Source organism: Apiospora hydei, assembly GCF_038363865.1.
Source record: "Apiospora hydei strain CBS 114990 chromosome Unknown utg000006l_segment0_segment0, whole genome shotgun sequence".
Classification (NCBI taxonomy): domain Eukaryota; kingdom Fungi; phylum Ascomycota; class Sordariomycetes; order Amphisphaeriales; family Apiosporaceae; genus Apiospora; species Apiospora hydei.
In genome coordinates, this window is record NW_027117365.1 from 3,350,520 (window position 1) to 3,772,113 (window position 421,594).

General features: G+C 53.1%; 138 protein-coding genes across 138 annotated transcripts; 79 read left to right on the forward strand and 59 right to left on the reverse strand.

Moving 5' to 3' along the window:
* Positions 1 to 6,848: 6,848 nt before the first annotated feature.
* On the forward strand, positions 6,849 to 10,317 carry PG997_008271 (developmental regulator flba protein; the record flags this gene model as incomplete). The annotated part of the gene is made up of 3 exons (XM_066812586.1): positions 6,849 to 6,886; positions 8,074 to 10,117; positions 10,183 to 10,317. 3 exons carry the CDS (start codon positions 6,849 to 6,851, stop codon positions 10,315 to 10,317), a joined length of 2,217 nt encoding a protein of 738 aa, XP_066667928.1.
* A 1,291-nt stretch (positions 10,318 to 11,608) lies between these two features.
* On the forward strand, positions 11,609 to 12,533 carry PG997_008272 (uncharacterized protein; the record flags this gene model as incomplete). Its single annotated transcript, XM_066812587.1, has 2 exons — positions 11,609 to 12,055; positions 12,180 to 12,533. 2 exons carry the CDS (start codon positions 11,609 to 11,611, stop codon positions 12,531 to 12,533), a joined length of 801 nt encoding a protein of 266 aa, XP_066667929.1.
* Positions 12,534 to 13,208: 675 nt separating this feature from the next.
* On the reverse strand, positions 13,209 to 14,330 carry PG997_008273 (uncharacterized protein; the record flags this gene model as incomplete). The annotated part of the gene is made up of 2 exons (XM_066812588.1): positions 13,209 to 13,751; positions 13,920 to 14,330. The coding sequence occupies 2 exons, from the start codon at positions 14,328 to 14,330 to the stop codon at positions 13,209 to 13,211; spliced, it is 954 nt and encodes a 317-aa protein (XP_066667930.1).
* Positions 14,331 to 15,397: 1,067 nt separating this feature from the next.
* Positions 15,398 to 18,105, reverse strand: PG997_008274 (origin recognition complex subunit 4; the record flags this gene model as incomplete). Its single annotated transcript, XM_066812589.1, has 4 exons — positions 15,398 to 15,973; positions 16,036 to 16,138; positions 16,182 to 16,627; positions 16,684 to 18,105. 4 exons carry the CDS (start codon positions 18,103 to 18,105, stop codon positions 15,398 to 15,400), a joined length of 2,547 nt encoding a protein of 848 aa, XP_066667931.1.
* A 3,644-nt stretch (positions 18,106 to 21,749) lies between these two features.
* On the reverse strand, positions 21,750 to 22,903 carry PG997_008275 (uncharacterized protein; the record flags this gene model as incomplete). The annotated part of the gene is made up of 3 exons (XM_066812590.1): positions 21,750 to 22,017; positions 22,064 to 22,639; positions 22,710 to 22,903. 3 exons carry the CDS (start codon positions 22,901 to 22,903, stop codon positions 21,750 to 21,752), a joined length of 1,038 nt encoding a protein of 345 aa, XP_066667932.1.
* A 5,049-nt stretch (positions 22,904 to 27,952) lies between these two features.
* Positions 27,953 to 29,907, forward strand: PG997_008276 (uncharacterized protein; the record flags this gene model as incomplete). Its single annotated transcript, XM_066812591.1, has 5 exons — positions 27,953 to 27,984; positions 28,199 to 28,295; positions 28,601 to 28,891; positions 29,094 to 29,477; positions 29,635 to 29,907. The coding sequence occupies 5 exons, from the start codon at positions 27,953 to 27,955 to the stop codon at positions 29,905 to 29,907; spliced, it is 1,077 nt and encodes a 358-aa protein (XP_066667933.1).
* A 2,217-nt stretch (positions 29,908 to 32,124) lies between these two features.
* On the forward strand, positions 32,125 to 33,548 carry PG997_008277 (D-amino acid oxidase-like protein; the record flags this gene model as incomplete). Its single annotated transcript, XM_066812592.1, has 5 exons — positions 32,125 to 32,318; positions 32,374 to 32,471; positions 32,533 to 32,812; positions 33,033 to 33,356; positions 33,494 to 33,548. 5 exons carry the CDS (start codon positions 32,125 to 32,127, stop codon positions 33,546 to 33,548), a joined length of 951 nt encoding a protein of 316 aa, XP_066667934.1.
* Positions 33,549 to 33,807: 259 nt separating this feature from the next.
* PG997_008278 (uncharacterized protein) lies at positions 33,808 to 35,244 on the forward strand (the record flags this gene model as incomplete). Its single annotated transcript, XM_066812593.1, has 3 exons — positions 33,808 to 33,958; positions 34,030 to 34,274; positions 34,345 to 35,244. 3 exons carry the CDS (start codon positions 33,808 to 33,810, stop codon positions 35,242 to 35,244), a joined length of 1,296 nt encoding a protein of 431 aa, XP_066667935.1.
* A 26-nt stretch (positions 35,245 to 35,270) lies between these two features.
* Positions 35,271 to 35,733, reverse strand: PG997_008279 (nucleic acid-binding protein; the record flags this gene model as incomplete). Its single annotated transcript, XM_066812594.1, has 2 exons — positions 35,271 to 35,367; positions 35,423 to 35,733. The coding sequence occupies 2 exons, from the start codon at positions 35,731 to 35,733 to the stop codon at positions 35,271 to 35,273; spliced, it is 408 nt and encodes a 135-aa protein (XP_066667936.1).
* A 1,090-nt stretch (positions 35,734 to 36,823) lies between these two features.
* PG997_008280 (MFS general substrate transporter) lies at positions 36,824 to 38,742 on the forward strand (the record flags this gene model as incomplete). Its single annotated transcript, XM_066812595.1, has 3 exons — positions 36,824 to 37,242; positions 37,411 to 37,676; positions 37,874 to 38,742. The coding sequence occupies 3 exons, from the start codon at positions 36,824 to 36,826 to the stop codon at positions 38,740 to 38,742; spliced, it is 1,554 nt and encodes a 517-aa protein (XP_066667937.1).
* An 878-nt stretch (positions 38,743 to 39,620) lies between these two features.
* On the reverse strand, positions 39,621 to 40,477 carry PG997_008281 (uncharacterized protein; the record flags this gene model as incomplete). The annotated part of the gene is made up of 2 exons (XM_066812596.1): positions 39,621 to 39,754; positions 39,841 to 40,477. 2 exons carry the CDS (start codon positions 40,475 to 40,477, stop codon positions 39,621 to 39,623), a joined length of 771 nt encoding a protein of 256 aa, XP_066667938.1.
* A 1,305-nt stretch (positions 40,478 to 41,782) lies between these two features.
* On the forward strand, positions 41,783 to 42,781 carry PG997_008282 (sensitive to high expression protein 9; the record flags this gene model as incomplete). Its single annotated transcript, XM_066812597.1, has 1 exon — positions 41,783 to 42,781. The coding sequence occupies one exon, from the start codon at positions 41,783 to 41,785 to the stop codon at positions 42,779 to 42,781; it is 999 nt and encodes a 332-aa protein (XP_066667939.1).
* An 859-nt stretch (positions 42,782 to 43,640) lies between these two features.
* PG997_008283 (protein kinase C-like) lies at positions 43,641 to 47,498 on the reverse strand (the record flags this gene model as incomplete). Its single annotated transcript, XM_066812598.1, has 5 exons — positions 43,641 to 43,702; positions 44,870 to 45,580; positions 45,638 to 46,183; positions 46,242 to 46,622; positions 46,670 to 47,498. Coding segments are annotated over 5 exons (2,529 nt in total), but the record flags the coding sequence as incomplete, so codon positions are not given.
* A 2,322-nt stretch (positions 47,499 to 49,820) lies between these two features.
* PG997_008284 (uncharacterized protein) lies at positions 49,821 to 50,792 on the forward strand (the record flags this gene model as incomplete). The annotated part of the gene is made up of 1 exon (XM_066812599.1): positions 49,821 to 50,792. The coding sequence occupies one exon, from the start codon at positions 49,821 to 49,823 to the stop codon at positions 50,790 to 50,792; it is 972 nt and encodes a 323-aa protein (XP_066667941.1).
* A 251-nt stretch (positions 50,793 to 51,043) lies between these two features.
* Positions 51,044 to 52,975, reverse strand: PG997_008285 (uncharacterized protein; the record flags this gene model as incomplete). The annotated part of the gene is made up of 5 exons (XM_066812600.1): positions 51,044 to 51,209; positions 51,248 to 52,415; positions 52,521 to 52,607; positions 52,666 to 52,722; positions 52,777 to 52,975. 5 exons carry the CDS (start codon positions 52,973 to 52,975, stop codon positions 51,044 to 51,046), a joined length of 1,677 nt encoding a protein of 558 aa, XP_066667942.1.
* A 5,267-nt stretch (positions 52,976 to 58,242) lies between these two features.
* PG997_008286 (uncharacterized protein) lies at positions 58,243 to 59,307 on the forward strand (the record flags this gene model as incomplete). Its single annotated transcript, XM_066812601.1, has 3 exons — positions 58,243 to 58,321; positions 58,384 to 58,868; positions 58,894 to 59,307. The coding sequence occupies 3 exons, from the start codon at positions 58,243 to 58,245 to the stop codon at positions 59,305 to 59,307; spliced, it is 978 nt and encodes a 325-aa protein (XP_066667943.1).
* A 573-nt stretch (positions 59,308 to 59,880) lies between these two features.
* Positions 59,881 to 60,486, forward strand: PG997_008287 (Adaptor protein complex- sigma subunit; the record flags this gene model as incomplete). The annotated part of the gene is made up of 3 exons (XM_066812602.1): positions 59,881 to 59,912; positions 59,981 to 60,050; positions 60,157 to 60,486. The coding sequence occupies 3 exons, from the start codon at positions 59,881 to 59,883 to the stop codon at positions 60,484 to 60,486; spliced, it is 432 nt and encodes a 143-aa protein (XP_066667944.1).
* Positions 60,487 to 61,368: 882 nt separating this feature from the next.
* Positions 61,369 to 63,701, reverse strand: PG997_008288 (uncharacterized protein; the record flags this gene model as incomplete). The annotated part of the gene is made up of 3 exons (XM_066812603.1): positions 61,369 to 61,611; positions 61,753 to 62,638; positions 62,812 to 63,701. 3 exons carry the CDS (start codon positions 63,699 to 63,701, stop codon positions 61,369 to 61,371), a joined length of 2,019 nt encoding a protein of 672 aa, XP_066667945.1.
* Positions 63,702 to 64,728: 1,027 nt separating this feature from the next.
* Positions 64,729 to 65,691, reverse strand: PG997_008289 (uncharacterized protein; the record flags this gene model as incomplete). The annotated part of the gene is made up of 2 exons (XM_066812604.1): positions 64,729 to 65,610; positions 65,668 to 65,691. 2 exons carry the CDS (start codon positions 65,689 to 65,691, stop codon positions 64,729 to 64,731), a joined length of 906 nt encoding a protein of 301 aa, XP_066667946.1.
* A 704-nt stretch (positions 65,692 to 66,395) lies between these two features.
* Positions 66,396 to 67,487, reverse strand: PG997_008290 (ubiquitin conjugating; the record flags this gene model as incomplete). The annotated part of the gene is made up of 1 exon (XM_066812605.1): positions 66,396 to 67,487. The coding sequence occupies one exon, from the start codon at positions 67,485 to 67,487 to the stop codon at positions 66,396 to 66,398; it is 1,092 nt and encodes a 363-aa protein (XP_066667947.1).
* Positions 67,488 to 68,554: 1,067 nt separating this feature from the next.
* On the forward strand, positions 68,555 to 69,729 carry PG997_008291 (S-adenosyl-L-methionine-dependent methyltransferase; the record flags this gene model as incomplete). Its single annotated transcript, XM_066812606.1, has 3 exons — positions 68,555 to 68,822; positions 68,922 to 69,227; positions 69,284 to 69,729. 3 exons carry the CDS (start codon positions 68,555 to 68,557, stop codon positions 69,727 to 69,729), a joined length of 1,020 nt encoding a protein of 339 aa, XP_066667948.1.
* Positions 69,730 to 70,660: 931 nt separating this feature from the next.
* On the forward strand, positions 70,661 to 71,620 carry PG997_008292 (SPT3-like protein; the record flags this gene model as incomplete). Its single annotated transcript, XM_066812607.1, has 1 exon — positions 70,661 to 71,620. The coding sequence occupies one exon, from the start codon at positions 70,661 to 70,663 to the stop codon at positions 71,618 to 71,620; it is 960 nt and encodes a 319-aa protein (XP_066667949.1).
* Positions 71,621 to 72,685: 1,065 nt separating this feature from the next.
* On the forward strand, positions 72,686 to 73,513 carry PG997_008293 (Ubiquitin-conjugating enzyme e2 2; the record flags this gene model as incomplete). The annotated part of the gene is made up of 5 exons (XM_066812608.1): positions 72,686 to 72,727; positions 72,787 to 72,851; positions 72,917 to 73,141; positions 73,202 to 73,289; positions 73,352 to 73,513. 5 exons carry the CDS (start codon positions 72,686 to 72,688, stop codon positions 73,511 to 73,513), a joined length of 582 nt encoding a protein of 193 aa, XP_066667950.1.
* A 1,364-nt stretch (positions 73,514 to 74,877) lies between these two features.
* PG997_008294 (Kinesin-like protein) lies at positions 74,878 to 77,795 on the forward strand (the record flags this gene model as incomplete). Its single annotated transcript, XM_066812609.1, has 3 exons — positions 74,878 to 74,997; positions 75,075 to 77,506; positions 77,561 to 77,795. 3 exons carry the CDS (start codon positions 74,878 to 74,880, stop codon positions 77,793 to 77,795), a joined length of 2,787 nt encoding a protein of 928 aa, XP_066667951.1.
* Positions 77,796 to 78,699: 904 nt separating this feature from the next.
* Positions 78,700 to 80,132, forward strand: PG997_008295 (Acetyl-CoA acetyltransferase; the record flags this gene model as incomplete). Its single annotated transcript, XM_066812610.1, has 4 exons — positions 78,700 to 78,852; positions 78,919 to 79,863; positions 79,936 to 79,959; positions 80,043 to 80,132. The coding sequence occupies 4 exons, from the start codon at positions 78,700 to 78,702 to the stop codon at positions 80,130 to 80,132; spliced, it is 1,212 nt and encodes a 403-aa protein (XP_066667952.1).
* A 703-nt stretch (positions 80,133 to 80,835) lies between these two features.
* PG997_008296 (CSN12-signalosome component) lies at positions 80,836 to 82,346 on the forward strand (the record flags this gene model as incomplete). The annotated part of the gene is made up of 3 exons (XM_066812611.1): positions 80,836 to 81,164; positions 81,241 to 81,550; positions 81,609 to 82,346. The coding sequence occupies 3 exons, from the start codon at positions 80,836 to 80,838 to the stop codon at positions 82,344 to 82,346; spliced, it is 1,377 nt and encodes a 458-aa protein (XP_066667953.1).
* A 1-nt stretch (position 82,347) lies between these two features.
* On the forward strand, positions 82,348 to 82,563 carry PG997_008297 (PCI domain-containing protein; the record flags this gene model as incomplete). The annotated part of the gene is made up of 1 exon (XM_066812612.1): positions 82,348 to 82,563. The coding sequence occupies one exon, from the start codon at positions 82,348 to 82,350 to the stop codon at positions 82,561 to 82,563; it is 216 nt and encodes a 71-aa protein (XP_066667954.1).
* Positions 82,564 to 83,216: 653 nt separating this feature from the next.
* On the forward strand, positions 83,217 to 83,453 carry PG997_008298 (uncharacterized protein; the record flags this gene model as incomplete). The annotated part of the gene is made up of 1 exon (XM_066812613.1): positions 83,217 to 83,453. The coding sequence occupies one exon, from the start codon at positions 83,217 to 83,219 to the stop codon at positions 83,451 to 83,453; it is 237 nt and encodes a 78-aa protein (XP_066667955.1).
* A 411-nt stretch (positions 83,454 to 83,864) lies between these two features.
* PG997_008299 (uncharacterized protein) lies at positions 83,865 to 86,284 on the reverse strand (the record flags this gene model as incomplete). Its single annotated transcript, XM_066812614.1, has 2 exons — positions 83,865 to 84,585; positions 84,639 to 86,284. 2 exons carry the CDS (start codon positions 86,282 to 86,284, stop codon positions 83,865 to 83,867), a joined length of 2,367 nt encoding a protein of 788 aa, XP_066667956.1.
* Positions 86,285 to 87,724: 1,440 nt separating this feature from the next.
* Positions 87,725 to 88,405, forward strand: PG997_008300 (uncharacterized protein; the record flags this gene model as incomplete). The annotated part of the gene is made up of 2 exons (XM_066812615.1): positions 87,725 to 87,842; positions 87,903 to 88,405. 2 exons carry the CDS (start codon positions 87,725 to 87,727, stop codon positions 88,403 to 88,405), a joined length of 621 nt encoding a protein of 206 aa, XP_066667957.1.
* A 574-nt stretch (positions 88,406 to 88,979) lies between these two features.
* Positions 88,980 to 91,191, forward strand: PG997_008301 (uncharacterized protein; the record flags this gene model as incomplete). Its single annotated transcript, XM_066812616.1, has 2 exons — positions 88,980 to 90,625; positions 90,681 to 91,191. The coding sequence occupies 2 exons, from the start codon at positions 88,980 to 88,982 to the stop codon at positions 91,189 to 91,191; spliced, it is 2,157 nt and encodes a 718-aa protein (XP_066667958.1).
* A 681-nt stretch (positions 91,192 to 91,872) lies between these two features.
* Positions 91,873 to 95,739, reverse strand: PG997_008302 (uncharacterized protein; the record flags this gene model as incomplete). The annotated part of the gene is made up of 6 exons (XM_066812617.1): positions 91,873 to 92,019; positions 92,072 to 92,205; positions 92,270 to 94,058; positions 94,103 to 95,400; positions 95,566 to 95,596; positions 95,674 to 95,739. The coding sequence occupies 6 exons, from the start codon at positions 95,737 to 95,739 to the stop codon at positions 91,873 to 91,875; spliced, it is 3,465 nt and encodes a 1,154-aa protein (XP_066667959.1).
* A 13,901-nt stretch (positions 95,740 to 109,640) lies between these two features.
* On the reverse strand, positions 109,641 to 109,918 carry PG997_008303 (uncharacterized protein; the record flags this gene model as incomplete). Its single annotated transcript, XM_066812618.1, has 2 exons — positions 109,641 to 109,743; positions 109,809 to 109,918. 2 exons carry the CDS (start codon positions 109,916 to 109,918, stop codon positions 109,641 to 109,643), a joined length of 213 nt encoding a protein of 70 aa, XP_066667960.1.
* Positions 109,919 to 113,236: 3,318 nt separating this feature from the next.
* PG997_008304 (uncharacterized protein) lies at positions 113,237 to 114,743 on the reverse strand (the record flags this gene model as incomplete). The annotated part of the gene is made up of 6 exons (XM_066812619.1): positions 113,237 to 113,667; positions 113,703 to 114,027; positions 114,099 to 114,140; positions 114,279 to 114,365; positions 114,531 to 114,587; positions 114,657 to 114,743. 6 exons carry the CDS (start codon positions 114,741 to 114,743, stop codon positions 113,237 to 113,239), a joined length of 1,029 nt encoding a protein of 342 aa, XP_066667961.1.
* Positions 114,744 to 115,523: 780 nt separating this feature from the next.
* Positions 115,524 to 118,710, forward strand: PG997_008305 (exocyst complex component Sec5; the record flags this gene model as incomplete). Its single annotated transcript, XM_066812620.1, has 4 exons — positions 115,524 to 116,211; positions 116,249 to 117,957; positions 118,025 to 118,318; positions 118,369 to 118,710. 4 exons carry the CDS (start codon positions 115,524 to 115,526, stop codon positions 118,708 to 118,710), a joined length of 3,033 nt encoding a protein of 1,010 aa, XP_066667962.1.
* Positions 118,711 to 120,243: 1,533 nt separating this feature from the next.
* On the forward strand, positions 120,244 to 121,377 carry PG997_008306 (uncharacterized protein; the record flags this gene model as incomplete). The annotated part of the gene is made up of 1 exon (XM_066812621.1): positions 120,244 to 121,377. The coding sequence occupies one exon, from the start codon at positions 120,244 to 120,246 to the stop codon at positions 121,375 to 121,377; it is 1,134 nt and encodes a 377-aa protein (XP_066667963.1).
* Positions 121,378 to 121,734: 357 nt separating this feature from the next.
* PG997_008307 (uncharacterized protein) lies at positions 121,735 to 122,568 on the reverse strand (the record flags this gene model as incomplete). Its single annotated transcript, XM_066812622.1, has 1 exon — positions 121,735 to 122,568. The coding sequence occupies one exon, from the start codon at positions 122,566 to 122,568 to the stop codon at positions 121,735 to 121,737; it is 834 nt and encodes a 277-aa protein (XP_066667964.1).
* A 1,313-nt stretch (positions 122,569 to 123,881) lies between these two features.
* PG997_008308 (protein STU1) lies at positions 123,882 to 127,682 on the forward strand (the record flags this gene model as incomplete). The annotated part of the gene is made up of 5 exons (XM_066812623.1): positions 123,882 to 124,327; positions 124,377 to 124,466; positions 124,529 to 125,446; positions 125,505 to 125,991; positions 126,111 to 127,682. 5 exons carry the CDS (start codon positions 123,882 to 123,884, stop codon positions 127,680 to 127,682), a joined length of 3,513 nt encoding a protein of 1,170 aa, XP_066667965.1.
* Positions 127,683 to 128,781: 1,099 nt separating this feature from the next.
* On the reverse strand, positions 128,782 to 131,554 carry PG997_008309 (uncharacterized protein; the record flags this gene model as incomplete). The annotated part of the gene is given in 4 exon segments (XM_066812624.1): positions 128,782 to 128,879; positions 128,946 to 131,032; positions 131,049 to 131,377; positions 131,543 to 131,554. 4 exon segments carry the CDS (start codon positions 131,552 to 131,554, stop codon positions 128,782 to 128,784), a joined length of 2,526 nt encoding a protein of 841 aa, XP_066667966.1.
* Positions 131,555 to 132,326: 772 nt separating this feature from the next.
* PG997_008310 (NADPH-cytochrome P450 reductase) lies at positions 132,327 to 134,516 on the reverse strand (the record flags this gene model as incomplete). Its single annotated transcript, XM_066812625.1, has 4 exons — positions 132,327 to 132,344; positions 132,402 to 132,680; positions 132,733 to 134,067; positions 134,169 to 134,516. 4 exons carry the CDS (start codon positions 134,514 to 134,516, stop codon positions 132,327 to 132,329), a joined length of 1,980 nt encoding a protein of 659 aa, XP_066667967.1.
* A 3,247-nt stretch (positions 134,517 to 137,763) lies between these two features.
* On the forward strand, positions 137,764 to 138,443 carry PG997_008311 (cell morphogenesis N-terminal-domain-containing protein; the record flags this gene model as incomplete). Its single annotated transcript, XM_066812626.1, has 2 exons — positions 137,764 to 138,026; positions 138,113 to 138,443. 2 exons carry the CDS (start codon positions 137,764 to 137,766, stop codon positions 138,441 to 138,443), a joined length of 594 nt encoding a protein of 197 aa, XP_066667968.1.
* Positions 138,444 to 138,777: 334 nt separating this feature from the next.
* On the forward strand, positions 138,778 to 142,812 carry PG997_008312 (cell morphogenesis N-terminal-domain-containing protein; the record flags this gene model as incomplete). Its single annotated transcript, XM_066812627.1, has 1 exon — positions 138,778 to 142,812. One exon carries the CDS (start codon positions 138,778 to 138,780, stop codon positions 142,810 to 142,812), a length of 4,035 nt encoding a protein of 1,344 aa, XP_066667969.1.
* A 131-nt stretch (positions 142,813 to 142,943) lies between these two features.
* Positions 142,944 to 145,742, forward strand: PG997_008313 (cell morphogenesis N-terminal-domain-containing protein; the record flags this gene model as incomplete). The annotated part of the gene is made up of 1 exon (XM_066812628.1): positions 142,944 to 145,742. The coding sequence occupies one exon, from the start codon at positions 142,944 to 142,946 to the stop codon at positions 145,740 to 145,742; it is 2,799 nt and encodes a 932-aa protein (XP_066667970.1).
* A 970-nt stretch (positions 145,743 to 146,712) lies between these two features.
* PG997_008314 (mitosis protein DIM1-domain-containing protein) lies at positions 146,713 to 147,323 on the reverse strand (the record flags this gene model as incomplete). Its single annotated transcript, XM_066812629.1, has 3 exons — positions 146,713 to 146,921; positions 146,998 to 147,169; positions 147,276 to 147,323. The coding sequence occupies 3 exons, from the start codon at positions 147,321 to 147,323 to the stop codon at positions 146,713 to 146,715; spliced, it is 429 nt and encodes a 142-aa protein (XP_066667971.1).
* Positions 147,324 to 147,849: 526 nt separating this feature from the next.
* On the forward strand, positions 147,850 to 151,284 carry PG997_008315 (uncharacterized protein; the record flags this gene model as incomplete). The annotated part of the gene is made up of 1 exon (XM_066812630.1): positions 147,850 to 151,284. One exon carries the CDS (start codon positions 147,850 to 147,852, stop codon positions 151,282 to 151,284), a length of 3,435 nt encoding a protein of 1,144 aa, XP_066667972.1.
* A 2,274-nt stretch (positions 151,285 to 153,558) lies between these two features.
* PG997_008316 (uncharacterized protein) lies at positions 153,559 to 155,008 on the forward strand (the record flags this gene model as incomplete). The annotated part of the gene is made up of 2 exons (XM_066812631.1): positions 153,559 to 154,572; positions 154,655 to 155,008. The coding sequence occupies 2 exons, from the start codon at positions 153,559 to 153,561 to the stop codon at positions 155,006 to 155,008; spliced, it is 1,368 nt and encodes a 455-aa protein (XP_066667973.1).
* A 609-nt stretch (positions 155,009 to 155,617) lies between these two features.
* On the forward strand, positions 155,618 to 157,620 carry PG997_008317 (cytochrome P450; the record flags this gene model as incomplete). The annotated part of the gene is made up of 6 exons (XM_066812632.1): positions 155,618 to 155,815; positions 155,838 to 156,272; positions 156,443 to 156,523; positions 156,625 to 156,852; positions 156,986 to 157,306; positions 157,501 to 157,620. The coding sequence occupies 6 exons, from the start codon at positions 155,618 to 155,620 to the stop codon at positions 157,618 to 157,620; spliced, it is 1,383 nt and encodes a 460-aa protein (XP_066667974.1).
* Positions 157,621 to 158,118: 498 nt separating this feature from the next.
* On the reverse strand, positions 158,119 to 158,529 carry PG997_008318 (uncharacterized protein; the record flags this gene model as incomplete). The annotated part of the gene is made up of 3 exons (XM_066812633.1): positions 158,119 to 158,209; positions 158,333 to 158,442; positions 158,515 to 158,529. The coding sequence occupies 3 exons, from the start codon at positions 158,527 to 158,529 to the stop codon at positions 158,119 to 158,121; spliced, it is 216 nt and encodes a 71-aa protein (XP_066667975.1).
* An 872-nt stretch (positions 158,530 to 159,401) lies between these two features.
* On the forward strand, positions 159,402 to 162,966 carry PG997_008319 (uncharacterized protein; the record flags this gene model as incomplete). Its single annotated transcript, XM_066812634.1, has 4 exons — positions 159,402 to 159,462; positions 159,522 to 159,657; positions 159,725 to 161,941; positions 162,009 to 162,966. 4 exons carry the CDS (start codon positions 159,402 to 159,404, stop codon positions 162,964 to 162,966), a joined length of 3,372 nt encoding a protein of 1,123 aa, XP_066667976.1.
* A 1,418-nt stretch (positions 162,967 to 164,384) lies between these two features.
* On the forward strand, positions 164,385 to 165,078 carry PG997_008320 (uncharacterized protein; the record flags this gene model as incomplete). Its single annotated transcript, XM_066812635.1, has 2 exons — positions 164,385 to 164,786; positions 164,899 to 165,078. 2 exons carry the CDS (start codon positions 164,385 to 164,387, stop codon positions 165,076 to 165,078), a joined length of 582 nt encoding a protein of 193 aa, XP_066667977.1.
* Positions 165,079 to 166,462: 1,384 nt separating this feature from the next.
* On the forward strand, positions 166,463 to 168,571 carry PG997_008321 (uncharacterized protein; the record flags this gene model as incomplete). Its single annotated transcript, XM_066812636.1, has 7 exons — positions 166,463 to 166,597; positions 166,657 to 166,686; positions 166,781 to 167,263; positions 167,342 to 167,976; positions 168,066 to 168,147; positions 168,367 to 168,496; positions 168,546 to 168,571. The coding sequence occupies 7 exons, from the start codon at positions 166,463 to 166,465 to the stop codon at positions 168,569 to 168,571; spliced, it is 1,521 nt and encodes a 506-aa protein (XP_066667978.1).
* Positions 168,572 to 168,758: 187 nt separating this feature from the next.
* On the reverse strand, positions 168,759 to 169,178 carry PG997_008322 (uncharacterized protein; the record flags this gene model as incomplete). The annotated part of the gene is made up of 1 exon (XM_066812637.1): positions 168,759 to 169,178. One exon carries the CDS (start codon positions 169,176 to 169,178, stop codon positions 168,759 to 168,761), a length of 420 nt encoding a protein of 139 aa, XP_066667979.1.
* A 1,319-nt stretch (positions 169,179 to 170,497) lies between these two features.
* Positions 170,498 to 170,865, forward strand: PG997_008323 (uncharacterized protein; the record flags this gene model as incomplete). Its single annotated transcript, XM_066812638.1, has 2 exons — positions 170,498 to 170,549; positions 170,591 to 170,865. 2 exons carry the CDS (start codon positions 170,498 to 170,500, stop codon positions 170,863 to 170,865), a joined length of 327 nt encoding a protein of 108 aa, XP_066667980.1.
* A 350-nt stretch (positions 170,866 to 171,215) lies between these two features.
* Positions 171,216 to 172,086, forward strand: PG997_008324 (uncharacterized protein; the record flags this gene model as incomplete). Its single annotated transcript, XM_066812639.1, has 2 exons — positions 171,216 to 171,535; positions 171,576 to 172,086. The coding sequence occupies 2 exons, from the start codon at positions 171,216 to 171,218 to the stop codon at positions 172,084 to 172,086; spliced, it is 831 nt and encodes a 276-aa protein (XP_066667981.1).
* A 471-nt stretch (positions 172,087 to 172,557) lies between these two features.
* Positions 172,558 to 173,964, reverse strand: PG997_008325 (Glyoxalase family protein; the record flags this gene model as incomplete). Its single annotated transcript, XM_066812640.1, has 6 exons — positions 172,558 to 172,589; positions 172,653 to 172,762; positions 172,846 to 173,005; positions 173,061 to 173,157; positions 173,245 to 173,397; positions 173,452 to 173,964. 6 exons carry the CDS (start codon positions 173,962 to 173,964, stop codon positions 172,558 to 172,560), a joined length of 1,065 nt encoding a protein of 354 aa, XP_066667982.1.
* A 1,591-nt stretch (positions 173,965 to 175,555) lies between these two features.
* On the forward strand, positions 175,556 to 176,364 carry PG997_008326 (Mg-dependent acid phosphatase; the record flags this gene model as incomplete). The annotated part of the gene is made up of 2 exons (XM_066812641.1): positions 175,556 to 175,788; positions 175,821 to 176,364. The coding sequence occupies 2 exons, from the start codon at positions 175,556 to 175,558 to the stop codon at positions 176,362 to 176,364; spliced, it is 777 nt and encodes a 258-aa protein (XP_066667983.1).
* A 292-nt stretch (positions 176,365 to 176,656) lies between these two features.
* PG997_008327 (uncharacterized protein) lies at positions 176,657 to 178,272 on the reverse strand (the record flags this gene model as incomplete). Its single annotated transcript, XM_066812642.1, has 5 exons — positions 176,657 to 177,264; positions 177,334 to 177,671; positions 177,744 to 177,775; positions 177,841 to 178,024; positions 178,070 to 178,272. Coding segments are annotated over 5 exons (1,365 nt in total), but the record flags the coding sequence as incomplete, so codon positions are not given.
* Positions 178,273 to 179,556: 1,284 nt separating this feature from the next.
* On the reverse strand, positions 179,557 to 180,363 carry PG997_008328 (uncharacterized protein; the record flags this gene model as incomplete). Its single annotated transcript, XM_066812643.1, has 2 exons — positions 179,557 to 180,239; positions 180,330 to 180,363. 2 exons carry the CDS (start codon positions 180,361 to 180,363, stop codon positions 179,557 to 179,559), a joined length of 717 nt encoding a protein of 238 aa, XP_066667985.1.
* Positions 180,364 to 180,990: 627 nt separating this feature from the next.
* On the forward strand, positions 180,991 to 183,042 carry PG997_008329 (dihydroxy-acid and 6-phosphogluconate dehydratase; the record flags this gene model as incomplete). Its single annotated transcript, XM_066812644.1, has 3 exons — positions 180,991 to 181,420; positions 181,513 to 181,724; positions 181,801 to 183,042. 3 exons carry the CDS (start codon positions 180,991 to 180,993, stop codon positions 183,040 to 183,042), a joined length of 1,884 nt encoding a protein of 627 aa, XP_066667986.1.
* A 131-nt stretch (positions 183,043 to 183,173) lies between these two features.
* Positions 183,174 to 186,014, reverse strand: PG997_008330 (OPT oligopeptide transporter protein-domain-containing protein; the record flags this gene model as incomplete). Its single annotated transcript, XM_066812645.1, has 7 exons — positions 183,174 to 183,363; positions 183,445 to 184,023; positions 184,091 to 184,650; positions 184,863 to 185,011; positions 185,063 to 185,168; positions 185,229 to 185,605; positions 185,693 to 186,014. 7 exons carry the CDS (start codon positions 186,012 to 186,014, stop codon positions 183,174 to 183,176), a joined length of 2,283 nt encoding a protein of 760 aa, XP_066667987.1.
* A 2,228-nt stretch (positions 186,015 to 188,242) lies between these two features.
* PG997_008331 (DEAD/DEAH box helicase) lies at positions 188,243 to 190,395 on the forward strand (the record flags this gene model as incomplete). The annotated part of the gene is made up of 2 exons (XM_066812646.1): positions 188,243 to 188,625; positions 188,685 to 190,395. The coding sequence occupies 2 exons, from the start codon at positions 188,243 to 188,245 to the stop codon at positions 190,393 to 190,395; spliced, it is 2,094 nt and encodes a 697-aa protein (XP_066667988.1).
* Positions 190,396 to 191,097: 702 nt separating this feature from the next.
* PG997_008332 (uncharacterized protein) lies at positions 191,098 to 192,314 on the reverse strand (the record flags this gene model as incomplete). Its single annotated transcript, XM_066812647.1, has 5 exons — positions 191,098 to 191,427; positions 191,532 to 191,949; positions 192,125 to 192,152; positions 192,206 to 192,217; positions 192,290 to 192,314. 5 exons carry the CDS (start codon positions 192,312 to 192,314, stop codon positions 191,098 to 191,100), a joined length of 813 nt encoding a protein of 270 aa, XP_066667989.1.
* A 1,819-nt stretch (positions 192,315 to 194,133) lies between these two features.
* On the forward strand, positions 194,134 to 196,200 carry PG997_008333 (uncharacterized protein; the record flags this gene model as incomplete). The annotated part of the gene is made up of 1 exon (XM_066812648.1): positions 194,134 to 196,200. One exon carries the CDS (start codon positions 194,134 to 194,136, stop codon positions 196,198 to 196,200), a length of 2,067 nt encoding a protein of 688 aa, XP_066667990.1.
* Positions 196,201 to 197,946: 1,746 nt separating this feature from the next.
* Positions 197,947 to 200,224, forward strand: PG997_008334 (uncharacterized protein; the record flags this gene model as incomplete). The annotated part of the gene is given in 5 exon segments (XM_066812649.1): positions 197,947 to 198,111; positions 198,127 to 198,485; positions 198,568 to 199,846; positions 199,905 to 199,981; positions 200,050 to 200,224. 5 exon segments carry the CDS (start codon positions 197,947 to 197,949, stop codon positions 200,222 to 200,224), a joined length of 2,055 nt encoding a protein of 684 aa, XP_066667991.1.
* A 600-nt stretch (positions 200,225 to 200,824) lies between these two features.
* PG997_008335 (uncharacterized protein) lies at positions 200,825 to 201,931 on the forward strand (the record flags this gene model as incomplete). The annotated part of the gene is made up of 1 exon (XM_066812650.1): positions 200,825 to 201,931. The coding sequence occupies one exon, from the start codon at positions 200,825 to 200,827 to the stop codon at positions 201,929 to 201,931; it is 1,107 nt and encodes a 368-aa protein (XP_066667992.1).
* A 766-nt stretch (positions 201,932 to 202,697) lies between these two features.
* Positions 202,698 to 205,902, reverse strand: PG997_008336 (importin-beta domain-containing protein; the record flags this gene model as incomplete). The annotated part of the gene is made up of 3 exons (XM_066812651.1): positions 202,698 to 203,074; positions 203,128 to 203,249; positions 203,315 to 205,902. 3 exons carry the CDS (start codon positions 205,900 to 205,902, stop codon positions 202,698 to 202,700), a joined length of 3,087 nt encoding a protein of 1,028 aa, XP_066667993.1.
* A 1,378-nt stretch (positions 205,903 to 207,280) lies between these two features.
* On the forward strand, positions 207,281 to 208,087 carry PG997_008337 (mitotic spindle assembly checkpoint protein MAD2; the record flags this gene model as incomplete). The annotated part of the gene is made up of 1 exon (XM_066812652.1): positions 207,281 to 208,087. The coding sequence occupies one exon, from the start codon at positions 207,281 to 207,283 to the stop codon at positions 208,085 to 208,087; it is 807 nt and encodes a 268-aa protein (XP_066667994.1).
* Positions 208,088 to 208,155: 68 nt separating this feature from the next.
* On the reverse strand, positions 208,156 to 209,114 carry PG997_008338 (ankyrin repeat-containing protein; the record flags this gene model as incomplete). Its single annotated transcript, XM_066812653.1, has 2 exons — positions 208,156 to 208,319; positions 208,382 to 209,114. The coding sequence occupies 2 exons, from the start codon at positions 209,112 to 209,114 to the stop codon at positions 208,156 to 208,158; spliced, it is 897 nt and encodes a 298-aa protein (XP_066667995.1).
* Positions 209,115 to 210,223: 1,109 nt separating this feature from the next.
* On the forward strand, positions 210,224 to 213,680 carry PG997_008339 (uncharacterized protein; the record flags this gene model as incomplete). Its single annotated transcript, XM_066812654.1, has 2 exons — positions 210,224 to 213,322; positions 213,381 to 213,680. 2 exons carry the CDS (start codon positions 210,224 to 210,226, stop codon positions 213,678 to 213,680), a joined length of 3,399 nt encoding a protein of 1,132 aa, XP_066667996.1.
* A 576-nt stretch (positions 213,681 to 214,256) lies between these two features.
* PG997_008340 (uncharacterized protein) lies at positions 214,257 to 215,002 on the reverse strand (the record flags this gene model as incomplete). The annotated part of the gene is made up of 3 exons (XM_066812655.1): positions 214,257 to 214,518; positions 214,610 to 214,903; positions 214,980 to 215,002. 3 exons carry the CDS (start codon positions 215,000 to 215,002, stop codon positions 214,257 to 214,259), a joined length of 579 nt encoding a protein of 192 aa, XP_066667997.1.
* A 3,663-nt stretch (positions 215,003 to 218,665) lies between these two features.
* PG997_008341 (uncharacterized protein) lies at positions 218,666 to 220,102 on the forward strand (the record flags this gene model as incomplete). Its single annotated transcript, XM_066812656.1, has 1 exon — positions 218,666 to 220,102. One exon carries the CDS (start codon positions 218,666 to 218,668, stop codon positions 220,100 to 220,102), a length of 1,437 nt encoding a protein of 478 aa, XP_066667998.1.
* Positions 220,103 to 220,866: 764 nt separating this feature from the next.
* On the reverse strand, positions 220,867 to 222,599 carry PG997_008342 (uncharacterized protein; the record flags this gene model as incomplete). The annotated part of the gene is made up of 2 exons (XM_066812657.1): positions 220,867 to 222,106; positions 222,172 to 222,599. The coding sequence occupies 2 exons, from the start codon at positions 222,597 to 222,599 to the stop codon at positions 220,867 to 220,869; spliced, it is 1,668 nt and encodes a 555-aa protein (XP_066667999.1).
* A 544-nt stretch (positions 222,600 to 223,143) lies between these two features.
* PG997_008343 (uncharacterized protein) lies at positions 223,144 to 224,957 on the forward strand (the record flags this gene model as incomplete). Its single annotated transcript, XM_066812658.1, has 3 exons — positions 223,144 to 223,231; positions 223,287 to 223,372; positions 223,428 to 224,957. The coding sequence occupies 3 exons, from the start codon at positions 223,144 to 223,146 to the stop codon at positions 224,955 to 224,957; spliced, it is 1,704 nt and encodes a 567-aa protein (XP_066668000.1).
* Positions 224,958 to 226,191: 1,234 nt separating this feature from the next.
* PG997_008344 (Lysine acetyltransferase) lies at positions 226,192 to 227,364 on the forward strand (the record flags this gene model as incomplete). The annotated part of the gene is made up of 1 exon (XM_066812659.1): positions 226,192 to 227,364. One exon carries the CDS (start codon positions 226,192 to 226,194, stop codon positions 227,362 to 227,364), a length of 1,173 nt encoding a protein of 390 aa, XP_066668001.1.
* A 2,335-nt stretch (positions 227,365 to 229,699) lies between these two features.
* On the forward strand, positions 229,700 to 231,799 carry PG997_008345 (uncharacterized protein; the record flags this gene model as incomplete). The annotated part of the gene is made up of 5 exons (XM_066812660.1): positions 229,700 to 230,807; positions 230,871 to 230,951; positions 231,013 to 231,254; positions 231,471 to 231,546; positions 231,624 to 231,799. The coding sequence occupies 5 exons, from the start codon at positions 229,700 to 229,702 to the stop codon at positions 231,797 to 231,799; spliced, it is 1,683 nt and encodes a 560-aa protein (XP_066668002.1).
* Positions 231,800 to 231,870: 71 nt separating this feature from the next.
* On the forward strand, positions 231,871 to 232,602 carry PG997_008346 (uncharacterized protein; the record flags this gene model as incomplete). Its single annotated transcript, XM_066812661.1, has 1 exon — positions 231,871 to 232,602. One exon carries the CDS (start codon positions 231,871 to 231,873, stop codon positions 232,600 to 232,602), a length of 732 nt encoding a protein of 243 aa, XP_066668003.1.
* Positions 232,603 to 233,848: 1,246 nt separating this feature from the next.
* On the forward strand, positions 233,849 to 236,480 carry PG997_008347 (uncharacterized protein; the record flags this gene model as incomplete). The annotated part of the gene is made up of 3 exons (XM_066812662.1): positions 233,849 to 234,395; positions 234,422 to 234,827; positions 234,923 to 236,480. 3 exons carry the CDS (start codon positions 233,849 to 233,851, stop codon positions 236,478 to 236,480), a joined length of 2,511 nt encoding a protein of 836 aa, XP_066668004.1.
* A 510-nt stretch (positions 236,481 to 236,990) lies between these two features.
* PG997_008348 (uncharacterized protein) lies at positions 236,991 to 237,466 on the reverse strand (the record flags this gene model as incomplete). The annotated part of the gene is made up of 2 exons (XM_066812663.1): positions 236,991 to 237,279; positions 237,348 to 237,466. The coding sequence occupies 2 exons, from the start codon at positions 237,464 to 237,466 to the stop codon at positions 236,991 to 236,993; spliced, it is 408 nt and encodes a 135-aa protein (XP_066668005.1).
* Positions 237,467 to 238,834: 1,368 nt separating this feature from the next.
* On the forward strand, positions 238,835 to 242,936 carry PG997_008349 (RhoGEF domain-containing protein; the record flags this gene model as incomplete). Its single annotated transcript, XM_066812664.1, has 6 exons — positions 238,835 to 239,026; positions 239,089 to 240,438; positions 240,512 to 241,118; positions 241,252 to 242,038; positions 242,146 to 242,358; positions 242,399 to 242,936. 6 exons carry the CDS (start codon positions 238,835 to 238,837, stop codon positions 242,934 to 242,936), a joined length of 3,687 nt encoding a protein of 1,228 aa, XP_066668006.1.
* Positions 242,937 to 242,988: 52 nt separating this feature from the next.
* Positions 242,989 to 243,645, forward strand: PG997_008350 (RhoGEF domain-containing protein; the record flags this gene model as incomplete). The annotated part of the gene is made up of 1 exon (XM_066812665.1): positions 242,989 to 243,645. The coding sequence occupies one exon, from the start codon at positions 242,989 to 242,991 to the stop codon at positions 243,643 to 243,645; it is 657 nt and encodes a 218-aa protein (XP_066668007.1).
* Positions 243,646 to 245,281: 1,636 nt separating this feature from the next.
* PG997_008351 (uncharacterized protein) lies at positions 245,282 to 247,734 on the reverse strand (the record flags this gene model as incomplete). Its single annotated transcript, XM_066812666.1, has 3 exons — positions 245,282 to 246,529; positions 246,617 to 246,958; positions 247,033 to 247,734. Coding segments are annotated over 3 exons (2,292 nt in total), but the record flags the coding sequence as incomplete, so codon positions are not given.
* Positions 247,735 to 248,823: 1,089 nt separating this feature from the next.
* Positions 248,824 to 249,787, forward strand: PG997_008352 (uncharacterized protein; the record flags this gene model as incomplete). The annotated part of the gene is given in 3 exon segments (XM_066812667.1): positions 248,824 to 248,889; positions 248,973 to 249,338; positions 249,350 to 249,787. The coding sequence occupies 3 exon segments, from the start codon at positions 248,824 to 248,826 to the stop codon at positions 249,785 to 249,787; spliced, it is 870 nt and encodes a 289-aa protein (XP_066668009.1).
* A 309-nt stretch (positions 249,788 to 250,096) lies between these two features.
* PG997_008353 (uncharacterized protein) lies at positions 250,097 to 251,662 on the reverse strand (the record flags this gene model as incomplete). The annotated part of the gene is made up of 1 exon (XM_066812668.1): positions 250,097 to 251,662. The coding sequence occupies one exon, from the start codon at positions 251,660 to 251,662 to the stop codon at positions 250,097 to 250,099; it is 1,566 nt and encodes a 521-aa protein (XP_066668010.1).
* A 501-nt stretch (positions 251,663 to 252,163) lies between these two features.
* PG997_008354 (rad4 family protein) lies at positions 252,164 to 252,966 on the reverse strand (the record flags this gene model as incomplete). Its single annotated transcript, XM_066812669.1, has 2 exons — positions 252,164 to 252,394; positions 252,457 to 252,966. The coding sequence occupies 2 exons, from the start codon at positions 252,964 to 252,966 to the stop codon at positions 252,164 to 252,166; spliced, it is 741 nt and encodes a 246-aa protein (XP_066668011.1).
* Positions 252,967 to 253,718: 752 nt separating this feature from the next.
* PG997_008355 (uncharacterized protein) lies at positions 253,719 to 254,661 on the forward strand (the record flags this gene model as incomplete). Its single annotated transcript, XM_066812670.1, is given in 2 exon segments — positions 253,719 to 254,364; positions 254,384 to 254,661. 2 exon segments carry the CDS (start codon positions 253,719 to 253,721, stop codon positions 254,659 to 254,661), a joined length of 924 nt encoding a protein of 307 aa, XP_066668012.1.
* A 286-nt stretch (positions 254,662 to 254,947) lies between these two features.
* Positions 254,948 to 255,904, reverse strand: PG997_008356 (Mitochondrial fission process protein 1; the record flags this gene model as incomplete). The annotated part of the gene is made up of 1 exon (XM_066812671.1): positions 254,948 to 255,904. The coding sequence occupies one exon, from the start codon at positions 255,902 to 255,904 to the stop codon at positions 254,948 to 254,950; it is 957 nt and encodes a 318-aa protein (XP_066668013.1).
* Positions 255,905 to 256,529: 625 nt separating this feature from the next.
* PG997_008357 (uncharacterized protein) lies at positions 256,530 to 256,938 on the forward strand (the record flags this gene model as incomplete). The annotated part of the gene is made up of 2 exons (XM_066812672.1): positions 256,530 to 256,577; positions 256,702 to 256,938. The coding sequence occupies 2 exons, from the start codon at positions 256,530 to 256,532 to the stop codon at positions 256,936 to 256,938; spliced, it is 285 nt and encodes a 94-aa protein (XP_066668014.1).
* A 936-nt stretch (positions 256,939 to 257,874) lies between these two features.
* On the forward strand, positions 257,875 to 259,652 carry PG997_008358 (uncharacterized protein; the record flags this gene model as incomplete). The annotated part of the gene is made up of 3 exons (XM_066812673.1): positions 257,875 to 258,255; positions 258,360 to 258,574; positions 258,647 to 259,652. The coding sequence occupies 3 exons, from the start codon at positions 257,875 to 257,877 to the stop codon at positions 259,650 to 259,652; spliced, it is 1,602 nt and encodes a 533-aa protein (XP_066668015.1).
* Positions 259,653 to 259,907: 255 nt separating this feature from the next.
* PG997_008359 (ribokinase) lies at positions 259,908 to 260,898 on the reverse strand (the record flags this gene model as incomplete). Its single annotated transcript, XM_066812674.1, has 2 exons — positions 259,908 to 260,798; positions 260,827 to 260,898. 2 exons carry the CDS (start codon positions 260,896 to 260,898, stop codon positions 259,908 to 259,910), a joined length of 963 nt encoding a protein of 320 aa, XP_066668016.1.
* Positions 260,899 to 261,815: 917 nt separating this feature from the next.
* PG997_008360 (3-hydroxybenzoate 6-hydroxylase 1) lies at positions 261,816 to 263,240 on the forward strand (the record flags this gene model as incomplete). The annotated part of the gene is made up of 2 exons (XM_066812675.1): positions 261,816 to 261,858; positions 261,982 to 263,240. 2 exons carry the CDS (start codon positions 261,816 to 261,818, stop codon positions 263,238 to 263,240), a joined length of 1,302 nt encoding a protein of 433 aa, XP_066668017.1.
* A 575-nt stretch (positions 263,241 to 263,815) lies between these two features.
* Positions 263,816 to 264,192, reverse strand: PG997_008361 (uncharacterized protein; the record flags this gene model as incomplete). The annotated part of the gene is made up of 2 exons (XM_066812676.1): positions 263,816 to 264,090; positions 264,153 to 264,192. The coding sequence occupies 2 exons, from the start codon at positions 264,190 to 264,192 to the stop codon at positions 263,816 to 263,818; spliced, it is 315 nt and encodes a 104-aa protein (XP_066668018.1).
* A 2,536-nt stretch (positions 264,193 to 266,728) lies between these two features.
* Positions 266,729 to 267,544, forward strand: PG997_008362 (riboflavin biosynthesis protein Rib7; the record flags this gene model as incomplete). Its single annotated transcript, XM_066812677.1, is given in 3 exon segments — positions 266,729 to 266,866; positions 266,947 to 267,258; positions 267,275 to 267,544. 3 exon segments carry the CDS (start codon positions 266,729 to 266,731, stop codon positions 267,542 to 267,544), a joined length of 720 nt encoding a protein of 239 aa, XP_066668019.1.
* Positions 267,545 to 267,976: 432 nt separating this feature from the next.
* PG997_008363 (purine-cytosine permease fcy22 protein) lies at positions 267,977 to 269,645 on the reverse strand (the record flags this gene model as incomplete). Its single annotated transcript, XM_066812678.1, has 3 exons — positions 267,977 to 268,673; positions 268,730 to 269,308; positions 269,365 to 269,645. 3 exons carry the CDS (start codon positions 269,643 to 269,645, stop codon positions 267,977 to 267,979), a joined length of 1,557 nt encoding a protein of 518 aa, XP_066668020.1.
* Positions 269,646 to 283,235: 13,590 nt separating this feature from the next.
* On the forward strand, positions 283,236 to 285,201 carry PG997_008364 (uncharacterized protein; the record flags this gene model as incomplete). The annotated part of the gene is made up of 6 exons (XM_066812679.1): positions 283,236 to 283,347; positions 283,425 to 283,737; positions 283,788 to 283,846; positions 283,900 to 283,939; positions 283,996 to 284,514; positions 284,565 to 285,201. The coding sequence occupies 6 exons, from the start codon at positions 283,236 to 283,238 to the stop codon at positions 285,199 to 285,201; spliced, it is 1,680 nt and encodes a 559-aa protein (XP_066668021.1).
* Positions 285,202 to 288,664: 3,463 nt separating this feature from the next.
* On the forward strand, positions 288,665 to 291,910 carry PG997_008365 (uncharacterized protein; the record flags this gene model as incomplete). Its single annotated transcript, XM_066812680.1, is given in 5 exon segments — positions 288,665 to 288,981; positions 289,101 to 289,969; positions 290,012 to 290,946; positions 291,006 to 291,107; positions 291,119 to 291,910. The coding sequence occupies 5 exon segments, from the start codon at positions 288,665 to 288,667 to the stop codon at positions 291,908 to 291,910; spliced, it is 3,015 nt and encodes a 1,004-aa protein (XP_066668022.1).
* Positions 291,911 to 292,386: 476 nt separating this feature from the next.
* Positions 292,387 to 292,959, reverse strand: PG997_008366 (uncharacterized protein; the record flags this gene model as incomplete). Its single annotated transcript, XM_066812681.1, has 2 exons — positions 292,387 to 292,522; positions 292,661 to 292,959. The coding sequence occupies 2 exons, from the start codon at positions 292,957 to 292,959 to the stop codon at positions 292,387 to 292,389; spliced, it is 435 nt and encodes a 144-aa protein (XP_066668023.1).
* Positions 292,960 to 292,977: 18 nt separating this feature from the next.
* Positions 292,978 to 293,619, reverse strand: PG997_008367 (Flavin-binding monooxygenase-like protein; the record flags this gene model as incomplete). The annotated part of the gene is made up of 1 exon (XM_066812682.1): positions 292,978 to 293,619. The coding sequence occupies one exon, from the start codon at positions 293,617 to 293,619 to the stop codon at positions 292,978 to 292,980; it is 642 nt and encodes a 213-aa protein (XP_066668024.1).
* Positions 293,620 to 294,769: 1,150 nt separating this feature from the next.
* PG997_008368 (uncharacterized protein) lies at positions 294,770 to 295,573 on the reverse strand (the record flags this gene model as incomplete). The annotated part of the gene is made up of 1 exon (XM_066812683.1): positions 294,770 to 295,573. One exon carries the CDS (start codon positions 295,571 to 295,573, stop codon positions 294,770 to 294,772), a length of 804 nt encoding a protein of 267 aa, XP_066668025.1.
* Positions 295,574 to 296,723: 1,150 nt separating this feature from the next.
* Positions 296,724 to 298,052, forward strand: PG997_008369 (uncharacterized protein; the record flags this gene model as incomplete). The annotated part of the gene is made up of 1 exon (XM_066812684.1): positions 296,724 to 298,052. The coding sequence occupies one exon, from the start codon at positions 296,724 to 296,726 to the stop codon at positions 298,050 to 298,052; it is 1,329 nt and encodes a 442-aa protein (XP_066668026.1).
* A 414-nt stretch (positions 298,053 to 298,466) lies between these two features.
* Positions 298,467 to 298,968, forward strand: PG997_008370 (glutathione-dependent formaldehyde-activating enzyme; the record flags this gene model as incomplete). The annotated part of the gene is made up of 2 exons (XM_066812685.1): positions 298,467 to 298,700; positions 298,771 to 298,968. The coding sequence occupies 2 exons, from the start codon at positions 298,467 to 298,469 to the stop codon at positions 298,966 to 298,968; spliced, it is 432 nt and encodes a 143-aa protein (XP_066668027.1).
* Positions 298,969 to 299,751: 783 nt separating this feature from the next.
* On the reverse strand, positions 299,752 to 301,165 carry PG997_008371 (uncharacterized protein; the record flags this gene model as incomplete). Its single annotated transcript, XM_066812686.1, has 2 exons — positions 299,752 to 300,480; positions 300,572 to 301,165. The coding sequence occupies 2 exons, from the start codon at positions 301,163 to 301,165 to the stop codon at positions 299,752 to 299,754; spliced, it is 1,323 nt and encodes a 440-aa protein (XP_066668028.1).
* A 634-nt stretch (positions 301,166 to 301,799) lies between these two features.
* PG997_008372 (peroxisome targeting signal type 2 receptor) lies at positions 301,800 to 302,926 on the forward strand (the record flags this gene model as incomplete). Its single annotated transcript, XM_066812687.1, has 2 exons — positions 301,800 to 302,198; positions 302,258 to 302,926. The coding sequence occupies 2 exons, from the start codon at positions 301,800 to 301,802 to the stop codon at positions 302,924 to 302,926; spliced, it is 1,068 nt and encodes a 355-aa protein (XP_066668029.1).
* Positions 302,927 to 304,796: 1,870 nt separating this feature from the next.
* PG997_008373 (uncharacterized protein) lies at positions 304,797 to 306,500 on the reverse strand (the record flags this gene model as incomplete). The annotated part of the gene is made up of 7 exons (XM_066812688.1): positions 304,797 to 304,913; positions 304,969 to 305,037; positions 305,095 to 305,689; positions 305,814 to 306,003; positions 306,066 to 306,194; positions 306,231 to 306,307; positions 306,412 to 306,500. The coding sequence occupies 7 exons, from the start codon at positions 306,498 to 306,500 to the stop codon at positions 304,797 to 304,799; spliced, it is 1,266 nt and encodes a 421-aa protein (XP_066668030.1).
* A 946-nt stretch (positions 306,501 to 307,446) lies between these two features.
* Positions 307,447 to 308,607, reverse strand: PG997_008374 (uncharacterized protein; the record flags this gene model as incomplete). Its single annotated transcript, XM_066812689.1, has 2 exons — positions 307,447 to 307,941; positions 308,002 to 308,607. The coding sequence occupies 2 exons, from the start codon at positions 308,605 to 308,607 to the stop codon at positions 307,447 to 307,449; spliced, it is 1,101 nt and encodes a 366-aa protein (XP_066668031.1).
* Positions 308,608 to 310,012: 1,405 nt separating this feature from the next.
* On the forward strand, positions 310,013 to 311,727 carry PG997_008375 (afg1-like atpase protein; the record flags this gene model as incomplete). The annotated part of the gene is made up of 2 exons (XM_066812690.1): positions 310,013 to 310,259; positions 310,316 to 311,727. The coding sequence occupies 2 exons, from the start codon at positions 310,013 to 310,015 to the stop codon at positions 311,725 to 311,727; spliced, it is 1,659 nt and encodes a 552-aa protein (XP_066668032.1).
* Positions 311,728 to 312,226: 499 nt separating this feature from the next.
* PG997_008376 (uncharacterized protein) lies at positions 312,227 to 315,953 on the forward strand (the record flags this gene model as incomplete). The annotated part of the gene is made up of 3 exons (XM_066812691.1): positions 312,227 to 312,332; positions 312,406 to 315,616; positions 315,666 to 315,953. The coding sequence occupies exons 1-3, from the start codon at positions 312,265 to 312,267 to the stop codon at positions 315,951 to 315,953; spliced, it is 3,567 nt and encodes a 1,188-aa protein (XP_066668033.1). The 5' UTR covers positions 312,227 to 312,264.
* A 962-nt stretch (positions 315,954 to 316,915) lies between these two features.
* On the reverse strand, positions 316,916 to 322,325 carry PG997_008377 (CobW/HypB/UreG- nucleotide-binding domain-containing protein; the record flags this gene model as incomplete). The annotated part of the gene is made up of 12 exons (XM_066812692.1): positions 316,916 to 316,975; positions 317,030 to 317,171; positions 317,230 to 317,346; positions 317,486 to 317,843; positions 317,905 to 318,377; positions 319,102 to 319,184; positions 319,277 to 319,432; positions 320,994 to 321,269; positions 321,330 to 321,828; positions 321,896 to 321,992; positions 322,062 to 322,157; positions 322,211 to 322,325. The coding sequence occupies 12 exons, from the start codon at positions 322,323 to 322,325 to the stop codon at positions 316,916 to 316,918; spliced, it is 2,472 nt and encodes an 823-aa protein (XP_066668034.1).
* A 595-nt stretch (positions 322,326 to 322,920) lies between these two features.
* Positions 322,921 to 324,607, forward strand: PG997_008378 (Mob1/phocein family protein; the record flags this gene model as incomplete). The annotated part of the gene is made up of 2 exons (XM_066812693.1): positions 322,921 to 323,139; positions 323,201 to 324,607. 2 exons carry the CDS (start codon positions 322,921 to 322,923, stop codon positions 324,605 to 324,607), a joined length of 1,626 nt encoding a protein of 541 aa, XP_066668035.1.
* A 1,559-nt stretch (positions 324,608 to 326,166) lies between these two features.
* PG997_008379 (uncharacterized protein) lies at positions 326,167 to 328,544 on the reverse strand (the record flags this gene model as incomplete). The annotated part of the gene is made up of 4 exons (XM_066812694.1): positions 326,167 to 326,437; positions 326,507 to 327,306; positions 327,454 to 328,104; positions 328,239 to 328,544. 4 exons carry the CDS (start codon positions 328,542 to 328,544, stop codon positions 326,167 to 326,169), a joined length of 2,028 nt encoding a protein of 675 aa, XP_066668036.1.
* Positions 328,545 to 336,958: 8,414 nt separating this feature from the next.
* On the forward strand, positions 336,959 to 338,474 carry PG997_008380 (MOSC domain-containing protein; the record flags this gene model as incomplete). Its single annotated transcript, XM_066812695.1, has 3 exons — positions 336,959 to 337,879; positions 337,944 to 338,055; positions 338,128 to 338,474. The coding sequence occupies 3 exons, from the start codon at positions 336,959 to 336,961 to the stop codon at positions 338,472 to 338,474; spliced, it is 1,380 nt and encodes a 459-aa protein (XP_066668037.1).
* A 249-nt stretch (positions 338,475 to 338,723) lies between these two features.
* Positions 338,724 to 341,420, reverse strand: PG997_008381 (uncharacterized protein; the record flags this gene model as incomplete). The annotated part of the gene is made up of 6 exons (XM_066812696.1): positions 338,724 to 339,959; positions 340,017 to 340,026; positions 340,090 to 340,519; positions 340,587 to 340,813; positions 340,869 to 341,055; positions 341,093 to 341,420. The coding sequence occupies 6 exons, from the start codon at positions 341,418 to 341,420 to the stop codon at positions 338,724 to 338,726; spliced, it is 2,418 nt and encodes an 805-aa protein (XP_066668038.1).
* A 918-nt stretch (positions 341,421 to 342,338) lies between these two features.
* PG997_008382 (uncharacterized protein) lies at positions 342,339 to 344,049 on the reverse strand (the record flags this gene model as incomplete). The annotated part of the gene is made up of 7 exons (XM_066812697.1): positions 342,339 to 342,392; positions 342,478 to 342,598; positions 342,655 to 342,789; positions 342,863 to 343,236; positions 343,285 to 343,728; positions 343,815 to 343,944; positions 343,997 to 344,049. 7 exons carry the CDS (start codon positions 344,047 to 344,049, stop codon positions 342,339 to 342,341), a joined length of 1,311 nt encoding a protein of 436 aa, XP_066668039.1.
* Positions 344,050 to 345,554: 1,505 nt separating this feature from the next.
* PG997_008383 (uncharacterized protein) lies at positions 345,555 to 346,840 on the forward strand (the record flags this gene model as incomplete). The annotated part of the gene is made up of 2 exons (XM_066812698.1): positions 345,555 to 345,669; positions 345,726 to 346,840. 2 exons carry the CDS (start codon positions 345,555 to 345,557, stop codon positions 346,838 to 346,840), a joined length of 1,230 nt encoding a protein of 409 aa, XP_066668040.1.
* Positions 346,841 to 347,692: 852 nt separating this feature from the next.
* PG997_008384 (RING/U-box) lies at positions 347,693 to 348,369 on the forward strand (the record flags this gene model as incomplete). Its single annotated transcript, XM_066812699.1, has 2 exons — positions 347,693 to 347,707; positions 347,746 to 348,369. The coding sequence occupies 2 exons, from the start codon at positions 347,693 to 347,695 to the stop codon at positions 348,367 to 348,369; spliced, it is 639 nt and encodes a 212-aa protein (XP_066668041.1).
* An 873-nt stretch (positions 348,370 to 349,242) lies between these two features.
* PG997_008385 (uncharacterized protein) lies at positions 349,243 to 349,804 on the reverse strand (the record flags this gene model as incomplete). The annotated part of the gene is made up of 2 exons (XM_066812700.1): positions 349,243 to 349,338; positions 349,472 to 349,804. 2 exons carry the CDS (start codon positions 349,802 to 349,804, stop codon positions 349,243 to 349,245), a joined length of 429 nt encoding a protein of 142 aa, XP_066668042.1.
* An 829-nt stretch (positions 349,805 to 350,633) lies between these two features.
* Positions 350,634 to 352,613, reverse strand: PG997_008386 (uncharacterized protein; the record flags this gene model as incomplete). Its single annotated transcript, XM_066812701.1, has 3 exons — positions 350,634 to 351,412; positions 351,544 to 352,357; positions 352,401 to 352,613. 3 exons carry the CDS (start codon positions 352,611 to 352,613, stop codon positions 350,634 to 350,636), a joined length of 1,806 nt encoding a protein of 601 aa, XP_066668043.1.
* An 890-nt stretch (positions 352,614 to 353,503) lies between these two features.
* Positions 353,504 to 354,747, reverse strand: PG997_008387 (phosphoribosylaminoimidazole-succinocarboxamide synthase; the record flags this gene model as incomplete). Its single annotated transcript, XM_066812702.1, has 4 exons — positions 353,504 to 353,633; positions 353,763 to 353,810; positions 353,874 to 354,261; positions 354,396 to 354,747. The coding sequence occupies 4 exons, from the start codon at positions 354,745 to 354,747 to the stop codon at positions 353,504 to 353,506; spliced, it is 918 nt and encodes a 305-aa protein (XP_066668044.1).
* A 769-nt stretch (positions 354,748 to 355,516) lies between these two features.
* PG997_008388 (uncharacterized protein) lies at positions 355,517 to 359,698 on the forward strand (the record flags this gene model as incomplete). The annotated part of the gene is made up of 1 exon (XM_066812703.1): positions 355,517 to 359,698. The coding sequence occupies one exon, from the start codon at positions 355,517 to 355,519 to the stop codon at positions 359,696 to 359,698; it is 4,182 nt and encodes a 1,393-aa protein (XP_066668045.1).
* A 705-nt stretch (positions 359,699 to 360,403) lies between these two features.
* PG997_008389 (ATP synthase subunit C-domain-containing protein) lies at positions 360,404 to 361,232 on the reverse strand (the record flags this gene model as incomplete). The annotated part of the gene is made up of 4 exons (XM_066812704.1): positions 360,404 to 360,824; positions 360,896 to 360,987; positions 361,055 to 361,089; positions 361,169 to 361,232. 4 exons carry the CDS (start codon positions 361,230 to 361,232, stop codon positions 360,404 to 360,406), a joined length of 612 nt encoding a protein of 203 aa, XP_066668046.1.
* Positions 361,233 to 361,842: 610 nt separating this feature from the next.
* On the forward strand, positions 361,843 to 363,045 carry PG997_008390 (uncharacterized protein; the record flags this gene model as incomplete). The annotated part of the gene is made up of 1 exon (XM_066812705.1): positions 361,843 to 363,045. One exon carries the CDS (start codon positions 361,843 to 361,845, stop codon positions 363,043 to 363,045), a length of 1,203 nt encoding a protein of 400 aa, XP_066668047.1.
* Positions 363,046 to 363,255: 210 nt separating this feature from the next.
* Positions 363,256 to 363,725, reverse strand: PG997_008391 (uncharacterized protein; the record flags this gene model as incomplete). The annotated part of the gene is made up of 2 exons (XM_066812706.1): positions 363,256 to 363,494; positions 363,566 to 363,725. 2 exons carry the CDS (start codon positions 363,723 to 363,725, stop codon positions 363,256 to 363,258), a joined length of 399 nt encoding a protein of 132 aa, XP_066668048.1.
* A 2,281-nt stretch (positions 363,726 to 366,006) lies between these two features.
* Positions 366,007 to 367,685, forward strand: PG997_008392 (uncharacterized protein; the record flags this gene model as incomplete). The annotated part of the gene is made up of 5 exons (XM_066812707.1): positions 366,007 to 366,512; positions 366,763 to 367,135; positions 367,186 to 367,292; positions 367,357 to 367,454; positions 367,519 to 367,685. 5 exons carry the CDS (start codon positions 366,007 to 366,009, stop codon positions 367,683 to 367,685), a joined length of 1,251 nt encoding a protein of 416 aa, XP_066668049.1.
* A 1,272-nt stretch (positions 367,686 to 368,957) lies between these two features.
* PG997_008393 (uncharacterized protein) lies at positions 368,958 to 373,088 on the forward strand (the record flags this gene model as incomplete). Its single annotated transcript, XM_066812708.1, has 4 exons — positions 368,958 to 369,133; positions 369,198 to 369,288; positions 369,346 to 372,549; positions 372,570 to 373,088. The coding sequence occupies 4 exons, from the start codon at positions 368,958 to 368,960 to the stop codon at positions 373,086 to 373,088; spliced, it is 3,990 nt and encodes a 1,329-aa protein (XP_066668050.1).
* Positions 373,089 to 376,245: 3,157 nt separating this feature from the next.
* Positions 376,246 to 379,433, forward strand: PG997_008394 (uncharacterized protein; the record flags this gene model as incomplete). Its single annotated transcript, XM_066812709.1, has 6 exons — positions 376,246 to 376,342; positions 376,441 to 377,022; positions 377,115 to 377,555; positions 377,608 to 378,429; positions 378,540 to 379,248; positions 379,310 to 379,433. 6 exons carry the CDS (start codon positions 376,246 to 376,248, stop codon positions 379,431 to 379,433), a joined length of 2,775 nt encoding a protein of 924 aa, XP_066668051.1.
* Positions 379,434 to 380,671: 1,238 nt separating this feature from the next.
* Positions 380,672 to 381,622, forward strand: PG997_008395 (Isoflavone reductase-like protein IRL1; the record flags this gene model as incomplete). Its single annotated transcript, XM_066812710.1, has 1 exon — positions 380,672 to 381,622. The coding sequence occupies one exon, from the start codon at positions 380,672 to 380,674 to the stop codon at positions 381,620 to 381,622; it is 951 nt and encodes a 316-aa protein (XP_066668052.1).
* A 348-nt stretch (positions 381,623 to 381,970) lies between these two features.
* On the reverse strand, positions 381,971 to 384,387 carry PG997_008396 (3-isopropylmalate dehydratase; the record flags this gene model as incomplete). Its single annotated transcript, XM_066812711.1, has 2 exons — positions 381,971 to 384,210; positions 384,288 to 384,387. 2 exons carry the CDS (start codon positions 384,385 to 384,387, stop codon positions 381,971 to 381,973), a joined length of 2,340 nt encoding a protein of 779 aa, XP_066668053.1.
* Positions 384,388 to 384,693: 306 nt separating this feature from the next.
* Positions 384,694 to 385,038, reverse strand: PG997_008397 (uncharacterized protein; the record flags this gene model as incomplete). Its single annotated transcript, XM_066812712.1, has 1 exon — positions 384,694 to 385,038. The coding sequence occupies one exon, from the start codon at positions 385,036 to 385,038 to the stop codon at positions 384,694 to 384,696; it is 345 nt and encodes a 114-aa protein (XP_066668054.1).
* A 529-nt stretch (positions 385,039 to 385,567) lies between these two features.
* On the reverse strand, positions 385,568 to 387,307 carry PG997_008398 (uncharacterized protein; the record flags this gene model as incomplete). Its single annotated transcript, XM_066812713.1, has 1 exon — positions 385,568 to 387,307. The coding sequence occupies one exon, from the start codon at positions 387,305 to 387,307 to the stop codon at positions 385,568 to 385,570; it is 1,740 nt and encodes a 579-aa protein (XP_066668055.1).
* Positions 387,268 to 388,461, reverse strand: PG997_008399 (uncharacterized protein; the record flags this gene model as incomplete). The annotated part of the gene is made up of 2 exons (XM_066812714.1): positions 387,268 to 387,614; positions 387,675 to 388,461. 2 exons carry the CDS (start codon positions 388,459 to 388,461, stop codon positions 387,268 to 387,270), a joined length of 1,134 nt encoding a protein of 377 aa, XP_066668056.1.
* A 741-nt stretch (positions 388,462 to 389,202) lies between these two features.
* On the reverse strand, positions 389,203 to 390,704 carry PG997_008400 (uncharacterized protein; the record flags this gene model as incomplete). The annotated part of the gene is made up of 2 exons (XM_066812715.1): positions 389,203 to 390,384; positions 390,453 to 390,704. 2 exons carry the CDS (start codon positions 390,702 to 390,704, stop codon positions 389,203 to 389,205), a joined length of 1,434 nt encoding a protein of 477 aa, XP_066668057.1.
* A 755-nt stretch (positions 390,705 to 391,459) lies between these two features.
* On the forward strand, positions 391,460 to 392,058 carry PG997_008401 (V-type proton ATPase subunit F; the record flags this gene model as incomplete). The annotated part of the gene is made up of 4 exons (XM_066812716.1): positions 391,460 to 391,516; positions 391,607 to 391,642; positions 391,712 to 391,849; positions 391,918 to 392,058. 4 exons carry the CDS (start codon positions 391,460 to 391,462, stop codon positions 392,056 to 392,058), a joined length of 372 nt encoding a protein of 123 aa, XP_066668058.1.
* Positions 392,059 to 392,524: 466 nt separating this feature from the next.
* Positions 392,525 to 393,238, reverse strand: PG997_008402 (phosphatidylglycerol phosphatidylinositol transfer protein; the record flags this gene model as incomplete). The annotated part of the gene is made up of 3 exons (XM_066812717.1): positions 392,525 to 392,632; positions 392,703 to 392,919; positions 393,036 to 393,238. 3 exons carry the CDS (start codon positions 393,236 to 393,238, stop codon positions 392,525 to 392,527), a joined length of 528 nt encoding a protein of 175 aa, XP_066668059.1.
* A 1,182-nt stretch (positions 393,239 to 394,420) lies between these two features.
* Positions 394,421 to 397,439, reverse strand: PG997_008403 (uncharacterized protein; the record flags this gene model as incomplete). Its single annotated transcript, XM_066812718.1, has 6 exons — positions 394,421 to 394,989; positions 395,140 to 395,373; positions 395,428 to 395,505; positions 395,575 to 395,895; positions 395,945 to 397,179; positions 397,252 to 397,439. The coding sequence occupies 6 exons, from the start codon at positions 397,437 to 397,439 to the stop codon at positions 394,421 to 394,423; spliced, it is 2,625 nt and encodes an 874-aa protein (XP_066668060.1).
* A 2,484-nt stretch (positions 397,440 to 399,923) lies between these two features.
* Positions 399,924 to 401,585, forward strand: PG997_008404 (uncharacterized protein; the record flags this gene model as incomplete). The annotated part of the gene is made up of 1 exon (XM_066812719.1): positions 399,924 to 401,585. One exon carries the CDS (start codon positions 399,924 to 399,926, stop codon positions 401,583 to 401,585), a length of 1,662 nt encoding a protein of 553 aa, XP_066668061.1.
* Positions 401,586 to 402,833: 1,248 nt separating this feature from the next.
* On the forward strand, positions 402,834 to 406,237 carry PG997_008405 (uncharacterized protein; the record flags this gene model as incomplete). The annotated part of the gene is made up of 3 exons (XM_066812720.1): positions 402,834 to 403,466; positions 403,589 to 405,813; positions 405,892 to 406,237. The coding sequence occupies 3 exons, from the start codon at positions 402,834 to 402,836 to the stop codon at positions 406,235 to 406,237; spliced, it is 3,204 nt and encodes a 1,067-aa protein (XP_066668062.1).
* A 2,262-nt stretch (positions 406,238 to 408,499) lies between these two features.
* Positions 408,500 to 408,793, forward strand: PG997_008406 (uncharacterized protein; the record flags this gene model as incomplete). Its single annotated transcript, XM_066812721.1, has 1 exon — positions 408,500 to 408,793. One exon carries the CDS (start codon positions 408,500 to 408,502, stop codon positions 408,791 to 408,793), a length of 294 nt encoding a protein of 97 aa, XP_066668063.1.
* Positions 408,794 to 412,695: 3,902 nt separating this feature from the next.
* Positions 412,696 to 414,193, forward strand: PG997_008407 (Carbohydrate-binding WSC; the record flags this gene model as incomplete). Its single annotated transcript, XM_066812722.1, is given in 4 exon segments — positions 412,696 to 412,825; positions 412,894 to 412,982; positions 413,002 to 413,163; positions 413,597 to 414,193. 4 exon segments carry the CDS (start codon positions 412,696 to 412,698, stop codon positions 414,191 to 414,193), a joined length of 978 nt encoding a protein of 325 aa, XP_066668064.1.
* A 4,294-nt stretch (positions 414,194 to 418,487) lies between these two features.
* PG997_008408 (Transmembrane protein) lies at positions 418,488 to 420,211 on the forward strand (the record flags this gene model as incomplete). The annotated part of the gene is made up of 3 exons (XM_066812723.1): positions 418,488 to 418,530; positions 418,720 to 419,297; positions 419,357 to 420,211. The coding sequence occupies 3 exons, from the start codon at positions 418,488 to 418,490 to the stop codon at positions 420,209 to 420,211; spliced, it is 1,476 nt and encodes a 491-aa protein (XP_066668065.1).
* Positions 420,212 to 421,594: the final 1,383 nt, after the last annotated feature.

Consider the following 421,594-nt stretch of genomic DNA (forward strand, 5'->3'; position numbering starts at 1 on the left):
TGCCGTCGCCAATGGTTGGATTGGTTGATAGTCCACCCGGGACGACGATCAAACTTGTCCTGCCCGTACCTTCTAGAATCCGAAAAAAAAAAAAATCAAACACAAAAAACTAATTTCACCCGACGCCTGGGTTGGAGAATCCGACCTGGCCCAGGATCATGCTGGAACGGCTTCTGGGACGGCTGGTGGCTGGTGGCTAATTGTATGAGAGAGAGAGAGAGAGTAGTAGTAACTGAATGTTTGCTGAGGGTTCTGGTTCTGTTGAGGGGTAAAGTCGGGAAGGGTGATGGCATCGTACGATTTCCCTGGGAATGGTCTGCTTTTGGAAAGGACCTAGGGCGGACTCCATGTGCTTTCTGCATGTGGGATCATGGATGAACCAGCCGCCCCCGTTGCTGATGCTACATTATCGTCTCGAGCGGCTTGGGGTGGGATCTTCGTTCATGATTTGATAGATAGAGTACCAAGAATATGCAGCCCATGCATACCATGTTAGTTACTGCAGTACGTTGCGGTGATCCAAAGATTGGGCCTCTTCTCACGTAAGTCTGCAGGCCTGCCGTCGGTATCAGACAGACGGTAAGTATATCCATATCAGCCAGTCCTCTTGCTCGGTGGATAACACTTACTCCATGTAGGCTAGCATGTTGGATAGTATGTGTATTCTGCGAATGACGTATACATATATTACGTCGCATCGAATGTGCATACATTGATGCATGCAGTCAGTTGGGTAAAATTACAATGGCAATATTGGAGTGAAGGGCCTCTGGAGTCCAGGTGCATCCTGCACGCGCAGCAAGCAGCAGCAAGGCAGGTGTTTGCTGTTGACATGCTGCAAGCGCTTCCTTCGGAGTCGATCTCCATGAAATTCCACATGCAGGCCATGTGGGAGTTACTGTGGCCCCTCCACAACAGCCGAAAAGACGATCCGAAGTTCAAGCAGACCCAAGCAGGGACAGGACTGGCTACTGTAGACTGGGCCCCCCTTTGGTGCTCCTTTGGTGCCCACGCAAAGATGGATGGGGACTGGGACCTCGTTCCTTCGCTACCTGAAGCCTGAAGGACCTTGGACCTTGGACCAAGGGCCTACCTAGTGCCACGGCGAAGCCGTAGGAAGGAATGCGGCCGCCCAGGTGGGAACGCGCTAGCGTCGAGGGCCTGGATCAGTTCTTGCGCCGTTCGATGCTAATTATGTCCATCCAACGACGAAGCGGCTGCCCGTCCTGCGTCGGTGTCGAGAAGCGTGCAAGGAGAAGTTTGCGACGCTTCTGGGGCGTGCCGAGGTTGGTCGTGGTTTGACGCATCGCCGGCTTACCCCGAAAGATTTCATTTAGCACCTTTTCCTCCAGGCGGTGGCTGGCAGGATTGTGATACCGATCATTCCAGTCCCGCCCTAGAGCGTCTGGAACAAACGAACACAAATCTTACGAGACTAAGATCCCAAGGAACTTCCGGCTTCTTCTGTCTACCTAAGTAGCGGCCAATGTGCAACGCATACGCCGCAGGTTTATGTAATGGATGCCAGGTAGCTTACTAGCTATTCAGGGCTCTTACCTGCAGATGTAGGTGGTTGGGGCAGATCTGTTGTCAGCATCCAAGCATCGTGTATAAGCAGGAAATTTGTGGAAAAAAAAACAAAAAAAAACATCCGCTTTTTTCGTCACGCCCACGTGGGTTCTATTCTCTAGCTGCAGGGGGGTCCTCGGCTTCACAACACTACGACATGCTTCCTATTTCTTTTCCATACGGAAGGCGTAATGTGTCATGCGAGGTAATAGCAGCAGTGCAATATGAATAAGCAACAATACAATATCTAGCCGCGCTGGCTGATTGATCGCGTTTGGTCTGACTTGAGCATCCCTGTTACACCACTACATTGAAGCTGTCCATCCATGTCGTGCCCTCAGTATCTGGAGCTTCGAAGCTGACGGGTATGTCCCCGTTGACTGTTGACCGTTGACCGTTGACCGTTGGGAGTTCGGAGAGATGGGAATAAGACGCTTGCGCAACCTGGAAACACGGGAATACCGAGTAGACAATCTCATGACCAGGGCGCCGTTCATCCTGGTCTCTGGTCTGATCAGGTCGGAGAGGCCATGATTATATCATATCATCCATGTTGCTTCCACTCCGAGTTTCAACGCCGCGAGGAGAACCTTGGTCGGCTCGTGGAGGGAAAACTAGTCTGCCGTGTGGCTTTGCTCGAGTTTCCAGGATGGCCCGGGGAAAATCCAGAACACGGCAACGAGAGGCTCCATTCATTCCTTCCACCGTCTCTTCTACGGTTTCTACTGCGCAAGGCTTAACCTTCAGCTCTTCAGCCGGGCACCAGGGTAGGTCCCTGAACTGGCGCGGCCAGGCGGCTCTTTGCTGCTGATTCTTCGGCCTTGCCGTGACCCCCCCACGTCCATTCCCGAGACGTGAGATTTCAGGGTTCCAATAGATTGTAGATTTATTTATTATTAGACTGAACCAGGCCGCTGCGCGTGAAGGTAGAGATTCCGAATTTGCGTCACAGCTAAGTTGTACCTAAGTAGGCAAAGGTAGCTCACTTTCTCTCTAGCTCTGGGGTACCAAGGTTTGAAACGGAGGATGACACACGTCGGGGACGGCAGCGCACCTCGATATATCTAAATAAGCAATGCTGTTTTCCCTTCGCCTGTTTTACTAGGACGTAGGAAGGAAAGCCACCGGACCTAACACACACAAGCACACCCTACTAGGCCGGCCTGGTCAAGCAGCTCAGGGTATACCTTGATGCAGATGCGTCCAAAACAGATATATGTATCAAAAGGCCCGCATACGGAGGGGCACTGCATACATATATGTATGTGCATACGTAGTAGTACACACGTAAACCATGCCAGAATGCTGATGGGCAGAAACGGGGCACGCATCTGCATTGACAAATGCTGCGGTCTTGTCACCATGCCAGATTGAAACAAAAGTCCCATAGCTGGGATGTCGCCCATTGGGCAGACAGGCGGTGCAAGCACACCATCCCACTCTCCTAGGTGCAATTCACAAGGGGCATGCGTAGAACGTCGTCGTATTGATCCTGTCAAAAGAAAAAGAAAAAGAAAAACCCCCAAAGAACAGGCTAAGGCGACTACTTTTAGAGTCTCAACCCCGGAGGAAACGAAATTAGAGGAGCAGGAAGACCTTCTAGAAACCTTGGAGATGCATGCTTAGTTGGGTGATCCGGGGGTTCAGAGTTTCAGGCTATTGGCGATGATGTGAGATGCAGCCGACGAACGGCGTTCCGGAACGATTCTATTAAAGTCAATTCACCCTAGAGGCGGCTGGCCTGGCCACGAGGAGGCCCTGTCTCCCGCCATGTTTTACCCAGGGTGAGACTCCAACGGGGTGTTTGTGATATATTGGACGACCCCCAGTCAAAAGGGGGCAAGACCAGGGAAAGAACGCGAAAACGTGGAAGGCAAAAAGCAAAGCAAAGCAACAAAATGGCCACTAAGCCTGCCGGCACGCAGGTCGCACGCTGCCGGAAGCGGAGAAAACCCCAATAGGCTGGAACTGTGAAATGTTTCTGGTTGGTGAAATGAACTGCCACGAGGCATTGTAGGCATCCTCCTCCATTCATGACAGGTCATCCAAACTCCTGCCTGTTATGTAGGTCCGGTTGCTGTTTCGTGTGGCTGGCAACATTCTCATACAGGCGGCAGCGGAATGAGGTATCAAAGACTGGTGAGCGCGCGCTTCAGCCTAGTCATGGCAGGCTCACCTCACCGTAATGACTGGCCTTTGCCTTTTAACTTCACGCGTTTGTTTGCTATTGCTTGCTACTGGGGCATCCGCGTGGCACATATTCGGCAGCCCGGGGGCTTCGGGGCTCCTTGAACCTAGTAGGTTCATGCTACTACATTCTCCTTGCATGCTATGGCGCCTGGGCAAAAGCCAATTCGAAAGATCAGTAGCTTGTCCTCTCAAGGGAAGTACAGGATGCATTTGCGAATACCGCCCGAGGCCAGCTGCTTATAGGCCGCCCCGTACCGGTATAGAATCGCATAGTCCTGGAGAGTCAAACTGGCCCCCTGCCCGGATCAGTGCTTTTTTCTTCTTCTTTTGGTTCAGCATCTGCCGAACGCGCGTCAAGAACAACGTGTGCAATTTCCCGGATCCCAAGCGGGCTCTGCCTGTGTCTGTCATACAAGCTACGGTGTCCCCTGGCTAGTATCGGCTAAGCTTAGCATGCCCTGACAGTTGCCCTGCCCGCTGTTGGACCAGATCCGGCCAGGCTATGTACAAAGGCAGTTTGGTGAGATGGCCGGCCTGGGGTATCAAGTGTGAAGCTATGCCTGAACCAGCTTGACGTGTTGGATAATATCCCTGCCAGCCACGCGCAGATCTGTCCAAGCTGACGCTGGCATTTCTGCCATCAGTCAAGTCCGCACGGGACTGGCGTAGAAGAAGAAGAAGAAGAAGAAGAAGAAGGACAAAAGAAGTTGCCTTTATTGATCGTGTTAACCTAAAGTAGGAATGCTTGGAAGTACCAAACGTTCGCCCGCCGTAGCATAGGCGGTGGGGGGTAAGCTAGCCCAGTGTGTAAGACTTATTTGCATTTGCATAGCATTGTTCGTCCTCTGAAAAGTCCGCAACCCAGCTGCCAGGTAAGTACTAAACACAACATGCCTATTGCCCGTCTACTGTATCATGTCACGTCAAGTGGCATTACTGATGATGGGCTATTGATCATCAAGCGTGCGTTTGCTCTCGCAAGTGAATCAACTAATGCAATGGTGTTCCTCCTCAATATCAGACGCTTCTTCACGAAATTAATTGACAGACCCGACAAATCGGTAAGACAAAGAATCTATAGACACCTAGCGGCAAGCGGCAACGGTTGCTATGAAGTGCATCGTGTATACTACATACAAGCAATTGCTTAAACATCATGCTTGAAACACTGTGGTTGGAGTTTCGAGCGGCATGCATTACGTGCCTTTCGGGGTATTGCCACGCTTCTAGATCCGCCATGAGATGGCAAAGAATGGAATGGGTACGGACTAATAATATCATCATGCTAATTGGGCGCGTCGCAGTATGCTGCAGCCGCCTCCCTCGACAGAACGACCGCCAATGCTTCCAGTCTTTCCAGATCGACTTCTAGTTGGTAGAACATGCCATCTTACCCACACGGTTTACCGCCTATACGGCATGGGTTGCCGACATCAGCATCCTCCTCCTTCGCATCATATAACCTAGATAACCAGTGGAGGCGCCAATAGACGGATGGTGGCGCGTATGAGAGAACACACGTACTCAATAAGATAGGGGTCTGGTGCTAGTTCCTTGGGCGCCCAAGACGCTCGGTTCTCGGGAAGAGGGTGGGCAAGAGGGGGACAAAGAAGATGATTTGTGACGAGTACTCAGCAATGTTACACAGCTCCTCCAATGGGTGGGCCAATCGAGGAACTCTTGGCCGCCACAATCAATGCTGCATGAAGATCTGACCGGACACATGGCACATGGGCATGCTTCCACTAAGATCCCATCATAGCCACGCGAAACAAGGACGTTGGTGGGAGGCCGTTTGCGAGAGGCTGGGCTGCTCAGCCAACCAATGAGGGAGTAGGGGGGAAGGGGGTCATGTGTGCATGTATCTGCCTCCCACCTCCCACCTCCCACCTCGCACCGTAGCGATGAAGCGGTCTACCGGGGTTTCTATCGGATGAGAATATGTAATATACTAGCCTGACTGCCGGAATGGGCAATCCACCCCCTGGCGATTTCACCGATGGCGCAATTGTTCAATTGATACAGAGGTTCGTTCGAAAAAACCCAGGCACTGTCTGCACAGGAGTTGAATTTATTCGCACCAGGTAATCTATCTGGGCAGGTTTGGACTCGGCTTGGTGTCGCCCTCACAATGCAAGCAAACCCAGCACCAAGAGAGAGCGATCTCGACTTGACCAACGGAAAAGACACCTACCAGCTCAAATTGTAGCTTCTGGTAGAGGCACCACAGTAATGAACTTGACGTACATTGATCAATGCATGGCCGGATGGTACCATTGGCCAGCCGTGCCTGTACTGTATTGCAATTAGACTGATGACTAACATACGAGGGTGAAATGAAACCCCCAGGACCATAAAATGGGTTTTTCTTCTTCTTCTTCTTTCTTGTCCGTCAATTGATCTGATCCACTTGGACCCAACGCATGGCTCAGGGAGGTGGGAGGTAAAGTATCAATGTATGTACACATGTAGTGTCGTGTAGTGAGAAACGACCGATGACTTTTTGCGCAGGAGCACACGAGGTACGGCGCGAGGAAGGGGATCAGGGACAGCGGTGCGGCAAGACGGCGGTCGGCGAACGAGCGAGAGCCTCCACCGCCGCCGGAGAGTTTCTTAACATTGTTCTCATGCGTTATTCAGCGATGGCCCGCAATACCTTGTCCAAAAATGCCCGAATGATGTGTACTGTAGACGTTCTTGCGAGATGGAAAGTGCTGGGTCCGCATGCACGTTACAGCCTATTCGGTTATGTTACTGCAATTGCAATGTGATCACCCATCAAAAGAGAGTCTGGCTGTGATGGTCTGGTCTGGCTGTCCCACATCCTGCTGCTGACGGGAGACTCAGAGACACCGAGAGGGCCAAGCCGCCAAGGCAGTGGACAGTGGACAGTGGACAGTGCAGAGAAAAGGGAAAGGAACACGCTAGACCAGGGGGCCCACTTGGAAAGCCATGCCATGCCGCCATGCCACACCCATGCATCCAATCCACATGGCCATCCACTTTCTCTGCGTGCGCTCTGCGTGCGCTCTGCAGGCATTTCTCGTTTTTTTTTTCTGTTGCCCCCTACCTTTTGCAACCCAACCCACATGGGACCCTATGGCATCCACCCACCTAATCTATCTAGGTGCGTGGTGGATGGATGTACCGTCGTAGTCCGTTAGGTTCTATACGAAGTTCCGTTATGGTACATGATCAACTGCAACAGACTTGCACCTGTGTGCACTTCTGTTGGCATTCTGCCCAGCTATAGCACTGCGGTGGTATATGGGCTATACCTGACTGTTTTGCTCCGGTCTGGCCTGGCCTAGCCTGAATAGATAGTCCTATCGAATGTAGTAGTATTTGCATGTTATGTAGCAGCAGCAGCAGACACAGTCCAGGCTGCGTGCGCACGTACGGCCAGTGCCAGGCCAGGAGCAGGCCAGGAGCAGGCCAGGAGCAGGAGCAGGCAGTTGTTAGTAATAGTTCTGGACTTGGATGTGGTGGTAGAAGGTAGGTGGCAGCAAGTCAGCACAGGCATCCCATCGCTAACTACATACACCCAGCAGAAGGAGAACCAATCGATCCAACGAAACCATGGGAAATTTTTCCATTGTAGTTCGAATTCCATTCCATTTGATCCATGCCATGCCATACCAAGCCAGTCCAGTCCTGTCAGTAACTAGGTACACTCCATCTGCCTAGCTGCCTGCTACGGCCACGGCCGCGACTACTCAGCCAGCAGCATCCGTTTCTTATTGCTGTTTAGGTAGCAGTAGTGGTATTGACCGACGACCCTGGGCGCTGGAATACATAGAATACATAGGCCCAAACCACACACGCCCCCTTTCGAGCGCCGACACCCCCCCCATTCCCACACCCCTCTCTTTCGCTGTCTTCCTCGTCCCGTTCGCTCTTGCTTTTATTTAGTGCGCAGTTTTGAATCAAGTCGATGGGCCACCTTGTTTCATTTGACCGCTTCTGCCAACTAAAAAACTGCTATTACTCTAACCTACAATATTACACCACTCTTATTAGTTCCTCTCTTTTTTTCCCTATTCCCTAATAATGGTAGATGGCTGCTCTGTCTGGATCGGTTAAGGAACCTCTAGGACAACCACCACTGCCGCCGCCACAAACAGCAGACACAGAACCACAAACAACATCACCCACACAACCACCACCACCACCACCCTCTTCGTCCACCACATCGTCATCATTCCCGACGACGACGACGACGACGACGACGACAACTGCAAATCCGCCCGTATTAGCCGCATCTGCCATTAGTCACAGCAGCATTGACGCTAATAATACCAAAACCACCTCCAGTCCCGTTGCAAGCCCGCCCATCTTGCAGCCTGTGTCAGATCTCAGTGAAGGCCCGACTAACAAACCACCACCGTCGCACAACAGTAACAACCACGCCCCCGAGCCTGTCGCTGTTACCGGTGCTAGCAACCGAAAGCTTTCTCTCGTTGACTACGCCGCTGCCCGTCAACACCAATTGACCCCGTCGTCCGCCAGTTCCGCTTCCTCGGCTTTGTCATTGCCCAGGACGCCGCGGTCTTCCGGTGGAGGATTCTTTTCGTTGGCTTCTGCTGCCTTGGAGAGGACCATTGGCCCGAAATCTCACAACCACACTCCTTCCTCGTCCGTGTCGCTTTCAGCAGAGCCCGCAGGTACCATAAGAGCTCGTCGCTCGACTTCTGCATTGAGTGGACTCTCGCGATTGTCTATTTCCCTCGACCCGTCCTCGTTCGGCTTCACCAGCAACGGCGCGAGCAGTACTGAGCAGGCTAGCCCGGAAAACCACTCCCGCTTACAGTCTGCATCAGCTTCCCCGGCCTCTTCCAGCCCGCTCCTCGACGCGAAGCGTGCGAACAAGGTGCCTCAATTGGGAGATCCTATTTCGAGGCCGTACTCAGAGGCGGACCCTAATACACCACTTCCTATTCGATTGCCTGGACCCCAAAACAAGATGCATCAAACAAGTTCAAGGTTGCTCCGTATGACGGACGACGACCGGCCCTTCACTCGCGACTTCAAGGACTTATTCTCAACCCTTCTCGTCAGTCTGCTACCTCTGTCAGCTCACCGTGTACGGTTAACACGGGTTGAGCATACCTTCCTGTCCGAAGATGCCATCAACAATCTCGGCTCTCTCAAATTCTCCCAGTCCAACCGCATGCCTGACCCGAAAGACCCGTCGCGCATTGTCACCACGACGACAACCACGACCTTCTCCATGGCCAAAGATATGGCCCGATCTATATGCCAACGCTTTGTCGATGCGAGATTCATTCAGTCCGCAGACGGCAAGTTGCAGCAGGTGTACACCATGAAAGGTTCCGTTTGGCAATTAACACCCAAGGGCGTTTGCGTACTGGATCGTTTCTGCAGCAGAAATGGAATACAACAGCGACAGATTGGCGATTTGGTTGCTACAGGTGTCAGCTCGCTGGTGATCCTGGAGAGGGACCCTCAATCAGACAAGATTGTCATGGATCGGGGCACTATGGAGGTTGTCTTCCGCAGGTTTATTGGACACAACGGCCTGAACATCAAGTCGAGCGTCAGTTCAGCCGACTCGGACTCACTGAGCGATTACAAGGACGGCCTCACGGGCGTCAAGATCGCAGGAGAGCGCAAGATCGGAGGTAAAACATACAAGGACACATTCACAGGCAAAGCCTGCTCCGACTGGCTGATAGACTGCTGCACAACCGTGGACCGCCGCGAGTGTCATGAGATGGCCTCCTTATTTGTCGAATATGACCTGATGGAGGTTATCCAGCAAGATCGCCAATTCATGGCGTCGTCCCCATCTGCCGCCATGTTCCAGCCCACTAAGAATGCGATATACCAAATGACCGCCCGAGGAAGAGACGTAGTGAACGGTGCTGGAGGTCGTGGTCGTTCCTCGGAAAGCGAAGGTATTGTTACATCGCGCCCGGGCATTGCGCGCGACTCGAATACGCAGAGGCTTGACAAGATTTTGAGCGACGCGGCGCTGAGACTTTTGTTCCGCGAGAACCTTCGGGAAACACATTGCGAGGAGAACCTGTCCTTCTACCTTGAAGTGGACGAGTTCGTCCGTGGATGCCGAGCCGCCATCAGATTAGCCCAGAAGAACCCGAATGCTACTTCGATGGACGGCATCAAGGAGATCATGGCTCAGGCGTACGGTATCTACAATGCCTTTTTGGCACCTGGATCTCCATGTGAGCTCAATATCGACCACCAGCTTCGAAACAACTTGGCAACTCGCATGACCAAGGCAGTCGGTCAAGACGTAGCCATGATCGACACTTTGCATGAGGTGACGGCTCTTTTCGAGGACGCTCAAAATGCCGTATTTAAGTTGATGGCAAGCGTAAGTGGCAGCCTTACTTCTCCATGTTTGATTGTTCTCTTGAATGCTAACTGGTTTCTTTGCAGGACTCGGTGCCCAAATTTCTGCGCAACGCCAAGTACGAAAACACACTCAAGCAGTACGACTTCGATACCATCTCTGGCGGTAGCGCTGGTGCTCGACTTCCCGAGAGAAGCCAGAGTCGATCGAACCGGAAGTAAAGTCAACTTTGCTCACGGCTCCAAGCGCCTATCCGACAGGACTGTTATCCGACCCAGCCCAGCGCGAGATGACCCATGCTCTACTATAGCCCGTGCATTAATGCAACTGCTCAGGCTCACAATATAGTTGACTGGCGATAGAGGCACCGATTTTCCCAGTCGGTTTCTCGCATTGAGCGCATGGTACTTATTTTATGGGACATCGATATTGAGAGCATGCGCCGATGCTTTCTTCACCATTAATACAACCAACCCTTGATTTATTCTCATCTATCCTTTAAACCAAATATTCTTTTGTTGCTTTCTGGACACTGGCGTTCAAAGGATATATTAGCATAGAGACCCCATCATCGGCGTTCGAAGCAGCAGATTCGCGTCCATTGGCTCAACTTGCTCCGCCCCATGTTGTGTGAAGAAGACCACAATCGAACGGGGTGGTGACTTGAGACTGTCACCGCCGGCAACAAGCCTTGGCACGACTGATCAGTTTTATGAGTAGAGAGGAGGCGATGTTGAAAGGAGTAGAGGATGACCAGCGCGAGGCAAGGCTGGTTTTCAGGAGAGGAAACGGGGGTATATGGATGCCAACAACCGAGCGAATCCTCCATGGGGATGCAGTTACGTTACACGCCTGGCACACAGTATCGAGTCGGTTGTGTTGACCGGGGTCCAAGCAGGGTCCAGTTGGGCCCAGTTGGGCCCAGGCTTCCGAGGGCGTATAGAGATGAAGGTAGCCAATGTCCAACTCGCTGGTTGGCACGACGGCTCAGGAAGAGATGGCAGGGCCTACAACGCGAGATTGTCCCTCATAGCTCTTGGCAAATCTGTATATACAGCTACTCATGGTGCCGGCTTCTGGCCCTTGAATTGAAAAATCCAAATTCTACTCAGAAACGTGAAATCAAGCTCGAGAATGCGAGGTGACTCGGCCATGTTATGTCAAAGAAGGGCCCATGGGCGGCTGTGGCATTCCAACCATGGCTGGCCATAGTTTGTTGTTTACATCCTCGGCCATTTGGTGTCTTATTAGGATTCTCTGTTTGGCCCCCTTTCTTCCCCCTTCGCTCAGCCGACGTTGTTTTAAGGGCGCCCTGCCGGCAAATGTCTGGCTACCATTCACAATCAGTATCCTACTTGACATCTTCTGGTTCTCTCTCCAAGCTCTCCCAAGTCACTCGTTTTCTTTTAACTGAGCACTTCATTTGTTTTAATTCTTTTTGGTCTTGTGCCTGGCGACCTACTAGTACTACTATTATCAGACCCCCGACAAACGTCAGAATTTGAAACCAAGATGCAGACCCGCAACATCCTCCTGCTGCCCGTCCTCTCGGGCCTGGCCGCAGCCCGGTTTTCTAGCAGCAGTGTTGCCGCTCCTTCCTCTGCCTCTTCTGTCGACCCCGCGGTCGGCAGCGGCAGCAGCAGCAGCGTCGCCGTGGTCGGCAGCAGCAGCGTCGTGGAGGCGAGCGGCTCGTCCACGGGTGCTCCTCCTCCTGCTCCTGCCACCACCACCGCTGCCCCCAGCAGCGCGATGATGAGCGGGAGCGGCATGGCGAGCAGCGCCGTCATGTCGTCGAGCTGGGTCTACTACAACGCCACCGTCGTGACCACGGCCGTCGTCACCCAGCTCACCACCGTGTGCACGGTGCCCGCCACCACCTTCACCTTCAACGGATGCGTCTACCCCGCCACCAAGGGCCAGACCGTCACCGTCACCAACTGCCCTTGCACTATCACCACGGTATGTTCCCACCGTCCTGCCTCTCCCATCTGGCGGTACGCATCGCGCAGTTGAATGAGCATTGCTACTGCGCCTGTTTGTCTAAAGAGTAAAGAGAGAGATTTAACCATTTGTCGTTTTCCAGTCCAAGCCGACCCTGACCTCGTCTCTCTGCATCGGCCCCGCGACCGGCGCCGCCGCCATTGGCAAGGGCAGCGACAACAGCAGCAGCCCCTCGGGTGGTGCCGTAGTGCCCCCGGGCATGAACAATGCGAACGGCATGCCCGGCATGCCCATGGGCGGCAGCAACAGCAACAGCAACAACAACGGCCCCGCCGGCGGCAACGCCGTGGCCACGGCGACCCCCTCGCCGCCCAAGACCTCGCCGTCCGGCCCGGTCCAGGTCAACGGTGCTCAGCAACAGCAGCAGCAGCAGAAGAGGAGCCTGGCCGGTCTCGCCGTGGCGGCGCTCGGCGTCTTCACTCTTGGCGGGCTGTAAAGACAGAGAGGAAACTATAACGACTTTAGTTGTTCTCCTTCTACTACTACTTTTCTTCCCCTCTCTAATGACTTTCTTGACGCCTAAACGGCTTGGTGGGACTTAATGAATTACAGCCAGTATGATACGGAGCAGAGATGCTACTATACATGGTGGCTTTGCCGGTAGTCTACGAACTTGTGGCAGCGGCAGGAATGGGCTCTTATGATTATATGGCAATGACCATTGGATGTTCTCTTGTTTTGGTAATGGGTTTGGCACACTAGACTTCTTTTTTCCTTTCACTTCTAGGTATATAGTTTTTCTCCAATGAAAGAGAGTTGATGTGATCAACTACTCGAGCTTAACCCCTTCTGCTGTTGTGCGTCTTAAGCGCAGTGTGGAGGATCTCCGGTTGCAAGTGCTACATCAAGACCAGTAGAGAGGGCTTTCACGTGATATGAGCATTCCCTCGCGAATACCCGATGAATATTCAGTACACAATAAGTTCTCCTGATTCTCTCTTTAAGCAAGGGGTATAATAATGATATCTCCATTTTCCCCACCATGTCTAAGAAAGCACCACCCTGCTTGCTAACAAGCTATTCACCATACTCCCGCAAACTCCCGTACCGATCTAACCTTCGTCACCTCCCGACATCGAGCTTCTATCCTGACCCCCAGTGACCACAGACGCTATTGCAGCTCCGCAAAGTGTGGTTGTTGAAGCGACTGGGACCGGCCGTGTCGCTCACTGGGTGCGTCGTCGTCGAGTTCGAGCGCCATCAGGCTCGGCCTCCTTTGCTGCTGCTCTTGGGTTCGGCCCCGGAGGCCCTGCGGCGGATGATTCGGCGGCTGCAGCCCCCACCCTTGCGACGAGGTCCAGCTGTCCTGGTGCGTGTGGGAGAACTGTCCCGACCCCCGGGCCGGGGTGACCGGGGTTAGCGGACTGAGGGGGCTGAGTGGCTCCGGAGACATGCTCGTCGGGCTCAGGTCCGTCTCGCTGGCCGCTGCTCGGTGGCCATACACCGGCGCCAGATTGGCGGCGGCGTTGAGCCGGCGCTGCCGTTGTGTGGCCGCTTGATCGTCATGGCCTGGCTGGCCGTAAGTGCCGCCGTCTTCGCCGCCGGTCTGTGCTTTGGCCCTCTCGGCAATGTTCTCTATCACCTTGGTATGTGCCTTGGATAGCGTCTTCCGGACGAAACTGGCCATCAGAAAGTTACACCGTAACTCGACATCCTAATGAGCAAAGAAAAACAAGTTGATGACGTCAGCGCATCGTTTCGATTTCCCACCGTGAAGTAAACACGCCCGAGTCGGGTGTAGCGTATATGAAGAAGAAGAAGAAGAAGGAAGAAGAGGCTATAAGCGACGGTGCGACAGTCTTTTGTTAAAAACATACTTCACGAATATATAGTCCCTGGCGGGGCGCAGCGAGGCCCAGCTCGACCGGCTCCGCAGGTTCCCCGGGAGGGTGCCGCCGAGGGTCCAGCGGTTCCGGATGTCGGTGCCCATGGGCGCGTAGACGTGCGTCTGCAGGCCGTCGCGGAGGTCGAGGAAGGCGGCCGAGTAGGTCAGCTCGCCCTTGATGCCGGGCAGGTAGGTGATGGTGTCCGTCATGCTCCACCAGCTGCAGCCGGCGGCCTCGCGCTCGTCCTCGGGGGCGTGGGGCGGCGGCGCGTCCAGGCGGTGCCGCTCAATGACCAGCGGGTTCAGGTCGATCATGGCCTCGTGGTCGTGCAGGAAGGCCAGCGCCGCCGCCCGCGAGACGCCCGGCGGCAGCGGCGTCACGTTGGTGAATGTGGTGCGCTTCGACATTGGTTGGGGGAGGAGGCGGATTTGCGATTCGGGATCTGAATAATTGGGGAATGGGTATGGATGTTGTTTCTTTGTTGATCAGATGTCGGCAAATCGCAATCTCATATAAAATGAGATGAGAGAGTGGATATGCTGACGAACGCAATATAGGGAAAAGGATATAGACAGGAATAGATCAATTTGCTGGATCGTGAAAGCCCAGAAGCTTGGACTTGGGTCCCTGTTTCAAAGCAGATGAAGTGCGTGCCTCCCGAAATGCGTTCCAAGAGTTGTTGGAATATGGTCCGAATGGCCGGGTATGAGGACCGTCTATCGGCACGTCTGGAAGAGCAAATGGACGTGATGTTGGAATATGGATGTCGCTAGGGCCGCCAAGGTAGCCAGCAAGCAGCAAATGCAGTTAGGTGCAAATACATGATCTAGAAATAGGTGGCGGCGGCAGTAGCTTGGTTAGCTTATATCGAGACGAGATTACTTGCCTGCTTACACTCACGACACCCAAGATCCCTGCGTCGATCGGTTCGGTGGGAAGGCGGCCAGCGGCCAGGCAGCATTTGCTCCTGACCTGGGGCAAATCACAGCAAATCACAGGGTCAATCGGCGGAAGGCGGCCCCATGTCGTGTGACATGGAAACACAGCCCTGTTTCTGGATTGAATATATCGACCGATTCAATCGGCAATCCATCGGCCTGCCCGTCAGCCTGTAAATATTGGGGCAGGACAGGCAGGCTGTGGTGACCATACCGGTGACCATACCTAATTCCCACCTCCCTAAAGTAAGTAAGTACCTACCTAACATAGCCTATGCATGCATGTTGTTGTTGGCTGAGTTGGTTGGTCAGCTGGCGTCCGTTTTGCCTTTAGCGCAGTCCCAGGCCCTAGTAACCTAAATGATAAAAATGATTGCACTACGTGAGGCGTAGTTGGAGCCGCATTTGGCGACGCAGTGTGTCTAACATACATTGGTGTTGGTTAAACGCGTTATGATACATACATTCCATCTGCCGTCGGCGTCTTGTGCACCGTTCGTCAGGAGCCTCCCAACGGTATCTATGTATCTAATCCATCAGATCTGTGTACACCACTTGATCAGGAACCCGGGAAGCTCCACCGCTCCTGGGATCTCTTCTAACACTACGTCGAGTTTAAACATCTTGCCCTCGAGGCCACCATGCGCCGCGTTGCTTCGTCCTCCAATGCCCGCAGGGATCAGCAGTCCCAGCGACGCTATCCGTTCCCATGCCATGCCAGCGATCCCTCGCCCCCAAACTCGGCCCCCAGCGCCAAGCGCCAGCATCCCCGAGCCCGTCGACTGCACTCGCTGCTTGCCCATCTGCGAACTGTACTCGTCGTACGCCATGGCAAAATTGACCGTGTCCGTGTGCGCCACTATATCCAGACGTGCCGCAGCAATGAGCATGGCCAATTCCAGGTCCGAGAGGGCCGCCATCAGGTGCTGCTTCGAATCAGGAGCCTCCAGCGAGCCTGATCCCAGGTTCGTGTCCAGCACTTTCAGGTCAAGACACGACGGCGACAACGTCGAAAGCGGCATGGTGAGAGATGTGAAAAACGAGGCGACCGATTTGGACGTGTAGAAGTGGTAGTCGAGGTGGTCCTGGAAACTCCCCGTTTCGCGCAGTACCTGTCGGGTTGTGTAAGTCAAAATGCGCAGCATCCAAGAAAGTGATGTGGAAAGGAGCTTACCTCAATCCTTCCCTCCCACCAACGGCGGAACTCATCGAGCCCCTCAACTGTCATATCGAACCCTTCCGACTCCAGGTCTTCCTCCTCTACAATGAGGCCTTGCCTACAGATGTCCCAAAAGGCCGGTACACTCTTTGGGGAGTGACATGTGAACATAACGATGACTGAAGCGACTCTTGACTCGTTTCTCTAGACTCTCCACAACGTCAATTCTCGTGGTCAGTCCAAGTACAGCGATGGGAGCCTTCCTCGCCTGTGCAATATCGAACAGGTTGTACAGCAGTGTTTGGCGAGCATGCGTCGCAAACAGGTCAAACTCGTCAATCACAAAGACGACAGATTTGGACGTAACGCCCTCGTCAGTACCAGTGATCTCGGATGGATGGGACAGCAGAGCAAGCAACGAAGCCAGAGTATCAGCGTAGTTGCTAGTCTTGTTTAGATCATCTTCGACCTCCATTTCCTTGCCCAACTGGCGCCATATTTCTTTGAGGGCTAGTTTGTCGTCGGTGTGAATAAAACCACTGAGACGGATGACATGGAAGCTCTCCGTATTCTCGGCGGCCAAGTCGGACATGATTGTCTCGACAAGCTGCAAGCGCCTTATTAGCAAACTCCAGCGTCAAGCCTCGGGGGCGGGTAACCTACCAGTGTTTTCCCACAACCACGTGCCCCTATGATCATCATAGAGTTGCCCTCGCCTGCCAACACCGTCTGCTCGACGAGTTGATATGTCTTGTCGTAAGCGTCCTCTTGCCCCTTTAGCCGGACACGGCGACTGCCAGAACATCGGTCCAGCAGTACTCGCTGCATTGATTTCAGATGATGGTCGAAATTAGGAATGTCAGGGCGCTCCGTGACTGGAGTCGGTGCCCCTGAAGCCTGCACAGAAGAATCCTGAGCACCTGGTAGCACATCTTCCTGAAGACAGTCCTTGCAGAACCAATCCTCCTCTGGTATCACGGGAACTCCATAGCATTTCTGATGGAACCCCTTATCGCAGTGTTCGCAAAATAGTATTTCATTGGGTGCTTCCGAATCTGGCTTGGAGCAGATCACACAGACCTCATCATCCCCAGGGGACTGTTCCCTGTCATCCTTTGACTCCCCACCATCTTCCGGCTGCTTCGAAGTCTTTATGGTCTGTTTCGTAGCTTTGGGGCGCGCTGCCGACTTTGTAGTGGACGGTAGATCCTCGAAGAAAACCTCCTCGGTCGGCTTCTTGCTTCCGCTATCGAAGGCGACATTCTTCCGCGGTCGCCCAGCCTTCTTATGCCGGGGCGTCAATATGCCCTTCGGTGCAGGTGACCCTCTGGAAGGTGAGTTCTGAAGCCACGCTTGCTGAGTTTTGTTCAGCCTGGCCTGTTTGACAGCCGGCTTGACAACATCGCTCAACTGGTCGGATTCGTCAGCCTTCTCAGCTTCAGCAACCTTGGTTGGTCTGCCGCGGACCTTTTTCGCTGCTGGCTGTTTGGCTTCGAGCTCGTCGTCCTCCGTGGCGGCGCTCTTTCCTTTGGAGGCGGCTGACCTCGCTGGGCCGGACGCGCTCTTGGACACGCCGTTGGCCTGTTTTGTTGTGCGAGACGCAGTTCGGCTAGCTTTCCCTTCCTTTTCGTCGGCAGTTTGTAGCTCTAGTTCGTCGCCCGAGTCTGGCACATCGTAAATATTGTTTGCGCCCCGTTTGGGGGCAAGCGCTCGAGATTTGACGGCTGGGCGAACTGGCTCCGGTTGCTTCTCCGTTTTCGCCTTTGGAAGCTTTGCGACTTTGACTGCAGGTACAACAGGGCCGGCCGCGGCTTTTGTGGCGGCTCCTTTCTTCGACGGTAGCTTGGTCGCGGCAGTGGCCCTAGCACTGGCACGTTGAGTAGTCGTCGTCGCGCGCGCTGATGATCGCGTAGCTGAAGGAACAGCAGAAGACCCATTAGGTGCCGATGGTGCCGCGGTTCCGTTCAGTTTCCGTTTCTTTACGGCGGCGGCTGGCTCGGTCGGGGCTGCAGACGAAGCCGTCTCGTCCTGGGCATCTTGGAGTCGAGTCCTCTTGCGGCGTGTCGTGGCAGGCTCGGGAGCCATCGGGAGGTCTGCTGTTCACTTCGGCCGACACGGTCGAATCAGAGGAGTGCTGTTATGACACCAAACCAATCATCACTGCTCAAGTGGTCGGGGGAGGTCTCTATTGCGAATGACGTGGAGTGCTGTAGGTATGCGTCTCGAAATGCGGTCTTGACTGTTGGGCAAACTAAAAGTATGTAATCTAGGTAGGTGCTAGTTGCGATGTTGATAAAAACCGCTGTAGCATTAGGTAAAGTGGTCAATCGGTCGGTAACTAAAGCAACCCAGCAACTCAACTCAATTCAATTGAATTCGGGGCAGACGCGACCGACGCGACGTGCGCCCGAGCTACAGCTTCCGGGTGTGGAAGTGGGGCATTGTCCCTGGCAATACTACTACGGACCATCATCGTGGTTGTCGCCCAAGCTGCAGCACATACACGTCTCTAAGTGCTCCCTGTGGTAGTTTTGACCTGTCAATGTCAAATAGCTTTGAACATACCTGTCCAGCATGTTAAATGAATAATATTCGGCGCCGTCACATATGGCATGCGCAGAGAACAAATATACGAGCTACCCCTATTTTGACCAAAACAGCGCAGCCCAGAAGTCGGGCGGAATAGGGGTAGCTCGTATATTTTTCACCATTTTCGAGGAGCAGCTTGAGCGACATCTCTATGGTCTATTTGTTAGCCATATAATCCCCGGTGCTCATTTTGGCATCAGAAATAGCACTTATGGCCTCCCGATGGCGGGCAGGACTGAGGCCGTTGTTGCATGCCATCAAACACAGGACGATGGCAGCAACAGCTACCAGGCTGAACTGGCCATGTAGCGGGAAGTCTTGGACATTTGCATCTTCATCCATCAAAGGGCGCGAGCTGAGCCGGAGCTGACTCTGAGCCCACACACGTCTCGCGCTCCTCGGGATAACATGCAAACATGCAGTACTGAGCTCAGCCAATGCAGCTACTATCCACTCCAAAGCCGTAAGGACTATTTACAGTTTTGCGAGGGTTGTAGGAGAACAGATGTAAGGCTGGAGTGGTTATTTAGGGCCATGAAGACAAGTAGCGAGTCATTCGAAACCCATGGCTGAATAGGAACCTTCGTGTAGAGTAATACGCATCTGAATTCGAGCAACTCGAGGCGTCAAGAATAGACGGCTCATCGTAGATGTATCCACGCCGCATCCTATAGGTATATGCTGCCAGTAGGGACAAGGCGTCCACTCGGGGTAAGGGGGAGAACATGTCATCTCGTGGTCAGAGCTGTGACAGCCCGTGGCATGTCCGAGGCCGTGTGTCTTGTTGTTATATCCATATTGCTTCGAGGTGCGTGAAAGATTCATCACGGCATATAACTGGCCCGCTGTAGCACTTGCAGCTGGCTCTCCTTTGTTCAAACCTTAGCAGGGTTCCCTAGGTTACATGGGCATCAATATACGCACCTCAAGTGCGTACCTATACGCCCCTTTTGGTTACTTAGAGGGGGCATCAGGGCATCTGTTGAATGCCAGGGTAAGAGCAGAATAACACATCCGCTTGGATCACGTTGTAAGAAAGGGAGTTTAATGAACACAAGAGAGGAGGCATATGGCCCAGTCGTCGTCATGTCGTTGATACCCAATTTCGACGATAGTGTGGATCGATATCTCAGAGTACACATCGTGGGGTAGCTCCAAGCACGCCCACGACGACCACTACTCTCAGGTTTATCGTCACAAAGGTATATGGACATGGTCCACCGTCCCGGACAGACACAGGGGTTATGGACCACCTGGGCCCCTATGCTCAATAGTTTATATGTACATGTACGGAGTCTCATCACTACTATCCAGGTTTGATGGTCACTCTTCGCTCCAGTTTATGCCGCTTTCGAACTCACGATTATCAGGGGAGAGCCTGATCGACGCGACTAGCAGCTCCGGCTAGTATGACTTGCAGTGTAGAGAATGGCCTAGATACCCATTTTCTTCTTCCCGCTATATCACTACAAGAAACTAGCTAAAGTGCTGCTGAGGCTCCATGTGCCGCTTTCCGTGGTCTTGAATCTCAGCCGCTCTCTGTGGCAGCCCTTTAGTACTAACACTACTTCCCTTAGCCGTGTCTCCTCTTATTGATCGTGTGTCCTTGCAGCCTTTCGTTTCCGCTTGCGGTACCAATTCCGCCTAGGCCAGCCTGATCAATCTATACTTAGACATGGTCGCTCACCCCCTTGTCTTCTCCAGCCGCCCCGTGGAGTGTGAGAAGCTCGACTACCGGACAGGCACGCGGCCTGCGGCGCTAGGCTTTGATAGTTCAAGTTGGCTGGCGCCGCGCCGATATCAGGGCGGTCAATAGAAAAAAAGGAAGAAGCAAAACCCTGGCGGACATTCGTCCTTGGAAGCTGTTAACCTCATTAAGGAAGTAGTTGGGACGATCAGGGTCTTAGCAGGTTGAGAAAGCACAAAAGTCAATCAGGTATATAGCGGTGATCAACATCTATGCTACACTAGAAGCAGAGCCCCGGCGGTTCTTTAGCGCCCTCGTCGTTTAGGCCTTCATAGCCTGAGCAGCTGAGCCCTCCAGCCGCTAACAACGTGCACTACAGCACGTGGTTATACGAAGGGAACCCCGAAGGAAGTCCAGTTTGACTGTCTGTTGGACGGATATCTATCGGTAATCTCGGGACAGGCGATCTGCTACTGAACGTGCTTCTAAGTTAGCGACGAATTGGCCCATCAAGTCACGAAGCTTAAAGGTTTTTGGGCCAGGTACATCGAAACAACAGACCTCCAAGGTTGATACAGATTCTTGGTCGCACACATGGGCATCCCTCGCAAGGCCGGCTGGCTGCCACAAACATAGACAAGAAACGCCCCAAATTCCGGGTTACCTAACTGGCTCTAGTGATATCTGCCAGGCTTGTGTGGCGTGAAACGCCAGCAAAAAGTCCAATGCGACAAATAAGATGCTAATTGTCAGCAGTGTTTCTACACCGCATGGCATGTAAGCCTTTCATTTGAGTACGGGCCCGGACAGAAAGCCAAGGAAGCAGGAAAGTGGTTGGTGGTGGCCCTGTGAGGCTCTGTCGCTTGTTGTCCCGGCTGTATGGATGCCACTTCGTGGGGAAGTCGATTCCAGCAGAACGGTTCACGCTCCCTCCCATCCTCCACACTTTGCTGTTTGCCATCCCCGCCGTTCCAGGGCTTGGGGTCCGACCCGGCAGCTCGTTCACCCACATGGCTGGGCCACAATGTCTTTGCTTCATTTGGTTGTAAAGCCGGTAATTTGTGCGGATCACCAGATTGATCACAACAGTTGGTCGTGTCGCTTATATCTTGCTTGGGTTCTTCAGTGGTTGCGTGATTTGAGGTTTCACATAAGCACGCCGCTCGCTTCAGCTAATGTGCAGCTGTCACGAGGGGGCAGTTGGTGGCACTCTTGTTACACCTCGGTACCCATCATCCGTGGCACATATCCAGGTAATACACCTGCGAGGATGTAAATTTGGCAGGCGCAGATAACAAATGAACATGTCGTAGATTGACTCTGATAGTATGCAGTGGTTTATATGCGATATACAATGAGTATAGGGTATCAAGAAAAGAAAAATGACGGTAGCACGCTTCTGCTAAATCTCAACAACTCCATGCAAGCACAAAGGGCGCCCCAGCCAACGCTGTTATTCGACAGAAAGTTGGGCTAAGCGCTCGTGGAGGAGCTTTAATTCCTCTGGACCTGGGCCAGGCAGGCCCTTTTTGGGTGCCAACAGTGGGCAATCTGGGCAAAGCTGGTGAGAGCAATCACCACATTCGGCAGCCTCCGGAGCATCGGCCGGGAATCTTGCACTGCATTCGTGGCATATATGCCTGGGTGACCAACTTGCGCCGGGCTCATCATTCGGGTATCCTTGGGGGTATTTTTTCTGTTTGAGGCTGGAGAAAGTAGCACTGGTCAGTATATGTGCAAGGTCTGTAGTATTGTAGTTGAACTCACGGGACTCGTTCACAGTCGCCACAGCGCTTGTGGCCGCACTGGTCGCAGATACGAGATGGCGCCTTGAACAGTGCTTGACACTCGTGACAGTACCTCCTGATCCGCATCCGGTGCTTCTTGTAAATTTGGTCTTGGCCGCCAGGCTTTCGGCTTGGACGGCTCAGTATAATAGGATCCTCTAGTCCGTAATGCGGAATGATTGGTGCCAGGTCTTGATTTTTCTGAGCCGTGGCCGCAGCGTCACGTCTTTGCCGACTGGCCTGCTTCTCCTCCTCGGACCGCTTGGGTGGGCTGCGGGTACACTGGTCGCAGCGGCGGTGTTGGCATCCAGGGCATGCGTCACCCGGGCCAAAGGTTGCTTGACACTTGTGGCATGTCCTGTGAATTCGAATCCGAACCGGCTTCTCCACTCGAAGGACGTCACCCCGGGCCGCATTCCACTCAGCAGGCTTTACTTCCAAGCCGAACCTGTCGCCCAGCCTCCTCGCGCGCTCATCATACACCTGAGAGCGAGGTATCCTGGTGGCATTCTCAGGTTCTGCCGCCTTTGGAGGTGCACTAGACACAGCGGCGCCACTATCATGTGTTAGTAGATGCTTTCTATAACAAGACCACCGCCACAGCATCAAGCGACTGCTGTACGTACCTTGCCAACGGATTCACGGTTGCTTCTTTTGTTGTTTGGGGATCGCTGGTTGGTGCTTTGTGTGGTTGCTCGCTGGGCCTTTTGAGAATTGTCCTCATGCGCGAAAGGCCACGGAGAACTTTGCTCAAACCTTTCCTATCCTTCCCTTTGTTCCCCTCCGACTGCGCCGACGTTTCCATTGCCGAAGAGCTCATGTTGTTGTCCTTGTTCTTGACAGGCTAGAAGAAACAGGCCGCAAGTCTAATCGTACCGACCCCGTCGCGCCCCGCTGGTGAAGATCCTCCAAAGTACTGACCACGGTCTTGGAGAGCCGTTCTTGTAGACCTGCTCTGACCAATTATGACAATCGTCATATACTTCCAATCAGTAAACCCAATTTGCTTTGCATAATCCGGACTGGCAGCAGAAAAAGACCACAGGTAATGGCCTGGCCGCTTGTTAATGGTTTGCGTAACGAAGCCGGCGGGTGGTTGCAGCTACCAATCAATTGGTGGCGGTATCCGGTGTCGACAAAGTAAATGTGAATAATGGCGGTGCGAGTAGTGGCCGATATCATTTACTAGCTGTTGTGTCGGGTCGCCTCTCCTTCCGCGATAAAGGCGATGTGATATCCACTAAACGACGAGTTGCCGAGACGAGTAGCAGCTGCACCGACGAATAGCGTCCTCCTCTTTGTTTGCAGCGTGTGTGAAGGCGAAAAGGCGGTATTTCAGTGGGATTTGTGAGACACAGAATTCGGTGATCAACAATCGATCATTTACTGCCCCGCGACGAGGCCAGGCCAGAGCGATCGAGGGTCATTGGAATGAGGAGAAGTGGGAAAGGAAGCAAAAGAAAACCGACAGGTTGGGTGGACGGGGCGTCGAGTTGTACTAAAAAGCCGTACGTACGTGCTGGGTGCAGTAGCAGCATGTATGTATGAGGTGTGGTATGGTGGTATGTAAAGTAGGTATGTATGTATGTATTGTCGGGTAAGTAGGTAGGTAGGTCAGGATGTAGGCTCTTATTTCCTTGGTTCGGGCTTTTTTTCTCTCTCGCTCGTCTCTCTCACTCATCAGTCTTTCCCTCTTTTGCTTTTCTTGGTTGCTACCTACTTACATTACCAGCTACCCTCCTACCTAATCTATTGCTAGCTCGTCGCCTGTGGCCAGTACAACCACACCCCCATCCCGACCCTGGTTCCGCCTAATGCTCTTTTGGGGTCCTCTGCCCGCCGCAGGGTGAGGTTGACAGGCCTGGCTCGCTGGGTTGCAGGGTGTCAAGTACCCGAAGACCCAAACGGAGCCTGCCCAACCAAGCCTTGGACTGCCCTGGAGCCCTGGAGCCCTTTTGACGACTGCTGGATGTGGAGACGTGCATATGAGGGGCGGGTCTTGCAGGCAGTGGTCTTCCGGAACGGTGGGATTCTGCCCGTCAATAGATCTTGGCTTTGTAGCAAGTATATGGTTATTACCTAGACACAGCCATTTGTCGGCGGCGATCACGAAACATATAACTGGAGTGGCCCTCGAGCGAGCTACGACCTTCCGCATGAGACCGCACCTCTCGCCGGAGAGTAGGTACTTACTTAGAGTATGCATATGCAATAGGGCTGCTAGTAGATGGATCAAAATGGAGGCCCATCCGGAGGGGCCTTGGGGGCCTTGGGGGCCTACCTGCTACTTGTATGTGCCTGCTGTGTGCCTGCGACTCGCGACGACGGTGAATCAGGCACATACATGACACACATCGAAAGGACCTGCCTGCACGAGTCAGAATACCTAGATTTGGTTATGCGCCTGCTTCAATCATTGCTGCCGCCCCAGAAGCCGCCCTCCGCGCTACTTACCAAGCCCACGGAACTCCTCCAAGACCCCAAAGCCAAACTCAAAAACTTTGGTGAGAGGGACTGGCATTGTGGACTGGGGCACCAAACTGGGTAGCATTCCATCGGAGATATTGCTCCCATAGGTTAGATAGGTAGGCATCGTGTGTGGCTGGCCTAGCACTGTCCTTTACGTACGTTGTGCATTCTTTGGTATCTTCAACAGCCACACAGAGAGAGGGAGAGAGAGAGAGACAGAGAAAAGAAAGATTCCAACAACGTGCAGCTTTGTTTCACATGCGCCACTGTTCAACCATACATGCATACGCTGGCTGCTCGCGACAGGCACCCCCCCCAAGCCCCCTGCCCTGCCGTGCCAGCTACCACCCATCAGATCAGCCCATTATTGATTTAGCGTGTCCACAGGCATCTTGTACTTATAGTAGCCCCAGCCCAGGCAAGCCAGGGCGGGCATTTCTGATGTCCGAGCTCTCTCCGATGGTCCCCCTGATGGTGTTGCAACAACAAGGATAGTTGGCTGGTTCCATAGTTCAATAGGCTCATCTCCCCAGGAGAACGTTACAAGCAACAGGAAGGTGGTGGGGGCTGCCGTCAGCACTGTATTCTCTGTTATGGTTCATGAACACTGTTATAAATCCGAGATCGTCGGTTCGAGCCCGGATGACCTCATGTTGGCCTTCTCTTGCGCAGAATTCGTGAAGAGAAGGGCGCAAGACCTGGAGTAAGTGAGTCGCTTGTTGTGTTGGCAAAGTTGCTGCTAGGTCATGTTACTACATACAATACACCTGAAATTCACAACCTCGCCAACCGAGTGACTTGTCATGCGGGCGGCATCAGCTATAGGGACTACTGCACTAGCAAGAGTAAGCAGAGCAACCAGACTATACTAGTACCGAAACTGGGGGTTCCAAGGCATCCTATTGTCCTACGATAACGAAATAAGTATAGGCATCTGCAATGCAGTCTAGTATAGTATCGTTCATGCTGTCGCATCGCACAAGGGTGCAGGGGAGCGACGGTCAGTTCCTCGTCTAGATGGGACGTTAGCTGCAAGCTGCTATTGCCAACGTGGCAGACACTGCTTTGCTCGCCTTGTCGCATGTGCCTTCGGAGCAGGTTACTCCTAAATGTCTAGGCTGCTCGCTGGCATCCAGCGTGCGTCGGGTTATATAGGCGTCTGGAAACCCTGACCGTGGCTTCTGATTTGTTTGAATATCCCGGGAGTATGTCCCTGAGCACCGCCGAGTATGACGGCCAATGACAAGGACGCTCCAAGTCAACGATCTCATGTTGTCGCAAATCCGTCAGCAGCCGAGATCACGGTACACCCACTTTGGACGCAACCCTCTCTCACCAAGAGCGACAGCCGACTGGGGCATCGCGCCAAGACCCGAAGCACTATGACCTCTTTCTCGAACCATTTCGGAAATAATGGTGTGGAGGTCGGGCGCTTTGCAAAATTGGAGAGATGGAAGTCGCCTCTGAAGATCGGGTGCATTCGTCAGGATTGATTTAATTGTATATCTTTCCTCGTCAATATATCCTGGTTGATATAATGAAACGATTTCCGTGATAAGTAGGTAACTAGTGTTAAAAATAGCTGCTGGAAGACAGCAGAAAACGTGACGAGCGAAAAAGGATCGAATCAAAAGAAAATACAAATGGAGGATTGGCCTCGTTTGTTTGACTTGGTCGTTTCGTCCGAATCCGCACTGGACCAAATCCAAACCCCAAACCAACGGTCGGGATTTGGAAGGTACCTTGAGTAGGTACTGACGTACTTACTGTACTTTAACACTGTACCTACTCGTTCCTCATCTCAACCAACGGAGATGTTGCTGCGTATCGTATCCGAAGCGCTGGAACGCATGATCCCTGCCCGCCTAAGTGCTAAGCTTGCAAGTAGCCGGGCGGCCGTACCTAATCTAGGCACTCCGTTCCCGGCCGCTGTGGTTTATTACGATGGGACAGCCAACACACGATTGCATGTGGTGAAAGCAGCGCATATGCCCACTTGAGGGGTGAGTTGCATATTACTACTACATTTAAGCGACGGCCCCCATTTCTCCTTCCCGGCCGGCCGTCTTGGGATTCCCGTGAATCCTCTGTCTGCCTGTTTGTCTGTCTACCTCTGCCTCTGCCTACGCAGCTTTGCGAGCCGCACGAGTCAGCCAGCCAGGTCAACCGGCTGGTCGTTCCTTGCATTGCCTGCGTATGGCCTGTAAGCACATACTGACATGCTTACCTACATATATACCTCAGCTTCTAAGCATTGGACGGAATCTCGCCCGCGTCATGCGACGACATTGTGTGATTATGAAGCCACGGAATCACTCCGCCGACTCGAGGCTAAAGCAGCCACAGCATGTAAGTCAGATAGATTTACGCCACCAAAGTCCAGAATGGTGTCAGATCATGAACAGTCGGAGAAGTCTGGGGAAAATCCAATGCGTCGGGCTAAATAAGAGCTGAGCTGAACTGAACTGAGTACGGGGGGTCGACTGACTGCACTGTCCTTGTGTCAACTCTGATAGCACTAGGCTTGTCGTTACTCTTCCTGCCAGCATTTCCATCCCTTGGAAGCAAGCAAACCAATCAACTCCGGTCCCAAGCAGCTTGCATCATGATCCTCCAGCTACGGAGACGGGTGTGTGAGACAAGCATAAGAAAGCGTTCCGCTCCCTTGGGTAAATCCAGCGGTCAGCCCAGGACCTGAGAGCAGCACGCACCAGGTTCGCCCACGTACCAGTCTACCGGAAGCCCCCAGCGACCCGAGGACCCAGCTTTGCCCTTTCCATTGAAGAAAAGAAGCAAAGGCATGACGAAACCCCTACTTTCCTTTTCTCCCCAGCCCTCCCTCTCCCCTCTCCTCTCTGCCCCCTTGACTTGACCGACAATGTTGCTCCTCTTATTTTCAACGACGTGCTGGGGGTACGCACACATTGTCAGAAAACGGTCCATGTCTCAAGAAGCAAACATCAAATTGACTTGTCATCGTTACACCGGTTTCTTTTTTGGCCCTCGAGTCGCATTCGCTAAAGAAATCGGTACCGTCGAACCGGATCGTCAGCGTTGCACACACGTAGAGCTATAACAAACGCGCCAGCCGGCAGTTTTGCAAGAGAGGGGATGAAGATGAATCATGAGACGGGGAAAGTAGAGGCGGCGTGTAATTGCTTATTCAGCCCGTGCCGCTGCACTGGATTTTGCTCTATTGCCAATGAGAACGCGGGTGGACTGGGGACCGGATTAAGTCGGTCAGCCAGGCGTCATCTCATCGCTCATCGCATTCCTTCTTCTGGCCCACTGCTCAGTTGTGCCGGATAGAGAGGTGGCGGGCCAATAAGCGCGCCGAGTCCGGCATTCCTTCTAAATCGCGTGTGTATACCTCCAGCAGCCGTGTCAACGCGCTGCTAAGATGTCACCTACATCGCTTACCAAGTATGCTGTGTAAGTATGTGTGAATGTAACACTGGCACCTATCGTCGTAAGATAAACCAAGTCTGGAAGAGATCTAGCCTCTTTCAAAGGCCTTTGCTGACATAGGGTCCAGGCCATTTCATTAGATTGCAGGGAGTCATATTAATATGCGATTTATTTGTACTGCATCACTGGCCAGTATCGAAGTTAGTGATTACATGCTGTGCCCTGTCTGAAAGTTCAGCCCCTACTCTCAGCTGGTAGCAATACGCGCACAACAGTTTCAGTCACCAGCTGGAAGCATTCATAAGGTCCACATTGGAAATGCCGTTCAATTTTTAGTAAGTGATGTCAAAAGAAGTGTTGCTTCTCAGGGGGAGAAAGGGACCCAAAGACAGATTCCATCTTTGTAACGTCACATGAACCAAGGAGGGCACTGGTTGTGCACATGGATGCAATAACCTCCAGACTGAAATACCATCATCATTCATGCCACACAAACCCATTGAAAGAAAAAGAAAAGTGCCCTCAGTTCTTCCCAACAGGCAACTTGATGACACTGCCAAGGACGCCCAAGACAACCGGGTACCTATGCGGTTAACAAAACGGTTAGAAAGAACCAGCTGATCATGTATGAACCTTATAGAAAGGCAGATGGGCTCTGGCTAGCTACCACGGGGAAACAAGAAGAGAGTTCGGGGTAGTGAGGAAGCAAAATAGGGTGAGACAAAGCTTACAACTTCTCCGCCGGGCGAATGTGCAGGCCCGAGTCCTTGTTGTAGTGGGCCTCGCCGGTGCTCTTCTCCGAAGGGGAGGACGCGCTGCTCGAGCTGCCAGTGATGGGCATGCCGAGGATCTTGAGGCCCGTCGACGAGCTTTCCTGCGCCTTCTGCAGGCTCTTCTCGAAGCTGGCCTTGGCGCTGTCCGAGAAGGTCACGTCCATAGACGGGCCGTAGCCGATAAGCAGGGCCTGTGGCTTGACCTGTAAAAGGGGCGGGAAGTAAAGTTCATTAGCTCAAAGTGCTATATTTGGGGGAAAGGGCTTTTATGCCACTCCGTAGCTTTTGGGCAGGGAAAGGGGTTGAAAAGCAAGGAGACGCTTGTCTTACGTATTCCTTGTACTGGACGCCCTCCTCGAGCTTGAACATGTCGAGGTTGCTGGTCCAGCCGCCGGCGCTGATGTCGTACGTCTCGACGCGCTTGAAGGCGAGACGCAGCGTCATGTCGTCGACGACGTCGTTGAGGCCCTGGTCGAGCTTGGACTCGCGGCTGCTCGAGGCGTCGTGGCTCGCGACGAGGAAGTTGTTGGGGCCGGACTGCGCCGCGCTGCTCGACTGCCCGAAGGCCTCCCACTTGCGGCTCTGGCCCTTGCTGGCGCTGATGTCCCAGACCACGTTGTTCTTGGCGTTATCGGCGCTGAGGCTCGCGATCTGCTTGGCGTGCGTCTCAAAGCCGCCCAGGGTCCAGGCCGGGCGCTGGTACACGTTGGCGGCGTCCACGGTCTCGGAGGCCTTGTACTCGCGGTCCGTGGCTTGCATGGTGATTCTGGCCAACCCATAACCGGTGACGTGTTAGATACACAGCACATGTTCTCTTATACGTTGAAAAGAAGAAAGAAAGAGAAGATGGAGAGGAAACGTACCCGGGCGTCGAAGTGACACTGTCCTGGGCCTGGTTCAGCTTGCGGAGGATGTTGGCGTAGACCGACCCATAGACCTCGCGCGTCTTGTTCTCGACCTTGGCGGCCGTGTTCCGCCAGCCATCGTGCAGGTTTCCGAGCTTGTCCGAGACGTGGTCCTCGTAGGGCTCCGGGTCCTCGGCCCGCTCGCGGCACTCGAGCACGTACCTCTTGTACGCCTGCAGCTCCTTCTTCTCCTGGTTCGCGTAGCTCTGCTTCCCGCATCTCCAGCTCCTAACGGAGCTTGGCGAGCTCCTCCTTGGCCGTCGCGCTAGTGGCATTGTCCTAGGAGCACAAGGGAGCAAGAGCGTGTTTGGAAGAAGTGGGGAAGGGCGGTTCGGGGATTTGGTTTATAGAGGGACTGACTCACAGGTTTGACGAATTCCATCCATCTTGTTGTGACGCTCAAGTTAGCTTGGATGAACCTAATATGCGCGGAAACGAGGAGGTTGTTGAGGTTGGAAGACGTACCTGGCCAGATACTGGATGTAGTCAATGTCCGTCTTCACGTAGAAAGGAGAGCCGTCATTCTCCATCAGGTAGTTGGAGTAATCGTGGATTCGCTTGTTGAAGACGGGCAGGGCGCTGTCGGCACCACCACCGAATACACGCGAGGGCGGTGCGATGTAGAGGCGCTGCTTGGGGCCAACCTGGGTCGCCCCGAGAAGGTAGCCCTTGACTTCATTGGCGTAGGCAAGCCAGACAGCCTGGTTGTTGTCAGGAATCTTGACGGACTGGGGCTCCTCGACAGACATTATGTGTATATTGTGTTTGTGGAAATCGGAGAACTTGGTGTGAGAAGAATGTTGAGTATAAATAAGTATAGGGGTAACCGGCTTGTGTTTTAGAGTGTGGTGATAGGAACGGGAACTTTGAAGCAAAGCGAAGCGGGCACAGCCCTTTATAGCCTGAGACTTCAGCAAGGTGTAGTAGAAGTTACTCACATTGCCGTTGTGGTGACCATACGATGAGAATATTCCCTATCAACGTCTTCAGCATACAGATCCTCTTGGCTGCTATCTGCACCTGCTTTTTACCCACCCATTGAATGTGACTGATTTTCCATTGCACTCATGGGCCGGTCTGGAGCGGATACAGGTCTGAAATGATATATTTCAGCATGTCTAAGTAGTTAACCCATCATGCCTGACGAAGCCTTCATCAAGGGCCAAGTCCATCTGGTTAGTAGTTCTTCGTAGGAAATGGGGACTTTGCGGCAAATCGACTTGTTTATGGGATGAGTAGCAAGTGTAACCCCATATACCACCAATAGACCGGTCGATACAGCGCCAGACCCCTGCGTCTTTCGTTGTTCTGGTTTGTATATGATGTCTATCTCATCTTGGTATGTTAAAGTCATCAGCTTCCTAGAAGCGACATATCAATAACACGAGCTAGGCACATCAAGGCGGTGGATCTGATCACCAGATTTACGGCTGCACTTCACTACTTCTGCCACCAGAACAGGCGGCAACAGAAAAGTGCGAGTGGAAATCATGGTAGTAGCAACTACGCTCGCCAATAATGCATATGTGAATTATCCCATATGATATTCAACCTTTTTGTGTTCTACGTCTGCGCTTAGTGTTATATGATACGGAGGAAGCTGCAGTGGTGTACGCTAGGAGCTACAGAGGGATGGCTTAACAGCATATTGCTGTCACAATATGAGAGTATCCTTTGTCTCCAGCATCTTGCAGGTCTATATCATGGTATAGTGTGCTGCAGCCTAAATTCGTGAAACATACTTATGATCTCTCATGCTTCAGTGCATGTAAGACCAGCGGGAGAGCCAACACCAAAGAACCTGGAATCCCGTTTCTTCTCTATAAGGTGTATGCCTTGCGCCGGTGCTGTCCGATATAGCAGTGGATGTCATCCCGAGGAGAAGGGAATGCCGACTAAGATCATTTCGTCCGAAGCCCCTGGGGGAAATTGTTCAACTTGCGACACGGCAGAAGACCGGCAAGAGTGACGATAGGAAACCCGGGGAGTCGATTGAGGGGGATTTGCCGAGTCCAATAGTTTATGAGTCACGCCGAAGCCGAAACACATCACACGATGCTCTAAGCCGTTGTTGCAGTGCATCAACCATGATGAATGCAACTGACATGAGCTTATCTCATGAGTAGTGAAAGTACGGACATGGTCCGAATTAGGTCGGCTCGGCTTTCGATAGAGCAGAGGGCCCCGCCGCCGATGAAAGCCGATTGGCCAATGGGCTGGACACCAACGCCCTTCGCGTCCTATGACGACGCCGATTGCTCTACTACTGCATAACCGTTATCTCAACTATAAACATACATATAGTTCACGTAGTCCCGATCAGTTGTGACATATGCGTATCTTAGCCATCGTTCTTGTCAAAGAACCGGTGCTCACTCAACAGGCGCAATAGGGTTTCTGCTCACCAAAGAACCAAACCCCCTCGACTTACCTCGGCCGAACCCAACCGAGATCAGTGGCCATGCCGAACGTAGTTGTAGTCGGGTATGAAGAGCCAGCCCGAAACTATTCACGAGCTCAAGACTAACACCATTTCACAAAGCGCCGGGGTGTCTGGACTGACCTCAGCCTACCTCTTGTCCAAAGAAAGTGCCAACACCATTACGGTCGTTGCAAAGCATATGCCCGGAGACTATGATATAGAATACGCATCCCCATGGGCTGGCGCAAATGTTCTGCCGTAAGTAAAGCAACCTCGTCTTACGCAACTCAGATCAGGTGCTAATGAGACCAAGGATGGCCACCAAGCCGTCGAGCCGATGGGAGCGGCAGACATGGCCAGAATTGAAGAGATTAGCCGAGGAGGTTCCCGAGGCCGGCATTCATAAAATGAGTATGCATACAGCTAAAAACCATGTTAAATCATGCACCATACTAACAAAACCCCCCAAAAGAATCGCGCGTGTACCGGAGAGAGAAGGACCTCGAGAAGCTACGCGGCGGGGAGTACGCTTTTGACGGCCTATTCAAGGAGGACCCCTGGTACAAGACCCTGTTTGAGGATTTCCGCGAGCTTTCCAAAGACGAGCTCCCGAGCGGCGTGGCTTCGGGCGCCGAGTTCACCTCCGTCTGTATCAACACCATGCTCTACCTGCCGTGGCTGGTCGGGAAGTGCCGCGCGAACGGCGTCGTGTTCAAGCGAGGCGTTCTTCAGCACATCTCCGAAGCCGCCGCGTGGGGCCACGCGGGGGCTCCAAGAAGAAGAAGGTCAACTTGGTCATCAACACGACGGGGCTGATGGCGTCGCGGCTCGGGGGCGTCGCCGACCAGGACATCGTTCCCGTCCGGGGCCAGATCGTGGTGGTCAGGAACGAGGCCCCCTACATGGTCACCAAGTCGGGCACCGACGACGCCGAGGGCGACGTCTTCTACATCATGACGCGTGCGGCCGGAGGGGCACCATCCTGGGCGGCACCTACCAGAAGGGCCAGTGGGAGAGCCAGGCCGACCCGAACACGGCCTTGCGGATCATGAAGCGTGCGGTGGAGATGGTCCCCGAGCTGGCTGATGGCAAGGGCGTGCAGGGACTCGATGTCGTTCGGCACGGAGTCGGGCTTCGGCCATATCGAAATGGCGGCGTGCGCTTAGAGAAGGAGAAGATAGGCGGTACCTGGGTTGTTCACAACTACGGGCATGCTGGTTGGGGATATCAGGGTTCGTATGGATGTGCTGAACGTGTGGTTGAGCTGGCTGACGAAGCTCTGAACCAGCCCAAGCTGTAAGTGAGGGCCTGTGGATGGATGTATACAAGAAACCACCACGTTGGATGGAAGCGAAATAGCCTCTGGTCCTACCTGCTACTGATTTGGCGAAGAAAAACATACTGCGAAATAATGGACTCCTGTGCGGCTGTAGTGCAAGTGCACCCAACGAGCTGAAGTTGTCACCGATTGCCGAGCCCATCAAGTAAGTGGCTTGCTGACGGCCTCTTCGCCGAGTTAGTAGAGGTTTTAGCGGCTTACCGTCTGAACCCCAAGCGCTACCATCTGATTTTAGCGTGTCCAATCCCCCTCCAGCCCGGCCAGCGCCACCCCAATAAGCAAAGAGCCTGGACAATGCATGTCTCAATCTGGCCTTAACTGAACGTCATTCTGTCAATACATCAACGCGGCTGAACGCGTAGCGCAGCTTAGCATCCATCCATCCTGGCCGCTAAAACCAATACCACCATGGCAGATCACCAGCCAGGACTCGTTGCGCAGGCTCGCAATCTAGTCTTCGACATTGCGAACCATCGCCATGTCCTCGCCAAGCTGGTGCCGCTCGCCCTGTTCCTCCTCGATGCCGCGCTGTGCGCCCTGATCATCTGGAAGGTCCCCTGTAAGCTGCTGCAATGCTGAAGCCAACCTACCGTGTTCTGGGACCGAGTACTGACACAGCATGCTTCGTAGACACCGAGATTGACTGGAAGGCATACATGGAACAGGTTGCCCAGTATGTGTCAGGCGAGCGCGATTACACCGTCATCAAGGGAGGCACCGGCCCCCTCGTCTACCCGGCCGCCCATGTATACACCTACACCGCGCTGTACAACCTCACCGACCACGGAACCAACATTCTCCTCGCGCAGGAGCTCTTTGCGGGTCTATACATGGTCACCCTGGCACTTGTCATGATGTGCTACTGGAAAGCCAAGGTACGTTTCCCAGCCGGCAGAACTTGCTTCTTGGAAGGCGCGTGAGCGAGCATATATCTGACCTTGCCAGGTTCCTCCGTACGTCTTTCCTCTGTTGATCGCATCCAAGCGTCTGCACAGCATATTCGTCCTACGTTGTTTCAACGATTGCTTTGCCGTCTTCTTCTTCTGGGCCACCATCTTCTGTTTTCAGCGTAGGGCATGGACTCTCGGCTGCCTGGCCTTCACCTGGGGTCTGGGTATCAAAATGACTCTTCTGCTGATTCTGCCTGCTGTTGGCGTCATCCTACTCCAAGGCCGGGGTTACACCGGAGCTCTCAGGTCGGCTGCGATCATTGCCCAGGTTCAGTTCGTCATTGGCGCTCCTTTTCTGAAGGAAAATGCAAGCGGCTACTTGTCACGAGCTTTTGAGCTGTCGAGGCAGTTCTTCTTCAAGTGGACTGTCAATTGGCGTTTCGTCGGCGAAGATATCTTCCTCAGTCGACCCTTTGCTCTTTTACTCCTAGGTCTACACGTGGCAGTCCTGGTTACTTTCGCAATCCAAAAGTGGCTGAAACCTTCGCACAAGTCTCTAGCGGCGATCGTATCTCCCATCTTGCAGTTCCACTCGCCCTTCAGTGCCCAAGAAGAGCCTATGGTGGCCTCGGGTGTCACTGCGACGTACATCATGACCACCATTCTTTCAGCCAATATCATCGGACTCCTCTTCGCTCGGTCCCTTCACTATCAGTTCTATACCTATATCGCCTGGGCCACTCCGTACCTCCTGTGGCGAAGTGGCGCTCACCCCATATTCCAATACGGTCTGTGGGCAGTCCAAGAGTGGGCTTGGAATGTCTTTCCCAGCACCTCTGTCAGTTCTGGCGTTGTAATCGCCGTGATGGTAATTACTACGATTTCGTCATGGTTTGCTGCAAATCAGGACTTTGAGCATGCGCCACGGTTACTGTCGAGAGCGAAGAAGACGTGATTGATGCAAGGGACAGCATTGATGTATCACTCGTCATCCTCCGAATCGGAAGGAGGCATCTTGCCGACGTTGGACTCGTCTTCATCCTCGTCGTCGTAGGTATTCTTTGCGAACTCCTTGGGCCTAAGGTCGGGTTAGTCAACACGATTTGACTGCGATAGAAAGAGTTTGAGGGTACCAGTAGCTCTGCTTGCGCCATGCTTTCTCGTCGCGGACGATGTTGGAAATGCCGCCCTCGGCTCTGCTCTTGGCTTCGGGGGTAGGGTACAGGTCAACCAGAACGTAACCACCGCGCTTAATCCATATGGTGTTTCGGAAGCGATCGGCGAGTTCCACGACGACGTTCTTTCGGCTGGGCAAGAGGCAGCTGTACATGTTGTTTCCCTCGGCCTTGATGACACGGGCGAGAGACTGGTTCTCGCTGAGCGTATCCGGAGGGGTCATGGCCTCCTCGGCCGCAGCACGGATATCACGCTTAGGCCTGCCCATGTTTGAATCCTAGCGTCTGCTTTGGGGTTTGATGTGCAGGGTTCAGTCCGAGGTGGTATGGAGAAAAGTGCGCCGATGAGGATTTGAGGACCCAAGAATGGGTAATTTTTGGCAGCTACTATGGGCTCTGAATCTACCGGAGTTCTTCCGATCCATAAGTTCAGATATCCAAGATGAACAGCAGTAGCCCAAGTAGGTTTCTACACGATATACAACAAGAAATAATGAAACAACAAATTTGAGCCACACCATATGGAGCTTCTGCCGATGATTTGTGACACCTTTCTCGAGCTTGCTGTGGGTAAGTAACAGCACCACTTGAGAAGGCAGCTTCACACCTCATGTCACCCACCTTTGTATAGTTGGATTGCGATGCCCACCCTAGTACGTCAAAGCTGTTTGTCTTACAACAGACCATACCATGAGAGTAATGATGGACGTACGGGCAATTTTCTGTACGGGCCTCATATATACAAGTAGTTACCACATGCATTGCTTGACCTGGGACGACACATATTGGACAGCGATTAGACCCGCGGAGCCAGGCGGAGTTTATTGCAGCTTGACCCCGTCCCCCCGCGTCTTGGGGTAGTCATGAAAATGCGGGGGACCCATACCTAAAGTATGTACCGCTTTCCTCTCTGCCTCTGCTGTTGGCCATCGTAGTTTCTACGACGGTTTCTCCGTAGGGGTTGTGCCACTTACCTATCTAGGTGCGTCTTTGGCCATGCCTGTTCATCATCATGACCGGAACGACGCTTTGTCAGATAACCAACGAGAGAGGCCGTCATCGTATCTATTATTCCCCACTGCCAATGTCTTCCGTTTATCGCCAGAGCCCGTCTAGGGTTCATCGGTGAGCCTCACTCACTAGTTGATTACAAATCGCCGTATTTCCAATCTGGGGAAGCAGAGGAGAGGAAGCCATTGTGGGTTTGGCTCAAATACATTTTGCTGTTGAACGTACTTCCCTTTCTTATAGATCGCTCCTTCAGTCGTTCGTCCCCGTTGGATAGAGCCTCCACTACCGCGTCCTCTACTTTCAGCCGTGCTCTTAATTTAGAGTATCACATCTCTGCACATAGTCGAGATGGACTCGCCCATGTTCGGGGCCCTGGTCCATGTGGAATCCGCTTCCGCGTTACCGACCGCACCCGAGCGGGTCGTCTCGCGTACGTATCCCGCCGTGCCGCAGCGGGACGACGACATCGAACTGCAGGCAACCACCAAACCGCTGTCAACCCCCGTTGGTTCTCGAGATGGGGAAGTAGCAGTGCCGGCGCAAACCACGGCTGCTGGCGGCGGCGGCGTTTCCTCCGGCCCTTCATCTCCTACGTCAAGCATAGGTGGAGGAGGCGCCGCCGCGGGAGAAGTCGAGGCCGTCGAGGCTTTGCAGAGCCTTTCCGACCCGCCCATGAACCGGTACAGGCTGATGTCGATCTGTCTGATGCAGCTCCTGGGCGGGCTCAACGACGCCGCGCCCGGTGCTTTGATCCCGTATATGGAGACGTAAGTGAACCTTTTACTAGGTTATGTCGCCTGCTTTATATACATCAAACTCCCCCTATTCGCTCCCCCCTCCCCGAGACAAAGTATTACCACACAGCACCAAGCGCTTGCAAGTTATCGCCGCTGTATCTAGATGATTCGATAAACTAAAACGAAAATCGTTCCCAGCTACTATAACATCGGCTACGCCGTGGTGTCACTCATCTTCATCGGCAACGCCATCGGCTTCATCATGGCCGCGCCCTTCATCGACTCGATCCGGGCCCGGTTGGGCCGAGCTAAAACACTGGCCTTGAGCCAGGTCTTGATGGCCTGCGGCTACATCCCCATGGTCTGCACGGCGCCGTTCCCGCTTGTGGTGATATGCTTCTTCTTCATCGGGTTCGGCTACGCTGTGAGTCTAGCTATTGGGAATGTTTTCTGCGGCAACTTGCGTGAGTGCCCTTCATTTTTTATCCAACATGTTGCTACCTGATCTGGGCCTATTTCTTCCGCCGTAGCCTGTTACTCTAACAGGATACTTGCGGTGGTTGTGAGAACTCGTTTTTCTTCTCATTTGTCCATTGCAAGGGATGGCATTGATTTGTTATTTCTTCTATGCTACTGCAAGGCTAACATAGCGATCATATAGGTCACGGAACCGCCATGCTTGGCGCCATGCATGGTAGCTATGGGATAGGAGGTACCGTCGGGCCCATCATCGCCACCACAATAGTGACTGTCGGGCAGACCGTCTGGTCGCGCTACTACTTCCTCACTCTGTCCCTGGCGGTCATCAACCTTGCCTTTGCGACATGGGCATTTTGGGGGTATGAACGTGAAGATGTTGTTTCTTCACTACCCACCACCACGGCGACTACTACCCCGACCGCCGCATCACCGCCGGTAGTTGGCAGTAGTAGCAGCGCCATGTTCGCCGCGTTCAAGTCCAAAGTCGTGGTCCTCGGCGCCCTGTTCATATTCGCCTACCAGGGCGCCGAGGTCTCCATCTCGGGCTGGGTCATCTCCTTTCTGATGACGGAGCGGCCCGCGAGCGGCGTGGACCCGTCGTCGATCGGGTACGTGACGGCGGGCTTTTGGGCGGGCATCACGCTGGGCCGGTTCCTGTTGTCGCCGCTCGCGAGCCGCGTCGGCGTCGGCGAGAAGACGTTCGTGTACGTCCTCGTGGCCGGCTCGGCCGTCTTCGAGGCCCTGGTGTGGTGGGTGCCCAACGTAATCGGGGACTCGGTGGCGCTCGCCGTCGTCGGCTTGTTGCTGGGGCCCGTCTACCCCTGCGCCGCCTCGGTGTTCACCAAGTCGTTGAGCCGGCGCGAGCAGGTCAGCGGCCTCGGCGTCATCAGCGCGTTCGGCAGCTCGGGCGGGGCCGTGGCGCCCTTCACCACCGGCATGCTAGCGCAGGTCGCGGGCACCTTTGTCCTGCACCCCATCGCCATCGCCCTCTTCGCCGCCATGACGGTCTGCTGGTACGGCATCCCCGCGGTCCGGAAGAGGACCGAGTAGAGCTGCCGGGTGTAGAGCGGGGAGGCGATCCGGTGGGACTTCTTCTTGGACGAGATCATGGACTTGGTGATCATCGTGTGCAGGGAGATGATGCTTTGTTTGGAGGCCATGGTTTCGACTACTGGTTGCTCTGTTCAAAGGACTGGTGTACTGGTTGAAGCTGCAGATGGATGTAGAAAGAGGTATAGATCGGTAGATGCTATGAATAGTGTGGATTTGGTTGGGTTTGTGCGGCGTCCGGCCTCCAGCTTCTTGTATTAGACGCGAGGCTTCTAAAACATCAGAGGATCCCCTTTCCGGTCAATTATTCGGCGTCTCTTGGAAACGCAGGCCTGGGTGGGTCAGCTTGTCCAGTATACATCGTGCCATAACCACACGATCAAGATTCCGGACCCCAGATAAAGGCGAGGTATTTTCGTCTCGTGTGCGCCTGGAATCGTCTTGAAGATAGATCGGGGCTCAGTATCAGTTGAGGCGGCAATTGAACGAACGATATCATGATGATGTGGATCTTTGTTGCAGCTGCGGCATGCCGACGCCGGCAGATATGGAGGGCACGGTGACTCCTCTAACCCCGGCCCTTAGTTGCGGTCTTGTATATGAAGATAATAAGCCGGAAATTCCTGAAATCCATAATAAAGTTGAACGTTGTGGGATCCCCTCGGCTTACACTGATATACGCGAGAATACGGAGTAAGGAGTTCCAACAAGGCGTGCGGCCGTTGGATCTCTGGAGAGGCGTTTGTAGTGCAACCCATGTGAACGCCGAGTCTATTCCTCTATTTCATTTCTAACATGTCTAATTTGCATGAATCGTAAATGTCCAAAAAGGCCCAAATCTATCGCGCACCAGCTTGGCAAGGGTCATCATGTATACTTTAGTTGCGACCGGTAGCAGCCTCTTGGACGGTCTGCTTGCCCTCAACGACACTCTGGACAATCTTGTGGATGTCCGAGAAGCTGTGGAAGACGGTGAAAGGCACCTTCTCCCTCTCACAGTAGATGACAAGGTCTGTTTGGGTGAGGAGCACAAGTTAGCAAGTTTTATGCACGGCACGTTTCTTCTTCGTTGGCACCGATAAAGGCCCGATGACTTACCCCGGCCGGCCCTAGCAAACAGCAAATCCGTCTCCTTGGCGGCCGAAAGATCCGACACACCGTCGCCGGCGTAGAACATGACGGGACGCTCCTTGAGGGCGGCGTACGGGCGGATCTCCAGGCTCTTGTCGTGGCCGTGCTCGCTCTCATCGTGGTAGGCAATGGTCCAGCCGCCCTCCTCGTTGATGTCGGTGTGGCCCGGGCTCGGGGCAACGTCGCTGCTGACAATCTGCATATGCTTGACGGCCTCGTCGCCGACCAGATGGGCCAGCAGGGTGCGGATGACGGGCTGCATGCCGCCGGACAGCACGACGACCGGGACGTTGTTGGCGCGGCACCAGTCGAAGAACTCCTTGAAGGCCGGGTCCAGCTTGATGTTGTCTTTCAGCACGCGCAGGCACTCGTCGAAGGGCGTCTTGACGCTGTCCAGCATCTCCTTGAAGGCGTCGGCAAAGGTGCGCTTGCCGTCGAGCACGTCGTCCATGTTGCTGCGGCGTTGCGGGTATCCGAAGCCCAGGTTGTCCGTCATGTAGTCATTGGTGTCCTGGAGCGTGATAGTGCCATCGAAATCGGTGAAGAAGATGGCCTTGGGGTTTGTGGCCAGGGCAGGCAGGTTGGTCTGGTTGGTTGAGCCCATGGTTGCTGAGGTCTATCTGTGTAGGCGGAATACTTCCTTTCTGTCCCGGTCAATACGATGTACGCAAAATTGGTAAGTACCAACCCTGGGATGAGAGAGCGAACTTGGTTGGCACTTTTGTAGAAAAAATAATCTATAGAATGACGTCACGCAAAATGAATGCGATATAATTCAGTTTGGGATGGTGAAACGAGTGCACCTATACTAGAGGGTATAATAAGACGTCTGTCTAGTAAGTTTTTCCGGGAGTTTGGGATATAGGGAAGGAGAAGGGAAGAGGAAGAGAACAAGGCAGGCAGGTATGGAGGAGGAAGGGGGCAGGTTAATGAAGAGCTGCAAAACTTGTCGCGACTCAGAACACTGCCTTACTATTTACTTGTACTTGGGACCTGACCGATTGAACCCATCAATCAACCTGGTAAAAGTGCTGCTTACCAAAACACAAGATAGTCCCGCCAATTGGGCCGGTGTACCGTGTACCGTGTACGAGCAAGAGAAAGCTACCCCTCCATCCAAGTCAAGGGCAGGTGGGGTGGACAAGGCGATGCAGCGATCATCCAACGAGGGGCCCCTGCTCCTGCCGTCTGCGACGGGCAGGCGGTGAGGGCCCCGACCAGCATCCTAGGCATCTCTGATCTTATCGGGCATGACGGAACGGAACCACTGGACTCGGTGTGCCTCGGACCTCAGGTTTTTTACAGCGCTACGTGCCACTCTACTCTATACTTGGTGTTAGGTAAGTAGGGACGAACTACTACCTACAGGGCCACCCATTGTGTCGACACCAAATCAATTTGATCCATCGGGCTGGCTATATCGACAGACCCGAGCCTTGAGCTTCGAGCACGCCAGCCTCCAGCACCTCGAAGGTGTTGCGAGACTGTTTCAATTCCACCTCAATTGAAACATGCCACCTTCTCGAGTATGGCGGCCCATACTCGGGATCACCACACGCTTGCTGCACGAGCAAGCCCCGACAATATCCGCCGTGTCTCCCTCGAGGACGCTCAAGCTCGTCCTCGACGACTACAGCTTCAATCCCAAGTACAAGAGCCAGCTACGCCGCTTCTCCTCCAGGCCTCCTCCTGATGGCGGAACGCCCCCGACTTTTCACATCTCGACCCCAGCAATGTCTCGAAATCGCCCCCGCCGCCGACTACACCGTCATCGTCCTCGTCTTCGTCTCGCACTCCCTCATCGTCACCTTCTTCGAACTCTTCAGAATCCTCTGCCCATACCAGCCCCCTCTCCAAAGATGGCACGGCGTCCCAAAAGACCTCCAACCAAGCCCCCGCCTCCAGTACCATGACGACCGACCCGTCTCTGCCCTCGCAATCCACGACCGCCTCCCCCATGGCCGACAAGTTCGCCTCCTTCATGGACCGCTTCCAGTCCTCCCTGTTCCGGGCCTCGCAGCGCGTCAACGTCCTGACCGGCTACACCGGCATCGAGACGCTGAAATCGCGCATCTCGGACCTCGAGGCCTCCCTGGCCGCGGCCCAAGAGCACCTGCACGAGACCCGCAACACCTACAAGTCGCGCGTCGACGAGCGCTCGGCCACGCAGCGCGAGGTGACGACTCTGCTGGCCCGGCAGAAGACCTGGACGCCCGCCGACTTCGAGCGCTTCACCAGCCTCTACCGCTCCGATTACGAGCTCGAGACGGGCGTCGCCGACAGCGCCCGCGAGCTCGAGGAGGCCGAGCGTGAGACGGAGCGCCTCAACCACGACCTCAGCTCCGGCATCCTGGCTCGCTACCACGAGGAGCAGATCTGGAGCGACAAGATCCGCCGCATGAGCACCTGGGGCACCTGGGGCCTCATGGGCGTCAACGTTCTGCTCTTCCTTGTCCTGCAGTTCGGCGCCGAGCCCTGGCGCCGCGCCCGCCTCGTCCGCGGCTTCGAGCAGAAGGTCCGCGAGGCCCTCGAGGAGGAGCGCATCGCCCGCGACTTCGAGAGAGAAGAGGAGCGACAGCAGCGACAACAAGCTGAAGCGTTGACGACGGCGGCAGCCCACGCTACCACCCCGGCGGCAACGGAGATAACTGGCAGCCCTGATCCCGTTATTATGGCGGAGGGGATACCCGTCGAGATCGATTCTGCTGAGTCGGCTTCCACGCCGGCGGCGTCCTGGCGGGAAATGATAACAACACCGTCAACTTGGAAAGACGCCGCCCGTGATCTGGTGAGCGATCGCAAGGTCGCCATACGGATGCGGGATGTATCATTAGTAGCATTAGAAGGTGTCGCGGCTGGTGCCGCCGTGGCGGGTACCATTGCCGTTTTCTTCATGAGGAGAACGTGAACAATGAAGGAGAGGCCCCTTTTGGAGACGAGAGAGCTATCCTCTCTCTTCTGTCTTGAACAGAGAAAACTATATGTATATATGTATAATGTTTGAAGAAACGAAACCTGTAAAAAATGAGATGTACTTATCATCACGACCCCGAGGTCGACGTGTAAATATATCAGGGCAAACACAACACCAGGCCACGTCGCACTATGGGCGTTCTTACTACTAAGTTCAATATGCGGGGGCTTGGCCGAAGAACAAGCTTGGATAGAGTAAGAGGTTTTCTGTATTAGCAATCGTAATCCATTAGACATGAGCCGCTACGGTGAGTTTTGCTTTCTATTGGAAGATGGTGAAGACATCAGAGTCTGAGGGCGGGAGGAGGGGGGCGCAACTGGATGCAGATATGCAGAGAATACGTGTTTTCCCTGAAAAGGCATTCACAGGCGTCCCCCTTTTCCTTTCCTCGTATATGCATGGACGGTAAACCCTCCTCATCCACACATCACTCTAAAGCGCTACCTTCTATATTCATACTTCCGACTCTTCTCAAGAGTCGCCCGCCATTCAGCACATTCTCCTCGCATTTTTCATCCGGCCGTACTGATTCAAAACAACGAACGCTTTATCGTATAACATGCTGGAAGAGCGAATGACGAAACATGATGGTGCCCAGAATTGCTCAATACCTCTCAGTGCTTTAATTGTTCAAGAGCCGTACGAAGGGAATAGGGCAGCAATAACGAACTGGACTTTGCCCGCTGTTAATCAACGATGTCCTGCGTCGAGGATTGGCCAAGCTCTGAATTGGATGTCATCCGCGATACACTGCCCGATTAATTAATGTTGGGTATTCATGGAACACCAGTGCTTATTCAAAGTCGGACGTGTAAGAGAATCCGCGGAACTCCTCCTGCATAGCTTGCGAAAGCACTATAGAAATCGTTAGTCTGTGTAGTGGACCAGGGTTGGCACAAGAAGGAACTTGACTTACCCGACTGCACGGGAGTGAGCACAGGTGTAACACTAGTAAACTCTGAATCGAAGTTGCTGGTATCCGTTGCATTCTTGATCTGCGGCATGAACGGCGGGGCCTCTCGCTTGTGGTAGATATCATCCCAGTTGATGTTGCGGAAGAATGGCTGGTTCATGATCTCTTGAGCGTCTGTGGGCCCGCTCCCAAGGCGCTGATCGGGCTCCCTTGTGAGAAGCTTTTGCAGAATGGACACAGAGTCTCGCGGCATATGGATAGGGTACAGCGGCTCATCTGCCAGGATAGCATCGTAAATCTCGTCCTCGTCCTCACCTCGGAACGGAGACTGTTGCAGAAGCATTTGGTAGATCAATACTCCGAACGCCCACCAGTCGACAGCACGGCCATATTTCTTATCCAAGAGAATCTACAGCGCACGTTAGTACCAAAGCAGCCCCTATAGTTCTCGTAACTAAACCTACTTCCGGTGCCATGAACTCGGGGGTTCCGCAGAATGTGCTCGTGGTAGACCCGTACCACATGTCTTCCTTGCACAGACCGTAATCGGCGATCTTGATGTGGCCATCCAGGGTCAACAGAATGTTGTCGAGTTTAAGATCACGGTAAATGACGCCGTTTTCATGGAAGTACTTCAGCGCCAAACAAACCTCGGCGGCGTAGAATCTGCAAGAGGTTAGCTGCGGATGAATGCAACGTAGCAAATATGACTTACTGTGCGCGCTTTGGCCCGAATTTGCCGCGCTGAATGTGCAACATCAAATCACCACCACTAATGTACTCCATGACGAAGTAGACTCGGGTTTCTGTCTGGAAGCAGGCATGGAGATTCGTCAGGAACGGATGTCGTTCTCGGTTGGCAATCAGGAAGACTCTCTTCTCTGATCGTATGCTCTCCACTTCGTCGTTCTCGATGATAAACTCCTTCTTCAGAACCTTGATCGCAAAAAGGCGCCTGGACTTCTTAGTCTCTGCCAACATGACCTTTCCAAAGTTACCCTTTCCAAGGACAGCCAAGAAATTGAAATGATCCAAGCCAATTCGCTGGCCGGTTCCCGGGTCTGTCGCAAGAGGCAGCGGCTTTCTGGATGAACCAGACGCTCCCGAACTAGACACAGCAGAAGTCACAGGCTCGACTGCAGAAGGCTTGGGGACAATGGGGGCACTCGGTTGATACATAGCCTGCTGCGGCTGCTGCGGGGGCAGCTGCTGTGATTGAGCGGGACGACTTTGTTGCGGCTGCTGCATCTGTGGCTGGCTGGAATAATTATCGACATTGGCATACGCTTGAGGATTGTACTTGGGCTGTTGGGGAACGCCATACCCCTGGCTCTGCGCATACGGATCTTCATAGGGATCAACGGGGCCACTACTGTACGACCCAGTCCGGCCAGCGGATGGATCCGAGTACTGTGAGGTTGAGGGTCGCGGGCCCTGAGAGGCCATCGTGCCGCTCATAGCGGCCGTGGCAGCGGCGGCAGCGGCCATAGACCCACCTGTTGAAGTGCGCTCCGGATGCATGGGTCTTTGCGGAGACGTTTGGCCAGCATACATTGCCTTGGCTGCGTTGGTCGCCTCTTGCGATGCCTGCGAGGACATACTTGTCTGGTAGGAAGGACCACCATATGGAGAGGTCGGGCCCTCGCTCGACGGGCTCATTTTTCCCTGTCGCAGGGTTTTCTCGCTCAACGATGACACCTTCGACTGTCGTTGCTTTTGAGTTCGAATGCCTTCGAGGATTTGATTGGCCACCGCCATACTCATACCACAAAAGTCGGGCACCAAATGCACACAAGCAGCGTGAGCTGTGGATTGGCATTCTACACGAGACGAGATTAGCCTCTGCGGTCAGCCAAAATAAAACGCTGTCTTCTTACCTGAACACTTTCGGCAATTCTTCTTGCCAAATGGAAGCATGTAACCACAGTGGCAGCACCAGTTGGCTGTAACGTTGGAGAATGGCGTGAACCTGTGAGGAATACGGTGGTTGATCTTCTCTTCGTCCGGGTCCGTCTCGGCGTTAGACTTGCTAATACACTTTGTAACGACGCTGCTGTAGCATTTCGTGTGGCAGGTGTACTTGCAGTCCTCGCACTGCATACCGGCGGAGTACTTGAGAAAGTCGCCGCATAGCGCACAACGCATGATGTTGTAAAACTGGTGCTGGACAAACTTGTGTCCGTACATCTCATGTACTTCTTCCTTCCTCTGACGTACAGCTCCTTTACGACCAAGACCAAGATCTACAGGCCGACGATCCTTGTTCATCTTCGTGAAGTTCAGTTGGAGGTGAATCCCACCTGAGGGCTCCAGAGCAAACCAGGCATCGATCGGCTGATTGGCAATCTGCGGAGCGGCTTGGGCGCCAAAAAGACTGCTGCTGTTGTGGGGGACTCTGGGGGCCTGGAGATCCAGGGGGCGGACTGAATTGAGGCTGCTGTGGTGTCATTGGGAATTGCGGAGGTGGTACGCCGGAGTTACCAATCTGGTTCGCGGAGACCCATCCAGAGTTGTTAACCTCAGCCTCGATTCGCTTGCGGCGCATCTCCTCGATAATGTCGGAGATTCGAACCCAAAGCATGCCGATGGGAAGGGCATGCTCGCCAGGCTTATCGTAGACCGTGAGCTCTATCTCGTTTGCTTCCCTGACTTCAATGTTGTGATATTCGCCTTCCCATCTATCATTGCGTGCAACTTTGGTACGCGCAACAATGTTGTCTTCGACCTTCACAGCAACAAATGTCTCGGGGCCACGGGAGAACCGCGCGGTACTAGCATGGTCTACGTCCCTGACCTGAATGACCCTGAACGAGAGTTGACCAGTAAGGGGTTTACGCAAGTTGGGCATATTAATGCTGTCATCTAGACGTGCGTTAGTTGAGATACGCCACAACAGTCAAGAAACGTACCGTCGGGAGAATCGCCGGACTCAAAATCGTCAATATGCAGTTCCTCGTATCGCTTGAGCGCTTGCTTGAGTAGCTGGATCTTCTGTTTGCTCTCGACCCGCTTGGCAGCTGCGTCTGCCTTGCTCTTCCTGTCGCCATCCATCCCATATAGCTGCACCATCTTCTCGATACCCTTGAGGTACTGCTCTTCGACGTTCAGTTTGAACTGGATTTGACTCAACATGAGCTGAATGCGTGGGCCAAGGTACTGAGTGTCGTATTTGATGAGATCGAGCTTGGTGAAGTTGGGTCTGGATTTAGGCATGCCAGAGCCAGGTCCCGGAGGGGCATAAGGGTGCCGGGGAGGCATGAGGTCACCGTGGCCACCGATTTGACTGTATTGAGCCGAACCGTACGATGCACGATCACCGCTTTGCCCCGTGTAACCACCACCACCACCACCACCACTGGCATCCTTGGGCGGCGGCGTGGGCGGCCCTTCGCTGTCGTTCAGCAGATCCGAGCCACTCTTGGGTCGTACCGAACCGACTGCTGTTGAACCGGAGCTGAGACTCATGTTGTCTACTCCTTGTCCTAAGCGCTTTACTTGGAGCTCTCGGAGCTTCTCCTCAAAGAAGCTGATATTTCTCCGGGCATCGCGTATTTGACTGTTGATACGGGATCTGACATCTTCGTTGCCCGTCTGCTGAAGCATCGAGTTTGCCGCATTGAGCAAAGCTTTCTCGCGTTCGATCTTCTTGTAGATCTGGGACATCTGTTCTTCTTCGTTCATCCTGGCGGCGGGTTGCGCGTCGTCACGCGCGGGGCCAGGCTTTGTGGGAGGGCGCGATCTTTGTTGGTTGAGCAGAGACGAGGGGGGGGCTCTAAAGAGAATGGCTGCCGAATGGTGCGGCTACCTGTATCGATATTGGAACCAAAGGATCATCAAGATCGAGCGACCAGGAGATTCGCAGACTAACGGATTGCAAAAAGTGGAAGACTTCAGTTTCCGAGAAGGAGGATCTTGACCTTACGGGCCGTAACGTTAGTGGGGGGGAAAGACAAAGCAGTTTTAGTGGCTGCGGTCGCAATAAGGTGGAAGAGAAACAGGTAGAAATGCAAACCCCCCAAGGCGGCTGGGCTACATTAGCCCACCAAGGTAATAGGTCGGGATTGTTGGGCCGGGGTTCGAGAAGGAGTGGCGCGAGGATGAGCGCTGTGAGAGCGTGTTATGGGTGTGTAATGATGGGTGGTGTGCGTGTGAGAGAGTGTGTGTGTACAGTCAGTCAGTCAGTAGGGGAGGATGCGTGCGATGCCGATGACGAGATGCTGTGGCGGGGTTTTCTATGTTGTGGGTGCCCGGATTGGGATGGCCAGGATTGATGGGGTGAGCAAAAGGTACGGGAGATGCCAAAGAGAGGGGAGCCGCCCGTAGAGAAAGCACAGACAGGCAGACAGGCAGACAGGCAGACAGGCGGACAGGCGGACAGGCGAGTCGAACTGGCGCCAGTCAAGTAACATAAAGTACGTACTAGTGAATTCGGTCGGGGATAGGGATCTCGAGTGCTGTAGTGGCAGTTTGGATTCCCTGTTTGAACTCAAAGCTCCCGTCTTGCCATGTGCCGCGTCGACTCCAGAAATCAATGCGAATGGCAGGAATCAGGTAAGCGATTCGGTTGATAAGCTAGGCCGACTGTGCAAGGTCAACATAAGAACATGTACGAGGTAGGTAGGTATGTTCGCGGGGCGCCCGACCAAATGAGTGAGTGAGTGAGTGTTGGTGTGGAATATTTCTGGCTGCAAGGAAAACGACACAAACCGAACAGGTGTGTTCTAATTAAGGATGCCGGTGGACAAAGAAAGAGACGGTCTGCACTGGAAGATTAAGACCTCCTGTCAATACTTACATGTATCCGACCAACCGAGCGGTGCCTTCAGCAAACCTCCGACGAGGAACAATTCGCATTGGAAGGTGAGATTCCAAAAGGGAACTCGGCAAAGAAGGCCCCTCTCAAGTGGCAGAGAGGTGGGTTCAATATTGCTTAGTAGAGGGGGATGAGGTACAATGTATGTAGGTATGTACTGTAAACAATTGCAGTATGAAGCGGGGAGGGGAAGAACCGCGACCAAGGCAAACTTGAAGGCAAGAAATGGAACTTCAAGTTGACAAGTTCTTGATCAAAGAAATAGTCCTGGGGCTGTCTGTAGTTTCAAGACCGGAGATGATGTATCTCTCTCTCCTGCCCGATGGCATTTACGCCCTGATCAACAAACCGCTTGGAAGTTGGAACATCCTGTTGCTTAGCGAAAGCGTCCGAAAACAATGCTCTCATGCCGAGAGAGTTCTAGAGCAAGTCGCCCGCAACATACATAGGTTATGTAAGTACATCTAATATTGTGTGTGCCCATGCATACAAATGACATTCCTATGCATTTCCTGTCAAATTCAATAGCAGGCCCAAGTAACCAGCCAGTCAGTCCTATCTGCATCCACGAAGCGTATCACTTGTACTTTGTATGACTGTGTAGGACTTCCTTTGTGCATGCGTACCTAAGGCTTTAAAGTCCTTGAATCCGCGCCATCCATCCTGCGTTTCAACCCCATATCCATGTCGCAAGTCGCATGGCGGGCAGAAGGAGCTTTGGCCAGGGAAATCGGCTCATGCTGTAGCATGTGAGTCAGGTTGCATTTTGACAGGCCCGGTAAGGTAAGGTAAGGTCTATCGACGTCGGGGATAGCCTCGGAAACAATGTTGGTTTATCGTGGCCAACAGCATGGCCAAATGCTGAAACTCGGTTATAACAGCAACTCGGCCGGCCCCCGTACATACATGTACCTAGAGCATACAGCAACGAATCGGTCGATTAGGACTGCCAATCTTCGCAACATGCCCATCTGTTGCGATATACTATCAGTTGGTGGAATCAATGCAGGGGTGTGTATATGTAGGTGTGCGTATGTTCGTGTTTGCCAAGTGCTAAGATCTCACCTCTTCTTACGGACGGTCGCCAGCCAATCCATGGTCCCTGTAAAGATCCCCCCAGTAAGATCTGATACCCATCTCCAAATCCTTATAAAGCACCACCGATCATCGTATATACTAAAAGCAACTCTCATGCCTCGTTCCGGCCACAGTATATAGGGTATTGGGGCTATCCATAAATAACCACCATGGCAGTAGCAGCAGCGGAAGACTTGAAGGCCCTCCTTGGCCCGGAAGTTCTCAGCTTGACCGTGGCCGAGCAGCTACCCTGGGACAAGCACGCCGCAATCGACTTCAGTGAAGCCATCGACTGGACCTTCTTCGGCGGCACCCTCCACAGCACACCGCACCAAATCATCACGGCCGAAGAAGAAGCCTCTCTGCACCAGAAGACCCTTTCAGCCTTGGAGATCCTCGGCTCCATCGGCCTTGCCAATATCGACATGCCGCACCTGCTCGAGATCCTCCTGCCGCCCCCAGCGGATCCATCCTTCCCGGAGCAAGCCCTCGGCCTCCAGCTGATCCTGGACCAGGCGCCCCGGGAGCTCCTGGACGGGCCCCTGGACGACCGCTGGGTCTACGGCTACTTCGGCGAGCTGTCAGCTGCCCTGGCACAACAGCTCCGTGCCCTTCCTGGAGGACAGTCGCCACACAGCTGGGCGCAATGGAAGGACAGCGTTTCACTTGACTACTTTGTCTGGGTGCGGCTGTGGTTTGCGGCCCCCATCGTGCATCATGAGACCCTAGCGCACGAGGCCGTGGCTATGACGGAAGAGCTGCGGGTGCTCGTAGAGAGCGAGTGCGGGAGCGGCGCCCGAGACCCGTATCGGGATCTGCCCGACGAGGCGCGGTGGGATCTATACGGGTTTCCTCGCATGCTGGAGGCGCGCCGGGGTCCATCAAGAGGAGAGGATGGAAAGAGCAGCTTGACCGCTGGCTGTTTCTGGATTTGTGCCTTGCTCGATGTACATTATCCCATCTTGGAAAGGTATGGCAGGTACCCCTATCGGAACAGCGTGCTAGGCCGAGTGTCGACGCTGGATGAGGAGGCATGGTTGGAGAAGGCCAAGTTCTTCAAGTCCCCGCCACCCGAGGTGGTGAAGCGTATCAAAGAGGATGTAGAGGCTGGGCGGTGGTCACCTATAGGGGCAGACCTGTAGATGAGTCAGCGAGACACCTGGGTCGAGGCAGTTTTTTCCTCTGAATACGTTCAACACTTGGGAGGAGCTATACGTGCCCTGCTACAAAACAAGCACACAAACTTAGGTTCATGAAGCTGATACTATGAGTTGATATAGGCCATTGGTGTTTTAACCCCCAGGGTGTTTGTTTTCTAATTCATACGTTCGTTAAGCTATTATATAGTGTTCTCTTTGCCTCTTCCGGAAGCAACACCCGCGGAACCGACACTTTAGCTGGCCTCCTGGATACTTGCAGGTAGGGGCAAGACAAAGTCGTTGGGAACTGCACCAGCCAGCATTTCCAGCCGGTTTTGCTTTCGCCCAACATATACGCCCTTGGAATCTGCACGATTGTTCAAATATGCCTGGACGTCTTCTACTTCCCCTTCGCTAGAGCTGCATCGAATTTATTCTGGTCAAGAATAGCCATCAACCGTGAGGTTTCGTAGAATCTGCCTCTGATCACCGTTTCGTCCTTCGTCACGTTCTGAAGGACGGGTACCCATTGGAAGTGAGTACCAGCGGCTGCTCTGATACCGTCGCGGAAAACCTTCTCCTTGAACATTGCCGATGGTATCTCGGTCTGTTCAACAACAGGTTGCTGACGGGAAATCTCCTCTAGCCGGTAGATGTCACCGCTGAAAAACAGACCGTCGGTTTCGCCACTTTTGGCAGTGAATATCTCCTTGAGAACCATCAGGATAGGCATGTTCTTGGGCCATGCTGGATTCATCTCTTGCGGGTTGAGTCGGATTCGAACGGCCTCACCGACGTTGATTCTTTCTGCGCCGAGAAAAATACCTTGAACGACCAGTTTACCGCCACTGGACCTCGAATCCAACATGACGTTGAACAATGAATATGAGTGGTCAATCTCAATCAAGGCTTTCTTAGATCCTTCCACTCCAACAAGCTCCTGCCTTGAAGGGTTGTCTCCGGCATACTTGGCGACGATTTGGCTCCACGGCGCGTTCCGTACCCAGGTATTTTGCAGTTCAGGGAGGTTAACGGCAGGAACGCTGAATGCAAGGAAAGGCCGCATCTCGTTCTCGGGCCTCAGATGAGCTTCCAGCTGCAGAAGTGAGTGTGCTAGCTGCTTTATCATATATCGCAATCTACCGTCTTGGGTCGCGGGTGGAAGCTTCTGCAGCACTATACCTAACCGCCATGTAGGATTTGTTAGGAACCAGACGGCTTCGCCTTCTCGGAAGACGGCTTTGTCGTCTGGCTGAGTGACCATTGCTGGGTTGCCAATAACGGCGGGGTTTTGTGTATGGGTAGGGGGGTCAGTAGTCACAGGTCCAGCGATGGTCTTGGACTGAGCAGGTGCGACCGCCATTGGTTGTTGCATTGGTTTTGCAGCTGGAGCAGGCTTTGTCGCCGCGGATGACGCAGATGCGGTCCTACTCATGGGCGTTGCTGAAACTGCTGCAGTTCCTGTAGATACAGACGAGCCCCTTGGAGCAGCTACAGAGGATGAAGCTGATGGTGCAGGAACAGGGGCTGGCTGCGGCCACCACGACGGCTTGGCCTGTTCAGGGTTGCAGAGCTGACAAGAGCAGAGGCCTTTATCTTTGCTACCGCCGGCGATCCATAAAAGATCTGGTCAGATTAGAAAAAGTCGATCCTGCAAGCCACACAGCTTTTGCGCCCGCGTCAGGACGACGAAGCGTCAGAGGAAGACGGCATAATTCAAAATGTGCTTACGTGGGAAGAAGTCGTTGGGTGACCGAAAAGCCTTGGGCTTGTTGCCGTACGGGTAGCCGTACAGATAATAATCTAGGCGATTCTGAGCTATACCGAGTACTTAGTCAGGATGGTAGGCTCCAGAACGTGATCAGGCCAATCATACCTGTCTTATAGCGTATATGATAGTGATCCGGCAATTTGTCGAGGACATAGACTCGATCTGTTGTGGTCAGTCCATGCGCCCTCGATATATAGTGAAGGAGAGGATTCATACCTTGGTGTTCAGGGCCTGGTAGGAACTGGTCTCGGAGCAGGGCCCCGAGCCTGAATAGCCAGGCGACGTAGCGTTTATCATCTTCTGGTAGCTTCTGATGACCCGAGTTGAAGTCACCATCTGCCCAGGCCTTGCCGTCGCTGCTGCCAGTAGCGAGCGTAAAGGGGTAGACCTCGCCGGTGCCGGATCCCGCAGCCATGGTGTCGCTGATAGCACTGGTGATGAAGATGGTTGAAGGTTCTAATACTCAGCGAGTATGGGATTGCACCAAGGTTAGGAGCTGAGAGGTGACACTGATGGGTCAGACCAATGGGCATTGAATGAATGGCACGTCGCGCTCGGACCAGAACGCCAATTTTCGGAAAGGCCTGGCGCTGTGTACCTACCTACATCTTTGCAGGCCGCCCGAATGTCGCATGTCTTTCTTTCTTTTCCCTAACCAATACCCAAAAATGGGGTCCGATTGAGCATGATCTTAACCGTCGGGTTCTTGTCTCCCGTCTAGGAATAAAATAAAATCGTGGTGGGAAGCCTTACTCTATCATATGCCTGTATTTACTCATTTCATTCGTACCTCACCTAGGTACTAAAAGGTTTCTAGCGGAAGGCCGGTCTGTTTCCTCGTGACCCAGGCGAACCGGGTCTCTAAAACCCATTGCGGCCTGGGTTGCGAATCTGTCGTTGGCATAGCTATATTATTATCTCACCCCATCGCCAGACAAAGGAAGCTCTGTGGCAGGCTTTGAAAAGAGGTTGCGACCCGACAATGGCATCAGCATCCTGCTCTTTGAGTGGCTACTTACATGTGTGAGTACGTAGGCTTACCTCTCAACTTAGACTCCAAAGACGTAGGTAGGCGGCATACCAAACGAATACAGGTACGGGGGTAACCTGTATACGTAGCGACTTACAGCAAGACATCATGCAACGTCAAAAGGGAATGTGTCTTGTCAATGTGTTGCCAGCCTCTGTCATCAAACAATGGCCAAGTATATGTGTGTGCAGATATATATACATTGATATAACGTGGTTTACCACTGAGCGGAGCATATCACCTCCCGCATTACTCTTTCCATATTTTAACACCTCTATATAAGTTAATTTAACCACAACGCTTTAAATTAATTGAAATTACTCGCTATCCGATTCGTTACTCGATTCTACATCCTTTGCACATATTCGCGCATTGTGACCTGTCTTGCCGTAGATCCCATAACGCCTGCCGCCCGTCGCGCGCCTCTTCGACAAACCACCATTTTAGCCTTTATCAATCGCTGGCCGCTTCTTTTTGCCTTTTCGTCCTGTAGCCTTCGAGATTCTTTAATCGTAAGGGCTTCTTTAAGCTAAACTCGCGACTTTTTAGCTCTCCGGCGCTTTAAAAAGGTTAAATTAGCCTTTTTAAAGTACTTATCCGATTATGCATAAGGGTTATTTTATAGGCTATTTTAATTATACTCTTCGCTATTTAGTTTATCGTATTTAAAATCGGCGTCGGAGAGCTTTTTTAATAAATAAATACTCTCTTTTTAATATAAAATAAAGTGCTTAGTTATTTATTAAAGGTTAAACGGCGTTTAAAAGTCGTAAATATTAGCCGTCCCTAAACGAGATAAGTTAAGTGTAAGCGTTTAAAGACGCATATTTAGTTTATTAATTACCTCGTTCGAGTTATAAAGTATTAAGCCGGATACGTTAAATTTAAATTTAATATTAACTTTCGTAAAAATAGCGAAATATATAGCTTTAAACGCGATAAAAAACTCGAGCTTCGTAATATAATTTATCGAAGCTTTAATAAATAACTCGATTTCTTTCGAATAAGCACGCTTTAAAAGCGAATAAAATGCTATATCGAATAATTAAAATAAGTGAGATAAATAAAAAAGTATATAGAATATAATAATATTATTATCTTAATAATATACCTTAAAATCGGCCGAAATATAACTCTCGTAGCTATCGAGAATTAAAAGGCGGTAAGGACCCTTTATATACGTTTTAATATATTTATTAAAGTATTTAATTTAGTTTAAGCTTATCTCGTTATTAATTTAATTATTAAAAGTCGGCTTAATTACTTAGTCGTTTAATAAATCGGTTTCGCGAAACTAGTTCACGAGGTAATATTAACTTTAAACGATTAAAAACGGCGAAATATATTAACCCTACGAATTAATATATTTAATCGCCGTTATTTATTCCTAATTACTAGGCTGAATTAATTTCGCCTTTCCACGCCGCTCGGCGCGTGTTACGACGAGTGTTAACCCGATTATGCTTATTATAAAGCCGGTCTCGTCGAAATTTTAAATGTTTTCGTTAACGATCTCGTATTTCGCTTTTATATTTATAATTAGCGTAAATTAAATAAAAATAACTTTAAAATCTTTATAAAAAGCTTTTTTAATAATTATACCGACGATTTATTTTAATTTTTAAGTTCGAGTTACGATTAATAAAGCGTTTAATTTAATACTTATTAACGCGGTCGTCGCTACGCGTTATAATAAGTAAATTAGCTATATTTTCTATATTAACGAAATTAAGGGGTATTTTTCGGGTATTTAAATTAATTATATACTCGCGGAGCACTTTTTTTTTAATCGGGTTTAATCGACGTTAATTATATACGATTTCGCGTCGTAGAGTTCGGCCGCGGAGTCGGTAACTTATAAAAGATTATAGGACTCGGAAAGCCTTCGTAGTAGCCCTTTAACTAATGGGTTTTAAGGGGTCTCGTGTCGCTTAAATCGTTAAAACGATTCGATGTTTTAATAACTCGTTAACGTGGTTTATTATTACGCGACGTATATTACTTAGCGACGTATTTAAATTTTATTTTAATATAATTAAACTTTAACGTGTAATACCTCTATAATTATAATATTTAATTAATCTTAAAAAAATCGAATAGTTTTAATAATTTAAGCGATACGAAACGAACCGAATTAAATAAATTAAAGAGTAATAATAAAAGTTTATAATATATTCGAATTAATTTTACGTCATTAAATTTATAGCTAAACTTTAAAACGCGAAATCCGACCGAAACGACGTAAACTAAATTTAATTAAAAAAGAGGTACTTTATAAGCATATAATTAATCTAAATATTCGAGGGATGCCTCCCGATCTCGCTAGTGTAAAAGATATAGCTAATCTCTTTACCGCGTCGCGCGGCGGCGACCGCGTCGGTAAATACTAGGTTAGGCACTTTATCGACCGTAACCCGGACTTAAAAACTAAAATAAATCGTCGGTATAATTATTAAAAAGTTTTTTATAAAAATTTTAAAATTATTTCCGGCTAGTTTACGTTAATTACGAATATAAAGGCGAAATACGAAATCGTTAATAAAAATATTTAAAATTTCGACGAGACCGGCTTTATAATAAATATAATCGGGTTAATACTCGTCGTAATACGCGCCGAGCGGCGTAAAAAGCGAAGTCGGTCTAGTTTAATAATTAAAAATAAACAACGGCGATTAAATATATTAATTCGTAAAGCTAATATATTCCGCCGTTCTTAATCGTTTAAAGCTAATATTACCTCGTGAACTAGTCTCGCGAAACCGATTTACCGGGCGATTAAATAATTAAACCGACTTTTAATAACTAAATTAATAACGAAATAAGCTTAAATTAAATTAAGTATTTCGATAAATATATTAAAGCGTAAACGAAAGATTTTCACCGCTTCCTAATTATCGATAGCTACGAAAGTTATATTTCGGCCGAATTCGAAGTATACTACTAAGATAATAATATTATTATATTCGATATACCTCTTTTATTTATTTCACCTGCTCTAGCCACTCGATATAGCACTTTATTCGGCTTTAAAGCGTGTTTATTTAAAGGAAATCGAGCTATTTATTAAGGCCTTAATAAATTATATTACGAAGCTCGAGTTTTTTATCGCTTTTAAGGCCGCGTATTTCGCTATTTTTACGAAAAATAACATTAAATCCGGATTTAACGCTTTTAATTTAATCCCTTATAATCTCGACGAGGTAATTAATAAACTAAATATATATCTCTAAACGTTTATATTTAACTTATCTCGTTTAGAGACGGCTAATACCTACGACTTTTAAACGCCGTTTAACCTTTAATAAATAACTAAACACTTTACTTATATTAAAAAAGAGTGTTTATTTATTAAAAAAGCTTTCCGACGCCGATTTTAAATACGGTAAATTAAATAACGATAAGTATAATTAAAATAGCTTATAAAATAACCCTTATACGCGATAGGATATATATATTAAAGGAGGCTAATTTAATACTTTCTAAGCGTCGAAGAGTTAAAAAGTCGCGAGTTTAACTTAAAAGAGCCCTTACTATTAAGGAATTTTAGTAGCTACAGGACGAGAAGGTAAAAAAAAGCGTTCAGCGCCCGATAAAGGTAAAAATAGGGGTTCGTCGAAACGAAGGGCGACCGGTGAAAAGCGCTGTGGTGTTTACGGCGAAACAGGTTATAATACGCGAATATATAAAAAGATATAAAATTAAGCGAGGAATCGAATAACGAGTAGTTTTAATTAATTTTAAGCGTTATAATTAAATTAATTTATATAAAAAGGTCGAAAAGTGGAAAAAGTGCGTCGCTAAGTAATATACGTCGCGTAATAATAAACTACGTTAAGTATTATTATTATAAAAATAAAACGCGTTAAAATTTAATTAATATAATTAATTAAAAAAGTAATATAAAAGATAATATAATTCGCTTAGTAGTAAACCACGTTATATATATATATATATATATATAAATAGCATCCTACTAGAGAGTATTCGAGAGTTTTAAAAGCGAGCGACATTAAAGCATACGAGAGATTGCGCGTACCTTAAAATGTTCTTACATTAAGCATGTAGGTAATTGTAATCGCTGTAAGGCCACTACTGCACTAGCGGACTTAAGCGGCTACAAGGCGTGTCAGCCGGCAATTATTTGGGACCCTGCAGAGAGACGAACTCAGCCGCATGACACTACTTTAACATATGCTGGCCCTAGGACTGGTTATGTGTGGTATGCGTTGACCCGGGTGACACTTTGCTGAATCAGACCCTTACTTATACCTATCTACCTACTCTTGCTCGTCTAAATTTACAGACGAGTTACATGCAGGACCCCGGTGATTGCGCATCTTATTACCGCTCCCCAGCCACGACGATGATGATGTGCATCATGATGTACTATCGAAACTCGCCAAGGTAGGCTACGGTTGTCGTAGCAGTCAGTACTGCAGCACCACGATGGAGAACAGCGTACTTAAGCTCGGGCTTAAGGGGATTAAGTCATCCAAGGAGGGTCTACGTCGACAAGCACTCTGGTATATATAAGACAACTTGTCGCTGGCTCGGTTGAGTTGCGAAGCTATATCCCCCAGACCAGATCATACAACGAGCATTCTACTAAGACTCAAATATCACACCAAAAACATCATATATATCGAAACACCATGGCTGCTACCTTTGGAGCTACTACAGATGGCATCACTGTGGTCCGCCACTTCGCTGACCAGGTCAAGGGAAGAACTTGTAAGCCTATCGATTATGGATCAACCATCATGAGCTGAAGGTTCACTAACAGGCGGTGCTAGTCCTCTTGACTGGTCCTAGCAAAGGCGGCATCGGCTCGGAGACGGTCATCAGCCTTGCTCATGGATCCCCGGCTATGATTGTCCTCATCGGGCGGACCCTGGCTAAAGTGCAAGACGCCATCGACGCAATAGAGGAGATCAACGCCGACATCCGCGTGAAGTTCATCGAGACCGACCTGGCCTCGCTGAAAAGAGTCCGAAACGCGGCCGAGGCCATCCTGAATGATGACGAGATCTCCCAAATCGACGTCGTCATTAACAACGCCGGCGTCATGGCCTGCCCCTACACGCTGACCGAGGACGGCATCGAGCTCCAGCTCGCCGCGAGCCTGACCGGCCACTTCGTCCTAACCAACAAGATCATGCCCAAGATCCTAGCCGCCGGCGCAGGCAGCCGAATCGTGCTCGTGAGCAGCACGGCCCACCGGTACCGCCCCTTCAACCTCGAGGACCCCAACTTCGCCGCGGAGGGCACCCTACACCGAGTACGACGGCTACAGCTCGGCCAAGTCGGCCGAGATGCTGTACGGTATCGCGCTGAACCGGCGCCTGGCGGCACCGCGCGGCATCCACACCTACGCGGTACACCCGGGCGGCATCACGACGAACCTGCAGGACCACGTCAAATCCCTTGGCGAGGCACACATGATGGAAGTGTTCGACAGGGTCTGCCGAGTCATACACGGCATTTCCATCGCCGACTACCTTGCTCAATACCCCCTAAAGACGCTGCAGCAGGGCTGTTCCACAACGCTCGTCGCGGCTTTGGACCCCGACCTAGTGAACCGCGAGGGCTACTACCTGGAGGATTGCACCCTGACCACGGACCCGGCCTTGGCTAAGACATGGGCTACGGATCCCGATCTCGCGGAGAAGTGTTGGAGGAAGGCTGAGGAGTTGGTTGGGGAGACCTTTGGGTTCTAGCTTGACCAACAGGGGAATATGTAAGATATGGATATAGACAATTCTCTACTGATGTAGATATAGATGAAACTCCACGTACTTAAAAGCAAGCCGAACTCAATGACATCCATGTTTGGGTTATGTGTTTAACCTATCTCAAGCAAAGCAGGACTTACTATTTTTTTCATTTGTGGCAAGGCTTCGTAAGAAGAACACCAGCCATCAAATAGAGCTGCTTCTGATTGAATTTTTCTGCATCTTCGTTTTTGATGCAAAGCATTGCTTTCTCACCAGTTCCGGAATCGAATTTCATGTTGTTGTTGTTGTTGTTGTAGTAGTGTTGTGAAAGCGCTGTCGTAGGGGACCTGTCCCAGTATTATCCTTGGTGTAATTAGTGCTTCCCGCCTTAGGTAAGGGTATTCCCCCACTATGGCCTATGGCCTATGGATTTGCGCAAGCCGGAGCCGGGATCTCGAATCTCTCCTTTCTCGAGAATACCGTCCTTCAGCTTTTTGGCACCTGGAACCGTTCCTCCGCGCCAACAGCATCATTCTCTGGGCAAGGACAGAGAAAACCGGCTCGGGAGTTGCAAAGATGCTCTCCTTCATATTAGTCCAGAACCGACAGTAAGAGACGACGAATCCCCAATTGCTCCCCCATTGGCGCAACAAACTAACAAAGAGCGTGAGCGCAGAGGCAAGACGCGCCTAGCGAAATGGTACTCCCCGTACAGCGACGACGAGAAAGTCAAGCTTAAAGGCGAGGTGCGTACCTCCCTGCCCGCCCTTGGCTACTCTATTCAAAACTCTGCTTCTATCTATCGCGGTTCGAAACGAGACATCACCACTAACATTAGGCCAACGAACCCAGGTCCACCGCCTCGTCGCCCCGCGCGACCAAAAGTACCAGAGCAACTTCGTCGAGTTCCGGAACCACAAGATCGTGTACCGGCGCTACGCGGGCCTCTTCTTCTGCGCCTGCGTCGACACCAACGACAACGAGCTGGCGTACCTCGAGGCCATCCACTTCTTCGTCGAGGTCCTCGACTCCTTCTTCGGCAACGTTTGCGAGCTCGACCTCGTCTTCAACTTCTACAAGGTCTACGCCATCCTCGACGAGGTCTTCCTCGCCGGCGAGATCGAGGAGACGAGCAAACAGGTCGTCCTGACGCGCCTCGAGCACCTGGACAAACTGGAATAAGAAGGGGAAGATGCAATAAGAAGAAGAGAAAAACATACCTAATTCGGGGTGGCAGGGAGAGCAGTAACTAAACGGCTGATACGTCTCGCCGGGCTGTCACTCTGGAGGGTGCAATACTATCCCATCGGTCTGGGTTATTCACCGATACGGCTATATAGGGGATCACAAATCCATTGGCATGGCGTCTGGCGTAACTTGCATCAAAGAGAGGTTCAGTCTGGAAGTCTGAGGATTGGTACCTATATGATCTGGGGATTTTGAAGACATACGTAGGTCTTCTTGAGCGGTTTCACGTATCACAAAGGCCCGAGTTTCCGATATGCGAAAGTCTGTTCGATTGCCCGTGTTCGGGTCTTCCAGAGTGCAATACCTTTCACACTTCTCTCAAGCATGCTGGGGAGGGGCACACGTCATGTCAGTCCTGATTTGTGGCGTCATTATCTCGTCTGCAGGTTGTACGTATGTACTATAGATGTGTGCTCCTATTATTGGTACTGGCCACCTGACAGTGAAAGCTCCTCATATCTGACACTTCAAATGGCCAGAGGTTCTCAAAAAGGGACATGCCAATGGCTCTTGAAACATGCTGCGAAGGAACGGGACTGTTGGCAGGATCTGTCGAGACACAGGGCAACAAATTACTTATGGTCACAAAAGCCATTTACATGCCAAAATGTAAATATCAGCCTACACAGGGCTCGACCAAAGGCAATGGTTTTCAAATGATACAGCACTGCCAAACGGGGCAAACACCATGTGTGTTACAGGAAACTTATTGCACAAATAACGACCAGCGGTGCTAGACTATTTGATCTTCTCCTACACGGCTTACAGGTGCCCTCCAGATGCATGAATAAGATAGCAATTGTCTCAGTACTAAGCTTAAGTGGAATTCATCTTCGTCATCGTGGGAACAGGAAGAACACAGATCATGCCGAGTTCCCTGTTGTTGCTGTAAAATACCACGATTATGGCAAATCCATCGGGTTGTCTCCATTCCACCCTACCAGCAGTTGATGGGCTGCCCTCGAATCGTCGACCATGGTTGATCATTACGGCGCCTAGAGGAAGCTTTGTGAGAATGGCTGCTGCTGCGCTGTTCAAGCCTCTGCCTGAGTTGGCACCCTGAATCAACTCCAGCAAGAGTTAGTAAATTGGAGGACGCGGAGACGGTTTGGTGCGCAATGTACCTATGGTATCTGAAGCCGTGTTATCCAAGCCCTCCATCATCTCCGCCGCTGTTGTTCTTCCCGGACGAGGACGCACGATTAGAACCGCCAGTCCAGGAAACAGACGCATGGCAGGTTCACTATAGGGAGGACTTGTGAGCAGTCGGTATTGGTTGCCATCTGGATCGACAGTCAGAGTAGAATCGCTGGTCTCAGTAGCATCAATGCCCTCATCCAACACGATGTCCATTTGCGAAGCATAGACGACCTCCATTTCATCCTCGTGCTCTGCCATCTGTGCGCCCAGTGTATGTAAAAAGTCTTGTGCTTTAGCAGCAGCTGGCCTATCGAGTTCTCGATCGAGGCTACGCGCGTCAGTACTGGCCATAGGTGCATCCTGCTGCGGCAATAAACCCGAGATGATGTCGTTGTATGCGTCATCCATTCCCAAGGGCATTGCTTGAATGTTCTGCATGAACAAGTCCTCGTCTTCGTAGGAGAGTCTGCCTTCTGTGTTTGGCTTGCGCAGTGTCATGGTGTGGCTTCCGTCAGGCTTGGGAGACCTCGAGCGGCCATCACGATAACCGTTGTTGCTAGATCGGTAGCTATCTCTGTCCCTGGCTCTCCTCTTCCTGCCTCTCTTGGTATCTCTCGCCAGGTTGACGGAAAGGGGAGGCGTTTCGTGGAAAGGTGATGATCGGAAAAGAGGCGCTGGCGTAGTAGATCTACCTCTTGCGCCACGGAACGGCGAAGTATCACCTGGCGAGGAGAGCGACCTTTCTCTGTAGCTCGGGCGGTATCTATCCGTAACCTCATTACGAGCTCGAGGAGAACTATCCGGGCGGTAGCTGTCAGAATACTGACGAATTGGCAGGCTGAGTCTAACGGGTGATCGTTCTCTGCGATCCTGCCAATTCTCGGAATCCCTGGCCAGGCGTTTAGCGGCGGCATCCTTTCGCTTGGTGGTGAGTGACCAAGGTAGTCTGTTTTCCGGGCAGAGTGTTCCAAGATGGACTCCCACCTTCCCGCAAAAATTGCAGAGGTAGTCAGGGGCAGGTGGTGTATCATATCGAGGGTCTAGATTGGTCGGACAGTCTTGTACTATATGGCCTTATCAAGAGTCAATAGAGCCATCCGGTAGATTCTTGCGAGGGACTTACCAGCTTTATGGCACCGTTTGCATAGATACGCCTGCTGCTTCGAGTGTGCCTTCTTGGTCTTCTTCGCATCTGTCCCAGAATTTACTGGTTGTTTCTCCTTAGTTCTTGATGAATCCTGCTTTGAGCTGCCGTTGCTTTCCTCCGCGGAAGGCTCTGGGCTGAGCCTGATAGCTATCGTTCGGTTACGCAGATTCATGTGTCTCTGGTTTGGAGCTCCCAACTTGACAGATGACATTTTATCTTCCGATAGAAATGTAGGACCCTTAATAAATCTCAACTTACCTCCTTCACTCATCGAAGGCAAATCCTTCGTAGGTTGCGAGTTCGGACCCAGAGTGTTAGATGATCTTGTTCTTTTGTTGTTCGTAACTGGGGTGTCATTGGCACCGGTTCTTTTCCTGCCACCAGTCTTGGTCCAACGTTCAGGGCTGGAGGGCGGAGAGACGTCCAGAGCTGGCTTGGATTGGTCGTTGGCGTCAATCAGTTGAGATCGGGAGTTTTGAATGCGACTTTCGAGTTGAGAAGGTGCGTGATGCTTGCCTTCGAGGACGTTACGTATCTCCTCTTCGACCATCAAGTACCTGCGACGGCTCGAGGGGTCGTTCTGGTCAACGACGTCCTGCCAGTCTTTGAATGAAGAATACATGACGTTGTCCTCGAATCCGCGGCTTCTGAGTGAGCAAATCCAAGCGCAGGCAAGGGAGTCCTCTCGCACGAACATGTCCTTTACGACTTGCTGGTGAAGCCATTGCAGGTACATGTCAAGCACCTGCTGTCCGTGGTCGTTGACTCCAAAATCGACATCAATCATGTGTTCAAGTTGGGAAAGGGAGGTTTGATCAAGGCTAATGGGAGTCAGCCCGTGGGAATCATGGCCTGGATCCATGGCTTTGCTGTAGACTGAACTCATCAATAAGTGAATGGTTGAAGCCTGGGGGTTGGGAGCTTGTGAAAACACGCCCGACTTTTTCTTGAACCACGAATGTTCATGTCAGACAGGAGTGTTTGGGTCCTTTCCTGGCTTTCTGCATTTGCAGAACAGGTAATCTGTCGATGCAATCAGAAAAACAAACAAGAGTGGAAGGTGCCAAAACAGTGGCCCGAAGGTCGCTCTTTCCTTCCTATGCACAATGTGACCAGCGAGTGACTAATGCCACATCATCGGCTCATTACTGTGCAAGCTGGAAAAAATAAAATAAAACAGGAGGTTGTCAACTGGGAAAAGTTGGATGTTCTTGCAGCAGCGGATAAAAACTGCAGTGGTCCTTCCATGGGATGGCCGGTTGGGTCGAAGTCGGCGGCAAGCTGCTCAGTCTTGTCTGCAGGTGATTATGCACAACCAAACCAGGCATTGCTGTCAAGCATAATCTCGTACAAGGAAACTGCAGGGTCCGCTTGGCTGTAATGATGCCCTCGTCGCCCGTCGTCCAGTCTCTACTTCAGGCATTTCTGAGATGGAAATTTACTCACCTGCCTGGCTGTCTGGTAGGTTCCTTATTAGCAGCAACACTGCTGGATAGAATACCTCTTCTACAGGGAAGATGGAATAAATACAATGTCTTAAAACAATACATGTAACATGTGGCTCGAATAATAAGTCCATGAGCAGAATAAAAGAGGCCTACAAATATCCATGTTGAGTCGAGACCTTTTGGTATCGTCGTTTGCGAGACTAGGTGCTCAAAGCAGACCTCGCTGCAGCTTCCCGCCTCACAGCATAGATTAGGTAGATTAGCATAATTGACTGGCGCTTGGTTGGCAAACAGAGGTTTGAATATGGCCCTTGAGACTCGTATCCCGGGCAGCCCTAACAAAGATGGCGAGTACTTAATACAGATATCTCCAAAACGCCATTCAAGAAGACATCAATTGACGAATACAATAAGCGCGAGGAATCAGAACAAACGTCTTTGCTAGCGCTTCAACGCTGCAAAGCGGGCTGCCAGATCATCCACGCTTGGCACATCCTCTCCCAGTCCCCCCTTTCTCTCGGTTTTCTTGCCAGATATACCGGCATCTAGCATCTTCTTGCTGGGCTTTAGTTCGGCCGAGTTGAGCGTGATTTTGGGTCGAGGATTCTCAGTAGATGGACTTGGCGGGTTGACGTGCAGAGGGCTCTGCGGACCCAAGGTGCGTGGTGGTGTAGCCCTGCTGAGGTCTTCCCTCTCCCGAGCCGCTTTGCTATCGGCCGGTATACCGGGCTCTACGATCTTCTGTGCCTGTCCTCCGCTGGGATTGTCGTCCACGTCATCGTCCACGAAGTCCGGAGGGTCGCCCAAGTTCGCGGGACGCTTCGGCCAGTCCACGCCATATGCTCTTGCTATCTCTTCCAAGTACCCCGTGACTAACTCTTCTTTCGGCGGCGTCACACTGAGCTTCTTCACCACCTTCTCCGAGACCTTGCCGTCCGTGTTTTCTGTGGCGGTCATGACGAACTCCTTGCCAAACTTCTCCCCGAATAGTAGCCGGACCGCCTGGAGCTCCTTGATCTCCGTTTTCGGCGCCGCGAAGATGATGCTCTTCACCGCCTCCTCCAATCCTGGGTCACACTGCGGCGCCTCTAATAAACCAGCACGTGCGATCAGGAGCTCGCAGTACAGTTCGAGGATCTCGTGGAGTTCTGTGATGATGTCGGTGCGAATAATGTTCTCGACGCGGATTCGGGCAGAATCAACCTTGCCCGTCTCTAGCAGTTGGGCCATGGTCCGCCGCGCGGCTTTGGAAAGGGCCTCATCTCGTTTTTGCACCATGCGCAGTCTTGCGATCGCAAGTTTCAGTTGGACTTTGATCCTTGTCTAATCCCCAGGAGTTAGTTGCTCGTGCGCTACAGGCCGAGGGGACGTATCGCATACCAGCAATGTCGCCGAGGGTGCCATGATGGGTTGCAATACGGGGTGGTTCCCGGGGCTTCCTGATATGAGGACTTGTGATCTGGTCAAGTTGGGGAGTGTTGTAGGTAGTAACGGCAGAGTTGACAAGCGGTTTAGCTGGAGATCGGTTGTTCCGCGGCTGTTATTTGGTAAGTAGGTATGATCGTCGGGTCCTGCCTACTGATTCCTACCCCACCTGAGCTATATGCTGGTGTGGGGTAAATGGTAAGCCAGCCTCAAGTGTCAAGGTCGGTCCAGCTTCTGGCTTGCCGGGTCAGTCTCCGTACTTGAGTGCCCTCTACGTCATCCTCTGTATTTGCTTTAAATCGAGTCGACCGAGGCCGAAACGAGACAAGCAAACAACGGCCTCAAAATTCATCAAGTTGAACTTTATGTGAGTGTATTGATCAATATGATACACACATGGTTAGGTGAAATGGCGTTTTGTTATTTTGATTTAAACCTTTGGTGTGCGATAGCACGATGCATAATGATTCCAAAATACTTATATAGATCCCATGGGTCTTAATCACGGCTAGTTCTCGTGTGTTCCCTTGATCCATTGGCACCTTTGTCTTGTATACTGGTCAAAACAACCCATTCTCTCCGATTCGACGATGGTCAGCTAATGACGTTCCGAATTCTCGCCAATCGAAGTCCTGCGTGTATAGACAGTAAACCCCGATCGAGCTGCTTATTATTCCCTTCGCTTAGTCCTGGGCTGGTTGGCTAGCCTTGATCATAAATATGGCCTGCGGAACAACGATAAGCGAGAAGGCGAAGTTGAGGGCGATGCCAACGCCAAAGATCTTCAGGTACAGTTTAACCAGTCGGACCCAAGAAGCATGCGAGAAAGTGTTCCAGGCATCCTTCATGCTGACAAAACCACGTCCACCAACAATTGCGGGTTCGAGAGTGCCCTGGAATGAGCGGTCGAACGGGATGATTGTCTCATCTTCCTCGGGCAGTAGAGATGCCTGGACTCGAGTGAGTACGACGTGTGCTGGGATCGTCAGGAAGATAGTAAGGAGCAGCATGACGACCACGACGATGAGACCTTTCCACACGTCACTGCTCTGAGGCTCGGGAACCTCACCAGGTCTCTTGGGGTCCCACAGGCCCATACCCATGGCACGAGCAAGAAATTTCGGGAAGCCCTGCTGGATCTCGAGGGTGACAAAGTACACGGCGGTAGGCAAGGCGCAGGCGCGGAAAGCCTGCTTGAAACCGGGGAGACGCTGCCAGAAGTGCTTGTCGGAGGGGGCCGAGATGACGATGTGAAGCCAAGCGGCGTAGAGCTGGACAAGAGCAACGGCTGAGATCAGGGCGGCGATAGACTTGAAGTGGCTCAAGATAGGCAGCACGCTGACAACACCGTAAACAAATAGAGTGCTGAACGAAAGCGCAACCCAACAGGCAAGACCACGGAAGTTAGAGCGCCAGCCGCCAATACCGATCAGCGTGCGGTGGATGTTGCGGAAGCTGGCGGTAATCTGAACGGTCTGCGGGGATGCACGAGCAGCCTCGTCGGCCACGGGAGCGGAATCGTCAACCACGGACTGGTCATCCTCGTTAAGCGATACAGGGTCGTACGCAGGTGGAGCTGGGTCTTCGATCATCGCAAGCACCGGATACAGGTTGTTCATGGTGTAGCCGACGTAGATGAAGAGGGGAATGAATATGAGGAAATCGATAAACATCAACGGCCAGGACCAGCCAGGCAATTGGCGGACGGGCCTATCGCCATCTTGATAGGCGACAGCGGCCCGCTTGTAGACGGCGGCAGCAACGTCTTTGTACATGGTAGCCGAGTCTTCAACGGCAATTCGAGTGGGTAGACAGACTTATGGAGGTTTGAAGATTGAAGAAAATGTAATGAAAGTCTGCAAAAGACGGCTGGACTCGATGGGATAAAAGGCCAGGAAAAGATGAGACAAACAACGAAAGAGGCGGCTGACTGGTTTTAATAAGAGGAACCAAAGGAATGAGCAATTGCGAGTCGATCATCCTCCTTGCCTCTCTGCCTGGGGGGAGAATGGATGCTGTTAGGCAGCACCTGCATGCTGCGCCACCCGATGCTTTGCAAGCGCCCGTAGGCTAACCGACTGGCCTGGCCTAGCCGCTTACCTGCCTAACTCGGTCCTACACCACCATCGTACAGGCTGCAAGTCCAACCCCACCAGGCTAACGATTCCTTTCAGTCGGGTCTGTTCAAGACGCCTCGACATTTGGCTACAACTTCAATGCTTGTTCGGTAAGGCCTGGCTGGCAACAAAATGCAAAGAATGTTACATGTAATGGAAGACCTTGGTCTTAAAATATCATGGTTTCCTACCGATCTCACATACGTGTCTCAGATAGCACGTACTTGTTGCGAATACCGTGTCATCAGTTTGTAGACTTGCCTGATGTGCCGTCAGCCGAAGTCATCCTCAAGTGCCACGCCACTTTATGTAGCCTCTTACGTCAGCAGAGATCTGGTGGTAATAGTGATGATAAAAAACCCCCCGGCTGTTGATTAACATCGTCCTAGCCATCTCCCGTGTTGAAGATGGCCCAGTTTGGTGTTCTTATATATGTCGATATCTGAACAGGTGGACATCCTGCGGCGCTGATACACGCTTGTGGTGATGTTGTCTCAGGCTGCCAACCAGGTACCTACATCTCAGCGCAGTAAGTCCGAAAATAGCACGCGGATGATAGGACCTTTTGTGACCCCACCTGTACCCGTTCGCCGATCAACCTCGTAGCGGGGGGTTTGCGTCACTCCAGGAATACCATACTAATGTTCCTACTGCCGGAAAGCTACTTCTTCCTTAAGACCAAGCTACAGCTACCTAAACCATTCATGTCATCCAATCACCCTACAATGGCGGCCCCTTCGATACCTAACCTTCTTTCTCTTCGGGGCTCCAGGGGTGGTGGGCGTGGTCGGGGAAGTCGGCGTGGTGGTCCTCCTGGGGGTAGTGCTGCATCAGGACCGGGCCACGATACCACAATCCAGGGCACCGACACTGACGCTTCCGTCTCACGCCTGAGTGCTGTAGACATGGGCTACTTGGATGATCCATATGCGCAGTACTTTGTGCAGAACCAAATGGGCCCGGCGACACGGAGATTACCCATAATCAATCGAGGTGAGATTGAAGCCGTCTAGAGAACGAGCAGTGGTCTCGTCGAATATTTGCCGCGGCGAGTGCTAAGGCTGAAGGCAGGTACCTATACGCGAACCAAAGCCTTGGATCGGCTCATCGATGCTTTTTTGTCTTCTGAGCTTGGTCCCGAAGCGGGAAGGAAGCAGATTGTGTCGCTTGGGGCGGGCACAGATACTCGCTGCTTCCGGTTGTTCTCTCGTAACAATGTGACGGGGCTCATCTACCACGAGGTTGACTTTCCTACCATCTCTTCGAAGAAGCGGCAGATTGTCCAGAGCACGCCAGCTTTGAGGAACACCATTGCCCCTGACCCCCGCAAACTGAGCGCGACGCTTCCTCGAGCTCGTCTTGGAGCAGCACCCGCCTACCGAATGACTGCGAGTACTGGTGTCATGGGATAGACTTGCGCGACCTCGCACAAGCCACGTCTCCCATTTTGCCAGGTCTGCAGTCAGACATCCCCACGTTACTAGTATCGGAATGCTGTCTGTGCTATCTTCAGACAAGCCTAGGCAAGGACGTCATTAAGCACTTCACCGAGCAGATGCAAGATCTTTCCATCATAATCTATGAACCCGTCAAGCCCGAGGACCCATTTGGTAAACAGATGGTGGCTAATCTGGCAGCTCGAAGGATTCATATGCCAACGCTAGAGATGTATCGTGAGCCCGCAGACCAAGAGACACGGCTTACGGAGGCCGGGTTTCAGACTTCCAAGGCCATGACTGTTGAGGCTATCTGGAAGCAGTGGGTCTCGCCTGAGGAAAAAGAAAGGGTCGATGAGCTTGAAGGCCTCGATGAGGTTGAAGAGTGGAATTTGCTCGCCGACCACTACGTTGTGGCATGGGGCTGGAGAGGGAATGGGTTCCAAGCTTGGGACGACATATGATGGCGGCGAATTGGCCGGTTGCTAATGGTCTGTTCCATCATGGAGGAGATCAAGAGACATTAGTCCTGGAATATGTCCAGCTACCCTGAGTTATTGCAACAGTGATTACACCCCTATGCAAGACACCAAGCACAGGTACCTAAATAAGGAGGCAAATTACCTACCCAACAAGTCAACTGTTCGTGGTGTTTATGTTGAATACACGACTATCGACAACTCATGTTGAAGCACTATTTTGTGCATGTATTTGCACATGAGGACTTTACGCGTTCTGAGTATACCGAGCAGATCATGTAACTTTTGCTGCGGACGAGGAGAGGAGGATGACCACAGAACGGCTGTGGACCCACAAACGCCACCAGCCACAATGCACCTGGGTGACCTGCAGCTGGCAACTGCCCGGGGATCATTACTTGTCTTAACCAGCCACCCCCGTCTGCACAAAGTGGATTCATGTGCCTTGCTGGACCCAAGCGCGTCCAAAGCTTAAAGCGACTCTTTGGGAGCCTCGCTTTCTTTGTGACGATCAAGCCAGCCAGCTACCTACCTGTTTTGAATGGTTCACTTGGAAGACTCATAAACTCTGCTTCTCCTGGCTTAAGTCTATTCCAGTCGGATATTGGCTGCCTCTAAGTGGGCCCAACCTTACTTCGTTCTACATGTATTTTACTTCTCGGGCCTTACTTTGCTTTGCTCGATCTGTCTTATTTCTTATTGCCTCTCCTCTCAGCTGAACCTCATCCTTACCAACTTGACCTCAGCTGAAGTCCATTGCTATTCAAAATACACCACGAGCTGAGATTTGTTAAAGCTACTCAACATATACTATCGTCACTTATACTCTTTATCAGCCTTTTACTACAGACAATTACACCGCATCATACCACGTATCGGATTCCCACGTCTGTGACGTCGGTTAAACAAGTTCAAAATGGCGGACTCAAAGCAGCACAAATACCGCCAGGAGATCCAGCAGATGATGTATGTCTCTGGAGAGGCTGGTGAGCCGTCTGTTGAGACCACTGCTATGATCGAAGAGATTGTGCGTCAGCAAGTCATTGAAATGCTGCGCAGCTGTACAGAGCTGGCAGCACGTCGTGGCGCTCGAGCCATCACCATCAACGATCTTATCTTCCAGATCCGTGATGATGCTCCTAAAGTCTCCCGGTTACGCACATTCCTCAGCTGGAAGGATGTACGAAAGAATGCTCGCGACTCGGACGAGAAAGGCGGTGACGTGGAAATGGGCGTAGCCGATGACCCGGCCGGCGCCGGCGTTGTTGCTGGTCCCGCCGTCGAAGAAGCGACCAAGAAGAACAAGAAGGCTAAGGTGAAGCTACCCTGGGAGCCTTCTAGCTTCTACAGCCAGGAGGTCCCCGAACGGGACGACGAAGAAGACGAGGAGGAGGAAGAAATGAACATCATCACCCTCCAGCGTCTCCGCAAGGCCGATGAGCGTACGAAAGCAATGACCAGAGAGGAGTACGTCACGTGGTCCGAGTACCGCCAAGCGTCGTTCACCTACCGCAAGGGCAAACGCTTCAGAGAATGGGCTGGTTTCGGTATCGTCACGGACAGCAAACCCTCGGATGATATTGTCGATATCCTGGGCTTCTTGACCTTTGAGATGGTTCAGACCCTGACCGAAGAAGCCCTCAAAATCAAAGACCAAGAAGATAACTGGAAGGAGCGCAGTGGAGGCGAGAGCACCGGTAACAAGAAGCGCAAGCTGGCTCAAGGGCTATTCGACCCGCCAAGTGAAGGCAGGGCACCAGTTGAGTCACGGCATATCCAGGAAGCATTCCGTCGGCTACAAACCAGGCCCAAGAGGTCGCGAGCAATGCTCAATGGCACCCGACTTCAGCAAAGGACCAACCTTAAACTGTTCTAAACAACTCCATTACAGCTGCAGTCGAGGTTGGAAGTTTGTATGATTATAAAGCCCAACCTGGGTCAAAGCCTCAGTGAGCTGATGCCAAGGCTTGCTGAGCCTCGTGCCTGACTTGAAGCCGATGGGCTACTATTGCCACAATTGGAGGATACACGATTTGGTCTAGCATATATCGATGAAGGCGCTTTGGGACTTGGGTGCTCGGGCTTGTTTGGCGCTATTGGAAAGGTCGGCGTGATACCCATTTTCTATTAATTGATTACTTAATTCAGGGAGGTTTGCTCGAAGTAGATGTTTAATGTAGAGTCCCATCAACAACGTTGGCTCCGTTGGCTCCGTCCGCACTTTGCTATGCTAAACTCGGTAATTGTGAGGATGCTCTGTTTAAAGCCACATCTTCCCAGAGCACTATATGCTTCCATGTACTGCAATTGCAACTAACGACCGTTGCTAATCCTTATGGTTATTTTACCGATGTCTAGTTGTTGTATGGCCACCAGCTATCCGTGGAACGGCTGCTCTAGATCATGTAAATCCTAAGGTGACCATTGTAGTGAATTTTGTTAGTACTGTTGTCAATGAAGCATTAGCACCCCCCTTCCCCTAAAACACAAAACCATTGATCGAGGCGACAGGCACACTCCTGCAAGAATATAAAAGAGCGTTCTTGATTATTCACTGTTCCTTTGTGATATCGGGATTTTCTTTTTGGTGTAATTAATCCCAAGTAAGCGCAAATAAAATACTGCCCAGGTGTTACCTAGAGTGCGGAATTCCAGCTCCCCGCATTGAAGCAAGCCACATTGAATGATTGCATCACGTGGGGCATTGTGCTTATCGGTGGTGTCGCAGGTCGGCTGTTGCGTGACTACCGCTGACCGGGTCCCCAAACTACATGCTTTTATTCCAGGAGACCTGAATCAACTCTCCAGGCTTTAGAAACAAGTACCATCCTTCACTCTACTTTTTGATTCCCCGGGTTATTGGAACTGACCCTTCTACATCTTGCTCCTCTCTGGTCGTGCCTCGTTTGCCGCCATCAACCGATTCCCACAACTCGCCACCATGTCTACAGCCGCCCGCCGCCGTTTGATGCGAGACTTCAAGGTGCCTTATCTTCCTACGATATGTTTTTTTAGGAAGGCTCCCGCTGACATTAGACACAGCGCATGCAAACCGATCCTCCCGCTGGCGTATCTGCATCCCCCGTCCCTGACAATGTCATGACTTGGTATGCTACTACTGACGATCCTTCCGAACCTTGGACCCCGCGCAGCACTGACACCGGAATATCAGGAATGCTGTCATAATAGGTCCTGCAGACACTCCCTTCGAAGATGGAACCTTCCGCCTCGTAATGCACTTCGAGGAGCAATACCCGAACAAGCCGCCCGCCGTCAAGTTCATCAGCCAGATGTTCCATCCCAATGTCTATGCCACGGGCGAACTGTGCCTTGATATCCTGCAGAACCGGTGGAGTCCCACGTACGACGTTGCCGCTGTGTTGACCAGTATCCAGAGGTAAGACCACGGGCACACAACTCATTATTCACAAGGAACGGCATCTGACCGGGCAAACAGTCTTCTAAACGACCCTAATACGGGCTCCCCGGCCAACGTCGAGGCGTCGAATCTCTACAAAGACAACCGCAAGGAATACACCAAGAGAGTACGGGAAACCGTTGAGAAGAGCTGGGAAGATTGAAGGTCACATCTCAAAATTTGGAACAGTCTACATTGGCCGCATATTCGGCTTTGGGTTACGGAGCGATACGGCCGACATCGGCACGTCGCGTCGGTACAGCGAGACAACTCGCCGTTCTTTCATTACCAGATGCTATCTCGGTTGAGAGCGTACTTCAGCGGACGACGATCTTGCCGTTACTGCGATGAGGCTTTGATTTAGGCGTTACGTCAGGCGTAGGTTAGGGATCGGCGCCTGATACGGGATGAATGCTGCTTTCTTGTCGCGGTCTCTTCATGGCTGGTTTTCTGCTTCTTTCCACGGTCTTTAGGTAGTCCGCAGTAGTCTGGCACATGGCATAGCTTCCGGAGTTTCTCAATGAACGTTGTCATTAAATTATACCTGGTCTGGCAAGTAAACAGTTCTTTAGGCGGTCTGGACACACAATAGAGGTTTGGTTTCCGGCACTCATGCAAGTGGATATAGAAGCAAGTACATACCTACATGTAGACACATCAAATGTACTTGCAGGTAAATGCTGTCTCTCCCGTTTCATAGCCGTCCCTTGTCCGTTGACGTGAATATTGCAAATTACCACTACTTGTGCCAACAAGTCGGTCATCAATGCCGCAACGGAACCGAGTCATTGGGGTTGAGTTTTGCGGACGTGGCTGCAGTTGCATTGATGGGGTAAATGAGCATCATACCGAGTCAATGTTATTGTTATTTCAAACATTGAGGTATTACTACTACCAGCAGCCACCCACCACCTGCGCGTTGGGTACATGTATGCAATTACATGTAAACATTGATGCAGTGCCTAATGACTGACTTGTACCGCGACCCCACTAGACTGCTGCTAATCACTGTGACCCCCATCGCTAATCGACAGTTTGTACAGCAAGCAGCCCGCTGTAAAGACACCCAAACCCCCTCTTTGGTCACCATTGGCATCGAACCCCCCTGAACCCCTCCTGGGTAGCGCAATAGCGTGATATCCTACTGGCGAAAAAGCAACTTAGGGACCCATGCCCAGCCAATCCAGGCACACAACAGGCACGGACAGAAGATAGACGGGCACCACCGCCTAGGCAAGTAGAAACTGTATCCCCAATGTCAAACAGATCCGGCGCCCAGACACTTGTCCAGGTGTGACTGATCCCATGTGAACCCTGTTTTCTTTCGCTCTGCACCGCTACATCCCATCTCGTTCCCTCTCCGACGTCCCCTTCTCCAAACCGGCAACGGGAAACGCGACGTAACGGCTGCACCTCCTTTACCCACCACAACCCTCTGTGCTGGGCGACACAAAAAACCATATTGTCATATTTTTATGACCTATCCGCCGATCTCGTCGGCCGAGATAGGTCTTCTTGATTTCAGTTCCTGTTCTCTTGCCGAGCAAGCTGCAGCGAGCCGCATCCTGCATCGATCTTTACCTACTGTTCCTGACATGATTTTGAGGGCACCAAGCCCCCCCTTGTCCTCGTCCTCTGCACCGCTGATTGCTGCTTCCAGTATCGGCTTCGTACAGCAAGCAACCCAAAGACATTCTCTTTCGGCGCCGTTCACCATGTCGGCCCCAAACACGATCAAGGTCGTCGCCCGATTTCGACCTCAAAATAAGGTTGAGCTGGCATCGGGTGGCCAGCCTATAGTTACTTTCGATGGCGACGATACCTGTAATCTGAACGTAGGTACCCGACTGCAGCCCATGGCGGAGGCGAAGGCGGTGCGCATCCATTCTAACCATGATATATATACATATAGTCTGCCGAGGCAACTGGCGGGTTCACTTTCGATCGCGTCTTTGATATGCAATCCCAGCAGTCTACTATATTCGATTACTCTATCAAACCAACAGTAGACGATATCCTTAACGGCTACAATGGAACCGTCTTCGCCTACGGTCAGACGGGTGCCGGAAAGTCCTACACCATGATGGGAACAAATATAGAAGACGACGAAGGGAAGGGTGTCACACCTCGTATCGTGGAGCAGATCTTCAGCAGCATCATGGCGAGTCCCGCGAACATCGAGTACACCGTCCGAGTCAGCTACATGGAGATCTACATGGAACGCATCCGAGATTTGCTTCAACCCCAGAACGACAACCTACCGGTACACGAAGAGAAGAACAGGGGCGTATATGTCAAAGGTCTTCTCGAGATCTACGTTTCGAGTGTGCAGGAAGTCTTCGAGGTCATGAGGAGGGGAGGAAACGCCCGTGCAGTCGCCGCCACCAACATGAACCAAGAGTCGTCACGATCGCACTCCATATTCGTCATCACCATTACCCAGAAGAACGTTGAGACCGGCTCGGCCAAGAGCGGTCAGCTTTTCTTGGTAGATTTGGCTGGTAGCGAAAAGGTCGGCAAGACAGGCGCGAGCGGACAGACGTTGGAGGAGGCAAAGAAAATTAACAAGAGTTTGAGTGCTCTTGGTATGGTCATCAACGCCCTGACCGACGGAAAATCCTCTCACGTTCCTTACCGAGACTCCAAGTTGACTCGAATCTTGCAAGAATCTCTGGGAGGAAACAGCAGGACGACCTTGATCATCAACTGTTCGCCCAGTAGTTATAACGATGCCGAAACGCTGAGTACTCTGCGGTTCGGTATGAGAGCCAAGTCGATCAAGAACAAGGCAAAGATCAATGCCGAACTCAGCCCGGCAGAATTGAAGGCCATGCTCAAGAAGGCGCAAATGAGTATCTCCACGTTCGAGAATTACATATCGAACCTGGAGGGCGAGGTGCAACTTTGGCGTGCTGGCGACGCCGTTCCCAAAGACAAATGGACACCAGCGTTTTCCGCCGAAGGCGTAATGGTTACCAAGGCTGATGCCGCAAAGGCCACCAGGCCATCGACGCCATCGCGTTTGGTAGCTGATAGCCGGGCGGAGACGCCTGCCCCGGCGGAACGATCTGGTACTCCTAGCATCCCTCTGGATAAGGACGAGAGAGAGGAGTTCCTTCGAAGAGAAAACGAGCTTCAAGACCAACTATCGGAGAAGGAATCTCAAGTTGTTAATGCAGAGAAGACCCTTGCCGAATCAAAGGAGGAGCTCAGCTTCTTGAAGGAGCACGACAGCAAGCTAGGCAAGGAAAACGAAAAGCTCACGACAGAAGTCAACGAGGCCAAGATGCAGCTCGAGCGCCTGACTTTCGAAAGCAAGGAGGCGCAGATCACCATGGACGCTTTGAAGGAGGCCAACGGGGAGCTCACCACGGAACTGGACGAAGTCAAACAGCAGCTTCTGGATGTCAAGATGAGTGCCAAGGAGACAACCGCCGTCACGGATGAAAAGGAGAAGAAGAAGGCGGAGAAGATGGCCAAGATGATGGCAGGCTTCGATCTCGGAGGCGATGTCTTCAGCGAGAATGAGAAGTCTATTGCGGATGCTATTAAGCAGCTCGAGACGTTGTACGAGCTCAGCTCAACTGGCGACCCGATACCGCCGGATGACCTGCAGGACATCAAAGCCAAACTTGTTGAGACACAAGGAATTGTCAGACAAGCCGAGCTGTCTCTTTACAGTGGTATGTCTAGCGACTCCGAGGCACGCCGGAGGATGGAGCTGGAGACCAAGCTGCAAAATCTGCAACAAGAATACGAGGACCTCTTGTCGCGAAACCTGGGCGAGGCAGATGCGGAGGAAGTCAAGGAACGCCTTAAGGATGCCTATGCCAGCAAGCAGACCACCCAAATGGAACTGGTAGACGAGCTCAAGGCAGACATCGCACAGAAGGCTGCAGAGAACTCGCGCATGAAGACGCTCATTGAAGACCTCCAGGGTCGTGTCAAGACGGGCACAGCGCCTACCCCTGGCCTGGCCAACGGCAAGACTGTTCAGCAGCAAATTGCCGAATTTGATGTAATGAAGAAGAGTCTGATGCGCGACTTGCAGAACCGCTGCGAGCGCGTCGTGGAGCTGGAGATCAGCCTGGACGAGACTCGCGAGCAGTACAACAACGTCTTGCGGTCGTCCAACAACCGGGCGCAGCAGAAGAAGATGGCCTTCCTCGAACGCAATCTCGAGCAGCTTACCCAGGTGCAGCGCCAGCTTGTGGAGCAGAACGGCGCACTCAAGAAGGAGGTGGCGATCGCTGAGCGCAAGCTTATTGCAAGGAATGAGCGTATTCAGAGCTTGGAGAGCTTGCTCCAGGACAGCCAGGAGAAGCTGACAGCGGCGAACCACAGGTACTTGCAATTGCCCAGCCCCCTTAACACACATGGTACTAATAATAGTTTCAGATTCGAGTCTCAGCTTACGGCTGTCAAGGAGCGTCTGGAAGCTGCCAAGGCAGGCTCAACGCGCGGCCTTGGCTCGCCCACCGGCAACGGCGGCTTCAGCTTCGGCAGCCGCATCGCGAAGCCTCTGCGCGGCGGGGGCGACTCCAGTGTCCCTGCCCCGGTTCCGACTATTGCCAACCTGCAGAACGAGGGTGGTTCTGGCAAGCGAAGCAGCTGGTTCTTCCAGAAGTCTTAGGGACAGTCACAAGGGAATCAGTTCCCATCATCAAGGCAGGACCAGTACCAATCAGCGACAAGGCCGGCTTTCTCTTGCAGGCTTTGTCGTCGCGGTACTTGTCAACTGTTTCCCATTTCACTTGCTACCCCTGAACGTGAATTGGACGAGGTAGAGCAGACGATAGAGCAGAACGTCGGGCCGGACTTTATACCCTATACCCTGTATGGTGTCCTCCTTGTCGGATGAACATCAGGCTTGGGCCGACGTGGAAGATCGGCGGAGATAGACAGATTACGATGAAACACGATGGGAGGCCAGAATGTTGGATTTCTATGCATAAAGACTAGGCGCGATAGGAGTCGTCAGAGGATCACCCTCACCACCCGATGTGGTGTTTTCTTGATGATACGAGAACGTGCGGGTTTCCACTGGCAGGATGACGAATGGGAGATGCGATATGCCTGTGTCTTTTCCTTATTTCTGAACAACCCTGCTCCGGTGGGTGGTTCCAGCTATATAGGTCGTATACTCCCAACTGTGCTGCTGCGCTCTTGCCGTCAAGTATCAGCTAGACTCGCATCACTAAATACAAGGATTAGAAAGTAACATTGCCATCTCACATGAAAATCTACCGAGGGAGGGGATGCAGACAAGTGGGTTAGCGTGGTACTTGGGCAAAGCTACCCCAACAAGTTCCATCGGAATTGATACGCGGGGCCGACTGAAGCCGGGGAACGTGAATGTGAAGCTGATCCATGCTCGCGGCTTAAAATAGAGATCCCTTTGCCTTTCCTTGGACATTCTTCTCTTCCCATCCCATTTCTGCCTTGCCTTGCTGTTTTTTTGCACTGGGTCTTTCGCCTTCAAGACGCGTGTCCATACTCGTTCATTTCCCTTAACGGCACTATAGTGCGCTATCAACATGGTATTACTCGCGAGACCCGCCACTCGGGCTTGCCTCCACTCAGCCGCTCGGTATCCCTCGGCAATAAGGCACTTCACGGCACAAGCAGCTCTACGGCAGGAGATTCGCGATGCGTATATTCTCAGTGCCGCAAGGACGCCTACAGCAAAGGTTCGTCGTTCTGCTCATGTCTCCATGTGTACGCGACCCAGTCTCCCGTGTCTAACTATGACGTAGTTCAATGGTGCTTTCCTGACGGTGCCGGCACCGAAATTGGGTGCCGTAGCTATCAAGTCTGCCCTGGAGAAGTCCAAAGTTCCGGCCGAGAAGATCACGGACGTCTACATGGGCAATGTGCTCCAAGGAAACATAGGACAGGCACCCGCTCGGCAGGCTTCGGTCTTTGCCGGTCTGCCCTCGAATGTGGAGGCCATCACCATCAACAAGGTGTGTGCCTCGGGCCTAAAGGCCGTCGTCTTCGCGGCGCAAAACATACAATTGGGCCTCGCCGAAGCCCAGGTGGCTGGTGGTATGGAGAACATGTCGCAGGTGCCTTACTACGTTCCTCGCTCGAGCAGCCTGCCCGCGTTTGGCCACGTCAAGATGGAGGACGGCCTGATCAAGGACGGCTTGACCGATGTGTACGATCAGTTTCACATGGGCATCTGTGCCGAAACCACCGCTAAGAAACATGAAATCACCCGCGAGATGCAGGATGCATACGCGATCCAGTCCTACGAGCGCGCGCAGGCCGCGTGGAAGGACAAGGCCTTTGCCGACGAGATTGCGCCGGTGACGGTGAAGGGCCGCAAGGGCGATACAGTCATCGACACCGACGAGGGCTATCTCGATGTCAAGTTGGACAAGGTGCCCACACTAAAGCCGGCATTCATCCGGGACGGTACGGGCACAGTCACGGCGGCCAACTCGTCAACGCTTAACGATGGTGCCAGTGCCCTGGTATTGGGCAGCAAGGCCATCGCACAAGAATACGGTGCCGGGTCTAGAGTGCTTGCACGGATATGCGGCTCGGCCGATGCGGCCATGGATCCTGTCGATTTCCCGATTGCACCTGCCAAGGCTGTTCCCATTGCCCTCGAGAGAGCGGGCATCAGCAAAGACCAGGTCGCAGTCTGGGAGTTCAACGAGGCATTCGCGGCCGTCATCAAGGCCAACGAAAAGGTAAATCCATGTCGATGAACAAGATAGAAGGGAACTACGAGTTTCGGTTCAAAGCTAACGAATGTACGACAGTTACTCGGCCTCGAGAATGCCCGAGTGAACCCCCTCGGAGGTGCCATCTCACTGGGCCACGCGCTGGGAGCTCCGGCTCGCGCATTCTCACGACGCTGCTTCACCAGCTCAAGCCTGGCGAGTACGGCGTTGCTGCGATTTGCAACGGGGGCGGGGCTGCTACTGCTATCGTGGTGCAGCGCATTGAGTCTGTCTAAGGTTGATATGTTAGGTAGATACATACTGCGTATCTGGTAGATAGCCGTTCAATAAGACAGGGTGTGTCAAGTTCTCTACAGCTGTTGAATGACGACCCTTGCTTTGCATGGGACAGCCTGGACAAGGGTGTGCTTGACAATCCATCCGACTCGAAGCCAGAATGCAGTGCATCTGTGCTGCACCTAACGCAATGCTTGCTGTAGAGAGAACCACATCGAATTGATTGACTGAATGCAGGCCCAGCTCCTATCCCCCAAGCCCGACACATTTAGGTAGATCAATTGTACAAGTACCTACCGTCCCAGGCCCCACCCCCTGCCAGGCCCACGTACCGCCTGTTGCTCCAACTCCGATTGATTGATTGGTGGTCCCCACTATCCGTAACTCTACCTACCTCTCTTTACGCTGCAGTTCGTTCTTTGAGCTACAGCTTCGAGATCCGACCCTACCCTTGCTGTTGTTGTTGCTCATGCTACATCCAACAGGGCACCTATAAAAGTCCATACACCGATACGACTTCAGAAACTTCAGCCGCGATCGAACTCGGCCCCCCTCCATTCGACCACAGCGAACAAACACGAACCGACCGATCAGTCGCAATCCTCGTCGTGTTCTCTCATGCGCCGACGCTAGGAACGCCGGAAAGGAACATCGACGGGGACGAGAGGGGCAAGGGAGAGGGGCAAGGAGCGCCGAGCCGCCATGACTTTGACCATACAGTTCTTGAGCGAGATTCGCAAATTCCTCAAGAACCGGAATGGCAACGACCTGCGCGCCTGGCTGCTGGTCGAGCCACCGTTGCCCGACCAATACCACAAGCTCGCCGACGAGCTCAAGAAGGGCTATCGCAACAGCGCCTCCCTGACCAAGCTGGTCGACAGCTGCCTACCCGAAGACGACAATGTCTCAGACGATGAAGGGACGGCCTGGCCGGGCTTCGTCTCTTTCATGAAGGACTACTTCGAGTACTGGCGCGATGTGGATTTCGACGACCTCCTGGGCGCCCATCAGCTACTCACCGGCCTCACAAAGTAAGGTCCCTCGAGCTGCCCGGCTGTCATGCCTGATGTCTATTGGGCGCAAGTGCTGACTGCCTCCTTTTCACAGTTCCTGCACGACCGCGCTTAACAACCCGACCTACGGCACGATTATGCTGCAGACGAGCATATCATTGTGCGCTTCCCTGTCCAAGTTGTCGATGACGCTTAATAAGCGCCCCGACCTCACGCGGAACTTGCAGACGGTGGATGCCGGCGAGGAGGAGCAGAAGTCCATTGTCGAGACGACGGCGGAAATTATACAGAAGGTCTTCACTGCGTGTCTGACTGATAGGTCAAGTCAGCGCCATGAGCAACCCAAGGGGAAGAAGACGGGAGTGTATATATTTGCCAATGTAACCTTGAAGCTACTGTTTGCTGTGAGTACCCCCAAAACCCGCTGATTATACTACAAACATGGCTAATTCTTCCTCGTAGGCTCGGAAAACCCATTTGGCAAAGCAGCTTTTCACAAACATCACAGCCAAAGCGCCGCCACTGTCATTCTACCCGGCAGCGCAGCGGGTCACGTTTCTGTACTACCTTGGACGCTTCCACTTTATCAACAACCACTTCAGTCGGGCAGCGCAATGTCTACAAGAGGCGTATCTCGAAACGCCCCAACGGTTTGAGAGTCACAGATGGCTGGTCCTCACCTATCTCATACCTTGTAATTTGCTGCTTGGCCGGATACCATCGCCACAACTCCTTCAGCGGCCAGAAGCACAGTCATTAGCACCCATCTATATGCCGTTCGCCGAGGCCATGCGGACGGGGAATTTCCTGCGATTGCAAGCAGCTCTCGATGCCAATGAGAAATGGCTGTTCAGTCGTGGCATTTTCTTGGCCCTTCTTTATCGCTTGCGCCCCTTGGTCTGGCGAGCATTTTCACGGCGTACATTTCTCCTGACATACATTGCACCCACAGAAGCGGATTCCCGTAAGGCGGCTACGTTAGAGTTATCGCATCTTCTTACAACAGCAACCTTTGTACAGAAGCGTCTCGAGGGCTACTTGCCGGCTCACCCAGGCCGCAAACCGCGACAACCACACATCAACTCGATGTTCCTCAAGGCCGTATCTAACCGCACCGCAGGCTTGGATGAGCACAGCACTCTGGCGCCGCCGCCAGGGGGCCAAAGATCCTGCGCCCTAACGAGGGCTCATCTGGGGTAACATGCCCGTAACCGAGGACCATATAGAGAACATTGTAGCGTCACTTGTCGCACAGGGGCTACTACACGGCTTCATAGCACATTCCCAGGGTCGCTTTGCCATTATCGGTGCGAAGCAGAAGGGTGCTGTCGCAGCAGGTTGGCCCCCGCCGGCTGAGATCCTGGCCACGGGACTCAAGGAGGGAGAGGATGTGCCCGGATGGGTTAAGAGGGTATAAAAAGGGTCTGCGGGCATAGAGGGTAGCATTGTGAGGACAAGGGAACCACACAGTGACCTTGCTAGACTCAAATTTGCTTTGGTATTGTTATGTAAGAAGGGGTATGTATGTTGCATGTTTTATTGCCATGAGCGCTGGATTTGAATTGGTTGTGGTCTTGATACCCTATATTATCAACATGATACTACGCAAGCTCGGTCGACGAAGCAGAATACGTGTACTAAGAATGTCAGATTGTGAAGTGGTTCGTGGTGTAGGATCGTCGAGGGGGTTATCGGTCAGAAAGACTGTTATCTTTGGACGGGCCTTGCAAAAAGTACATCCAGGGAACATCACAGGTTTCCATCCGACAACAAAAACCCCCACTGATATCACGGCTGGCGTCGTTTGATGACGTGCTCCGAGTCTTGACGTATTACAAGCTATATAAATGACATTATGGCGCATCCTCTATGCACTCCTTGGACTTTACGATTACGATATTGACCAACGATGTGCAATCCCATACTCTTACCCCTTGGTTCTCGTACATGGATATCTAACCTTGCGCGGCTGCTGTGGAATAGCAAATGCGAGTCTGAGCACATTCTTCATCGGTGATGCTTTCGTCGTCGTAGAGCTTGTCCATTAAGGGAGGAACCCAACCTACTAACATGTTCCCGCCCGAAGCAGGACGGCCAATGTCTCAAGCCCTCGTAATCGGCTTCACCTCGACGTCCTACCCCCTCTTCCTTCCCAACCAGTCTCACCAGCCGCCCACGCCGATCCCGCCCACGATTGCCGACCTTCCGGATCCGGCCGTGCTGTGGCTCGTCGACGCCGGGGAGCGCGTGGCGCCGCAGAAGACGAACCTTCGCGACATTTGGTTGGATGCTGCAGGGGATGGGTAAGGCCGGCAGGGAGGGCATTCAAGCTTCGGAGTGTCATCATCCTCATCGCATAGGTAGTTGCCAAAAAGCAAATATAACCCGTCCAGATACACCTAAAACTTCTATGCTGTTATTTGAAACATTGAGCCTAGTAGGTAGGTTACATTCTGATTTTATTTATCATGTGTTATGTACAATCTCGTTCGAGGTTATGTGCTAAGATCTAATATCACTCGGATTAAACGAGTCGTGATGATGAGAGGCGAAAGATAGCCAGGGGATATCAACCATGAAGCCAAACTCAATGCGCCCCTTGCCTATTCCTGAAACGTCCCTAAATACTTCGTAGAGATGGTGATAATTCGAAGAACGCCTCCGAACGACCAGTATATGCTGAATGCCGCATGGGCCTTCTGAAAAACAAAATCGCACTCATCCCTCGCCAAGCTCTCGACTTTGGTTCTGCTGCTGTTGGTCTTGGGCTTGTGATTGGGCCTGGACACCTAGAGTTCGCAGCCTCTGCGAGAGCAGACCCTCTGCTACTCCAGGGTTACCATTGATCAGGCTAGAAAATGCATTGCCCCCGTATCCTACATCTCCCTTCCTCAACTTGTTGTATCGACTAATTTGGCTGTCTACGCCATCCGGGCTTGCGATGTTGCTTGACGCTTGTGTGGTAGGATGGCTACTCTGGGAAGAGCCCGAGTTACTCGGCGATTGTCTCCCGGGGAACCTCAGGGGAACAGGTTCCACCGCCGCGTTGCTGCTAGCAAAATCAAGCGAGAAGTCCTGGTGTATCGTCTTCATGGCAGCCCCTGCCATACCGTCGGCATTATCGTGGCCATGACTGGAGGCGCCGAAGTAGAAGCCCGAGCGCCGCCTCCTAAAGGCCTTTTCGGCAGCCAGGCTAGCCCCAGGGCCGGTTCCCACGGAACTTGGTGGATGCATGACGCGTATCGGTTTGTAGGTCGTAAATCTCGGATCAGGCAGACTTATCTCGTTTCGCAACCTCTCCTTGCCGTCCGGTACCCGGTTTGCAAAGACGACACGAATGGACTTGTATAAGTAGTATCGGCCCTTCGAAGGGCTGCAAATATGCAAATGCACCAGGTAACGCAAGATGGGCCTGTCCCCGCTCCTATAGCCCCTGCGCCTGGAATATGGTCGATTATAGGACCATTTGAGTAACTGCGTTGTCGAATAAACGTCTTCGTACCCGGTTCCATGCCTGCCAGATCATAAGGAACAAGAAACAACTTGACGGCTGTCTTGTTCGGGTTCTTTATGATGATCTGAATTTGACCCTTCTCGGGAATTCGATAGCTTCCCCCAGGTGGCGCTCGTGGTGAGCTCGACGTTCGCTTCAGTCGCTGCGAGCTGCGCGCCTCGTGGTTCGTGCCATCGTTCATGGTAATAGTATCATCCTCTGCCATGCGTGCCCTATTTTGCGCTTTCCGCTTTGCTCGGGCGTCTTCCTCTGGATTCGACAGCCCGTTTTCAAGATCTACTTGGCCTACATACGGACTGGGCCCGTCATCTTCTTTGGATCTCCCATGAGACGACGTCGCATAACTGTAAAATACGGCTGGAAAGGGTAATGTCACATGGGGCGGACATCTAAGACTGGATTTGCACTTGCCTAGGCCCAATACTCCGATTTGGGCGACGAAGTCTAGAGGCTTGGATGGGGTAGTAGACATACGCCCGCGTAATATACTTTCTTCGTAGGAACCCACCATGGATGCATGCTGCAAGGGAGAAGTATCGGAACTAAAAGAAGGTGGCCTTGATCGGAGTAGTCCTGGCGTCTGTGGAGATGTGCCAGTGACCGAGAGGTTGGGTGTAGAAGTCAGAGACCGTCGGGGCTGGTGCGCTTGGCATGGATACGTCCTCTCGTGCCTCAACGGAGGGGCTTGCCTTGCGACTTGGTCTTGCGAAGGGAAGCAATATGATCCACTATGAGTGGACATAAGGGTATGCCGGCGAGTGTTTCTCGTACCGATCTCTATGCCTTCCATAGGAGAGCTGAGACCGAGATCCTCGTTGACTTCTGTCTGAACCAAGGGGCTCGTTGGGGGCTTATACACAAAGCTTCTCGATAAAGATGACGACAAGGGCGAATGGTATCGCGGTTCTTTCGAGGACTCTACCCCCATATGTCGGGTTTCGAATTGGAAGGGTGTAAACCCGCGCGGAGGCGTGGTGGCCAGCCATGGATGCCCATCATCACGTACCGCACTATCATTCTGGCGCAGAATACTACCTTTACTTCTCCTAGCCTCGGTGGACGACTCGTCTTGTGTAAAATCACCACTATGCAGAGCAGACCGGGGTCGCTCGATGCTCAGACCTTCCTGCAGCTGTCTCTCGTCGTCGGAACCGTGGTCCCGTCTCTCTGGGGTTATCGTGGGGGGTGGTAGCAGAGTGGGCGAGTTGGCTGCGGGTTTCGGGCTTCGGGATGGCGTAATAGGTTCACGGTCCCATATGGACTCGTACTGATGATCGATTAGCTTGCTACCCTTACCAGCCCAGTGAGGGAGATTGCCCACGTGTCGATTTGCAATCCAAGTCGGACTTTCGCCTCTTTTCAGCCTCTCGATCAGTTCTGCGCGGTCGGTACAAGGTATTGGACCTTCGGCCTCCGAAGTCTTCTCCGGAGTAGTGGGCCTGGGGCTGTCTGGTACTGGCCCTTCGCACAGCTCAGTCCGTATGCTCTCCTCAGACGATTGCCTTGCCAGAGATCTGCCATGCGAATGAGGCGCTCCGGAACCCAAAGAGCTGGGCGGTGACGCCATGGTAGGCCTCCCTACCGACTCTTCCTCCCGCTCCGAGTCTTCTTGGAAGATGGGCATGTCAAATCACACTGGCAGAAGCGACAACGACGAAAGTCGTAAAACAAATGTGTCATGAATCAAATTCAATCATGGCTTTTTCAAAGTCTCTTGGTGAGTTGAGCAGTTCTTTGTTTCTTGCTCGTGCTGTGTCTGTCACGTAAGGGACGTTGGAGTATGTCGTAACCGCTGACTCGACTTCTGGCCTAGGATGCTGGCCGAGCTCTCGAAGGTTTAAACGGAGGTCCTAATCCTGAAAAGACAATTTCCATTCATATACCAGAGCCACGGCTGGGGCAGTTTCCCGAGCTGGGAAGAACAAAGTAAAAGACAAAAAGAAGTGTCCTTGGTCGTTTCAAAGACAAGACGGGAGTTATGTATTCTCGGGTGCGTTAAGTAGGTACGTACGTAACAGGCCAAACGAAACGAGATGGTGCGGATGAACGGGAACTGCATCGGGCTCACTGCGTTCACTCATTCCAGTCAGTGGGATGGCCATGTACTTACACTGGATCGATCCCGGGCAGCCAGGGATGGGGGCGTTGGGCTGAGCCAGATAGATTGGTCGATGGCCAAGCGCTCCGTGGCAGACCAGACCAGACCAGACCAGGCCAGGGCGAATTACGGGTATCTGACATCAATTGATTGCCAGATAGCAACGAACGAATGACTCTTTTTCTGGACCATCCGACTTTATGATGAGTGCCGGGAGTCGTAGCGCATGGCGTAACGTAACGTGAATGGGCGAGCGGGACCGACGGGACCAGTTTTAGAAAGAGAGACATGGGGAATTGGCTGCAGGGCCATGGGCCATGGCCTTCGGACATGGATTAGGGGTCGTGGTTTGTTGTGGTCGTGACTGGAATTAGCGAGCAATAAACCCTTCCAGATGCAGCCCGAAACAAGCAGATCGATCAGCCACCGCCAGCCAACACAGCAGCACAGCTCATTTGGAGGGCATTTGGCATTTGGCAATTGGCAATTGGGGGGTTCGAGAATCGAATCGGGGTCCAGAACATTGAACCTTAGGCCTTCGTCTAAAACAATCGAAGTACCTAAAGTCCTGCCTGCAGTAGCCGATGAGGGGCCAGGGTCACAAGAGTCACAGGGTCGGTCAGCTTCACTGTTCGGCGGCCATTTCCCAGGGGGCCCCCATCAAAGCTGCCTAATTATCCCGCTGTGCAGCGTGCACTAGAGGCTTTAGGGAATAGGCAGTACCCAAGCAACCCAAGCAGGCGATAGACGGGCGATTTAATTGCATTAGGCACTCAATGTGGTGGGGTACCTGCACAACCACACCAGGCCATCTCCACTTTGGTCCGCTACTGCTTTATCGATAACCACTTTTTCCTCAGCTTGCAATTGTTCGCCTGGAGAGCCGAGAGGTAGACATCGCCAGTCATCACAGGCAGTAGAGAAATAAAACGAAACAGGGTGGATCACGTGTACGACTGACTCACTATGGTTTCCAAACGGCCACTCGAAGATGATGTTGCTGGTGCGCCAGAAGCCAAGAAGCCCAAGAAGGGTTTCCGTGTCGGACCGGAAAATCTGCCAGATGGCCCCTGGCGGCGGAAAAGTAAGAGCGAAACCACGCATGCGATGCTTGAACAACAGATATGCTAACCACGGACAACAGTCGACAAGGTCAAGAAGGGCTTGATCGAGAAGGCCAAGTTGAAGAAGCAGTATGCAAAGATCAAGGCCGCCGAGGAGCAGACTGGGGGAAAGCCTGCCAGTGGGGAGCAAGGCGCCGACGGTGACGCCGAAGAAGATGTGCCTGAGGCACAGATTCACCCAGAGCGGCAGGCCATGCTGGATGAGGACGAGCCTGAAGCCGAGCCCGAGCCAGAAGCGGGCGCAGCGAGGCAGCGTCGCCCTCGAGGTCCGAAGCAGCGGCGGCCGGATTACTTTGAGAAGGCCAAGTCCGAAGCTGAGCGCAAGAAGGCGGCGGCCGAGGAGCGCGAGAAGGAATTCCAACGGAGGAACGAGGAACGACAGCGGAGGATAGAGGAACGCGACCGGTTCAGGAAAGCCATGAAGAAAGCGCGAGCACCAGGTCGTGATGGCCAGCGCAGGCTAGGAAGAGAGAGCGGCCTGCTGCTGGACAAGGCCAAGCGAATGATGGGCGATGGAAAATGAGCATCCAAAGGCTCCGGACTTTACCTCGGCGGCCTGCGGATCGAAATCGATACCGACCCTCTTTCTTCGGAAACTGCGCGGCTGCTGTAGCAGCATGGAACAGGCGTGGTCTGATATCCAGCTTTCGAAGCAGTCGACGATATGGTCAAGCGATGCCGGGCACTCATTCATACGCGCGCATGGCACCTGTGTTATGTCGCCCACGGGGCGAATGGGTTCTTGGAGAGAAGTGCGTGCTGAATGCCGGCCAAAGAGTATACTTTAATGAACGATTGCACACGTCTCTATTCGGATTCTCAACACATCTGTCTGTACGAAGCTGCTCCGTATGTTCCAGTTTCAGGGGACTACACATACGTGCCCTTTGCTCTGACAAGCTACTCGACCTGCCAGCCTGCTTCGTGAGGTGAGATTACCCCACTTAGCCTAAGAACCCATAGAATATCTGCCTTAGCTCTCAATGCATTCTGACTTCACCCCTTGGGTCGCCGCGTTCAGTCCACAACTACCTGTGACACATCACTGAACACTGAACATACACAACCCTCCGAGACCTAGCTGAAACGCCGAATCAATGAAGGCCTTCCTATCCCACCTTCGGCGCCCAGCTGCCTCGTCTTCGACAACTTCCTCCCAGTCATTGCCCGAGTATCCCAGCCTGGTCAACAGTCTCCCCGTAGAGCTCCATCTTCAGATTGTGTCGTATCTCGACCAAGATGACGTGATCGCCTGCCTGCACACAAGCCACTCTCTAAGGCACATCTGCGAGTCCCCCAGCATATGGCCTGCGCTCGCAGATCGCTGGTATCCGGGCCTATCCACCCAGCTCCGCCTCACCGTCCCCGTCTCTCACTGCGGCCCCGCGTTCCGCCGCTTCCTTACCCGGAATCGGCGCCGAAGCCAGGGATGGTTCCTCTCGTCCCTCCACCACGGCATGTGCCTCGAGGATGACGAGTACTTCAGCGCGCCGCTGAGCCGCGCCTTACCCGTCGCCCAGGGCGGCGTGCACGAGTACGCCGCAGTACCGGATCTGTGTCCTCTCACGCCTCCCCTCGCCACCTCCACGGCCACTGTTATGGGACCGGAGGCGACAGGAGAACACAGCGACAGGGGCCACCAGTACACGAGACTGGCCCATTTCGTGGCCTACGCGAACGGCCGCATCGCCTGGTGGCCAGAGGCGTACAGCCTGCCCTACTTCGCCATCGTCGACGATCTCCGCACCCGCCAGCGCCGCGGCTACCTATTCCCGGGCCACGGCGAGGACAGGACGGGGTACATGACGAGCCTCGGCGACACCATGCTGCTGATGGCGCGGGGGAGGACGCTGCACGCGTGGAACTTTGCGGGCGAAGCCGGCGGGGCAGAGTCCTTGCGCTCGGTCGTGATGCCGCAGCGCATAGCCCGCACGCTGAGCGAGAACGACACGGTGCTGATCGTGTCGCAGGACGGCGAGGTGTGGCTCTGGCGCCCGTGCTTTCATCACGAAAGCAATCATCAGCAGCAGAAAGAAGAGCCGCCCCGCAAGATCGACATAGCGAGCGCTCGCTGCTACGTACCAGGCCACCTGCTCTCGGACCGCTACGACATTCGCGATATCGCCTACAGGGCGTGCCGCGTCGGTCTCCGGATCCAGCAGCCGCTGTCGCTTCCGCCTGCAGTGGCACCGTCTTCGTCATCTTCTTCCATGAGCGGCGGCGGCGACAACGATGACGACTTCGAACAACAGGCCCTCGTGGCGACAACCAACAACAACAATAACAATAATGTGATCACGCTGGACTTCGTGCTCCACCCAGCCCGCCGTGACATCTTTTTCCTCGCGACCCTGCAAGACCGGAAACTGACCGTCTACGAGTTCAGCACCGACGGTACGCTGCTTGGTACCTTCCTCCCCGACTTCCCTTCCCCGTCCCTACACAGTACCAACAGCATAGCGGCGTCATCTACTGCTGCTACAACTATGACCCCTGAAGAGCAGCAGCCTAACTATCTCCTCCCGACCCGCTGGGCCGCCCACCGCGGCGGCCTGCGCTGGGAGAAGACGAGCGCGTCCGGCGACTTCAGCCTGCTCCCCATCTGGCTGGGCGGCCAGCAGACCAACGGCCCCTTTGACGCGACCGGCACCGTCGCCACGGCGGGGGCTCCCGTCATCTGCCCGCAGTGCTGCGACGCCGGCTTCGTCGCCGTCTGCTTTAACGTCTACTCCAAAACGTTCACGTACCCCCTGCTTCGAGACGGCGGCGGCGGCGCAACACCAACGCCACGACAATAGCAGCGGCAGCAGCAGTCTCGAGGCGTTCCGGCTCTGGAACGGATGTTTGACGGAGCGGCTCTCGGCCACCACGGCCGAGGAGGAATGGCCGCTGATGGTGCTCCAGCCGTGCCGTCGTCGTCGTCGTCGGGGACGAATGACCCGGGAGACCGAGGAAGACCAGCGACAAGAAGGGGAAACTGGGCCGGGAGAGGCTGGCCATATTCCACTTTACACGACGACGCAGACGGGGAGACACGAGGACGATCACCCTCTAGTTGCGCGTCGGCACGAGGCGTCTTTACAGGTGAACTGGAGGACGTGGCAAACGCTGCCCCTGGACTCCCAGAAGCGGCTACGACGCATTGTCAAGTTTACCCTTGACCCAGACCAGATTTTTGCAAAGGACCGCGTCCACAGGCAAGGCTCCAATCCCACGCCTTCGCTTGGTGTGCAATCACTCTGGGGCGATGACGACTTTCTCATTTACATGAACGATCAAGTATATACCGCGTGGCAATTCAGCAGCTAGATTTCACGGATACAAAAGTTCGCAATCAGCCATAGTTGGTACATCACATGCTGCAGGCAAAGGGGGAGAGACTGAGAGATGGAATACCAACCACAAGGATTGAGACCACGAATCAGCTTTGGTATAATAGTTCTTCGACATTTGTGACTCTGCACTGTCCAAATCCACCTCATCTTTCGCAGCCACTTAGCGAAAGTCGTGTCAACACCGCTTCCCAAATGCGCAACATGACTTATCATAGGAATACCACAGATTCTTGTACTCCAACAAAGAAAAGAACATGTAGAAAAACGCTCCGAATCGCATTCGTGGCCGCTCCCCTTGCGACACTCTCGAAAGTGAGCAAACTCCAACAGAACAAACAACGACAATGCTTGCAAGGATACTAAACTTCCTAAAAGGTGCCAAGAAGTGGACAGCTTTAGCAGGGAGCATTCCTGAAAAGAAGAGAATCGAATCCAACGACGGGAGGTAAGGGTCTCCTTTCTGATCGGCTGTCCATAAGAAAGGGTTATATGATATCATCATAAAGGGGGAAGGACCGGGAGGTAACCTCGCGGTCCTAGCCTCCTGTTGTCATGATCATGACGCGAGGTAACCAATCCGCCCAGGGACAGGTTCCATCGTCAGGGGTGAGTTATGTACAAGGTCGCCAATCTGGGCATGATGCTAACAGACTTTTCAATCTTCCGAGAAGATGATGTGGCTGTTTTCGATGATGAACTGAACGGCGAGGTTCTTGGCGTGCATGTCGGTCATCTCGCGCTCAATCGTTCTATCCCTCATAATAGTAGGCGCGAAGACAACTGCAAGGTTCTTGGGTGACATCTGTTTTGGGGGTTAACGAGTACTCCTAGACAAACGCTAGGATATTACTTACGAGGTTCTCACGCTCACGTTTGGCTACACGTGCAAGATGGAACATAAGGAACTCGAGACAGTCGCGATGCTTCTGTGGCAGGGCGTTGAACGTCTTCCTTAAATGGTCATACTTTTCTTCATCGGTTGTAAAGGCTGTCGAGCAGGTCAGTATGATGTGAAACCCAGGCAACTGGGGGTGGGGTGGGATGGAGCGTACAGTTTGTTTCCAAGACGCGATCGTAGACCTCGTAGGTTAGAAGAGGAGTAGGTAGCTTTCTGAAATACTGCTTCAGTACGCTGGTGACAGCGGTGATGTCAATGTCGGGGTCGGAAATGTCAAAGTTTTCAGTTGTGTTGAAACCATCCTGAACCATCTTCACCTGGGAGTTGCCACCGGTCTTCCGGTAGATACCCTCCGTGTCCATACCGCGCAGCTCGACCTCCTCGATGCAGCGGGTGACCACACAGGGAATCTGCCTTCGCTCAAAGTCGGCTCTTTCAGAAAGCTCAGAACCGAAAAGGACAGATGCAGCCTCCGCAATAGTATGGTTGGAGGTGTTCATGGCTGCCATATTCTTGGGCATGTTGTTGGTCTTCTTGTTGAAATTGAAGAAGCCCTGGCGGGCAGCATCAGGCCCTTGTCTGGCTTGACCGTTGGCAGGTGGCGGCACTTGAGACACCGGGGACTCGACCTGAACATGGGTCATGTTGTAGGGTAGGCCAATGTTATCGATGGTATAGCCCTGCTGGTCGCGACGTTCAGGCTGTTGCAGAGCGCCCACCGTCCTGTTGACGCCCTTGGCAATGTTCTGGGCCATGGCCTTGGAGCCCTTCTTCCAACTGAATTTCTGCACCTTGCCCTTACGGATGTTGACGACTGTCGGGCCTTGCTCGACGATAGGCTCCTCCTGGTCTGGTATCAAGGTGGTGCCAGTCTGCATGCTGGCGCTGTCAAGGGTCACCGAATGGTTCGAAGAGCCGCCCTTGTGCTGGTGGTAGATTCCTAGGCCGTTCATCGGGGACCGAACCTCTTGCGGGTTCGAATGGTTCTTGAATCTCTCCTGGATTTGGTGGGTGAGGTCGTTGTTCATGTCGGCTAATTGGGCGTTCTTGGAGGACAGCTGCTCAAACTCCAACAATGCTCGATCTCGGTCAGCGACAGCTTTGTTCTTCTCGTCGACCAGCTCATCGCGTTCCGAGTGAAGCTGTTCCAAGGTGGCCGACATGGATTGTTTAAGCTTCTCGAGCTTCTGGACAAACTCTTTAATGGCCGACTCCTCCAGCTCCCCAAGGTCCACTGGTTTCCCAGTATCTTTGGCCTTTTCAACATACCCGGCCAACACTTCTAACTGGCGAATCATAATCTCCGTCTGGGTATCCAGTACCGAAACCGTCTTTCGCTTTTCTTCCAACTTCTGGTTGATGACTTTCAGATCCTTTTCGCTGGTAAATTGGCGTTCCAATTCTGCAACGCGGTTTTCCGATGTGCGCAGTCTCCGTTTCAACAAAGCTGGATTATCAGTCGTCGACATCGTTATGTCATGGCCATTCAATGTATCCTCCAGAATGGGCGTTTTAGGCCAGTGAGGCGACGTGGTTGCACGTGTTGACTCACTGACACTGCGTGTATGACCCATGCGGCCCATCGCACCGCTTTGTTCTGCGCTGTTGGTTCTCCCATGGCGCACCGCATTCGATACTCGGCGCAGGATAGACGACGAGCCCTCGTCCGTTCCAAGGATGCGCGCCATATCTTCCTCCATTGTGAACTCCCCGCCGGAGCTCCATCTCGGGAGCTTAGGCGATGTCTTGTTTTCGCTTACTTCCGGCAGAGAAGTTACGGATTCCTTGGCACCAGCATGCGTGGGAGGAGCGGGAGGCGCTCGTGGGGCCATATATGTATCACTCAGCTTCTGTTCTGCGCTAGGCCGTGAAGGTTGCGTATAATCTTCACCCCCCTGGATCTCGACGACGGTGCAACGGTACCATTGCCTGGTAAATGTTAGCTGCGTGTGCCCAAGGCATTTCTCTTTTCACGGGGAATACATACCATTACCCGTTCTTGGCCCAGTCTGCGGTACTTCCTTGCGCGCAATGGGCCGGGCCATGCTCGATGGCCCAAGGAAGTATCCGTTGACCGAGCCTCGTCCTCCTCCCTGGACCGCGATTCATGAGAGCTACGGGACGTTCCAGACTGGTCGACCGTCTGCGACAGTAGCTGCGAAGCATCGGCGATAGCTTTGTCGGTCCTGCCTGGGCTTTCACTGTGCCGCCCTCCGCTTGGTTCCTGTGCACCGCCTGACTGGGAATCGGAACGAATGTTGGATTTCTTGCTCTTCGGGGCTTCCTGCAACTTGAATCCCTCGGACTGGGACTTGTCATTCGCCGGCTTTCGAGACCGATCATCGTTCCTAGACGACTTGGATAATTTTCTACCCAGATCCTTCGCAGGCGGGCTGTCGTAATCAGATGAGGGCGCGCGTGCCTTCTCCTGGAAAGCAATATGCGGAGTTGATGTTTGAGATTCCGGCTTCCTGTCAGACTTTTGACCATCCCTTGAAATGCTAAAGTAGTCCTTCTCCCTCGACTGTCTGCCGTGGTCTGAAGCAGATGCATCCCTGTTCGGCTGAGGTGTAGCAGATGGGATAGGACTCGGGTCCAGGGCCACAGGAATGAAGAAATCATGGCCGTCCCCAGTCGCATTGTTAGACTCGTGACCCATGAAGGCCGAGTTGCGGTTGTTACGATAGTTGCTCGCAGGAAGAGATAGCGAGGGTTCCTTCGAGTGCTCTGCGCGCCGCTCAGGCGATCGAGCGGGCGGCCTTGAACTGTTCCTCGAGCCTGCTGAATCATGTTGGTGGTATGTCGGTCGAGGTCGCGGGGATAGCTCTGTTGGAGTATTGTCGGAGTCGGGGTCTACTCGATCGTTGGAGAAAGCACCATTCGGTATGGCGTTTGGAGGAAGCGCAGGGAGACTCTTGTCTACTATCATGGGCGAGCCGTCTTTTTCTCGCGCTTTATTCTGTGCTGCAACTTTTGATTTTTTCCTCCTTCTTGCCATCAAAGATTCATGACAGCTCATGCAGAATATACCCTGCGAGGTCCTGGCGTACCGTAGGTTTTCGATCTTCCTCTTGCAGTTTCGACATCGGAAGCAGGTAGCACAGAATGCTTGGTCACCCGTGAGAATGGCCAGATCCTCGATCTTGTTGCCGCAGGCACTGCAGCTGTAGGTGCAGTTGTTGCAAATAAGGGAGCCATCTCCGAGAAGCAACAAGTTGGCGTCGGAATCAAGGAGCGTGCCGCAGGTGTTGCAGCGGAAACAGTTCAGATGCCATCGGTTGCCGGCTATGTCAACATCGTCAGCACCATCGAGCTGAGCATTGGGTAAACTGAAAAGAGACGTCATTGCTCAAGACAAGGAGATAAGTGGACGAGGTGGTCAAAGACCGGCAGAGGAAGCACTACTCAGTGCGGACATGGGTATAGAAGCTCTTGTATATGGAGACTTACCCAGCTCAAACGCTTTGCCCTCCTCGAGTATCTAAGTTTGAACACAATTAGCACCCGAAAGTGTGAAGGTCGTCGGTGGCGTCGTTGCCCATGAGTATATCTCCTTACCTCACCGCAACCCTTGCAGGGAAAGTTTTCCTCGCCCTCCAGCTGGCTTTCCAGATATTCGTCCATATTCAATTCCGGCAGGAAACGCAGACGGGTCGGCAGGTGTTACGGTCAATCGATCGCTACTTGGCAGCGGCGTGGTCGCATACGACAGGTCGAAGGCCAAGGCGGCCGGGAGAGCAGGTTGGTTGGTATCGCAGGGTGGATGAGGCGGGTTGCAAGCTGCGGGAACATGAACAATTGCCCCCAGGGGTAAAGTATCAACGCCGCGCCGGCGATGATGCAACAGCAGTTACCGCGTGAGAGATTGAAGGGCTGAGGCTGGCGGCTCGGTAGCAAGCTTGGGATCCTTTTGGCAAGGCACCGTCGAAAGTTTAGCCAAATCAAAAAAAGCCTGGGCCGGGCAAGATCTGATCTCACTCTCCTCTGAACTTCAGTCCCAATGGTCGGACGCACGGTGTCGATCCAAGGAGGAAACAGCCACGAATCCCAACCTAAAGTGCTGGCAAAGGAGTCGTGCCTGTGCGTCGTTGTTGATGTTGACGAAAGCTGACTCGGCTGGACAGCTGAGGCGAATGCGATTGTATCCGGGGCGTGGTGTTTAAGGGAGGCCAGCGAGCCTAGTCTTCGAGCAGCAACCGTATATTTTGTCGCTTGTTCAAAGACAGACGGACATGAGACAGGGAAACACGGAGAGACAGACACGTAGGTAGTGGAATAATGTGCGCGGGCCTTCTAGCGAACAGCTTCGACTATCATGGTCCCCGGGAAGAGAGGGAGGTTCCCACTTGATGCAATTAATAGACAGAGTGTTTTGTCCGCGATGTGTGTGGGAGGAAAAGAGAGGTGGTGTATGTAATTCTCGAAGGGGGGCGGCCAGTGTCGTCGTTGCGCTTCCCTCGCCCGTCTCGTCTTTTGCCTTGCGTCTAAAGTCTAGCAACCTAACCTACTTCTTTTACTTTACTGTGATAATAATAAGGGGGAGGGCCAGAGGGCCTGAGGGCCTTGAAGGGGGTGTTCGGAACTTCCAAACAGGCTCGAAAACAGGAAGTGGAAAGGGTCTAGAAAGGCACAGTGCCAGTCTTGGCCGGGCTCGACTGTACAACAATGGACATTGACTGATGGCGGTCGAATTGAAACCAACCCAATCCATGACCGCCAGCAGCAGCCTGCAAAGTGCCTGTAGCCTGTAGCCTGTAGCAATCGAGGTTTGCAGCACCCTCAGCGAAGGGTGAGGGGACGCTAGCAGGCTAAAGCCGACAGTGGTTAGCGTTGCGCTTCAGTTTCTAGCGCCACCTTTCAACCCTGGCCCTGGCCCGATGCTGCCCCTGACAAAAGCAGAGCGAATGTACATGTAGGTATGTTGTAAGTCAAGTAACACGCTGCACTAACACCTACAGGTTGGAGTTGTGCGCGTGTTGGTAATAACCAGATACATATCTACAGTATATGTGGGATTCCGTCGCGAGAGTTTGAACGATGCAGCTCTAGGTAGGATGTAGTTATATAACAATTACAAGCATCGGGCTTGTGGATGTCGTACATAGGTCAGTAGTGGACGGGAGTCATCACTATCCTAAAACATCGGATCAGGCCAGAGTGAGGGTGTTTGTCCACAGCAAGGCTCAGCCTCACCTATTAAACCCGAGATCAAACATATCCCCTTGAATGCTGTAAGTTTAAAAGACGTACAGTATAACATTAAGTAATCGGCAGGTTCGTGCAAGTGCTAGCGAAGGTTTATTTAGCTAATTAATTTTATTTCTAGTTAAATATAATATTTCTTATATTATTTTTATTAATAAAAGTTATTTTAATAAGTGGCGAATATTTAAATAATTACGTTATATTATAAATAACCGCTTATTATTTATTTAAGCTTATCGCGATTTTAATTATTTTCGTTTAATATTTTCAACGTAAGTTTTATATTAATAATAATAATACCTTTATAAGCTTAATAATAAGTATTTTTTAATCGAATATAATTACGATAATAGGTTTTTAATATTAATAGGTTATTATTAAAAGTAGTAATAATTAAATAATGTTACTAATTATTAATATAAGAATTAAAGTATTAAAGCTTTAAATTAATAATCTTTATTACTTAAATTTTTAATATTCTATTTTTCTATTATTTAATATTACTTTTCTATTATAAATAAAATATAGAAAAAAGTTAGTTAAAGGTAAATATATAAGCTTAATAACGTTAAAATCGATAATTATAAATAAAGCTAGCCTTTATTTAATTATTAATATTAATATCGTTTATATTATAATTATAATAATTTATAATTATAAGTATATTTTTCTTTTTCTCGACTTTATTATTAAAATAAGTACGAATTTATTTCTCCGGCTAGCGTAAATATATTTTAATTTTACAAGTTATATTATTACCTTTAAATATTATTAAAAGAAAAAGGATCGATTATTTATTACATTAATAAATTTAATTAACGAAGTTATTAAATATAAACCTTTTAATTTAATTATTATAAAAGAGTATTTTCTTTTTTTAATTTAAATAATAATTATTATTATATCGTAATTTAATATAGTAATATTAAATGCCGTAGTTTTTTGTTTTTATAATTAAATATATAATATCAATAAAGAAAAAAGGTTATTAATATAAACGTAATAAATCGGCTCGGGGTAATAAAAGAAAAGTCGGTTAAATAATATCAGAATTACCTTCTATGTATTATTTAATAACTCGTACTTTTAATTTTCGATTTTTTAATTAATTTCTCGTCCTTTTTAATAAAACTTTTCGGGGGGTTTAATTTATTTAGTATATATTATAATTATTATAAAAAGTTGCTTATTAATGTGAGTATTTAAATTTTAAACCCGGTCGGTGTCTATTTTAAAGGGATTATTATTTTATTATAAGATTAATTATTAAATTTTATAATATATTCGTTAATAAAGAAATTCATTCCAGGTGTATATAATTAAATAAAAACGTGACGAATATATATTAATTATTTCTTTAAGAATTAAAAAGCGTGGATATGATTTTTTATTAGTGTTTTTACGGTTAAATTTAGAATTTTTTATATAATAATTATTATTTAACGTGGTTCACTACCGAGCGCATTATATCACCGAGCGCATTACTTTTTTATATTTTAATATTCTTATATAAATTAATTTAATTATAACGTATTAAATTAATTAAAATTACTTGTTATTCGAATCGTTACTTAATTTTACCTCTTTTTCATATGTTCGCGCATTATGGCCAGTTTCGCCGTAAATGCTATAGCGCTTAGCGCCCGTCGCGCGCTTTTTTAATAAACCTTTATTATCGCTTTTATTTATCGCTAAACGCTTTTTTTAGCTTTTTTATCCTGTAGTTTTTGAGATTTTTTAATAGTAAGGGTTTTTTAAGCTGGACTCGCGATTTTTTAGTTTTCCGGCGCTTAGAAAAGGCTAGATTAGTATCTTAAAGGGTACGGACCTGTTTATATATAATGGTTATTTTATAGGCTATTCGGTTTATATTTTTCGCTATTTAGTCTATAGTTTTATAAATTAGTGTCGGAGAGTTTTTTTAATAGGTAAAAATTTTATTTTTAATAAAAAAAGAGTGTTTCGTCGTTTATTAAGGGTTAAACGGCGTTTAAAGGTTATAATTATTAAAGGTTCCCGAACGTAACGAAGTAAGTATAAACGTACGAAAATATATATTTAGCTTATTAATTATTTCGTTTAAATTATAAGGGATTAAATTAAAGGCGTTAAATTCGGATTTAATATTATTTTTCGTAAAAATAGCGAAATACGCGGCTTTAAAAGCGATAAAAAATTCGAGCTTCGTAATATAATTTATCGAGGCTTTAATAAACAGCTCGATTTTTTTCGAATAGGCACGCTTTAAAGGCGAATAAAGTGCTATATCGAGTAATTAAAGTAAGTGCGATAAATAAAGAGGTATATTAAATATAATAATATTGTTATTTTAATAATATATTTCGAATTCGGTTAAAATATAGCTTTTATAGTTATTAATAATTAAAAGGCGGTAACGACTTTTTTTAACGCTTTAATATATTTATCGAAATACTTAATTTAATCTAGGCCTATCTCGTTATCGGTCTAGCCATTCGCGGTCGGTTTAGTTACCTAATCGCCCGGTAAATCGGTTTCGCGGGACTAGTTCGTAAGGTAATATTAGTTTTAAACGATTAAAAACGGCGGGATATAATAGCTTTACGAATTAATATATTTAATAGTTATTATTTATTTTTAATTATTAAACTAAATTAATTTAACTTTTTACGTCGATTGGCGCGTATTACGACGAGTATTAACTTAATTATATTTATTATAAAGCCGGTTTCGTTAAAATTTTAAAGGTTTTCGTCGAGAACGCCGTATTTAGTCTTTATATTCGCGATTAACGTAAATTAAGTAGAAATAATTTTAAAATTTTCGTAAAGAGCTTTTTAATAATCGTATCGACGATTTAGTTTAGTTTTTAAATCCGGGTTACGGTCAATAAAGCGTTTAGCCCAGTGTTTATTAACGAGGTCGCCGCCGCGCGACCCGGTGAATAGAGTAGCCATATTTACTATACTAATTAAATTAGGAGACATTTCTCGGGTATTTATATTAATTATATATTTTAAAAGTATTTTTTTTAATTATATTTAATTTTAATCTATTCGGTCGAGTATCGCGTTATAAAGTTCGATTATAAAGTCGGTAATTTATAAAGGTTTATAAGACTTAAAAGGCTTTCGTAGTAGTTTTTTAATTAATAGGTTTTAAAGGTTTTTATATCGTTTAAATTATTAAAACGATTCGATATTTTAATAATTAATTAAGTATTATAGTTATAAAAAATAAAACGCGTTAAAGTTTAATTAATATAAATAATTAAATAAGTAATGCGCTCGGTAATATAATACGCTCGGTGGTAAACCACGTTATAATAGTTAAAAATATATTTAAACTTTATTATTAATAACTTTTTTAAATTAATAAATATACTTAAAATTAAACCGTTTCTTAATAAACTTCTTATTAATCCTCGTAACCTTATACTTTTATTTATATTAAATTAAATTATTAATAAATAATTATAATATATTAACGAATATAAACTTAATAAACTCGTTAACTTTAAACTTTAAAAGAAATATAATCGTAAGCTAAAAAAAACTATAATCGATAAACTTTACCTTTTTTTATTCACTATATTTTTTATATGTTTATATTTATTACGTAATTTTACCGATTATTAAAAAACTAATTAAAAGGCGCCGTATTACCCTTTTATTAAATTTATTTTTTATAATAACGTAGTTCACCACCGAGCGTATTATATTACCGAGCGTATTACTTTTTTAATTACTTATATTAATTAAATTTTAACGCGTTTTATCTCTATAATTATAATGCTTAATTAATTATTAGAATATCGAATTGTTTTAGCGATTTAAACGACACGAAACCCTTTAAAATTTATTAGTTAAAAGGCTGCTACGAAAGCCTTTTTAAGTTTTATAAGCTTTTATAAACTACCGATTTTACGGTCGAACTTTATAACGTAATACTCGATTAAACGAACTAAAATTAAATCTAATTAAAAAAGAGATGTTTTTAAAGTATATAATTAATATAGATACTCGAGGGATATCTCTTAATTTAATTAGTGTAATAAATATAACTACTTTGCTTACCGGGTCGCGCGGCGGCGACCTCGTCGGTAAGCACTAGGCTAGACGCTTTATCGACCGTAACCCGGATTTAAATATTAAACTAAATCGTCGATATAATTATTAAAAAGTTTTTTACGAAAATTTTAAAGTTATTTTTACTTAATTTATACTAATCGCGAATATAAAGATTAAATACGGCGTCCTCGATAAAAACTTTTAAAATTTCGACGAGACCGGTTTTATAATAAGTATAATCGGGTTAATACTCGTCGTAATACGCGCCGATCGGCGTAAAAAAAACTAAGTCGGTATAGTTTAATAATCGGGAATAAGTAACGGCTATTAAATGTATTAATTCGTAAGGCTACTATATCCCGCCGTTCTTAATCGTTTAAAACTAATATTACCTCGCGAACTAATCCCGCGAAACCGACTTACCGGGCGACTAAATAATTAAATCGACCGCGAATAATTAAACTAATAACGAAACAGGCTTAGATTAAATTAAACACTTTAATAAATATATTAAAGCGTTAAAAAAGGTCGTTATCGCTTTTTAATTATCGATAGTTATAAGAGCTATATTTCGGCCGAATTTAAAGTATACTATTAAAATAACGATATTATTACATTTAATATACCTCTTTATTTATCGCACCTATTTTAACTACTCGATATAGTATTTTATTCGCTTTTAAAGCGTATTTATTCGAAAAAAATCGAGCTATTTACTAAAGCCTCGATAAATTATATTACGAAGCTCGAGTTTTTTTATCGCTTTTAAAGCCGCGTATTTCGCTGTTTTTACGAAAAATAATATTAAATCCAGATTTAACGTTTTTAATTTAATCCTTTATAATTTAAATAAAATAATTAATAAGCTAAATATGCGTCTTCGTACGCTTACACTTACTCCGTTACGTCCGGGAATTTTTAATAACTACGACCTTAAAACGCCGTTTAACTTTTAATAAACAACGAAACACTCTTTTTTATTAAAAGTAAAGTTTTTACTCATTAAGGAAACTTTTCGACGTTAATTTATAAAGCTATAAACTAAATAACGAAAGGTATAAACCGAATAGTTTATAAAATAATTATTATGCGTAAATAGGTCCGTACCTTTTAAAATACTAATCTAGCCCTTTTTAAGCGCCGGAAAACTAAAAAATCGCGAGTTTAGCTTAAGGGAGCCCTTATTATTAAAAAATCTTAAAAGCTACAGGATGAAAAAGTAAAGGGAAGCGTCTAGCGACTAATAAAGGCGATAATAAGGGTTTATCGAAAAGGCGCGCGACGGGCGCTAGGCGCTGTGGCATTTGCGGCGAAACTGGCCATAATGCGCGAACATGTGAAAAGGAGGTAAAATTAAGTAGCGATTCGAATAGCGAGTAATTTTAATTAATTTAATACGTTATAGTTAAATTAATTTAATACGTTATAGTTAAATTAATTTATATAAAAGTGTTAAAATATAGAAAAGTAATGCGCTCGATAATATAATGCGCTCGGTAGTAAACTACGTTATACTTTTTAAATTAATTAAATTATTTATTATTTTAATTAAGTTTAATTAAATAAAAGCTTTACGTTTTAAAGGTATATTAAAAAATAATTATAATTAAAATATATAATAAGAATTTTAAATTAATATTAACGCGTTTTTAAGTAATATAAGCTTATAATAATAATAGTATTATTAATAAAATATAATATTTTAACACGGTTATCCTTTAATTATTATATTTTACTACGTTTTTAATAGTATTTTAAAAGTACCGAGATTATCGGTAAATACGAGCTTTAAGCTATCGTACAAATCAAGTGTCGATTTGTATAATACGCTAAAAAGGCTGGATTTCAAACTTACAGCATTTAAGGGGATAAGGCATGTATCCGGCAGATGTCAAAAACCAGGCATTAGGTGTTGGACTCAGCCGTGGATGAAAAGTGCCGCTTACCACTCACTACCCGACAGTCATGTTATTTCGGAGTTGGAAATCCAGTGTGTCAGCTTCAAGCGTTGGAAGCAGGAGGCCGAGTTGGAAAGCCGCAAGCCAGCCTATCGCAAGGAAAGGCTGAAACGTAAAATCCATTAGCGAGCCAATGGACTTGGTCGGACGAAAATCACGGGTATCAGGGTATTAACTCCAGACGTTACATTGTAAGTCCGCAACAACGCTCATGTCTGGCAGTGGTGGTATCCGATCTTGGCAGATTTGCCTCGGGACTTTCTGGCGGACTGGTGTATTGATGTATGTACGTATGTATACTTCGTCGTCTGCAGTCGGCCTCGTTGTGTACACTTACTTATTCACTCACTCACTCACCCACTCACTTGAAAGTTCGATTAGACGGCGTACACAGGAATTGGAAAGGCGACTGACCCCTCACGCCCTCTGTTGGTCGAGCCCCTTAAATTTTCCCTCCCACTGAAGTAATTAAAAGACAAGTAGTCTTCGCAAGTATTATCTTTCCCCCACATTCAACGCGGCGAAAGACGCCTCCTGGCCTCTAGATGATGGCGGTGCCATCATGATTGATAATAACAACCTGACCCTTTTTCACGCGCACTACACTGGCATCAGGCTCAAACCTTATGTACAAGATAAAACCCCCATTTGAAGAAATTCCCCGTTCAATGACAATGACAGGCGCTGCTGGCACTTCCTCCATTTTCACCGCTATACGACAATTCGTAAGAGGCACGTCGACCCTCTGACCGCTACAATTTCCCAAGTGATCCAACATTTGCAGACGTGGCTCGCATACATGGCGGCTGAGCTCATCTACAAATGCGTGTGTATTTATAGCCTGCCTGCGGATGGGAACAAGTCCAGGCATGGAATCAGCATCCTTCGCCCCATTCAAAATAACCCATCAGCCCAGCTGCAAGCCGGCGTCGAACACACTTGCAATGTTGGTGATGGGAGACTGCAAAGCACATACATTACTACGTACATACATCTCCAGACCGTTGCGCGGAATGTGGGCCTCTGATCTGTGCTGATGTGCTGTGCTTGTGCTGTGCTGCGCTGAGCAGACACATACACATACGTGCAGCCACTAGATGGCCCCTACCACAAGTTCTAACATAGGCCCTGCATCTGAACCCTACGATCGGCGCTGCAACCAGCCAGATATGGCCTCGCTGCTGTTTCTCGGTGGCTTCGTCGCGTGCGCTATGCCAAATTAAAGGGTCCGCTACTTGTCAGTTGGGTGACAGGACGGTCGGCAGGTAGTATTAGTATACAGTGATGCCAGGAATGATGAATGCGCTGATTCGGGGGGAGGCTTAGGCTTGTCTGTGTGGCGCCCCTTATCTGGCACCTCGCGCTCCCCTGAGTTTACTTTCTGTGCCTGGTGCCTGGACAAGACAGGAGTGGGCGCATCCGCGAAAAAGAACAGGGGCCCCCTACTGTTTCATCTAGACAGTCCCACTCCTCTGCCGAACATCGAAACAACTCCTATTTTATCATCTCGACCTTGTCAACCTTATTGGTACAGACACCTGCACAGTGTACGGGTATTAGTATGCGCTCGTGGGTGTGGCTCAGCACGCCCCAGTCCCGTTCGTTCGTCCTTTTCTCTTCAGAGGTACACGACCTACCTATCCTCGAGTACCTAGGTAAGTGAAGAGCTTCTTCTCATGACGCAGACCGAGCGAGGCGCATTCCGACTGCTGCTGCCGTCATTAGCATCCAATTTACCAACCAATTTGAGAGAATCTTGTAGACCCGCAGCGACCTGCATATGCACATTCTTGGTTCATACATTATGCTGTCGTAACAAGAGCTACAGTGGAGATGCCATCTTACTTCCAATTACCAAGACGCCGTCCATGTTGGATGGACGAGTGTCACTATATGCCAAGACGAATCGCGGTTGTAAATCTGCCGAGAGGTGAAGAAGACCAGCCCTGCCCGGCATCAGCCATTTGCTTGCGCCACAGCAAACTGTCATTCGAGTAACTGAATCAGTCGTATGAGACCTGTCTTCCGGCACCTCGGAAATTCATCTTGCCTCTTCGAAATGAGCTCGACGGCGTTAGGGGCTACGAGCTACACTACTCGTGCATATGGTCGTACATTCAGCTCAGCTACATAGTAGTTGCCATCTCATGCTTGTCATGTACCTGATAGTTAGGTCCAAGGTGCCTGGGTCCAAGGTGCAATTCGAAACATCTTACCGACGAATCCTGCTTCCCCGGGAGCAAGGTATGCCTGCCATCCGGGCACAGCACTGGGATATTCCCCAAACCGATTGCAGTAGTATTCTAGTATTGACTTGTCACTCCTAACTTCAGTCCTCCTGTCAGTACTCCTGCCAGTCCTCCTGCAACACGCGCACACCCAGGTCGATGATCTGAGGATCCCAGGGATACGGGAACGTCACACACCACGGAGACTCCGGAACAGAGAAAACATGACTGGGAACCAAAACCCATCAACAAGGCTTGCCGGTCCCTGCCTTGTGCCAGGAGAGGTTGTATGTACATGTAGTCTATGCCTACAACTAGAATTTGGCATTTTATTTATTGTACAACAGGAGACGGAGAAACGGGCAGGTGCGTGGTGGCAGCAGTTTGAGCGATCCGATTGATACGTCGGACATTTTCAGTCTTAATCTCGACAGCATCCGGGGCTGGCTGCCCCCTAACAGCCCGCATCTCCACCTACGAAAACGGTCGTCGGAGCTCCACCCCTCTCGTCATCCAGCCTGTCGATCATGCATCTCACTTTCCAGGTCGCCAAGACCTCTTAGGGAAGGAGGTATGGGTCTATATATCAACGTCCCGTCCCTTCGTTTATACATCAAATGACTTTTTTTCCTTGTGTGTATGCGACCCCCAAACTCGGAATGTTCGCTCGATTGGGATCCCATGACGCTGTAGACAACTGGTCTTTTTTTCTTCTTCTCTTTTTTTTTTACCATTGATTGAGTTTGGAGACGGCCGAGGCCTGTGATGGCTGTTGCCTTGCCAGCATCCTCTTGTTGTTTCCTTTTGCTTCTGATTACCTGATCAACGCCCTTTGGCGTATTTGTTCTGCGAAACGTTGCGCCTGCATAAGTATGCATACCTACACAGTGCAGCTGCACCCTGGTTTTGGGTACAGGATTGTTATGGGAAATGAGAAAAGTCTATGTTGCACGGCAAAACAAATGTATCGAAGATGCCGTGTCACAAGTAGGTATACTGTATACTGTATATAACAGTTGGAACGTAGGTGCATATGCGCGCCGCGCTACAGCTTATTGCGAAAACGTGCGACATACATGTGGTAGCCAAGAGTCGTACCAGGCCGGCAGGCGTGAGATTTGTTCGAGAAGCGCCAATGTGCAATTGCGTTTAATATAACTCGCCCGGTTTTGACTGGGAGCTGGATGCTGCGTTACCTACTGCTAACTGCACGACCATACAGGCAGCTAATTGCCTGTACCAACATCGGCCAGTGCTGGATGCCGCCATGACTTGAAGTGAAGTAGGCAGGGGTCAGCCGTAGTTCTCTGTCGATGCCATTTCCCGATCCTCCTTTCTTGTCATATCCCTCCAATATTTCGACGGCTCCGTCAGCTCACACAAGACGCCATACTCTTTTTGCAAACATATTATTGTTCAATGGTATGAATGCTCTTCGAAAGTACTGTGATGTCTGTGTGTGGTTTTGGCCAATGTTGAGCTTTCTCCGATAGAGAAAATCAGGGGTGCTCGCTCGATACCATGATTTATTGTGAATGCATATGACAACTGGCCATCGCAAGACGCCCCTCCAGATATACAGACACGGTTTCGTAGCCACCCGTTCGCAGATAGCTGTCCAGTTTTCACGAGTGTGGCAGCAACACCGGTGGTTGCCCATCTTGTCCAGGACAAGCTGGCATAAGTGGTTGAGCATGTCATGCTAGGAAATGCCCCGATCACGAGTTTGGATCTATTCATTCGAGAAACATCAAGGCATTGATGCTGAAAACGGGTCCCACGAGAGCGGTAGCAGCAGTCTTTGGGGGTAGGTATTTACCTTTAGCCACAAAAGTCGTCTGCCTACGTGTTTTTAGAACCCTGGCTTACACCTGCTGTTGCATGGCTGGGAAACTGATCCAATCAACATGATGCTTCTTCATCAGATCGTTCTGTCTAGATATAGCAACTAACGACAGGCGCAAATGGCCCAACGTAAGCACTGCCATGTTGCGTACGTGCCTCGCTCTCTCACGGGCGGCCCGGGAAACAACATTGAGTGCTGGCTTGATCACGACATAGCGAGGAGGCGAGTTGTCGACTGTTGACTCAGGCTTATACCATTACAAGAACATGCCTAAGTTATGCTCATACACGTGGCCATGGTGGATATGTGGACAAGCCTCGGGGCTGACGAGGCATCTAGGATGAAGAGAGCCAAGGGAGGATCATCGTCTGACTAGATGATACGGATATCCCCGTACTGCAGTTCTATTGATAAAGCTGCCAGCTCGATTTTCCCTTCCTATAAGCACCTTCAATGGTCCACAAAGGACATCAAAAGTACCAACCACCAGAAACTGGGGAGGTGGAACAGCCCTGTCGAAGTCACAGTTGGCCATCGCTGCTTGAGTCGGCGCCGAGCTCTTCCTCTTCTTCTCACTCCTTCCCAACAGGAAATAGCACGCGCTGACCAGCTTGGCTCCCACGTCAGATATGGCAAGGCGGACATGGCAAGACATGCATGTGTCTGTTTTCGTTTGCTACATGTACCTGGTTATAGTTCCAGTACAGGCCTCCACGCGGAGAAAGGGGGTTGTCGTACGCTACAGAATTCACAGTACGTTATGCTAGACCAGGGAGGGAATCCAAGCGAAGGCAGTTACTCGCTCAGCGTGCTCCTGCCTCCTCAGCAAAAGTCTCGCAAATAAATGTTATACTCTGCAAAGAACGACCTGAAACCTAGAGTCCTCGACATTTAATCGACGCAAAAGGCGCTTCTATATTATTTCCTAGTGGGCAACAAGGGGCATAACATCTACTTGTGGATAGCTAGTGCCCGGCGCCAGCACCACCACGTCGTCCCATCCCATTGTAACAGGGCTGTCCCTGACCATAGTAGAGTGATAATCTGGGATGGCATAGCGAATAAGGGGGAAAACAATGCAGGTTCATGACTCTCGCACAAGATGAGAAGCTGGACTCCGAGGCCGGGGGGTTACGAGTTGGCGCCCACGACCCCCGCGATTGGCACCGCGAGTCTTCTCCCCAGGAGGCCGGCCATACGGGCTTCGTCAGCTGTGCCCGTGGTCTAGTGCGCACAATAGGTTACTTGGACGTATGTAGTTGGGCCAGTTGGTCTAAAAAGGGCCGAACTCCGCTTTGTAGGCTATGGGGATATGGGGAACGAGTTGGAGCGACTATCTCTCCGTAACGAGAACGCTTATGTACTGTTGACCCTTGGCTCGATTATAGCTGCCGCATTTGGGTTGGATATACGATATTGCGTGTGTTGCGAATATCACTATTTCAACTGGATGTACGGAGAAAAGTCGATCCACGCATCTAATTGAGCCCGGCTGCCAGGCTGCCTAGGCTGCCCAGAGAACAAGGGTCGCGAGTCACGATAGTTTGATAAAAAGAGAGGGTACTTTCAAGCTACGCGACGATCCCCACGGATATTCAGCGAGATGAGGTCATTGCAAACATATTCCCTTTATTATCTCGTATGGCGTCAGCGAGAAAGACACCCACAACCCCCAACCTAGCTTGGTGGAGCAAGCTGGAGAAGACTGAGTATAGTGAAGTAGTACGTATGTATGCTGCTGTGGAAAACCAAAAGCCAGAGAAACGCCGAGGTGGTCTCCGCCTTTCATAGGGAGGATCCATACCTCCCAGCCTATCTAGTAACAAAAACAAATGGATATTTCCCAACTCCGTCGCGGAAAATGCATATCAGTTGACTTATTGATGGATGTGGTCGTTCGTTGAGCGTTGATTGGCGCCAAGAGATGGGGATACCGTGGGAAAGCAGGGAAGCGATGGAGAGTCTCCATCGAACCCAGTAGTGCCGTCGATAAGCTTTCCCGCCTGCATATTCCAACTTTGCTTCACATACGTGAGCGCCATTGGGTATGGAAGCTGGTCTGCAGGGGGAGAAGACGCCATGATTGTCGATATATGCTCATCACCCAACTTGGCGGTTTGGGCTTCCGAAATCATGCCAAGACTGGGCTCATCCAGGGTTCCCCGAGTAGGTAATTGACAATAGAGTTACGCTGCCCCATCACCCTGTTAAGGTTTGGTAGATCTGGACGAAAGCAGCTCTAATGTTGGGACGAAGTAGTGCTGCTTGCCGAGGACATAGACATATCCGAGTCGGCGCGGTTGATGCCGGGAGTTTTATCAGCAGCACTGCGAGCCTTCTCACTGTGAAAGGGTTAGCCAAAGCCACCGCAAAGGGAAATCCAGGCGCTCGCCAAGGGAGGGCATACAGAGCTTGTCGGTTGGAGTGCAACGTGCACTTCCACTTGCCACCCTTGGTGTTCAAGGTAAAAGAGAGGGGCTTGGTGTCAATGACAGACTTGATGTCGTGGTTAGGCATTTTGAAGGTGGTGTCTGGTGGTTCTGGAAAAGGGCGTTGTTGGTTCAAGGTCTGTAAGAGTTTCCGAGGTGCGGACAAGTAGACGTAGTTTATGTATATATATATAGACTGAAGCGGTTGGAGCGATGACAGTGGTATCGAGAGGATAATGTAGAAAACGAACAAAGAGAGCCGAAGGGGAAGGACAGGAGTCTGAATTTATACGTCTGAACAGAGTGGAAGGCGCTTGCACGGCTTTCTCAGTTCGAATTAAGAGGTAGGGAGGACTGGAGATAGGCCCAGTCATTACCGAGTGGCACTTACACTCTCCGGCTGGAGCCCCAACCAGAAACCGCGAGAAGCCCTTATCTCGGTGCAGCATTACTCACCCTGTACAAGTTGGATTGTATTGTACATAAGTTGGATTGAGCGATTTAAAAGCGCCCATCCAATATATTGGGGGTGGAGTACGTACAGTACATATCGCGCCGTAACATGTGTTCGTTCGTTCCGGCGTGCGAGGCTGGTCGGACGGCCTGCAAGAGGGAATTGCTAGTAGGACCGATACTTTCGCCGTTCTGGGAATAGTTACGCCAGCTCGGCCGCCCGGCTTCTTATTCGATGTAGACCCTTCACACCCACCCTGCGCTGCCTGCGCATACTCGCGAGTCCAAGAAAGCTGCAGCAGTCGCATGCTACGTGCAGGATGAATGTTAATGTGTAGGTATGGCCTGCGTTATCCAGTCTGGTCTACGGGACTCCTCCAGCCCTCCGCTCCTCGGGGAGGGTTGACTCTCGCGTGATCTCTGCAATTGCTGTGCGTGCGTCAACTGGCAACTTCCATTGTAGTGGATGCTTTTGCTTGTCCAAACCCCGACTACAAAAGGCAGGCGGCAGGGCTTCTAGAAAGACCATTAACCTTAGTCAGTAGGTAATGTCATGAATACCGTCGGGAATAACAGCCGGGGGCTTCAAGTCCGCCCACCAAGTGCCACGGCCTCGGAACACCGATCGCGAACCCCATCGAATCGTCACAGAAAACCGAAAACCAGTACCCTAGCTAACAAACCCACTTCCGCGGCACACACACACACTTGGAAGTATCTACACGAGATACATGCATGCTTCCTGCCTGTAGAGGTTTATGCACGCAGGAACTGCGCTATTAGTCGAATTTATGGTGGGTGACATTGGTATTTCCTAGGAGGGAACCATACGTTCGTTGCCTGCCACACTTATCTATTGTGGGATTCCCGAGCGAGCAGCTTCGAATACCTAGCATGTATGCAATGCAATGTAAGGCTCTCTGCGTCTGTTTGATGCCAAGCCTGCTTGGAGATGCTACCAACGCTTCCCAAAGCTTCCAGAATGTTTCTTCATTTTCCGTACATCAGTAGTCGGGATGATTGGAGATGGTTTCCGATCCAAGCAAGCCCTGGTGTCGATCTCTAGTCAAAGCGGCGTGGCAAACATGCAGCGCTCATCTTGGCATGGATTTCCAACATGAGCAAGTACCTACTTCCGGCTGCATCTTTGCAGTTGAGATGCAGCGAGGTAAGGACCAGGAGCATGTAGTAGTACCGAACAATTTCGCTCTTCGGATGACTCGAAAAGGCGAAGCCGACAATTCTCCCGCTCCTTTTCCATCAACCCACATGTAGTCGTAAGCACACCGAGCGACCGTCGACTGTGCCGACTCCCACGCCACCACCCAACACTGCACACCATGCCATGCCTGACGTTACACCCACTAGGCACTTGGAGGCTTGGAGGGGACTCAATCAAAAGCTTGTCTGCATTAACCTTTTCTGATTACTTTGCCTGCCTAGCCTCCTGGGATGCAGGCGAGAAAGTGGTTGTTGTCTGGCCATTATCAACTGGATGCCTCTCAACCACCCATCCCATCCCAGTTGCCCGCTGCCGAATTTCAGAGCTACATCGACCATCTCCTTCTTGCCTTAAGTCGGAGGAACACCGTTACCCCTCCCTTTCATGATGGCTGAGACACGCTCACGGACTGGTGCATCGGCATATGTATGCCTTACTGTGCATATGTAGGTAGTCCACGTTGGATTCCGTTGATATTACTGTAATGCTGTACCGTGGAGGTATACTACTGTAAGCGCTTGGCGCATGCGCCGTATCAAGACCTGCCGCCTCGACTTCCTCACCCTCACTGATTGGTTTGCATCGTCGTGATCGTCGTCGGTCTTTGCTTGCTCACAGCGTTCCATGTGTCCATGCAGTATGCAGCGGCGGGAGCAGGCAGTTTCAGCCGCGTGCCCAATTGCCCCTTCCGACAACCGAGAGCCGCGTAGAACATCGCGTAAGGAGGCGTCGTGGTTTCTTCACCGCCTTCAAAGTGATGTGAGGAGGATAGTCAAATATGCCACCTTTACCACCTATTTTTGATGCATTCCTACTGCCTTATGTCTTATGGCCCGGCATGCTTTAGAGCCCTTAGAAGCAAAGCAAACTTGATTTGGGAACGACCCCCCATGTAACGCTGCATGCAGATGAATTCCTTTTGTACATTCGCATCTGCAGCTAGAGACGCAACCCCCAGACTGACATGCCGTCCCCCACACGGGGGCCTTGTGGAAGGACTCATGTACCGCATTTCCCCAATATCCTGAAAAAAAAAGAAACAACCCTGGCCGATGCATCCCCTCACTGGGAGACTCTACGCTACCTACATCCTATATACCTGCATGTAGGTATATTCTGGGATATTCAACATACATGTATATATATATATATATATATATGGAACCGGGAGGTTGACCTGAGAAGCAAGCGATATCCGAGCATATTCAGCACCGCGAAGTGGAAAATCTGAGGGTTTCCCGGAATTGCAGGTTGACATACATGTAGGCTCCAGGTAGCTCGTCCCATCATTGCACGTGAGCTGCCGTCTCGGCTCCGCTAACTCGTAACTGCATGCCAACCTTGGGCGCATACTCCAGATGTTGCGACATGTACATGGCTTATGATAAACGCAACTCGAAACGGCCGCATACAATAGAAGGAGAAGCCAGGCCCCCATAATACGGGCCAGTCACGCTTCTTAAGAGTTGTGTCTTACACACCAGTAATGCAGCACAAAGGCATATCCGTACTGCATCAAGAGGAATCACCGAGCAGTAGTATCACGACATGTGCCTTCATGCAGATATTGTGTTTCAAGAATTCATTTCTATTCAATCAATCATGCCAATTCGTCCCATCTGTTGTACAGTCTACTGTGTAAAACTACTGCCCCCTGCGCTCCCAGTGTGATGCATTATAGGGGAGGAAAGTAGAGAAGGAAAGTGGATGATCGCCGAGAGATGGTGGTATCTACAGTCGAGAAATGATGGCCTGGGCATAGTCGGTGGTGCTGGCCTTGCCGCCCAGATCGCCCGTCAACGCCTTGCCTTCCGCCAGGGTATCAAAAGCAGCACGCTCGATCCTGTCCGCGTACTCGTTCAGGCCCATGTGTCGCAGCATCATCATGGAGCTGAGAAGCAGAGCCGTGGGGTTGGCCTTTCCTTGACCAGCAATATCCGGAGCCGAACCGTGGACAGCCTCGAAGATGGAGCACTGGTCACCGATGTTGCCGGAGGGCGTAAGACCGAGACCACCAATCAGGCCAGCGCACATGTCGGACAGAATGTCACCGTAAAGGTTGGGCATGACCAGGACCTTGTCGTTGTAGGGGAGAGGGTCGGTGACCATCTTCAGGCAAGTGTTGTCGAGCAGCTCAGCATCGAATTCGATGTGGGGAAGTCCTTGGCGACGTCCTTAGCGACGTTCAGGAACAGACCGTCGGACATCTTCATGATGGTGGCCTTGTGGACGACGCGGACCTTCTTGCGACCGATCTCGGTAGCGTGCTGGAAGGCGAATCGCAGAACACGCTCGCTAGCCTCGCGGGTGATGAGCTTGATGCTCTGGACGACGCCATCAACCACAACGTGCTCAATCCCGGAGTATTCACCCTCGGTGTTCTCACGGATGAGAACAGTGTCGACGCCGTCATAAGGGGTCTTGTAGCCGGCAACAGATCGGCAAGGTCGCAGGTTGGCGAAGAGGTTGAATGTACGGCGCAGGGTAAGGTTGAGGGAGACGTGGCCCTTGCCAATAGGAGTCTGGTGATTCGGGACTAGTTAGTGGTTGTGTCGCCCTTCGCTCCTTAAAGATGCGGAAGAGGAATACTCACGGCGAGGGGACCCTTGAGGGCAACCTTGTTCCGCTCGATGCTCTCAATCGTCGCCGGGGGATGGAAGTCTTGCCATCGACAAGCATGGGTGTGACGTCAACGGGCTCCCAAGAGACAGGTGCCTGTATGTCTCTTTAGTTAAAAATCCTGGCATATCACAGACCACTGGCAATAACAAACCTTGGCAGCAGCGAAGATGTCCTTCACAGCCTGAGAGATCTCAGGACCAATACCATCGCCCTCAATGATCGAGACCGGGAAGTTTCCCTACGTGGATAACCAGTTAGATGTGTGCCCTATAACGTCGCATGGTTCACGGTCATGGTTTGGATTCGTGGTGATTTTTCGATTGCCCGGGTGGCATGGCAAGTAGGCCGAGTGCCTTTATATTGCGCAATCCGGTCGCGAGGGTTTGGATGCAAGAAAACATACACTGGCGTCCTTTTGTCCGGTGAACTTGGCCACCTTGTCCGAGTAGAATCGTCGGTTCTGCCATTGAAAGAGATGTTAGCTGCCAATGGCGCAAATAGCCCAAACCAGTCGACATGTTGGTCTCACCTGGAAAGATAGAGTTGCAGCGGCGCGAGGAGCTGCGCGGACGCATTGGCGTCGCATGGGCGCCGAGACGCTTCGAATGGCCAGCATTGTGAATAATTGTCTGAGAGGAGCGGGTATAAAAGATGTCGAAAGGCTCCTGCAAACTGCGTGAATGGCGTTGAGGCTAGCAATACAAAAGATCCAGAGCTTGCTTCGAGGGATTAATAAAGGCGCCAGCCTGCCGGCTATGCTATCAGATGTAAATTTGCTCTAGCCTAGTCTGACGGGCGGCTAAAATCCGGAAAGCTTCGATACAAAAAGCTGCTCGAGCTCTGACGTGGGTTCCGGCCTGCCGAATAGTCCGTTCTAGACGGGGAAATAGAGTTAGGAATATCCATAGATAAGTAGGTAGCAACAACGCCGCCTCTAGTACCATGCTTTCTGCAAATAATTGAGAGACCTATCTATCTACATGTACCTACTCAATCATAGTTGAAGAGAAAAAGCCTCGGCCTGGATTTATTGTGATATTGCGTATTCAAATACTTTACAATGGTGCAAGAAGATAAGTCCTGAACCAACTACCGTAAATACCGTTATAAACTGTAACTATAGCACCGTTCCAAGCATCTTCTTGGGCAGATCCCCACCTTTTCCCGGCAGGAGCCTGCCTAAGGCACAATGGGGGGCCGGACCGTCGCAAACCTCAGGGAGACAGGGATACCGAGTCTCGTAGGCGACCAGTGCGACACCCATCAATGACCTCCGACTTCAAAGACAATACAACCCCCCAAAACATAGACCTCGTTTGCAACTGGTCTCATGTCGATACCCCGATGAGAAAAATGCTTGGTCTCGACGGCCATCAATTGAGCATATGATATAGCGATGGCTGCCCCCGATTTCGAGCGGAACGTGTTGGAGTTCTACGGCGTACCGACCGCATTTCCGGCAGAATGGCCTACCGACAAGGACAACAGCGACGCTTCGGACAGCGAGGCCGAGCAGAAAAAGCAGAAACACAACCGCCGCAAGTCACGATACCAAGCCCTCGAACGCGCTGTCAGTGATAGAAGAACAAGCATCGTGCCTGGCTCCGAAGTATCGTCGGGCGGTGTTGGTAGTCTGGTGCAGCGGGATGAACCTGACCCCCTGGGAGGCAGCGACAGCGTCGTGGGATCGTTGCGGCGGTTTGGCTTTCCTGTTCAAGATGACCCGCGATTACGAACCAAATTCCTGTTGTCCTCGACCAACTTTTCGCCATCGCTATTCCTTTCCCAACTACATGCGCTCGACGATACCCGAATGCTGGAGTCTGGTCTCGACAGCCTATCCCAATCTATTGACCTAAAGTCTGCGTCTCTGAAAGTCCTTGTCGAGTCCAATTTTGAGCGGTTCGTCAAGGCCAAGGCCACTATCGACAATGTCTACAAAGAGATGAAGTACAGGGGTGCCGAGCCGCCGTCACCGACACGGGCACGCGCTCACTCGAGACATGCTAGCAGGAGCAGCTTCAGAAATAGTATCGGTGGCCCTGCTTTCGGCGCGAACCCGCTGGTCTCACCCTTGTCTCCAGGTGCAGATGCCCGGAAAAAAGAATGCTTTGATAAAAGAAAGCGATTATGGCGTAATGGGTATCAAGACACCGCTGCTCGATGTTTCGGCCAAAGCGGAAGATGTATGGGGTCCTGCGCTCGGCGGACGAGAGAAGGAGGAGAACCTGAAGACGGTTCAGTACTCCATCGAACGCTTCAGGGACTATATCGAAGCCAGTTCCAACGTAGCTGACAGCATCAAGCGGCGTGATTACGAGACTCTAGTAGAAGAGTACACTCGCGCACGCCGCTTCGCAGATGACGCAAGGAGACTGGTGCAAGACTTGGGTACCACTGCGCCAAGCGAAAGCCAAGCTTATCAGATATTACTGGCCGCTCGCATGTGGTACGATGTCGACGATCAGATACAGACGTTTAAAAGGGATATCTGGAAGAAGCTCATTTCACTCAACGGCGTGTCCAAGACAGAAGTGCAAGCCGGCCGGCCCCAAGATCAACATATGGAGTTAATTAGTTTGCTCCTGGAGCTTGGCGTGGAGGACAACCCCATATGGGTATGGCTACTAAGCCGGTTTGATTACCTGAAAGGCAAGATCTCGTCTGTAGCAGATCGCGGAAAAGTCGAGATCGAGGTCCTCAGACGACGACTGGCCAATGGGCAGAAGCCAGCACCGCAAAGCGTGGCAGGGCATCTTCGGGCGCTCGGTCGGCAATCCGTCGAAAGCAAGCCAGATGGGATTGATGCTCCAGACGTCATCGAGCTGTGGGAAAAGATGCTTCAATTCCTGAACATGCTGCTATCTACTCAAGGGATTCTTGGCGAAATTTTAGAATTCTGGCAGACAGTAGACGGCTTTATCGAGGGCAAGACGCAGTCATCTCTTCCTGTTGGTTACAATGGAGAGTCCCGTGAGCATCATCGTCTATCAGACCAGGGCACGCTCGATCTCAGGAAGGGCACAGTCGAACTTGTCGACATGATACGACAGCATGTCCTCGAGTTCTTCGCCGGTGCGCCCCCTGAGGACATCTCTCTCCTTTTCTCGCCTTTGCCGCAATCACCTGGAACGCCAGTATCTGGGTCATTGACACCTACCGCGCTCCGGGATCCGAGGTTCAACTTCGACTCGAACAACTTGCCGCCACCATCACCAAGACGCGGTGAGGCTTGGGAGAAGTTTGCTTTCTGGCCGCCCAACGCCAACTCGGTCAGCGGGGTGCACTATCTCTCAAAGATGCTGGCCTTTGTTGGGTCTGGTGCATCCGAGATGGCTAGCATCACGCCAGTGACCCAGATTGATGAGAAACAGGTCGAGCATCTCAAGACCCTGGTTGGTGCGGCTCGGGAGAGGTGTGTCACCGCGATCTGTGCTGCTTGGAATAAGGATGCCGAGAACATCAAGTATGTCGAGGACTGGCAAAGGTCTCGGGAGCTGGGTGATGTAACCCGCATGCCCACAACTTTTGCTGCCTTTGAAGGGGCTTTGCTGGGTGGGATGCAAAAGATACTGTACATTTCTGAAGCCATGACCAAGCCCGACACTGCCGACATCGTTCTGCCTCCCCCGACGAAGCTACTGCAGATGGTGCGCAGTCAGTACGTGACTACACTGTACAAGGCGCTAAGTGGCATGGTGGAAAACGCCGAAAGGTCGATCAAGAAAGCCGACGACGAGTGGACGACGGATCTGGACACGCCTATTCACTCTGGAAGTGCGAGGACTTCTCTCAGTGTCGGGATGAAGGGCATCGACGCTGGAGACCGGGTAAGCTGCGCTTGCTTCTCTAACCGAAAGTGGAAGACGAACTATGTAAACTAACATGATGAAACAGAATGTCCGTATGCTTTTGACTCTCAGCAACCTACAGGCATTGCGCTCCCAAGTAGTGCCGAATTTGAACGGCCAATTCGAGAATTCGTTCTCAGTCAAGCTCACCGACGAATCCAAAACAATCAAGGATGTGCTAGGCCAAATCGATGCGCGCCTGTTCCAAACGTACACCAAACCGTCTATTGAAAACTTGCGCCGCATAATTCACTCTGGGCTTTCCGACGATCCAAGCTGGGGAAGCTCACCAAAACCAACTGAAGTAAAGCCGTATATCTACGAGGCTTTGCTATCGCTGGTTCTCGTACATACGCAGGTGTCCACTACCGCCCCTCCCTAACGGCGCAGGTTCTCTCCTACCTTTTGGAGCAGCTTTCGCGCGAACTGCTGGAAGCCTTCAAGGCACGGTCTCCACGCTACGACTTGGGGGCCCTCATGCAGGCCACGCTGGATGTCGAGTTCGTGGCGCAGACTCTTAGCCAGTACACAACGGAGCGCGCCAGCGGCCTCCAGAGCGAGATTTACAGCATGCTGGACAGCCGCACGGACGACGCGGCCCGCGCCAGGTTGCAGGGTGAGTTGCCTGGAATGCGAGATGTGCTTAAGAAGCTGCGCGACCTCAGCAAAAACTCCTTTGCTTGCTTCAAGAAACCGCGGAAGAGCCAGGTTGAGAGGACTATGACGGGTTGATGGAGCCGAGGGAAGAGCAGGAGTTATGACGGAGCCCGCCCTTTCTCACACACAGTACCTAGATATAATGAGACGAAATATATTTTGATGAACTGCAAGTTTAATAAGCGAAGTTGCAATGTGCTCTTTTCCTTGCTGAATTATCCAGTATTTGAATAAAAGGGGATGTACACCAGCTCTCGAGAATGACAGGTATTCTAGGTATACAGTGGCGTCATACTTCTCCATGTACGTCGGGAAAGATGCGCAATGGACAGTATTCCCAGTTGTAGGTAAATAACATCAGTAATTGTATCAAAGTGCTCGCTGGCTCTCAAATGCGCTCACGTGTTTAACATGATGATTACTTATGCACGCACAAGCCCTACCTAGGTACTTGTACATACATGTATGACAGGAAGACATAAACTCGAGAGGTCAATGCCCCGCGCCACGATAGTCGTCACCCCTCAATCTTAATCTTACTGTTCCAATACTTGTCTCCATGTGGCATATGGTAATCTGCATGCCGCCATTTCAATAAGGGTCAAGACTCTGTCCGTCCTCGATCTCGAGTGCTGTTGCACTGATGTAGCACTGAAACCGCAAAAGGCCCCCGATTTTGTGACGGCCTGGAAAAGCCGATCTCAGTTGCGTTAGGCTTGCGCAGAATAAGACCAGGTGGTGTACGTCACGCGGGCTTTGAGTTTCAAGGCGTCCTGGACAGGCTGGACTCCTGGAGCGCAAAGGCGCTTGCTTACTCGCCATCAGCCGTGGACGGCTCGGCAAGTAGCAGAAAGGCGACATGGCATTGGAAGGTAAACGGCAAACGCTTGTAATGAAGAGTGGAGGGGAAACTCCCGTATCATCTAAAACCCAGGCATAACCACGCAGTGAGGTAGGTACATCCGAACATTGAAGGCTCTATTTGGAAGTCTGCCTTCCCCAGGCATTTTCCTGGCTTGCCGGTACATCCATCGATTTCATTTACTTCTAACTGCAATCCTCCCACCTGTTCTCCCTCCTGCCGGTTTCAGTTCCCTCTCCTCACCAGCTCGCTTCTTCCTCGTCGGTTTGTCTCCAAGAGGCCGTGAAGTTGTGTCCCATCCCGCCGAAATGCCTGCTCCAGTGGCCATCAAAGGTACGCCCGTCTATTTCTATTTGGGGCAAATGATTGCCCCGCCCCCGACGATCCATTGCCTGTTGATCTCCTCTTTTCTCCCACAATGATTGGCAACGTCCCCTGGTGCCTCATGGTGGCACCTGAGCTCTGCTAAGGTGTCAAGCGTGTGGTGCGTTTCGACTGCTGCCTATCATATGGCCAGTTAGCACAGCACACCTGAAGCTCCAACACCCAAGTGGTGGCGAAAACGCAGAGGCGAGGCGGTTGCGTGGCTTGACATTCAGTACTTGACCACCATGCTGCCTATTCGAGCTTGATTGACTTCTTCCCTAAATCATTACTTGTTATTCCTGCCTGCTTTGCTTGGGTTCCGCATCTTTCCTCTTGACATTGGCAAGCCATAAGCCTTTGTCGTTCAAGTCGTCGCCAAGATGCCACCTATTAACCATGCTGCACTATCAGTCGGCGTCATCGCCGCGTCGGTCGTAATAGCGGCCGGCATCGCCATCTACGAATCGCCAGAATTACGACGGATGGCCGAAGATGTCCGACGGCGCATTGCGATCGCTTTACATTCTCTTGGCGACAGCATCAGCCCTCAAGACCGTGAGAACTTGTTTAATCGACCGGAGGACGCTGAAGGCTTTCTTCGCTCACGCGGTATCGATGTCCGAGAAGGTGAACTGGGTGTTGATGCAGATGACGAAACCCGTCGCCGCCAACGCGAAGAGCTAATGTATTGGAATGCGATTGCCGAAGAGAAGAGGGAGAAACAGCAGTTCAAGGAAGAGAGCCCGTCCACGCCTAAGACCAAGACCAGTTTCGATGAATTCCTGAAGCAAGACTCGAGCGGCGAACAGGGGACCTTCATTTTTAACACCGGAGCCAACGTCCGAGGCGAAGATGCTGACGGATTGAGACGCCGCGGGGACGGACCACGAAGCCTGAACTATTCCGCATACACGAACCCTTTCGCTGACGAGAACGGCATCGACGAGCACATTGCGCTTGAGAACAGCTTGGTAGACCCCGAACAGGATGAGAATGATACCGATATCTATAGTGTCTCACACGTCGCCCGCGATGAAACGCCGAGAAGCGCCACTCTTTCTGCACCACCTGAGCACATTCCCACCCTTATCGATGCTGCAACTCCTACTACACAGGAACCACAGGCCTCTCCCGCTGCCACGCTTGAGCGAGAACTGGGCCAGGACGAATACATGACTGCAGGCCCTGAGGACCGCGATGATGCGTACAGTTCTATCCAAGCCTGGGCACAGACAGCACACCCCAGTTTCTACTCCCCTCTCCCGGAATCGCCCGCTGGACCGCTCTCCGAACCCGAGCTGGTCAGCGAAGGCATCCACACACCGACAGATTCCAACTCTCTTGCTGGTTCTGGGGAGGACCTAGGGGAAGACGCGCGCTCGGTCGACTCACAGGGACAGTCACGGTACTACGACGTGGTCAGCGAGTCCGAAGGCATGGCCACTCCCAACAGTTGGTCTGAGGTCGGTAGTGTTGTTAGTGAGAACGATGGGCCCCAGCCCATCCACTCGTAGATTGCTTAGTAATATTCTTTACTGTCTGCTTCGTACGGTGTTACCTGGGGGTTTTCTGGGGCCAAGGTGTCGTAGGATTTAACGGCTTTATGGCATTTTGCAGTTGTTTTTCTGGAAATTGGGCATTCATGGCGTCCTGGAGTATTGCGACTGCAGCATGAACATAGGGATATCGTATTTTTTTCCTCCCGGGCTTCTCTTCTATACTACAATGTGACAGCAAATTTATACTATGGATAATACTGCTTATCGACACATGCATATTCGAACGTGACGATGACCCGAGAAGTCATGACTGCAACTCAAACTTGCGTGGCTTCATTCACGCCCCTCATGCCATCCTGGGGGTCAGCGACACTACTGCCTTTGGATCTCTAATGCCTTCCCATAATCTTCCCAAAGCTGTTCTACTGGCCGGCCCAGCGTTTCGGTCCAAAAGGCCTTCTCCTCATATTTTTCGACTCGCAACTTCTCGTTCAACCTCCTCACCGTCCCCTCCCCATAACGACTTTCTAAATACTCGAGGAAATATGCCGTGTGCTGGTAGCCGGCGTCCCACTTGGCCGCCCGCTCCTTCTTCCAATGCGGGGGCGCCAACCCACACTGCAGCCGCACCCAATCGGCAATGCCCTCAATCAGGCCGCCTGGGGTGGCGCCGTGGCCGTTCCACTGGAGGCAGTGGACCAGCTCGTGCGTCAACACGCCCGTGATCTCGTGGGTGCGCCGCCCGGGCGGGTTGATGCCGGCGACGTACTCGAGCGACAGATGGATCTCCTTGTGGTCGTCGTCTAGGTCGATCCCCGTCGTGTAGGCGACGCCGCCCATAGGCCGCAGGATCAGCGTCACGGACCGCGTGGGCGGCGGGTGCTGGTGCGGATGCCCCGGGGCCGTGTACAGGTGAGAGAGGACGTTCTGCACGGCGGCGCTGAAGACTTGCGGTGGGACCACGGAGGTCAGGAAGATGGCGGACCCCGGGTGCGCGAGGTCGTGCAACTGCAGGCGGAGTTTGGGGAGGTCGAAGGAGGGTTTGGAGGAGGAGGAAGAGGTGTCGGCTGGCGGCTTGGTGGAGGAGGGGGACCCGGAGGAGTCGGTCACGGACACCCCACCCGGATGAGGCACGGGCGACGGAGTAGGCTCCGCGTCGGTTGGGGGAGGAGGAGGAGCATCGTGCTGGTAAGACATGCCGGGCATGAAGACGGGCAAGGGGACAGGGGTGGTCAAGGGTGGCAAAGGCATATGCTGAATGTTTGGACGAGAAGCGAAACTCAAACCTCTATGTTATAAGCAGGTACTTTTGGTTGCTGTGTGTAATGCGGCAGGTTGTCGGTTGTCGGTGGTGATGCGGGGCTGCCTGTTGCCGCCTTCATGTGTTTATCCAGATCAGGGACCAGCCACATACTCACCTGTACTCCGGTGCCCAGATGAGGGGCTGGGTATGGTAGTGCGCTGTAAAACATTTGCCTGGCGTACATGTTTCCTTTTAGTAGTAGATGACACGACGGGCTATTGCATGACCAGAATCTGGCTCCTGGAGCAAGATGTTTTCACATGATCAGTTGACCTGAGTGTAGGTAGATATCAAGCAAGCAGAAGCAGCCTCGCTGCTGCTGCATCTGCCCCTCATTTTGCAAACAAACGGTCTCCATATGATGCCTATTCGAGATCAGCAGCTGGGTTGGCAAGGGTACCGTTCTATAGTTGCAGGGCACCTACAGGGGGTGATGCCGCTCTAGCGTGGGCGCAATGCCGCTAGAGACCCAATCAATGTCTCGCTTTGGCGGGTTTTCTATTAGGTCCACGTCTCTTGGTCGGGCTGGGTTGGGCTAAAGGCCGAAACTCCACAGGCGGCCGGCGTGTATCTCCGCAGAAGCTGTTTGCTGCTGCTGCATGCTAATGTCGAGACTGGAGTGCGAGGTGCAGCAGCTGCTGGTTGATCGGCAACAGCTCGACTTGATTGACTGACTGCACTCCCGAAAAAAACACAACACCTGTCCGTCCCTATCATTGGACTCTGGGATGCGTCGCGACAACAAATCTGCTACACCATCTCAGCATACCTTGCTTCTTTTATCGCCGTTGCCTGCCGTTCGCAACCACCATCGACACCACCGACCGATCCATTGGACAAATCACCACCGCAATCCCACTCTCGCGCTGACCAATGTCCTTGCTGCATATTCTAGATCCTACTTGAACAAGCCAGCCCTTTGCGAAAGCCAACACTAACCTACACCCAGCCTGAGTACGTCCAAACAAATGCGCCCTTTTCTCCTTCCCTGTTCTTCTCGTCTCCTTCGCTGTCTAACACGGCAGCCAGTCGAAACAAAAAGACGCTGCTCTGGCCGACATTCCTTTTTATCCCGCTACCTACACCCCTCGGCTGAATGCGACACGTACCGAGACGATTACTAACTGTTCTATGATATCCTACAGAAGGAGAGAAAAATAACGATACCCTTTGCCTGTCGAAATAGTAGCTCACAACACCCTTGCGACGGGTGAAGATGGCGGAAAAACTCACCGACCAGCAGGTCGCCGACCTGATGGCGATATTGAAAAAGGACGTCTCCGTCGATACGAAAGCCCATCATGTCACTGCCGCCAAGTCCGCCATCAAGCAACATAACGTCCCGGACACGTGCGTCGCGCCGCTCTTCGAGGCCCTGCGACTGGCTTCAAGCTCCCAGCACTCCTTTCTTGTCAATGCCGGCTTTACGGCACTCAACCACCTGCTCACGCGCTTGTCGCGACAGGAGCCCAAGTATCTCCTGAAGGAAGCAAAGAATACGCTGCCGCTTATCGTGGACAAGCTGGGCGACCCAAAGGATAAGTTTAGAGCTCTGGCTATCCAAGCTATGACGACCATGTACGGAGCTGCGCCAATAGAGGCCGAGCGTTTCGTGCGCAACGTCGCCATGGCCGGGAAAAACTCCCGGGCCAAGGGAAGCGAGTATGCAGTGGCTGCTGCAGATGCATAAGGAGCACGGCTTGCAGTTCAGAGTATACGTTCCCACACTAATGGAACTGTTGGAGGATGCCGACGGAATGGTGCGCGACACCGCCAAGATGACGGTTATAGAACTGTTCAGGTGCGCCCCTCGGGAACTACGTGCTCTTCGTTCGTCGCGAATGCTAACCAAGTGCCCTGCAGAGACGCCCCGAATGCTGCGAAATCCGATTTGAAGAAACAGCTGAAGAACTTCAAGGTGCGCCCCGCGATAGAATCGGCCATTGTGAAGGAACTAGCCCCTGGCCCTGCGACCGCCAAACGAGCGATGCCCGAGGACCGACCGGATTCTGCGCCTCTCGTCAGGCCGAGAGGCAACCTGGCCGCCAGTGTGTCCTCCATGTCTAGCGAGAGACCTACAACGCCCATGGCAGAGACGCGTCCGGAACCAGTCGATCCCGCATACGTCAACACGTCGCGTGAGCTCGATGATATATTCAGGGACATGCACCCGTGGTTCGAAGGCAAGGAGACCGAACAAAACTGGCTGAAACGCGAAGAGAGCATAACGAAGCTAAGAAAGCTCATTGCTGGCAATGTTCCGCAAGACTTCCCTGACCAATTTTTGGCCTCGTGTAAAAGCATGCTAGATGGCATCATCAAAGCAATCATGACCCTACGAACAAGTTTGGCGAAGGAGGGATGCGCTCTTGTTCAAGACATGGCCATAACCTTCGGGCCTGGTATGGACCCCATGGTCGAGTTACTGATGCAGACTTTAATCAAGCTTTGTGCCGCGACCAAGAAGATCATGTCACAGCTGGCCAATGCCTGTGTTGATGCGATCCTCGGCAGAACAACCTACAATGCTAGGATCATGCAACATGTCTGGAGTGCCTGCCAGGACAAGAACGTACAACCCAGAACCTATACCACCGGATGGCTCAAGATACTGATCAACAAGGAGTCGCACCACAAGCATCACCTTGAGCATTCAGGGGGCCTGGAGCTCATCGAGAAGTGCATCAAGAAAGGCTTGGGTGACGCGAACCCTGGCGTCCGTGAGCAGATGCGTGCAACGTATTGGCTATTTGCCACTGTTTGGCCCGCGAGAGCAGAACTGTGAGTTGGCCCAACCCTCTTCTGGAAATCGAGGGCAGTGTACTGACTTGTTTAACAGGATTATGGATAATCTGGATTCCACGGCGCAGAAGCTTCTACACAAGGACCCCCACAATCCCAACTCGCCCAAGAAGGGAGCTGAGCCAGCAGCGCGGCCAGGCTTGGGCTTCTCAAAGAGCACAATAACGACCACATCGAAACCGTCGCTGAGAGATGCTATGATGGCACAGAAGAAGGCTCTTGCAGTGAAGAATCTTCCAGTACGCCCAGGCTCTGCAATGGCTACGATATCGCCCCAGCGTACAGCGCCCACGGCATCGACATCGAGTTCTTCCGTCCAACCCAGCGCTGCCTCATCTACAGGTCAAACGCGGGCGAAGGCTATGGCTGGCCATGGAGGCATGTCTGCTGCCCCTACGAGGCCTGTAAGGAAGCGGCCTGAGATGGCGCCCCGGCCAGAAATGGCGCCCCGACCCGCTACTGCCGGGCCGTATTCCGGTCGCAACAATGATGGCCTACTATCTGAGAGATCCAGTCCTGGTGAGGTTAGATCCAAGGCTGTACCCCCAAAGTCATCTCAGGGTCCCCTAAGAGGACGGCACCGAGACCTAGACCCGGACACCAACCTACGCTCAGCGAGTCCAGTGTACTGAGCTCGCCAAAGCAAACGGCTACGGCAGACAAGGCGCCATCTGCGGAATCGCCGCAACATACCCCGGTCAAGGCACAGACTACCGTGCCTATGTTTGATCCTAGTAGTAGCCCTTCCAAGGCAGATGAAGAGTTCTCTCTGGTCGTGCCAAACGTCGCAGAGCTCAAAGAAAATGTCAGACCGGTGCCTGCAAGGGAGCCGTCTGTCGTTCCTGAGCCGCAGGAGGTGCACGAAGAGCTCGCAGCACATGTGGAGCCTGTAAAGTCTCCAGAGCCTGCAGAGTCCATGGCATCTCCAGGATCTACGGAGCCAGTGGAATCTTTAGAGCCCACAGAAAACCCACAACCTGTGGAAGTCGCAGAACCCGCGGCACCTGTCCAGCCTGAAGGGGTGAGAACCAGTGAGGGAAGAGAGAGGCCTACACTACCTGGAACGCCTTCCAAAACGCTTACGGTCTACGAGGATCCTCTGACTGCTGGAACCCCCTCCACTACCCCACGGCCCACAACCAATGGGGACTCTGAGCGACCTGTTTTGGAAGCAAGACATGTCAATGAGGATGCAGGCCGCTTGTCTTTGAGCGTCAGCGCTGTCGAGGCCGTAGGGGAAGACCCACCAATTAGTCCAGACAAAGCCCGCCAGCATGCTCGCCTGCTAGACAGTGGTACTGCACGCGTCAAGTCACGCACTCTCGACGTCCACGGATTCCGGAAACTACAGTCTCTGATACGGGATAACAAGGGTCTTTTTACAGATGACAGATTTGATGCGCTACTCGTCGGGTTGTTCCAGTATCTGGAAGCCCCTTTACCAGACCTCAGCACTGAGAAGGTACAGGATGTCAAGGCCCAAATTTTGGCGACTATCAAGCTTCTCTTGAAGAAACTGCGTGACAGCTTTCAACCTCACGTCTCGAGAGGGCTGGAAGCATTACTTGCTGCCCGCGCCGCCTACGAAGCCCGCACTCACATCGTCAGCGGTATGGAGCTCTTAGCTGATGAGCTTGTGACTCTCGGAGATGCTGACGAGATCACTGTCACCATGACGCGGCGCCTGGGCGAAATAGAGGCAGACGCCGCCGGCTCTCGCAGCCTCAGCATGGGCCTGCACGTGCTCAAGCAGCTCATCGACACGCGCCCCACGTTCACGCCCAACGACACCGAGATCGGCGGGCTGGCCAACCTCGCGGCTCGCTGCCTCGAGAGCCGGGAGAGCGGCGTGCGCATGGACGCCGTCCAGCTCTGCGTCGCCCTGCACGCGCGCGTCGGCGAGCACAAGTTCTGGGAGTGTATGAAGGGGGTCAAGGACGACCCCAAGAGCCTCATCACGTACTACGTGGTCAAGCGCCAGCGGGGAGACGTCCGCCAGCCCGGCAGCGGCTGCTTAGTTGAAAGGTTGCTGCTGGACCGCGGTGGTGCTGGCCTGGTGTCTGGCCTGGCTGGTGTTCGCTTGGGCTTGCGTCTGCCTAAACTGGTCGCTTGCCCTCCTTCGATGGGCTTCTTCCTGCACTTCTTCCATCTTCAGTTCTCCATTTGCCTGCCCTTGTTCGTGTCACTCTTCGCCGTTTCATCCCCGTCGGCGTAGTCTCTTTTCCCTTGTGAGGGTTGCGAGATCCACGGACTGGCAGAGAGAGAAGAGGTGGTGAATACATACGCACGTAAAGATACAGAGAGCAGCGAGGGGGCTGTGGGTACTACCACCTACTACATCGGAAATACAGCTTGCGGTGGCGTGTTGGACTACTATTATACCCCTCGTCATTTCTTCTTCTCTTCTAAATCCCTTCGATTTCTTAATTTGCTCTTTCCTCTTGGCCGCAACAAGAGAGAAAAGAGATAGGGAAAGGAAGGATTCGGCATGCCCAAGGCGGAAATTTTGATGGGAGTTTTCAGGGAGGATTTTGTATTATTCTGCGTGCAACGGGAAAATGGCGGTTCAAGGGAGTTTGACTGCTCCTTTTCTTTTTGGTGTGACGAGCGAGGGAGAAACGTGGACAAGAGAGAAAGACGTGGACAGAACCTTTCGGCTATTTTTCTTCATGGTTCTCTCTGGTTTGTGTAGGACACGGAAAGAATGGGGTTCTTTGTATACTCTATACGGATTTTTGTAATGATACGGTACTTTTGCGAGTATAATAATATGTTGAAATACTTCATACACCTACAAGACTTGATTGCGTGATCCTTATATATATGTACAATTTACCGCTGAATATGCATCAAAGCGAGACGTCTGGCTTTAACGACTGCAAAGCAATGTCCAGGCTACTGTATGAGTATATAACCGACAGAAAGCACGCGAGACCTTAAAACGCCGTTCTTCTTAGACTTCTGCTATGGGGTATCTTTGTCTAAGAAGCATCTATTCCACAGTACCAACCAAAGCCTTTTCTTCTTCTTTTTCGTTCCGACACTGCATCGCTGCATTCGTTGACACAAGGATCGAAGACCACGTTCTTCACCGAACGATGTCGTGAGACGCCCTTTCTGTTCTTCCTCTGCGGGATACCAAAGCACCCATGTTGGCAAAAGATCCTGGATGATCTCACCCTGTTCCAAAAGGCCATCCCTATTAATGGTCCGTGTTTTTCACTCCCAGTAGCTACTAGCCATATGAAGCAGTCTGGGAGAAAAGAGATGGGAAAAACCCCTGACAAGATTTCTCTACACTCTCCATAGGCTTCTCAAGTAAGGAGCAGATTGGAGCAAAAGAGGAACTCCAGTGACCTCGAATCAGACTGGTCGAAAGAGAAGTGATCCCTTCGTTCTTGTAGAAACGCGCCTAAATACGGTCAGTAGTGGCTTCATAGTTGTATAGGTATTGATGGCTAGGGGTGAGGGGCCTTACAGGTTACATTCAAGTCGCGGTAGTACTTCTTCACCATTTCATCCTGCTGATCATCAGCGACAAGAGGAGTGTCCGAATCCGGCGCAGTTGTTCTAGGAAGAGTATGTCGGATCATCAGGAGCATCCGCAGGAGGTCGCAGAGCCCGTATCCCTGATGATAGAAGTGGTCCGGCTGCTTCTCGAGAGGCCACTGCTGCCGTATGCTCTCGCCTTCCCAGGCCTTGAAGGCCCATGTAGTCTTCTCAACGCAGTTCAGGAAAACCATGGCGGTGAGAAACATGGGGAATCCAAGCTTTGTTTTGCCGTCCTGCAAGTTGCGCTGGATCCCGTTGAGGAGGCTCTTACTGGTTGCAGCAGCTTTCCGCTCGGCTCCTGCAGTAAGTTGCGTGCAGATATTTGTGAAGATCTCGTTGTGAGAATCATCGTTGACCTCTACGACACCACCGCTCCCATCGCTCATCTTCCTAAGAAAAGACCACTGGCGTTCACGATCCATCAACTCTACCAGACCCCAGAGATCTAGAGATCTTCGCAGCAACTCGTCATTGCTTTCTTCCACAACCTGCATAGCGCACTCAAGGGTAACTCGTACGTGAGACGATTGCTCGCGCTTGATAAGCTCAGGTAGGACTTGGCGCATGTACGTCTCTACTTTGGCTGGAATGTCCTCCTTGTTGGAGTCAATCATAACCAGTGTACCGGGAGCCTCGGGGTCGACCTTGTGTTCCTGGGCATCCTTGGTCGAATAACCTTCCAGCATTTGCAAAACCATTTGGTGCCCCGTTTCCTTGAAATGGGAGGCTTCGATAACGACACCCTTATTGGACAAGGTGTACTCGCTCTTCAGCTCGTTTATCCGCTTCTGTGCAATGACAACCTGGACGCCGGCCGAGTAGAGTTCGAGCTGCTCAGCTAGCTTTGTTCGTACACATCCAGTAAGCCAAACACGGGGCGATAGGACCTTTCGACACGTATCACACGGAGTGCCCTTTGAGCAAACCTTCCGCAGTATCCGACACCTTATACAGGCACCAATGCGACGGACTTCCTGGACCTCCTTCCGTCGCTCCGAGTCAAACCGGGCCCGCGCATGCTTCGAGCGTGTTCCATTGGGACTGATCGTCTCCATCCGCATACCACCTTTAGCGAGGCTAAACGCAAGCTGCTGGCTCTGGCTGCTTACGGTGGCCGGTGCCTGCAGGCCTTCGGGGATATATGTGAGCTCTGCCCAAGGGGTCTCGGTGATGTTAACTTGATGATCACCAGGGGTTGCAGGGCGTTTAGCATTGGTAGCCGGCGGTGGTGAAAAGTCGATGAGCATGTCTGTGTCCCCCGTTAGACCCTCGGTCGCTAGAGGAGCCGGGGCTTCAGAAGTGGTGGTTTCCATGTTGGATACGGGTGACTCCAGTCCTGCTGACGGATTCGTAACAGCCTCAGATTCAGGAGGAAACGGAGCCTCGGGGAGAGGCTGTTCCGCGGTGTCCTCCGAGGTGGGTGCAAACTGCAGTGACTCGACAGCTTCCAAATTCTCATTAGGGGCCAATGTTACAGGACACTCAGCAGCGTCCATGGACTCCGAAGTTGCTTCATGATGCAACACCTGGTGCAATTGGGGATCAAGAAAGGACGGGTTCAGCCGAGCAGTCGCTGCCACGGCCACGGAGAGATTCGAGTCGCTGGGCACGCCATCAGCTTGCAGGAGATTCTGCAACTTCTCCTCCGTGGTAAGCTCGTGCTCATGCTGCATCTCATGCTGCGTTTCGTGTTGCATTTCATGCGGCATCTCGTGCTGCATCTCATGCTGCAACCCATGGGGCATCTCATGTTGCATTTCATGTTGCATCTCGTGCTGCATATCATGGTGCATCTCGTGCTGCATTTGATGGTGGGCGGCTTCTAATCCCGGTTGATCCTCGGTCTGCGGGTGACCGTCGAAAGTCAGCGGTTGGCCTTCCATGGTGAATTGCTCATGAAGCTGCTGGAAATCGTGGTGTTCCATGGGAGCAAGCAGACTGTCAGTGAAGGGGGCCGAAGTCGCATCAACGGGCTGGTTGCGGTTATGCGGCACATGGTCATCATGTTTCTCGCTGAGGTCAATCTGACGGGGAGACTTCAGCCAGCGTCTCGAGCGCAGTCCAGTTACTTTGTGTCAGGGCAAGTGCATTGGCGGCCGAGTTGTTGTTCTGGGCGTTGTTGGCCCTGTTACTGCGAGCCGCGGCGGTATTCCCAGAAATGCCATGGAGGGCTAGGCAGGCATTGATCCTCTCGGCTTCCGAGATGGCAGGACAGTTCTTGGTCAAATGGTTTGTCAGAGAATCGATGCGGCCTTTGGCAAAGTGCTCGCCGCATTTGACACAGGTATGGGCATATCTGTTACTGTTGTCCTTGAGTTTCTCGCCTCGCTCAAAGTACGAGAGGATGACTGGATTGGGCTATTTGGATCGATACTAGTCAGCAACTTGCCGTACAATATGCGACCCTCTGTCGTTCATGTTGGAATGCCTGGGAATGAGAGAAAAGTGTCGGATATCGAGTGCATTTCATTCTCGCATCGGACAGGCTCAGGTGGAAGATGAGGGCATTGGCTAAACACTTACCTTTCGACCCATTGTGTAAGTGCGTCGCGATGGCGATGCTCAGGCGACAGACAGATAGAAGGCGGTGAGAAACCTCATAGGCTAGGCGGTCTGAAATAGAACCGGAAATATTTATTGGTGCTGATTGATTTTTTTTCTCTTCTTCCAATGGAACTTACAGGGTTGGTGGCCAAGAGCTGGAAAACTGCACAGACGCCGTAACGCTTACTTTAGCTTCCTTCAATGTTCTGTTCTAGCACGGTGCCCAGGTGTATGTGAGTACTTATTAGTGGCTGATAGCAGGTCAGGTCAAGTAAAGTACTGGGCGGTGGTGACCCCCCACCACAGCCAGGACCCCTCAATGCCTGGGAACGGAACCTAGTCCAGTCATGGTTTACTTTAGGTTTAGGTGGGCGTGGTACCCAGTCCCGCCGTTCAGTGTTGCGATCAACCCAATATTCCGTGGTGTCATTTTAGTGGCAGATGCGAGTGTCCCGGGATATAGATATATTATTGTTAAAAAAACCGTGTGCAAGAAAATACAATCGTTCTAAAAATTGCCATGTCCATTACAAGACGTGAAAACAATCGTCTACTGCTATATCGTCGTATCAGATTTATACGAGGCCCCTCCTTCGATTCTATATCTTCGTTCCGGAACCGCATAGTCCATTTGCGCCTCCCATGACCAAGTAGCGCTATTGCTTCCATTACGAACCGGCCATGACGCAGCCAGGTAACACCGGAGCCATGCATGAACCCCTACACCCCCCGCCAAAAACTTGCCCAGTCCAGGCCAGCCCCATTATGACCAAACATCCTCCTAAAGCCAAAAGGTTAGCAGGCGGTGCCCCCACGCGAAGCACTTGGTTTTACGTACCTGGTATTGGTTGGATGCCCTCATGTTCTTCACAATCTCCTCTGCCTTGGCCTCAGGAATGCCTCGCTGCTCCGAGATAATCTGGGCGAGGACTGTGTTGACCTCACGGGCCATGTTTGCGGCATCACCGCACACATAGACATAAGCCTTCTTCTCAAGCAGCTCGTTGATCTCCTTTGAGCGCTCCTTGAGAAGATGTTGGACGTAGACCTTCTTGGGACCATCTCTCGAGAAAGCAATCGGCATCTCAAACGCATCACCCAGGGCCCTCTTACGTTCCTGCAATCATGTAAGCGGCTGAGTAAACTAGAAGAGACGACGGTTCACTTACCTCCCATTCGGACTCATACATGAAGTCCTCGCTTCGCTTCCGGCAACCGAAAAAGAGTATAGTCTTGCCCACGCTTTCGCCATCCTCGGCCTGCTTGGCACGTTCTTGCACGAAACCTCGGAAAGGCGCAACGCCCGTTCCGGGGCCAATCATGATGATAGGCTTAGACGGGTCGGATGGAAGCTTAAAGTTGGAGTGACGCACGTGTACCGGCACATGGATGCCATCGTACTTGTTGCGAGGACCGCAGATCTCGTACGTCAGGCCATAGGGCTTGGGGTTCGGCTCGCCATTCTGCTTCTGCTTGAGAGCAAGCAGATAATTGGTAGCCACACCTTGGAAGGGATCGGCACGTCCAGGGATCAATTGAGACTCAACCACGGCCGTGATGGATATTTTCTTGGGCTGCACAGCAGAAGACGAAGAGATGGAGTAGTATCGGGGTTGCAATTTGGTCAGACCTTCGATGAAAGCAGAGAAAGGCACATTGCTCCACCTCTGGCCACCGCCAACGGTGCGCAAAAGACCGGCGAGGTTGTAGTGATACTTGCTGACCTTTTCATGGAAGTAATCCTTATCTTGTCCGAGCTTTGTCATCTCTGCCTTGGATGACTCGTCGGGGGCGAAAGCAGCAAGAGTGGCAACAAACTGACGAGAGATGGGAGCACAGATTTCCATGTGGTATCGTGCAATGGCATCAAAGGTTGTAGGGGTCGGGAAGGGGACTTTGGCCGTGGGCTCAAGAGCTTTGACGCTAATAACAGTGTCCCGTTTCTCGGTGAGACCAAGGATATCCAGGAAGTAGTCAACCTCTTGCCCAGCGTTTGTGGGCCAGATGGCGATGTGGTCACCAGTCTGGTAGGATAAGTTGGAGCCACTGATGTCGACTTCCATGTGCAGGCAGTTGCGATCCTTGACGTTGAAGATCTCCTTGGATTCGACAATGGGTGCGATGTAGGGATTGTGGGCATTGAAGGGGCCGCGAGCGGCGCCCTCGAGGTGCATCTTATTGGGTTCGCCAACGTAAACCTCTTGCGACTCTTTGGTAAGACCTTCACGCTCGACGATGCCGAAGATAGGCTCGTACTGCGCCTCTCGCTCCTCCAGTCCCATCTTCTTCGCAAGAGCGGCCCACATGGGCTCCTTCCAGGCTAGGAAGTCTTCCTCCATTGTACCAGCACCGTCATCGCCCTCACCAGCATCGCCAATTCGGTGGGCACCAAGCTTCGTCAAAGCCTTGTCGACGTTACGGACCATAGAGTTGTAGTGTTCGTAGGTGTTGTTGCCCAGGCCGAATGTGACATACTTCAAGGTGCCCAGAGGCGGGTCGGCCGACTCGGAAAAGGAGACGTCTTCGCCAGTAATGAATTCGTAGAAATCAACTGCGTTATCAGTGGGTTCGCCTTCGCCGTAAGTAGCGAGAACAAAAAGATGACTTTGTCTTCCGGGAGCTGGTCGAGGTTGTCGTAATCGTAATCCTCGAGGTCAGCTACCATAGTCTCGAGCCCGAAGCGGCTCTTGCCCTCTTTAGCCAATCTTGAGGCGTAGTCCTCAGCAGTACCGGTTTGGGAGCCATAGAAGATGATGCAGTTCTTGCCGGCTTCCTCGATCTTTTCGATAATGTTTCGCGTCTTGCCAGCTTTCAAGCCGTTGGTGTTGGCGAACGAGTTGGCATAGGGATCTTTGGTGACACCCCACAGTTTGCCCTTGGTGAAATAGGCGGCGGTGGCCAGTAAGATGACGGACAGGACAACAATGTCCAGAGTGTCGAGTTGCGTCGCCATGATGGTGTTGGCCTACTTTCACAAAAGCCTCGTAGGGAAGCGGGAGGAACCCGAAGTGGTCGCTAGCAGTGGCGGGCCACGTTGGTAAAAGTGGCGATGCACTGGGCGTATACTGTATGCGATTACGGTGGAGAGTGAAGTTGAGCCGCTCTTCTTCCCCTAGTCCGGCCCGAAAGTGACACAGAGCACGACTTTGAAGTCACCCAAACGAAGCAAATCGTTAGGTGTGAGCCTCCCTAGATGTTTGCGGGTGGAGGACAGTAATTGAGTGCGGGTTGGGTTTGGGAAAGTGTGGTCGTAAGCAGGGACAAAAGGGTAACCTAAGTCGATCTCTCGAAAGTTCCCGGCGGGAAATAATCCACCCCGTAGTCGGGCCCAGGTAAGGCAGGACCTAGCCTAGGTAGGAGTGGTAGGTCATGCACCTCTTGTGAAAAGGTGAGCACTGGTTTTGCAGTGTGGTGCAGTGTGAGTGGGTAGATGCGTGGGTGTGGGTTGTTTGGGTGTGCTCGCGCGCTCGCTCGCTCGTTGTTTCCCGTCGCCTCAGATTGGGGGTGGCTTTCCTGCTGGGTACTTCGCTCGGGGATAGTGTGCATGTGCGATTTGACCACGCTGTCCAGTCCGAAACTACTCCACTCGGAAGCCGTGTTATATCGAGAGCATATAGACAACCCCGCAAAATGCTGCTCCAAGAAAACCACAGGGTTGGGTATGTATGTAGAGGGGATACGGAATAAGGAATGTCAGATTTGGACGTAAGATGGTGGAATGGGAAGAAACCCGTGGAAGGATTCGATTGCATATGATAACAATGGAGGAGGAGCGTCTTTCCCTCCCACGGACTGGGACTGCGGGAGGCGGAAGGCGTGTGACCTTGGCTTCTGTTGAGGTGCCGCTTGTATCGGCGTATATCTCTGCTATGCGATTGGTATATCCTTCTTTTCCCCCGTACAAATTATCAAGTATGGAGGTAGACTGGTAGCCTCTCGCTCGCGTTTCCGGACTCATACCGTATGCAGGGTGGTGACGGCTGGAACAAATAGTTCCAATCACCCAATTACCAGTTAAGATTATTCTGCCTGAGCACGTCTCTCCTCCTCCGTACGTGGGCTTTCTATTGGTACAGTAACCAAGCACTGTATCATGCCACTTGCAGGACACTAACACTTGGCCCGGCTTGACCCGTCATGTTTGTTATCCACGCCCGGCTGCTCGAGTTCCCGTCCGTCGGGGACCGAATGCCTTCCTATGTGCAAGTAGCCAGAGATCTGGCACCTGTATCCGGTGTTTCGACCAAGTTGACATTACTGGTGCTGGTGCTGGTGCTGGTGCTGACTGCACTGCAGGGCAGGGTCTAAGATGCTGCAGTTCACGTAATTCACTTTAGAGGCGCATCATGTCAACTGGTAGGTACATTGGTGATAGGAGCCACCTGTGCATGCCCACTCATGCCGGGACCGGTAGCTGTCGAAGCCGCCTACCCATACCTGTCTGTATGTGCAAATTTCCATATGCACGAGGGGCTTTTTATTAATTGTTCCATAATCTTGATGACTCGAGAGGTATGTAGCCATCATCGAACATTTTAAGGTTGACGTAGATGCAGGCGACCGGACCAGAAGCTTTCTGTCGATACCCGAATCTCTGGTAAGTTCCAATCTTCTCTTCTGCTGGTACAGACCAGATCCGATCAATCGATGCGATGGTTGAGGGAGAAGGTCTGCCATTGATGTATCTTCCTGTTCAGCAAGATTACCTAATCATCAGGCGTGGGCTTGCCCCAACTGACCTTAATGGAACCTTCCAATCAACCCGCTTAAGAAACTTCCGAATCGTTAAGCGGCAGCCCCGAATACGTCGGTCGGCGCCATGATGGTACATCTTCCTTGAGGAGTCCTACTTGACGTCTCGCGCTCCTTATACTACAATAATGCAGTGCAACTAACTGGTTTAATCCGGTTATTGTCCTTCAGCCAGAAGGATTCTAATTCATATTTGTTGACAGAAACAAAACAGCTAAAGTATAGTCGCGACCAACTTGAGTGTACTTACCTATCTATCTGCATGTATGGAGGAGGAAGGTACCTGAGCATACCGCGCTAGGTTATGTAGGTAAGCGTAAATGGCTTTGCCCAAGGAAGTAAATCAAATGCCGGGCCAGACCTTGTAGATGTATGCCAACGCCTGCTACCTACATGTACATTAGGTGCTGCACTCCGTAGCATGGCCATATGTTTGATCTCATCAATTGTCTCACCAGACCTACAAACAGCCAGTTCAGGGGCAGGGTCACAAGTCGCACCTAACACCTGGGTAAAATTTGCCTGTATTGGGTGCATTTAAGCTGGATCGACTCAAAGTGTATGTCGCGGCATAATGTGCGGCTGGTCTCAGTCTCTCTGACACGGAGCCATGTATATAGCTTGAATTGCAGCTATGAACAACAGATTAGGCTTTGGGATCAGCGAGACTTGTCTTCCGCACACTGATTTGGCTGATAGTCTTTCGATCCGCATGTGGCTTTGGTTGCAGAATCCCTTCGCGGCCTGTTGGCAGCCCAATGTCGAGTGAGCAAGCAACATGGCCGGCGTATGTAAATCTGATAGGTCATTGCCTCGTACCTTGCATGCCCTTTGGGCCCAAATTTGTGATGGGGCAGCGGGATGGCATTAGCGACTCGTTCGCTAGGGACTGAAGAAGCACGAGGCTCCAAGATGCCATAGCGCGCAACCTCCCTCGCTAGAAGGGACAACAGAGGGGAGAAAGAAGAAGGCAAAAAAAAAGGACGGGGATGGAGTAGGCCCCGGGGCATTGGGGCATGCTCAATTTAATTCTCCCTCCGTACAGTAAATTTACATCATAGCCCTCGATATTGTCCGTCCAGCCCAATTGATCAAATTAGATGCAGCAAACACCGCCAGTACCCGTCCTGATGCGATAAGAGAGATCATGGGGCATGGTTTATATATGACATGATGAGGTGTGAGTGTGTTCAATGGTTCCCATACCTGCCCAACCTTCAATTACGGTCCTTTTCCTCTCCATCCTGGCTGTACCCCGTCCGTACCCCTTGTAGCGTCCACCCTGATCAGTCGAAACACAAGCTTGCGGCCGGCGTCGCGCCCCAATCTGAGCGCGCGGAACAGCCTTTGGCGGCCAACAAGCTTCCTGACCGCACAAACGTCGTGTTTCACAAGAGAGGGGTGAACCGTCTAGAATCGGGTGTTTGGAGAGGCAGTTACTGTATTCGATGCCGTTACTGACATCGTCGTCGGTATTTGTAGCTCCGTCGCAGGCGCTCGCAGAACTTAGCCAAGATCCACTGAGGCACTCTCCTCGTTCGACATCGCGGCTCAACGTCCTTGACGAGGATGACAGCTGGGAGAACACCGTACGACCTCTGCCTTTATCTCTAGAGCCTCCCGCTAGCCGTTCGGCCTCGCATTCTCGGGAGTCCTCCTTCGACAAGAGCCAGTCCATTGGGCTCGCCGGCATCCCAGAGTCCCCGCCACCGTCCGCCGGCCCGATCGCCTCGCCACGGCTTCCGACCTCAGCCGGTTCGCGTCAAGGTTTTGCTGGTATACTGGAACGAGTGATAGACTCGAAGGCGACAGCATATGGGCACCACCGGCAGACTTCCATCGTTCATGGGTTCCAACACTCGAGGAATGGGAGTTTGGCCAGCACGTCCTCGAGTCCATTGAGCCCACAGATGATTGCTGCCGCCGGCGTTGGGTTATTGAACGAAAGAACGGAACCGCATGGGACGACTCGAACGGAGGCGGATGCGACCATGGCTTCCCGACCGCCAACAGCCTTGTCCGGCTCAACCGCGAACTCCAGCATGCATCCCACGTTAGAGAGGACCCCATCCACGACCGAAAGCAATTCGGGGACACTTACGCAGAGGAGGGTAGAGCGCATCCATAGCAGGTCACGACGAGACCATTCCCACCACCCATCACATTCTTCGCGGCATCACAACGAACAGAAAACCGTCGGCGAGTATGCCTTGCATGTTCTATTCACACACGTGAGTTGGGAAATAACCCTGTGCTCTTGATATACGCATGCTAACCCCCAACAAGTTCATCGCGCTCGCTGAAGAGAAGCTGAATGAGTGCATCACTGTTCCATTTGACCCTGAACCGCAAATCGAGCAAATCTGCGGCCCCGGAGCAGACCCGGCTTTTGACCAGTTCATTGTCGCCCTTGGGCACATTGCAAAACAGAGGCCCAAACCTCTGATCGACCTGATTATGCTATGGAGGAAACACAAGAGCGAATCCGCCAGCGAAGCAAGGCAGCAGCTCCAGCAGTCAAGAGGCGCCCCTACCAGCGCCCCCTCCTGAGGCGCAACACCGAGCCGGTGCAAGTCATCACTGCGAACGCGTCGGCTTCAGAGGCGGGGGCAGCAAATAGCCCAACCTCACTTGCGGCGAAGCAAGAGTATGTGGCTCAAGCCGAGCGTCGGTCTATCGTATCAATCTATATACTCTGTCGTGTTCTCTTGGAGGTTATCAGTCAAAGTAGTCTCAGCTCCATCACGGTCGAGATGGAAGACAAACTCGAAAGCATCATCTTTGGCCAACTCAAGATTGCCGACATTGAACAGCTTTTCGTGTCTCCGTTGAAGTTGGCCAACTGGAACCTGTTTGCTCAGCTTCTAGGGGTCATGAGTGAGATCAATTTCGTCAGTGTTACAGATAGATTCATCGCCGATCTCGATCGTTCGCTCCAGGAATATACAGCCAGAAGTCCTACCACGGCCAAAGACCCTGAAGGTCAGATGGAGCTGGTGTTAGGGGGAATGAAACACTTGCGCATCAATATTGAGAACGACCTTGCCTGGGAGCAGTCGTGCGATTTTCTGGTTTCGCTGGGAAGACTCTTTGCTAAATCGCATGGACAAAAGGTCAAATCAGCGTTCTGTCAAGTCTTGGATACCCTCCTCTTGCCAATCGCCGCCAAAGCAAGCAATAGCCATTTCACCCATCCCAAATGGGGAGAAGTCATCAGTAACACTACACCTCGCTTGGCGCAGATGTTCGTCAAACCCCGTCATTGGCAATTCGCATTTCCCTTGACGGCTACCATGGTCTGCGTCTCGCCCCCTGAAACGTCAAGTTCACAGTGGTTGCAGCTTGTTCTACCCTTGCAACCACGATTGAAAGACCGGGCCATGCGGCCGTTGTGCCTCCAAGTCGTTTCGAGACTCCTCTGGACCTACCTTTATCGGAGTAACGACGCCCTGGCTGGCGTTGCCCGAAAATTAGATGAAGTCATGAAACTCGTGATACCGCCTACCAAGCGAACTTTCACGCCTGCTGACACGGCTGTGTCGGGTCCCCTCATCCAGATAATCAGAATAATCGGGTACAAGCATACGGAGTACTGCTTCAAGAACATCATTTTCCCCTTAATCAATGCGGATCTATTCAACTCAAATAAGGATCTGAAGGTCGAGCAACTTGACCCTGACAGGATAGTCATTGGCATAAGAGCATTTCTAGTGGTCGTGTCTGACCTGGAGAAGGGTGAAGATGGTCGCCCTCCGTTCCCGCTCGAGTTCGCACCACCGCCTCCTTCAGATAGGGCCGCTCCAAGCTCGCCTTCAGCTGTCTCCACACAGCATCTTCCCCTTAATGGAACGCCTGCACTGATCCAGGACGATTCGCTTTCCAAGCTCGTCCGGCTCGATGCGTTGAGCGACGTGGCGAGAGAGTACTACAAAAAGTTTTCGGAGATCCTTGGCAAGATTACCATAATATGCGACAACACATTTGGTGGACAGGCCGCTCTGGATGAGAAATTCAACAGTCCAGGCCCCAAGACACCAATTGCCGAAACATTCAACTTCACGAGGCGAGAAGACCATCAAAGCCCTGCTGAGCAGAAACAAGCGTTCTATGAGCTTCTTCATGTTGCTGTACAAGCACTGCCTCGCTGTCTCTCCAGCGATATCCCGTTTAACCCTCTCATCAACCTGCTATGCACGGGAACCGCCCATGTGCAAACCAACATCGCTGAGTCTTCCGCCCAATCACTCAAGTCAATCGCCCGGCAATCCCATGCAAATCAGGTAACCATGGGTTTCGCCCGCTTCATCTTCAATTTTGATGACCGATATTCCACAATGTCTGATGGAGGGATGCTGGGGCCCGGTCATATTGAGAACACATTGCGACTATATGTTGAGCTTCTACAGATTTGGAGAGATGAAATAAGAGAAAAGACGCGGGAAGCAGCATCTGGTCCCAACGAAGGCAACCTCACTGATAAAAGGGGGATGAAGCTGGATCTGTCAAGTATCTGGGCCGAAGTCGAGCATGTTGAAGCACGCGGCCTGTTCTTCCTCTGTTCCCAATCGCGGAGAGTGAGATACTTCGCAGTCACAGTTCTTCGACTCATTACAGAATTTGACAGCGCACTGGGCAAAGAGAGTGCGCTCGAAAAGGAGAACCAGCGCCTGATTGACATCCTCGAGAATGATTCCGAGCAAGTCATGAGCTTTAAAGATGAGCTGCTGTCGGTAGCAGAACGGAGCCGCCTGCAACGCGGCAAGCAGAATGGCAACAACCGGGGTGCTCTGATTGAGCTCTGCACAAGTGACGTCTCTTACGACACTACACTATGGTTCAAGATCTTCCCCAACCTCATCCGCATCGCGTATGATCGGTGCCCCTTTACAGTTACCATTGGTCGCGATCTGGTCTGCAACCGAATACTTCAAATGTACAAGGGCATTGTGATCATGTCGGAACCCACCCGAGGACTCTACTATGGCTCTGAACCTGGAAGTGCTCGATACAATACGAGAACGCCGGTGACACAACCAGATGTTCTTGTTGAGCAGTTCAAGCTGTATCTTACATTCGCTTGCACGACACTAGTTGACACCGGCACCGCTCAACCTGGCCTCGTGCAGGGCAACCAACACGTACGGAAAGGATCAAAGTCTTCTGACAAGATCATCTCTGCCCGGATCCTATTCAAGTATTTGATCCCTTTGCTACAGGTGTCGTCAGCTTCGGTCCGTGACGCTGTCGTACTGGCTATGGGTTCCATCAACATCAATATATACCGCACGCTGCTAGAGGAACTGGCTGGTCAGGTCGCGAGATGCAACGATGAAGCCCGGGCCCGGATTCACCAGCGCACTAACAGCGGCCCTCGTCGAAACCGCAAGATGGATTTGCTGCGAACGGAACTCACCCATGTCTACAAGCTCACCTCTCATTTCCTCAAAGAGCCGGAAGTTTACAATGATGACTGGATCCTGAGTAATCTCACTGCATATACGAAAGATCTCAAGTTGTTCCTTATGGACGGTGAGGTACAGATGGACTGGGAATTTCAGAAGCTGCGGCGTCACTATTGCGGTCTCATGGAGGAATTATTCGAGGGGATCAACCGAGCTAGAGACCCCTCCCGATGGTTGACCTTCGAGGCTCGCAAGTCCTCTTTTGCCCTGATGGAAGACTGGTGCGGCTTTTCTCCGAACCAGCCACAAATTCGACAGAGGGAAGATACAATGAGGCAATCTATGATCGATCAACAGTCGGTTGGCGAGCGAGGAACGCTGTCTGCGGCGATGGAGATCGAGAAAAGAAATCTGAGGACTGCGGCTCTAAGCGCTATGGCAGCGCTTTGCGCCGGTCCTATCAGCGTTACCACTGAAAGTGGCGTGAATTTGTCGTTTGACATACGACGCATGCTCGCATGGGTCGAGACCATCTTCAACTCAGGGAGTGACCGTCTGAACCTTATTGGACGGCGTGCTCTGAAGAACCTGATCGTTTTCAACCAAGTGGAACACTCCTATTTACTTGAGCACTGCATCGCACGCTGCTATCTGGCCGATGTTTCAAAAGTGCTCGAGAGCTATTTCGCCGTCGTGACTGAGGTCCTTCTACAGCACACCGACTATCCGTCGCCTTTCTGGAGACTTCTCGGGCTATGCCTTTTTACACTTGGTAATGATGCGAGCGAAATCCGGTCCAAATCAGCACGCGTGCTGCGAGCTCTTGAAGAACGGCAACAGGTCGGGCGTACCTCGAAGATCCAGGATTTCGATATCAGCATATCTGACAAAACGAAGGCCGTGTATAAACTGGCCCAATTCGAAATCTCAAAGCGGCTTGCGAAGCAACATCCAGAGCTCGCCTTCCATATCTTTTCCGAGTTCACGCTTTATTTCAAAAGCCTACAGGCAGGGGCCCAGCGTAACGTGGTAGCTGTGATCTTGCCCTGGATTCAAACCATTGAGCTCAAGATCGATCCCAACGGGGGCCTGTAGCCAGCTCATACGTACTTCTTGCCAATTTGCTGGAGATCACAATCAAATCCAGCGCAGCTTTACACAACGAAGTCCAAGCATTGTGGCAGGCGCTGGCGACTGGTCCGCATCCCGGCAATGTTCGACTCGTTATGGACTTCATCATCTCTCTCTGCCTCGAAAGGCGGGAACAGAACTTTGTCGAATACGCCAAACAGATAGTGGTCTTCTTGTCAAGCGCTCCAAGTGCGCCAGGTATCAAAGTAGTGGAGTTTCTACTGATGCAGATTACACCCAAGGCCATGGTTCCCAACGAGAAACGAGAGGCCATACCACCACCCCCGGATGTTAACCAATTGCCGTATTGTGCTGATCTTGCCGAGGCCCTTCCGGTTGGCACCAAACAAGCTGGGTTTTCTCTTGGGCAACTGGCTCTAATCTTGCTCGTGGACCTAATGGTATCTCCGGTGCAGCTCACCGCCGACAACCTGCCGGTCCTGTTGCAGGTCGTCACAGTTCTGTGGGATCACTACACGCCGCTTGTCCAGGAGCAAGCCCGAGAGATGCTGGTTCACCTTATCCACGAGCTCGTTATCTCGAAAATGGATGATGCTGCACCCAAGGAGACGAAAGAGTCCATCGAAAACCTAATCGATGCCATTCGTCGCCACGACCGTACCGTGGTTTGGAACTACGAAGACAACAACGGAAAAGTCGTTGACCGTGAGAAGAGTGTACCGCAAAGCATGGAGTATCTCACTGCCCAGGTTGTGAAAACCTTTGAAATCACATTTCCTGGAATTAAAGAACAATGGAGCCGCCTCTCTCTAACGTGGGCTACCTCATGCCCTGTGCGGCACCTAGCCTGCCGTTCATTCCAAATTTTCCGATGTATTTTGACGTCGATGGATCAGCTGATGCTGGGAGACATGCTCGCAAGACTATCCAACACCATCGCAGACGAAGACTCCGAAATCCAGACATTCTCCATGGAAATTCTGACAACACTGAAAACACTCATCGTCAAGTTGGACAACGAGAAGCTCTTAGCTTTGCCTCAGCTGTTTTGGACCACATGTGCTTGCTTGGAATCAATCAACGAGAGGGAGTTCCTTGAAGCAGTGGATATGCTCAACGAGTTCCTGGAGAAACTTGACTTCTATGATCCAAACGTTCGCCGTATTTTGGCGGAGGGACAACCCCCACGGTGGGATGGCTCTTTCGAAGGATTGCAGAATCTACTCTACAAGGGACTGCGATCATCAATATGCCTCGAGCCAACTCTGAAGACGTTGGACAAGTTGGTGCAGTTGCCGAGCGATCACTTGATCGGGATGGATGATCGTCTATTTTTCACCACCCTTGCTAACTTTCCTCGTTTCTTGGAGGCCCTGGAGCAGGATCTGGACACACTGCCCGACGATGTCATGCAGTCCGCGGATATCCTGTTTGCAGTTGCTGAGGCCCAGGGCTTTCAGTCCATCTGTGCTGCTCTAGATGGATTCATGAGCTGCGGGTACAGCAGCAGCCATGACTTCCTTTTGCAGTTGTTCTATGCCCTTCGTGACGTCTACTTACCACGACTGGATGTCAGCATGCTTGTCATGCTGATGGGATTCCTGACCAATAGCATACCGCCAGTAAAGATCATGACCATGCGGATCCTGAGCGTCATCATCCCCGAGACGGAAATGAGGAAACCCGAGATTGCCGGACACGGTTCAGACCTAATTTCTCCGCTCCTGCGTCTGCTTCAGAGCGAGTACTGTATGGAAGCCCTCGAGGTTCTGGGCAGCATCATGACCATGTCGGGATCTTCTATGGACAAGCATCACCTCCGAATGAGCATGACAAGGGCGTCTTCAAAGGCCGTCCGCAAAGAGTACGAACGAACCCAGAGTCTGTTTGGTATACCCGAAGAGTCTGGATGGGCCGTCCCTATACCTGCTAAGAAAACGGACATTACGCGCGCCAACATACATGCTGCTTTCTATGTTTGCCAGTCCGATGCAGAGAACGGGACACCGACTGAGCCTACCCCCACTCCCGAGGTCGAATTCCACAATGACGATTTCCCCTACGGCTACTTCCAGGTGCCGGATCGCAGCGATACCATGATGTCTGATGATGTTCGTAATGAGGGTCCATCAGGAGCGGACCTGGTCACGAGGCTCGACAGCCTTGACGACTTCTTCGACGACTTGTCTCAGAGCCCGCCAAGCGAGGGCCGTTCATCACGCACCATTACTGAGTTTTCGCCCGAAGGCTACGAAAGCACCACTCAGCTCTACGATGAGCAGATCCTGCCCATCCTCCACCAGGCCAGCAGCAATACGTCGTTCCAAAACGGCTTCGTCGACCGTCCGCCGCCAGCTGGCTTCTCCCCGCGGGACATGCCCAGCAGTGCCAATACCATGAACCCTGGCGCATTCAGCATCGCCGCCAACAATCAGAACTCCGGGAATCTGATGACGACCACCATTGTCCGTCCGCCCTTGCATAACCGCTCCATCACGTCACCCTCGGCGCCCGCGAGCTATACCCCGCAGATGGGCGACTCGTTCACGTCGGACGACGAGCTGACCGAGGATGTCTTCTCGGACGGCGATGACGCTGCGACCCTGGCTGGTAGCGGTAGTGCCGGTAGTGTTAGCGGCAGCGGCAGCGGCGGTAATCAGTATTCGGGTGCCGGAGCCGGAGCCGGCGGTGGTGGCGCGCTGGGGGCAGCAGGCGAGAACGGCAACTTCTTTCTCGAATCCATGATCCGCCCCGTCAAGCAGGCCACGCGCAGCCACATGCGCCGCCTCACGGGCGGGCGCTCGCGCGAGGCCGAGCGCCAGCGCGACCTCTTCCGCACGCAGCAGCTCGGCCAGATCTCCAGCCCTCAGGTGCCCAAGGTGCCCAACAGCTATCTGATGAAGTCGCCTGATTCGCCGGGCGATATGTTGTGATCACATAGGCACACTCTGTATAGGAACAGGATGGAGAGGGGCCGGGCGGATGGTGTCGGAAGATGGACATGGTAATGAATGACACTTAATTTTACGAAATACGGAATGAATACGTGGTGGTAAGATATACTTATGTAATAACGAGTCGCGATTGATACTATCTTCGGCTTGGCGTGTTCGGATGTTGCTGAGAGACAGCTGGTCAACTTTGTAGCCATCATATACTTGAATTTTAGGGTTTATGTATCTATATGTTTGCGTGTGTATATGTGTATCGTCAGAGACAATACCCAAGATACTCTATATACGGTCTGACTGGAAGGCGTATTATAGCAATTCATCAAACGGACAATTCACGTAATAGCAAATGCGTGAACTGTTGACATCATATGAATCATTACTAGCACGTTTGCCGCTACCTCCAGACGACTACTAGGAGGCCGAGCCAGAAACCCCAAAACAATGGCCTTCTGGATTCATAAAACTGCGTATGTGGACATGTCATCTTTTACACCTACACGGCATGATCCCGCATGGGTTGGTATCCAACAGCATAGTCAGTAGTTGGTGCACGCACTAGAGAAGCATCAAATGACAGTGACAGCCTAATAAGACGGTGCGCCGTCATGAACTTGACATACCAGGGCTGGCGGGTCAGTCATCACAGAAGAGTAGGGGATGGGTACCTGGGGGTTCACGCGCAATCTTTGGAAAGAAGTATTAGCATCATTTGTGTTCATAAGATATTCTGATTGTTTGTGAGACGAACCCTAAAAGCAGCATGTCTAAACCCAAGCGCAAGACTCCCATCCTGTCAGCCGTGAGTGCTCCCTGTTTCTGTATCAGCGAGAAAGGCATGTCCGCTCGTCGTTTTCCTGGGCCGTGTCCTCGTCATCTAGAAGAAATCAAGCTCGGGTCGGGGCAACCAAACAGGTATGATGATTGGTATAATAGGATGGCGAAGCAAAGGCTAGTATCGGTATCGGGTAGAGTAGTCTTTGGGACTGACGACCAAACCACGGCCCTTCTTGGCGCCCTTGTAGACAGTCTCGGTGATGTCGATGAGTTCTTGCTTGTCTTCGAGAACCCAGTTGATCTTGTTGTTGTTTCCGGTTCCGCAGTCGACCATGATGTGCTTGTTACGGAAGAAGAACATGATAGTGCAGGCGTCGTACAGTTCTATTTGATTGCGCCGTTTGATCAGTATGTGGCCTGCGGGAAGATGCACGGAATGCCTTGGCGCTGTAGTACTTACCATACATCTGGTTGAAATCTGGTACCTGGTCGATGTCGCACAGGTAGATGACGCAAAAGTTGGAGACGGCGTTAGCGATCTTGTAGAGCATCTCGTCCTGCCTCATGCAGTCGGGATCCCAATCTCTGCCGAATCGGATCAAAACAAGGCGATCTTCTTCCGAGAGGATGGCCTGGGACAGCGCTTGACGTTAGCATGGCTCGTCCAGGCAATAGACCGCACAGCTTAGTCCCATGCAAAAAGACACGGCCTCTACAACAAGCGGGAGAGCTGCTTACCTGGTCCACATGCCATCCCGTCTTGAGATGCGGAAGCACGAACGACATGGTGAAAACGATAAGACGTTTGCGTACTGACTCGGGAGGCGCGAAGGCGGAGTGAAGATCCCACGATGTCTGGAGTTTGGAGTTTGACTGATGCAAGTGTGGGGTGTAGTGGAAGCGGGAAGTACCTAAGGTTAAGGTGGGGGCACTCCTGCCTAGGAGCCGCAAGTACCTATCAGGGGCGGCTAGTCCAGCAATAGAAGGCGGTCAGCCGCTCTATCTGCAATCAAAAGCACCTGCCGGCAGAATCAGTACGAGACCTTGAACTTTTCTGTGGAGACGGTCCATCTAGCTTTAATTCCTGTATGGTACGGAACATCATGGGAAAAGTGCAGCGAAACTGCAATTTGAAGAGATCCATGCTGCATACACAGCAAATCGCCCTCATTTCGCAACAACTTTGTCCCAGTGAAGGGGCTCCCGGAGCGGCTATAGGATTGCTGCATCTTGGACACAAGAAAACGCTGCAAGAACAGCCGCTATAAGTCTTGTACTTCCATCCGGTTGATTCTCTAAGCCTTGAGAAAAGATGATGAAACGAAAGAGGAATCTTGGTCGCAATGCGCCTAATGCCGACCCTACAGACACAACAAGGCCTCCCAAGAGGAAGCGCAATGTCGTCCACGAGGCGCCCACCTCGGAAGAGATTCACACAGCCAGACAGCTTCACCATCTCTTGACATTTGAGCAAGACTTGCGCAATTCCCGCCACGGCCTTCAGTCGTTCAAGGAACTCCTCGATGGAATTGTGAACGACAAACAAGACAACCAGGGCGCCCGGTTGGACATTCTCACACAGTACCTGGATCTGACTAAACCCAGGGAGTTTGAGGACGAGGTGCCCGTCTATCTCCCTGACATCATGGAAGCATGGAGCCTGGCGGCCCAATTGGACAATGAGAACGTCATGTCAGCAGTCGTTGTCGTCCTTGCCCTGCTCTTGAGGGTGATATCAGACCACGTGGAGCTTGTCCCGACCGGTCTGGGCATTGCCCGTACCATTCTCCAGAAACGCCAACAAGAGCTTCTGGCCAAGAACCTATCAGCGCAAAAGGGGAGGGACTTCGTCATATCGCCGACTTTGCGACTGGTCAGGGAGATAATCTGTCTTGATGGCGGCGCCCTTGCCGCGCCGACATTCCGAGCAAGAAACTTTACCTTGAAGTCATTGGCGAGGAATCTGGGCCTCCGCTATCTCGGTGAAGGTGCGGAGGATCCCCAGCGACCTTCTATCAGAACGAATGCTGTCAGAGTATTCATGAGCTGTCTCAAGTTTCTCCAGGTTGAGGCCAAGAAAGAGTTTCTATACCAGAAAGATATTGTGGCCGCTCTGATGCGAGAACTTAGGGAAGACCCTTCTTACCTCATTTTGGAGATCCTTCATACGTTGAGAGACTCTGTTGTATTGGATTCGAAGTTGCCCAAAGACGTGAAGATACGACTCCTCAATGCGCAATCGCTGATACGGATATCCTCACTTTATACATATCATCAGGGGCCATCGGCGGCAGATGTTGATCAAGAGGTTCAACAAGCAGCCCACACTTTCTTAATCGCAGCTTGCACGACCACAGCGGCCGGTATAATACGACCTCAAAGCGGCTATTACCCAGACGGAGTCGATTCCAATGCTATCATCAGCTCCAATTCTGATGATGTCAACGAGCCGGGCCTGGAAAGTGTGCCTTGGATAGACAAGTTTCACGATGAGGTGCCCGTACGCAACACATTGCTTGCCGAGTTTATTCAGACGCTCCGGCCATGGTCAAGTCTTAAGCAGAACGAACTGCTTACTGCAATATTCACAGCTTGCCCTGAGCTCGTGGCAAACTACTACACCAACAAAAGAGCATTTGGATTTGAACCAAAGTTGTCCGCGACTTGGATCGGCTACTCTACACTCATTTTTAACACCATACGCCTGAACATCCCACCATTCTTTGGCCATCCTAACGAGTATGCCAAACTACCGCCCCCTACCTCAGTGGTCCTTGGCAATATACTCCCACTACCACTGGATGCGAAGACGATATCCCGCTGCTTGACCCTCACGCAGAACTCGAAACTCATATCTTTTTTTGCGGTTCGATTGCTCGTAATATCTCTAGAAAAACTCGCAACTGTGTTAGAGATGCACAGACAGGCCTCTCTTTCATCGAGCTCGCTTTGGAAGGATGCTGCCCGCCGGCTCGTCGAGGAGTTCTGCCGGCGCGTACCTAACTTGAAAGACATCATCGTAAGTGCTTATCGTGCTTTGTCTGATGACGACCTTCTACAACGAGTAGCAGTGACGCGATGCCTCCTGTTGTACCATGAGGTGATTCCTCAAGTTGCATTAGCGGCCAAGTTTGACTTCTCTTCGTTATTATCTACTGCTATCAAGAATTTCGAAGTCTCGGAAGAAGAAAAAGAGGCTCGTTCGCTGCGGCTGCTAGAACTCGAGAACATCTCTGCGATCGCCGAGTATTCGTCTGGTATGAGATGGTTCTCTCACGGCAAAGATTTCCAACACTCGCCTTTCATGACCCTGTTACGGCTCTTCACCGAGAACACCCAGGGAATGTTTACCGCGAAGTCGACCAGCACATTGTTGTTTGTCGCCGAATCGCATGGCCTCGTCACAGGAAAGTCGCGGGGATCAGGCCTTGAACCATTGATGGATGCCCTCAGGAAGCAGGGGCACATTGATTCTGGTATTTGGGCTTTCCTGGACAACTGCGTGGAGCGGTGCGCCAGATCCCCAATCAAGTACCAAGAACTCATCATGGAATGGAGATCGAAGCATACAACGGGAGCAAAAGCATTGGGAGACCTGTCTATAACCCCTTTAATGATCACCATGGTGGAGCAGCTACCTTTCGCGGTATCCTCTATGGCCAAGGGTGAAGGTCTTACGAGCCTCGCTGTTTTCCTGTCTGATTATCTCGGATTTTCAAGGGATGCAGGCATAGCGGAGGAGTTGCTCAAGGATGTGCTACACAAGTTCAAGGAAGCATTCGGGAAGACAGAGGCACTGAAGAGTCTTTCCCTGTCAGACCTCCAAATCTCGGATGACATGGAGGTTGACGAGGTCCCTGCTACGAATGGGCAGGCCGAGGCCAATCACAGCGAGATGGGTCGAGCCGAGGAGGAACAGCTTGAGCAGCTGCTTCATGTGCCCGTCAAAGCTAGCAAAGACAACAATGCCTTGATGAACTGGTCATCCAAAACACCGGAAGAGCTGGTTGAAGAAGGCTACACAGCATCGGTCGTCTGGCTCCTGGCGTCTGAGCACCCCAGTATCCGCAAGGAGGCTCTGACCAGCTTGACCAAGATCGCACTCAAGGTCAAGGAATCAAGCTACGAGGAGAACGAACAGGTCTGGCTTCTACTTTCGGAGCTGGCCGAGACGGCCAAGTTGGTCATTGGGGAAGGCACCATGCCTAATACCATCCTGGCCTTCGTCTGTCGCGCGCTTGACATCTTGAAGAGCCCGACGCATGCCCTGTACCCGAAACTCAACACATTCCTCACCCGCGGACCCATTTGGGATCTCGATAAGGTGCCGATGGTTCAAGAGATCTTGCACGAGGGGCCTACGGCTGACGAAGCGTACTACACAGAGCTGAGCTGGCTTCTTTCCTATCTATTAGACTCTCTCCGGGGTACTGCTGATGTGGCAGTCTTCCACAAGAGGAAGGTGTTCGAACGAGTTTTGGTACTCATGTCCAACCCTTACATGGGGCCAAATCTTCGGACGCAAATACTGCGGATCATCTATCGGGCTACGACAGTGGAAGGAGGAAGCGATACGCTGGTGACTCGGTTCGGTGGTGTGAGTTGGCTATCGGCACAAGGGTTCACCAGTCATACGGATGGTGATGTGTGCAGGGCCCTGGCTAAGCGACTATGTGCGACCTGCAGCCCGGAACGACTTGAAGACTGGGCCAAATACTCGGGGAAAGACCTCGAGCAAGCATTGTAAGAAGAATCTAGAGTGAGAGGATAGTGTGCAGTTTGAAATGGAATACCCACAGTTTAGAGAAGCGTGCCACGGGGAAATTGCGACATTCATTACGGAGGTAACTTGAACATACATATTCCGTGGAGTTGTAGACCCAGATATCCCAAAACTGGGGTATTCTTCCTGTGGAACTCCTCGGGGCCCGTATTTGCGTCAAACTCGCGCTCCCAGGCTCTCCAAGATATGTACGGATGGATACCTACCTACTTAGACCTTGGCTAAGTGCACTGCACTTCTGTCACGCAGCTACCGCTTCCAATGTGCAATCTCTCGTGGTCTCCAAGATGATTGTAAATCTGACGAGAGTACAAAGCTTAAGCTTTCAGGTACTATCAAAAGTTGTTACACAATTATAGACGAAGGAAGTCTCCAAGAAGCAAGGGTAGGGATACAAACTACATAGTGTAGTGAGGTAACGCACATTCTAGGTGGCTAGGAATTTCAGCGGCCATCAATGTGACTTTCTGGATTTGAAGAATGCCAATTGCGGTACGCGCTGACTTTACATATGTAGATATTTCTATTTCTCCCCCCTCTCTCGAGAGAGAGAGAAGGGCGGAGGAATGCCAAGCAGCATTACGAATCGCCAGGAAGCGATCTACAAAAGCCACCCGATGATCCGAATAAGGGACCAGTGGGACAACATACGACGCCTGCTGCTCAGTGGACAGTGTTCTGGACGGTCAACTGGCAGGACTGGTGACTGGACGGCAGACTGCTGCCCAGAAATGGCAGGACGCATCTGGTGTCCGTACTGTATGACGAAACGGTTGTCATCTCCACTTATATCCGCGTCACGTAGGCCTGATCTCTCGTTTCAGATGGCAGATGGCAGACGGCAACGACAGCGAGCGCGCCCGGAAGCGTGTTTCATGTCCCCTTTGGGTCCTTTGGGGCCCTTCGTTTTCCCTTCGATTGGAAGGAGTGTGTGTGTGTGTGTGGCTGTACGGGGCGTATCTGTCTCAGACTCGGCCTGCAAAGTTCAAACCTCAGCCCTTACTGTGAAGGGCGGGCATCCCTATTTTGATAGATGCATACGAACGTGCACTTCAATCGTATACTTGAAATAGTATGCAAAAACCTTATTCGGCCTCGTGCCAGTGACCTGCGGCTAAGCGCCTAAAGGCGAAACGGATCGGTGGCCTGGTCGGCAGCTACCAACACCAACAACCAACAGGGCGGACGTTTGTGAGGCGTAGATTAGTTGACATCCCATCAGCCGTTGGGACTGACTAGCGACCGAGCGATTTCGCCACCTCGCGACCGGGCCCCCAAGCGCCAAATGTTCCGGAAGAAGCAACTGCCAAAAAAAAAAAAAGAGAAAAAGAAAAATTACCGGCTGGAACATGGAACAAAAGCCTACGAAGCCTCTCCTCCAGTGGTTTGTCGATTGACCTCTGGTGAGGTACTTCCCCCCTTCGCGATCGGCAAGCCACTGTCACCCACCAGACGCATCTTTCGACTTTCTGTGCAGAGCAAGGCGATTCGCCAGTCCGGATTCGGGGATCTGCTCGCTCAAGGGGGTCTGGTCGAGGCTGGCTGGCAAGTCCCGCGTAGTACTGCTTGACTGCCAGACTGCCCGCGCCCCCAAGCCAGCACCAAAGCCTGTGCCAACTTCCATCTTGGGTAGTATTTTGTTTCCCTCCTGGCCCCTGCATTTCCGGCTGCATCAGCCAAACAGCAGACTTTGGCGGTCCACAAGTACTTGTGACGACACCCAAGCTGGCCGTGGGTGATCTGTGTCAACCGAATATCTTGTAACAATGGTTTGAGATCGGCATCAACCAGCTCTGCGAAAACCGGGTCTCCCGGGGTAGGGATGGCCTGGCCGGGGAAAAAGACGAGAAAAGAAAAGCCATGGCAACGTACGCACATGGGGTAGATTCGTAAGCTGTGCCCCAGAAATGATGCATACCAGGTCCTAGGCTCCTAGGCTGCACACAAGCGCTGCCACGCTCTATTCTTGGGATGTACGGGTGCTACTACTTGTACACTGAGGCGCGCCCGTTTTGGAACCAACAGCCTCTTTTTCATCTCTCATTCTGCGTATGCCGGACAGTGAGTTGCTGGTTTTATACCTGTAGTGAAACATATCTTAAGTCGGCAGGGCCCCCTTCGAGAGAACCAGAGAGAACCAGAGAGGACTGCGTCTTCGTCTTTCACCCCAGAAGTGTGCTATGCTTGCCGCTCACTGATCCATCCTATCCTCCACACGCCCCGTAATAGCATAGCATCATGTACGCCCATTCGCTCAAGCCGCGCTCTCGGTTACTGTCGCCCGTCTTCATCTTCTTCTTCAGTCTCTTTGTCTTCTTTCAGCTCATCCGCTGGTGCCGGCCCGTCCCCGGCGCTACCGACCGCATCTTCCTCGAGGAGGAGTCGGAAGAGTCCTGCAGGCACCACGATGGCCTCTCCGACGTCTTCGTCGTCTTCAAGACCGGCGCCACCGAGTCCCTAGACCAGGTGCCCACCCACCTCGCCACCACCCTGCGCTGCGTCCCGCACTACGCCATCTACTCCGACTACGACGAGGTCATCGACGGCGTGCACGTCCAGGACGCCCTCGACGAGGTCCGCGCCGACCTCAAGGACACCCACCCGGACTTCGAGTACTACCAGCGTCTACAGGACGGCGGCCGGTCCGCCTTCTCGGACGAGGAGAACGCTCAGTGGGCCGCTACCCAGAGTACTATCGCTGGCCGCGACACGCCCGGCTGGCGGCTGGACAAGTGGAAGTTCCTGCCCGCTGCCGAGAAGGCGCTGCGCCAGGGAGCCGCCACGGGCGCCAACTGGTACGTCTTCTACGAGGGCGACAGCTACATCTTCTGGCGCAACGTGCTCGACTGGATCGCCAACCTCGATCCGGCCCAGCCGCACTACCTCGGCAACCCCATGATCATCGGCGACGTCGCCTTCGCCCACGGCGGCTCCGGGTTCGTGCTGTCGCGCACCGCGCTCGAGATGGTCGTCGTCGAGTACCGCCGCCAGAACCTCGAGTTCTACGACGCCTTCACCGCGAGCCACTGGGCCGGCGACTGCGTCCTGGGCAAGGCCCTCGCCGACGCCGGTGTCCCCTTGCTCTACGCCCGCCCTAACCTCCACGGCGACCACCCCACCGAGCTGGGCTTTTTGGGCTCTGTCTCCGACCCTACGAGCCAGGATTGGTGCTACAATATTGCCAGCTACCACCACATGGCGCCATCTGATATTGTGCAGATGTCCATGTTCGAGCGCCAGTGGAATAAAGGGGTAAGTTGCATTGGCTTTCAGAGCTCCATCCTTCCCAGGATGAAGCTTTACTTTTTCTTACTAACCTGAACTTTTGCAATAGAACCGCACGCTTCTCCGACACGGAGACGTCTTTACGAATTGGGTCTTACCGCACATCACATCGCGACGCGATGCTTGGGACAATATGTCCGAAGACATCGTGGAGTACCCCGAAGGCACGACCATCACCATGCGGGACTGCTACAAGGTCTGCCTGGGCCAACCGGACTGCATGCAGTACTCGCTCTCTGGGCAGTCGACGTGCAGGACGTCCAAGATGATGCGACTCGGTCGCCGACGTTCAGCGGTCGAGGGCGAGGAGACCATGGCGTCGGGCTGGATGACGCATCGGGTAAATGCGTTTGTGGAGGTCATGGACGAGTATTGCGGCCAGGATGGCTGGGTACTACCATAGTTCCACTCGTGTTTCTTTTGTTTACTATGTCCACTATGTGTAGATGGCATGGTTGTCGTTTATGAACTTGAAATTATATGGAGCGACGGCGTTAAAGGGGGTACCAACCAAACATCATCTGCGGGATAGCGGCGGAGATGGGAACAGGAGCATTTGCATCTTTGGGTGGTTTCTCGTGGGGAACAAGGTCCTGATACCCATTGGGAGAATTGTATAAAATACCGAGGCTTCACTGGCCATCATCCAGCATATTCTAGATTCTCTACTAGAAGAATCCAAACCATTCAACAACATACCTGTCGTGGCTGCCCCTTTTTCATCTGAGACTCAATCGTGCTCTACGCTGCTACGGGAACGCGGCGTCTTTCTCCTATAGCGACACGAATGGTCACCACCCCCTTATTGTTGGGTGCCAGAGCCCCGGGCGCCGATGATGCTGCAACGAATAGCCGTTCGGATAATGATGTCCGTCCATTATAGGTATACAAAGATACGTGGAGGGCTCGTACGACTCGTTACCCCGCGGTGTATGCACGTAGATAAATGAGGTCGTTTGACTGGACTGGACTGAAGTACACAGGCTTTACCATCTACATCCAAACTGGGATCATGGAGTATTCGGCACACATCTGGCCCCTAGTCGTGGTAGTGTTCTCGTTCTGGTTGGTGTCAACGGCCGTCTCCTGGTGGCGGCTCCGCCACGTTCCGGGCCCCTTCTTCGCCTCTGTCTCATGGCTATGGACCCCGTACAAGATCTTCCGCGGCGGCGGCGTTGACCACTCGTACCTGCGCAAGTACGGGTCCGTGGTTCGGACGGGGGCCCAACCAGGTCCTCATCGACGATCCCCAGGCCTTCCGACAGCTCAACGGGGCCCGCAGCCTGGCCCACCGCGACACGTGGTACTCGATGTCCAAGCTGGACCCGGAGCAGGACACGACATTCTCTTCGCTGGAGATCGGCCCGCACGACCGGCTCAAGGCCAAGGCGGCACCCGGCTACAGCGGGCGCGACGGCGGCGTCGACTTCGAGGACGCCGTTGACAGAACGATCAAGTACTTAATCGACGCTATCCGGCACCGGCACCTCTCCTCCTCCAAGGAAGGCGACGATGACGATGATCTCGTCGAGGTTGACTTCGCGCACCTCATTCGTTTCTTCAACATTGACCTCATCACGGACGTCGGCTACGGGCAGCGGTTCGGCTTCCTTGATGGCAAGGACGACGAGTATCGATACACCCATGGGATCGAGCAGTTCGAGACGGTGGCATCAATTCTGGCCGAGATACCACCATTGCGCCATCTGCTTGTTTCTCCTTTAATCGCACCGCTGCTGGCTCCCAGGCCAGGAGATAAATACGGGATGGGAAGGATTTCCGGGTCAGGACCACCTTACCCCTTTTCTTTCGGCGACTACCAACTGGATGCTAATAGGACGTATCTCCGGATAGTATTGCTCGAGAAATCATTCGCGGGCGTTTCGCGGACGACGCGAAGGATCGAGGAGACATGATTGTACGTTTCGACAACCACAATCCCAGTCTTGTCCCCCAGAACCGCCAGGTTATAAAACAAATATAAGAAGGCTGAATGGAGCTGACCATACCACAACTTAGGGAGCATTTATGCGCAGTGGAATGAGCCAAAAGGAGACTCTAGCCGAATCTTTCGTCCAGATCCTGGCCGGCTCAGACACCACAGCCGTTGTCATCCGCACGACCATGTTGCATATCATCACGGCGCCGAGAGTCTACCAGCGCCTGAAACAGGACATCAAGGCTGCAGGCTTGGATGATTCGTCCCCGATCAGCAACGAACAGGCTAAGAGTCTTTCCTACTTCCAGGTGAGTAAATTGCTCTAGTGCCTTACTATACAGCTGTTGTTGCCCTTCCTTCTTTACACTGTGGATTGATTGCAACGCCTGTGGCGCGCGGCACTTGGGCTAACCCCTATTTTTCTCTTACCTACAACGCCAGGCCGTCATGTGGGAAGGCTTCCGAATGGGACCGCCCCTGCTCTACGGCCTGTTCAAGGTCCTCCCGCCGGGCGGCGCGACGCTCTGCGGCGTCCCGCTGCCCGGTGGCACGTCGGTCGGCGCCAACAACGTCGCCATGATGCGGCGGACCGACATCTTCGGCCGGGACGCGCACCTCTTCCGCCCCGAGCGGTTCCTCGAGTGCGACGAGGAGACCCGGAAGGAGAGGGTCCGCACGGTGGAGCTGCTCTTCGGATTCGGGAGGTGGCAGTGCGCGGGCAAGAACCTGGCCATGATCGAACTGAACAAGATTTACTTCGAGGTAAGTGTCCGGCTCGTTCCTTCCATCGTCCTCAACTCCTGCGCGTATATGGGGGGCGGGATGGGGGGTTGTAGATGAAACCGGCATTTTTGCTCCGGATGTAGAGGAGGAAGCAAAGAAGAACGAAGCATTGAGCATGCGGTGTTATTTGAGAACTGTATGTTGACTATAAGTTGACTTCTTTGTCCTGGTAGTTGCTGAGGGCTTTCGACTTTCAGATAGTAAATCCCGGCAAGGCGTGGGAAGTGAAGCCATCCACGGTAAGCATACAGAGCAAGATGTGGGTCAAGATCACAGATGCGTCCGATGAATAGCGCAGCTTGGTTCCGAGCAGTGGGATTTCAGAAGGGAATGTGTTGTCTATTTCAAAAGAATGGGTTTGGGTTAAATTGTGGTCATATCCCTTGATGTAAGGTCGGCTGCGGGTATGTCTGGCTTTGATGTGTATTTTACCCCCAAGCCCCTATTTATGCAGCACTTGAGAGAGATATCACATCAAATATGGCTTGAGTGCTCATTTATGCTTGGTAAACTAATCTTTTAGTAAATATTACTTCGGAATTGACTTGAAGCTAGAAATAAGCCAAATGACTGAAGATAGTGACGAGAGCATGACTACTTATCGTCAGAGCGTGGATGAGGTAGGAAGTGACCATGTTAATAAGCTGGTTATTCACAATAGTAGGTATTCGAGACGCCAAGACGTAGTGTTTCAACTTATTCAGATAATACAGAGAGCTATTCATGCAATGTGGTAGAGCTGGACCCTCTCACGCATGCCCCGCAGGACCCTGCTACAGTGCGCTACCCCTCTATTGCGTCTTGACCTCCTGATCCAGCTCGACGGCCTTAACGTGCTCGTGGCTCTCCATGGTGCTCATGGAGTCTTTGGGGAATTCAACACTGATATGGAGAAAAACGGGTCAGTCCGAGTCGAGAGACATAGTTGCAGGGCGAGGGCTGTTTGGGGACATGGCCTGGCAGTTGGAACAGAACAGGGTGAGGAGGGATTAGGCAGTAACATACGAGAATCCCTTGATGAGGTTGTACTCGTGGCCGATCTTGCCGCCCTGGTCCTCGGCATGCTTCTTCGCAGCGGCGATCTGGTCGGCCGACGCATCGGGCTTGCAGGTGACCTGTTCAAGTAAATGTTAGAAAACCCCCTGGCTGAGCAGCAATCGAATTGTGCAACACGGCGGTAGACGTACGATGTAGGTAGGCATCTTGGCTTGTGTTGATTCGCGGAAGAAACGCTTGGGGTGTATTGTTTCTAGATAATAGGAGCGTGGGGATGTGGGCTTGGGGGTTGATGTTTGTCTTGGAAGAAGGAGAAGCTGTCGGGGAGGCATGGGGATACATGTACTTATTAAGAAGAGGCCGCCGCCTTATTTACTGAGGATCCAACATTGAACCCCATCAACAGCTGCTACCTAACCAATAGGTACTACGCGAGCCTACGGACGGAGAGCGAGATAATTGAGGAGTGGACCAACACAGTTGCATACGTCATGCCGCTAGCTTGTGCCTAAGGTTGCCTCTTGAAGCCGAGCCGTCAGCCAGTCACACACCACATGAACATGAGACGACATCTTCAGTGACCTCACACACACCATACGAACTGCTAAGAACAAGGCCTGGCTTTGCGGCCCAACCAAGGTTTTGGGACTCGCTGTCATCGCGATGCATCTATCATCAAGGCATACTATGTAGTTTGGTCTATGTCTCACTTGCATTGGTCTTTCCATCAATGTGCTACCTGGCAGCCTGGCAGAAGACAACATTGAACAGCTTGTGACGCTGAAAGTATGGGCAGAATGAGGGGTCTCGCTGTTGCGACTGGAACGGTTATCTTATCAAACCCACTGCCCCTCCCTTAGGTTTCCAGGGTACTCCAGGGTACGGAGGTACATACAAGGCATAGCGTTCCCGCTGAATAGCATGCCCCACATCGATAGAATCGATAAGCTGCGATTAGATAACCATCTCGAACTTTTTTTTTACTGGTACGGGAACTGGAGTCAGGTATGTACGTAGAGGATATCGATCCCAGCTTGCGAACGGTTCTGGTGCTTTTTACATTAGAAACGCCGCCATCATGGAGGACCAGTCGCATAAGCCTCATCGCAAGGCGAAAGAAAAGAAGAAGCACTCCGGAGGTTTGTAAATGCCTTTTCTCTTCCCAGATGCCTTGTCCTAACCGAGTTTGTCCTCTTAGATGTCAACCCCAAGGCCTTCGGTGTTTCCAACCCGGGCAAGCTTGCGAGACAAGCCGCTCGCTCGCAGGATATCAAGGAGAAAAGCTTCCACGTCCCCCCTCGCCGACCGTACACCCGACCAAGCACCCGCGCCTCGTCTCGTCTCCATCGTTGGCCCGCCAGGCGTTGGAAAGACCACACTTCTGAAGTCGCTGGTTCGCAGATATGCTAAGGAGACCCTGCAAGAGCCCCAGGGCCCAATTACCGTAGTCACGTCCAAGAAACAACGTTTGACCTTCCAGGAATGCCCCAATAACTTAGAAGCTATGGTGGACACGGCCAAGGTGGCCGACATTGTTTTGCTGATGATTGACGGTAACTACGGGTTTGAAATGGAGACCATGGAATTTCTCAACGTCTTAAGTGCCACGGGTATGCCTGGAAATGTCTTCGGCGTCTTGACTCATTTGGATCTGTTCCGAAAGCCCCAAGCACTGAAAGACGCAAAGAAGCGACTGAAGCACCGACTCTGGAGCGAACTTTACAACGGCGCCCACCTGTTCTACTTGTCTGGAGTGATCAACGGACGCTACCCTGACCGCGAGATCCACAACTTGTCCCGTTTCCTTTCGGTCATGAAGAACCCTCGACCTTTAGTCTGGCGAAACTCGCATTGCTACTCTGTCATCGACTCGTTCCGAGATGTTACGCACCCTACAGCCATGGAGGAAGACAAGAATTGCGATCGAACAATCGCCCTAAGCGGTTATCTGAGGGGTACCAACATTTCGGCCGAGGGGCAGAGAGTGACGATCCCTGGTCTCGGTGATTTCACCGTATCTCAAGTCCAGCCGTTGCCGGATCCGTGTCCTACACCGCAAATGATACAGGCAATGGCAAAAATAACAGGAAAGACTGGCAGGAGGAGGCTGGATGAGAAAGACAAGAAAGTCCACGCGCCCATGTCCGACAGATCTGGTCTCAAGATCGATGGAGACGCCATCTGGATTACCCGGGAGAAGGGCTTCAACTTCGACAAGGACGCCGAGGGTGTCGAACACGGCGAAGGCGAAGAACTCATCATCTCACTGCAGGATCAGAAGAAGCTGCTCGGCCAAACCGACGATGGTGTTCAACTTTTCCGTGGTGGCGAAAAGATCTCGAAAGTCGCCGAGGAAGAGGACACCGGTAGAAAGAAGCACAGAACCGTCAGGGTGGCTGACAGAGACGATGACGAAGACGAAATCATGGACGACGAGGGCTTCGTCAGCGGCGAGGACGACGCTGGGTCGGACGAGGAGGCTGAGTTCAGTGAACAGAAACTGGGCAAACTTTTCCGCCAAGATAAGGATAAGACTGGTAACGACGACGAATTTGTCTTCGCTGACAGCGACTCGGATATGGGTGATCTTGGCTCCGAAGATGAGGATGAGGAAGCCGATGATGATTCGGATGAGGATGAAGACCTCGACGACGACGACGACGACGACGAAGACCAAGCAGAAAGCCGGTGGAAGGAAAACCTTACGCGAAGAGCATCGAGCATGCACGACAACCGTCCATCATATCGAACTGCGGATCTTGCACGGCTGATGTACAACACATCCATTTCCGCCGATGAGGTCCTGCAAAGGTGGAAAGGCGAGGTTGAACAAGAGGAAGAGGAAGACGACATCGAAGCAGCTGACGAAGATGATTTCTTCAAGAAGACCAAAAACGAAAAGGACACCTCGACTGATGATCGCGCCGTGCCTACCTACGACTACGAGCAACTCACTGTCAAGTGGACCCTGGAAGATAACATCGAGCTCATTCGAGAGCGCTTCACCACTGCGAACCTCAATGGCGCTGGCGGAGAAGGCGAAGATGGCGAAGACGCATTTGGAGACGAAGACAGTGAGGGTGACGGAGAGTTTGAAGATCTTGAGACTGGCGAGGTTCACAAGGCTGAATCAAAGCCAGTGGGAGACTTCGACGAGGAGCGAGCCCAGAACGCGAAGCGTAAAGAGGAACTGAAGCTTCGATTCGAACAAGAAGATCGTGAGGGCTTTGCCAACGATAAGGCTAATGCTCGGCGAGAGGCCGGTGCAGATGCCGACGAGTTCGGTGAGGACGAATGGTATGACAGGCAGAAGGCTGTCATCCAGAAGCAGCTTGATATCAACAATGCCGAGTTCGAGGCACTGGATGAGTCGCAGCGTGTCAGTGTCGAGGGTTACCGCGCTGGTCAGTATGTGACCATTACGATCGAAGGTGTGCCGGCCGAGTTCACCGAGAACTTCGATGCCCGTATGCCAATCATTATTGGCGGAATTACTCCGACTGAAGACCGATTTGGATTCTGCCAAGCGAGAATCAAGAGACACAGATGGCATAAGAAGATTCTCAAGTCCGGAGACCCTCTTATCATCTCTCTGGGTTGGCGCAGATTCCAGACTCTGTAAGCACCATCCCCTTTATACGTTCCAGTTGATATTAGGATGCCCAAACTAACTGACTTTACCCAGACCCATGTACAGCACATCCGACAATCGGACAAGGAACCGTCTACTAAAATACACACCTGAACATATGCATTGTTTTGCTACATGGTGGGGTCCTCTTATAGCACCCAACACTGGCTTCGCCGCCTTCAACACGTTCTCGTCCCAGAACCCTGGCTTCAGAATTGCTGCCTCAGGTACCATTCTGAGCGTTGATGAGACGACCGAGACTGTCAAGAAGCTCAAGTTGACTGGTGTACCTTACAAGATCTTCAAGAACACTGCTTTCATCAAGGATATGTTCAACTCGTCTCTTGAAGTGGCTAAGATGGAGGGTGTGGCCATCAAGACGGTTTCCGGCATTCGCGGTCAGATCAAGAAGGCTCTCAGCAAGGACGATGGCAAGTTCCGTGCAACCTTCGAAGACAAGATCCTGATGAGCGATCTTGTGATTATGCGCGCCTGGTATCCTATTAAACCCCACCGTTACTACAACCCTGTGACGAACCTTCTTGGAGGATGGCAGGGCATGCGGTTGACTGGTGAGGTTCGTCGAGACCAAGGCTTGCCCACGCCGCAGAACAAAGACAGCAAGTACAAGCCGATTGAGAGGCAAACGCGCCATTTCAACCCTCTACGAGTGCCCCGTGCTCTTGCCGCCGACCTGCCCTTCAAGTCCCAGATCATTCAGACCAAGGCTCAGCGCCACAAGACGTACACGCAGAAGCGTGCCGTGGTCTTGGGGGGCGAGGAGAAGAAGGCTCGCGACCTCATGCAAAAACTCACGACTATTCGCAAAGACACGGTCGCCAAGCGTCACGCCAAGAAGGAGGAGAAGCGTGTTGAGTTCCGCAAGAAGATGGCGGCCCTCGCAGACAAGAAGGAACAGCGCGAGAAGAGAGAGACCAAAGATTACTGGCGCCAAGAGGGCCGCAAGAGAAAGGCGGACGAGAGCGGTGGCGGCGGCAAAAGGAGACGCTAGTCTCGTTCTCGTTGCCCGGATTTGCATGCTGCGTTTGTCTATCGCAACAAGCTGTATACTTAGATCTATAGTATTTGCCCGGCTTAGAGGTGTACATAAAAGCTTGCATATTTCATGATTACAAACATCTCTTGTTCAGTACCTGTTAGTCACGATTTTGACAGGCAATGTTAACTAGCCCCTGAAATGAAGTGAGATATCCCATCCTGCCATGGGTTGGAGCTGGGTGTAGTGCGAACACATTTTCTAGTCCCGAGAAACCTGTTTGGCCGCCCCTTTATCATCCCCTGTCGAGAGTTATCTTTGTCTTTGGGGGCCGCTGTGTTGTGCTTCGATGGGCGGTTCCACTGCGTGCCGGGCGCACTCGAGCAGGATTCTACAGGGCTAAGGAAGTCGCCGGCAGAACAGCTAACCCTTTGGCAATCTTTTCGATCGGTTTCCCGTGTTTATATCACAATAATTACGAGCCGCACTAGCGCTCGGCCAGGCACCTTGACGGCGCCTCGTGTGGCCTGGTCGGGATTCCGCATGTTGGCACAGATGGGTAGCTGCCACACTTAGGAAACTACAAGGTGTCCAGGGCAGGGTATTGACTTCATACGAGAGCACGATAGATCGCTTGGAGCAGCTGCACCAAGGGAAGCCAACGCATAACGAGAGAGGTTCGATTCCTGTCCAGCGCCATTGGTTTCGTTGCACACTCTCTTTCCTGCATCATGGCTACCCCGATGGACAGATGCCCAAGACATGCATGAACCATTGTAACCATACAGGTATAACCGCTAAAACTAGCACGATGCGACCGTTTCCGACCCAGAGCGGTCAGCTGATAAATGTGTGATAGACAGAGCGGTGACATGAATCTCATTGCAACAAACCTAAACTCGCGTGTCTCGTAGATCGATGCAATGGACTGAGACAACATAGAAGAAGGGGCTAGATTTTCTTCCTGAGCCGATCAGCCTTAGCTTGTCTCCCATTCTTGCGTGAATGAGTAGTTGAAGGGCCACGACAAACGTTGAAGCTGCACTGGACACATGTGGGTTCCATGTGGACATGATGACCGTAACAAGCTCACATGGATAGTGCAATGCCCAGCTGGATTCATAGAATGAGGCCTGGCTGGTGAGCCTGGCCTACGAGGCTCGACGTATTAATCTGGAATAGTCAAGCCATGCCAGGCATAGACTTATACTTCAACGGTCGCCATAAACACAACGGCACGCCTCGTGTTAAGAGGCTCAAACCTGCTCTAGTTCGTGCGGCAGGGGCTTATAATAAACCGCCCCTTGCCCATACTCGTTTAAACGAGGGCATCGGAACGTTGCTGTGACTTGTGCCAAACCACGTTTTCCTCCCCTTTTCTCTTATCCCCAGTTCAGTACCCTAGTTCCACTCTTCCTTGACTCCTCCTCACAATGCGTGCCCAGACGACACTGCTCGCCCTGTTCGGCCTGCTGGCTGGCAATGTCGTGCGGGCCGGCATGCGTATGACGAGCCCGCTGCCCATTACGAAGATGGGGATCGAGGGGCCTTGCGACATGATGGACCCCTACGACCGGACCTACGTCGAGGAGTGGCCTATCCGCGGCCACGACGTCGGTCTTGTCTTCGACGTGAACAACGCCTATGTCACCCTCCAGGCGACCGTGGTCAACGAGGGCTCCATCGAGGACTTCCGCGACCTGCGCCCGCCCATCCACATCCACCGCGCCGACGACTACTGCTTCATGCGCATCCGGGGCGTCCGGGAGTGGATCGGCAAGGACGCCCTCTTCCAGGTCAAGCAGTACATCCCCGGCTATGGCTATAACTTCACGGTATGTCTGGCAGAGCCCCCATGCCATGCATAAGGTCTTGAGAGACAGAGAGAGAGAGAGAGAGACAGAGTGAGAACAAAAAAAAGATGTAGATTGACTGATCGTTCAACAGTGTGCGGCCATCAAATTCGTCGGAGGAGGCCCGCACAAGCCAACCTGCCGCGGCTTCCATGACCAACTCGTCGAGACGGTTGCGCACCCGCTAGATGGCCCGCCGATGGAGGAGGGCGATGGGGAAATCAAGTACGCCGAAGCCGAAGCCGACGACGACGACGACGTCTTGGGGCAATGATGATGCTCGAGGTATGGCGGCAACTAGTCGTCGGTCCTGGGTTTCATACCCGAGAAGCGCGAGAACGAGTACGTACACATATCGCCCAACGTCAAACCCGGCTGGTTTGGACCGTCTCTCGGGTATAAGGATCATGTGAGCATCAGATTGGAAGTTCGGAAGCTCCCTCTCCCCTAGCTCATAAAATATCAAGTTTCTTGCGTGCAGAGTAGCCGTTCTGTTTTGTTTGAGAAACCGCAGCAGAGACAGGCAGGCAGACACCATAGTCCAAAGTGCAATTTAACCTTATCCATGATATACATACCATGAACCTTGGCGTTAGACCCGCCAAGTGATCAAGTTTACTGAGCTGCAGATTCAGTAGAGAGAGGTGTGGAAAAAAGGCATACGCTTCGCCATTGGCCGCCCTCGATTCGACTAAACAAATTACAATCAAGAAAATGCTGAGAGCGACGTCGTGGACGGCCGAAGTTGGGCCTGGACGTGTGATTGGCCAGAAAGAACGGACTGCTTTCCGATCGGTTTTTTTTCTTCCCTTTTCTTCCCACCTTGCCTGGGATCAACATGGTCGCCAGTCAGCCAGCAGCGAAGCACTAGGTAGACGGAAGAAATCAAGACAAAAATCACAACCATTTACTTTAGTTACAAATAGCGGGTTGGGTATGTGGTATTTGGACCATGATTCTACTTTTCGTCACCATTACCTAAGTACATGTACTCGATAAAACACACCGATCGATTGATCAACCTTGATTTCAAAAGGCTGGTGGCCATCTGTGAGTTGGTGGGGACTCGGGATGCAGATGCTGTGCAGGAAGGAGGGAAGGTACTAGATGTATGTACAGACCGCAGGAATCATGGCACTTTCCCCGCGTGACAATCGTTATCATGGGATGGTATTTTGCCATCGAAATTTGCAAAACGCCATGACAAGGCGCACTGCACTTCTCGATATTGGTCTGTATGCATGACGTGTAAATGACGGGTGCCATGCAGGGTCGGTGTAGAGCTTGGGAGCAAATGCGGCTGCATTCGTGCATCTTATAGATGGGAGCTGCGACTTAGCGAGACATGAAAGCGCAGCTGGTACGAGCTGTGGCGTGAGAGTTACAGAGTTGCAGAGTTGCTTGAGAGGTGAGGAGGGTACTTGCCATGCCTGCGTCAAGCAGGTATACATCACATCATCTGCCTTCCTTACTCGCCTCACGCGCTCCCGACTGTCCCTTTTCTTCTGCTCGGGCAGCCACTACGGCAGCGTCAAGCAAAAACCGCCATCTATAACCTAGACCACCCCCATCCTTTGATTCTGCAGACGGCTCAATAGAAGTAGTCGACAGCAGTCTGCCTAGGTGTACAAACCTACATGGCTCCATACCATCCTGCCATGCAACACAACAGCCCACATCCTTCTCAGCGCCGCCCTTTAGCACCCAAAGGCAACCCCCGCCCTGAAGTGCTGGCACCCCAAGCTGGCCTCAAGGGTAACATTAGACCCAGACGCCAGATAACCAAGCATGCCGTGAGTCTCAGACGGTCCTGTACACTCCTGGGCTCTGCTGAACTGCTCTTTCTATCAAGTGTAAGCCATGCCAAGCCAAAAAGGTCAAGGTACGTCGCTCCCTCCAAAACGTGCGGTGTCCCTGTATGGGCTCCATCCGCCCCTTCTACCTCACAACTGACAGCCATTGGGCGTTATATCTAGTGTGACGGGAACTCGCCATGCACCCGTTGCACCCTGCGCGAGGTCGAGTGTGTCTCCAGCCTGACGGACGACAAGATTTCTCTGCAAAACGCCCATGCCAACTTGGAGGCCCAGCAACTGCGAGAGGAAGACTACAAGAGCGTATTTACTGCTCTGCAGAGCGGAAGCGATGGAGAGGCGGCGGAGATACTGGCCCATCTGAGGATGGGAATGGCCGTGAGCGTCATTGCGGAGCGTTTGCGGAAGGCCGGGGTCGAAACCACAACTACTCTCTGCCCCCAAGGCCGAGATATGCAGCCAACTCCCTTTACACCTCATAAGCCAACTTGTTCGTTGCGTGCCCTCGAGCACAGTTTCCTCGTGCCGATCTTTGATCGCAGCATATGGGGCGTCCAGCAAGAAGAGGGGCATGAGGAAGAAGGAGACGGCGATATGGACACGAGCCACTATGACACGGAAATATGGCAAGAGCCTCTGTTACAGGTAAGCCACAACAAGTCCCAACGTACCGCACATTATATATATATATATATATATATATATATCTGAGACGTGCTCTAGCTCCGATACTTTGGCAACCTGCCGTTCACGAGCGGAGTAAAGGCAAACCATTACCCGGCAAACATCCAGGCTATACAGATGTCGAATATCTGCAATGTTCTCTGGGCAGCCATGCCGGCAAACTGCCGCTCCGGAGGTGCGCTGCCCTGCTTCCCAGCACTCTTGATGTATAGCGGCTCACAATGGGCAGGATACTCCACCAAGGGCGCTCTCTTGGGAATAATCGACATTGCCCATCAGCTGATCGCCGCCGGCACCCCGGCGCGCGAGATCACGGGCGAGCACCACAACGTGCTGGCCATCGCCAGCCCCACCGAGTTCTCGCGCGCGTCGCTCCTGTCCCAATGGGCGGCCCGATTCATCTTCAGCGTCACGGGCACGGCCTGCACCCTCACCTCCATGGCCGCCGCTTGGCGAGTCTGGGTTTTGATGCGGTGGCGAATCGACCCGTCGCCCGAGACGTACGCGGCCATGCCGGAATGGATGCGGCCTACCACCAAGCAGCTGCTCTACCCCCACGTGGAGATTGTCGACTCGATCGCTTATCCCAAACTGCGAGACGCGGTGACTTCCCGCCCATCTATGCAGGCCCATCCGAATCTTGTGTGGCTCATGGATGCATATCGAGGTTGCAGGTAGGAAGACCCATTCTGAAACCGACATCACACACAGCGCTTATGCGTAGACGGAAGCATCCCATCTAACTCGATGGTTTCTTTTGCAGATGTCGCTTTGCTATGGAATTTTCCGAAATCGTTTGCTATAATAAGACAACTGGCCAACCAGACTTCACAGAGCTTGCAAAGGTATGTGTTTCAAATGTTGAGCAACGCGATGTACAACCCCCTTGGCATGGTGGAAACTTACCAGGAGTGGGAACAGGCATGTGTCGCAGACCTTGACAATTGGACAATTGGGCCAGTGTTTCGTCAGTATCTGCCGAATATGGACCAGCTCGTAAATATTCGACTCGATGATGACTTCCCGGAGCCAAGGATACCTGAGGAAACGTAGAACTATTTTAGATCGATAAAGATGGCTGCGCTCAGCAGCCTGAAGCTGTCGTGGTGTTTGGTCAGATTGAATTCTCGCGACTCTTTTGCCTGGCCCAATTCTGCGTGCCTGGATCGTCTGCCAATTACGACTCTCGGGATGGTTGGTCTGCCACGCCCTTTCTGGTTATGTGTCTGACTACGCAGTATAGATTCAGCGAGAGGTATAGACCCATAGCTTTCCCATAACGAAGGACAGCCCGCGTAGCAGAACATCTAGAGGGCGACGATAAAAGTTGGCAACAACCCCGCTGCGCGGCCTGGTGTTCTCGCAGATCTCGGTCTCCATTTCCCGCAGTGCGTTGGGCGTATCGCGAAGCTTCGTCAACATATTGAACATTTCTTCGATGCCATGTGACAGGGAATTAGACCTGTGGCCCTAGCTCATGTGCTAACGAACGAACCGGCGTCTCGCCGTCGACATTGGCCGCACCCGCACCGGCTCCCTGCGAGCAGGAGTAGGGCCGTGCTGGCCCGCGCCGTTGGTCTTCCCGCGGCATGGTGCAATGGCGTGTCCCTTTTCGCATGCATTGTCTTCGTCGAACGGGGCACCGTATCGGAGCAGGCTGGGAGTTTGACCGGATGCTTGGCATGAGGCCAGCTTCGCTGTCGTCTTCGCGGAGGCTCGGGCCCACTTCGTTTACCAGGAGCAGACGGGCCAGCACACTGGGCCAGCAGTATGGGATTTCGACAGATCTCGGAAGAACGTGGTGTTCAGGTCCAGACATGTGTTCCCCATGGAGTCTTGTCAGTTCATCAGGCAGCGTGGCACTGACGAACGGCATGGCCGAAACCCACCCAGGAGGCTTTTTACGTTGTCCATCCCCCCACGGAAAGGCCGCGCATGCTGATAGGAGGGTTGCGTGGACGAATCCAGGAAACACGTTTCGACACCCTCCGAGTGGCCCAGGAGGTAGCGGGCCATGTCCACCTGGCGTGCAGCGCAGGCGTCGATAAGATCTCGTGGCACGCCGGGCGGGGAGAGGCGACCCTCATCGACTGCATTCTAATTTGCTCGGTACGCGCCGAGGACACGATAAACTTCGACGCTTCCGTTCTCCAGGTGCACAAGAAGACATCGTCAGCGCGACCGAAGCTGTAGCCATCGACTCAGTGTTTTACGAGGTACGCTTCGAGGGCCACGACATCGTACTGTCCGATGTGTGCCCTGAGGGGACTCTGTGTCTTCACCGACCCACGACTCTCTCATGGCGCCATAGACGAAGGACTGGGCGGGACCACTCCTCCACCAAACAATCGGAAAGGAAGAGAAACGAGGTTTGCGGGATTTGGGTATCTTGGGACTGTGGGCTGCCTGACCATTGGGAGCGGATATTACATACGCTACGGTATCTCTGGAATCATCGGTCATTCGCCATTCGTTTTAATGATGTCATGGTGTGTAGAAGGGGAAGAAGGGCACCTGGGCCGCTGAGATGTCCAGAGCAAGCAGAAAGGACGGCTAACTAGCCGTTGTTGAGCCGGCGGGGAATTATTATCTTGTTTATTGCCAAGAGTTGGAAGACGTCCACTACTCCAATCCTTCCGCCGCTGGCTGGGAATTAGCAACACGTCAAAAGTCAATGAGTGAGTCGCCGCCCAGTCACGAAAACGACCGGCTCGTTCAGACTGCCCGTTTAGGCAACTGCCGAGAGCAGGCTGACCATGATCTGCCAGTACATGGATGCATCATGCCTGGCTAGTCGCGGAGAAACTCTGGGCAGTTCTTCCTTCTGCGGTCGGGCACATCGGATGAAATTTCTGGATGAGATGTGTGCCCAGGAAACCAAAGATTGGCAGGGTAGCCGTCGATTCTGAGCCGCCAGATGCCCTGGAGATGCCTTCCGAAGACCCACTGAACCACTGCAGGGCCGTGCTGGCCAATTTCCAGACGAAGGCATCGTTTGGAGTTGGCCGTCTCAGAAGCAGCCCCCCGCTGCGGCCCCACTTGCGTGTTTCCAGATGATTGCTTGCAAGCCCCTCTGCCCCTGGATTCTGGCATCTTGGCCGATTTTGGCCCCGACTCCCAACTGGCCGCTATGCCCGGCCCTGGTCGATATGATCCCCCGTCACGCCTTTCCGTTCCACCACCTCGGCGCGAACCATGCGTGCGGATTGGACCAACGCACCTCGTATCTCCACTTGGATCGTCGCAGGTAAGCAAAATCACATGGATCCTAGTCTCAACTCATGCCAGTGCCAGCCAGCACTGCCGCCGTCTACGGGCTCTACCACTGGTCTGCCGTGGCCTGCGACCTTGAGGCTCTGCGAGTCGACAACGACTCCATTGTTTTGATTCGGCCTCCATCTTGTCATTGGCAAGGATGCTGCTACAAAACGCCATCCGACATGGGACGAAACCGTTACCCAATATCAGGAACCAAGCAAGGACCCCCTCGGTCCATGTCAGTCGACATTTCTCTGGACCTCTTGGGCGAGACGTGGGGGCCGACCCCTTCAGTCTTGAGATGAAGGACCGTCCACTGTTCGGAAGAAGCCATTGCTCTTCGGTCCAGGTGGTGGGGGGAGAAGGAGGTTTGGCTGTTGCGCCTGGCAGCGTATATAGAGAGGCCATGACTCGGGTTACTCTTTTGCATTTTTCCTGCTACGCTCCTCAGCAGTCCAGTTCAGATCTCTTCCCTCCTTCGCTTTAACTATCTTCATTCTTTACCAGGTCGGTGACCTTCACGTTCTTTCTACACTCTACCACGAGACATCCATCGCACAGGTGCAACATTTTAGCTCGTTTTCCGCATACTACCAACGTTGCTATTGCCAACCGCTTCTTCACAAAACCAACCACCCAAACAACCTTCGCCAAAATGCAGTACGCACTTACTTTCGTCGCCCTCGCCGCCCCGGCCCTTGTCTCGGCCCACGGCGCTATCTCTTCTCCCAAGCCCCGTTCCGCCGGCAAGGCCATGGCCGCCGCGTGCGGTCAGCAGGTCCAGAACCAGCAGTCCTCGGACGCTTTCGGCAACATCCAGGGCGAGCTGCAGGTCGCGGCCAAGGACATGACGGCCGACTGCAACCTGTGGCTCTGCAAGGGCTTCCAGTTCGACGACAACTCGGCCAACGTCCAGTCCTACACCGTCGGCGAGAAGGTCCCCATCAAGTTCGACCTGCGCGCCCCCCCACACCGGTACCGCCAACATCTCCATTGTCGACACCAAGTCCAACAGCATCATCGGAACCCCCCTCAAGACCTACGACACCTTCGCCTCCAACTCGGCCCCTCAGGCCGCCGACGAGAAGAGCGTCACCGTCACCATCCCCGACCTTGGCGGCAAGTGCACCACCGCCGGTGAGTGTGTTATCCAGCACTACTGGGACGCCCGCTCCATCGACCAGACCTACGAGTCTTGCATCGACTTCACCGTCGGCGGTGGTGGTGCCGGTGCCGCTGACGCCGGTGCCGCCGCCCCTGCCTCCTCCGCTCCCGCCTCCTCCGCGGCTGCTAGCGCGCCCGCCCCTACCACCCTCGCGACCCAGACCCGTGCTGCCACCAGCGCCGCCGCGGCTGCTCCTACTGCCTCTGCCCCTGCTGCCGGCGGTGACGCTCCCGCCACTGGCGGCTCCGGCGCTGCCCTGTACGCTCAGTGCGGCGGCAACGGCTTCTCCGGCGCTAGCTCCTGCGCCGAGGGTACCTGCAAGAAGCAGAACGACTACTACTCCCAGTGCGTCCCCAACTAAGGGAGACAAGGAAGACCCGTGTATGATGGATTGGATTGGAGCAGGCTTTAGTTTCGTTGTATATATGATCTCCCACATTTCTCCAAAAAGCATTTAAATAAGGGAGTGAGGAGTATTTGAACTGTGTATAGATGCAGCAAAACCTGGACATATGTACAAAATATTCAGATGTTTTCTCGTTGCAACTTTGGTTTCCAACGTGCTTGTGTCATGTGTGACCTTCCATGACTGTTATAATGGTGACGCCCTACGCTTGCTGAAAAAGGAGTGTCCATCAAATAGTTTCTAGATTGGTTTCCCCTCAGACTCTTTGCGCCTGTTGCAACTAGGAGCGGCTCGGGAAGTACCAAAAGTGAAAACCAACGGTCTCATAATCGCAGTGGATATTCTCTAACATGAATCTTTCTCGTATAAGTAGCTCGAAACCCAATCTCATAGGATATTGACAAATTGCTATCTCTATCTACTTAATTACTCAAGGAAGTCACCAGGGACGTCGGGTCCTAGATTGATTTTCGTGAGCAGGCAGGATAACGGAAAGAACAGGATTTGGGTCAACAACTTACCCCAGACATGCAAGCTATCCGGCGAAGCTTTTGAGCGGTGGGGAGGCTGGGTGTCATCAACCAGGTCCCCGTCAACGTAGTGTTCCATGATGTTACCGGTAGGATCGAACCTGCCAACGTTGGTTAGTGTTTCCGCTTCATACATGCCCGATCACGTTGAACGGTCCGGAAGGGAATCATTTCCCCCGCTTACCAGTAGTCGAAGATCTGGCTGCCCAGGACGTGTCTTCCGACGCCCCAGCAGTTCTTGTACCCCTTCTCCCTCAGCCAGTCGTGACCCAAGACCTGGGTATCGAAGTCATGCGTCTCATACGAAGTGTGATGGACGTGAAACTTAGGACCTAACAATCGGGCTATTATCAGTACGGCAATATATAGGTATATATCACTCATCCTCTAGAGGCTTACCTTGGTAAAAGAAGAAGCAGTGGTGGTCGACGGGCTCCTTTCCGCGGTCCAGCCGCAAGAAGCAGGTGATATCGGTACCAGCTTCGTCGTGTACAAGCTAAGAGAGAAATAGGTCAGCGAGTCCTTGAACTTGGACCTCCTAGTCAAGACCAGAAGAAGGCCCCACGGATATATATAAACTTACATCACTCGCGATCAGGTTGAAACGAGTTGTATAGAATTCGTAGTCTTTGGCGTAGTTGGTACTACAGTGACCCCAATGCCCGAGCTTGTGCACCGGGGCCGGTCTCTTCTGGAAGCGCTGGAAGTGGTTCTTCGGGCGGTTCTTCTCAAACGGCTATCCGAAGGGGGGAAACAACCACATTAGTCCCTTGATGAATCATAACCTTACCCTGTCCGAGGCATCGCGTCGCAGAACCAGCGGCGCTGCCGCAATTCTGGATAAGGAGGGCGGCTGGCACGGATACAAACTTACGTAGTTTATGGGCTCCTGCGGTAGCGGGATCTCCAGGACGCCTGTCTCCTCCTGGCCGTAGACGAGGTGGAAGGGGAAGTTGTCGACGGGGTCGTAGAAGGTGACGCACTTGCCCTTGCCGGGGGCGTCCTCGAGCTCGTAGATCTTGGTGGCCTTGGGCAGGGTCTCGGCGGCGTAGCGCAGCTCGTCCTCGGACTCGACGACGTAGCCGACGCCGGCGAACTCGTCCCGGTCCGCCTTGACGGCGCAGACGACCCAGGGCGCCGTGCCGTAGCCGCGGAAGTAGATCTTCTCGTCGCCGTTGACCCGCTTCTCCTCGGTGAAGCCGAAGTCGTGGAACCACTGGACCGCCTTGTCCATGTCCTTGTACTTGTAGTACGCATGGCAGATCCGGTTCAGGACGATCTTCCGGGGTGCCTCGGCAGCCATGGTGGGGAAGATTTGCCGGGAGACGTGCAGGGAGGTAGTATGTCTGTAGCTTGCGATCTACCTTACAGCGGTAGTGAGCGAGTAACGAATCACGAGTCTCAAAGTCGTCGTTGTGTAGTTTGATACAACCGCAAGGCTTGTTTATGGCGTGGAAGGAGCTCTTCTACAAAACGGACAAGGCCTTGGGGGAGGACGTGGCAGAGCATGAGCATTGATATATAGGACGATGGCTCAAACACCGGAAGTCCGCCCAGCGCACCCGCAGCCGGGCGCCCTATATTTCCCCGCAAAGCATCGATGGATTTAACCCAATCGAGCATATGGAGTCTGGGTATAGAGCCTCTGATTGGGCCTATCGGGATCATTTAAGCATAGAAATTGCCGAGTCGGTACATGGTCGAGGATCAGCAGGCGAAACTGGCCCATTGTCGCAATCTGCTAATAGCTCGCAATAGCTTACGCAGAGTGCTACATAGGGGACCAACCCCCCGCAGCAATTTGACGCAGGAGTGGTTGGAAATACCTCCAAGCCCAGGTCGGCATTTGGAACGGGGTCGACTGTAGCTTCTCTATTGCAGATCGTACGCCGCCAGCCACGGTGGTTTTCCGACATGCGTGCGCTACTTATCAGCACAACGTGGACTTGCAGCGACGGAAAAGGGCTTAGTCAGTTAAATCCGATGCGGCACATAAATCCGAACGACCATCTGACGATTTGCTTCTACCTACTCCAGCAAGGTCAAACAGGTCAAGGCCCTCTTGTCGAGACATCCGTGGTATGGAAGTGACCTCGGACATAGTTCTGAGTCCGTTATAAGTTGGAGAAGAAGTTATGATGGCCCCCTCCCCGCATAGGATGTCATATGTAGTCGTATATTTATTTCCTCCTTCTTTTTCTAGGTAAGTAGGCTCTGTCTTTTTTGTTCTGGCTACACAGCCTTCGCGACGACTGTGGCCTGCAGGATGTGATGCCGGTCCTAAAACGTACATGGTGAGGTATGACTTTGAAGGCATAGACAGTGGGCAGCTTTTGGGTCAACATAAACACAATATCGAATGGATCGAGGTGAGCGATTGGTTACAGCAGTGCTGCATATATTTCCCCGCTACAACCACTGTACAGTAAGTGAGAAGTAGGTTAGTATGTACATACGCTATTCCGGCCCCCACTACGCTCTAAATTGGAACCCATGACGACAGTGCCCAGGCCCCTAAAAAAAGGCCTGAGAGACACAGATGCAGGGCACACGAACAGGGGCTGAGGGGCTGCTGTTGCTGCGACGTCGCTCGCTCGCTCACTCCCTCGAATTCAGCCCCTCCATCCCATCAAAGCAAACCTTGAGGCTGAAAGACCAAAACCGTAGCCCAGGTTTCCCAAATCCTACCCTAGTCTTACCTGCATATTCTGCTTGGGGACCGTGTGTACAGCTGAATGCCACTCTGGCTTTCGCGAGCGACCTTGTTCCTCTTCACTCTCTTGATCGCAGTCGTTGCAATCCTCCTGCCCACCGCAGCCCCTAAACGGGCCACCGATCCCACCACCACCAGCGCCCCCACCCCAGCGTCCGCAGCAGCAGTCATCGCCGCCAACATGATCAAGAAGCTCTCGAAAGCGAGCACCAACACGTCCCTGGCGTCGACGGCCTCCAACTCGACGACCGACCTCCCGAGCATCAACGGCAACGGCAACGGCAACGGCGGCCCCTTGCCCGTCCAGCCCCCGCCGCGCCTCCTGCCCTCGATCCTGACGGACGGCGGGCCCCTGCCGCGCCTCGTCGTCTTCGACCTCGACTACACGCTCTGGCCCTTCTGGGTCGAACACACGTCTACCCGCCCCTGAAAGTCGTGGCCGGGAGCCACAACTCGACCGCCGTCGACAAGGTCGGCGAGACCTTTGCCTTCTACAGCGACGTGCCCTCGGTCCTGCACGGCCTGGGCATCGCCGGCATCAAGATCGCCGTCGCGAGCCGGACGTCGGCGCCCGACCTGGGCCGCGAGCTCCTCAAAATGCTGCACGTGCCCGCGCTGGGCTCCATCTTCAGCGGCATCGGCGGCTCCGGCAGCGGCGGCGGAGGAGGAGGAGGCGGAGGGAAGGAGAAAGAGGCCGCCGTGACGGCCTTCACCGCCGCGCTCGGCCGCAAGGACAAGGCGCGGCGGGCGCTCGACTTCTTCGACGCCGGGCTCGAGATCTACCCGAGCTCCAAGATCCGCCACTTCGAGGCCATCCACAAGAAAACGGGCATCCCCTACACCGAGATGCTCTTCTTCGACGACGAGAGCCGGAACCGCGAGACCGAGAGCTTGGGAGTCACGATGCGCCTTGTGCGTGACGGCGTCTCGTGGCAGGAGGTCGAGAAGGGCATCATGGATTGGAGGAAACGTCGGGCTGGCAAGAATTAGAGTGGTCGCACATCAGACCAGTGAGTGGCCCATAGACAGCAATGGGTCAACTTATTTTGAAATGTGTTTATATTCAGCGAGGCGTTTGGAGTTGGTAGATTAGCATAAGCTATGGTATATAGAAGGCAACCAAATCCGACATGCCGCCCATGTCCACCTACACAAGATCAATCGTCTAAATGCACAAATGTGCCCAGAGAAATGGTATAAGTCTTCCTTTCTTCAGTATGCCGCCAAAAAGGCCTCAATTACTCGTATGCTCTCTATACATAACCCAACAGGATGCCCATATTTACTGAACAGTGGTTGCTTCTTTCGAAGGAGCGGTGTCTGCTGCAGTCTTCTCGGAGAGCCCGTTCGACTCAGCTCCCTCGCTCCCCTTCGCGGCCTCGTTGATGAAGAGTTTGTTCAAGTCCACAGCTGCAGCGTCTACAGTCTTGGGTGTCTCTCCATTTGTCGTAGTGGTAGCTGCAGCTGGGGCAGCGGGCGCCGCAACTTTGTCCTTACCAAACTTCTGGTTGGGGAAGGCGACAGGAATTGTAGCGACGCGATCCATCCTTTGCTTCTTGTCCTTGGTACCGACGGCCATCAGCTCGAGACGTTTGCCGTCGTCATACGGCCGCCAGTACACAGGGCCCGGAGGCAATGCGGTGTAGCCGTTCTCCCACGACATCAGCCGCTTCACCTCGTCGTCAAACTTGGGCTCTTCGAAAAATTTCCATTCCATCTCGCCGCCATAGGCCTTGGGGATGTTCTTAATATCAATGAAGGAAGTCAAAACTGGCAGCACATCGGTGGGGCCGAGAATAAAGATCTTGGAGACGGTCACGGGGTCGAACCAGCGCTTGACCCAGCCCCATACTGTCGAAAAGAAGGCGGGGGCGCCAATGATGAAGATACCTGCACTCATTTCCGATTAGTATCCGACCCGGTATGTAGACAGAATAGCCAGAGGAGGGATCTACGCACGGTCGAGTGTCTCGGGGTAGTGGGCAGTCGCCAGCATGCTGGCTGCCTGCATATGCGCCTTGAGGTTCCAGAACATGCGCAAGCTGACTTGGGAAATGTCCACAATGTTTGTGCTCAGGGTGATGGGCGTCTCGGCATTGTCTCGATCAGTGCACTGGGTGCACAAGGGCTGCGCAAAGCGCGTCAGGTTCTCGTACAGCGCAAAGAGACGCAGGAGCTTCGCGGGGGTTGTGCCGTCCGTCTTGGCGCTACTATAAGTGGTGTCGGTCGACTTCTCGTACTTGGCTACCGTGTTGGAGTCGAGATGCCGTATTTGGTAAACGTAGATCGGAATGCCCCTAGTATGTTCCCGTCTATTAGTACTTGAACGCATTGCCTGCAGGCTGTTTTGTCAAGATGCCAAGTCATACCGTCGATCGCGTCGTCCCGTGAACATGGGGTACTACATGCTTCTTGGTAAGCAAATCATGTTCGTGCACAGTTGTTTGTTTCGTTTCGGAGACTCACAAGCTTCTTGGAGGTCTCGTAGGCATCGACATCAATGGTGTCATAGAGCACGTCTATCTCGTTGGCGGAGCGGAACTTTTCGGTCTCGCTGAACTGGCCGTAGGCATCTTGGACTACCCACTTGCGCGCCCGGAGATATCGCCTGTATGGTTGCCCAATGGCGTCAGCTCTTTTATCCTCTTTCCTGGGTGACTACAACAACAACAGCAGGGCAGGACTAGGCGCATACAGCAACGTAGGATCATCGTGCGATGGTGGTGGTCCCGGAGTCCAAGCACCCTTCTCTTGGAGGAAGATCTTGAAGTCTTTGAGGTCCTGCTCTTCCGATGCGGTGAGGTGGCCAAGGTGACCCTGTGGATATCCGTGTTCGACCCCGCCAGCCGAGGGAACCCGGTGAATCGAGCTCGATTTGGTCATGGTAGGCAACGGGTAAGCTATAGAGGTCTGGTGAGGTAGCTATAGGACGAGCAAGAAAGTAAGAAACGGGTCCAAAACAGGAAGGTTTCAAAGTCGAGCCAAAGGATGCCTGCGAAGGAGGGAAGAAACAGAGGGAGTGAGGCAAGGTAACACTGATGAAGTTCGTACATGTAGGCAGGCGGTGTTAGCTCAGCACAATAATAAGCAAGCCAGGAAATTCCGGGCAATGATGGACAATACTGCAGGTACCCCCGTTCTGCTGCCCCCAGTCGCTGCACGACAAGCAAAACGAGCCGAATTAAGTAATGACCAGCTAATTGTAGTAATCTTCACTCGGCTAACCTAGCAGTAGCAGGTTAGATTGCAAGGGATTGGAAAGCAAATCTGGGAGGCGACAAGGCGATAGGCACATCATTCATTCGAACCTCCTCTGCCTAAGCCCGGCCTGTCCCACTTGCACCCGCTCCAGCCGTCCGGGTCTGTCCAATTTTAGCGCCTGAACCTTCAGTGTGTGCAGCACTGCAGCCGCCCAGCCGCTGGCGCTGTAATAGGTGCGCAGTGCAGCCTGCTATCATTCATCCGGTGGATGTGAATGTGGATGTGGATGTGTACCCAACGTTATGCGTGTGTGTGCCGGCTCAGCTACCCGACGCTGCTGTACGTACGCCAGATGAATGACGTGTGGCTAGCACAGCTGTGCGATTCGTGCGATTTGCTGTCTGTGTGCTGTCGAGATCGATCAGATTGGCAAGAAGATTGCATTTGGCTTGCATAGCCTGCATAAAAGTAAGCATCAAGGCTGCCTTCTGCGTGGTAAGAAATGATATCCAAACGACAGAAGGAAATAACGAAATGAATTAATATCGCAGGCATCAGGTGTATGGAGGTTACATCCGCGTTCTCCGTCTCACGCTGCAAGAGACCTTCTTGACGTCAATCCATGCTGCCATGCATCCATCCCTTCCTAGGTAGACTGTGGGCTGCACTAACCTAGCGCCGACATCCCTAGCTTCATCGTTTGCATCTCCTGCCACGGGGATGGCGAGAAAGCACACCGAGGGAACATTGAAGAATTACTTCAGACGAGGTTTACTTCAGACGAAATTCAAGTTCAACAATAAATGAGACGAACTGTTGATGCTACAACGAGTACACTACCATATTGGGCCAGTATCGCCATTTGGAAACAACATGGCTTTGCAATCACTGATACCGGGGTGCGCGTAAGGTTTGGTGGCCTCAACTAACAAACACATATTGCCGACTCGCCAGTACCACCATGGCTCGTCATTTCGCACCTCATGTCAGAGGTGGCACATCCGACCGCCCATAGTGTTCACCAAACGGATCCCAGCTTGGGTCGGTATGCCTCTCGTACTCGATCCCCAGCGCCAGGTCCGCCGCCACCGCCTCGCCCCACACGTGCCCGATCCACGCGAATACGGCGTCGATGGCGGCCGTGACTCCCGAGGCCGTGAAGACGCACCCGTCCCGGGCCCAGCGCGCCCGCGCCACCCAGTACGTCTTGGTCCCGTACGCCACCGTCTCCTCCCAGCTGCGCTTGTTGGTCGTGGCCCGCCGGCCATCCAGTACCCCCGCCCGCGCCGCGATCCCCGCCCCCGTGCAGGGCGCGAGCAGGTACTGCAGGCGCGGGAACACGTCGCGGACGAACTGGATGGTGTCGTTCAGGTCGGGCGCCCGCGTGCCGATGCCGCCCGGGACCAGCAGCATGTCCAGGTCGAGGCTCTGGTCCCGGATGACGGAGTCGAAGGTGTGGCTCGGCACGATGACCTCGCCGAAGCTCGAGTTGAACGCATTCATGGCTCGGGGCGCCGTGGAGACGGGGTCCAGGGTCGCGGCGATCATGTAGAGGTTGAGTTGCCGTTCGAGGGACAGCAGATTCAGCGGCTCGAGGGTCCCGAAAACGTCGACCACATCGAACGATGGAAAGAGCACGACGCCTATGTTCTTTACCGGCTTGGCTACACGGCGGAGTTAGTTTGCTTGCGTATTGGGGGCATCTCGACTGCCTTACAGCCCGTATCATTGGATTGGCATATTGCAGCTTGCACCAGGTAAGGAAGCATCAAAACCGTAGGTTTTCATTATGGCCACCTAAGCTTCGTGTGATACTGGGTAATCCCTTATTGAGAGCCGAAAAGCTTGGGGCGCAACATAGCAAGTCTCGGTCGCCATGATATATATATATCCATGCCGTCTGGCTTGCGCCAAGATATACTAAAGTAGGTATTGCCAGTTAAGGGAGTGTTCCTTGTCCAAGAAGCATGGGTGCTACGTACAATACAATTTCCAGTGCATGGAATCTTGGTGAGCAAGTTCGAGCAAGTAGTAGAGTAATCCGTCTCTCACACTGGACAATGGACTGTCAGGCAACCGGTTGGGTTCCTCCGTACGTGATTATAGCCAAATATGGCTAGTTAAGCAGTGCGGCAGCATCTTCTATACGAATCGTGCATTAGGATATAACGCATCGGATGATAAATCCTGGTAGACTCACATGAAGTACGATCTAGTTGGGACGATCATGAGGGATTTGTCAGGTTGGAGTTGCCAACCCCTCGGGTTAGAGGCGGGGGTGGTCTCCGAATGTAAGTGAACCTCCCCGCTCCAACTATCGGATCCGTCATGCCGTGGTCTTACCGGCGATAGGTTGCACAACCTGCATCACTATCTCTTATAATCAGACTAAGACGCTGTCTCATGACCTCCGACATGGACGAGCCAAGCGAGACGGCAGCAAACAAGGTGGCAAGCTCAGATTATGACCTTGCCAAGCCCCTATCTAGCACCACTGGTCTCCGGCAGAGCCTATCGTCATACGGGGACACGCATTTCTCGCTCTTCCTGCGAAAGGCCTTCATCAAGGCATTGGGGTATAGCGAGGATGCCCTCTCCCGCCCGATCGTAGGGATCGTGAACACATCCTCGGGGTTCAACCCCTGCCATGCCAACGCTCCGCAGCTGCTCGAGGCCGCCAAGCGAGGCGTGCACCTCGCGGGCGGCCTGGCGGTCGACTTCCCGACTATCAGCTTGCATGAATCTTTCGCAGCGCCCACGAGCATGTTCCTGCGAAACTTAATGAGTATGGATACCGAGGAGATGATCCGGGCACAGCCAGTGGACTCTGTGGTGCTCATCGGTGGTAAGTAGCCCAAATATCCTTCCAGGTTCCATGTACGGTATCCCCGAAACCAGGGGTTCTTTTGTCGCTGACTAAAGCACGATGTTGATCAGGTTGCGACAAGACGACTCCAGCTCAGCTCATGGGCGCCATCTCTGCGAACAAGCCAGCAATACATCTGGTCACGGGTCCGATGATGCCAGGGAGCCACAATGGTGTCCGCATAGGGGCCTGTACAGACTGCCGGAACAATTGGGCCAAGTATCGTGCTGGGGCAATCGATATAGAAGAGATCGCTGAGCTGAACGATGAGTTGGCTCCTACCGTAAGTCAAGTGACTTTGTCTGAATAACACGATCAATTGATAGCTAAGACAGCTCTAACACCGTGTACTCCACAAGGCAGGAACCTGTGGTGTAATGGGGACAGCCAGCACGATGGCCTGCCTTTTAGTCGCATTGGGAATGATGCCCCTGAAGGGCGCAACCCCGGCCGCCGTGTCGTCAGCACGCCTCCGCGTAGCCGAAGACGCAGGGGCCCGCGCCGTCTTCTTGACCCAGAACCCTCATCTGAGCCCACAGGCAATTCTCAGCCGCGAGTCGTTCATCAACGCCATCACCGTGCTACAAGCCATCGGAGGCTCGACCAATGCCGTCGTGCATCTCCTAGCCATCGCGAACCGGCACCCGGCCGTCGCGGGGCAAGTCACCCTGGACACGATCGACGAGGTCGGTCGCCGCACGCCACTGCTGGTCGACCTGAAGCCCAGCGGCGACAACTACATGACGGACTTCCACGCCGCGGGCGGCATGCCGGCGCTACTCCACCAGCTACGCCCCCTGCTACATCTCGACGCTCTAACCGTGACGGGCCAGACCCTTGGCCAGGAGCTGGATCTGGCGGGCCCCGTCCGCACCCTAGACCCTGACAGCCCAGTGAACTGCATCCGCCCCTTCGATTCCCCCTTGTATCCGCAATCGTCGCTCGTGGTGCTGCACGGCAACCTGGCACCGCGTGGCGCCGTCATCAAGGCCAGCGCATCAAAGGACCGCCGCCTGCTCTCGCACTCGGGCCCCGCCGTTGTGTTCCGGGGCACGGCGGACCTCGCGCGGCGCATCGACGACCCGGGCCTCACGGTGGCGGCCGACAGCGTGTTGGTACTGCAGGGGATCGGCCCCGTCGGGAACCCGGGGATGCCGGAGGCGGGCATGGTGCCCATCCCGCGCAAGTTGGCGGTGGAGCAGGGGGTGGGCGATATGCTGCGGATCTCGGACGGCAGGATGAGCGGGACGGCGGGCGGGACCATCGTGCTGCACGTGGCGCCCGAGTCGGCGGACCCGTCGTCGGTGCTCGGCGTCGTCGAGGACGGCGATGTGATTACGTGTGATGTGGAGAGTAGGTCACTGAAGGTCGAACTCACTGAAGAAGAGATCCAGAGCCGAATCTCGCGGAGGAGGCAGGCAGCAGCAGCCACCGCGGTCGAAGATACTAGTCTGGGTGAAGCTGGCGGATCGGCTTCGCATTGGGTTGAGAAGGAGAGCATGAGGGGCTACAGGGGGTTATACATGCGGTCGGTCAATCAGGCAGACGAAGGAGCCGACTTCGATTTCCTGACAGCGGCTGGACCAGCGAGGAGAAACTAGGCGACCGCGCGCAGCTCAGGCTTTATTGAGGGTAGATTGTTTGTAGTTACGCGTAAGGCGCGAGATAGCAAATGAGCGGGAAACAGAGACATCTTGGAAAGTAACAGTGTGATCTAAATGGGTATAAAGAATCAAGCCGCAGGATCCATCATGCAGAAATCGACATTGCCTTTCCTGTTGCCCCAATAAGTTGGAAATGGGACTGCCTGTCCGCCCCCACCGAGAACAGCAAACGTGAGGATAAAGATGATAACTTGAGTTCCGCCCTCGAGACCGGCACAAAGCACGTAATTATACTTGAGAAACCACTCAGGCTTGTATCTGCAGAGGAGGTACAGGCGGTCAGTATAGGAATAGCATGCGCATGCGCTGATGTACGATGTACGAAGGGGGCGGACGTACCTGCGGAGGTAGAATTGGCTCCAGAACGCGATCAGGAAGTACGACAAGATGGACGAGTTGATGCCTGAGACCAAGTAGCCGATGTGCCACGCGATGATGGGTAAGTTGACCTTGTCGAGGCCGTAGTTTGGCATGTGACGGTGTGCAAAGTACAGGGGCAGGGGCGCCGCAAAGCCGAGGACGAGCCCCAGAGGCACCCACTGGTAAGTGCTGCCCCAGGAGTACATGTATTTTGAAAGACCACCCTGCGTAAGAATCATAATGTCAGCGAAGGAGACGGAAAAGTGCATCGAGGTCGCCCGAAGTGACTTGCTTACCCAAGTAACGGCTTGAGTATTGAAACTCTGGAGGTGGGCGCCAGACCAGATGTGGGTGCCTTCAATGGAGAGCAGGATGTCTCTCTGCGCCTCGGTGATGCTCATCATGACGGCATAGTTGATAAGACCGCCCGCCATGGTCCCGACAAGCTGCATCACCAGCGTACAGCGCGGCGAGAGCTTTGCGTATTGCGCCAACTTGAAGTCGGCGAGCAAGACAAGTCCTTGGTAGACAGAAGTCGCGCCGAAGAGTGTAAAGTACCTGTCCACGATTGATTAGACGACACATTCGCGGGATTATATCGGGGGAGTATAGGAGCAAGCCGTACATGTTAGCCAATGGCTTCCCAGGTTCCATATACGCCCCTATCATCTGGATGACGGAGGTCACAGGGGCACCGAAACCTGTGATTGCAACCTGCGCTCCGATAAAGAGGATAAACACCCATGCCATCGATATGGCAATGAGAAAGGCCCACCATTGCATGCCGGAGTCTGTCTGCTGAATACTTATAAGCCCCGCGACCGTGGCTACAAGGAATATTATGCCGAACCACCAGTCTGGGGCTGGCTTGTATTTGAGCATGAGCCGGTAGTGGGGATCCAGATCCTTCTTGTCTTCCTCTTTCTCATTCGTTGTTTCCCTATTCCCCTTCTTCCAGGGCATCCACGTGCCAGGCCTGGCCAACTTCTTCAGGTTCTCTAGCGTAATGAAAGACCAAGCACATTTCAAGTCGTCCCAATTGTAGAGAAGCATGTGCGTGATGGTTGCCGTGATGGCCAAATTCTCAGTGAGCACATATTGAGCGAAGCTTGCCGCCATGTATGGTATGCCTTCTTGGGCGACCTGAGCATCATCGACAATGCCGTCGGCGTCCAGAATTTCGTTCTGCATGTAAACCACGTAATGTGTCGAGTTTGACTTTGGAGAGAAGAGGAGTTGAGACAGCAGGGGAAGTCTTTCGCTCTCCAAATGTTGCCGTAGTACATTCCTAGGCAAACTGCCACATTGAGACAGATACCTATGATAACATTGACTTGAGTCTGATGAATGGTTAGCAAAGTAGATCACGCCCCAGAATAAGCGCTGACGGTACGTACGCTGAGTGGGATGAACAGCGCCGAGCTTCCAATGTACTGAAAGTCGAAGCAGAGGGAAAAGAGCCCAAGTCCCTCGTTTCCATTTGCTCCGCCAAAGATGCGGGTGAAGTGCATGCTATTCTGCTTTACAAGGCAGAATATGCTGACACCTGTCAAAAGGGGCATAATGTATTGAGGCATAACCTCCCAAACAAACATACAGGCAAAAGCCCAGTAGAAGAGCTTCAGCTGTGGTTTCACTTCTTTTCTCTTCCGATGGAGAGTCTCGAGTAGTGACATGAGGGGTAAACTCCCCGGGTGGACAAACTACATCGCTCGTCGGTTAGTCCCTTACGGTATCCTGCAGAAAAAAGAGGCTCGGCTCACTTTAGTAGGATAGACCAGAGCCTTGCGCAAGACTCCGGCAATACCATAGCCCAGACACTGAGAGGAGAAGATCAAAAGAATACAGACTGCCGTGTTTGGTAGTTGGTGATACCACAGCTTCTGGACAGCAAGTACCTGTGTTGCCTTGGCGGAGTGGGCCGCGGTCGAAGACATGATCAATATCGCAGCGTGTTCCTTGCTATTAAAGGGGTGAGGGTTGAGGAGGCGACCAAGCCACCCTCGCCGTGGAATTAGTTCCATCGCAAGCGCAATAACATAGCTGATAACACAGAGAAAGATTGTGGAGATGCCCACGCCCTGAGGCTTAAACATGTACACCGTCGCAAGGCTTGACGATAGAGCAGAAAGTCCAAGACCTAAACAGCGTCTATGTTAGTCCTCCCCGTCCAATATGGTTGGTGACAGGTCCGCCTGCAGACGCGTATAGAGCCCGGGTAGCTTACCTATAAACCAAGTCCTGAAAGTCCATGGGTTAAGTGAAGGGTCGTCCTCGACATGAAGGGCATAGAGCCCGATTTCTGCCATGTTATCGACCTTCTCAGCCGCCGTTATCCGAACGGCTGGGCCATGCTCAGGAGCGTCAGAGCCACGACGGGAGTCATCGTTGCAACTTGATGTACGGTCCCCATCCTCAACAGTGGAATAGTGTACGATGGGCTTTTCCAGTTTCTCTTGGTATTCCGAGTCTTGAGTCTCGGAAACTGGTAGATGAGCACCGGTAAATGTAGGCGAATCGCCTTGGTCGGAAGTAATTTTAGAAATCATGGCGACAATCGTGTCCGTTGTCAACCGTATTGCCCATCAACCAGCCAGGGAGAGCCATCCTGTCTTTATAAAGACCAAGACACCAATGGCGACTCTTGCCGACCTAAGTCCGCCATCATGCGATAGACAGCGCAAGCTTGCGATATTTCCGGATAAGTTTCAAGATATGCCGCACGAGAGGTTGACTCGTGTAAGCCTTCTCCGCCAAACCAAAAGTCCCATGATTGATGCGCCTCGACGATGCGCTGCTTCCAATGCCGCTTGGGTTGCGAACATGCAGGCAACATGCTTTCCGCAAAACATAATCCGGTGTCTTGCCTTGGCTGGTCATCTGGTCTGGAGCAGGATAGGACCGACCCATAATAGGGCGAAGACAAGAGTTGGGATATGGCTGCGCAAGGCCAGAGCCCGAGGCGACTTCATGAGGAGAAATCTCGGCCGCCTCGAGATTATGCGCGCATCCATGGATACGCCTGGTCTCCTTCCCTGCCGACAGGTAGAATTGACGCGAAGACCAACCAACGGTATTCAGCATTTGCAACCATACAGAGAGAGCGTCCGCCCGGGGGGTGGGAGAGTTGATGCACCATTACTCGCACCGCATGCATGCCGGGCTATAACTTTGAGGTCGCCAAAGCCAACTATACGCTAATAGTAAGTTGCAGTGCCCCCGCCGGGTTCTTATGCGATCCGAGTAAGGCCGTTTGAAGCCATGATAAATCTCACTTTGAGCTTGGTTCTTGACTGACCTCCTCAATAGGTGATATCATGGTCACTTGGATCGTATCTGTTTTGGCAGTCTTCGCTGGGCCCGACCTGTAGAGGAAAACAACTTGAAGGGTTGATCGAGGCTTGGAAAGTGACGACGAGCTATGCCTGCCTCATACATTGGCTCAGATACCGCTTGAAGTCGGCGACGGATAGTATATCCATTGGCTTCCTCTCCCCCGATTGCCCTGTCCCCCCGTTCGCTGGAGCAATCGTGGTTACCCCGGATATCTTCCCAACACAACCCCTTTAGCGTATCAAGCATACTAGATTGTAAAATATTGGATCAACACAATACTGGAGGTCCTCGTGGGGTCGGTGGAGGAGAATGACTGCATCTAGCTATCTGGTCGAACGATCGTCAAGTGATGCCAGGGTCTAGGCTCCTGGAGATCGCGGAGTGGTCAGGTGTTCCCCCCTCTTAGCCATGATGCTCCCTACCTCTAGGAGAGCTCAAATTCCAATCGAGAGACACGCTCCATGCCCATGCCTGTCTTGCTTTGCCATATACTCAGCCGCGAGTCTGGAGGGGGAGGTTTGTGAGCATTCCGATTGACAGGCCATCCCTCGTTTTGACCCGGCCATGTACAACCACGTAGTGTGCGATCCAGCAGTCTTTCCCAATTCATTCCGATTCTGATCTGCCATGCCAGTCAGAAAAGTGCATGATCCGTAAATGAGGAAATGCGAAGGATTCCCCGAAGTTGACCCATGCAACGGCAGCCCTAACGGCGGCCGGGTTCTCCATTTCCTACCTTGTTGCAATCGTGAAAGGGGAATGAATTGGCAGTTTATCAAGGACAGGAACAGTGAGCACAGTCTGTTGAAGAGCCCATGGATCAAGGTGAGGCATTGCTAGCGTACTGAAAAAAGCAACTGATGGCTTAAACCTGCTCCCTCCAGCGTTTAACACACGACATTGCTGATTGTTCAAGATTGAGTACATATCAAGGCAATTGGGATGGGCAGCCATTGATCATTGTAAATAATTCGTTTCCAGAGTAAACACCCAGGGCATACATCAAGTAACTCCAAACTTACATAACTTACCTACACCATCCTGTAGTGCAGCCTTCCTTCGACAGGCCTTGTCTTCTGAAGGGGCCGATATAAGTAAGTATGTATGTACTTATACTGGAAGACCATAGCCCCACCAAGCGCCTGGATGGTGGGACATGATTGGACAAGAAGCTAGCCCACGATAAGCAGCCGCTAGCAGCAGCCTTTTAACGCGGCAAAGCCCATTTCCCATCAATGATTAAAAATTTCGAAAGTGGCAGCATGCGATAAGGCGAGGGAAAGAAAGTCTCGTTGCTGCGCTCTCCAATTGCTTCCCTTCTCAGTTCATAGCATCATCGTGACTCGACATTCGAGATCACACCGCCCTCCTCTCATTCCTTCACGAGATCAGTCGTATTCGGTTACCTACTGTTCCTCTTGACTCCCCTTCCCTTTTAATCATGTTCAAGGCTTCGTTGCAGAGGCATGCGCGACTCGGCCATGCCGTCGCCCGTCGCCAAATCTCTGCTCTTTCTTCTACCAGAGGCCTTCGCTTCCAGACTCTCGCGCAGCACACAGGTCGCCTCAGCCAGTCAATAGGCACTCAATCCATTTCGTTGAGATGCCTGTCCCAGAGACTGTACTCCCAGTCCGCGGCGGCCGCTCAAACATACGATGATGCCGGCCCTGCCTCCACCCCCCGCCTCATCACAAAGTTTGCCGATCTTGACAAGCTCGGAGTGCACCCGCGCCTCGTTGAGGCTATCACACATGGCATGAAGTACGAGGACATGACCGATGTTCAGTCCAAGACGATAAATGCTGCCCTCAATGGCGTTGATCTGTACGTATTTGCTCTCCCTTTAGCATGCTTGACCTTGGCTAATCTGATATTTTCTACAGTGTCGCACAAGCAAAGACCGGTACAGGAAAGACTCTTGCCTTTTTGATCCCTGTCCTTCAACGACTGCTAGCTGCCGAGCCTGACCTGGTTGATAAGTACAAGCGTCGAAGTGCTCGATGCAACGATGTCAAGGCCATCCTCATGTCCCCTACTCGCGAACTGGCAGAACAAATCGGCGTCGAAGCCAGGAAGCTGGTAGCAAACACCGGTATCGTTGTGCAAACCGCTGTTGGTGGTACTAGAAAGAGAGAAGCCCTCTTCAAGATGCAGCGAGAAGGTTGTCATATCCTGGTGGCCACTCCGGGCCGCCTCAAGGACATCCTCACAGACAGCTACGCCAACGTAGCTGCGCCGAACCTGAAGGCATTTGTCCTCGACGAGGCCGATCGCATGCTCGATGTTGGCTTTGCCGATGATATCCAAGAGATTCTGTCTTTCCTGCCCAAGATTGAGGATGTCGACAGGCAAACTCTCTTGTTTTCCGCCACCATTCCTCGCGATGTTGTTCATCTCGCCAAGAGCCTGGTCAAGACCGACAACTTCGAGTTCGTCCAGACAATCGACCAGAATGAAGCTCCTACGCACGAGAGAATTCCCCAGAACTTGGTTGTCTGCCGCGGATACGAGAACTACTTCCCCACAGTCCTCGAGCTTGCCGATAAGGCTCGTAAGCTGCATGATTCTGACCCCGAGAAGCCGCCTTTCAAGGCCATCGTGTTCTTCAGCAACACTGCCACTGTACAATTCGCCAATGAGGTGATCCGATCAACTCCTCTTGCCGATCGTCGCTCAGGTATCCCAGTCTACGACATTCACTCCAAATTGACGCAGCCGCAGCGTACCAAGAGTGCTGAAGCCTTCCGCCGAGCGAAAGAAGGTATTCTGATATCTTCCGATGTTACTGCCCGAGGAATGGACTTCCCCGGTGTAACGCACGTTATCCAGATCGGTCTGCCACCGGATCGTGACCAGTACATTCACCGACTTGGCCGTACTGGACGTGCTGGACGCTCCGGCGAAGGCTGGCTTCTGCTTTCAAACGAGGAAGTCGATGAGGCTCGACGCCGTCTTCCAGGCCTTCCAATCAAGCCCAACAAGACTGTTGAAGTGGCACAAATGGCCGTAACCCACGGCACAGAAGCACAGGGAGAGGCTGGCAAATACATCAGCGACGTTTCTAAGGCTTACGAAGAAGTACCAAAGTCCATGTTCAGGCAAACATATCATGCTTTGCTAGGTCAGAAATTTGGCCGAGGGTTCAGGGCAGAGGACATCATCAGTCTCCTTAACAGGTGGTGTCAACAAGGAATGGGCTGGGATGAGGTTCCTGCAATCTCTCCAAACAGCGCACGCAACCGCGGCCTGACCCGAGTTCGTGGAGTAAGAATTGGCCACGATCCAGTGGAGGAGGAGGAAAGCAGTTTCCGGGGTTCCGGCAGTTTCGGCGGTCGTTTCGGTTCGCGCGATGGCGGTTTCGGCGGTGGATTTGGAGGCGATCGTAGTGGCGGCGATCGTCGGGGCGGCGGTGGATTTGGCGGCGATCGTCGCAACAGCGGCGGTTTTGGCTCACGGTCTGACAATTCATTCAGCCGCGGCGGCGGCGGCGGCGACCGAGGACGCCCCCGGGGCTTCGAAGGCAAGTTTTCTGGGCGGGTTGATCGGCCCGGTGGTGGCCGCAGGGGTCAAGGACGAAGCTCTGCCAGTTTCTAGGTGATTGACTATGTGACCTTATCCTGGTGCCATGTCTTTTGGCCTCGAGAGCTTCAATGACGCGTCAGGGCAAACCTGACCATTACGACTGTATAGATATCGAAGAGCGATGTACATTACGAGAACTCCTCTGAACCAGGCGGTTCCAGGTGATGCCACTTTTTGATTGGGGTCATATACCACTTGGGGAAAAGCGCAGCATTGCCTGGAGTTTGAGGATTACTTACTGTTTGATTTCATATCACAAAATGGGCTGGGACAAAAGGGTCGATGAGGATCCTCGCACAGGAAATCTCTACTTCTGATTTGATGTATGATGGGAAGGGTAGGGTAGGGGATGATACAGTCTACTATCATGTACAACATGTGAGGAATAATAGAAATGAAGTAAAGCTCATCAATCATCTTTTTTTGAGGCTTGATCAGGCAATGTGCCAAATCAGATTGTGAAGCGATCAGGGGAAACCGAATTGTGAAGTTGCAACCGCTCTCTATTCATGTCCTCGTCATATACCAATTGTTAGAAGTGGTAAGTTGATAAATACCAATACATATACATGTAGAGAGAGATGAGGCCCCTTTGCCTTGGTCTCTTCTACCTGATGTCCTTCCCAACCGAATTCGAGTTGGGTGGTTACGCTATGTAAATGTTCTCTTTGCACGCGTCATCCGACGGACAGCCCACACCCAATTCCACCCCCATTATTGACTGCCAGCCCCGGCCCTTTCCGCAGCAATCTTGGCCTCCATCTTTCGCCGGGCCGCTATTATCATCTCGTCTCGTCGCCTCTGTAGTGCGCTCTGTCGCTCGTCGCGGTTTGAACTCCAGGCCTTGCCTTTCGCATCTACCGAGCCGCCATTTTCGGCACTGCCGGGTGAATCGTTGATGCGGCTCTGCAAGTTGTACCGCGTGATGAGGTCGGGCTCCGTGGATTTGGGGATGGCGGGCTTTTGTTGCTGCGACCGGGTTGTCGCGGAGGCAGCGTTGGCGGGCGTGCGCGGAGGCGATGGCGGTTGAAAGGTAACAGGGGGCTGTGTGAGTGGGGGCATCATCGTCAGTTATCGCACGGTGACGATGGTTGTAGGCAAGAAGCAAGGAAACAGCGAACCAGAGGAGGAGGAGGGGGGTCACTTACAGTTTCTATCCGCCCGCTCAGGACGCGCTCCGTCGTCGCCGATATGCTGCCCCCGGTGCGCTGTAGATCCCACAGGATCGTGCGCCGGTCGAGCTGGGGAACATCTGCTGTATGCGCTCGACGGCGGCCTCGCGGGTCCGGGCGGCGGAGGCGGCATCGCGGGGTTGCTGCTGGGACGCGGGCGTGGGCGAGGAGAAGAACAGGTAGCGCACGACCAGGCCGCCGATCACTACGATCAGGATCAGCGACGGGAGGGATATTTGCTCGTCCGCCATGGTGGCCGTCGGGTCTGTGTGTCTTTCGTATCCCCTTGGGGCCAGGAAGGGCAAAGGGTGCCGTAGCTATGGAGGTAGGCACGCAGAGGGAATATGTAGATAGTTCCAAGGGTCTCTTCCTGGGTTCCTTGGTTGGGTTGAGGCTAGAGAGTGTAGTAGTGTATCTATCAGGGCCTACCGGTTGGGGTGGTCAGGAAAAAGAAGCAGGATGGCGAGAGGGGAGGTCTGCAATAATCGAAAGACAACCCTGGAACTTGTTGTCGCGTGGCTACCGAGTCGTTAGGCCGGAGCTAAATCGAAGTTACGTCGTGTGCTTACCTAAGGCGACAGGCGCGGCCAGAATTGACTTTTAGTGGGGTTTAGGGGGCGTCCAGTGGGGGCAGTCAGTCGCTACTTTACCTACATCATTACCTAAGGTCAGTCTTCAATGTACAATGCAATACATCCATCTCACACAATGCACGTAGGGACTTGCCTAGGGACTTGCCTCTGTTCCGAAGCCATCCATCTTATTGGAACCAGACTGACCTGCAAAGGATTCCATGCATGTCCGAGTGCAATTCTTATCACGACGACACAGCAATACCGAATCCTGTCTCCAGTACTTAAATCTCTCTTCCGCTTTACACTGAACATGTTCTATGGTGCCCTGGCTCTATCTGTAAGTCCAACATGGAAGTTCCATCCAGAGACACACAAAGCATTAGACTTCGTTTCCCCCCGCGACTGGCTTCTAGAATGGGTGTACCATCGTGTCACATGATATGTGCCCGGCCCAGTGCAGCTGGGAGGCTGTGGTGCGACCCAGCCGATGAAGCAAGCCATCCCTATATGCTCTATATTGCACTCGCCAACTCGTGGTAATCTCACCCTGAGGAAGAAGTATACCCTTATACCCTGTAGTGGTCGCGGCCGATAGCAATCGGAAGGTACGCTACTCATTCTGGAGATCTGGGTAACGCAGATATAGGAATCTACGGTCTACAAAGGTGTATTCAAGGTGGTCTAGCAGTCCCTTGGTGATGGTTCTGTGCTTCTTCAAGCCCCTCACCTCTGAAGGCAGGCGGGATGGTCGCAATGTTCTTTCTTTTTCCATGGTCGGTGCCCTCAAATTACGAGGCTAGCGATGAGGCGTTTTCCCTCAAGCCTCAAGCTACATGCTTAGGTACTCTTGATCATTGTGGCCACCAACACTCTTTCCGACGTCGATCTCGATTATTGCGACCAGCAAATGCTTCTAATTCAGATGGGTGTGTTGCTCGGTAGCTGCCCAATGGTCCTGCTTGACTGCCAGCGTCCAAAGGCATTGAGGACGTTGAAGGCAGGGAGATGCAGCCTATCCCATATTCGCCATATCAATATTGAGGACTATTTGATTATGCATTGACTGGATTCTCCAAGTCGACCTCGGCTGCCCCGTTGAGCAAGCTGATAGACGCACCTCCTCGGTCCCCGGCCGCGTCGATCCATACTTGACGGACTCTCGCAGCTTGACAGTACAGGTCGGCGGTTCGGAAGCCCGCATCTTCCAGGATGCATCCAGGTGCGATGAAAACCAATGTTGGATGGAGAGTCCGAGTGAAGAGGTGATATTCAGAGTATCGGTCTCACAAAACGCGGGTCGTAGCGTAGCGGTAGAGGGGAACGGAAGAGCCTACTCTATGGCTTGCTGGATCCGCGCAGTTGATAGACATTGGCCTGTCTTATTGAAGGTTGTGAAATCCAAGACACGGAAAGGACACACTGGAGCTCAGTAAAGTCAATACATCAATAGCTTCTTTTCCCGGGTTAATCTGATTGAAGCGCAGTCGTTGGCGCTGCCGTCTCGACGCGCACTGGCCTGCAGTTTGGCCCGCGCCTCCAACATTGGCTGGCTGGCTTTCCTATTTAGGAAGTCGATATACACACTTGCCCAGCTGTGCGCGCGGCAAGCCGTGTGAAGGTCCAAGGGTGTATCAGGAACTTTGGCAACGCCCTGAAGTAAGTAGGTTACGTCAGTCCTTTTCCCAAGAAGTGATCATGATGGCGCCCGGGCTGGCCACCTACATGCGTCATCTTACATCTGCAATGATCATACACGGCACGGCTCGACCGTTCGAGCGCAGAGGGGGTCTATCAATCCAAGATCGTCAGTTGTCTTCGATATTATCCACGAGAGTGTGTCGGACTGGCTGGCTCGGGGATGTGCCACAAGCCTCTCAGGCCATCTATATAGGCATCACAACTCCCGCAACGTTTCACAAACTTCCTCGCTCAATCACAATCAAGCAGCCCGACGAGAAGAACACCTCATTCACCCCAACTCAACTTCACTCATTACATCCATCATGGAAACCCCTACTCATTACAGCTCCAACCATCACACCGATATGCTGCCGGAGAAGACTGGCCATTCTGTAGTGCAGAGTGTTGAGGTCACTCCCGAGATGGAGCTCAATGGCTCGACCCTGGACCGTTCCCGATCGCCTGAGCTGGGCAACGGTTTCTCGTCTAGCACGAGCATGGCCATTCACCCCTTCAAGCGAAGCACTATTCGATCATCCAGCCCTACTGGATCGGTGCGAAGCTCCTCCCTCAGCACCTCGCGCCGCCATCTTGTATCCCGTCGCTTCAGCGGTGGTAGCCTCATGAGATCCCACCGCTCTGAGGTCTCCAAGGAGCTGACTCTACAGGGCGAGAGTGAGTTCTTTGCCCTCATGGAGCTCATGTCCAACATCTCCCGTCGAAGCAACTCCTTGAAAGATGTCTGGATGAAGCTCATCTCGGAGAGAGAATCTTGCCTCTCCGAGATGGATCGGATGCAGGAGCAATTCGAAGAGTACACCGAGATCATCGAAAGCAAGGAGAAGGAGCAGACTCAGCATCAACACGACCATGAGGAGAAGAAAAAGGAGGTTAGCAGGCTTCGCCTTGAGCTCAGTACTGTGCTTGCCAGTGTGAACGAGTACAAGAAGAAGCTGACTGACCGCGATACTGACCTCGACAATACCCGCCGCGAGCTTCATGAGTACAAGGAGATGAGCACGCGTTTCCGTACTGAACATGAGGAGATGAAGCGGTCGCTGGAGGCCACCCAGCTGAAGCTCGTCTCTAGCGAGGAGGAGCGCTCCCATGCGCGCAAGGATGCAGAGAAGCACCATGGCGACCTCCGTAGCCTCAACCAGAAGCACGCAGAGCTGCACACTGGCTTCACGCAGCTTACCAGCAAGCACGAGTCCACCCACAAAGAGCTCGTATCCCTCAAGCAAGCCAAAGCTTCCCTGACGAAGGAGAAGCACGAATGGCTGCACATGAAGAGCGAGCTTGATGAGAGTCTGCGCAAGGCCAACCACAGGGGCAACGAGTTCTCGACTAAGATCGAGGAGCTGACCAAATCGCACGAGAAGAAGGTACAGGAAGTGCACAAGCTCAAGCAGACTGTGTCCAAGATTGAGTACGAGAAGGACGAGCTACACCAGTCACTCGAGGATCTGAAGCGAAAGGCCGACGAGCGACACAGCAAGTGGGAAGATGCCGAAGACCGCTGCGGCAAGTGGAAGGTCAAATGGGAGCACTCTGAGCGAGAGTCGGCATCAATCCGCGAAGAGGTCCGCCACTTCGAGGCCGAGAAGACGGAGCTTCGCGAGGCCTTGAGCAAGAAGGTTGAAGAGCTCCGCCTTGTCATCACTGAGAAGGATCGCGTCAACGGCGACTTCCACGCTGAGCGCAAGAAGTCCGAGGAGCACCACCGCAAGATTACTCTGCTCCAGGAGACGATCCGTCGCCACGAGGCCAGCATCAAGGAGCGGACCGAGTCGATCCGGAGCCTTCACGAGCGTGTGGAGCGCCTCGAGATTGAGCGCGACGGCGCGCGCAGCAAGTGCGGCGACCTGACGATCGAGATCGAGCAGCTGCGGGCGAGCATCGCCTCCCTGAAAGTCGAGATCACGGCCGCCCACGAGGAGCACGATGTCGCGTGCGAGAAGCTGCGCGAGAGCGAGGCGCGCTACGAGGAGGCTTGCGTGACCATGTCCGAGTACACCGAGGGACACGGCAATTTCGAGTACGAGGTCACGACGCTCCGGACCATGCTCCGCGAGGCCCGCGAGCAGAAGGAGAAGGCCATCGAGGCGCGCAACTCGGCCGACCACGAGCGCGACGCATCCATTGCCCGCTACGAGGAGAAGTGCCGCGAGCTCGAGCGCTTCGAGGAGCAGATGTCGGAGCAGATGCGTGCCCAGGCCAGCTCTAGCAGCAGCGGTGGAAGCCGCACCGTGCGCCGCTTCTTCTCCCGGTCTAGCACCTCGAACGAAATGCTCAGGTCCAGCGCCTCGCACGATATGCTCAGGTCCAGTGTGTCGAACGATATGCTCAATGGCTCCAGCAGACACATCAGTGGTAACATCGAGGAGTAATGGGGGCTTTGGGGGATTATGTTGCCGAGTCGATCCATCGTTATTTCTTTTGTCTTTTGAACTCAAACCTGATCTTGGTTGGCCTTTTCCCTATGTCTAAGTGTAGGATACGAGTGTCATCTCGGTCGGTCTTTTCCCTATGTCTCAGTGTAGGATATGAAGGTAGTCGTGTGCGGTGTAAGACGTTGGGAAAATTTATATTTAAGTAGGTAGTTTAACCACTCTTTAAATCTCATTTGTCCATAACCAAGTCTCTTTTTCGCTCAAGTGAAAGAATATTTGTACTCTGTAAGGTATGTGATTTAAATGATGAAGCAATAACTCCCATTGACAGTCAAATACGTATAAGGAAGTCGACAGTGTCAAGTTGGCAGATATAGTCGTCTTCAATAGCCACACCCATATCTGAGTACCAAAACCCACCTTTGGAAATCGCCGAGATATCAGACAGTCCGTATCAAAATACCCTTAACGTTCACAAGCCATCCAACTTCACACCTCAATTAATAGCCTCGAGAGGCAAAAAGAAGAGAATCAATCGACCCAGACGGGATTCGAACCCGCAATCTTCAGTGAGAATGTAATCGGTAAACCGAAAACTGACGCGATACCATTTCGCCACCAGGCCTGTTGTTTGATGAAAGATCATGAGTTTTGTAGAACTATATACCCCACTGTACGCAGAGAATGACCTATTTTTTTCTTCCAAGTGGGATGGGGCTCCTAAGGAATGGATATCTGCATGCAAATGGGATGGATGCCCGGCTGGTTCCGGACCCTAATCTAGTCTACTTGAGTATACCTAGGTAGGAGCGTATAGAGGTTACCCCTGAACCTGTGTATGAGAGAACCAAATCTGTAAAAGTAACTGTAATATTTAAAACAAGATGCTCCCGTATCTTGTTAATCAGTAGTCTTTATAATTGCTATTGTATGTTTTCTTCAGAGAGTGTGTGCCGTCGAAGGGATTCTATATAGTTGCCCAAGTAGCACCCCTGTCGTGGGAGCCAAGCTATAATCCCCACCCACCATCGAGGCTTATTGTGCCATTCACTAGCACAGCACTTGGGTCATCTGGTAGATGCAGATATCGAATCGAACATGTTTGAGATGCCTGAGTACTTGTACTTGATATTAGCTTTGGACTCGTCGCTTTTCTGCCGCTTCGGGGACATCAAGGTAGCCTGGTAGCCTGGGCAGAAGCGCCTATTGCAAGACTAACTAGATCTAAGCACCAAGGCAAGGCTGTTCGGCTACGAATTCTGTCCAACAACAGAGTAGTTCCCCTCGCGCTAACCAGCTCACCCCATAATATCCCACGACCCTTCTTGGCGCTTCGGCTCAAAGTACCGGTCCCACGATATCAGCTCTTCCAGACGTATATATAGTGCAAAATAAAGACCAAGCTGATTCCCTGGGATCATGCCTTTTCCGTGTCACTCTTACTTTAAGATAGCTTGCTGCAGAACCTCAGCTACTAGGCATATGATGCTTCAAAGCGGGATTCCTGAGGTGTGACTTCGTTCCGTAAAAGAAAGAGTACCTGGGGGTTACTGTAGTAGCGTACCAATGCATTAGGTAGTTGGCTCTTCGCTGCGTCTGCCTCGCCAAACGATAATTGATACGATTTTATATCAATGGCTGTCGATCCCAGTCTTTTTCGCTACTTTCCCTTCTCCCGTGCTTCACTGCCCACATCAAAACCCTCACCCCAGCCCTGCAACTAGTCACTGACCCTCCTTCATCATGGGCCGCTTTGTGAATGGTGATGAGCAGCGAGATCTCGCCGAGCAGATCTCACAGAAGACATCAGGCTTCATCCAATCCAGCAACCACCGCGACCTCCTTGACATTGTGGACTCTCTCCGATCCCATGGCGTCAGCCACTACGTTGATCTCCCCCAGATCATTGTGTGCGGCAGTTAGTCCTCGGGCAAGAGCTCCACCCTCGAGGCAATCTCGGGCATCGCTTTCCCAGCCAGCGAGGGACTCTGTACTCGCTTTGCCACGGAACTAATCCTGCGACGCGGTGATAAGCCTGAGATCAAGGTCCATATTCAGCCGGGTGCTAGCAGAAGCGAGGAGGACAGAGTTGAGCTTTCTGCCTTTTCGGAATTCGCAACGGAGCAGGATGACTTCGCAAAGATCATTGAGTCGGCCAAGAACGTCATGGGGCTCGGCGATGGCAAAGACTCAAAAGTATTCAGTACAGACGTGCTGCGTATCGAAAGCACGTCGCCAAATGCGCCAAACTTGACGCTTGTCGACTTGCCGGGACTTTTTCGGTGCGTCGGACAAGAACCAGTCCGACGATGATGCGACTCTGGTCGAAAACTTGGTGGTATCCTACATGAAGCAACGCCGCAGTATTATCTTGGCCGTGGTTGCAGCCGACAACTCTTTCGCCAACCAGCCAGTGACAAAGTTCGCTCGGAAGATCGATCCGTCAGGCACGCGAACTCTCGGCCTGATTACCAAGCCAGACCGAATCGGCCAAGGCTCGGAAAGCGAGAGATACTATATCGAGTTGGCCCAAAACGGCAATGTGAAACTGACTTTGGGCTGGCATGTTCTGCGCAACAAGAGCCATGCAACTGCTGATGACACCCCAGAGCAACGAGACGAGAGGGAGTCTGCCTTCTTTTCCAGCTCGGCCTGGCAAGTTCTTGACGCTTCACAACTCGGCATAGAAGCCCTGAGAGACAGGCTGCGGGAGGCTCTGTGGAATCAGATACGCATAGGACTCCCAGGCGTCAAGTCCGAGGTACAGTCTGGAATCAAACACTGCTCAAACAAGCTGAAGCAATTGGGAAAGTCTCGAAGCACACCGAGGGAGAAGCACCACTATCTCCACAAGATTAGTAGCCAGCTTGCAGTGATGGTGCGAGCCTCCATCGATGGAGTGTACGCCGATTCGTTTTTCGAGTCCTATCCAGGCCAGCCAGATGCCTTTGAGAGACGCCTCCGCGCAAATGTTCAGAGAATACTTGCTAAGTATGCTGAGAATATGCGTGTCGATGGACACGCTCTGGAGATAGTCGAGTCAGGCCTTATACCTAGCCGCGCGTCGAAGTACAAGTATATGCAGAGGACTGATTATCTCGTCGTCGCGGAACAATTGATGGAGGAATGCAGGGGACGGGAGCTGCCTGGCACCTATAATCCTCTGGTCGTTGGTGATCTGTTCGCTCGGCAATGCAAGCCCTGGGAAGCCATCACGACCAATCTGGTTGAGCAGATCCACGAAGCAGCAGCGACCACCTTCAACAAGATGGTGTCTGAAATATGCGACCAGAACACACACGGTCGCCTGATGAAGGGGTTGATCCAGCCTTCCCTGCACCAGCTCAGGAAGGACTTGAAGGCAAAGTTGGATGAGTTGTTGATGCCGCACCTGTCAATCCATCCAATCACTTACAACGACTACCTCACCGACACGGTCCAGAAGATTCAAGATGATCGACACCGCCGTAAGTTTGACCAGCTTACCATGGCCGAGATCAACAAGACTATAGATCAGCTGGGAACCGGGGTGTTACAGGTAGAACTGAAAAAGCTACTGGTGACACTTGAGAAGGGGACCCGACCTGATGTGCGGAAGTACTCTGCTTCCCTTGCGGCCGATGTTGCCGCAGCATATTATACCGTAAGGAATACTCCCATTAACGTTGATAGGCGTGGAGACCCGTACTCACAGCTTCTAGGTCGCCTTGAAGAAATTCACCGACGATGTCAGCGTCAATGCTGTTGAGGCCTGTGTTGTGCAGAAACTCCCAAACGTGTAAGTCACGAACGACCATCTCTTATATAAGTAAGTACTTAGAACAAGTCCCTAATAATTATGTTTAGATTATCGCCCGAGATTGTCTGGGACCTGTCGGATGAGCAGATCGACCGGCTAGGGTCCGAAGACGACGGCACCATAACCGAGAGAAACGAAGTGACGAAGAAGCTGGGGATCCTCGAGCAGGGTCTTCAGGATCTGGATGCTTTCACGGCCCGATCTGGCATTCACGCAGTCTAAAGGTCCAATGCTCACCCACGCGACTTCGCTCCAGTACTGGGTTGAAGATGGGATAATTAGGGCGAGGCAGGAATATGAAGTCTACTAGCAGTGGGATAGGACTAGGTATGCACACATCTAGCTGGTCTATGTACATACATGTAGTCAGTACATGTAAACCAAGACGCAGTCCTCGCATGATATGGTCACTTTGTGTGCTGTGCTTTCCGATCTTAGTACTATCTTATGTACAGTAGTAGTACCTCGGCTGCTGTACTTTTAGGTAGGTAGCTTTAGGGACCCCTCATCTATTAAGTACCCAACTACCCCACGTTCAGCGAGCTGCAGCAGCCTGCAGGCACCGAGCAGATGACATAACTACCACACGTCGCCATCCTCTTCGATTTGCGCCGGCTACCGAAACAAACATCAGAACTGCGTATGCAAAGCATACCTTTATAAACGCGGCCAATGTCCTTTCAATATTCCGCGTCTAGGATTTCCCCATTATTCTCCAACCTGTCACCTCCGTCCATCATAACAACACATCGCATTTCAAGTCCATCATCGTCCTAGGACCCCCTACACAACCTGTTGCCTCTCTCTCCCACATACTCGACCATGTCTACGAATCCTCTAAGTCCGTCTGTCCTTCTTCAGGGCATGGCAGATGCTCTTCCTACACACCCACAAGGCGATACCACATCCGATCTGAGCAGCTCCCACGATGCTCTTGCACTCTTCGCCCACGCCTGCATGGCGTCCCTGGGATTCCGCCTGATGGGCTTTGACGAGTCCAAAAACGACGAAGCAAAATGCCGAGACCTTGCGCCGCGCCTGCCCGAGAACTGGAACGCATCCTTCAACAACTGTAGCTTCGTCTACGCCCATTCTCAGTCCGCCCTACGCTTCCTTCTCAAAGTCGATCGCATGGGTGGCAAGGCCGAGATCCGCGGCCTCGCCATCGACGATGACCGCATCGCCCGTGTCGAAGTCACATCCAAGGACTTTATTTCCAACGGCGCCTTGCCTGTTCGCATCACATTGACAGCCGAGTCGACCGAGGATCGAAGCGACCTGCCCCAGAAGCTCCAGGCGGTTTTCATCAACGAGCCTCGTATCACGGACCTGGCAAGCCTCATCAAGATCAACATCATTCAGAAGCTACTCCCGTCGTTGCAAAAGGAAGGATACGAGGAGAGCCCGGATGACAGGGCTGCGAGAGAAGATGCCGAGGGCGCCGGGCGCCGTCCACCTCGCCAGCCAGTCATGCCCGACCCTATGCCCCAGCCTGCACAGCCAAATCCTTACCGGGGTCCTGTCGACCCACCTCCGCGGCGTCCTGTGCCAGCAGGAGACTTTCCTCCTCCGGATTTCGAAGACGAGCTCGAAATCAACAGACCACCGCGCGGGTTTCCTCCCGGTGTATCGCCATTTGGCAACCTTGGCGCGGATGACTTGAATCCGCCTGGCCTGGGACCCATCGATCCATTCCGACCAAGCCTCGGAGGACTGCCCCGCCCCGGTGGGCATCGTGGAATGCATCCTACCTTTGGCGACATCGGTGGCGGCGGTATTGGAGGCGACCCGTACGATCCTCAAGCACCACCAGGGGCCCGCTTTGATCCCCTGGGGCCCGGCGGTATGCCACGGCTTGGCGGCCGCAGGCCAGGTGGCGGAAACAACCCCTATGGTGGCTTCGGGGGCTTCGGAGGAGACATCATATGAGCTCCGCTGGGAGCCGCGGTTTGATGATACGTCAGTCATGGGATATTTGATTTCACACCGGGGCGTTCTGGGTTCACGAATAATGGTACACGTCAAATTGCTACGAACTTGATGAAAAAAAATGATACCACGACGGTCTGGGAAAGCCAACTGCACATCTGTACCAATAGCACAGGAGTGGTAAACTCCACTATCTTGTCTTTTCCCGCACCCTATTAATAAAGAGTTTCCCTCTGCTAAGACGTACAACCGATTCGTACATGCTCATGTGTTGCCGCAATGTCTCTTCCTATATGGGTATCGAAACCCGTCTAACCAATAGTAGAATAAGGTTAGAAAAGTCCGTTGGAATTGTCTGGCAAGAGGATAACTGATAGGTGCTGGAATAGCTGGCTGGTACTGGGATAGCTGACTGCATGTATAGTTATTACGAGTCTATCAGCATAAACCGCCCATGCCGTAGTTCCATCAGGAAGTGCCCGTGATACCTGTCACATCACCATGCGTGGTGTAGTTGATGCGAAATTACTGTTCTATCTTGATTTCATTATCTATGTATGTAACCCAGTTGTAAACCAGGCTTTCCTCCGTCTCTTCTTGAGAGAGGGTGGTACGTGGCTAGTTGATATACTGGTGGCGGGGCCTGATTCATCAGAAACGTAACACATAATCAGAAGTCTCGTTTGTCTGCGAGACTCTAATCGTAACACTGCCGGTGTATACTATAGCACCCAATTCCTTAGCACATGCCTCTTCCGCAGCACCTTCAGGATCCGACAGCGTTCAGCTTCTGCTTCTCCTCATCGGTCAACATCTCGAACCAGTTGTGGAAATCAGGCGTTTGTGCCACTCTTCGGAAGAAGTCGGTCAAGAACCGGTTGGTCTCTTCGTCCTGGTGGCGCGTGATACTAGAAGCCTCCAGGTAGCTCATGAGATCGTTCTTGGTGCCTCCAAGGCTGAGGTCTACTGTATCAGGCTCATCCTCCCAGCCATCCTCGTCCTCCTCTTCCTCGTCGGCGAACTTGGCGGCGGCGGCGGCGGCAGCGTTCGATGCGTTTTGTGCCCCGGAAGCCGAAGCAAGCTCCTCTACTAAGATCTTTATGATCTTGAGGGTAGCAGGTACTATCGTGTACTGGTCCGGATCTGCTACATAATGAGTAACGGGCCGGGCAAAGGGAACCAGGTCATTGACTTACTCTCTTTCGCCCTTGAGCGCGTCATAATCCTGTCGCTGACAGGGACAATCAAATCACCCTTGACCATAGTCTGCGCGATGCGAGGGTCATTCAGTTCATAAAGTTTTGACAGCGCGATAACGCTGTTGGGGCATTTAAGTCAGTCCTGAATAATGCTTTGGTGGGATGGGTGTTTTCGTAGACTTACTTTTGCCGGATTTCATCGAAGCCAGCAAAGATGACCGAGTTTTCGAGCCATTTGGCCAGCACGACTTGCAGGCCGGGCTGTCCGTTACCATGGGCGTCAGGGATCTGCAGTTGGCTGAGGAACTCGACGACGGCGTCCGCCCTTTCCATTGATAGCCGTGCGAAGACCAAGATAAGCGACTGAATGAATGGCGCCGCTTCGGCTGTTGCGAGACGTGTAGCAACTGCTTTGAGAAGAGGATCGAGATACTCGCCAAGTCTTTCTGGCCCAGCCTTCTCGACGAGCTCTGCTGCCAGGCCACCGACTTCACTGGCTGCGTGGTCCTCGATCTCCGGCTTCAGAAGTCGATCTATAACTCGGAGGCAGATTTCCACGCCAGTAGTGCCGTTTTCGTCTTGGTAATTGAAAACTTGGTGGTGGCCATGCTGAAGAAGGTACTTGACTGACTCGACACCCGGCCGTAGGACCTCCCCTTCTACGCTTTCCATCAACAAACGGGTCAATTTGGGTAGTGTGGCTGCCACGAAGCCGGGAGGCAAGGGCTCGGAACCATACTGCGTCAGAGCAGCCATCAGTTCCGTCGCAAACGTTACCAGGGGGTCATCAGATGTGACATTAGCAGCGTCGAATGTAGACGTCAATGAGGGTAGAACCTTCTGACATAGTGCCTGGTAAAGGTGCGGGTCTGCCATGGTCTGCACGATGTCCTCAAAAGTCTCGCAGATCATCATAGTGACCTGGAAATTATTGGCACCATGCTTGGCGATTTGAAAAAGCAGGTCTAAAGCAGGCACATCGTTCGAGAGGGCAACCCGCTTGTCAATGTTAATGGCAGCCCGCAACGTCTCAGCTAAGCTTATTAGGAGATCGTCGGCTTCCTCAAGAGTTGTCATATCTTTGTTCATGATCCACTGGCCAATAGCTTGTACAACCTGAGCTTGGCCACTCGGTTGAACAGCGCCTCCTGTAACGAACCCTTCCAGAGCTCTGATGCAGGCAACCTGGACGATCTCGGTCTCTTCCGGCGCGTTTATCGCGGTTAACACGCGGTCGAGGAACCCGGCAGCCACTCCATGGCATCTTATGAGCTGCCCAGCAACGAGGAAGCCCCGAGCGCGTAGCAATGGTTCATCGCGGCGGTTAATGCAGTAGTCCACCAGTTCGAGATAGGCCTGGACAATCTCAACTGGCACTTCCTTACCACAGTCCAAGAAGTCGCTGATGAGCATGTTCAGCAGGAACAACGCGGCTTCTTGGGTTCTCCACGAAGGTGACTCAGTTGCAAACACGGTCTTGGTGTGAGCGAACAGACCCTCGAAAACCCCATTCTTTAGCCACTCGCCCAACTTGCACAAGAGATCGCCGCAGGCAGTGCGAGGTGTGTAGTTTGCGCTAACAGACCACTCCTCGGCGAGATAAAGGGAAACGTCTATGTCCCATAGTTCCTCTTCTTCGGAAGTGATTCTAGCATACGAAGCGGTAAGCTTCATGACATCGATAACCCAGGGCGTTTCGTGGGCAGTAGGGTGGGCCTTGAGTCTTTCCTCGAGCCCACTTTGCACTGGCTTGGCTTTGAGACAACCGTTCAGGAAATCGAGCTCCTCGAGGACGAGGAAGTCCAAAGTGTAGGGGAGGCCGTCGGCATCCTCCAAACGCCCCTGGGCACTGCCATTTACAATATAAAGTTGCTCGTAAGGAGTGGAGAGCAGCACCAATTCTGCCCATGCAGCTTCAAAGAAATGAGGCGTCTGTGGAAGTAGCAAGTTGGGGAAAACGTTCTTGACCTTGAGAAGGCATCTTACGACCTGCAGTTTCAGTGCGATGATGCCATTCCATTCTTCGGGCTGGTTATCAAGTTCGGTTTCCGGAAGTGGTGGTAGCGACAGCTTCATGGTCTGCAAGAAGAAAGGGAACCAGCCTGCCAGGGCTTGCTCGGCAAAGGCCTTGACCTCTTGAGGGTGGTCTTCCTTGACCTGGTCCATCAGGTCAAAGCAGCCTCGGAAGACAGAGACAGCCAGAGCCCGAAGGATGGGCTTGCGATCGCTTTCACCCACGGCTACCTCGTATACGACCTTAACAATGTCCTGGGCCATGCTGAAGAACTGGTCATCGCTCAAGCTCTCATCGACAAGATCGCAGAGAATTTTGAGCGCGCCGTGTAGATGTAGCTCGTCCCCGGAGTTGATGGAGGCAAAAAGCGTGGACAGAAGGGACGGCCATCTCTCGGGGAAGTCGGCATTGGCGATTCTGCCTACAGCGAAGCTGGCTGCTGACTTGATTTTGCGTTCCGAGTGAAGAGCGAGCTCGAGGAGGATCGGTCGGATTTGGTCCTTGGCGGCATCGGCAATGGAAATGACAGGGCCATCGTCGCTTTCGCCGCTCCAATTTCTCTCGATAAAGAGGCGCAGGACGCTTATGGCTTGTTGACGGATCTCGACGCTGATAGATGTGTGGCTCGCGATGTTGACGAGGGATAGCGGGTAGGCAGGGTTCGCCTGGGCTTGCTTCAGGTCGAGTTCGGCTTGCTTGCGTGGGCCCTCGGCGGCGAGCTGGGTGTTCGCCAGGACCTGGACGAGCTGGTCTTCCATCGTGACCATTCGTCTTTAAAATCGAGTCTCGAATGATGCGGTCCAAAAAAAGGCAATGGTGGAAGTAGGTCGTGTCGAGGAGCAACAAGTCTTGCAAAGGTATGGTCTGGCCACTGTAGGGGGTTTAAAGTGGGATTTTCGGAGGGGGTCGATTAACGATTAACCCGTTGTCCCACTTGCCCGAGAAAGAAAGTCAACAAACTTGTTTGCGCAGGGTCCGTGTTGATGGGACAATAGTGATTGATGATGCCAGCGGGATCACTTGCTTGATTGCTTATGCAGTACAGAACGAATTCAAGAGAACGAGGAGGAATCCGAATCGGATAATATAATGAAAGAGCGAGGTCAAGGATTATTACGCTTCTGGGGGAAGGGATAATCACCAGTCCCTTCTGTTACAAGTTGATCAGACGGATTTGTCGGTCAAGCTGTCTACGACTAAACGACTAAACAAGATGCGAAGAAATCTTGGATGCTAGAGCTGGTTTGGTTAAACAGTGGTGGGGGACCTGCAGGAGTCGGCGCGTCCTGAACTCCTCTTAGGCGGCATCAAAGTACCGTCCCAGACATTGGCTTTCTACCACGACTCGACTCGCATGCGCATGCGCAATTGACGGTGGCGAGGCAGCCGGATGTCTGCCTTGCCGTGTAGACTCGGATAGATCAAAGTCAATCGAACCCGTTCTCGCATACTCAATTCTCTCCTCGTGTGTTCTGTGTACGGGCGGTCACTGGGCTGACAGATGAAGCATGCAACGACTGGAAAGAGATATCAATGTATGTGTTGGTATGCTGAGTCCATACGAATGGGCAGCCTGACTACAGGACTGGAAGTGCTCATCGTGATACCCTGCTGGAAATTGGAAGCAACACGTGGAATTTACGAGCCGGGCCTCGTCAAACCGTATTCCGCGTTTTTGTTAAATTGGCGTCTCACTTTACGCGTTATCCTCTACCCCTCAACGCGTGATCGCCAAATGCCCATCTTGTCGTAGGGCTGATTGATGCTAGTCTTGGCACCTAGGCCATGATGCTAATGCATGGTTGACGGACGCCTTTTTCTAGTTTGGATTGACTGCTGCCCGTGACACAGCATTCCCCCAAACGTTAGCGGGCAAACAAAACAAAAACAACATATCGATCGTCATACTACGCCTGACCCGGTGGTGGGCAGATACCGTGGTAGCTGTGTTCGCCTAGGGATTCCGAACCGTCTCACCGTCGCCGCGCCGTTCCGTTCCCTCAAGTGGATCTCGCTGCCGCGTTTTGCTGACAAGGGGCTCGCCTAGGAAAGTACCAAAGGACAATCCTATACATACATAGCTGGGGTGCAGACTCGGTACTCCAATCGGGTCTATCGCCAGGTCTCCGCCAAACAATGGCAACATCGTCTCAAGCCCAAGGCGGCCTCTCGGTGTCCCTCCCACAAGCCTCTCACCTACTCACCTCCTTCACGCACTTCCTAACCGTGGCCATCCACAACGTTCTCTATTACCGGTCTCTGTACCCGCCGGCGACCTTCCTCACGGCTCGGGCCTACAACCTCGCGGTCCACCAGTCGCGACACCCGGGTGTCTGCACCTGGGTCAGCGATGCCGTTTCGGCGATCCGCGCGCAACTGATCAAGGGCGCGGCCGAGCGTGTCGCTCTCGTGGTCCATGCGCCCGGAACCCAGGTGCTGGAGCGGTGGATGTTTGACCTCCGCGCTTTCCCCGCATTCACGGGCGTCAAGGAGCAGCAGCCACCAAATGCCAGTGGGGGCGACGGTAGCCGGCAAGATGAGGAGGACGACGGGGTCGGGCCCGGAGGTCCGGCTAGCATCCAGGCCGCTGAAGCATCGGGCAGCAGTGACAAGATCAACTGGACGGATGTGGATGAGGGATTCCGTGCCGCAGTCCGGAAAATGGCTAGTGCGGCCGAGCAGCTGCCGCCTTTACCAGGAGGCTGCACCTACACGGTCGCGGTCGAGCTGCGCGATGAGAGCGAGGCGCCCATAGGGTACCCGCAGCACTGGATCCCGTCGCAGCCGAACCTACAGACGCAGTCGAAGACGAGACCAGAGGCAGGGCGTGATATCGGTGGTGCGAGGACAGCCGCCATCAGGACTGTGGAAGCAGGCCCCTTGTACTTCGACTGTTGGGTGGAATTAGGAAAGGAGCTGGCTTCGTCATCATCGTTGTCTTGACAATAATTACTAGAGGGACACCGCCAGTAACAAGATGTATAGAATGTGTCTTGTAGAGGGTATTCTACTTAGTCAAATAACAGGACGCCTCCAACAATAGGACCAGTAGCGCCTGTCTTTCGTAAGTACTGCACAGCGTCTTCCTGGCCGTTAGCTGCAGCGGTTTGTAATGCGGTCTGGCCTCCCCAGCCGGCTGAAGCATCGATATCGGCATTTGCCTTCAGTAGCATCTCTAGTATGTTTATATACCCCTTTTGCGCGGCCGCATGCAACGCCCTGCCCCCTTGAACGAACTCCCCTGCGCGTTCACGTCCGCCCCAGCCTCGATAAGCACCTTGACAATCTCCTCACTGCCCACACAGCATGCCGCCTGGAGTGCTGTTATGCCCTTGTGTCGGCTAGGGAGCGCATTGACATCAGCACCGTGCTGAGGTTGCAGCAAGAGCTGCACAATTTCCAGATCCCCCACCGATGCCGCCGCCGCGAGAGCCGTGCGACCCGCCGTGCCCGCCGGCTTCGCATTCACGTCGGCCCCGGCGCCCAGTAGAAGCTCCACCATCTTCAAGTCCCCCGCCTCGGCGGCCACTTGCAGACCCGTGCGGCCGTGGTAGCGCAACGCGGGGGCATTGATGTCGGCATTGCATTCTTGCAGCAGGAATGAAACGACGGACGGGTTGCCCGATCGGCAGGCCTGCTGAAGAGCGTTCCTTCGCCCGTTGTTGCCGCCGGGCGCCTCGACGTCGGCGCCCGCAGCCACTAGTTTCCGGACCACAGCTTCGTGCCCGAAGAGGCAGGCCGCTTGCAGGGCCGTGTTTCCGTAGTAGCCTGCGGGCGGTGCGTTTACGTCTGCGCCGTCCCGGATCAGCTTTTCGACCAGAGACAGGTCCCCGTCCTTGCTGGCGAGCTGCAGCGGGGTCCAGCACTCGTCCTCCTCGTCATACTCTCCCAGGTCGAAGTACCCTTCTGTGGGCGTCGGCGGAAGTGAGAGCACCTCGGCAGGCGTTCGAGGCATCTGTGTTGTCTGCATGTTGCTTTGTTTGAAAGAGATACTTCTTGCGATGTTCCGTATAAGAAGTTTGATACCACTGGTCGGGTCGTCCAGAGGTCTCAGAACAGCAGACTTCTATGTATGTGCTTTTGATGGCCGATCGTCCTTCCGCCTCCTTATTTGGCCCCTTTCAAAAGCCACACACGAGCCAGGAACTGGTATGCGAATATATTAGTACCTGGAGAGTAGGGTCGTAGGCAAGAAGTCGGTGTATTAATGGGATGGGCCACGGCGGGGCAACTGTCCATCCATATGGAGTGAACATGAGACACTAGTTGAGCATGGTGAGGTTGTATCCTCCTGGCCAGCCAGTAATATGGGAGGCATTGGATTCCTCTACACCTGGCGAAGACCTGCCAGAATTGGCCAGAAAGGCCACAGCGAACAGGTAGGAGGTGCTCTCGGGAGGGTGGTCGCCAGCCAAACCAGCTTACTTAATACGATACTTGGCTAATTTAGCTTTGGGCGGCAGCTAGGTACAAGTTAGCATTGAAAGTAACCGCATGCTGGAAGGAGGTACGATAATGGGAAGGCACGGTTACAGCTTAGCGCACATCCACTCCGCTTGGGCTTGGGGCTCCAGTATCGGGGTTAACATCAAACATTTGAAGCAAACCCCGGCCTTATGTAGCTACCTACCTCTTTACGCATCGGCCATGGCATCATAGAACCCCAATCGAACATCGAAGCTCCAATCCGCAATCCGCAATCCGCAATCCGCCCGCCCTCATTATTTGGGATTTGTCACGACCTACCCAAACCAGTGTTGGAGGGGCACATACATAGATTGATAAGATCTTTTGCAAACGCCGAGACTAAGTACCTACGCCTTCTGTGCCACCTATTTGCAAGCTCCTTTCAGTGGACTTGCCCCCGTCTGCTTTGCATCGCCCTTGTTGCTGAGCCATGATCCATTCTGCAACATCATGGCCTACGTAGTGCCAATTCACCGGCCACATAGCGTGCGCCATGCACTGCGCGCCTCGCTATATCCGGAAGACGAAGATGATTGTTTGGTGCTTGGGTAAGGGAAATCTGCCCCCCCTAGGAAGAGTTCATACTTTCCAGCAACTGGTTCAATAACAAACATGGAAGCTGACCTCGGTGTCTTCCTCCAAACAAGCAAAGCAAACCGACTCGAGTTCTGGAAGGTCGACCGCGAAACAGGCCTGTTGGTCGAGGTTGACTCTAAAGTCGTCAATGGCACCATCACCATGTTGCAGCGATTGCGGCCGAGAGACGCCGACATAGACCAGCTCTTCATTGGCACGGATCGCTTCCAATACTTCACCCTCGGATGGGACGACGCAACCGAAGGGCTCAATCTCTACTCGAAAACTTATGATAAAAATGAGAGACATATGAGAGATTCTCAGAGCCAAGATCAGTGCATTGTCGATCCGTCCGGCCGATTCATGATCATGCTGATCTGGGAAGGAGTTATGAATGTGGCCCGCATGCACCCCATGAAAACCAGGAGGTTTGAGCTGGACTTTCAAGACCAAATCCGCATCAGGGAACTGTTCATAAGGTCCGCTACGTTCCTGCACTCGGAAACAGCCCAGCCAAAGGTCGCGTTTTTGTATCAGACTCGGACCGACAACCCGGACGCCCAGCTCGTAACGTACCGCCTCTACTCCGATGACAGGAACAATACAGTGTCCAACTTCGAAACCAAGGACCAAATAGATCGATTTGAAATTCAGGATCCTGGTGCGGCCATGTTAATACCTGTCGGCCGGGGAGAAGAGGACCACAAGCGCTACATCGTCCGGAATGCCCAACAAGCACGTGCTCAGCTGGGCGGCTTCATTGTTGTAGGAGAGACGCGCCTGCTGTATTACGATGACGCCGCCAGAAAAACAGTCGAAACTGCTCTTGTGGAGTCTTCCATTTTCGTCGCCTGGGCCGAGTATAACGTGTCACATTACTTCATCGGAGACGACTATGGGACCATGTGGCTGCTAGAGATCCAACTGGAAAACGGCGCCGTTGTGACTGGGTTGGAAATGAAAAAGATCGGGACTACTTCAAGGGCAAACCGCTTGGTCTACCTGGGAGACAACATGCTATTTGTCGCTTCGCATTACGGCAATTCTCAACTATTCAGAGTCGATCCAGAGAACCATACTCTTGAGCTTGTCCAGGAGCTGACCAATATCTCGCCAATACTGGATTTTACTATCATGGACATGGGCAACCGTGAGGGGGAAGAGCAGACAGTCAACGAGTACTCATCTGGGCAAGCCAGAATTGTTGCTGGCAGCGGAGTCCACAAAGACGGCAGCCTGAGGAGTGTTCGAAGTGGAGTCGGACTCGAAGACGTCGGCATCCTGGCCGAAATGGACAACATACGGTCGCTATTCCCCATTAGGACCGGGGCTTCGTCCAAGTACGACACTTTGTTGGTATCCTTCCTCACAGAGACGAGAGCTTTCGCGTTCAGTGCGTCTGGGGACATTGAAGAGGTCGAGCAGTTTAGGGGCACATCGTTGAACGAGCAGACTCTAGTGGCTCAGAACCTTTCGGATGGCCGCCTGATACAGGTTACTCCTAGCCGCGTGCGGCTCATTGATGTTGAAGGCGGCGTTGCCATCTCCAGCTGGAGTGGTGCAGCTGGCCAAACTATTACAAATGCATCAGCTAACAACGACTGGGTCCTTCTATCTGTCAACGGCAACATTCTCGTATTACTCAAAATAGAACATGACCTCATCCGCCAACAAGAAAACGACCTCGGAGAGAAGGAACAGGTTGCTTGCATACACCTGCCGCCTCAGTACCCAAGCATTGGCGTGGTAGGATTCTGGAAATCAGGGACAATATCCATCATGGATCTCAAAACCCTCCAGCCCTTGCATAGCGAATCGCTAAGGAAACAGGACGACCTGACTTCCATTCCCCGTGACATTGTGCTTGCTCAGATTTTGCCTCCCGAGTCTTCCGGCCCTAGCCTGTTCGTTGCAATGGAGGACGGGTTCGTATTCACGTTTAATGTGTCAAAATCAGATTTCGCCTTATCGGGACGCAAGAGTATTGTCCTTGGTACCCGGCATGCACGCTTGCAGCTTCTTCCGAGGCCAAACGGTGTTTACAATGTCTTCTCTACGAGTGAACACTCCAGCCTGATTTATGCGTCTCATGGTCGCATCATCTACTCGGCCGTAACAGCACAGGATGCCACGTGCGTGTGTCCTTTTGACACGGAGGCATTCCCGGACTGCATGGCATTGGCCACCGAAAACACTTTGAAACTCGCTCTCATCGATGATGAGCGTCGGACCTATGTCCAGACACTCCCAATGGGGCAGACCGTGAGGCGTATAGCTTATTCTCGAAACGAGCGTGCCTTTGGGCTGGGATGTGTGAAGAGAGAAGTGGTCAACAACGAAGAGATAATCACCAGTTTTTTCCGGCTCGTCGACGAGGTAGTTTTCGACAAGATTGGCGAGGACTTGGTACTCGAAGGCTCCTCGGGACCAGAAATGGTGGAGGCCGTATTCCGAGCTGAACTCACAGACTCTTACGGCGACAAAGTAGAACGGTTCCTTGTTGGTACAAGCTACCTTAGCGATGTTCAGCCCAATCCCAGCTCCCAGGACGACTTCAGGGGACGGATCCTAGTTGTGGGGATCGATAGCGACCGTAATCCCTATGTGGTCACACAGCGCGGCGTCAAGGGGGCATGCAGGTGTTTTAGTGTTGTCGGCGACTACATTGTAGCAGCACTTGCTAAGACTGTGGTTGTGTACCGGTACGAGGAAGTATCGACAACATCCGCCAAGATGGATCGCGTCGCTTCCTATCGACCCTCTACTTATCCCGTCGATCTTGCCGTCGAAGGGGATACTATCGCGGTGGCTGATCTGATGAAGTCAATGAGCCTCGTCAAATTTACCCCGCCGACTGACGATGGGCCGGCGAAGCTCGAAGAGTTAGGCAGACATTACCAAGCTTCGTGGGCAACGTCAATATGTCACATTGAGGGAGAATCATGGCTCGAGTCGGATGCACACGGCAACCTCATGGTACTGCGCCGCAACTTGTCCGGCGTTACAGAAGATGACAAGAAGAGTATGGCTATCACCAGCGAATTCAATCTGGGAGACATGGTCAACAGAATCAGGAAAGTAACGGTCGACGCAAGTGAGAATGCCATTGTCGTCCCTCGAGCATTCCTCGGCACGGTATGTCATTTGTTGCCTTGAATCGGGGTTTGGATAGTCGCTAACACACAAGGAACAGGTTGAGGGTGGCATTTATCTCTTTGGAACTATGTCGGACAGTACGCTAGATCTGCTACATCGTTTGCAAGAGGTATTGGTAGGAGCAATCGAAACGGTTGGGGAGTTGCAGTTTAAAGGATTCCGCTCTTTTAGAAACGAGCAGCGGGAAGAGGCCGAGCCATACAGGTACATAGATGGAGAGCTCATTGAGCGTTTCTTAGATGCGGACGAAGAGACGCAAGAGCACATGGTCAAGGGTCTGGGTCCGGATGTCGAGAGTATACGGAATTTGGTCGAAGAGCTTAAGCGCTTGCATTAAGGACCAGACTGGAACTTAGGTTACTATTGTATGTTGCTGACATGTCACCCCATACCCAGATCTGCAATCAACACTGGCGTGTGAGATGACCCAGATATATCACGACAATACAGTAATGTTTCTGGCATTCTTTAGCTACCCTGCTGCCATGTCTTTTGCATTTATCGGTATCTTACATACATGTTGGTTCCCAGTTATCAAGCAACCCCATTATTAAGTACTCATCCCGTTCCACTCAGCATCGATTATCCTACCGTCCATGGCCCCATCGCCAGTCACCGACCTCAAATGTAAGTACATATGTAGCTTATCTAAGCAGCCAGCTGAGCAGGTGGCGACCAGCTGGAGTGTCATCAGCAGCAGCTTCGACCAATCAGCAAGTCGCAATTTGGCAGCTGCACAGACCAGGCGGCTTTTGTATGAGGCACTCCAAGCCGAGCTTGTTCCGTTTCGGTAACCGTCCCCAGAAATTTGGAAAAGACCTCAAGCAGGAAAGCAGCTCTCACCCGATTGATTCTCTCCGGACGACCGACCAATTTCAACCTCCCAATTGAATCCACAACCTACCTCCCATCGTCATGGCGCCTTTGACCATCGCATCGCGCCCTCGCGCGAGAGGCCTCCAAGACCGCTACCCTCCGCTCCGTCCGCGCCCTTTCGACCTCCAGCTCGCTCCGTGATGGCAACTACAGCAGCCCCTTCAAGGGCAACAGCAAGGCCTCCAAGATCCCCGACTGGGGCAGCTACATGACCAAGAACTCGATCGGCTCGAACAACCTCGTCTCCTACTTCATGGTCGGTGCCATGGGTGCCATTACTGCCGCCGGTGCCAAGTCGACTGTTCAAGGTGAGTGAGAAGATGGATTAGGACGATAACACGGAGCCATTGAGTCGCCGTTAGCACACGGCCACATCTGCAGTGTCCAGACTGGAGTTGCGGCTCTACAGCTAGTCCGTTTTGTGCTGCCAATGGCTTGCTAACCCGGGTCAATCCTCGACTGCAGAGTTCCTGAAGAACATGTCCGCGTCCGCCGATGTCTTGGCCATGGCCAAGGTCGAGGTCGACCTCAACGCCATCCCCGAGGGCAAGAATGTCATCATCAAGTGGCGAGGCAAGCCCGTCTTCATCCGACACCGAACTCAGGGCGAGATCGACGAGGCCAACAAGATCGACGTCAAGTCTCTGCGAGACCCCCAGGCCGATGAGGATCGCGTGCAGAAGCCTGAGTGGCTGGTTATGCTGGGTACGTCATTTTGAATATTATTGTGAAGGATTCGCATATTTCGATTGGGTCACACATCAACGACATGGCATTGCGCATTATATATGACGATGTCAATCTCGATGCGCGCAAGGTCGTAAAGTCTGACCGATCTTCCCTACCATGAGACGCGGCGAATATCCTTCCAAAACCGCCTGCAATTTGCAGAACTGAAGCTGACTTTGGTATTGAATAGGTGTCTGCACACATTTGGGTTGTGTGCCTATCGGCGAGGCTGGTGACTTTGGTGGTTGGTTCTGCCCCTGCCACGGTTCTCACTACGATATCTCCGGACGTATAAGGAAGGGCCCTGCTCCTCTCAACCTGGAAGTCCCCGAATACGAGTTCCCCGAGGATGACAAGTTGATCATCGGTTAAGCGTGGGTCTCGTGTACGAATATTAGACTGCCGAAAAGAAGGGATTTGGCAAGCCTTCTCCATTGTCCGCTTTCCAGCTATAGACTTGATGCGATGGGGGATACCTCGACATTCTCGGACTTTTCTTAGACGTTATCAGCCTCCGCTAATCCTGTACAAAAACAAACATGTCCAGATTTGAGTTGCTGTGTCTGTCCCATCGCATGCTCCAAGGCGGTTAATCCTAGCACAACTATTGTTTCTGTGTGAGGCATATCCAAAGAATTTGTGTTGAAAATAGCCAAAGTGCTAGGGGGAATGTACTAGGCACAAGAAAGAACATTATATCCACCACCAATGTAAGGATGGGAATGCCTTCTGAAACGTGACCGATATGTGCCAGATGACCCAGAGTTGCGATGACCCCCTTCGAAACTATCCATTGGACTCTACCAAGTGTGACCTTGGATTGCAGTGGACACTTGTCTGGTAGATCGAGTTTATCATGTGCATGGCATCAAGAGAAGAACATTCACTGATTCGTAGGGAAACCCTACTCCAGTATGATGGATGATTTCGTTGTCCGTTCAAGACGAGAGACGCCTAAGGCACGCACGCGTTGGTTGTGAATATTGAATCAGTGTTCAATAATATATATGCTGACAGCTCGATTCCATTTACATCGGTTCTGATACCCACCAAAGATTCGAGGATATCATTGCAAATGCCACCCCCATGCGAGTGCTGATTACTAGTATAAGTGGTTTCAAATGGAGTATTGCAATCTTTTGAGCACCCAAATAAATTTGCAGTTTATATCTCCAGCCTCGGAAATCCGGACCCAGGGTAAGAATGGATTGGTTCTCGCAGGGGCTGCTACGAATGATTAACTCTTCTACTGCCACGATCTCTTGGCTTTGGTCTATTACGGCCATAGAGTGTCAGATCGCCTTTCTGCCCTGGCCTGATAGCCCTACTCGAAAGCCCTGATCTGACGTCCCAATGCAACATGATAAGATATCGTGCATTATAGACAGACCGGACGAACAAACAGGATCAGCGGATGGCCCCTGAGGGTGCCAAGTGCTTCAAAGTTGATCGATGATTTGCGTGAGCTCCGTAGCGGAAGGCGATCTTGCCGGAATGCGACTTCACATTGGATGGTTCGTTTTCCCTTTTTCCTCATCATAACGGCTGGAACTGACGATAATCGAATCAGGTTGGGCACGAAGGATATAAACTTTGTTCATTTCATCTTGAGGAGTGGCAGCTGTGTGCAGTTCACGTCCGTTCACTTTCACGGGATTACGGACCGTCAATGAACCTAGGATGGCCCTGTATGCCGTGTACGGTTAGAAACCAAACGTCAAGAGAACGGCTTTCTGGGCGACAAACAAAGCCTGTCAGTGTCAGTCATGACTGTTTTGCCGTTGGAAGCTGTCAGAGGAAACCGAACAGGCGGGATAGCATAACAAAGAGACGGCAAGTTTTGCCTTGGCGGTATGATTGCTGTGCGAAAGCACGCCCGTCGTCCACGCATCCCGGCGGTGTTTTGTGTGTGACACTCTCTCGTCTCATGTAGCTAGGAAATGCCAACATTTCCCCGTTACCTGCCTGTGCTGTGTTGCCGCCAGACGACCAAGCACCAACCGATCTGGCCCACTCTATGCTGTCTGGGTCCTTGGATTGATCGGTCATGACGCCGCCGCGCATTGGATTGGATGACCTCGCCAAGTATTGAGAAAAGACGTATGCCTTTAATCGACCACAAGGGATGAACATGTCCCAGTTAGCGCTTGCGGGACGCGGTGCTCCGAACAACGTTCCTGATGAAGGATCGCCTTAATAATCTTAGGGAGCCCATACGTGATTTGGGATCGACATCGGCCGAACAGGTGTTGTATGTATGTACAAGTATGTTGTACGTAGACCCCAGCGTTGAACCGATGTAGAGAAACGAAGGGGACGTTGAAAACTGTTACTGTTGGAAGAAAAAAAGAGCATCCATGTCGTCAACCCTGCCACCCCTGCCACTCCTGCCACGCCGCTGCTGCGAGCCGCTAACGTGCTGAAGATTAGGCTCAACCAGTAGGCTTAACCACTTAACCTTAGGTGGTGGCCCCCCGCGAACACCCCCAAGCATCCAATTAGCAGGGAATCTTGGGCAAAAGCTTGGCCTCCCAGGTTGATGGGGGTTGCGGCTCAACTGAGACGTTTCGGGTTGCGACTCTCTGACTTTGCATACGTACTTCATGCCTCCTCTCCATCTCTGTTTCGTCTCATCTCCATCTCCCTCCCATCTCATGATTCTTATCGGCTGAGCCCAGCTTAACCTTAAGAGGTAAAGCTACGGCTTTGTTTAAGCTTGATCATCCCTACCGGCCAGCCCCATCCAAGCCTAGGCTCTCGTCCGAAAAATTTCGAGCTCACATCCATGCGGCACTTCACGACGGCGGTCCGTTGTCCATCAAAGCCAATGTCACTGACCAACTGCAAACACCATCAAGCTCTGATCCTAGAAGAACAGAATCAATAGATCCAAACAGCTGCTATGTACATATCAGCAACCGGGCAATTCATAACCCAATATAAGACCCGTCTCTTCCTGGCACTCATGGCCGTGAAACGTCCCAACCGCCCCCAGTGACGTTTGCTTCCTTGGCCTGTGTGTGTGTGTGTGTGTGTGTGTGTGTGTGTGTGTATACCCCGTCAACTGCCTGCCGGTGTATGGACCAAGATGGGAAAGCTAGGGGCAGATCTATTTTTTGACGACCCATGAACGGCCGCAAGTGTAACGCATACCCAAGCTCTCCTCTCCTTGCGGCTCGCACGCCTTTCGGCAGGGCCTTCTGCCGAAGAAGCGCCCACTTTAACCAACAGGCAGTTCGTGGAGCACATTCCTGCGATGCCATGGCATATGGCGTTGGGCTCGCTTCCCAGATGATCTGCCTCATCGAAACCGTTACCTGCCCGTGCATCAGAGACAAACGCGATACCCTGCAAAGGTGACATCTGGGCGGATCGGACTGGCACCCTGTCAGATGGCTGTGAAAACCGAACCAAAAACACCCGTGGATGAAGTGCTTCGGACGTATCACCTCCTACACAGATGTTGGGTGTATATATGGACGGTAGTCCCTCGCCAACTCAGCACGAGATTCTTTCCATCCTCATCCAACGACAAGTGCCTGCCCTTCTCTAATTGTTACGTTCTTTTCTTTACTAGTTCTGTGAACTATCTTTGAATTCATCCTCTATACATTCTTTATTACTAGTGCTCTTGATCGACTTCCCTTCTTTAGGCCGGGCCTCATCTTACAAGCATAATCCGACAGTCTTTATACACCTACATCTAAACCCGTCAAGATGAAGTTCGAGTCAAGTGCTGCTTTGGCGGTCATGCTGGGCGTGGCCACTGCCCGCCCTGATGCCGTTCTCGAGGCTCTCAATCGCCAGTTGTCCCGCCGGGAGGTTCCCCAGGAGCACTCCCACGACAACATCCTTAACGTCGTCGCTACTTCGCTGAAGCTCGACAACCCTGACAACATTCAGGATCCTGTCTTCTCGCTCCTTGGAAACAAGGCCGCAGCCGAGGGTGCTGGCAACGTCAAGGACCTGGACTGCCTGCAGCAACGCATCGCCGACCAGGCTTTTACCAACGCCAAGGCCGCCAACGATGTTGATGGCATGGCTAACGCCCTGATCTTCCGTGCCCTCGAGCGCAACACCGGCTCTGTCGGCCTAGCCTCCGTCCTGTGCAAGTCCGAGACGGCCAAGAACCCCGAGGTCGCCGCTCTCCAGCAGCACCAGGATCCGGCCTCTGACGGCGCTGCCGAGCTCAACAAGCAGATCACCCTCACCCTTGCCACGCAGCTGAGCTCCATCGGCGCCGACCCCGCCCTGGCCATCCAGTCCGGCACCTTCGCCCCCGGCAAGGTCGGGGACGAGACCGGCGCTGGCAACACCTGTGACGACATCGACCCCAAGGGCTGCATCAACACCAAGGGTCTCCTGGTCCCCGATGTCACCGAAGCTGAGATCCAGGCCGCCGTCGCTGGTGGTTCCGGCGCTGCTGCTGGCAACTCGACCAGTGCTACCCCGGCGAGCAGAGCCAGCGCCAGCGCTGTCGCTTCGGCTCCTGCCTCTGCTTCTTCTTCTGCGGCCGGAGCCAAGCAATCCGGTGCTGCCAACTCTGGTAACAACAACAACAACAACAACAACGCTGGCAACGGCTCCGCCGCTACTGCTACCAATCTCAACAAATTTTCGGGAAGCACCGGTGCTGCCCCTATCCCCATCACTTCCGACGCCGCCTCCAAGAAGCCCTTCGGCGTCAACGGCTCCCAGTTCGTGAATCTGGGCGCGGCTGCCCAACGCGCTTGCGACGTCCAGAAGAACGCCTGCGCCAACGCCGTCAATGGCGGCAAGGACAACTCCATAAAGGTCGCCGACTGCGATGCCCAGCAGCAGCAGTGTGTCTCAGCCAACGGCGGCAAGAAGCGCCGCCAGGCCAATGGCGGCGCCCTCGACACCGGCTCGTGCGGCTCCCCCGCCATCCAGTTCTCCTCCAACCTGGCCGACCGCAAGGGCGAGTCCGCCTTCGTGCCCGTCAACACCAAGGACTTTGCCCACGGTTCCGCCCAGAAGCCCGGCATCATCACCCAGTTCATCTGCCAACAGCTCGGTTCCAAGTGCAAGGCCAGCGCCGCCACCGTCAGCACGTGCAACCAGGCTGCCCAGGCCGCCAACGCGGCTTCGGGACAGGCTGCTGCCGACGCCTTCAACTCCGCTCTCGGCGCCTAAGCAGCAGAACACACATATATGAACCTACCTCAGTAAATCAAATACCATGATGGAGAGAGAGAATAATAGTTGTACGCAAGCGGCTGAGTGGATGGGACGAATCGGTTCATCTCTCCCCTGATGGCCAGGCAAGGACCAAACCGTCCATGAGATGGAATGGGACTATATATTGATGACTTTCATGACGGATATCAAGGCATCATTACGCCGGATTATGAAAATAAGAACTTTAACTCAATAACTCGTCAATCTTCCAACCAATGAACAAGTGATGTGCGGTCGAGAGACGGTATTGATCAATCCGTATATCACTTAGTCCATGGACTGAATTGGGTACATGCTGACGAAGCTATCAGTTTCATGCCATGCTGCTTATGCCCGGCGACGGATGTAAGAGCTAAAAAGAAAACATGGGCATGTTTGAGATTGACCAGGGTATGATAAGGTCGAGCTGAGTATCATTTCTTAGCACTCCATCGAGCGAAGTCCATAACACTGGGTTTGGTAGCAGGACATTTCCATTGTGGGCCAGATCGAAATAGTATTTCTACAACTACCTGGCTTGAAGTTCTAGATACGCTGTTTTATTCTTCGTTTCTATGAGCTGATTCAGCAACGCCAAGGTGTAGATCTGAACCACCCAGCCTCCTTTGCCATTCCGCCTCGCCATGTCCAGCCAGAACTACCATAATCCACCCTATGCCGTGCGTTCGCTTAGACTGTGACGGCGTCGCATGAAGGCAAACAGTCGCCGTTTGTGGCGCTTAATAGCTGCGTCCGAACATGACATAGCTCTGAGCAGTGGCCTGGCATTCAGGGTTGAGACACTTGGTGCCCTCAGCCAGCTGCTTTGGCTGCTCGAAAGGAATGCAGAGACTCTTCATGCCCATGGAAGGTGCCTGAGGGACCGAGGCATCGGGGCTCTCATCATGCTTGGTGGTTGTAAGATCCTTGATCTTATCCTCGCACTTGGGTTCCTGGCAGAAGGGAATAAGGACGACATTCTTGGCGTCGAGAGCAGGGGTTACCTTCTCCCAGTCCTCGACAACAACACGATGCTCGTCAAAGGAGGCCTTGGCCTTAGTGTATAGATCCTTCTGGATGGTCTCCAGGAGCTCGGGGACCTTGGTGCCGATCTCGGCAATGGGGATGGTGCCCTTCTCGCCTGTGTCACGACGAGCGTAACTGACGACTTCCTTTGCGGCATCCTTGGGACCGAACTCGATGCGCAGGGGGACACCCTTGAGCTCCCAATCGTTGAACTTCCATGCAGGAGTGTATCCTTCTCTTTGGTCCTCGTCCGTCCGTACGCCAGCGGACAAAAGTGTCTTCTTGATATCTTGGAGTTGGGCGGCGTGAGATGCTTTAACCTCCTCTGTGACGCTCTTCGTGATGCCGACAGGGACAATGATGACCTGGATCTTGGAGATTCGTGGAGGGAGAACCAGGCCCTTATCGTCACCGTGGATCATGACCATGACACCGATCACACGCGTCGAGAGACCCCAGGAGTTTTGCCACACATTGATGTGCTTCCCCTTCTCTGCAGGATCTTCCACAGTGATGTCAAACATCTTACTGAAGTTTTGGCCCAGGCAGTGGGATGTGGCACCTTGAATACCACGACCATTGGACGGGATATACCCTTCAACTGTTGTCGTGTAGTATCCACCAGCAAACTTCTCGTTCTCGGTCTTCTTGCCGCGTACAACAGGAACGGCCAGGATTTCCTCATAGATTCGAGCATACAGCTCAAGAATCTGTAGAACCTCTTCGCCAGCAAGCTTTTCGGTCAAATGTGCGGTGTGGCCCTCTTGCCATAAGAATTCGCGCGCTCGGAGGAAAGGGGTGGTCTGCTTTGCTTCCCATCTGACGACTGAGTTCCATTGGTTCAGTCTGAAGGGCAAGTCTCGGTGCGAGCGGATCCACTTGGCATAGTAAGGGTACATGACTGCCTCCGATGTAGGGCGAACCGCGACGGGAACCTCAAGGTTCTTGTCACCACTATCGGATGGGATAATCAGCTGACTGCAAAGAGACAATGACTTGAACCTGTGAAAACAACTTACGCCTTGGTAACCCAAGCCAGTTCGGGAGCAAAGCCCTCCACGTGGTCCTTCTCCTTCTCGAGTGACTTCGCCGACAAGAACATGGGAAAGTTGGTCTCGTCGACACCCAGAGCCTCAATTTCGGCGGTGAACCATTTGCGGATAACATTCCAGATGTACATGGTGGCTGGGCGCATGATGAAGAAACCAGAGATCTCGTTGTAGTACTCGATCATCTCGGCCTTCAGCACAACCTCCTGGTACCACTGGGAGAAGTTATCCTGTTTGGATACGGTGATACCGATGATATCGTCGGTTTTCTTACCGCCGACCACAGGCAGAGATGCTTGCTTTGCAGCCTTTGCGGCCTTTTCGGCCGCCTTCTTCGCTTCCTTCTCGGCCTTCTTCATCGCGCTCTTCGACTGCTCGGGTGCAGATGCGTCCGCCATGATTGCGATGTGGGGGCAAGGGGTTGCCGTCAAGATAAGAGAAATGGGACAAGCTTGGGCAATGATATATATCACGAGTTTTCGTGGAGGATGACTCGATGGATACTTGCGGTGACAATTTCTTGGACGGTTCGCCGCCTGAGTCACTTGCCCAATCAGTCGGTCGGGTAGCTGTCGCGAAAACAGGGGAGGCGTGCCTGGGAAATTTATTGATCAGAAACAGCCCCGCGTTTTCGATAGTCATCCAGTGTGTCCCTATGGAAAGGAGGGGTCCAGTCATGGAGGGGCAAGTACTGGATAAATGGAATTTGTGCAATTAACAGGTACGAAAGCGGCCCGGATCAATCTCGGGCCCGCCCTAAACAAAATTATTGAAGCTCTAGCAGCCCCGAATACTGCAGCAACGACGATAAGCTAGGCTACTACCTGGCCGCAACACGACACAGTCCGAACCGACCACCGTAATCCCCATAATCCTCTTGAATCTTCCGTTTCACTAGTTCCCGTGCACACATCAGGAAGAGCTCGAGATCGACACGACAATATGGCTTCTATGTTCGAGCAGCCCGGAAACGGGACTCTGTTCTTGGGAGGCCAGAAAATCTCTGGCGCCGACATCAGAGATCAGAATGGTAGGACAGCGAACATTTTACCCGGGGAATCGGTCTAACAGTGTACCTCTTTCAGTTTTGGCCACCCAAGCTATCGCAAATGTTGTGAAGAGCTCGTTCGGTCCCAGCGGTCTGGATAAGATGATGGTCGACGACATCGGCGTTAGTAGCTGCCAACTACCTTGCTAGGAATTGTTTTTGCTGATAACCGTTGCAGGATGTGACAGTGACCAACGACGGTGCGACGATCCTCAGCTTACTAGATGTCGAACACCCGGCTGGCAAGATTCTTGTCGACTTGGCCCACCAGCAGGATAAGGAGGTCGGAGATGGCACAACATCCGTCGTTTTGATCGCCGCCGAGCTTCTGCGCCGAGGCAACGAGCTCATGAAGAACAAGATTCACCCGACGACCATCATCACAGGCTACCGACTGGCCATGCGTGAAGCGATCAAGTATATGAACGAGAATATCAGCATAAAAGTCGAGCAGCTCGAGAAGGAGTCCTTGCTCAGCATCGCCAAGACGTCCATGTCCAGCAAGATCATCGGTGCCGACTCGGATTTCTTTGCTCAGATGGTAGTCGACGCCATGCAAGCTGTCAAAACTACCAACAACAAAAACGAATCGAAATACCCCGTCAAGGCCGTCAACATCCTCAAGGCACACGGAAAGAGCTCCCTCGAGTCCATGCTGGTTAAGGGTTACGCCTTGAACTGTACCGTGGCTTCTCAGGCGATGAACACGCGGATAACAGACGCCAAGATTGCATGCTTGGACATGAACCTACAGAAGGAGCGTATGAAGTTGGGTGTTCAGATTACCATTGATGACCCGCAACAGCTGGAACAGATCCGTGCCCGCGAATCCGGCATGGTCATCGACAGAGTCGAAATGATTCTCAAGGCCGGTGCTAATGTGGTTCTCACAACCAAGGGAATTGATGATATGGTGCTGAAGCTGTTCGTCGAGCGAGGCGCCATGGCTGTCAGGCGATGCAAGAAGGAGGATCTGAGACGAATTGCCAAGGCCACTGGCGCGACTCTGCTTAGCACCTTGTCCGATTTGAACGGTGATGAGAAGTTCGAGCCCTCGTACCTCGGTCATGCTGAGGAGGTTGTGCAAGAGCGAATCTCGGACGACGAGTGCATCCTGGTCAAGGGTACCAAGACACACTCATCGGCATCTATTCTGCTTCGCGGCCCTAACGACTTTACCTTGGACGAGATGGAGCGCTCGGTACACGATTCTCTTTGCGCTGTCAAGCGAACTCTGGAGAGTGGAAGCATCGTTCCCGGAGGCGGTGCCGTCGAGACTGCCCTTCACATCTACCTGGAAGAGTACGCCGGCACCGTTGGATCCAGAGAGCAGCTGGCTATTGGGGAGTTTGCACAGTCTCTCTTGGTTATTCCCAAGACACTGGCTGTCAACGCGGCCAAGGATGCCAGTGAGCTCGTAGCTCAGCTGCGATCAAGGCACGCCATATCCCAACGGACGCAAGAGGGCGACGCCACACAGGACGAGAAGACGATTGCCCGCATGAAGGGCTACAAGAACTACGGTCTGGATTTGTCGAAGGGAAAGGTGGTGGATGAGATCAAGGCAGGCGTATTGGAGCCCAGCATTAGCAAGATCCGGCAGCTCAAGAGTGCGGTCGAGGCCTGCATTGCTGTAATGAGGATAGATACTCTGATCAAGCTGGACCCCGAGCAGCAAGGCGAACAGGATGATGGCCACGGACACTGAGAGATATGAGTTAATCCACTCCACCCTGCCAGGTGTTCTGCATCAGACATGTCAAAGGGTGCGGAAAAACCTAGATATGTTTCTATCCCTACGCAGAAAGCTACCATACCATCGTAGGTAGGACTAGATGATGGATAATTCGACTCTTAGTCAAGAGGCAACCTGAATAGCGTGAAGTAGACTTTGCCCATGCAGTCTACTTCGTCACTTGATCTGCGGAAGCCAATCGAGTTGATGTTTGGTCCCGCGCGTGAGTAGAGGAGCAAACGCATCGTGACCTCGGCTGTCAGAGGGATCTGCCCAGGACGAAGATCCGGGCGGTTGGCATCGGCCCCACGCTACGTCTCATCCTAACCTAGCCCATCTAAACCATCCAACAAGCTGTACGAACCTTGGACTGAGGCTGATAGATTGCATTTCTCTTTGTCAATAAGACGAGGCCGCACACGTAGTGGTTGCATAATTGGGTTAGAGGCTGACGAGCCAAACTACACTAATCCCATCACTGTCGCAGACTAAGGTGGTTCATATGACCCGGACCCGAGATAAGGAAGGGTAGACACGACGTCGGCGCTCGAGTTAGCACCAAACCCCAGGCAGCCAGGTTTTCACCGAATCACCACAGCGCCTTGCTAGGCAGAGTGAAGCGCGGGCCATTACCACTTATCAATGGCTTTATTGCCATGGTCCAATGCTTCAATAGGTTGTCAAAGAATGGAGATAGGACAAAGGGCGTGTGGTTCAATGAGGGTCCAGGCTGCACGCACGACCGCCCCGGTTATGAGACTGCCAGCCACCGAACCCGGGGACCCCCGTCCAATTCCGCAGTCAGAACTGTAGATTCCGTCGAAGCTCGTAGGTGCTTGTCTTGTTATGCCGAGCGCCGTTGCGCCTAGTCGATCGCTACCTGCGCTTCCCTACGTCTGTTCTATTCCATTAGTCACAACTGGGATAATTCCCGAGCATGAGAACCTTGGAAGACTAAAAAGGGAATCGAGAACCCACTTTCATCCACGCCAACGGCATTCCTCTGTTGAACACCTACGTCTCCCTCGAATTTCCCCCAGATTGTTTTCAGATTGCCACTACATCCCTACCTAGATATCCTCAGAACCTCTGGTATTCTTATCCGAAGCCTCCAGATTGATATAAGGCGCTAGTGTTGCTGTCCAGTTCTGATAATATAAAAATCAAGTCCACCTTTCTCACCAACATCCGAGGCATTCATTCTACAATGGGCTCTCTTCCCCACACAGGCCTCCCCGATGCGGAGTCTTCTGACCTGATTCTCACGCATCCGACCCAGGATGAGAAATATGCTACATGGCAGCTGAACTCAAAGGAGTGGAAGGGTGCCCTTTCCGAGGAGGACTACCTCCGCCGGGAACCTTATCTGGAGACGGTGCCGCTGTCCAAGGACGGAGGCATGCAGCATTGGGTTCTGACATCGGAGGCCACGCCGGAGGGGGCTAAGCGGACCGTGCTCTCAAGCTGCGAGACCCTCCGTAAGCGGGTCCTCGTCGGAGACGCCGCTGGCCAGATCAAGGAGGGAATCGCCTATGGGGTAGGGAGCGTTTTTACAGATCCCTCGCTCAGGGGTAACCGATATGGGGCCCGAATGCTGAGAGAGCTCGGGAAGATGCTGCGGAACGGCGTCGAGCCTCTTGGGTGCCAACAGCAAAGACCCCTAGCCAGTGCTCTGTGGAGCGACATTGGGAAACAGTTTTACGCCAAGAAGGGGTGGCCGGCCTATCCAAGTCTGCACGTGACCTTTGCCATCCCTGAAGGGATGCCAGCAGGTGGCACGGAAGCAGCACGCCATGCCCGGCCCATTACCTACGACAACCTGAAAGAGTTCTGCGACTTGGACGAGAAGCTCATGAAAGAGCAACTTGCGAAGCTCCGGAGCGATGGGAAGACGAGGTTCTGCTTCGCCCCCGACTACGACATCATGCGGTGGCATTTCTATCGAGATGACTATATTGCGCGATCCCTTTTCAAGGATCGTGCCCCCGCGGAGACGAAAGGGGCTGTAGCTGGCCCGGATGGAAAACGTGTCTGGGTACTATGGGTCAAGAATTTCCACGAGAATCCGCAAGAGACGGCCAAAAATAAGATGTACATACTTCGTCTAGGCATTGAAGACGAAACAGCCCCGACCGAGGAACTTGCCGAGTCGTTTGCCGCAGTAATGGACAAGGCTCACGAGTACGCAAGGGGCTGGAATTTGGGCAAGATCGATCTGTGGAATCCGACCGCCACCATCTCGTCGCTAATCGAAGCCAGTGGGCTGCAGTCAGAAATCGTCGAAAGACACGTTGATAGCATCCCCAGCATGACGTTGTACGGGGAAGACGAAGGAGGGCATATCGAATGGGTTGCCAACGAGAAATATTGCTGGAACTGATCGCTGCTTTAATGCCTCACACCAGGGGCCTATTGGGCAGGGAGCCGCCTGGCGCTTAGGATTATGCTGTTTTCTGGGAAACGTCTATTTTTAATTTGTCAAAGAGCAGTCTTCGCAGTGTCGAATTAGAGAATGACAAACACCGACAGGCAATGCAATACCTAAACAAAACACTGCCTATCTCTGCTCTACTGTGTTGGCGAAAGGTCCATGAGGTTGATGTTGACGTGCTGTCTGGGTGTAGTGATGACAACTGTAATAATGATGAGTGATAATGAAACATGTCTGCATGTTACAAGTATGAGTGATAGGTCATATATAAATTTATAATTCTATGTCTTTGGCTGTATAAAAAGATACTTCAACAGACTCGTAAGGATACATGTACATAGAATGATAATAACAAAACGAAAACAGAGTTGATTTCGAATTCGAAGAGTACATTTTATTATACTAAACATATTTTCTATAAGTGCAGGGCGATGACTTCTTATGGTACCCGTTGCGGAGAGCAGGTCTGGATTGGGGAGGATCGCCAGCTATATAGCCGCATATGGTTAGTCGGCACTATTTTTAAGTTGGGGGCACTCTCGACCAAGCTGGGGGCAACTTACAGTACCTACTAGTAGGAACCTGGGGCGCACCGACATACAGTAGCAGTACCTGCCTCTGAATGGATGTCTGGGGTATTGATGTTAGCTGACAGCTTATGTAACCTAGCATGATATAGGTTCGAAATGACCCGAGCTGTGTTCCATGCACTCACTCATTACCTCTATGTTTCTTAGTATTGCGTAATGATGGCGGGGGTTTTCCATGCTGTCCACTTGTCCACTTGAATCTGCACTGGCTGTGTGTGCGTGTGTGTGTGTGTGTGTGTACTTGATGGTGAAAATGGGCGGCAACAGGCAGCACGAGCATATTAATTTTGATTGATAAATGGCTCTCTTAACGTATGTTGGGTCCCTGGCGTATGTGCATACGTCCTACTGGCAGAAAGCGGAAAACTCAGAATCGACCTGGAGTAAAGGCTTGTCTTGCAGGTGGACTTACTTCAAATTGGCCGGCCTGTCGCAAAAGGAAAGCAATGGCCCAGCACACACTTTTGGGAGCCTGCGATTTCCAGTCTCCTGCATCGGGATGTTTGTCCCTTCAACAACAACAATAACAACAACAACTGCCTACCTACTCGAGCGAGAGACAATCACATCTTCTCTGGCCTCCAAAGTTGCTCCTCGCTTGTTTCGACCAAATAGATTGAGCGCTTCTTTCCCGCCTGCACCTCGTTCCTGAGAGCAGACCCAAAGCGTTGCGAGCAACCTTGCTGTCTCCCCGCTTCCCTTCCTGCTGAGCGCCTTCGGTGCATTCATTCACTTCACGGCTTGCTCGTCCTTTGATTTCCGACAAAACAATACAGCTATTGAGCGCACCGAGTAACGCCATTCCTCCCTGGTCCAACTCGTCTTATTTCTCCCCCGTCACGCCAGTCCATTCGTTCTAGGAAGTTCACATTGACCAAGTCCGATCCGATGCACAGGCATCTATTGCATTTGCACCTACCATTCCGGGAACGAGTGTGATGACTTGCACTCTAATCACCAATATTGGCGATATTCTGACCTCGGTAAGTCCAAGATTTCACCAGCACCCGTCGCCCTGTACATCTAGCATATCCAAATACCCTACATGATTGAATCTCCTCGCCAAATTCGCGACTTCGAGTACTGGGGCACCAAGCGCTCTACAATAGTCGTACCACTGGTTTGTCGACAAGGCGAGGGGGAAACCCCAAACCAATGCGGTTCTCAGGGTTTTGGGAAGAAACTGCCCTTCAATCCAGCCCCAGTGCGACTCTGAACTTCTGCCTTGTTCAAACCTCCCACTACCTATTTCATTCCCCGTTGCAGCTCAGCAATTGCGATCCACCCACATGTAGGCATTGTGATTTTACCATCATCTGAGTCTGCTCTCGCCCGCTGCATTGGCCTGGCCCACGATATCCTGGATCTCTTGGCTCACATCGGCTTTGCTTCTGCGCCTTTCACGGACTTTGGCTTGGTTACAACCTGGCACAAAGGCTGTAGTCGCATGGGAATGTTGATCGTCGGCTGGCTACAAGACGGGTCGGTCCCAGCATCTGCGACCATTGTGTTCATGTTCCCTGGTTTTCACATGTCCTTTTTCTGCAATTGGCTAACAACTTCGAGGCAGACGAATCCGTGGAGGCTGCTTGGGTGTCGCGCTTCTCAACTCGCGTCCCGATCTCGGTGGTCGTAGGACCTCCTTTGTGGCGCCCGACGGAGCTTAGAAAACCAATCACCAGAACATCACCAACATGAGTAACCCCGTCAATGGTAGCCTGGGGCTCATGGCGGAAGTAATTGACCTCGTCGACTCTGAGTCGGATGATGGTCCTGGGAACTCCGACCAAGTTTCGATGCAGCAGAAGCAAACATGCCTAGCCCACGTTCTTAGCGTCTTTGAAGACATATGTCCGACTCATCTGGCAGGACTTGCCGAAGTGCACAACCACAATGCTGAGTACATTGTCGCCTTGATCGTTGACCAGCAAGAGAATGGCACCCCATACCCAAAACGTGAGAATACTAAGAAGCGGAAGCGTGCGGAAACCAATTCTCCCGCAGTCGAAGAAAGTGCAGCGATCAGAGCAAAATTACACGACCCAGAGTACAACAGAATCATGACTACATCTCGGTATAAGGACATGGCTGTGATACTGATCTCCCAGGACTACCCTAAGGTACCCAAGAATACGATCAAAAATCTCCTCGCACAGCATGGATCATCCGTTTTCCATACTTACACAACCATGGACGAAGCAGCGAGGAATTGGAACCCTGCGGCACCACTTTGGATTGAGAAAAAGACGGCGACCAAGTTAGAGGTCAAATATAGCCGACAGAACATTGAACAGCTGCTCCGTGAAGACGCCTCAGATGGTGAGCTGGCAGCCCTGAAAGAATTTGTGGCTGCACGACGCGTTCGGGAAGAGCACGAAGCCAAGGCGGCTGCAGAAGCTGAGGAAAATGCGAACATGGACAGAGCCATTACTAGTGGACAGGTTGCTGAATGCGGCTGTTGTCTCGACGACGTACCCCTTAACCGCATGGTGCAGTGCGATGGAGAGGAGGCTCATTCGTTCTGTAGGCCCTGCATGAAGAAACAAGCAGAGAGCCAGATAGGCTACCAAAAATACCAGCTCACTTGCATGTCCATGGAAGGGTGCCAGGCTGGTTTCTCGGCATCACAAAGAAAGACGTTTCTTGACGAGAAGCTACAAGTTGCTTTGGACCGCATCGAACAGCAAGCGATGCTCGAGATGGCAGGGATAGAAAGCCTCGAGACCTGCCCGTTCTGCCCCTTCGCGATGGAGTATCCACCAGTTGAAGAAAACAAGGAATTTCGGTGCGCAAATGCGGACTGTGAGATTGTCAGTTGCCGATTATGCCGCAAGGTGACACACATACCTAAAACCTGTGCTGAAGCTGCAACCGAGGAAGGTCATGAGGCACGCCACACTATTGAGGAGGCAATGAGCGAAGCCATAATACGACGATGCAATTCTTGTAAGGATCCCTCCCAGGCCCCGCTCGAGACTGAACAGCCGAACCTGACAGGTGAATCTAGGCAAAAACCCCTTTATCAAGCAGGATGGATGCAACAAGATAACATGCACTCGGTGCAGAACAATACAGTGCTATGTCTGCCGCCAAACTGTCAAGGGCTACGATCATTTCAACGATGCTACTCGTGGTGGAAAAGAAGGACAATGTCCGCTATTCGATGCGACGGAAGAGCGCCATGAAGCCGAAGTTCAGCGTGCCCAAGAGGAGATGAGAAAGAAAGTCGCGGAAGAGAACCCAGATCTGGTAATTTCTAGTATTCCTTAACCCCATCTACCTGAATGATCCTTTACCTGGAATGGCCTGTCATGTACGTACGGGCCCAGTGGCCTTGGGGGTTCCATCGGTCCCAAACTAGGAAGATTTCATGGCTATTGCGCATTTTGACCCTTTCAATTCTCATTCATATGTAGCCTTTTGTGCCGAAAGAGATAGTATCAAATGCTAACCAGCCATGCATAGGATAACACTGCACTGGACATCAAAGTCTCCAACAAGGTCCAGGAAGACGACAAGAAGCGCAAAGAAAGAGACCCCGGTATCAGAATGAGATAAGAGGCGGTCGGCATTTCCCTATGAATTTCCTGGGCGGCCACCCTCTTGTCCTTCCATTAGTAAATGCCGCGCCGCTCCGTCCCGGCCAAGCTAATGCGCCAGGACCTGGCGTGCAGATGGGGCAGGCTGATGGTCCAAGACCGGAGGCACAAGTAGACCAGAACAACGGCAACCCCCGTGGCAACAGCGACAAGGGCACTTGCATGCAGCGCAACGAGCGCATCAGCACATCGTGAAACAGTTGGATAATAGGAGGAAGGACTTGCTTGTAAAGTTTGCAGATCAAGCGCCGTTTGCCAGGGCAGCCATGCCTCAAGGACCACAGCCCGCACGTTATCAGGGCGCGATCGCACAACCTGCCCTACGCAACATGCCGCCTGATGGAGAAGCAGCGCCTGCCAATCGAGCTGAAGTGTCCGGGCGAGCACATTTGGGAAGGGTTCATCGACCGCCTCAGCCAAATGATAACCACAACAGTGAGGGCCCAAGAGCTATTCTACAAGATCAAGGGGTTGGTCGAGAGCAAGCCCAAGCTCGTGCTCGATTATCTGCTGAAGCTCAGCCAGGACTTCGGCGTTATACTGAGATAGCACAAAGGCTGTTTGGCAACGACCACCTTGCAGCAGCGACTGTTGCTGCTGTTGACGGACGTGCTCCGAACCATGCTAACCGACGGCGAGGTGTTCTCCCTGGCAATGGCGATGTTCCACGCCATCGGGCCGCACCTCAAGGGGAGCCACAAGACGCATTTATTCTAGGTGGGATGGGCCCAGATGTATTGGGATTTATGCCTCCCGCTTTCGCACAAAAGCCCGAATTTCCTGGCATGCGCGAGTTCTTTGAACCACCGCTAATGGGTCCAGCAGCAGTGGTGAATCGATTGCAAAGGGGCTGCCACGCTTTGCGACGGAATCCCGAGCAACCAGAACAACGACCAGGTCGACAATTCGGAACAGTCAACCCGGTCAGACGCCAGGTAGGGCCACAAGTAGGCCCTGGGCTGGCATCAGCCCGTGGCATACAGAACAACAGGGCTTAGAGGGCATTGAGTGCTGATGACGATAAGTTCTGGGTGGATGAGGAGTCGGAAGCCTAAGAGGGAAGGTTGCTTCATTCGCCTTCACATTGAACTCCTTTTCTTCTGCCACATTCCCTGCCACATTATTTCAGAAAAGACCATCTGAATATCTGTTCTGCCGCACTATCCACTTACTGTGCAAGGTGATGGAACTTCTTTCTTCAGGAGCGTGGCCATGTCGACGAAACGGACGGAACTTGATACCCAGGTTGCAGCGTTTGATTGCATTTACATTTCTAAGCGCAGCCACGAGCTCAGCGCTTCGGTAGCACATATCCTCATGCCAAGTATGGTTTTGAAAGAATAATGAATTCTGGACATGCAATGATACCAACTGATCTGAGTTCGTCGTGTACGAGTCTCGTTAATGGCGGAAGCACTGCTCAGGGACAATCTAGGCCCATTGGCAAAACACTTGAGGACTCCAATGGTTTCGCTGCATACAGTACAAGTACTTATCCGGCTCGGTTACAAAGAGTCCCCTGCCGAGCCGGGATTTTCCACTGAGGGGGTTTTCTCAGCTCCTTCCATGACAGGACTCCAAGTTGCAACCACTGACTTATCAAATTACCTAGTGTTCATTCGATCATGGAAATCAAGGCACTTGTGCATCCTTGTATCTGAAAGGGGCCGATATCTATTCGAATAACCTCCACGACGATCATCGGGGGCCAAGGAGGAATTCGCATGTATCCCGTCGACCCCGCATACAGGCCTCTCGGCAAGTCCCATAGCCCCTCCAATCGCCGGCCTTCAGCTCCGCTTATAGAAGTCTATTTTGCATACATTGAAGGAAGCGTCGGAACAGGTGATGACCGGAAGGTATGCCTTCCTTGTTTCCATGATCAGGTCGTCATTTATTCCCCCACATCACATGCCCGGCCCGCAGCGGTCCGTCTTGTCTCTTCCGCAGCAGCAGCCATATGGTCTGCAGCCACCGAGTCGCCTCCTGCGCGTGTTCCTTGGCTCACGTCTCTCTCCTCCATGATGTTACATCCATTGGTAAGACAATATCCCGGCCCTTGCAGTTCGGTGTAGCGCATTCCGCGAATAATCTTCCACGCCTCGGCAGAAGACGTATGCTCGAATTAAGTATAAAGTAGATAATGTAGGCTGTGCGCCTCCAATGTCCTCGTGGTTGCACTCTAAAACTACAAAAGACGGGAGAACGGGAGTGTGTATCACCACCTATGCTTTATATCGCAATATGGCCAGATCTTCCCATTTAGCGTACGGCGGTGGTGTTGCCCATGGGCTCACCTTGCTCTCGTTGTTATTACTGGCGGTCGTCGGGGCCGAGGCGGAGAGAACACGCCTCAGTCTCAACCAGGGCTGGCGCTTCTCGCGATTTGAGTCGGCCCCCGACGGTCTGTCCTACGAAATCCTGAAGCCGTGGATCCTACCCTCGGCCAACGACTTCATAATCAACGGCGATCAGCACAAGCGCCCCGACGGAGCGGTCCCTGGTAGCAGTGTCGAGTACACGCAGTCCTCCTTCGACGACAGCGCCTGGGAAGCTGTGGACGTGCCGCACGACTGGGCCATTAAGGGCCCCTTTGGTGCTCCGGGCATCAGTGGCGGTATGGGCCGTCTGCCTTCGAATGGGATTGGATGGTACCGGCGGACGGTGTCGCTGGAGGAGGCCGATGTGGGCAAGTCCATCTTCCTGGATATCGACGGCGCCATGTCGCACTCGGCGGTCTGGCTGAACGGCGAGCTCGTTGGGGGTGGCCATTCGGCTACGCCTCATTCCGGTTGGACTTGTCGCCCCATCTCAAAGTCGGCGACGACAATATATTGGCGATCCGCTTGGAAAACAAGCTGGACTCGTCCCGTTGGTACCCCGGTGCCGGTATCTACCGCAACGTCTGGCTTGTCAAAGTCGACCCTGTCCACGTGGGTCAGTTCGGCACTTATATCACAACTCCGGCCGTCTCGGCGGACGCGGCGACAGTTCATCTTGCCGTCGAGGTTGAGAATAAGGGAAACTCTAGTCAGGAGGTGGAAGTCTCAACCGATGTTTTCGTCTTTGACGCCACTAGCGGCCAGCCGACGGGAGACGCCGTGGCCACTTTCCCGCGATCCACGATCCAAGTTGCAGCCGGTGCGAGGCAGTCGGTTAATGAGTCGACCGAAATTCAAAGTCCTGCTCTGTGGGGACCCCTACCAATACAGAAGCCTAATCAGTACGTGGCCGTAACGAGCGTATCGAAGGGAAACGGCACTGTGGTTGATAATTACCAGACCCCCTTCGGAATCCGTACCGTAACCTATGACGCAGACCAGGGGGCATCTTGGTCAACGGGAAGAAAGCCTACATCCAGGGAGTGTGCAACCACCACGATCTTGGGGCACTCGGTGCCGCGTTCAACAACCGCGCGGCGCGGCGCCAGCTGGAGATGCTGCAGGATATGGGGGTCAACGCGCTGCGAACGTCTCATAATCCGCCCGTGCCCGAGCTCATGGAGATGACCGACAGCATGGGAATTCTTGTCTTCGACGAGCTGTTTGACGCCTGGGCACAGGCGAAAGTCAAGAACGACTACAGCACGCTCTTCTCCGACTGGCACGAGCCGGACCTGCGCTCTTTCGTGCGCCGCGACCGCAATCACGCCTCCGTTGTCGTCTGGAGCATCGGCAACGAGATCCCCGAGCAGACCAGCAGCGCGGGCGCGCGCATCGCGGCGGAGCTGATGACGCTGATGCATGATGAGGACCCCACGCGGCCCGCGACGTCGGCCATGAACAACGCGGGGCCTAACACGGACTTTGCGCGGAGCCTCGACGTGGTCAGCCTGAACTACCAAGGCGAGGGCCACGGCGACTCGTGGTCGAGCACCTTCCCAGCCTTCCACCGCGCCTTCCCGAACAAGATGATCTGGACCAGCGAGAGCTCGTCGGTACTGAGCACGCGCGGCACCTACATCTATCCCGTGGCCAGCAACAGCAGCGCCGTCGTGGGCCGGAGCAACGCGGGCGCCAATTACACCTCGCTCGAGGTCAGCGCCTACGAGCTATATGGGCCCTCCTGGGGCGCGTCGCCCGACAAGGTCTTCGCCATGCAGGACCGCCACCCCTATGTCGCGGGCGAGTTCGTCTGGACCGGGTGGGACTACATCGGCGAGCCGACCCCTTACGACGACGAGGCGTTGGCACGCAGTTCTTACTTCGGCATCATTGACCTCGCCGGCTTTCGCAAGGACCGCTTCTATCTATACCAGGCGCGCTGGCGACCCGATTTCGCCCAGGCGCACATCCTGCCGCACTGGAGCTGGGGCGCCGAGCGCGAGGGCAAAGTCACGCCCGTCCACGTCTTCTCGTCGGGCGACGAGGCCGAGCTGTTCGTGAACGGCAAGTCGGCCGGCCGGGTCCCACGAGACCCAAAGCAGGAGTACCGCTTCCGCTGGGACGACATCGTCTACGCGCCCGGCGACCTCCGCGTCGTCGCGTACAAGGACGGCCAGCCCTGGGCCGAGGACACCCGGCGCACCGTGGGCGCCGCGGTCGGGCTGAACGTCACGGTGGACCGCGCGTCGATTGGAGCTACAGGCGAGGATTTGGCTTTTGTCTCCGTTGCTGTGGTGGATGCTAAGGGAGATGTCGTGCCGGAGGCTGCGAACGAGATTACATTCTCGGTTAGTGGTGGCGCTGGGGAGATCGTGGCTACGGACAATGGGCAGCCGACTGACCAGACGCCGTTTCCGTCCAAGACTCGGAACGCCTTTAGTGGACTGGCTTTGGCCATTGTCAAGGGAAAGGCTGGACAGACAGGAGAGGTTGTGGTTGAGGCCAAGGCAGATGGTTTGGAAGGGGGCAATGTTGTGATTCAGGTTGGTTGAGGAGTTATTTCAGGGATTGAGGAGTCGGTACATATATATACACGTATTGATCTACTTTCCAGAGATTGCAGGGAGATTTGATAGTTGAGGGAGTAATCACCATTCATATGGTCTCGTATGACAGCGACGTGCCATCTCCCATTGACTAGGTGCTCGTTTTAAGTAGGCAACTCATTCGCAATCCTCATATCTTTAAGAGTCTGAGTACTTTGGTTCGTAAGGTGTACATCACGACGATAGACTTCGAAGTCGAGTGCTGACGGTTGGTAATGTGGGTTCTGGATGAGGTATCTTGGGCAGCAGTGCTGAGGACCACATCCCCTTTTGTTGGGCTTAAGTCCCGCAACCACGGGCAACAGAGGCAACGCACAGCTCCACGGCATTTAGCCACGGCAGTCTACATAGACGAGACGGTGATACTCGAGGATCGAGATCACGACAGTAGCTTGCACGGTAATTACCGGCTGCCATGCGTTGTGTGGTGGTGCTTCGCGGCAGCAACAGAGGCACTCATCTAGTTCTGGCAAACTTCTCATGCCATTTGCCTCGTGCAACGGGCTTCGCGGTCTCTCCTGTAGTGTCGAGAAGCAGTTCGACGCTTTCATGGATTGTGGAGATGGCCTTCAGCTCCGTTGCCCCTGGCTCGGTAGCCGGGTCAGAGGCATCCCCTGATGACGACGACGACGCAGGGGCAGGAGCCAGGAGGATCAGGGCGTTGGACGTGTTCTTCTGGCGCAGACCCCAGGTTTGGCCGCCGTGCTTAACCACAGCTGAGACAGGCGAGGACTCGAGCTTCAAGCTTTGTTTGCATTGAGGTCAATTTAAACGGCTTTGCCATGGCGCGTGAACGTCGAGCTAGAGACTTACACAGGTGGATCGTCGGATTCCAGCAGAGCCAGCAGCTCGGGCGGCAGTTCCAGGAGCTTGTAGCCTTTCCCATCAGGAGCGTGGGTGAGCGGTATGCCTGTGTTATCCTGGCTGGACATGGTTCGCGGTGGTTTCTTTTCTTTTCTTTTGATGCCCGGCAGGGTTCTGTAGCAACGGTCAGCCTTTCTTTCCGGGGTTTTCTGTCGAGGTGCGCGGTGCAGGTTACATCATGTAGTTCGGCTTGATTCCCGCTGCTAAAACGAGAGCATACCTACTGAAGTGAGACGCACCAAGCCAGACCCGAGCCAGATGGAGGATCCGCTCCGAGGTACGTGCCCTTCAACCCTGTACGACTGTACCACCTCCAGGGCTCTTTTAGGCGTCCAGTAGGGCGTCGATGCGACCTTGAAGCACTGACTGAGAGGGAGAGGGAGCTATTGAGAAGCGGGGTGAAGGAAGCTCTGCAACCGGTTCAAAAAAATAAATAAAAAAATCGCGTTCTTTCGTGGTTTGTGTAATACAATGTTTTTCTCTCTGCTGGAATAAAACAGAGAACAACATTGCAAAGTCTCCGAAGCATAAACACTTTTTCTCGACCGAATCAAGTTCGTTTTCCATGGCAGACATCAATTGATTGATGTCTTGGATCCTGGTACAGTTGACATCAATCAATTGACGTCTCGTTCTCTAACCTGCCTGCTTATGTTAGGTACATGTACCTACCTCTCTGGATACCAATCTTCACCGCTGGACTTGAGAGAAGTTGCTCAGGCGGGCGGCGCACCACGCTGGAGCTACCTTAGGTAAATAACCAACTGCTGTCAAATACGGTTATTGACTCTTGTTTACTCTTGATGTCATGAAAGGAGCGCAGCCGACTGCAGGATTTCATGCAGTAGTAGCGCTCCATAAAAAGCATGTAAACAATTCGATCCATCCCACATGCAGCTCTGGGCAAAGTCCCAAGTCCCAAGTCCCAAGGCCCAAGGCAAGGCCCAAGTCAGTTCCCCCGATAAGCAAGGTAGCAAGCAGCAAACACGAAAAGCGGGCTTCCGCCCAACAGGCAAGCCGCCGCCGGTCTTGTTTATTTGAGGCTGGCACCAATGACAAGTAGGTAGGTACCCAATCCAGGACGGTGTAGAAATCCAGGTGCCAGGCCCGTGCAAACCCAAGAGCTCATCTTTTTTGGCAAATACAATAGGCGCGACGTCAATCGCCGAATCCCTGCAGCCCAAACTGTCTCTCTCCGTCTCTGTCTTGTCGACTGTTTCACTGCATCCCGTCAAGTCAGGGTCGAGTTGGCGCTGTTCTGTTGTTGTTTTCCTTCTCGTCGCTCGTTGCCGCGTGTAAACACCGCCGCCCTCGCCCTTCCCCGACCACACCACACCCTCATCGCATCCTTACTGCTGCAGGAATTAAAGTGCTGATCCCCAGCACCGTCCGGAATCCCATCCTGGCCAGCATGAACGAGGCCCGTTGAAGCGGCCATGGTTCGCGTCACCGAAGAGCTGGCGCTGTCGCCAGAACATGTCACTCTCTATCGTACAACCGACCCTCTGCTAGGCCATCTCCCGATCCTGATCTTCCACGGCCCCTCCACCACGGCCAACTACACCTTCAACAGCTCGCGCGTCCAAGTCCATATCTACACCCTCGCAGGCTTCCAGTCCTTCCCGCGAGTCACGATATCGCCCAATTCGCCCTTCTACAATGTCGTCAACCATCTCCCCGCGAATTTCAGGTCGACGAGATCTACCGCGCTCTCGCCTTTGGCCTGTACAAGTATTTCCACGAGCTGCCCGAGGCCGTCAAGAGCCACATCAGGCAACAGTTTCCTACCACCAAGGGCCGCCGCCCCGGTTCCTCGCCGACTCTGTTTGGAGAACAGCATGCCGCCGATATCGCCCAGACCATGGTCAAGTCCGACACCTCGGCAGAGGTCGTCCACAAACTCCACGTGGCACTGCAGACGCAGCATGTCAGCAATGTCGACATTGACTTGGTCCTTCCGCCAAGCTCGATCATCCCGCTGCGGCCGGGCGAGGAACTGGAGGGACTGGAGGAACTACCCGAAGATGAAGACGAATTCATGGACCCTACTTTGCGCCAGTACGGCATGTACACCCCGTTGATCAAACTCTTTGGGGAGCCCATGTTCTTGCCCACTTCGAGGTTAAAACGCGCACCTTCGAAACCGACGGCACTCAACAGATCCAAGTCGTTTACGAAAGACCAGAAGTTTGAGCTGCGGAGGAAACTGGCCGAGCTGATGGACACTGAAGAGCGCTACGTCTTCAAGATGAATGAACTGGTCAAGCATATTGCGGATGAGTATCGGCAAAAGGCCAAGTCGAAGACCACGGGCAGCTTCAGTCCAACGGTCGAAGATGTTGATAGGCTGTTTCCCAGATCGTCCGACCGTATCCTCCAGGTCAACACCGCATTCATGCAGGAGTTGCGCAAGGTCATGGATGACACTGAGGAGGAGGCTGTGAAAGACATAGAGTCCGGGACCACCACGAGAGTGGGTGTTTCTAACAGTACCATGGGCAGGTCCAAAGATCCTAGCGGTGCTATGGCCATGGCCAAGGTCATGATAGAGTGGTTCCCTCAATTCACGGACTGCTATCAAGACTACATTCGTGCAAGCCAGAATTTCCCACAGCTCATCACGGCCTTTGTCGGCAACCAGTCCAGTTTTTCCCAGCGAGTGGCGGCCACGGGCGAGCAGCACCTTCGCTCGATACTCATTGAGCCGGTCCAGCGACTTCCGCGATACAGTCTTGTTATCGATCAGATTGTCAACTGTCTACCAATGACACACCCAGCTCTGCAGCCAATGCTTAAGGCCCGAGACATCATCGCAAACATTTGCTCAATGGATGAGCCCCTAGCGGACAAACCCCAAATCACCACTCGGTTGCGGAACATGATAGAGAGCTGGCCAAGTGATCTAGAGCCCAAAGGAAGACTGATACTTGCTGTTGACTTCTCGGAATTGCCATCCCCGTACCAAGCTGATGCGCCCATCGACATTGAAACCGGTGAACGAGCCGGGATTTTCTTGCTCTTCTCTGACTGTATCGTCATGGTTAAGAAGCTGTACGGGGGGGAACATGCATTCCCGTGACCTGCTCCGGGAAATCGACAAACCTTCGGCACAGGGGTTGCTCATGTCCATGACCAATGCTGCAGGTGGTCAAGCATCATACGAGCTGGCATTTGCAGGATGGCATGCTCTTGGGAATGTCCGTTTCACAGAGTCGGCTGACGGGCGGCTCGTTTGGATGACTTCAACCAGGGAGATGAAGGGTGCTCATGCTGGAGAATATGTCCCCAACACCGCAGTAACGTCGCGCTGTTTCCTCCTGCAAGAGGCCTACGAAGGAAGGGCTACCAAATGGCTTGAGGACATCGTCAAAGCCCGGGTAGAAGGCCGTTTTGGTGAAGCAGAAAGGGAAAATCCAAGTTGGACCCTCAGGTCTGTGCGAATGCCTGATACTGGTCTTGGTATTTTTGCTGCTGTGTTCCAAGAAGGATTGGATCAACTGATCGAGGGGCGCAAGGAACCTGCTCCTATTCGCATTGTGGTGGATCACGAGAAAGGAACGAAGCAGTCGCCCATTGGACATTATGGCGTGGAGATCGTTTCCGACGTGAAAACTGGCGATATGCAACGCAAGATTGTTCTCATCACGGTAGGATTGAGCGGCAAGAAGTCTACAGACGATGTTGCTCTTGAAGACTTTTTGCCCACTCTCGCCCGGAGAGGTAAGTGATCCCGTCCTGCTCCGAGTTCGATGTGTGATGGCTAACAACCCGTAGCCATCCAACTACTTAGCACACAACACAACGTGTCCAATCCCGGACTTGCACCCGCACTTGTCAATTTTCACACAAAAAGTCCTGCGAGGCCTAAGCCTCACTAACCGTGTTGAGAAGACACGCTCTTTCCTGGCAACCTCCCCTGTCAAGATGCTTACCAGTTTCTTGGGCGGTGGCAACAGTACAGAGAACCTCAACTCCCCCAAATTGCAGCCGCGCACCCCTGTGACGCCGCTCTATCCTCCCCCGCCTCTTAGCAGATCCAACAGTTCAGTCAAAGATGCGCCTTCATTATACGGGTCAGCTAGGAGTCGAGACAACATCAAAATAGGGGCAGAGGACGACAGGCCTGAAAACCCTCTTGTTCGACTTGAACAGACATTTACTGGTTATATGGCTAGTCTCCATAGCCGGAAGGGCAATTTCATTGGCCGGTTGATACTGAACAGGGGCGCCGTTGATGAGCTGACCGTCAATGACCTTTACAACAAGCTCATCGAAAGTCCATTTGACATTGATACGAACTCAGACCTCACCACCGACGTAGTATTTGTGGCTTTTGAGAAGTTCATAAAAATTGCGTGGCGCGAGCAGATGGGGCCGATCATGTCCATGAAGGCTCTCGATGCGCTCCAAGCGCGAGCGGCAAAGAGGCTCCCGGGCGATTTTGCGGACTTTGTGCATTTCCTGTTTTCCGACATGGCACCTCAGAACCGGCGGGCCTTCACTGCACTGATCAAGCTGTTAGCCGACTTACTCGATGGCTGCGGCAACGACGGTGACCGCGGTGCTCTCACCCTTGCATTTGCTGAGCTTCTCGTGGATGATGGCTCTGCCCTCACTACATTAATCTACTCGATCTCCTCGTAGATGACTGCGACCGGATTTTTGACACGGGGCCTGCTGATTTTGGCCCTCTTCTTCTTAGCCAGGGCGGTTCAGCTTATGAGTCAATGAATTCGACTACTCGTAGTGTAAAGTCGCACACTGGCTCATTGACCTCAAACGCTTCTTCGCTACGCCGAAAACTAGGTTTCGACACGTTGTTACGCCAGAACTCCAAGACAGAAGCTGACACGCGGTCATCCGTCTGGCGCAGCTTGAGCAAGCATGGCGGTACCAATGGCAGACATCCCGCCACAGGAGAGAGCTCGAGTCTTTCCAGGGCCTCTGTAGCCCGAGCCAAGTCAATTGATATGGGACTGGTGCCGAACATGCCGAACAAGCTACGGCGGCCCGGCTCGAGAGACAGGCCCCCTATTGCCGGCGCATTTGATGATTCCCTTTGCGCGGCCATCAAGCTCCCAGAGACTTGAGACCATCGGGGAACCGGAGAACGAAGATACGGCTGGTAAGACCCCCAGGAGGAAGCGGCGGAGCTCACTATCAGATCTCAAATCCCTGATGGCAGCCGCGAGCCTCGAGGATGAGGAAGACGAAGAGGAAGACGACGACGTCGAATCTGATCCAGACCAATTGCCGCCAGCCCTGCAGCCTTTGTCACGTATGAGAGAGACATCTCAAAATTCAACTCTGGGCCCCGACTTCCTTCTCCGACAAGTCGAATTCCAACGCCCCCTAGCCGAATTAATTCGCCATCTAGGACATCTACGAACCCCCATCCAAGATACCTATAAGCCCCTTGATGTCGCCAACCAAAATGCCTATGAGCCCCGCAACCAACGGTCGCCCAAGGCCACAAAAGGAAAATCTCTCAGAATCGAGTCTTCAAACCGTCAAGAAGACCTCACCACCAAGGGCTGACACAGGAAGGCTAAAGGGGCATGGACGCGGTCTATCTACATCACAAATTCCCATGCTCAAGTCATCACGGAGATCACCGCCTCTCGACTCACCCCTTTCGCCTGACCGCCCAACATCAAGCCCGACGAAAACCAATTCGGGCAAATTACGGCTTCAGTCACCACAGAAGCTTCGGGAGCGTCTCCAAACCGAGAAGCAAGCTGTCGAGTCGGTCGATGCGAATTTGCAGTCAGAACTGTCAAGGATCACTGCGGATATGGCCCGCATGAACTCGTCGCTTCCTCGATCTGCAATGGCGGAGATCAAATCGTTGTCGGAAAGCATGGCCGCGCTGGAAACAACTATACCCAGTATGGTTCAGGAGCTTGCGAAGCAACACGAGCAGCTGCAGAGAGATATGGACAATACGCTTAGAGCGACGGAAGCCAAGGTGAGAGAGATTGACCAGCTCTACAAGGAAAGTACGGCGGAGAACGAGCTTCTGTACGAGAAGTTCAACACGGAGCTTGCGCGGATTGTTCGGGCGCTGAAGGGCAAGAGTGGGGAGAAGGAGGAGATCATGACCAAGATGAGGGATGCGACAGAAGAGACGGCGCGGGTCAAGAAGGAGAATGCGAGGCTGAGGAGGGAGATGGCCAGCCTGCGCAGTATGATCAAGGGGCAACAACCGACGCCGCCTAGAAGGCCGGGTCACTGTTTAGGAGGTTGATTAAGCGGTTGGCGTTTTGGTTGCTTTGGAGAACGGACAGTGCCATCAGAGCGGCTCGGCGGGCGTTGGGAGGCGAGGCGTTCTGATTAGAAGCTGTTCAAAAGGTGGTTGGCGTAGGCCTAGGCCTGTGAGCGAGTAATGAAGGGCTGGGGATGACCAGTATCATGACTATGAATGAGTATGACCAGCCATGAAATGAACGATTATTGCAATATCCTATATCCATCCCTTTTACTGTACAGTAGTAGCACCATAACGATGCAGTATGCAAAGACAAGGAGGATGACTAGCCTGGCAGAGCTTAGTAGCGTCGAGTCTCTGGCTCGTGTCATGTTCTACAGTAATGCAGACAGACTACTTATCATGACTACCTCGAGGACTAGGGGGCAGTAGCAGGTGACATTCGATAATGGTGGCTTGAGCCTACAGTATGCGGGTGCCGTCCAACCTTATGATCCAGCCTCATTCTCATCCGATGCTTTGACGGAGACCAGGTGCCAGGTGGTGGAGACGGTCTTCCCCTCACTTGCGAGCCGCCTGAAGCCATAGCTTACGTCTTCTTGACATGGGATCAGCGTCATCGATTCCCCATGTGATGTTTCATGTGAGGGTTATCCCCAAATCATTATGGTCGTAGGTTTGTAGTGCCAGCAGCAGCAGCAGCAGGAGCAGTGGTGGTAGTAGGAAGCTACCAGAAGGGGACGAGTGACATGGTATCTCTATTATATAAATCCCACCCCGACTCGCGGACAATCGACGATCTTCCTCTTCCCAATCAAATCAAAACTTGCTCATCATCGCTATACCGTTACACTTCCATACCATATCGCCCACTTAGCTCGCACGCAATCCTTCTCGCAGAAGAAACCCTGTCCAACCAATCCTACAGTATATTCAACATGGGTTGCTCTTGCACTTCTTCGGGCTCCTGCTCCTGCGCCAGCTCCGGCACTTGCCAGTGCGGCAAGGAGTGCTCGTGCTCCAACTGCCCTGTAAGCCTGAAGTTCCGTCTTCTGTTGCTGTATCCGTCCATCGATACGTGCGTTATTGCCGCATTGGGAACCGATGCGGAGTACTTATTGGATGAATCCATTGTTAACCTTGTCGGCCATATAGAAGCACTAAAAATAGTCCAACGATCGAACCCACTCTGGCTCACTCAAGCCGTGTTTACAGACTCGTTGGTGGGAAGCTGTGTTTGTCCAGGATGGGAGCATTGGGGAGAATAGGGATTCTTTTTTCCAAATGCCATCATTGCTCTTTCATACCAAACTTTATGAACCAATTGTCGATACTGAGAAGTGCAGACATGACCTACATTGTGACTCCTTGGATATTCATTCGTAGAGTTGACAATTGGTCCCAGAAGACGCTCCGTAGCCTTTCCTTCGTGTGGTCCTCATTTTGAAACAGTATCGCATGTAAATGGTCTCTTAGCCAAAGTAGTAACGTATTGCGCAGTTCCAGAGTACAAACATTGCCCAAACGCCTTCTTGTAAAGCTTGTAATAAAACGCTACCCTGGTACTCCCTATCTTTATTTTCCAACACATGAAGTCATGATCGTGTACACTACGTGATGGAAATCGGTGGCAGACACAGCCACTTCCACCACCCCTGCTTCTTCTTTGTTGTCACTAGCCATCGCGTTGCAATATCAAGCTAATGACGCGGGGTTCCGAGTCTCTGTGGCCCCCGGGCGACGGTGAGATCACCGGCCTTGGCACCTGCGGCCCGTTGTTCAGGAGGTAGCGATCCCGGGGGTTGTCCGTCGCGACGCGGATGGGGAGCCGCCGGCCCCCAGCCTCAAAGTAGTACGACACGGCAGGCGCCTGCTCGATGTTACGCACGACGGGGATAATCTTTCCGCTGCGCCGGTCGGATATCTTCGAGTCCATCCCTGTGCGATCGTCGAAGCTCGATCCGTGCATCGGCTCCAGCGGCACCACTTCGCTGTAAACCGAAGCGGTGTAGAACGAGGCGGCAGCGTTGCCGGGTCGAAGGGCCCGTGAAGAGTGGGCGTCGTCGCCGTCGCCCAGGCCCTTCCCACCCCCGTAAAGTTGCGACAGGGCCACGGTGCTGCGGTTGCGGCTGTAGCCGCCCATAGGGGCGGTGGCGATGGACATAAGGTGATGGCTGGCGCGCTTCGACATGCGCGCCAGACGCTTCTCTAGGACATCCAGGTTCTCGCGCATCTCAGCCCCGTCTCCGCCGTCGAGCACGAAACGTGACTCGAGGATCTTGTCCATGCTGTGGTGCTTGATGAAGAGGCTTGCGAGGCAGCCCATGCAGGCCATGGCTGTCATAACCCAGAAGACGCCGCGAAAGCCGTGGATGTAGGCCTGAATGGCACCAATACGGATGGGGTTCTGGGGCGGCATGCGGTCAAGCTCGGCCACATAGGCCTCGGCCTCATGGGCGATGCGCTCGGGCAGGCCGAGGTCGTCGAGCTTGGACGACATGAAGTTCTGGAACACGGTCCCGCCCACTGCCACGCCAATGGACATGCCCAGCGTGCGCATGAAGGCGTACATGGCCGCCGCGCGCCCGCAGTCCTCAGGCTTTGAGATGGCCTGGATGGCCACGTTGACGCTCGTCAGCATCATGCCGTTGCCGATCCCGAAGACGGCAAATATGGCCGCCCACAACGCCGTACTAGTGTTCTCATCCAGATCCTGAAGCAGGCCACAGCCGACGGCTGTCAAAATCAGGCCGGCCCATACGGCCCAACGGAAACGTCCCAGGCGCGATGCGAGAATAGACACCACGATGCTACCCGGTACGAGACAGCAGGAAACGGGGAGCAGGTTCACGCCCGACTGCGTTGGAGTTGTCGAGCGCACGGCCATGAAATAGAACGGGACGTAGTATAGAGCGCAAAATAGCTACAGACATGATCAAGACGAGTCAGTTACTACCTCACAGACGATATAGTATCTGCCTTGGTCCTTTGCAGGGCGCGGGAGACTCACCAAAAACCCCTGGGAAAATGCACATGCATACGCGGCAATAGCGGACCTATTTCCGAAGATAGACGGCCGCAGGAACGGCTCGCGCGCACAGCGCACCTCCCACACGATGGTAAGAAACACAGCAGCCGTCCCAGCTGCCATGGGGATGATGACCTGATTGCTTGACCAGCCATACTCGATACCTGCCCACGAGAGGCCGAGCAGAAAGCTGGTCATGCCGCCGATGAACAGAAAGCCGCCGACCCAGTCGACGCGCTTCATCTTGGACACAAATGTCGACTTCTCAGCATTGAGCTTGACAAAAATCGGCACAGTGACGAGTCCAATGAGGCAGAATGGAAACTACAGGCGAGTAAGGACTTGGTCAGTCTCCCAGTTCAGGAAGATGGAGCGGGGCAGTTGTCAAAGGAACTCACATTTACATAGAAGCACCACTTCCAAGTAAGTTTGTCGACGAAGACACCGCCGATCAAAGGCCCTATGACACTGCCAATGGCCCAGGCAGCTAGCACAATGGAGAAGTACTTTGGGCGTTGCCGTAGAGGGACGATGTCTGCGTAGATGACCTGGCCCATGGTGATGATGCCCCCGCCCCGATTCCCTGTAGAGTTCGACCAGCAAAGAATACAGTGAAGTCTTTGGCGATGGGGGCGCAGAGCGCAGTTCCCATTGTGAAAAACACGACCGAGCTGAAGAGCATCTCTTTCCGGCCGAAGATATCCGATAGCGCTGCTATGAAGGGCTGGAAGACGGCACATGCTAATAGATACGAGGTTCCGGCCCAGAACGCATCTATTGTCGAGCCATCCAGTTCCAGTGCCAAATTCTAGATCCGCCAGGAAACAGTTGTCAGCTTGCTGGCGGTGATGGTCCAGGCTTGGGTACATACCGGTAGTACGGGTACGAGAACGGTGGCATCGAGAGCCACCATGACGGAGACTACGGCAATCGAAATCATGCAACACCATTCTTGCCGCCGGGGCGTCCATTCCGGGGCCGCAATGACGGCTCCCCGTTCTATGGATTCTGATGATACCGATGACGATGATAGCTTCCCCATGGCGATCCGAGAAACGAGTGTGAGCCTCAAGAGAGGAAGGAGAGCGCAGAACAGAAAGCCCTACTTGAGTAGAGCAGGCAGTAAAGAACGACAGGAATGGGAAGAAAGGAAAGGAAGAGAAGGCTCGCAATGCTTGCGAGAGACACTGCAACGGAAAACAACGGCAGTCTCGCCAACAAATACGAGCCGGGCGAGGCAGGGAAAAGAGAGCAGCTCCCCTATTTTGCTTAGGGCAGCATCAAAGCGCCGCCACGCCTGTGACACATGGCGGATGGGGATGGCAGGGTCTTGGGCGAGATACACGAGAAGCGAACATGGAGCTTTGGCGGCATAATTACAGTTACATTTGTAATATCTGGCCGTGTGCGCCGTTGCTTGTCCTGCCGGCGGCCTAGCGGAAGGTGGCGCCGACGGCGAGATGTCTAAAGGGCTCGTTGCAATTTCTGCTGGGATTAGATCTTGCATTGATGCTGAGGGAGGCTGGCTGTGGCCCTGTCGGGGGTTGCCCTCTTTTACTTGCAGAGGGCATGTTTCGTTCAATTTGGTTTGTGCAGGTGCGTTCAGTGTTTCCAAGGTTGTTGCTCGGATGTCGGCTTCTAGATCCTCTCCGCCTGTTCCTTCCCCCTGAGTTGTTTGATTGCCAGAGCACGCAATGGCTTGGTCAAGCTTCACCCGCCGCCGCCGCCGCTCCCCTAAGCACCGTCCATCTGGATGCAGTTGGGGAACACACTCCCTGCTACGGTTCGGGAACGTCGTTCAGGAACGCACAGGCTAAGGATGCACCCCTTTCAGAGGCAGCTTACTTGCACCAGACGTACACATACACTGCTCTCGCTCGGTAATGGCTATTAGGCATGGTGGAAATCATACAGGATGCTTAACGCCTTTAAACAAGTTTCACACAGACACGCCCCTATTCCGCCCAAGAAAACGGCCAAGGCGAGGCCGTCCCTTTCGCCTATACATTCAGAATCCGCCATATCTTCTCACCTTTCGCATGGTACCCTCCTCTGCCCAGATTTCCAGAAAGTCTTGGCTGTTGCTTCCCATTTTGGCCGTCCATTCTCGCCACTCTTATCTGTCCGTTCAAGTCTATCACTGCTACCACTACTTCGTACACCTCTTAGTACATAACTCCTCGCTCACAATGGGCCACCCATCAGAGGAGAACAAGTTCATACCCGGCTTTACCTGGCTCGCGCCCTCCATCTGGGTCCAAGACCGGCATATGCCGACCCTCTCCAAGAAGGCCCAACTCGAGGCCTTTCGGGCGCCGCCTTCCCCTTCAGCCGCCAGGGCACGCCGGCCATGATCCTCATCACATCGTGGACGGGCGCCCTGCCCAAGCACATCGCCAAGTACACACAGGTCTACAACGAAATGTACCCCTACACGCCCATCATGGTGGTGACGACGACGGTCGACGACCTGCTGATCTGGTCGACGGAGAAGAAAGTGGCCGCCCTCACCGCCGCCGTGGGCTACATCCAGGGTCGCACGAGCAGCTGCTTCGGCGCCTCGGCCCTCGAGGGGGCCGGAGCGGCGGGCCAGCAGCCCAACCTGCTGCTGCACGCCTTCTCCGAGGGCGGCTCCAACAAGGCCGTGTGCGTGGCGCGGGCCTACCTGGCCGCGACCCGGCGCCAGCTGCCCGTGGGCGCCTTCGTGTTCGACAGCACCCCGGGACGGCCCGATTCATGAGCAACGTGAACGCGTTCAAGCGGTCCCTCCCGCAAAACTTCCTGGTGCGGTCCCTCGGCGTCTCGGTCGGGTTCGTGGTGCTGGCCATCGCGTGGGCCATCATCGCCGTCTGCGTCGGGTACGAGAACAACACCATCAGCAAGACGCGGCGGGCCCTCAACGACGAGGGGCTCTGGCCGTGCGTCGGCGTCCCGCGCTCGTACGTCTTCTCCGAGGCCGACGACCTCATCTGGTGGAAGGACGTCGAGGACCACGCCGAGGAGAGCGCCCGCCGCTTCAAGATCCCCAGCCTCGTTGTCCGCTACAAGAAGACGGCGCACTGCAACCATCTGCGCGAGGACCCACAGTACTACTGGAGCGTCGTCAAGATGACCTGGGAATCGAGAGACGTGGAACGTCTCGGGTCCTTGTGATCCAGATCCACGTGGTATCCAGAGATAATACTAAGGACTTAATGCCGGCGGTGGTTTGATGTTTCGAGCATCAGGTTATACAGCGGAGAGTGTTCAGGAGTTCGTGTTTGCTAATCACGAGAGATGTCTCTATTTTTCGGAATCATCTTTCATGCATACTGGCGTATAAAGTCTAGAATATCAATAGCCTTTTGAATTATCACATAGGGCAAATATATTGCCCTTTCTTCATCCCCAACAAGATCATATTCGCTACTATGAATAAACAGGCCCAAAAGCGCAGGTCTTCTAGTAAGACTCCTAGTCGGTCTATTCTATTTCAAATGGGTCAACACCATCATCATCGTCGTCATCCTCATGGCCCATGGGGAAATAGCTCGAAGAATGGGTTTGTTTTGACTCATCATCGCCATCGTCTTCCTCGTGGCCCTCCGGTAGAAACCCGCCGCCCATGTCCTCGTCTTTCTCCATCATGGCTCGCAAATCCGCATCATCGTTATCATCTGGGCCACCCCCTTTCTGAGCACCCTTGCCATCACGGCGAAAGACTTCGATGTCCTCAACATCGGCGTATTCCTGCTTGAGTCGATCGGCCACGCGCAACCCCATGATGAATTTACGCCAGCCGCTCAGGGCCGCCTTGCGTCGCTTCTCGTCTTCTTTCCGCTTTCGCTCCGCCTCATCCTTCTCGAGCTCCTCGAGCACGCGTTCCTCGTGCTCCTCAGCAACGACAACGCCGTGTATGACAGGCACAGCCATGCGGTGACCGAACTCAAAACCGACAACGGCCTCGGCGAAGTCGATCCCGAGGCGTTTGCAGACCTTCACGGTACCACGGTATGGCACATGGACCGCGCCCTCGGGGCACATGTGCTCGGCGAACATGTCGATGTTACCATAGTCGTTCTTGGGGATGACACCGTCCTTGATGGGGTCTGGGATGATCCAGTCGGTCTGGTCGATACTGTAAAGTGGCTGGAGCACCTTTTCGCCCGTCCGCGCCTCCATCTCGGCGATCTCGCGCCGTCGGTTGGTAGTGGCGGCGCGGTACGGCGCGTGCTTCAGGGGCTCTGCGTCGGACAACGGTGCACGGCCTTGCTTGTGCCACGTCTCGGCGCTCTTGACTTCAACCACATCTTTTCGGAGGTATACGTCCTCCTCTTCGACCTTGTTGCCTTTACCTTTATTGCGGAAGACCTTAACAGGCACTGCCGAGGGGAGTAACGCTTCTTCCCGCTTCAGGTGCCTTGCGAGCGCGTACTCTTTCGACTGTTTGTAGTACTGTAAAGTCTCTTCGCCCTCCTTGACTTCCTTCTTCTCAGGAACAGCTGGTCTTAGATCTGTCGACTCTTCGAGCTCATCAATCTCGTCAACAGGTTGCTTCCTACTACCGCGAGCGTAGCCGCTCATAATTGTCTTGAACCAGTCGAATTCCTCATATCTCCTGATTTTCCCGTGTTTGTTATAGACGGGAACTTTCTCCACAGGCATCCTGAAGCCTTTGGTTCGCCCAGGGTACAGTTGCTTCTTGAGATATCGTACAGTAACATCCTTGGCCGTTCCATCTTGCGAAAAGCCAACCACATAGGCCATAATTTGTTTGGCTTTATCAGCCTTGCTTCCGCGAGGTTCGAGCGACTCAACAAGTTCTCTGCTTGTGCCGATGACAGACTTGACAATCGCATCAACAGCCAGATACTTATTCGTGACCGGTGACAGAACTTCAGTCCAGTAGTGTGGAAACTCCAAATCCTTGTCGAACGACTTGGTTGGTCCCTTCGACCTCAGGCGATCAAAGGTGACCTCAACTACTGAATCATCATCGCTTTCTTCGCTGAGGGGGTCCGCAAACTCGTCTGATTCATCCAGGTTCATCGTCAAAGCATCGCTGTCGTTCTTGCGAGTACGTCTGCGTGTTGGTCGGGCGGGAGGCTTTTTTCTTCTTGTTTGTTGCATGGGCTGCTTTGCCGTTTGTACCGGTCTCTTCTTTCCCACTGGTGCTCGCCTCTTTGGCTGGCTTATCCTCGCCGGCTTCCTCTGCCTTGCTCCAACCGAAGCCCAGGCATTGTAGATTCGCCACCATACGAGCCTCAAGACCAAGTCCACGCAGAAGTGCGGTAAACAGTTGAGCGCCAACATCCCGACTGCCGTTACATTCTTGCGCGCAAACCCGAAATTCCCTCCAAATTTCTGATGCGTTCACCATACTTCTCGGGGTCGTGTTCTTCGTTCTCGTGTCCTCCCCGGATCTTGGCCAGCCTTCTCATATCCATGTAACCAATCTTCCTCAGCCCTGGTTGCGTAACTCGAAACCTTTGCTTCCACCACGCATTCAACGACTTCATAAGCCTGAAGAGTGGATCGCCGTGACTCAGGTCAGGAGCGCCTTTCTCGAGCCTTTCGGCAGCTTTCCCCAATCCCTCGTAGGTTTCTGGGCTGCTTGCTTTCCTTTCCTTTCGACGACTTCAACTGCGGCTTTCCTGTGGCATTCTTCTTGCCCTTGGGGACTTCATCCTGGGCCACATCGAGCCCGCTACTTCGTCTCCATCGCTCGACATCTTCCCATAACCGCGGCGGCAAGTGTGATATCATGGTAGCTTGTACTTCCTGGTCGCACAACCATGAGTTCCTGATGGAATTATGCCACATGAGAAATTGCACGTGCATACAATGAGTGAGGACTCGGGCTTGTTTCTCCTGTTTTGTCGGTCCCTTTTGCCCAAATTCGTGGACAGGGGTATTTTGTCTTGGTAAAGAGTCAGCTCCAGATCTCCCGATAGCACCGGATCTGCCTGGCGTTCATGATCTGGTACGTCCTCGAATTCCATGTCATCGTCGTCTTCCGACTCATCAACGGTCTCATTGGCGATCTTCTGTCTCTTGACAGCCGGGAGATCTTCGAACTCGGCGTCCGAATGAGAGCTGAGGGAGCTGCTGTCGCTTGCATCATCTTCATCTTCATGCATTTGCTGCAGAGCGGACTTCGTTTTCTCAGCAGAACGTTGCTTTGCGCCCGCATCCAAATCATCAAACAAAGTAGATTTGCGCGGTATAGCTTTATTTTTCGGTGTAACCTGTGCCTTCGCATTGCCTTTCCCCTTGGCGGACGCCTTTTCAACACGTGCGCTCTTCACAGGTGACCTGGAGCGCAACCGTTTGCGAGAAACGTGAGGTGGCATTTTGCTGTCGCGTAAGGAGCGAATGGAAGATGCAAAATGTGATTGAGGGAGAGTGGAAAGCCGGTATATATCAAACTGGCCTTGGCGACATGGTAAACAGGCAATGGAAATATGGTCTTATGAAAAACCAAAACCAAAACCAAAACGCGGCATCGTCATTGAAATTGCATGTATGAATAGCATGCGCGAGTGACCTCATTGAGTCTGCCTCCCCAGATCCAGCCAGCACCAAAGCATAGGGTCCGATCGGCTGGAATGGAGCCTGGGTTAATTTGGCTTTAGCGTGCAAATAGCGTGCAAACCCACTATCAGGACAGCCAATGCAGAGGCCTGTTGGTTCAGCTAGGGGGTCAAGGGTGCAGCCGCCTTGCCTTAGGTGTAAGTAAGGTACGTTCAGGTACTTCCATATGCACTAATGTTACGGGGGTTAGTGGCTTAGTGACAAATGAGAGACAATTCGAGACCCTTCTTCTGACACTTTCCCATTTCAGCTTGCGCAATCGCAATAGCAGCCTTGCAATACACATCTTGGCTCTGGGTAGTTGCCGAGGCTGCTCTCCTTTGCCTCCCAGCTATTTCTTGGGTAAGCTGTCGCTTGAAGAACCAGTGGCCTGCCTACGTACATATCTAACCTACAGCTGAACAGGGCGGGTTGCGAATAGGCTTACACACCCGGTCGGCCGACCTAGAATATTCCATTTCTCTTAACCACTTCATATATATCATCCTCGCCAGCGCGACCCAGTCTCAAAATGGCTTCGTCATCCTCGAACAGCGAGAACCCCGACACGTCCTACGTCAAGATGGACACCACCGCCGACGCCACCCTGATCGGCACGCACTGCGAGTACGAATACTGCAACCAGCTCGACTTCCTACCCTTCTTCTGCCAGTCCTGCAAGCACACCTTCTGTCTCGACCACCGGGCCGAGACCGCCCACCGATGCGCCAACGAGGGGGCCTGGGCCCGGCGGCGGCGGGAGGCACAGCTCGCCCAGCCCAGCGCGGGCGAGGGGAAGCGCATGCGCGACTTCGTCGCCCAGAAGCCGTGCGCGGGGCAGGACTGCAAGACGACGGTGGGCACCTCGCTGACGCCCGGCGTGCACTGCGACCGCTGCAATCGCGACTACTGCCTGAAACACCGGCTGCAGGAGGACCACGACTGCAAGAACCTGGTACCGCTGGGCGCGCGCCCGTCGCAGCAGAAGATCGACGCCGGCAAGGAGGCGGCGCGCAGCGCCTTCGCCCGGTTCAAGGCCTGGGGCACGCAGAAGCGCGAGCAGGCGTCGCGGGCCCTGCCCAAGCCGAAGCCGACGAGCGCGAGTGCCCGCCTCGTCGCCGTCAATAACCTCAAGAAGACGGCCAAGGGCGACGCCAAGCTCCCCTGCGGAGAAGAGGGTCTACCTCTACGTGGAAGCCGAGGCTGAGACCACGACCGCCAAGTTCCCCAAGGGCGAGTTCTTCTTCAGCAAGGACTGGGTGATAGGCCGCCTCCTGGACGTCGCGGCCAAGGGGCTCCAGGTCGAGAACGTAAACAACTCTTCGGCCGACGAGAAAGACAAGCTACGGGTGTTCCATGTGGAGGGAGGCCGCATTCTCGAGTACAACGAGAAGATAGGCGTGGCATTAACGAGCGGGAATACGGTGGTTTTATTAAGAGGGGTGGGTGCCCCTGAGGATTTGATCCAAATGTAGCATGTTCAGCGTATTGACGAGTTGATGACTTTGCATTAACGGCGTTCTGGCGGGTATAGATACCTCCACAGCAAGTAGAATTTGCCATTTATTCACCATTGAACCACGCCCGATCTTCTTTCACTTCGATTTATTCTTTGGTTGTTACAATGGCGATGCTCCCGAACATCAAATGCATATAGGAAATGCATTCCGCATTCTCACCTCGTAACCGCATGAGCTGAGATAATCCCCAACGCCAAACTAATGTTGCCATGCCAGAACGCCGTTTTCGCGCTCTCTATTGTTACAGTTCCTTTTCCTTAGGCTTCTTGGAGACAGGCTTATGAGAAAGTGCATCCTCACGCCCAGTAGAGGGTAGTCCTCCCACGAATTGTTCTCCACCGTAGAGCGAGAAGCCCGTGTGGAAGAGCCATTCGACTGCCTCCTCGACAGGCTTGTCGAACAGTGAAGGCAGCGCCGGCACAACCGCCAGACCCAAGCCGATGGGGCCATAGGTGCGCAGCTTGGCGTTCTTCACATTCTTCATGGCCCGTCCCGAGTACCGCACCACGCTGTGGATTGTGAAGGCCGGCAGACCCATACTGGCAAGACTCTGAAAGATACCTCGCTGCACCATGACGGTCCTGTAGTCCTCGAGCGGCTTCACCTCACCCGGCGGTGCGGACAGGGCAGCGGCTGCAGCAGCCGCCGCCTCCGGGGTCGAGATCGAATGGTTGGTCAGGCCCGTAGCCTTCTGGGCGCGGTCACTGAGCTCGACGGCCGGGTTGATCTTGCGCTGGTTTTGCCAGTAGGCCTTGTAGCCCTCGTAGCTCACATCACCGAGGATGTAGGCCCAACTGACACCGTAGGCACTGCGGACGAGCCAGGGATGGGCGACAGGGCGGAACGATTCGCCAATGTCGGACGTGTAGGCGACGTAGCGGTGGGCGGACAGCATGATGGTGCGCAGGCGGGTGGCGTAGGCGGCATACCGCACGTTGGACTCGGTGCTGTCCGGGACGTAGCCATCTACCAGCTCATCGTAGAAGTTCTCCTCCTTGTCTTCCTTGTCGACGAGGCGCCGCATGCCCCGCGGGAGCTGCTTACGCTCCGGCAGCCGGCTGGGGTCGAAGTCGGTGGCATCTTTGCGAGGGTCGGTTGTCTTGGACGGGGGTGCAACGGCTTGAGGTGATGCCGGTGATTCGTCGGCGGCATGTTGCGGTTTATCGGGACCTTTTCCCTTTCCCCACAGCCAAGACATGGTGAAAAACGAGATGGTTCAACAACGAAAAAAAGAGCGGCCGACGAATTTGACCAATGCTAATGGATGAGTCTATTGCCAATCGGGAGTTCAACACTAGATGGCAACAAGTCTACCGTATGCAGGGCGGTTGTGGTTGAGGAGTTGGGACGAGAGAAAACCCCGTTCTTACATATTTTATGCAAAAGTATTGCTACATAGGCGATCCCAGGTGACGTCGTGAGTGCATCTTCCCATTGGGTCTTCCTTAACTCCAGCTACAGGGTAGGAGCTCTCGGAGTTTGGGAAGTGGCCTGGCTGGAGGGAGCCCGTCTTCGGGTAAGATCGGTAAGATCCTGCCTTCAAGTGTCGGTTTCTCGGAGCCTGCTTATTCCGATCGAATTGACGGAGGTACCTAGGTACCTACTCAATTCCACAACCAAGACGGTGTCTACCTCAAGTGCGAGCTACCAGCGACTCGATGGTCAGTGCGTCGGCAGAAGCAGCAAATTGAAGCTCAGTCTACTAAAGATCAATTACTGCGCAGTTTTGGCCTTTGAAGTCTACCATATCCGATTTACCATCAACCTCTCACTATCCACCCACCTCCCACCCGCAGCAGGTCAATCGCTTCAATACCGCCAAGATGGTTCAGATGTACAGCATTGCCGGCCAGAAGATTGGCTCCCACTACGTTAGTCGCCCCCCAGCGTCCCGAGATGTCCTCCGTTGAACCCGACTTCCGGCGTCTACGTCTATAACGAACTCGCCCCAGCCATTGCGCTTCCATTGCTAACTCTTTCCTTGCCGTGAACCAGCTCGCTATGGGTGTCCTCTCCGCGCTCTTCGGCGGCACCTACTTCGCCGTCAGCGGTCCCAGCCCTGCCAAGAAGGCTGCTCAGACCCCTCCCATCAACGCCTCCAGCCCCGACGAGGAGGACTTCATCAAGTGCGACTCCGAGCCCAATTCAAGCTATACGAGCGCGATGGCTAACATTTTTGCCCTTAGGAAATTCCTCGACTCGGCGGACAAGGGTGAGAAGACCAAGCAGTAGACTGGTGGCATCTGTATGAGGCGGTATTCGGTCGACTGGCACGGCATGCGGGATCCGACCAATTGTACATTTATAGACACGGTAAACACCGGAATGAGATAATTGGAATTGCAAGCCGCTCAGCCAAATTGTCGCAAGAGGATAAAGGAGCCTGTGATCTCACGGAGTCACTTTCAACGTGACGCCCCTGTACTTGCTACATCTCGCCTACCCCCGCGTGGAGAGCGTGCATGCTGTTTCGTGGAAGTCACGCACCCTGGATTTTACGTATATCGAGTCATTCCAAGCAGGAGGAAGCGAGTTGCCCACAGGAACCACCTCACGGCTTCCGCCCTGGCGCTGCTCGTGTCCGACCTCGTCCTTTGATTCGATGGTTCTGGTAGAGTGGTAAGCTGTGGAAGTGACAATGCCAAAGCCTCGGCTAGGCGTCATGGGCTCATACATCACCACTCTGCTTGTTAGAGGCGGGTAAATTCTAAGGATAACCGGGGGAAGTCGCTGTTGACTTGCCAGCCTCGTTTTGACCTGGAGTATGACGCCCTACCGCCAGTCTAATTTCCAACTCAGTAACAATTTCGCATGACAACACACTTACGATGGCGATCAGAGATATGGAAGCATTGTTGACTCCGCCAGCCCTCCATATTGTCAAAGAAGAGGGACAGATACCATCGTATCATTATTGCAGTCCCACGAGAAATTCTAGCATCAGCACTGCCGCAAGTATTGATCGAGACCCATGGGGGATGCAGCCTCAGTCGTTGACAGTCATCAAGAAAAGACGAAACCCGAATGGCCAGTCTCGCAGCAGCGAAAACGACGAGATCGCCTTTGGGGAGTTGGGAGTGAGTCTAGACTCTCCGGAGCAGAGTGAGTTGCGATTGCGTGGCCGCCTATACTACATCCTTCGCTCCCGAACGAGACAGACTCCTCACAATGACCACAGATCCAACCACACCCAAGCACAGGACTTCGATGCTGTCCCGAAGAGCTTCAAGCTATCAAGTACTAAGGAGCACGCCAAAGCTGTTGACTAAGCTAAGGTCGTTCTCAAATGGTCGTGCGTTATCCTCGAAGGCCACTTGCCGCCGCTACGACCTACGAGAGCGCGACACAAGCGGCTCTTCCTATGGCTCACCACTGGCGATCCGAGTCTCTTCGCGTTCTGGGCCGCCCGAGTCTCGCAGTTGCAGCAGCACCGAAGCATCCTACGACCCCGAGCCGTTCCTGCCCCTTGGCTACGACGGATTCTACGGAGAGCAAGTCAAGATCAACACGCGCCACCCCCAGCGGCGAGTCTCTCTCCTCCGTGCAAGTGTCAGACGGATCATCTACTATCCAGGACCCCCTATCTCCTTGTCCCCCATGTGGCCATCACGCCCGAGGCCAAGACGCTGGAGAACGGCCGCACCATGGTCTAGGCGGCTATCGAGGTCTCCGGCCAGCTCTGTCGCCCGTACTCGGTTGATTACTCTCGCGGCTTCGAAAACGCGATTCACGACAACCAGTGTTTCCTCCCTGTGCATCATTGTGAAGAAGGCCTTTCGCGATATGGGTATCTATACGATATTGACATCCAGGTTCTCCCCACCGCGGAGAGTGTCATTATTGACGTCTTGAACGAACCCACTAGCAGGTATGACTGCTGTGATTCCCTGCTCGGTTTTACGAGGACAGTCGGTAATACTAATAGCTATGATGGTAAAAGAGTGCTTGGTCCCGGCTCCAGCATGCTCACGCTTGTCCAAACCCACATCAGCGCCTCACAACCTCCCCATATTGACGGGAAGGCGCACGGCGACGACCCAGACGGTCTGATGGCGGACCTCGAGTACCACCTCGGCAACGTCCAGACCGAGTACATCGAAGTGCGGCTATCGTACTCGCACTCCGGTTTTCCGACGTTCAGTGACATCAGCGGTGGCGCCGGCGCTTCCTCTTCCATAGTAGACGGCGTGTCGCGCTCCCGCACGCGGCTCGAGACGCGGGTCACCGGCGTCGTCACCCGGAACAACCCCATGTCCGCCTGGTCGCCGCGGCCCACGCCCTGCGCGCCCGTGTCCAACACCCTATTCGCCATCACCGCGGCACACTGGGGCCCGATCCGCGCCAACGACATCATGCACCGGATCATTGCCAGCCGGTCCACGCCGCGCAAAGTCGCCGTGACTACGGCGACCACGACGACCCCGACGACCCCAAAGAGCCCGCAGCACCGCCACAGACGAGCCGGCACGGACATTCACGGGGGCAGCGATGAGACGGTCCGGGCTGTTGTTCCTCCTGAACGGACGGCTACAGCACCACCCCTGCAAGTACCAAGGCGGCAGACCAGTTTGCAAAAGGGAGCCCTAAGCCCTGAGCCTGCCAAAGAGGGTGGTGGGCTGCCTGGAAAGGCCCGGAAAATATGGACGGAGATGCGGCGCACTTCTTCTGGGAGTCAGCCGAGCTACTACGTCAGTAGCATCAAACGGATCCCCGGATCTTCGACAGAGTCTCTTTTGCCTGGTCTGTCGGCAAAGTCGGGGACACCAGGTGAGGGGAGTATGGGCAGACAGGAACTGCTACGCGATATGGCTATGCATGATGTTGTTCCCGAGCCCATGTTTCTTTCCAGCATCGTCCCAACCCCCGAGGAGTACTATGTGGGTGGTAGAAGAATGATGCAACATTCCGAGGAAGAAAGCCCCAAAGCGGCTATCAATGTGGAGTGAAATAGGATTTAATGAATGCATAACAATCAGAGGGAGTTCGTGTCATATCAGTTGTTAGGAGGTGGTGGGCGCCCGCCTCAAACGCTGCAATGCGTAGCAGCTTCTTGCGTAAAAGTCGCAGTATAGAGTAGTCTTTCTCGGAGATTTTTTACTGTTTCTTATTGATGGTAGAAGTAGCTCGCATTACAATTGAGTAAAAGGCTTCGAGAACGCTTGACACTACTTCGTTTCTGATCTTTTCCATCCGTTAACCGCCTAGAGCTCATCGCGCCAGGGTATCGAGTCCTGCGCTCCCAGCTTCTCGACCGTCTTCGCCGCCGCCTTGTTAGCCTTACGCACGGCGGCCCCAATGTCAAACGGGGTTCCTTGGGCCTTGGCGGTCACGAACTCGAGAGCGTACGAGCCGGCAAACGTGTCGCCCGCAGCCGTCGTGTCCACCACCTTGGCCTTCTCGGCGGGCACGAGCCCCTGCTGCGCGCCGTCCGCGCTGCGGTAGAAGACGCCGCGGCCGCCCAGCGTGATGATGACGGTCTCGACACCACGGGCCTGGAACTTCTGGGCCACGGCCGCGAGCCCGGCCTCGTCCTCGATGTCGGCCTCCTTGACGCCGCCCAAGGTGGCCGCCTCAGTCTCGTTGACGAGAAGGTGCGCCAGGCCCTCATACGCCTCCTCGGCCAGGTCGGGCGTGGCGGGCGCCGGGTTGAACAGCACGTCGACGCCGGCCTCGCGCGCGGCCCGCAGCGCGGCCAGGACCGTCGGGTGGGGGATCTCGAGCTGCATGATGAGCAGGTCCGGCTTGGGGCCGGGCAGCGTCGCGAAGTCGGCCGGCTGCAGCGAGTGATTGGCCTCGGGCGACAGGATGATGCGGTTTTCGCCCGTCGGCTCGTCGACGACGATGAGGGCAACGCCCGTCTTGGCCGGGTCCGGGCGCACGGACACGCCTGCGGCGTCGACGCCGTGTGCAGCCAGGTTCTTCACCAGGATGTCACCGTAGGTATCGGCGCCCACCGCACCGAGCATGCGGACGTGCGCCGTCTCGTTTCCATCTTGGACGGAGGCCCGGGTCCGAGATAGCTTGGCGCAGGCGACGGCCTGATTGGCCCCCTTGCCGCCCGGCGAGACGGAGAAGGAGGTCGAGGTTAGCGTCTCGCCGGGGAGGGGGGTGGTGTGGCACATAGGAGACTAGGTCGATGTTGAGGGACCCTAGGACGGTGATGAGGGGAACTTGGGTGCTGGTGGCAGCCATGGTTGGTTTCGTGGCAATCCAGGAGCTCCGATTGGCTTGCTCACGGTTTATTAATTCTAGTAGGTATATCGTTTTACTCTGGTAGGGCCTTGATAAACACCAGGTCCGACTGCACGTGCGGAGCAAATGTCAGTAGGGTATTCGGGGTCGACTGTTTTGGGGAAGTGAGACGGGACTGGCTCGAAGCTTCAGGCGGTACTGGAAGACGGTAGCGGCAGCAGCAGCGGTAGGTAAGTACTTGGTATTCGGGTCGGCCTCGGGTGGTCGGGTGGTTTGTAGGTAGCAGAGCAGAGCAGGGAGGGAGCCAGAGCCAGAGCCACAGACAGCACGTCACTCGTCACTCGTCACTGGGGCAGCCACAGTGTGTGTGAGAGAGAGTGTCTTGGTCGGCCGTTTTAAATCGCCGAGTTACGGCTTTGTTTTGAGTTCCAGTCTACGTGTGAATTATTACCCGGTCAGGGCCAAGTTCGGGTCGATTCTTCTTTCCAGAACTCTGAGAACTTCAGCAACATGCCGATGACCCCACGAGCCTTGGAGATTGGCCAACCCCACATTCAACCGGCGGTAGACCATCACCGTCTATTGCAGTACCCCACACCCACAATTTGCTTGTGCATCATCCCTACACCTCGCCCTGCATGGACCCTGTGACAAGGAAGATGTCGTCAAGTCCTCCCCAGGCTCCTGTCTCCTGTCTCCTGCCAGGAGGCATCAGACACCTCGCTTGCAGCTTCCTTGCAGACGAACTTCCTACGATCAATCCTATTTATTTCCTGACGGACCCTTTGATGTCGGCTCTCGCTGCTCTCATAGCTATCCGGTGATATATATTCTCCCAGTGCCACAAAGCTTTAAATACCCCGCTATCTTCTGCGGCAATTTTCCCTCGCGACTTATACGGGAGAGACGAGATAGACATGGCGGACTTCAGGGATCTTCGGATCTCGGTCATAGGCGCAGGTGAGAGGCCCTTGACCAGAGCACCCGCGAGTGCGTTTCTCCAACAAGATAGTGACGATTAACACTCCCTCCGCTACTCAAGGCATGGGCGGCCTGGCCAGCGCGCTCTGCTTCGCAAAAAAGGCTTCAAGCACATCGACGTCTACGAGACGGCCTCCAACCTGGGCTTCGTGGGCGCCGGCATTCAGCTGGCCCCCAACATGCTGCGGATCCTGGACCGCCTGGGCTGCTGGGAGGGCTCGCAGCTGCAACGCGAGGCCACCATGGTGCTCGAGACCAAGATCGTGGACGGCCCCACTAACACTGAGCTCGTCCAGGTCGACCTGTCCGACGTGCAAAGCAAGTACGGCTACCCGCACTGCACGGGACACCGCGCCTCGCTCGCCGGCGGCCTGTACGAGGCCTGCCAGAAGGAGGCGGGCGTCACGTTCCACTTTGGCACGTCGCTCATACGGGTCGACTCCTTTGGCCCAGGAAAGCCGAAGTTCACGGTGAAGCCCCGGGACGGCGACGAGAAGACCCTGGAGACCGACGTGCTGATCGGCGCCGACGGGATCAAGTCGGCGTTGCGCTACGCCATGCTTCGCGAGCTCAAGATCGATGCCGAGGTCGAGGACACGGGGCAAGCCTGCTACCGGATTATGCTGCCCCGTGAGCAGATGGAACCGTTCCCGGAACTCTTGGCACTCCTGGACGCCAAGTGCGCCATGCGCTGGATTGGCGAGAAGCGTCACATCGTGGCATACCCCATTAGCGGGCACACCATCTATAACCTGTCGACATGCCAGCCCGACACCAACTTCGCGGCCGCCACCAATGCAACATATACCACCAAGGGCGACAAGAGCGCCATGAAGAAGGTCTATGACGATTTCTGCCCCTTGGTCCAGCAAATGCTCGACATGGTCCCCGAGGGCGAGGTCTGTGAATGGAGGCTACGGAGCCACAAGGTCTTGTCCCAGTGGACATTGGGGTCCGCCGCGCTCTTGGGAGATGCTTGCCACCCCACATTGCCGCACATGGCCCAGGGCGCCGCCATGGCCATCGAGGACGCTGCTGTGTTGGCCGAGGTTGTGAGCCTCACGCCAGGGGCAGGTACCGACCCTGAAGCTCTGGCGAAATCGCTGCGGGTCTATGAGCTTCTCCGGAAGGAGACGACCTGGAACCGTGTGGAGATGGCGGCGTTCTCGGGTCGGACACTGCACCTAGGCGAGGGCAAGGCCAAGGCAGAGCGCGACCAGCAGTTTGCTATGGCGAGAGAAAAGGGGGCACCAGTGCCGGACAAGTGGGCCAGTCCAGAAGTCCAACAGGCCATCTATAGCCACGATTGTATGAAGGAGGCTGCAGAGAAGTTCTCCGAACTTTACAGCAGTCTCACATGACAGTGTAGATAGTGGCATACGTCATCGGGATGGGTCATGGTCACTTGTCCATTGGTCAACCATAGAATCTGCGATTGTCTTTAGAATATGATATTGCACTGACTGAAACAAAGTGCCCATCAATTACAAAAAAGACTAACTATGTCGACAGCAATCGTATAGACGTCTAGGCAATATTGTAGAGCCAGCGTTCCAGACGGTGCGATCGATAGCAAGACCTCGTCCAAAACCCCTATACGCCATGCTCCTAATGCTGAAATGATGAAAAACAATAGTCGATTGCCACGACTAAGGCATAGGAGAGAATCCCCGACACTTGAGCGCATTTTTCTCCCGGCATGCAACCTGTACACGGTCTGAGCACTCATTTCCCGGCAATAAGGGGCCCGCCTTCCGCACGATCGCGGGACCTGAGCAGTGATTATTGCATGGTATCGTACACTCTCCTCGGCATTGTGGCTCCACGCAATTGCCACAGAGCTCAAAGTATATACGCTTCTTCACCGTAAGTGCCTTATTTCCCGTAAAATGCTTCCCATCCGCGGATGTTTGTTGTTTCACGTCTCCCTTCTGGCTTAAAAAAGCAAACAGTCCAAGCAGCAGCAGCAGGCCAAACTGGCCAGCAGGGTCTCGGCGAAACTAGGCCCACCCGACCGCTGGTTCTGATATTGGCCTTGGGGGTAGTAGCCCGGCTGGCCATAGTAGCCCTGCTGTGGCGGGTACCCGGGCCCGTAGCCTGGTTGTTGTTGGTAGTAGCCCATCTGCGGTCCCGGCTGGTAATAGCCACCCTGTGGCGGCATCCCGCCGTACCCGCCGTACTGCGCATCTTGCGGTGGCGGATAGCCCCGGGCTGTTGCTGTGATGGGTGCGGTTGTTGCTGCTGGTAGGCGGGCTGAGGTTGTTGGGGGCCACCGGGGTAGGCCGGGGGTTCGTCGCCGTTGGGCTTCGACATCTTGTCTTGTCTGGTGGTGTTGTTATGTGTTTATCGCTGTGAATTTGCTCGTCGGGGCGTCTTCAGGCGCACTGGACGTGGAGGCGACAGATGGATCTTCGACAAGGTGTCTGGCGGTCGATTTGTGGAGGAAAGATATTGATGGTATTAGGTTACGTTAGGCGACGTGATGAGTGAGCTCAGTTGTAAAGGGAAAAGGTTAGGTCAGCAGTCCGGCTACTGCGGGTGAGAGAGACACGAAAGTCCCCGAACGTGGTACTAAGAGGGCGTCGGCGATTGTGGCGAAGCGAGACAGCTGACAGCACACCGCGCAAGCCAATATTTCTGGGATTATCAAAATGAACGAGGGCTTGGCAATAAAAACAGCGTGCGTGTGTTTTACAGTACACAAGACTCTTGGCGTAGGAAACAAGGAGCTTGGCGAGCAAGCGAGGCGATTGAGAGTAGAGAGAGAGAGAAAGAGTTGTGGTTCACAGGAATGTCCGAGGTGGGATTGATAGATAGGACGTAGGGGATGCCTCTTTGCGTTTCACGAGAACGAGAACGAGCATGTGACGTACAATGATTTGATCGAGTTACCTTCCGCTAAGAGCGTACCCAGCGAAGGGGGCCAGTCTCTGTATCAAGCTTCAAGAGATGCACCTCAAGGCGAGATCGCGAGTCGCAAACCTTACAGCCGTAGGGGACGTAACCTCCCTTCCCGGGGTACCCAGAAACCAAAGATGTCTCAGGATTGCGCAGCCAACCGGAAGACCGGATTGCGCCTGTGCTTCTCTTTCAGCTCGGCATGCAGTAACCTTAGAGCGTGCCACAGTGACGGGTTGACGGGGAACGGGGCTTTAGAGTCCCGAACCCAACTGGAGACATCCATGGCCTGCCCATTTTTTGCATCGCCACAACGCAACAACCAACAACCAGACAACCTTCAGCTACGGAGGGGGTGTGGCGGTTCAAAAGACCCATACTCGATAACGGAACAGATGCGAATGCATTCCATCTGCAAAAAGCAAGGGCCCTAATTATTGAGCATTGTTCAATTGTTTCTCACCGGGTGCGGGACGATCTAGCCCGTCCGCACAGGAACAGAAACCCCCAGTCTTGGACGAGCAGTAAGGAAGCCGACCCCCCTTGCACGACGGACAGTTGTTGCCTGCCTCCGGGGCTGCAAGAGTGTCTCGGGAGGTGGGAGGGAGCCAGCATGTCGTTGTCGTGTATGTACGACCATCAAATGCATCGGCGAATACCCACTAAGTGGGTTCTGCCGTGAACGGGAAGTGCTGTCGTGACTCCCTTCCTGCTTCTGGAGTTCTGCTTCTCCCTAGTATCCAATATCCGTGCCGCTTGTTCCGGCTGACCGGATGGGCGACTCGAACCTCACCGGATGCAAGAAGTGTAGGTGATGGATGTGTCGAGAACCCCCGACGTATCTGTTGGTGGGGGATGATACCCTGAAAGCCTAGTGAACACGAGGAGTTCCTTTTTCTTATTTGACCCTGGTTCAAGGGACTCCAGCCGCTCAAATCGCATAGTCTTTCTTATTTATCGACGAAGGATCCTCTAATTTGGTAGGGGGGACAGCTGGATCAACTGAACCGCAGAAGACTCGGGTTGCAAACGTACATATTTCTCTAAGAAATCAAAGATGGACGTTGCTGTTTCGCGGCTGCTTGCATACTTAGTCATACCATTGCATAATCGGAGTTACCATGCATGCACGTTGGATCTGAACTAGGCAGGTTGCATGCTGTACGTGTATATCAGTCGAAATGATATATCGCACATCCCACGCCGAGTGCATGCTCCTGTGTGGGTGAGGTTGTTTTTTCCTATATACTATTGAAAGTTAAGTGTATAGCTGCAGATGGTTATAGCGGGGGTAAAGGTGTATCGGGTTTTTTTTTGGCGTTTGCGAACCCCGATTGGACGTACGAACCCGACTATTTGAACAAGGCGTGCACCTTCCATAAACAGACACTTACATCTCTTGACCGGATAGCATCCTACACGTCATACTACTGCCGAAAAGTTCCTCCCATGTTCCCTGCGGTAAGAAGCACACCGGTCCAGCGCAAAAAGGAAGCAGAGGACGTGTACATTTTGTTTACTACTCCTTCCAGTTAGGTCGTTGATCTCCTCACGCTAAGGTGGTCCCCAAGGAAGCGATCGCCAGACGGCTGCAGAAAGAAGCAGCCTCACAAAAGTGTGTGACGAATCTGTGGCTGACAAAAAGTCTGGTGGCCATCGGATGGTTCCTGAGCAGCCTCTCTCGGCCCGGCCCATCGCAGAACGACTGCGGAGCACCGCCACTGATCAACAACGGGGATAGCGGATATTCCCCAGACCGTACCGGACGGGAAAGATACAGGGACATAGCCTGTTTGCGGTGTAGATTCGTATGCAGTCCTCTTCATCCGGGCTCTTACGGGAAACTGCTGCTGGGAAACTGCCAAGAAGACGGTGATACGTCCAGCGAATAGAGAGGTTTTGCCGATAGGAGGCTACGGATAAGGGGGTGTTCGGTCATACGCAAATCAAGATGAGCGAATCAACCCTGACTTTCCCAGAGGCCGACGCGAGCAAGCTCGAGCCTCACCTACCCCCAAAGCCCTCCAGCACCACCGCGGCGTCGTCACCGGACACTCAGGATGCGGGCCCCTCGCCACAGCTTCCGTTCGTGACCCTGACCTACGCGACCTCCTGGACTCGGCCCTGGCCCTGGCACCCGGCACCCGGACCGCCCTATCCGGCCCGCAGTCCAAGGCCATGACGCACTACCTACGCAGCCGGCACGCCGCCATCTGCGTCGGCGTCGGCACGGCCCTGGCCGACGACCCGGGTCTGAACTGCCGCATCGCCCCAAGCAGTGACGCAAACGGCCAGCAACAGCCGCCACGACAGCCGCGGCCCATCATCATCGACCCGCACCAGCGCTGGGCCTTCACGAGCGAAAGCAAGGTCCTTCAGCTCGCGCGCGCGGGCCGCGGCCTCGCGCCTACATCCTCATCGCCGCGGCGGGTCCGGACCCGCCCGCGGAACGCAGACGGCTGCTCGAGGAGCTGGGGGCAAGTACATCTCCCTAGAGAACTCTTCTTCTTCTTCTTCTTCTCCCTCTTCCTTCGCCATGGACTGGCGTGACATCCTCTGCGCCGTCCGGGCCGAGGGCCTGGACAGCATCATGGTAGAGGGCGGCGGGCAGGTCATCAGCTCACTGCTAGGGGCGCCGAACGCCCAGCTGGTCGACTCCGTCATCATCACTATCGCACCGACCTGGCTGGGCGCCGGCAGCGTCTTCGTCTCCCCGCCCGGAGGCTGGACGGGGCGGGGAACCCCGTGTCGGCGGGGAGACTCGTGAACACAGCTTGGGTACCGTTGGGGAGGATGTCGTCTTGTGCGGCAAGATCGCCAAGACCGGGTCTTAACTATGTACATAAATACGACAGCAAAAGTATTCAACGCCTACCAAAAATGAGGATGAATATTTCATGGCCAACCTAGCCAGTTTATCAAACTTTCATATATCATGGCACATATTGACAACAGCTATATGATACTCATATGCATCCATGAGTTAGCAAAGGCGCTAATAGGGGTAGTGGAAAACACTGTTGTCTTCAATTTGGTATGCAGTGGGCAATAAATAGAATGCATGGGCAAAACAGTTGAATGTTGTCTATCTATCTCCCTCTCATCATATCCATCTAGGGTATCTTAACGTAGTATGCAATCATGTCATAATCATCGTCTACCCACCAAACCGACGCCGTTTTATATTCAACTCGTCCACTCACAGATGGCCTCTCCACTTGATCTCGAGCCATCGGAACGGCAAGTAGAATATCCCGGTAACGAAGAAGGCCATCTCGAACCCAATATCGCCCGTCTTCTCCGCGATGGGGCCCGTGTACCAAGCCTCGGCCATGCCGGGGATGACGAGGCCCATCGAGAGCAGCGACGCCGCCAAGGCCGCGAGGCCGCTCGGCAGCTTGCCGCCGACGTTCCAGATGGCGTGGTCGTAGGCTGCGTAGTCGCGGCGGCGGAAGACGAGGAACTCCTCGAGCAGGACGGCGTCGAAGCAGCCCGCCCAGTAGCCGATGAGGGCCAGGAAGTTTTCCAGCGACGTCTCCCACTGCTCGGCCACCTTGATGCCGATGGGGATCATGACGACGCTGACGACGACGATGAAGGCGTACCGCGGCACCTTGGTGAAGATGGGCACCAGCATCTGCAGGTTCAGCGCGATCGAGTACATGGAGATGGCGAGCTGGCCCAGGACGCTGAGGGCGAGGAGGACCAGGACGAACTTGCCGAAGCCGTGGGCGGGCTCGAGCATCGCGGCCAGCACGCCTCCCGCACCGTACGAGTTGTACGCCTCGGTCCAGCCCTCGACCACTGGAACGGCACCGCCCATAGCGGCGCCGAGGATAAGCAGCGGAACTGAAGGAGTGAGGAGACCGAGGTAGATATAGGTGAAGATCTTGACTCTGTAATGGATTAGCAGCAGGTCTCATGCGAGCAGGCTAAATAAGGCATGGCTTACTTTGATGCCTTTGGGTTGTAGTAGACGGAATAGTCAGATGCAGTGCCGCCAAACGTGATGAAGTATCCCGCAATCAAGCCCGCGTAGGAGACGATCTGCGGTGCTGTGACGGGCTCGGTCTCGGCCTGGTTGACGAGAAACTTGCCCCCGCAACCGACCGTAATGACCAATGCAATGAGGTTAGGGATCCAACTCCACCGCTCCCACGCGTGTAGAGCGCGGAAGCCCAGGAAGGACACGCCAAAGCCAATGAGGATGGTGATGATGATGCCGACGTCGACGCTCACGTGGCCCGGGTTGATGGCGGCGATGGTCTGACCTCCGACAATAGCAGAGATGAGGGTGAAGCCCGTCACGGTGGCAGCATTCAGGAGAAGCGGGAGTGTCACGATATACAGTCCCCACGAGTACCTGGCTTGGACCAGCTGTCGCATGCCGGTCTTGTACCCTCCGCAGCCCATGTAAGCGGGCGGGACAGAACACAGCAGCGAGAAAAACAGGATGGTCAGCGAGGCATCTCGTAGACTCATACCGAATGCCGTAGTGCCTAGCATGCCTGTAGGGATACTGCTCAAACACCTGGTCAGCGCCTGTGCATCCAAGAAACAAAGCAGGTACGGGGAGTGGCAACCTACGGCAAGACACAGAGCAGAGCCGTCGAGAAGACGGTGAAGAGATTGTGGTATCTCGTGTCGGTTCGGCTTTCGACCGGCACCGGCTTGACGCCATTATCCTCGACGCCGGCGTCCAGAAGCCGCTGGTACCACCGCGGGTTGCTTTCGAGCCCCGGCTTGTACACGACGCCATCCTCCACGGTAAGATAGGACGCAAGGCCGCCGTGCTTTCGGGTTCCGGCGCCGGCCTCCACGTCGTCATGGAGGCGGGCATCATTCCCGGGCGGTATTTCGGAAGCCATCGGACGCACGTGATGCGAATATTGCAGCCAGACGGGACGGAGGGTTGCGATGTCCCGGCGGAGCTTTGGCGACAAAAGAGCAAGGAGGATCCCGCGAAATACAGGCTCCCGGGGGCGTGCAGGATGGCGGCCCCGTAGACTCCAAAAACTCGATTAGATTTCTCCACACGCCACGCGATAGAAACAGCACCACTCGATTCCTCTAGATTCTTTCTTCTGTATGTGCCTCGAGATCGTTCAGTTGTTACACAAGGAATCGGATCGGAGGGGTAGATTGGTTACGCAAACAAGCTGAGCGATGTTTGATATAATTCTTATCATTGCCTCCGCACTCGGCCTTGGGCACGTTTTGCACTCACTATACGGCGCGATGAACGAGCGGGAAAAAAACACCCCATGACTAAAACTAAACTAAACCAGTCATCGAGACGGATCGTTCTCGCCACTTTAAAGCGGATCTTGGGACTGTGGGATTTTACTCAGTTGGGAAAGTGCCTTGGGTCGTCGCGTGGGTTCCCCGGGCTTTCTAGTTTGTCACAGGCCCGCCTGGAATGGTACGACAGGGCCGAAAAATGGCCTGGCTGTCCTGATATATCACAACGGAAGCCACTCACAAATGGCGGCTCAGGGTTTCCTGCAGTTTGCTGGCTTGCTCTCTGTTCGGATGCTTGGCATACGACGTGGTGGCCCGGCAGGCACTGGCATGCTGGAAAACAGCGCCAGCGCCGGTTTGCTAGGCCAGCAGAGGGCAACACGACAGAGGGAAGATGGATGATGGAAGACACGACAGAAAATATTGAATTTCCCGGGGGTGGATCCGGCAGACAGGTTGAATGCAGCCGCTTTGGTGCGGCTCTAGCTCGGCTTAAGCCCTGGCTTGGTGAGCGTGGTACCTGTAAGATATGTCCAAGGTTATTAGGTAAGAAGGATGCTATTTTCAACGACACAGGGACAGAAGGGATACGTATAGCCTGCTCTGTGTTGTCAAACTTGAAGGTATAAGCCATCGGCCTTGAAGTCGCATCGCAATCCAGTGTGCGCGAGCGTGCCTTCCTTCCGGGAAGTAGGCATGAACGGAACAGGATACCACGTGGGGGTTTTGCATGCTCGGGCAGCTGGTGGACCAGCACTCCCGCATATCAGCTTGACATCAAGTCGGCTCTGTACCAGGGCCCGGCTCGGGAGATGGCCGACGCGTACTGATACTTGGGCTGGGCGGAATGGGCGAGAGGGCGGAATGGGAGAGAGAGAGCAGATCCCCTGTAGCCCTATCGTTCGCTTAGCACGTCGTGCATAATGACGCCTCGCTTCTTGGGCAGATGTCGGCAGGCACAAACGCAAGATAAGAAGCCCTCCCTTGCACAGGTCCGCGTCAGCCTGACTCGTCGAGTGGGAATAGTTCCAAGGAATACCAGTGGGCCCTTTCCCGTGGGGGCACAACAGTGCTGAGGCGGTGTCCCTTCCATTTCATGTTTGCTCGTTTGCCTTGCTGCCGTGCTACAGAAGGTAGGAAAGGCAGGAAAGACGGGAAGCGCCCGAGGCGATCAACCGGGCCACCAATCCGGTCGGGGCGCGGAAAGCCGGGTACGTCCCAAGGTGGTGGTCAGCTAGCTGATATCGCCATCCATCCACATAGCGCCGGGCCCTCTCCCTTAGATCTCTCTAGCCTTGCATCCACTGCATGAGAAAAAAGAGGCAACCGAGACAATGCGTGCGTTGGACATGCGAGAGAACCGGTCTCTGTGACACGGCATATCTTCTCCCTCACCTCGACCGAATGCCGTGGCTTGCTGGAGCAGGTAAATCCAGAGCTCCTTGCGCGGTACTTACAACTTGCCGAATCTCACCTCGCTGGAGACCAACATGTAGTCTTGCGGCACGTGTCCCTAGTGGCTCGATATCTGACCGCCACATAATGCAGTGTCTCTGCTCTGCTGGCCAGATAAGGTTGATCCCACGCTGTCGGGTCAAACGAACGACGCATATGTACCTTCTGGAAGCTTGTTGCTCTAACGCTGTCGATGTCAAAAATGTACATGAGAGAAGATGCAAATGCCGCTCTAGCGGGGAGTGGCCTGGGAATAGGTCATGTTGACTCTTCACCCGGGGTGTCGCGAGGGCAGCTATTGTTCGAAGGCTTACACACCAAGAAAGCACTTCGCTTGGGGACGTCTATCGTTTTTGGCTAGAGGTCTCATCGGTGCCGGAGCACATAAGTCGCTCGAGAACCTCCCCTAGCACAGCAAGAATCTTCTCGGATGTGCCGGCCAGGAAATGAGGGGTTACACACTACATACCTATGAATCAACATGGATACGTGCCACTAGCACGCCTTTATTCTCTCTTACCAACTGATGAAATCGCCCATGCCATAACCGTTCAAGCATCATGTTATAAAAAGACACGCCGTCGCAGGGCGAACAGACAGGCTTGGGGGCGGAAAGCGGGCGTTGCGAATCCTTGGGGTAGGGGAGGGGGTCATGTACTTCGCGAACTGATGCATGGTACTACTTGTAAAGCAGAATTGACCATGGCTAATATTCGATGCTCCATGTTTTCTTCCTTTTCATCGCGATACCATTCGGCAACAGCAGGGATAGTAGCGGAATTGGGTGGGATCATATGACTTCTCACCCTGCCTCTCCCTAGGATAGCAAAGCCGTGGGGCAATATTGATGTTGTCAGCAAGGTCTGCATTGCGAAACTCAGCCTACATGTACATGAGGCAATCACGCCAGCAGACTGGCGGAGAGGCCAAGGGTATCATGAGGGTTGGCTGTACACCATCCAGCCTATCCGCCGAGTGCATGGATCGCCCCTCAGAAAGAAGAAGAAGAAGAAAAACGCTCTATCTGGACGGCACGGTACTTCTGCGTGATGCGTGGTTACTGCGAGCCTTCTATTACGCTCAAATGATACATATCACAGTCTACCGCTTGATTGAAACATTCAGCCATACGAGAGAGTCTAGTCTGAGGGTATTATAAGTGAGGCATGACTGCAGCGGTGTGATGCAGCTTTTCCTCGGACAGGAAAGGGCCATTCGTCAGCGATTTGGCTCTGGCCTAGGTCAAGAACGTCGTGGCTGGCCTGCTGCTGAGGCGGAGCCCCCGAACTCGGCTTCTGTCCAGCGCAGAGTCCCCCGGGCTCGCCAATACGCCCGGCCCAGGAAGCCATTCTGCCAGTTAAAGAAGAGAGCTCAAGAGAGGCTTGGCACCAATAACTTCCAGGAAGAGAGGATCGCATCCGGTGAGCCCAGGTGACCCAGCTGGTCTGTATCGCCAAGCGCAGCTAGCTCCAGGGGATCTATTCCCGACTGCATACTTCATAAGGCTTAGGGTTCTGGCAGACTCGCTCCGAGCTGACTAGCTGCCTGGGCTGGGGAGGAGCCTAGAGCCTGACCTGCAAGATCCATATTGCCTGATCGAGTAAGATACAGTTCTGCTGCTGGCTAATCTTAACCAAAGAATGGTGAACATGGGGGGTCATGGTCTGTGCCATAGATACGTAGCCCTGCGGTGGCCGGGGTCTGGATACCCAACGTTACTAGAGCCTCCGATGCGACGGTACCGCACTCTGCCAAGCCCTGGAATCGCTAGATCCGGGGCCGACCGATACGGGCGAATTGTCTCTTTTGGTGTTGGCACCTCGAGGTCGTGTTATCCCCTCGCCACGACCGGGATCTCATACGCGGGGGCACAACTGGGTCAGCTGGCTGCCTGGTTTTGCATATCGTGGGCTGACTGATATGATCACTGCCTTGGAATGCTGCTTGTCGCCCACGGCATGGCAGTTCAAGGTTGGTTGACGTGTGCTGGCAGGCTTGTCCGCCGTTCTCATCTGCACAGTACTTTCGCCCATGGCCAAAAATGCTGAGACGTCGTAGTGCGGCCGTGAGCTGAGTATGGCCTGACCTTCGACCGCTCCCGCGGCCAAGGCACGAAGCAGATAGAGGGGGATGTATTCACCGTGGCATGGTGCACTGCTGCTACCGGGGTTTGATTGTAATCCTAGGGCTCGATTGTCAGTGCCGTCTCGGCCATCGTGACTTGATCCACAAGTCTGGACGGTGTAGGCTTAGGAGAGGAGGGAGCGGGGTCGCTCACCGGATTCTCGATGCCGCAGCCGTTCTCACTCTCGTCATTCCCCTTCGGACCCTTTATATGATCTCCTTGTACGGTCACGATCCAATCAACTCCATTCCCTCGGTGAGGAAGCTGGTGTGGCTCTTGGTGTGCAGCCTCCTGAAACAAAAAGCCATGTATGTGTGTAACGTCAGATTATCGTCAGAAATCATGAACCCTAGTTAACATCCTTGTTGGTTCCTCGTGCTGCTTATGGTCTAGTTGCCAGCCTCTCAGCCTCGAAAATGGTCAGATGACCTTTTTGATACCCACCGTCAGTTATGGTCATGATACTTACGTGTCATCCATTGGTCTTCATGGTGACCGGTCTACTCGTTGTGTCTGCCTGAAGGAGCTCATTGCCGAATGCCTACATATTCAAGAACCCCACGTCAGTCAAAGAGGGCTACTACGATGGCCATCGACTGGACTGGGCTGGCGTGCCTTGCTTTGCTGCAAAGGCGATAGGTATCAGTCGGCGTCAGGGAGATATTGAGCGTCGAGGCCAATTTAGGAAATGTGCCATGCTTGTAGGGTCTATTTGTGACATGTCAGGCCCGGTCCCAATCGGTCACATCAAGATATACCTGTGCAAGTAAAGCACATATCAATGTACATACATTAAGTACTTAACTAATGTAAGTACTTAAGGTAGGTCAGGTAGGTAGGATAATGCAATGCTAATGCTCGATGTGGTGGCATGGAGATGTGGTCAAGGAAGTGACGGCCCGAAACGTCCCTTCCGTGGTCCGGGGATATGGCGGTGCGAGCGTGGGTGTGGACTGGTGGTAATTATAGACCTGTCTCTGCTGGGTTTGCGCTCGTCTGCTAACCCAGCACACCACCAGCATGACCGGTGAAGAAGGTATCATGCAAATCTTACGTGTTTTCTGGTTCGCTGCCCTTACTCGACCGCTAATATACCCTACAAACACGTTCGCCGACTACATGGGTATGCAACCTCTCTGGCCCCAAACCCGCGAAACTGGCTTGGGCTAGACCCAGATTGGCACGCATGTTGGATTGGCAGCAAGCCCATGATAACTTAAGAAGTAGGTATGTAAGTAGGTACTTGATGTAGGCAACTAACGCCGCTGCAGTGTCATCTTACACCCGGGTATCCCAGTAACGCCTACGTGCATATGTCCAAACTACTTCGGAATAGATTATCAGTTGGCACAGGCCATCAGGCTGTATTAAACGCATGTCAATCATAAGTATCAATCAACTGTCCAATATCACGCCGTGTCGGGCTTCACCCGTAGCTGCGCGCTGTTTGGAAGCCTCACATCCGAAGGTGGTGGTGAACTTGACAGCCACGCCATACATACTGACAGATCATATGCTGGCCGGGGATTGTGTTGATGGTTGGATGCCATCATCAATTGCACCAACGATGGAAAGTTTGTTGGCGTTTCTCGAAGGCGCTTTTGTGACATGTCAGGGCATCCTCAGCCTTCAGCAAGCACGGCCAAGAAATATCATTCGGCCGCTTTCAGCCGGGACAACGCCTCCAATATCATCCGAGAGCGCCCCCTCAGAGCAGAGGCATTTGCATGAAAAAAAATGAACAGTTTTATCGGATACGAAACGTTCAAACCCAAAAATAAAACCTGCTGGACTGGTGACTTGAGCTCACCGGTGAGCGGGACTGGACAGTCGGGCATCAACGACGGCGAAGCGCCTGAGCCATCAATATAAAGAAAGCCGCGCTTGTTAGGCATGACGAGGGTGCCAAACGGTGCCGATGTCGCCGACCTCCAATTTGGATTTGGGGGTGGACGGTCAATCTGCATTGCTCAGTCACTCACATCTTCAACCTCCACCAGCATCCCACCGACATGAAAGGGGTGGTCCATATCGTGGTCGTCCAACCTTTTGATTGGCGCAGACAGGCTCGGGTGAGTATGCCTGCGTAGAGCGGGTATGCTAGCTAGTACCTACTTGTATGTATGCCAACTCATAGATGCCAGACGCTGTCGTCCCTACCACTGTGACCTGATGTTGCTCAGATCAATGTGGATGCAACCCGCCTTGCAACAGGAAGGAAGTCGCTGAAGGATGCCCCGACGGCATGAGACTGCAGAGTGGGCGCGGTGATCGTCTCACCAGTCGCGCGCCAGCGTCTGTCAGGCGGAAACCCGTGTAACCCAGGCGAGGTTGCCTTGACGGAACCTCAAAGTCAGGCAACCAAGATTACAGGAATTGGCTGGCAGTGTAGTAGGCACGAGGTTGACCGCCGCTGGCTTCTGTGTGTTTGTTTCCGTATGTCGCGGGAGCCCAGCTTTGCTTCCTTTTGGTCCCTTTCCCCCTACCTGCATGAGGCCCCAAGTCGAGACCCTTTTCGTGTAGGGAAACGTCAACGTCATCGCAGGAACGCCCTGGTTATCTTCCGAGACTGCATGCAAGGCTTCGACTCGGATGCACGTCCAGACAGACAACTTTCGATCGGGTGCTGGGAGAGCGCACAGCCTTACAGAAGAACCCCGCCACCACACACCACCATATCAAACTGGCCGGACTACATCAAGCCCAAGGCCAGTATCCGAGGTATCAAATTGCGGTCCCGACGAGACAAACCTCGTCGGCCATGGGTCTTTTTTTTCTTTCTTAAAAAAACAATGACGAAATAGTTGACCGTTGGGCATGTATTTCTTCCCAACCGTTGCACTTTCCCCCTCACTCGCAAGTATGCGCGCTCTCACCGCCTTGACAGGAAACGTGTCTTAACCCTCGCCAAGTGGTGGTGTGTTGTGTGTATGTGTATGTATGTGTGCGTGTGTAGGTATGCGCGCGTGCTTGCTTGAACACACCACAGGATCATGCAACCAGAGCCAGTCTCATTCTGGCAATCCGCTCGAACATCGAGAGAAGGGAGGCCCCAGCCTAGCATGGAAGCTTTTTATGGAGCCCATCATGGCGATGCTGCAGGGTTACTGAGCAGGGAGAGCAGGCTTGGGAAGTTGTTGAGAGGGGCGGGCCTGTCTGTGCATGTGAGAGCAACGCCGGGGAGCCGGGTAAGTCTTTCCAGGGACCCGAGCGAGTTTGTGCGACAAGCTAGGATCCCAGGTCGGATGCGAGTCTGCACATTTTAATCAAAAAACGGTGTTGCACAAATCTCGACAGCCACACTCCGCCCCCCTCCTTTTATTTGTGCGTCGCCTGTTCGCGCTAACAGAAGCTTCTTATTAATCTGTGCAGCAGCGACGAGGGCGAGGGCAAGCAGCAAGGGAGAAAAAAAAAGAGACAGATCCAACGGCGGACTGAAACCGTCCATTCGGGACGCTGCCGGGTTCCCAGAACGGAGCCACGCTATTTCAGACGAAACCTACGCACCAGCAAGACCAGTCGGTTGTGAAAAGTGATTGGTCAATGAGTATTGTTCTCCTTTATTTTCCAGAACACCTTCGTAGCGTCAGGTACCCGCCTAGCTCGACAGTAGTTCTGTTTCTTCGGGCTTGCCGGTGCCGCGTCTAAGAGTCTCTGAGAACGGCAACCCGCCGGGCGAGCCGCGGGTCCAGTCAGGAGGCCAGTCTGCCAGTCGGTCAGTCGGGCAGCCAAGCCAAAATGAGATGCTTTGCTCTTGGACAAGCCAACCCTGGTTTACATCGTCCTCTCGTCACGTTAAGCGCCACTCAATCAAACAGACCCAGCAGGAATGGTGCGCTTCCTGTCCTCTCCTCCCTCCTCCCAGCACCTGGCACCTGGCACCTGCCTGTCGCGGAAGTAGGTACATCCAGTACGCGCACAAGTGGGAACCAAAAACTCGGTCTCAGCCATAAGGAAACAAGCCCTCTACGATTTGCCCGATTCGAAGATGTTTCTTCCGATTATCGAAATGTGCTGGATGGATTGTTTTCGGCGCGGCTTGGGCAGATGTGTAACCGGGGTAGTTCCGGAGATGCACGTAGCATGTATGCATGTACAGTACCTACTGTACCTACCGCGTGTCGCCTGGCAGTGGTGACCCTGTTTGTTGTTGGCTCTCTTTCGACACAAACTTTATTCTTCTCGGTCAGTCAGCAAGGAGTTGATTGATGGACCATCTTGGCAGGCCAGCAGGGTTCAGGGACCAGGAAGGCAGCGAGCCTTGCCCCGGATGCTGGTTCGATATACATAGCTCGCAAACGTGTGCATCTTGAAGCTGCATGACATGCATGCGTGAGGAGGAACAGATGAACGCATGCATGTGTGGATTTGCCCGTTTTGCTCGATTGCCATTGGTGCCGGCCTTTGCGTAGGGTAGACTCGCTCGCCTGACACCCGAGGACTAACACCCGATGCCCTTCTTCCACGCCATCAACTGCACAATGCCATCTCATGATGCCTTCTCTCTGTTCGTCTGCTTCCCTACTTCCCTGCTTCCTCCCATTGCACTGAAGGCCGCCGATGATACGTCGCCAAAACCGCGGCAGCTCGTCGCCAAACGTGCGCACCCGATCCAGGCAAGGAACAGCCGACCCTTGCCCGGCTTATTCGCAAGTCAGATGATCGCTCACCAATGCGAGGAGAGGGAGGGGCCCGCAAAAGGGGGCGGCTAAGACACAGCAAGCTCAGACAGCTTGTGCTGAAACGGGCTTTTAGATTGTTGGTCGGCACCAAGCCAGGCTCCGGCGATCGTTTTCGAGAAGATCATGACAGCATGAGCAGAATCTGATATTGGCAACCAGCTCGGCACTCTACTCGTACATGAACCATACCTAGATAGATTGGGTGGGTATGACGATAGCGAGCAATTGATCGACAGGCACGTACATATGCCGCAGATACGTTGCTCTCTTTCTACCTGAGGCAGTCCGCCTCCCGATTTGTCAGTCGCTACTTGATGAACCTCAGCATATTTCTACCTACATGATGCAAAAAAAAAAAAAAAAAAAAAAAAACCCTGAAGGTCGAGCTTGTCACAACCTGCCACCTGGCGCCTGGCGCTCCGGCTTTCCGGGGATGAACCTAGCTTCCCTCAAACGCCAATGGATACGATATTGGCAGAAATGAACATTGGATCATGAGAAAGAAATGGAAATGAGATTTGCTGTCTCCAGTCGCTAGCTCCACTGATAGAATCATTCTAGAACGGAGCTATTACCGAGCCCCTTGAAAATTGAATCATAGTTCTCTTCTCCTGACCCGCCGTGTTTCGTCACAATCACTCCAGCCTCCAAGCCTCCTGGAGTACGGAGTACAGTACGCTTGACGAGTGTGTGTCCTCAAGCGTGCCGTGCACGGGGCGCCCTGGCTCGTACAATGTGTGCATTGCTGTCCGTGTGTGCTGTACGGAAGCTGTGGAAAGAATGGAAGCTGAAATCTCCACCAAACACGAAACCCCAGTTATTCAGAGATGGTGGCTTGACGCTTTGGGTGTGACCCGTTGAGCTGTTCCTGTCACACAATGAGCAGGGAATACCTAGGTAGGCACTGTCGGCGGCGCTGGCTTGGTGGCAGTACGTACTGCTCTGGCCGGGCTGGGCTGTCTACTAAGAGTATGTACTGCGCCTGATAGCGTTGTATTAAAATAACTCCTGCACGCAGCAACGTGGCGACCACTGCCGGCACTTCTGCGACGCTTCCCCGGGCTCTATGCAACGCGCTGGGCTTGCTTCCATTGCTGATTCGCCGCCGTAACCTCTGATTAACTCTGGGAGGTCTGGGAGTACATCCGGTACAGTAGCAGTTACTGTACATGCAACCTTACTACGCTGCACTAGAGAGGGAGGGAGAAAGAGAGGGGAGAGAGAGATCCTTTTGGAAAGAAGCTTTACAGGATTTGTTTTGAAACTCGTTTACCGATGAGAAAATTTGATGAGGCGCACAAATCGCCCGACAATCAAGCGAGGAATCCGCCAGATCACTCGTCTTTTGGTTTCTTTTGCTTCCCCGGTTCAAAAGACGGCCGGGAGTTGCAGTAGTCGGTCTCCTCCCTCGTAGAAGCGGGTTGGTCGTTACCAGGATTCGGATACATTGAATCCATACTAGCAGATGTAGATTTACGGTACCCAGAATGACCTAACCCCCGGAGGAAACAACCTTGATTGGGCTGTTGAGATGCCACGGGATACCCTTGGGGAACGGACAGGCGATGAATAGTACCAACCTTGCTATCTACCTACTGACTGATCGAGTATGAGCGAGGCTGTTTGACCCCTCGACCCCTTCCACCTTCTGATCTGACAGCCAAGCCATTGCAGCTATCAAAATCGGACATGCGCCGGCGACAGAGGCGGACGGACGGACGGCTGTAGGCGATGCAGATGGAATCAATACATAATCTTACCGGCACGCCGTGGCTACCAGCCCTGCTTTTTCCCAATCCCAACAGGGCCACGCGAGTTCAGCTAACGGGCCAGGGTGAGGAAGCGAGCTGAAGATTTATGTACGGTGTAGATCAGGTACACCGATACTCCTCTGCCTACACGTTGCGAATCCGCGAAGAGACAAAACATGGTAACGAGCAGGAGATCGCCCTACATGTATGTATGCAACTCGCCGTTAAACCCTCCGGCCCATGAGATTAATGGTAGTATCGGTTAGATGCCCTGGTTGTACAATACTGAGAATACTGCTTGGTTACCTCGCTGTCTCGGCCCGAAACCAATCAATTGAGAATTCTGTAACATCTCAGCTGTACAATGGCTTTTCATCGATGCGCACGAGGAACAATGCAGGACTGCCCGGCACTGCACGGCGGGCAATCCGAAAGCAGAGGCTGAGGTCGCAACTGGGTACGGGTTTCTCTGCCCTCACATATCCGACCTAAAGTCATTTGCTACCTAGTGCTAATCAGACGAGACATAAAACCCCTGCGGGATGCGGTGGTGCAGCCTGGGGTAAGTACATAGTATAAGCCTAAATTCTCAATGTGGCATGGCCGAGGGTGGGATGGAATTCTCTACCCGACAATTACTAGTAGTACTTCTCGCTCGCGCAGGTAGCTGGAGTATCGACTCTATACTCGGGCTGGCATGATAAAAGGTGTGTATGCATGTAGTGGGAGGAAAAAATAAGTATACAACCAACTATAATTTACTGACATATACCATCACCGAACGGTGGAAGCGGATGTGGGCCCTGTTCTTTTTTTTTCTTCCTTTTCCTTTCCTTCTTCCACGCCGAAGTTATATGAGCTAAATTAAGGTTCGTTGATGATCTCTCAACTGAGGAAAGAAATAAAACAAAAACCACCCGACAGATTGTTGCCGGCAGACCGCCATGATAAGACCAGGTGCATCATGGAAATCTTGTGCGACATGATACTTCAAACACCAATCCGAGCACCGAATCGGAGAGCTTGGATTCCATAGCATGCCTGCTGCTCGTGCTCGTTGGCCAACCCAGATATTCCCATTCGATGCGTCAGACTCTGTTGGCAGCTGCGCCACTCAGGGACTGGAGCCCCGAAGGCCCCAAAAGGCCCCAAAAAGGCCCCAAAAAGGCCCCAAAAAGGCCCCAAGCAGCCAAGGCCCCCAAGTGGAAGTGGAAGGGCTCCAAGAAGGGCTCCAAGGCTCCAAGGGCTCCAAGGGCTCCAAGGGCTCCAAAGTCCCGAAGCGACGCTAGAAGGAGAAGTACTGGAGCGCGCAGGCAGGCGGTCGGTCGGTCGGTAGCTGCCAGCTCACATCAGAACTGGTCCAGTTAACTTTTTGAGCCAACAGCAGATCGTCATCGGCTTTTGGTACCAGTACCAGAGATTTCGAGGTCCCGTCAGGTATCGAAAAGAAAATCCCACCTTACTTTCCATGCACACACATCGTATACCTGTTGATTCCTCCAAAACTTCTGCGGGCCACTTCTCGGCTGGTACGGCAGCCCACAGCCTGCCTGCTACGTCAATCATCCTTGGGGACTGGTGCCGAGTCCCTTCCACAGACAACAAAAACTGCCAGCGACGTACGGAAAACTATAAGTCGGGCGTAACATGCGAATTGAGGCATCTCGCTCCCCCTTCCCGGCCTCGCACAGCCTGCCGCTGCAGCAGCACGTGCAGGCCAGGCGCGCCTCCGTCGGTCACTGATCCGAAGCGCTCTGATCTGCTCTACATACATGCATCCATACATACAGGCCAGCCTCCCGACAGATAAGCTGCCACGACATACGGCGTGGTCCCGTGAGGATGACTGCATTCAAGCCCAGCCCAGCAGCATACTTGTTATCAACTTCCCTCACCGCCTGGACTTCGGGGACAGGACAGGACAGAACAGGACAGGACAGGACAGACAGAGTCGCTGCAGTCCGCTCTCAGATCCTCCACCCGGTATGGTGATCCACCGTGGACGCATTGGATGTGCCGGGATGTGACTGGCTGGGCTGCCCAATGAGATGTTCCTCCTCCTCGATGTGATTACCAAGTCCAGTTGCATGGAAGGGGTGCTGCCCCATTGGGGCAAGCGCGGAACAATTCTTTTTCTTCCTTACTTTTTTAGCCTCTAGGTTAGGGGGAACTCTTAATTTGTGTCTCCATCTTTGTAATCGTCCGAGGTTTGGCGCATACTTTTTTTTTCTTCACCCCGGTGCTGGCAGTGAGCCAACCCCTGGTCAAAAGCAAGTGGGAGCCCATCGGCCACGGTCTACAGGGATCACCCTCAACGTCGTGAGGTCCAACCCACTTATCCAATCCATGTGGTTAAGACGATGTTTCCACCGGCCGCCCTGTCATTCTTGACCGGGGATTCTCATTTTATAGCCGGATCCCAGCATGGCTTGTTAGGAGAAGATGACTCCTACGTCAGCTCGTGCTAGTACCGGCATACACCCATCCATAATACTTGTACCCTCGCTGTCCACAAGTAATACATGCAAACGAGCCATGGGCTCCACAGCGAAACCAGTGGTACGGAACCAGTTCCAGAGGCTCCCATGCCACTCTGGACACTATCGCCTCACTCACCGGGGGCTCCTGGGCACCTTGTACCTGGGGGAGGATCGTCTATTCAAGTCTCACATTCGCTTGCTTTTCTGGATCCTGTCACCGCCGGTTCAATCTTACAGGAAAACCAATTTATTATCCGCATGGTACCTCACGCTCCTTGTTTGACTGACATGTAGCTCTGCCCTACGGACTCCACTCCCCACGACTGGCCTTGACTACTTATACACATTATCCCATCTTTCTCGATCCGTCGTAGTCTGTTGGCCGTCAACCCTTTCCTTCCATCTTTACCAGATTCCGGTATAACCACCTAGTTGCCGCCTTGCACCTTCACAGTCATCCGTACTTGCAAGGCCATCATCACTCACCCGTTCCTTACTTGCAAGCAGCCACCACGCCGGCCACCCTTGCTGGACTTCAATGATATCTCGGCCCAACCACTACAGCCCAGAAGACTCGTGGAACAGCTACACCAACCGTCCCGCGTACAGCTCAAGGCCTCTGGCCTAGAAAACCCTTGAGTGGCCCATCAAGCCGTTGCATTTCATCAGCTTGCACCACATTTCCTGTCCGCAGACAAGTCAAAAGCCAACCATCACCGCCATCATGACTACACCTCAAACCCGGGGTTCTGAGAACCCCCGTCTATCGAAAGGGTCCCTTCTTCCAGTAGAGACTCTGGCGCCGCCTTTCCCGAGGAGACAGATGCTTGTGTTAGGTATGTTGAGCGGTCCAGCCAGACCTCTCACGTCCATGTGGATGTCCTTAACAAGCTCAAAACTAATCGTTCGCTAGCCATCTGCCGCATTTGCGAGCCCATCGCATTTATGGGAATTTTCCCCTACGTTTACTACATGGTCAAGGACTTCCACATCACAGAAGACCACAACAAAATCTCGTTTTACGCCGGCTTGGTGACATCTGCATTCACCTTTGCCGAGTTCTCTACGGGCTTTCTCTGGGGTCGCCTGAGTGACAGAGTCGGCCGCAAACCTGTCTTGCTGACTGGCCTCATTGGTACCGCGCTGAGCGTCTTGATCTTTGGATTTGCGCAGAATCTCTGGGTGGCGCTTGCGGCGCGTGCCATTGAGGCTTGCTCAATGGGTCAGTGCAAGCACTCGTTCCAATCTCGAGGATGGCTATGCTAACATGATATAGCAACATGGGAGTTCTCCAGTCTACCGTGACTGAACTGGTGACCGCCAAGGAGCATCGACGTGAGTTCTCTCCAACTGAAGTTCGATTTCAAGTGACTAACGATGTCCAATAGCGCGTGCCTTCACGATGATGCCCATTGTCTGGTGCATTGGGTTAGTCTTATACACCTTGATGCGTACATGTATATTTCGCTAACTGTTTTCTAAAGATCCATTATCGGTCCTATGATCGGTGGAGCTCTCGCGAAGCCTTGCGAAACCTACCCTAACCTGTTCGCCAAAGGCTCGATCTGGGACGCTTACCCGTACCTGCTTCCCAACCTGTTCAGCGCCTTCGTTGTGTTGGTCGGGGTTATCACTGGATTTCTTTTTCTTGAGGAGACTCACTACGAAAAGAAACGACAGCAGGATCGCGGAGTAGAACTTGGCAACTGGCTCATCGCCAAGGCCTCAGGGGTCTGGTCGTGGAGGACTGGCACCGAACGAGACTCGAAGTTCTCGTCAGATTCTGAATACCAGCCCCTCTTGGCCCCCGAAGAGCAACTGCCAGGATACCGAACTACCGAGAACTCGCCAGCGAACTCACCGCGCATCAACACTGTCCGGCCCGTTGTTGAGCAACCAGAGACACTCAACCTCGATGAGATGTCCGCGACAAATGCAACAAACTCGAAGAAATTCACACGCCCTGTTTTGCTCAATGTTGCTGCTTTCGGCATTCTTGCATTGTAGGTCTACACATTTGTGCCAAGGAGTTCTCCTGCTAACAGTTCACCAGCCACACGATGACCTTCGATTCCCTGTTGCCAACTTTTCTCGCCACCGAAGCACCGAACCCTCCCAAGCCGATGGTCTTGCCCTTCAAGTTCGTGGGCGGTTTCGGATTCAGCACGGCGGAAACCGGCGTTCTGATGAGTGGCCAAGGCATTTACTCGATGTTGATCAACGCCTTCCTCGTCCCTTTCGCCATTGGACGCCTGGGCCACCTCCGCGTATTCCAACTTGTGGCTGTGGCCTACTTCGCGCTCTACCTGGTGACACCATACCTTGTGTTGTTACCCGATAACCTACGTATGATCGGCATTTGCTTCATCATTGTGTGGAAGTCGACATTCTCGAGTCTCGCCTACCCCAGCAATGCCATGCTCACTGCCGATGCTGCACCCAGCCAGAGAGCTCTCGGTACCATCAATGGCGTTGCTGCGTCAACGGCGAGTTTGTGCCGGGCCCTTGCCCCGGCCGTTTCGGGTATGCTTTACGCTTTCGGGCTCGACACGGGCTACTCTGGCCTTGCCTGGTGGTTCAGTGCCCTTGTTACTATTGCTGGAGCATTCCTTGCTCTCCGCATCCCCACACAGAAGACGTACGACGAGAAAGCCCAGGGCGACCTCGAAGCCGCGACTTCCGCGGAATAAGCAGCTCTCTACTAAGAGCACGCTCGGTGGCCACGAGTTCATTGAGCACACCCCGCAGCGACATACTTTTACGACTGAAAAGATATCTCTTGCCAACAGAGTATAGAGAAGCTATGGATTTCTTGTCGACTCACGAATTACGACCCTATTCACAAAATGTTTTTTTATGGCCAACCGGTCATTTTGAGTTAGCACAGCATGAGGAAACCTCGGGGAGGAACAGGGCGAAACAGCAACAACAACAACACGGTTATAGAAGGAACAGGGCCTCGGGAGGCAAAGGGATACGGTACGGCATACGGAAATCAGGGATATGGAATCTGGGGTGTTTTGCTTTAAGCACTGCTTTTCTTGACAGCATGCAACTTGGCGACATGCACGAATGGGACAATGCATAGGCTCGAGATGACCTCGAGAGGCGTTAGCTTTGATCAATTTTCTGGTTGTTTTGGGAGGAAAAGAAAGACATTGCCATACGAAGGTGTCGGGCTCAAGCAACCCGGCATCATTCTGTTGGGCAAGAGAGGCAACTCTCGTTTCGTGTTTGACTTCGTCGATGGGATATACCACTGGGTCTTGTTTTTGTGTGCGGGCGCGCATTTTGGTTTCAGTTTGGTTTTTCCTTTGGGTTTGCTTTTTTTTGTTGGCCAGACGAGGGATCAGGGGCTTCATGTTTTTTCCCGAGCCAGGATTAGTTTACAGAGATACCAACCTACAGTTTGATTTGGTCATTTGTATCTCATATTGCATAGATGGGTATGGAGTCCGGCCGCCTATTCGGCTGCATTAGGTGCACACTCAGAGACAGCGGAAATGAGAGAGAAGCAACTTCTTTTGATCATCGCCATACGGAATGCACCATGCTTTGGACCATCGTGATGGAGTGGCGTGTTTCTGCCGGCTCGAAGGACGGCAGGTAGTCCGGTCTATCTAACCCAATCTCCCAATCTGAAGCACTAACTGATCTGTTGTTTGGATCCCTCGTACATGTCTGGCAGATGCCCAGCCTAATGCAAACTCAATGTGCGTTGCATCTGGTGCTAACAGCAAAGTTGCGTGGTGATGGACCTTGACGGCATCGGTCGTCCTCACTCACCGCGCCCCCACCCTTCAGACTTTGAAGCAGTATGAGACACTTGGCCGTTGTGGAATGATTTCTTTTCTTCCTCGTTATATGTCTGGGAGTTGGATCCTCCCCCTGCAGGTCTGCCCATCATATGCGGCCAATCGTCCGAGTGCTGTGTCTCAATAAGCGAGTGCTTGCTTTCTACCCCATCCAGGCCAGGCCACGGCACCAAAGGGCGGTAAAGGGGGTGGGAGACAGCTGTTGGGTACATGACTGACCGAGAGGAGATGTCGCCGGTGTGCGGTTCTTTTTGCAAGTGCTAGCGTGCCCGACACCCGACGTTGGTTTTTCTTTATTGTTGCTTGGCTTATTCTTGACACGTAAAACCATTACCTAAGTATGCACATATATATGTGTATAGTTATATATATATGTGTGTGTGTGCGTGTGTACGTGACATTATCCATTCAGAACGGGGGTGTATACATATGCATGCGAGGGCAGAAAAGAAAGCAACATGGACATGTGATCTCGAGGGGATTGGACAATAGGGGCTCAGCTCCGAACTGCCTGCCCGATGGCTATAAGTTCTTTGCGTCATCAGTCGGGCGTGCTCAAGTCGGGCTCCTCGAGCTGTGATAGGCTAGGCTCTTCCTGTTCGGGCAGGCCTGTCAAAACGGGCGCGCCTTGATGTTCGTCTAGTATGTAACTTGTGCTACGTGCGGTGCGGTGGTGGGCAGGCATGCTCTGGGGAGAGCTCCTTGGCAAGAAGAAAACGGGTCTCGACAGCTGCACCTATGCACTGGCGGTATTTTATTCTTCTTTTTGGACTATGATCGTGTATCTCCTATGCCACTAGGCCCTTGCAAGAAGTCCAGTCACACAGCCGCCCGGCCGGGGTCCCATCCGACCCAGCACAGTCACCGTCACCAACTGCCATGTTGTCGTCACTGGGAGACGACGGAAGCGAGGTATGTATGCAGAAGATGCAGGTGGACGGACGGGGGACGGTGGACGGTGGACCCCCTCTTCCCCTCCCCCGACCGATCACATCCACCCTCGTAACCCCCAGCCCAGCAGCATTTATCCCGGCATTGGGCATTTGTCAAGCGTTTGGCAGGTTGGCATTTGGGGATCTCGGGGGCAGTAGCTCGGGGGGCAGAGTGGGTGGTGTCAAAGTGTGGGGGTACCACGTTCCCAACCCTCCAACCCTCTAACCTAAGAAGTTCGGGCAGAGCGGAGCGAACTGTGGAGAGAGGCACATGGGGCACCAAAGGATGTAGATCATCCCTCGACAATGGGACCGCTGATTCGCAGCGGTTTTTTTTATATCTATTTGGCCCATCCGCCAACCATCCTGCTATCCTTATCAATTGCTAGCCCCAAGGACCCCTCCACCCTCGTCAGAAATCCTCGTCAGCTGGGAGCAAGAGGAAGAGAAGGGGAAAAACAGAACAAAAAGCCAATTGCTCAAATGCATTCGTGATGTTGCGCCCCCTAGCCTGCTACATCACATACTAACATTGATTGGCATGACTTATGTATTCCCAAGTAAGTTAGGTAAGTACTTACTTAGTCAAGGAAGGCAGAAGAGCAGAAACCGGGACTCGTCAATCTGACCCTTGTAGCTACCCAAAGGTTTGCTTATCCTGAAGTCCCCCAGTGTGTTATCTCGAAGCTCTCGCTCGTACCAAGCAATCAATCAATCCATCAACTACCAAACCAAGCTCAAGCTCAACTCCTGCTACTTGCTATGTTACCGACTTTACGTAACTTGACGCGACAATTGACCTCCTCTTGCTAAATAAATACCTCAATAGCGGTCACATGGGGCATCTTCAGTTCAATTGATATATAAGCACATCTATAGATATATGTCATCACCCATATACGTAATCAAGCCTACACTTCCCCATCCTCCTTCACCTTGCCTAGCTTATCCGTCAATTCTTCTTACTTTGCGACCAACCAACCGTCATCTATCGGACAATACCTACCAAGGGCACCTCACTTACCGACATTTCCAAAGTCGCGACTAGACACTACTGCTAGGTAGCTTTGTCGCTGCGAATCCTAGCCTGGCGGTTCGGAATAAGCTCTTTCTCTCTCCCTCTCTCGTTTCGCAAGAGCTTCTCGTTCCCCGCACTATAGCGGCCTCCAAGGCTCATACGAATCCTCGGGTCCCCCGAAGCCAATAAACCGCGATCCGATGGAAATGGGGGGTTAGGCACTGCCAAACTTGGGATTAGCCAGTCGACAAGAGTTGCAGCAACTTTGTCGTCTCTTGCGCCAGCTAACGTGCCAGAGTTCGAGCTCGATTCTGCGTCAGTGGGCAGCTTGCATTGTCTTGTCTTGTGCGCGCGTGCTAGCCAAGTCAGCCGAGCTGCGATTTTCCAAATGTCGACGCACTCACCGCCCACGCCGGACGACCATCCGTCCAAACGGCCCCGGCGGTCTTCGCCCGAAAGAGACTCACCGAATCCCGCCGCGCCTGCCGTTCCGACATCGCCTGCCACAGATCAATCGCCAACCGATGCTGCGACCGGAGTGAAGATTGGGCAGAGCAGCAATTTCCGCAATGTTAGCGCCTGCAACCGCTGCCGCCTGCGCAAGAACCGCTGCGACCAGATGCTTCCGAGCTGTGCCAGCTGCGAGAAAGCTCGAGTGCCCTGTGTGGGCTATGACCCTATAACGAAGCGGGAGATTCCTCGGAGGTTAGTCAATGGCTCTACTCTCTTACCCCTTCTCTGCGATAAAAAAGAAGAGGGAGATAAAAAAGCGCAAATTCTGGGATGAGTTGCGCGCGGTGGGCAGTCCGCTGACGTAATTCTAGCTATGTCTTCTATCTCGAAACGCGCGTCGAACAATTAGAGGCGCTGCTACGCACCAACAGCATTCAATTTCCGCCCTCGGAGGACCTCGATCACTGCTCTAGGACAGGAGTGGATGGTGGCGCTGGTGTCTCCCCGACCGATGGTAACCAATCCGGCCCGCACGACTCATCAGACCGCCGCGCGCCACTACGCCAAGATGGCAATGCGAATGAAAATAGCAGGCAGAACCATAACCCAAACCGTGGTACCGTGCCTTCCAAGAGGCAGCTCGGGTCTGCCAATGGCGTCTCGTTTGCGCGGGTGGTGTTTGCCGCAGTCCAATCTTCTGTGGGCGACCAACGCTCGAGTTCCGACAAGACCGGGGGTGTTCGTCCGTATAAACCGATAGCTGGCAATGGGACTGTTGCATCGGGCACTTCAATGCGAGACTCCTTCTTTGGTTTGCATACCAAGCCCACGATCAGCCAGGCCGAGTTCCCTAACAAGGAACTGGCCCTGAAATTGGTGAACTTGTACTTTGAACATGCCAACCCCCAGATACCGGTGCTGCATCGTGTCAACTTTATGGAAATGTTCGAACTAGCCTACGCCAGTGAAGGCAGAATTAGGGGTCCAAGGGAGCTGTACATCCTAAACATGGTTTTCGCTATTGGTGGCGGTATTATCATGGATGGGCAGCCCTCCAAACCTGCAGATGGCGATGGGGAAACAAAGGGGTCCAGACAAGCCCAGCCTGAAGAGTACCATGCCAGTGCTATCGTTCACCTGGAGGCATGTCTAAGCAATAGTGGGGGCGGGCTGGAAGAGCTACAAGCCGTGCTGTTGCTTGCCAATTTTGCCTTGCTTCGCCCAGTCCCCCTGGCCTATGGTACGTTGAATGGGAGCCATGTTGTGGATCGTCGCTAACAAGCTCGTAGGTATATCGTCGGCGTAGCCGTCCGCCTGGCCGTCGATCTCGGACTTCATTATGAAGATGGCAAAGATGTGGAGGTCGGTCTGCCCAACGGTAACTCCGGTCCACCTCCAGGTGCCGAAAATCCACGCGAGGCGCACTGGAAAGAGAAGGGAAGGCGCGAGTATGTGCGAGATATGCGAAGAAGGCTCTGGTGGTGCACATACTCCTTCGACAGACTCGTCAGCGCTTGCGTCGGCCGGCCGTTTGGGGTTTCGGACCAAGTCGTCACCACTGAATTCCCCTCGCTCCTAGACGACAAGTATATAACGCTTTCAGGTCTCAATCCACCATCTGGGACCGAAAGCTCCTACAAGATTGTTGCCTACCACTACTTCCGTCTTCGCCTGCTGCAGTCGGAAATCCTCCAAGTCCTTCAGTACCAGCAAGCCCTCATTGCGAGGAAAACGGGCCAGAACAGGACCAACCAGTACATGCACACGCACCTGCCTTCTCCATTCCTAGACAAATTTGACTCGTTCCGGTCTTGGAGAAGAGATATCGACAGACGTCTATTGGAATGGAAAAACAGTTCCCCCAAAAGGGAAGACTCAGGTGTGGCCTTCTCCACCGAGTTCTTGGACCTCAACTACTGGCAGGCCATAATTATGCTGTATAGACAAAGTCTTAGCGTCCCTGCTATGTTTGAGGGCGAATATAACACTTCGAGGGAGATGGACAGCCCCTCGATCTATCCGGCGGAGCAAGGGGAAGACGTAGAGAGAGTCTACCTCAAAGTTGCGGAAGCTGGACAAAAGATCATTCGTCTATACCGGCAGCTACATGTCATGGGTCTTGTCAACTATACCTACTTAGCAACGCATCATCTGTTCATGGCGGGCATCTCGTATCTTTATGCCATCTGGCATTCACGCATAGTACGAAGTCGGTTGGTAAGTTGCTGACCACTGTTCTTTCTTCCTTCTGGAATCTGGCTAATGACATCCAATAGAGCAATGACGAGGTCGACTTCACGATCCTTGCAGCCACGTCAGTATTCTCTGATCTCATCGAGAAATGCCCCCAGCGGAGGCGTGTCGGGATGCATTCGATCGTACGTCCAAGGCCACCATCAAGATGGCCTCCTCCAAAGGTGGCTTCGGACAGATTGTCAATCGGTCCAAGCACAGCTCCAAGGGGAGCCTTGACCGAGATTACATCTCGGCTCGTGACGCAACTGCGAACCGCCAGAAGCAACAGCAATACCGGGCATCGATGGAACAGGCTAGTGTCCGGCCGACACCCCAGTCCCAATTTGACATGACCTCAACTCCGTCAACCGATGGGTTTGCCATGAACAATTTCTCCAACCAATTGCGCCCCATGCAGCCGAGCCAGCAGTTCAGTCTTTCGATGCCAGGTATCAAGCCGGACCCGGACAGCTTCTCAATGATGCGCGGCATGCCAACGACGAACCTGAGCACCAGCGCAAGCCCCGACACGAGCACCGGTCTAGATAATTCGGCCATCGACCCCGTTCTCTTGCCATCCCCGTCGGGTCAGCAGGTGCAGTCCCCCGTCTCTGTGGCTAGCCTCGCCACGCCCGTCTCGGCCCCGGGCAACAGCATGGCCAATATCTTGAACAACACGACGTCGCCGGCATCCTCGGCTTTCACGCCCGGCGGGCAGCAGCTCAACTACGCCGACCTCCAGGGCATGGATTTCCTGCAGGGCCTGACCAACATGGGAGGACCCGGCGGCGGAGGCTTCGAGGGCGACATGAGCGGCGAGCAGATGGACCTCGGGTTCGGCCTGGGCTGGGAGGGCATGCATCATGATTTCAGCGACGGGCAGCAAGTCGACCTCTTTGACGGCTTCTTCTTCGGCGGCCAGACTGGAGGTGGCGGGGGCGGATGACGGAGGTGAACGAAAGATGTTGGGGATCCTGTCGTGTTAGGTGTTGTACTCAAGGGGTCTTCGGCGCCTTGAATGGAGGCACGGAAAGGGGGATATGGGATATAATCATTTCAAAAACCGACGGATGTCTGGGTCATCATTGCCTCGGATGGGATTGGGTCGGGCTGGATTTGGCTTGTAGTTTTTCTTTCTCTCTTGGGATATCAATCGAATGATGGAACTGTCATGTATTCTGCAAAAATAATACCCTATGATAGTTATTTAGCTTTCTCGATTTTCTGCCGCGGTTCATTAATGGTACAATTAAGACGTCCCTCCAGAGCCTACTTGGGGGCTGGTTGTCTACAACTCTGGGCCACCCTGTGTATTCTTTGGTTAAAACATATACCGCTTGCCCACCGTCTCGGACTCCTCGAAATCAATGCACATCTATATAGATTACCACTGAAGTATAAATGAGCTTGCTCAACATTACCTCACTTCATCCCATCGTTTAACCCATCGACTATTTCGGGAGCGACTACTTCGCCATCTTCATTCTCAAAAATCATCATAGCCACAGGCTCGTAGGGCCAAGTTCCCGAGCCAATGGGGCCACAGTCCGCAACACCCCTATCCTTACGCGGATTAGTCTGGAGAGAGCGTTCGTCGGATAATGTGTCATCCAGATAGCATTCGGCGTCACCATCGACGAGCGTAGCCTTTGGTGTACCCATAGGGTTTGTCACCAAAGCCGCATGCATGCCTTACCAATGATGACAAGTTAGAGTTTGCGTTTCGTGGCTGGTATAGCTCCTGCCACTGATTTGAAAACGATCAGTGTTGCCGCCAGCCTCCACGGCTCGAGGGACAACTTCGTCCATAGATGGGGCAGGCAACCCATTTATGAAGAGGTGTAGCTTGAAATCATCTGCAGGTTGTCCGTCGCAATCGTCGTCATAATCCAAGTCCAGGTCCAAATGGTGCTGCGTTGCGTTATACGCCTTCTTCCATCCTCGCAGAATGATACCGATGACTGAGAGGGAGCCAGCTGTGAGGATCCGGAACATGGTGACAACGAGAAACCTCTAGATTTTCGACTTCAAACCATGCGGCTCCAGGTACGTCAGTGGCCAGAATATCATGACACACAAGGCACACACGAGGGTCGATATGAGCTGCCCCGTGACCCAGATGAGAGAGCCGCCCCAGGGGGCAATGAACTTGAGCCATTCATTCGCCTGGTAGTGGTCTTCCTGGCCCTTGATGAAGTAGCGGAACCGCGCAGTCTTGTCGCCAGGAGGTACGACAGTATTGTGATTTGCCGGTCGGCCGTCCTCATCGATGACAAGGTGCGCCAGCTCGAGGACGGTGACGAGCTTGACGTGAGATTGCCATAGGCTGAAGGGGACGAACCAGAGCGTGAAGACCTGGCGCATGGTAAGATACAGCAGGTTGTGCTGCTGATCGAGTACCTTGGAGTCGACATGGATCTCGATTTTGGGGCTGAGAATGCGATACCACTGGTAAATATAGTTCAGGAAGGTGCGAGAATCGATTCGGCCAAGGAAGGGCAGGTCTATGCCTGAGAAGGAGGGCACTCTGCACAAAGGATGAATGAAGTAGGCATCTGGAGTGAAATAATCGTCCAAGATGGCCTTCTGGTCGTCAGCACTGCCCTGGCAGAGCGTGGTGACGATGCCGTCGATCTCGCGAACGGGGTGGTCCATTGGGAGTAGTATGGAGACAGGTGGTTGGATTGCGGTTGAGATCGAGATCCAGGTTGAGATTGTATTGTAGGGTGTGTTGTGTAGTGTCCAATGCGAGAAGAGAAGATTTGTTGTATTTCTAGCTGGCTGCTGAAACCAGGGTGCCCGTACTTTAGGTGGTGGTCATCCATCATATCTAAGGTAAGTTCAGAAGGCCTCGGCAGGCACCTCCCCCTGTAAGATGATGTCATGTCGCCAAACGTTAGCGCTTTCTTCCATCACTTGCAGGGAAGTCGCGTGGATGGGGGCCGTGCCTGGCGGGTTTGCGATTGCAATGGGGCGCTTGTAGGTTAAGTTGCGACACCTCCAGCTCCTCGAATAGAACAATAAGAGGATGCAGCTCGGTTCCTTCGGGCCCAATTGTGTTTGCGCTTTCACCACTCAAAGCTCAATCCTGTTCTGCGTCTGTTATGCTGAACCTGAACCCAGTTGTCGCAGCCTTGAGGATTGGAAAGCGATAGCTGGGATCGAGATATGACGTGTCCGAGGCATGTCCACCTCGTTCTCAGTACGAGGGAAGTCGAAATTTTCAACATGTGAAAACTAAGGACAGAGCCTAGAATCCCACCTGCGCCGAAAGCATCCAGTTACTCACCCTCAACCACAACCCGCAATTAAGGTTGGCTCCTTTTGGCGATTACGAGCATGCCATCTCTGGGCTGTGTATGCCCTTCTTCGACCGAAAGTTCTGGGTTCAAGGTCGTTGGAAACCCGGAGGCCCGGCTGGTTATGAAATTGCTGCTACCCCTGGCCATCATAGGTCAACCTAGGGTAGCAGCAGAGTAAAGTCAGAATACGGTTGCCTGATACATGACTTTAGCATAGTTCCGTATACGAATTATCTACTTATGTACAATTTTTCCATAAAGTCCGGATGACTGATCCCAGAATCACTACTGCCTGTCCTGGCCTGTGTACACAGACAGAGACGTATACCGTCAAAGCAGGTCAAGTCCTCACTAGAGAACATGTCGAAAAGAACTGCCCTCTCCCCAGTGAACTCCTCTTGTGTCTCGGAAAATCATACATCGTGCGTGCTCCCCAAAGGCCTGGTGTCCGCTAGCTGCTTTCATTACAACATAATCACATACACGTGACACATCGTTTCTCTCTAATCATATCGTCGGCGCGAGTCACTACGGCGGCGACTCATACTCCGCATCGGCTCATCGCCGCCCGCGTAGCGGTACGGGTCGACGTCCCTGTACCCGCTGCTGCGCCGCTCGCTGCTCCTCCTCCGGTGGCGCCTGCTCTCGCGCCTCCTCGGCGGCGTGTTCTCCTCAATCACCACGACCTCGTCGTCCTCGTCGCTCATGGGCGAAGGCGGACGCCGAGCCGGACCCGGCGCAGGCATGCGCGGCGGCGGCGGCCCAGCCCGGCTCCGACGCGCCTCCTCGACGACGATGCGCTCCTCCGGCACAACGCGCGACTCGCGGATCTCGACCGTCTCGCGCCGCCTTTCGGGCCCGACAGACCGCGAGCGCGACTCGTGGTGCCGGCTGCGCCGGTGTTTTCGGGTCTCGCGCGTCACGACGGAGCCCGACACCATGGATCCCTCCGCCTCGACGATGACGTTGGTGTTGCGGCTGTTGCCCAGGTTGACGCACGTGTAGACGAGCCAGAGGACAAGTAAAAACCCGGCGATGGAGCCCAGCACGATGCCCACGACGACGCCCGGCTGGGGCCCGGAGGGCGAGTTGCCGTAGCCCTGGGGCACGGTCGAGACGCCGGTCGCGAGTCGCGGGAACAGTCTCGTCACCCTTGGTGCAAAGTTCAATGTGCGTGTGGGCGTGGCGGGCGACTGCTGTTGTTGGTATTGTTGTGTCTCGGGGTGAAATGGCGACTCGGTCGGTAGGTGGAATGCCAGGTCGCGCGCGAGACTGCGAACAGCCTTGACTAACGGTGGCGGCGGCATTGTGACTCTAGACTTATTATTCAATTCGCAGATTTTCGAGAGCGACGCGGGCGAAATGGCATGAAAACAGTCTGCTCGCTAGTAAAATAACAATAATAATAATTGAACAGAGCGCAATTCAAGAAAGCACAAATCTCGAGGCAGGTAAGCGCAGCATTGGCATGGTGGGAAAGCTGCGCGTACTGCTCGGGCAAAGACGAGACGAGACGAGAGCGGTTGTCAGGCTGCGAAATAACAAAATAATGAATGGCGCTGGTTTGCTGACAACAGATGCAGGTTGCTCGACCAGTGGGAGCCAGTGGGAGCCAGTGGGAGCCAGTGGGAGCTAGTGGGAGCCAGTGGGAGCCAGTGGGAGCCAGTAGGAAACCACCGGGAGCCAGTGGGCGAGACGAACCAGACTCAACGGTAACGCAGCACAGCCTAAGCTCGCCAAAGAAGCATCCAATCAACCGAGCAGCCGACAATGCTGTGCGCTCTCCTGCGTAACGTACTCGACGAGTGGCAGCTTCGGTATTTGATATCAGCTGCGCAATTGGAAGAAAAGGCAGAGAAAAGAAGGGTTTCGAAAACGTTGGGAAGAGAAGGTGGGCATCACGCTGACCGAGCATCGTCGTGGCTTATTACAAGAGGTTAGACGCGACTACCAAAGCTCCAGCGAGTGGGCATCTTGCCGTGGAGCGCACTAATGATTGATACCTGCCAGACATACATCCATGTGCCTCTATAGAGATATCAGGGCCTTTAGATAGCCGAGTACGACTTCTAAATACTGGTATAAGCTATAGGTAGATTTACGCAAGGTAGGTAACATAGGTATCGGTCTTCTCAGCCAGTGCACCGAAAATGTGACAACATCTGTGGATTTCTCAATGGGCCTTTGGAAGAGATTATCTTTATGGTCTCAATGAGATGAGATAGACTGGCTCGGGCCCTCTTCATTGACCTCTTCCGCAACCGGCAAACAATGCCGCCTATGATATGAACGAACCAGATGTCCTTTGTCAGCATGGGAACGTCTACCTACCGCCGTCATCTACGGTTCCTCCTCAAGTTTCTCGGGTATACTGCATCTTGCACAACGCCTTCCTTTGCTTTTAAGGTATAGAGTACAGTAAAGTACCGCCAACACCAGCATCGCAGTTCAGTCAACATGAGTCAACCCGCGAAAAAGAAGAAGGGGGTGAAGAGAAAGTACGAGGCGGGCCTGCCTACAGAGGGCAAGTCTTCTGCTAGGTCTCGTGCCGAAGACGGCAAAGACCAACCAGGCCAATACCAACCAGGCCGAGATGTACCCTTGAACGAGCTGGTGCCTCGGCTGAAGATAGCGCGTATCGCCATCGACCACAGCCAAAGTCAGAGGAATGACCACCACCCTCGCCTGGCCAATGCGGGCTGCCCGAGGCCGAGCAATTTCGCCGTGTCTCTCAACGCCATGAATCGACTGCAGGAGAGATGGGGTGACCAAATCACTCCACGTAGCATGGTGTCGGCCCTGCTATGGGAACAGGCCTGCCTGGAATACCCGGACATCGCGACCGTCGTCAACTTTGACGGCTGGAACGTGTTCGAGGACACCGAAAAGAAATTTAAGGAGGAGGAGCAGAAGTGGAAGCCTAGCATCGCAGTGGACGGCGATGTTTCCCAGTTCGGCTACTTTGACCTCATGATGCAGATGCGGCAGGCCGAGTACGTCTTCTGGCCCTACCAGTTCCGCTACGGCCGATCCAGGGCGCGCTGGGTCTTGATCGTGATGCGTGTCGAGGCCACCGAACTGAGCACAAACGAATACGACCGCTACGCGTCCGACATTGCCATCATCGACCCCGTGGGAACGTCCAAGCATATACGCACCGAGGGGATCAAGGGCCGACTGCCGGCACTACTGCAGCACGCGCACATCCGGGTCGACGACAAGTCGTGGTTGGATGACGCCTTTGAAGTAGGAGAACTCCCAAAGGATGAACGTTGGTCCTCGGGCCACATTTGCTACCTGTACGCACGCGAGTTTTTCCGGCGCCTGCGGTGTTTCGACACGGCGGCCAAACGCGGGCGCTACCTCGCGTCCTTCTGGAAACCGTTCGAGGAGGCCTACTTAAGCGAACTGGCACGCAAGTTGATGTTGAGCGCGTGCGCACACCGCGCCATCGAGAAGTCTGAGTATTATGGGCGACTTGCCATCGAGTTCCCCGGGTTCGCCAAGTCGCCAGCCGCGTACAACTACCAGCCTCGGGACATGGATTGTCGCGGTAAGGATGAGATGAAGTTCGACAGGTCGGAAGCAGCGGCAAACCCGAGCGACATAATTATGAAGCGGGCGGATAAGATCGGAAATTGGTCTATACACTTGGATGCCGACCAGCGGTGGGAGGGTAAATGGACGTACGTCCGGGCTCCAGGCGCGTCCCCGACGGCGGATCTTACCCGAGACGAAGCCCGTTACAGGGCCCTTACTATCGATTCGAATGACCCTGATCTGTGAATAAGAGTAGCGTAGAAATCGATAATACCATACTATTGCTAAATAAATGAAGATGGAATCTTGTGCAAACATGAAGGCACTAGCTGCTGTCTGAAAGGAACGCCTAGCCCCTGGTTGTGTTGAGGTGAGGGGGAGACACATGTAAGTGTCGCCAGTGGAGAAAACCGCCAAGACGGGCATCTGAAGATTCCCCGTTACTGCCGCCGGAGATAAGCTGCGAAGTGCGAGGTATTGTGACGATGCAACCGCGGAGACGTTGCGGCAGAGGTGCATGCGTTCCTGGCGAATGATCTGTAAGATGCCACGCCCTATGTAAGGCTGGACGGGCTTCCGTCGAAGCACGGTGATTGCAGTAAGAGATTACCGGTCGGGTCTTCGAGGACTCCAACAGCCAGCCAACCGCAGAAGAGAGCCATGGTAGAACCGCAAGGGCTGCTCAAAACCTATCGTGGCAACTACCACTGTAAGGAGTTCGTTTACGAGGCCGATATCCCCGAGATACACGCCGCGAATGATTGCAACTGTAGCATATGTACCAAGAAAGGCGCTCTTCGGGTGTTTCCTGCGAAGGAGTCCTTTCATTGGGTCAAAGGCGACGAAGATGACCTTACTGACTACACCTTTGGGAGGATGTTGGTGACCCATAAGGTGAGATGATGTCGCTGTTTGCGTTTAGATAACTACTTCGTTTGAACTGATACTCAGGTGGTTGGTATAGTTCTGTCCCACCTGTGGTACCTCACTCCTTGCCAGGGGCTTCACGCATGAACCCCAGCCTGGCGAGGAGCCTGAATTCGTCCTCAAAGTGAGCGGTCCCCCTTCCCGCCCCCAAAATCACTGGCGGAGAGAGGGAAAGGACAGCTCCGTCATTAATAACGGTCCAGGCAAGAGCGATTTAAGATTTGAATATTCATAGCCTTGAACGTCGCCCGTAAGTCCCGCACTTAGTCGTAGAAACATTTTCAACACTGCGATCTCTTTTCTGTAGCATTGATAAACCATTTCTCCCCAGTTATCTGCTATAACGCCGCGGTTGGGCTGAGCTGACGTGACTTTCAGTTTTGATGGTGCCTCCTTTCCTCCTCCCTACGAGCCGCCCCTTTTTGTTGGTCCGGAGCCTGAAGCCAACATCAGAGGGCGGCAAAGTCTATCACGGCAGCTGTCATTGCGGAGCTGTCACGCTCGCGTTGAAGAGCAAGCCATTGGACAGCAGCTATTTCTCTGGTATGGCTGAATGCAACTGCAGTATATGTAGCAGAGTAAGTCGTCCACACATGAAAGTTGCTGATCGCCACCCCTATTTGGGGTATTTAGCCAGAAGCGAACGCGTGATAGCTTGGAGTGGCCTGGCTGTATCCCAAGGCGAACCAGGTAGTTATGAATGGGTAAGACTACCTGGCATACTGCATTATGGGCAACGGCATGCTAGCCAAAGGCTTCTGCGAGATTTGCGGCGTACCCATCGAGAACAAGTTCCAAGAGCTCAGCAGCAGCGAGACTCCCTTCTGTCTTATCGGAATCAGATCTTTTACACCATCTATAAGGATGGATGGTTCTTGAACGCCAAGGTTATGAATGACGTTGACTTCTCTCAGATGAGGGTCCGATATCTGAATGGGTGGAATGTCCACAAGCCGACTTATGTCAATCCCTGATTAATGATGAGCGGGATGTCCAAAGTTCGCAAGCTTTATGGTGGTTAAGCGCCCGAAGCTTTGACAGGATAGCCCTTCTTATACCGAGCTTCATCCCAATTCGGATTCCCGTCGTCATCGAAGTCTGCCCATTGGAAGAATGAACAGTTCTCCTTTTCGGGGACATAGCCTCGGTGACACATCCAAAAATACTTGCCCCAATTCTCTTTCCTTTTCTGGACCACCTTGAGAACAGCAGGAATGCCACACTTGCACCGCGGAGTGAATTTTGGGTGGAGACTTGGCTTGTAGTCTCTGTACGTGATGTTAATCCGTCTGCTGCCCGCGATAGGGTGAGGGTCGATTGCTTGAGCAGGTGCTATCGAGTGCTTCCATTCCTCCTGCATCTCCGCATGCATTACCAGGAGAGAGTTGTGAGGCAGGTGGATCGCAATCTGGCCCTCGGCGTCAGCATTGTCTTTGCTGTTGTCGTCCGGGGCTCGAGGTAGCACTCGTCTGACCCGGAACTCCCGGGCAACTCCAAGCGACAGGGAGCCGATGACAGCCCTGGGCCCCAGATAGGTCAACTGGTCGCTGTGGTAACCTACGTTCTCCTGAGGTCCGGTGTAGCAGTTGGCAAAAGCAGCATTGGGCTTCCACGGATCGGGAGACTGAAACTGCAACTTTTGGCCACCTGGGTATTTGGTCTTTATGCGCTTCTCAATTTCCTTGTTTACCCCTTCTTGGACCAGTGGCTTGACCCGGAGCAACTGGGGTGTGATTTTACGCACATCCTGCCTATGTCAGTATATCCTACTCAATATCAGATACGAGGGAGTAATAACATCCATGGGAATTCCGACTGCCATGTTAATAAGTACTCACCGTCAGCTTCGCTCCGTTATAGAAGTACTCGTACTTCTGGTTATGCAGTTCCAAGTCTGTTTCCACATAGAATGTTGAGGTATGTGGGCTTGAGACCACGTTGTCGAACAGCTTGAAGGTGATCTTCTCAAATGACTTGGACTCATGTAGCATCTCTCTGAGCAGGTCATTGGCAATTTCAGGAGGAAGGAAGTTATGGACGATAGTGCATGGCGTATGCTCGGCAATATCGTCCGGATCATACAAATGCAGCGTGGCCCCTTTCTTGGACAACATCTTGGCCTTTTTGGGGGACGTAGACTCCTCAAGGGTACGAGATGCGAACAACTTCAGAGACGTCTGGGAACCCACTACGCCATTGAATTGTGGCCTCTTCGCCTGCGCCGGGACTGCGTCGGTCAAAGAAGCTGCCGCAGCTTTCACAGATCCGTCATGGGCAAGTAACGCTTCTAGCAGAGCTTCTTGGCCGAAGTCAGGGTGGAGGGACGCGAGCATAGCAAGCTTAACGTCGGTGGGCTCGTCATATTCGTCATCGTGTGCCGAAGAGGAGGCTGTATCCAGTTTCCGCTTCTTTCCTTTCAGAAAAGCTTCCATGATGATGATAATTTGCAGGCCACATGCATATAGTCGTGTGCGATATCAAGCGCGGACTCTTCATCGCGAAGAGAAAACAAATAGCGAAGATGGGCCCTGCGAGATCCGTAGCTGACTGAAGCCCTATGAGTTTGAAGCAGTTTGCAAATTCAAGAAAGTAGGTACTTATTTCGCCTCTGGTGATGACTAACGTTAGGTAGTAGACGTTGAGGTCTGGATGCATGTAGGCAGGCAACCAATACAATAATAACATTAATGCGTCAGTCTTGTGTTCGCTTGACTTTTACCTGTAAGCGGGAGCCCATTAGGCATCTTGACGCCTAGAAACCCTCTGGTTTCGCGTTTAATCCAGCGGGACGGGCTGACGTTCACCCACTAAACCCCCCTAGCCGCACTAACCTAGCTTCCAATCGGCAGCGAAGGCGGGGCCTCGGCATGATGGGCTTTGGTGGGGGGATGAATGATCATCGTCACGAGCTTTGGAGCTCTCCAAGTGATCACAACGGCTCACTCAGTCAGCCTTCTCACTTTCCAGACCACCGTCCCTATATGTAGCCACTAATATATTTATATACGAAACGAAACGAATGAGTTTCCTTGTTCCGGACGAGTGAAACCCCCCACAGGAACCGCCATGGCGTCTATGCTGGAGTTCCGGACGCCTGGCTTCAACCCGTACGCCGTCAAATACTCGCCCTACTTCGACTCGCGCATCGCCGTCGCATCGGCCGCCAACTACGGTATCGTGGGAAATGGGCGGTTGTTCTGCTTGGGCTTGGGCCCCCAGGGGATCCAGATTGAAAAGACCTTCGACACGAACGATGCGCAGTACGACCTGGCCTGGTCGGAGATCAACGAGAACCAGCTGCTCGCGGCGTGCGGCGACGGCTCCATTAAGCTCTACGACGTCAACGTACCGCAGTTCCCCGTCATGAACTTTCACGAGCACAAACGCGAGACCTTTTCCGTGGCCTGGAGCCCCGTCACCAAAGACACCTTCGCGTCCAGCTCCTGGGACGGGACCATCAAGATTGTGCGTTTCTGCCGCCGTTACATTCATGACTTTGGCTAATTACTTGTACGATTCCCCAGTGGTCGCCAGCAAGGCAAGAGTCGATCAAGACATTACCAGTCGGGAACTGCACCTACAGCACCTCGTACTGCCCGTCGAACCCGCACATCATCTCGGCCGTCTCGACCGACTCGCACCTGCGCATCTTCGACCTGCGAACGCCCGTGAGCGCGCAGTACCACCTGATGACCAAGATCCCCGTGCACGCGATGCCGGCCGTCCCCCTACCGCCCGGCGTGGCGCCGCCCGCGATGCCGGCCGAGATCCTGACGCACGACTGGAACAAGTACAACGACACCGTCATCGCGACGGGCGGCGTCGACCGCGTGATCCGCACCTTCGACATCCGGAACCCCTCGGCGGGGCCCGCGTCGCTCATGACGGGCCACAGCTACGCCGTGCGGCGGCTGGCCTGGAGCCCGCACGCCCGCGACATTCTCATCAGCGCCAGCTACGACATGACGGTGCGCCTGTGGACGGATGGCTCAACCATGGCACCACAACAGCAGCAAGGCCCACCTTCGCCCGTGAAACCCGGGGTCCAGCTCGGCGTGATGAATCGGCATACTGAGTTCGTCACTGGTGTGGACTGGTGCCTGTTTGGCGTCGGGGGCTGGGTCGCCACTGTGGGCTGGGACGAGCGGGTGTTATTATGGGATGCGAATGCGCTCCTTCAGGGCCGCGGGTAGTCAGCCACACACACACACGGTGGACCAACGAAAACGATGAGAAGGACAGTATTTCAATCTAAGTTAGCCTGGGTCTTGCATGTATGGCGTTCAAGGGGTGGCCATAAAACGACAAGAGACCCATCAATTTTCTGGTATAAAAGGTGACGTATACTATGAATGGCGCGGTTGCATTATGGAGGCGTACACTTGTTATATGTACAACTGAGTATTTATAATATCCCTTGATGCTTGGCAACCCCGTAGTTTGTGCTGATTCGGACAAAGGGGGCGAATACCTCTGCCCGAAAATTACACATGAGAGCTAAGGGAGAGAGACACGCCCCCGTGACTTCGCCGACGGAGTTGGTATAGCACGCCTGGTGCAAATTATACCGGGCGATTTGCCGGTTTGTTGCTACAATTTCCTACGTATTAGATGATGAACGAGCGTAAATGCTCACGATTAACATGTCGTGGTTGCGAGCGACCGAATGGCGCCTGAGACTTGTTACAATACAATGCTTCTGTCTTGCAATCCATCTTGAGCCCTAAACCCTGATCAGTAGGAAAGGTACATCTGCAACACAGCATGATACAAAATGACAGCTGGGCAACCATATCTAGCTAAGCACCGGGTAGTACATTCAGGATAATAGCAGGGACTAGCGTTGATACAAGAATAAGGGGTTGAAATCCTAAATTTGTGTAGGTGATATCCACATCTCGATATGTAAACAGGCATGTGGTACATAAATCCTCCATGGCCCTCAGACATTTACGATGATGCCAGGCTTTTATAGATCACTGCATCTCCTTCCTTATGCATCGAAGTTTACCGACGAATACACCTTGTCTCGTATTTGGTCTATTGCCATCAGTTTTGGTCAATCTCAAGCATTACACATCATGTCAAGTCAAGGGCCGAGTGATGTGCTTACCTCTCATTCCACCCAAAGCTTCGAAAGCAGTCCCGTAGTTCTCGAGCGTCGCTAATATAGACAGCATGCCCTGTTGGAGTCGCCCTAGAAGATCATTGACAAGTACGTCATTGACAGTGGTGCCCTGGGGATAAGTCGCTTGTGTTTTATCGTGAACCGAGAGGAGCACGTAAGCGCATTGCATAGCGCAACATGCAAACGATGGCATCGTCCGGGGCGCAATGACGTTCGATCTTTGCCCCAAGTAGCAGGGAGGGTCGCACAACTGGGAGGATGGGTTGGGGTAAGGCAAGGAATCAAACGCTTGCGCGATATTCAGGGAGGACTTCAGACAGACCTTGGCTGACTGGTGACTGCTAAATGGGAAGATTAATGCTAAAGATGACTGGTATGCGCGCCCAAGCTGGCAGTGGTTGTTGGAGCTGTTTGACCTTGCCGGGGACGAACTGGCTGCTGTGTAGTGGGACGATGCAGGAGAGCTGGGCGACATCTTATCGCAGCACGAAGGCCAAAGCATTAGTTCGGGCGTGTTTTTGTCCTTGTCTTGGATAGCCTTAAGATCGCAGTGTTTGCCGGAGAAAATCTGTTGATCGTCGTATTAGCAAATGTAGCGACATGTGTAGACGAGTAGCAGCAGCCTAGCGGCCAGTATCACGCAAAGCCGCCTATTTGGCAAGCAATCAAAAGGAGCACAGCACTTACTGGAGCATCGAAGAAAGCGCAATACCGATGCACCTTGATGCGCGCACTGTATACAAACTTAGTCCAGGTGACGAGCATCGCATCCTTGTGGTGTGACGTGACCAACCTGTTCAACTTGATACGGGCCATACATCGCAGTGAGTGAGCCACCACGGCCTCGTCGTTATCTACCGGTTGTGTCATGGGGCAGCTCAGAACCCATTGCTCACTTTCGGTGATTAGGGGCTCTAGGAAGGTTTCCAATTCCATCATGCGTTGATATGAAGGGTCATGTCTGCCTCGGTGGCCATTGCCTTGTTCAGATCAATAACAAACTCTGTCGCGGCCAATATCGCCTGTTGCGATTTCATGAACCAGTACCATGCCTGCGCAATGTCTTGTTAGTAAAGGGGGACCTTGTTTGGGCGGGAAGACACGAACCTGTGGATCGGACTTGATTGTCGGAGGGTGAGCTGTAAAGCTCGGCGTGAATATCGCAAAGCTTGGGTGCTGTTATGAAGGAAATTTAGTCAATCCATCTAAGCTAGCAAAGTCGGACTTCCTTACCGTGTTGCTAACGATGCAGCTTTGGCAGTAGCAAATATAAGTCATCCACCACACGCGCCGCCTACATTCAGCGTATGCGTCCTCAACGTCGCCCTTGAGGTGAAGGGAAAGGTCCATAGCAAACATCATGGCTGTACTGGCACGGTTCTTCGTTTTCTTTAGGTTTCCTCTTTGGGCATACTCGTAGACGCTTAGTATGTCGAGAGCAATTATGCTCTCAAGATCTATAGGAACATCCGGGCAAAAGGCGGGTCGACGAGGCACATCATCAGGGTCCTCGAGGGCTTTGCGGGGTTCGACAGAGGATTCTGGTCTTTCAGAATCCAGTTCTATGCTCTCAATGGCTGCCTGTGCAACAAATTGGGCGTACTTTCGGCGAAAGACAACCGAGTCCTCTGCGAGAGAGTTGCGGTCCTGGGGGCAAGGGATGAGGGCTAGCAGGGCCGAAATAGCCAGACCAAGTGGTGACGAAGATTCATCTATATCATTTGGTCTATTCTGGAAAAATGGTGTTGGCTCATCAGGCCTCGGCGAACCATGTGGCGCTGGGAGGATCGGGAAGAATGGATGTATCCATATATAGTAGGCATTGAGACTGTCGGTCTAATTAGTCGTAGTTGCCAGGCAGAAAGGGGCCAGCAGCATTATGCCCTCTTTCTCTCGGGAATTTGGGCTGGCGATCAAGAATCACGAAAAGGGGGCGCGATGCGTCTACTCACACTTCTGCATCAGAGTCATACACCCTGACCATGGGGTCATTTGTCTCTCTCTCGTTGGGTGAAGCATTGGCGTGAGAACCATCAGAGTGACTGTTCATGAACAAGCTATCGAACAGGGCATCACTATCGTTCAGTGCATCTCCGAGGTTCTTCAACCCAGCCCCGGGGTCGATGTAATTTTCTATCGAGACTGTTACTCTGATTAGTTTCTCATAGACTCGGGAAAGCACCAAAGTTAGTCAGGTTCCATACGGCTGATGCCATCCCTTTTAAGGTCTCTGGGATTCAGGGTGTCTGGCTCCTGACTGTTCTCGGGCGGCTGCGTCTTCTTGCGAAAACGCGGCCCGCCTCGTCTGCTGGGCTTGTAGATGCATTGACGTTCTTTGGCAACACACTGCGTACTTGAGTCTCAGTCACGATACTTGCGGCCCGCGGGCTTTCTGGGGACACGTTTGTGGCTTACACTGGCGCACGAGGGGCGCTCGCCGTTACACCTTGTCCGAGATGCTCGACTACGCGCAAGACAATCAGCATCGCGATTGACACACATACATATGCGCATACACGACCAAAGTGCACAAGGTTGGTTCAGGCTTACCAAGCCAAGCAGGCGACTTTGACAGGTGGGACGGCGAATTTTCTCCTCGGCTGCGGCGCCGATTGGGGAGCAGAGTCGACCTCAGCCATTTCGGCCGGTAGTCCCGCAGTTTGCCGGGACAGACGGACAGAAGCCCCGGGGAGTTGGGTGTGTCTAACAGGTCGTGGGCGGCGGGAATCCTGGCAGAGGACAAGTGGGGACAATTGGGCATGGCGTGCGCCGGCGATGAGATTTTGGTAATTAGCGAAGGTGGTAGAGGGTTGGATAGCCCAGTCCAGTCGCCGAGGGCGTGTATTTGAGGAGTCGATATGAGAATTGGATTAGGTAGCAAATAATATGGGGTGTTTCGACTGAGGAAAGTGGGGTAGAGCGAGCAAAAGAACCACCCCTCCCTGCCTCCCTCGCATTAATCCATCACTCACCCGGGAATAACTGGTAGGTACTTAACCTACGTATGTAGGTAGCCACAGGACTGGCTAGCGGCGGGAACGTCACTACCTAGTAAGTATCTACAACCATCACCATCTAAAGCAGAATACAATGAAAGTTATGTGTTTTTACATGGTTATCTAGATACGTATGTAGTTAAAAACTCATCGCAATGATTGGTAAGACGACGTGGACGACCAATCGTAAATGCAAATCAATCTATGGGGACTACATACCCCACTGGCCAGCTCAGTGCTGTATTTCAAGGATGATGTTGGTTTAGAGCTCCTCAAGTTTTCCGCTGGCTAGCATCATCCGTTACACAACGCCAATCCCTTTCATACAACAGCTGTAACAGACGTATTGTGTTGATTCAGCTTGTCCTCGGCTTCTCGGTCTAGACTTTGAACGGCTGAAAGAATAGGCAGACCCCGAAACAACAAGTCCCGACATCAGGGCAGGATCACTGAGTACATGCATTCGCTAATGATTGGATGAGAAGCTGGACGTATAGGCTGGCAGAAAGTCTGCTGTGGTATTGTTGCTTGAGGGTATAGTATGAATGTAATGAAGAGAAAAAAATAACATGAAGCCAGTTCACAGTGCCTATATGAACCCATGTGGTCTCCGTGTCTCTCGTCTCGTCATAGCAGCGTCGGGCTTGGACGGCTTTCGTAAATGGCTGGCTCTGCCGGCAAAATCTCTAAATCTGCGGCCCGGGTTCTTCTGTGGTACGGGTGGTGCCGAGTCAGTGTTGCCCAGGTTGGCATAGGTGCCAATGATCTCGGACAACACCGATACTCCCGTCATCCGGCCCTTTACCGGACGTCTCTGGTCGATGGGCGGTTCAGGTATTCGAAAGGGGCCTCTGGCTTCCCTCATGACGGGTGCTTCTGGCACGACCCCCTCTTCCGGTATCCTGGCTGTAGTAGGACTTTTCAGGCCGGCTATCTGAGATCCTGTCCTTGATGGAAGACGCTGATCTCCTGTTAGTTGCCGGTGGAGCTTCGGGGCCGAAAATATCATGCTTTCTGTCGGAAGGCGACCGCCAGAGGGTTGAAAGCTATCGTCCGGGTTGGAGACCACACTGTCCCTGTTGGCCTGTAGTTGTTCTATTTAGCAAGTACATTGACAACGCGTATCCGGGGGCCTGGGACTCACATTTCTCTTTGATGGCAAGCCATAATAGTGAGGATACCGTTTCCTCATGTAGCAGGGAATGCCGTGAAGTCCCAATACGATAGCACCGACCAGGGCACTGGCTGCCGAGGCCCACGATGCCAGACTCATGGTGGTGCCAAGCTGGTTGTCGAAATTGGCAAACCTCCCTACTAGGTAGAGGACCAGCCAGGCCACCATGACGCTTGCATCTACGCCCACGATCCACCATGACCAGACATGCCTCACAAAGATGGCAGCCACCATCCAGACCAGCGAGAGACCCGAGACGGCCACCACAGATATATCGAAAGGGCGTAGCTTCTTGATCATGAGAATCGGTATCGCAACGTGCACGGCGCAGGCTATACCGACGGGCAGGAACTGGAAGGCCCGGAAGATGGCCACGATGATGTCGCCATTGCTCCCAAGCGACCCGGGCCTGGGAGCGGGAGGGGTTTCCTTGACCTTGGCGAGCTTATCCGGAAGCTTGAGCTTGCCTTTGGCTGCTAAGAACTTGGTCTCCTCTGGGTTCCCGAGATCCGAAGATGTGGTGGACCAATGGCTCTGATCACTTTTAACGACTGTAATGGGAGACAACGACGACATGCTCAACGACAAGACGTCACAGCTGGAAGAAGAGCAGTATCCTGACCGCTGGCCGCGACCGATCCATAAGGTCTGGCGGACTGAATGAAAGAAAGTCGTTCATCTCCAAGGCGAGCTTGAAAGCCCCCGAGGGCCGGCTGGGCGTGGGCAGTGCTGGTTTTTTAGCTTTCTACGACTTACAAGATCGGCCCTGATCTGAGCTGCCAGGACAAGAGTCTGGCAAGGGGTACGCTGCCAGTCAAGCATTATGCGAGAGTCGCACTATATTATAGTTTAATATATGGCTACAGGCCAAATGACAGGATGTTAAATCAGCGGTCGTATGCAGTTTCAGGCGTGATATGCAAGCGCGCGCCCCTACTGTTGGCAAGCCGTAGGCCCCACCTGCATGAAGCAGCGGACCATCGGCCGTGGCGGTGATGCCGCTCTGCGTGCCCTGAGTGGCAGCACGCCTCGTAGAACCTTGCCAGACAACGCCCGATAAGCTTCGAGGCTATGCTCGAACCTGTTCATTGGCCGGCGTACCCAGCGCGGCGAATTATGTACAACAGCAAGCGTCACGGCGTGTGGATCTGGCGAGATGTGACGGGAAGTGGGCTTGCAACTGGTGGTAAAACGCCCGAGAGCCGAGCTTGGTGGGAAGAGTGAAAGACGCGGATTATTGACTGTATGCCGTGCAGCAGGTCCTCTTGCATACATGTACGTCTTCGCCGCCGCCCCAGAATCTGCGCATGGAGAGTACCTACCTACCGGATCCTGTCCCAATCGTTGTTGATCGCCGGAACGCTAACATCTGCAATGCTACAATATCAGACGAAGGGGGACGCACAGAAGCAAGACGGCAGAGGGTACGACATAGAAGTAGATCTGGATGGCAAATGGTTGACCATTCTTGATGGCTTCGGAGCTCTCCCCAAGGCCTGTTCCGGTTTCAGTCGTTTAGACCAGGCCCCAGGCCCCCCCACGCGATCAAATCGATCAAACCAATTCCCCCACAAGACGACTTGACTCTCAGGTGCACCGTCTGCATAAGCCGTCCGAGTAATGGTTATCGGGCACTTTTATCTGCTAGCTGGGTTTATCGCTCCTGGCCTCGGTTAACACTAGACTCGACAGAACCTTGAACGGCCTTTTGTCGGTATTGACCCTGGACTTGTTCGGATGACTTGGCCTATGTTGTTCTTGTTTCTGATTCTTGGCTCTCTGACGCTATTGCTCCCAGTAGATTGGCACCGCTGATTTGCTTTGACAGGCCTCTCGAGTCATCTGATCGCAGAATTGTTCATGATAGCCTCGTGCAGAATAAACCTTGGAACTCGTCGCATACTTTGTTTTTCCTTTGGTTTGGTTATGTTCTTGCACATCGCATTCACTCCTTGTTTGTTCCGGTAGTAGAGACTAAACCATGAAGAAAATGCCCCTCCGAATACCTTCAATCCCTCCTGTGCGGCTCCTGTCAACTAGATCTGTCGCACGAGCAGCTACGAGGCGGTCGCTATGTTCCCAGTGTTTACAGAAGGCTGGTAATCGGCCGCTATCTGCTCTGAGTCTGTCAATTGCCAATTCGCGGGCGAATACGCCACATCCGGCTCTTGTTCAGCCTCCTGGCCTGCGGCCACTTGCGACGGTAGCGGACGTCGCAGCAGAGAAGCGTATGTCAAAGCGCGGAATTCGTCGGAAAATACAGGGAAGCTAATATCCCCAACAGCTACTGCGGCTGATAGCCAAGGCCCGATACAAGAGTACGATCGACGTGTCGCCGAAGGTCGACTGCGCGAAGATGAACACCAGCGCGGCATCATCCAAAGTCTACAGCACTTACATGACGACCTTGTCAACTACCGGGCGCGCCCCGTTGTACACCCTACCCTCGAGTCGCTGAAGCCCCAGAAGTCGTTGTTCGGGTGGTTTGGTGGGAAGCAGAGCAGCAAAAGCCCGTTGCAAGGGATCCCGGCGGAGTTACCGCGCGGGCTTTATCTATATGGCGATGTTGGAAGTGGTAAGACTATGCTGATGGACCTCTTCTACGATACACTTCCCAAGTCTGTTCAGTCGAAGACCAGGATACATTTCCATAACTTCATGCAGGACGTCCACAAGCGGCTGCACAAAATGAAGATGGAGCATGGCAACGACATCGACGCCGTGCCATTCGTCGCAGCCGACATCGCAGAGCAAGCAAACGTGCTCTGTTTCGATGAGTTCCAATGTACCGATGTCGCCGATGCTATGATACTGCGTAGGTTGCTCGAGTCGCTCATGTCACATGGGACAGTGCTAGTGACGACGTCCAACCGACATCCTGATGAGCTGTACAAGAACGGCATCCAACGCGAATCGTTTGTCCCAGCCATCAATCTGCTCAAGGCTCGCTTGCATGTCATCAACCTAGATTCGCCAACAGACTACCGGAAGATCCCGCGGCCGCCGTCTGGTGTTTACCACTGCACTCTGGACAGCCATGCTGCTTCGCATGCCGAAAAGTGGTTCCGTTTTCTCGGTGACCGGGACTCGCCCGAGGCTCACTCTGAAGTACAGAAAGTCTGGGGCCGAGAAATCTACGTCCCACGCGTTAGCGGGCGCTGCGCTTGGTTTACCTTTGATGAGCTGATTAGGAAAGCAACCGGTGCTGCCGATTACATCGAGCTCATGCGCAGCTACGATGCGTTTGTCGTGACCGACGTGCCAGGCATGACGTTCCGGGAGCGGGATCTTGCCCGCCGCTTCATTACGTTCATCGACGCAGTCTATGAGTCCCATGCAAAGCTTGTCTTGACGACTGCCGTGCCGCTGACGGAATTATTCATCTCGGCCCAAGAGATGAAGGAATCGATGAAGAAAGATGGCAAAGAGCCAGCAGAAGAGGAGGGAAGCGACTCCATGGACGCCATGCACCACATGCTGGAGGACTTGGATAGCAACATCGATCAGCTGAAAAGCTCCAGCCTGTTTTCTGGCGACGAGGAGCGGTTTGCTTTCGCAAGAGCCCTGTCTAGGCTGAGTGAGATGGGCAGCAAAGAATGGGTTGAGCGTGGCATGGGCTTAGAACATCTCGGTGGAAAGAAAGAGAAGGACGACTGGGCAAAGGTTCGCAGTCACCAGATGGAGGACAGCATGTAACGGAGTCTTGAGTCCCTCTTTACATTTGCATTTTTATGAAGCATCGCCATGGCGTTCAGGATACCAAGCAGCCTTATCGATTATCTGTCATTACTTCGAACTTGGCTGCCGTCCGGGGGCTTGGGTGCTTGGAGGCTGCTACAGCCAAGGTATCACGTTCTGAAGATTGAGTCCACGTCAAACCCCCAGTACTGTCTGTGGCCTGAACCCAAATACCCTAGGTAGAATCAATTCAAAGACAGACAAATCCTCACTTCTACAACCAAGTCCAACGGAAAGTAAGGCGCCAATTATTGAATGCATTGATTACATAATACAGGTAATAATAATCTACACGTGCAGTTGAGCCAGCAGCTGGACAACTGCACTAGTCCTGATTGGGCTGTTGAATCAACAAAAGCACGATTTGTTTGGAGGGGGAAAAGTCGCGACCGCTTTAATTAATGGGAAAATAGAATGGAGAAGAAGAACATGACCCGAGATCAACAACCAACAGCAACACAGCCCAGAGTGCCACTGCGAAGCACATAGACCACGATGAGGGTGACAGAGGTGATTATAGACGGCTTCAAGTCGTATGCGGTGAGGACGGTGATTTCAGGATGGTAAGCGCATTTCCCCTCTTTGCGACAGCACAACAGGGAACCGCTGGCGGACTGACTGGCGGCGATCGCACAGGGACGAGTCCTTCAACTCCATCACCGGCCTGAACGGTAGTGGGAAGTCCAACATTCTAGACGCCATATGTTTCGTTCTCGGTATCACGAACATGACGACGGTGCGAGCGCAGAATTTACAGGATCTGATTTACAAGCGAGGCCAAGCGGGCGTGACGAAAGCAAGTGTTACGATAGTCTTCGACAACAGGGACAAGAACAAGTCCCCCATCGGGTTTGAAGAATATGCGACAATCAGTGTGACGAGGCAAATTGTTCTGGGCGGCACCTCCAAATACCTCATCAACGGCCACCGAGCGCAACAGCAAACGGTGCAAAACCTGTTCCAGTCGGTCCAGCTCAACATCAACAACCCCAATTTCCTCATCATGCAGGGTCGTATCACAAAGGTGCTGAACATGAAGGCGGTGGAAATCCTCGCCATGATCGAGGAAGCGGCCGGCACACGCATGTTCGAGGACCGGAGGGACAAGGCACTGAAGACCATGTCGAAGAAGGAGATGAAGCTGCAAGAGATCACCGAACTCTTGCGCGACGAGATCGAGCCGAAACTCGAAAAGTTAAGGACGGAGAAGCGCGCCTTCCTGGATTTCCAACAGACGCAAAACGACCTCGAACGATTGACCCGAGTGGTAGTGGCACACGACTACGTCAAGTACCAGGAAAAGCTCGAACAGTCGGGGGCAGATCTTGGGAACAAGAAACAGCGGCAAAAGGACCTCGAGGACTCGGCGGCGCGCCTCAAGGGCGAGATCTCGCATCTTGAAGAGGATGTGAAGAGGGTGAAATCGCAAAGAGACAAGGAGCTAAGGAAGGGAGGCAAGGCTCAAGCTCTCGAGGAGGAAGTAAAAAAGCACTCCAACGAACTAGTGCGACTTGCGACCGTCCTGGAACTGAAGAACTCTAGCAAGACCGAGGAAGAGGAGCGGAAGACTTCGGTGCAGAAGAATGTTGCTGAGCTTGAAGCGACGCTCAAGGAGAAGACAGAAGCCTTTGAGGAGATCAAGGCAAAACACGATAAGGCCAAGGAAGAGAGCGTGAGGCAGAGCCATGACGCCGAATCCAAGGAAGAGCTCCTCCAGACCCTTCAGACGGGTGTCGCTTCCAAAGAAGGCCAAGAAAGCGGCTACCAAGGTCAACTGCAAGATGCCAGGAACCGAGCCGCCAATGCCGCAACAGAACAAGAACAAGCGAAGTTAAAGATAACCCATCTCGAAAAGCGCATCAAGGAGGAAGAGCCACGTGCCAAGAAAGCCAAAGAACAGAATGCTGGCCTGCTGAAAGATATCGAAGGCTTGAAAGCACAGTCGCAGAAGCTCGAGGCCCATCTTGCCAAGCTTGGTTTCCAGCCGGGGCAAGAAGAGGAGATGTACAAGCAGGAATCAGCTTTGCAGCAGTCCATTCGTAACCTTCGACAAGAAGCCGATGCCCTCAAGCGCAAAGTGGCCAATATCGATTTCAATTACACCAACCCCACACCAGATTTCGATCGGTCCAAGGTGAAGGGTCTCGTCGCACAACTGTTCACCCTCGACAAAGAACACACCCGGGCTGGGACAGCCCTGGAAATTTGTGCCGGTGGTCGTCTGTACAACGTGGTTGTTGACAATGAAGTTACTGGCACGCAACTTCTTCAGGGCGGCAAGCTTCGAAAGCGAGTGACCATCATCCCCTTGAACAAGATCAACAGTTTCAAGGCTTCGGCACAGACCATTGCTACAGCGCAAAAGATTGCCCCTGGCAAGGTGGATCTGGCTCTCGAGCTCGTTGGTTACGACGACGAGGTTTCTGCCGCCATGGGATTCGTCTTCGGCAATACTCTGATCTGCGAGGATGCCGAGACAGCGAAGCGGGTCACATTCGATCCCAACGTTCGCATGAGAAGCATTACGCTGGACGGCGACTCGTACGACCCATCGGGAACGCTATCCGGTGGAAGTGCACCTAACTCCAGCGGTGTCCTCATCACTCTACAGAAGCTCAATGACCTCAGCCGCCAGCTGAGCGAGGCCCAGAAATCATTGGCCCAGCTACAGGGTCACATTCAACAGGAGAAGTCCAAACTGGACCAGGCGCGTAAGATCAAGCAAGATCTCGACCTGAAATCTCACGAAATCAAGCTTGCGGAGGAACAGATCAGTGGCAACTCTTCGTCGTCCATCATCCAAGAGGTGCAGAACATGAAAGAGAACATTATTCAACTGAAAGCAGATAGTGAGACCGCCAAAAAGCGACAGGCCGAGGCCAGCGCCGACGTGAAGCGGATCGAGAAGGATATGAAGGATTTTGAGAACAACAAGGACTCTAAACTTGTTGAGCTACAGGCCTCGCTTGACGAGCTGCGAGCTACGTTGTCTAAGAATTCGTCGGCCCTCAAGACTTTGCAGAAGGAGGTGCAAAATGCACAGCTAGATGCAGAACAAGTATCGGGTGATCTTGCGGCAGCCCGGGAGCAGCTCCAAGAGGTTGAGGTAGCTATCAAGTCTCAGCAACAGGAGATCGAGGAGCTTGTCAAGAAGCAATCAAAGCTCCAAGACACACATGACGAGGTCCAGGCTGCGTTGGATGATGAACGCGCGAAACTCACTCTCTTCGATGACGAGCTCCGTTCATTGGAGGAAGCCATGAGGTCGAAGAACAGCCGTGTCGCCGAGGAAGGCCTGGAAATGCAGAAACTTGGCCACACCGTCGAGAAGTTCCACAAGGAGCAGCAAAACGCTGTCCAAGCCGTGGCGCATATGGAGAAGGAGCATGACTGGATTGGCGACGAGAAGGACAACTTCGGGCGCACCGGTACCCCGTACGACTTCAAGGGCCAGAACATCGCCGAGTGCAAGGCCACGCTCAAGACCTTGACCGATCGGTTCCAGGGCATGAAGAAGAAGATCAACCCTAAGGTCATGAACATGATCGACAGCGTCGAGAAGAAGGAGGTTGCCCTCAAGCACATGATGAAGACAGTTATCCGCGATAAGCGGAAGATCGAGGAGACCATCATCAGTCTTGACGACTACAAGAAGAAGGCTCTCTTGGAGACTTGGGAGAAGGTCAATGGAGATTTCGGAAACATCTTCTCTGAGCTGTTGCCGGGAGGCAGTTTCGCCAAGCTTGACCCCGCCCGAAGGCAAGACGATCAACGAAGGTCTCGAGGTCAAGGTTTGTCTTGGAAAGGTGTGGAAGCAGAGTCTAACGGAATTGAGTGGTGGCCAAAGGTATGTTATCCCCAACTCTCTCTCGGCTGGCGAGGCCACACAGACGTAGCTATGGCTAACGCGCGCGCGCAGATCTCTGGTTGCGCTATCCCTCATCATGGCCCTGCTGCAGTTCAAGCCCGCCCCCATGTACATTTTGGACGAAGTAGACGCTGCGCTGGATTTGTCGCACACCCAGAACATTGGTCGCCTGATCAAGACGCGCTTCAAGGGCTCTCAGTTCATCGTCGTCAGTTTGAAGGACGGCATGTTCCAGAATGCCAACCGCATCTTCCGCACTCGCTTCTCCGAGGGTACCAGTATGGTACAGGCGCTTACGGCTGCCGACTTCAAGTAGTCAGTCTGGCTTTTTGCCCGTTGGACTTGAGGCATTTTCTTGGGAAACCAGGTCTATAGTACACCTGGTCAGGTTACGGCTGTGACGATTGAACGAGTATATGATGGTTGGCAGGTAGTCGGCAGGTAGTCGGCAGGACTTTTTGAAGAATTGTGTGTGAGTTCATGCAAGGCTATATATTCATGTCAGGTTACCTCCAAGGGGCTTTCACGGCGGATCTCTGCTACGGGCTCCCAATGCAAATTAATGAACCACCTTCCACGTCACTTAGCCCATCCCGGTTCTTGTTTGTCTCCGGGCTATTGCTATGACTATATTAGTTGATTATAGTCTTCGTAAGACAAGTCCGGCATGTGGTGAAGGGAATCAGAAACGATTGACCAAAGTCAATAAATACACAATCACAATGGATAAAGCCATAATGGCGTAGAACTGAGCCCATATCGTCTAAAGCGACTCAACCATGGAACCTATGCTTACAGGACATGGGTGCAAATCGACATATCCCGCCAGGAGCAATAAGAAAACCTAGACGGGGATCGATCTCAATGGGTGGCTATTGTGACTTAGATTACCCAGCCTTTGGTCAGTACAGGGGGAGGCCACAATCTTGCAGACGATGCACAATTCAAATCTTTCCAAGTGCACGCACTGCTACAATCACGCGAATACGAGCTCAGACGAAATATGATCAGGGTGAGGCTGGAAAAGCTCTCGATTGATTCAAGCCCCAGTTGCTCGAAAAATGAAGCCTAGCCTTATCTTGTAGGTGGGAAAACGCCTTGCCAGCCGATACCGTGCAGCCTGGCGTCCGTGAAAACAACGCGTCCAGTGCCTAATGATGCCGTGTTCCCTGGCTCTGCATACGCCGATAGCAAAACGTCAGATCCTTCGTTGGTAGAGACTCCTCATCCGGAGCATAGCATACAAAGCCCCCGTGTATGCAACAATCCTGGCATGTTTTATGCCGCAGCGGCCCCGTTGGCCGTGTCCAGGTCTGCATAGTATAGCACCAGTTCTCGCTATGCCTTGTTAGCTACCGTGCCGCATCTCGGAGTGCTTGCTCAAGAACTCACCCTAGTCTTTTGCCAGGTCGCTGTGTCCCAGATGATGTAGTAGCCCTGCTCATGTTGATGGCTCAGAAGACGCGGTGTCATTATCTCGTCCTTCGTCAACCACAGCTGGTGCTTCTTGTGCCATCTCCAGTTCCGGTTGTTCCTCGGGGACGGTCAGCACACGTCATTATACATAGGTATTTGCGGGTATCAATACTTACAGCTCCATGGCGGCTTGGTGCTGCTTCAGGTCACCAGGACAGCTGTAGAAAATCCACATCAAAGTCTCCTCATTGAAGCTGGATATTTTGTTATCCAGAGGCTGTACGTTGCTGACACTGTAGCATTCGGGGAGGCGGAAGTTCGGAATCACAGGCCGCGGGGTGTGTCATTAATCACAGACACCTGCTGCGTAGTGATGAGACTGAAGAACTTGTTAATTGCAACTTCAGTATCCTGCGGAGGTTCCCAACTTACTCGGTAGACTGCAGGTTCAAGCCAAACTGTTGCGGATCAATGCCGGTTATGGCGGCTTGGTAGTCCGGGTAGTTGTTCATAAGTGTTCGCAGGCCCTTGATACCCCACTTATCTATGGGTGCCATGCCAGCCAAAGGATCGTTCACTGAGGGAGACTGCGTGTCCTTCTCGTCCTTTGCCTTGGCTCCCAGAGGCACATCATTGCCGATAGCACCGAGCGGATTTCGGCTCTCCGAAGACTGAGCAGCAGCTTCTTGTGAAGACGACTGGGAAGCTAGGCTATCGTCCCGAAAGCCCGGAGGTTTTTGGCGCTGCTCTTCGCCAATAGCACCCCTTGAATCTTGAGGTCGCCCAGAACCTGGTGACGCCAAATTTAGCTGATGTGAAATCGAAAGGTTCGGAATTTATCCATGTCTTACCGGGAGCACTAGATACATCGGGCGATCGAACCTGGCCTGATCGGGAATTCTCAGAGAGCGCATTCAGCAAGCCGTTGCCAGCTCTGCTGCCTTGCATGCCAGGTGCCGGACTTGTTGTGGCACCAAAGCCTAACGTTGACATCAGGTTGGAGCCGCGTTCCTGGCCGATATCACCATTGCCGTTTCTGAACCCGCTGTTGTTATTGTTGTTCAAGGGCGGGAAATCGTCGATGCTACTAGGCTGAGGTTGAGATGGCTGGCCTACGCTGCCTTGAGAACCGCCAAAGCGGAAGGATCCCTGGTTGGAACCGATGCGTGAAGTCGAGGAGAAGATATCTTCTTGTCCTTGCTGGGACAAGGGAGTACCCTGATTACGCTGTATGGGAGGCATGTTCCTGTTACCAGCCGACGACCATAAAGACGATTGGCTCGTTGAAGGGAGTTGGGCGTTATTCGACAATGACGGGAATTCCCTGGCAAGAAAGTTAGTACGAATTGTTATGAAGAGTAGCACGCACTTTTCGTGCGCGAGATGAAGTGAATGGTTTGTGATAGGAAATAACCAGACAGGCCAGCGTGCAAACGCAATGGATGGGATGGATCGGGCTGCTCAGCTTTGAGTACCGTTCGTCAAAAATGGAGATATGCAGGCTAGGGCTTCCTGCAAGTGAAGAAGGAGCAGGGCTTTTTAGGCTTGCGTGCATCGTCCTCATCTCGCTTGTCCTGCGCATCGTCCTCGTCATGTTTGGCCTGGGGCTTGTCCAGCGATTCATGCTGCGGGTCATCCTGCGGCTCGACCTCAACTTGCGGCTCGCTCTGCAGGTCGTCCTGTGACTTTTCTTGCGGGTCTTCCTGTTGCTCAAGATCCGTCTTCTTCTGCTTTCTCTTAGCAGCGCGCTGCTGCTTCTTAGAGAGTACACCAGACGAGGTGTCGGGTTCCTTGCCTTTCACGGTAGCCATAATGCAATGATGCAATGGGATATTACCCGCTCCAACTTCAGCGACCAAAACAGAACGGAACGTTACCGAAAATGCATATGCAAAGAAGGTAGAGCATGCAGAAAGCTGGCAGGGAGGATATGGCTTTTTGTGTTGGGCGTTGCTGGGGAAAGGTAGCTCGAGAAGCGATTGTGGCATGGCGTAAGAACCCCCAAAACACCGAGCTTTATCGGGAAACAATGGAAGGAGGGCACCTACGATAAGTCCAGTGGTGTAGCTGGTGACGAGCCGCTAAGGCTTTGTGCAAAACTGATGTTCCCGCCTAATTGTCTTGACGAGTTCTGAAGTCCTGCACCGCTCATTGGCATCCCAGCGCCGAAGGCCCAGCCGCCACCGTTATTCGCTGTGGGCGCAAGGAGCAAATGTCAGTTACGCTTGCCCAAAACGCCGCATCGCAATTGCGCACATGGTCCCATACCCATCTTGCCATTTGGTAACCGATTCGACACCCCTCTTCCAGGCTGTTGCGGTTGTTGTTGGCCACCACCGAATCCTGTCGGCATCCCTCGTAGGGTTTGCGGTACTGCGCCTGGAGAGACGTACTATTAGCCAATGCCAAAGACAACCAACGGGCATGCCTCGAGTCTACCGCGGGGGCAAGTGTGTATCAGGGCGGCCGGCTCGATCCCTCAAGTGCGTCCGATCGGGTGGCCGGTGGACCTCGCTGTCCTCGAGGCTGCTGCTGTTTGGATTGGTGCTTCTAGCCTCGTCGGGTTGGGCTAAGGAATCCGGCAGCCCAGAGCGGCAGCTATATCAAGGCAGGCCTCAATGGACTGGCGAGATAGTCGCACAGGTCTGCCCTGCACACGGTACCCCTTGACGGCAGCGGAAGGGCGAGGACGAGATGGGCGCGCACGGGAACACAAGTCGTCGAGGTTTCGTGGAAGGCAAACAGCGGGGCAGGCGAGGCTTTGGGAAACAAGAAGGGTTGGCTGTACCTGGTCGATTCATGACTTCTGTGAAGGGCCTCGGGGCTCTCTATCGTGCTCTTTCTGATTCTGATGCTCGCGGGTTACGGGGTCTCGTGCGTCGTCGTTGGGGCCTCGCAGAAATGGGGATGAGGCTTTGCTGCAAGAAAGTGGCATATGTTCGTTCCAGAGGTCGCCAGCCTGTAGGTTAACGAATTTCCCATATTAGCTCACGGATGGCCCAAGCGCCGCCGATGTACTTTGGTTTAGGTATTACCTTTAGGTACCTTCACGGTTACTTATCGACATGGGGATGGGGCTGCTCACTGGACACTGCTCACTGCTCACTGGACGCTGCTCACTGGACGCTAGTCAACAGCCTTGCGACTATCGCTGTCGCATACCCACACTCTACGATATGCACACCCGGGCGGATGAATAAACTAGTAAACCCCCAATACTGCACCAAAATGCACCATCTATCGAACAGCATTTAACAGTAGTTTCGAGGTATAAAAAAACAGAAAAAAAATGTTGTATAACGCAGAATTGGCTGCTTTAATTATTTTTATTTTTGATTAAATTTTCTTACTTTTTTTGCTGCGTTAAACCCGTGTAGTGAAGGCTGTGTTGTATCTGGCTGTATTGGGGGGTTTGCTAGTTTATTCGTCGGTTCTGGAGATGCATCAATGATACATCTGCACTTATTAGCTGCAAAAAGGCCAAAGCTAGGTAGGTACATGTACGTAGCTGGGGGTTATACCTAGCTATCGACTAGGCATAGCTCGGCCATGTCTGCGCAGCTGGGGGCTCGGTGCCGACGGCGGGCATGGCATCGTCGTCCCTTGTTGCCAGCTTCCATACATCAATCTATTTCATTCTTTGCCTGCTAGCGAGTACAGAGGTCGAACCAATCTTGTTCTTTCTTCTTCTTCTTTTCTTCAGTTCAAGAATTCAGGGAAACTGTGCAACATCTGATGATTGCAGGAACTGTGGTCATCGCTTAAATTGTTTTGAGACTATTCTGTCTGGGCGGTTCCTCCGAACGTGAGGCGATGGCTACGTCCCACCTGCCCCATTGCCGCTCTGAACACCTGAACACGACCCCCAAAATCAATTGAGAGCGTCGAAGAAGCTGCGTTCCAGATCCATGGCTTGCACTTGTCTCCCTATTATAACCACCTTGCCTTGCAGAGGAGTCTCCACTCCATGCTCAGGGGCAGACTGGGACGGTGCGTCAAAGATCTCAAAGACCTCTCTGACCCCCTGCACCATCTTTACTTGTCCATCCTGAAATACAAGGCGCGCCTTCAACCGATGAACCTCCAACCCTTCGCTCTGCTTATCGTCAATGCCCGGCACATCGCCCTCCCACAGGACAGACCTCAGCCAGCCGTCAATCTTTGCAAGTTGCCCGGGCAATAAAGACGGTACGTTGATTGCAACAGTGGAGATTGTCTGCGCCATGTGTCAGTGAATGAATTTGGAAGGCCATTTTGGGGATTTCTGTCCACGAACCGGATCCAAGTGACTATGCCCCTTTACCGCGGTGTCCAATGCATCAACTTTGTCGTATGCATGCAGATCGAGTAGAAATCCTTCCAGCTCTGGGACGACGCCCTGTTTCGTGACATGGATCTTGGCAAGGCCATTGATGGCTTGGATGCGGTCCTTGACTTTGTCGAGGCCAGCATCGTCCACAAGATCCGACTTGTTAATGACTATGACATCGGCATGCGATATTTGAACATGCGCAGTGGTCATAAGGGGTCCATGCGTCTCATGGTCATCATGCCCCTCGACCTTACCAGCCGGGTCGTCCAGGCTTTTCAGTATATTCTTGGCATCGACCAAGGTAACAATGCCGTCCAGGTAGATTGTGCTCCCGAGCCCATCGTCCACCCAGAATAGGGGCGCTAGGTTGCCAGGGTCAGCCAAGCCGGTAGTCTCTAACAGAATGTAGTCGAAAGCGCCCTTCTTCTCCATCAAGGACTCGATGGCATTTACACCAGAATCTCTGCAATGTTATCAGCCCGTACTGGCCTGTGTGAGCAGGGGGAAAGAGTTTCTGCGTTTTTCCTTACTTTACTGAGCAGCAAATACATCCGTTGCCAACTTCCAGCCACTCTTCAACTTGCTCTCCGCCCTTATTCACGGTAAGGGACTTCTCAATATCGATTGCTGTTGCTCCATCAGTCTCCATAATTCGGATCCGGGTGCTTGGTCTCGGTCTCGGGCAACTCAACCTACAGTCACCGAATTCGTTCATAATAACGGCAATTTTCTTGCCATGTTGGGCAGTTAAGATATAATTCAGGAGGGTAGTCTTTCCTGCTCCAAGGTAGCCTGTATAATGTGTTAACACCGCCAGAGTGACAGGAGCCCGGGTGGTGCCATACCTGTCACTATAGTGATGGGCACCTTGAGTGGCTTCTCTGACGGCTCTTCTGGTTCGACAACCCCGCCGGACGTGGTCTCGACCAGCTCAGGTGGGAAATCGTCATCGGCGTCCATGTCGGGAAGTCACCGATTTTCAAAAAAGAAACCGAAGGCGAGAATGTGTCTATAGTGAATGCAACAGATACAGTCTTGGCCGGTGTTTGTTACGGGCTAACCTGAGCTGCTACTTGATTGCTTCGCATTTGCAGAGCAGTGGTGCAATGCAAATATGGGGGTAGTGGATAAATACAAATTTCATGTGATACATGCAGGTTATGCAGTTATGAAATAAGGGTCCATTACCATGAGGTAAGGGTTCCAAGGTCTGCGGTCTGCAGTCTGCACCACTAAAGACTACATGTACCTAAACGACGGCAGGGATTAGCTCAGCAGCCCAGCAGCTCATGCCTGGCCTGGCCCGGCGACTGACACGCCCTCATCCAACTTCCACCGAATTGATTTGTTGCGTCGCACCGCGTCTCGGCCAGCTAGCCGCCCAAACCTGCAAGTCCTTTGCCAACATCACATCTGTGGCAATCCGGCCACGTCTGCCTGTCCAACGCCTCTGCCTCTGCGAAGCGCAGACCCGTCTCCGCCCGTCAATACCAGCAAATACTAAAAGACCCGTGTCATCCCGAGGCCCGGGCCTCTCTTGCTTCTGTCTCTCATCATGTCGACCTTGCCGCCCAGCTCCCCGCGATTGCCCAGTCCGCCTCCCCCGGCCGAGATCCAACTCGGGCCCAAGTCACCCGGCCTAGGAACCACCGCCAGCCGTCAAGCGCAAGAGATGGAACAGACTATCGCAGATGCCAATGCGAAGCGGCGCATACATCCAGGCACCAAGGCCGAGAACATGGCTGCCGGTCCTCCCTTAATACCCTTGTCAGAAGTACGTTCCCAGACTTGCGCCGAATCTCTCTACAGACCCTTTTGCTGACCTTCTACCGTAGCTGGAATCCGCTTTCCAGCTGCAGGAGCACCTTGCAGCTTTGCATTATCACCACACTGCCTCCAACACCCAGCCTATTACCAGACAAACCGCCGAGAAGCTTGCGACGCCCCCGCCAGGCATCGATCGCACCCTGTGGCTGTACGAGCTTTGTCGCTTCCTCATCGCCCAATGCAATAGCCTCATTGTGGGCTTTCTTTTCGACAATCCGCCCTGCTCACAGGCCACGTGTCCAGAGATGAGGGCTTCCGAATGGCAGTTTTTGTGCGCCGTCCACGACCAGCCCAAGAGCTGCTGCGCTATCGATTATTGCTGCCACACCCTTGACTGGGCCGCCAATGTGGTCACCAACCCCAAGATCTTCCCCTCGCGTTTCGTTGTCGCGGCCGAGGGTCACGACAAGGGTGCCGTGTTGAAGAACCTGGTTAATGTCTTCCGTCGTCTGCATCGCATCTTCGCGCACGCCTGGTTCCAACACCGCGGCGTATTCTGGACCGTGGAAGCCCAAACCGGGCTCTACGTCTTCTTCAAAACAGTATGCGACCTGTACGACTTGCTGCCGGCCGAGAACTACAAGCTACCTCCCGAGGCAGAGGGGCTGGAGCCGGCACAGCCCGAAAAGGAGGAGGGCCAGCCCAGAGTCACGGCCATAGCAAGGCCGCCGTCGCGGGAAAGAGAGGAAAACGCCCCTGACGATGATCAGCCGCTTCACGCTCGGCGTAGCAACACTGCGCGTCATTCGAGCCGCCCGTCTCTGAGCACCACTGTGACTACAGTCATCGAAGAACACGAGGACGAGAACTCCGACGTAGCGAACAAACTGAAGAACATGCATCTCAGCTCACGTCCCGAGATCGTCGAAGAGGAAACCGAGGTCGAGGTGCCCGTTATTGTGGAAGGCGAAATGATGGATCGTGGACCGGCGGAAACGTCGAGCTCACCCGAACAGCGTGAGCCCAAGGAGCCCACCAAGGCCCCTGCGCCCGAAGAGGGAGATGCCCCTACACTCGGCCACGAGGAGTCGCTTGACACGGAAGCGAACGGAGAGTCACAGGACCAAGAAAGCATTGAAGCAGAAGCAGGCACTGAGAGTCTGCCTGATTCTAAGGATGACTCAGTGGAGCAGCCCAATGACACAAGTACCAGAGACTTTGCATCATCCGCATCCCCGGTAGAGGCGGAAGAGAACGTGGAGCAAGTAGAGAAAGACAAGAAGAGCAAGAAGAGCAAGAAGGCCAAAAAGGCAGAGAAAGCAGAGAAGGCCGAAAAAACCGAGCAAGGCGAGACAGATTCCACGATACAAGTCACAGAAGTTCCCGACTCCAGTGACCCATCGCCTGAGGAGAAATCGGAAGAGGCGCCTGAAGACGAGAAGACGGCATCCTCTTCATTGTCCGACGGCACTTAGGAGGACCCTGGACCTACGGAGAAGAGATCGCAGCAACTTTTGGTCGAAGAAGAGCAAGACGGGGCTGCCACGCCTCGAAGGGTGGCGCCAAGCAATAACGGGCGCATCGGCAACATTGTCTCCAACTTCGCCTGGCGTCACGCCAGGAAGAAGAGCAAAGACAGTAGCAGCAGTGGCAACAAGGACGCGAACGAGGATTTCGAGGACGATGCGGACGAAGTCAAGGCCATCATCGAGCAAAGCAGCAACCGTCATCGTCGTCCGGCCACTGTTACTACTAGTAGTGCTGCTACTACATCCAAAGGACTACAGCAGAGGAGCTCCGAGCCGACGACCAAGCAGCTCTAGAGGGGAGGGAAGAACGATGATGACTTACTTGCGAATCGGGATGAGAATATGAAAACGGTGCACATGCGCACCCGCGCAGTAGGCGCACAGCTAAAGAAACTTTGTAATCATGAAGGAACGGAGTGTCACGAATAATAGTACTACAACAACATAACTTACATACACCCGGTGTAATACGTAGAATGAAGGGAGAAGAAGGCCTGTATGATATCGCGTGGAACGACGTGGCGCCGGGACACGCAGAACTAGTACTTGTACATTAGATGAGAGAATTGCCATAACCAAGCACAAATGTTTAGGAAAACCATCCATATATTACTTTCACGTCGCCATGCCTACATGTGTTGTCCGTTGTGAAATCAAATCAAAATGCCACCCCTGCTACCTAACTATACAACTCGGACGCACCGACTTGCCCTCAGATTCGCAGGCAGGGTTCAACAGCGGAACAGATGGGTAAAACATGTGGCATGTATGTGCTTGCTGATTATTAAATAACAAAAAGATATGTGGTATATGTACGAATGAATACTATCAACTCCCCAAGGCCCCTTACCCAACCAACGTCTTTGTGTCGTCTTGGGGCCCCTTATGTATTCCCCATTTTCGGGTCTGGACGCCATCCTCCGAGAAGGATCAGAACCGTGACAAAAACCGGTGACAAGTAACATGATAAACACATATAAATAGCATGATGTTACTTCGTTACTCGGGGGTGGATGGATATTGAAGCAACGCAAGTGGCAGGGGGCCTTGAACCCCTGTACGTGCATAGGGCGCTGCATGTCGTACCACTTTGGATCTTGCTTTCTTCCCTGACGATCTGTGAGATAGATCCTGTCGTATGACCCTTGCCGAACTGCCCGAAGTTTGATGTAACCTGAAGCCATTCTGGCTCTTCGGAATGATGGAAGGGAATATTCTGATTGCCGGCGTCACTTCGATGTATTCCAACTTCCTCTGTCCACTGAGAATTCCTTCGGGTATACACATATATTGTATGCACAGCACCAAAGAAAACAAAATGTTACGGTGGGCTGTTTTAGTGTGTCGCTTTGGTAATTTGTGACCCTTTTCGGTGGCAGCCAGAAACGTCTGGCATATGTTCCACGGGGCACGACCAGTGATTGCATCCCGATCGCTAGAATGGTATCACATGGACAACCATTTCGAGACCATAAGTCTGTTCTTTTGAGCTTGCCCACGCTCCTTCACTTCCCACCGGACGGGCCGGAACCGGGCGTTGCTGTTGGCGACTGTACTCCCTCGTAATCTAAGCGCATTTTGGCAAAGACCGAAGCCATATCACGGACATCCTCGCTTTGCTTAGAAACAGGGACGCCATTGCGCTCATCTGCAAAAGCTCGTGTTTCTTGTAGAATTGGGGTAAATCCGTCATCGTTGGGAATCCACCAATGAATACACGCAGAGTCCCGGAAGATTAGTGCCATGCGACTACGTATAGTGAACGGGGCGAGATACCTAAGGTTCATACAGTCAGTACAATACCTGCAGAAACGGAAAATGCAGGGGCACAAAGTAGGAACTTACCCAGATCGCTCGATCAAGGCGAACTTGCGTCTCATCCACATGTGGTGCTTCTGGTCCCTCGGTACAAAGATAGCTGCGATAACCAAACACGCCTGGAGCATGGCCAATGTTCCCGACGGCCTTGGGGGCCACTTCTCGACGTTGTCGAAGAGCTGGCAGATCGCCATTGAAAGATCCACCAGCTCTTGGGTGGGTTCCTGTTGAAGCATTCCTGGCTCTTGACTCTTGTGCATGACGACAACCGAATGCCACTCTGCTAAGAGCAGTGTCGTTGGGAACAGGTGTCCCTTGTAGAGGTAACCCGGCGCATACGAATCGACAACATCATCGTCTTTGAGGGGCTGTCTCCACGCGAATTCGGTTTCGAGATAAGCCGGGTCGATCATGCTGGGATCGAGGTTGTTGCGCCACTTATGCAATTGCGCTGTCAATCCAGCATGCTCGGCAGCAAATGCCTCGCCAGATACCTCGCCGCGTTTAGCCTTTGCATACAGAAAAGACATATCGACGGAAATCAGACGCAGTAGAGCGGAGGATGCTTCTTGCTTCCAAAGTGTGCCTTCCGGATCCGAGTGACGCTGGCTCTCGTGGTATTCCACCGTTGCTGAAAACCACTCCCGAGGAAGTCGTGTTTCGTAACCCCCTAGCATCCCGACAAACACGTCAAATCGAACGTACCAGGTCAGTATGGTCCGCGAGATGAATGATTGCATGGCTGATTGCGGTGTATACAGCTGCATCAGGATTTGGAGTGCGGCCTTTTGGTGGCCGCTGAGATTGACCCAATCACCTAGGTATTCCTAAATCTCCCTGTCAGCACCATTGCTCCAGCATCTGTCATGGATGAACAAATGTTTACCTCAATTGTGGCTAGTTGCAAGATGGTTAGCAGTGTCGCTGTATTCTGCTTGCCCCCCTTTTTTGAAGGCCTCAAGCAACAGAGTTACGCTTTTGTTATAGTACTGAAGAAACTCGGAAATATTGCCGCTTGGGTTCTGGATGGTGCGGTGGTATGCTGCAAAGCCCACAAGAGCGTACAGCAAAGCTTCATTGCCACTTTGCACGGCGACACTGGGGAGGAACTTCATAAAAAACTCGTCGGTGTCGAATACCACACAGTAGCTGTAATGGGTCATGTTGTCACAGAAGTATTGAAGATAGAAGTGCAGATCTGGAGGCAGGTGTGACCATTCCGACGGTCCTGCTTGAATCGAAGGATCGGGCGGGAGGCTCGGGGTCGCAAAACTGACGCTCGTCCCGGTAGAAACGGACGGTGACGAGCTCTTCGTGCCTTCCAAGGATGGTGTCTCGGAACTGTGTCGCGTTCCGGATCTTTGAAGGTTCAGAGTCGAGGCTGTGCTTCTTCTTCGCAGCGACGAAAACGATTGCTGTGGTCGTAGACCACCCTCGGTCGGTTCCTCCTCGTCCGCGATGGTGTCGAGCCTAGCATCCCCTTCACCCTCATCTTCTGCTTCGTCGGATGCTGTACCAGGGCTGTCTGCTTGCCCTGAACCATCCCCTCGAACTCGATTGTCCTGAAGAGCCTTTCCCAGAAGTCTGTTCGGGATATGTGCACTCTCTTTTGCCCTTGCGGCATCCTGCATGGCATGATCAGTCCTGTATTACCTCATCAACGATGAGGGAAAAACTCACTTTCACATATAGGGTGAGTTTCGTCACACTAGTCCTCGGTCAGCGGGGTTATTCCTCGTCGATGAACGCTTCGCCGTACCTTGACGCGTCTGTTGCGGCATGTATAACATCCTGACCTGGTCCGGCGATGCTTGACATGTTCCAGCCCCGGTGTCGACTTCTTCCGACCGCGGCTGCTTGGGGGCTTGGGGGCTTGGAACATGATGGGTTCTGGGAATCCAGTGTAAAACCCTAGATTCTGGTACGAGCTGGCCATTGGTGCTCCACTGCTTGCCATTGGCATAGTTGGGATTTGTGACTGCGTGATACCATCTGAAGGAAAGCTATGTGAAGAGGCTTCCTCGGCCCCTGGCTGAGGTGTGATGTACTGACTATACTCGTCCATTGCCAAGTAGGATATAGCCCTGCTGCTTGACAAGCCCAGGTCGAACGATGTAACAGAAACAAACGCTGATATCTTGACTATACTTGCAAACTTCGGCGGCGGAGAGTTCAACGAACGCGAATGGTTGTGACGGTCGGGCAGCGGCTCCAAAAGGCTATTCGAGATAATATGTCCTGTAAGTCTCGGTATAGCCTGGATATCTCGTGGGCAATGCAAGTTGGGCTGAATTTAGCTGCCTAGCTGATCGATGGGCGTAGGAAGGGTCGGTCAAAGAGGGACGGTGGTGAATTGTTAGCACTGGATTTGAATGGTGCAATATTTCCAAAGAACCTGGCGATAATTCATTAGAAGTCGGGCTATCCAGCTTATAGTCGCTCGGGTCGTCTCTTGACAGTCGAGTGGGGACGAAGGGATACAGCAAGCGCTGGTGAGATAGGTTTCGGGGCGGCAGCTCGATCAGGCCAATGGACGCCTTGCGAGCAATGCTACAAGAACAATTTCATGCGCACCTAGCCGCTTCGAACGGAGTCTTATGGGCAAGAGAGGGCGAAATGCGAAGCTGTCGAGGGACCTGAGATCCTTTACTTTGAATGCCTGCTCTCGTGGAACCAAAACCCGCATCTAACGAACAATTTCCACAGGATCTACCGGCAGGGTAGGCTATAGCGGAGCTGCTATCTCGAATGTGGTCACCAGGAGGAAACACCAACCCCTGGAACTGTCCGAGTTACCAAGCTGGCCCTGGCAAACCCGAACTTTGTGGCACGCGTGCCGCAAAGATTCCTTAGTTGCAGATGGAGATAAGAGGAGCCCGGGATGCCTTGTGCACACGGGGCAGTGGAACTAATGCTTTATGGGCGGATGCTTATGGTGCGTGGTGCCTCCGCTTCGTGATCAAGGAGGAGGGGGGTTTTGACAGCCAAATATATGGCGCCTCTCATAGAACCACGTTGCGGCCGGGTCCGTCGTGGCTTCGCACGAATTGAGTAGTGTCTGCGAGGGCAGAACGCCAGGCCGTGCTCTAGAAGTGGCGTCTGCAGGCAAAGTTGAAGACCAGCACTATAAAAGATGCTCGGGGATCGGCGGCAGTGTTTAAACCTGCCTCCTTGGCCAGTAAGGAATAACGTGATGATGGGTTAGATATGCGTGGGTGTGTGTGGGTGTGTGAGCGGAAGGCGTGTCCAGAGAAGCCGTTGTACACAGACAGGATATCGTCAGAGGACTGGTGATTGTTAAGTTAATGAACTTGGCCCAAACAGAACGGCTGCCCAGTAACTGACTGACTTGACTGGAGTGAGTGACAGGGTACAAGGTATGCTGGGGTATACCTTGTCTGATATAGGGTACTTGCAACATAGAATAAACAGACCGAGTTACCGGCACTGGAGCTTGGCTAGAAGCGGAACTCTGCGTTATGCGTCGAAAGGGCCATTCACCATAATAAAGGTGTCGAATTACGGAAACAGGAATTTCCCAACGGTGGGAACGAACTATGCGCCGGATGAGGTCCCCAGCAGCTACTCGATGGCGTGGGACGGCGCAATAAGAGTTGTTCCGTCAGTACGATCCCGTTCGCTCCAGTGTGTCGCTGCTGCAGGGAGGCACACGGCCTAGAGCTGGTCAAGGGAGAAGAAGCATGTATGGAAAGGCAGGGGATGGATCTGTTTTTCCTTCTCTCTCTTTTTTCCAGCTTTGGCCGCTAATTGAACGCCCTTCCCATGTGGGTTGATGCAATACTGTGGTCCTCCTACCCAGGCAAGCAGCCTACGATGGGGGAAGGAATCCCCTTGGAACCTGCGGCGGCGCACGAACAGGCCCTGCTGCCGCCACCCGTGCCCGACACAGACAGGCACAGGACATTAAAGCCAGCACTGAGATAAGATCGCGGGCAGAGACCGGGGGTCTTCATCCTAGGCCCGGGCATCCACAAGTCTTGACCTAGTGGTGGGGAGGTTTTGGGGTGGTGCTACTGACAGGGATCTCGAAGACAGTCTTGCTGTTCATGCGGTTTGATCAACAGCCAGCCAGTGTCTGTACATGTAGCTGAGAAAAGAAAGGAAAAAGCAGGCAGGAAATCGCGGAAGAACCCGTGAAAGCATGGCAAGGCTGTGGGTAACCAGATGAGACGTTTCGCCGTTCTACCACGATGGATATCTCGATAGTGGCAGGTTGTGCAGAGTAGCATGCCATGTTTGCAGTCGTCGTTCAATGATGGGGTGGAAATCCCTGCAGCCGGTCAAAGTCTCGGCGGATAGCTGCCCGGCCGTCCAATTGGTTCCAAGCTTCTGGGGGTTTGTACTTGCTAGACTTGTACGATTCTCCCTCTCAGCGCCGAGTTGCAGCTAGTAACACGAGTCAAGCCCAGTTGGGGGTTTCCTTGCGGACCTTGGGACCTTTGCGTACCTGCACACGCACAATGAGGCGTACAAACCTTGCATGGTCATTGATCCGTGCACTGCAATAGGGTAGGTAAATAAACAGTCGCTGAACGAGATCTTACTAAACCATTAGTGATGGGAGATGAGAGTCGATCCCGAAAAGCAACATTGAAAGCAATTGGAAGCCGTCCCCGAGAGGACGAGAACGAGAACGAGAACGCACGCATCAAGGCTTAGTTAGGGCTTGGGCTTTGGGTTACCGTGTCTTGTTCCCTGGCTGGCTCTGGACGGACACCAAGCCAGGGCTGGATGGACTGTGGGATGGGATTGTACATAATGTAGCCCAGCCCAGAGTGGATGGACAGCACGACGTGCTTGTGTAGATCGATCTTTTACAAGGGTTGACAGGTGCAAGTAGTAGGGTGCCACACTGAAAGGAGGGAACATTTTATTTACTTACGGATTGTACATACCTAACCTCCCACCAAATGAGAGCCCAAGGGCTAATTGGAGGACCTCGCTCAGTACGACATATAATAGATACTTAAGTACTTGGTATACTAGTGTTTCTGTTCTGGCAATGAAATACCGAAACTATCCCAGAGTCGACAGCGTCGAAAGGGTCGTCCGATACATCAGACGAACGGCTGGCTCACAAGCCAATGTTTTGATGCACGAGACACCACCTATCGGCCCAATTAGTGCACTTTTTTTTTTCTTCTTTTTTTTCCCCAACGGTGTCTTATGTACTTCCAGCTACCTACTGCTTTTGCTAACTGCTCAAGATCAAAGAGAAATCCATGCCATGTAGCGGGGGCGCTGAGTCTTGCAGGACCCGGACAGCGTCTCTCGCAGACTCGTCAGCAGATTGACAGATTCTTTGTGCGCCCTGACCTGACTGCTTCTGTACGTACATACATGGGAGAGGAGAACCTTCCATGGCGGCATGATGCTGTGGATACCTCAGCGCAGCAGCGCAGCAAGCATCTGATGAGCCCAAACCCTTGCAGCTGCATCGGGTTCTCGCAGTGACGCAGCCGGTTGGTGCACAAGATGGAGACGGCCAGGAGGACGTCATGGTTTGGCCGCCCCAGAAAAAGGGAAAGAAGGAAAGAAGGACAAAGTGTTGACGCCAAAGCGCTGGAACACCAGACTCCACTACATCATGGATGGAAATATCAGCCGCTTCCTCCACACGTGGGCCTGTCACCCCTCAAATGTCTTGGCTCTCCATCTCCGTACTGCCATGCTCTTATGTAGAACGACGCGGGTGTTTCGCGTCAGAATGCCCATCTTGAACCAGGCCCGGATTCGTGTCTCAGGTCATTGCACCTCAGGCGGCTTTTCTTTTGTCTTGTCACCGAGTGCATCGCATCGCACACTCGGAGGACTATGTAGGTATGTTCTGACATATCATACGTATGAAGTACGAGGTAGGTAACGAGATAGTCGACCTGTACATTGGGCGATATGCCAAACTTCCCAGTGCCTCCTGGGTCGACTCGTACATTCTAGAGTTTGGTCGAGGTGCTTGGCGACAATGATTGACTGGTCAAAGAATCAAGGAGAAAATATGTTCCGTTGCTTGTTATAGCTGGTTGGTAGAGATTAGCATTGTTGCGATCCATCGTTGGCTGCGGACATGACGTCTATGCGTTGTCGTACGATAAAGCTAGAGGTTTGTTGAGAGGCAACCATTGGTTATCTCGGTTCCCTTGATGCGACGATGCAAAGAATGAGGAAACGGCTCCGGGGCAGCCATGGAAACATGTTCCTGGGGAGGGTTGTTGGGCATATCTCAGCATGTGCTCAAGGCTGGCTAATAAGTAGTATTCTGGTGCTGTCGTTCATCACGGTGAGTTCCGTCGCTGGTTTTCTGCGGCTCTTACCGACCGAGTTAACCACCGTGGGTTACATCCACATACAACGCTGCTTGCGGATCATGGCGAGCTACTGCGTTAGTGAGTATCTGTCTTACTGTTTCCAGCCACCTATCCGTACGTGAATGGTACAATCTCATTTTACTCCCTACCTCCATCCTTAGCCAGGCCAACTTACTCTACCTAGGGCAGAACCATGCATGTGATGTGACGGCAGGTACATGGTCTTTCATGGATGCAGGCAGAAAAGAAACGGGAAGACCATAGGTCACATGTAGGCATCCATGGAATGAATAGCCGCCGTACAAGACGACGATACGGGCATGGACCGAGCAGCAAGACCGGCAGAAAAACAAAAGCCAAGAACGGAAGAGATTCCCGGGCCTATGGACCCGGACGCCATCTCGAGTGAAGGTGTGATTTACATAGCTGCCTACATGATGTAGGTAAGGAGTACGACCCTGCCGCTGCTACGATGCCCATGCAAGACTTGGGTGTGGGGTTCACCAACTCCGACTGTTCGAACTGGTGCATTGGGTTTGGCCACCTACTGTCGCGCAGTAGTGCGCCTCCTGCCTACTGCCTCCTCTTTCCAATCAACCGTTGCGAGCACATGCAAGTCTATGTCATCTGCCAGCAGACCAGGTGTTCTGGCTTGGTCCTTCCAGCAGGGTGGTGACTCACTGAATCCTGCACATAGATTTGGTCCCATTGGATTGGGACGGGCGACCGCTGTGCTGCTGTCCTTCAATGTTATGACCGATGCAATATCGCCGGGCCTTCAGAAGTCGACGATGCCTGCGAGGCCAACGGACCCGGGAAATTACCCTTCCAAGCCAAATACGACATGGTGGCCGCTACAAGAGACTACTGCACGTACTAGCAGAATATACTCAGGGCGATCTCTAGATTTTGACAGCTGGGTTTTCTGAGCTGGGGGAAGGGAAAACGAGGAAGGGAGAAAAGAGAGGGGCATCCGTTCGGCCCTCACCCTGTCCCCTGCCACCCTGCCAGGTGATCTCAGAGCGTGCCTGGGCGACATACAGCTCGGAGGACTACCACCTAGTACCTGTAGGCCGCTCGTCACACTTGCCGCTTTGTGGCCCCCCGATATCTGAAACATATCTGAGGTGAAAATGTCAGCAAAGATCAGCATGTAGTAGGCGAGTTGGTAGGGGCTGCACACAGACTGCCTAAGTAGGTATGTAGTATGGAAAGAAAGGTAAGATACACGCATGCAAAACAAGCATCCATACTTCCATAATGTAGTAAGGAATTCTCCACAGCATCCCCCATGGCAGGACTGTACCTGGACTCTACCTTGTGGTTACCAGCAACGCGTCGTATTTTTCCGTATCATAAGCCGACATTTTACTTCCTTCTTGTCCTGTCCTCGGATTCTGCTGGCGCGGTGGATTCCAGGCATGCAGCTCACTTCTCCATCATGCTCCCAAGAGAAAAAAAACAAAGAATCTGACCAGAACAGGCCTCAAACCATCCCAACAGTGCAGTGTGCAGTACAGGGCAAGGGAAGGTTTACGATCCGAATGGTCTATGTACTTACTCCCTAACCTCCTTCTCCTTGTAGGTACCTAATGTCAGAAAACCACAATGGCAATAACGGGCCCGACAGCATGTCTATTATTAGTTCTGTCTAGACCAGCAGTTTGGAACACGCACATCACGGCCGAATTGTCACGGCGCAACCCCTTCGGCCCCTAACGTCGGGTCTCGGATGGATGTACCTCTTGCAATTTGAAAAAAGAACAACATTGAACCAGACCACACACCCAGCTGCATGTAAGTACCTGCTTTATTGAGATGTAACTTCAGAAACTGACTGGGTGAGGGTGGGCCAGCCCAGTCCCTGCACAATCTTTTCTTTTTCCAACTAGTAGACATCATGTCATAAAGAAGGGGCCTATGTATGGGCCACGAAGAAGCGGCGCCGAGCTAGACTTCGGAGCCAGCGAAGTGCCGAGAGAAAGCTGGATATCTGCCGGGATAACGGCAGCTTTACGCCGCCGACGACTTTGCCATTGCTCGTATCATATTGCATGCAGCTCTGTACGTGGGTATGTATGACAGGAGTCGTCGTTCATTCCGCATGCTGTGCAGCAGGGTATGTATCTAAGGTAGGCTATAGCACTGTCATTATTGATAATCTTGGTAACACGGGAGAGCGAGCACCCCCTGGGCAGCTAATCAGGACCTGCAGGCTGCTATTGTCACGATTGGGAATACCGCCCGTGGGACTTTCTGGTTCCGTCAAGGCATTGCAACGATAGCACACCCTTAGCCATCACATAACACCCTGCTTGGTCCCTACCATCCATCCCATAAGTATGTGCATACTATCAAGAGGTCCAAGCTCGGTTTCCTGGTAGGCTTTTGGTCTATGCAGAGGCGTGGCATTAGTTCGGACTGCCATTCGCGCCGATATGTCCGTCGAGAAACAAGCATCATCGTCCAGTCGGAAGATACCTCCCCTCTCTCCTTTCCTCCTCCCCCTCGCCGTCTCTCTGTGCGAAGCCCTGTCTGTCACGTTGCTTTGGTTGCATCCGGAGGATAACTATCAGCGACTAACCCGCTCACAAGCATGATGCCTACCTGCCTGCGTGTGCTCCCTGACCCACGACAACCTACTCCACGCTACTATTGCCTGCAAGCTGCCTGCAAGCTGCCCGCAGTACACCAATCGATCCAACGGACACGACCACGCCATCGCCTTCGGCTTCAATTTCACAATACACTGTAACCGCCCTTCAAGGCCGAAGTTGAGTATCATGAGTATAAATGTCTTTCAGAAACGGGGTCCTGCTGGGTGTTCACCTAGCTGAGACATGGCCGTCGAGATACTCTCGATGAACTTCCTTCAATTGCTGCATGCAGATCGAGACGATCCAATGCAACCTACCATGGGCCGGATGCTTGCTACGGGTGGCGGCAGGCAGGCCAGGTTGCCAGAATTAATATCCCTAAAATGCCACCCAAACACGTATGCCCCGGATGGCTTGCCCCCCCCATCTTGGGCCCTTCTGAGCTCGAAAAGGCAGTCGAGCTGGCCGCTCAACGGGCCCCCTTGACTATTTGGCTCTAGGTAGCTTGGGTAGGGTGTCACCGATACGCTCATGAGTGTTGCCAGGCGTCGTATCCAGGGCTGGATTAGGACATGACAACATACATGGCCGCCATGCCTGCGAAGCTGCAGGCAGGCTGCCGACCGGTCCCCGTCGCCCTCGATCGAAATGGACAGGCTGCAACCCAGGAGTCTCCAAACCGGCGGCCACTCTTCCCACGAGTCTGCCGGCTCAGGCTGAACGGGTTGCGGCACTGCGGGTCACCGTCCAAAACAATACCCGGCGGGACAGACCGAATCCAGAACTGGCCCCAGAATGGTGTTTTCGTCTCCGGGCCAGGCCAACCTACCAAGTTGTGGCCTTTCGGGGTGTTCTGCATTTCGCCATCGATCGGAGGCGCAGGAAGCTGGATCTCGAAAATCTCGACTCCCGGGATGCGCGCCAATCACGCCGCGTGGGCTTTTGTGTTGTGTGCTTTTTCCCCCGTTTTCGCAGCCGACCCCTGGATAAGGCCTAAGTTAAGAAACCGTAGTGGCCTTTTTAGTGTGGTGCCTTCCACCTACCATGCTACTTACTACCTGCATCATGCTGCACGCCTCCGCCGGCATTGGCTTTGGCCAAAGCAGCAAAAAGAAAGCACCCCAAGCACCATGGTCGCCCACCGGTATCGCTGCATCTACATACGGAAAGACGACCGTTGCTGGCCTAGTGTTTCCAAACAAACCAAATTTCTGACACCGAAGACAGGCAGGCTTATCACGTGATTTGGTTTTTTGTCAAACGTGGTCGGACGACGGTGTTCAGGAGTCAGCGCGTTAGTGGAGAAAACCTCGGCCTCCTGTGCGGAAGGGGCGTTTCAGAATCGCATCTTCGCGCTCTCCATAGCGAGTCGTGTCATCCGGCGTCAGTGCAGAAAACAGGGACAATTAAAAGCCACAGCCCGATAGATTTCTATATACGTGTCAACCGATGATGATCGCTTCAACGGTCCGCCAAATTTCGTAGTTCTCAAGCAATTTTCTATACTTAAACATTCATCAAAATCCCTGTCAGCGGACCGCACGGGGTCTACAGCCATGGCCGGACTAATAGACCTCAAGGGCATGAATCTGGATGCCAATGGCGTTTTCATGCTGGGCATGACCATCCTGGCCTTCCTCATCCCCATTGTCCTCATCCTGCCGCCCGTGCCGCTGCAGAAGAGCGATGCCCTGCTGCAGACGCACTCGCTCGCGGGCCTGGGCGCCGCCAAGAGCAACCTGAAGAAGCAGCACGCGACGGCGACGCATGCCGCACGCGATGGGCAGCCCGCCTCCGTCCAGAGCCTCGTCATCTACCCGGTCAAGTCGTGCAAGGGCATCGAGCTGGGCAGGAGCAAGGTGCTGCCGCACGGCCTGCAGCACGACCGCATCTTCACGTTCGCGCAGCTGCGGAGCCCCTTCCCTGCCCCGGCGGCGTCGGATAGTAACAACAGCAACAGCATCAACAAAGGCGAAGGCGAAGGAGAATGCTGGGAGTTCATCACGCAGCGCCAGTTCGCCCGCCTCGCCACCGTCGTCGTCGAGCTCTGGCTCCCCGACGAGATGAAGCTGCGCCGCCAGGGCCTCAACACCACGACCCAGCGCGAGGTCTGGATGATCCTGCGCTTCCCCTGGCGTGAGCGCGGCTGGCGCGGCTGGTTCGAGGCCATGGCCGCCAAGGTGGCCGGCGGGCTGCGGGCGGAGCCCCAGCGCGAGGTGCTGCTTCCCGTGGACTTCCCCTCGGAGGAGGAGGTCAAGGAGCGGGGCTACACGTACGAGAACGTCCGGATCTGGAAGGAGCGCGTTCGCGCGCTCAACTTGGAAAAGGACCTGTCGGAGGAGCTGCGCCTCTACCTGGGCGTCAGCAATCGACTCGGCCTGTTCCGGCTCGATCCCGCGGCATTGAGGGAGGTGCATGCATGCGCACCTAGCAAAGAGTCCGCGGGCTACCAGCCAGTTACAGGTTTCCAGGATGCGGTAAGTCGCCACAGGGAGGGAATACTCCATCAAAAAATCCAAATACTAACACGCATGATGTTAGTACCCCGTGAACATTCAGAATCTCAACAGCGTCCAGCAGTTCGCCACCGAGATTCCCAAAGATGCCGGTCTGAAGAAGTTGGACATCTTAAGGTTCAGACCCAACATAGTCGGTGAGTATCTACGCCTAGTGAAACGGAGGGGTTCATTCCGAAGCTATCATATCTAATCCATGGCCGCTATAGTTTCCGGTGCCCCTGCATACGAAGAAGAAACCTGGAAGAAGATCTGCCTCAAATCCGGCAGCTCCGGACTCTACAACCCGTTGCGGCTCCATATTGCCTGTCGCACAACGCGTTGCAAGCTGCCCAACGTTGATCCCGCAGACGGTACGCGCCATGCTTCGGAGCCAGACCGGACACTTCGCAAAGTGCGCAATGTCGACGAGGGCGCTCCGCTTAAGGGATGCTTGGGCATGCAGTCCATTCCCCTCTTCGACAAGGGGCTGACCGGGGACGACCTTGAGACGTGGATAGGGGTCGGGATGACACTAGAGGTAGAGGAAACGGGCAAGCATGTAGTTCCTCAATAGACGGTTGCGAGTAGAGGCACTTATATACAACAGGACGGGCTCAAGCTCAGCTAAAACGATGATTATATTGAACAGGGACTAGGTCTGCATTAGATGGAATACCCCGGTACTATACAAATAGAAAGAGGTTTCATTCTGGTTACCATGGAGTCACTTCCAACGTGATGTTATTGGCCATTTGGCATGGAAATAAATACAAGTCCATTCCAACATAGCTGGCATTACGACCAGGGCGCAGCTGAGTTGCACTCAAGAGGTGATCTCAAAGACCGCACCCGCTGTCGTTGAAAGGGGACCACTGTACGGCGTCCCGTTCACCGAAAACGGGGAGCCGTCGGCCAGACGAAGCGCCAGCGTGCCACCGATGCGGGAATTCACGGTGGCTCGCGTCAGCTTGCCGCCGGACCAAGCCATATCGACAACAAACCCGCCGCGGGCCACGAGACCCGTGACGGAGCCGGTGCCCACGGCGGAAGGTAGCGCAGGCAGGAGATGGACGACGTTGTGGCTCTGCAGGAGCATCTCGGCGACGGCGGCCGTAAAGCCGAAGTTGCCGTCGATTTGGAACGGGGAACCCGGTCCACTGTCGGTGTTCCAGAGGTTGGGCGAGGGGTAGCGCTGTAGGAAGGCCACGGCGCTCTCCCAGACCTTGGCACCGTCCAGGAGCCGCGCGTACAGATTCATGACCCACGTGCGGCTCCAGCCTGTGCTGCCGGACCCGGCCTGCATGCGGCGGTCGACGAGCTTGCGCGAGGCCGCTGCCCAGTCGGACGAGTTGAGCGGCGCGAAGTGAGAGCCCGGGTATAGGCCCCAGATGGCCGACATGTGCCGGTGGCCCGGCTCGCCCTCGCCGTACTCGCGGCGCCACTCGAGCATCTGGCCTTGGGAGCCGACGGACGGCGGGCGGATTTTCGAGAGGTAGGTTTGGGCGTTGGAGCAGTCGCTCCCGGCCAGCCCAAGGGCTTGGCACGTCTGGATGACGGCCGTGAAGAGCTCTGTCAACAGCGAGTTATCCATCTGCACGCTGATGTCGACGCCCTCGGTCCGACCGCCAGTGCGCATGTCCCCGGGGACCACGAAGGGGTTCTCGGGGGACAGGGTCGGGCCTGTCGTCTTGTAGTTATTCCAGTCAAACATGTAGCAATAGTAGAACTGTACCGCGCTCTGCAGGATCGGCCAGGCCTCGTCGCGCAGGAAGCTCTTGTCGCCCGTGAAGCGGTAGTGCTCCATGGTGTGGAGCGCGAGCCAGGCCGAGCCCATTGGCCACATGGTGTAAGGGGTGCCGTAGTCGACGGGCGCCGCGTCCCCCCAGAGATCAATGTTGTGGTGCAACACGAAACCGCCGTTGTTGCATCCGTACATGACGTTCGCCATGGTCTGGCCGCGCGTCTTGGCCACCTTGATGAGGTCGAAAAGGGGCTTGTGCGTCTCCTGAAGGTTGGTCACCTCGGCCGGCCAGTAATTCATTTCGGTGTTGATGTTGATCTGTAGGCAGGGTCAGTTAGTGGATGCCATATCCGTTTCCGATACCAGTTGGCTTACGGTGTACTTGCTGCAGGTAGTTAAAAGTCAGTGGTCGACCTCAATATAGTGTGAAAAGGGAATTGTAACTCACCTTCCCCAAGATGGGGAGAAGTCCTTGTTCCAAAGACCTTGCAGATTAGCTGGGAGTGACAGGTTCCCTGTGTCTCTGGACGAAGCCACCAGGAGATGGCGTCCGAAGTTGAACATCAGAGTAGCCAGCTGGGGGTCAGCATTGGCATTGCGCTTGTAGTTTGAGAGGCGGGTCTTGGTATCCGAGTTGCCAGCAGAGCCGGAGGACCCCAGATTGAGGCCGACCCTCCCTGTCAGGGCAGTGTTGTCTTTGATAGAGGCTTCGCGTACGGCAGGATATCCAGCTCTGGTTGCTGCGTCTAAGCTAGTCTGCAGGGCAGACTCCATCGCGTCCTGGCTGGAGTAGCGGTACGATGTCCGGGCGTCGAAGAAAATGTCCACTGACGTAGCGCCGGTAATTATTATCGATCTACCATCGCTGCTGACGCTTCCTAGTAGAGGGGAGGGGCTCACTCATCAGTAACTTTAGATGTTCCTGGAGGAATCAGGGGTGCATACCTCCATCGTTCACGATTCGTGCTTCAGACGTGAAGGTGATTGCCCCGGAGGACTGGCCGCTGCTGCCGCTCAGCCGCACTGAGCTTGCATCGTTTGAGGTCGAAGCCGTCTGGGAAGTGGTGTGTTGCCCTCGGGACATAGTAACTTTCACATTCAACTGCCCCTCCCTGCTGGCGCTCATTCTCATCGCTATCACGCCATGGGGATAACTTCCAATATATTCGCGGCTAACTCAGAGTGTTAGTGATAGAAGATGACTGGTGGGGCGGAAGGTGATCTCACGTGTAGTTGACGTTGTTGTAGTTGTACGTGACGAAGGCTGTGCCCTGGTATGTATCGAGATACCGAAGCAGGTTGCTTCTTCCATTGCCGTGTCCAAAGGAGATGGTCATATCACCCAGGGGGTTGTATTGCTGGCACGAGTTGGGGTTGCCAGCCACTGAATAACCGTCAGAAACCAAAGACCCCACTGGATCGTGGGGATAAAAGATACAGAGCCAACATACTGTTCTGCAGAACTGCTTGGCCAGCTCCAGTGATGTCGCCGCTCATGAGCTGAGAGCGAATGTTGTTCAGAGCATTCTTGGAGTTGCGGTTAGCACGATCCAGCCACGGTCCGCTCCAAATGGAGTTCTCGTTGAGGGAGATCTTCTCATCACCCGTGCCGTAGATGGCGGCGCCGAGTCGCCCATTGCCAATGGGAACGGCAGATGCGAAGTCGTTGCCGGCATCACTGTTATACCAAGCAAACCGCGAAGCATCCCACTGCGCCTGTGTGGCGGGAACCAGGGCCAACAAAGTGGCCACAGCGACTTTGATCAGAATGGGAGCCATTTCAGGATACAGTGCGTGCTGGTGCAGCCTGGAATTTTCTCCTTGGCGAACATGTTTTCTCTCGAGAGGGAGACATTCTCGATTCTTATACTCACCGTCTTTAGTTTAGAAAAGGCGAGTGTAAAGCTACGCCGGGGTGGCAAGTTCACCGTCGGCTCGTGTTGTTAGTACATATGGTTTTCGCAGGGACGGGATTGGATTGTTCACGGGGAAAGCTTGGCAGGAACGGCACACGACCGTCCGTTGTTGCCCTTTAAAGTGGTTACAGGGGGCGAGCCGACTGCTACGCTGAGAAACGCAGCTCTTTCGTGTTGCGACCAGGGCGGAGACTGTGGTGACGTTAAAGCATACATCCAAGGTTAGCAGTTGGCGCAGTATGCAGTATCGGCCTGGCTGCAAGGGGACGGCCGAGTTAGTCGCACCAATAATAGACGTTTCTTGCCGTGGTGTGGCACTATATCAATCGATTGATTTGGCTCGCTTTCTTCTCTGCAACGCTACGGCGGAGTCGCGGAGTCGAGGTTGAGCAACGGATGCCCTCGTACGCTTGGTCTCAGATTGCCGAGTATTGCGAGATGAATCCTTTAGAAAACGAAGCCAATGGGGAGTCGCAGCGATATAAATCCTGATGCTTCAACCGGGAATTTGTTCGCGGTGGGCCAGTCACCTGGCACGCCATATATGCACAGATACGCGACGATATGCAGTTACTGCTCTGCCCAAGTCTATAAGTACTTGATGGCCAATAATTGGACTGGCACTTGTAGACGTGACCTTAGGAGTCTTGAGATATGTCGTGTGTGCAGCTAGTCCCACGTACATGTTGGGCATTCTCATGAGATGGGCATTGGCCACTGATGGTCAGTCCCGCCCTTACAACCCATTTATTCCGTCTCATTTCATCGTACCTAGTGAATGTCATTCGGCAGCCACAGCCGAGAAGTTCATGCCCTCCGGAACAGCTTTCCACTGCTGGTTAGCATCGAGCAGCGTTTCGCAGTGCTCCCACCCCCCGGATCGTCTGTGCATGTTCTGCACTCCGCGGGGTCAGCCTCACGGGGAACGCCTCGGGGTGAACCAAGAACCCCTTGGATAGCTTCGAAGGGTCCGGCGTGATTTCGCTGCCGTCAGGGGCGATAGCCTTCTGAATGCGCAGTCCCCAGAGGATCCTAGACGTGCTGAGGAGCAGGAGCGCTCGGCGGTGTGCATGCCCACACAGATACGGCGTCCGGACCCAAATACGAAATGGTCTCGTTTGGATACGTCGGGGTTGGCGGCGGCCTCGGCAGCAGTCTGGTCGTCGCCCAGGTAGCGCGTAGGGTCGAACACGTCAGGGTGGGCGTAGCGCTTGGGATCTCGGTGAATGCCCCTGTGATGAGCAGGATCTTAGATGATCACTCAAGTATCATCAGGTATCTCAAGGAGCATAGTATACAACTTACCAGACGTTCGTTACGACCGAAGCATTCTTGGGAATCTTGTAACCCATGTAATCGTCGTCTCTCATAGCACAATGTGGCACCCCCAAAATGGCGGTGGGCATCCAGCGCAAGGTCTCCTTAACAATGGCTCGAATGTATGGCAGGTTTGGCACGTCATCCATCGTAGGCATTCGCCCACCACAAACCCGATCGAGCTCTTCCTGGGCTGTTTGCTGTGCTTCTGGGTAGAGCATCATTGCCTGCATGAACCCCATTACAGTATTGGCAGTGGTATCGTAGCCGGCCTCAAGAATAGTGGAAGCAACGTAAGCAGCTTCATCATTCGAGAACTCACCACTCTTCTGGGCATTGAAGACGTCGATGCCGAAACATGGCTGTAACATAGTAAGCAAGTAGACTAGTGTTGGGCGATAGCCACGTACAGGCCGTACCATTGATGTTTTTTCGTTGATTCTCCGCTTACATTCGGTCCAGTGGTCAAGGAACAATGCCCTCTCATTTGCATGTTGGACTTTGGCCTTTCTCTTGGATGGAAGCAGCGCGTCCGGCAGCTCTCTCAAGATCGGATAGAAGTCAAGCAAAGCAGACTCGGTAGAGCCCACGGTCGGCACAAACTCGTCGATAACATCGTATAGACGCCTCAACTTCGGATCGTAGATGCTGGCTGTTCGGACACCATATACCATTTGCGTCACGAGAGAGGTGGTGAAGCGGCGAACGTGATCGACCCATAGATCTGGTTCATCCAAAAGGCCGCACATCAGCCGCTTGGCCTCAAGGTCCTGGTATGGCACATAGGCCGTGGCGGCTCGGACATTCAATATGACATGAAAGAGCTTATGGATCGCTCTCCATCGCTCTCCATGCTGGTTCTCAGGTCAGTCATTTCCCGCTGGCTTCGGATGGGGGCGAGACAGAATACCATAAAGAGCGCTCGATGATTGTTACTAACAGTCCTCGCAATGTATAAGTCTGGGCGGGAATTATAGACACTTCCTCGCTTGTCGAGCAACTCTTTGACAGCTCGGTCTGAGCTGAGGACAATCGTGGTCGATGTTCCAAGCATCAAGGAGAAAACCGGCCTGCCAACTGTTAGCCAAGCCTACCTACCAGCAATCAGTATCCTAGACTGACCCATATTCTTCTGCCCACTTCTTCATTTGCAAATGCGGGTTCTCTTTGGACATGAGATGTAGGTTGCCAAGCAGGGGTATTGTAGGAGGCCCAGGTGGGTTGCCCGGAGGCCTGCGGCCTATCGACACTCGACGTTAGCACATACTGCTTTCAAGGAAGCAAATGGTATGAAACAGAATGGTTATGAGCATCTCTACAATGAACCGCATGTACAGTCTTCGGGGGAGAACTGGATTGAGGAGGAATAGGGACCGTTAGTTGCTTACCGATCCGCAGCAACTTGCTGAGCACATAACCCAGTGCTACAAGTACGAGAAGAAACCACAGATTCGTCATAGTAGGCGAGTGCAAGCTGTATCCTGTTGCGGTAGTTTGAGAATGAGAAACGAATTCCTAGGAAACTTGCAGCGCACACAGCTCTCTGCTTTAAAGACTATGAAGTGTATATATGACCCCGAGACAAGGCCATGGCAACTCCGCACGCTCGGCTCTGGGGCGATGCACATAATACCTGAGGAGTACCCATGTTGTCGCCCCATCCGGGAAGGGGGATGCATAGCCGGTGCCATACATACATATCTTCGGCAAGTGTGATTGGAGGGGTTCCCACGGGGGCTGCATTATACGCACTATGTTCCCGTCGTAACGGTATCCGGCACTCCAAAGACACCAAGTGTGGTGTAAGGAATATGTGGTACTGGTAATCATTCATCCATTCGTAGGGGCTGTGTTTCGTCAACTGTATGAAAGTGATTGGCCCTCTTCTCCGGCGACAATGATGCCTTATACGTAAGCAATGCGGAGGCCGGTCGCAAATTATTTCCAAACCTCCGAATCATGATCGCCCAGGACAGGGGACATTCCTCATGTAGGTAAAAAGTACTATTCTCCTATCAATCACTCTTCCCTGGGGCTCATCACATGGCGACATGAGGAGAGGGGTCGGGGAAAGATTTATATCCGCCTTACCGGTTCACAGGTAGATGGGACGCATTATTGGGGAAAGACACGTCGATGATCAATGGAGTAAAGTAGCAGACGGCGAAACGGAAATCAATATTGTCTCTTCTATGTGGGTGTAGTAATGGCAGTCCAATAGATATCTTGTGTAGGTAGATATGGGTTCGGACAGATTGGGTTGGTGTTTGCAGGCAGATCGTGCCTGCGAAGTCCTAGCAATATTGAGGCAGCAAACAGTTGGTGCAGTCTGTCGCTCAGCTGCTTATTCGGTTCAATCACTTCGCAATAGAAACCGGGACTATATTGCAGAACACATTGTAGGTGCATCGCATGTAGGGAGGCAGAGAATATCCCCCGTCTTCATGTGTAGAAGGCTAAGAAGTGTTTAGGTGTGGGGCATGAATTGGATGGGGTCGTTGCACATGCACGCAGTTTGGTTACTTGACTTGTGGACGGCCCAAACGCCGAGTATACTGACCTTCAGTAAGTACCCAATCTAGTTGAACAACGTAGTACATACATGTACCAGGATTGTAATACCCTACCGTCCTCAACAGCCCGACTTGCTACAGAGCTCAAAAGGGAGCAACAGTGCAAAATGACAGCCCGAACATCGGTCAAAGCCTTTCTGGCCACGGCCCGGACAGCATTAACTGCCCCGCCATCCAAACGGCAAACACCTCTCACCTTCGTGGTAGGCAATGAGTCGGCCGGTAAGACTGCTCCATTCACAAGGCCGCGACATGCCGAGACTGACTTTTGTCCGTAGATCTTGACTCCCTGTGTTCGGCCATTTTACTGGCCTACCTACGCACCCATTCGCCACCGCATACACTGCACATCCCCCTTTGTCACATCCCGCGAGACGACCTGTCCCTGCGCCCAGAGTTCACCTCGGTGCTGCGCCGCGCGGGAACATCGCCCGAGGATGTCATTACTCTCTCCGAGCTTCCGGGATCCGAGAGCCTAAGTCCCAAGGATACGCGCTGGCTGCTCGTCGACCACAATGCCCTGACGGGCCAGTTGGCCCAGCTTTATGGCGCCCATGTTGAGGCCTGCATCGACCACCACGCCGACGAGGGCAAGGTGCCCCAGGACAGCCCGTTGCGAGTCATCGAGAAGACCGGGAGCTGCGCAAGCCTCGTTGTCGAGCAATGCCGCGACGCCTGGGACGCGCTCTCTGCCTCGTCGTCGTCTTCCGTGGAAGAGGCACGGGCTGTCGATACCAGCTTGGCCTACCTGGGCCTTGCTCCCATCTTGATCGATACCTCCAACCTCCAGAATGCAGATAAGACGACCAAGTTCGACACGGACGCTGCGACCTACCTTGAGTCCAAGTTGAAAGGCGGCGTCCAGCAAGCTACCGCCAGCAGCACAAGTGGCTCGTCAGGATCCTACGAGAGAAAGACGTTTCACGACGAAGTTGCACATCTGAAGGAAGACATCACGTCACTATCATTGCGCGATATCCTACGTAAGGACTATAAGGAGTGGGAGGACGCTGGTGTGCGCCTGGGCACATCATCGGTGCCGCAGGATTTCGCATTCCTGGCCAAGAAAGCCGAGGGCGAAAGCGCACTGGCCGAGGTGATACACGAATGGGCCAAAGAGAAGGACCTGGGGCTCATGACCGTGCTGACGACATCATCAGACGATGGGAAATTCAAGAGAGAGCTGCTGGTATGGGCGCAATCCGACAAGGCCGTTCAAGCGGCCCAGAAATTTGAGAAACGATGCAGCGAGGAGCTGGGCTTGAGCCCATGGAACAATGGCAGACTCGACATCGATGAAGCAGGCCGCTGGAGGAGGTGCTGGACTCAAGCAAACTTGAAAAACAGCCGGAAACAGATTGCGCCTATGCTACGCGAGGCCCTGGGTGCCTAAGTCGGCCATTCGCAAATATCCATAGCCGAGTGAATATACCTGGCTTTCCTAGAAGGCTTGCCCCATCATTCCCGTCCGCTCAGTCGTTCATTATACGTCTTGCCAGTTAGATGTGATTCGTAACGGACAATGCCTTTGTCCTACGGCTTGTCAGCACAATGGAGTGACTTGAATGGGTATTGTCCTTGTAGGCTTATGTCTTGAGGTCATTGTTGCAAAACACTTCGTTTTGTCCACCCCTGAGCAACAGTTGATATAAAGCATTGGTTGACGGCCCAGATCGCCTTGAGTGCAGGAACCCAGCACAAGAAGCTCAGGAGTCTCACGCATAAACGTCGCAACGTCGTGACAATGGCATCGAACATGTCTAGAGTGGTAGAGATTGGGCATGGACCCAACCATAGCCAGAGTGAAAATGAGGTTATGCCACCACCTCCACCTCCACCTCCTTCGCCTCCACCGCCATTGTCTATAGTTCCACCTCCTCCGCCAACAAGTCCTCCTCACACTCCTCGACCCGTCGTTGCCGTTCCTCAAGAGCCGGGGCCGGCCCCTCCGCGCGAGACGTTCCCTATTACTACAGTTGAGCTTACCCCGATTCCACTACACCAGGAAGCGCCTGCAAGGCCTCGTCGTGAGTTAACGCCTGCTCCTTGGCGTCAGCCAACCCCCAGTCCTCTACTTGGTTTAGCCTCGGTCCCTGCTAGAGAGTCAGCCCCTGTGAGAGTTTACCGTGAGATAAGACCTGCTTCCCCACGTGGGGAAGTGCGTGGTCAAAATCCCGCCCAGTATCCTGGGACAGTCAACATACCATCCCAGAGCCCACCGCAGCCGCAGCCGCAGCCCACACCCATGCCTGTCATGTACGTGCCGCCGCCCGCGAACCTCCCCCGCCGCTGTTGCAGCCCTACATCCAGTGGCAGGAGCTCAACCGCCAGCAAACGCGCATCATCTCCCACGAGGCCAAGTTCCACGAGATCGCGCCCTACCTGGACACGGGCCTCGACCCCGTGAGCGGCCAGCCCGTCCTCATCGACCTCGAGTGCGGCGTCTGCGGGCACCACCTCGACGTGCCCCGCCGGGTCTCGCCCAACGACTACCCGGACGCGCCCCTCGAGCCCCTGTGCGTGCTCCCCTGCGGCCACATGATGGGCACGCACTGCCTCGACCACTGGATCCGCCGCGCCGACGAGGCATGGCAGGCGCCGACCTGCCCCCTCTGCCGCTTCAAGCTGCGCTACACCAAGTGCAAGTGCCAGATGCGGTTTCGTGAGTTTAGCCCTCTCCTCCCCCGCGAGCAGCAGGTGCCGCTGACCATCCCCGAAGGCGGCCGCGTCGACGCCTACTGCGGGCCGTGCAGAGACCGCAGGTCCGAGACGAAGCTCCGCGAGTGGATGGACGAGCACCTGCCGGCGAACGCGGTGCACGGGTCGATCACGAGGGTGCAGGAGACGCGCCTCCAGGCTTGCATCGGTGGGTTGGCTCGGTCAGCGAGAACCTGGCATCGGGAGAACGCACCCAGATGGTAAGTAAGGTACCGAAGGTAAGTGAAGGGAGACCTCGTCGGGTGTTTTAGTGTGAGCGTTCGCCCCTGGTGGGAACACATGTTATTTGTTTTTGACCAGCGTGGAATACCTAAATCTCGTATCCAGGACCACTACAAATACTATAGATTACTAGATGTAACTAAGGTATGGAATGGACTGGCGGCTTAGGCATGTTTTAACAATGAAATAGCTTTTAATCGATGATTTCAGTACTTAGTAAAAGAATAATAGCCCCTTTTTGCAACCAAATAGACCAATCGAATACGACTGGACAGTTAAACAGCAGAAGCGATAGCGTCGAGCCACTTGGCTAGGCGGTATCCTTGCTTTGCCATCTGCAGGGAAACAACTGGCTGCGCCGTCGTTGTGTAATCGCCGCTCAGATCCTGGTCCTCCACGGCACTGACACCCCCTCGAGCACGGTCGAGCAGACATAGGCGTTGGACTCGGTGGCCCAGCCGAGAGTAATGTTCTGAGCATCCGTAAGGCTCAATTCGCTCACCCATTCAGCAGCTTGGGACTCGTAGATGCCGGATTTGATTGCTTTCGGATTGCATGAAGTCAGCACCCGCAAACCATATATACTATGCACTCTTTTAGGGCTGAAGGGGAACAAATACGCACCCGTGGTCAAAGAGGCAGCCCATGACCTAGCAGAAAGCATTGACGAGCCGCCCGAGACAGACTCGGGGATCTCGGAGTCCCAGACGTGGTGCAAGTTGGTTTCATCGCCGCTATACTCGACAGGAATCCCATTTCCACCTTTTTCGAGGTTCTCGTTGTGTAGCGGCTGGCCTATATCCCCGAGGAAATGAATAACCATCTACCAGCAGGGTGAAATTCAGGGATATAGTATTAGCTACGCTGCCGCCATCTCAACGCAATAATGCATACCTTGGCGGCCATTTGGCGCTCCGAAGACTCTAAATCCACGTCCAACAGGCGGTTGGTCTGGTGCCATGTCAGCTTTTTTTCTTTTCCTTTCTGTATTTCCGCATTCTCTCTTTTCCCCATCCTGTTTCCCTTTTCTCTCCAGCAAAAGCAACTCGAAGGGGACAACAATTAAACCGGGACATCTCCTTACATAATTAGCGATCGCGCTCACGATGCACCCGCCCTCGCCGCAGTCACGCGCCAGGTCAACGCCGCAGCTCGAGGGTAGGCTGTCCTGGGCGTCGATGTAGTGGAAGCCGGACGAGAACTTGCCGGCCTCGGTGTGGCCGTACGGGTCGGCCCAGCTCGCGACCGCGGCGAGGTAGTCGGTCGAGATGTCGGCCAGGAGGCCCTGGAAGTAGTCCCGGGTGCCCGCCGCGACGAAGTCGGTCGCCACGTACGCCACCGTCTCGTGACCCATGGCGCCCCAGGCTCGGACGCCTGGCAGCAGGAGGGATGCTGCGGCGGCCGCGGAGAGGAGCATCTTGGTGGCGCTGCTGTTGCTGGTTGGGATACAGATCATTGCTTTCTTTTTTTCGACAGAGAACCCTACAAGGAGTAGGGAAAGGCTGCAAGAGCTCGTTAGGAGACGCGGCCAATGATTATATCGCCAAGAAACCGAAATCAGGGCGCTATAATTCCAACAGAATTAACGGTCAACAGGAGCCCTCCCGGCGGCGTCGTACTTATACTCACATGAAGGACCGAGACACAACACTAACGTTAGCTGCATCGGCAAGGTATAAGACAACTGGCTGTCTTGTGGAACAGGGCCAATCAGGCAATTGTACGCCCTGTTCTCTATGAGTGAATACTACCACAACAGGCATGTCAGGGGCCAGTTATGCGCACTAGGACGGGCACAATGTGCCCACCAACCAATCGCTAGCCGCACGTTGCCAAGCTTCACCGGGTCGATCTAGCGATCGACCCAGAACCTTTAATTAGTTAATGTGGCTACACAATGCACATGGTAGATCGCTTCCGGTCTGCAAGATAGAGAGAGAAACTGTATGCTCAATGACCAGTTCCAGATTGCAGAGCCGCAGAGTACTGATATCAGAAATAGGGATGAACAGCGGTGTCCAGGGCCGGACCACAAGTAATACGTTCGTAAAAGTACAGGTCAAACACTAAGCAGGTGGCATCTTAACCCACCACAAGGCCGTAGTAGCGCGTCGTACTGCACGGCAATGTGCCACTCGCGTAATCGTACATCGTCCTTCCATGAGGTGGCAATAATTCCTAGAAACATCATACATTCGTATAAACGGAAACGTCCAAGATGGCCAGCAGCTCTTGTAGGGAGCCACTCAAATCGAAGAGTTAATGCTCCTAACGAGCTTGACAAACTCCCGATTCGCCAATGCCCGCGTTGCGGGACTGCCCGCATCAACTGGCAATGTCGCTGCGTGCTCTTCTGCTCGAACATCGGCAATACGGATACACCCAACAACGGCCTCGCGCACATGATGAGTGGGCTGGACCGCAGGGCTTTCCTTCAGCATCTCCGGGTAGCAACGGCGAAGCGCCATGGCGCAGAGAGTTGAGGACTTTGTTCTCATCATCAGACGGTACATGTACAGATACAGAGCTTCGGACCGCGGCTGCATGTATTGGGGCGGCATGCGCCATACTTCCCAAAAACGGTCCCAGTTTTGCTGCCTTGCATATGCGCCAAGGAGCTTCACCAACAGCTCCTCGCCCATGTAAGGCAGCCGAGCTTGCACCAGGAGGACTTCGAGTCGTGTCTGAAGAGCCCTGGTGGCTGTGTCCGCGTCTGGGTCCATGGATATGGCCTCAATTATCGCAACAATGACGTCATTGGTAATGACGTTCTGGCTACGGAGTTGCAACGAGTCGAGGAGGCTTAGAGCTGCGGCATTCTTTTCTTGCAAGGCAGCATCAGCTGCAGAGTAAACACAAGATAGGATGTCGAGGCATTGCTCTCGCGAGGCTAGTATAGCACCTGTGCGGTATTGCGTAATCAGGGTTCTGATGTTGTCGATTCCGGAGTACGATGGGTGCTTGATTTGACGCCCCCTACACTCCAAAGCCAATCGCAAGCTCCATGTGTATTCTGAAGGCACACCTTGAATGGCCAAAGTTAACAGCCGATAAAACGCCGGAGAAGCCAACAGTTCTTTCATCTCCGCTAAAGTAGCTTGGTGTATATGAGTATGGAGGAGCTCAAGAGCGCGAAGCTTTTCCTCTCCGTCGTACCGGAGCTGCTTCGATATGTTTGCAAGTGCTTCTGAGGAAACGTGTCCTCAGAAGCGGCAGACGTCGTTGAACTGCTGTGAACAGTTGACGAAGTAGACATCGACTTGGACTGTGTTGAAGCAAGACCGCTAGCGCCAGGCGTTTGGTGGGACGGCAAGTGCGGTCGTGTTGGGGGATGTGTAATTGAAGACTGTCCTGGGGCAGCAATTCCCGTAGCCGGATTTGCTGCCTCCTTTTGTGAATTTTGATGTGCCTGTCTCTCCAGCGATCGCTGCCACAGGATTTCCAGGCCCAACTCCGCTCTTCGGGCCTCTGTCATGATCTGAACCACGACTGTAGTACCTTTCTGGGGAACACCGAAACCGGCGATACGACCGTCCTCAGAGACGACAGTGACGTCCTCGCTGCTACGGTTAAGGGTTCCCAGGTTAACACAGATCCAACCAGTCGAGATGCCGTCATCGGCGTCATCGGTGCCCATGGTTCCTAGGAGCTTGGCCCTTTTGGCCTTTCTCCGGAGTTTGGTCTTGCGCTCGTTCGGGCCCAGCAATCCATCGGCATCGGCATGGACTTTGTGCTGATAGCGTAGCCAACGCACCAAGCGGCTTGCAGAGACGTGGAGATGCCGCTCGCTACGTGCATTTCCAAACAACATAATCAAGTTGGGACCCAATGCGGCGGGCGGGTTAAGCTCACGCATGTCTAGCAGTGAGAGCTCTTCAAGACCCATTTCCTCGGAAGCATATTCCAGCAGCGACTGGATGATAGCAGGCGAGTCTGCCGGCACCTCTGGCAAGGGGGGGTGGTTCAGCCACTGGCGCATGGGTGGGCGGTTCTACCTGGAGATACCAGGGCACCTCTGCATCTTGTGAGTGTGCCGCTTGTCCATCTTCAGCAATCTCAGGCTCCGGTTCTTGTGGGACTTGGGGCTTGCCGGCTTCATTTGACGACGAACGAGCAGGTGCCGAAGAAAAGCGGCGCAAAGCTGGAACCGAGAGGGCCAGACGCCTGGCAGTATGTGCTTGAGATGTAATGTAGGGGGAGGTTGGTGTGAGGAACAGCTTAAACATGGAGGCACGGCAATGAGAGCAGCCTACTAAAGCTGCCGCTTCCAGTGCACGTCTGGCAGCCATCATCGCATGCCGCAGCGTCGCGGTATGAAATGTCAGTGAAGGAAGAAAGAGAGCCTAGCCTGTGATAGGAAGTAGAATGTTGATATGAGAAACAATTCGATATTATTGCTCTCGTCCAAAGCTCTCTACAGGTACTGAGTGATGAATGCGATCAGGTTACGCCATCGGAAAATCTTATTACAGCCACCGTCTGTCTCCAAGCTGTCCCTCTTCTCTGCTGTCAACAGTTGATGTTAAACCCTGTAGACTGCAGGCACTTACCGGCTCAGCAGCTCGAGGTGGGGTTAGTTCTCCCTAATTTCATCAAATCAGAAGCACGCATTCCGTACTCCGCCAGGCTCAGAGCTTGTTAGCGGCCAGAGCTCTGTACCTAAGCTTTTCCCGCGCGTCCACTGTCAGACTGGCGACTGTCACTCTAGATCGGGCCTTTTTTGCACTGGCCTGGCCCCCTAACAAACCGTGATAGTAGACTGTAGTAAAGCATGAAAGGGATGCATGAGAGAAATGCCCAGTCTGGATTGAATGCAAGGTGGACAATTCAATGGGGGACGGGGGACAGAAGCGGGCGGAATGAGCTGATGGAGAAGAAGAAAAAGAAGGAAATCCCGAAGAACACGAATGAAACGAACGGCGGACCTGCGAACAAAGATGACGAGGAACCAAGAGACACCCTTCATGGCAATACTTTTGTCACATGTACGCATGTTATGTTTGCGCATCGATAGTATTGTATCATATTCTCTTTGGAGAAAAAAGGTAACGAGGTACGGGGTATACTCCTAATTAGGTGTTTCCCAGCCGGATGCGCCTCTCATCAACCCCAACACTTAAAGCACCTCCTCCAGAGACTTTCCTGTCAGCATTCGGAAAACCTCCTTGTATTTTGAGCTTGTAGCGTCCGCAATGTCCTGGGGCACCTCGACACCTTCCTTGGCCTTTAGGCCCTCTTTCGTCAACCTACAACCTGGGTCAGTCTCGGAATGCTCAGAAAGGAGAGATGATGCGCGCAATTGAGTGGTATTAGGGGAAACGGCGATGACGGGACAGGACAGGAAAACCACGAGCACTTCAACTGGGGATTCTTACCAGTTTCGGAGGTACTGCTTGTCAAAGCTCTCCTGGTCACGACCAGTCCTACAATGAAAGTCAGCTTTTACGCAGGTGATAAGAATGGGTCGTAATGGCATCGCAACTCACTCGTACTTGTCCGCGGGCCAGAACCGCGACGAGTCGGGCGTCAGGACCTCGTCGATCAACACGATCTCGTCGGTGGCCTCGTCGAGCCCGAACTCGAACTTGACGTCGGCAATAATGATACCTCGAGCGCGGGCGTACTCGGCGCCCGTCTTATACAGGTCGAGTGCAAGCTTCTCGATGCGGCCGGCGTACTTGTCGCCAACAATCTTGGCGGCCTGCTCAGGCGAGATGTTCTCGTCGTGCGCACCCATCTCCGCCTTGGTGCTCGGCGTGTACAGAGCGCCGCCGGGGAATGCGGCGCACTGCTTCAGGCCGGCGGGCTGCGGGATGCCGTGGACGGTGCCCTTGGTCTCGTACTCTTTCCATGCGGAGCCGGTTATATAGCCGCCTGTTTCCACCCATGCGTTAGTAAGTCAACGTGACGGGCACTTCTGGTCATAACAACCGCCACAGGCGACTCCGGGCTCGATGGCAGACATGTAGAAAACTGGTGCGATGAAAGAGTTCAGATGTACTACGTACGGACGATAGCCTCGATGGGGAAGACCTTGTATTTGCGGACCTGCATGCTCCGGCCACGGACCAGCTCTGTCTCGGCAGGGGTCAGGCCGGCCGGCGGGTCTAAGGTGACGAAGTGAGTCTTGAGGTCCGGGATCTTCTCCTTCAGCACCGAAAACCAGTGTGCAGTCAACTGGGTCAGGACGGCGCCCTTGAAGGGGATGCCGTTCTCCATGACCACATCGTAGGCGGAGATGCGGTCGGTCGTGGAGAAGAGGAGCGTGGAGTCATTGACTTCGTACAGGTCTCTGACCTTGCCCCGCGCAATCAAAGGCAGCGAAGAGACGTCGATGGACGTAACCACTGGAGGCGCCATGGCGAAAGATGTATGCTTAGTCTTTTGCCGAGGATCGTTCAGTAACGGGAATGATAATTCGATCTCAGCAAATACAACTCGGCTTTAGAGTGAAAGCCGACCAGAAAATTGCTGCCGTCCAGCTCAAAATTCTACAAGTAAAAATGACGGAAGTGGGACCGGTGCCGACGATGGAGCTCTACCTAAGGTTACTTGGGAGCTCTCAGCTATACGGCTTGGAGAGTAGGGAAAAGCGATACAGAATTATACCTCTTATAAAATCCCTTTCATTTTGACAATATATAACTAGTATACATCGTTTACCTTGAATAATGTTTAATAATGATACGATATAGAATAATAAAAATTCAATGAAGTCCGGTATTGTAACTGATCAAAACGTGTTCCCACTTTTTAAGCCGATACGCCCCTCCAGATGCCTATCAATCAAAACGATGGAAAAATTTGGGCTGAGAATAAACTGGACCCCGAACCCGATTCAATTGTCGTTTTGCCTCTCCAGATAAACTATTCTTTCACCTTGGTTCCTATCCATCCTCCCTCCCGATTGATGAATACTCCTCGGATTCATTTGGTTGAAGGCCGAGTATAGACATCATTGGATGTCTTCCAACCTGTACTATAACTCTTTTCTTCCAGTGTAGTATCCTTTCATGTGGGTTGCGGCCGTCGTGGGTATCTATCAACCTCTTCGCAGTTAACTTGGTCTGCCGCCGTTCCTTTATATACCACATATCCTGCCAATCCCACCGGGCCACACTTTGTCGCAATGTTCGTGCGACCTTCGGCTCGAAAGAGCCTGTCGCTGCCGAGGACACAGACATTGAGACGGCCTCAGCTATCCTCAAGATGTCCTTCGCTCCAGACTTCCGCTACGACACCGAGCCTACGACCTTTAGTCACACGACCAGATCTCCTACCCTGGAGACGGAGGACCAACGCCCCTGTTACTCCGGGCTCGCTTCACGACAGCAGACTATTGGCCACTGCCGTGGACGATCCTCGAGCGCGCTCGCTATCCTCCGCTTACCCTCCGCCGCCGCCCGCACTGCCTCGCTCCGTCTATGAGCTGCGCCCATTCGACCCTTCGCACCCGTTACTCGTCACGGAGCCCGAAGACCCTCTACCACGATCGCGCATTTCCCCAGCTGGTGTTCCAGGTGAAGCCGACTCCATGATGTCGGTCTTCGAGGCCTGTATTCAGGTTGACCAGCTGGATCGCGCTGCGGCTGTCCTCAAGCGCTTTGGCGATATGAATGTTCTATCGGGGGACGAATTGATCCGACTTCACAACATTTTCCTTCGCGCCAATATAGAACAGTTCTATAATCGCCCAAATCTCAAGTGGGCTGAGTCTATGCGGTCATGGTACGAAACGCGAATCCGAGCCATGGGCCTTCCCCAGAACGCCGAAACTATTGCCTATATGTTGAAAGTCTCGCTGCTCTCCAATCACGAACCCCCACAGCTCGAGCAGCTAGTCAATCGTTACATGGGCATGATGCCCGGTGACGCTGGTCTCGAAGTTTTCACATTCTCCAGTATTTTGTCCGACCAGGACCTCGCCACTATTACGGGCCTGTGCACTACCCACAACATAGATCCGGACGCTTTTGTGGATATCCCCATGGAGGAAGAACCAGATCTGTCCGAGTTGATAAACGACGCAGTGGCAGCCGAGTCAACAACAACAGCAGCAACAAGCAACTCTGCAGTACCCGGGGCTGGTGAGTTCGAAGTACTTCCCGTACCCCAAAAGGGTCTCGGTCTGAAGTCACTGCAAGAAGTGTTGTCCTTCTTTTCCGATATTAAAGGACGGGATGTTTCGGGACTCTCCCACAATGAGAGACGAGAGATACAGTCCAGGCTTGAACGTGACTGTATTGATGCTGCGATCCGCCGCTGGAGAGAAGAGAACGAGTCTTTGAAAAAAATGGGGCGAAACTCATCTTTATCAACCACTGCCTTGAATGCTCAGCTCTATGATTGGCAGTTGGCTCTTGAAGCAAGGCTGCAGGACGAATTCACTTCCTTTGAGGACTCGGAGAATCGCCCGAACAAGAACCAGGAGGATATGGGACGTTGTGTCTACGCCCCTTTTCTGAGACAATCTACCCCAACTCGTTTGGCTGCCGTCACAATCTTGAGTATTCTCAATATAATTGCTCAACAGGGTGCCGATAACGGAGCCCTGATAGCTGCGACCATTCAAACGCTTGGCAAGGCTATCGAGGAAGACATCAGGTCGCAACAGCGGAGCGCTGAACGCAACTCTGCCCGCAAGGCAAAGACCGCTGAGTACGCTCAGAAACGCGTGCTTCGACAAAGCCTGAGTGATGGGGAACCATCCCCACCACCATCTCAGCCCCTGGAAGCAGAGCCTGCCACCGACCAGTCAAATGTTGTTGAAGCACCCAAATTCGATACTACGACATGGCCTGTCTATGTCAGAACACAAGTCGGCGCTGCTTTAATCTCGGCCCTCATCGATACTGCGAAGGTTACAGTTAAACGGGAGCATCCGGAGACGAAGAAAATGGTCAGCCAGGTTCAGCCGGCTTTTGCCCATACAGCAGTTTTCAAAAAAGGAAAGAGGGTTGGCATGATTGCACCTAACAAATACCTATCCGAGCTTCTGAAGCGCGAACCTCGTGCTGATTTCCTCGCACGTCATCTGCCCATGTTGGTAGAACCCGAGCCATGGACAAAATTCGACAGGGGCGGTTTTATCAACTCTCCTGCTACGGTTATCCGCATCAAACACGGCGAGATCGACCAGAAGATTTATGCAGAAGCGGCCATCAAGCGGGGCGATTTGGAGCAAGTCTGCAAAGGACTTGATGTTCTTGGCAAGACTGGTTGGAGAGTTAACCGACCGGTCTTTGATGTTATGCTCCAAGCATGGAATAGTGGAGAGGCGATTGCGAACATACCACCACTCAACCCAGACATCCCAACTCCAGCGGAACCTGAGGCTCACGACGACCCGATGCAACGAAGGACATGGATTCGCGCCGTCAAAGCCGCTGAGAACGAGAAGTCTGGTCTTCACTCGGAACGTTGCTTCATGAACTTCCAACTTGAAATCGCCAACGCCTTTAAGGAGCAGACTTTTTATTTCCCCCACAACATGGACTTCCGCGGTCGTGCCTACCCCATTCCGACTTATTTGAATCATATGGGTGCCGACAATACCCGTGGGCTTCTCCAATTTGCTCAAGGCAAGACCCTCGGCGAGAGCGGCCTGAGATGGTTAAAGGTTCACTTGGCCAACGTTTTCGGCTTTGACAAGGCAAGCATTTCTGAGCGTGAGCAGTTCGCGATGGACAATCTTGAAAACATCCGCGACTCTGTGGCGAACCCCTTGAACGGGAAGGGTTGGTGGTTGAAGGCCGAGGATAATTGGCAGTGCTTGGCAACTTGTTTCGAACTCAAGGCTGCAATGGACTTGCCTGATCCAACCCAATATGTCTCTCATCTTCCTGTTCACCAGGATGGTACTTGCAACGGACTTCAGCATTATGCTGCCCTAGGCGGTGATCTTTGGGGTGCTCAGCAGGTCAACCTTGTCCCCGGAGATCGCCCTGCTGACGTGTACTCGGCTGTAGCCAACCTCGTGAAGGAGAGTGTAGCTGAGGATGTCAAGTTGGATAATTTTCTCGCCAAAGCCGTCGATGGCAAAATCACTCGAAAGGTTGTGAAGCAAACCGTCATGACCAATGTCTACGGAGTCACATATATTGGCGCTCGTGCCCAGGTGCAGAAACAGCTGGAAGCAGCGTATCCCAATATCGAGACCGAAACTGGCACACCTGCCTTGCTGCTGGCCTCTTATCTCGCGGTCAAGATCTTCAAGGCTCTCTCCACTATGTTTCGTGGAGCCCACGACATCCAGTACTGGCTCGGAGAATGTGCCGGCCGCGTATGCAAAGCCCTGAGCCCCGAGCAGATGGACAGGATCGAACATGGACCCGCAGTTACAGGGAAGGAGAAGAAGAAGACAAAAACCAAGAAGCTGACGCCGACCGACGAGCTATTGAGTCAATTCAGATCGACAATTGTTTGGACGACACCGCTACGCCTACCGGTTGTCCAACCCTACCGCAAGACTGCTACCCGATGCATCTCCACATCACTGCAAGACCTCAATCTTCAGGTTCCCGATCGAGCGGACCCCGTCAACCGGCGGAAGCAGCTTCAGGCTTTTCCTCCAAACTTCATTCACTCGCTGGATGCTACGCACATGCTTCTCTCAGCTCTTGAATGTCACGAGTTGGGGCTCCAGTTCGCCGCTGTTCACGACTCCTTCTGGACCCATGCGGGAGACGTCGACGTGATGAACCGTGTGCTTCGCGATTCCTTCATTCGTATCCACAGCGAGAACGTCATTGAACGATTGGCATCTGAATTCGAAGCACGCTACAAGGGCTCGCTTTATCTTGCCAAGGTGCCTTCTGGCAGCCAGGCAGAGAAGGACATTGCAGCGCATCGAAAAGGAGCCAAGCTTAGTCTGAAAGATGAACTGCTTCAGGAACGAGAACGAATCCGGCTTCTCAGTTCTGAGGATCCTGCCGATGTTGAAAAGGGACGCAGTCTGACGACCCCCGCGAGCATTTTCGAAGCTCACGAGGCAGCGCACGAATCGACTGCCGCCGAGGACATGGAAGAAGTCGGTCTCGGAAATCTTCCGTCAGTCGAAACAATCGTCAAGCCGCAGGAGCTTGAGGAGGGCGAGGAAAAGACGGCAAATCTTCAAGCTGGTGAAAACCCACAATACGCTCAATCGTTGATGCAGGCCGGCCACTTCGAAAAGACAGTTTCTGGGACGAAGACGAAGGCCAAGACCGCTAGAGCTACCAACATCTGGTTGCCACTCACGATCCCCAAGATCCCCGAGAAGGGTGATTTCGATGTTTCTGAGTTGAAGACGAGTCAATACTTCTTCTCCTGATTGTAGAACGCACAACTATGACGATCTACAAGTTAACGATTTCAAAGAAGAGACGCGGCTACAGGCTACACGATTAGATGGGGGAGGTGGGCATTTACCAGCGATCGCATTTGGTGGCGTTTTCAGTTTGGTGAGGGGGCGTTTTGGGGCGGTGGGAAAAGCATAAGCAAGCTGATCTGGGAATTCTTGTTTCAACCCGTGTACTATACCCGCGAATAATATGGAGGCTGGAGAGCATCTAGGCAGTCCGGGAATTGCATTACGATAAGGACATACGTCTACTCCATTGTATAAGCATTTATGGTCACCCTTATAGGGAGTTTGACCTCTGTACATCATATAAAGGCTCAAATAAATCTAACGTTATGATATACGCCTGTCTGTTTTGGTGACATCACTCTACCCGGGTTAATCATTTTTGTTGTTTCTCGGGTCTTGGGCCTATAACTAATACGACCTCGCGCTCGAACGAGATACTTCAATTTCTAATATTGGTACATTGCTAAAGCGATCCCAGATACTACACACAATGGACTCCCTGACTTGCATTCATCCCTCTCCAAAACGCCGGGCCCCCAAAGCGAGGTCCTAAATGCATGTGGCGGGTCCTTTCAAGACTCGTAATCCCCCTTGTATCTGCTACATCTATACAGTTTTCCATCTTCGTACGTCCATTCTCATCCTCACCCTCATTCGAATGCGACACTATGCTTTGAAACCAAAGTCGTTGGCCTTGCCCTGGACCAACAGACCAACAATGAGGCCGAAAAGACCAAGGACAGAGCTGAAGATTTCGATGACGAGGATCTTGACGAATAGCGAGGCATCGGCCGCATCGGCCAGAGCAGCACCGGAACCGTTCATGCCGACGGCAACACCGCACACCAGGTTGCACCCGCCGACGGTCAGACCGGCCCAGAACAAAGCAAAGCCGGTGTAGTAGCTGTTGGCGTCGGCCAGCATGTCTTCGCTGACGGAGCCGACCTTGGATGAGAAAACGATGGCCATGATGACACCGTAGATTGCGACGACCTCGCAGAAGATAATGGAGATCAGGTTCTTGGTTCGGATTCGTGGTGCCTTGACGCCGGCGCCGAGGATGGAGGATCCGGTAATGAAAATGCCCCTAGAATATCGCGCAGTTAGATACAACGACCAAGACTCATGTGCAGCGATGGAGGGGGTGTTATTTCTTACCATGCAGCTCCCACGACCGAGAGACCAATGCAAAGTGCTATTCCGAGGGAAGCCCAGGCGTAGGGCGATACTGATACGAGGAATGCTCCGACCTAGAATATGACCATCACGTCAGTATCGAGCTTCAATCGATGGAAGTTCGTATGCAGAGTCACTTACGTTAAATGCCTCGCCGCTGCCAGTGAAGAGCATGTCTGTTGGGTCGCATTAGGGTTAGATCTGACGAGTGCATCGTGCCGAGCTTCCAGCATTTCGGAAGTGTTTACTACTCACAAGCTCCGATGACGAGGAGGGCGGTCGTCAGGCTGCCGACGCCATAGCTGTAGCTGTAGCCCATCGTGAAAGAGATAAAATCAATTTGTCCGTGTGCAGAGCGGTTCGAAGAGAAGGGAAGAGTGGCAGCGAGAAAGATGGAGATGGAGTCGTCGACAACAGCTCTCTCTTGTTCGATGAGGTAGCTTGAGTCTCCTGCAACTCAAAACTCGCGACGGGACTGGACTTCTAGGCGAGCCGTTTTCGAGCTCCACTGCAGGGTCAAGCAAGGACGACGACTCAAGCAGCAAGTGCGGTCTGGTAGGTGCTTCAAACGCTACCTGCGAGGTACGTACCGTTTTCGCGCCGGAGAACGGCGATTCAAAGCCTCCGTCTCGCTGGCCGTCATCGCATTGCTCCAAAGCAGGCTTATGCACTTACGGAGGGTCTGACTCAAATTCCAGGCTTATGCATCCAAACGGGATTGTCGGCCGCGGGGCAATTGGCAATTGGAGCAAGAAGCTTCCCAAAATTCAGTTTGGATCCCCGCCAACCCATCCATTGCATCCCACCAAAATACAAAATATTGCCTGCTTGTGTGAGTAGGCGATACCGTCACATTCGACAAGCTGTCACTCTTTTCGAGACTCTTACGTCCTGTTACCAGGAGTATACCCCCCTTTCGCTCCTTCACAATGGCCGCCTTTTCCACCCAGAAGTACAGCCCCGCCGAGGAGACCGAGATTCAGCAATGGACCACCACTGCGGACCGCCTGAAGTCTTCTCCTAACGATGCCTCCATCCTCGAGTCTCTGAATACCCATCTGTCGACCCGCACCACCCTCCTTGGCACCAAGCCCTCCAAGGCTGACGTTTCCATCTACGAGACCTTGGCCCCGACCATCTCTGCTTGGACCCCCGAACAGCGAACCGGCGAGAAGGGTTACCACAACATCGTCCGCCACATCGACTTTGTCCAGAACTCCCCCGTCTTCGGTCTCGAGGTCAAGGACTCTGACAAAATCAACATTGACCCGGACAATGTTCTCTACGTCAAGCCTCCTCATGATGCCAAGGCCGAGAAGGAGCGCCTGAAGAAAGAGAAGGCTGCCGCCGCCGCCGCCGGTGGCGCCCAGGCTACCATTGCCGATCGCACAAAGGCCGCCGCCGAGACGGTCGTACAGAAGGCTGCCGAGGCTAAGGATGCCGTCGCAGCTGCTGTGGGTGCTGGCGGCGAGGCCAAGCCCAAGAAGGAGAAGAAGGAGAAGGCCCCTAAGCAGCAGAAGGCTCCCGCTGCCGTCGCGCCGCCCACCCCCGCGCTGATCGATCTCCGCGTCGGACACATTCTCAAGGCTATCAAGCACCCTGAAGCTGACAGCTTGTTTGTCTCGACTATTGCCATGGGCGATAAGGAGGTGACGGAAGACTACACTGAGTACGAGGGCCAGATCTGCCGGACGGTCTGCTCAGGTCTCAACGGCTTGGTTCCCCTGGAGGAGATGCAAGGACGCAAGGTCGTCGTCGTCGCCAACCTGAAGCCCGTCAAGATGCGAGGCATCAAGTCTTGCGCCATGGTTCTGGCAGCGTCGCCCAAGTTGAAGGAAGGCGAGGTTGATGATCACAAGGGCCCGGTTGAACTGGTTAGCCCGCCCGCAGATGCCAAGGCAGGCGAGCGTGTCAACTTCCAGGGCTGGGAGGGCGAGCCGGAAGGTGTGCTCAACCCCAAGAAGAAGGTTTGGGAGATGTTCCAGCCCGGCTTCACGACTACCGACGATCTGGAGGTCGCTTTCGATGCTGGCTTGGTGAAGGAGACCGGCAAGGAGGGTGTGGGCAAGTTGTTCACTGCAAGCGGAGGCAAATGTACAGTGAAGAGCCTGAAGGGAGCCACTGTGCGATAAGTGTGTATTATGTCCAATACCAAGCTTAAACGAAATAGATGAATGAATGAATAACTGCTGGCTGGATAAGAGCAAGATCTTGAAATAACCCTATTACATTACATGACAACCCCATCAACATATATTGAACTCTGAGCTTTTTGGTATTACCACGGCCTGTTCCACCAGCTTAATCTCGAACCCCTTTACCAGCTCCCCAGCTTCAATGTCTTACCAGATCGTTGCCTTGGGGGTGACCGTAACGGGCGCAGTCCCGGCGCATCCCATGGTTTGCGTTATTGTCTCGGTAGGGAAAACGCAGCCGGTTGGGCTCGTAGGGCATGGCCCATCAACGTACACCGTCGGAGTCTCAGCACAGCAGTCCGTGGCGCACGGTACCTCCAAGTTCTCGACCGCCACGGTCATAAGACACATGATGCCAGTCGGGGGATTGAATGTTGGGCAGGGTGCTGTTTTTTAGTCATTTGTTAGTTTGGTTGGGATTCATTCAGTCATTCATGACATCGGTATGGGTGCGTACCGGATGGACGGGTCTTAGTATAACTGAAGCACTCGTGCGTCTTGACGCCGGCGGTGGTGTGCTCCCAGTCGTCCCAGGTCGTGGAGCAGTGGGCGGGCTGGGTAGCGGCCGATACCGATGACAGCATCGCCAACAGACCGACAGCTAGAGAGGAGAGCATTTTGAATTGGGTTGAATTGTTTAGACGTGGTATCTTGGGGAAATGTAGTGTGGGATCGTGTGTTCTTGTTGTGAGTGACTCTGGTCAAGGACTCTGTAGACTGATGATATCTTTCAACAAGTCTCCTCCATTTGGGTGCGAGAGCCAGTCCATTATATACAAAAGACCCAAAAGTGCCAAGTGGCATGACCGACAAGTAAACATTTCTGTGGGCTGGCGGGCGGTATTGGCCTCAGCTCATCTACAATAGATCCCGATACTTGATCCTTTGAACGATATTGTCCTTCAGCCGACGAGAGGTTGGGGCTAGACTTCGAGATGCTCTCAATGGAGACGATCTACGGGCCAATGGGGGGCAGGAGGATGAGGTAACAGGAATGCAAGACATCAACGCGTTGCTTTTCGGTTCCTGCCGGGCTGCTTGGTTTGGTCGCTGCTCCGATGCATAGGTAGGTACTCACTTCCAACATCATTCTCGTCGTTGTCGTCGCAGAAACAACTGCTGACTGTATGCGGGCCAAGGAGAGGATGTAACAGACCGTGACTGAAAATTCTTTTCGACCGACAGCCCATCTCTGCATCACGTTGCTGGCCACCGAAAAGTTCTAGTCGCTCGGCAGGTCGGATCGTGTTGCTCGTATACAGTGCTCACTGCAGAAGTGAGATTATTATGGGCAAACAGCAAGGGGGGGGGAGGGGCGAAAAATAAGGGGTGTGTCCCAGCGGGAGGCGGGTGTGCCCATTGACTTTGATCCCCCTCCCCCGGATGCCGCTGCTCAGCCCAGCCAGGCACCAAACCAACCCAACCAAGATTCGGGAAAGAATACCAACAAAACAGCACAGAAGGAACGTCTGCCAATGCGAAGCCAATCATTGATGACAGTTGGAATTGAGGCCGTCAAGACGGCAAAACCCTCCACTCAAACCCGAGCTACTAGCTTTGGCATGGATGCCAGCGTCCAGTGGGATCTCTGCTGTACTACCCATAGCACAATACTCTCAACCGAAAATACTGTCGAGGAAGACGGCCACTGCCTAGCGAAGTGCACATGCTGCATAATAACAGACGACGAAAATTCATTCTCTTGGCTGCCGCGCGCGACATCATGCGATGAACTATTTTGCCGCCTATGTTCAGCTGCCAGTCTGAAAATTGCCAATTACACATGCACATATTGTTTGCCTGACTGTCTGCAGAGATTCCCTATATGCTTTCTTGGCTACCTAATTGCTACACCAGGAGGGAGAGCCGCGAGATCCCGGGGGCAAGGCCGCCCGTTCTGTATGGGCCCATCCGTCTCTTCCGTTGGCATGAGATTCTTGTAAGGGAGGCGACATTTGTGGCTTCTGTTCTTCTTCCTGCCTTTGGCGCACCTGCATGGAACATTTGAACTCTTCTCTCGTGTACGGATGTAGCTAGAAGGCAAACCCGCCTAACCAAAACGCGTATTCCTGAGAGAGATCTGTCGGGGAAAATCTCACCTTCCGATCTTGATGTCCGGGGCCGCGGGAGGTTGCATTGCATATTGAATGTATACCTCTTTGTATCGATGAAGCGGCGGCTACCAAAGGCTATTGATGGCTGTATGTGTTTGACGAAGGGAGAAACACCTTACTGCCTCAATATACCAATACTGCATACAACTCCAGCCTCCTGCGGATGCCCGGGACTGCGGCAGGTCAGGTCAGGTCAGTACCGGGTGATGGTGGGTCCACCACCTGCCGGCTATTCCCGGGCTCCAGTACTACTCGAAACCCGATCCTAATTGACTCCTCAGGTACGATTGATGGCCTTCGAGTACCTATCGCAAGAGCTCGGCCGAATACCGAACAGCGTGTCGGAGTTTGGCCTCGGGGGCGGCAGAACACCAACACACAACGGCAGAAGAATATAATTCCGGCAATTTCCTCACACCGCAGCCCCAACCCTTTCCCGTTGGCATCCAACCCCATAGTGTGGTGGAGACAGCGTAGGAATTCCCCACACAACCCCATACATACTGCTCGGCATGTGTTCGTTGACAGCGCTGGGACTGGCGGCACGGCACGTTTTTTATCCCTGAATGACAATGACAAGTGCTGCAGTCTTGCTATCAATCGGTCCGATGACGGGCACAGCACGTCCAATTGCCATGGTGCTGCTGCCGAGGTTGGTAATGGTGGTGCTCGGCCTGTATATATTAGGTATCCTATGTACTAGTATACCTCGGACCTAGATTCCCACCCTTTCTCCCGACTTTCTCATTTGGCACCGGATCTGTTTCCGACGAAAGGGCCTACCATGTTCTTCCTTTCAGCTTTTGCCAGCAGCCTCCTGATCGCCGCCGTTCGCGGCGCGGAGCTCACCGTCCCGACCGCCAACGGCGAGGTCCGGGGAACCATCAACGCGACCTCCCCGCACGTCCGGCAGTTTCTAGGCATCCCCTTCGCCGAGCCGCCGGTGGACAAGCTGCGGTTCCAGCCACCGGTCAAGTACGCGGCCAAAGACCGCGATATCGACGCCAAGGCCTTCGCCCCCTCGTGCATGCAGCCCCTCACCACGCCCGAGTCGGACGCCAAGGATGTCTTCCACGTCTACATGCCGCAGCTGCTGCCTGGCAGCCCGGCCCAGAGCGAGGACTGTCTCTACTTGAACGTGTATGCGCCGCTGGAGCCCACGGCAGAAAAGCTGCCGGTGTTCGTCTGGATTGCGGGAGGCGGATTCGCCTCGAATGGTGCCAATGTGCCATACCAAGTCCCGGACCCGTGGGTTGAGCGCACACAGGGCCATGTTGTCGTGACAATAAAGTAAGCGAATGATCGAATTCAGGCTGCCGACGGATGTGCGAGGTACCCTTGATAATCCTGTGATTGTCTGACCGTGGCCATGTGCATTAGTTACCGGCTGAATCTCTTTGGATATCCCAATGCGGCTGCGCAATCAGCCAACGTGGGCTTGATGGACCAAAGACTGGCGTGAGTTCCCGACTCTCCCCCTGTTTCTCCCCGGATACTACGAATAGAAGTACTAATCGTTGGGTAATGTTGGGCGCAAAAGTGTTGAATGGGTCCGCGACAACATTGCTGCATTTGGAGGCGATGTCGACCGCATCGTCCTCTGGGGCCAGTCGGCCGGTGCCTGGTCGGTGAACTACTTTGGCTACGCGTACCCGGAGGATCCCATCGTCAAGGGACTCATCGCCGAGTCGGGCGGATCCACCGTCTTCGCGTCGGGCGACGAAGAGCACCGCGGCTTCTCCGCTGTCGCAAAGAACGCCGGCTGCGGCGAGGGCCTGGACGCGGCGGCCGAAATGGCCTGTATGCAGTCGGTCGATGCGAAGACGTTGCAGAAGGTCTTTGCCAACACCACGGGTTTCATGTTTGGGCCGGTCGTCGACAATGTCACGGTCTTTGCGGATCCCAAGGACCGGGTCCAGAAGGGGCTGGTGGCCAAGCTCCCGGCGATTCTGGGGGTGAATAGTCGGGAGGGCTCGTCGTTTGCCCCTGGACCGCTGAGGAGGGCGTCAAGGAGGCGGATATGATCGCGGGCTCCAAGGTCATTGTGTGTCCCACCATTGACGAGATCCGGTGAGTACAGCCACGGAAAATCCATGGTTTTGCAGAACATTTAGAGGCTGACAAAATTATTCAGGGACCGTTTTGAGGCCGGGTTGACAACCTACCGGTACTTCTACAGTGGAAACTTTTCCAACATCACGCCAGCTTCCTGGCTGGGAGCTACTCACAGCAGTAAGTGCAACGAGACATATTCACCTATAGCTCAACATACGGAACTAATCTCTGATGATGTTAGGTGAGCTGCCCCTGATCTTTGGTACTCACTACCAGTACAACCACAACTCAACCGAGTTCGAGTGGAACGTCAGCCACGCCATGCAAGGCAAGTATTCAGTCTCCAAACCTTCCCCCATGATTATTTGGAGGATTACCACAGCTAACCTGGCTGGAACCCCGTTGTAGATCTGTGGTTGTCCTTTGCGACCAACCCCGATGCGGCGCCAGAGTCTAATTTATTCAGCTGGCCTAAGTACGACCCGACTGCTGATACTGTCGCCTCATTTGCCAGTGCCGACAATGTGGTTGTTCGGCTTGATGGGCATGGTATTGATGACATCTGTACTTAGGCGAGGGGGGGGGCACAAGACTTGGTGATTGTTCCATATGTGGTCACGAAAGCCACGTTTTGTTCGCTAGATAGCTGCAAACAAGCACCCATTGCAGGTGTAGACGTTGGCAGTTTATACAAGACCCAGCTCAAGCGACCGAAGTTGAGCAGAAGTGCTGAGTTACACATTCGGATAGACCAGGATGTATTGCAATATACACGATCGAGATCGAATGACACCATTTGGTAGAAATCCAGCGTCTCGTCTCGTCGCATCTGTTTTGATTTTAAGGTCAACTTGGACCACGTTACCGTGCTCCTTGCTTTGAAGGACCGCCTAGAGAGATTGTTTTCGGTGTATTCGATCCCACTACGAACCGATACTCGAGCACAAGACACTTTTTGTTTATTGGCGCCAATCACGAAATACGTTTGCAGCTGGCAGCAATAGCCGAATACCGTATCTTGAGCATGAACTCACTATATGTACGAAATAGGAGCGTGTGCAATTCAATCTCGAAGGGGCACGAGCCATGATGTCTTTGGTACTAATCTTATGCCACATGCATGTCATGATACTATCATTTGTATTTCTCTTTTCTTTCCCCTCCTGCTTCCCCCATTTTTTTTGGCCGGCGGCGATATCCTACTGGATTGCAGAGGCTAGGTACCTAGAGTCTTAGAGAGGATCGTGAATCCGTTCTGTGTCAATTACTTGCCGAAAAGGTGGGACCGACACCTTTTTTGGGGGTTCAGTCGAATCAAATGGCCGTCTGCCCGCGGGTGCTCTTGCCCAATCTTTGCCTTTGTTTACTCACAGAGCTGCTCCACCAATCAGACGCGAATTGCGGGCATCCCGACCAAATCGGGCTTGCCCACTGACGAACACCGTCGACCTCCAATCCCACACTCAATCATCAAATTCCACGTCCGCGTCGACAACTTACGCCTTTGGTTTTACTGTTCCTATTCTTTGTGTGAACCATGCTTACTTGATCTTTACACATTTCCCCATCGACCCCCGACTGTTGCATTTGCCATTTTTTGGCTACACAACGCGCTCAGCTCCACGCTGACACGTTCACGAGCCTTTGCCCGCACCGCGTTCAAATTCACCAAACGTCGCCATGGCTGGCCCACGAGCAACGCGTCTGCAGGTCGGCTCTGCGCCCTGGGTCGCCGAAGAGAGGTCTTCGGCGTTCCAGATTGCCCACGATGAGGTCGAGGAATTCTCATATTCGGCGCGCAACGACTTCGATTGGCTCAATGAACACATGGCCGACATCTTCAGCGAGAACCAGATGTGAGTCCTATCTTCCGCCACGTCGCAAAGCCTGCCCTGCGCGATCCAGCTGACCGTGTCCTAGCAACGTCGCCGAGATTTTCAAAACACCAGGCAAGTTACGGGGCAAAACACCCAGGACTGCACGCAAAGCGAATCCAGGGGAGGCCCGAGTGGTATGTCTTACTACGTGCCGAAGTATAATAAAATTGTTATGGCTAACAAGTGTACAGCCGCTGTCCAACATATTCTCAGCTACTTCCAAGGGAGCGCCCAATCCATTCGTCCTTTCTAAAGCTGAACGGAATCACACACCCAAGGTCAAAATCGCCGCCGATCCCCAGCCTGCTCCCCAGCCGAGCCCTGTGAGGAACGTCAAGCCCGTCAGCCCTGTCAAGAATACCAATGTCATTCCAACTGTTGTAGATTCGGGCTACCACGGGAGCCAGTCACAAGACGTTATGGACGTGGACTACAACGACGCGGAGTCTGCTTATGAGGAGGAACCAACACAGCCGTTTAGCATTGCGGTAGACAACCAAACTGACCATGAGGACTTCGATCCATCGTCGCCTGCAAAGGAACAGGAACAGGAACAGGAGCAAAGCCCCGCCCAGCATCCATCCGAGCCCACATCCGAGCCCGTAGGCGAAGAGATGGAAACCGAAGGTGATGAGATGGAAGCCGAGTATTCCACAGGACGAGTCGAAAAGGCCAATTCGCCACCTGCCAAAACACATCACCATGAAAGCACCACGCCGGCCGGCTCGCCTGTCCAGCCCCAAGAGGAATTAGAAGAACAACCCGAGACATCACCCGTCAAACCGTCAGCAGAGAAAGCCATCATTACCTCTGAAGAACAACCAGAGCCTGTCGAAGAGCCCGAACCCGATGTTGTGGATGAAGAGATGGACGACGCACCTCCCTCAGATGGATCAAGTCCTATCAGGCCAATCGTTCGCAAAAGCAGTCTGAACTTTGCATCCCTACCAGCCCGAGAGCCCATAACACACAAGACTACTGGGAATCGGGTTTCAAGAACGAGCCATCTCGATCAGACTCGAACGAGCTACTACAACCGACATACCGGTGGCAAATCTCTTGGAAACGTCAGGCATGAGGCAACAGACGATGAGAACGATACAGACCTCGATGACGACGAAGTCGAGGAAGTCACAGTCACAAAACCCATTGACTCCGAGGATGCTGTTGCCCACAACAAAACTTACACACAGCGCCTGCAGGATCAAATCAGTAAGCTTGGCCAGTTGCAACCTCAAACGTCCAGACCATCGAAATCGATTGCCGGCGCTGTACCGGCTACACAACCGAGCCTGGCGGCTGTGATGACGCCAGCTCCACAGCCGGCGCAGAAGTCGATTCCATCCCCCAAAACCCACGCAACACCTGGGGCATTCCCCGAGGATGAGGCGGAAGCGGAAGAAGACGACGAAGACGAGTGGATCAAACCTCTGGGCACTCCCGACAACGCGTCAAACATGTTCAGCCCTCGGCCGGGAATCCCTAAGAGCTACACGGCGGATGTGATGGAAGGAGTCTCTGGCAAGGAGACGATTGGTGCTGAGGAGTTTGTGTTCCCCAAGACCCGGCAGCCATCTCCTCAGAAGCCTACTGCTCCGCAGAGAGTAGCAGCCGCATACAATCACCAAAAGTCAGCTTCTGTCCCTGTACTTCCGAAACTCGACCAGGTCGAAGATGACGGAGGGGAACTCAAGAAGACCAGCTCGGTTTCCAACCCGCCACTTGCAACTGTGTCTGAGAACGAAGCAGATGCAGCTGACAGCGAGAAGTCTCCATCTCGCACATTCCGAGATAGCCCTTTGAAGCAGGTTAAGAATAAACTTTCCTCCATTCTAGGGAGGTCAAAAGGCCTGTTGGTAAGCAGTGCCGTGTCCAGCGCTGAAGGAAAAGCAGCCCTGCTTTCGCCTTCGACTCCGCGGCTGGGGTTCCATGCTGGACCGTCTACTATTTCCATTGACCAACAAAGCAGCAGAGAAGCCCAGCCTCTGTACCCGGACCTGAGCAAGCATGCTTCTGCTTCGAGTGCCAATCCTGCTAGCCCCACACGCACCGAGGGTCGTAAAACAAGGGCATCTATTGAGCGAGACAAGGCAGAGGAAAAGCGCAAGCAGAAGGAAGCCAAGGAGTCAAAACGAATGGCTGACCAAATGGACAAACTCGAGAAGGAAAGGGCCAAGGAACGAGAGAAGGCTCGAGTCTTCAGCAAGGAACAGGAAAGGATCGCCGCCATGGAGAAGCAAGTTGCGGCACAAAAGGAAAATGAGAAGAAGGCACCGGCTCCCCCGCCAACTCCGGCTCAGCCGACACGGACAAGCCCTCGCAAGACAAAAGACCAATCTGAGGAAGCAGATAACGAAGACGATGTTGATATGTTGGATGCACCAACCAACACCACAACCATGCCTCCTCCTTCGGTTTCACGGCCTTTAGCACCACCGCCCTCAGCTACCAAGGGCCGCGAAATCAAGAGACCTATTAGACCAACCCGAGAACTTGCAGGAAAGACTACGCAGCCACGGACCATGATTCGCGTCAACCTAGGCTCTCAACAACCCCAGTTTCACCCATCCAGCAGCACTGCAACGCCCAATGTGAACGAACCCTCTAATTCGTCTGGGCCCCAGTCACAACTGAAACTCAAGCAGAGTCAGTCGAGCTTGCACTCCAAGGCTTCAACTCAGAATCTCAACAGCTCTATTTCCTCTTCTGGCCGACCCAAGGCGCTGGAGATGGCAGAGCGTAAGAAAGAGCGGGATGAGCGGGAAGCCCAGCGCAAACAGGAGGCCAAGGCTGAGTTGGAGCGCAAGAAGGCGGCTACTCAGGAAGAAAAGAGGCGCCAAGAGCAGCAGAAACGACTCGAGGCCGAAAGGCAAAAGGACGAAGAACGCAAACAAGCCGCTGCTCAGGCCGAAGCGAAAAGGAATGCGCAGAGACAGGCTATGCTGGAGAAGGCCAAGCAAACGAGAGCTCCTCCTCCTGCGGCTCGATCCGTCAACGGTCAACCCGAGTTTAAGAGTATCAACCAGAATGAACCAAACCGGCCTCCTTCGCGCATGACTACGCACCGGTCGCAAGAGGACCTCGGCCGTTCGGTGCTTCAAAACACGGCTAAGCCGCCCTCCAAGCGCCCATTGCAACAGGACAACAAGGACTCCAAGCGAATGCGCATGACCAGCGAGTTCGACGATCTTGAGATGGAGCACCAACCTAGCTTGCAAGGGCCACCTGTTCGCCCATCCAATGGCCTTAAGAAGGTGACTGCTGCGACGATGCTTCCGCAGAGCCAAAAACCCTCCAAACCTCGGGAGCTGCCAGGGAAATCCATGTTCCCTGCCGGTTATGCCACTGTGCCGCAGGGGGTGCCAACAGGGACCTGTATAAAACTAGTGTCAATGGTCAACAAGTGCAAAGCAAGACAGCACACCCGTTGGATATGGCCCAGGTTTCCAAGGGAAACATTCCGTTCGCACCGAACCCAGCTGGTCCCTCTACGCACAAGACACCTGCTCGACCCATGGGGGTTATGGGCGCCAAGTCCGTCGCCAAGTCGGCGACCCGATCGTCGCCTCGCTTCCAGAACGGCGACGAAATCGAACTCGAGGAGATCGACACGGATGAAGACGACTCAGATAACGAGGATCGCAAGGAGATGTTTGCATCTTGGACGGATTCTCCGGCCCTTCGTGAGGCACTGGCAGGCCAGGAGAAGGTAGACCCGATGACCATCTTTGGGGCTCCGGCGCCACTTAACATGGAGGCTGTGTTCAGCAAGAGCAAGGACCGTTTCCACAAGTTCAGGGCGAGAACATCCAGTGCCAATTGGAGTGGTCCTGATGGGCTCACCGAGGAGGAGATCCGGAAAGATTTGGCAGCTCGGGAGAAGCTGAGGCGAGATGGCGCTTGGTCGTACGACATGGGCAAGGAGCTTGTGTAGAATTACTTGTTGGATTGTTTGTTCTTAATGACTGGGACGGTGCTGGTGGGAGCATCATTATAGGCTGGAGTTGACACCTCATTCATGTTCATATGGAAGTGCAGGGTCATGGTAGGCGTTTGTTGGGTTTTTACGATCAGTCCATCCGTATATACACATACGAAGGCGATGCATCCCTATAGAGCAGGCACGCAGAGCAATGTTCACATCCTTTAATTGGATAACTTGACGTATTTGTTGACTTGAATTGTTTCAACGACGAAGGCACTGGGCACTCATTCTCATGGTGAAAACATCACAAGTAAACTGAGATATCATACGGGGCCATTCATGTATAATGACGTGAACACTTCATGCTGTCTCGTTAGCTACCTATACAAAAGGACATTGCGATGCGTGATAAACGGGCAATATTGTCCGTTTGCTATGCATGAGCCGTGTTGCATGGTACAGCATCAAGGTCTACAGTTGATGCTTCGTTCCGATTTGCTGCTGCTGCTTAGTAAGAAGGATGTCTAGGGCCAGTCTCACAACAGTTTGCCCATGTGACCATGTCCACGGAAGACTGCCTAGGCTGCTCTTGGTTACTTCACGCAGAGCTTGGAAAAGGGGCCTCTAGAGGCTTGAAGCTGTTCTATCGAAGGTCTCATTCCCGGATCCTGGTACTACGAAGCAAAACCAGGTCAATGATAAGTAACACAAAGAAAGGCAGTGAGCCGTTGTGTAGCAAACGCAAAACGAGGATTCGCGAATCACTTACACGGGGTTCATTCCGATGGAAGCCGGTCAATAATAGCCCAATCAACAGGCACTACATGTACCTAATAGTGTCACCGGGTATCTGCGCTGAAAATGCACTCTGCATGTGATGTTGTCCTACGCATGTCAGAATTTACTTAGGCTAACATGTATGTTAGCAACGGCACCCCAAAGAGGTAGCATGCACACAATCTACAGTGAACCGTTCTTGCGCTGGAGGAATCGAATTCACTTGTAATAATCACGATGATAGGGAGCCCATTCTGCAACTATGGAGAAATGGGTGTCAACTATAGGACTATCCGGAACCTCCCAGGCAGAGTGAATGCACATGCGTAACCACGAGGAGCCCAAGATGGGGGTGGGTAGGTAGGAAGACACGAAGACAGCCGTGTCGCTGCTGAGTGACTACAGCCCCCCCTTCCTATAGGCCCGCGTTGTTGTAGAACGGACACTTGTTAATACGAGCATGATGGGCCCTTGAACTGGCAGGCGATTCGCAGAGGCATGGTATAGTCGGTCCTCTGCAGTCGCCTTAAAGGAGGTATTGGCTTTCTGTCCATCAACTGCATGCACGCTGACGACGATTCTCTCAGAGCTTTCTTCAGAGCGGGTGAGAGACGCTGGCTGCCCCGGCCTGCATATACTTCGGCGCAAGCCCGGGTTGACGTCATGTCCAAACAACGCGGCCGCGATTTTGGGACGGAACGAGTGACCGACGGAGTGCTGGCCCCACGGTTCGTTCAATGTCTGGTTGCGGGTGGTGGAGGGGAGGAGAGGGGACGGACTGATAGATAGATGGAATGAATGGAGCTTTGATGCACGCCAGCTGTTAGAACATCGAATAGAATAGAGTGCTAGTATACTCCTCTGTGAGCTGAGTGCAGCAACAAGCCATCCGATGACGTGAAGCTCGTTCCCGAGTTCAGTCATCAGCAAGCCTGATTGCCTGTTCCTGTCTGCAGTGGGATGCCGGAACAATGTCGCTCGCCAGGATCAGGTGGCGTCATCTCCGGCATTAACAACTGCCGGGTAGAGAGGGCCGGGCTTGCAGGCCTGTTGCTTTTTTGGCCTCAAGGTGAGGTGGGGGTGATGATGATGATGTCTCTCTTCTCTTGTGAGGCGGTCTGGCTGTCTACCTGGCTGACTGTCTGTGAGATACCTATTGCAACCAGGATCGCCTCTCCTTGGCAAGGAAGAACCGGGCATTCAGCAGTGGTGTGAAAAGCAAAGAAGGAAAATGATCACTTTCAGTTGAGTCCCGACATACAGCCCCATCTAGCAGCAGAAGACCCTCCCGTATTAGAATAGAACAAAACATAAGGTTAGTGGCAGACTGGAATCGCGCAATGACTGGCAGTAGTAGCCTGGGATCGTTCCACCATCCCACCACGAATCAACGGGAGCAGGCCCCAAAAAGGGCCCCCAAAAAGGCCCTGCACGCACTGCACGCACTGCGCTGCGCGTGCTGCTTGCCCCGCCCCGCCCCAGGAAACGCGGCTGCTCAGCCTCTATCTGCGTTATCACAAGTCGCTGCTGGGAAACCCTTGGAACCCTACCTCATAATCAAATAGCTGCTTATGTATGTATGTACCCTGGGCAACCTGGGCAACCCAACCCAACGTCGTATCGAGCAAAGGGAATCAATCAACCAGCTTCCTTTCTTTACTTCACCACTTCGCCCGAGGCTGCTGCGTCTTATTGCCTTCTTTTGTATTGCTGCAAGAAAAGATCTGGGCCGGTATTTGGTATAATGCTGGCCGAATAAAGTCCGTCTTTGGCAAATTGCACACTGTAAGTAGCTTATTCGCTTGCATTCACAAGCTTCTATTTACTTCACTGCCGTCCCTGTCCCTGCTCGCAAGCACCTTGCATTCAATGCTGACCCTCGAGTAGCTTCCCATATCCGACTTTTTTTTTTCTCTCTCTCTCTCTCTCTCTCTCTCTCTCTCTCTCTCTTAAAACCTGAGTTCCATGCCCGCCGACTTGCGACAGCTACCTTTTATCTGATCTATACCCCAAGTCAAGGCTTGGGTCTTCTATCTGTTGCATCATCTTCAGCGGCGCTTGCTTCGGATTGCAACATCCCTTCACCACCCCCGCCACCACTGTCGCCGTGGGCTTCTCACCATTCACGCCGTACAACACTCGCAGACTTCAACCAGAACCTCGGCGAGCCGAATCGCCCTCCATACCCTCGCACGCTTTGAAGGGAACCTGTCCTCAACATCAAAGGTTTACAGCAAAAATACACTCGGCGTGCGGTTGTGGCTGCAACGTGAGTGGAGCGTAGGAGGAACTACGGCCTTGGAGTCCGGGATGCTAGGTTTCTACCTACATCGCCGAGTATCGTTATTTTCAAGCTCTCCGGGCCCGGCATACCCGACACACTGCCAGGATGCCCAAGCTTGACCCGACCCGCAACTACTATGCGGACCTTGAGGTCTCGCCCACTGCATCGGTCGATGAGATCAAGAAGCAGTTCAGGAAACTTGGTAAGTGAAGCGTGCTACTTCGCAACAGCCCATGATACAAAGACCCCCAAAGCAGACCGTTCTAGAACATGTCACTGATCGTTGCAACTGTTCCTCAGCACTCAAGTACCATCCGGACCGCAACCCCGGTAGAGAAGCCGAAGTGAATTCAAAGTTCCAAATCATCCAATCGGCGCATGAGATCCTCACCGATGAGACGCAACGAAGGAAATACGACGATACGCTACGTAGTAGTAGGTCGAGATACCCAGGCGCTTCTGGAGTACGCGGGAATCCATGGCAAGATGCGGCGAAAGCATACCCGCCGCCCCCTCGGCGGGCCCCTGCCACTAACAATGCGCAAAGCCGTCCAGCTTCGGGGGCGCAAAGCCGCCCAACTTCGGGGGCTCATCGCTACTCAAACTTCACTGGCGGCAGCGTTCCACGTGGTGGCAAGACCGCCTCGGGCAAGGATGGCGCCGACGCTAGGAGCAACTATCAGGCCTGGGAGAGCATGCGCGGTAGACCAGTTCCTCCGCCCCCTACCCCTGGCCGGGCGCCGACTTCTGCCACGCGGGAAAGTAAAGCGTCCGAGCCAGAGCCCAGTATCCCCAGAGCAGCCTCTCAGAAACAGAAGGCACAGGCCTCATTTGGAAACAGCGCCAGACGGGCCGGGTACACCCCGCGCTCTCCCGGCTTGGGTGATGAACCCCGGCTCCTAACAAGAACTACTTTACCGACCGCACCCACACGAACATATTCAACGAGATGTCCGCAAGCGCTGCACGAAAAGCTCGTAATTCCTCCGCTCAAGTACCACCTGACCCACTGGCTCAATTCCGGGAGAACTACATGGACGGACATCGAAGCACGCCTTATCATACCCCTGGCGGAGAGAAGACTAGTCTACACGAAGAAGGTTCTGGCTTAGGTCGAGCCAAGAGCACCCGGGAATCATCTCGAAAGGCTGGCGGCGAAGATCTGGGTACTGACACCTTCCCTTTCCCAACACAGCGGCCGCGTAGCTCCAGTACACCCAAGACTTCTAGTAATGATGGAGGATCCGAGGATTCTGGTAGAGCCAGTAATGCGGCGAACATTGGCAGCAGAAGAACTGCCAATAACGGCAACACATTCCCTTCACGAGCTAGTGATCGCTATAAGCCGCGCCCTAGCACGACTGATTCGACAACTGAGCCATTTACCGCCCCTCCCGGTCAGCCTACCACTGAACGTAAGTCGACCCTTGTCTTACCCTTTCTAGACATCGTACTGACACCATCTAGCTTCGACAGCCAGCACAGGCGCTGGCCCATCAGTGTATGCACTTCCCACTACACCATACTTCATCCGTTCCCGTCACCCTTATATTTCCCCGTTCTGCTCACTTGGCGGGCAAACGACCAAGACTGGCAACAGTGGCCAGGTCCAGGCTCAGGCTCGGGATATTCAAGCTGCTTCTGGTATGCGCACTTCAAGTGGAGTCGTAAATCCTGAGATGCTCCAGCGGCGTCCGTTCAAGAAAGTGCTTGCAAAGGAGAATTTGAACCCCACAACGCTCGAGGGACATGCGGCGGCCCTTTTCGGTGACACACTGTTTGGCACTTACGATGAATTCAAGACTGGCGCTGATTACCTAAACTCTAGTTTCACCTTCTCCAACGATCCCAGCACCTCTGCTCAAAGCCCAGGCCAAGCCCAATTTAGCGCCAACGGCAGCTCTGAGAACATCGACACTAGGTTTGTTGACGACCAGAATGAGGATGGATGGGAGTTCAAGGCGGGTGGCCCATCCGTAGGCTCACCAACACCCTCCAGAAAGGGCTCTCGCTCTGGTAGCCGGATTGGACGGTCGCCTGCCAGACCAGTTCCGCGACCCCGCCAAGCCACCAATCCAATGCCCGCAACCCAGGAAAGTGAAGAGGAGGTCTCCAAGGCAGGATTTTCTGCGGGAGAATGGAGTGAGAAAATAGGACCTCAGCACTTTGTCCCTCAGCCGACCAAGAGTGTCCCAGGATCGCCCACTCGCCGAGCACCCTCGAGGAAGAATTCCAAGCCAGTGAAGATGACCATGGGCACCGCTGGGCTGGTAGAAGACGAAGAGAGTAGTTCTAGTGACGGATGGCGAGAGATTCCCCAACCCCGACTGGTGTCGACAGCCCGAACGCCATGGATATTGACCCCCCGGAGAATGGAGACGCTACGCCAAAGGGACCAGCTAATGGGGTGCGTAACATTCACGTGGAACCCAGTCGACCTGAGTGGCGGGCAGGACATGTGGAAGGAGCTGCCCCTCCTGTACCTCCGCGCCCAACTTCGACCATTGAGGCAGCGAATGCAACCGGGGCCGGACGCGGAGATATGCAGTCGAATTCAGCCCCTGCGAGCGCGAATCCCTTTGCGGCTCCCGTCGGCGGCTCAGAAGATTCTGAAGAATTCCTAACCACCTTTGCCGACTTCAAGAAATGCGAACCGTTTGCTGAACCAGCCCCGACGGGCCTGAAATCGTTCGCTGATCTCAAGTCGACATTGCCGTTTGACAGCAAACCTTCCGAGACGATTCCTCTGGAGCGGGAGCAGCCCGTGGGTGTGTCGCTTGATTTCCCCACGCCGCCGGTCGCACCACGACTGCCTCCCACGATGGCCGTCCCGTCTATTAGACCTAGCGTGACGCAGTTCAGGAAGTACGCCCAAGACTTTGGCAACTACATGGACAAATGGGAAGTCTTCAACCAGAAGGTTCTAGACCATTTTGTTGCTCGACAGGAGCAGTACAAACTGCGACGTCAGCAACTCGGCTTGGCCTGGCTTGACGCTGCTCACGGCGGAGATATTGCCCGTGTCTACCAGAACGAGGTCGAGCAGGACCACGAGGTTCGCAAGAAATGGTCCCAGTGGTGCGATGAACACCAGAGTCGTATGCGCGAGTATGTGACATTCCGAGATAGGGTAAAATAGGATTTTTGCCCTCACCCCTGGTTGCGTCAGGTTGGCGGGCAAGGTCTTGTGGGTAGTTACCACGCAATACCGAAAGCTTCGATCCGACGCTGAACTACTCGACCCTGAGGATTTGGTTCACACAAGTTCACACTGGCCTATAGAGTCTCGATAGACTTGATTGGTTGTCTTTACGACTTTTTACGATGGATAGATGCGAAAGATACCCCAAAGTATGCAGCATTTCTCGGGCGTGTGCTGCCATCCATCCTACCAGCAGCCCAACGACGGTTGCAATCTATTTACTGATAGTACTTTAGGAGGATGGTTAGCACGGAGCAGGAGAGCTGTACGGTGTTTGGGAGGTTTGTTGTATGATTACGAGAGGAAGGCGAGCACATGGGTGTTTAACTGGACATATACGATAAAAAGGGAAACACGCAGCGAGAACTTGCACTGCCGAGCACGGGCATCGACCGCCATGTACGCAGACCTTCATCCATGGATCTTGCTAGCGCTTGGCTTTTGCTGATTGGGAATATCTACTGAGGCTCACTTGGCCTGCTTTAGTCAACCCAGATGTTGCCAAGAAGTTGAGAAGAGTGCAGAGAAAGCCTTTTGTCTTTGTCAGGCCCCCCTGCTAGGACGGGTTGGACGGACGTGATCAGTCAGCTGAAGACTTTGCCTTTACCCTACTCAGCCGCGGGCTTTATGGAGAGAGGAAGAGCGATATTAGCCATAGCTGGAAAGTGATCAATCTACTACTATACTTTCCCAAAACAGTGCTTCTTGTCTGCCATTTGTCAGCTACCTCGTGATGGAAAATACAAACATAGTAGCAAGTCACAATAGTAACCACTGAGTCTTATTACTAACCACCAAACGATGAGTTACGGCTTCATAAATCAGCTGTGCCGCGAAAATAGGATTGCCTTGATGAGTACGATGCCAACTCACCCGCAGACACTAAACCGGTCGCGGCATGGCGCGGCGTGGCTTGCTAGGTAGTAGCACCTTATAGCCAGCCCCCTTTGTGCTTGATGACCAATCTGAAAAGGTACTCGGCATTCCTCGGATTGCCGAGCCATCACGGAAGGATGAAAGAGGAGCAAGCACATTTTCAGAAGCCAAGAGCAAGAAAGGGGAAGATGGAGGCAAGCATCATCGTATATGCGTGCGTGCGTTTGAGTTGTAGATAGTAATATGTCTATGGAAACTGACACTGCCGAATGCACTGAGACACCTAACACCCAACCAGATACATATATATAAGTCACGCGAATCGCCTGAAATCGAGACATGTCACTGCCATTTCAAACGTAGACTCGAGCAGCAAGTACGTTTCTTCATCAACATCATCCCAAAAAGGTGCAATATCCAACTCAGCAAGACTATCATATCGTTATAAATATCATGTCTCCTCCTCTCCCCAAACAGCCCCGCAAAATCGCCATCGTGGGCGCCGCCGGCAACCTCGGCTCCGCGATCCTCTCGGCGCTGCTGGTCGAGGGGATCCACACCGTCTCCGTCATCACGCGAGCCGGCTCCAAGTCCATCAAGGACAACATCCTGACGGCCGCGGGCGTGGCCCACGTGCACCGCTGCGCCTACGACGACGCCGCGTTCCTGGCCGAGGCGCTCCGGGGCCAGGACGTGCTGATCCTGGCCGTGGGCCACGGCGGGTACGACGCGCAGGAGCCCCTGATGCGCGCCGCCGCCCAGGCGGGCGTGACCTGGGTCGTCCCCTGCGAGTTCGGCTCGGACCGGACCAACGAGAAACTGTTCGCCGACGTGGGCGCACTGCTCATGGCGGCCAAGGAGAAGTACCGCGCGCTGGCCGAGGAGCTGGGCCTGCGCTGGTTGGGCGTCGTCAACAACCCCTGGCTCGACTTCTGCATCAAGGGCGGCTTCTTCGGCGTCGACGTCAACAAGAAGTCCGCCACGCTCTGGAGCGACTGCACCGCGAGGGCCAACCTCGCGACCCTCGAGCGCGTCGGCAAGAGCCTCGCGGCGCTCCTGGCCCTGCCCCAGGACGAGCTCGCGGCGCGCTACGGCAACTCGTGGGTCTACTTCAGCTCGTTCCGGGCGTCGCAGCGCGACCTCTTTGAGAGCGTGCTCCGGGTCACGGGGACGACTGAAAAGGACTGGCAGGTGAAGAACCAGAGCCTCGAGCAGGACGTCCGACGGCATGTCACTGCAGAGGAGTCCAACGGGAATCCGTTCGCCAAGGCCATGCTGCTGTTCCCCCTGACCTTCGCCGAAGGGTATGGCGGTGATTATAACGACAAGGTGGTGGATTATGAGCTGTTGGGCCTAAAAAGGGAAGAAAATATCGACGAAGTTATCACGAAAGTTGTTGTATAGACGGGCGCTAGAATACTGCGAAAATTCAACGTACCTATCCTTAATGGCCCGAGAGTTTTGAGAAAGATAGCTCTCAGTTCGTCGGAGTAGTCTAGTCGAATAAAGCCATATCGCGTACAGGTGTTATCATCTGCATCATCTTGTTTGCTAGTGGCTGTTTCCCAGCTGTATCCCACTAAATACATGACAGATTCGTATCATCAGGGCAGGGTGAAATCAAAGCTTGAGTTTGCATTGGGCAAATCATATTAACGGGGCTTGTTATAGCAAATGCCCTAGAATAACTTTTGCGCGTGTAAACGTTGGAACATGATAATCGTAACAAAATTTTGGTAACTTCGCCTTGTGTTACCAATCAATGGGATTCTTGATCTCCTCTCCACGGTTGGTCTTGGAGACTGGAACGGCCTTGGCCGCCAGCTTTCCGCCCTGGCCCTTCCTCCTCAAGTATGAAGACCCGTCGATCCACGGAGTCTCCTGGCTGACCTTCTTCTCGTGCTCAACGATCTTGTCTTCGAGCTGCATAGTAAGACCAATGTCATCCAGTCCGTTCGTCAAGCAGTGCTTGCGGAACTCCTCGACATCGAACTTGCAGAGCTCGTTGCCCTGCTCGTCACGAACAACCTGGTTCGGCAGGTCGACTTCAATCTCCTTCCCAGCACGAGCCTCGGCGGCCACCTTCTCCAAATCGGCCTGGTCCGTAATCCGGATAGGCAGCATACCGTTCTTGAAAGTATTGTTGAAGAAGATATCGGCGAACGAGGGAGCGATTACACACTTGATGCCAAAGTCGAGCAAAGCCCAAGGAGCGTGCTCTCGGGAGCTTCCGCATCCAAAGTTGACACCGGTACATACCAGAATCTTGGCATTTGTGTATGGCTCCTGGTTAAGAACAAATTTGGGGTTTGGTGATCCATCTTCAAGGTAGCGCCAGTCGTTGAAGAGCGCGGAACCAAGACCGGTTCGTTTGATGGTCTTGAGGAACTGCTTGGGGATGATTGCGTCGGTGTCGATGTTGTTGTTGTCCATCGGCGCAGCAATACCCCGGTGTATCAAGAATTTGGGGAGTCCTTGAGAGCCCTTCGTATCTGATACAATGTGGTTGGTGGTAGGTGAGCTGTCAAGGGGCTGGTCGGTAAGCTCCTCTCGAGATTTCTCGTCGGTAGCAACTCGCTCGTCAATCTTGCCATGTGTTGATGTTGAGTGAGGCTGGAAAGCCTCGATGTGGGGGCTAGCCTTGTACTGTGTGAGGGTTCGCACATCTGTGAGCTTGCCAACGATACCCGCTGCTGCCGCCATAACAGGCGACATAAGATGAGTACGGCCCTGGGCACCCTGGCGACCCTCGAAGTTTCGGTTACTCGTGCTAGCGCATCGTTCCTTGGGAGAAAGGATGTCAGGGTTCATGCCCAGGCACATGCTGCATCCGGCTTCTCTCCAGTCAAATCCAGCATCCGTGAAGATCTTGTCCAGGCCCTCAGCCTCGGCTTGGTCTTTTACCAAACCGGAACCAGGGACGACCATGGCATGCAACACGTTATCGGCCTTCTTCCTACCCTTCACTACCTGGGCTGCGGCTCGCAGATCCTCGATACGAGAGTTGGTGCAAGATCCAATGAAGACCTTGTCAATCGCAATATCTTGCATGGGTGTGCCAGCAGTGAGTCCCATGTACTCCAACATTCGGCGGCCAGCCTTCTTCTTAGACTCGTTGCTAAAGGACTCGGGGTCGGGGACGACGCCGGTGATAGGAACGACATCTTCGGGGCTGGTTCCCCAGGTAATAGTAGGAACGATCTCGCTGCCATCGATCTGGACATCGATATCGTACTTTGCGCCAGGGTCCGACTGGAGAGTCTTCCAGTAGGCGACGGCCTGGTCCCATTCGGCGGAGGGGTAAGGGGGAGCAAGGGGCTTGCCCTTGAGATATTCAAAGGTGACCTCGTCAGGGGCGACCATGCCAGCGCGGGCACCACCTTCGATAGCCATGTTGCAGATGGACATACGAGCCTCCATACTTAAGCTGCGGATGACAGAGCCGCAGAACTCGATTACACAGCCAGTACCACCAGCGGTACCGATCTGACCAATGGCATACAGGACGACATCCTTGGAGCTGACACCAGGAGCCAGCTCACCATCGACTTGTATCCTCATGTTCTTGCTCCTCTTTGTAATGAGACATTGCGTGGCCAGCACGTGCTCGACCTCGGACGTACCAATACCCGTGGCGAAGGCACCGAAAGCGCCGTGTGTGGAGGTGTGGCTGTCACCGCAGACGAGGGTGGTGCCGGGCAGGGTGAAGCCCTGCTCGGGCCCAATAACGTGGACAATACCCTGGCGTTTGTCGCCAAGTCCGAAGTAGGTGAGGCCGAAGTCTTTTACGTTCTCTTCGAGAGTCACGCACTGCAGGCGGGAATCGTCCTCCTCGATGAAGGTGGCAATGTCCTTGATGCCCTTTCGGGATTTGGTAGGGACATTGTGATCCGTGGTGGCGAGGGTGCAGTCAGGTCTCCGGACCTTGCGGCCGGCATTTTTCAGGCCTTCAAAGGCTTGTGGGGAGGTAACCTCGTGGACCAAGTGGCGATCTGGTTACAGCACAACGGTTAGAGTTCGAGCCATCGACCAAGACCAAGGGAGCATGGATTGGCAGTTGCCGACTTACCAATATACAACAGGACTGTGCCATCCAGCTTCTCATCAACAACATGAGAGCCGAAGACCTTGTCGTACAGAGACGCGGGCGCGCTGTCTGTAGCCGGCATCTTGGGAGAATTCTAATTATTTGTTTGTCGCCTCCTTGCTATTCGTAATCTGTGTAAATGAGAAAGGAGGGTTTGAGAATGGAGGTCAAAGGGGGAAAGAGATATTGGGGTATATTGCCTCGAGTGGAAAGACCCAAGGAGCGATGTTGAATTGTTGGGGAGAGGAAGGAGGGGAGAATGCCTCCAAAACGACAGTTGTGTCAAAATCAAACTGGATGAATCAATTGGAAGCAAGTCAAGCAGGATAGAGCAGTAACCTTTCATACTAAAATAGATATTCCCGGCTTCAAATCTTTGCGAGGGCTTTCAGACGCCGCAATCGGCCGCTGGCATGGTGGCTCCGACGTCGGGAGGGGCGTCGAGGCGTTTTGGATTCTTTTCGAGGGCTTGGTTGGAGATCTGGGCAACGTCATTGGCAATGCAGGCCTTGCCATTGGCCAACCCCACCCGCTGCCTGTTCCGCATCTCCAAATTCTCCATACTACATACAGGAAGTACTGCATCGCCGTGATCTGGCCAGGGCTGGCCAGGGTCCGAGATGATCCCTCTCTTCACATGCCGTGTCACACTGGGCCATGCAGCCGAACCTTCGCAATCCGAGTCTAGCCGCTTACCGACTGGACGGTATCTCATACGCGAGCTCTCCGCCATGATTGGGTTCGGGAATAGAACCAGCCGACATAGAGAAGGCAGAAGCCATTAGGTACATACTTCCTGACTCTTCTTGATTTCTGTCTTTCCCCGGGCAACCCGGAAATAAAGAAGGAAAAAGAAAAAAGAAAAACAGCCAGGTACGCTAAATCCGGGTCCGCGGTGGACGTAGCTCCTTACATTCGATCCACTTGCTGCGATAGATGGACGTCTCGAAGAAAAAGTCGGTAAACGACCAGTGCCGACGATTATGAACGAGTCCGGTCCTGCGGCAACAACACCAAGACGATAGGTTTTAAAACAGACCAGAGACCACAGACCAGAGATAACATGGTGATATTAAGCCTACTGGTATAACACAACAGGATCCCTGATAAGCACCTTCCCCTTCCAGTCGGTTTGCTTCCGATGCCAAAAACGCCCGTTTGCCCGATCTCCTGCCCGATCCCGTCCAATCTCCCCCACTTCGCCGGAGACTGGGCGCCGATATCCGGTACCGGCCATGCATCCCCACCCCTAGAGGTACACCCTACAAGCTGCTGTAATACACCGTTTGGTAGAGACTCCGTGTAGTCTTGACGACATGAACACCCAAGCCCAAGCCTACAATCAAAGATACGCCCGCAAAGAGGAACACCCCCACATCAGCCCATGTGCTCTCCTCTCGATGGCGTCTTTCCCATAGGTCACTCTCGCCATCGAACACAGGGTGCATAACATCCCACCAATAATGGAGAGTCGCCCATACCCAACTGGCAAAGATCAAGCTTATCCTTTGTAGAGTGTTGATAGCGTCCGACTTTTGCGCCTTAGGCTGCGAGCCGTCTGTGGCTTCTCCCTTGCCCTTCTCCTTCTTGTCGGACGACTCGTCGTTGTTTTCCTTCTTCTTCCCCTTGCCTTTGTCCTTTTCGTCGGGCAATTTGTCTTTGGTCTCCTTCTTCAATTTTCTCTTTGGGGGAGCCATCTGGACGTTTGATGCTTTCGCCTGTGACTGCACCATTGCTGTACGCGCGGCCCCTTGGACGGTGGCCTCGCGATGTTTCTCGTTCAACTGAGCTGCACCGACTTGGCGTTTCGGCGGTGATGGAGCTCTTTGGGTTGGTCTGCTCTCTCCGTTCTTGCTCCTCAAGGTTCCGAGGGCTAGTCGAGACTGTGTTCCTTCTGGCGACTTTGGCCGGCGTATTTCCACAATCCTGGCCGATGCAGTACCGAAAATGGGAACCGAGTGGCTGTATCCGTGTCTCGGCGAGCCGTTCTGCGTTGTACTGGGACGGGAAAGTGCCGTGCGGTCCCCTGCTCTGTTGGTCGACTTGACGTATAGTCGAGGTGACATGCTGTTTAGGCTTCGAGCCGACATGCTGTTTAAGCTCCGAGTCGCTGGAGCGTCGGGAGCGCCTATCGCGTGTCCGTCCAGTTGTCCTACCGTTGCCCCCGAGATAGGTTGGATTGGCAGAGCGTGAGCGTAGCCAGTAGTGGTGGTGATGGGTGTGTAAACATATCCTTTGTTCTGGCTTGTCCTGTCCGTCTTTTTCATGGTCTCCATAATCTCGGTCGACCACCCGCGTGTGCGCTCGTCCTCTGCTTCTTGTGGCATCTCGTCTGGGAAGGACCCTGTCTTGATGGTCTTCCCCCTGCTCTCGTCTAAGCTGACCTCTGCCTTGCTCGCTGTCTCCTTGCCATGGCGAGTCCTCTCTTGGTTGCAATCTGGCGAGTGGTTTGCCGGATCCTTGTCGGCATGAGTGTCTGCCGCCCGTGGTCGAGCCGGGGCTTTTAATGGCTCCAGGGCTGTCATCTTTCTGGCGCCCACTTGGCTGTTTGCCGGGTGACGGCCCACGCCATACTCGCGGGGGTATAGGGCTGGATGATGTTGAGGCCCGCGTGTGTTTTCCGCCAGATCTATGGCTGATTGGCTTCGGCCCAACCTTTGGGCGGCGGCGGAGGGACTCTTCGTGAGCTCTCTCGACGTCGACTGGGATGAGATCGCTGTAGCTACGGCGATGGACTGGTTTCGAGGCATGTGGGCGTTCGAGTTGCACTCGTCGTTCTGGCTGGGCAGCGAGGGGTACCCACTGTTCGCTTCTGGCGGTCCCCATTGTCCTGCATGCGCCGTTCGGGGTGTTGCGGCTCCCAGGCGATAATCCGGGATTACCAATCCATCGAAATGATCCTGCTGGGATGTTATGTTGAGAGAGTGGGATCTCTCGTTCTGATGGATCATCAACGATGAGGTCACTGTAGCTTGGTTTGTGCCGGGCCTCCCTGGATCCATGGCTCGGCGCCGGCGTCCCCATAAAAATGCTTTCCAGCTCGGAGAGGATTCGAAACCTGAGCATCCGGCTTTGTGCCACCATCCTCAGGGTCTTGACCGGGTGAAGACAAAATCCCGCTTTGTTGGCGCGGCGGCGTATGGATGATGGTATCTGCCGATGGCTCCGCATTTCGCCGTCGTTTTCGGAGCTTGTTGCCGCCCTCGTGTCGGCGTGACGAAGACAAGGGGGATGCCCTCACCGGTTGTTTGCCTTTACTCTCTTTACAGCTTATAACAGACTCGTTTTCACTTATATGTCCTTCTGAACCTGTGCGATATTAGTACTGCTGGCTACATAAGTATTTATGCGCGGATATGTTAGACTCACGATTCTCAGACTCCTCAGTGTTCGTAAACGACTGGGCAATCGGGCTCAGTCCAGGTTCCCTGACCGATGACCACTCTCTTCCGTGTTTCTTCCACTCCAGTGACCCATGCTGCTGCTGGATTACCGCCTTCGCCTTTTCGATCTTGTCAAGCTTCAACTGTGCCTTCTCCATCCTGTGCTTCTCCTTTGCCGCCCCCTCTATTCGCTTCGCCTTTTCATAATTGCGCTCGGCCTGCCGCACGGTCTTGGTGAGCTTGCTCATCTCTAACCTGGTCGAAGGTGTCGTGAGTTCTGAGCTGACGCTTTCTGTCGGAGTCAATACGTTATATTGGCCTGTATGTGGGTTGGCTCCTGTGACCCCGAGCCAGTCTCCACTGGCTTTGAGTTCGCGATGCTTTCGCCTCAAGAGATGTTGCGTCTCCGCGGCAGATAAACGTCGGTCCGGTCGCTTAAAAGGAGTAGACAGACGTCTTGGTACGGGACTGGTCCTCGGGCGTGTAGGTTCTGGTCTGCGAGAAAAACTGGGGACGCAATCTTCTTCAAGTTCAAGACGTCGACAGATGGGTAGGTCCTTTGGTATATTCCAGTGATTCAATGCCTCGGGGTTGATCCCGACGTCTCGGTAGGCCGACTCGGTGCTCTTGTCGTCCAAGCTACGAATAGTACCTCCTTGTTCAGGGCGGTGAGTCGGGAGGAGCTTTCCTAGGAAACCGGTGAATGACGAGGCCTTCTTGCGATTCGAGATGCTATTGTTATGGGGAGAACTCGCGTTCCCAGAACGACCCATGCTTGAGAAATAGAATATACCCAATCAAATGAGCGATGACATTCGTAACTAATGCATGCGGGAACGGAGGATGAGGCATAGTAATGGCGCTGGTGTAAACTTTGAGATCACGAGAAGGAATCCCCAGTAGCAGCCATCTACCCCCGATTAGTAAAGGATACATAAAACAAAGAGTTACTCGGCGAGCTTGAGGCAAATATCAAAAGCTAATGTTATATCAAAAGCTAATGTCGGATCTCCAAGTACGCACCGTTCGTGCCTGCCAAACAAACTACACCCAGTGCCCGCTGACTGTTGGGAGTCTACTTGCCCCTTCCCTCTGGTCAAGCATATGATTGCAAACAGCCAGAACTTCTGTTTCCATCATAGGAGGCCATGCACATTTGTACAGTGGCTAGGAGTTGAGAAGTGAAAGAAATATCAAGCAGCTTGACACGCTACCCACCAACTACATGCATACTTCTCTTATTTGAAGGGGCAGAGGGTGGCTTGGTTGTGAGGAAGCTTACAGCTGCTGAAGATTATATTGACAAGTCACTGACATGCGTCTCAAAACAGGCTCACACTATATCACGACTCGGATTGGAGTTCAGAACAAGGAAATGCATGTCATTAGCAGATGGAAAGTGCGCATCTCGCTCTGTATTGACATAGAATACAAACCACACAACGCCGATGAATGCTACCCTAGGTGTTCCTGCGCTACCGAATTAGATCGAGTCTCTTGCGATCTTGTGTGCTCTAATAATTATTAAACATGGAGGGATATCTCTCGTAGCTCTTTTGTGGTTGCCTGGCCCAAGGATTGTTCGCAGCTTGGTTTAACGATGATGTAGTCCCTGCGCTTTTCCTGGCACTTTTGAGCGGACTGCTGCTGCGGTCGCGCGTCTGGTAAGCTTGGAGTTGTTCAAGCTTGGCCATCTCACTATTGTTCCGCGGCGATCTGAACCCAAGGTCGCCCAAGCTAGGGGCTTTCTTCAAGGGTGAACTAGGATGCGTGTGGATGCCAAGGTAGCCCCCATTCCCCTGGGGCTGGGTCTGGGTCTGGGTGGTAGAGGTCGTCGACACAGCGCGCGAAGGAGTAGGGTTCACCGTCGTGGGAAAGCCGGGAGTACTGCGCCGCATGACTGATGGTCGACTGCTGACACTGGACGCAAAGGCATCGTTCTGACTCGGGGCGGCAGCTCGCGGAGTGAATAACCCTCGGCCTGGAACACCCCTTGTGCTAGGCCGAGCCGGTGTCACATCTCCGTCAGGGTCAAAATGCTTGGCATAGTTGGGGTTGGGGTTTGTGCGGAAGCCTCGGCGCAGGACCGTGCTGGGTGTCCCGACTTCGACAGCCTCCTGTTCGTTCCCAATGTCGTCTTGAGATAGCTGAGTGGATGCATCTCTCACAGTAGGATAGAGCCGGGGGTGCACAAATTTGGTGTCGTACTCGCGCATGACTTCCTTCTGGATAATCGAAGTATCCTTGTTCTGCTGAGAAAATCTGGATTGCAGGAGCCACATTTGACCTGATAATATGACTTGCAGGAACAGACACTTGACAACGGTAACGCTGGGTCTGGGATCGAGAGGCTCCAAAGGCAGGAAGATCCAATATACTAGCACGTGGCCTGGGCTGAACAGGCTAAACAGGCGCAGGCAGATGGGCAATGGATCCCACACTGCAAGCTCCCATACATCTCTAGTACGGTCCGGGTGAGCTCTCGATTCGGCGCTCTCGGGGCTTATCATATGTGACAAGAAGCGCAGCGGTGAAGACGCCACCGGGGAAGACTGGACGCGCACACGGTGTGCCGACGGGGTGTTCTGCTGCTTTTCAACGTCTGCCTCGAACATTCGGTATTTTCGGGTACGGTTCATGGTGTAGAAGGCGTTCAGTGTCGCGAAGCCTACGAGAAACCAGACGATCGATCCGACCTGTGCAACGTATTAGCAGTTAGATGAGTGAGTCATCTCGGACGCTTTCTTCTTCTTCTTTGACTTACCAGAAAGACCACCCATCCGGCGTCGGTTTCATCGCCGAAAACATCGTCTGCAGTGCTCTTTCGTCCGGAGTTCGCTCGCGCAATCAGGAAGGCAAAGTTGAATGCAAGTCCCAACTGGGTGCCCACGACGTTGGAATCCCAATCGCGTGTCTCGATCTCTTCGGATAGCCAGAGCAAAAGGTCCATGACGTTCAGCGAAGCCTTGACGCGCTCCATGAGCGGCCGCTTGCGCACCAGTCGAGCGGGCGGCATGATGATGGTTGAGCTTTGTGAGATACTCCTGGGCGATCGTAACGGGATGGTGATAGATGGTGCCTGAGAAGAGTTGCACAAACTCGCAGGTGTGATGGAACCAGCCAACTTTAGTCCATCGAGCCCGAGAGAATCCGTTGATGCAACGTCTTGACAAGGGGTGATCGGCCAAAGTAGTGTGAAAAGACAAGCGTCGTCAGAATGTCCTTTGTTTTCGCAGAAACAGCATCATTAAAAATATTCAATAGCCTAGGCACGCGCTGCCGACTGGATGCGGTTGCTTAGGGAATTTCATTTGTCGGGGCGGTACCTGCATCCCCTAGGGGTCCACTCAGTGTTGTCTTAGGCTCGTTATGGCCCCCAGTTTGCTTCTGCTTGCTGCTGTTTTGCTGCTGTTTGCTGCTGCAACTTAGCGAGCTTTGGTGGGGGGCAGGTGGGATGGGAGCCCGCTAAACCAGCCCCTTGAAGCCCGACCGACCTGCCGACCAGCAGAGCTGAGAGCTGGGGGAGCAGATGCCTTAGGTAAGCTCAACCTGCTACATGCTACAGCCTACAGCATGCCCGCTTTAGCAGCTTGGACAAGAGCCAATTACCTACTGAGCTATTACTCGGCGATTGATGGATAAGATATAGCACTGGCTTGCGATCAACCTACATACAACTCCCTCAACCGACATACCGAACAACAACACCACGAAGAAGACGAGGCTGCCCCCCGACCCTGCGGCTCCTCTACACTTCCAAGTCAAGGCAACATGGCTTCCACGGCAGACTACAAGGACAGGCAGTTCCTTGCCGTCATCGGCGACGAGGTATGGTTACGAGAACGAGCGACGTCATGCAGAACCACACTTTAAAGAGCTCCTCCCGCGCATCGAATGCTAACCAACTCTCACCCAAAGGACTCGGTCACTGGTCTTCTGTTGGCAGGCATCGGCGTAAGTACATCTGTCTCGATTCGCATCCTTTGATTACAGCTGGCTGATATGTGCCGGCACGATTTATAGCATGTCACGGACCCGCCCGATTCGCAGAAGAACTTCCTCGTCGTGGACAACAAGACGGAGACGTCTGCCATCGAGGCCGCATTCGAGTCCTTCACCGAGCAGCGCAAGGACATCGGTATCGTCCTGATCAACCAACATGTCAGTTCACTGATCGGCTGATGGCCCAAAGGAAGGAAGAACGGAGTGCTGACCGGTTACATTTCTAGATCGCCGACAAAATCAGGCATCGAATTGACACGTACACAGCCGCTTTCCCTACAGTTCTGGAAATCCCCAGCAAAGAGCACCCCTACGACCCCGAGAAAGATAGCGTACTGAGAAGAGTGAGGAGACTGTTTGGAGAGTAAGCTTGACGGATCGGTTCACAGGACGCGCGTTATATCAGTATTAGTGGCATGGATCACTTGATTGGGAGGCAGCATTGCTCGACATCACACTTGGTTTCCGGCGTGCAACTGTTCAGTGACATTTTCAGATCGTGTATGGAGAGCATCGAAAATATCATCATTTCTACCACGCTATGAGACGAGTGACGACTCTTCTAGGATATCAATAACTGTGCATTGTTTGTATATTTCCGACCTTGTCAAATACACCGATTAACACGAACATCAATTACGAAATCGAAGCCAAACAAACTCAGAATCTGTGCACCACAAACGATACAGAGCAGTAGCATAAATCCATTATTCCCGTTCAAACAGTGCCTGAAATCAAATATGCTTATGATGCCAAATCTTCGACTTCTTCGAGTCATGCTGGTACAATACGGTGTTTGCCGCGTGAGTGGAAACATCCTGCGGCCATCATAATCTAGAGCTCGTTGTCGCTCTTGCTTCCACCAAACTGCACGGTAGCCTCGAGGCAAGTGATGGGCTTGTCATCGGCGTTGAGGACCTCGGCATGGACAGTGTATTTTCCCTGTTGGATGGTCAGTCATACGTACGAAGCACAAAAGGCGGGCGCGGAGGAGAGGGGTGGGTCAACGTACGGGGGGCACTTCTTTGGGGATCTCGACCGACTTGGTGATGCTGAGGACGCCCTTCTCAATGGGGCACTTGAGGTCGGCCTTCTCCGTCTGCTCGCAGAGATCGACCTCCTGGTTGATGAGGCGAATCAGGCCGTACTTGACGACGAGGTTGATGTAAGCGCCTTCGAGAATGGGCTCGTAGACGGTTCCGGTGGCCTTGATCTCCAAGGTAGAGCCACTGCATTAGTGGGCAGAACTGTTAGCATCAAGGTTTACATGAGTGCATCGCTACCATTGCATGATACATGATGGCCTGGCTGGATTGGGGGGCACCATTCGCTGGGTCGCACGTACGCCGCGGGAGGGTTAGGGGACAGATCGACTGAAGTGATGGAAACGATGTCGCTGCTGTGCTCGGCGTTGCAGTAGACCAGCGGGTTGGAGCCCGGGACGCTGGGCTTATCGTCGGCGGCCGTAACATCCTGCGAGAAGAAGCCAGGCAGGGCGGAGGCAGCCGAGGCGCAAACGGCCAGGCAGGTGGCAGTATTGAATCTCATGATGAACTACTGATGGCAAGAAAGTTGGCTGGATGGGTATTCAGGTATCTAAGTGTATGTGTATGCGTGCGTGTTTTGGTCCAATGATGAGACTGGGAGATGTCTCGGAGGAGCTGTTGGTGTTGGGGTGTATAAAGCAACGATGGGAGGTCAGTCAGGCGTCCCCAGATCTTGCAGTGGACTGCGAGATAGTGATAAATGATAGCGGAGCATGCACTGTATGCCGGCCTGTAACAGTCACTGACTTGACCGCTGGAGGTGGGGATTTGGGAGTGCTACAAGCAGTGGCTACCTCCCTAAGCAATGGGCGATGGAGGCGAAGACCGGGCAGTGGACGTCATCTGACTGCAATAAAGAACATGCGAGCCTTGGCTTCCGTTGGGGAAAAGAGCCACTAGGCCCCGTTCGGCTTGTTTCGCCTAGAATTGGAATTCGGTGGTTGGGCGGGTTCAGGCGCTTGGAGCCTTTTAGACTCGACTCGCGTTGCTCTTTATGGGCACATGTTAGGTACCACTTACCATCCATGGAACCTACAGGGCCGCTGTATCTACATTACCTAAGTACATTCTTACCTGCATTAGGTGCTTAAGGCAGGTATTCAACTGTTAAGTAAGCTACCTCGATTCGAAACAGGAAATGATCTATAGCTATGTCAGGTCGGTGCTATTGTCATAAACCCAGGCCGATAATACAATTCGGCATGGTGCTTATTAAGATGTTGCTGAAACGGTGATACGTTTTGTATGTGCTTGTTTGCAAGTGCCGGCATCTATACCCGGCTTGCCAGGTATGCGGATCTTGCCCTACAGGTGACCCCAACCCCTAACCTACATGCTACATGCAGGTGTGGAAATCATGTTCGATGCATCCAAGGAGGCAGCCCAGCAGCAGCTTGCGAAATGATCATGGTTCGGTATTGGATTGGCAAAATCATAAAATTCGTACACTACACCAACAAATAGAAACGAACAATGGCCAAATTGCCATTGGTTGAAACGGGTATCAAACAATAAGTCATCCAGTACTGCCATAAACCCTGTCTTCGCCATCATCACACATGGGGGAAAAAACTGCCTCCACATTACTACTGGATACCAAATGGCATCCCGTCTCTCTTCTGCCCATGAGCAAAGCATCTTTCTGTCGACACACACTGTAGTTCTGGCCCTCGTCAGGAAGACCTTAATAGTAGATCTTCTCCTCCCAAAGAGGTGGGCGGACACTCTCCGTGTCCCATTCAAGCTTGTTCTTGTCGTTCAAGATGCATCCTTCATCTGTGATAGGGATAACCTTGCCACTGTCCCGTACCTCCTGCTTCGAAATGCCTGCGGCATCCGAGGGGATCCACAGCAAGGGCGCCGCACTGCTGACCTCGGGGGGATAATAGGCGTTGCGTGCAACCTCGTCGGTATAAAGATTGTTGAAGTCGACAGAATGGTCGGGAACGATGCTGCGCAAGGTCGCATAATCGCAATGGTTCCATGGCTTGAAGAACTTGGAGAAGAGGCCAGGCTTCTTCCCACTTGCGGTGGTGGTGGCCGGGCCGTCTAGCTCGCGTTTCGGCTCGCTGTGGCCATTCTTAAGCTCGTGGCTGCCGCCAGAAACGCCGGAGACGCCAGAGCCTGGTTGCGCTTCCAATCTCAAGGAGCTCTCCTCACTCTCGAGAGACCGCGGCAAATTGTACAGCAGTGGGTCAAGCGCACTGTTGATGGTGATGTGGAAGAGTGCGGTGAATATTGTGAAAATAATCACTATCAATCGTGTTAGCATTAAACAGACAGCTGAGCGTTACCTCTCTCCCCCGGGTCGCATCTTATCCACACGAGACCCTGAGGCATCTCGATAGGGCCAAATATGAGGCCGACGCAACACCCGGGGAGAGTGACGAATCGAGTACTTACTGAGAATGAGAGGACCAATGGCAACAGATGCGCCAAACAACCCGATCATGCAAAGTTCGGCAATGTAGATTCCAGCAAAAAGCTGCTTCAGAGCACGAGGATATATCAATCCTCGTGTGTCGATCGTCGTGTCCGTCACGAACAGGATGTTGTAGCGCCATGCCAGATAGAACAATCCTAATCCGATTGTAGCAAATCCCACCACCAATGGAGCGATGGCGGCATAGCAAAGACCTGGCTGTGGTTAGTGGGGGCAAACCGAGGATTGATCCAAGTCTGTTGACTTACTGATAACCACAATATTCGTGTAAACAGGCATGATGCTTCCCCATGAGATAGCACTGAGACTGGCCCACTTCGTATACACTGAGAAGAGCGTTAGTCAACAGGCAACCCTTTCAAAAACGAGTGTCGTCAGGGGGAGATATGGCTTACTGGCGCGAGGAGTTCCCGTAAGGAACTTGTACATCAGAGTGAAGATGACAAAGCCAACAACCTGAGAAAGGACACCTGAGGCGATGCCTAGACCTTGGACGATGAAGTACGGGATGAAGATGTTGGAAGCCTTAGGGAGATTCTGAGCCAAGACCGTCGTAACGCTTGCGGGGTTGTCGGCAATCTGCTTTGCGACAGCTGTGGCAGCGGAAGTCATAGTCGTAATCAAGAAAACCTGGATCACTTGGAAGGCGAAGTAGGCATTTTGTGTGAACAGCTCAACTCTTGACAATGATGGCTCCCCAGACAAACGGGCGCACACTACGGAGGTTAGCCAATGGAAGTCGACACGAGAGAACTGTGTACTTACGTCGCATAACGACAGGGACAAGAGACATCAAAATTGACAGCGCAACCGAGGGGAGAAGACCAGAGATAACGCCCATGATCACCTGTGGGATTTTGTCGAGCCACGTGAGGAAGGAGATGGTCTTGAGATGTTCCACATTGGAGATAATGCCAACGACACCCACAGGGACTGCCCAGAAGATGATAAGGACGGTGATGAAAGCGATAACAGCAAAACGACGGAGGACGCGCTGCCACCATGATACTTTCAGTGCTGACCAGACCACCTCACCAGGGGTAATACCAATGTACTTGGGTGTCATTTGAAGAGCCTGGTGATGGGCGAGAACTTGATTGGCCGACTCCGCCTGGAACTGGGTAAAGAATTCGATAAAGACTGATGGAATTTTCTTCGCTGATCCGGCCCGGTAGCTCGTTTGAGCTGCGTCGACTTCGGGGATGAGACGCTCCAACTCGGACCGACACCAGTTGATAGTGTCGACCTTCTTTCCGACAAGACCTAGTGCACCGAGGCGATGGGTTGGTCGTTTCTTATTAGGCACCCATCGAGCCGATAAGCTCCCTGGCTCGGCATCGTGAGAGACCTCGGTTCGCTCGTCCGCACCACCCTTCTTGATCGACTTGAGACGCTCGCCGTTGGCAAGTTTGAGCAGCTTTACTTCGGCCTTCTCGAGTTTCATCGCGACCTTGTCACGCTCCTGGACTAGCTCTTCCAGCTTCTTCGTGTCCCCGGTAATCCAGATATTCTTCACCGCCTCTTCGCCGAAGACTTTGCGCAGTCTCGACTCGTCCAAGTAAGCTGCCGGGACAGAGACGAACAGGACAGTACGAGATGAGATACGGTTTGCGTAAAATGGCGACAGAAGAAACGCTTGCCGCAGGTTGATGTAGTAAATACACTCACGCAGCACCATGTACATGACGAATCCGTAGAACAGCCATGCTGCGAAGCAGTGGGCATAGAACCTGTTCTTGCCTCCAGGCGTATCGGTGTTGATGTTGGAGTACGACAGGATGTTCAGCTGCTCCTGTCCTCCACCGCCTGTAGCGTTCACGGGGAAGAGAATAGGCCAGAGAATGCAGCATCCCACGAAGCAGATGGTCGTCACAATGCGCATAAAGCGCAAGAAGAGGAATGCATCTAGAGATTGATGCTGCAGGGCGTACGTGTCTGGTATCTTCCAGAATGCACCAAACCAATTGAACAATCCAGTTGGCAAAGCAGGAGATCGCTCACTATGTAGGAGGTATGTGGTCAATGGGACGCTCTTGTGAGGTTTGGGGGTGTATATAAAACATTATACATACCTCTCTCGAATGCTCCCCAGATAGGTTCGAGGTGCGTAATAGCGTCTCTGGCTTCTTCTTAGGATCAAGAAGACGATGAAGTAGATGCCAGAGACCACTGCAACTGGAACCAAAGTCGATACCAGGCCGGAAAGAGAGGAATCGCCTCCCCTATTCGACCCAATGTTGGGGTCCTTTTGATCGCTCATACTGCCGGATGGTTGTCGAGTTTTGCTGCGATTTGGATCCTAGCAGCCACTGAAAAGGTGGTTGTTGACAAGGGGAAAGAAAACAAGATGTGCAAGCCACACGCGAGGTAGGTTGTTGCGTCCTAGCAGGAACCGGAGGGGGTCGACTATTATTCCACTTTGCTGTCCCAGCAAGGGTTCTGCTCTGTGTCTTTGCAATGTGTCGACGGCGATCCAGACTTGACGGCCTACCTATCTTGTATAAGTAGGTGAGTGTAAGGTTGCACAGCCTCCACAACGGTCATGCAGGCTCGCAGACTCCTCAGGAGACAATTGAATCCTCTCGTTTGGGAGGGAGACGATGAAAAGAACGAAGCATCCAGAGAGCTGGGTGCAAGCCCCAAGCCGTCTAGACTGGTCCTTTTTGAACCTGGCTGAGATTAAGCCTGCAAGCTGGGAAAACGAAAGAAGAGGGTGGGTGGGTAATGACGATGTCCAAGATCTTGCACGCCCAGATCCTTGTCTGACAGGGTGCCCCTAAATGATGTGTACAGGGGTAGCTTCTGGGTTAGCCTGCTACCTAGTCTGTGCGTGGACCTGGATCTCAGCCGGAATTGTTGGCCAATGACGAACTTGACATGCGACGTGGCTGGGTACTCCCGATGGGTGGTAGCATTGATATGGAGGGCAAATCAAGGCATCACATGCGTCGAGCGTCGCACTGCGCTTCGCGATCGAGGAAAGATAGAAGAGAAGGAGAGACGGGGAGAAACAAGAGAAAAAAAAAACTTGTCGTCCGGTCTTAATTATGACCCTTGATCATTTCGAGCTGCCACTTTCTTTACTCTAATTATCTGCTCGGTTCATGTTCCCGAGCATTGTTGCACCTGGACCAGCACTGTCCATGGAAATGATATCACCCCCGAGCTCTAGGCGCATATGTGGGCAGGAAGCCTCTCCCAATTTGCGGCAGCCATGTTGACTAGGGCGGATGGCATGTATCTTAGCGTGTTAGTGCCTTTGCCACTATCCACCCCCCAAATTGAGCAGCATGTCTCCGGGTCTCCCAGCCAGCGGCATTCTGCGTGATTGGCAAATCTTTGTCCACGTCTCTCCTCTGATAGGCCGTGCAAATTGGAGATGGGACGATGGACACGCTATTTGGGTTTCGCGTCCGGCTCAGCGCTGGTTGCACAGGCCAAGGAGCCAATCAGCAGCGGAAGCGGCAAAAGATATCAGACTATGTTGTCGTAGTACCATGTAGATCAAATCGTCTCTCGCGACATCCTCGTTACCACCACTGCTGCTTGTTGAGTGCTCTTGTGCTGTGGGTGTATGGTTGTGACATTGGATTGGCCTTACACAAACACAGCTACATGCACTGCAGCCGTGATACATTGGTTCCCTCCACGCCAACTTGCTGGTCGGCGGTAATAATTGGCTTTGTGTCGTTCAAAATGACTTTACATGCACACATGGCACTTTGCGAACATGACGTTACCTGCTGGCGGCCTCTATGGACAGGGAGTTGAGGGAGGAAGGAGTCGAGGACCTCCTCACTGCTACTTGTAAGGACTCCCGAGTGCTTGGTAGGGGCTTGGGGCTGGATCCATACCCTCCAATCAACCCGCAGGGAGGTGTTTGTGTTTGCGAATCAGCGAAAGAATTCCACACCGCAATCTGGGTTGAGATTTTGCATATCACACGCGTTAGGGTAGTATAGGCAAATCGCTAATCGCTAGCCACGGTACTTATGTAAACCGCGCCAGTAAATGCGGCCGCACCTCCCATCAATATGGGACCAGTATGTGGTATGTCGGTAGGTATGTATGTAGGTACCTTACTACAGCAGCTGTTCTCAATTAAAGTCTGTTTTAGGTAAAGTAGACATGCGGACGGAAGCATACGTCTCAAAACAAAAATCTAAACACACAATGCGTGCGGCAACTCCCATTCCAAGAGAAAACTTTGAAGCTGCAGTCGAGGAGACTGCATACGGCATGTGACACCTGCGGCATGGAAGCCTCTGTCGCTACAAGCGAGAAGATTACGCGACACATACAACACTCGGCAACGTCTATGCAACATCATGATATTGCCGTGTCGGGTCAGCCAGGAGGCCTCGCTGGGATGGGATGCCCGCTTGGGTGAGCCGTTGCTACGGGCTCTGGGGTACGCTGCTGCAACAGGCTCCGAATGCCTTCGTCCAGAAAGACATCGTCGCCCAGAATACCTCAAGCATTCAAACAGACAAAGGTGCTTTGTCGACCGAAATGGTGTATTTCTGATGTTTCTGGAATGGCGTGTTTTGATTTGACATTCCTGTCTCGAGAGCGGCAGCTCATCCCTTGATAAAACTGACAAAGGGCGGCCCAAGTATGTTTAGGTTCATGCAGTTGTTTCTCCGCGTAGATCGCGCCGCTGTTCTGCTTTATCCTCTGTATCCTACTGCGCTGTTTCTGAGAGAGCCCGCTTCGCCTCACCATACCTAAATAGTCAGCCAAGATGTCGTCGCAGGTCATTGACCCATACAAGAAACAAAAGGAGTACGTGGAAGGCAACGACTACGCCTTGCCATACGTCTCCAGCCATCTGCAGGAGAACAGCACCAAGGTCGACCCGGAGCTCTTCAAGCATGTCAACTGCAGCTACCTCTCGACCCCGGGGAGGCCGCCTACCCTCGAGGCGCTGAAGCAACACGCCCAATCTCTTGCCGTCTTGATCTCAAACCTTGCCCCAGCCCAGGCCGCCGGGGAGATCGATAACCAAAACAGCGGTAGTGCGGATGCACAGTCCTTCCAGCCGGAAGAAGCCTTCGATTGGCTCAATGACCTCTCCACTCATTACAAGAGCGACGACCCGGATCACCATAGACCCTTGAACAGCCTGGTCAACCTGGTCAAGAGTAACAGTGACACGAAAGGCGTCGAGTTTCACTGTGCTCTGGAATGCAATGGTGGCATCGCAAGGGTCGAGGAGCTCCAAGATGGGTACAAGCGCGAAATCCCCAGAAGACCATATCAGCGACATGTGAACCTTCTGCGACACGCAAATGAGTGTCTCGAGATCCTTGATCATGAGTATTCCGCTACGGGTGGTGTGTTATCTATTCTGCCGGCGGACTACGAGCCTGAGGCAAAGGAGTTTGAGGACATCAAGAAAACATTTGTTGGGCAATGGCTTATCTTCACCCAGCGGCTGGTCAGCCGAACGCACGACTTGGAAATCCAACTGGCGCAAGCATTGGATTTGCTCAAAGACGATGCTGTAGTGCCGATGCAGCACGTGAGCACTCATGGCCCTGACGGACGCAGCGGGCGCACTGTGGTATACCCACAAGATCGCTGGGTGCTCGCCAATGCAGGAGACGATGTGTTGGAATACCTGCATAATGCCATGGATAAGAAGGAATACACCATGGATGGCGATTCCTCCTACGCAAGGGCGGAAGGGATCAGTGGCGAAGCGCTGATGCCCGTGGGAGAGAAGGAGCGCGGCATTGTGACGCTCGACTTGAACACCAGATACTACCGTCTCAGGGGCCACGGCCGTGGACCGGTTTTCGTTCTTCCTGCCTACGCTGATCGCCCAGGCACCGTGTATGCACGAGAGCTTGAGAGCCGGCCGACTGCCGTGAGGATGCGTGCTCCCGAATTCCCCGAGCGCGTCAGCAACCTGCAGAACCAGAACGAGACTTACAAGACTGAGCGCGACACCTACTACAACGAGAACGCGGAACTCAAGCAGAAGTTGGCCACGGCAGAGTCGCAGATCGACAGCCACGTCAAGGATGCCGAGCAAGCGCGCCGCAAACTTGCTGCCTTCACCCGTTCTTCCAACAGCGACAGCCACGCCCTCGACACGGAGCTAAAAACGTATCTGCAGAAGATCGAGGATGCGGAGACGAGACTGCGCGAGCTGGAGAAGCAGGAGAGCTCTCTCCAGAGCATCCAACAAAAGCTTGCTTCCAACCAATACTCCTGGACCGAGGTTGGACGGATGGTCCCTCGTGATGCGGATGGCGGCATGACGGATGCGGCTCTGCAGGCTGTGATGGACATTATGAAGAAGGTCAACGAGGAGAATGCCGAGTTAAGGGAGCGCATGGTCGAGCACAGGCGCGAGGAGATCAAGAGTGGCCCGCCAGCCGCAGCCCCATCCTCATGATTGAGTGTGTGTCCATAGTGGTATTTGATATTGGGAGATGGGTTAGGGTTGGGCAAAGGTAGAGAGAGCATGGAAGGCTTTTCTTTTTCTTTTTCTTTTTCTGGAGTTGCGTGCCTGAAGGTGGACCGGAATTCGGGTGGCTTAGAGGGGTGGTCGTCGTCATGTACTGTATCCAACGTGAGCTGTTCTGTTTGTAGTGCGTATTGTACGGGGTTAACTTCTATATGTGGCCTAATCTGGCCCGAAATTTGAACCTGCATCGTTTATATCATTGATACGAGTGTAGGGCTGACGATGTTGACTCCCTCCACCGAGGGTTATAATCTAGACAGCCTAGAAAGCATGGGTCCCCGACATGGGTGTGCCCAGAATGGTACCTTGGTACCTACCGGTTGGTAGCTCCAGTGCTACCTATCAGACGAACTTGGGCGGCAAAATAGCGGGCCGGCGCTATACGCGTTCATGTACGGCTCCAAAGTCTCCAACTGCCATCTGGGTGAGATCGGGGGATCTTGGCGAGTTGCTCGGCCAACCACCTGTCCGCAAACACTGCAACCCTGTAAGCCACGCTTCCCTGATTCGGGCCCCCTCCAGCAAGGAAGATGGCCGGGACACTGTCAGACATTGGAAAGAAACAAATGCCTGGAGGCTTGGAGTTGCCCTAGGAAAATCCCTTCGGTTTGCCTGTCCTCTGAAGATCTCTTCCAGCGCCTACCCTTGACAATAAAATATTCCATCTAAGACAACCGCGGCCGACTGCAGTTTTCGGATTGGGTTTTCTTCTTGCTCCCGAGTGTTGACTTTGGATCGATCGGCCTGTGTCACGATCCGATCCACACCGGTAGATTTCTGTCTGGGGGACCTCTTGTTAATCTGTTTGGGCCACCCACTGGTCGACCCTCTAGTCAGTTGTCAGTCCCAGTTGCTGCTCTGTGCTCAAGATAGTCCCGGCTCACTTCCATCAACGACAACGCAGGGCGAAGGACAACGCATCTGCAGCCCCGCCATCCATCTCGAAGGGTCCCGGTGATTTGCCGATGAACCCGCCCTATCATATTGGAGTGTTTGGCTGCTCGGCTCTGGCCTATAGTCCTGCTCGGACGCCCCTTGATGCTTCTTCTGTCTGTTCCTTCTGTGGTTTCGACAAGATAGATGATGCATCGGAGCTGAATCCCTAGGATGCTACGCCCCGGTGGGATGGTGTCGTCGTATTGTGTTTTCTGCGAGCTCTCATTATTCAATACTATTATGTCGTTGCAGATCGCATCAGCCATCCGCTGTTCAACCTGGGTTTTCGTCTGGTCGATTCTAATAGGCATCCCCCAGGCCCAGGCACTTCCCTACATTCCCACGACAATCATAATACCGGGATCATCATCGCCAGATAGACTGAACCTGAGCGCAGATATCGTCTACATCTTCGCGCCTCGAGATGACACCGTGGACTTTCTCTCTCTGAACGTGTCAAGTACCGTGAAAGCTGCAGACAGAACGATACGCACAGTCAGCTCGGGCTTGCCCTTCTTGGCCAGCAACAGCACCGCCTTCGCTCCCACCACGGTCGACAACGGATCACTTATCGTTTATGCAGGGGACTGTAACTCGTCCAATAGTGCTGAGTTATGGATTCTCAACTATGCCGCAGGCGATGGCCCGGCAAGCTGGACCGAGATTCCAACGCCGTTCGAAGATGGCTCAATTTATACAGGCCCGGGTATGCTTGGAGCAAGTATCGGCTTTTCTACCACCCTCCAGCCTACAATATCACCGGCAACCATCTATACGTACGGAGGCATGTGCCCGTCAGAAAACTCCAGCGCCGCCGGGACTCAAGCCGGTGGAAAATACTCGAACCAGATGGTGAAGATCTCGCCTCCGGGGGTAGGGGGAGTGGATACTCGGTAGAGACCGTGGCCAACAAAGGAGCCCCCATCCCCGAAGCAGGCTTCACACTCACAGAACTATCGCCATCCATCTCTAACCGGTCTGGCGTAGTGACTCAGCAGGTCAATCATGTCCTCCTGGGCGGGCACACAAAGACGGCCTTCGTCAACATGAGCACAGCTGCTATATGGAGTCTTCCAGAGGAGAGTTGGGGCTACGTGCACATTGACGTGGCCACGGAATCCAGTTCCAGGACTCCGTTTGTAACCAAGAGCACCAGCGAAGACATCAATCCAAGATCTGGGCACACGGCCATTCTCAACGAGGATGGAACTGCCATTGTGGTATATGGAGGCTGGGTCGGTGATACATCTACACCTGCCACGCCGCAGATGGTTGTCCTCGAAGTAGGCGCTGGCTACGGTGGTAATGGAGGGTGGCAATGGTCTGTTCCCGAAAACCAGCCACCTGGGCCTGCGATCTACGGGCATGGTGCAACTTTACTACCTGGCAACGTCATGATGGTCTACGGCGGATATGCAATCCCTCCCTCGGCAAGCAAAGCGAAGAGGCAAACAACAGACCTCCCCAGTAACGAACCTCAGTTTCTTAACCTCACCACCATGTCATGGTCAGACGTTTACAACAATCCGAACTACATCGCTGCAGGTGGAGCGCCTGCAACTACCTCGAGCGACAACGCCAAAAGAAATCTGGGCCTGGGCCTGGGACTGGGACTAGGACTCGCTGCGATAATCGGCGCGTTACTGGTCTACCGTTGCTATCGTTGGCGCCAGCGTCGCAAGTACGCGGCCCGTGAAGATACCATTCGCTCTTTAGCTCAAGACAACGCTCGTTTCCTCAGCGATGGGGACGACAACCCAATGATGGAGCAACATAATCACCCAGGCCCCTGGTATGCTCGTGGACACGACCCATACCATGCTGGCAGTCAGTTCCTAGACTACGAATGTTATCGCACCGCCAGCCGAGAAAGCATGGATGGAGCACAAGGTCTCGGTCTTATGCAGGCCATGCCAATTATCAGGAAGCCGGTGGCTCCTCGAGCAGCCAAGGGGCAGTATCGACCAACCTCGTCTGGAACCTACGACTCTTTTCTTGATCATCGTACCCGTGGGGCCGGCGCTATTCACCCGATCTACGAGGACGATGAGGATGACGAGGCTCGTGACGCCGAAGAACCCATGAGTCCTTCCACGCCAGTGAACGACACCAACCGCTACTCGAACCCCTTCTCGACACCAACGCAAGAACGGCAAGAACGGCCCTTGTCGTTTCCCCAAGCCGCCCGAAGATCTGGAACACCGAGTCCAGAACCGGCACGAAGGCAGTCCGTAACTGACCCAGAGGTCCAAGACTGGATGTCAGATGTCGACGCTGCAGATGCGCTACTGACCTCCCGCATGGCGACCACACCCAAAGGAAATACCGGCAAGATCTCGCCTGTCCGGCGAAACAATACTGACAAGTCTACCCGCTCCGTGCACGGGCCAGATGACGAGTCACGGACGGGAAGCGGAGTATCAGACGCGAACAGAAGCAACATCTCACGCTCAAACTCTCTCCGCCTGAACGGCGGTTCTCCCGGCTTCGGCGTCGGGCCAGCAGTAGCTGCTGCCGAAGGCAGACAGGGGACCAGTGGAAGCAACGGCAGCAGCAACAGCACTACCAGCGTACCCTCTGGGGAAACATACAACACTGCCAGGTCAAGCTTTCCTGCTTTGCAGGCCGAAGGCCCTGCTCTACTCATGGGCCGAAGCAGCCTGGCCTACGAAGAGGACGACGAACCTGGAAGCCCCAGTAAGAACAGACCCCGCCGCGGGTGGCTGGGTAGTCTACGCCGCGTGTTCAGCGGCGCGACGCCCACTCCATCACCAACGGACAGCAACAGGACAGGCAGCCCGGTGCGCGACAACATGGTTGAGACGTCGGATTACGACACCCGGTATGGCGGGCTGGGTAGCATTGCGGCCGGTGGACTGTTGAGGAGAAAGGCGGGACGGGACGCCTGGGAGGCATCTGACCGACAGCCCGACACACCAGGCAAAGAAAGGGTGTCGCGTGACGACGATTCGGACGAATGGGATATCGAAAAAGCGGTCGAGAAGAGGCTCGTCCAGGTTATGTTCACGGTGCCTAGAGAGCCCCTGCGGATAACCAACGGCGAGCCCGATCTCGAGAGCGGAGAGGACGTGGTGCTTGTCGACCCTGCTAATGAGGCGGAGGCGGCGGCGGCGGCGGGGGCGGCAGAAGCGGACATTGGAGAAGGGTATCATGCCATCACTACGGACGACGTTGAAGACGCACCACGACCGCCACCACTGTCGATGTCACGGATATCAAGCAAGGGTTCTAATCAAGAGAAACAGCAGCAGCGGCATGGGCTAACAAGGCTTGTTAGCAGCAGCAGCAGCAGCAGTAAACACCTTCCTAGGGAAACGGTCGACTCGGCGCTCGGCACGGAAATCGGGTCGCCTACTAGTGAGAGCGGGAGGCCGCCGTCGAGCGGCTCGCACAACTTGCTGGCGGTCCCGGAGGAGCGGTACGACTCCATGAGCACCCCGTCGCGGAAATCCTTCGATGTCGGTAGCGACTTGGAAATGCAGCCCTCCCTCGGGTCGGGCCACAGCGAAGGCGAAGTGCTATCTGCCGAAGCCGTCACGATGGAGAAGCCCCGCACGCGCGTTCTGGCTCTGGTGGAACGATACGAAGGCAAAAGTCGAAGTCCCAGTCCGGACCGGCCTTGACACGGCTAGCGTTCTCCCCCCCTTCAGCGCACCTTGTTCGGGCGTGACAAATATTTGGTTGTTGCTTTTTCCCATTTACTATCTCTCTCTCTCTCCTTCTCACTCTTTCGGTCATATCAAGGGCGTTCTGGAACAAACAGACCAGGAGGTTTGGGAGTATCACGGCGCGATGGGACTGCGCTGCATTGGATGGTCTACATAGGAGGTATCAGGATTCGGAAGGACAAAGTCGGGGGCTCTGCGTGAGCTGGGGTGCATTCGCTGCAAAACTTGGGAGGCACAATTGTTTAACTTGGCGTTTTTGACCGGTCTTTCTGTACTACGTGAAGGAGAATGGCATTGACGTTGTTGGTGCTTGCTCCTTTGCTTGCTTATTTGGAATTATATGGGCACGGGAGAGGGTGCTGGGTGCGCAGGCCTATTTTCACTTATTACTTGTTTTAACTTAACATTAGGTAGATGCTTGAGCAGCAGCAGCAGCAGCAGTTGTTGTTGTTTTTGCGTGTCGAATCTATCCAAACATCGGCGACCAGCAGGGACGCTGCTGCTTGCTGATGTGTCCAACCGACACGGCCTTGTCTTATTATATGTGTGAGATCGGATCGATGTGTGCGATGCGTCTTTTCTTGGGTCAGATCCGAAGTGGACCATAACCCGGCCCCTTTCCCAGCGTGATGTAACCCGACCATTTGGTACGTGACAGGTGCGACGCCCAAGACAGCGTTGATGGTGAGTGGTTTGCCGAGTGATTTTTCCTTTTTCCACGCATGATGGAAGCAAAGAAACCAGCTTCGATATAATGGGTCAATGGCGGGCATTTTCTCCTTCGCTTGCATCCGAAATGGGGATGTGTGTGACGATCGACATTCCGCGCGTCGGGGGCTGCAAGTCGATCCTCATCAGCTACTTTTTCAGCTCTCTTCCCTGCTGCCCCTGGGGCTGCGTGGGCTGCGTGATTCGGCCCCAGGGGTTCCGCAATTGTTTTGTTTGCTGGCAGGGCAAACCAACTAGCTACGGGCAAAGACTACAGCGTGCACCCTGAGCGCCGTGGATCCGTGGACCAATGAATCTGTAACCCGGGTAGCTGCCGATGACACGCGCTACCTTCCATACCTTGGTAGGATGGCTTCGGGTGTATTTTATGTGCGTATGATGGTGATGATGATGTCAAGAGACACGCGGTCGGTTGAGCAACTGGCGCCATCATATACTTGGTTAGGTTGCTGCACGCAGGCATAGTGCCCAGAAAGTGCCTACGGAGGGGGCCAGGATCGGTCCAGGTGGACGTCAGTTGTAGACAACACCTTGACTTACAAGTGAAACGAACCTTGAAGTGCGAGGCGTGGCTTTGCGCTTTGAGTAATTGGATGCTATCATGGGGTTACTGTCGGCTGCCATGGCTGCCAGACTCACCCGGCACCCTCATTGGGGGTCCCCGACCCGGCGCTTAAGCTCGTTTTCGTACACGTATCTGGCAAGATCCCGAGCAGATAGACCACTCAGACTCTTCCTCTGTGGCCTGAGCCCTATGCTATATGAGTCGAAAGTCATACATTGAGAGCAGGCGTATTGTTAAAGTCGAGTTTCGGTAAAGGGTGACAATCCAGAGAATCGAACCCCGTGGGCCATGACTTCGGAGTGCCCAGACGCGGTCCCGCAGGCCGAGATCTTGGATGTAAGCCGAGCACCCTACGTAACATGGAGCTGTGGGCGCAACCCTGGATTAACGCGTGAAAGAGTCGGGGCATCGGCTGGAAAAAGGAGGTGGTTGATTACGAACCCGTGGCATCAATGCCATTTCATTGATTGGACTGCTGACGTGAGAGGCTGTCGGTTGGGCAAGTGCTTTTATTGATTATATGCATGCATCGTCGTCCCCCTCCCCCCGGGGGAAGCTCAAGTCGTGCAGGTAGACAGAGACAGAGACAGAGAGGGCGGGTTGGGTGAGATACGGCGTGCTTCCGCAAACGGAGACAGACCCCGGCACCGTCACCTAGGCTCGCCCGCTCACCGGGGGGCCTTTGGCGTGGCTACCTCTCCGTCGGAGGTGCCTTCGGCAACATGTGTCAGGCCTGATTTGACAATTCAAGGGCACTGATGAGGGGGACATGTCGGTTGGAGAGGTAGGGTAGGGATTTCTCGTGTCTGGGCGAGTTCATGCAAGTCAAGCCAGCTAAGCATGCACATTGATGCAACTACTACACCCTCTCTCTCCAGGCCCCAAGCAGCCAAGAAGTGGTGGGGTTCCTCAACAATCAATCAATGCCTTATCATGCCAGCGTCGATGTAGAATCACAGCACTTCCGACTGGCCATCGTCGAGGGTGGCCTCATCGCCGCCGACGTGGACGAGAAGCTGGAATCTTCCTGTGCGGGTCGAGAAAAAGTCCACACGTACTGCGATATCCCGGACATCTCGGCCCCCCTCTCATGTCAGTTTCTTCTTGGAAAGTCCGGAGTTCTCCAGTACATGCATACGGTGATCACGGTCAAGTGGGTTCCAGAGAAGTTCCCTCTTCTTCTCCGCGGCATCACGCGATTGCAGCACACGCCATGATAGCTTCATGACAACACTGCCGCAATGCCCCTCTTGTACGAATATTCGAGACATTCTCCTGCGCCGGCAGAGGCGGCAGTTTTGGGTTTCGTTTAACCAACCCACTCGGGTCGCTCAGCTAGCTGCCAGCCAATCTGCACGCGGCCAAATTAGTATTTGCTGCGGGATGGGCGATTAGGAGGATGTACTGCTACTGTAGGTGTTCTGCAACACTTGGGGACAGCTGCAGCTGCATTAATAAATGTGCAAGACTAGTAGGTATGCAAGCGCGAGTCGACACTACCAGCCACAGCCGAGCACTGTTCGTATTTTCACATGGCTTTGTATGTAGAGGTATGGAGCCCGCGCACTCTCGCACTCTCGACCCCCCGGGCAACACGAGCAGCGCTCCGTACTCCGTACCCAGGGAGGCAAACGAGAGGGCTTACAAAATTAGAACTGGACTGCTGGCTGTGCCTTACAAAACATACGACTGGACAGTACCACGTACGGCATATCAATAACCGCTTGGCGGCTCTGAGCCTCCCCGTGATGCTGATATACGGGAATGGGCAAAAGTCAATTGTGATTTCCCACGTCGTGTTGTGTGCTCTTGTCGGGAGGGAGGGAGAGTTAGCTCCCAGGTAGCGGCTTTCTTTCGCGGTTGGCGGAAGAGGCGTTTGGCGAAGCTTTGTCGTCTTCAGCAACATGAAGCAAGGGGCTCCCTGCCGAAATGGGTTCGTAAAAAACCAATCAGGGATACCCAGACTACCACATGCACTCCCTTCAAGTTTAAAGCATTGCTGGGAACCGTTTGATGTTATTTTGACATATTCTGACAGTGTGGCCTTTGGAGTCGTCCACCTGCGCACCTGTGCCCCTATGCACCTGTGTGCGCTTCGCTACATAACATACCCCAGCTCGATACATCTACTTGTATGTAGATTTGCAGGGTCCTAGGCTAAATACCGACCATAATTGAGACAATCTTTCTGTCGCCCGGGATACATGGTGGATTTGCACGAGGCATCTACCTCGACCAGATTACCGCATCTCTCTGTCTCATCTCAGGCCCGTTGCTTCCCAACCGAGCAGCAGATAGGGCGGAAATAGTGGTAGATCCCTCAATAGTTCAATAGGAATACAATAATCCAGATACGAAGGGATGGACGGGTAGCACCTGTGTCGCCTCTTTGTTTCGTGGACAGCCCATCGCCGAGGCTGAATAGAAAACACACTCCATGGGTTGCGTGCGGCAAGCATCTCGATTTACCAACCTCAAACAGTAGCGCATCTATCATCACCTACATAGAGCAGATGAATGGTCCAACTAAGGCTGGATTGACTCGTGGAGGAGGCTCCAGTCGAGGCTCGTAACCGGCGCAACGGATCCACGATGGAGGCTCTCTCCGCCGACGGGGGTTTGGCTACCTCGTCCGTCGAGCTCGTGTGCACTTGTAGAAGGCGGAGTGGTGACGACATTATGGTCCATCGACTGAGTTCCCAGGTCCGTGTCGATAGTCCTTGGTTGTGGATCTATAATCCCCCCTTCTATTAGCATGTCAAGGTTCATGGGGGTTGGGCAGGCCAATCGACACGGACGCTTATCTGTGCTCGGGCATCTCTCTGTCTTATCCATCAGAAAAAGTTGATTTAATGTAATTTAGCATGTTGCGCCACCTTCAACGTCAACACACCTGCCAAATGGTGGAAGGAGGGAGAAAGCCACTGTTGCGAGCATCATTTTTCGCCTACATACATGTTCCAGCCAGTACATCGAATGCATGTGTGTAGCAATATATGCAGGCAGGCATCAGGAGTGATATCGGGCATCCTTTCGGATCGCCGGAAAAGGGCAGCCTCGAGATTAATTCCCTCCCAGGGAGAGGCATTTGCAGTCATGATTCCAAGGTGTCAGCCAACATGTTACGTGCAACGCAACCCGCCAACCCGCGTTGGCCGAAGGTGTCTGTCTGCCCACCAAAGGCTCCGTGCACATGATTCGCCTAACCCGAAGCGTACCGTGGCCGACGATCAATTTCAGGGCAAGGTTCTTTGGTGTATTTGGAGTAGTGCCTGCCAATTTGGCCCAAAGCTTCCTTCGGGATCCATTTCAGATAGAGAGAGAGGGAGAGAGAGAGCTAGAACAGGCGAGCCGAGCGTGCTACTTTGCGGCAGACGCACATCGATACCACCATGGTCATTCTGGGTTGACTACGTGTATACCATTGATTGCCTGCATTGGAAGATTGGCGAAGAAGATGAAGGACGGACAACCCCAAGCAGACAGACAAGCATCAATGATAGCCATAAGAAGCAATGGAAGAGAAGCCCCGAGTCGCTCCAATACTCAGTGCTAGTGCGTACCTAGGTATCAGCAATGATGAGTAATTTCAGCGGAACCGTGGGGGGATGACGGTATGAAGTGACAGAGGCGAGTGGAAGGTGGATGGAAGGAAGAACGAGCTGGCAACTGGCGGGCTGTTATTACGATTTTCCCATTCTTTTCGACGTTCAAATTCGCCAAATTCCCGTGCATTCGTTTCTTGTTGATTGTTGCTTTCGCTCTTCTTTCCCACCTGCCACCCCTGTTGAGACGCATGCCTGCTTTCGTTCGTTGTTGTTCTTTTCACCCCCTCCCCATGTTGTATTGTCTCTCGCTTCAACCAGCTCTTGTTCACTAAAGTCACTCTCAATAAACAACAGGCTTGCCTGCTTCCTTCTATCGTTCGTTCGTTTGGTTCCGCTTCCTTGGAAATCCTTCTGCCCAGCCCAGCCCAGCCCAGCCTCGGGCTTCTTTTTCTCTCGCTGTCACTCTCGCTTCTTCGCCGGGCTCCATCCAGCTGTTGAGGAGACAGACGTACAGACAGCCGGTGGTGGTGTACGTGCACATAACACACATACCTACATACTCACCACACGCACAAGCACAAGCACATACATACGTACAAATTGCCAGTACATCACGGCCAAAACGGGAAACAGGCTAGGTACTTGTTTCGCGTACGACGACCTCAATTTAGGTGCCTACCACTACCAGCCCGCTCTGAGTCTGTGCTAGCTCTTTTGTCTCTCCTCTCCACCCCCTGCCCGACTACTGCAGGCCAAAGAAAAAAAAAAGACCACCACCACCACATCACCCACACCACAACAAGGCAAGGATACTATCCGGGACCAGTTCTTGGTCGCTGAATCCACCCGTCACCGATCGTTCTTGGCGCTTGCACCAGCAACTCGTCTCCAATACTTCCCGGCTCTCCCACATCGCCTCTACCCAACTACGCCCAATCACATTCTGCCTGCCTAGCATTTTCGAGACCTGGGTCTCAGTCGGCGGCACTCTTTTCTACTAGCCCTCCGATTTCTCTTTTTCCCTTCCCTACTAGTAGCGATCACTTCTCTTCCTCTCCCTCCTAACCAGACCTCAGCTGTCTGTCGATATCTTGACCGTCCATCTGTCCATTCTTCCCTCGTTAAACAGAAGGACACTGCCAGTCAGGTCTCCGGTCTCTTCTTCCAGCTTACGGACACAGCAGCCGTACTGGACGACGCCAGCTCCATCACACCTGGAGCTGTTGGTGGTGCAATTCAATACTCCGCCACAGAACAGACACATTGTCATGGACAGGAATTGCAGCCCTTGCTACCTGTGAATTTCTCGTGGTATATTACGACTGCCTCCTATCCGTTATTTGGTTGGAAATCCTAGATTGTAAGTAAGGCATTACTCGGGCTGCCTGGCCCATGCACGCATTTCCCCAGTTGACCAGGACCTGGTCGACTATCAATAGTCGCTTCCCGGCCCTGACATTGAAGTCAAACCGCATTTCTGCCACCCGGGCATCGGGTTTTGCTCGCCGTTCATCAGCCGGACCCGCGCTTACCACAATTTCAGCAGGTTGAATCTATTGAGATCTCCAATCATGGTTTCTACTCAACCGACCGGGTCTTTACTGACTCTGGTCACTCTACTGGCTCTGGTGAATATGGCCATGGGAGCTTCAATTCCCATGACATATTGCGCTAGCATCAACACTGCTTCAGACAGTGCAAGTAAGTATCTTACCCGCTCACAACACAGCTTGGCTTATTCGTGCTGACCCTTATCTCAAAGCCAGCAGTATTTACCAGTCTGACGGTCTTTGCCGAGACCAATGTACCCAAGCGGGAACGGCCTTCGCCATTATACAGGATAATAACTGCTGGTGTAGTGATATCCAACCGGCTAGAGATGTCCAGGTCTCAACAACAAAATGCAACAAAAATGCTCTGGGTATCCCGATGATACGTGCGGAGGCGATGGCCTGTGGGGGTACATGATGCTCGGCAAAGACCCTTCTGGGACCCAAGGAGCCAACAAACCGTCGCCGCCTCAGACGACAACTGCCCAGGTAAGTTTTCCCAGCACATGCTTGCTTGCTGCGTTTCTATTTCTCGTTATTTCTGTTTTTTGTGTTGCTTTCCTGCGGGGGTCATGTGCAGTTTTCCTGGTGTACCAAGCGCGGGCAGATGTGGTGTCGATGTGTCTTCTGCTTCTTCGACTGCGTTGTGTGCATTCCTGGCAACATCGACCTTTTGGAGGTTCCCTTACTTAACAGTGTGAGATGTCAGGGCACCATAACTGAGACCATACAGAATACTGTTACCCTCAGTCCTACTACTCATGATGCTCCTGCACCTGTATTCACCACTGTCACTACCAAGCAGGCTGTACGCAACCAAATATTTTTCTTAATGACCCATCCCAGGGCCACCTCCGATTTCATTTGTCAGGAGATAGATATTGTGCATACCATGAGCACTGGACTAACATAACACTCGCAGCCCTCAGCTGATCCTTCACCTGATCCGAAAACTGAAGAGCCGCTACCGAAACCGTCGCCAAGCATGTTGGTTTCCACCGTGACGAAGGATGGAAGTGTCAGCGTCGCAACTGTAACTGTGTATCCGCCACCAGTATCGACGAGTGCGAATACCAAGGAGACACCCAAGGTGGACCCCGGCTCTTCTAAAGGCATGTCGACCGGTGCGGCCGTTGGCGTGGCAGTCGGTGTCATAGGATTTCTCGTTATCATAGGAGCGATCGGGGCTTTCTTCTTGCTTCGACGGAAACGACGTGCCCAGAACCAGGCCCTACTAGAGCGACAGAACAGCGTGCGAGGTAGCTCAGCCGGCATGATGAGCACACCGAGAACTGAGATGGCATCGACTTGGGACGGTGACTCGATGAACCGACGAAATAGTCGACTCATGCCTCATGATCCCCGCATGGACCCTTACGCCACAAACATCTATGGTCGCTTCGACAACAAGAGTCACGAAAGCATCAATACCCTCCGAGACGACCGGGACTACTCCAGAAGAGTACTCAGGACAACGAACCCGGATCCCACAGATGGTGATCATCCGGGAGGAACATGATTATGTTTAAGCCAAGGCCGGGTTCAGAAAAAGGGATTATTGATGACGCACACGACATATTCGGACGGGTCCAGATTTGGGTCACCTGCATTTGCATTTTATTTTTGAGATACCAGGGACGGCGTTCTACGGAGATTGGGGATTTCCCGGACAAAGAAGGGGGTTCAGACGTACAAACGTGGCGAGCCATGGCCAGTAAATCATACAATTCACTGTTCCACCGGCGAAGATGGGGGACTGTACGAATGCGGACTTCTAATCTTCTATATTACTACGTCTGGACGACAGGTTACATGAACCACTCACGCGGCCATGGCGGCAACGGCTTCAGTCACGCGATGCTGGTACACGAGCAGCATCAGAAAGCTGTCGAACTTTATATGCCCGATATCAGGTGCGGCCCTTGGAGCTCGAGAAGCTTGGACGAGATCACAGAAGGCCCAGTCGGGGCAAAGTATGATGTGTCTTGGCTGTTTTTCGCAGATTGTGTGGCATGTACATAAGGGTGTGGCATCCTTGCGGACCACGATAGCGATTTGATCATGTTACATGATCTTGACGCTCTACTCTGGAGTATTCTAATAAAGAAGCAAGGTAGTCTCAACAACAATTGACTACATCCATTGACTTTTGGTCTCGAGTGAAATTTTAGGTTACTTGAGAGCCCGAATAGCGAACGTATGTCACCATTTAGCACAGGGGTACAAGCTGCCACGGCAATGTTTTCACTATTCGATGTCTATAGGGTGGATTATACAGGCAGATTGTCCACATGCTACTCCGTACGTACAGCTTGCGTTATTGTCTGCGCGAAATGCCCTAGATGCACATACAGAGCTGTTGTGCTGATCGGTGTTAAAGACGGTGTATTTAAAATTAGGATACGCGCCAGACCTTGCGTCGTGGCTGGCACATTCCTTCTGGCAGCAAACAGCAAGCGCTTGGCCGTACTTGGCAAGCAATTAGCGAAATACCAAAAAATTATTGGACTGAGGGAGCTAGCTAGATGGCCAATCGCAAATGTCGATGCACAATTTTATGGTAATCTGCAGAGGCAAATAGCTACCATAATACTGCATACCTGGTTGCATAGTTAGGTGCTGTACACGGTGTACTAGGAGCGGGAAGCCTGCTGGCCGAGGAGCCTTTCGGCGCGGCTCAGTTTCTACTTGACGCGCTAGAGTTCTAGCAGCTGCTTTTGTCTCCGTAGCTAATCTCCAAGAAATCTCCCCTTTTTGCAGCTTTGCAGCTGCAACTAAGGGCTTGGGGCGCGGCTACTAGGCCGGCGAATATCTAGGACTAGGAGGGAGGGGGGGTACACTCAATATTATGGACTCGCAAGGTACGACGAGCGGGTTTTCCCTCGTTGCCCATCTCCGGCGGCGTGCGGGGCTCATTACCGATGACTCGGGTGTTCGGACTTTATACAACGCCTAGGTAAGGCAGAATTCACGTGCCACGATGCTTTCAACCCCCTCGATACCCCCGAGCTGCCGGGTGTTGTCTTTGGGCTTGCGGATTGCATCAACGAATATCCAACGTATTGTTCCGGGAAGCAGCAGGCTGCTGATGCGTCATGGAAGTGCCGGTTATGATGCAAGTGGCTGGCACTGCCGTTTACTTTGGTCTTACCCTTTGGAGATGGCTTATTGGCGAAGCCCGAGCTGCGGTGGCCGGGGATCGATTGGCTTTCGGGAACTGCGCCATTGGCGTAGCCCGTGGCTGCTGCGGTGCTACCGGAAAGTGCTACCATGTGACAAGCCTGATCCATTCGTAGTTGTTCATGGGCTTCCAAGTTCTGGCATTGGATGTTCAGCGAGCTAGATGCGGCCATCCAAAAGGTTACCCTCTTACCGGCCCTGTCAGGCTTCCGGAGACGGCACGCCCCGTGACGGAGCTCTCACCCATAGTGACGTTGGCGGCAGGAGCCAAAGGGACGGTTATGGATTTGCTTCTCCCCCTTCTACCTTTCTTGTTAGTTGATAGTTGATAGTCGATCCCGGCTGTTCGTCTCATCCCAAAGGAGAAAAGGATGGGACGAGAGCTTGCTTTTGTAGTTCATGCAGCATTATCCGCACCACATCCTCCTGCCTGCGAGAAAAAAGATATCCAAAATAGTCTGCAGCTGGGACCGTCTTACTTCTGTACCCCTGACTTTACCTTGACTCGGTTGTCTCACCCACGAAGCAAGCAGGTCAGTCCTGCCATGCGGATGCAGGCGGACGCAACATTCTGTTCGCTCCCCCTTACCCCAGTGCAGGGCCCTAGCTAATTCTCATCTCGAATGACTCGAATACTTGTGCCAGGGCAAGTTGGCCTTCAAGCCCTCCCAAATGGTATGCTTGCTATGGGTGAGGCCCGTGGAGAATAGGTGCACAGCGACCTTCGTTGAGTTGATTTAACCTGGCCCACCGCCATTCTCAGTCCCGTCCCATGGCCGATGCTGGTTTACTCGTCCTGGGAAGTAAGCCTTGCTGGTATACTGTAGTGAGCAACTGCATGTCTCAGACCCCGACGACCTCGTGTCAAGCTGTGTGAATCAGGCCCTGCTGCTGCTGCTGCTGCTGCTCTCTCTCTCTCTCCCTCCCCTGTGCTCAGAGAAAGAGGCAGCGGACATGGGGGACCAGGAACGGTGCAAGTTCGCAACACCGTATTCTCTTGGCTATCGTCGGGCGGTGTCGAGGATCCGTAATGTTGAGGGGTAGAATTGGTTCGCCGCTGGACTTGTAGTCTAGGCGGGCAATATTGAGTATGCCTCGCTCGTGGCGGCAGAAACGAGATTGTTGTCGTCCGATAATGAGTTCCTTGGCGACCTCGGTGCATGCTTCTATGGGTCGTTGCATCTCATATCCGAACATAGTCCGTCCGGTCCCATGCTCCAGCTTTGACGGATCGTGAGCATGGCGGGCGGATAGATATAGTTACGGCAAGTACACAGACAGCGGGGGAGACCTGCCCGTCCGAGTTAACTCTAAAAGTTTATTCAGACCAGAGACGATTAGATAAATTGAGCGGTCAGGACTGGGGATGGATGTTGGCGTGCCATATATATACACCAGGCATTCTAAACATCCATCAGATCAGATGGGCAGTTGCATTGATGGACATGATGTGATGCCGGATTCCACATGGATACCCTGAAGCCGCTGCGAGTGGGGGGCTTTGGGGGTCGCTGTTAGGCTGCTGCTAGGCTGCTGCTGCTAGGCTCTCTAGGCTTTCTAGGCTGCCCAGCTGCATTTCATTTCATGCAACCAGGCCACTCAGCCTTAAGTGCCCCGACGACTCCGGCGGTTTGGTTCGCTGTCGGCCTTAAGAAGGGGCCCTTCTCTGGCCCTCCTTGGCCCCTTCCTGGCCCTTCCTGGCCCTTCCTGGCCCTTTCTGGCCCTTCCTGACCCCCCCCACCCCCGGGGCCCTCTTCTGCCCCTCTTCGCTGGCTGCTGTTACAGGTGCTACCCTGCAATCTCGGCCTGATTCGTAGGGGCGCGTCGCACAAAGCTGCGCCTCTTGCGTCTCACCCGCCCAGGCTGCCCAGCACTTTGCACACTTCCGTTTGCACTTCTGCCAGCCAGCACTACTTCCTACATACTGCCACTGCTGCTCCTCCCGAAAAAAAAGAACCACGGGTTTGCCTGCTTGCTTCGAGATGGTGATGCAAGAGCGAGTACACATCACGCACACGCACACACCGTCATTCCAGCACTGCCACTTCTTTGTGCGAGCCAGAGTTTGATCTTGCATGGCAAACCACCGATCAAATTGATCGCATCCGTCGACCGTACTCATCCCAATCCCGCCTTATTGGCAGTCACGTATATAGCATCCGGGCCCGACTAGCTCTGTTTCTACCTCTTGGCACAATCTGTTTTATGAAGAGCCCTCCTTCGTTTCGCAGCGTCGTAGCGACAGCCAACTTTTCTCGTAGCTGAATCCCGACCTGACACCTGCCTTTTCCCGCCGTCTCCAGTCATTACTACCAACCGCCCACGTCAACTCGTAGTTCCTAGCAGGACCCTTCCTGCATCCTATCGCAATCAATCTTTCGCCCGATTTCCGACCATCGACAGAAGGATCCGACACGAAACATCGCAGGCTGAGAGGGATTCGGTGGCAAGCGCGAGCGCTGCGATCTGGTGCCAAGCTTTCAGGAACGGAACCCGCGACTCGACAAAACACGGAATAAATACCTTTCTTTACCCAGCAGGCGCGGCTGGACCTGAATGGTTCTTTGGAGGCAACGAGCGAAGACGCGAACAAGGGCCCGAATGACGCCGGTACGACCAGGCAAGCGGCAAATATGATGAATTTAACATGTAATACCACGCTGGAGGAACTGCGAGGTAAGTCGTCGTCGACCTGATTGATTAGATGTGGACGAACCTGGCCGCCCAACCAGAGCATTCTTGGCTCCAAATAAGCCTCGATCATCCCGTCTTGTCCTGCATGCGCCCCCAAACCGCCAAGATGGTCCAATGCGGAACACACGAACCTGAATGCTGACCACCAACTCTTGTCTTTCTTCTGTATAGTCGGTTCCGAAGTAGAACTCGTCGCCGGCTTCACCTTCCACCGGCTGGCCATCATAGTGGGAGGCGGCTGTGCTGTCATTGCAATCCTCACGAGCTTCTACCTGGTATGGATGCATGCCCTCAACTACACCAAGCCACAAGAGCAGAAACAAATCATTCGCATTCTGTTCATGATCCCCATCTATTCCGTCTCGGCCTTCCTATGCATCTGGAAGTACTGGCATGCCGTCTACTACCAGGTTATCAGCGACTGCTATGAAGCCTTCGCCATATCCTCCTTCTTTGCCCTCATGTGCCATTATGTCGCCCCCGACTTGCACGACCAAAAGGAGTACTTTCGCCACATGTCCCCCATGAAGGAATGGGTCTGGCCCGTCACCTGGTTCGCCAAATGTTGCGGCGGCGATCGTGGCGCCTGGAGGACCCCCAAGAGCGGACTGACGTGGTTCAACATCGTCTGGATTGGCGTATATCATTACTGCTTCATCCGTGTGGCCATGACCATCACCGCCGTGGTTACCGAGTATTATGACCGATATTGCGAAACCTCGAACAATCCGGTATTTGCTCATATCTGGGTAAGTCTTTCGTCCTTCTGAGCCACCACAAGTATACGCCTCTAACCATGATATCATAGGTCCTCGTCCTTGAGTCGCTGGCTGTTACTATTGCGATGTACTGTCTCATTCAATTCTACATCCAAATGAAGGAACCCCTTGCCGAGCACAAGCCTTTCTTGAAGGTTCTGGCCATCAAACTGGTCATTTTCCTGTCTTTCTGGCAAACCACCGCCATCTCAGTGGGTACGTCCACGTTGGGCATCATACAGCCTAACGAGGTTCTGGCATACCCTGACCTCAAGGTCGGGATTCCATCCCTTCTCCTCTGCTTCGAGATGGCTGTCTTTGCCATCCTGCATATTTGGGCCTTCCCCTACCAGCCATATGTTCCGGGCGCCAAAGCATCATACTACCCACCCTCTGACCCAGCCCTGGGTTTGGGAATCCGAGAAAATGAACGCGGCGCCAACAAAGGAGGCCCCCTAGGTCTCCTGGCTATATTGGACGCCCTCAACCTTTGGGACGTGATCAAATCGTTTGGCCGTGGCATCCGTTGGCTCTTCGTAGGCGTTAAGAAGCGCCACGATGACGCCAGCTACTCAACCAAGGTCAACTCGGAGGGTATCGACACGAGTTATCCCATGAAGCCTTATGGAAATGCCCCAGGAACCAAAAGCACCGACCACCTGCCAATAGCCACTGAATTCCGTCGGAGCCAATTTGGAATGCCCGGTGAACAGCATTTGACAGGGATTCCCGAGGAGAATGCTGCCTTGATCGACAACGCTCAAGGCATATCCGGGTCGCCGCCTCGACGAGAAAGTGATGCTAGCCCCCCCTTACCGAGATCCGTATACCGCCGGGTATTACGACGGACCATTAACGGCACCACCGAATTCGGCCGTCAGGCCCTATCAGCCGTATCCCGGTGATAACGGCGATCTGGGCGAAGCTATGCGCCCGCAGCAGAGTGGCACTCCTTATAGAGAGAGCGAACGGCAGTACTATCAACGGCAGCACCGGAATGGTAGTTTCAGCAGGCCGAATCGGACATCAACACAGATGAAAGTTGGGAATGCGTTATGGGGTGACCGAGGGCCACCGCCGCCACCGGGCGGCCCGGGCGGCCCGGGAGGCGCATTCTAATTAACAAGAAGAAGGGGGGCAGGAAAAGTAAATACGATAAAGCATACCCGCCGTCCTTGACGAAGCTGTAACGATACCATGTAGCCCCTATTCACTTGTTGAAGTAATATGGTGTTCTTTTTTCTTTTTTTCTTTTCTTGTTTATTTTTTTGCTTCTCTTATTTTGCATCGAGATACCACCCAATGATTTGCTGGCTGGCTGGTTTAAATCTCTTCAGTTCGGCGTCCAGGACACTTTTAAAAGCAATATACCACCACATACGATTCACTATACTTTAATATGTTTCCACTAGTCTCTATTGTGAAGTGCCTTATTCGAACTACGTGACCGCTTGTGATTTCGGACTCGAAATCTGCTTTGCTGAGATCTATCACGCAACTTGCAAGGGGCTTCTAATTGCTTAGCCTCATGCCCAAGTCAGCCAACGAAGCTGGTCAATTTATCCCCATCGAGCAGCCCTTGAACTTTGTAGGTAGGTCAGTCTATGCTGGTCTCCGTTGCCATTTTCTTTTAATTTACATTGTAGACGAGCACCAACAAACGTGACTGCCATTACTTTTAAGTTTTACCGGAGAAAAACAAGTCTATTGAAGCATCGCTCGCAATCGCAAGTCCGCAAAAATGGCTGCGCACACTTCCTGCCCTTACTGAGCAATGAGGCTCAGCTCATGGGCGAGCGGGGGAAACAATTCCTTAGTCCAGTATCCCCCCTTTCTCATATATACAGCCCATCCCTCCATCCATCCACCCCCCGCAACACGTAAATTCGTCTTTGTTGTCGATTGGTGCGTGTATGTCATACAAAGCTGCAAAAAATGCAGATATTACGAAACTCGGAGGGAGTAACAAGCCGCCAAGCTTAACAGCTTCGGCGGCGGGGGTATCACAATGTCTTCGCGTCTAGTCATATTCGTCGGGGGTATCTCGAGAGAGGGTGGGAAAAAGAGGCGCCTTCGCTGGTAGGTGCTGGGAAAGCAAAAAAGAAGATGAAATAAATATTATTCGTGGTCGTCAAGCTTGCTTGTTGACGGGGCTGCTCGTTTCCGGTCCTGCCTGTTTATTTGCGCCTGAACCGAGATTGCCGTATAGATATCATGCGTGGAAAAGTCACTCGCTTAAGACCTCCTGGGGGTACGCCGGCCGGATGCTTTCTCGTTTCCCCTCTAGT